The 502,875-nt window shown below is 40.9% G+C and overlaps 5 protein-coding genes, 7 long non-coding RNA genes and 1 pseudogene across 43 annotated transcripts, besides 30 other annotated features; 7 read left to right on the top strand and 6 right to left on the bottom strand.

Moving 5' to 3' along the window:
• Nucleotides 1-29,914: 29,914 nt before the first annotated feature.
• LOC105369956 (uncharacterized) lies at nucleotides 29,915-47,804 on the top strand. The gene is made up of 3 exons (XR_945297.3): nucleotides 29,915-30,267; nucleotides 31,104-31,244; nucleotides 47,366-47,804. It is a non-coding gene; the product is annotated as an uncharacterized LOC105369956 (long non-coding RNA).
• LOC105369955 (uncharacterized) lies at nucleotides 31,232-47,507 on the bottom strand. Its single transcript, XR_945295.3, has 3 exons — nucleotides 47,156-47,507; nucleotides 43,974-44,070; nucleotides 31,232-31,937 (listed from the first exon to the last, which is right to left on the bottom strand). It is a non-coding gene; the product is annotated as an uncharacterized LOC105369955 (long non-coding RNA).
• Nucleotides 47,805-61,246: 13,442 nt separating the features above from the next.
• On the bottom strand, nucleotides 61,247-102,015 carry LOC105369957 (uncharacterized). 6 transcript variants are annotated; one of them, XR_007063437.1, is made up of 4 exons: nucleotides 90,959-95,376; nucleotides 78,416-78,497; nucleotides 74,629-74,768; nucleotides 61,247-63,417 (listed from the first exon to the last, which is right to left on the bottom strand). It is a non-coding gene; the product is annotated as an uncharacterized LOC105369957 (long non-coding RNA). The 6 variants fall into 6 exon arrangements; XR_945299.3 differs by lacking the exon at nucleotides 74,629-74,768 and adding an exon at nucleotides 85,940-86,021 and having other exon boundaries at nucleotides 90,959-91,624; XR_945300.3 differs by lacking the exons at nucleotides 74,629-74,768; nucleotides 90,959-95,376 and adding exons at nucleotides 85,940-86,021; nucleotides 86,501-87,193.
• Nucleotides 102,016-102,610: 595 nt separating this feature from the next.
• On the bottom strand, nucleotides 102,611-143,438 carry C12orf75 (chromosome 12 open reading frame 75). The gene is made up of 6 exons (NM_001145199.2): nucleotides 143,192-143,438; nucleotides 125,503-125,527; nucleotides 108,287-108,322; nucleotides 107,433-107,512; nucleotides 106,620-106,657; nucleotides 102,611-103,495 (listed from the first exon to the last, which is right to left on the bottom strand). The coding sequence occupies exons 1-5, from the start codon at nucleotides 143,235-143,237 to the stop codon at nucleotides 106,653-106,655; spliced, it is 192 nt and encodes a 63-aa protein (NP_001138671.1). The 5' UTR covers nucleotides 143,238-143,438; the 3' UTR covers nucleotides 102,611-103,495; nucleotides 106,620-106,652.
• Nucleotides 116,424-116,493: a silencer, noted in NCBI's record as "silent region_4811". NCBI's record gives its function as "represses an Ori minimal core promoter by ATAC-STARR-seq in GM12878 lymphoblastoid cells {active_cell/tissue: GM12878}" and the evidence as "EXISTENCE:reporter gene assay evidence [ECO:0000049][PMID:35858748]".
• Nucleotides 129,820-130,376: an enhancer, noted in NCBI's record as "OCT4-NANOG hESC enhancer chr12:105737531-105738087 (GRCh37/hg19 assembly coordinates)". NCBI's record gives its function as "activates a minimal SCP1, AML or CMV promoter by ChIP-STARR-seq in naive H9 embryonic stem cells {active_cell/tissue: H9 hESC(naive)}" and the evidence as "EXISTENCE:reporter gene assay evidence [ECO:0000049][PMID:30033119]".
• Nucleotides 141,813-142,356: an enhancer, noted in NCBI's record as "NANOG hESC enhancer chr12:105725551-105726094 (GRCh37/hg19 assembly coordinates)". NCBI's record gives its function as "activates a minimal SCP1, AML or CMV promoter by ChIP-STARR-seq in naive H9 embryonic stem cells {active_cell/tissue: H9 hESC(naive)}" and the evidence as "EXISTENCE:reporter gene assay evidence [ECO:0000049][PMID:30033119]".
• Nucleotides 143,013-143,112: a silencer, noted in NCBI's record as "silent region_4810". NCBI's record gives its function as "represses an Ori minimal core promoter by ATAC-STARR-seq in GM12878 lymphoblastoid cells {active_cell/tissue: GM12878}" and the evidence as "EXISTENCE:reporter gene assay evidence [ECO:0000049][PMID:35858748]".
• Nucleotides 143,143-143,802: a silencer, noted in NCBI's record as "silent region_4809". NCBI's record gives its function as "represses an Ori minimal core promoter by ATAC-STARR-seq in GM12878 lymphoblastoid cells {active_cell/tissue: GM12878}" and the evidence as "EXISTENCE:reporter gene assay evidence [ECO:0000049][PMID:35858748]".
• Nucleotides 146,746-146,795: an enhancer, noted in NCBI's record as "active region_6942". NCBI's record gives its function as "activates an Ori minimal core promoter by ATAC-STARR-seq in GM12878 lymphoblastoid cells {active_cell/tissue: GM12878}" and the evidence as "EXISTENCE:reporter gene assay evidence [ECO:0000049][PMID:35858748]".
• On the top strand, nucleotides 147,112-169,262 carry C12orf75-AS1 (C12orf75 antisense RNA 1). The gene is made up of 3 exons (NR_131986.1): nucleotides 147,112-147,225; nucleotides 165,349-165,500; nucleotides 168,980-169,262. It is a non-coding gene; the product is annotated as a C12orf75 antisense RNA 1 (long non-coding RNA).
• Nucleotides 211,832-212,006: a silencer, noted in NCBI's record as "fragment chr12:105655901-105656075 (GRCh37/hg19 assembly coordinates)". NCBI's record gives its function as "represses an EF-1alpha promoter that drives an FKBP-Casp9 reporter gene in an ReSE screen in K562 erythroleukemia cells {active_cell/tissue: K562}" and the evidence as "EXISTENCE:reporter gene assay evidence [ECO:0000049][PMID:32094911]".
• Nucleotides 227,805-228,306: an enhancer, noted in NCBI's record as "H3K4me1 hESC enhancer chr12:105639601-105640102 (GRCh37/hg19 assembly coordinates)". NCBI's record gives its function as "activates a minimal SCP1, AML or CMV promoter by ChIP-STARR-seq in naive H9 embryonic stem cells {active_cell/tissue: H9 hESC(naive)}" and the evidence as "EXISTENCE:reporter gene assay evidence [ECO:0000049][PMID:30033119]".
• Nucleotides 237,572-238,072: an enhancer, noted in NCBI's record as "H3K27ac hESC enhancer chr12:105629835-105630335 (GRCh37/hg19 assembly coordinates)". NCBI's record gives its function as "activates a minimal SCP1, AML or CMV promoter by ChIP-STARR-seq in primed H9 embryonic stem cells {active_cell/tissue: H9 hESC(primed)}" and the evidence as "EXISTENCE:reporter gene assay evidence [ECO:0000049][PMID:30033119]".
• Nucleotides 237,572-238,076: a biological region, named in NCBI's record as "H3K27ac hESC enhancer GRCh37_chr12:105629835-105630335".
• Nucleotides 237,937-238,076: a silencer, noted in NCBI's record as "silent region_4808". NCBI's record gives its function as "represses an Ori minimal core promoter by ATAC-STARR-seq in GM12878 lymphoblastoid cells {active_cell/tissue: GM12878}" and the evidence as "EXISTENCE:reporter gene assay evidence [ECO:0000049][PMID:35858748]".
• Nucleotides 237,955-300,829, top strand: APPL2 (adaptor protein, phosphotyrosine interacting with PH domain and leucine zipper 2). 14 transcript variants are annotated; one of them, XM_047429062.1, is made up of 22 exons: nucleotides 240,909-241,038; nucleotides 242,485-242,760; nucleotides 244,906-245,004; nucleotides 256,404-256,463; nucleotides 256,989-257,060; nucleotides 262,812-262,899; nucleotides 265,930-265,971; nucleotides 266,082-266,158; nucleotides 266,922-267,068; nucleotides 270,344-270,426; nucleotides 274,598-274,756; nucleotides 276,176-276,364; nucleotides 278,502-278,544; nucleotides 278,628-278,684; nucleotides 278,780-278,868; nucleotides 283,974-284,138; nucleotides 284,305-284,357; nucleotides 285,682-285,856; nucleotides 296,867-296,903; nucleotides 297,113-297,253; nucleotides 298,047-298,094; nucleotides 299,681-300,829. In XM_047429062.1, exons 3-22 carry the CDS (start codon nucleotides 244,981-244,983, stop codon nucleotides 299,813-299,815), a joined length of 1,884 nt encoding a protein of 627 aa, XP_047285018.1. In that variant the 5' UTR covers nucleotides 240,909-241,038; nucleotides 242,485-242,760; nucleotides 244,906-244,980; the 3' UTR covers nucleotides 299,816-300,829. The 14 variants fall into 14 exon arrangements, with proteins under 14 accessions (NP_060641.2, NP_001238833.1, XP_016875040.1 ...); NM_018171.5 differs by lacking the exons at nucleotides 240,909-241,038; nucleotides 242,485-242,760 and adding an exon at nucleotides 237,955-238,170 and having other exon boundaries at nucleotides 266,100-266,158; NM_001251904.2 differs by lacking the exons at nucleotides 240,909-241,038; nucleotides 242,485-242,760 and adding an exon at nucleotides 237,955-238,170.
• Nucleotides 238,127-238,376: a silencer, noted in NCBI's record as "silent region_4807". NCBI's record gives its function as "represses an Ori minimal core promoter by ATAC-STARR-seq in GM12878 lymphoblastoid cells {active_cell/tissue: GM12878}" and the evidence as "EXISTENCE:reporter gene assay evidence [ECO:0000049][PMID:35858748]".
• Nucleotides 245,362-245,451: a silencer, noted in NCBI's record as "silent region_4806". NCBI's record gives its function as "represses an Ori minimal core promoter by ATAC-STARR-seq in GM12878 lymphoblastoid cells {active_cell/tissue: GM12878}" and the evidence as "EXISTENCE:reporter gene assay evidence [ECO:0000049][PMID:35858748]".
• Nucleotides 273,648-274,148: an enhancer, noted in NCBI's record as "H3K4me1 hESC enhancer chr12:105593759-105594259 (GRCh37/hg19 assembly coordinates)". NCBI's record gives its function as "activates a minimal SCP1, AML or CMV promoter by ChIP-STARR-seq in primed H9 embryonic stem cells {active_cell/tissue: H9 hESC(primed)}" and the evidence as "EXISTENCE:reporter gene assay evidence [ECO:0000049][PMID:30033119]".
• Nucleotides 274,149-274,649: an enhancer, noted in NCBI's record as "H3K4me1 hESC enhancer chr12:105593258-105593758 (GRCh37/hg19 assembly coordinates)". NCBI's record gives its function as "activates a minimal SCP1, AML or CMV promoter by ChIP-STARR-seq in naive H9 embryonic stem cells {active_cell/tissue: H9 hESC(naive)}" and the evidence as "EXISTENCE:reporter gene assay evidence [ECO:0000049][PMID:30033119]".
• WASHC4 (WASH complex subunit 4) lies at nucleotides 304,999-366,398 on the bottom strand. 8 transcript variants are annotated; one of them, NM_001293640.2, is made up of 33 exons: nucleotides 366,268-366,398; nucleotides 362,865-363,004; nucleotides 359,860-359,913; nucleotides 359,702-359,767; nucleotides 358,900-358,945; nucleotides 358,401-358,468; nucleotides 355,601-355,683; nucleotides 353,532-353,574; nucleotides 352,925-353,028; nucleotides 351,891-352,011; nucleotides 348,002-348,125; nucleotides 347,767-347,894; nucleotides 346,840-347,000; nucleotides 340,230-340,359; nucleotides 336,118-336,243; nucleotides 333,728-333,835; nucleotides 333,084-333,230; nucleotides 332,883-332,962; nucleotides 331,571-331,676; nucleotides 330,886-331,002; nucleotides 329,674-329,842; nucleotides 329,257-329,411; nucleotides 327,603-327,677; nucleotides 326,983-327,087; nucleotides 324,380-324,514; nucleotides 321,678-321,786; nucleotides 317,337-317,403; nucleotides 316,807-316,893; nucleotides 313,981-314,128; nucleotides 311,284-311,380; nucleotides 309,822-310,018; nucleotides 309,389-309,488; nucleotides 304,999-307,265 (listed from the first exon to the last, which is right to left on the bottom strand). In NM_001293640.2, exons 1-33 carry the CDS (start codon nucleotides 366,326-366,328, stop codon nucleotides 307,198-307,200), a joined length of 3,525 nt encoding a protein of 1,174 aa, NP_001280569.1. In that variant the 5' UTR covers nucleotides 366,329-366,398; the 3' UTR covers nucleotides 304,999-307,197. The 8 variants fall into 8 exon arrangements, 7 of the variants coding, with proteins under 7 accessions (NP_001280569.1, NP_056090.1, XP_011536375.1 ...); NM_015275.3 differs by having other exon boundaries at nucleotides 340,233-340,359; XM_011538073.4 differs by lacking the exon at nucleotides 324,380-324,514 and having other exon boundaries at nucleotides 340,233-340,359.
• Nucleotides 364,132-364,291: an enhancer, noted in NCBI's record as "active region_6941". NCBI's record gives its function as "activates an Ori minimal core promoter by ATAC-STARR-seq in GM12878 lymphoblastoid cells {active_cell/tissue: GM12878}" and the evidence as "EXISTENCE:reporter gene assay evidence [ECO:0000049][PMID:35858748]".
• Nucleotides 365,850-366,099: a silencer, noted in NCBI's record as "silent region_4805". NCBI's record gives its function as "represses an Ori minimal core promoter by ATAC-STARR-seq in GM12878 lymphoblastoid cells {active_cell/tissue: GM12878}" and the evidence as "EXISTENCE:reporter gene assay evidence [ECO:0000049][PMID:35858748]".
• Nucleotides 366,130-366,289: an enhancer, noted in NCBI's record as "active region_6940". NCBI's record gives its function as "activates an Ori minimal core promoter by ATAC-STARR-seq in GM12878 lymphoblastoid cells {active_cell/tissue: GM12878}" and the evidence as "EXISTENCE:reporter gene assay evidence [ECO:0000049][PMID:35858748]".
• Nucleotides 366,310-366,589: a silencer, noted in NCBI's record as "silent region_4804". NCBI's record gives its function as "represses an Ori minimal core promoter by ATAC-STARR-seq in GM12878 lymphoblastoid cells {active_cell/tissue: GM12878}" and the evidence as "EXISTENCE:reporter gene assay evidence [ECO:0000049][PMID:35858748]".
• Nucleotides 366,487-371,657, top strand: LOC414300 (uncharacterized). Its single transcript, NR_121211.1, has 2 exons — nucleotides 366,487-367,341; nucleotides 371,409-371,657. It is a non-coding gene; the product is annotated as an uncharacterized LOC414300 (long non-coding RNA).
• Nucleotides 381,007-381,621: an enhancer, noted in NCBI's record as "OCT4-NANOG-H3K27ac-H3K4me1 hESC enhancer chr12:105486286-105486900 (GRCh37/hg19 assembly coordinates)". NCBI's record gives its function as "activates a minimal SCP1, AML or CMV promoter by ChIP-STARR-seq in naive H9 embryonic stem cells {active_cell/tissue: H9 hESC(naive)}" and the evidence as "EXISTENCE:reporter gene assay evidence [ECO:0000049][PMID:30033119]".
• Nucleotides 389,364-389,793: a silencer, noted in NCBI's record as "silent region_4803". NCBI's record gives its function as "represses an Ori minimal core promoter by ATAC-STARR-seq in GM12878 lymphoblastoid cells {active_cell/tissue: GM12878}" and the evidence as "EXISTENCE:reporter gene assay evidence [ECO:0000049][PMID:35858748]".
• On the top strand, nucleotides 389,671-454,339 carry ALDH1L2 (aldehyde dehydrogenase 1 family member L2). 7 transcript variants are annotated; one of them, NR_027752.2, is made up of 23 exons: nucleotides 389,671-389,740; nucleotides 400,124-400,268; nucleotides 403,325-403,559; nucleotides 405,245-405,410; nucleotides 407,464-407,561; nucleotides 408,773-408,862; nucleotides 411,107-411,241; nucleotides 412,377-412,502; nucleotides 413,057-413,148; nucleotides 415,909-416,056; nucleotides 421,198-421,317; nucleotides 421,912-422,039; nucleotides 424,071-424,221; nucleotides 427,160-427,230; nucleotides 427,314-427,419; nucleotides 433,435-433,522; nucleotides 434,323-434,416; nucleotides 435,927-436,026; nucleotides 439,731-439,829; nucleotides 442,239-442,360; nucleotides 443,700-443,805; nucleotides 447,385-447,584; nucleotides 449,650-454,339. NR_027752.2 is itself a non-coding variant. In NM_001034173.4 (23 exons), the coding sequence occupies exons 1-23, from the start codon at nucleotides 389,693-389,695 to the stop codon at nucleotides 449,703-449,705; spliced, it is 2,772 nt and encodes a 923-aa protein (NP_001029345.2). In that variant the 5' UTR covers nucleotides 389,671-389,692; the 3' UTR covers nucleotides 449,706-454,339. The 7 variants fall into 7 exon arrangements, 6 of the variants coding, with proteins under 6 accessions (NP_001029345.2, XP_011536290.1, XP_011536291.1 ...); NM_001034173.4 differs by having other exon boundaries at nucleotides 407,460-407,561; nucleotides 442,195-442,360; XM_047428406.1 differs by lacking the exon at nucleotides 389,671-389,740 and adding an exon at nucleotides 399,779-399,796 and having other exon boundaries at nucleotides 407,460-407,561; nucleotides 442,195-442,360.
• Nucleotides 390,028-390,828: an enhancer, noted in NCBI's record as "H3K27ac-H3K4me1 hESC enhancer chr12:105477079-105477879 (GRCh37/hg19 assembly coordinates)". NCBI's record gives its function as "activates a minimal SCP1, AML or CMV promoter by ChIP-STARR-seq in naive H9 embryonic stem cells {active_cell/tissue: H9 hESC(naive)}" and the evidence as "EXISTENCE:reporter gene assay evidence [ECO:0000049][PMID:30033119]".
• Nucleotides 390,294-390,533: an enhancer, noted in NCBI's record as "active region_6939". NCBI's record gives its function as "activates an Ori minimal core promoter by ATAC-STARR-seq in GM12878 lymphoblastoid cells {active_cell/tissue: GM12878}" and the evidence as "EXISTENCE:reporter gene assay evidence [ECO:0000049][PMID:35858748]".
• Nucleotides 394,884-395,178: a silencer, noted in NCBI's record as "tiled region #9297; HepG2 Repressive non-DNase unmatched - State 23:Low, and K562 Repressive non-DNase unmatched - State 23:Low". NCBI's record gives its function as "represses a minimal TATA promoter and a strong SV40 promoter by Sharpr-MPRA in HepG2 and K562 cells {active_cell/tissue: HepG2 | K562}" and the evidence as "EXISTENCE:reporter gene assay evidence [ECO:0000049][PMID:27701403]".
• LOC124903005 (uncharacterized) lies at nucleotides 400,113-401,777 on the bottom strand. Its single transcript, XR_007063435.1, has 2 exons — nucleotides 401,612-401,777; nucleotides 400,113-400,364 (listed from the first exon to the last, which is right to left on the bottom strand). It is a non-coding gene; the product is annotated as an uncharacterized LOC124903005 (long non-coding RNA).
• Nucleotides 412,433-413,632: an enhancer, noted in NCBI's record as "CDK7 strongly-dependent group 2 enhancer chr12:105454275-105455474 (GRCh37/hg19 assembly coordinates)". NCBI's record gives its function as "activates an origin of replication core promoter dependent on BRD2, BRD4, P300/CBP, MED14 and CDK7 cofactors, with strong dependence on CDK7, by STARR-seq in HCT116 cells {active_cell/tissue: HCT116}" and the evidence as "EXISTENCE:reporter gene assay evidence [ECO:0000049][PMID:35650434]".
• Nucleotides 436,939-437,018: a silencer, noted in NCBI's record as "silent region_4802". NCBI's record gives its function as "represses an Ori minimal core promoter by ATAC-STARR-seq in GM12878 lymphoblastoid cells {active_cell/tissue: GM12878}" and the evidence as "EXISTENCE:reporter gene assay evidence [ECO:0000049][PMID:35858748]".
• On the bottom strand, nucleotides 456,504-487,813 carry NOPCHAP1 (NOP protein chaperone 1). The gene is made up of 4 exons (NM_152318.3): nucleotides 487,662-487,813; nucleotides 485,876-485,962; nucleotides 482,281-482,417; nucleotides 456,504-479,651 (listed from the first exon to the last, which is right to left on the bottom strand). Exons 1-4 carry the CDS (start codon nucleotides 487,774-487,776, stop codon nucleotides 479,433-479,435), a joined length of 558 nt encoding a protein of 185 aa, NP_689531.2. The 5' UTR covers nucleotides 487,777-487,813; the 3' UTR covers nucleotides 456,504-479,432.
• Nucleotides 474,540-475,040: an enhancer, noted in NCBI's record as "H3K4me1 hESC enhancer chr12:105392867-105393367 (GRCh37/hg19 assembly coordinates)". NCBI's record gives its function as "activates a minimal SCP1, AML or CMV promoter by ChIP-STARR-seq in naive H9 embryonic stem cells {active_cell/tissue: H9 hESC(naive)}" and the evidence as "EXISTENCE:reporter gene assay evidence [ECO:0000049][PMID:30033119]".
• Nucleotides 487,136-487,646: an enhancer, noted in NCBI's record as "H3K27ac hESC enhancer chr12:105380261-105380771 (GRCh37/hg19 assembly coordinates)". NCBI's record gives its function as "activates a minimal SCP1, AML or CMV promoter by ChIP-STARR-seq in naive H9 embryonic stem cells {active_cell/tissue: H9 hESC(naive)}" and the evidence as "EXISTENCE:reporter gene assay evidence [ECO:0000049][PMID:30033119]".
• Nucleotides 487,334-487,583: a silencer, noted in NCBI's record as "silent region_4801". NCBI's record gives its function as "represses an Ori minimal core promoter by ATAC-STARR-seq in GM12878 lymphoblastoid cells {active_cell/tissue: GM12878}" and the evidence as "EXISTENCE:reporter gene assay evidence [ECO:0000049][PMID:35858748]".
• Nucleotides 487,647-488,159: an enhancer, noted in NCBI's record as "H3K27ac hESC enhancer chr12:105379748-105380260 (GRCh37/hg19 assembly coordinates)". NCBI's record gives its function as "activates a minimal SCP1, AML or CMV promoter by ChIP-STARR-seq in naive and primed H9 embryonic stem cells {active_cell/tissue: H9 hESC(naive and primed)}" and the evidence as "EXISTENCE:reporter gene assay evidence [ECO:0000049][PMID:30033119]".
• LOC105369952 (uncharacterized) lies at nucleotides 487,759-489,933 on the top strand. Its single transcript, XR_007063436.1, has 2 exons — nucleotides 487,759-487,826; nucleotides 489,706-489,933. It is a non-coding gene; the product is annotated as an uncharacterized LOC105369952 (long non-coding RNA).
• KRT18P20 (keratin 18 pseudogene 20) lies at nucleotides 496,052-497,439 on the top strand (annotated as a pseudogene).

Below are 502,875 nucleotides of genomic sequence, written 5' to 3'. Positions count from 1 at the left end.
AGAAGGGAAGCTGGATAAGGACGGAAAAGTGCAGGCTGAAAAGATAAAAAGATGAAGACAAGGAGCTTGCTGGAAGTTTTTTTTTTAAACATGCTACAAAAATATCAAATGATGTTTCGATTAATCATACTATTATTAATTTTCTCATAAGATCTGAGCAATCTTACACTATGAATAGCAATGAATAGTGTTATCCTGACATAGCTTTCATCTTTCTATGAACAGTTGCAGAATGCCCACGTTTATGGAGATGTCAGGAAGCAAACTCAATTTATAGGATGCATAGATGATCTTATTGTGGCTCTGTATAAATATTCGTCTATTATAGTCACTGCTAAGTGTGACAGGGAACATTAGAAAACACTGTTAGATATTTTGTTTCTACTGTCTCTGTAGTAGTGTAATGTCATGATTTAGGAAAGGGTTAACCTAGAGTCATACAGCACCTTGATTAAAAAATTATCAAACCATGATCAGAAAGCTTCTGTGTATCAGGCAATAATCTAGCTGCTTTCTGCTTTCACACAACAGATAATGTCGTCTGCAGAACAAGCTAGTGAGAAAATATTATGATTCCAATGCCCTGGTAAGAGCTCAGACCTTGAAGTCATATTGCCTGCGTTTTAATTCCTGCTATTTACCAGCATGTGGCCTTGAACATGCTTTTTAACCTTCTCTGGGTCCTATAATAATGGCATCTACCTCATAAGACTAGAGTGAGGATTTATGCAAAATAACATATATGTATGAAGTTCCCAACATAACAAGGAGTCCACGTTAAGCTCTTAGAAAATATTTTGTTACTACACGTAGTGAAAATTGAGCCTGAATGAATCTGGGTAAGTCATTTACCCCTTGTACTCTATCTAGTAAGTGAGAGTCAAGATTTGAATCCAGCTCTTCCATCTCCTTCTATGATTCTTTCCCCATCTCATCATAGATGTCTCACCACATTTTCTAGTAACAAGGATGCATAATGGAACATAAAAGTTACACAAATTGGGTGGCTCTTCTGCTTATCATGATGTCAGATGGGGCTGCAGTTGTCTGGGGGCTCTGTTGGACCTGTGCATCAAAAAAGGTTCACTCACAGATCTGGTACCTCAGCAGGGATAGTGGAATGCTAGACATAGCTGGGATACAGGGACAGATGGGTGACCAACACATGAAACTGGCAAGAAATTGGTTTCCAGAATATATTTTAAAATTATAAATCAATAAAAATGAGGCAAACAACTCAACAGACAAATTGGCAAAGTACGTAGTACATAATCATTACACAGAGAAAGAACGTGAAAGGCCAATAAACATTGGAAACATAAGAAAAATATTCAACCATAACAGTAATCAAGGAAATGCAAGTAACATTATATACTACTAGACTGGCAAAAATTAATAAGCTAACAATACCAAGTTTTGGAAAAGATACAGAACAAAGAAAACTCCATCTATTATAAATTGATGTAATCATTTTGGAAAACAAATTTTTTTATTTTGACTTTTTTCATTCAGTGTAGTTACTTTGAGATTTATCAATGTTAATTATGTGTATTAATAGTTCATTCCTTTTTATTGCTGAGTAGTATTCCCTTGTATGAATATAACACAATTTGTATATACATTCACTTACTAATGAACTTGTGTGTTGTTTTCCACTTTGGAACTATTACAAATAAAGCTGCTATGAATATTCGTGTGCAAGTCTTTACGTGGATCTATGCTTCTATTTCTCTTGGATAAATATATAGGAATAGAATAACTTGATTATAGGATAGGTGCCTGTTAAAGTTGAGGTTTATATATTCCAGTGGCCAGCAGTTTGATTTCTACAGACTAGGTGGTATGTATAAAAATGTTCTTAGCAGCAATATTCATTTAAAAAAAAACTAGAAACACCAGGCACGGTGGCTCACACCTGTAATCCCAGCACTTTGGGAGGTCGAGGCAGGCGGATCACGAGGTCAAGTGATCGAGACCATCCTGGTCAACACGGTGAAACCCCGTCTCTACTAAAAATACAAAAATTAGCCAGGCGTGGTGGCGCACACCTGTAGTCCCAGCTACTCGGGAGCCTGAGGCAGGAGAATTGCTTGAATCCAGGAGGTGGAGGTTGCAGTGAGCCGAGATCGTGCCACTGCACTCCAGCCTGCCAATAGAGTGAGACTCCGTCTCAAAAAAAAAAAAAAAAAAACTAGAAACAATCTAAATGTTCATTAGCTATAGAATGTATTAATACAGTGTGGCATTTTCACTCAAAGGACTATTATACGGCAATAAAAATTAACATGCTAAATCTGTAAGTACCAAAATGTCTGAATCTTGGGAACAATACCGAGTAAAAAAAGAAAAAAAGGCAAGTCACTAAATAGAACATCTGTATACAACATTTGCATGAAGTCAAAGTTTAAAATCAGGTATGACTAAACTACATATTACCTAGGGAACATTATACACAAAATTCAAGATGGTGGCCAACTCAGGACGGGCTTCAAAGGCAAATGCAATATTTCATTTCTTAAGCTGGGTAGCAGGTACATTGCTGTTTAGTTTATTTTTACCCTTTATACCTTACCCATATATTATTAAAACTCATCTATCTATTCAATAGTTAATAATGTAGCACATGTGAACTCTGAGTCATTATTAGTCCATTATGATCGACAGCACACAACATCTTAATGCAAATGCATTATCTTAAAATATTGGAGCCATGTTTTACCATAAAATGTAGTGCTAAGACACCAACTACTGACTCTTCAGGAAAAGTCCCATCTACAGAAGACATGCACATTTCCACCAGTACTCATGTTTGTTATATGGTAAGCACCTAAGATGTCAACTCCTTGAAATCAAGAACTAATCTGCCTTGTTCCCCGCTTGGCCCCAGAACTGTGCCTGGGACATGGCATGAGCTAAATAAATATCTGTGGATAAAGGTAAAAGAGGAAGGGAGGAAAGGAGAGAGGGAAGAATGAAATGAGAGAAGGAAGGAGGGATTGAGCAAGGTCTTCTCAGAAGTGTATGTTGGTATTAAAGAAGTAGAAGGTATTTCTTTGGACTGTGAAACTGTGCCTCCTGTGGGACCATTTTTCATGCAAACACAACCCAGAGACCACCTTCCTCCCCTGTTACCCCCAGAGACAGTAAAGGATGGTATTATATCTCCCATGTGACTAACAGGAACTGCCCTCTACCATACAACATCTGCCATTTTTCCAACTCTTCAATTAAAGCAGACAAGCACCAGAGCCCAGCCACTCACCACAGCCTGACCTTATCTGTCCCTATGGAATTCCCTCCCTATACTCGGACTCAATCACATCAGAAGCTCTGGAGGTAGCAGCTGGCATCAGTATTTCTTAAAGCTCATTAACTAATTCCAAGATACAGCCAAGAAGCCAAGATTGAGAATGAGAGCCACTGACCTAGAGGACAAAGAGCTCTTCATCAATACACACACAGTCACACACAGAAAGACATATACACGCATATACACACATACAGAGACATACACATATACAAACACACACAGAGACATATACCTGCACACAGACACATACACAGACACACACAGAGACATATATACACAGAGACACACGCAGAGACATATACATACACACAAACACACACAGAGAGACATCCATATACACACAGACACACACACACACACACACGCAGAGACATATACATACACACAGACACACAAAGAGACATCCACATACACACAGACACACACAGAAATATAAACACATACACATAGACACACAAAGAGACATATACACACACAGACATACACAGGCATACACACAGATACACAAAAACACATACATACACGGAGACATACACACACACACAGAGACATACACACAGACACAAACATACAGAGAGACATGCACATGTACACACAGAGGCATAACACATACACACACACATACACACATATACAAACTGCTCAAAACCTAGTTCTAAGAGCCACTGCATCAGAACTCCTCTTAGCATGTTGTAGCTGTGCACTTTCTTGCCCACTTTTTAATTTTAGTTAGATTTGTACTTATCTCTTCTGCCCGATTGTAAGTTTCTGGGATCTAGGATTTGGTCTTCTTCCCCCACCTCTCAGCGCCTGGTAGCCCCTGGTGAGCATCGGTGCCCCATCGTGGCTGACTGTGTGGGCAGCCTTGGAGGCAGCAGACATTAAGGAAGGCACTCCCAGCGGAGTAGCTAGGCTTGCAGTAAATCCTTCAAGGATGTGGCCTGTACAGGCTCTGCTTTTCTTTTCTGACTCACTTCTTCTTTTCCTCTGCTCTGGTCCAGACATTCCTACCCATTTCCTGGCTCTCTAGCAAAAGTGGGGAGACCCTGGCCAAAAACCCAACTTTTCAGCATTGGGCTGTGTCAACCCTGCTAAGAGGCTGCTGCTTTAAATAAATGCATCTAGGCATTTCAGATTCACAGCACAGACCCACTTCCATCCTTCCTAGAGCTTCAGATCACTTGAACTGGCTGAAGAGGGAACATGAAGGCCCAGACTCCCACCGAGAAGCAGCTAATAAGCTAAAGAAGGGAGAGGAGAATGTCTAACTGAATTGGGGGACCGTGGGGATCCTGGCCAAAATTCCCCATCAAAGACACAAAAATCAATTTTGAATGGATTTGGACAGATAGTCCTGCCAGGACATTCCAGCAGCGTCTAAATACCAGCAGCAGACAAGCAGAATATTTGCTGTTCTGCAGGATCACCCTGTGCACCCAGACTGCCAGGGAACTGGATAACTCCAGCTCAGCCACCTGTCCCCAGCCCCTGGCACTCGTCCTCCTCCATGAGACCCTCTAGCCTCCTGAGTCACCATCATGCATTGCTTAGTCCTCCCCGGGGAGCATGTCTATTGGTACCTTAAGGGTAGTGTGTTCCTTGCACTTTTTATTTCCTATTAAGCAGAGCAACTGAATGGAGATGCCACATTCATGCCCAGAGCAGGTGAAGCAGGTGAAGCTTTTGGCCTTAAAGTTAATCTACATGAAAGCTAAGAAAACAACTTTTTCTGCACTCTCCAGCTTCCATGTCTTCTTAGCTGCAGGTTGCTGAAGAAATGTCCCTACCCCCAGCCTCCTGCATGGATGACAGAAGCATCACTGAGGAAGGGATGGCAGATGTTTTTTCTCTCCATTGCAGGCTCCAATAGATTGATCATGCCTGCTGGGGTGCAGACCTGCCCCAAGATTCAGCAAAAAATCACCATTGATGAGTGATGTCTGCCACAGGCCTAGGAATGAAGCTTAGATGCTTGCCTTGTTTCTGTCAGCCTGTAGGGGAAGATCAAGGTTCCCTATTGAGCCAGAAAAGGGATTTTCATACAGATCAAGTACACAATGGTCAACACTGGGGCTGCTGGAGGAGGAGTGCAACTTTTGGTGGGCAGAGATAGTTTTCTTCCACGGGAGGGCTCTTCCTCTCTTTGCTTCCTAGTAACTGAGGAAACAAGATAATCTTCTTAGTCAGGAACATCTTGTATCTTAGAAGACAAAGACAGGAAGGAGGAAGAGGACAGGGCATGAGTGGCTCTTGGAAAATGAGCAAAAGGAACCTTCCAGACTCACATCCCAGCTGTCAAGTCAAAAGGAAGGTAAAGAACAAGGGCTGAAGCTCTGATTGCCCACAGTTTGCACTGCCACTCTTACCCCTCGCGCAGACCAACCTAGAATCCTACACAGGATACGGGTGGGGGCGCTGGGGCAAAGATTCAGGGGATATGGTCCTTGTTATGTCTCCTTCGTCACAATGCTGTCAGTGAGGAAGGGTCTTATTGCAAAGAAGGAGATGGAAAGAAATGGGCATCTTATCTGTGCTGTTGGAGGTGGGGAATGGGACAGGATTTTCTTGTTTATGCAGATCATTGATAAAAATGATGTACAACATACCAGCTGGAGGAAGCCTGGTTGTGTAGGAGTTCAACCAGAAAGGAAAAAAAAGAAAACTTCAGAGCCACAGTGAACCATAAGCTGGACCTGAATTTGCAAAACAGCTTCTGTTTTGTTTGTTGGTTGGCTTGTTCTTTGCTTTTTGTAAAACAAAAACAATAACAAAAAGACTGAACGACAGTAACTTTGATGCTATCTAATAGCTTTGGCCCTGCTCCTACCACCTCCCTGCTCCTCTGTGTCTGAGTGAAAATAAAATACAAATATGTTATCTGGGGTAGGGAGAAACACACACATTCCCATTATCACATTAGCAGATTAGCTGGGTTCCAAGAGCAGGGCCGGAGGAAGCCAAGACAGGATGTCCACATTTCAGCAGGGAAAGAAGAGGGTCAGAAAGGTCCTGAGTGGGAGGAAAGAGAGTCAGGTACCTTGGTGTGGGGTCTTCTGAAAACAGGGGCAAGCAAAGGGACAATGGATCGTAGGCTAGGTGAGGAAAGGCAAAACCGCCAAGAGCCCTGAAAGAAGGGCAGACTTGCCGTGAAGTGGCACCTATGTCTCCATCTCATTGAGAATCAGTGCCAGCAACCCCGTTCCCAGTTTGCCTCTGCCCCATCCCCATGGAATCCACTGCTATTGAAATTAGCCACTCTTGAGGGTGCCTGTTAAGATTTTCATTTACTGTTTCTTCATCAGAGATAAAAGAGTTTTCCTTATTTAAAAACACACACACACACACACACACACACCGAATTTGGCTCAGTGAGATCCCACAGAAAGACATCTTTGGGTAGCTAGAGTTTCAACCTGGGGCATTTGGGTTTAGACAGACTCCTGGGAGTTCTGATGGGACCTTTTCTGAGAATTTCCTTAGGGTTTTGGCAGGATTTTGTTTTCCTTCCATGAGGCGTTTCCTACCTTATGAAAGGAAAAATTCTTAGCTTCTGTATTCAGAAACTTAACACCCCAAAAAAACAAGGCCTTTTAAAACTCAGAAAACTGTCCTCAGGAGGCATCTCAGCTCTCAGTTCGGCCGGTCGGCAGGGTTTGTTGACCACGACTTTCTCTCTATACCATACTGAGCAAGACACATACAGAGAAGTTGAAGGCTTGCCCCCAAGGGAGACAAGCAAATTCCCTTCATTCAACAAAAATGCATTGAGTTCTTTTTACATTCAAGGCATTGTGCTTTTCTAAGAGGAGAAAGAAGTCTATTAGACAAAGCTCTATTTTGAGAAATATACGCAAATAACTACAGGAAATAAAAGAATGTGGCAGGAGTTATAAGAGAGGCTCAGATAAAGTCCTCAGGACTATGAGGAAAGAGAGGAATAAACTTCTAGCTGAGAGAGCCAAAAAAAAAGAAAAGAGAGAGAGAGAGACGCCATGGAAGACAAAGCAGTTGAGTTAGGCAGGGCAGAAGCGGCTCCTAGGAATAGGCTGCTCTCAGAAATGAGGCAAGTGGGTAACAGGGTGACAACATGAGCTCCAGAGCCAGGATGCCTGGCTTCCGGTACAGGCTCTACCACTGGTCAAGTGTGTGAAACTCTTTCCAAGTTGACTCATGTTTCTGAGCCTCAGTTTTTCTCATCTGTGAATGGGGCCAATAATATCTACCTCTTAGGGACCGTGGAAAGGATCACATTAGGTAATTAATGTTAGGCTCTTGGCATAATGCCTTGGCACATAGAAAGTACTCAAAAAATGTCACTTCTTAATTAGCTTTGAAAAAGATGGGAATCTGTGGGGACTGTGGAGGGTGGCTGAACAGGAAGTCTTGATTGGCCAGTTGGGAAATTCCAGGGCAGAGGTACGGGATGAGAAGGTTTGATCTGCTGCCAAAAGAACCATGCTGAATGAGATAATTCAGAAAGACCAATTCACAGAATCCAAGTAAAAGGGAAGAAAGACAGGACCAACAAGAGGGTCCTTTGGCCCAAACCTCACTATCACAAAATGCCCCAAGTTTAGATTTTTGCCATTACCTCCATCTGTGTTTATACATAAAATATACGGAGCCACTGCCAACCAATGTGAATTTATATAAACATTTAATTCCACCAATATTTGGGCATTTCTTCCTTTTCAATAAACTAGAGGCTTCAAAACATGGAAATGGCTCAGGCTCTGCTTGACCTCTGAGAGATCCTCTTAGCAGGGTTTAGGTAGACCCAGGTCTGAAATCGAGCCCAGCCTAACAGGGGGGCCTTTCTACTTGGAAACAGCAGCCATGCGCTATCTGACCTAAAGCAGCCATGCTCATAAACTGCATTATGGGATCTGGGCTTATGGTAATGGGACCAATCAGTTTACCTGGTAGAGGAAACAGCATGAGGAAAAGCTCAGAAGGAAGAAAGCAAAGTGTGGGCACAGGGACAGCACATCCTGAAGACTGGTCGAGTGTGGAGTCCAGGAGAGGAGGGGTGGGACCAGGGGCTGGAAACCCACATGGGAACCAGATTGTGGGGAATATGTAAGCCAAAGAGTCATGAAACCTTTGTATAATGCTGGCAATTTACACAACTAACAGCAGAGTGCAAGGCATTTCTCAGCATCACAGCATTTATCCCTTGTTCTGGGACAGCATTCTTTGCTTCCACCACCTCACAAAGCTCTGTCGTTCCTCAAAGTGGTCCTTCCTCTTCCCAGAAACTTCCCAGGAAGAGCATCAGTTGTTTCTTCCCATGCTCCAGGTGTGTTATTGACTCAGCTGTAAAAGAATAATATGCCCAAGGAGCAAAATTTGTCCGTGGCCACCAAGCCATTCATTGCAAAGGTGGTGTCTAGTTTAACTCCTTGGTCCTTCTTAAATGCATCAAACACCTTCTTGTCTATGTCGTCTGTTTGATGAAGGTCAAGTATTAGAGGCTGTTCTGTGATGAAAACCAAAATATAGAGACATGCATAGGAAAAGGAATTTTATCAGGAGAGGCAGTCTAAGAGATATTACTTGGAAGTAGAGAACCTTCTGGGATATTTAGATGGCTTGTGAAGATTATGAGCCAGAATGTTGAAATGGGATTCTCCTAGAAAACCTGGGATGAAAGGAATGGAAGAGACTGCCAGTTGCCTTCCAAATGTCCATTCTCCCTTCGGAGGGAGGAAGCAAGAGATTCCCAATTGTTAGTTTACCCATCCTCCTATCAGACTAAGTACTGGCCAATGTTAGCCAATGTGTTGGATTTCCAGAAAGAATCCATTAAAGAAGCTGATTCACATAGAGCATAAATCCGACTGCTCTTCGGTTTTTCATGCTTCTTCCAAGTAGGAATGCACATGTGACCATCAGAGTCCCAGTAGCCATCCTAGCCCATGAAGTGACCTTGAGCATGAAAGTTATACAATATGGATGATGGTGTAGAAAGAAAGTTGTTGGATCTTTGATGACCATGAAACCACCATGCTGGTCCTGGGCTACGTACCTCTGCATTTCTTTTACAAGAAAAATTTAAATTTTTTGAAAAATCCTTGTGTTTTAACCACTGTCTTTTCTTCCACATGCAGCTGTCTCTAATCCTAACTAATACAGAAAGCTGTTTAGGCCCAACCACAGGAGAACAGACACATCCAAAGCCCATCTCTCCATCTGTCAAATATCTTTGCCAATCTATCTCTGTAATAAATACCTAGCGCCAGCCAGACTCTGAAAGGAGGGATAAAAAAAACATGCAGACTGATCCAGATGGTGCCTGTCTTCTTGGCAAAGTTCATCTTTTAAACGCTACTCCTTCAGAAAAACTTTTGTTAACCCCTAATCCAAATAAAGTCTCTATGTGATTCTCTCCTTAAGCACCTACTATGTTACAATCACTTGTCTCAGGGCCAAAGTACAGTCAGAAAAAAAGAGGATCTTGAAGCCTCTCACAATCTGGTGGCGGGAAAAAGGCATATTAACAAACTATTTCAATATGACATGTGGGCGACAAGCTAGAGGGTCTGTTTGAGAGGATGTGAGAACTCAGAGAAGGGTACTTAGTACCACCCTGGCTGGGCTGTCTTGGGGAGATACCACCAGAGCTGAACCTTGAAGAAATGTAGTCTTAAGGGGCAGATTTCCTAAAAGGAAAGCCTGAGATGGAGATTCTTGTACGATTTATCAATGGAGTGATCATAGAAGAGTCCTGTAGGTGACTGAAGAAAAGTTGAAAGGACAAATGAAAAACAAAGATGAGGAAGTGGCCAGTCGCAGTAGCTCATGCCTATAATCCCAGAACTTTGAGAGGCCACGGCAGGCTGATCGAGCTTGAGTACATGAGTTCAAGACCAGTCTGGGCAACATGGTGAAACTCCCCCTCTACAAAAAATTTAAACAATTAGCCAGGCCTGGTGGCGCATGCATGTATGCATGTAGCCCCAGCTACTCTGGATGTTAAGGTGGGAGGATTACTTAAGCTCAGGTGGTCAAGGCTGCAGTGAGCTGAGATTGTACCACTGCACTCCAGGCTGGGTGACAGAGTAAGACCCTGTCTCAAAACAAACAAAAAAACAAAATGTGGAACCACTGTATTCTAGTGTCAGCCTGATCTTACATGGAGCTCTGAGTGTGAGTAGTCCCACAGTTAAATGTCTCTCCTTGAAGAAGGCTAGGCCCTGGTAATTCCATTGCATTCAGTCAAGGGCTGCTGCCCGCCCCTGCAAAGATGCCTGGAGGGCATAACTTTCCAGGCATTTCCCCTCTGGGACCCTCCATAACTAAGGCTGATTCTCTGGAAAATAGTACAGCAATGAGCTATTAGCAACCAATATTCAAAGCAGCTGGCAGATGGGTGCACCAGGCCAGTCAAGAAGCCCAGTTGCATCTACTCAGGTGAGAAAGGTCATGTAAGCAGAAGGAACAGCCTGAGCAAAGGCTACCCAATTTCTGCTGGCTGTGTGTGGGTTGGGAGGTGGTAGAGGCATTCCTCTCTAGCTCATGTCGTATTGGGCCCTGAGAAGGGAGAGATGAGACAGAGCAATGGGCAGAAGCCAGAGAGATTCCTCTGCCATGCTATGAAGTCCAGATTCCATCCCATATTCATAATAATACCAACATGAATAATAATAGTGCAATATTTATTTCATGGTTAGTATGTGCTAATGTCTGAGGGCTTTCATTTGTTTTCTTTTTCACCCATGCAATATCACTGAGGCAAGTGGTATGATTCATTGCACTTTATAGATGAGGAAACTGAGGGTGAAAAAATAATGTAATTTGTCCAAGAGCATATGACTAACAGCTGGGACGAGAAGCCATTGTCTGTCTGAACGTATGCTCATCCCACAGTAATGCAAGTGGTTTTAAGCAAAGGAGTGATGCTGCTAGATTGATTTGCATTTTGAATATTGCATTGGGGCTGCCCATCCTCACCTTGCTAACTTCTCACTGACATACATTTCTGGGGGCTTCTTCCCTTGCATTTTTCAGCTGAAAACAAACAAACACAAAAAACTTGAATGCCCCTGACTCTGGCCATCTAAATCCCATTTCCGGCTGCTGAAGCCCCTCCAGCTGAGACCCCAACAACCATCCCTTTTGGTTCCCCCTCACCCCAACCAGGTTTCGTAAGCAAGTGCTCCTCCACGTCCCAGAAGAGCCTAGCTAGAGTCCCCACCCTTCCACTAACCAGCTGTCAGCCCCAACCCAGACAGATCTGACCCCTGGAATTTTTTTTTTTTTAGCACTGCCTGTCATGCGGCTTGTTCCTTGGCCTCTCCTACCCAAGGGCAAAGCAAAGGGGTTCCAGGGACCCCAAGTGAAGAAGACAGAACTCTGAAGGGATGGTCAGACAATACATCATGGACAGGGCTCTGATTGTCTGATGTCAGAAATTCTGCAGATGGAACTGCCTATGAGTACACTCTCAGGCTACAGTCAAAGCAGTTACTCCCAGGGCGGGCAGGCATAGGGAAGGAATGTGAGAGCTCTACAGAGGTAGATGGAAGCTGCTGTCCGTGTTCTATTTTTCATGCTGTGGTCTTATTTAAAATAAGTAAATTAGTACCTTAATAAAAAAAAATTAAAAGAGGCCTTGCCCATGGGCCAATAATGAAAGCATTTCATGGACCAAGTATTTGTATGAATCTAGTTTGCACTCCTAGGTCAGATATGCACATATCTCTACAAGGCAAAAATTACTACTTGATGAATGAGTCCCCACACGGAAAATGGCTCTTAAGTTATGACTGGAAGGGGACACAAGCAGGGGGGGATGGTTCCCTGCAGTGCTGATAGCATTCTTTTTCTACATCTGGGTGCTAGTTACTTGGATGTGCTCATTTTGTGAAAATTCAGGGAGGTATGATATGCTCTTTTTTCTTTATGCTTCAAAAAAGTAGCAAAGAACATTAAACATTTTTTAATTGCTCTACTTGATCTGGATCTGTATCTAAGAGCAGCAACCACTCCAGGACACAACTGGGAGGACCCCACAATACTGTCTTCCGGTGAATTCCTTCAAGGAATGGCTTATTAGCTTGTGCCATGCTGAGTCACACTGGAGCTAAAGAAAAAAAAAAAACAACAGTAAAACTGATCCTGGCTTTGGTTTAATGTGTGATATTTTGTTCATCATTGATCATTGATTGTCTACATTGACTGTGACTATTTTTTAAGGACGTTGTATTAAAATGTTATCTATCTTGATTACTAAGCTTTTTGGTACTCCCTTAAATTTTGCATCACTATTCCTGACCCTGCTTGTACCCCCCAACAGCTCATCGTTGAGCTTGACCATGAAAACCTCAAATTCCCTCTTCCCCACAGAAATGTCTGTACTACCACGAGCCCAAAAGATGACACTCCCAATGAGGCTCTTGAGCTCCTTAATGACAACAGTGGCCTTCCCAGTGACTTCAAGTTAATAAAGAGCATCCACATAATCTCATTTATCCTCAGTCAGCTTGTGGGAAGGCATGAGTAGTATCCCAATTTTCAGGTTAAAATATGAGGTTTTGTTTTGATAGTAAAGCGAGATTTCCAAGATGACTTTGAGCAGGGACAGTGTTTAATTAATCTCTCTATGACATACAGTGTTTAGCACAACTTCTTGCAGCTCAAGGATCAGCCTGTATATCTTCAAATCCTGGATCCACCATTTCCTGGCTTGCTGTGTGACCCTCAGCAAATTACTGAATTTCTTTCAGCCTCTGTTTTCTCTTCAGCAAAATGGAGATCAGAATAATTGATTTTTATTGAGGATTAAACAAGGTTATCCATGAAAAGCACTTAGCAGTGTGTTTGACACAGACCAGGTATTTAATAATATGAACTATGATTATTGCCCACAGGACAGGCTTGAAAATATTCATGGAAAGGAATCTGATGCCAGTTCAGGCTGTCAGGATCAACTTTTGCTATGAGGCACCTTTTAGCTGTCATCAAATCACCTGGGAAGAGAGCTTTCAAAGCAATCTATTAGCAGAAAAATTATCTGAACTCTAGAAATAGGTGAAGAAGATTACCGAGCATTCCTTCACTGTAGTGCTGAATTTGACTTTCTATTTCCTGGGCTATTTTACAACTCTGTAGAGGCAGAGGCTGGCTCATGGAATTTTGTCTAGTCCAGATGCAAATAATTTCAGTCTAGGGGAGAAGATATCCCATAGATTGCAATACATATTAAATTGCATATATATATACACACACATATATATACACACACACACGCCTGTGTGTGTGCGTGTGTGTGTGTGTGTGTGTGTATCTCAAGCATCTTACATGCTTTTTGGACAGGTTTTAACATATTACTCCTTCTCTAATAAATGAGTTGAATAAAAAATCTTTGACATGCATCCCTTTTGTTATTGCATGTCTTTTTTGGTTTTGTTTTTAGAGTCACATTTTTTTAACCTTTGGAAAATCATACTTTAACACCATGCACAGAGATAAGGCTTTCTCTGGGGGCCCAGAGGAGGCTTTTAGGGAAGCCACATGATTCCTTGCTGAACAAAAACATCCCAGCAATACCTTTCAGGTTGGATTGGCCACTGAGCAGCCCTGAACCTGGCCCCCACCCCCGCCGCAGACACAGAAGGGATTCCAGCTGTAGGACTTCACTCCCAAGTGAGGCCGGGGAGCACTGACAGCTTTCCTTCCCTGCCTCCAAATAAGGATCCAGGTCAGTGCAGAGGCTGGGCCGGCTCCCTGGGGTTTACCAATTATTTGGCAAAGTGCAGAGATAACATTCTGTGCAAATTTCCTCACATTGTTCTGCCTGGCTCTAGGTATTCCCAGATAGAATAATCTAGAGATAAGTGATGGGAAAAGAAGCTAGTACCTGGGCCTCTCCACAAACACGCCCAGTCATTCCCACCACTACGTCCTCCACTCAAGATGTCTGTGACCTCATCTCACCTTCTCATTCTGCTACTTTCTGGCAAAACCTTCAGAATCCCAGTGGAAATCCCCTCCTCCTGGAGTCAGAATAAAATTTTGGTGTGGCCCAGTGGAGCTTATGGTAATAGACACTGCCTTTGAGCATGACTTTCATGGTGTCTGGTGGTGCCCATCAAAGGAGGAGCCACATTCCAGTATCCTCTTCCCCTCAGCCCAGCCCTCAATTTGCTTCCAGGAGGGACCTTATTTCCTCCTCTTGCTTCCATCCTATTCCCAAGCCCCTTCCTGATTAAAAGAGAAAATGTCTGATAAAACCCATCTTAGCCTTAAACATCTCATTCATTCAAATGATATTTAGTGAACTCTTCATATTTGTTAGATTTTGTGGTGGGTGCTGGGGTGACAATAGACCCTGGTTGTTCTTGGCATTTACATTCTATAGATAAGGAGGAAGACAGTAAATCACTACATAAATGAGTAAACAGATTATGGTGGATGCTATAATCTAAATAATGGGGTGGTAGAATATCTCCCTTAGATACAGTTATTAGAAAAATGTTATCCAAGAAAGAGACATTTGAGCTGACATGTAGAAGATGAACAAGAGGCCAGATTTGTGAAAAGGTAGAGGGAAAGGAATCAGAAACAGAGAGACTAGCAACTGCAGTGGTCCTGGATGTGAAAGGTCTGGCATTTTTGAGAAATGCTTAAGGGTACCCAGCCCCCAAGATCCCCTCCAGTGATTCTCACCTCCTGCGATTCATGTCCTTAAGCACTCCCCTCCCCCTCTGGATAGAGCTGATTTATGTAACCAAGAAGACATTTCAAAAGTGAAGGAATGTGCCTTCCAAGCCCAGGTCATAAAAGACATTGCAAATTCAGTCTTGCTCTCTTGAATTACTCAATTTATGGGACATGAGCTGCCATGTTGTAAGGATACTCAAGCAACTCAGTGGAGCAATACACATGGCAAAGAACTGAGGCTTTCTGCCAACAGCCATGTGAATGAGACCATCCTGAAAACAGATCTTCCAGCCCCAGTCAAGCCTCCAGATTATTGCAGCCCATGCTGACCATAGCCTTATGAGATCCCTTGAGACAGAGCCACCCAGCTAATTTTTAATTCCTGATCTTTGACTGCAGCTTTATGAGATCCTCTGAGCAAAAATCACCCAGCTAACTTTTAATTCCTGACCCAAAGAAACTATGAGACATTAAATGCTTATTGCTCTTGTTTATGTTAGTCTGTGGTAATTTGTTATACAGTCATAGATAACAAATATAACCACTCAAATATGGTGAACCAGGCAGAGAGTGATAGAAGATGAAGCCAGAGAGGCTAGCAGTAGCCAGGTCACATGGCCAGTGGAGGCTGCAGTAGGAGCCTGGATTTTATTCCAGGTTAGATGGAAACTTATTGAAAAGTTTAAGCAGCAGAGTGGTGTGATCTCATTTACATTTTGTAAAGATCATAAGTATGGAGAATGAATTTTAGAGGGACAAGAGTAGAAACAAGGAGACCAACTGGGAAACTATTACGTTAGTCCAGGATGTCAAGAAAGGTGACTTGGACTAGGTAGGGAACAGCACAGAGGGAGGGAAGAGAATGGATTCAGCATATATTTTGAAGACAGTTATCATGACTTATAGATAGATTGGCTATGAGGGATGGTGGAAAGAAAGGAATCAAAATGATAGCTAGGTTTTTAGCTTAAGTAACAGAGTGCAAAATAGTGCCATTTACTGAAATGAAGAAGATTAGAAGGAGTGGATTTGGAGGTAAGAGAATCAAAAAGAAAGAGTACTTCATCTCCCACTTCCTATTACATTTGGAAGCCTTTGGTACAATATGGCCAAAATTATATGGATTATAATAATACAGATTATATTATTTGTATATATAATTATAGAAAATTATATATAATTTATACAATAATTAATTATATATTGGACATTAATTCATCTTAACCCAGTTTTATTTAGCAGTCCTCCTCAGCTACTAAAATCTTTGCATTTTGTAAGATCCATTTGCCTTTCACACACTGCAGCTAGGTGCAGCAGCTAAGAATCTCCTTGAGGTGGTTTTTTGTAACTGTCCACTTAACAGGTGTTAAATAGACAAGTCTGTGATGTACACGATACTGAGGGTGGCTTTCAAGTTGTGCAGTACATCTTGTCTTTATATTTATCTGTCTCCCACACAATGTTAGCTCTGGGGTTGGGACTGTGTCTGTTTCACACTTATATCCCCAAGATCCACCACATTGCCTAATATGTGGTAACCATGCAAAGAAAAAAGTGTGTTGAATTAATGAATGTCCATTGTATATAATCCTGCAAAGCAAAAAATAAAAATTAAAAAATTAAGAAAATCACGTCATTCTACTATACAGAGATAACCATTGCCAATGTTTTGATACAATTCCTTTAGTCTTTTTTCTGTTCATAAATATCTGTATCATCCATACGTACATTTGCACCCATATTTGTAACTTTTCCTCTACTTCTTTTGAAAGAAACAGCCAGCATTTACTGAAAGATCTGTGCTATGAAAGATCCATTGTAATAAGCCACACTTCTTGTTGGTTTAAGCTCCTGGGAACTTCTAGTCCAGAAATAGAATTGGAGTCATGGCTATCAAGGTACATCTGTCATGAGGCTCAGTATTTTGGAATTTATCCTGGCATTTTAAATATGAAGTGGGGAGAACAGTTGGTCCTAGCTCTGCCAGTAGGAGTGTGAAAGACCCTAGAGGAACCTGGCCCAGGAGGCTACCTTTACTGAGACTCTGACTACCAGTACAGTTCTCCACTTTATAAGAGCAATTCTTTCCTGAAAATCCCTCTTAATAGGGCAAATCATCCAAAGTTGAAAACAACACTGTATTATTTTCAGTGAGAAAATAATTTTGCACCTTAAGCATACAAATTTACCCCCATTCTACTAAAGAAAACCAAAATATTCAAGGACAAACAAGAAATAACCACCAAAACTCATTAAAAAGGACAAAACTACTTCAATTGTTAAGTTACATTAACCTAACAAAATATTGCCCCTTCATCAATTATTCCACGTAATACTGAGATTTACTCACTCTCAATCCATTACACAGAGCACAATGAAGACTCCGCTTTTGAATTTTAAAATGATGCTAAATTTTTTTTTTTTTTTTGAGACGGAGTCTCACTCTGTCGCCCAGGCTGGAGTGCCGTGGGGAGATCTCGGCTCACTGCAAGCTCCGTCTCCCGGGTTCACGCCATTCTCCTGTCTCAGCCTCCTGAGTAGCTGAGACTACAGGCGCCTGTCACCACGCCTGGCTAATTTTTGTATTTTTAATAGAGACGGGGTTTCACCGTGTTAGCCAGGATGGTCTCGATCTCCTGACCTCGTGATCCGCCCGCCTCGGCCTCCCAAAGTGCCGGGATTACAAGCGTGAGCCACCGTGCCCGGCCCCGATGCTAAATTTTTAAACAATATAATCTTTAGAACAAACAAGGAAAGAAGCCCAAACAAGGCAGTAGACACAAAAGAAATCAGTTAAAGCAAAGAATTATTTCACACTCCCTGAAGAGGTGGGTATCATTGGGAGCATACGATTGTTTTTTATAAACAAGCAAATCACTGGGATTCTCAAACACCTGTTAAGTGGCCAGTTACCAAAAACCACCTCAAGGAGACTCTTAGCTGCTGCACCTAGCTGCAGTGTGTGAAAGGCAAATGGATCTTACAAAATGCAAAGACTTTAGTAGCTGAAGGAGGACTGCTAAATAAAACTGGGTGGATAAGATGAATTAATGTCCTACATATAATTAATTATTGTATAAATTATATATAATTAATTTTGTATAATTATATTTAGAGCAATTATATTTAGAGCAATTCTTTCCTGATAACAGTTTTCCTGCAGGTGAAAGTACAGTGTCTCAAAAAAAGGTTGTCTTTTTTAAAGTCACACAAAATTGTCAAATGGGATAGCAGTGGCCTTGAGCAATTACAGTACCATATGATAAGTGCATTAATGAGGGGACAAAAGTTATCATTGTGAGCATATCTGAAGGTAGTCTTTAGGAGTAAGGGAAGGCTTCCCATAGGAAGTGACGTTTAAACCAAGCCTGAGAGGCAATAAGCACTTACTTTTGTAACTAAAATAAAACAAAGCATTTAAAATTAGTATTGGCAGTTATTAAACAATCAACTATTGAATACTGTAGGTAAATAAATAAACAAATGAATGTATATATGAAAAAATAAATATAAGATTTTTTTAAAAGCAGAAAGATCAAATGATTAGTCTGCTCTACCACCAATTTGAGGGAGAATCCCAAGTGGAAAAACAATCAGCCAACTCTCAGCCCTGAGCTCAAAGTGTGATCCACAGCCCAGAGCACCAGCATCACCTAGCGCTTGTTAGAAAAGCAGAATCTCAGACCCAGCCAAGACTCACCAAATCACAATCAGTATTTTAACACAGGTAATTTGTGTGCACATTGAAACTTGAGACGCGCTAGACCATGATTCACCATTTCAGCTGCACATTAGAATCACCTGGAAGTTTATGCAAACCTGATTGCCCAGTGCAGACTGGTGGTTAAAAGCACAGATCCTGTATCTAATTCCCAGGTTGCTTAGCTTATTAACTGTGGGATCTTTGGCCAAATCCATAAATTTTCGGTGCCTCAGTTTCTTCATCTTTGTGATAGACAGCTACTGACATGATTCCCAGAGGCTCCTGTCTCCTGGCATTCATACCCTTTTGTAATCTCCTCCACTTGTGTGTGGACTGGACCCAGTAAACTCCTTCTACTTAATAGAGTACAGCAAGAGCAACAGAGGGCTGCCTTCTCTGCTTTCAAGATAACATCTTGTTGCAGTGGTTTCCTGAGGGGAAGAACGCTGTGTCCTCACGTGGAAGAAGGGATGGAAGGGCAACAGAAGGCTCCCTTCAACCTCAAGCCATTTTATAAAGGTGCTAATCCCATTCATGACTTAATCACTTCCCAATGGCCACATCTCTTAATACTGTTGCATTGAGGATTCAGTTTCAACACAAATTTTGGGGGAGGCACTATCATTCAAACCATAGTATAACAGATGTCATTTCCAAGATTAAGTTATGAAAGACTGACTTAAATCTTGCCCACCATCTCTGTCTGACTCTTCTCACTTGCTCAATTGATGAGGCAAGCTGCCATGTTGTGAGCTGCCGTACGGAGATACTCAAGTGGCAAGGAGCTGAGATCCTGAGTCCAACAGCCACAAGGAACTGAATCCGACCATCGGTCAAACAACTTAGCTTGAAAGTGACCCCTCCCAGGCTAGCCCTGAGATGTATGTAGTCCTGCCTGACACCTTGATTACAGACTTAGGAAGGCTCTAACTCTAAGAACCAGCTAAGCCACATCTGGATGCTTGATCCACAATAATGGTAAGAACATAAATGTTTGTCATTTGAGGCCACTAAATTTTGGCTATGCAGTAATACATAACTAATACAATCTATAAAATGGTGATGATAGTAGCAGTCATTGCATATATTTAATACAAAATTAAATGATTCACATAAAATGCTTAGAACAGGGCCTGGCATGTAAGAATCATTATATACATTGTGCTATTAGCTATTTTACAAGGCATTAATGCCTTTGGTATCTGTATTAGTCCGTTTTCACACTGCTGATAAAGACATGCCTGAGACTGGGTAATTTGTAAAGAAAAAGAGTTTTAATGGACTCACAGTTCCACATGGCTGGGGAGGCCTCACAATCATGGTGGAAGATGAAAGGCATATCTCACATGCTGGCAGAGAAGAGAGAATGAGAATCAAGTGAAAGGGGTTTCTCCTCATAAAACCATCAGATCTCATGAGATTTATTCACTACCAAGAGAACAGTATGGGGGAAATCGCCCCCATGATTCAATTATCTCCCACCGAGTCCCTCCCACAACATGTGGGAATTATGGGAGCTACAATTCAAGATGAGATTCGGGTAGGGACGCAGCCAAACTGTATCAGTATCCGCCAAAGAATACAAACTATTTTGCTACCGCCAAAAGGCCCCAGCCTCCTCTGCCTGCTGAAAGCTTTCTTCTCTACCTTCCTTGTCAATTAATTGTCACTCCTAGTTGGCATCATTATGTCAACTCCTGGCTATTCCTCCTCATCCAGAAAAAAATTTTTTAAAAGCTGTTTCTAATTAGCTATAGACTGGGAAACTTGATAAACCAATATGTTATGATTGTGACTAAACTACAAGTAAGTAGGCTCTGATTTAGGGTCTGAGGAGTTCTCCTATGAGTACAATTAAGTATTTTTGTTTTAAAACAAGGGGTTTGTTCCATCAAAAAGGATGGCCCTGCTGCTTTCCATTTCTCAGCTATGTTCCAGTCAGTTGAGGTCACCAGATTTAGGAGGCATCTCTGAATGTCTACCATGAGATCAGCACATTCTACATCAACTGTAATTCATCACATCTCTGATTTTACTCATCCCTAAGTGCAATTCCCCTTGGCCCTATCCGGAGTTTGTTTGTATCAGCCAAAACATACACTTGTTTTTAATGCCTCCATATAATCAAGTTTAATTTCTTTCTTTTGTTATCAAGAGTTCACACTAAACAGGGATTAAAGGAGACTTCTCTGAGGAAGAGAAGATTAAATTAATTACCTAAAGGAGAAGTTGAATGTAAATGTGTGGAGGAGAAAAGAGGGGATTGGAAGATGGTTTAAGGCAGAAGGAACAACTTATGTGATTTCCCCAAGGTGGGAGGGAGCAAAAACAAAGTCAGTGTGGCTTGGCTGGACTCCCTGTGTGAGGGATAAGGTGCCCTGAATGGCGCAGGGGCCAAAGCGTGATGGTCTTACACATTGGTTAGGAGTTTAAGTTTCAATCTGAAGACACAGGCATGACACTAAAGGGTTTTAAGCAAGGGTTTGGCACACTACAGCCCTTTAGCCAAATCTGGTCCTTGGCCTATATTGGTAAACAAATTTATATTAGACTATAGCCACATCCACTCATTTACATATTATCTACAGTTCCTTTCATGCTACAAGGGCAGGGTTGAGTAGTTGTAACAGACACCACACAACCTGCAAAACCTGTAATATTTACTTTCTGACTCCTTATAGAAAAAGTTGTTTACTACCTCTGTTTTAGGCTCACGAGTTCCATGATCAGACCTGCCTTCTACATAGATTCTCGCTGCTGGTCAAGAATGTGCTGACACAGGGGCAGAGCTGCTGTTACTTTTTCCTTCCTTTACATACCAGCTGGAGCTGGAGCACCGTGAACTACCCTTGTGTAAGAGAGTGGGGAGACAGAGGTGAGGCCGGCGGTTTGGATCATCCACAGACAGGTAAATCAGATCCTACAGAGACTGGTTGCATTTTTAATAAACAAAGGGCATCTTGAAGAATAAGACAGATGATATACAGACACATTTTTTTTATTTTCATTGATGTATAAGAAAATATGGTGGCAGGTTAATACCAAAAAAAAAAAAAAAAAGACTAGCATGAGTTAGAAGTTTAAAAAATAAAAAACAAGCCATTCCTGCCAGCCTGCCATCTGTGTGTGGTGACTCTCTCCCCAGGATGAACCAGAGAATGGTGCAAATCTGAGATTGCTGTTCTCATGTGATCAATAGGAGGGAAGTCACAAAGATGTGAAAAGATAACACTGGTCCCCAGATGCACGGTTGCGTAGGTCCTTCCTGGGTTTACTTAGCAGCAATGTTTGCTTTAAAAAAAAAGTTATTATTCACCAAATTTGGTTGGGCCAGTGAGATAGAAAATGGGAAGCCAAGGGGAGTCATTTCTTCAGGACACTGGCAGAGGCCCAGAGTACAAAGTTGTCTACAAACTCTCAAATCAGTGTGAGACTTGAAAGAGAAGTACATGTTGCCAACGCGGGCTTGCCAGAGTAGAATTGAAACCATACCTCTACCTCATGCAGGCATCCTCCACTGGGAGGATGTTCTTATAAGTCCCGCCTTGGAGCCCATCTCATCTGCAACCCCCTCCCTGTTCCCCGTCTCTTTCACTCCCAAAACCAGAGGAACATAATAAAGACAGAAGGCATGCATCTCTCCAGAGCACCTCTGGGCTGAAAGAAGTGGAGAATCAAAAATCCACAAAGGATGAACATGAGCCCCCTGGTCCCTTGTGATCATGTTCCCAGGGACTTCGCCATTGTGGCCTATCTGACGCAGGCCCCACTGTGTGTTGCAAAGTCCATGGCTGCTGGGAGTAGACCCCACAGTGCCCATAGCAGCAGGAGACTCCAGATCTTGCTGTTTTTTGTTTTTCTTTTTTTCACCTGAGCTACTCCTCCCAGTATCTAGCCAAGGCATTCCAGGTTGATTTATGAAAATCTGACCTCAATCCAGAGAAACTCCCAAATGAGCCCAGTGGGAACACAACTAACTACAGCCTGGATTGCTGCACTTGCAATGAAAACCAAGGATGAATCACAGCCACAGAACTGGAGAAAAGAGTTTTTCGTTCTGGGACAGATTCCACTGTTTCCACCGGGAGGTCCTGAACTTGGTATTCAAGGACTCCCAGAATCTGACTCACTTCTCTCAACTTTCGCTTCCTACACAGACACTGTCAGATGGATTTTGTTCCCTGTTCACCCATGGGGTACCCCAGCCCCATCATTGCTCCAGCTAGAAGTCTTCACCCTCATCTGGCCCCTCCATATCCAGGAAAACACTTCAGTAAAAACCAGGAGGCACCTGTATACATGTAGAGAGGAAGGGTCCCTACACAAAGCTAGAACCAGTTTTCAACTGGTTCAGGCAACCAGGAATTTCATTTGGTTTTACAGTGAATTAGTTTTTGCCAAAGCATTTTTGCCCAATGTGTTATCTCAAAAGGAACATAGTGCTATGTCTTTTACTGAGTCCACAATATATACATTTATCTTCTCTCTGGTAATATCATTGTGCCACAACAGTACCAAAAGGAGGGCATTATTTCTAAAGTGTAGCTGTAAAGTCAAGATTCAGGACTATATTGCAGTTCACTCCAGGGTTGAAGGATAAATTGACTTCCTACATAAAAATTAAACTTTAGTTGTGAAGACACAGGTGATAAGCTACTTGGATTCTCTTCACCAAAAAGGAAAATAAGGCTGGGCATAGTGGCTCACACCTGCAATCCCAGCACTTTGGGAGACCGAGATTGGAGGATTGCTTGAGCTCAGGAGTTTGAGACTAGCCTGGGCAACAGGGCAAGATGCTGTGTCTACCAAGTTTAAAAATTAGCTGGGTATGGTGGCACACATCTGTAGCTCCAGCTCCCTGGGAGACTGAGGCAGGAGGGTCACTTGAGCCCAGGAGGTTGAGGCTGCAGTGAGCCATGTGCATGCAGCCACTGCACTGCAGCCTGGGTGTCAGAGTGACATGCTGTCTCAAAAAAAAAAAAAAGAAAAAAAAAGGAAAATGAAACTCCAGAAAATTTCTTTGCCAATTATATATGTTCTACTGAACTTTCTGCGAAGTTAACATTCTGCCTGGTGTTCTGGTTAAATTTTAATTGAAAAAAAACTAAAATAATTATATATTATTAGCCCTAGATTAGCAACATTAAAGGCCAATAATCAATAGTACTATAAGCAAGTACCTAGCGCTCTGGTGATCATTTGTAAGCACTGCTTTCTCCTTCCATCATGAAATGCACTCTTCTCTTGACTCCCACTTTCTGGAGTTCTTTCTACAATTCTGGGCTCTTTTCTCATTCCATTTTGTAGACTTGTCCACCATTATGCAACCATTAAATTATGCAGTTCTCCAGGTATCTGCTCTGGGCCTTCTATTCTTCTCCTCTACATTGTCTCTTGAGAAAATTGCGTGCATGCTCCAGGATTTGAGTGACATCTCTAAATTCATAGCACCTCCAGTAGATTGAGGAGTGGTCCCAAAAAGATGTGTCCAAATATGAACCATTGCCTGTTGATGTGACCTTATTTGGAAATAGGTTATTTGGAGATGAAATTAAGCTAAAGATCTCGAGATTAGATCCTCTTAGGTTTAGGATGGACCCTAAATCCAATAATGAGTGTTCCTGTAAGAGAAAGGAAAGGAGGAAATACTGACACACACAGAGCGGAAGGCCATGTGGAGATGAAGGCAGCAGACTGGAGTCAAGCAGCCCCAAGCCAAGGAATGCCAAGGGTTGCCAGGAGCCAACAGAAGCTAAGAGAGAGGTATGGCATGCATTCGCCCTTGCAACCTCCAGAGAGAACCAACTGCCAACACATTGATTTTGGACTGCTGGCCACCGGAACCGTGCAAGAATAAGTTTCTGTTGTTTTAAGCTGCCAAGTTTGTGGTAATTTGTCACAGCAGCCCTAAGAATCTAATACAGTACTCAAATGTGCATCTAAGTTCTGTGGCCTCTGAGTTCCAGACAAACATCTACAACTGCCAACGTTACATCTCAGAGGAATCTAAACTCATCGTGTCTCTGATTTAATCCAACATCTTGTCTGCCCAAGCCCATACCCCAACATGGCTTCATTCTGTCTCCCCAACTCAGTGGATGGTATCGCTATTCATCCAGTTCCATCAACGAGTTCTCTGGGTGTCACCCATGATGCTACCCTCTACTTTCTTCCCATAACCAGTCACCAAATCCAGGCAATTTTACCCCCTAAATGTCTCTTAAGTCTCTCCATTTATGTCTATTTTTACTGTCACACCTCAGTCCAGTGAGCATCAGCTCTTGCCTGGACTATTGCTGCAGCCTCCTAACCAGTCTGCCTACTTCAAATCTTGCCCTCTACAGTCAGTTCTCACCCCAGCAGCTAGAGTGATCTTATAAACATAAATCAAGTCACATCATAGTCCTTCGATGGCCTCACATAGCCCTAGGCCTGCAAGGCCCCCCATTGCCTGACCCCCCAACTACTTTTTGAGTCTTGGCTCACAAACTTTTTCCTCTAGCTCCCTGAGCTCCAGCCATTCTGGCTTTTTTTTCCTCCCCAGAAACCCTTGTAATATAGCAGGACCTCTGGTTTTAAATATCCTACAATTCAAATCCTGGCTTAGCCTCTTCTAGCTGTGTAACTTTGAGCAACTTACTTAATTTTTGTGTCTAGGTTAGGAGAAGCAAGCGGGGAAGCTAGGAAGTCCATTTCCCCATCTGGAAAATGGTAATAACAATAATTTTTACTTTACTGAATTGCTGTAAGTATTAAACGACCTGATTCACATCAGTCATTTAGCAAAGTATCCATTACATTCTTAAATATCAATGTTACCATCTTCTAACAACTTCACCGTCTCCCACTACAAGGAATTTCCTATACCTACCATATCTCCACATCCTCCACCTAATCCATTCCCCATTATCCTTCAAACGTTGTCTCCAATGCCTTCAGGGAATTATCCAACCATCAGCCTACCTTGGGGTCCTCTACAGAATTTCAGGGTCCCATGTAGCCTTTATTCCTAGCGTTTATCACAGCAAGACTTGAGTCTTACCATGCACAACTCTTACATTACCAAAACAATTGCTTATCCAACAATGGACACATTGAAACCCTGGAATTTCTTCTAATGGAATTTTTTTGACCATGTATTTTTTAATGGTATGATAAACACATTGAGAACAATTTTCAAGGTGAGTGATAATGGAGTGATTCGCTAGGCAGCCGATGGCTTGTTGAAGATGCTGTATCAGCTCACTCTCCACATTATAAACACTCAGCATGGGTCAAAATGGACAGATCAAAAATGACTCTGTCAGAAGTATTTCACTATGACAATCTTAACAACTACAGATTGCTTACAAATGAACAAGAGATGGTAGGGAGGTACTAGGTGAGAGATAACTTTGGAAATACATGGCAAATGCAAATAGATAATACGAATAGATTGTACCCAACACGTTTAAACATCTTCTCCTTCACGTTCCGTAGAATCTCACCTGAAGATTTTCCTCTGAACTCTGCTTTCACTTGGTTGTCCAGTGACCAGGAACCCTGATAATAAAATGGCAATAATGTTATGCTCTCCCTAACAGCAGTGATATAGTTTTTATTTCTGCATCCCTAACATAAAGTTTAGGGTCAGTCTCACAGGAACTTCTCAGAAAGTGCTAATTGATCAAATAAATGAATGTTTTTGGATACCAATTAACAACACAGTTGTTCCTCAGAGAGATCCCTCAAGAAGTATGGCCATTTGACAAGAGTTGTAACCTGAGGGCTTCAGCGAACATGTGATACTACAATTTCTATGCAGTGTGAACCAAAAAGTATTTGAGACAAATTTCAATCAATTTAGAAAATCTACTTTGCCAAGGTTAAGGATGAGTCCATGACATAGCCTCCAGAGGTCCTCAGAACATGTGCCCAAGGTGGCTGGGGCACAGCTTGCTTTCATACATTTTTAGGGAGACATAATACATCAGTCAATGCATGTAAGATTTACATCAGTATGATCTAGGACAACTCTAAAGGTGGGGGCTTCCAGGTCAGAGGTAGATTTAAATTTTTTCTGATTGGCAGTTGGTTGAAAGAGATAGGAATGTGTGGGTTATGATAAAGGGTTGTGGAGACCAAGGTTTTATCAAGCAGATAAAGCCTCCAGGTAGCAGGTTTCAGAGAGAATAGACTGTAAATGTTTCTTATCAAACTTAAGGTCTGTGTTGATGTTACTGCTGGAGGGGTATAATGAGGCATGTCCGACTCCTCTTCCATCATGGCCTGAACCAGATTTTCAGGTCAATGCTGGAATGCCCTTGGCCGGGAGGAGGGGTCCATTCAGATGGTTGGGGGGGGCCTTAGAATTTTATTTTTGGTTTACATGGTGTTTTGGGCTTCCCACAGCCAAGTTCCCTGGATTTTCCCCTTGGGAGCCTCCCCTCCTCTACTCTCATTCTTTTTTTTTTTTTTTTTTTTTATTATTATACTTTAAGTTTTAGGGTACATGTGCACATTGTGCAGGTTAGTTACATATGTATACATGTGCCATGCTGGTGCGCTGCACCCACTAACTCGTCATCTAGCATTAGGTATATCTTCCAATGCTATCCCTCCCCCCTCCCCCCACCCCACAACAGTCCCCAGAGTGTGATGTTCCTCTTCCTGTGTCCATGTGTTCTCATTGTTCAATTCCCACCTATGAGTGAGAATATGTGGTGTTTGGTTTTTTGTTCTTGTTTGTGCTTTGGGTGGAACACAGGGGTAGGTGTTCAACCATGAGCTATAATCCTGGACATGTGACCCAAACCTAGCCAATCAGAACATCACATCCTCCTAGACACAGCAATTGGTTCTGAGATGGACACGTAATCCAAGCCATGGCAATCAGTCCAATTGGAGCCAATCCTGAGTCTTTTGTTTGAACAACCGGAAAGAGTTGGTGAGAACCAGACTCTTTTCCACTGGTCTTGGGGAAGCAACCCTGCAAGCCAGGAATAACCTAAGGCCATCAGCAGAGGACGGCCATCAGCAAGGAAATCAACCCAAAGGAAGCAGAACACAGAGAAGGAGAAATATCAGGTCTTGAAGACATGTTTGGAGCCCCTGGATCTAGCTATACCTGAACTCACATTGCCCCTGGACTGTTGCCATGTGACCCAACAAAGTCTTTTTTTTTTTACTTAAATTAGTTTGACTTTCCTGTCACTTGCAGCAAAGAAGACCCTGATTAATACTCTATTTTCTGAAAACATCTGAGTTTTTTGATGCCTTTAACCTAAGAATTTCAGCTTTAATACACTATATGAGTAATTAATGATGCAGGTCTCAGGAGGGTGAAGCAGGAGTTACCAGGTCACAAAGGCCCCAAGGGTAACATGTGAAGATCTAGACATTTCTACAGCATAACTAGTGATAACTGTGAAACTTCCAAGGACTCAAGTGGTTAAAGTTAACTGTATCTGAAATTCAAACACTAACTGGAATTAGTCACATTTAACTGGAATTAGAATGCATTAGGTCACCTATTTCCATTGTAATACCAAATTAGTTCCCATTAATTGGCCCCTATTTATTTTCAATCACATGCTTCTGTCAGATATTTGTACTGGCATTTCAGTCAGGAAGACGTTAGCTAGGCCTAATTGCTCAGACTGTATTTCACAGACAGCCTGTGCTATCAGATAGCTCTGGAAAGAAAACAATAGATGGCTTAACATGCAACTCTAGGAATGTCAGGTATGTGGTCATAAAATCTAATAATTTCAGAGCAGGGAGAGCCTTAGATTAGCTGCTAACCTTCCCTATGGCCCAAAACATTAAGTGGCCCCACAGCTAAAGTCATTTCTGACTGTTTTTTAAAAGACATTTTCTTAAAGAGTAAAAATCATGACTGTCATACAAATAGAAAATGAACACGTCAAAGGTTTTATTTTATTCACCAATTAATGAGGAAACCCTAAGGTGTTAAACTGGTTCAAAGGAGAATTCAAAGACCAGACGCCTATGTAGGCAATCAGAAATGCCCAGCAATGAGGAAATGCATTTGTTAATAGATGCAAGACTGGTTTTCTCCACCAAACATTCATTTGCATTGACTGTGGATGAGAATCATTTACATTACTATGGTTTTTTTTTTTTTTTTTCATTTACAGAGTTATAAAATAGCTCAAAGACAGTGAAAGGCGCAGACTACTATGAACTTAAAGAACCCAAATTAAAGTACTGGATAGCACCCAGCCATATGACACCAGCCATATGACACCCAGTAATTCTCTCCTTGCCATTCAAAAATTTTTAGTTTTTCCTTTCAGTATATGATGTTTGCATTAACCAAAATATATTACACGTTATTAGAGCATTTTTGTGGTTTTTGAAAAACCTCACTGAGCCTCAGTTTCCTCATTTTGAAAGAAAGGAAATTGTAATATTCATCTTGTAGGGTGTGGTAAAGATTAAACGCAATAATGTCTGGGAAATCCCCTAGAACAGCACACCCAGAACCTAGTTTAGGGAAAAATTTATGCTTCAATGGAAAACTATGCATTGTCTAGGGTATAACCTTCCAGATAATCTGATTCTGATTCTATGGGAGCTCTGTAACTGTATTACTGCCTAATAAAGTTACAGTCATTTATCTAAGTACTGTAGTAATTACAGTACTTACATTCAGTAATTTTGTCCATAGACATGAAAATAAATTCTGTCTGTTAGGGAGAGAACCTGTCTCTTCCCCCGACAATAAAGCCAGTTTTGCAGTCGCTTGCAAATTTATTTCATTATTTCTGATCTATAAAAGTCTTTGTGGTTTGACTTCTCCTTTAAACCAATTGTAACATCTGTCAAAGGCTGGCTCCGCTAATACCACAGACACAACCTCTTGATAAGACAAAGCTGAGTTCATTGCTTACTGCAGTAAAGGAAACACTCTTAGGAGCAGCAAATCCATACGGGTCTACAGCAACCTCAATTCTTGCCTCCTCAGAGAAAGAATTTGACATAAGGCAAAGGAAAGGGCATAAGACAGAGTGAGAGACGGAGGCAAGTTTTAGAGCAGGAGTGAAAGAAAGTAAAGTACACTTGTAAGAGGGCCAAGGGGGCCACTTGAGAGATTCAAGTCTGCAGTTTGACCTTTAACTTAGGGTTTTATACGCTGGCATTCTGCATGCGTAATGGCCTGCCAGCCCTGGGGGTGTTGCATGCGCAGTGTGTTTACTTTAGTTGTGTACATGCTCATACGCCGCGCTCTTCCCTTACCAGTCAAGCGTTCCTAGAGGAAGGTCAAACACCAGTTAAACTCCACCATTTTGCCTCTTAGTGCGCATGCTTGAGCCCGCTTACCCAGCTCCTGAGATTTTATCGGGAAGCTACTGATCAGCAGCTTCAGGTGTTTTCTGTCTACTGGGAGACTGCCTTTCCCCGGCGTTGGCTGGGACCAATTATCATTTTAGAGACAGTTTAACAACTGCCTAACCATCACCTGATGGTCACCTGACATTGTTGGGCTGGGAGTTCGCGGGGCTCTCCTGCTCTGCTCACCATTGCCTAACTATCTACTGTAACAATACCACCTAGCAAAGCTGTGGCCGTGTCTTGCAGGAAGAAGGTGAGGTCAGAATTTATTAAGAATTGGAAGTTGATTTAAGGTGGGCTTTGAAAGCCCAGATATGATTAGGATTGGGTAAGGTTCATGGTACAACAGTTCAGAATTGCTAGAAACAGCAACGTGACAATTTCAAAGCAAGAGAGGTGAAGAATCTTCAGGAAGTTTTAATAATCAACATCTGCCTGTGTAGCCCACTCTAATGAAGACACAAGAATAGCACAATGTCATGTTAATGCAGAGTAGGGTGTGTTTGGTTCTCAGCACCCAGCCTGAATATGAGGTAAGGAGACTTCTGTTCTCAGCCCCTCCTGAGGTCATTTTTCAGCCTCAGTTGAAGGATAAACCATTGATTTCTGAGGATGTAATCAATCCAGCTCTTTACCACTATTAGAGGTGTCATAATTGCATATCAAGATTCTATCAATAATTGCATCTAAGTTTCTGGAGGTGGTTGTTTCAACCTCTAAAAGGATCAGATTTTCCAGTTCTTTCTGCCTTCCTTTTGCCAGAACATTTGATGGGACAGCTGCTGAGGAACAGCCTTTATGACTCCAGAGATCACACATGTGAACCCTGCCACACAGACAAATACTAAACCAGGATTATGTTCAGTTTGTTCTTCACTTCTCAGTCAGGAGCCAAGGGCATCCAGGTTACACTAAAAGAACAGATCCCATCCCCCAATCTGAAGAGTTCACAGGACCAGACATGGAGTTGTTAACCAAATGACCTAAGTTTCTGATTTCTTTGTTTACTTCCCCAGATCTTTTTATTAATATTAAAAATCTAAGAGAGGTCTGCAGAGATTTACATATGACATTCTTCTCCTAAAACAGCACATGTTCTTCCTCCAGAGTCCAGTATGATGTCTAAAGCAGATCTGTTCTGAACCCACCACTTGTCCAATTTCATCATCTTCTTGGATGAGGAGTTCTGTGGCTTAGAGGAGAAAAAGAAACCTTTTTCTCTACTCTCAGGTACTGTGAGTGGGACTTGTGAATTAATCTGTCAAAAGACAGATTAAATGAGGAAAAAGGCATACAAATTTTATTTGATGTTAATATTTTAATTTTTATGTAGACAGAGGCATTTTTACAAGTGAAGACCCCAAACAAGCAGTTAGCCCTGGAGGATTATATACCATTTTAACAACGGGCACTAAATCCTGCGTGAGAGAAGTAACAAGACAAAGGAAAGTTGGGGTTTAGGCTCCTAGGGGCAGCAAACTGTGGGAAGGTGACTAGAACTTGTATGGTAAATAAGGGTTGTTTAGTAAGGTTTGTTATGAAGAGAGTCATCCTTCTCTTCCTAATACGGGGAACACCTTTACAAATAGAAATTTATGTCAGTTTTACAAAGGGAAATATAAGTCCTGCTTTTAAGCAAAAAAGGGGAGAGCAGAGAATTCTTCCTGTGCCTGCTATTTCTCAGTTTCCTTCAGCTCAAAATAATTCTTATGCCAAAGTGACATATTTTGGGGTGACAATTCTGGTACCCTGCAGTGGCCTTCATGGCATTGTCTAAATTGCTTGCTATTCTCTTAACCATACCAGGTAGGATTCCCCCAACTTTTCACACCTCTTATAAGCATGAATAAAGAGACATAAGGCAAGGGAAAAAAATCAAAATCCAGAATTCCCTTGAAGTGAAGATCTACTGGTCTCTTTTTCCTAGAGGATAAATCAATGAGACAAGAAATAAATAAATAACCTTTATATTATAGGTGAAGACAATAAGCAGTAAAACAAGGAAACAAGGTCATCAAAATTGAACAAATTTTGCTAAGATTCTAATATATTTTATAGCTTTTCAGAAGCATTTACACATACTACAATCTTCTTTTTCCCTTAACAAAAACATATATTATTAACTTGCATAAAAACACATACCTCTCTGCCAAGATTATTCCTAATAGAGTCTCATTCAGGTATATTCAGTTATAACTTTTAACCAAAGTAACCTTATTTCCCAGAGAAAACTGGGGTAAGCAGGAAGTGTGGATAATTGTCCACTGTCACACATCAGCACTTTGCAGACTAGCAGAGCCCATGAATATAACACAATTTTCTACAGCTACACACAACCCTAATACAACTTCTCAAAGTGGCAAAAATGATTACATTCATTAACAGGCACAAAGATAGCATATAAAAATAAGAAGCAAAAGTATACAAACTTTAAGTTATGCTTAATAATTGACGTTTTAATATGCTATCTTACTCAGAAATTATATTGTCATCCAATGACTATCTATTCATTAACTAAATTTAATAGTTCCAAATATCTTGGAAATTAATAGTCTAACACTACAAAACATAATTAGTGTTGAAGTAAAATTTTTCAGAATAAGTCAACACAAATACATATTTTTCATAACCATAAGTATTAAATAGAAGTAAGCCTAGTTTATTTGATCAGTTAACCTGTGTAAGTTTAAGAATATACCCAATTAAGGCTGGGCGCGGTGGCTCACGCCTGTAATCCCAGCACTTGGATCACAAGGCAGGTGGATCACAAGGTCAGGAGATCGAGACCATCCTGGCTAACATGGTGAAACCCCATCTCTACTTAAAAATACAAAAAATTAGCCAGGCATGGTCATGGGCGCCTGTAGTCCCAGCTACTAGGGAGGCTGAGGCAGGAGAATGGCGTGAACCCGGGAGGCAGAGCTTGCAGTGAGCCGAGATTGTGCCAGCCTGGGCGACAGAGCGAGACTCCGTCTCAAAACAAACAAACAAACAAACAAACAAAAAAGAATATACCCAATTAGAATAAAATCATAAGCTTCTATTATACTTTACCCTGATAAATCAGAGAAAATATAACTTTTTCATTAAGCCAAAAATAAGTCTCATTTGCAAAATTTCACTGAAAGCATGTAAACTCAGACTCTTTGACCGTTTAAGTTTCTATAAGATTATCATCTTTAACATATCAAAAGTATTTATTCAATTTTTTTAATTTCTGGGAATTTTTTAAAATATTCAATTGATAGAAGCACTTATTTCAAATAAATCAATTAGAAGGGCTCCTTTAATCTTTAAAGTTTCCTCTGAGCACCTCATTGATTAGTCACTGCATTTTTTACACAGAGTCATCTCTCCACATCCATGGGCTTCACATTCATGGATTTAACCAACCTCAAATTGAAAATATTCTTTAAAAAATGTACATCTGTACTGAACATGTAGACTCTTTTTCTCTTCATTATGCTCTAAACAATACAGTATAACAAATATTTATACAGAATTTACATTGTATTGGGTATGGATATGGTTTGGCTCTGTGTCCCCAAATCTCATCTTGAATTGTAATCCCCACATGTAAAGAAAGGGACCTAGTAGGACATGACTGGATGATCATGGTGGTGGTTTCCCCCATGCTGTTCCCATGAGATCTGATGGTTTTAAAGTGTTGACAGTTCCTCCTTCACTGTCTTTCTTCTATTTCCTGCCACCTTGTGAAGAAGGTGCTTGCTTCCCCTTTGCCTTCTGCCATGATTGTATGTTTCCTGAGGCCTCTCTAGCCATGTCAACTGTGAGTCAATTAAACCTCTTTCCTTTACAAATTACACAGTCTCAGGGAAGTTCTTTACAGCAGTGTGAAAATGAACTAGTACAGTAAATTGGTACCAGGAGTAGGGTACTGCTATAAAGATGCTTGAAAGGCGGATGAAACTTTGGAACCAGGTAATGCACAGAGGTTGGAAAAGTTTGGAGGGCTCAGAAGAAGACAGGAAGATGTGGGAAAGTTTGGAACTTCCTAGAGACTTGTTGAATGGCTTTGACCAAAATGTTGATAGTGAGATGAACAATGAAGTCCAGGCTGAGGTGGTCTCAGATGGAGATGAGTAACTTACTGGGAACTGGAGTAATGGTCACTCTTGCTATGCTTTAGCAAAGAGACTGGTGGCATTTTGCCCCTGCCCTAGAGATCTGTGGAACTTTGAACTTGAGAGAGATGATTTAGGGTATCTGGTGGAAGAAATTTCTAAGTGGCAAAGCATTCAAGAAAAAACAGAGCATAAAAGTTTGGAAAATTTGCAGTCTGACTACGAGGTAGAAAAGAAAAACCAATTTTCTAGGGAAAAATTCAAGCCAGCTGCAGAAATTGCATAAGTAATGAGGAGCCAAATATTAATCACCAAGAAAATGGGGTAAATATCTCCAGGGCATGTCAGAGATCTTCACAGCAGTTCCTCTCATCACAGACATGGAGGCCTAGGAGATAAAAATGGTTTTGCTTGCTGGGCCCAGGGCCCCTGCTGCTCTGTGCAGCCTCAGGACATGGCACCCTGCATCCCAGCCACTTCAACTCCAGCCATGACTAAAAACAGCTCAGCCCATTGCTTCAGAGGGTGCAAGCCCCAGGCCTTGGCAGATTTCATGTGGTGTTGTGCCTGTGGGTGCACAGAAGTCAAGAATTGAGGTTTGGCCACCTCATGTTCTCACTCATAAGTGGGAGCTGAACAATGAGACCACATGGACACAGGGAGGGGAACGTCACACACCAGAATCTGTCAGGGGGTGAGAGGCAAGGGGAGGGAGAGCATTAGGACAAATACCTAATGTATGTGGGGCTTAAAACCTAGATGACAGATTGATAGCGGAGCAAACCACAATAGCACATGTATACCTATGTAACAAACCTGCATGTTCTGCACATGTATCTGATAAAGTAAAATAAAAAATAGAAGAAGAAGAAGAGACATCAGAATATCTCCTCTATATTGTTTGACTTTCTACAGTAAATAAATACATAAATAAACAAAGAATTGAGATTCGGGAACCTCCACCTAGATTTCAGAGGCTGTATGGAAATGCCTGAATGTCCAGGCAGAAGTCTGCTGCAGGGTTAGAGCCCTCATGGAGAACCTCTGCTAGGGCAGTGCAGAAGAGAAATGTGGGATTGGAGTCCCCACACAGAATCCTCACTGGGACACTACCTAGTGAAGCTGTGAGAAGAGGGCCACTGTCCTCCAGACCTCAGAGTGGTAGATCCACCAACAGCTTGCATCATGCACCTGGAAAAGCTGCAGGCAGTCAACACCAGCCCATGAATGAGCTACCCAAGGCCACGCAAGCCCACCCCTTGCACTGGCATGCCCTGGATATGAGGCATGAAGTCAAAAACTATTATTTTGGAGCTTTAAGATTTAATCACTGCCCTGTTGGCTATCAGACTTGCATAGAGCCTGTAGCCCCTTTGTTTTGGGCAATTTCTCCCATTTGGAATGGAAGCATTTTCTAATGCCTGTAATGCCATTGTATCTAGGAAGTAACTAACTGGCTTTTGATTTTATAGGCTCATAGGTGGAAGGGACTTGCCTTGTCTCAGATGATACTTTGGACTTGGACTTTTGGGTTAATCCTGGAATGAGTTAAGACTTTGGAGAACTGTTCAGAAGCCATGACTGCTTTGAAATGTGAGAAATACATGAGATTTTGGAGGGGCCAGGGGTGAAATGATATGGTTTGACCTTTTGTCCTCACCCAAATCTCATCTCAAATTGTAATCCCCATGTGTCAAGGGAGGGACCTAGTGGGAGGTGATTGGATAACAATGGTGGTTTACCCCATGCTGTTCTCATGATACTGAGTGAGTTCTTTTTTTTTTTTCTTTTTTTTTTTTTTTTTTTGAGATGGAGTCTCACTTTGTCACCCAGGCTGGAGTGCAGTGGGGCAATCTTGGCTCACTGCAAGCTCCGCCTCCCAGATTCATGCCATTCTCCTGCCTCAGCCTCCTGAGTAGCTGGGACTACAGGTGCCCGCCACCACGCCTGGCTAATTTTTTGTATTTTTAGTGGAGACAGGGTTTCACCATGTTAGCCAGGATGGTCTCGATAGATAGTGAGTGAGTTCTTATGAGAGCTGATGATTTTATAAGTGTTGACCATTTCTCCTTTGCTGGCTTTCTTCTCTCTCGCCACCTTGTGAAGAAGGTGCGTGCTTCCCCTTTGCCTTCTGCTATGATTGTAAGTTTCCTGAGCCCTCTCTAGTCAGGTGGAACTGTGAATCAATAAAACCTCTTTCCTTTACAAATTACCCAGTCTCAAGGAAGTTATTTTAGCAGTGTGAAAATGGACGAATACAGGTATTATAAGTAATCTGGAGATTATTTAAAGTATATAGGAGGTTATATGTAGGTTATATGCAATTACTACACCACTTTATACTGGTTATTTGAGTATCTGCAAATTTTTGTATCCTGAAACCAATTCCTCATGGATACCGAAGGAAGACTGTATTTTCTCTACTGTTTTTTAGCCAAGACAGGGCAATTCTTTTTGCAATGTCTTTTTTTTAAATATGTACTACTATCTTTATTAAGAGACTCCCTCCTTTGGAGTTGAATGACTAATGTGGGAGCATCCAGATGTTTTATTGGTAAGGCCATAAATTTATTCAGATTTCCACTTCGTTTTTGTCCTAAGCTCTTTTCAAAGCACTCAGCAAGGAATTGGGAGTTCTGGCAGTAGGGTCATTTCCTATTCTAATCTATTCTTATGTGTTAAATACCCAACTTCTGACTTGGCAATATTTATTTGTGAAAAGTTAATGGAGAGCCAGGGCTGCATCTGCTTCAAGATCTTCTCCTGAATGGTGTCTAAAGGTATAAAGAACTATCTCTGAAGTCTCCAAAGAACTCATTCTTTCCTTGCTTCCGACTGGATTACAGTCTAATCTACCTTCATAGAGAAGACTTTGGGTTAGACTCCAAAAGACCTTATCCAACATTTACAGCTTTTCTAAGGCCCTCTGATTTTCTGTAAAAGCCAGGGTCCTTTTAAATCATTCTTGAGAGCTTCCAACCCTGCTCTTTCTATCCAGTCCTTAGCATGTAAGATTACCACTAGCACATGAACTTATTGATAAGATTAGTGAGTCCTGCATTATACATTCATAAGATAATTTCTCTGCAAATTTCTCCCTGTCCTGTCTGGGCTTTGAAAAGTCTTTTGACAATGGCTCTCAGCTAAGACTGAGACCAGGGTTTGAAATCAACAGAAAAGGGTTTTGTTTGTTCTGAGGGAGATTTAACTCTAAGAGACAATGGAGCTTAAGGTGATGCAGGAGAGCCTAGAGGGAGGAAGAGCAAATCAGAGGGATAAATGGGGCAGAAGGAAATGGAAGCGTATAGGATTTGGGGAGAGTAGGCTATTATTAGGTTAAAATTGTGATTCAGGAGGGTCTAAAGAGAGAAATTGATTTAAGATTATTTAAAATTTTGCTTTGGCCAAGTAATATCTTAGAAAAAAGATTTTGGAATCTGAATATTTCAGATTTTTTTTATAAGCATTAAGAAATGAGGACCATTGGAAGTTTAAAGTGCTCCTTTTTGAACTGAACTTCTCAGTCCCCATGGCCTGCTTAAGGAAAGGGCTTATTTCAGTGCCTATGCTTGTCTACTTCCCTATGAATTTTCTCTTCCTGATAGACAACAAATATGACAAGAGAGGCAAACAGCAGTGCTAGTACGAAAAGACTTCCACCAACCATATACATTTTTTTTTCCAATTTGGGCACCTAAGAAGAGTTTCTTAATCCTAGAAATTAAAATTATAAACTCAGCATCTGGGAGCTCAATGAAAGAGATCAAAGTTCCAACCACTGCAAGATTCATTCACCCCATTGATTAGGTCTTATGACCTAATCACCTCTTAAAGATCCCACCTCTGAATATTGTTACAATGGCAATAAATTTCAACATGAGTTTTGGAATGACATTAAAGCCAAAGCAGTTATAAAAGTGAGTTCAGCTCTCTGTTGTTTTTTCTCTCTGTCTCTCTCTCTCTTTCCCTCTCTCCCTCCTCTCTCTCATGCTCTCTTGCCCTTCTGCCTTCTATCATGGGATGATGCAGCATGACCACCCTTGCAAGATATGAGACCCTCCACCTTACACTTCCCACCCTCCAGACCTGTAAGCAATACATCTCTGTTCTTTATAAACTACCTAGTCTTAGGTATTCTGTTATAGTAGGAGAAAACAAATTAAGACAGAAAATTGGTACAGAGAAGTGGAGCTGTTACTATAACAAATACCTGAAAATGCAGAAGCAGCTTTGGAACTGGGTAATGTGTAGAAGCCGGGAGAATTTGGAGGAGCAGGCTAGAAAAAGCCTAGATTGCTATGAATAAAGTGTTAAGGACAATTTCAGTGAGGGCTAAGAAGAGAAGAAGACCAAAAAAATTCTGTAATGTCTTAGAGATTACTTAAGTGGTCATGACCAAAATGTTGATAGAAATACAAATGGTAAAGGCCATTCTGATGAGGTATCAGACAGAAATGAGGAACAACATATTGGAAACTGAAGTAAAGGCCATCCTTGCTATGCAGTTGCAAATAACTTGGCCAAATTGTGTCCATGTTCTAGGTCTTTACAAAATGCAGAACTTAAGAGAGATCAACTAGAATATCTAGTGGAAGAAATATCTATGCAGCAAAGCATTCAGGCTGCCAGGCTGCTGCATGGCTACTTTTAACCATATACAGTGAGACGTGAAAGGAGAGAAATAACTTAAAGATGAACTTTATAATTAAAATAGAGGCAGCTGAGCACGGTGGCTCACCCCTGTAATCCCAGCACTTTGGGAGGCTGAGGCAAGTGGATCACAAAGTCAGGAGTTTGAGACCAGCCTGGCCAATAAGGTGAAATCCCATCTCTACTAAAAATACAAAAATTAGCCGGGCGTGGTGGCGCACACCTGTAGTCCCAGCTACTCAGGAGCCTGAGGCAAAAGAATCACTTGAACCCAGGAGGCAGAGGTTGCAGTGAGCCGAGATCGTGCCACTGCACTCCAGCCTGGGCAACAGAGCAAGACTCCATCTCAAAAAAAAAAAGAGGCAGAACAAAAAGATTCAGAACATTCAAAGCCTGGCCATGTAAAGAGTAAAAAAGCATGTCAGGGAAAGAAAAATAAGGGTGTGGCCAAGAGACTGTTTGCTCAAGAGATTAAAATGGCTAGAAAGGAGCCAGGTACTACTATTCATCAAGACAATGGAAGAAAGACCCCAAAGACATTTCAAACATTTTTGAGGCTACACTTCCCATCACAGGCAAAGCTCTAGGAAGGAAGAATGGTTTCAGGGAAAAAGCCCAGGGCATCCTCCATGGGCTCATTATCCAGGGCTGCCTCAGGACTCTGCTTCCCTCAGCATCCCTCAGCCACCCCAGCCATGGTTCAAGTGGGCCTTTGTATGTCTCAAGCCACAGCCCTAGAGGGCTCAAGGATTAAATCCTGGTGTCATCCTCATGGTGCTAATTCTGTAGATATCCAGAGTGGATTAGCTACGAAGCCATGGTGGCCTCCATCTAGATTTCGAATGATTTTGTAAACAGCCTGGGGACTAGGTAGAGGCTTGTCACTTGGGCACAGCTACAGCAGAGAGCTCCTACCAGAGCAATGCCAAGCAGAAATATGGTGTCAAAGTCACCACAGAGAGTCCTCACTAAGGCAATGCCCAGTGGAGCCATGGGAGCAAAACCACCTCAGAGACCCCAGAACTGTAGCACTACCAGCATGCAATGCTTGCCTAAGAAAGCTGCAGGCACAAGACCCCAACCAAAGAGAGCTCAAATATGAGCTGAGCCTAGCAAAGCCATGGGGACAGGGCTGCCTGAGGCCTTGTGGGCTAAACCCCCACCCCAGTGTGCCCAGGATGTAGAATACAAAGTCAAAGGGTATGATTACCCAACATTCTCCAGGGAAAATGTTGTTTTCTGTTAGGTTTTGGACTTACTTGGGTTCAGTTACCCCTTTTCTTGCCTATTTCCCCCTTTTGGAATGGAATGGGAATGTCTTTCCTATGACTGTCCCACCATTGTATTTTGAAAGTAGACAACATGCTTTTAGTTCACAGGCTCACAACTGGAGGAAATTTGACTCAGAATGAATCATGTCTTGAGTCTCACCTATATCTGATTTAGATGAGACTCTTGAGTTGTTGCTGAAATGAGTTAAGACTTTTGGGACCTTTGGGATAGAATGCATGTATTTTGTATGTGAGAAGGGTATGAATTTTGGGGGATCAGGAGTGGAAATGCCATGGATTGAGTGTCCCCTCCAAAACCCATGTTGAAATTTAATTTCCATTATAACAGTATTGAGAGGTGGGACTTTTAAGAGGTGAGTAGCCCATGAATAAATCAATGCAGTTATCGCGAAAGTGGGTTAGTTCGCATGGGAGTGGGTTCCTGGTAAAAGGATGAGCTTTGACCCCCATTTGTCTCTCACACACATTTGTTCTCTTGCCATGTAATGTCTTCTGCCATGTTTTGATGCAGCAAGAAGGCCGTCACCAGATGCAACCCCTCAATCTTGGACTTCCCAAGCTCCAGAATGATAAGCCAAATAAATCTCTTTTCTTTATAAATTACCCAGTCTGATATTTTGTTATTGCAGCAGAAAAAGGACTAAGACAATAACAAACCTACTCTCACAATACAACACATAACACTGTTTTGGTCAACAATGGACCACAAATACAACAGTGGTCCCATGAGATTATAAGGGGACTGAAAAGTATCTATTGCTTAGTGATGTCTTGATGATTCTGACCCTGTGCAGGCCTGGTCTAATGTTTGTACCTATGTCTTAGTTGTTAATAAAAAAAAAAAGTTTTAAAAGTTAAAAAAAATTAAAAATAGAAAAAAATTTATTGAATGAGGATATAAAGAAAATAGTCTTGTGCAGCTGTACAGTGTTTTTGCATTTTAAGCTGTGTTATTATGACAGTCAAAAAGTTTTTAAAACAGCGGGCAGATCACGAGGTCAGGAGATCGAGACCATCCTGGCTAATGTGGTGAAACCCCATCTCTACTAAAAATACAAAAAATCAGTCAGGCGTGGTGGTGGGCGCCTGTAGTCCCAGCTACTCGGGAGGATGAGGCAGGAGAATGGCGTGAACCCAGGAGGCGGAGCTTGCAGTGAGCTGACATTGCACCACTGCACTCCAGCCTGGGTAACAGAGCAAGACTCCATCTCAAAAAAAAAAAAAATTTAAATGTTTATAAATTAAAAAGTGGCAGTAAGCTAAGGTTAATTTATTATTGAAGAAATAAAATATTTTTATAAAAATTTAGTGTAGCCTAAGTGTACAGTGTTTATTAAGTCTACAGTGGTCTACAGTAATGTCCTAGGCCTTCACATTCACTCACCACTCACTCATTGACTCACCCACAGCAACCTCCTGTCCTGCAAGCTCTATTCGTGGTGAGTGCCCTTAACAGGTATATCATTTTTATCTTTTATACTGTATTTTTACTTTACCTTTTCTATGTTTACATACATAAATACTTACTATTGTGTTGCAGTTGCCTACAGTGTCCAGTACGGTAATACACTCTACAGTTTTGTGGCCTAGGAGCAATAGGCCATATCATATAGCCCAGGTGTGTAATAGACTAGACTATACCACCTATGTTCGTGTAAATGCACTCTATTTGTTTGCATAACAAATCAAATCACCTAACAACACATTTCTCAGAATGTATCCCCTTTGTTAAGGGGTGCATGGCTTAGCTGACTTGAAATTCAAACTCACAAAGTCAATTTGCAATAAAAACAATATATCCTGTGGTCAGGGTAGCTTTGATATCATGAGAGGAAACTCCAAGAAGGCTACTCTGGCAGCCCCATTGTCCCTCTACATCCCCAACCCCATAACCCATGCCAAAGTCAGAATCTGACAAAGCTGACTGACACCCCAACAACTGGGTCTCCCTGTAGGATTCTAACTGGTATTTTCCAGCTATGTCTTCCCATAAGCAATTTACAAGCTTTGTTAACTGCATCATCAAAATTTCAAAAACAGCAGTCTGTTTTTCTCAGCAAAGAAAATAGTGTGAGAGAGAGAAAAAAAGAGAGAGCTTTTCCAAAGAGTGTTAAAAAGCCAAGAATCAATTGTATGATATCATTGAAACTTTGGGTGGTCTTCCCCCGCCCCCTCACAATTCCTGGCTTTCCAGCCCTAAGTACTCCTGACTTAAGATATCTTGAAGATCACCAGAAACAGTCTTGCAGATCATGCATGAAGCCTTATCTTTTTCTTATTATGCTTTTATTTCAGAGGTCACCCATCTACAGTGCTCCAGGAGGCTCACAGCATTAATGAATCCCTTGCTGAATTTACAGTAGCAGCTCTCAGCCCACACATTAGTGCCACTTAGACAGAGATCAGATTTCCTTTCTAAGCCAAAACTTCAATAACTCACAGATCAGCCAGCTGAACTCTCTTTCTGAGTTACAGATTGAATAGTGCAGGGGAAGGGGCAGTGATGGAGCAGATAATCAAAAACAAAGTCCAACGCAACCATTTTCCCATTTTTAAATCTTCTCTAATTTTGTTTGCAAAATAATTGTTATTTGCTCCAAGAAGAATAGGGAGGTCTTTGCTCTAGGTTAAACAGAGAATGGTTCTTAGGATACTTGTAAAAGTGTTTGATCAATTATTTCCAATTAATAATCATTTACTAGCTGAGCGACATTAAGAGTCCATTTCTCTGAATATCAGCATTGTTTTTCTTGTTTGAAACTTAGATGAACTATTGTGTTGGTAAACTTAAAGCCACAAAAGTGACCATTTTAATAGGCTTACGGGGATTATGTCAGGTTAAGAATGATTAACATAAGCCTAAACACCTAAGTGTATAATAAGACTAGTACTGTGATTCTTTGCAATCAGATATGCATAAAGATGATAAATATGAATGGACCCAGTTATGTAGCTGGAGAAATGAACCTAATCAGCTTCCTTTTCCAGAAAGAGAGGAAGCAAATGACCCCTAAGAACATAACTGGGCTCTTGTTAATGGTAATTCCAAAGCTTCCCCTGGGTCTCTGTGAAGCTCGGGATAGAATATGTTTTTTTTTTTTATTTCCAGTAGGCTAGAGGGAGCATAATTTTTGTTTCTCTTTTTTGAGACAGAGTCTTTCTCTGTCACCCAGGCTGGAGTGCAGTGGCGCCATCTCGGCTCGCTGCAACCTCCGCCTCCCGGGTTCAAGCGATTCTCCCACCTCAGCCTCCTGAGTAGCTGGGATTACAAGTGCGTGCCCCATGCCCAGCTAATTTTTGTATTTTTAGTAGAGACAGGGTTTCACCATGTTGGCCAGGCTGGTCTCAAACTCCTGACCTCAAGTGATCCACACCCCTCAGCCTCCCAAAGTGCTAGGATTACAGGCGTGAGCCACTGCACCTGGCAGATGGGGGCATAATTTGAAGATCACCAGAAACAGTCCTGCAGATCGTGCATGAAGCCTTATCTTTTCCTGATTATGCTTTGAAAGCATATCATTTGAAAGCCAGTCAAGGAAAATGGGCAGGAACTTCGTCATGGGAAAGATGCTTTGCTACCATTTGAGATTTGACTATGCTATAATTGAGAATTCACACTGCTTCTTGGGAAGGGTGTGTGTGTGTGTGTGTGTGTGTGTGTGTGTGTGGTGGGTGTGTATGTGGTGTTTGAGGTGGGAGGGTTCCAACAATTACTAGCTGGAAAATCAGAAGAATGAAAGAGTCTAGGCTACAACTCACGCTGCTGTGGGGACCTCCAACAATACTTCATGTGGGTGCCGAGGACCACCATGGACTGCACCATGGACTTCACCATGGAGCTTAGAGTATTAAGACTCAGCCAGCCCTACCACACCCCACTCTTCCCCAGGCTGTGCTAAAAACACAATACCTGAGGGCAGCTGTGGACTTACCACTGCAGCAATGCTCCAGGGCAATTTCTCTCAATAACTCAGACATAGGAAGTGGTCCACTTGGAAAGGAAGGATTGCTCCTGTGAGCAGACGTTTTCTGAAAGTTGGACATAGAGAACACAACAGAAGAAGTATGTACTCAGAGAGGCCTTACCTGGGACAAACAGTTGATGTTAGGAAATGGGGATTCCCATTGAGCCCAACAGGACGTGAAGAGTTTTAACTCCCTGCGGGCTTTTTCTTGGGGTGGGAATATTATTAGTAATAATTAGCACACAATTTCAAAGTGCCTCCCTGTTTGTTATCCTCAATCCTGCACTGAAGTCTGATGCTCAGATACAGACTGGAACAGCCAGGCTTTGTGGCATAAAGGGGAGGGCAGGGACAGGATATATGGCCTGCCTATCTCCGCCTCTCTGCTGCCATTAGTGAGAACAGAGCAGCATCCTGGCAAGGGCTCTGTGTCCTGTTGCTCCAGGCAGGGATCAGCACAGCTGGGATTGGCAGAGAAACACAGGGTACTAGTCTTTCCTCCAGGGCTCTACCCTCCTCCCCAAACCCTCCCATTTCCAACCCATCTTCTTTCCCAAAAACCTTGAAGGAGAGAGAAAATTGGAACTTAGTTTTTAAATTATTTAGCATACTTTTAGGAACTTTTGAAACCATGTATCACTTTAATACCTTTTGATGGCTAACAAATGGTTCACCTCGATGCAATAAGCAGGCATAAGCAATGGTCTGGGATGCTTCTGATCCATTTGGAGATCCTGTTGGATTTTGCTTTAAAACATCACTGATGGCTGTCAACCTCTTTTCCATTTCTGCCTCTCCCAGTCTCCTCATTTAGGCTTCATCACCTCATACCAAAAATACTGAAATATTCTCCTAATGAACTGTCTTTAGTTTCTCCCTGTTGCAAAACCATCCTATATCTCAGTGCCAAAATTTCTCAAAGTGTCACCACACACACACACACACACAAACACACACTCACATAACCATTTTATCCCAATTTGCCTAGGACTTTCCTGGATTTAGCATGAAAGTCCCATGTCTCAGGAAACTCCTCAGTTCCAGGAAAACTGAGACAGTTCAATCTAACAGGTCAACCTAATACATACATAAGCACACATGTGCTCTCTCTCATTCTCTCTCTCTCTCTTTCAATGACTCACCATTGCTTGCAGTGCTTCATATGTAGTGAGTATTCAATTATTGTGGATGGATGGATGAATGGATGCATGGATGGATGAAAGAAATGGGCTAATTCGAGGCAAAATTCATACTCATCCTTCTACAATGTTATAAAATATATTGGAGAGGTATTGTTTAGTTTGTTTTAACATTGTTTGGCTTATAAAGCAATTTTGCCATATTAGTATTCAGAATACTCTGTATATGTATCATACATTCCCCTCACATCACAGATGAGGAACCCAATCCTTGAGGAGGCTAACTAACTTGTCCAAGGACATACAGCTAATGGAGGAAAGGTAGTAATCCAACCCAGGTTCATGGTTCTAGACACTTTCAACATCATTCCCTTCTACTTTGCTCACTCCTCTGCTCTATTTAAGTTGATCTCTTTCCATTCTCTAAATAAGCAACAAATAACCCTATTCTTGTTTCCAGATATTTTCTCAAGCCATCCCTTTAGCAAGGAATGTCTTCACATTTCTCCACTGAATCATAATCCCAATGGTTGTCATTTATTGAGCACTTACTACATGTTGAGGGAGGATAAATAATTTAGATGGTGGTACACTGGCTCTTAAATATTTTGGCCTATGAGTGACACACATTGGTGTCATTCACATTTCATTGGTTAGAACTAATCTGTGGCACACCTGAGTACAAAGTGGCTAGGAAACAAAGTTATCCCATGTGCCCAGGAAGGAGAGTAGAACCAGACAAGAGAGAGCACTGGAAGGCCCTGTAAAGAAGCCAAAGCCAGTGTTTGCCTTATTAACTGGAACTGATGGTAGACAAACTGGGGAGAAGGAAAAAGGAACACTGAGCTTCAGAGACCCAAGAGTTGGTCCCCTACAGGCAAAACAGGGCATGCCAAGAAAGTGAGCTATGACTTGGTGACTAACACAGGAAACCAGTGGTTCATAGTTGATACTCCACCTCAGGACAGGACTCTGGTTCTCAGACAGGAGATCAGAAGTCAGTACTGGGGCATTGCTTCTTTGGGTCACCCTACCAATGAATGTGACTTTAAAATGTCTAGGCTCCTCATGAAAGCTTATCTACACAGTCACACAGGACTGTGTGACAGCAACTCAAGTAGATACCAAATCTGAGTCCTGGGACAGGTATATCTCTCCATCACTAGTGCACATGTACACAAACACACACACACACACACACACACCAGACAACAGAAGGCAAGATTTATATATTCTGCCCTTAGCCCTCTTGCCTGGAGGACTCAACTGAGGCACCCATTGCAAGAAACCTCACCTCTTGAGAAGTAAAATGCTCAAAGAGTTCATCAGTCTGAGTGATTTAACAACTAAACTCTCTGAAATGCATTTGCTGAAAGCAGAGTCTTTGTTTAACTTGGGAACTGAGGTAGGATTGCGTCTATACGTTGGCCATGTGGTACTGGGCAGGGAAGATTAGCATCCATAACAGACATCCAATAGTATTTGTTAACAACGCTGTTAGTGGTGGTGACCTTGATCACAATATCTCTAATCTTGAATTTAATGTTGAAATATACACACAGGATAAAACTGTCTCTCTACCAAAAACCCACTAGTGTTATCAAGCAGACAGAATATGAGTCTGGCCAACTCTGAAGAACTTTCATGTGCCAATTCGTAGGATTACACAAATTATTTTGAGATTTTGCTTGAATATCTGGAAACTGAATATTTTCAAAATAACTGATTTTTAACTGAATTAAACTAAATGGTTCTAAACTATTCTGTGTGTACAGATACAATATGTTGTGCCCACCCAAAGGAGAATAATTTGGCAATTTCTAGTTTGAGCCAAGTAATTAATTCATAATTAATTAATACTAATATAATTTGTAATATTGCTAAAGCCAATGGTCACAAAATGGTGGTATGGGATGGTCATTTTTACAGCAAACGGACACATCTCCGGGGTTTCCAACAGCAAAACTAAACTACTGATTTTGGTGAGCCTGAAGTAAATTATTAACTTACTCTTATCATTGCCCTAGTACATGCCTGAGGAAGTCTCTCTTTTTATCCAGGTAGAGCTTTGTTTCAGCTTACATTCTCCAATCCTCACAACCGGATTCAATTTCATTCCATTTGTATGGAAAGGCTACTTATGCTAAGGATGATATTTATATCTCAGCCTACAAAGATAATGATAATAATAATTGCCATTTTATCATATTCATTTTACAGATGAGAAAACTGAAACAGAAAGGTCACCTCAGCTGTTGCAAAGTAATAAATGGCAAGACTGGAATTCAGAGAAGGGCTGTGTAGCCCCAAGTTCCACTCGTAACCATTACTGCACAGCCCTACCCTCAGAGGACTTGCATTCCTGTTCTTGGATGTGCAGAATGCATCACCTGTAACATCTGCATGCACCCCGAGACATCTGCATCACCCCCAAAGTTAAGTCTGTCCCATCCCCACCTTGCCCCAGCCTGCTCCTCTGTCTTACATTTCAGTCCTCTGAGAGTTGAAGAGCTGGCCCAAGCCCCAATCTGAGCCACTCTGCTTGATCCAAGCCAACTTCCCACCAAGAGCTCAGACTGCTGCTCCCCCAGAACGCAAGTCCTTCTTACCCAATATTAAGGCAGTACAGGGCAGTTAAGAAGAGCTTACAGTTAGACTCACTGCTCTGAGGCTCAGTTTCCTTATTTATAAAGTCAATGTAATATTCTCTCCCTTTAAGGTTGAATGAAATAATCTACATAAAGTGCTCAGTATGGGGCTTGTCTCCTGGGGGCTCCCATCTGCCATGAATATCTCAACATTGTGGTTGGCCAAAAATATTAGACCACCCTCCCTTCATAGCATTAAGGATGCTTAACTCAACTTGTACACTCCTTGGATGCTTTGCACTGCCATGTCCAGTGTCTACCTCTGAAACCAAGCCAGTTTCCCCAGCCCACATCATATTGGCTGAGGGGTCAAAGCCCTTGTTTCTCTCTGGCTGGCTGAGAGCCCAGCATGCCTGCTCCTGTTTCCCCACTTTAGAGTAGTGCTATTAGGTAGAATTTCCTAGGATGATGTAACTGTGCTGTCCAAAGTGGAAGACACTAGCTACAAGTGGCTACTGGGCACTTGAAATGTAGTTAGTACAATTAAGGACTAAAAATTTTAATTATTTTTTATTTAAATCACCACATGTGGCTGTGGCTAGTGACTGTCATATTGGACAGAACAGGTATGCAGTATGGTCAACCAGGTGTGTTCCCTGTCTCTCTGAGTCCTTATATCACCCTATACGGGGTTGCTTAGCCACTCACAGTAAAGTCCTGCCCCACAGGTAACTCACCACATACCCGTTGGCTCCTATAGATGAGCCTGTGATGGCATCTAGTGCATTCGCCTCGGTATTGAGAAATACACCTCCCAGGTAACAACCCCTGTAGGGGTCACTGGAAGGTAAAGAGGAAACAGACGAGCAATCCAGCAGTGGGACTGCAGCAGTCAGAGCTGAGAAGGGGTGTATATAATTACATATCCCAGAGCCAGAGAGGATTAGAAGTGCTACAGAAGTGAATGTCAGGCAATATGATATTCCACAGGTGTGAAAGTAGCGTTTCTACAGAGTTGGCCAACACTCTCTAAATCAAAAATATCTGCTGCCGAATGGGGGGAGAAAGAAAGTGAAGTGAATCATAAACTAGAGTCAAATGGGATAGGAGAGACAGTACAGAGTAGTCAGCCCAGCAGATCATACAAACCTGACTGCCCACACCTTGCTCCAAAGGTTGAGTCCTTTATCAAAGGGACGTGTGATTTAAATTGAAATAATACGTTTAAAAAAAATGATTTTAGGCCCGGCGTGGTGGCTCACGCCTGTAATCCCAACACTTTGGGAGGCTGACGCAGGCAGATCACAAGGTCAGGAGATGGAGACCATCCTGGCTAACACGGTTAAACTCCGTCTCTACCAAAAAATACAAAAAAAATAGCAGGGCGTGGTGGCAGGCACCTGTAGTCCCAGCTACTCGGGAGGCTGAGGCAGGAGGATGGCGTGAACCTGGGAGGCGGAGCTTGCACTGAGCCGAGATCACACCACTGCACTCCAGCCTGAGTGACAGAGCGAGACTCCATCACAAAAAAAAAAAAAGATTTTACAGATGAGGAAGCTGAGGCTTAGGAAGGTTATTTACTCAAGTTCATGCAGTTTATAAGACTTATAACTGTGGGATTCCAGATTTTCATCCTCAGTGATCCAGAATTCACAAGGGAGGTGAGGAGGTCATTTTATTGATCCGAGCATCAAGTGAGAATAAAAATGGATATGGAATCAAGGCCATTTTAGTACCTGCTGGGATGCGTGGGACCCAAGAGCAGAAGGGAAGGATTCAGGAATGAGGATCTTATTTAAGGATCCAGATGATAAGCTGGGTTTTTGATGTGTTGATCTGTAGGTTGCACTGCAATAACTAATTCAAAATGATCAAAAGTCGTTGGAAACGCAGGACTAAAACTATGACGAGAAGTTGGAACTGGAGATAGAAGCATCAATTGAGGAATTGTTGCAAAGCGTACAAAATCTCAAAAGAACAAAGAGAAAGCAGCAATAGCCAAAGAATTGCCAGAGAGGAGACACTGACAGAAAACTGACATTCCCCAGCATGCGCCACTTTTGCTAGGTAGTTGTACCAATCTTTATTTCACCTCATTATCCACACGACAAACGTGTCAGAGAGATATGAGAGCAAACACTTTCCTTTTTCCTTTAAACAAATATTCTCTTTTTCTAGCAACTTCTCACAGGCTGGGGTTGGGGATTCTCTTCTCCAACCTGTGGTGGAAACACATCCAGGGGAGACCACATCCGGGGCAAGGGCAAGTCATGTGACCTAGGCTGAGCCAATAAATGCCTCCCATTTCCCTCGTCACAGTGATTGGTTGAGGGATAGGCACAAGACCCAATCAGCTTCAGCGAGACCCAGTGAGGCTTCCGCTAGGAATGTGTGGACGGAGTCTGGCTGGCTTTCCTTTAGAATTCAAGCCTGAGATGTGTGGGGAATGGAGCAAATGTAACTGTCCTTCTACCATTTGAAACCTGAGATTGGAGTCAAAACTAAGGAATTGCAGCAGAAAGGAAGAAATTGGGTCCTCTGGTGACTATTGAGTCATGAATCAAAATATGCCTAAAGTGAGAACCCACAACCTTTCCACTCACGTGAGCCAGGAAATTCTGTTTGGGATGAGTTTTCTAGTATTTGCAGCAGAAGAATCCCTACCTGATGCAGAAATGACCCACATTTTCCAGCTGAGGCAAATAGAGGCCTCAGGAGATTAGCTAACTTGCCCAAGTTCACACAAATAACTAAGACAAAATTTGAAGCCACTTTGTTTCACCTTGAAAAGCTGGTGAGGAAGACAAACTGGATTTTTAACTGACTGCAATATGACAAACATATGTGAAAAAAGAAAGACACAATAGGAAAATGGAGTGAAAGAAGGGCAGAGAGTGAAGGACAGTGTAATTGAGGTACAAGTTTCAATGACATCTGAAGATTATGAAAATCTGGGGTTTTCCTGGTGCCCCATCTCTCCCAGTGACTCAGTAAGATAGGAAATGAAGGCTAACTCTGATTACCTAGTTGACTATTTTAAACTCCAGCCATTTATAGAGCACTAATTAGAAATCATTTCAAGCAAAACATCTGTTCATTGATTTGCTGAAACATCAATATTGGCTGTCTATGAGAATAATTTGCATTTCATTGCTAAGGAAAAAACATTAGTACCTGGAAACCAAAGAAAGCAAATCTAGACCCACGAAGATCCTCAGTTTTTTTCAGAAGGCAAACCACCATGAATTATTCTAATTATTTGACCTTTTCACTCCAGAATAATCCAAAGCGAGCACCTGCAAAGGGAGTGGGGTGAAGTATCGAGTTCATAGAAGCCCTCAACAGGTATTCTATTTTTGAGGTTCCATATTTTCAAATTTATACCAATTTTGCATTCTTCTTCATAAATACATTTGTTTCCATGTAAAAGCATTTTAGGTATTTATCAACTACTTATTTCAACAAATCTACTAGTGAAATGTATTCTCTGACTGCATGCACCCCATGTGTCTTGCGACTTCTCACACATTAAGAACACCAACACCCCAGGTGTTACAGATTAGAGAAACTGGGATAACAGTGGCACAAAACAATGGGTCTCTGCTTGCTGCTTGCCAGCACCTGTTCTGAGTGTTTTTCATATATTAACTCATTGAGAAAACTGAGTCACAAAAGACTAAGTTGCTTGCCCAAAGTCACAAAAATTGTGAGGGGTAGAGTTAAGATTTGAATGCAATATCTGGCTCCTGACCACGAGGCTATATGCCTCTCAAGTTCCTCAATTTTTGACATAAAACATTACCTGTCATCTGAGGACTATAATAAAGAGTGTGTTAGAACACTCTGCTACACTATGCTATGTTATACTATCTTATACCAGACTATAGCATATTATTCTACACTATACTGCACTATGCTATGCTACACTATATGATACTGTGCCTCACTATATTATGCTACACTGTACTACACTATGCTGTATTATACTATACCACACTATATGATAAGTAGGCACAGACTTTGGGGGTGACTTGTTAGTATCTGTCAAAATTCTACATGCTCACCCCTGAAACCTGGCAACCCCATTTTTAGGATCCATCCTAGTGAAAGACTTGCAGAAATGGACGAGGCACACACAGGCACCCTTGCCACACTGCTTTTTAAAGGGGAAAATTCAAAAAGTCTAAATAGCCTTTGACACTGGAATTCTTTCATTCTAGACATTCCTACAGTGGATTGCCATTGTAGCATTAAAGAACAAGGTCAATGTTTATGTGTGGCATGGAAAACTCTCTAAGGTACAGGATTAAGTGAAAAGGGCAAGTTACAGAAAGATATGTACAGAATGAGGCAGGGATTTAGACATTTAGGTTGAAAACAACATAAACTGTATTTTTGTACATGAAGCAGACTCCATGACAAAGAGCAGTAGGGATTTCAGTGTTTGACGATGGTTAATGGTGGCCCAAGAGACACCTAATTAGGAGACTAGATAGTAGACATTGCAGTTATTCACCAGAAGCAAAAAGAGTGACAGGCACACTGGGGGTGTAAGAAAATGCCCCCCTTTATCCAAGATGCTTAAGAAACTAGAAGAATGTCCTGCAGGATAGCATAGGGGCAAATCAAAAAGGACTTTGAGGGGATGTGGCATGGAATACAGACTGATGATAATCCCTGGCCTGGCCCTTTGCTCTGACTGTTCAAAAGGTTGTCTGCATCCCACAGAGAGATGAATCGCGTGGCTTAAAGTCGCCCAGCTATACCTGTAATCCCAGCACTTTGGGGGGCCAAGGCAGGCAGATCACAAGATCAGGAGTTCGAGACCAGCCTGGGCCAACGTAGCGAAACCCCATCTCTATTAAAAATACAAAAAATTAGTCAGGCGTGGTGGCTCATGCCTGTAATCCCAGCTACTCGGGAGGCTGAGGCAGGAGAATCACTTGAACCCAGGAAGCGGAGGTTGCAGTGAGCGGAGATGGCGCCATTGCACTCCAGCCTGGGCCACAGTGCGAGACTCTGACTTGAAAAAAAAAAAAATCACCCAGCTACATAGGGACTGAGCTGGTATTACATACCAGATGCCTGTAACTCCAAAGCACTCCACTTTCAATTCACTCAGCTCTAAACTGTTGATCTTTAAGTTGCTTTCCAGGTGTTTTCAAAGAGTGTCTTGATCTCTGACACAAATTGTATAAACAAACTAGGGCCCAGGCCACCAGACTCCAGGGGCTCCTAAGACATGTCCAAAGAGAGCAGGTGTGTCATTTTCTATGAGAAGTTTTGGTTTCCATGTTCACCTTAAATTGTGCATAGGATTTTTATTTGAAATTATTGATATTTTTCTCCATTCTGTTTCATTGCAGCCACCCACCAATAAATAATATTTTTAAAAATATTACCTATTCTACATGCTCTCCACATCTCTTCTGGCACATTTTGTCACTTAGTCACTCTGCTGTGCTTTGTACACCTTGTTTCTTTCTGCTCTGAACTTGAAAGGCCCAGAAACAGCATTGGCCCAGAGGCAAATCAGATTGCTGTGGGGATACTGCCCTCTGCAGGCCACTGCTATGCATTTCCCTTTATCCTTAAGGATACAGGCCATCAGTAATAGCTGTTACATTCTGACTTCTTCATGGATTATCTCATTTAGTTTTCACAATATCCCTCCTGAGGTTAAGAACTATTATTATCTCCAGTTTTTGCAGAAGAAACCTGAGTCCCAGAGGGGTTAGGTAACTTGTTCAAGATCACACAGCTAACAAGTAGCAGAAACAGGATTTGAACCTAAGCCATCTCTCTCCAGAATCTATCCTGCCAACCACTATAGCAGACTTCCCAGAGGGAAGGTAACTGCCCATTTTTGAGCAGCTGTATCATGACAGGCATCTTACATACAATACCTCATTTAATCCATCTGTCAGCCAAAGGTAAGTAAATTAACTCAAAAAAACTAATTGACTTACCTGTGAACCCGTGGCTGGTAAGTCAGGTCTTTCTGAGTCCAAAGCATTGGCTTCGTCCACGTGGTTCTCATGCAGGTGCACTGCTCAGCTCTTCTTTTCAGAGAGCATTGGCCAAGGGTGCAATTGACTGACAGCCAGCAGCTGTGTGCCTTTAGAATCACTGTGGCATTTGCACCAAGGCCACCATCTCCCTGAATTCTCCCAGCCATGAGTGAGCATGAGGGAGGATTAGAGCCAGGCCACATCTGCCCAGGATAGGCCTCCTGGATGGAACCTGTGCCTGGAGCCTGCCCCTGGGCCTGAGGAGGCCCTCTCAGAGCCGCACTGTAGTCCTAGCTCTCCTCCCTAAGTCCTCCTGCCTGCCTGCCCCCACTTTGCCGGTAGCAGGTGGCATTGTGGTCTGAGGATCTCCCACCCATTCCTGCTCCCTCCTCCTTTATCTTTCATAGGTAATTTAGCATCCTGGGCACTGATCTTACCCTCATGTTGCTCACATCAAAAGATTAAGATTAGTCATGAACATCAGCAACTGTGTGGCAGATGTCGAGGGAGAAGCCTGGAGTCTGTATTCAGATCGGGACACAGTCCTGCATCTGCCATCTGGTACAAGTTCTTTCTCAGTCACCCAGCCACTGTTTCCACCTCTATAAATGGAGCCCAGTAGAGCACCACAGGCCACATGCTTTGACAGCTAACAAAGCTTTGGGCAGACCTAGGTTCAACTCCTGGCTAGATAAACTCATGAGGGATTTCGCTTCTCCACACTTCAGTTTCTTCATCTGTATAACAGGCACACTAACACACATCTTGTGGTTCTGCTGTGACAATTAAGAGTGGTATATATGTGGCTGGGCACAGTGGCTCATGCCTTTAATCCTAGCACTTTGGGAGGCCAAGGCAGGCAGGCCACCTGAGGTCAGGAGTTACAGACCAGCCTGGTCAACATGGTGAAACCCCATCTCTACTAAAAATACAAAAATTAGCCTGGTGAAGTAGCACATGTCTGTAGTCCCAGCTACTCAGGAGGCTGAGACAGGGAGAATAACTTGAACCTGGGAGGCAGAGGTTACCGTGAGCCAAGATCGGGCCATTGCACTCCAGCCTGGGAAAAATAGTAAGACTCCTTCTCAGAAAAAAAAAAAGAGTGACATATATGTAAAGAATCTTCATAGAAAATATGAAATGCAGGGCAGCTATTTGCCAAATTCTTTTCATAGGAATAAGAAAAGATCATATATGGGGAAGTGCTTTGTAAGGAATACTAGCCAGACAGAGGTTAGTTATTGCTATAATTATAAATGCTGCAAGAAGGAATGGAATTAAGCAGTCTGGAATTCAAAGGAGGGGGAGATTTCACAGCACTAGGGAAAGAGGAGTCGGGCGTTGGAAAGGCAGAGGTGGTGTCCAGATGTGGGGACCAGCAAAGGCAAGAAAGCACAGCGCCTGCCGGCAAATCGCTCTGGGGCTGCATTCCCTCAGGGTCCTACTGGAAGAGCACAAATGCATCTGACGAAGGCACCCAGGGCAGCGTGTTAATGGAAGGAATGTGTGGAGGAGGTAGGAGAAGTGCCTCAGCTATCTCAGGCCTCAGGCAGTTTAACAGGGAGTTTATCATCACAAGGAGACACAAGATGCAGAAGAGCATCCAAGACACTGCAGGATAGCTATGGGAGTTCCAAGGGTACCTGCCCAGGAGATGGGGGCATGAAGAGCAGATTCCCTTAGACCGCAAGGAGAAATGAACATAGCCCAGGCAGAGGACAGCCACAGGCAGGGAGGCAGCAGCTCTTCATATTTGGATCCCACTTTTCCACAAGTGTTCACAGACATCTGCCTGGCTACCATGACACTGAGGCGGGACTAGAAAGATGGCCGCCCCTTCAGCAAGCTCATCCCACGCCCCTTCCCACTCCATCTGGGTGGGGCTGATGTTGCCCATGCAGCTGGGATGGAATTTAAGATTCATGACACTGGCATTCCTATGTGGAGGCTCTGGGGCAGGGCAGGGCCATGCTGAGCCCACATCCAGCATTTTTCACACGTCCCTACCCTGGTCTCCACATTCCTGACTGCACACACATACTTGTGCACGTGACCACTTCACCACCTTTTTAGTGAGCACAGCTGACTCTTTCCACTGTTGGGAGGTATTCATGTGTGGGGTAAATTGAATAAATGACAAGTATCACTATTTCCAGTGGCTCAGTTAAGTTCCATTACCTTATGAGTGAACACAAGGCTCTCAATTCCCTGGTTCTTAAGAATGACCCAGTACAAAGTAACTGGTTGAAAACCCCCTCATTTATTAGCTGTGTGCCAGGGTCACGATGCTTAGCACAGTGAAACTAATGATGTCTGCCTCACAACGCTGATGTGAGAATTAAATGTAGGTAATGTAGGTAAGCTTCAACCACCCTTAGCACCACCAAGTCTTGAGGAAATGCTGCTGAAATTCACAAAATGTTTGGGGTGTGTGGATTTCTTGGGAATGGCAGCCAGAGACTGCGCTGTCTTTAACATCCTAGAGGCAACAAGCAGTATAACAGAAACAGTAAAAAGATACATTTTGTAGATGTGATTAGCCTCTGCAATAGCAGACACACACCAAGGGCCATTGAGTCTAAGGAGACAAGAGACTGGCAGTGACGTCAGAAAAATGCAGAGAGCCTGGTAACATGGAAGGTCACCTACTTGCTGCCCCTCTACCTTTACCCACCCCTGCCTAGAAAAGGGGTGGTACTAAAGATGCCACTGGGACAGTACTCAGCTGGGGAGACACTGAGTGCTACTTGATCTGGCAGGGGAACTTTAATGGAAGAAATTCTTCCCAGGACTTTGGAAGGACTGTGTTCTGATAGCCAGTTTACTAAGGAAGGATGTGAGACCCAGAGCAAGGCAAGGGTGTATTCTGGGCTATTTGACAAGTGGACAAGTTCCTGGTCATGGATTGGACCCTTCTCATGTCTAGCTTTCTATGTGTCCAAGGGGTAAAGGTCAAATTTGATGGTCAACTTGGCCAGGCTATGGTGCCCAGTTGTTTGGTCAAGCACTAAACTGGATGTTGCTGCAAAGGTATGTTATAGATGTGATTAGCATCTCCAATCATTTGACTCTAAGTAAAGGAGATGACTTTCCATAATGTAGTTGGGCCTCATCCAATCAGTTGAAGACCTTAAGAGCATAGAAAGAGATTTCTTGAAGAAGAAATTCTACCTCAAGACTGTAACATGGAAATCCTGCCTGAGTGTCCAGCATGCCAGTCTGCCCTGCAAATTTCAGGCTCAAGGCCTGGACATCAACTGTTGCCTGAGTGTCCGCCTACCACTGCCCTAAAATTTTAGATTTCCCATCCCCCACAATCACATGAACAAATTCCTTAAAATAAATCTTAGTGCATGGAGATGTAGACTCTCTTGGTTCTGTTTTTCTGGAGAATCCTGACTGATCCACAGGGTAGTTATTTTTTACCCTTTTTTTTAAATTTAATTTTTTTTTTTTTTTAGATGAAGTTTCATTCTCATTGCCCAGCCTGGAGTGCAACAGCGCAATCTCAGCTCACTGCAACCTCTGCCTCCCGGGTTCAAGCGATTCTCCTGCCTCAGCCTCCCAAGTAGCTGGGATTAGAGGCATGCACCAGCAAGCCCAGCTAATTTTATACTTTTTTTAGTAAAGATGGGGTTTCTCCACGTTGGTCAGGCTGGTCTCAAGCTCAGGTGATCCACCCGCCTCAGCCTCCCTAAGTGCTGGGATTACAGGTGTGAGCCACCATGCCCGTCCTTTAAATATAACTTTTAAGATCAGGGGTTCATGCGCAGGTTTGTTATATAAGTAAACCTGTGTCATGGTGGCTTGTTGTACAGATTATTTTGTCACCCAGGTATTAAGGTTGGTGCCCATTAGTTATTTTTCCTGATCCTCTCCCTCCTCACACCCTGCAACCTCCAAAAGGCCCCAGAGTTGTTGTTCCCCTCTATGTGTCCATGTGTTCTCATCATTTAGCTCCCAGTTATGTGAGAACATGTAGTATTTGGTTTTCTGTTCCTGTGTTCGTTTGCTAAGGATAATGACCTCCAGCTCCACCCATGTTCCTGCAAAGGACATGATCTCATTCTTTTTAATGGTGACATAATATTCAATGTATATGAACCACATTTTCTTTATCCAGTCTACAATTGATGAGCATTTGTGTAGGTTCCATGTCTTTGCTATTGTGAATAGTACTGCAATGAACATATACATGCATGTGTCTTTATAACAGAATTATTTATATTCCTTTGGGTATATACCCAGTAATGGGATCACTGGGTCAAATGATATTTCTGTTTTTAGGTCTTTGAGAAATCGCCACACTTTCTTCCACAATGGCTGAACTAACTAACACTCCCACCAACAGTGCATAAGCATTCCTTTTTCTCTGCAACCTCGCCAGCATCTGTTATTTTTTGACTCTTTAATAATAGCCTTTCTGACTGGTGTGAGATGGTATCTCGTCAATGGTGTGAGATGGTATCTCGTCATGGTTTTGATTTGTGTTTCTCTAATGATCAGTGATGTTGAGCTTTTTTTCATGTGATTGCTGGCCATGTGTATGTCTTCTTTTGAAAAGTGTCTGTTCCTTCTCAAAAGAAGACATGCGTGCAGTGAACAAACATTCCTATGTCCAGAATGGTATCGTCTAGGTTGTCTTCCAGGGTTTCTATTGTTTTGGGTTTTACATTTAAGTCTTTAATCCATCTTGAGTTAATTTTTGTATATGGTGTAAGGAAGGGGTCCAGTTGCAATCTTCTGCATATGGCTAGCCAGTTCTCCCAGCACCATTTACTGACTAGGGAATCCTTTTCCCATTGCTTATTTTTGTCAGGTTTGGCAAAGATCAGATAGTTGTAGGTGCGTGGTCTTATTTCTGGGTTCTCTGTTCCGTTCCATTGATCTAATACACAGAGTAGCTATTGCCATTTTAGGCATGAGGTGAACAGAACAGCCAGTCTCAGATACTGTGCTCACACACAAGTGCCTTGGGAGGTAGGTTGGCGCTGGAGTAGCCCCATTTTACAGAGAGGAAACTGGCACTTGTAGGCAGTTATTCTCAAACCTCACATCACATGGGTGGTAGAGCAGAACCTAAACCCTAGTCCTCCTCCTCCAAAGTGCCTCACTCTTGGGTTCACTCTCCTTCCAGAGCATCTTTTGGGCCTCACCTCTCATAGCAGAGCACCTGGTCGCATTCAGCTCTTCGTCTGTGGAATTCTGGGGCCAACTGTCTATATAATACTTTACCACCCTTTCCATGTTAATGGCGTGTTAATTCTCCAGTGCCCAATCTCAAGAATACTAAGCCACATTTTATGCTCATCTTTTCCTCATTCCCCACATCTAATGACTTTAATTTTGGAGCGTCAGCCTTGAAAATGTCTCACATATCTGTCCTCTTTTTGTTCCTTCCCACAGAGGCCACACGTGCTCAGGCCCTCAGTCCTTCTTGCCTGTGGATTGGGCATAGAAAGCAGATTTTGAGAACAATTGAGCTCCTGTGGGATATAAGAAATTAATGGAAAAAAAGCCATGTGCTAGTTTTTATGACCAAGACCTTGGACACTTTGGACATTTTTACATGCACGTGGCCTTTGTTCCAACAAGTCCCATTATTACTGTCAAGCAATCAGAAATCATTCATCCACCACCTGGATGAGCTTCCTTAGAGCATTTCTAAATGGGGGCTGCATCTCACTCCTAGAGGACATAGGAATTTGTAGGGGCATTCTCTGGTCACAATGTTGACCCGTGGGGTGCCAATAGAAATTAGTAAGTGAGGCACAGGACAGTTCTAAAAGGAAAAATATAAAAAGTGTCCCCATCCTAACAACTCTCAAATGTCCTGCTGGAAACTCCTATAGATAAAATACTTGTTCATAATTTCCTAATTATAATTTTGTTTCACATATAAATACAAGGTACCTTTTAGTACATTTTTAATATCCACTTGAGTTTCTAGGAATGTAACAAGACAAATGTAGATGCACTGTGATTAATTTAGAGCTTTACCAAGAGTTGTTCCTTGTTTTGGAAAATCACTTCTGGCAATGCACTCCAGGGACAGCATCGTCACATGGCACCTACATGTTGGTCTGTTTTCGTGGCTTATGAGGGGCAGACGTGCAATCACTGCATTGTGTACTCATGCAGCCCAGCTCCAGCCTTGGCATTCTGAAATACCACATACTACTTAACTACCAATCGCTTTTCTATTTTTCTCCTTTATAAAACAGTTATGCTGATGGGACTGTAAAATGGTGCAGCTGCTATGGAAAACCATACGGCAGTTTCACAAAAAATTAAAAATAGAGTCCCATATGATCCACCAATTATACTGTTGGGTATATACCCAAAAGAATTGAAAGCAAGGACTCAAACAGATATTTGCATACCCATGTTTATAGCAACACTATTTAAAATAGCCAAAAGGTGGAAGCGACCCAAGTGTCCATCGACACATGAATGGATAAACACAATGTGGTGTATGCGGACATGAAGATGGAAACGATAGACACCAGGGACTCCAAACAGGGGGAAGGAAGGAAAGGGACAAGAGTTGAAAACTTCCTATCGGTTACTATATTCACTATTTGGGTGCTGGGTTCAATAGAAGCCCAAACCCCAACACTATGCAATATATCCACGTAACAAACCCGCACATATACCCCCTGAATTTAAAAGAAAAAAAAAGTGCCGTGTATATATATAATGGAATACTGTTCAGCCATAAAAAGGAAGGCACTTCTGACCCATGCTACAACATAAACGTTGAAGAATTTATGCTAAGTGAAATAAGCTGCACCAGGTGCGGTGGCTCATTCCTATAATCCCAGCACTTTGGGAGGCTGAGGCTGGAGGATCACTTGACATCAGGAGTTCGAGACCAGCCTGGTCAATATGGCAAAACCCCGACTCTACTTAAAATACAAAAATTATCTGGGCATGGTGGTCCATGCCTGTAGTCCCAGCTACTCGGGAGGCTGAGGCACGAGAATTGCTTGAAGGGAGGCAGAAGTTGCAGTGAGCTAAGATGGTGCCACTGTACTCCAGCCTGAGTGACAGAGCAAGACTCTGTCAAAAAAAAAAGAAAAAAGAGAAAGAAAGAAAAAGAAGAAAGCAAGAAAGAAAGGAAGGAAGGAAGGAAGGAGAAAGGAAAGAAGAAAGAAAGAAGAAAGAAAAGAAAGAAAAAGAAAGAAAGAAAGAAAGAAAGAAAGAAAGAAAGAAAGAAAGGAAAGAAAGAAAGAAAAAGAGGGAAAGAAAGACGCCAGTTACAAAAGGGCAAATGGCTATATGATTCCACTCATATGAGGTACCTAGAATGGTTAAATTCATAGAGACACAAAGTAGAATGGTAGTTGCAGGGCTGGAAGGAGAGGGGAATGGGGAATTAGTGTTTAAGGAATGCAGGTTTTCAGTTTGGGAGGATGAAAAAATTTCTGGAGATAGATGGTAGCGATGGTGGCAGAACAATATGAATGTACTAAAAAACACAAAACCATACACTTTGAAAGTGGTTAAAATGGTAAATTTTTTATTATGTATATCTTCCCACAATTTTTAAGAAAAGAGTTTGTGCATTTTATTAGTTTTTATGTGTGTATCAGCAGGATAGTAAAGAGGGCATTTCAAAATATTTGTTTTTAAAAGGAAACATGACATGGAGAACAAGGTGTCTAGAGTTTTATGCACTTGGTGTTTTATGGCATCTTTTATTTTGTCTGGAGACTTTCTGGCACCCCTTGAAATATGTGGAGACATCTAGGCATTACTAATGAAGGGTTAGGGATTGTTGGGGCACAGAATGGAGGATCCCAGGGGACTAAGAAAATATATATTTGAGCTTATGAGAATTGGGGCTGAGAGAAGAACTACCCAAGAGTCAATTTAACTTGGATTTGAGCTAGCAAGGCTGGGACTACAAACATTTTATATTTATGGAGCTTCACACACTTTATGAGGCAAAAGCACTCTAAATGTATAGTCCATTAACAGGAGGTAGCCACGGCAGAGTGGAAGGGGAACAAACTGGGGCCAGATCTGACTTGGCCATTTAAGAACTGTCTGTGTGATTTAGGGCAAATGTCTTAACTTCTTTGAGTCCCATTTGCTTCCATCTGTAACACATGAATATTTACCCATCTTTACTATGAATGCCTCCTTTTCTTTGGATACCTACTATGAGCCAGGCACTTGGAAGACATTTAGCCATTTAATCATTAATCATTTCATCTCTGTCACTGTCCTGTGACATAGACATCATCTCTAGCATACAAATTAGAAAAACAAAACGGATGCTGTCGGTCCCCCAGACATTCCCTCCTGGCCCATGCTGGAGGGCATCTATGTGGCTTCCTGTGTGTCTCCACCCCATGGCACTCTCTGGCTGCTTGAGTCTCCTCTGGCCACAGCAGGCAGTGTGAAATGGCCAGGGAGTTAAAACTTCCAAGAACAACCCTCAGCCAGTGAGGGATGGAAGGTGGTGAATAAACACCCCAGCACCCGCACCCTGCATTCCACCAACCCCAGGATGTGTCCTGCACAGTCTTCATCACAGTTGTGGCACTGAGACCGAGTTGCCCACTTGTGAATACACCAATAATTGGGTTTCTTCCCTTTTCTGAGTCCCTGCCCAGTCCCTCCTGGTGCATCCTGGGATCAGCTCCCAAATGAACTATTTGCACTCAAATATTTGTCTCAGGATGTGATTTTGGGGGAGCTCAAAGTAAGACAATAGCTGAGGTTCAGAGAGCTTCAGTTTCCCATGATCTCACAGTTAAAAAGCTTGGCTGAGCCACAGTTGATGACCTCTTCTTCTGATTCCAAAGTGCCTGCCTGTCCTTGTCCCCTGGCCTCTCTGCCTTATACCCTACCCGGCTGTTGAGGAATTAAGTGAGATAATGCAGATGAAGAAGAGGGTCAAATGGCAAGCGAATGATTTTAACACTTTCACTGGCTGTTCCCCATGGCCCTGTGAGGCAGACAAGAGGTAGACAAGTTTGATGCCCACTCTATAGAAAACTGAGGCTCAAGGCCTTGGACAAAGCAACTGGCTAATAGGTGACAAATGACAAGATGATTCTCAGCTACTCCAGGTCTATTTTGCATCTTTCTCTGCATCTCTCTGTACCTGGGAGGCTAATGCCACTGGACATCTCCACCCAGGCCCCCTTGCCTTCTGGCTGCTAGTTTCACCCAACAGAAGGCATGGACAGGAAGAGAGAAGAGAGGGTTATTTAAATCCCTAGTCCCTCTTTGATGGGCTGTGTTTCTCTTCCTAAGCCATAGCTCCCATCCAACCACTTTAGTTTTTTTTTTTTTAACTAATTTAGATTTGTATAGGGTTTTGTTGTTGTTGTTGTTGTTGTTGTTGTTGTTTTTAGAAATCTCAAATCCTGGGGAAGAGAAGAGGAAATGACATCAGTTCACTAAGACCCCAGTACACTTTCCAAGTGCCAGTAGGCCCCATCCCTGTCTCAGGGCTCCAGCTCTCGCCAGATACTGTGGGTAGGAGCTCACCCTGGTCTTGCCCTTTGGCAGGCATTAGGGCTTCTGCTGTTTCTGGTCCCAGGGTGTTTCTCATCTGATCCCACATCTCTACAAATAATCTTCACGACACTCTCTTCACTTAAATCCTTTGAAGTGTCATTTTCATTCTTGTTGATACTTTAGCTGATCTGGAAGCCTTAGCAATCAATGAAAGGGGGAGAAAATAGAATACGTTATGGAGCAAATGTCATTCTCCAGGCTCTGTGTTGAGTCTTCTGTTCGTGAGCCTCACAATACTGCTGTGAGGTAGGGAATAAGATGATTCTCATTTCACAGATAAATGACTTGAGGCTAAGAAATGGTACATGGACCAAAATCCAGGTCAGTTAGAATTGACAGCCCATGCTCTCTCCCCAGCACCACAAAGACCACACTGTTCTCTAACCTGACTTGCCTTCACTGTAAATAACTGTTGGGACCAGAGCCCTCCAACCTTGCCCTGGGCATGTCAGGAAACCCGAGAACACCCTGCCTGTGGCAAGGGTGTAGCATCTTTGTGGCAAATGAGCTTTCCATGAATGGAAACAGCCTTTCCCTTCGGTGAGGAGAGGCAGGATTTCATGTGAATGTGTGATGACTGGCAGGGAGCCAAGAATAAGAGCAGGAAATGGGAGCCCAAGTGAGATAACTGCCACGGACATTGAGGGGAGGGGGCAGGATAAACAGAGGGGGTTCAATTTTGCAAAGCATTGGAGAGCACTTTGGATTAAGGACGGCCCTTGGGGAGAGCCGGGGATATTAGGAAAAGGGGGAGCCAGCCTTGGCAGGCAGCGGAGACTGAGTGCTGGTGGAGCAATTAAAGGGCGGAGCAAGTGGGCAGGAAACCACAGAATAATGCAAAACCCAAAAGCAGGCATCTAAAATGTGCACAAAAAAAAAATTATAAGGCAAAACATAGCAGACCAGAGTGTGTGCTTAGTAGCTAAAAATATTTGAGACAACATGTTAGAATGAGAAACATATGGAGTAAGCGGCAGCTGCCATTCAATTTAGCAGCTCAAGAAATGTGACTTGTCCCCATGGGCATTGGGAGGAGGAAATACTTGGAAAGAAAGAGTTCAGAATTCTAAATAAAGACATGAGGCTGAATGGGCACAGAGGAGTTTTCCCCAATATTTGACAATTGTGAATAAGATCAGAAATACTAGATGAATCACAAGATCCATTAGAATAGTGCAAATTTTATTCTCCTCACTCTATATAAATCTGCAACATACCCGTTACAAATTAATCATAACTTCCAGCTATTTAGCACCCACATACCAGGCACTTTGCATATATTATTTTGAATTCTCCCAACTACCCTGCAAGTAATATTATTGGCCCCATTAGATTTGGAAGCTGAAGCACAGAGAGTTTGAGTGACTTGCCTAACGTCACACAAACATCTGGTGAGAGGCCTGGTGAGGAATTAAATGCAGATCACTGTCCCCGGGCACATCCCATTACCCCGTGGCGAATCCCAAAATCTAGGCTTTCAAAATACTCTCATTTTCAGAAAAGAAAACAGAGGCATAAAAAGGGGAGAGATGTATCCTACAGAAGTGGAGAGACCCTAGAATTTCACCAAAGTTCTAGGGAGTTTGGGAAGAGAAATCTTAAGATTACTGAGCCCAATTCCTCTACTTTAATGTCAATGTGATCCCTCCAAGATCCAGAGCCAGGGCAGCAGGGTAGCACATTTTTCAAGCACAGTAGCACAGATTCCTACCATTCATGTATTCATTTATTCAGTCAACAAACATTTATCAAGTCACTGCTTGGTGCCAAGAACTATGTGCTATGAAAATATTTTTCCAATAGGCAGCTAGAAGGTGCTTGGTTTGCGTTTCCTTTTGGGTTTCTTTTTCTTTTTCTTTTTCTTTTTAGCACATTTCCACTTAATTCACTGCATCAGGTCCTCAAATGCTCCTCCAAAACTCTGTTCAGCTAATAACCAGCATACTGCTCTCTTTAGAATATTTATGATCAAATAACAGTCCTTTGTTTTTTCTAGTGGTGATTGTGTTTTCTGTTCGGTAACAATGGCAGCTCTGAAAGCGTGTATTTTCTTTAGCAAATATGAACAGTAAAGGCCTCTTATATTCCCTTTTCTGAGCTGAAGAAGGTAATTGAAAGGGTGCTTTATGAAAGGATCTGAAAAAACAAACATGGATTTGGCTAGAATTTTATTGGAAATCTAGAAACCTAGAGAGGGGGAAGAAAATAGGTTTTCCAAATACCAAAACATTCTGAACAAACATGCTGGCCTACTCATCAATAAGCTTTTGCTATGTAACAAATGACTCCCAAAACTTAGTGGCTGAAGACAACAAACACTTATTTCCCATGAACCAGTGGGTCTGCTGTGTGGTTTGTCTGGGACCCTTTGGCCGGGACTGAGTGGTCTAGGACAGCATCCTCAACCTTTTTGGCCACCAGAGACCAGTTTCACGGAAGACTTCTCCACAGACAGGGGTGGAGTGGGTAGAGAGGATGGCTTCAGGATGAAACTCTTCCACCTCAGATCATCAGGCATTAGTTAGGTTCTCATACCCAGCGTGCTACCTAGATCCCTCACATGCACAGTTCACAATAGGGTTCATGCTCCTGTGATAATTTTTTTTTTTTTGAGATGGAGTCTCACTCTGTCATCCTAGCTGGAGTGCAGTGGCACGATCTCAGCTCACTGCTACCTCCGCCTCCCAGGTTCAAGTGATTCTTCTGCTTCAGCCTCCCAAGTAGCTGGGACTACAGGCAAGCACCACCATGCCCGGCTAATTTTTTTTATATTTTTAGTAGAGACGGGTTTCACCATATTGGCCAGTCTGGCCTCGAACTCTGGACTTCGTGATCCACCTGCCTCAGCCTCCCAAAGTGCTAGGATTATAGGCGTGAGCCACTGCGCCCAGCCTCCTATGAAAATTTAATGCTGCCACTGATGCGACAGGAGGCAGAACTCAGGCGGTAATGCTCACTCACCTGCCACTAACCTCCTACTGTGTGACCCAGTTCCTAAGAGGCCACGGATCAGTACCAGTCTGTGGCCTGGGGTTTAGGAACCCCTGGTATGGGATACCACAACATATGTCTGAGGCCTTGCCTGGGATGCATGGGGCCCCTCTCTTCCTTCAGGGGCCTATGTCTGTGGCCTTGCCTGGGATCCTTGCCTGGGATGCATGGGGTCCCTCTCTTCCTTCAGGGGTCTATGTCTGAGGGCTTGCTTGGGATGTATGGGGCCCCTCTCTTCCTTCAGGGGCCTAGCCTGGCTTCTTCACACAACATGGAAGGGTTCTCAGTAGGAAGCCTAGGCAAGTGCTTTTCAGGACTTTGCTGTATCATATTGGCTACTCTCCCACTGGCTAAACCAAGTTACAAGGCCAAGCCAGATTCAAGAGATGGAAGAATAGAATCTGCTTCTTAAGAGGTGGGTCTACAAAATACTGTGCCCATTTTTTTCTCCTCATTCCTTCTGCTGCTGAGACTTTTGCCGGCTGAGAGCCCTCAACTGTTATCTCTCTCCAGAAATTCCTCTTTTTCCCTGAAGAAAGCTGCCTCACTGAAGGACACTCCACCTTCCCAAGGGCAGCCTACAATGGTAAGTGGCTGTCTTAGTCCATTTGGGCTGCTACAACAAAGTGCCATGGACTGGGTGGCCTAAGAACAACAGAAACTCATTTCCCACAGTTCTGGAGGCTGGAAGTTGAGGGTCAGGGTGCCAGCACCATTGAGTTCTGGTGGAGGTTCTCTCTGGGTTGCAGTTGGTCATCTTCTCATTTTATCCTCACGTGCCAGAAAGAGAGCAAGAGAGATTTCTGGGGTCCCTTTTATAAAGGCATTAATCCCACTCATGAGGGTTTCATCCTCAGGACCTAATCACTTCCCAAAGGCCCCATCTCCATCACATTTGGGGGTTAGGATTTCAGCATGAATTTTTGGAGAGACACGAACATTCAGCCCACTGCACTAGTCAATACAGGAATATAAAGGCATAGGCCATTGCCCGAACCTGGGACAAGTCTGAAGGTTCAGAGCTTCCCAAAGGGGTCAGCTGAGGCCTTAGATGAAACTGAATTGCAATCCAACACCTCTCTCTTCTCGATCTCGCTTCCTGCCCTGCCACCACAGGTGTCCATGCTGAGCACACCTCCTGGTGAACCTATGCACTCAAATCTCTGTCCAGCACCTGCTTCCTGGGGAATCAACCGAACAGATGATGCCAGGAGTAGTCTGAGAAAGAAGATGCTAAGATGGGATCTGAGGCTGCCAGCTGACCACTGACAGGCAATGAGATCCCCGTTACCGTTGGTACACCGAGCTGATAAAGCCCCTGACACAAGATGGTGATGAAACTGGCAAAACTTCCAATGGTGTTAAAATGGAATGGGATACAGGTGGAAGGAAAATGTATTTGGTGTTAAAAATATATGGGAAATAGTCATTACAAGGGCAGTGGAATTAAATGGCTGTCACTGGAGAACAATGTTTGCTTTGGAAAAAGATGACAAAAGACTGAGGGTGACTACCAGTCAATTAAAAACTGAACACAAAAGCTCAAGTGCCTCCTTAGCATGGTTAAAAAAAATTTTAAAAAAAGACTCTTATCTCCTGTAGCAAAGGAGGTTAAATTCTCAACCTTAGGTAGATTTGCTATGATAGGGTCAGGACCCTGGCTGGGAAAGCAATGTGACCTTGAGGGATGACAGCTGGGTTAATGCCTCTGAAAAAGCATGAATCCTCTGATTTCTCTGAATGCCTGGGCCTGCAAAATGGCCTCGTCTTGTTAAGTTCCATCCCTGTTTCCTCCTGGAAGGGGATGCCGAGGCCTCTCCCATGTAAGAGAACGTGTGTACCACTGTGATCTGCCCATACTTCCCACTGGCCTCTAAGCCAGGTGCACATCCCAGCAACACAACCCAGCTGTGGAGGTGCTGAACCTTATAAGGAGGAAAAGGACTCTACCCTGTAGGAGCTACAGAATCCTGCCAAGTCTTATCAGAAAAGAGACTGCATTCGAAGGGTGCTGGAATGAGGAAGGTGTGAGAATTAGAAAACAGCACTGGATAAAAGAGAATGTATCATTATGGGGGCACTTTCTCTGAATATAGGATTTAATACCCTGGCAGGGACCCTGAGAGACACTGCAAACATGCTGATAGGATGGCTCCTGGAAGCATGGAGAAAACAAGTTGTTGGGTTTTCTTAAGTATTCCATCTTGGCTGGGCATGATGGCTCACGTCTGTAATCCCAGTGCTTTGGGAGGCTAAGGCAGGAGGATAAGGACACATCTAGCAGCAGGATTAGAGAAAACAACTTGGAGGTGAAGCCAAACGCAGGACTCCACTCCTTCCTCCCTGAATTAAATGCACACCCATGCCTGGGCAACACAGCAAGACCTCGTCTCTACAAAAAAATAAAATAAATATAAATATATAATAAATAAAAAATTAGCCAGGTGTGGTGGCACGTGCCTGCAGTATTCCAGCTATTCAAGAGGCTGACGTGGGGGATCACTTGAGCACAAGAGGTCAAGGCTGCTGTGAGCTGTGATCATGCCACTGCAATCCAGCCTGGGTGACAGAATGAGACCCTCTCTCAGTGTATTAGGCCGCTCTCACACTGCTGTAAAGACATACCTGAGACTGGGTAATTTATAAAGAAAAAGAGGCTTAATGGACTTACAGTTCCACGTGGCTTGGGAGGCCTCACAATCATGGCAGAAGGTGAAAGGCACATCTTACATGGCGGCAGGCAAGAGAGAGAATGACAGCCAAGTGAAAGGGGTCTCCCCTTATAAAACCATCAGATCTCTTCTGAGTTATTCACAACCGTGAGCACAGTATAGGGGTAATCACCCCCATGATTCAATTATCTCCCACCAGGTCCTTCCCACAACACGTGGTAATTACGGGAGCTATAATTCAAAATGAGATTTAGGTGGGGACACAGAGCCAAGCCATATCACTCAAAAAAACAATAAAAATAAATATATGTATACCCAGTGTCAGGTATAACTGCAGATTGCCTTTTTCCCTCCTGGCAACTCCTCCAGATGCTCATCCTGCTCTAGGCTCTTTCCCCATGGAGGAGGCAGCTGTGAAGGCAACATAGCTTGGACAAACCCTGCCCCTGAGTTCAGAAGGGGCTATGCTGGCTATGGTCACTTCCCCTGATCTCAATCTCCCCCATGAGATATGTCCTTCCTCCCCTGGGAGACACATTAGTAAAAGAGGTGGAGATAAGGACAGGGGAAAGAGAAGGACAGAAGAGAGAGAAATGGAGCTCCTTCCTCTCCTGTCCCACAGAAGTCAGGGCTGGGTAGGGCAGGTATTAAGAAGCCCAATTATGGCACTGGCCCTGGGTGTGGAAGGCATTATGATCTTTATAAATGATCATAGCATTCATAGCTACCATTTGTTGAATTATCTGATGTGCCAGACATTGTGCTATTCACAATAGCAAAGACTTGGAACCAACCCAAATGCCCATCAATGATAAAGTGGATAAAGAAAATGTGGCACATATACACCGTGGAATACTATGCGGCCATAAAAAAGGATGAGTTCATGTCCTTTGTAGGGACATGGATGAAGCTGGAAACCATCATTCTCAGCAAACTAACACAAGAACAGGAAACTAAACACCGCATGTTCTCACTCATAAGTGGGAGTTGAACAGTGAGAACACATGGACACAGTAAGGGGAACATCACACACCAGGGCCTGTCAGGGGTGGAGGGCTAGGGGAGGGATAGCATTAGGAGAATACCTAATGTAGATGACAAGTTGATGGGTGCAGCAAACCACCATGGCTTGTGTATACCTATGTAACAAACCTGCACGTTCTGCACATATACTTTAAGTACCCCAGAACTTAAAGTATAATAAAAAAATTGGCTAGATAATTTGATGATATTAAGTAATCATTGTTACTATATTTAGGTGTGATAATGTTAAAAATGAATAGTTCTAATAGTTTAGAGATGTACACTGGAATATTCACAGATACAATAATATGATGTCTGGAATTTGCTTCAAAATAATACTGGGAGAGATTAGATGGAAGTACAGATCAAGCAAGTTTCGCCAGGACTCAGTCATTGTTGAAACCAGCTGACGAGTGCATGAGGATTTATGATATGATTCTGGATATTTTGTGTGTGTGTTTGAAATTTTCCATAATAAAAGTTAAAAATATATATGCAAAGGGGCCTGATTTGATAGGCGGATGAGTCATGGTAGAAAGAGTTCTTCCCTGAACACATCTGTGCTTCACAGCTGTATGTATGGATTGAGGGGAGATGTCAGCTGGTGGCTGGGGCCCCAGGCAGTGGGGAGAAAGGGAAAATGCTAGGCAAATAGTCAGGCTTATTGAAGGGTCTATCAAGAGCAGAGGTGGAGTATACCTCCAACAAGCAGGCAAGAACACCAAAAGAAAGACTACCAAGAGGTGGGAGGAAACCAACATGGTGGACACATAGGTACTTGCTACTTAGGGCTGCCAGACTAATTTCCAGACCCCACCCCTTGGCAGACACAGGGCACCCAATGTACTGCCAGAGCTGGGTAGATTGATTCCAGAAACGGGCAGGACTGAGCTTGCCAGCAAAGGTCCCTGGTGCCCAAGCCAAGCTCAGTGGGAGAAAGGCAGACAGTAATACCTACAGCACCTTAACCCTCTGGAGAGAATACTGAAGCAATTTTAGGATTGAATGGGGGTCCATTATAGAAAGGTTTTCTTATTGCTTGCCTTCCTCTTCTGGGAAAAGCTTGCAGTCCCTGTGTGGTTGAGACTACTATGTTGGAACCACATGGCCCGACCTGACTAATCCAAGGGTTCACACCTAACCCTTGAGGAAAAAAGATCTGTAGGATAAGTTGGTCCATCACATTTTTCTCAAGAATTTGAACTAAGAAACCAAGATTGAGAACGGTGAACCACACCATCAGGTAGTGCAGCCATTGAATGGATAAGATCATGTCTTCCCACAGTGGGCAAGTGAGTCACACGAAATGGGTCTGGGTCTCATTTGCCTGTGTAACTTTAAGTGAGTTCCTTGGTCTCCTTGAACCTGTTTCCTTATCTGTAATGTGGAGATAATAAAGGTAACTATTCCGAAGTGATTTTTATGAGGATAAAATGAAAGTGTTTATAAAATGCTTATATAGCAAAAGTTCAATAACTATTAGCTATTATTATTATTACTAGTAGTGTTAATACTACTCTTGGCTATGGCTATTTTCAGCCTTGTGAGAGCAAAGGAAGCCAGTCACAAGAGACAGACAATGCTAATCTGGCTTGAACATTGCCGAACACCAGGCGCTGTGCTAAGTACTTGAGAGCTGTTAATCCACTGAAACCTCACAACACCCCCAGAGTCTGGCAATGTTCATTTCACCAATGAAGAAACTGAGGCACAAACTGAGTGATTTGCCAAAAGTTTAGGAAGTGGCGATGACAAGAATGAACATTGACCTTCCGTTTCTGGGTCTATACTCTTAATCACTCTGCAACTGCTCCATTATACAAATGAAAAAGCTGAGGCTCAGAGAAGATCATGCAGCTACCGAGAAATGGGAGGAAAAGAGAACCCCTGCACTGACCAAGAACCAGAGAGCACGACTTGCGCCCCTAAAGTCCAACTCCGGTTCCTGCGAGGCCCAAGCTTCTTTGTGTTCCAGTGTGATGATAATCTGCTTTCGCCTTCAAATGACCCCCCTCATTTAGGCCACCTTGAGTTTTGTTTCCTTAGCTCTGACTAAAACAACAGGAACCGTGATGTGCTTCAGTCGCCCACATTAGAATCCTATATCCTAAACCTCTGATGAAGTGGTTCTGGTGCCAGGACAAACATCTTGTCATGGGGATTACATCTCAAATGTCTGGTTATTCTAATGAAGCTCATTCTGCCCCTGTCCCACCTAATGATCACTTTTATACGGCATCCATGTTAACCAGAATAAACACTCAGCCCCTCTGCACAAAGAAGGCCTTGACAGAGAAGGTGGTCAACACGTGGCCAGAACAAGATTCAATGTGGATAATTCCCTTTTGAGAAAACACCCCCTTAGCCAGGAGTCACAAAATAAACAGAGACAGGGCAAAACCACGAACAAGAGAAAACTTGAAAGCCAAAATGTTAAGGACAGTGCAAAAAGAGTCTTCTAAATGAGGCCAGACTCAAAACTCAAGACCTTCTCCTTTGCCCTGCCTGTTTTTCCACCCATCACCTCCAACCCTCAAATTTTCCAAAAAAAAAAAACCATTAAAAAACCTATAAATTATTCCATCTGAGACCAAAGTTGTTCAAAGTAAAGAAAGAATGCAGCAAAGAATTCCAGTTGTCAAATATCTGAAGCTAACTAGTAGGCCTCAGTCATCTCCCATTTCATCTAAAGAGAAACCACCAGCCCCACACCCACACCCAAGAATCAACAACTGGGAAACAATATAATTGCCCATAAAACTTGTAAAGTCAACATGGATTTTAGAAGAAAAAAGAAAAAGAGAATGATCCTCTTTAAATAGGGCAAGAGCTTACAGTAAAGGCGTGCTATTTGAGTTGACAGAGTGAAGCACTGTAACTCCAAAATCATATAGCTCCAGGCCCGTATCTAGACACTGCCGCTTAGCAGCCAGCGACCTTGGGCAAGTTAACTTTGCCTCTCAGTGTCTCCGTTTCTTCATCTGAATAATGGGGGTGATAAAAACAGAACCTGCTTCAGAAGGTTGCTAGGAAGACTCATGCACAGTGGCATATTGAACACACTCCATGTATGCCCATTATTATTCTTTATAATAAATTTAATTATATAAATATTCATGTGATTATGATGGCATGTTTAGTTAGATAAGTAGAAGAACCAAAGGTGTCCTCAAAGGTGAAGCAGCATGTGTGACCCTGGCTTCTATGGAAACCTTAAAAACAAAATGGGGGCAATTCCCAGGTCCCCAGATTCTGGAATGTGGGGATTGTGAAGAGGGGAACATGAGCTTTCTACCGCAGTTTCCTTAGGTGTCATGGCTGCCTCACTCCAAGGCAAGGCTGTGGAATGGAAGAGGGAATGAAGGAGGATTAGTAGGAAGCACCTGAGCTAATACTGGCTGAGCACTTCTCCAGTGCCGAGTACGGGGCTGAGAGCCACACACATACACACACACATAAGCTCATGCAATCTCCATGATTCCGCAGTGAGGCAGGTATTATTAGATTGGTGCAAAAGTAATTTTGCACACTGGAAAGGCAGTAGAATCATGCCTTTCCAACCGTCCCCTAAAGTCTTAGCTCATTTCAGCATGAGCTAATTTTTTTTTTTCACCAACCTAATAATGTGGTTTTGGCATTGAAGTTTTTGCATTAAAAAAAAAAAAAAAAAAAAAAAAGGCAAAAACCGCAATTACTTTTGCACCAAGTCATATTATCATTCCCATTTTACAGATGAGGAAATTGAGAGTTAGAGACATTCTGTGACTTGCTCAAGGTCATGCAGCCAGTAAGTAAAAGAACTGGGATTTTGATCAAATTAGCTGTCACTACTACACTGCAGTGTCTTCTGATAACACGCAGATATTTCCCTTCTCTGGGCCTCAGTTTTCTTCATCTACAAAATGGGGTTTGCGCTAAAGGCCTTTGTAGCACTCACATTCTATGGTTATAAATATTTTTAAGATGTCGTTCAGCCAGAATCACCATTTTCCAGCCAAGGGAAAGAGGAAATGGGCTGACATATGTTCCCTGTGCCTTTTCACAATTTTGTTTCTTGAGCTAATTACAAGTGGAACTGAATGGAGGATGATTCTGTAGCCAGTGAAACACAGGTGTCTCACAGGATGTCACATTGATGTCACACACCCACACTCGGCTTTATGAATGGGTGTGGAGGGCGAGAGTCTTGCCAGGAGGACTGACGCTGGTGTTCAGCACCTCGAGTTAGCAGGTGGACTCTGTTCTGTTGCTTTTGGTATTCCACCTCCTGTCCCAGCAAAAAGGTTATGGCCAAGTAGGGGTGGCCTCGTCATGCTGTGGTTCAAAGTACTAGCTTTGGAATCCACCAGCCTGAGGTCAGTTCTCTGTCCATTCGCTGACCAACTACATGACCTCAGACAAATCACTTCACCTGTCACAGCCTCAGCTTCACGACCTACAAAATGACAGTAGTGGTGTTTACTACACAGGTGTACAGAGGGCTGCATGTGATAATGCAGGTACATCAGTTAGCATAGTGCCTGACCCCAGGTCACCCTAAGTGAAAAGCAGCTCTCATTTTCAATGGATGATGCAAGAGCATTTCAGCACAGGAAGCCATCAAGCCTATCACAGCCCCAAAACATCAAGAGCATAAAGATCAGCTGGAGATTAGAACCTACCCTCTCTTCACATAAAAGATGTCCAGGCCAAGCATGGTGGCTCATGCCTGTAATCCCAGCTCTTTGGGAGGCTGAGGTGGGCAGATCTCTTGAGCTCAGGAGTTCGAGGCCAGCCTAGGCAACATAATGAAACACCTTCTCTACAAAAAAAAAATACAAAAAATTAGCCAAACCTGGTGGCACCCACCTGTAGTCCCAGCTACTCAGGAGGCTGAGGTGGGAGAATCACCTGAGCTGATAGTGAGCCATGATTGTGCCACTGCACTCTAGCCTGGGCAACAGAGCGAGACTCTGTCAAAAAAAAAAGAAAGTTCAGATGTTGAGGCTGGGGTGGAATAAACATGTTGATCCTAATGAACATAATATTCCCAACCATCAAAAGTGAATAACTTAGGCAAACATTTCTTGTTATTCATGAAATGAACTCAACAGAGTGCTGCTGAAAATTCTGGAGGAAAGACAGTTTATCAGAGTGCCTGCAGGTCTGCCAAAAGCCCTCTCCAACATCTTGACTCTCAACCGCACATCCTTAGTTGAAAACACACCATTTAAAAAGCCATCTGAAAGGCTCTGGCCAGGAAAGGAAAGTCACTTTCCATGGATCAGCAAAAAAGAATCTACTTCTGACAGCCAAAGCCTCCCCACTACTCCTCTCACCAATTAGCAAAAATACAACCTTGATCTCTAAACCAAAATAAACTGCTTCCATTGTGTGGCTTTCACAAATGATTGAGCAAGATCAGCACCTGAAACCCCTTCAGGTATTGTATTAGTCTGTTCTCATGCTGCTAATAAAGATAAAGACTTGCCTGAGACTGAGTAATTTATAAAGGAAAGAGGTTTAATTGACTCACAGTTCAGCATGGCTGGGGAGGCCTGAGAAAACTTACAATCATGGTGGAAGGGGAAGCAAACATGTCCTTCTACACATGGCAGCAGGAAGGAGAAGAATGACAGCCCAGCAAAGTGGGGAAAGCCACTTATGAAACCATCAGATCTCCTGAGAACACATTCACTATCACAAGAACAGCAGCATGGGGGTAACTGCCCCCATGATTCAATTACCTCCCCCCAGGTCCCTCCCACGACATGTGGAGATGATGGGAACTACAATTCAAGATGAGATTTGGTGGGGACACAGCCAAACCATATCAGGTATGCTCTCCAAAGGGACAGACTCCAAGGCCATGTTTAACACTGCAAATTAAACTCCTTAGGCTGCATCCTGGGAAAAGAATGAACCAGTATTAAAGAAGGATCTTTCAAACACTGAATCCTTCTTTGAAATAGCCAGTGGCAAAAAAAAAAAAAGGAAGAAAAGTGCTCAACAAATGCACAGAAATGTGCACCATGGAAAGAACTCAATTGCATTGATACCCATATGAATGAAAAAGGGAGAAAGAACTCAGGAATTCAAACAAGAAAATAAGACAGTGTATTAATAATATTCATTGCATCATAACAAATTAACCCAAAGTTCAGCAGCTTAAAACAACAAATATTTATTATCTCACACAATTTCTATGTGTCCAGAATTCTGGAGCACCTTAGCTGAGTAGTTCTAGCTCATTCTCTCATGAAGTTGCAGTGAAGATGTTGGCCAAGGATGCCTTTATCTGAAGGCTTGACTGGAACTGATGGGTCTGCTTCTGGAGGCTCATGCACATGTCGTTCATTGTTTTCAGGAGGTCTCAGTTCCTCCTCAATAAGCTACTTGAATATCTTCACAACATAGCAACTACTTTCCCCAGAGAAAATGCTCAAAGAGAGAGCAAGGTGGAGCCACAGTGTCTTTTCTGACCTTGCCTCCAGAGTAACTCACTGTCATTTCTACAATATTCTACTGTTTGCACAAATCAGCCCCAATTGATGTTGTCACTGACACAAGAGATGCATATCAGGAGGCAAGGATCATTGGGACCATTTGCTAGCTATCACAGAGAGCCAAATAGAAAAGAGGTTAGCTTACAAATAGATTTTAATTACTAAATTATGGCATGATTGCAAATGGCAATTCAGCCAGGGAAAGTAATGATTTTTTAGGCTAGTAACATCAGTCAAAGAGCACGCATGGTACTTCTAAGAGGGGAAAGGTAACATAAATGATACGCTAGGTATTATTAGAATGCCGATTTTATTTATTACACTACCTTTGTACCTCCTGATAGGACACATGAGGTGGAATAAGGGGGACAGTTCCATGTGCTGCTAATTAGATTACTACAACTGGAATGAAGACTGTTGAGTTAAGGAAAACATGAGGTTGGCGAGCTTTAACTTCTTGCCAAGGCCAAGGCAGCCTTGGCTCAGTTTGGGGCATTTCCTATCCAAGGCTGGATCCTGAGAAATGCAGGTGTGGAGTTACCACAGAGCTCAGAGAATCCTAACAGGAAAGGATAAAAATGCAGTTCAGCAGGGACACTAATTGCAATAAGGTCCAGAAATTGCAATAGAGAACTTGGGGGTTTTTTCAGAGCTCCTCTCCTGCCACCCCACAAACATTCTTAACTACAGTCCTTGCTTCTTCAACATCACAAGATTGCCAAACAATATACACTCCGTATTTCAGAGACTTTCTGCTTGCCTCCTGTCTTAAGCCATTTCAGAAATCAGCAAATATCTTGAGAGGGAAATTGATCTTGTATGGGATCAGTTCACTGCTTCTCCCTTCTCCCCGGGACCTTGGCCCCTCAACCTCTACATTGTGTCTTTCTAGCCCTGCAGGACAGCCAAAAATTCTGCCTCTTATTAGTAGCCCTTCTGTCCAGACCCTTTGCCTCAGTTCTCACCCCATACCCATAGTGGGCAAATGCCTCGAGGGGGAAAGTGGCTATAGAATGTCAACTAACCTCTGTGATTCCCTCTTCTCTAGGATTTTGGCCCCTCAAGTCTTGGCGGCCTCTGAAGTTCTCTCTATATGAGAGAAGTTTATATAAAGATAAAGGTTTCTTATGTCTTTACAGGTTTTCTAGTTGTTCTTGGAAGATAAGTAGTCTAATTTGAGCTACTTCATTACCTTCAGGAGTATACTTTTAAATTTCCAGATATATAAAGTTTTTTATTTCCCATTTTGTTAGTAATTTCTAACTTCATAACATTATGTTGTCAGAGATTTCCTTGCAATCTGTTGAGACTTGCTTATGGCCTAGTACAAGATTTTTTTTTTAATGTAAATACCCAATGTGTGCTTGAAAAGAACACACATTCTCTCATTGCTAAATGCAGAAATCTGTATATGCCCATTAGGCCAAGCTTTTTAAAATGTCTTTTTTTCAAATCACTTAATTTACATAAGTTATTGCACACATGAAAGTTTGAATAGCTCATCTTTCAGTCTGGTATAAAAGAAAGGATCCAGAGGTCAGAAAACAGTAAGAATTTTTGGTCTAATAATGAATCGCTAACAATTGCTTCCATTCCTAAATTATTGTGTTGCCTTAGGGGAATTTGATGAACAAGGTTGGCAGCCAATTTAAATTTTAAAAAACACTTTTCAAGTATATCTTGACACATCCAGCAACACTTTTAATTATTAGAAACCTCCATTTCTGTCTCTGTTGGATATTCATAAAATACTTCTAAACCATCTAATTGATTTTGTTTTAAATGTTGAGCCCAAAATTTAGTCTTTCAATTACTTTCATGAAGCTTTAACTGCTCCTGTAGGCATGGTAATATAGTAAGCCCCACATTGCTCTATTGAAACCATTCTGCTTGCCAAAGTCAGAACTGTAACAACAACCTTAAATAGGAAAATTGTCTGTGACATTACATTGTCACAACTCACCATGTTTTATCTTCTGCTGTTACTATACAGCTGATCCATTAAGCAATGACAGAGCCTCACCCAGGTTGTGCTTGAGAATGGCCTGCAAATATAAGAATGTATTCACTTGCACAGTTTTAGACAAGTATATGAGTGCTAGCCTAAATTGTTTGAAATATTAGTGTAACAGCCCACCTGCATAAGTTAATGAGACTTCCACCAGAATTTTAAATATATGCAGAGCTCTAGTCCAAAGTTTACATAAACCATGCAACATACAATAAAGTACCAACTGGTAGTGGTTTCCATTTGCTACATTTTGGTATATAATACATTTGAATCTGTTGTTTCTATTGTCTTTTTAATCAACTTTATTGAGGTATAATTAAAATGCAATAAAATATACCCATTTTAAGAATATATTTTGATTAGTGTTCTAAATAATTAAAAATTAGGCCAGGTAGGGTGGCTCGTGCCTATAATCCCAACTCTTTGGAAGACCAAGGTGGCTTGCTTGAGCCCAGGAGTTCGAGACCAGCCTAGGCCAAATGGTGAGATCTTGTCTCTACAAACAAAAAATTAGCCAGACATAGTGGTGTGTACCTGTAGTCCCAGCTACTTGGAGGTTGAGGTGGGAGGATCACTTGAGCCTGGGAGGTGAAGGCTGCAGTGAGCTGTGATGGCACACTGCACTCCAGTCTGGGTGACAGAGCGAGACTGAGTCTCAAAAAAAATCAATGTTAAAAATGATGTTTTAGATTCTAATCTTCAGCATTTCCATTGAATCTAATCTTTTTCATCTTAAAAATATCCTCCCTGAGATTGGCATGACCAGGTGTTTTGAAATATCACAAATCTATAATTAAACAGTTTGGTACTGGAGCATTGTATTAGTTTGCTAGAGCTCCCCTACTAGAGTACCACAAACTGGGAGAAATGTATTGTCTCACAGCCCTGGAAGCTAGAAGTATGAAAGCAAGGTGTTGGTAGGGTCATGTGCCCTGTGAAGCCTTTAGGGAAAGGATCCTTTTTTGCCCCTTTCTAGCTTTTGGTGGTTGGCCAGCAATCTTCGGTGTCCCCAGGTTTATACAGGAATCACCCCAGTCCTCGGCTTTATATGGCTGTCTTCCCTCTGTGCATGTCTGTCTCTGTGTCCAAATTTCCCGTTTTTATAAGGACGCCAGCCATATTGGATTAGAGCCCACCTAATGACCTTACTTTAATTTGATTACCTCTAGAGAGACCCTATTTTCAAATAAGTTCAGTTACTGCAGTATTGGGGGTCAAGACTTTAACATATGTCTTTTGGGGGACATATTTCAACCCATAACAACCACAAACGGCAGAATGGATAAAATCCTACCAGAAATTGACCCGAATACACACACACAAAAATAAAATCTTATAAATGTGGCATTTCAAACCAGGTGAGAAAAAATTGATTACTTAATACACGGTGTTTGAACAGTCAGGTAGCCATCTGTTGTGTCGGCAATGGACTATTGTACCAAGACTTGATGCCTTGCACCTTGTATGCTTTCCAGGTCCTGATTTTTGTCCCTAGGGAGGCCTCGCTGTCCTTAGGTTCTACAGAATACTCCTGCGTCCTTCCAGAAAATTTACCGTTTTGAAAGGACTGGATTGAGTTGGGTTTTGTAGCTTGCAACTATTTTAAGGGCTGATGGCCTTCTAACTGGACATTCTTTCTCCTAGTGAGAAATGTATATGTTCTTCATAAAAAAGCTTTTCTTACTGTCAGCCTGCCTCCTTCCCAATTCCATCTGGTTTCTCACCTCTACCTGGAAGTAGGCTGTTTGAAGTAAATTGGTTACTTCTGCATCTTTCATCATTCTGGGCCTCCCAGGAGAAGTGATCAGTCAAAGCAGAAGCTGTCCGTTGAGGGCCACTAGGAAGTCTGTGAAGCCAGCTAAGATCGCTGCTATTTTAAAAGCCAGACATCAAAGTATTTGGATGGAATCCAGCGTTTCCTGCCTCACTGCAACCTCCTTCCAGAAGAGAATCAAAATGTGGGGAAGAGGGAAAACTGCTCTAATTGAACCCCTAATTCCCAAAACTGCTATTGGACTCCTTGCTACAGAAAGGGGACTCCTTGGAACTGAGCTTATGAAAATATTTTTCTGAAAACCGATGAGACCAAGGGCAGTGCTAAAACCAGACAAAGTGTACATCAGGCCAGAGGCTCTAGTTCTCTTCCAGGCTTCCTCTCACATTGCCCAGTTTTGCTTTTCAAAGAGTAACAGTAATTCCCATCAATTATGTATCTTGCACATATACAAAAAGACTCACATGATTACATTATTTAATTCTTGCAACAGCCCCATAAGGTAGTTCAATTACTATTCTCATTTTCCAAATGAGGAAACTGAGTCTCAAGGAGTTTAGCTAAGTTGCCCAAGGCCACACATTTAGGAAGTGACATAGATCAGATTTGAACAGAAGGCTTGGCTGATTCCAGAGTCTGTGCTCTTAACCTCTACTCTGTAAGCCCCAAACCAAAATATCTAAAGACACCAGGGGACATAGACATGAGTGATGCAGACCAGGGTAGACGGTAGGGGGTGGCAGGAGGTAGAAAGGGGTAGGAGAACAGCAACCTGGAGAGCTTGGGCCCCATCTGCAGAAGGCAGCCTCTTTGCAGCAACAACCAGGCTGCCCTGTGGGAATGTGAGCCCAGCATGGCCAGATTTTTCCACAGGAGAACCTTGAAATCTGGATTTTATATAGAATCTTCCAACTTTTGGGTGTTGACTACTGATTCAATACTGATGTATAAGTATATATACTTATATCTATTATATGTATTTATTTATATTTATATAATTTGTTTACGTATTATATAAACATATATATGTTATATATATAACATATATAATATATTATATAACATATATACTTATATAATATGTAAACATAAATTATATAAATATATGTTATATATATATAAAATATATATATAGTGCAAGTTAAAAAATAGGCATCTACAGCCCACCGTTAGACAGGAACTCTTATTTCCCACTCCCCATGCTTCCCATGGGAGGAACTTTAGCTAGACTACCCCCACTTCTCATCTTTTGCCTCAGATTGGTGAGTTTTGGAGAAAGAACTGGGCATCCTCAACTTATCTCCTTCCTCCTAGAGAGGCAGCCTGCCCATGGAGGGTGCATGGTCCCTGCTTCCCTGGAAGGGAAAGTCTGTCTATTTAGGGATGAGGCACCCACAAACCCACTTCCTTGCAAACAGAAAACCATGTTCTCCAAACTGCCTGGCTGGTGCATTACTCTTCTGTGGCTACTGTAACAAAGCACCACAAAATGGGTGGCTTAAAACAACAGAAATTTATTCTCCCACAGTTCTGGAGCCTAAAAGTCCAAAATTGAGGTCCCAGCAGGCTCATGCTCCCTCTGAAGGCGCTGGGGAAGATCCTTCCTCATCAACTCCAGCTTCCAGTGACTCTGGCAATCCTTGACATCCCTAAGCTTGCAGCTGCATCACTCCAGTCTCTGTCTTAACCAGGTGTTCTCTCTGTGTGTCTCTGTGTCTGTCTTCCCTTCTTATAAAAACACTAGTCATTGCATTAGGGCCCACCCTAATCCAGAATGACCTTGTCTTAACTGATTACATCTGCAAAGACCCTATTTCCAAATAAGGTCACATTCTGAGGTTCTAGCAGATATGATTTAGGGGCTATTCAAATCAATAGAATTGTTTTCACTTTCCCTTCTTAAGATGTGACATTTTAATCTCCACCTGTCTGATTCCCACATCTGTCTCTACACTGGTTCCAACTGGGAGAGTAAGAAAGGACCTTTGTTTCTTTATCTCCAAAAACCCCAGCAGCCATATTCGACATGAATGCCACCAATCTGCAACCTCTCAACTGCTCATTTCTTTCATCTCTCCTTTTTTCTCTTCTTCCCTCTCATTTCCTCTTCTCTCTCTTTCTTTGTGTTATTAACCACTCCTTTGCCAGTTAGATCTCTGCTGTATGCTGCCTTGCTATAGCGGAAAGGCTTTGAAGTTGTACAGACCTGGGTTCAAGACCCATCGCACAACCTACCAGTCCTTACGGCCTGACTCTTTGTAGATGTTCAGTAAAGGTGTGGGCTGAACCTGCCAATGGATGAGAGGCCTTGAGGCAAGTGCATTGCTCTCCTGTATCTCAGTTTCCTCTTTTGAAACATGGCAGTGTTAACAAACATCAAAGGGTATCTCTGTGCTTAGTGAAAAAGACTATGAAATAAATGGTTCTGTATGAGTGGGATCAAGGAGATAGGAGTGTCATATGGTGAAATTTTGCAGATGTTAGGAGAATTCACAGCAGCTCAGCATAGTAAACAGAGCAGCCCTAGAGGCCTTCCAAGCTGAGCTCCAACATCGGGAGCTACTCCTGCCCATAGCATCTCAGCAGAGCCTGGCTTCCTTCCCTCTCCCTCTCCCTCTCCATCTCCCTCTCCCTGTCTCCCCTGTCCCACCACATTTCCATTGCCTAATTGCCCACCCCACAACCCCCACTCCCACACATAGGCCATAGCCTCGTGGATTTCCAGCTATAAAGATCTAAGTGCTTGATACGATGTGGATGCTTATCTCCTCCAAATTTCATGTCAAAGAGTAATGTCCAATGTTTGAGGTGGGGCCTGGTGGGAGGTCTTTGGGTCATGGGGGCAGATAGCTCGTGAATGGCTTGGTGCCATCTCCTCATGATAGTGAGTGAGCTCTGGCGAGATCTGGCACTTTAAAAGTGTGTGACACCTCTCTACCCTCTTTCTTGCTTCTCCTCTCATCAGGTGACCTGCTCCCACCTTGTCTTCCGCCATGGTTGTAAGCTTTCTGAGGTCACGCCAGAAGCAGGTGCTGGAGCCATCCTAGTAGAGCCTGCAGAACCATGGGACAATTAAACCTCTTTTCTTTAAAAATTACCTAGTCTCAGCTACTTCTTTAGAGCAACGCAAAGAACGGCCTAATATGGTGCTATTGTGCTGAGTACTTCATACACTCCTGAGAAACAATTTGACTCTTCACCAAAGCCTTTGAAGCTGGAATAGGTGTGTGTTGCTGTCACATAAAATTCCAGATTGTTTGTTGTTATCGTTGTTGTTTTTAGAGACAAGGTCTCACTCTGTTGCCCAGACTGGAGTGCAGTCGCTAGATCATAGCTCACTGCAGCCTGGAACTCCCAGGCTTAAGCAATCCTCCCACCTCAGCCTCCTGAGTAGCTGGGACCACAGGTGCACACCACAATGCCCAGCTAAGTTTTACATTTTTGTAGAGACAGGGTCTCACTATATTGCCACCAGGCTGGTCTTGAATTCCTGGGCCCACTCGATCCTTCTGCCTCAGCCTCCCAAAGTGCTGGGATTACAGGTGTGAGCCACTGCACTTGGCCTCTACATTGTTTTTAAAAGTGATTTTTCTGGCCGGGCACCGGGGCTTGCACCTGTAATACCAGCACTTTTGAGAGGCCAAGGCAGAAGGATGACTTGAGCCCAGGAGTTTGAGACCAGCCTGGGCAACATGGTGAGACCCCATCTGCACAAAAATTTAAAAATTAGCTGGGCATGGTGGTGCATGCCTGTGGTCCCAGCTACTTGGGAGGCTGAGGCGGGAGGATTGCTTGAGCCTGGGAGTTTGAGGCTGCAGTGAGCTATGATCATGCCACTGCACTCCAGCTGGGCAACAGAATCAGACCCTGTCTCTAAATAAATAAATAAAAGTGATTCTTCTTCACTGAGACATGAACAAGAAAAAATGGAAATAATAGCAACCAGCACGAGGGCCTGAAGGAAGAGCAAAAAAGAATGGGCAGGAGATCCATTGGGGAGTTCCTGCAGAGGGGGAGCACTTTGCTTCTGGGGCTCCATGAGAGTCCATGCATGTCTCTGTGATGATTCCATCTTGGCTTCTGCGGGGCCAGGGCAGGCCTCCCGGAAAAGGTGTCAGCTGAGCCTGAGGATGCCTCTGCCATAGCGGGGTGAGCCGAGCATCCCAGGCAAAGAGAGAGGATTGTTTAAAGGTTTGGTGACAAGAAATCGCATAGCCTCCAAGCCACTCACAATGACTGAAGCATTGTGGAGGGAAAGGCCAAGTGGTGAGAAGTGGGATTTGGAAAGGGCAGTGGACATGTGTCATGTTGGGACCATCCCTCTTATACTGGAGAAAGTACGGCATTATGAGTCCCTCCCTCCTCTCCAGGGGAGAGGGCCAAAACTCCACCTGGCAGCCACCCTTGCAGCTGGAGCAGCCATGTGACATAGACTCCATCAAATAGATGCATGTATTCCAAGCACACAAAGTGAGGATAGGGGTGCTAGAAGGAGTGGGGCATTGGTGCGATGGCAGAGCCTCAGCTATGCAATCCCAGAATCATGAGTGGGAAAAGCAGGGTCTGTGCTGAGCACAGCGGCAGCAGCAGCAACAGTGGGGTCTTCACTGGGGCGGTCCTGTGGGATGGGTTGGGTCTTGCTTCTGGCTGAAATAGCCTCAGAGCCTGACACTCTCTGCCTTCCTTCTCCCTCACCCCCGAGATTCTTGCACTTTCTAATATCCTTTCAAACATGCATTTTTCTGCTAAAATTGGTTAAAATGGATTCTGCTGTTTCAACAAGAGCCCTGTTACAGTAATCAGTATCAGGAGTGGTCTGAGGCAGCCAAACACTCAAGGAAATGAAAATTAAGGATGAATTTTCTGGCATGGTTGGATCTCAAGTCAAGAGAATACAGTTAAAAAAGAGGATCAGGCTCTGACAGTGCATGTTCTTATGTGCGTAAATCCAGCCTCTGCACTATCACTGGGATGTCTGGAAACAAAATGTCCCTGGAAGGTAAAGCTTTAGGGAACCCCATAGCCATCGTCCTCAACAGTGTGATGAGCATGCAGAATTCAAGGACCATGAGTGGTAGTGGTCAGAGGACGATGGTCTCCACTTCTTCATGCTTCTCCAAAAGGAGTATGCATCCTTGTCACAAAGGGATCACGCATGCATCCTGAGCCTGCAACTTCCCAGTGCTTCCCAGTAGGGTAAGCGGCTTTATCACCCTTATCCCATTAATGGTCTGACTCAAAGAAAACATTTAAAAACAGAATGTGGGCCGGGCAGTGGCTCATGCCTATAATCCAAGCACTTTGGGAAGCTGAGGGAGGCAGATCACGAGGTCAGGAGTTCAAGACCAGCCAGACCAACATGATGAAACCCTGTCTCTACTAAAAATACAAAAAAATTAGCTGGGCGTGGTGGCGCGCACCTGTAATCCCAGCTGCTCAGGAGGCTAAGGCAGAAGAATCGCTTGAACCCTGGAGGCGGAGGTTGCAGTGAACGAAGATGGCACCACTGCACCCTAGCCTGGGCAACAGAGAGAGACTCTGTCTAAAAAAAAAAAAAAAAAAAAAAAAAAAACCAGACAGTGTAGGCAACCCTTTGAGGAGCTTTGCTGTAAAGGGAAACAGAGAACAGAGCCCTAGCTGGAGGGGTCATTTTCATGGCCTTGGTCTTGAGAATCACCAATAAAGATGTAACTCTACTTCACCTGGAGGAAGACCGTGGTGATGCTAACTCTTCTTCTCAGCTCCGGCTCCACCCTTTTTCCACCCCTCTCATTCACTTTTTTGCTGGGGAAGAAGAAAGATCTCTGGTTGGAAATTTTGGGAGCAGCCGGTGGTGTGCAGGTAAATGTTCAACAATTGGTTCTCTGGGGCAAAAGTTTCAATTTGCAGCATTTGATAACTTCTGTAGTGTAAAGATACCCATTTCAGCAGGGCTGAAATGTCGGTACCAAGCTACCGACAAGGTAGCTGAGAAGGTCACTGAACCTGGAGCTGAGATATGCACAAGCCGGTGCTAGCCAACTCTGCTGAGAGTAGGCATTGCACCAGGATAGCCCAGCCCCTTTACTCCCTTTCTCCTTGGGAGCTGACTGCCTGCAGGAAATACACATTCTCCTCCCCATGCCCTACCACCACACACACACACACACACACTGAGGGTCTTCCGGGCATAGTCCTGTGTGTGCAGAGGCCCAGGGTGGCCCCACACTGCTGGTGGCTGGGTATTTCTAACTCTGGGGTTCGGTAGTAGGAAATCTGCTTACCCACAGAAAAAAAAGGCACAATCTCCAAAAATCAGCTTCATCAGCAACAAAGGTGACATCTTGCTCTTCCATTTGCCTTACTCTTTTGTCCTATTTCTCAACTCGTTCAGAACTTGGCAAGGAAGAGTAATATTTTCTTGGGCCTCTTCACATTCCAACAGAAGGAAGAGAAAGGAAAGTATTCCTACAGGTGCGAGGGCATTAAAATCATTTTGTCTCCAAATTAAATTCTCTAGCAGTAAACAGGCATACATGGAAAATCCCAAGCTGTTGCCTAGAGGGTTAACCTTGTTATAGTATAATAATCTCTATAGTTTTAATTTCTCTGTGGCTTTAAGGATTAAATGAGATACTATATAGGAAGGATCTAACACAGGCCTGGCCTAAATAGTAAGTGCTCAATAAGTGTTTGCTGAATTTTCCTCTAAATCTTGCATGATGAATTTTCCTCTAAGTCAACATCTTGCACTGCTCTTTTTCAAGTTGTGGAGGAGAAATTAAGCAACTTGTTTTCTGTTTTTTCAAGTTGGCATTTCATGTTGAAGCCTTCACTGAATGAGTTATCATTTCTTGGGCCTTTGGGCGTTGCTCTCAAAACCAATAAATAACTCAATTAGGCTGCACGTGGTGACTCACGCCTGTAATCCCAGCACTTTGGGAGGCTGAGACAGGAGGATCACTTGAGCCCAGGAGTTTAAGACCAGCCTGGGCAACATAGTGAGAACTTGTCTCTACAAAAGAATAAAAATAGCCAGGTGTGGTGGCATGTGCCTGTAGTCCCAGCTACTTGGGAGCCTGAGACAGGAGGATTACTTGAACCCAGGAGTTGGAGACTGCAGTGGGCTATGATCATGCCACTGCATTCCAGCCTGGGTGACAAAGTGAGTCCGCGTCGGAAAGACAGAAAGAAAGAAAAAGAAAGAAGGAAAGAAAAGAAAAGAGAAAAAGAGAAGAGAAGAGAAAGGAAGGAAGGAAGGAAAGAAGGAAGGAAGGAAGGAAAGGGGAGGGAGAGAGAGAGAGAGAAAGAAAGAAAGAAGAAAAAGAAAAAGAAAGAAACAAAAAAGAAAGAAGCAAAAAGAAAAAGAGAAGGAAGGAAGGAAGGAAGGAAAGAAGGAAACAAATAAATCTGGGGCTTCTAATGCCATCAGTAAGTTAAATGAGCATGGATGAGATTCCATTCTATGCTCAGCAGAAAGGTAAATGGCAATGAATTACATGACAACCTCCACTGTGCCCTGTGTGCACCTCCACAGCATCAATGTTAGAGAGAACTGGTGCTTTTAGGTGAAGGACACGTGGGGGCAGCTGCCTGTTTTCCATGAAGCAGCCTGTGCTGTCACTGCACTACTCATCTTCAAATTAGAGTCCGCACCAAGCTCGACTTTCCATGGAGCACCCAGTGACCTAGCCATTCCCTAGAAGGTTATTTCATATTTCATCGGCTTTCTATGCACTGGCTTCTAGTGCTCTATTTGTTAAAAAAATAATAATAATCAATCCCCAAAATGTACTCCCTCCCACCCCCAATAATTTCCATTCATATTGGACTTGATTATTTAAATTTAATTTGTTAGAAGTTCAATATTTTATTTTGCATGATTAGCCTTTTAATCAAGTTGTGAGAGTTCAAAAATATTCACACTATTGCATTTCTTTTTATTGGTTTGGGGGTTTTTTTGTTTTTGTTTTTGTTTTTTTTGCTTTTTTGGAGTTTGTTTGTTTGTTTGAGAGAGGGTCTCACTCTGTCCCCCAGGCTGCAGTGCAATGGTCCAATCTTGGCTCACTGCAGCCTCAACCTCCCAGACTCAGAAGATCCTCTCGCTTCAGCCTCCCTGGTAGCTAGGACTACAGGTGCACACCACCAGACCCGGCTAATTTTTCGCCATGTTGCCAAGGCTGGTCTCAAATTCCTAGGCGACCCACCTGCCTCAGCTTCCCAGAGTGTTGAGATTACAGGCGTGAGCCACCACACCCAGCCTATTGCATTTCTTAACACAATACGTATACTTTATTTTTTTAAATGCAATGTTGTCCTAGTCCTTGCAGGCTGCTATAACACAGTATCATAGACTGGGTGGCTTACAAATAACAAAAAAACATATTTCTCACAGTCCTGGAGCCTGAGAAGTTCAAGATCAAGGAACTGGCAGATTCAATGTCTGGTGAGGGCCCCTTTCCGGGTTCACAGAGGACAACTTCTTGCTGTGTCCTCACTTGGTAGAAGGGATGACCAAGCTCCTTCAGGCCTCTTTCCTAAGGGCCTGAATCCCTATGACCTAATCACTTCCCAAAGGCCCCACCTCTGAATACCATCGAGTTCGTGGTTAGGATTTCAACACATGAATTGGGGTGGCGGGGAGCACACAAGCATTCAGACCATAGCAAATGTAAAGAATTTGTCTACAAGAAAATCCACACATTGGTCATGCTCTCGTCTTCATCTGTGTCCCTGATTCTTTCATTTCTGTTGGCATCCAGCAGCATGATGGACTTTGTATGGAAGTGCTGAGCAAGAGGCCAGCACTTCAAACAGTGCAAGACACTTAGGGGCTCAGGGCGTAGATGCATGAGGAAATGAGCAGCTTAATAAGCTACATGGATAGCTGTGGGTGCCAGCCCAGTTCCTCATCCCCACTGCTCATGCTCAGACCTGGGAAAATGTGGGGAAGATATATGGGGACCCTGGTTACCTCTAGACAGCTGCATCCTAATATAAATACTCAATCTGCCCATTTACTCTTCCTTCCCCTCTCCCAGGATCTCCCCAGTACACTCAAGAGTGAAATGGGCTATGGGCTGACCTTCCATTAGCCTCTGGAGAAATGAAGACTTATGCCCTGACTTAAGAAGTGTCTAGAAAACTATGAATACATAAGCATAGCTCATTGTTTGATATAGTGTATATTTTGTCATGCAAGTGATTGATGCCTGTTGAAAATGAGAGTAGCTCAAGTGTAAACAAGGATCCACATGGCCCATGGCAATGTCTTCATCACAGAACCAATCCTGTAACACTAACAATGACGATGAGGTTAGGGGACACTCGCTATGTGCCAGGCCCTCTCTAACCATCCTCCCTGCATTAATTCATGTGATTCTCACACTTCTCTAAGAAGTAGGAACTATTTTTCTCTAGTTCTTGATTCTCTTATTTGTAAAATGGAAAGAATATTTGTTTCCATTTTATTTTAATTTATTTATTTATTTATTTATTTATTTATTTATTTATTTATTTCCTGAGACAGGGTCTCACTCTGTCCAGCAGGCTGGAGTGCAGTGGCACGATCACAGCTCGCTGCAGCCTTGACCTCCCTGGACTCCCATCTCAGCCTCCCAAGTAGCTGGGACTACAGGCGTGCGCCACCATGCCTGGCTAATGTTTTTGTATTTTTTGGAGATGGGGTTTCACCATGTTGCTCAGGCTATTTGTTCCCATTTTATAGGACATTTTAAATTTTTTTTTTTTTTTTTTTGAGACAGAGTCTTGCTTTGTCGCCCAGGCTGGAGTGCAGTGGCGCGATCTCGGCTCACTGCAAGCTCTGCCTCCCGGGTTCATGCCATTCTCCTGCCTCAGCCTCCCGATTAGCTGGGACTACAGGCGTCCGCCACCACGTCCGGCTAATTTTTTGTATTTTTTAGTAGAGATGGGGTTTCACCATGTTAGCCAGGATGGTCTCGATCTCCTGACCTCGTGATCCGCCTGCCTCGGCCTCCCAAAGTGCTGGGATTACAGGCGTGAGCCACCGTGCCCGGCCAGGACATTTTAAATCTTATGTAATAGGATTTTTGTAGAAATTTAATGAGTTCATACATGCCATGTAGTAAGCACTTGATATGTATTCGTTTTTAATATTTTATTATTGATACTGTCTCCATTTTACAGGTTAAGAAACCGAGACGCAGAGAAGTTAAGTAAATTGCCCAAGTTACACAGCTAGTAAGTGGCAAAGCCAGAACATAAACTTCCTGCTATTATGAAGACACTGCTGAATCCTGCAATCCATGAATATCTGTGTTAAGGAAAGTGAGAGATGGATTACTCCTGCCAATAATAAAGGGGGGAAAACAAAGCTGCTATTAGAAGATGAGTCCACCAGGGGGAAGTAGATGCATGCATTACTTAGGCATGACGCTAGCCCGGGGAATTTTTTTTAAGACGTTAAATATTAAAAGTTTAATCACCGATTTTACGCCAATGGTGAAGGAAGAACTTGATTCAAATTATTTTCCTATTACCTGAAAGTGCAGAGGATTAAAAATGACCACGCACGTAAAATTGACAGGTAAACTGTCAAGTAAATGAAAGGGCTTCCCCCAACAAGCCGGAGATAAATGGTGGTTGTTCACTCCCGCGAGCCTGACCCTGTGTTAGCGCTGGGGATCAGGAGGACAGGCATGAAGTTCACTGAACAGCGAGAGGCAAAGACCCACCACACCACTCCCCCACTCTCCACTCACCCTGATTCTGTGTTAAAAGGTGAATGAGATGGTCTGGGCCAAAGCGTGCAGGCTTGGTCTCCAGTGCTGGCAACAGACAGGGAAAGAAGTCAGTGGGCTCAGTGCACATGTGAAGCAAATGAATGAAACTGAATTTGGAAAACAGAGTGACAAGTGTTATCTTGGGGCGGATATGCCACGAAGTATAGGAGTGCAGGAGAGGGAGGGAGCGGTCCTGCCTAGAGATGACATCAGAAACCAGCTTTTACAAATGCAGAACAGCTGGCCGGTCAGATGGAAGGAAGTGGAAAATAGTCCAGAAGAAATACTCTGGACAATGGTTTCGGAACATGGAAGGTCCTCATGCCTTTGGAAAATAATAAGAAAAAGGATTGACTGTGGAATGAGTCAGAAAGAAGGAGAGATTAGCTCTCCCTGTTCACGCCACCCACCCTGCCCCCAAGTAAGAATACAGTCAAGACGGGCAGTAGAATAATCATTTTCTTTGGGGGAAGGGGGCTTATATACTTCTGATTACAAAAGCCTCATTTTAAACATTTTGGAAAAATACATAAGGAATTTGCATTTCATCACAAACAGAAAGCCAGTATTTCCTGTCTCTCTTATAGATATACTATATTTGTGTGTATATATGTACATGTGTATACAAATATACATATATGTACGTGTGTATATATACATATATGTACATGTGTGTATATATGTACATGTGTATACATATATATGTACATGTGTATATATATGTACATGTGTATACATATATATGTACACATGTATACATATATACACACATTCATATATATCTGGGATAATTCTATACAAAATTTAATATCTTTGTTTTGTGAAATAGACAATGCACATTTTCCCATTAAATTACGCATAAAAGTATAATTTTGATGACTCTACAATATTCCTTTGTATAGCTGATTCATAATTTTTAAGCAGCCCTTTATTGTTGGACACTATATGGTTTCCAACTCCCCTTTACTATAAGCAACTTTGATGAACATTCCTTTTGTAAGTCTCTACATCTCATTATACACACACACACACACACACACACACACACACACACTTTTTTTGAGACAGGGTCGCCCAGGCTGGAGTGCAGTGACGCGAGCATGGCTCACTGCAGCCTCGACCTCCCAGGCTCAAGCAATCCTCCCACCTTAGCCTCCTGAGTAGCTGGAACTACAGATAAGAGCCACCACACCAGGCTACTTTTTGTATTTTTTGTAGAGACCAGGTTTTCCCATGTTGCCCAGGCTGGTCTCAAATTCCTGAGCTCAAGTGATCTGCCCGCCTCGGCCTCTCAAAGTGCTGGGATTACATGAATGAGCCAACGCACCTGGCCTTAAATGTTCTTGATTCAAATTGCCAAACTGCTCTCTAGAAAGGTTTTAGTAATTGAAACTTCCAAGCAAAGATGAGAGTGACCATTTGGCCACATTCATGCCAAGGCTGCGAATTATCATATTTAGTATCTTGTCACTCAAAAAAATACTTATTAGGCATTTACTAGGTGGTAGGCTCTGGGCTGGGTGCTGAGATACAGCAATGAGCAAGTGAGATAAGGAATTCCTGCTTCCTGGAGTTTCCATTCTTGTGCAGGAGGCTGTCAGTAAACAAGGGAAATCAGTAAAGTATGCAGCATGTTCATTGTAAATGCTAATGAGAAAAATAAATCTAGCAATAACAACTGGAAGTGTTGGGTGAAAGGGGCGTGAATTTTAGATGGGGTGGGCAGAGAAGGGCTTACTGGGGAGATATGAGTAAAGTGCTAAATAGGGAGATGGCGTGCAAATATCTGGAGGACAAGATTGCAGACATGAGGGATCGGCAAGTGAGAAGGTGTGAGATGAGAGCCTGGTTGGCAAGTTCGAGGTAAAGCAAAATCAGTGTGGCCGAAGAAAGGCAGAGAGGAGAAGAGTAATGTGTGTAAGTGATGTCAGAGGAGTAACCGAAATCAGAAGGGGAGGAGGAGATAGATGTGTTATGGAGGACCGTGTGGAATTCAACTTTCCCTGGAAGAGAAGGGGAGCACTGGAGGGTTTGACTTGGAATTTAACAAGATCCCTCTCGCTGCTGTGTTCAGAACAGGCTGAGGTGGGCTAAGGAACGAAGGAGGCTAGTGCCGTAATCTAGGATGGAGATGATGGTGGCAATGGAATAGACGTGATGGGGATGGTGAGAAGAGATTGAAATCTAGAGACGTGAAGGTGGCACGTGCACCTACAGGATTTGCTGATTCGGGGATGGGGGAGAGCTAAGAAAGAGTCAGGGTGAGTCCCAGCTTTTTGACCTGAGCAGCTTGGAGAATGAAGTTGCCATTTACTAAGTTGGAGAAGTTGGCAAAGGAACAAAACAGAACAGGGGTAGAGGGTGGAGATCAAGACCTCAGATATGAGCTTATTAATATGAGATACGGTTTAAGACATCCTAGTAGAGACACCAAGTAGACAGTTGGATAGAGGACTGAAGCTTAGGGAGAGGTCAAGGCTGAGGGCACACAGGAATTAACAGCACATAGAATGGACAGAAAAGAGGATCTGTCCAAAGATGAAGGCTGTGGGCACGCCTGTGTTCAGAGGTTTGGATGCCAGAAGGAATCAGCAAAGGATACTGAGGACGAGCAGACAGAGAGGCAAGAAAACAATCAAGAGAATGCGGTGACCCAGAAGCCAAGTGGAGAAGTCTCAGGGAGGCTGGAGGGATCAGGATTAAGATGAAGACTAAGAATTGACCATTAGATTAGCAATAAGGAGGCCACTGGTGCCCATGAGAACCAGTCTTAGTGGAATGAGAGGAGCAAAGACCTGACTGGAGTAGGTTCAAGAGAGAAAGTGGAGACAGTGATTATAGACTAATCTTATTAGGAGCTCTGATGGCAAAGGAAGGAGAGAAAGGGGCATTTGATCGAGAGACGGTTCTTTTTTTAGGACGGGAGAAATAAAATAATGTTTGTATGATGATGGAAATAATCCTGTAGGCGGGAAGAACTGGTTGGAGAATTGTTGGGGCAAAGTGCTTGGTTGGGTGCAAGAGGATGGGATGCAATGCGGGAAAGGGGGAGCAATGGTACCCATCGTGGGGGAAGCTCGATTGTTTCTTTTTTTTTTTTTTTTTTTTTTTTTTTTTTTTTTTGAGACGGAGTCTCGCTGTCGCCCAGGCTGGAGTGCAGTGGCGCAATCTCGGCTCACTGCAGGCTCCGCCCCCTGGGGTTCACGCCATTCTCCTGCCTCAGCCTCCGGAGTAGCTGGGACTACAGGGGCCCGCCACCTCGCCCGGCTAATTTTTTGTATTTTTAGTAGAGACAGGGTTTCACCGTGTTAGCCAGGATGGTCTCGATCTCCTGACCTCGTGATCCGCCCGCCTCGGCCTCCCAAAGTGCTGGGATTACAGGCGTGAGCCACCGCGCCCGGCCGATTGTTTCTACATTGTTTCTACATTGTTAGTGAGATAGGAAGCAAGGGTGACAGCTGAGAGTGAGGATGAGAGGATGTGTTGGAGGTTTGAGGAAAAGCTAGAAGATAGGAAATAGTCATCTAAGGAAAGAAAGAATGAATGGGCTCAGGAAATAGAGGGTGGTGCCCCGGCAGCATTATGGACCCACTGGAAGTCCCTGTCTGTGTGGTTGTCTATGCAGCCATATCACCAGGGCACATGCATGCAGTGACATGGCTTCAACCAGGGTTGTAGTCAGGCAAGTGATTACAAAAGAGAGGGAGGCAAAGGAGGGATGACACTGAGCGACCTTGGTGTTTAAGCTGAGGAAGGAGGGACAGGAAAGGCTAGCAGTGAAAACAGCAATGAGTGGCCCCCAAGGCCAAAAGATGGCTGGAGTCAGAGATGGAAAGAGAGGAGATAGCGGCCGGAGTGTGGGATCTTAGAAACTGCCCTTGAGAGAAGCTGTAGTTATGGATAATAACGCTGGGTGTCAGGATGGGAGCAGATGTCAGGGGCTTGGTGGAGAACAAGTTCACTGGAGAAGGGAAAGGTCAAAGAGCTGGGAGGCCAGGGCACCGCATGGTTCCTGCATGTGGGTGTGGAAATCATCAAGGAATCATGTCGGTCACAGTGACCAAGAACAGAAGTCCTCATGGACCAGCAGCCCCCGCGGTCCAGCTGACAGCCACAGGAGGGCAGTGGGCAGTTTCAATTGATGGGTGAAAACTGTCTCTCATTTTTTATTCCCAATCATTTGACTTTAATGACACTCAATTCCCTCCTATGACTCATGGCCATTTATATTCCTTTTACAAATTGTCTTTTTAGTTCCTTTGTTAGTAAGTCTCTTAGGCCCTTCATCTAAGAGCTCTTTACAAAGCACATTACCTCTTTGTCCGTCACAAACGTTCCCTTGTTTCCCAGCCATTTGCCTTTTATATGTTTCCAGGCTTTATATATATATATATATATATATATATATATATATATATATATATATATATATATATATACACACACACACATACACAGATGTTCTCGTGTTTTTCCATCATCAGGTCTACCAATATTTTACTTTATAAAATCAGCCTCATGTGCCATTCACATAAATCTGTTTCCCAATGGTCAGATAGAACCATTCACCAATATTTTCTTCAGTTTTATGGTTTTATCGTTTATGTTCAAATCCACTCAATTGTATTTATAGGATAGTACGTAATATGTGGCATTTCTCCATGTAACTATTTAACTATTTCCAGCACCATTTAAAAAAATAACTTTCTTTACATTCCAATGTATGACATAATCATATGCAAAATTTATACTTATAGTATATGTATGTGCTTCCTCTTCTGTTCCATCCATCTATCCATTCCTGTCCCAGTCTTCCTCTGGCTATTGTGGGTATATTAAAGCTCTGATATTCAGTAAGGTATGTTCTGCTTGTCACTTCCACTCTCTCAATTGACATATTTTATGGCTGTAACTACACTAAAGCTATTATATAGACAGAAAATAATTTGTTCCTAAAGGATACAATCTCTTTATATCACTCCCTCACAAGAAATACCACCTTTAGGGAAAGAATTAGGAAGTTCAGGTTATAGATTTCATTCTTTGCTCCAAACAGAACCTACATCAGTTATAAAAATATACCTAAGCCAACAGTTATAACAGACCTAAATAGGAGAGAGTTTCTGTTAATAGACTATCTGCCTAATACAAAATTAATATCCCCAGACTCTCTTCTCTGCTCCCATTGGCTCCATTTCTATGGGAATCTGTGCTTGTGAGAGTATGATTATTCTACCCATTTGCTAAATACCTCATTCAGCACTCTTTGCATGTGCTTTCGAGGACACCAGACTCTCCTTGGTTTTCTCTGTCTTTTTCTGGCTACTTCAGCACTGACACTTCATCTTCCAGAGTCTAAACACTGAGTGGCCAGACCTAGCTCTTCAAACTCTTCTCCATCTACTCACTCTGCTGGAGGTCCCAGCAGCCCTATGGCTGCAAATATTCTTTACCTAATTGATAGCCAAATATACACCCATGCATGCACACCAAAAAATGATACCTCAGCTCTGACCTCTCTCCTGATATCTTGCCTTCCTATTCTATGCTTCCCCTTTAAAGTCAAAGATGCATCTCAAACTTAATGTGTCCAAGTCACCTGACCACGCCCCATACCTACTCCTCCCACAGTCTTCACCATCTCAGCAAATGGCAACCTTATTCTCCTAGCGGTTCAGCCAAGATCTTTGTATTACTCCTTAATTCTTTTTCCACTCTTGCACCCCATAGCTAACACATCAACAAATTCTGTCCACTCGATCTTCAAAATCTATCCAGAATCTGACCACTTCCAATACTGTCACCCTGTTCCAAAGTCTTGTCCTCCTTCCTATTCTAACAGCCTCCCAAGGGATCCCCCTGCTCCCATCCTCACCCGACACCTGACAAACTTGGTTCGAGCTTAGATCACATGACTCCTCTCCTCCAAACCACTCAAGGGCTGGATGATTTCCCAAGGTGAAAGCCACCCGGGAAATACATCTGATGGTCTACAAGAGATCAGATCTTCCTCCAAATCTCCCTCCCAGCAGCCCTTTGACCTCTCCTATTACTCTCCTATTTGCAATCTTTGCCCTGCCACACCAAATTCTTGGCTCTTCTGCAAATAAGCCAGACACACTCTTGCATAAGGCATTTTAACCTGTCCTTCTTGGAACATCTTCTGCTGGATACCTGCAGGGGTGGCTACTTCTCCTTCAGGTCTTTGCCTTCACAGGACATCTTTCCAGGGAGTAATTCCCTGATCATTCTGTTTAAGATGAAAATTGCAATGCCCACCTTCCCAGCTGGCTATTTCCTCTTCTCTGGTATTATTGTAACAATTACATATATATTATTTATTCATTTGCTATGCCTTCCCTCTGTAGAACATAACCCCAGGATGACAGGAACTTTTTTCTGATTTGTTCACTGTTGCATCTCAAATCTCTAAAACAATGCCAGGCATATAACAGATACTCAGGGAAAATTGTTGGTGAAAGATATGAATAAATGAATTCTGCTAACCATCTTAGAAGAGAATTAGAATTCATTTTATCCCATTGAAAATTTCTGAGGTACAGAAAAGCCAACTAACTTCCCAAAGGCCCTAAAAATAATTCCAAAGATACTGCTGCTCTTAAGAGAGATGACACTGTAGATGCCCAAAAGGTCTGTGTCTGGGGAGAAAGTCACAAATTATTTCACTTTTACACAAATACAAGGCCTTTTCTTCACGGTGGGTCCCTGAGGCTTGACTACAAGAATAAAAAAGAATATACAAAGACCCTGCCTTCTAAGGAGTCTGCAGTATTTTAATATTAAATATTTGGAGAAGAAGCAAATTATATAATTGAGTACTACATTATCTAAGTGTCAGAGACTTCACTAATGGAGAAAGAAATTTGTCTTTTTTTTTTTTTTTTTTCTTTTTTTGAGCTAGAGTCTCACTCTGTCACCCAGGCTGGAGTGCAATGGCACAGTCTCGGCTCACTGCAACCCCGGGCCTCCCGGGTTCAAGTGATTCTCCTGCCTCAGCCTCCCGAGTAGCTGGGACTACAGGCACTTGCCACCACACCTGGCTAATTTTTTTTATTTTTAGTAGAGACAGGGTTTTGCCATGTTAGCCAGGCTGGTCTCGAACTCCTGACCTCGTGATCTGCCCGCCTTGGTCTCCCAAAGTGCTGGGATTATAGGCGTGAGCCACCACACCCAGCCAGAAATTTGTCTTAATGGAATAGTTTTGTGAAAAAAGACATAAGAAGCCGAGAACGGTGATGTACACCTGTGATCCCAGCTACCTGGGAAGCCAAGGTGGGTGGATTGCTTGAGGTCAGGAGTTCGAGACCAGCCTGGCCAACATGGTGAAACCCCGTCTCTCTACTAAAAATAAAAATAAAAAAATTAGCTGGGCATGGTGGTGCACGCCTGTAATCCTAGCTACCTGGGAGGCTGAGGTGGGAGGACTGCTTGAACCCAGGAGGTGGAGGTTGCAGTGAGCCGAGATCACACCACTGCACTCCAGCCTGGGCAACAGAATGAGACTCCACCTCAAAAAAAAAAAAAAAAAAAAAAGACATGGGAGAAATACGTGAAGCAACAAGATAACCCCAACATTGTCACAAACCTAAACCAAGCAGCTGATGATTATACCTGCTGCTGGGATAGGCATGGCCCTGCCCTAATGGAATGTTCCTGACACACTCATTGCCTGGCTACATCTACCCCGACATGATGCACCTGAAAATTCCAAGTAGTTTATATAATATTATAGATTAAATGGGAAAGCTACACCTTCATAAGACATGGAAAGTACTGCAAGTACTTATCATGCCTACTAGAGAGACAGACCCACAAACCAGGCACTGGAGGGGAAACTAAGACCAGTCATGACGGCCCTTAAGCACCTAAGCTCCATGACAGCTTCATTCCCCAGTGGCTTCTCACAGGCTTCAGAAGTTCAAAGGTGACCCTCCAGGCTCCACGCAAGCTCACCTTGCCTGCCTCTCCCATCCCATTACCATCACCTTCCACCCAGCCAGGCTCAACTCCTAGCATTTCCCAGGTTATGCCAAGAGCGTTCCAGGTGTCTCTGCACCTGTGGTTCTCAGCCTGAAGCTGCTTTCTTCCTTGATCTATGCTGGCAAACTCACACCTTCCCTATGGCTCTGCACCAGGGACTGCCCTCTGGGAAGTCTTCCTTCGTCCACCATCCTGACTTAGGCGTCCCTGCTCTGTGGTCCCGAAGCAATCTCTACCAGCCCCGGCCACTGCTCTAGATGTTCCTTACAGGCTACCCAGAGTATCCACCACTCATGTGAAGAGCCTTGAGTGCATGGATCGGGTCTTTCAGCTGTACCCCAGTAACCATTGCCCATCAGGGGCACAGCAAGAACTCAACTGGTGATGGTTGAGAAACAACGGAAAATCAGAACTGGGTACTGGGACAAAATCTACGAAAAGCACCTCATCCTTCTGTACTGCTTGAATTGATCAGGTGCATCAAGTATATGTAAATAAGTAAATGCAAACGATCTTCCTGGGAATGAGTTCCTTACATAACTTTTCCACACCAGAAATTCTTCCCACCCTTGGGCATGGATACAGTACAGATACACTAGCTCCCATTTGCAAAACTAAGCCTGTTTTCTCTTCCTCTTCAAACTCTTTTAACAATTCAAAAAACCAGAAAGGCAACTCCCCACTGTATTAACTTAGTGCCTTCTATCATTTTGCCTCTCTCCCCAGAGCCTAGTCCAGATCACTTTCCAACAGGCCAGCATTCTTCAATAGCACCCCAGAAGTCAGCTGTACTTGTCAAAACCAGAGTTTTCTACATTCCAGAGTTCCAAGCAGGTCTCCAAAACTAAATTATAGCTGTCTTCTTTAACTGAGTCTAGCAATGAGTGCCTTCTAGCTTAGAAGGTTTCTTAAGAAAACCTTTTTTATTCAGACAATCTTATCAATCAGAAAATCTCAGAAACTCATCTCTTCATTGTATTTTTCAATAATAATCTTGCGAAGAAACCATATATTGTTTGAAAAGGCATTAACTCTTAAATATCAGGCATTTTTAAGGCTTTACCCATCTCTTTTTCTTCTGAAATGTTTTAATGTTATTTATTCTTCTCTGAGTTCTTCACTCAAGTTTCTTGCAGTACTTATTAAAAATTATAGTCATTAGCTTTAAGATATAGGTTAAGTGGGTGGCAAGTAAGAATCACAAGGTTCTAAATTTTAAAAATGTCTAGTTGAAGAAAAATGCCAAGACTTATCACAATATGGAAATTACTATCCAGTTATGATGAAAAGTGATGAAGTTTTAGGAATGTGTTTTAAACAAACTTTTGAATTGGATTTTTATTTTAGAGGCCTGTTTGTTACTAAAAATCAACCAAAGGTGGAGGCAGTGGAGGTGGGGGGCAGGATGGAGCATGTCAGAGCCAACCTGAAAAAGCTCCCAGAAGCCAAAGCTGGAACAATTTGAGCAACAAAATAGCAAGAGTATTGGATTATAACCTAAAAGACAAAATAAATATCCAAAAGCCCATACTGATGAAAATGAATGACTGAATAAGTAAATGGGGGAAAAATGGACAAATGTTCCTTAGAGAAGAATTCCAAATAATACAGGTAGAGGAACGAGGGAAATAGAAAGTCACATTTTTATGCCACATAACAGATGCTGCAGACAACAGCCAAGGATGAACCTGAAAATTAGTGGGCAAAACTCTAAGGAGAAACAGGGTATTTGCAGAGTCTCAAACTATCTTCTCCAAATTACTTATTAATTACCGTGGTGCCTTTAAGAGTCCAAAAATTCCTTGATACTCTTTTCTCCAGGAGGTGAAGCTTGATTCCCCTGTCCTTGAGTGTGGTCTCAACTTAGTGGTTCATTTATCACTTATAAGGAGCAGGGGATGAAAACGGAAAACTAGAGGCCAGGTGCTGTAGCTCACACCTGTAATCCTAGCACTTTGGGAAGCCAAGGCAGGAGGATTGTTTGAGGCCAGGAGTTCAATAATAGCCTGGGCAACAGAGCGAAACCCCACCTCTACAAAAAAAATTTTAATTAGCTGGGTGTGGTGGCATGCACCTCTAGTCCCAGCTACTCAGAAGGCTGAGGCGAGAGGATCACCTAAGTCAAGGAGTTTGAGGCTGCAGTGAGCTGTGATCGTGCCACTGCACTCCAGCCTGGGCAACACAGCAAGCCCATCTCCAAAAAAAAAAATAAATAAATAAATAAAAAACTTGAAACTTTATCAAAGAGAAAGCTGCCAGATATCACCTAGTCAAGTGATGAAGGTCAATATCAGCAGTAATAAGTCATGTTGAGATCATGAGATATAATGATATGCTCTAATGAGGGGGCCACTTTACCTCTGTGGTCCTCTTCCCACCAATCTCTGTTCCAGAGACAGGGTCTTGTTCTGTGGCCCAGGATGGAGTGCAGTGGTGCGATCACAGCTCACTGCAATCTCAAACTCCGGGGCTCACGCAATCCTCCCACCTCAGCCTCCTGAGTAGCTGGGACTATAGGTGTGTGCCACCACACCCAGCTAATATCTCTTCCTAAAAATCTACAACCCCAGTCCAATCATAAGAGAACAGACAAATTCAAATTAAATGCACTACAAAATATGTAATCAGTAGGCTAAAAAAGTGTCAAGGTCATGAAAAACAAGGAAAGACGAAGAAAGTACCAGGAAGGGGAGACTAAGGAGACAAATGGAGAATAAGGAAACAGGATGATCAAGTGCAACAGAATGCAATGGAATCTTGGATTTGATCCTGAAACAAACAAAAAGGACATTAGTAGAAAAACTGATGTAATCTAATTAAAGGCTGTAGTTTATCACATTGTACCTATGTTTAATTTCTTCTGACAAATGTACTGTGGTCATGCAAGATTAACATCAGAAGTAGCTGGGTTAAGCGCATACAGGAACTCTTCATATAATCTTTATGTGCTTCTATGGATCTAAAATTTTTTCAAAATTAAAAGTTTTTTAAAAGTCAATCTGGCCAGGTGCAGTGGCTCACACCTATAATCCCAGCACTTTGGGAGGCCAAGGCAGGTGAATCACCTGAGGTCAGGAGTTCAAGACCAGCCTGGCCAACATGGTGAAACCCCGTGTCTACTAAAATTACAAAAAATTAGTCAGGCGTGGTGGTGCACACCTGTAGTCCCAGCTACCTGGCAGGCTAAGGCAGGAGAATCGCTTGAACCCAGGAGGCAGAGGTTGCAGTGAGCCGAGATCATGCCATTGCACTCCAGCCTGGGAGACAGAGCAAGACTCCATCACCAAAAAAAAAAAAAAAGTCAATCTATCTGTTATTCCTAATAGGACAAACTGCTGATATTCCACCTAAATACCATTATGGACTTATGAACATGAGACAGGAATGTGTGTATCAGGATAATTTCTTAGTAATTCTTAGCTTTGAAATTTTTTATCAATTTGATGTCCCTGTGGTTGTCATACAGACCAAATATATAAGATAATGCCTTTCTTCCTATGAAAAACTTTGGTTTTTCTTAGTAATCTACTTATATATTATTATCTTCATATGTTTATATAATGTATCTATACATCACAATGCCATGTGTGACTTTAAGTGTTCTTTTGAAAAATAATTAAGAAATGTAAGTGAAGAGGGATAAAAATGTTTTAATTGTTGAAATACATTGGTGAATTGAGTAACTTACATTGCAATACTAAGTAGATACACAAGTCATTATCAAATTAATTTCCAGATATCCCACTAACCATCCATCGCAAGTCCTTGAAAAGTTATAGAAATAATATGATGAGATTGTCGTGATGTAGAATGAGCAACCCAAACAGCTATGAAGTATTTGTAGTTGCACATGCCTTTCACGAAAGAAAATAAAAATGTAATCAAAATGTGCATATGGCATGCAAATTTGAGTTTATTTTTAAATAGTGCAATGAAATACACATTGTTCCTAAAAAAGGAAATTCTGACATTTAAATGAAATTTGAAAACCAAATAGTAAGAAATGGAAAGAGATAGTTGTAAGAATCCATTTACCAATTTTACAGCTAAAAATTAAAGTGAAGTAGAAATAGCAAAAGATAACAGACAAATATATTATTTTAGGTCATTAATTTATAGTGCCTTATCATCTTAAGTTATAAATAGAATAAGGATTTTGTTATATAAAAACTATCAAAAAAGTATCAGTGAAAAGACATGACCTCCATGAAATGTGCTGAGTGGCCAGGGTGGAAATGTTGTCAAAATGCAGCGGCCCTGGCTGGGCAACAACAGCCTCCATGACAGTTTGTTAACTTGTCTTTCGTAGGTGGCCACAGAAAGTTCCATAAACAAGTGTACTGTTTAACCAATTCCCTTCTATTACCACAACAATATGTACCCAGGGTTTTATGTATACACTTAAGATTTGGGGGAATGCAAAAGGGAAGGGTGACTGTTTAGAATTTCCTTGGAAATGTCTGTGCACATTACAACGTCCCACGGAGCCAAATTCCTTCCAAACTGATGAGCAAGCTAAGGAGACAACAGAAGAGGAGAAAAGAGTGAGCAAACAGGTACAACTTAGGTTAAAAAATGTATTAGCCTTAAGCCTACAAGTTATTTACTTTCTTTTAAGTAAAACACCTATTTAATATTCACCCAATATTAATTTAAGACTTAGGTGGCCAGTGTAGAGCCAAGCATTGATGATAATTATATAAAGAGGCAAAGTTGGGTAGGAAAAGAGACTTACAAACTTACAATTAAAATACATCTTGATAAGCAATGCCCAAACCTAGCTGCATGTATATTAACATCATCCAAATTAAAAATAGAGACTGTTCGGTCACAATTCCATCCCTTCCCCACTTGGTCCAAACCTCCTGGGAGAGCCTAGGCCTCCACATTACATGGCACTCCCCCACGGGATTCTGATGCAGCCAGGCCATCCATTGTCATCTGAGCACCATCACTTAAGCCCCTCTGTGCTGGAAGTAGTCTGCACATCTAAGTGGGCATAACTTTCAGCCTAGGGTCATCTGCAGAAGAAACTACACATCTGCATCCTGACATAAGTAATTTTAAGGGATTCTGAAATCATTCCTCAATTTGTTTCAAAATCAACCAAACCAAATCAACTTTGAACTTTGGTCACTGAGTGCATTTAGTTCAGAGAGTCTACATGTTAGGTAAAAAACAAACAAACAACAACAACAACAAAAGTGTCTCCAATTCTTTCCATGAAACATCTCTTTTCTAAAGTCATCTCATCAGGGTTTCTGCCCAACAACTAAGGCCTAGAAAGCCATGAGTTCAGACATGTCACAGGTAAGGACCACAATGGATGCTTAGCATCTAAGGAAAATGGGCAGCCTATCAACTTAGAAAACTTTTCAGATAATTCAAAGGAGGCTACAGAAAGACCAGGATCAAACTAATTGTTTAGAGACAGCTAAACATCGCATGTTCTCACTCATAAGTGGGAGCTGAACCATGAGAATACATGGACACAGGGAGGGGAACATCACACAGCGGGGCCTGTTCAGGGGTTGGGGGAAAGGGGAGGGAGAGCATTAGGACAAATACCTAATACATGTGCGGCTTAAAACCTAGATGATGGGTTGATAGGTGCAGCAAACCACCATGGCACATGTTTACCTATGTAACAAGCCTGCACGTTCAGCACATGTATCCCAGAACTTAAAGTAAAATAAAAATAAAAATAAGTAAAATAAATAAAATGTAAGGGTAATAGAAAAAAAAGAAAGAGTTAAAGAATGGGGAAAGTTGAGGAGAGAGAGGGGTGCAATAAAATACGATAAATTTACAGCCATGAACAGTAAGAAATGTTTTAGCTAGCTGCCTAAAATTATATGAGCTTGCTCACCAGGATTATGCTAAAGTGTTAGTGGCAAACTTCAGATCCACCCACAAGGGTGAGCAATCATCGTGTCTAACACTCCCATGAGAAAACTGTGGTTGAGACAAGCTGAGGGAAGTTAAGGGATTCGTCTTAGGTCTGTGTTGGTAGCAGAGCTGCCCAGTCTCCTGATAGCTATGTAGACAGCACCTCTTTCCACTCTATTTCTATGCTTTTTGAAATACATTCTGTTTCCAGGAGGGTAAACAGCAGTATATTCTTGGTTTCAACTTATCTTTTCTATTTGATACAAATAATAAAAGTACTTCTGCACAGGAGAAAACTAGCGGAGAACTCAGAAATCTATATGGAGGGCTAGAACTATGTTAAAAATACTAGAAATAGAAACTCTCCAGTGACCTCCCAAGAAGAAACCGAATACCCTCTGTTCATGGGTACGAGGGGATAAAACTCCAAAATGTTGCCTTGATGAGCAAATCTTCAAAGAAGTAGCTACCCACAGATTGTTCTAGTTCTTGTCAGGAAGAAACTGGTTACAGTTTCTGCGTCTCCTTTCTCTAGCAGGTAAGTTTGTTTGTCTCTACCTGTGAAATTAGTCTGTAATCCCACCCCATCCCAAACAGCAAATCCAGTACTGGCCCTGGGCAAGAAGTTGGTTCAGTATCAAATCAGTCTTGCTTTTGGTCTGCCAACGGTTAGATTCTGGTTATCAAAAAAAATTAATAGTATGGTGGTGATGACGATGATGATAGCAGATGCTAACATTTATTTCATATTTAATCCTAACAACAACTCTTCAGTCTAAGTATTGGCTCCATTTTTCAGATAACAAAACTGAGGTCATAAAGGGGAAGGAACGTGCCCAGCTAGTAAATGAGAGCCTGAATTCATAACCAAGGCAACCTGACTTCCAGAATAGAACAGGCTATCTCAGGAGATAGGACGTTCCTAATCACTGGAGGCCTCAAAAGAGGTTGGGTGTCATTCACCAGGAGTGAAATACAGTGGAGAGCCCAGCATGGAATGTGTTGTTGGACCCTTGGTGGACCCAGTGAACTAAGATTCTTTGTCTGTATGGAAATGCTGCTCCATGTCTTTTAAAGACTGGTATGTAGGGTAGTTAACAAATGAAAGCTATTTTTCTCTTGTCGTTGTTCTTGTTTCTTATTATAATTCTAACTCCTAGCTCTTTGCCATGTCCATACTGAACGTGTTTTGTAAAACCAATCTGTTAACTTATTCTCTGATTCTTACTATTCCTTCCTGCATAACTACATCTCTGTTCAGTTAGATTAGAATCAATATTAAGTGTTTGGGACTTAATTGACCGATTGCCCATCTCTACTGGAGTTCTGGTACTGACACATCTCCTCTCTGTATATTAACCACTGGCTAATACCACTTAAAATCGATTCTAATCTAATCCCCAGTTCTAGCCTCTCTGGTCTCTCCCTGTCATTTCTCAAGTCCTAGGCCCTCAAAGATTTCTGCAATGAAGAAGGGTGAGATCTCAATGTTTTAGGGAGACACTTAGCTTGCTCTTATTAAATAAATATTCATTTTTAACAAAATGAAATGAAAAAAGTAGCTGAAAGAAAATTGATCTGATTATTCACCTCTATGCAATAAAACACACTCAATTCCATAGGATGAAACCCCTCCTTTAAATTGTAAAGTTCAAGATTTCTTAGAAATTTTTTATAGAGCAAATAATATCTACAGTCCATTCATCAATAAGTCTAAATATATAGAATTATTTAGAAAAATATACAGCACCTCTTGATTCTTGAGTCATGATGTTATTTTCTTCTAATCTTAAAGAGAAAATTAAGAAAAGTTAAATGTTCAGATTATAAATAGCATATTCTAATTTTCTATAGAACATTAAACAGTAATGACATACATGTATTTGCTAGTCTAAATCACAAAGTACAGAAAGAACAATGAGGAACAAATATAGTATGTTCAAAATAATGTAATACAGCCTTGTGTATAAAGCAAACATGTTAATAGTCATTTAAAACTATACATCAGACAATACATTGTACAGTGGTTTTATAAATCAGCATTGTTTACCATGAGCCTCGCTTAAAAATTGCCTTGAGCAAGAAGATATCTATCAGTCAAAAGGACTTCATTGGCCCCATAATTGCTAACTATTAAAACTCAGAAAATGAAGCCTCATTTCATTTAATTATACAATAGGCAATTATTTTTCCTTTAAACAGCAGATTGCTTATCAGTCAGTCATCTTATATTACAGAAATTTACCTTTCTGTTCTATGAAAATGCCATAAACTTACATAAATATTAGCTTTCATTTTCACACTGATCATTGCTAAAATTAACAAGAAATTAAAAATATGGAGCATAACCACAAATAAAAGCTAAATTATGCTCTGGAATTCTTCTTACCATGTGGGTGGCTATTTCAACCAATGACTGCAATGAACAGACAGTACTTATACATGGTTCACTGCAACCAATACATAGGTTGAGTCGAGTAAGCTGAAATATAAATTTCATGCTTTTTCATAAAACATAAAAATAAATAATTAGGGAAAATCAACAGCACATGATTTCACTTACTTTTCCGAACCGTCTTTGTTTGACTGGACACCATATTGACAGCTTCAGATGGTAGGCCAACATATACTCCTCCATAGTTTCTTGATAAAAAGAAATCAAACCAATTTAAATGGTACTATCTATTTACAGGAAGCAACAGAAGCACGGAGTACTCCAAACAATTATATAATTATTAAAATAACTCATGATTTTTCAAAAGTAGAATCTAGAATATTATGGCCCTTGGGAATATAATTGGTTTCCTAGGTTAAAAAGAAGCTATTTTTTTTAAAAAAAAGAAAGATGTATTGCGTTAGTAGAATTTTTAGATATTTTACTTGTAATGAGAAAGAAGAAAAGACTTTGGGATGTTACAATTTATTAGAGTATTAAATATCATACAGTGACATGTTACAGTTAACATTTATCAATAATTCAGAGTGGTCAACATGGTATGATATTAGGCATTATGGACACACAAAGATATCTTACTAATAGAGAGATACAAAATGAGGGCAGAGACAGCAAGAGAGAAATGAGGGTGGAGTGCAGTTAATCAGAGAAGTAGGAGGACAGGGAAGGCTGAGAGAATGAAGGGAAGTCATCCAGTTAGGGAGAAGAGCACACCCAAAGGTCATAGGATGAAAATTAGCACACGCCACATGCATAGGACAAAAACCAAGTTTGCTTGGAAGGAGCAAAGATGATGAATCCTGGGCAAGTTCTTTTTCAGACCATATGCCCCTACCTGTATTCTCTGTGCCAACAGTTTTCCTGGCAGAATCTGTGTTATTGGGAATATGCTACAGTGTGTTAAATCCATGAGGTATGGCCAAAACCATTCAAACTAAAGCCAGCTGCAATACCAAACATACCTCCTCTTGTCATCTTCTGTTACGGATTCTTCTGTTCTAAAAGGTCAGAAACATTTGCTATGAGACACTTGGTTACATAGTCGGGGACTTCATTTTTGGTTATGAGAAAAAGGGACTACTGAGTTGAAGTCAATTTTATTTCAAATGTTTCCATCAGACTTAAGTAGAGGAGCAAAACTATCCATCAAGTGTTTCTGTGACAATATTCTGCCTTCACCTCAATCATTCATACGTTAAAACTTGGTAATTTTCTACAAACCAAAATGTGTGAATCCAGCAAATGCCAAAATGCACAACTGCCAAATGAAATGGAAAACTGAGGGCAGCTGAAATTGGAAAGAAGCCTGAGTTATCGTCTTGTGTGTACCACCCACTCCCTGTGTGACAGACAGGCTGTGGGCGAGCTGCCAGCCTGTGTCTCATTTGTAAAATAAGCTGGTTGACCAGATGACCCCTCAGGTCTCTTCCAGTCCTAATACATGGTTTTAGATCTCTTATGACACTTCAGTGGCACAACTATAGGTACTGAAAGACTTCTTCAGTGCAAAAAGAGTTAATGCCTATTTGATTTTTTTTTATCTAAAAACATGAGCCATTTCATACATGATCTACTGCAAAGAGAGGGAGAAATATTTAAAAGGATACATTTAGAGGGGATCACTACTTTAAAATGCACAGCTTCTCTCCTTGCATTAAGAGGAATCCAAGCTGGACATGGTGGCTCATGCCTGTAATACCAGCACTTTGGGAGGCCGAGGCGGGCGGATCACCTGAGGTCAGGAGTTCGAGACCAGCTTGGCCAACATGCTGAAACCCCATCTCTACTAAAAATACAAAAATTAGCCAGGCATGGTGACGCCTGTAGTCCCAGCTACTCAAGAGGCTGAGGCACAGGAATCCTTGAACCCGGGAGGTGGAGGTTGCAGTGAGCAGAGATCACGCCATTACACTCCAGCTTGGGCAACAGAGGGATACTTGGTCTCAAAAAAAAAAAAAAAAAAAAAAGGAGTCCATATTCTACCAGAATTCCTTGGCGTATTTCTAAGAGAATCAGGACACTTTCCTTGAAGCACTAGTTGGCATACATAAGTTGCTTTTCTGAAAGAAAAAAAAAATAATTCAACAAGATTCCAATGTATCTGGCTGAATTCAACTTGTAACACTAAGGGGCTTCAGTTGAGCAAAAAGCAGACTGCAAACATCTAAATGTCATTGACTCTTCTGATTCAGAGATTGTCTAACTATGATTTTACCCACTTAAAAGCTGTGAATATTTCAAATGTGACTGTATATGTGCATGAGATTTTTGCTTTATTGCAACAGCCAGTAAGTCCAAGTCTATAAAGAAGGAAAGTGTAGATTTAATAATTATCTGGTGAACGCTGGCCATGAACAGCTAATACTGGAAGAGAGTGCAAAATCCATCTTGAGACCTAATTCATCCAAACTGAGCATATAACCTAAATTCACTAGATGGTTATCAGCTTCATTTACCTCTTAACGCTGGATTGTTTTTTTAGTTCAAGTGTCAAAGTCATACTAATGGTGTTATGCTTATTGATGTGGTATAAGAGAGAGTTGTTCACTACTTTTAATTAAAATGGATTTATAATCCTTTAGCATAGATAATGGAGAAATGATGAGGACAAACTCGTTCAAGGTAAGTTCTGATAAGAACTGTTTACTTTGGTCCTGAGTGATTAACTTTCTCAAGAAATCACTTGAATCTGTATATAACTGGTAGCTTATGACACACATTTCCGGCCATGACTATTCTTTTCACATCCATTTACATATCCGTTTATTTTAATTCTTTCCCCTTTTGCTTAACTGTGCTTAAGGATATATTCAAGGTTTTAAAATATATTTTCACTTTCCCAAATGTAAGAAAATAGTCATTTACTTTCTCCTGTTAAATTACTCAATATCTTAAAACTCAATCTGTGTTCTCCATTATAAAATTAATCAACAACCTTACATGTATAACTGGCAGGAAATGATAATGTAGTTGCCATATTTATTGGATAATAAATTAAGCTTCAGATATAATGCCAAATCTTAAAAAAAATACTACCTATAAAGACTTATAAGATGTCCACTCTTTTTTTTTTTTTTAATTAAGACAGAGTCTTGCTCTGTCACCAGCCTGGAGTGCAGTGGCACAATCTCGGCTCCCTGCAACCTCTGACTCCCTGGTTCAAGTGATTCTCCTGCCTCAGCCTCCCGAGTAGCTGGGATTCCAGGCCCGTGCCACCATGCTCAGCTAATTTTTGTATTTTTAGTAGAGACGAGGTTTCAACATGTTGGCCAGGATGGTCTTGATCTCCTGACCTCGTGATCCTCCCACCTCGGCCTCCCAAAGTGCTGGGATTACAGGCTGAGCCACCCCGCCCGGCCAGATATCCACTCTTTTAAACCTTCCAGTAAGTTGTAAAGCCTGTCTTTGCATACTCACTCCCATGTATAAGACTGTCACTTCATCCATTCCTTCCACAAACAGTTATTCTACAACACTAGGACTAGAGACCAGGACTCCGTGGGTATAATGGTGTCATTCATGAGTCTCTCCTGTGTGTCAGGCACAGTGCAGGACACTGCACGTGCATCCATGCTATTCCTCACAACAGCTCTGAGGGCCTAGGCCTGAGGAACCAGGTGCAGAAAGCCATGTAATTCATAAACATACAAGACTAACAAGCATGACCAACATCCATACCCCATCCATCTGGCACCAAAGCCATGCTCCATTCTCATTCACCACTCTGCTTCTCAGGTAGAAAGATGTAAAAGTCAAAAACACTTCCTGTGAAAGACCAACGTAGTGGCTTCTCCTAAAGTGGGCGATTCACCTCCATACTGCTTTTGCAAAAGCTTTGACCATCATCCCATCTCTCAACCTGATTGTGTAACTATACTAGGCACTTTGCTAATCCTATTATATTAGTTCATTTAATCCTTATACAATCTTGCAAGACCAGTACTACTCACATTTTAAAAATGAAAAAACTGAGTAGCATGACCGAACTTACGAAGCTAAATCATAGAGCCAGAATTCAAACCCAGATTTGTGTGATCCTAATTCCTGCTTCATACACTGTAGGCCCATGCTAATTTGCATTAGAGAAACATGCACCTTCCCGCAGCTGGAGCTCTCCAATTTTTTTTTTTTTTTTTTTGAGACGGAGTCTTGCTCTGTCACCCAGGCTGGAGTGCAGTGGCGCGATCTCAGCTCACTGCAAGCTCCGCCTCCCAGGTTCACGCCATTCTCCTGCCTCAGCCTCCTGAGTAGCTGGGACTACAGGCACCCGCCACCACACCCGGCTAATTTTTTGTATTTTTAGTAGACAGGAGGTTTCACCATGTTAGCCAGGATGGTCTCAATCTCCTGACCTCATGATCCACCCGCCTCAGCCTCCCAAAGGAGCTCTCCAAATTTTTTTTTTTTTTTTTTTTTTTTTGAGACGGAGTCTCGCTCTGTCGCCCAGGCTGGAGTGCAGTGGCGGGATCTCGGCTCACTGCAAGCTCCGCCTCCCGGGTTCACGCCATTCTCCTGCCTCAGCCTCCCAAGTAGCTGGGACTACAGGCGCCCGCCACACGCCCGGCTAATTTTTTGTATTTTTAGTAGAGACGGGGTTTCACCGTTTTAGCCAGGATGGTCTCGATCTCCTGACCTCGTGATCCGCCCGCCTCGGCCTCCCAAAGTGCTGGGATTACAGGCGTGAGCCACCGCGCCCGGCCAGGAGCTCTCCAATTTTTATCATCCCACTCAAGAAAAGTCAGAAACAAGATTGTAGAAGAGTCCTAGTCTGTTTCATCAGCATGAGAAACAACCTCTAACTGCTGCCAGGGACCATCAATCTTCGCAGATCTTGTCAAATTGCCACATAAGTCATTTTTATGCAGGTACAAAGGTTGTTCTGATGAGCAGTTACATTAGAATCTATTCATCTGGACAACCAGGTCCAGACTAAGGTTAAATCAGAAAGCGGTGGTTGGTCTAAACCAACTCTTCCTGCGGAAGGATAGGTCCAAGCCCTTGTGTTGAGCTGCCTGGGGAGAGAACCAAATGCTGTCCTGCCAGTGTTCAAAGGGACACAGCATCCTACCTGTTGGGGTGGTGTGGTCCTGCCCCACCTGCACAAGCTTTAGCGTAAGGAAGAAAAATGGGTCAATACACAGCAATAAAGACCCCTGGTAAAAGGAAGGCCCAGACATGTTAAGCCAAAGCTCCTGACAGGCCAATGCGATTGCCTCAGGTTATTAGGTTTTTAGGCTCCATAGTCTAAAAAGTCTAAAAAGCACACCTTCTGGTGGGGGGACTCATTTCCCTAAAGGTCGTTTTTTTGGTAAGAGAAGTGGCTGTTCAAAACTGGGATGTTAAATTTATTTTATCACTCAACACTTTTACAAGAAACTTTAAGTCTTTGGGATTTGAATCCTTGTTCTCAATTTCTCAAGTGTTGAATAATGCCCCAGCTATCCAAACAACAGGGCTGCCCCATCTGCAAACCATTTTAAGGAATCAACATACCTTTTTCCCCCTCACAAAACTCTTTATTTTGAAAGATTTTACCTGCCTTAATAATTTCAGCCTGGGCAACACGGCAAGATCTTATCTCTACTAAGAACACAGAAAATAAAATAAAAGTAGCCAGGTGTGGTGGTGTGCACCTGTGGTCCCAGCTACAGGAGGTGGCGGTGGGAGGATCACACGAGCCTCCCTCTTGTGAGGGAAAAGGGTACGTTGATTCCTTAAAATGATCTACAGGGCAGGCGCGGTGGCTCACACCTTTAATCCCAACACTTTGGAAGGCCGAGACAGGCGGATCACCTGAGGTCAGGAGTTCGAGACCAGCCTGGCCAACATGAAGAAACCCCGTCTCTACTAAAAATACAAAAATTAACTGGGCATGGTGATGTGTGCCTGTTATTTCAGCTACTCGGGAGGCTGAGGCAGGAGAATCGCTTGAACCTGGGAGGCGGAGGTTGCAGTGAGCCGAGATCGCGCCATTGCACTCCAGGCTGGGCAACAGAGACAGACTCGGTCTCACAAAAAAAAAGATCTAAGATGAGGCAGCCCAGATGTTCACCTGAGCCCGGGAGACAGTGGTTGCAGTCAGCTGAGATCACGCCACTGCACTCCAGCCTGGGTGAAAGAGCAAGGCCCCGTCTCAAAAAATAAAAATTGTAATAATTCACTTGTCAATATTTTCTTACACATGTAAGTGCCAAAAGGAGCTTCTGATGGGCATGGGGGAACTGAGGTGCCCACAGGTAGCTTATGTCATTCAAATCAAAGGCAAATAAATTTTACATTTACAGGTACACATCACCGTAGGCACACATAGATTTCTATTAGGTTTCAGAAGTTACAAAAATAGTGTCTGGTCCTTCTTCAGCCCTGAGGATCCAGAATGTCTTGCTGGAAATGGCCATGCTCAGGCCAGAACATCCACAGCCACATAAGCTCCTGGATGAGCCACTCCGTTCTTCACCAAGGATGTGATTATTTTCTTTTCTGGTCACTACAGCTCCAGTTGTAGGGCAGTGACCACTGCATGCTCTGCAGCCGTGATTGCTGATGGACTGCAAAATTTGTCCCCCAAACCAGAGAAAGAAATGGGGAGGGAGAGCAGAACACAGAGCCACACCCTCCCCAGCCTTGTGAGAATAGCAGCCAGTGATAGGGCCCAGAAGGTCTTCAGAAGGAGGCAGCAAGGCCCTAGTTTCTGCAGTCAGTCCTAATGCAGATCAGTAAGAGCAAGGAATGAGATGACTTCACCCTCTAGAATCTTCCCTCAGAGATCAGGGCCTGGAGATTGAATTATTCTGTGCTGGAGGAGATAAACAAAGTGAAGACAAGGCCAATTCACGGTGGCTGAAACTAGAAAAGAGGTCAAACTGTCCTGCTGCACTTGATCACACTCTTTGGGAGTTAATTGGTCCAAACATCTCTACAAACTCAGTTTAAACATAATCTTGCTCCCGTAGAAAAGGAGCAAATGGACATACAGCAACCAGGATAAATCTCTCATGGTATAATCGTAATCTTTTTTTTTTTTTTTTTTTCTGGAGAAGGAGTCTGGCTCTTTTGCCCCAACTGGAGTGCAGTGGTGTGATCTCAGTTCACTGGAACCTCTGCCTCCTGGGTTCAAACGATTCTCCTACCTCAGCCTCCCAAATACCTGGGACTATAGGCACACACCACCACGCCTGAGTAATTTTTGTATTTTTAGTACAGACGGGGTCTCACCATGTTGGCCAGGCTGGTCTTGAACTCCTGACCCCAAGTGATCCACCCGCCTTGCCCTCCCAAAGTGCTGAGATTACAGGTGTGAGCCACTGCGCCCAGCCAGTAATAATCCACTGCTAAATAATAGCCTCCTGGGGTGGAGGGCACAATTCAGGAAGCAATGCCCAGACGCCCACAAGCCAACGCACTAAAAACTGGAAAATGGGAGAGAAGCAACTTAGGGGCAACAAGAGTACCCCTTAATCTACTATAAATGGGGAAGAAACCTTGAAGATAAGGCTTATACCAAGAGAACCAAAATGCAGAGTTAGAGGAGATAAGGGATCAGGTGCCATAAACCAAATCACCTAAAAATAAAAAGTAAAAGGTGAATTCTACCAGTTTGCCTCCCACCACTTCTGGCCTGGCCCCAAGCATTGAAGCTTATCACGACTTCTTCAATTTCACAACCATGGAGTCAAACGTTGGTGCCGACGCAGGGGAAGAGAAACTAGCCCAAATTACCAAGGGATCAAGGGAAATCTGGAAATAAGTACGTGGCACATCAAGACAAATCCTGCTCTTGCTAGGGGAGCTATGCTAGACATTAAGTCCATTAGAGAAGTGAAAGGGGAAGGAAGACCCAAGGGAAGGGACTGGAACCAAGTGCTGGGGTTTGGTCGAAACATCATCCGCTTTACAGCTGTGCCCAGAGCCAATCTTAGAAGGAAGACTGACTTCTGGAGTCCAAAGAGTGCTGGAGGAAGCCAGTACTAAAGGATTTACATTAATTTACTGAGCAGTGATTCCATTTTCTAGTTGCACACGAGCCACTACTCTAAAGAATAAACTTGTGTAATAAGCTTGTTTTTCCAGGGTAAGCATGACTGAAAACCTATCGGTAAATTGCTTTCTCTGGTATCAAGACAATGTTTTGTTTCTCCTCATCTATACCATTTGAAAAATTTGTGGAAAGTAATGCAACATTTGAAAAAATGTAAGACTGAAATATTTTTTAATCATAACCTCAAATACCATCTTATCAGGAAAACCCTGTATTTATTTATTATTATTGTTTTGGTTTTTTTCTGAGACAGGGTCTTGCTCCATAGCCTAGGCTGGAGAGCAGTGGCACAATCATAGCTCACTGTAGCCTCAACCTCTCAGGCTCAAGCGATGCTCCCATCTCGGCCTCCCTAGCAGCTGGCACCACAGGCGCACACCCCGCACCTGGCTAACATATATGTTTTTTGGTTTTGTAGAGATGGAGTCTCACTATGTTGCCTAGACTGGTCTCGAACTCCTCAGCTCAAGTGATCCTCCCACCTTAGCCTCCTGAGTGGCTGGGACTACAAACACGTGCCACCATGCCCAGCTATAAAACCTTTTAAACCACAGGAACGTTCCCTAAGAACCATAGAACATGTATTCACCAATTTGGACCAGGTTTAAAAAATACACTGAGCCCAGCGCAGTGACTCACATCTGTAATCTCAGCAATTCAGGCAGCCAAGGCAGACAGATATCTTGAGCCCAGGAGTTCAAGATCAGCTGGGGCAACAAAGGGAGACCCTGTTTCTTCAAAAAATACAAAATAAAATAGCCAAGCATGCTGGCTTGCACCTGTAGTCCCAGCTACTCAGGAGGCTGAAATGGGAAGACTGCCTGAGCCTGGGAGGTCGAGGTTACAGTGAGTCATGATCGCACCACTGCACTCCAGCCTGGGCAACAGAGCAAGACCCTGTGTCTGTCTGTCTGTCTGTCTGTCTCTCTCTCTCTCCTCTCTCTCTCTCTCTCTCTCTCACACACACACACACACACACACACACACAGAAAATACATTGGGCATTCAACTAAAATCAGGTCTCCTTTTGTTAGCAAAAAAATGTAGCTTCTTTTATCAAAGAACAGGTGATCAAGGAGAAAGAATGAGTCGAGGTTCAAGCCACCCGTTGAGTATCATAATCATCTCCTAGCCTAAGGTCACACACTTACAGGGCTCTGAGTCAGACTTTCAGTCATAGCATTAATAAAACTGTTTGCAGAAACAAGTGTTATTCAAGGTGACCCCCGTAACTCATATTCTCCCCACTTTCAACGTCTTTTGGGATTGTTGAAAAGATAAATCCTCAGTTGATGGTTTAAACATGACTCACTCTTGTAGAGTAAGATACTGTTTAGTGATATGTACCTTATCAAAGTTGGCTTGACACTCGGCATGCAAGAAAAAGAAAGAAGAAAAGAAAAAAAAGCAACTGACCAAAGGCAACCACTGCAACTAAGATTACAGATGGATGGCTTCGGGTTTCCTCTGTCTCAGAGTTTCTATTAATTCCACTTCTAGCTCACTTCCTGTGAACTTACTAAAACCAGCCAGGTGCTCTTCTTACCCTTCTCAGGGTGAATAGCAGTGCTGATCCAGATTCTCTAGGTAGTTATGCATCCTTCTGTTTTATACTAGGGTCACAGACTTTTTCTGAATGAACTGGAGACATTGAATGTCTCTCTAATCATAAATAAGCTCTGTCTTCTTGTAGGTCGGGGTTCTGGAAGGTGGGCTGCCTCCAAAACGACCATGTCTCTGTGGCTGCTCTTTGGGGTGGGTGGGCTTTCGCCTACCTGGCCTTTTTTTAAATTAATGTATTTTTTGCATGCCTATTTAAAACCAAATATCTGCATGGAACACCTCAACCTTACAATCATTTTAAATTACTATGATTTATCTTACCAATAACTATCACTTTCATTAAGTGAAACCTTATTCAAAGTTAATACATAAAATATGAATCTTTTTCTTCCTCAGTAATATATGGTAGTCAAAATCTTTCATCATTACATTTACTTAGTTTCTGGGTTGTATAAAATAGCTATCCCAAGTGACCTAAAGATTTTAACAGTGAAATAATGGAACCATGTCATGATCAAGGACAAATACAGATGACAAATATGAGATAGCAGCCAGCCATTTGAAACAGCAGCTCCCAAGTCATCCTTGCTACAACTTACCTGAAAATTCAGAAAGTTCTCACTTCCCTTAGGCTTCTAGAACTAACAAAGTTATGTGGCAAAGAAATGATTTATTTTTTACTTATTCATCAAGAAAAATGTTCTAAATATACAGCTATTCTTATTAGAGATGATCTAAAAAGCAAAAAAAAAAAAAAAAAAAAAGCCTGTAGTCTTTTCTTTTTCCCTATTTGCAGTGTCACTAAAGAGGCTAAACTTACTTTGACTCGTAAACAGTAAAAATTGAATATGGAAACCCTGGAGACCATGGCTCTCCTGATCTGTTTCTAGTTACCATTCATGATAACCTTCTGGAATAGGTTTATTAATTGATTGTGTTTACTTCCATCTACACTACAATTCTCCAGATAAAATATAATTATTTAATTTTCTTTATAACATGTTTTCATGATGGTTCCTGCTCCTTGGGGTGGTTTCAATCCATTCTAGCAAACCCTTAATTACACAATGAATTATGTTTTACCATTGGCTGTTTTGGCCTATGTTTAATATCATTCATTTCTTTCCAATTTCAAAACTTCTTTGGACTGTTTTCTTTTGATCTCTCTCCCTGGATGAGCCCATTGGCCAATATTAGTCCCTTTCTTTCTTCCAGAGTGTATGACTGGAGAACATGAGTAACATTCACTTCAAAGGAATGCTTTCAACTTCTCTTTATCCAGAAGCAAGAGATCAAGAGCCAGACTGCAAATTCCCTGTCCTCTCTAGCTCTCCTCCCCCCAGTTATTCTCTTACTAAGGGGCACACAGTGTTAGGAATTATTTCAGAATTGGTTGTAAAAATATCATTTGCTATAAGGCAAGGGTGCACTCTTCATCTCCTTACCTTAAGAAATTTGGCTTTTCCTTGCTGGCACCACTTTTCTCAAAACCTCAAGAATATGCATCTTGTTCTCACCTACCCTAGCTTCTCCTAACAGGAGACAGAGCCAGCATGCTCCTCATCTCCCCACAGAGCTCTTACAGGTGGGGCCATTTCATTTTCACTCAGAACCTCTCCTCTCTGGAGTCTAAACCCTGCCATAACTGTCCCCAGAGCACCAAAGATTTTGACCCTGACCCAAAGTTTTTCTTTCTAAGCACCATTATCTTGGTCAATTTAAAACTCCATGAAAATGGCCACGTGCAGTGGCACACACCTGTAATCCTAGCACTTTGGGAGGCCAAGGCGGGCGGATCACAAGGTCAGGAGTTCGAGACCAGCCTGGCCAATATGGCAAAATCCCAACTCTACTAAAAACACAAAAATCAGCTGGGCGTGGTGACATGCGCTTGTAATCCCAGCTACTTGGGAGGCTGAGGCAGGAGAATCACTTGAACCCAGGAGGCAGAGGTTGCAGTGAGCTGAGATAGTGCCACTGCACTCCAGCCTGGGCAAGAGAGCAAAACTCTGAAAAAAAAAAAGAAAAAGAAAAAGAAAAAGAAATTCGTGAAAACCACCCATCCAACCTCTCACCTCATATTTTGCTGACTTCCTCTATCCCAACAACTTCTGTGCTGCTCCGCTAACATACTCCGATGGCTGCTCCATGGAGTATAGTTCCTGGAACTATTTTACCACATTTTAGAGTAGAAAATCCCACTCCCTAGGGAGGAAAAAAAAATCCTCCTTTCGATAGTCCCATCATTCCCAAGAAGGCTGCTTTCTTATTGCAACATCAGCTCCAGTTCATCCATCCCTCCCCGTCCTCCCTATCCATCAGCCCCTCGTGTTTCCCTTCCCTCTCTCCCTAGCACATGTCTTGCAGTCAAGTATTTCTGCAGCACTTGCTGGTCACCACCTATTCCTCTCCATCCCTGGATGAATCCGTCCATCTGCTCTCTCTCTTCCTGCTCCTATTTCACAGGGTCCGACCTAAGGAAAATCTCATCATGGCTACCAATGGGAATATATGATTTCTAACCACAGCAAGGCCCTCAATATGCTGGGTCTTCTGCCATCAAGTATTCATGTCAGAGGCCCTGCCAAATTTTTTCAACAACATTTTAAACTAACTAATAATTCTAGCTGTCATTCACCGGGGGCAACAAGCATAATGCCAAGTATTTTCCTAGGATATTAAATATACTGTATTTGTAATCTGTCCCTCCAGCAGCTACTTCAGCTCTCTGTGCTCCCCACCTCCTCACTTGTAAAATGAAACATCATTATTCTGTCCATCAGATTATCATGGGTATGGAAGGAGATAACGTACAGAAAATGCTGGAAATCAGTGTATGGTGCACAGTCCTCAGTAAAGATTAGCTACTACTGTAAGAATGATGATGATGAAGATGATCACCCTGCACAGTTATTATATTATCCCAATTTCACAGATAATTATACTAAGGACACAATGTAACACAGCTAGCAAATGGTGAAGGGGATTTTAAACACAAGTCCCTCTGCTTCCAAAATGCAGGCTTTTTCAATGCTACTTCAACCCCATCCTCTTCACCCTCAGAAGACAGCGTTACCTTCTACTACATGGATGAGAAAAGAGCCCATCAGATACCCTAAGGTCTGTATCTATGAGGAGCAGAGAGGGCTCAGCTGACATGGGTGCATTAGACATGGTAAATTTATAAAGGATCCCAAGAAACTCAACATAAAAGATTTATCATTTCTTTTTTCCAAACACAAAAACAAAAACAAATTGCCAATGGGTTTTATGTCATTTCATTCCAAAATATTTTTCCCTGTATTTGCTACCTTCCATAATAATAAAATAGCTTTACCAAGGAAAGAATCTCAGTAAGATTCACTTTACATGTTTTAAGTGAAAGAAGTATTTGAATTACATTGTTTACATTGAGTAGCTATGGTTTTTTATTTTCAACAGCAAACATTATATTTGAGTCAACTTATTTAATACTGTTTCTTATTTGAAACGTAGTCATAATATTCTTATAAATATTGCTTAAGCTTTAAATCAAGACTTCTTTAAGAACACGAAAATTGATCTACAAAAAAAAATGCTTTCAATTAAATTCCAATTGTTTCGGTTTGCCCACTTACAATTTCTCCCCTTTTTTTTGGTAACGGCATCCCAATTTTTCCGTGGGGAATCACCCCTCTTCTGCTCTTTGGCCATATGGTAAGGTGGGGCTGATGATACTGATTGGCTCCAGTGGTGAGCACATGACTGCAGCCTGGCCAATGAGCACCCCACATTCTCCTGGCCCACTGACTGATTCCGAGATAGGAACATGACCCCAACGGGCCAAGAGAGCCCAGCCCTAGGACTTTTGATCAAACTACAAGGAAAAAGAAGCTGCTTTTTTCCACAGGAATTAGGAAGCTGATAAGATATAAACTGGTCCTGTTTGTCACCACTTGAGGAAAGCTGCCTAAGAATGAAGACGAAAGCAGAGAAGAGAATTTCTTCCTGTTGTTTGATCACCTGGATCCAGCTGTGACTACAGCCAAGTCCCTGGAGCTTTTCCACTCCACATGCCAATAAATTCCTTTGTGTTTGTTTGTTTAGGCCAGTTTAAACTGGGCTTCTGCCATTTCCTACCAAAAATATCCCAACGCAGCCTATTTGTGCCAAATAGCTGAGAATCTGCCACACTAAAATAAGAACATGGTTGATGTTGGCAGGTTTGTGAAAGCGGCCGAATGTCATTACCTTGAATTCACTGTTTTGTTTGTTTTGTTCAGTGTGTTACTGCACTGTGATTTAATTTCAAAGAGACAGAAAGAGAGGGAAAAATAGGCTTGTTTTCTGATACACATGTAGGCTTTTTCTTATGGTGATTAAGTTTCTAGACATTGTCAACCATGCTTTCAAGTGTTGAAGGTTAACCTAGCTAGGTTTTGAGTTCTCTAGCCTGTCATAGGATTTACATGCATCGTTATTCTCTCCACCACCAGAGAGAAACCCCCTCCCCAAACCACCATCAGCTTTTCTTACTCGCCTGGTTCCTGTCTTTTAGCCTACAGCAATATCCATGCCTCCTCCATGCCAAAAAATAATTTTTAAAAAAAGACAAAAGGAAAAACAAACTTCAATACACAAAATCAACCATACTCACAACTGGGCAGAAACAACCAAAAAACACTTGAAGAAAAGTGTAAAATGTTCATAATGATTGTCTCTGGTGGTAGAATAATAACTGAATTTTTCTCTTAAAAAATACTTTCCTGTACTTTCCAAATTTCCTTGGTATTCTTTTTCTAATACAGTATATTCTGAAAATTTGCCTCCTCTTAAAGCCACCAACATCCCTCCATTCCTTACCGCCAAACAGCATAAAAACCAAAGACCCACATCACTCTCTCCACTTCCTTGCACCTGGCTCACTTCCACTTTGACTTGGTTATCATTCACCCTGCTCAACTGAAACTACAGTCCCCAGGGTGACCAATGTGGCCATCATGACACACGCAATGACTTCTCTTCCTCCTTCAGCCCCCCATGACCTCTTTGGACTATCAGCCATCGCTTCCCTTGGCTCAAGTTTGACTGCAGCATTATCCTCAGAGTTTCCTTTCCTTTCCTTCCCCGTTCAGTCATTAAACAAATCTTATTAATTACATTTTCTAATGCATCTTGTTTGTATCACCTCTTCTCCTTTCCCTCTGCTATCTGACCCTCTTGTAGCCTCACTTCCATTATTCCTCTGTGCCTGCACCCTCCCTCATCCCATGTGTCACACTGCTTTGGGAGTTACTGCCCTAAAACTCAAACATAATCATTTAATTCCTCCACCTTAAAATCTCTATCAGCCCTTGAATGCATAAAAAAAAACAAGCACGATTATTGGCCTTGCACCCAAGGCCCTTCACAAGCCAGCCCTGCCCATCAACCTCATCTTTCACTTCTGCCCAGACTGTACCACAGGCACAGGCTCCAGGGGACACCACCTGGCTGGCTGGTCCCAGACCTACTGTCCTCTGGCACTCCCATGCCTTTTTTCATGCTTGTCCTCTGCCATGGGTTGCCATTTTTCTCCTTTTCTGCATGAACTCTTGTTCATCCTTCAATTCCAAGACCAGCATTAAATTCTGAACACTGGAATAATTAGCACTTACCACACTGTATTTTGGTCCCTAGTAGACAGTGAACTACTTCAGGACAGATACATCATTTTATTTATTATTATATACTGACTTCTCACCTATAGAAAACAGCAAATAAATAAGAAAAACGAGTAGTAAAAATTGCAGACCTTTCCTAGAGAATTGATTTTTTAAATATATAGTATTTCTGGCTTCCAAAAATAACAACCATTTTCCCACAAAGACTTTCCTGTGGTCTGCATAATATTGTGTTTGCCCTATTCTAAGTTCTTTACTCTCAGTACTTATTCTACTATTTTGGCCAATCCTTCTGGTTTGGGAATCAGTCTGTTTAGATTTTAAAAAAAAATTTTAATGTGCATAATAAAAAAATTAAGTGTCATCTTAATTTCTTAGCTCGTCATTCATTCATGGCATCACCTAATATTACAGTCAAGATTTATAAATCTATAGCTTCCACTTAAAAAATTGAACGTGCCTGAATATACCTTTTGTGTAAGGAAAAGTAATATTATAATGTTCTTTAACTTTTTCCAGGTAAATCCACTGCATTTGTTTTTAAAAGGTCATTTATTTAATAAATTACTTTATTTTAAAGTTATAGGACATAGAATGAGGTATAGTCAAGGGAAATCTGAAGAATTCAGGATTCTAAATAGTGAAATAGTTAAGTAGTTAAATGGCATCTCGCATCCTGGAACGGTTAATTCTGTTGACAAAATCATCACTAAATTTTATTAGAAAAAGAAAGATGTCATGAAATCACTCTGTCCTTGAAAAGCAATGATGGAACTGATTCAACAACTATTTATTCAACACAAACTATGATCAAAGCATGACATGAATAACTCTAGAGCACAATAAAATGGGTAAGGTATTGCCCCACTCTCAATCCTCAAGGGAAAAAAGACAAGAACATGAAGAACTACGATATAAACCCAACACGATGCCCCACAAGAAAGGTCCAAAATGCTGTGAAGGTTCTGAGGAGAAAGACACACTATGCAGCTCAGAGAGCCAGGAAATACTTCTCACAAAGGATAACACACATGCCCTACAGAACAGATGTCATTTCTATAAACAGAAAGGGAAAGGGAAAGGGCCACTCCAGGCAGTGGGCACAGCAAAACACAAGGACAGGAGCAAGAAGCATGAGGTCGCAGAAGCCCCTGAGAACAGTGGCCTGAAGAAGCTCTGCACAGCCCTCCCAGCCCTGGGCTCTGCTCACTCTCCACTGTAGCATCTCCTCCCACGCCATGCGAGCCAGTCGGTTTGAGGCTAAAACATAAATGCTCTTCCTATTCCTAATAAATCCTGGGTTCAGTCCAGAGGACGATGGGAATAATTGAAAGGTTTTGAGCAGAGGTCCTATGCAAGTGCAGGGCAGTGCTTGAGGAAAATTAATCTGGCAACACATATAGAAATTGAAGGGAGAGACTGAAGGAGAAACCAAAATATTGCAATAATAGGAATACGGTCAGGGTGCAGTATTCACTGTTGCTAAATGTTTACGTAATAAACTCCAACACAGCAAACAGGAGCTAGAAGCCATCAATTACTGCTTCCTTTGTATCTAAAGTCCTAATTTTAAAATGCATATTTAAATATTTAATTCCCAGAAAGCTTTACAATCCCATTCTCATCTTCTCTAAATTCTTTGTAATAAGAAATAAGAAAGTCTGACTCTTTTTTTTCTTTTTTTTGAGACAGAGTCTGGCTCTGTCACCCAGGCTGGAGTGCAGTGGTGTGATCTCGGCTCACTGCAACCTCCACCTTCCCAGTTCAAGCAATCCTCCTGCCTCAGCCTCCCAAGTAGCTGGGATTACAGGGGCCCACCACCATGCCTGGCTAATTTTTTGTATTTTTAGTAGAGACAGGGTTTCACCATGTTGGCCAGGTTGGTCTTGAACTCCTGACCTCAAGTGATCCACCCGCCTCAGCCTCCCAAAGTGCTGGGATTACAGGCATGCGCCACCATACCTGGCCCTATTTTTGGTATTTGACCATTGAAGGCTTTTGAGCCCCATCACTCCCCTTTTGCCCCACATCTGTGTAAGCCAATAAGAAAGTGGGGGCACTTCTTCCCTGTGCCAGCAGGAAGATCAAACCTCTGCCCATTCATAAGTAGCCTCACCCCAGCCCACTCTCCAACCAAAATAAAAACTAGACCCGTTTGGATGGCTGCCCTGCTCTCCCCAGAAAGCCTCATGTGAGCAATACATCTTTCCACACCCTCCTGAGATGTGGTGAATCAGTCTTGACACCCAACCCAGTTTTGGGTGGGAGAGTTGATCCCACCCTTCACTGGGTAACCAGAAATACTCTTAAAGAGTGAACTGCTGTAGTGTCCTTGCTATAGCTAGATTAGAGGCAGGAGGATGCAGAGAGAAGGGGCATGGAAATCCTGAATGCTCCTGAGCTCCAGATCTCTCCACAGGGAGATGCCCATTATTAAATGCCCTGTGCTCTAAAGATAGCTCAATGGTGACTATGTTGAATGGCCCTATATATTCATTCGAATATCTAGTTATCAACTTTAAAACAATTCAATGTACACTTGGTAACTGCTTGGCCCCAGCCTTTCCTCCCCAGCTAACTCTAAAACACTGCGTAGTCATAGGAGCTACATGCTTATTTCTCCTATAATCACTTGCTTTTAACTAAAAGAAAAAAAAAATCTCTATACCAGTTGGGATGGAAAACACAATTCAACATTTCCCCTTCTTAAGATCCTGAGTTAAAGTGCCCAGGCAACTGAAAAGCTAATGAAAAGCACAAAGAACCCTCTCTGAATAGCACTTTAGTTACAACGATCATCTTGACATGTGCATTATACACAAAGTATTTCCATGTCTTTTCAGCCATACCCACAGAGATCTAAAGGTCATAATCATGAAAAACAGCAACTTCCTCAGAAAGACAGCTTATAAAATCATTAATATTCAATACTTACACATCTTTGGCTGCTCCTGCAGGGCCTAGAGAAAAAAAGAAGATAGGTTTGTATTGGTGTGATAGTATTGCTACAAAAATGTTGTCTAATACCTAATTAAAATACAGTAATATTCCTGAAGAGAAAATGGGTTTAAAAAAATTTTCAAAAACAGAGAAAGGAGGGCAAAAAAATCATAAAATTCAAATCTTTTTTTTTTTTTTTTTTTGTTTCAGATACAGTCTCACTTCGTTGCCCAAGCTGGAGTGCAGTGATGCAATCTCGGCTCACTGCAACCTCTGCCTCCTGGGCTCAAGTGATCCTCACACCTCAGCCTCCTGAGTAGCTCGGAATACAGGTGCATACCACCATGCCTGGTTAATTTTTGTATTTTTTCTTGAGATGGGGTTTCACCATGTTGCCCAGGCTGCTCTCCAACTCCTGGGCTTAAGCAATCCTCCCACCTTGATTGCCCAAAGTGCTAGGATTACAGGCATGAGCCACTGCACCGGGCCTCAAATTCCAATCTTAAATTTCAAATTTAGTTTAAGTTTCAAATCTTAGCTTTGGAATCTATTCCACCCATCTTTAACAGTTCCTGTAAATTACAAGGTGCCAGTTCTGAAAAAGATTTTACAGATCACATTAATCCAACCTCACATTTTATGAATTTTAAAACTGGTAGACTTCGAGAAACATTTTCTTTTTTAAGCCATACACCTTTTAAGTTGGTGTCTGCACGGCAGGTTAAGTCAAACTGTGCGCTAATGCAAGCAATGGACTAAATTAATTAGGAAGCCTCAAACACACCAGCCTAGCTCCAAAAAGAGTCACATGCATCTCTAACTCTGCTCCCATTGGCTTCCCATCTGTGATGGTTAATACTGAGCGTCTACTTGATTGAACTGAAGAATGCAAAGTATTATTCCTGGCTGTGTCTGTGAGGGTGCTGACAAAGGAGATTAACATTTGAGTCAGTGGACTGGGAGAGGCAGACCCACACTTAATCTGGGTGGGCCCCATCTAATCAGCTATCAGCACAGCTAGAATAAAGCAGGCAGAAGAAGGTGGAAAGAGCAGACTTGCTGAGCTTTCTGGCCTTCATCTGTCTCCCATGCTGGATGCTTCCTGCCCTCGAATATCGGACTCCATGTTCTTCAGCTTTCAGACTCTTGGACTTAGACCAGTAGTTTGCCAGGGGCTCATGGGCCTTCAGCTATAGACTGAAGACTGCACTGTTGACTTCCCTACTTTTGAGGTTCTGGGACTCGGACTGGCTTCCTTGCCCCTCAGCTTGCAGACGGCCTATTGTGAAACTTCACCTAATGATCATGTGAGTCAGTCCTCCTTAATAAATTCCCCTTCATACATTCATCTATCCTATTAGTTCTCTCCCTCTGGAGAACCCTAATACACCACCCATGTGACAAAAACAGCTCATCTCTTCTGGTCTCCATCCCCATTACTTCTCGCAGATTCTCTGCCCACATTTCCTCCTCCCAATATCTTTATCTGGGAGGCACAGGACTTGGTTCCAACTCCTACAAGATATATGGTATTAAGCATCCTTTAACCTCTTAAAACCTCACCTCCCTTATGTCAAATGAGGGTAAAAGGTATCTTTCTCAAAGGTTATTGTGAAGATTTAAAAAGACAATGTGTAAAAAGACAATGTAAACACTTAACACAAAGCTGGCACATAAAAATAGCAAACTAAGTTATTATTAGACGTCACACTTAATATTTCAATTTCGATATATATTAAATAGAAATTAAAATAACTTCTGCACAAGTCACAGAGGTGTAAAAATAAAGGAAGATGTGCTACAAAGTAAGTAAATAAGTCTGTGGGTAAAGTTATTGCCAAATTGCAAGAACAATCAAACAATGATATTCATTTTGCATCTGTAATACTGCAAATTAAAAGCTGATCCTAAAGATAATTGAGGCTATGTCTCAAACGAATTCTTTTAAGGCTTTGACTAAACCTAAACTTTGTAATAATCTTAGTTCCTTTCTTCAGGGAAGAACATTTCTGTGCCACCATTACTGTTAAAATGATACATTATGTAAACTACTTTAGAATCAGAGATTATTAAACCAAAAGATCCTAAACTTAAAAAAAAATCTTAACACAGGAAAAACTGCCAACAGTAGAGTGTTTTTGATAGAAAAAAATTAACAAAAATTAGTGCCACCATACACCCGTGAAAATGAACGTTTTATTTTAGAGTCAAGCATGAGAATCTAGAAGAAAATCTGTGTAAATCAAAAAGTATTGAGATAGGTCTCAATCAATTTAGAAGTTTATTTTGCCAAGGTTAAGGAATGCCTGTGATACAGCCTCAGAAGGTCTGGAGAACACGTGTCCAAGGTGCTCAGGCTACAACTTGGTTTCATACGTTATGGGGAGACATAAGAGGCCAATCAATACCTGTACGATGTACACTGGTTTGGTCCGGGACAACTCAAAAGTGGTGGGGGTGTGGGGGGTTGTTTCCAGGTGATAGGTGGATTCCAAGATTTCCTGATTGGCAATTGGTTGAAAGAGTTTATTTAAAGATCTGGAATCAATTGATTCCTGGAATTGTCTTGAGTTAAGATAAGGGATTTTGGAGACCCAAGGTTTTATTTTGCAGATGAAGCTTCTTTAAATGTTTCTTATCAGACTTAAAAAAGTGCTAGGCCGGGCACGGTGGCTCACGCCTGTAATTCCAGCACTTTGGGTGGCCGAGGTGGGTGGATCACCTGAGGTCAGGAGTTTGAGACCAGCCTGGCCAACATGGTGAAACCCTATCTCTACTAAAAAAAAAATACAAAAATTAGCCAGGTGTGGTGGTGGGCGCCTATAATCCCAGCTACTTGGGAGGCTGAGGCAGAATTGCTTGAACCCAGGAGGCAAAGGTTGCATTGAGTTGAGATTGCACCACTGCACTCCAGCCTGGGCAACAGAGCAAGACTCTGTCTCAAAAAAAAAAAAAAAAAAAAGGCCAGACACTAATTCAAGATCAGGAAAAAGACCTGGAAAAGGAAGAGAATTTATCTACAGAATACAGATTTCCCCCCACAAACGACAGCTTTGCTTGACATTTCAAAATTTATGTCAAAGAAATATATTTTGGGGTAAAATACTTTGACTTCTTTTTTTTTTATATTTGTTTTTGGAGTCTTATGCTGCCACCCAGGCTGGAGTGTAGTGGTGCCATCTTGGCTCACTGCAACCTCCGCCTCCTGGGTTCAAGCTATTTTCTTGCCTCAGCCTCCTGAGTAGCTGGGATTACAGGCGTGCACCACCACGCCTGGCTTATTTTTGTATTTTTTAATAGAGACAGGGTTTCACCATGTTGCCGAGGCTGGTCTCAAACTCCTGAGCAGAGGCAATCCAATCACCTCAGCTTCCCAAAGTGTTAGGGTTACAGACATGAGCCACCACACCTGGCCTGACTTCTTTCAGAGCCTGCTGTCATGTTGGTATCTTACTGCTACAAAGAGTCTGCTTTGTCAGTCTTAAGGTCTGTTTTAATGTTAAATGCTGGTCAGTTGTGCCTGAATTTCAAAGGGAAGAGGGTATAATGAGGCATGTCCAATCCCCACTTCCCATCATGGCCTGACCTAGTTTTGCAGGTTAACTTAGGAATTACCTTGGCCAAGAGAAGGGGTCCATTTAATTGGTTGGGGGGGGGCTTAGAATTTTCAGCTTACGTCTAAAAAGAAAATAATATCTTTTTAGCTTTTATTTTTTTATTTTTGTGGAAAAGGATAAAGAGTATGTTTGGGTTTTGCTGGAGTCAGGGCAAGGGAGAACCAGAGATGAGCCTTTGACTCTGCAAGTCTTACAGAGGGAAGAAAACAATGATTATAATGTGGACCATGAGTCCTCAACTTTTTTTTTTTTTTTTTTTGACACAGAGTCTCACTCTGTTGCCTAGGCTGGAGTGCGGCAGCACAATCTTGGCTCACCACAACCTCTGCTTCCTGGGTTCAAGCGATTCTCCTGCCTCAGCCTCCTGAGTAGCTGGAATTACAGGCACCTGCCACAACACCCAGCTAACTGTTTTTGTATTTTTAGTAGAGACAGGGTTTCTCCATGTTGGCCATGCTGGTCTTGAACTCCTGACCTCAAGTGATCCACCTGCCTTGGCCTCCCCAAGTACTGGGATTACAGATGTGAGCCACTACACCCGGCCGAGTCCTCAACATTTAAAGATGAGGGGTGACCTAGTACAATCCACAGGAAGAAGAGAGTGGCCAAGGCTGCCCTGCTACATCTCAGGGATGGCAGAACGGTGATGGGGTAAGAACAGTGTGGAATCAGAAGGCAGATGACTGGAGTCGGATCCCTATGCCAGTATTTGTCTGACAGTCACTAAATCACTTTGTTTCAGCATCTAGTAAATGAGGACATACTGGGCCAACAAATGCAGCTAGGAAGGCAAAGCACAGTAACGTGTGTGAAATGAGAAATGAGTTTACAAATGGCCACATGTTGTGCATTCAGTGCTTATTTTAATCAGCATCAGGAACTCTCCATCCACTTCACCTTGATTGCACCAAGCTATGGGCACCATCAAGGGCCTCCTCCCTGCTGGGCTCACCATTTAACATCCCAGCAGGCCCAAGGGAGATGCATGGTGCCACCATTTAAAACAAAGTCAACAGACCATTCCCTCTGTTCTAAAATGGCCCTCATTTGAAAGGGCATCATCAACTGAATAACTGCAATGGTAGGGGTGGGGCAAAGAAGTCAGAAACACTCCAAGAAGTGTGTGTGTGTCTGTGTGTGTGTATGATTGTAAAATGTGCTCCATTTTTTAATAGGAAAATGTGCATCTTAGAAGCAAGGTAACATGGTGGTTACTGAGAAGCTTGTAACCAGGGTAATGAGAATATGACTCCCTAACACACAACTTCCCAAAAGAAAAAAAAAAAGGTTGCAAATGTTGGAAACCCTAAACAAAACTATCAGAGTACCTAGGTACATAAAATGCAAAGCATAAGTTTATTTGTCCTGTAAAAGTATAAAATCATAAAATGATCAGAAATAAAATTACCCTCACTGCAACCTTTTAATTACACTTTGCTTATATATTTATTGTAATTAACCAAATGGCAATCCCTAATCTAAGTAATTATGCAAAAAGTGCTTTGATCAAAATTAGATAGTGGCAAGATCCCATTTGCTTTAAACTGTATCTGTGGTTCATGTGCTTTATCATTTATTAAGCAAATATGTATAATGTTACATCTATTTTTTTCCAGGCCACAAGGATACATCATTCATCCTAATACCACTTCATGTCCTGCCAAATTGGCTCCTTACTGTTTAAACATAACCTTGGTGGGTTAATACAATGGGCCTAGGGCCTCAGGAGAAGTAGAAATGAAAAAAAGGTAACAATGTTTCTTGTGGGGAAAAAAAACACACCAAAAAATATAGAGAGACTATTATAATTTGGAGGGGAGGGGGTCAAAAGATTTAATGACTATTTCCCAAAACTGTAGAAATGATAATCATAATTTTAAATATCTTCCTAAAAATGGAGAGGGGAAAGGTTTGTTCTCAGGAAAGTATTATATGCAGTTTCAGTAATAAAAATTGTAAATAGAATGTAAAGAAGGACATTTCCATCACTGTTGGTTGTTTACAGTATCACTTCATCTCACCTTGGCTCTGTTTAGCTTTTACTTTCCACATTTCAGAAGATTTTAACATTTTATTCATCAGTCTCAATGACAGAAGTCTCAGTTAATTAAAAATGCATAGCAAATCCCATCTATTCAAACATTCAAAAAACTTAATCTGATATTGCAGTTTCATCATAAGATATTTGGTCTTTGCCCCTGGTTCCTGGCACAGAGCTCCTAAAACCCCTGGAATTTCCTGAGTGATGAGTGACAGGAGCCTCTCTGTGAGGCTTCTAATGAGATGACTCTTGGCCAAGCCCCTATATGGCTTCAGGATGGGGGCTGTTTGCTAGAAAGACCAAGCCTTGATTAGAAGCTTGGAACATTGAGCTCCACCCTGCCACCTGCAGAGAGAGGAGAGAGGCTGGAGATTGAGTTAATCACCAGTGGCAAAGGATTTAACCAGCCATGCTTGTGTCTTGGTCCTTTTTGTGTTGCTGTTATAGAATACCACAGACTGGATAATTTATAAAGAAAATAAAATGTATTTCTTACAGTCTAGAGGCTGGGAAGTCCAAGATTGAGGGGCTCACATCTGGTGAGGGCCTTTATGCTCCTTCATCCCATGTGGGAAGGCAGAAGGGCAAGACAGCAAGAGCGCAAGAAGGGGCCAAACTTGCTTTTACAGCAACCCACTCTCTCAATAACCAGCCCACTCTCTCAATAACCAACCCATTCCATTCGTCCCCCAGTTTATTTATGATTAAACACATTAATCCATTCATGGGAGCAGAGCCCTCAAGCCCTAATCACTTCTTATTAGGTCCCACCTCCCAACACTACTGCATTGGGTATTAAATTTCCAACACATGTTGGGGAACGCACTCAAACCACAGCACCTACGAAAACCTCAAAATAACTGGATGTATTAGTCTGTTCTCATGCTGCTAATAAAGACATACCCTAGACTGGGTAATTTATAAAGGAAACATGCTTAATTGACTCACAGTTCCACATGGCTGCAGAGGCCTCACAGTCATGGTGGAACACAAAGGAGGAGCAAAGTCACATCTTACATGGCAGCAGGCAAGAGAGCTTGTGCAGGGGAACTCCCATTTATAAAACCATCAGATCTCATGACTTATTCACTACCACGACAACAGTATGGGGGAACCACCCCCATGATTCAGTTACCTCCATCTGGCCCAGCCCTTGACATGTGGGGATTACTACAATTCAAGGTGAGATTTGGGTGGAGACACAGCCAAACCATATTACTGGATTCAGTGAGCTTCCAGGTTGGTGAACTTATCTACCCATCAGGACTGTGGTATAGCCCAACTCCACTGGGGCCAGAGGCTTCTGCACTTGGGACACTTCCAGACTTCCCCAAGTACCTCTTCCACTGGCTGTTCATTCAGACCCTTTATGATCAAACAGTAAACATGAGGAAAGTGTCCTCCTGAGTCCTGTGAGCTATTCTAGCAAATCATTGAGCCTGAAGAGATTTGTGAAGACCCCCAAATCTATAGCTGACAGAAGTGTGGCAACCTGGAAGCGCAATATTTGCAACTAGAGTCTGAAGGGAGGGCAGTCTTGTGGGACCGACCCACTAAACCTGTGGAGGCTGACACTAACTCCAGGTAGTGTTAGAATTGAATTGAATTGCAGGACACTTGGTGTCAAAGAATTAGGTGTCAGGAAACGGGGGAAAAAAAAAACCTCTCAGACATTCTTTATGTTTCATACAAAAATTGTATGTGTCCTAGTAGTGGTTAAGGTTCTGAACAGTCTTGAAGGGCTTTATGAATCACACCAAGATTGCATCATGCTGTGTTTATTTAAGCAAAGAATTATTTATACTCCAGGTATACAGTTTAATACATTTTCTTATATTCTGATTTTGTCTCATTTCTGAACTACTGCAGAAAAATATTGTCTTCGTTTCACATGGCTGCTGTAACAAATTACCACAAACTGGGTGGTTTAAACAACAGAAATCTATGCACTCATAGATCTGGAGGCCAGAAGTACAAAATCAAGGTCTCAGCAGATCCAAACTCCTTCCAGAGGCCTTAGGGAAGCACCCATTCCATGCCTCTCCTGGCTTCTGGTGCAGCAAGCATTCCTTGGCTTGTGGCCCCATCATCTCTGCTCCACCTCCATTTTCACATCACCTTCCCTTCTATGTCCGTCTTCTCATCTTGTGTCTCTCATAAACACCCTTCTCATTGGATTTAGAGCCTACTCAGATAATCTAGTATAATCTCCGCATCTCAAAACCCTTAACTTTATTACATTTGCAAAGATCCTTTATCCAAATAAGGTTGCATTCACTCACTGCAGAAAAGAGAACATGGACATATCTTTTTGGGGGCTACCATTCAACCCACTAGACCTTCTTATCTTTGTCCTTCCCTGTCTCCAAAAAATACTCTCTTTTAAAATACAGAGCAAAATGAGTATCTGGAGGGAAACTAAATGTAATATATGTATCATGCACGACACAAACGGAACTTTATTCCTCGTGAATGATAACACAAGCCAGCTACAAGATACTGCACTGAGTAAATTTTTTTTTTTTTTTTTTTTGGCGGGGGCACGGAGTCTCACTCTGTTGCTCAGGCTGGATTGCAGTGGCACGATCTCGGCTCACTGCAACCTCCGCCTCCCAGGTCGAAGCGATTCTCCTGCCTCAGCGTCCCAAGTAGCTAGGACCACAGGCGCATGCCACCACGCCCGGCTAATTTTTTGTATTTTTAGTAGAGATGGGGTTTCACTGTGTTAGCAAGGATGGTCTTGATCTCCTGACCTTGTGATCCACCCGCCTCTGCCTCCCAAAGTGCTGGGATTACAGGCGTGAGCCACCACGCCCCACCTGCATTGAGTAATTTTAAGTAGATGGACACAATATCTTGGTTCCTACAGACAGATGGTCCTTTGAGAGCTAATCAGCCTGTCGTATACATTAAAAACCATGAATCATACTGTCCAGCATGTCTTCAGTATTATACAGATTCAAACATTTATTGATGTGAGTATTTCCTCCCAAATGCCAAAGTCTATTATGAAGAACATACTTTTATCTTTTAAAAGAAACAAGGGCCAGGCATGGTGGCTCACGCCTGTAATCCCAGCATTTTGGGAGGCTGAGGTGGGTGGATCACGAGGTCAGGAGATCGAGACCATCCTAGCTAGCTAACACAGTGAAACCCCGTCTCTACTAAAAATACAAAAAATTAGCTGAGCGTGGTGGCGGGCGCCTATAGTCCCAGCTACTCGGGAGGCTGAGGCGGGAAAAAGGCATGAACCCGGCAGGCGGAGCTTGCAGTGAGCGGAGATCACGCCACTGCACCTAGCCTGAGTGACAGAGCAAGACTCCGTCTCAAAAAAAAAGAAAGAAAGAAAGAAAGAAAAGGTCATATACATTTTAGTCCATTAATACCTTTTATGACCACCATACTATATAGACTCTAGACTTTATAAAATATACTAGAAATATTCACAGGTAAATGAATTGCTAAGTTACATATTAAGTTACATTCTTCAAACCAAGTGGTGATAATTCACACACACACACACCCGAAATAAAATTATGTATGTGAAGAATTTGTAAAAAAAAAAAAAAAATACTGAAGATTTAAAAAGCACTCTTCTTTCAGCATAAATTATCAGAAACATAAATGCCTATGGTTCTTATGGGAAATAATAAAAACATGCAAGAATGTCTTACTCCTTATTTGTTTTAGAAAAGAAACAGTCCCTCCGAGAACTATATAAATATAACTGCAGAAAAATAAATAAAATTCTCTTTAATTTTGACAGCTTGCTATGCTCTTCTGACCCACAATAGTTATAAAACTATGTCATAGTCTTGGTTTGGCCAAAAGAAATGGAACAACAGCTCATTACTTCATCCAAAGCAATGCTTATTTTTCAGAGTGCAATAAAAAAATACAGATTCATAAGTGATTTCTTCAAATAATGGAGGAAAAAAATTCAGGTCAATGTGTCCTAGAAATATAAAATTATATATTGACATAAAATTATGTCAATGAAAATGGAAGCTCTTATAGAAAATCTCATTTTTATAGGTCGTCCTTGTTGAGTAGTGCTAGAGTTTGGTTTGTTTGTCCCCTCCAAATCTCATGGGGGTGGGGTCTAATGGGAGGTGTTTGGGCCATAGGGGCAGATCCTTCATGAATGGCTGGTGGTAACAAGTGGGCTCTAACTGTATTAGTTTCCATGAGAGCTGGCTGGTCATTAGCAAGAGCCTGGCACCTCCCTCCCTTCTCTCTACTGCTTCCACTCTTGCCATGTGATCTCTGCACACTATGGCTCCCTTTTACCTTCTACCATGAATGATAGCAGCCTGAAGCCCTCAGCAGAAGCAGATGCTGGTGCCATGCTTCTTGTACAGGCTGCAGAACCACGAGCCAAATACACCTCTATTCTTTATCAATTACCCCGTCTCAGGTATTCCTTTATAGCAACACAAAAATGAACTAAGACAAGCAGCTATACTTTAGGCAAGTAAAAACCAAAAAATGGCCAGGCGCAGTGGCTCACACCTGTAATCCCAGCACTCTGGGAGGCCAAGACGGGTGGATCACCTGAGGTCTGGAATTTGTGACCAGCTTGGCCAACACAGTGAAACCCCATCTCCACTAAAAATACAAAATTAGCTGGGTGCGGTGGTGCATGCCTGTAATCCCAGCTACTCGGGAGGCCGAGGAAGGAAAATCTCTTGAACCTGGGAGGTGGAGGTTGCACTGAGCCGAGATCATGCCACTGCATTCCATCCTGGGTGACAGAGCAAGACTCCATCTCAAAATAAATAAATAAATAAATGAAAGATAAATGCAGCCATATAAGAAGTACAGGCATAAGTTAGTGCACTGACATTTAGCTGATATAATAAAATTTAAGCCATGTCTATATGGAGCTATAAGTGGCTCATGGTAAAACTGCCTTTGCTGAATTATAAATAATGAGAGAAATTTAATATAACTGACTCTATTTTGCTTTGCTTTTAATTTCATAGGTTTTTTTTCTCTTACTCTAACATGGAAGCCAAGATAACTATGAGAGGAATTTAGTTTATAGTTACACTTTGAAGCAAGGAAAACTGACCCCACCCCCCACCATACCCCATCCTTGTTCAAAGATCAAAGCTGCATTCATATGGCAAGGTTAAAATTCTGGTAGGGGCTTAAACTTTACTAAAAAATAGGCATAAACAATGACCCGCTATTGTTTAGCATGCTTTCCTATAAGTTGCTTACTGCACTAGAGTCACGTAACCAGGGGTTACAAGATTTCCAACTTCCCCAAATACTCCTATAGATAACATCAGTATTGTGAAACCTAAAGACCTGGCCTTTGACATAGTTTTCAGATTTCACATTTTGGTAGATCAAGAGATGCCACCTGGTTCTGAGAACCAACCCTTTCCTGGGAACTGACTTTACTGCCCAAAGATGTTTTAGATGCCCCTATGACCTCATCCCCAGCCAATCAATTGTTCCAATTCCCCAGTAACCCCCTGCCTACCAGAGTCCCCTTAAGAAACCCTAGCCTCCGAATTCTCAGAGAGACAGGTTTGAGAAATTTCTCTCTGCTCTCCTCACTTGGCCAGCCCTGAAATGATTAAACTCTTTATTTGCCACAAAAACTGCTGTTCTCATTGGTTTTTGTTTGTTTGTTTGTTTTTTAAGACAGGATCTTGCTCTGTCACCCAGGCTGCTCACTGCAGCCTCACTTGCAACCCTCCTGGGTTCAAGCAATTCTCCCACTTCAGCCTCCCAAGCAGCTGGGATTACAGGTGTGCGCCACCACGCCTGGTTAATTTTTGTATTTTTAGTAGAGATGGGGTTTCGCCATGTCAGCCAGGCTGGTCTCAAACTCCTGACGTCAGGTGATCCACCTGCCTCAGCCTCCCAAAGTGCTGGGATTACAGGTGTGAGCCACCGTGCCCGGCCCGTGCTGGTTTTGTTTGGGGCAGTGGGCAAAAAGAACCTACCAGGCTGTGACAATGGCAGAAATCAATCACTCGCTTTGGATGCCATCAATTCTGGGGAGACACAGCAAGCGAATGATGCACAGAGCTTCTTGGTTCTGTCTCACCAATGATTACTACCTGAGCAGAGGGGTCTCCACACCTCTCTTTATTCATCATCACTTCAAACATGGTACAGTCGAGTATGTTGATCACCTGCCCCTTACTACCTTACTTTTAGAGTGAGTAGCAACCTCCTTCCAGTTACCCAGGCTCTAACAGTTTAATTTTTACCTCTCCCTCTTCCTTCATCCCACATCTGCAGCCTCTCTTTAGCTCAACTGTCTTCCACGTATCTGTGACCTCAACGCTTCTACCCCTCAGGGCCCACAGCCATGATCCAGGCCCTCAGCACTTCTCTGAGCGCAGACAGCAGCTGTGAATGATGCCACTTCTATACGTACACGCCTTCAGTGGCTCACGCCTTCCTTCTACACCAGCTGTGTCTTTCCCTATACTGATAACAAGTAGTATATTGGGTACTTACAATATACGAGTCACTGTTCTAAACACTTTACACACATTAACTCACTGAATCTACAATAGGCTCTCTTATTACACCCCCATTTTATGGTCAAGGAACCTAAGGAACAGACAGCCTCAGCAAATTGCCCAAGGTCATACAAATGATGAATGGCAAATGTAGGATTTGTACTTGGCCTTTTTAGCTGCAGAGCCCACTCTCAACTCTGTGGCCTCAGTGCCTTTCTGTCCTCCTCGTCCCGTATCCTAACCATTCTTTCTTCCCAATACCCTGCAACCAATGTGAACGACTACATCCAATCAGGCTAGACTTCTTACTAACCTGAAATGCGCCAAGCCCATTTCTGTCTCTAGGACTTCCTACAGCACTAAAAATGACCTGCCTTCCATTTTCTGCTATCCAAATCTTACCTATTCTTCAAAGCCAAATAAAGTTCCACTTCCTCCACGCTATTCTTCAAACCCAAATCAAGTTCCACTTCCTCCATGCAGGCTTCCCTGACTTCCTGAGGTTCTATTTTCTTCACTCAATTGCTACATCAGTACAGTGTGCCCACACCAACTTAGGACTTCATTTTGAATCTTTTTTGTTTCCCAAATATACTCATTCATTCAACAAATATATTTCAAGAACCAAAAAATCCATTTAAAATGTGGAAACTGGTCTAGAGGCTGAGGATATGGCTGTAAACAAAATGTATAGGCTTTCATGAGGCCTCCATTTGTGGGAGGGGAAAGGAGACAAGAAATAAACATAGTATCAGCTCTCCAGCAAAAAAGTGTTTCACACAGAGAGAAAACAAGAGTGAGTTCCATTAAAAATGTGGAAACTAGTCTAGAGGCTGAGGATACAGCCGTAAACAAAATGTATAGGCTTTCATGAGGCCTCCATTTGGGGGAGGGGAAAGGAGACAAGAAATAAACATAGTATCAGCTCTCCAGCAAAAAAGTGTTTCCCACAGAGAGAAAACAAGAATGAGTTCAGCATGTTTAAAGAATAGAAAGAAGGATGGTACATACTTGTGGGGAAAGGGGAGTAGTGCAAGATAAAAATGATATCAACAAAATTTTGTATTATTTTTACATTATTTCCCCCACAAATCTTGCACTATTGCTAAACAGAGCTGTATCATTTCAATACTACCAAACCATTTACAGATGTAATTAAGCCTGGACCAATATAGCTACCTCAAAAGAATGCAATTATCTAGCTAATTGAGGACAAGGACATAACTAATCTAAAATATTGGGCCCAAAAGGATTGTATTAACTCCCTGGGATACACTGATAAAATAGGGTAAATAATTATCAAGCTCCTCCCCCTCGGACTATTGTTACATAAACAGCAGAAAACTATTATGGAAACATTCTGACAGTAAGTTGCCTGCAAAGTTAAGATCAGTTACCAATTACATATCTCTGGCAGAAAAAATTCAACTAACCAATTTAACCAAATATCATGAGCTGAATATTTCTGAGATAACTCCTGCTGCAAATAATTTCTACAGCCTTAGCCTGCATTAAAATAGACTACTGTAGATATGGGGAACTATCCAAACTTTTAAGGGATTTTCTGGTTTACATAAAAAGGAATTTCTGATTTACATTACAAAGACTTGCTTCATAGTCTATATGAATGTGACTATATAAAAGGGAATGACCAACCTGCTGACATCATTAACTCAGAATGCAAGGTTGGTCATTTCTCTGCCTAGTCCGGAGACATGCTCGGGGGAAAAACAAGTGAGTAAAGAATCTGACTGCAGAGAAAGAGTGAGAGTGAGCGAGAGTGCAAAAGCTCCCTGCCTTATAACAAATGTGACACTTTAAAATGAACTATTCAATCCCGATGTTTCTCCATAATTTGGGGTCTAGACTCCAGACCATGCAGAAAAAATATGCTGCATCCTTTATATAGTTGCAGGTTGGGAAAAATCAAATTCCTACCTTGAGAGAGTGATGATATCAAAATGTGAAAGTGGAGAGCTTTTGTGTACTCAAAATGCCTCTCACATTTCCATCTAGACCCCCAGCTCAACTCCTCCAGGAGGACTTCTCTGATTTAACTGTGTCATTCAATATCTCCTGGAAACTTGAAGGTCCAGATTATATTCTATTATCCACTGCTTTGCAGTGATTCTCAATTGCTTAATCTTCCTACCTAGACTATCAATTTCTCAAGAGCAACAAAGTTTGACTTCATTCTACAAACATCCATTGCTGGCTGCCCCCAGCGTTGCCCTAGAAGTTCCCAGCAGAGGAGGTCCCACATAGGGGTGGACGATGTGTAAGCTTACAGTTATTAATAGAAACATACTCCAGGGGCAAGTCTACCCAGAATTATCAAGGGGCTGATCCATCTCACTACTCCTTATGGCCACTTGACCCTTTTACTCCATACCAGTTTCTCCATGCATCAGGCATACGGAATCCACTTAACTCAAGTACACTACTGCATATCAATCTGTCATGTTAACCAAGTCCACCAGACAAAAGCCAAGAGAGGCAGCCATCCTGCTATCTCAGGGAAAGGGGAAACAATTATCCAGTTTACCTGAGTAACTCAAAAAGTAAAACAGGGCTCAGAATGGAGATTTCAGATTTAGGGGTATTGTAATAATATGTTAATGCATCAAAAAATATTTGCCATGTTCTTATAGAAAAATATTCAAGGAAAACCACTTTGCCTTCAAAATGGTGATAATAATATTATTATATAGTAATAATTACAGTTTACAGTGTGCTTTCATGTTATTTTTGAGTTTCACATGAGCCTTATGAAACAAGATACACCGAATTATTCCCATTATATAAACAAAGAAACCAAAATTCAAAAAAGTAAAATGAAACACCCACAATAATGCAAACAGCACAGCACCAAACCTAAGCTTAAGCTCACTGTCCAGACTCTTAAGTTCAGCACCCTTTCTACAATCTCTTTGTACATTTTTTTTTTCTGAAAAGTTTGTATGGCTACTGAATTCTATGACTCCTGGGACATATTGGAAGTAGTGCACTGTAAGTAACTAGAAGAGAAAGACAATATCTCTTTAACGCGTTTCGTATTGCTCGGGTTCAGTCCTCCTAGTGTGCAGCTTGGTCAACAGTGCAATTGACGCTGATGCCCAAGCTCACAGCTGAGATTTTCAGTACCTTTGCATTGTGGTTTATTTTTCTTTACATCTCTCATCCTGATGTATTTCCTCTCTGAACCTAAATTCCTAACACCAACTGACAGAACATTTCAAAATAACAATGACCAAATCCCAAAGTCAGCCAGGTGGACTCACAGGCAGGCAAATGTTTGGGAATGGCTTCTCCAAGACAAGGGCATATCCATCAAAGAGGTGATGCAATAACTCCCTGCTCATCATGTTGTCTCCTGCATGTTTTGAATCTGCACTCAATATCCTTCTCTCCTCTGAACAAAAAGTAATTTTTGGCAAACAGCAAGCTGGAGGAGAGAATAGCATGCTCTCACATGCACTGTCCACAAACAAAAGTGAGGCTGCTCCTCAAACTACTCTTTCGGTAGCTTTTTTTTTTTTTTTCAATATGACTTCCCTTTAGGTGATAAGAGAGATGCTCCTAGGGAAAAAGTCAATCAAATATTCATAAAGATAATCATATTTCCCCAAGAAATCATATTTTCCCCCCAAATTTGATTTTTACATTAACATTTTAGAGCTAGCTCATCATACCTTACCATCTTTCTATTTTCTTTTCTTTTCTTTTTTTTTTTTTTTAGATGGAGCGGAGTTCCACTCTTGTTGCCCAGGTTGGAGTGCAATGGTGCGATCTCAGCTCACTGCAACCTCCGCCTCCCAGGTTCAAGCAATTCTCGTGCCTCAGCCTCCCAAATAGCTGGGATTACAAGCAGGCGCCACCACGCCCAGCTAATTTTGTATTTTTAGTAGAGACTGGGTTTCACCATGTTGGTTACACTGGTCTCGAGTTCCTGAGCTCAGATGATCCACCCACCCCAGCCTCCCAAAGTGCTGGGATTACACAGGCATGAGTCACTGCGCCTGGTCCATCATTCTGATTTTCATTTGGCAATGGTACCCCCTCCCCATCCCTAAAACTGACAAGCAGTTCATTAATAAATCAAAATGTACATGCATGAAACTAGCCTCATTTTAAGGGAAATCTGCTACAAATCCTTCCTACAATTTTTTTTAATGTGGATAACTTTTCTTCACCTTTTTTAAGTAGGCTACACATGCAGTGGATTGCATACGGCCACAGTACCTAGTAGACTGAGACACAATTTGAGTGCGGGGTGTGGCCCTGACATTGTTTCATACAAGCAGAGCTTTCTGGCCACAGGCAGGTTTGAAGCCCGTCTGCCCTCATTAGCATAAGGTGCTACACTAACCTTCCCCACTGTTAAATGAATCTAAAAAGTTCGCTCTCCTGTGGCTCTCTGCATTGTCACCAGGACAGGATTTAATTCAAGACTCAAATTGAGTCTTAAACTCCATTTTTTACCGGCGTCTGGGTTAAGGGATGTGACAGGCCCAAGGTTACAAAGTCATTGCCAGGGCCTCCACAGCCGCCTAGGAAATACCGCAGCCTCTGACTGCTGTTTGCATTTGCTGGTTAGGCTAGGATGTGGCATCTGGTTGACTTCAATTGGAGGAGATAGGAGCTCTTTATCCAAAAGGACACTGAAATAGGTCAGCAGTTATTACTCAAAACAGATCCAGGGTACCTTAAATCCCGAGACATAGGCAGGGTGAAATAGAAGGGTGAGTTTTGGCAAAAGTCACTTGACACAAAGCCTGGCTGGCCCGGGGAAGCTAGAAGACCTTGCCTGCCAATCAACATGAAGTGGTATAAAAAGAAGTTTCTATTTGTGTGTGTGTGTGTGTGTGTGTGTGTGTGTGTTTAATGAAAAGTATCTTAACAGACTGTTAATAATAAAGCTCTGTCTCACATATGTAAAACATCCTTACTGCTGCAGCTTCTCAGAGAAATCCTAAGAGCAGCCCAGCCGGTCTTCGGCATCAAGGCAGACACAGATGCGTTTTTGCAGCTCTGCTTCTAGTTCTCCCCAACCCCACTCCCACCCTTCCCCGCTTCCTGCCCCACCACCACTGCCCGAAAAGTCCTGTCTTGCTCTGCTGCACTTTTCCAGGTGCAGCGCCTTGGTTCCGAGGAGATGGGGGAGAGGCCTGGAGGAGCAAGTGTGGGAGGTGGGGGAGCGGCCGGGGACCACGTCCGGGAATCCTCTCCCCCAGGAGAGCCCTGAGACCCGCCAGCTGCAGGTGAGCCCCGGCGGCTGCAGGGGAGCCCGCGACAGTCCTCCCCGCGCTCCCTCGGCAGAGACGCCCCGCAGGCTCGACTGCTCCAGGCGCAACCGCCCCCGCGCGGGGGACTTGCCACGCTTTCGGTCTTTCCAGAAACGGGCGGTCTGCTCCTGTCCCGAAAATGGGGACGGGGAGAGGGGGCTGCGCGCCCCCCACCCAAGATCCCTGCACCCTTCCTTCCCGCCGCCTCTCCCGCCCGCCCCCGCCGGCCCCCGCCTCCCGCCGGACTCACCTTGGCCCGCGCCCGCGCTGGTGGCGGTGGAGTTCCCGCAGCCCATCGCGCAGCCGGCCGGGGAAGCCGCGCTCCGGAGCTCTCGGCCGCGGGTCCTGGGGGCGGAGACCCAGACGAAGGGCGGCGCACCCCGAGCGGGAGGCTGACGGGGCCGCGAGGGGCCAGGAACCGAGTGGGGGCCGCCCCCTCCCACCGCCGGGAGACGCGGCCCGGGGCGCAGCGGGCTGCGGGCTGCCGGGCGGAAACCACCCGGCACCCCTCGCCCCGGCCCCGCCCCGCCCGGGGACCCGCCGGACCCACCCGTCGCCCCAGCAACCTCGGCACTGGCCAATCCCCAGCCTCCTGCGCGCTTCGCGGTCGGCCATTGGTCGTTATTACGAGGGGCGGGAGTTTAAAGTGGGCCCCGGGGCGAGGGAGCGGCAAGGGGCGTGGCCGGCGCAGCGGGGTGGGGGTGCCCACCTGCCCACCCTCAGCATCCTCCTCGCCTTGTCTTTGCTTTTCTTTCCTCACTTCCCCTCCCTGCCCCAGGATGTGGGGAGGAGAGGAAGTAGCAGGGGGCACCCTGCACAGTGGACGCCCAATAAATGCTATTGACTGAATGTTGTGCAGGTCTGAAGCCAAAACCGAAATCCCCAGCTGCTTTAACAGAAGGCCAACGCAGCTCTGTTCCCCATACGCACTGCCTGGCAAAAGTTCTTCCCCAGATTGGTCATCTTGACCTATTCCTCTTTAAAACAAATGTCTGCAACGATTTCAATAACTTGGATTCAGGACCTCCTCTCTGATAAATGAGAGAACTGTGGATGGGCACGGTGCTGTACGTTTCAACATGATAGTTGGGCCAGCGTTACTGCAGTCAGACTGTCTGAGTTAAAGTCTTCGTTCTGCCCCGTGATAGCTGCGTGACCTCAGGAAAGTAACTTAACCCATTGGGTACATCCCTTGTTTCACCTATAAAATGACAGTAACTCAGGTACATATAAAGTACCTAACAAAGTTCCCTATCTTTAGTAAATATCAGCTATTATCATTATTATTATTAACTCTAATAGAAATGAATACAAATTCCTTAAAGGGAAAGACTATCTGATTTTTCATAGCGTCCTCCTGGCTTGTAATACAGACTCACTAAATGTTTTGTGAGGTGACTTCAAGCCAGGAATTAAAGCTCCATTTTAAATTCACTTAATATTTGTAGGGAGCCTAGCCTGTGCCAAGTCCTTTGTTAAGTTCCGGGGATACAAATATGTGGGAGACAGTCTAACCAGGCAGATAGATTAAAATAAATTAATTACAATATAGAAGGAATGTTAACAGAGGAATACAGGTGCCATAGAGTCCCAGAGGATGCTGGGATGCTAGTTAAAAGACTTGCCTAAGGCCAGGCATGGTAGCTTACACCTGTAAACTAGCACTTTGGGAGGCTGACACGGGCGGATCACGAGGTCAGGAGTTCGAGACCAGCCTAACATGGTGAAACCCTGTCTCTACTAAAAATACAAAGATTAATTGGGTGTGGTGGCATACACCTGTAATCCCAGCTACTTAAGAGGCTGAGGCAAGAGAATCACTTGAACCTGAGAGGTGGAGGTTGCAGTGGGCCGAGATAGCACCACTGCACTCAAGCCTGGGTGACAAAGCGAGATTCTGTCTCAAAAAAACAAAACAAAACAAAAAAAAAACAGACTTCCCTGAAACCATACTGTTGTGTTTACATAAAAATAAAAATATGAACCAGAATCAAGGACTTGGCAGGTTTTTGAACATGGCCTTTGAGGCAATGGTGCGTTCTATCATTCAGGATGCAAAATATACAGCATTCTCCATTTGAAAATTAGCTGTGGTAGCCATGTGCTGAGAGGATAATTAATTCTTGGATAAATAAAGGCATTTTTTAGTTGACTTCTAGAAGTACTGCTTCTCTACCAGCCTGTGCTGTCTTGGTTCAGTGTCCATCCTAATACATAGCCAGAACTGGGGAAAAGGGAACTATCAAGTAGCCGAAAGATATTCTCCTGCTTATTTCTGTGCTGACACTAGACTCCAGCCTTAGGACACTTGTAAGAGACAGAAAATGGACCTTGACACCTAGAAACTGGCCTAGAAGCTGTGACACTCAACAGCTGGGCCTTTGCATTCTCCTGTTAAACACAGTTGCATAGAACACCAATATCACACAAGGCCACTCTATAAACTATGAAATGAGACAAAAAACAAGGTGACTCGGTAATCTTGTCTAAGTGCTGACAAAAACAAGGTCATTGTGCAAACCCCCAAAACACCAAACATCTCCCCATCCTGCCTGATAGGATTGTCTGCTGCTGCTTTACCAGTTATGGTTTTAGCCCTGTTCTTGTCTTCCTGCCTAGAGATGAGGTTCATTAAGAATCTCTAATCATAGAATTGTCCCTGCTTCCTGACAATATCCAATGTAGAAAAAAAAAAAAGTTCTGCTTCCTTAAATCCCAACCAAAATCACCTATTATGAACCTAAATCCTGTAGGTTCTTTTCTAACACTCACTTACTGAGATATCTCATGGTTCCTCGTAGTGTGCATTCTGCCCTATAATGTTATAGATTATGTGATCTATCCATTATTTCAACAAGCACTATTGAGTATCACCTTAAGAGCTCCAGCCATGAGGACTTACCTGTTGGGTACAATGTACACTATTTGGGTGATGGTTACACTAAAAGCCCAGACTTCACCACCACCCAATACATCCGTGTAACAAAAATGCACTTGTACCCCCAATCTGTTTTTAAAGTGCCAGCCACTCTTCTAAATGTTTGAGAGACAGCAGTGAACAAGAGAGAGAGGAAAAATCAAGTGGGAGGAGATACATCAAAGCAAATACAATCAGATAATTTTAGATACAAGTGCGATGGGAAAAAATAAGTCACTGGAATAGGAGACTAGGAGTAGAGGGAGAGGTGCTATTCTAGATATAAGGTTGGTGCAAAAGTAATCACAGTTTTTGCTATTACTTTTAATGGCAAAAACTGCGATTACTTTTGCACTAACCTAATAGAATGGTCACAGAAGGCCCTCTGAAGAAAGGATATTTTTGTGAGGTGTGGTTGATGTAAAGAAATCAGACATTGGCCGGGTGCGGTGGCTCACACCTGTAATCCCAGCACTTTCAGAGGCCGAGGAGGGCAGATCACAAGGTCAGGAAATCGAGACCATCCTGGCTAACACGGTGAAACCCCATCTCTACTAAAAATACAAAAAATTAGCCAGGCGTGGTGGCGGGCACCTGTAGTCCCAGCTACTCAGGAAGCTGAGGCCGGAGAATGGCATGAACCTGGCAGGCGGAGCTTGCAGTGAGCCAAGATCACACCACTGCACTCCAGCCTGGGTGACAGAGCGAGACTCTTGTCTCAAAAAAAAAAAAAAGAAAAAAAAAAAAAAAGAAATCAGACATGGGAAGATCCAAGGAAAGAGGATTCCAGGCAAAGAGAATGACAAGAACAGGAGCCCTGAGGCAGGAACGTGCTAGGTGTGTTTCATAAATAAGAGGGAATTTTAAAAAAAAGCCAGAATTCAAAGGCCCATCTGTGGAGTAGAGATGGGGAGGGTGCGGATTTCAGAGAGGGGGTCAGAACATACACCGTGGAAAGGAGTTAAAATTTTATTCAAAGGGCAAGCAAGGTCATTTGGTGAGACAGAGTATGAAAAGTTCCTAGTAAAATGTCAGGCATATAGTAAGTACCCAATAAATGTTAGTCCTCTTCCTAATGTGGAATGAAATAGCAAGTCTATGTCCCCTTTTTCCTTTTTAGGAATTTTATTTTATTTTATAGACAACAGTTGATTGCATGTGGATGTTTTTAAAAACAATGAGTCAAAAGAAAATCATTAACACATGCCTCATTTCCTGAGTGGTCAATTTCAGCTTCTTTCCCTGTGTCAGTTAGATCACACCACTTAGCTGTCATTTTCATTCTTCCAAACAGAACTGATCTGGCATGAAGGAGAGAGAAGAGGTGTATGAGTGAAATTCATCTGACAAGAAAAAGAAAGCAAGAGGTAGGAGAATATAAACCTGAGTAAGTCTAAGTTTTCATGATTTTTCTTCCCATGAAGGGCTCCCCACAAAAAGTCTGGCAGCCTAGATTTTCTTTTTGCTTTTCTCTTTTTCCCTCTTGACATGCTGCAGGATGGCTGCCTCAGCACCCGGTAGCAACTTCATACATAACCATACCCACCAACAGAAAAGAGAAAAGAGGCTCTTCCCCACACTGTGTCACTTTTTTTTTTTTTTTTTTTTTGAAATGGAGTTTCGCTCTTGTTACCCAGGCAGGTTGGAGTGCGGTGGTGGGATCTCGGCTCACTACAACCTCTGCCTCCTGGTTTCAAGTGATTCTCCTGCCTCAGCCTCTCCAGTAGCTGGGATTACAGGTATGCACCACCACGCCCAGCTAATTTTGTATTTTTAGTAGTGATGGGGTTTCACCATGTTGGCCAGGGTGGTCTCGAACTCCTAGCCTCAGGTGATCCACTTGCCTCGGCCTCCCAAAGTGTTGGGATTACAGGCGTCAGCCATTGCGCCAGCCTGTGTCACTTTTAAATCCAGGTGGCACCCAGAACACTTCCTCTCCCATTGCATTAGCCAAGATTTCATTGGCCTTTTCTTGATCCAATTACTGGAAATTGGTTATAATTGGCTCTAGTAAGTTACAGTTTACCCTTGAGTCATGATGGAAGTGCAGGATAGACACCTGAAAAAATTGGGGCTCTGCTGGCAAGAAAAGGAGGGTAATGAATAACTGTTTAATCATTAGTTGTATATCAAAAGTTGTCAGAATCGAAGTGGAGTCACTTTATTAAAGCCCTGACAAATAGAGGCTGGGAAGGCCATGAAGGAAATGTTCCCACGTACATATGGCTGATTACAAAAACAACCAGAAAAGGATGCAAAACTCACAATCTTTTTTTTTTTTTTTTTGAGATGGAGTTTCACTCTTCTCACCCAGGCTGGAGTGCAATGGCGCGATCTCACCTCACTGCAACCTCTGCCTCCTGGGTTCAAGAGATTCTCCTGCCTCAGCCTCCTGAGTAGCTGGGATCACAGGCATGTGCCACCACGCCCAGCTAATTTTTGTATTTTTAGTAGAGACAGGGTTTCGCCATGTTGTTCAGGCTGGTCTCCAACTCCTGACCTCAGGTGATCTGCCCACCTTAGCCTCCCAAAGTGCTGGGATTACAGGCATGAGCCACTGCACCCGGCCAAAACTCACAATCTTGCACAAAGGGTACTGCACCCTTATACAAAAAAAAATTTTTTCTGCAAAGACATCTGCCCAGCAACTGCCTGTCGAACCTGACTGGCATAACCCTTGTTATTGATCCTTGTAGCCAAGGACAATTATCTCAAAACAATTATGTAATCCTCCTTATTTATTCTTTAAAAACCATTATCTTCCTTTACTTCCCCGAATACACCCACCATATTCCATTGCAATGCTTACTCCCAAATAAATATTATTTTCTTTTAGAGAACTTCTCTTCCCATTATTTAGGGTTTTTCAGTAGTGATAAAAATTACAAATGTGCCCCAATATCCAGTTCTCCTTTGGGTTAGACTGCCCTAACCCTTTGAAGATGGGCATGGACATGTGACTAGTTTTGGCCAATGAAATGTGATTAAAGGTTAAATATGACTTTGAGATTCTGGACTGCTAGGAGTTAGGAGGTAGGAATGCAAGAGGTTTATTGGGGGTGATGCCTGAAAGATACAGGGAGCGTGGAGTGGGAGGGGATCAGGAGTAGGCAGGGAAAGCCTTCAGACTGCATTGCACATCTGACACCCTTGAGGGGGAAATACAAAGACAGGTAAATTCGGAGTGAGCAGAAAGAAGCTTAGACTGTGGAGCAGCTCTGAGAAAGTCTTGGCCAAGGCCAGTGGGAATCTCAAAGGCAGATTGCCTGGAGGGGAGTCCCATGTTGGGCAGACATGACTAGGCCGTAGTAATTCCACCAGGCTGTGAGCTACCCAGAGCTCAGCTTCAACACAGCAGCAGATTCCAAAGGTGCTAACAGCTGGAGGCTGTCAGCCAACTTCACTCCTCACAACAGAGCATCTTCAAGGGTGGTAGACAAGAAGTACTTGATTACAAGAGTAATAAAGATTCTGCAGGCCAGAGGCCATGGCTCATGCCTGTAATCTCAGCACTCTGGGAGGCCAAGGCTGGGAGACCATTTGAAGACAGGAGTTCAAAATCAGCCTGGCCAACATGGTAAAACCCCATTTCTACTAAAAATACAAAAATTAGCCAGGCATGGTGGCGCATGCCCGTAGTCCCAGCTACTTGGGAGGCTGAGGCAGGAGACTAGCTTGAACCCAGGAGGTGGAGGTTGCAGTGAGCCAAGATCATGCCACTGCAGTCTAGCCTGGGCTACAGAGTAAGACTCTATACACCCACCCCAAAAAAAGATTCTACAGTAAGCTAGATTCTAGATTCTCCAGCTGCAATGACCCCAGAAGCACATGTGGAGGTGTTGGCTCCTCCGTCAGCCTGCACCCCTGAGTCACTGCGTGGCATGGGGTGGAGGACCTCACCCACACCCACACTGAACCTGCAACATGAATGAGAAAGAAATATTTGTGATCTGTAAGCCACCTGAGATGTTAGGGTTGTGTTATCATAACATACCATATTTTAGCACAGCACTGTATAGCATAGCACAGCATAGTATAGCATAGTACAGCATAGCATAGCATAGCACATTATAGCATAGCATAGCACATTATAGCATAGCATAGCATAGCATAGCACATTATAGCATAGCATAGCACATTATAGCATAGCATAGCATAGCACAGTTGCAGCAACTAACTGTGTCTGCTACAGTATACATTTCCAAATATATGGGCCTACAATTGATAATAGTGTTTTCTTGTGGTGATTGTAATCCCTTTTATATCTGTGGATGTGCCTCCTTTTGCCTTCCCGTAGTGTTTATTTGCACTTTTTCCTTCTTGATTAGTCTTGCTATAGATTTGTTCATTTTGCTGGAGTTTTCAGAGTCCACTTTCTTTTTTAACCATTTCTTTCTTTTTCTGTTTTGTTTTCAATTTCATTTATTTCCAGTCCTTCCTTTTCCTGTTGTCTTCTTTCTAATTTCTTTGGATTTACCCTGATATTATTTTTTACAACTCCTTGAGTTAAATACCAAATTCATTTAAGCCTTCTTTTTTCTTCCGAATATTGCTTAAATTGCATCCAGATGGTTTGGATATTTATTATTGTCATTGTCCTTCAATTTTAAATTCCTTATAATTTTCATTGCCTATTAACCCATGAATTATCTAGAACTTTTAAGTTTCCAAGTAATTTATTTTTCAAATGTGTTAATAGTTTTACTCTTGATTTTTAAGTTGTCTTGGAGAGAGTTATCATTATGAAAGTGATTCTTTGAAATGCATTGGGACTTCCATTGTCATTCTCCTGGTGTTTAATATTTGAAGATGTTTCAAAACCCTTTCTTATAGCATATGCTACTTATTCAGTCCATAAATTACATATTTTTACAGACAGCATTGAATATATGTATTTGTATCTGTCTGATTAGACTGGTAGTTCCTTGATAGTAGAGATAGTGTCCTGCAATTTCCTTGCTGCACTAAATAGCACATAAAAGTTCTCTGTGTGAGTGTAAATGTGGGAAGGAAGACAAAGAGAGAAAAGGAGGGAGAAACAAAGGAAGAGAGGGAGAGAATCATTGTAAAATACTTTTTTTTTGTTTTAGCCCAACTGCCATTATTAATCCTAGGGCTGGATTTCAAGACAATTCACATAATCTTTCTGAAAATAATAATAATGAAAATATTTTGACTACTTACCATGGATCAGGCCCAATGCTAACTACTTTGCATGAATTATCTCATTTAGTCCTCATGAAAACCCAAAAGGTAGGTTCTATCATTATAGTCACTTTACAGATAGAGAAGCAGAACCATGGGCTCATTCAGCTTCCTTTTCCTCTTCTGGTCAAGTGAAACTATGTCTTGTTGAGACCTAAATGTCCACTGTCACTGTCATGTCAGATATTTTTCTCATCATTCTGAAGAGAGTAGCAAATGTCATTCTTCACTACAGGCAGAAAATTCTTCCACGTTTATATGAATGAATGAATGAACGAATGCTACATTCACCATTTAATATTATATTGTGGTTTGTTAGCGACATTGTAGCAGTATCTTACACACCATCTTAATACTTAGGAAGCACTATTTGTAAGGCAATGTGCTGGGTGCTACAGAATTTTTAAAGAAGAGTTAGATCTGATGAATGGCTTCAAGGAATCTCTAATGCAGTAAGGGAAAAATGACATGTATGACACAAGCAACCATAAAACAGTCTGTGATGAATGCATTAAGATGGTATTTTAGATACTGTTACAATATTGCTAGCAATCCATCCCAATATTCAGTAACTTATAATAACAAGCATTTATTCTCATGCTCACAGATCTGCAGGTGGATCAACTGTGGGTCAGTTCATCTGGGCTGGGCTTAGCTGGGTGGCTCTGCTTTGGACTGAGGTTGGCTGGGCTTGGATCCTAACTCTGAGTTGTTTGTCCTGGGACTGAAGAGGCAGTGGCTACGCAGGGCATGTGCTTCTCATAGTGGATCACCAGAATGCAAGATCCAAGCCAAACTGTGACAACATATTTAAGGCTCTTATTACATCTGCTAATGTTTCATCGACCAAAGCAAGTCACTTGGCCAAGCCTAACATCATTGGTTTAGGGAATTGTACTTTGTCCACAGTGGAAGAGGGAAAGGAATAAATATTGGTTGAACGATAATTCAAATTATCACAAACGAATACAAAGTGCTTTAAGTGCTTTAGGAAAGAGATTAGCAAACGATGGCCTACAGGCAAATTCGACCCACCATTTGTTTTTGAAAATAATGTTTTATTGGAAACCAGCCACATCTGCTCATTTACATACTATCTATTTCTGCTTCTATATTCCAGCAGCAGAGTTGAGTAGCTGCAACAGTCACTATATGGCCAACAAAACCAAAAATATTCACTATCTGTCCCTTTACAGAAAAGTTTGCTGATCCTGCTTAAGGAAATACAAGAAGGAAACAGTCTGACAACACAGAAGTTCCATATCCATACCCGTGCACGTGCACCCTAAGGACAGCCTACCCCCTGCTACTCTCCAGACCCTCTTCTAACACATTTAGCAGGGGAAAGAGACACACAAACATTTATTTTCCTGCTGACATGAATTATGTCATCCTGTCTTAAAAGACAAAAATGTCTCTAGCTAGTTTGGGGTTTTAATAACATAAGTGTCCTCCACTATGTATCAGCCGGGATACCTGGGATGCAAACAACAGAAACTGACTCTGGCTGATGTAACCAGGAAAGGGATTAACTATAAGGTTGTTGGGTGGTCCACAGACTTGATAGGAAGGTTGGGGAACCAGACCTGGGATGCCATGAAGAAGCCAGGGAGGTTGGGCAAAAGGAACACACAGCTAGCATGCACTGTGCCTGTCCCCTAGTGCCACACTACTGCCACTGCCTCTACCCCACACTGCTGCTGTCACAAACCCAACCCCACCTTCACTTAACCACGTGCCTCTCTCTCGAGGTTCAAAGTCCCAGAAGGAAAGGTCCAAGGTCAAATGCTGTATGGGGTCAGAGAGAGCTGCTGTCCTCCCTTTAGTTGACAGAGGGATGGAGGAGCTCTGCCTTCCATTGTGACCTAAACACTAACCCCAACCAATTTTTCCAGAAGTTGTAAGAAGCTTCATTTTCTGAGTAGTTTTAAAAGGCAGTTATCCAGTCTGATGTGTATAATATTTGATTTAAGAACATTGAATCCAATGCTTTTACTTGCAAGTGAGGAAAACAGAGGCCCAAAGAGGTCTGGCTCACAGTTCTTTTACAAGTTCTCAGAGCAAGAACTTAAACTCATGGCTTATTGTTTCTTGTCCAGCTCTCTAGATGGTTCTGCCCCTTTCATCCTGAAAGAGAGAACAGAGCAATGTCACTCCCTGCCTGTCCTCCTCCCTTGCAGATAATATGCTTCCTTTGGGAGAATGAGAGGTTGAGGTTTGTAGGTGGATCTTTTGGCCTCAAATAACCACCAGACTTGAGAGGCAGCTCTGGCCCTGGAAACCTAGAGAGCTGGCTGAGTGGTCCAGAGGAGCTGGCTGGGGAGGCAGGTACTTAGCGGGCAGCACCCACCATAGGTAAGAACAAAGGACAATCATGGTTTTCTCCTGGCTCTTGGCTGCAAGCACATCTACCTGGAGCTGAAGCCTATCCTCAGTGGCTGCCATGTTCCCCACCCAACCCCACGCTGATCCCTGGCTTCCAGGGCATTGAGACTTCTCTGGTTCCCTGGTTCCTTCCCTTTCTCCCTCAGGTCGGCCAAGAGCTGACTATAGTTTGTAAAAGAAACTTTACTAGGGAACCAGAAGACAACAGCACCCACAGCACTAAGCCTTCAGCATAGAGAAGGGTAAATTTACACAGCTCCTAGCTGACTAGACTAGATTACCAGGCACCAAAAAATGTCTGTTCCCAGGCAGAGGCCAATTTGCTCCTGCTCCTCCTCTGAAAGCCTCTCTGCTTGGCAGGAGTAGCTCAAACAGGAAGCCCAGCTCCTTCCACAGTCCTGATCCAGCAGATGGGCATGCCCGGGAGACTTCTTCCACGTCCCCCTCCTGCCTACGAATCCACTGACTCTTTGGATGAAATGTGGTATAAGCAAGGCAGAAATGGGTTGGCTTATGTAACTGAAAAGTACTGAAGCAAGGATGCCTTCAGTTGTGCTTGGACAAGATATGAAAGCCATCGGGACTTGGTTTCACTCCATTTCTGGGCTCAGCCTCACTCTCAGGTCCCATACGGCAGGCACCTCCTGGTAGCATCAGGCTCTCCACCTTGTGGTGGTAAGACAGCCACAGCAGCTCCTCGTGTGATCTTAAGTTCAAAGCCAACAGGCAAGACCATGCATCAGTTCCTGTAGTCCCTGCTAAATACCTGACAGGACTTCTGATTGAGCCCGATTTCCTTACATGCCTGTCCCTCAACCAGTCACTGAGGACGAGAGGATGTGGCAATATGGCCAGGCTTGCTCCATCAGCCTTCCAGCCAGACTTCCTGGACTAAGAGTGAGGCGGGGAAGAGCAGCATCCAAGCGAGCACCCTTTCCCTTTCTATGCCTTGCACTAAAGAGCGGCTTTCAGAATGTAAACTGACCAAGTCACCACCCCCTCCTTTTCCTTGGACTCTTCAATAGCTTCCCATTGCTTTTATGATACAAATACAAGTCTTTCACGGGGCCTACAAACCCCTGCTTGGTCTGACTTCTGTCTGCCTCTCCTACTTCTACTTCTTTCAGCTCCTACACTCCTTTTATCACCTTCTTTCAGCTCCTTGTACTGCGGGGCCCTCCCCACCACTGAGCCTTTGCATAAGCTGTTCCCTCTGCCTAGAACACCCTTCCCTCCCCTCATTGCCTAATTAATTTCTGCTTAGCCTTCAGGCTTTACTCAAGTGTTGCTTCTTCACAAAGCCTTGTTTCAACCTCCCTGATGAGGCTAAATTTCCCTATTAGAGAACCTGTTGATCCTCAAAGCAGTTGTCACAGTTGCACTTTCATGTTTGTATATGATTCTGAGATGTGCTTCTCTCTCTCCCTCTAGACTATCCCTCATTAGGGCAGAGATCAGGCCTGGTTTTGCTTCATTGTTGTTTGTCAACCTCAAATAATCAAAAGGGTCAGAATCTAGTTTGTTTGTTGATTTTTTTATTTTTAGAGACAGGATCTCACTCTGTCACCCAGGCTGGAGTGCAGTGGCACAATCATAATTCACTGCAGCCTCAAATTCCTGGGATCCTCCCACCATGTCAGCCTCCCAAGTAGCTAAGACTACAGGTGTATACCTCCATGCCTGGGCAATGTTTTTTTGGTTTTTTGGTTTTGTTTTTTTTTTTCCTTTTTTGTAGAGACAGAGGTCTCATTATGTTGTCCAGGTTGGTCTCAAATTCCTGGCCTCAAGTGATCCTCCCACCTCAGCCTCCTAAAGTGCCAGGATTGCGGGCATGAGCCACCATGCCTGGCCAGAAACTAGTTTGAAGAGAGTTGAATTCAAGTGCAAAAGTTGAAGATGGCCACTTGGGAAGCACAGATTCCAAAGAATGGAAGTCAGTGTTCTGAAGTGTAGAAGTTTGGGATTGTTTACATAGACAAGGTTTAGGGAAGCTTAGCAGAATTTCAACATTTTTCTACAAGAGGCCGAATGCAGAGTTACAATGATCTGATTAGTCGAGGTGGTCTTTTCCTTTCAGGAAAGGTACATTTAACATTCCACACTGAAGATGTAACAGTCATGGACTCTTTTGTACCATCTGGTCTGAGTTACGTACAAGACAAAAATGGAAGGGCTTAATCTACAACAAAGATCAGTGATTGGAAGGGAAGGAATTCTGGTCTCTGGTCTCTTCTAATCATTTACAGAACAAGAACAATGCAGAAGAGAGTTAATCTATAATCTAAGAAGCGTAAGTTGCAAACATGCTACATGACTCAGTTTCCAGGGTTTAACTTCCCCCTTGGCAAAATACATTTAAACGGTCCTGAAAATTTCTTTTCTTTTGCAATTACAGCACCTTCATTGTCTAAGTGTATTGACAATTCATGGAGATCAGTCAAACCTTTATACTAGGATCTCAAAAATGTGGCTAACACAGCCAGAATGTCAATATCATGTCTAAGTTTAGCTGCTAATTGACCTATCAAATGGCCTTGTTGCCATGACTAACTAAACAATATACATGAATGGTTAAGATTAAATTGCTTGGAAAAGAGGGAGGGAACTGGAAGGTGAAAAGGAGACATTTAATCATTATCTAAAGCAAAAGGAATTTGGACTCCTGCACCTGGAACCTGGACTCAAAAGAGATTTCTAAAGGAAGTGATTTTCAAATCCAGGACCCTTTAGTAGAGAAGAATCTGCCAGGCTTCAGAGAGATAATGAGGACATCATTTTCTGATTTTAAATGCTACAACAGATGTTTTTTTAAAAAAAAAAAAGATTAATTAAACTACTACAGTGTTTTGTAGCTTGAAGATCTTGCGGTGTGATTTCAGATAGTGTCTCAGGCTGGAAATGTCCTAGATTGAGGCTGCATTCTGAATTCCCATTTCTTGCAGATTCAATCCACCCACCTTGAGTTTCTCCAGCTTCACCCACAACTGGCTGCTGCTAACCCCACCATGAATCAGACTTCTCCCTGTGTTTAATTTGCAGAAATTTCATTTTCTAAATGCCTTAGTGATGACCCTGGTGAACACTCGCATTCTGTTTTAAGATAGAACAGGGCAGGAAATTGGAGGCTTATGACTTTGGAGCCAGACAGACATGGAGTCAACTCCCTACCCTGCCATTTATAGCTAAATAACCTAAAGCCTCCTAACCTCTTTAAGCCCAGGGATGGACATAGTCTATATAGCAGACAGAACACAGACTCTGCGCTACAGTGCCTGGGTCCAAATCCTAACTTCACTTAAGCCCAGGGGATAGAGAGTCTATACAGCAAACAGAACGCAGACTCCAGCTGTGGTGCCTGGGTCCAAATCCTAACTTCACCACCACTTACAAGCAAGTTACTTAATCACTGTGTATCTGTTTCTATCTTTTCTTTTTTCTTTTCTTTACTCCTTTCTTTCTTTTTTTTCTTTCTTTCCTTTCTTTTTTCTTCCTTCCCTCCTTCCTTCCTTTCTCTCTCCTTCTTTCTCTTTCCCTTGCTCTCCTTCCTCCCTTTCTTCTTTCCTTCCTTCTTTCCTCTCTCTCTTTCTACTTCCTTTCTCCTTCCTTCCCTTTCTTTCTTCCTTTCTTCCTTTCTTCCTTTCTTTTCTTTCCCTCACAGGGTCTTCCTATGTTGCCCAGGCTGCAGTGTGTTCAGCTCACTGCAGCCTCAACCTCCTGGGCTCAAGCCATCCTCCCACCTCAGTCTCCTGAGGAGCTGGGACTACAGGCATGCACCACCACACCTAGCTAATTTTTGTGTTTTTTGTATAGATGGAGGTCTCACTATATTGCCCAGGCTGGTCTCAAACTCCTGGGCTCAAGCGATCCTCCCACCTCGACCTTCCCAAATGCTGGGATTATAGATGAAAGCCACTGCTCCCAGCCTCTCAGTTTCTTTATTTGTAAAAAAGAAAAAGAATAATGTGTTCATCCCTCAGTATTTGCAAGGAATTGGTTGCAGGAACCACCCCCAACCATTCCCCATGTACCTAAATCCACACACACTCAAGTCCCACAGTCTGCCCTGCAGAATCTGCTTATATGAGTTTTGCATCCCTTGAATACTGTATTTTCCACTGGGGCTGGGTCAAAAAAAATCCACATATCAGTGGACCTGAGCAGTTCAAGCCTCTGTTGTTCAGGATCATAAAAGGGTTCATATGAGAATTAAATGGGTTAATATAAGCAAATCACTTCAGTGTCAAGCACGTTAGGCACCAGGTGACAGTTTTAGTATAGTAGTAGTCATGTTATTGTCATTATCATCTAAGTTTTGTATGGGAATTAAATGAGATCATAAAGCACATCACAAACAGTAAGGATTAAATCAATGGTAGTAATTACATACTCACAACTTCAGAAAATATGAAAGCAGAGGATGCTTATTCTTATTTATTTAACAATAAATATTTTTAGTGAGTCATTATAAAATGCTGGATTCTGTGCCAGCTGCCAACCATAGGGAAGTGCAGACAGGAGCCCAATCCTCAACAGACCCTCAGGCTGGCCGGGAAACAAATGTGCCCTAAGATGTGTCAGGCTCTGTGATCCAGGTTTATGTCAGCTTCAACGGAGGCCCATGGGACGGGTAGGTGGCCAGGCCGTGAAGATCATGGAGGGCTCCCTAAAGGAAGTGACGCTTGAGCTGAATCTTTAAATATGAGTAGTGCTAGTCAGATGAAGACAACAAGGAAGGCATTCAGGAGAGGAAGCAACCACACCCCACACTGATGCCAAGTGCTCTTTCTGTCTTAACATGTCTGATCACATCATTCTACTTTATGTCCAATCTCGGCTTCCCAAGAAGATAAAGGCGAGGCTTTCCAGCAGACATTCAAAGCCTTGTCCCAACCCAACCCTAACCTCTGGCCTTGTCCCCACCTGACCCATCTCCAGCCACTCCTTGTCATGAGCACTGTGTTCTAAGCTCACCACATGGACTCCCACCACCATACCTTTGCTCATGCAGGTGCTCCTGCCAGGCATGTTTTCATCCCCTCCTCCACCCAGCACGTTCATACTCCACCTTCAAGGCCCATCAAGTGCTGCCTTTTAAACAAGGCTTCTATATGCCTGAGAAGAATTAATTCCTATTCCCTCCATACCTTAGGCACATTCCTTACCACATTGTATCATTATATCTTGTTTAGATCCCTCTGTATCCCACCAACTAAAATATAAACTCCACAAGATCAGGGTTTTATTTGACTTTGCATTCCCAGAGCTCAGTCAAACACGTGGTAAGCATGGGTAACCTCCCATCGACTTCAGCTATTATTTCTCTGATGGATGCTGAGCAAATGTTCATTGAGTCAGGAAGTCAGTACAAGTAGAACTTGTTTGAGGAAGGAGTCAATAAACCAGATCAGAGATTGTTCAAAGCAATTTTGTGCAGCATTTCCTGACTTTCTCTCTCCTTAGTTTCCTGAATACAGGCTTTTGAAATGTACAGCCAATAAGAAAAAAGTAATTGGAACAAATTACTTTGTTCCAATTGGAGTCCCACATCCCCTTGAAACACATAGTTCTGGTATATGGGCTTCTCTTGCCATCCAGTGAGCACTCATTGGCTATTAGAGATTGTGACCTAGATTTCCCTGCACAATAAATCAGAAGCAATTTCTACCTATTGGCATGGAATGAAATTCTTATTCTCCATAGCTTGCCAGGGACATACATGAGATCAATTTGGGCTCTGCTACTAGAAGTGGGGACTTGGCCCTCAGCTCCCCACAGTGAATGGTGCTAAGAGCTTCTTCAGTGTCACTAGGAATGAACCACACCTTCTAGGAGAAGGCCTATGACAGCAAAAGTAGGATAAGGCCAAGCAATAGCTCTATATTACAAAGCCCCAGGGACACCATTCAGATTTTATTTTACATATGTGCCACCCCGGGAGTACGTGGAGTACAATGAAAATGTACCCCTTGGACTTATGAAACACAGAAACACTGGTCTGGTGAAACTGGTTCAGTAGTTCTCAGCTTTTACTAAGCATCAGAATTAGATGAGTTTCTTAATAAAAGTGCATTCCTAGGCCTCAGCCTCAGAGAGTCACATTTAGTAACTTTGATATGAGCCTACAAATCTGAATCTTAAATTAGGACACCCACAGGTGATACAGATGCAAGTCTCCTTGGGATCATTTGCTGATCAACATTGACCTAGCAAGTACATTGTTATAGGAACACTATGATATCGGGGGAACCAGCCCCCGATAATTCAACATAGGTTCTTTTCTATTTTCCCTAAGTGTCGGCCAGTCTGAGAAGTAAAGGGAAAGAGTATAAAAGAGAGAAATTTTAAAGCTGGGTGTCCAGGGGAGACATCACATGTCAGCAGGTTCTGTGATGCCCCCCAAGCCACAAAACCAGCAAGTTTTTATTAGTGATTTTCAAAGGGGAGGGAGTGTACAAATAGGGAATGGGTCACAGAGATCTCATGCTTCACAAGGCAATAAAATGTCACAAGGCAAATGGGGGCAGAGAGATCACAGGACTGGGGCGAAATTAAAATTGCTAATGAAGTTTCGGGCATGCATTGTCATTGATAACATCTTATCAGGAGACAGGGTTTGAGAGCAGACAACCAGTCTGACTAAAATTTACTAGGCAGGAATTTCCTCGTCCTAATAGGCCTGGGAGCGCTATGAGAGACCGGGGCTTATTTCATCCCTTATCTTCAACCGTATAAGACAGACATTCCTAGAGCAGCCATTTTAGAGACCGCCCACTAGGAACACATTCTTTTTCTCAGGGCTGTTCCTTGCTGAGAAAAAGAATTCAGTGATATTTCTCCTATTCGCTTTTGTAAGAAGAAAAATATGGCTCTGTTCTGCCTGGCTCTCAGGCAGTCATACCCAATGGTTATCTCCCTTGTTCCCTGAACATCACTGTTATCCTGTTCTTTTTTCAAGGTGCCCAGATTTCATATTGTTTAAACACACATGCTTTATGAACAATTTGTGCAGTTAAGGCAATCATCACAGGGTCCTGAGGTGACATACATCCTCAGCTTACAAAGGTGATGGAATTAAGAGATTAAAGTAAAGACAGGCATAGGAAATCACAAGAGTATTGATTGGGGAAGTGATAAATGTCCATGAAATCTTCACAATTTATGTTCAGAGATTGCAGTAAAGACAGGCATAAGAAATTATAAAAGTATTAATTTGGGTAACTAATAAATGTCCATGAAATCTTCACAATTTATATTCTTCTGCCATGGCTTCAGCCGGTCCCTCCGTTCAGGGTCCCTGACTTCCCGCAACATCTCTCCCTTTCTTTTTATATAAATGTGCCATGGTGATAAAGGCTTGTTCATTCTCTCAATTTTGATGCAGGATTCTTTGACTGGTCTGGCACACTAAAGACAAGCCAGTTAAACAGAGAAACATAATTCCAAAATTTACTACAGTGGAGCCCCCAATAGACTTAATCCAAGTCGTGGGGTTTAGTCCAGAAAGATTTTCTGCTGCCTGATCTAATGCCTCAGCTCCAGGCACAATGGATAAATGAGCTTGAGAGGCTTCAAAAATTTGTTTCTTTAATTCAGTTATGTCCAATGATAAATTATCTTCCCTACCTAGAAGGTGTCCTTTGACCATTTCCCATGAATGATCAGTTTCATTACAGGAATACGGGGTGATACAGAAATCAGAAGTATTCCAATCGCACTGCATTTGCATGCGATGTTCAAGACTCACTACCCAATCTCCAAGCCAAATAACAGACTGTCTTAAATCATTAATTTGATTAGCAAATTTTTGATCAATGCCTTGTTGAGAATTCCACATTTGGGTGGAATTGGCTTGCCAATCATTAACAAAATGAGCCGTTTGAATAGATTGGTGTAATGCCATTCCAGCAGTAGTGGCCAGTGCAGTGACTGTAATTAGGCCCATGATCACAGCAATTAAAGTGAAAACAAATCTCTTAGATCTTTTTAGAATTTGCTGTAACACTTCATTAATTAAATGTATTGACGGGGAGGATTCCCAAAGTCTGGGCAAAGTTACCGGAATCCAGATTCCTTCTTGAGCTCGAACCAACATTACACTTTTCCCAGAGTCAAAATGGGAGTTAATACAAGTGTATAAATGACTGTTAATGCATTGGACAGTTTGATTGCTCGTCCAAATTTTGATATTTCCCACTAACAGCATGTAAGGAGGCTTAACACAACTCTGTATGGGAACAGTCAGGTTGGAAGTAAGCAAAGCAGAAAGTCTGCATTTATGTTGATACTGAGGGAGAGCAACGGTATTGGGGACAACAGACAGAATAGTTTCCCCTTCCCATACTTGCAGTCCAGACATGGCAATAGCCAATTTCCAAAGTTCTGGGTGTTCTGGGCTCAGAATGGGGAGTATCATATGAGGCCTCGGGGTGGGGGGGTGGGTAATGCCTTTATCTTCCCATTTTAAGGGAAAGAACGAGTTGAACCTCCTATGCAAAGTAGAATGATGATTCTTGTTCTCCTGATAAGAAATCAAATAAGCAGCCTCCAGGCATTCCTTTCCGTCAGAGGAGGAATTGTTTTTTAAATAGCCCTTTGGTGCCCAGTCTATTACTAAACCATATGAGTCATTTTTTAATATTACTGCATGTGAGTTAACACAGTCTTCCCAAATTAAAGTTTTAGATGGGCCCTCAAAATTTTTAGGGCATGGTTTTCCTGCAGGTTTATATTGAAAGTATGGGGTATCTCCCATTACTCCCCCTTTCATTTGTTTTAAACAAGAAAGGGAGAGGCCAGAGACTAAATGTCCCGGTTCCTCTGTAGCTGATCTCTCCAGAAGATAAGCAGCCCAGACTTGAGTTTGTAGATGGATACAACCAGGTGTATGTCCGAGGCACAGAGAGGGGTATTTATAACCCATGGTAACATTAAATGCAGTGCCTTCTTCTCCTGGTTGAGTGGGGCAGTGGTCATCTGTAGCTCCAGGCATCCACACACTATCATTAGTGTAGATTTGTGCAGGAGCATCCATCCAGGTGAGAGGTCGAATAAGTGGAGGAAAAGGCACATAAGCCCAATAAGAATAATTTTGTGTAGCAGGTAAATCAGTGTGAGAGGAAACTGGTGAGACAGAAAGTATAAAGAGGAGAATCATTAAATAAAACATAGTGTAAGTGAGATTCAGTGCTGAAGGAGGAAGAGAAGAACAGAGAGATGTTATTTTCAGGCTAATAGAAATGGTGAGATTTTTAGGTTTGTAAGGAGAAAAAGAAAGGTAGTCAGGAGAAGTGGGATTAGTTAGATGGGTCTCCATTGCCATCAGGGAGGATTGAATCAGACCCATTGTGATTTGGTGTGCCAGCTTCTAAGGAGTTGACACAGATCTCACCACGTCTGAGGGCGGTCTCTGATACGGATGTCTTTTCTCTGTGGTTTTCGTTGTCAGTATTCACCCAAAGCTTGAGTCTCCTGGTGGGTACCCAGACAGGGGATTGATGATCTCCTGGTGAAACACAAGCATATCCTCTCCCCCACATTATAACTGTGCCAGGTTCCCAGGTATTGGTTTGGGAGTTTTTCCATAACACTGGCTTGCCTTCATTTAGGGAGAATTTTTTGCCTGTATAATGGCGTTCAGCTGCAGTTAGATCTTTAGGAACATTAAAAAATTTTAAAGTAAACAATGCCAAATGTAATTGGGAGTTGGGGGTAGTTAAATTATGTTTTTGTTGCTCAGACTGTTTGGAGAATTGGGTTTTTAAAGTGCAATTGGCCCATTCCACCACAGCCTGTCCCTGAGGATTGTAAGGGATTCCAGTAATATGGGAAATTCCCCACTGTTGCATAAATAAATCAAAAGCCTTACTGACATATCCAGGGGTGTTGTCTGTCTTTATTTGATATGGAAGCCCCATAACTGCAAAGCAAGAATACAGATGTTTTTAACATGGGCCGTGCCTCCCCTGTTTGGTAAGTAGCCCAGATAAAACCTGAGAAGGTATCTACAGAGACCTGCACATATGACAGTCTGCCAAAGGAGCTAACATGGGTCACATCCATTTGCCATAAATCATTAGGAGTTAGGCCTCTGGGATTAATGCCAGGTTCCTGATTTGGAAGTACAAAAACTTGGCACTGAGGGCAGCAGTGGATAATAAGCTTAGCCTGTTTCCAGGTAAGAGCAAATTTATCTTTTAATCCAGCAGCATTGACATGAGTGAGATTATGGAACTCCTGAGCTTCTTGGGTTGCAAAAGAGACCAAACAGTCAACTTTATGATTACCAGCAGACAGGGGTCCTGGTAAAGTGGTATGAGATCTAATATGCATAATATAGAAAGGGTGTCTACGTTGGTGAACCGACTGTTGTAACCTTGAAAATAAAGAAGCCAATTCAGAATTATCAATGTTTGATAGTAGCAGTTTCTATATTTTTAGTGGCATGTAAAACACAAGCAGAATCAGAGACAATATTTAAAGGTTTGGGGAAATCCTGTAAGGCCATAATCACAGCAATTAACTCTGCCTTTTGAGCAGAGGTATAAGAGGTAGAAATAAGCTTGTCTGTAGGACCTACATAACCAGCATTGCCATTACTGGAGCCATCAGTGAACACTATAACGGCCTCAGGAATGGGCTGATCTTTGGTTAATCGAGGGACCACCCAAGACGTCATTTTTATAAAATCAAACAAGTTGTTCTTTGGGTAATGATTGTCAATAACGCCAATGAAATCAGCAAAGTGAATTTGCCACAGTACGGAATGTTGAAAGGCGGCTTGAACTTCCAGCCAATTTAAAGGAACTACAATTAAATTCGGATCAAATCTGGAAATTTTAAGTATTCTGCACTATGCCTGTCCAATTAGAGTGGCCATTTGAACTAGATAAACAGACAAAGTTTTTGACACAGAGTGAGGAAGAAAACACCACTCCACTAAATCATTATATTGAACTATTAGTCCAGTAGGGGAGTGTAATGAAGCGAAAACCAGAAGCTGAAAAGGCTGAAACGGCTGTACTCTAGATAACTGGGCAGTCTGGATTCTTTCCTCTATGAATTCCAGTTCTAGTGAAGCCTCAGGGGTCAAAGTCCTGGGACTGTGGAGATTGGAATCTCCCTGCAGCATAGAGAACAAGTTAGACAGCACATAGGTCAGAATGCCTAGAGTAGGTTTTAAATATTTAATGTTACCAAAAAGTTTTTGGAAGTCATTTAAAGTTTTTACAGAATCTCTCCTAATTTGAACTTTTTGAGGTTGAATACATTGTTTATCGACCACCATTCCTAAATATTGAACAGGAGTGGTCTGTTGAATTTTATCCTGAGCGATGTGTAATCCAGCCTCTGTAACATGGCAGCTCAAACTTTGAGAACAGTCAATTAATTCTTTATCAGTGGGGGCAGCAATTAAAATACCATCAATATAATGAAGAATAAATGTTGGGAGCAAAATCTGGCCATAAGCTGGTCCCAAGACTGGCCATAAACAAAATCTCTGCAGCAGTGTAACATGTTCATAATGGCCCTAATGTGCTGCAAAGTTGTGGGTTTACGGGAATGAGGGCAAGGAACACCTGGCCCGCCCAGGGCAGAAAACCGCTTAAAGGCATTCTTAAGCCACAAACAATAGCATGAGCAATCTGTGCCTTAAGGGCATGTTCCTGCTGCAGTTAACTAGCCCAATCTATTCCTTTAATTCAGCCCATCCCTTCATTTCCCATAAGGGATACTTTTAGTTAATTTAATATCTATAGAAACAATGCTAATGACTGGTTTGCTGTTAATAAATACATGAGTAAATCTCTGTTTGGGACTCTCAGCTCTGAAGGCGGTGAGACCCCTGATTTCCCACTTCACACCTCTATGTTTCTGTGTGTGTGTGTCTTTAATTCCTCTAGTGCCACTGGGTTAGGGTCTCCCCGACCGAGCTGGTCTCGGCAAGTGGCGTCCATCGTGGGGGCTCGAATCCAAGTCAAAGGATTGCTGGAGCGACGGTTGGAATGGAAAACTAGCTGGAGGACACCCGAGTACTCTTAAAGCAATCCCCGTGGTGAGTAAGAAGGGGAGCTCAGAAGCGTCAGGGTAATGATGGGACAGGTATGGTGTCTGGTTTGTATCACCTTGGAACTTTTTCACACTGATAATGAGGAGGAACAAGAGTATAGCGAAGTAACAAAAGAGGTTACAGAGCATGTTTATTTACCAGCTAAAGCTAAAGCGGCAAAGGAAGGAGAGGTTCATCCCTACCCTTCTGCACCCCCTCCTTATTATTTTGAAGACAAAGACCCTCCAGATCTTTCTTTTCTGGAGGACACTGGGCAAAAAGTAGTTGCCCCAGTGACTGTTCAAGCAGCCCCTTGAGCGACGGCTCTTAGTTCTATTCAGGCAGGAATTCAGCAAGCTAGACGAGAGGGTGATTTAGAGGCTTGGCAGTTCCCTGTTAGAATACACCCCCCAGATCAACAGGGAAATATTATAGCTACATTTGAGCCTTTTCCTTTTAAATTCGGGAAAGCACATTCAGTTGATTATATCAAGGCCTGTGATGGTATCGGAGGTAATCTGCATAAAGCTACTTTGTTGGCACAGGCACTGGCAGGACTGAGAGTGGATAAAGGAAATACTCCATTTCCTGGAGCTTGTTTTAACTGTGGGAAGCATGGTCATACTAAAAAAGAATGTAGAAAAAATCAGCGAGTCAGGCTGCCAGATAGGGGAAAAAAGAAAACTGTTGAGCCTGAAATATGTCCAAAATGTAAAAAAGGAAAACATTGGGCTAGTCAGTGTCACTCTAAGTTTGATAAAGAAAGAAACCCAATTTCAGGAAATGCCATGAGGGGCCCATCCCGGGCCCTGTTCTAAACCAGGGCATTTCCAGCTCAGGCCATTCCCTCACCCCTGTACAATGTCTGTTCCCTGCCACAGCTAGTAGTGCCACAGTAGATTTATGCTGCACAAAAGCTGTGAGCCTTCTGCCTGGGGAACCCCTGCAAAAGGTCCCAACAGGAGTCTGTGGACCCTTGCCAGCAGGGACAATAGGATTACTTTTAGGAAGGTCTAGTGTAAGTTTAAAAGGAGTACAAATACATACAGGAGTCATTTATTTAGATTACAATGGGGAAACTCAAATTGTTGTGTCTACTTCTGTTCCCTGGAAAGCAGAGCCAGGAGAGTGCATAGCACAGCTCCTGATTGTGCCACATGTGGGAATGGGAAAAAGTGAAATTAAACAAACAGGAGGATTTGGAAGCACAAATAAACAAGGCAAAGCAGCTTATTGGGTAAATCAAATTACTGATAAACGTCCTACCTGTGAAATAACTATTCAGGGAAAGAAATTTAAAGGTTTGATAGATACAGGAGTGGACATTTCAATCATTTCTCTACAGCACTGGCCATCCACATGGCCAATTCAACCTGCTCAATTTAACATAGTTGGAGTTGGTAAAGCTACTGAAGTATATCAAAGTAGTTATATTTTGCATTGTGAGGGGCCTGATGGACAACCTGGGACTATTCAACCAATTATAACTTCTGTACCTATAAATTTATGGGGAAGAGACTTATTACAACAATGGGGAACACAAGTTCTAATTCCAGAACAATTATATAGCCCTCAAAGTCAACATACAATGCATGAAATGGGGTATGTCCCTGGTATGGGACTAGAAAAAAATTTGCAAGGTTTGAAAAAACTGCTTCAAGCAGAAAAACAAAGTTCCCGCCAAAGATTAGGAAATAATTTTTGATGGTGGCCATTGTTAAGCCTCCAGAACCTATACCTTTAAAATGGTTAACAGATAAGCCAATTTGGATAGAACAATGGCCGCTAAGTAAAGAGAAACTGGAGGCTTTAGAGAAATTAGTTATTGAACAATTAGAAAATGGGCACATAGCTCCAACATTTTCCCCTTGGAATTCTCCAGTTTTCATAATTAAGAAAAAATCAGGTAAATGGAGAATGTTAACTGACTTAAGAGCCATCAGTTCAGTTATACAAACTATGGGAGCATTACAGCCAGGATTGCCTTCTCCTGCTATAATTCCAAAAAATTGGACTTTAATAGTCATAGATTTAAAAGACTGTTTCTTTACTATCCCTTTAGCTGAGCAAGACTGTGAATGGTTTGCATTTACAATTCCTGCAGTAAACATCCTGCAGCCTGCTAAGCATTATCACTGGAAAGTGTTGCCACAGGGCATGTCAAACAGCCCAACAATTTGCCAGACATATGTGGGGCAAGCAACTGAACCTATTCTTAAAAAATTTTCATAGTGTTACATTATTCACTATATGGATGATATACTTTGTGCTGCCCCAACTCCAGAAATATTACTCCAATGTTATGATCACTTGCAAAATTCGATTTCTCATGCTGGTTTAATTATAGCTCCTGACAAAATTCACACTACTACTGCTTACTCCTACTTGGGGACCTTAGTGAATGACACTACCATTGTGCTACAGAAAGTAACCATACATAGGGATCAACTAAAAACATTAAATGACTTTCAAAAATTACTAGGGGATGTTAATTGGATACGACCTGCTCTAGGCATTCCTACCTATGCCATGAGCAATCTGTTTTCTATCCTTAGAGGAAATCCTAGTCTCACTAACCCTCAGCAATTAACAAAGGAGGCTGAGGCAGAGTTACAACTGATTGAGAAGCAAGTCCATAAAGCTCAGATAAATAGAATAGATCCAGAGAAGACTCTAGATTTGCTAATTTTTCAACTCAGCATTCACCTACTGCTGTTATTGTCCAAGAACAAGACTTAGTAGAGTGGCTTTTTCTTCCACATACTAATTCACAGACTCTAACTCCTTATTTAGATCAAATCACCATGATAGGGATTGGAGAACTCGAATTGTTAAATTACATGGATATGATCCTGGAAAAATTATTGTCCCTCTCACGAAGGCACAAATACAGCAAGCTTTTATAAATAGTCTTACTTGGCGAACCCATTTAGCTGACTTTGTGGGTATTCTCAATAATCATTTTCCTAAAATTAAGCTGTTTCAGTTTTTGAAATTAACTAATTGGATTCTCCCTAAAACAACTAAATTTAAACCAATTTAAGGTGCTGAGAATGTTTTTACAAATGGGTCTAGTAATGGTAAAGCTTCTTATTCTGGCTCAAAAAGTAAAGTTTTCCAGACGTCCTATACTTCAGCTCAAAAAGCGGATCTTGTAGCTGTAATTGAGGTATTGACTGCTTTTGATATGCCTATTAATGTGATTTCTGATTCTTCATACATGGTTCACTCCACACAGCTAATTGAAAATTCTCAGTTATGATTTCATACAGATGAACAACTGATGACTTTATTTACCCAGTTGCAAACAGCAGTTAGGAGTAGAATGCACCTTTTTACATCACTCACATTGGAGCTCGTATACCTGTTCCAGGACCTTTGACTGAAGGGAATCAAATGGCTGATTGCCTAGTTGCTAATGCAATATCTAATGCTAGACACTTTCACAATTTAACCCATGTTAATGCCTCTGGTCTCAAACGCAGATACAGCATTACCTGGAAAGAAGCTAAAGCTATTATCCAGCAATGCCCAACTTGCCAAATGGTACATTCCTCATCTTTTACAGGAGGAGTTAATCCTCGAGGACTGGAACCTAACTCTCTTTGGCAAATGGATGTCACACATGTTCCCTCATTTGGGAGACTAGCTTATGTACATGTATGTGTGGACACCTTTTCTCACTTTGTCTGGGCTACATACCAATCAGGAGAGTCTTCTGCCTGTGTTAAACGTCATCTTTTGCAGTGTTTTGCGGTGATGGGCATTCCAGCTTCTAGTAAAACAGATAATGCCCCAGGCTATACTGGCCAAGCTCTAGCTACATTTTTCTCTATGTGGAATAGTAAACACATTACTGGTATCCCATACAATTCTCAAGAACAAGCCATAGTGGAAAGAATGAATCTCTCCCTAAAACAGCAGTTGCAAAAGCAGAAAGGAAGAGACAGAGAATATGGAACCCCACAGATGCAACTGAACCTAGCATTATTAACTTTAAATTTTTTGAGCCTGCCCAAAGGCCAGATGTTTTCAGCAGCTGAACAGCATCTACAGAAACCAGCTGCAAAGACAAAAACAGAACAACTGATTTGGTGGAGAGATCTGATAACAAAAAGTTGGGAAATAGGTAAAATAATAACTTGGGGTAGAGGTTATGCTTATATTTCTCCAGGACAAAATCAACAGCCAATTTGGATACCATCAAGACACCTGAAACCTTATCATGAGCCAGATGCCGAGGAAGAGACTCCAGGAAGATCCCAAGGACACCCCAGTTGCAGCCATGTCGAGACTGATGCTGAGGAGGACCCCAACTGTCACGAGCAACACCCGTCGAACACAGCCACCCACCTGTGGACAGATCAAGAAGCTGTCACAGATGGCGGAAGAAAACCTGAGGAAAGCGGGACAAACAGTCACAATGAATAATTTAATCGTAGCTATGATAGCGGTTATCACCACTGCCATGAGTAATCCTTCAATAAGGACTGGCAATAATGCCTGGATGCAATCACTCTATGACACAGTTACACATACTTTCTGATCTCAGTATTTACCATAATAAATCTGCTCCTATCATTGAGGCATACCACCCTCAAAAAACTATTTGTAAACAGGATTGGACCCAGTTAGAAAAAATGAATGTACTTGTTTAGGAAGATTGCTTTGCAGAACAGGCAGAGGTGCTGCACAATGATTCCTATGGAATCATTATTAATTGGTCCCCTAAGGGGATGTTTAGCTTGATTTGCACCTCTCAGTCTGCATGCCATGGTCACACTATGTTCAGATGATCTGAACAAAATGGTCAGATGGTAGAAATGATAAGAAGTACGGCAAAAGTTCCTGTTATCTGTAACCATGATGGTATAGTGGCACCTCAACCTCAAATGATATGGCCCGCTCTAGGAGCTAAACATAAGGATTTGTGGAAACTATTAAATGCAAACTTTGGGAAAGAATAAAAAAGCATCTAGAAGGACACTCTACAAACTTGTTTTTGGATATAGCAAAATTAAAGAACAAATGTTTAAAGCATCCCAGGGACACCTGACCTTAATGCCAAGAACTGGAGTGCTTAAAGGAGCTGCAGACAAATTAGCAGCTAGTAACCCATTAAAATGGATAAAAACACTTGGAAGCTCTGTGATTTCAATGATGACTATGCTTTTAATATGTGTTGTTTTTGTATAGTCTGCAGATGCAGATCCCGACTCCTGCGAGAAGTAGCTCACCATGACAAAGCTGCCCTTGCTTTTATCGATTTGCACATCAGAGAAGGGGGACATGTTGGGAGCAAGCCCCCCAAAATCTGGCCATAAACTGGCCCCAAGACTGGCCATAAACAAAATCTCTGCAGCACTGTAACATGTTCGTAATGGCCCTAACACCCACGTGCAAAGTTGTGGGTTTACGGGAATGAGGGCAAGAACACCTGGCCCGCCCAAGGCAGAAAACTGCTTAAAGGCATTCTTAAGCCACAAACAATAGTTGCAGTGATCTGTGCCTTAAAGGCATGTTCCTGCTGCAGTTAACTAGCCCAACCTATTCCTTTAATTCGGCCCATCCCTTCGTTTCCCATAAGGGATACTTTTAGTTAATTTAATATCTATAGAAACAATGCTAATGACTGGTTTGCTGTTAATAAACACGTGGGTAAATCTCTGTTCAGGGCTTACGGCTCTGAAGGCTGTGAGACCCCTGATTTCCCACTTCACACCTCTATATTTTGGTGTGTGTGTCTGTAATTCCTCTAGCACCACTGGGTTAGGATCTCCCCAGCCGAGCTGGTCTCAGCAAATATAGGCCTGGGGAAATTGGGCTTGAACTAGTGAAAGCACTTGCCCAATATAAAGCTGGCAGATTGTAGGGCTATTTAGCATTCTCTAAGGAAGTACTTTCCATTGATAATGAGCTGCAGGCTCCTGATTATTGATAGATGGTACAGTAAAAGCAAATTTTTTGCAACCCGATTTATGTAAAGAAATATGAAAAAAACAATCTTTAAGATCAATAACTATGAGAGGCCAATTTTTAGGTATTAAAGCAGGGGCAGGCATCCCGGGTTGGACGGCCCCCATAGGTTTAATTACAGCATTAATGGCCCTTAAATCGGTTACCATCCACCACTTGCCTGATTTTTTTTTTACTAGAAACACGGAATTCCAGGGGCAAAGAGAAGGTTCCACATTTCCAAGTTGTAACTGTTCAGAAACCAAGTGAGTTAAAGCCTCCAGTTTTTCTTTAGAGAGCGGCCACTGGTCAATCCACATAGGTGTGTCAGATTTCCATTGTAAAGGGATAGGATCAGGAGGCGTGGCAGTGGCCACCATTAAAAAGGATAACCTAAACTAGCCCTGTCTTCTTTTACAGTAATTAGGAGGGGTTTAGTAATCCCTTCATGTTTTGGACTGAGACCAAGCCCAGGAACAAACCCCATGTTTTCCATCATATGCTGACTGGGAGCACCATAAGAGTTATGTGGAATATTAATTTCAGCCCCCCATTGTGCCAGCAAATCTCTACCCCAAAGATGAATGAAAATTGGCGTGATATAGGGCTGAATTGTACCTTTTGACCATCAGGGCCAGTGCAAGGCAAGATAAATGTGCTCTCATAAACTTCCTCAGCTTTTCCAACACCTACTAGTCCCATTTAGCAGGATGTTTAAGCCAGGAGGAAGGCCATAAACTAGAAGAAATAACAGAAACATCAGTGACCTCATAAAAGAAACAGGAGCTTGGCCTGGGGCCCGTAATTTATCCGAAGCTCTGATACACACCTTTGTTACTTTTTCTGTGGCAAGAGCATCAAAGCCTAATTGGGCATAAGTATCAGAGAAACTGTTGGAGCCTGTGAGCTGAGCCTGAGTAATTAGAATGCCATTAGTCCGATTTAGCCGAGCCTGCAAATGGGCCTCCTCTGCCCACCAGGTATGGAATTGTAAATGCTGAGATGGAGTTAGAACAGCTTTTGCCAAAAGGTCCCAGTCTAAAGGAAGCAAAACGACCTCAGTACAAAAAGTTTGTAATACCATTTTAACATAAGGAGAAGTAGGACCATACTGAGTACAAGCATCCTTAAATTCTTTTAAAAAGGTAAGATTAAGAGGTCCATAACAATGCATTTGTACCCCTCGGAAGTTAGGAGGGCCTAGCGTGACCAGATAAGCCCATGCATCTAATCCACTTGTTTCTTTGTTTTGGCATAATAAGCATTGCATTGAAGTTTCAAGAGTAGGTATCTGAGATGGAGTTGGCATAGAAGTGACAGGAAAATCATGTGTAGATAAGGGAAACTGAGGGTGAGGGGGTCAGACCGGAATGAGAGTATGAGAAAGGGGAGCAGAAGGAGCAGAAGTATACTGATGATTACTGGCATCCATGTGTGAGGAAGGCTATAGAGAAGCAGGCTGAGTGGATGGCAAAGTGACCGGTTGAGGAACCGAAATGGCAGGAGGGTTAGGGGCTGTAATGGTTGGGGGAGGGCCTGCAGAATTACAGGTAAACTGTAGTTTGGTCCCAGAGCCATTAGGTGACGCCCAGAAGCAAATACTGCAAAGGTTTGAAGAGGGAAGAATTAGCATATATATGGTCCCAGGCTGTGTGAGTTGGGGCCACAGGAGCTACAAGTACCAGCTGTTCGTGAAAAGGAATAAGGTCAGCAGGGGGTAACATTAAGCCAAAGTCACCGGAGTTAGACATTGAATTTTCAGCATCATTAAGTGGGGGAGGAGTAGCTGAAGCGAGGGGCTGATCAGATAATGAAGGCCGTGTGGGAGAGGAAGGTTGAGGAGGTATTAGGACAGCACACACCAAGGCCTAATCACCCCAAACAGTGATGGGAACATAATTCTCTGTCGAGACCAGTTCCTGGAATGTTGTACCAACAAGATCCAATACTTTTACATGTACGGTTCCTCTTTCAGGAAACCAAGGACAGTATTTTTCCACCGCCCTGAATAGAGTTACCATATTTTCCATGGTTACTCGGACCCTTCCCTGTTTTAACAGGTTTACATCTAAGGTTCCTTTTTCAGGAAACCAAGGACAGTATTTTCCCACTGCCCTGAATAGAGTGACCATATTTTCCATGGGCACTCGAACCCTTTTCTGTTTTAACTGGAGTTTAATATAGAAGAGATAAGTATAATTTTTAGACTTCGTGTGACCCATAGTTAACTCAGATCATACACAGACTACTCACCAGTCATCAGGGAGTCGAACAAGCATTTCTGTGGAACAAACCGATGATGTTTCTGCCCACCTACCAAAGGGAATCAGGTTCCCACGTGCACTTAGGATAAAAGAAAGACCATGTGGGCGCCAGATATCAGGGGAACCAGCCCCCGATAATTCAACGTAGGTTCTTTTCTATTTTCCCTAAGTGTTGGCCAGTCTGAGAAATAAAGGGAAAGAGTATAAAAGAGAGAAATTTTAAAGCTGGGTGTCCAGGGGAGACATCACATGTTGGCAGGTTCTGTGATGCCCCCCAGCCACAAAACCAGCAAGTTTTTATTAGTGATTTTCAAAGGGGAGGGAGTGTACGAATAGGGTGTGGGTCACAGAGATCTCATGCTTCACAAGGCAATAAAATATCACAAGGCAAATGGGGGCAGAGTGAGATCACAGGACTGGGGCGAAATTAAAATTGCTAATGAAGTTTCGGGCATGCATTGTCATTGATAACATCTTATCAGGAGACAAGGTTTGAGAGCAGACAACCAGTCTGACTAAAATTTACTAGGCAGGAATTTCCTCGTCCTAATAGGCCTGGGAGCGCTATGGGAGACCGGGGCTTATTTCATCCCTTATCTTCAACCATATAAGACAGAAATTCCTAGAAGCGGCGATTTTAGAGACCTTCCCCTAGGAACGCATTCTCTTTCTCAGGGCTGTTCCTTGCTGAGAAAAAGAATTCAGTGATATTTCTCCTATTCGCTTTTGTAAGAAGAGAAATATGGCTCTGTTCCGCCCGGCTCTCAGGCAGTCAGACCTAATGGTTATCTCCCTTGTTCACTGAACATCGCTGTAATCCTGTTCTTTTATCAAGGTGCCCACACTTGCTTTATGAGAGATTTGTGCAGTTAACACAATCATCACAGGGTCCTGAGGCGACATACATCCTCAGCTTACAAAGATGACGGGATTAAGAGATTAAAGTAAAGACAGGCATAGGAAATCACAAGAGTATTGATTGGGGAAGTGATAAATTCCCCAATCAATTTATGTGAAGATGAAATCTTCACAATTTATGTTCAGAGATTGCAGTAAAGACAGGCGTAAAAAATTATAAAAGTATTAATTTGGGGAACTAATAAATGTCCATGAAATCTTCACAATTTATGTTCTTCTGCCATGGCTTTAGCCAGTCCCTCCGTTCAGGGTCCCTGACTTCCCGCAACACTATGATAGGGCCTGATATTTTCTCCTTCCACACCCTCCCCAGTCTAACTTTAAATTGCTATGCATTTTAAATCAGCAAACTTTTCTTTTGTCTCATTTGCCATGTGGTATTAGTCTATTTTCATGCTGCTGATAAAGACATACCCAAGGCTGAGTAATATACAGAAGAAACAGTTTTTTGGTTTTTGGTTTTTTTTTTGAGACAAAGTCTCGCTCTGTCACCCAGGCTGGAGTGCAGTGGCGCAATCTCAGCTCACTGCAAGCTCTGCCTCCCGGGTTCACGCCATTCTCCTGCCTCAGCCTCCCGAGTAGCTAGGACTACAGGTGCCCACCACCATGCCCGGCCAATTTTTTTTTTGTATTTTTTAATAGAGACGGGGTTTCACCGTGTTAGCCAGGATGGTCTCGATCTCCTGACCTCGTGATCCACCCGCCTCGGCCTCCCAAAGTGCTGGGATTACAGGCGTGAGCCACTGCGCCTGGCCAGAAGAAACAGTTTTAATGGACTCACAGTTCCATGTGGCTGGGGAGGCCTCACAATCATGGCAGAAGGTGAAAGGCACATCTTCCATGGTGGCAGACAAGAGAAGAGAGCTTGTGCAGGGAAACTCCCCTTTAGAAAACCATCAGAACTTGTGAGACTTATTCACTATCATGAGAATAGCATGGGAAAGACCCACCACCATGATTCAATTATCTCCCAACGGGTCCCTCTCACAACACATGGGAATTATGGGAGCTGCAATTCAAGATGAGATTTGGGTGGGGACACAGCAAAACCATATCACCACGTCACTAGGCTTGGGCTGCTGGGGTAGCCACATAATATGGCCATGCTCATAAAAAACTGAGATGGGCATTACCAACCCCATACCACACGTGAAAGCACCCATATATAATTTTTCTGCAAATAGGTAACCCTCTACCTGCAACTCCACCCTCTGCTACCAAAATACCAACACGTTTGCCACTTTCCTCTCCTGCAGGGAGCATGGGGTTTATCTCTTCTCTGGCTCTAGGGCTGTGAATATCTCCCATCATTACAGAAACAAATTCTATCAGGTTCCTATCCCCACTGCTCTTTCTGGCTGTCCTCAATTCCCCAGAGTATGGGTCACCTCTGGTCTCTCCACAGTCTCTCTAGGTGTATGCATCATGAACATTTGTTGAGCTTCTCCTGAGACCACCAGTCTCCAGACTCACCACCTCAAATGTAGGGAGAGACAAGCACAGTCTCTCCTGTTCCCAATAGTGTTGGGTATTGCTGCTTGATGTAATAATTGATATACTAGGTGATGGCAGTGGCCTGATCTGGTTTTTGCCTGTCCAGCATTTCTTCTCCTTTCCTCTTGTCACACGCACCCAACTTTTTTGGCAGGAGTAACTGTCCATCTCCCCTTCAATGTGGTTCTGCTGGGACTTTGAGCCATGATAGCTCATCAAGCAGAAGGAGTGGTTGAAGGGTATGCTGTCATCCAAACTAGGCCAATCCAACTCTCCCCCAAGAATCTGCACCTTGAACAGAGGGGCACAAAGCTGGAAAGTGGTTGGAGCTGTCATCCTGATGACAGTGCCCAGAAGGGCCTGTTCATGGCATCTCCAGAGCTTTCCTGCTTGCTTCTTTCCAGAGGCATCCTTTGATTTTGTAAAGCTATGCAGTTTTCTTTCAATACATGCCATTTTCCTTAAGTTAACCTGAGTTGGTTTTTAACCATAACCAAAGAAATGTAACTGATACAGTGACTAATAAATATATTAATTAATGCTTCTTTAGAAACCAACCTAGAAGTACAAATTAAACTATGCAGTTTTCCCAAAGTTATCATAATTATAACATGCATTCTCATGCAGTTTGATTTCTTAAAGTGATAGTTTCCAAAATGGGATAGTCCCATGGCTGATAAAAATCAAACTGAAATCTCTAAGGGTGTTCTTTCAAAGTACTCAGCTTCTATTCCAGTTGTTCCTGTATATACATGACAAAAAAGAATTATGCTTAAAAGATCTCTTGAGTTTTGTTCGAATTTTTTTTTTATTTTAGAAAATATAATGCAGTTTTTAAAAAGCTTAATCTTTATGCCTTGGGAACATATCATTTCTGCTACTTGTCACAAGCTGGGGAGGTGTTCAGCTTGGAGGGGCAGGTGCCTCTCTCAGGAATTTAAAAGATCCAATATTCTCATACCCCCTCCCCCATACTATTCATAATCTTTACTAAGGGAGAAAATGGACTCTAACTTATATTGCTTTAATTAGTGTTCTTGGCAAGTCTTAATTTGACTGGCCAAGATTCATCCTGCAGAAAAACACGTTTCACTGCTGGTAGATGACAAGCTGCCTAGTGCAGGGGAGCCCAGAGAAGTTCCTTGGCAGGCTTATTGACTTGTAATTGTTTCCTAGAAAACTATTCAAAATCCCTACCAACGGCTTTAAATAGCTCTTTTCAAAAATGAAGTATTTATCCCTCGACAGAAAAATAATAGTTAAGGCAATTCACCAGAACCCAAGTTCAAGGTAAAGATTACTTTGTTAGAAGAATATAGTTTCAGCTTAAAAAAAGATTATTTAATTTTAACTACTTTGCCATTATTTATCTATTTATCTATGAACATCAGGCATTCATTCTGGGCTCTTCATGCAGACCTGTGAGTACCATGTTTACACTGCCTCACTCTGACATGCTCTCAATAGAACGTCGCCTTATTCTTATGATAAATTCCATCTATTATCTTCCATACTTGCCACCTGTTGCCAAGGAAACTTTTCTTCCTTGTGTGTACGGTAGAATTTTGTTGTGTCTTTAAAAGAATCTCTTTGGGAGCAATTGTGTCTTACATTTCTTATTCTTATTAGGCAACAGGAAAGAAAACATAGTTTCTAATCTTCAGTGAGGAAAAGATCCAGCCAAACATAGAAATGATTTATCTTAAAACATGTTTTGTCACATGAGCTAAGACAGTGGTTTTGAAATACTAGTTCATAGACTGGTTTACACTCGAAATCATAGGGAAGCTTCTTCAAAAGCATAAATCTCTAGGTCTGGCCTAATCCACTAAATCAGAATCACTTGAATGAAAAACGTGTGCCCACTTCAAAGAATAAAGTAGAGCTAGATGTGCTACAGTAAAAAGTATCCGAGATACCGTGGTTTGGAAAAGCAAGTTACAGAACAGTAAATACGGGATAATCATATTTGTAGAAAAAAAACAAATGAAAATGCATATGATTGTATTATGTACCAACATTTTTGGAAGGCAAGACACAATAATGTGTTAAAAGTGGGGTTATTCTAGTAAGTGCAAAGTGGAGGAGAAGTCATTTGTACCATTTGTACCATTTGAATTATTTTAACCAAAAGCATGTACTACTTTTATAATTGAAATTAATTAATCAACAGCAAAAAATATGTTAAAAACTTCCCAAAGGATTCTGATAATCAACCAGTTTCAGGGACCATTGCACCAGCCAAATGAGATAAAAGTACATTGGTTTAATTTCTCAATTAAATGAATTGAGCTTCCTCTCAAGATGCAAGTTCTTCCAATTATCCTGTAACTACCAGGCCTCAAGCAATGTTGACACCTGCTAGCACTTGTCTACACAGCAAGTAATAAAGCAGAGAAGAAATGATGAGGGGAAAAAACTCATTTGAAACTGGGAGGCGAAACGTTACAGGCTGGGAAGAGGGAGGAGCCCTAAAACCTTTTTTACAGGTACAGCAGACAGGAAACCTAAATTCCTACCCACCATCTAATACTTCCAATATGTAAAGTGCTTTGTCTTACTTCCTTTAATGAAAAGATCTATAAATCAAGCTAAAATTTTACTCGTTGAGTTCCTTCCTAGAAAGTTTAAATTTTGCTTGTCCAATGGCCAAGATATTGAGTGTTATTATTTCGAACTGCAATCATCTATGTTTCAAGGTAGGTCTTAATGAAATAGGATGACTCAGCACCAAGTGGAGTATTCTTTAGTATTCCTCAGTGATAAAATTCCACTGCCACTAGACAAAGAAACTGCTCTTTAGGTTATGGTTTTGAAACACCAGCTTTTACACTGTTGCTCTCCTTCAGGTAGGACTCAGCCCAACACCCTGTTAGAGATGAATGCAAGTTTACAAGCATGTAGAGAAGCCTCAGGACAGAAATTCCTACGGGTAGGAATTTAGAAAGATACAAATGATTCTTAGCTCAGGCTCTTCATCAGAACAGCATGCAGTGCCAGTTCAATATTCAGATTCCTAATGGCCACATTTAATACTTCGGTGACTGGGCTCAAGAATCTGAATTTTTGTCAGTGCTCTAAGTGATTCTGATGCTGCCTTTAGAGGAACCATTGGAGTGGAAATAGTTCTGAACTGAGAGTTAAAATACTTAGCTAGTAGGCTGAGACCTGGTGCTGTCTGGGTTATTCTGGGCAGTCACATCACATCACTATGCCTTAGTCTTCTTCCTGTTGAATGAAGGTTTAGATTATTATAATAATGTATTACAATCATCTCTAAGGTCTCTTCAACTTCTAAACTTTTATGATGCTATAAATTAACACAGGGATCAATCAAGTCTTTATGGAACCTCTCCATATTGCTTCCTAATTCTGCCGTTGTTTCCGCTACCACTCAATGCAAGAACATTCTTTACGGGCTCTTCTGGAAAGCAAGGAATCAGTCCTTTTCATTAGATGTCTCAAAGTGTTATTTTCAAGGCCAGACCAGGCTAGACCACAGTATTGCTCTGAAGCACTTAATCACTTCAATAATTACTAATTCAGTAGTTTCCAGTGGGTCTCCCAGCCATGGAATTTCTCTGTACGAGTGTTTCTCTCCTGACCTGGGCTGGTCACTTGGGTAAATTCCACTTGCGTAATTGGTTATCATCTTCCCTAACCAGGTGACTCTTATCATCTAGTCATGCTTTGACAGATTCTGGTTGCTGACCCAACATTCATGCCCACCCCTACTCTTTGTCCCTACTAAGAGAAGCTCAATTTTTTTCAAGGAAGCTGAAAATATCCAATTTCCCAGTTTTGTTTGTAGCTAGAGATGGTTATGTCACACAGTTCTGTCCAGTGAAATATAGGTAGAAGTCCCCAGAGAAGCTACCCCTTCTTGAATAAAAAGTCAAATCCTTTTGCTCCTTTGTTCTTTGTTCTCCCTGCCCACACACACACTATTTTTTTTTTTTTTTTGTGAGTGTGAACTTGGATGTGAGACCTGGAGGTGTAGCAATCATATTGAAACCCCAAGATAAGATGTATGAGGATGAAAGCCTATATGCTCAGGATAGAGACTGAGACAATGCTGGGACCCTGGAGGTATTATTAAGCCATGATACCAGCCCTGGACTGCCTACCCCTAGACATGAGACAAATAAACTTCTGTGTTTTAAGCTATCAAATGGGTTTTTTTTTGTTATTTGTGGCATCTGATGAAATGCATACCTCCTTAGTTGGCCAACGTAGCTCCCTTACCCTCACACAACTGCCATGCCTGCTGGCCATCAGCTTTTCTGAAACATTTCCTTTCCTTCTTTCTGCTCTTGTTCCCAACGACTCATTACATCTTTACACTTTTAACTTTGGGGACATCTCCCTACTCCCAAGAAATTTGTCTTGCCTTTTCCTGTAATTAATATTTTCAAAATATAAATATTCCTAAATATGATAATCTTCCATATAGATTTATTATAAAACAAGTTACAATATAATCCACATAAATTGAAAAGGTTTACAGACAGCTTTGAAATTGTCAAGCTTCTAGCAGTCATTAATTCATCCATTTATTCATTATTAAGCAAATTCTTGTTGCATGTGTATAATCTGCTTGTCACCAAGTGATGCAATAAGCACTGAAGGATTTTTCAAAAGGAATAAGGTCCACCTTCTCCCCTGGAGTTGGTATAGAAGAGATATACAAGCCTGAAACTGTTATGTAATAATGCAAAGACAGCAGGTGATCAAATGTTAAAAGAGAAGATTTTGCAAAAATAAATTATCATTCAGAGAGGATGGAAATTACACTGGTTGGAACAGTTTTCTAGACAATTTCTTTTTCTAAATAAGACATTTACTTCAGCAAAAGAAGCTCTTCTAACAGAAGAGGGCAAATAGTAAGTCTATTTTGGAATAAAGAGGGTTATCTATAAAAGAGAGAGTCAGAAACTCTTTGTAGAAATGTTTTCATGTCCAGCCCTCAGTTCCAAATGTCTCTTTATTTTACCCCAAAGACACATTAAACCCAAAGTAAATATGAAGCTGTATTCCAAACCTTTCCTGCCAACTAGAACTCCAAAGTGGTGATGCAAATGATTTTCTTATCATATCCTGTTTTTATATGTACTATGTACTCTTACCAATGAGGCTGCAATCACACGGAATGCAAAGACTGGCACTTAGTCACCTAAGTCCCCACAGTGCTAAGCACAATGCCTGAAATCTGGAGAGGAAGAAAACCTTTGAATTAAATCACAGAGATAATGTATGTGAAAACACATTAAAGGCAAAGAAATTTCTGTGGAAATAAAGCTGTGTAATTGTTGTCTGATAAATATGGCAATAAAACCCAATACAATTTTTCACACTTTTCAGTTTCATTTCATCATTTTATTTATGTTTTTAAAGAGACAGGGCCTCTCTCTATCTCCCGGGCCGGGGTGCAGTGCTGCAATCATGGCTGCCTGCAGCCTCCAGCTCTGGGCTCAAGTGATCCTCCCACCTCAGCCTCTCAAGTAGCTGGCACTACAAGTATGTGCCACTGACACACAATTGTACATATCTATGGGGTACAGTGTGATGCTTTAATACATGTGTATCAAATCCAGGTTATTAGCATATCCATCACCTCAAATCCTTGTTATTTTTGTGGTGAGAACATTCAATATTCTCTCTTCTAGCTGTTTTGAAATATGCCATACATTATTGTTGACTGTAGTCACCCTACTATGCAATGGAACACCAGAACTTATCCTGCTATCTAACTGTAATTGCGTTCTCATTGATCAGCCTCTCCCCAGCCCCTCCTCCCTACCCTCTGCAGCCTCTGGTAACCACTACTCTATTCTCTACTTCTGTGAGATCAACTTTTTTAGATTCCACATATGAGTGACATTATGTGCTTGGTTTGTTTCGCTTAACATAATGTCCTCTAGGTTCATCTGTGTTGTCATAAATGACAGAAGTTCATTCTTTTCTATGGCTGAATAGCATTCCATTGTGTATGTATACGGTATTTTTAAAAATCCAATCATCCGCTGATGGACACTTCGGTTGATGCCAAATCTCAGCTATTGTGAATAGTGCTGCAATAAACATGGGAGTGCAGATATCTCCTCAGTATACTGAGTTCCTTTCTTTTGGATATATACCCAGCTAAATCATAGGTCGATCTATTTTTAGTTTTTTGAGGAACCTCCATCCTGTTTTCCATAGTGGCTATACTACTTCACATTCCCTCCAGCAGTGTACTGGCATTCCCCTTTCTCGGCATCATTGACAGCACCTGTTAGTTTTCCTCTTTTTGATAATAGCCATTCTAACTGGAATGATGTGGTATCTCATTGTGGTTTTGATCTACAATTCCATGATGATTAGAGATGTAGAGCATTTGTTTCATATACTTGTTGGCCATTTGCATGTCTTCTTTTGAGAAATATCTATTTAGATCTTTTGCCTGGTTTTTAATTAGGATAGTAAAAAAGAAAAAAGTAATCTAAATTTTTTCACACTTTTTGTGTCACTATACACTCATGTATTCCCTTCAACATGTCACACAGAAAACCTAGATGTTATAGTTTCAGAATAACAGAAATGTGAACCAATTAGAAACATAACAAAGAATGCTACTTTGCAAAAGGTCACTTTCCCTGAGTACCAGAAAGTTTACTGTCTTTGTTAAAAGGCCAGGTATGGTGGCTTATGCCTCTAATCCCAGCACTTCAGGAGGCCAAGGCGGGAGGATCACTTGAGCCCAGGAGTTTGAAACCATCCTGGGCAATATAGTGAGACCTTGTACCTACAAAATATAAACAGAATTAGTCGGGCATGGTAGCGTGTGCCTGTAGTCCCAGCTACTTGGGAGGCTGAGGTGGGAAGATCGCCTGATCCCAGGAGGTCAAGGCTGCAGTGAGCTGAGATCATGCCACTGCACTCCAACAGTCTGGACAACAGAGTGAGATCCTGTGTCTAAATAAATACATTAGTTAAGTAAACAAATGAATATATATTTTCAGAAACCTGTTTGCTTTATCATATGAATGGCATCATTTATCAGCCATACTTCTATCATAAAATAGTTTATTTGGTTTGTTCCTGAAAAATAAGTTAAAATGTCAATTTCAGGATTATAATTGACAGCTTCTACTCTGTCACAAATACCAATAATAATCATCATTGAAAGTAGAAAGGAAAGGATGTAGTACAGCTTTGTTTAAGGTATCCCCTGGACTTCCCAGAATAATCCTAATGTCAAATATTCTGTACCACTGTCTCTGTACATGTCCTTGAACTGGTCAAACCAAGCATCTCTCTAATAGGCATCTATTGTTTTTTCTACTTAGCATCGCCTGCTTTGCAAGAACTGCTCCTACCCTGACTCCAATCAGATGGTTTTGTTGGTGGCTCTAAATTAGAACATCAAGGGTAGGCACACGACCCTTAAAAACAGATGTGATTACTGTGTCCTCTTGATTAATTGGTCCCTTTATTATAATGGATTTACCTGTGGCCCTTCTTTAGCCCTGGTAATATTCTTTGCTCACAAATCTACTTGATGAATTATTCATAACAATAAACTTACACAAAGTTTTGCACATCAGGGCTTATATGAATTAGTGATTTCAGGATTTTGATGAAAATAATGCCAAGGAACAAATTTTAGATTTTTTTTCACATCCGAAAACTGTGGTCACTATGAAGAGGCATTTTCATGAAAAATCTCTGTAGGTACTTTCATTGCCTCTCATTTTCCTTCACTGAGAAGTATAAGGTTAAAACATTTCAGAGGATTATGAATTCTCAGCGGCTTACAGTATATAGGCTTTAACTACTTTAAAGGCTTTTATCTGGATCTAGGCTACACTCCAATGGTGAATTGATTTCTGCCTCTTGAAACTTTAAAGAACCCCTTTACCTTTAAAAAAATTGTATTAAAATACACATAACATAAAACTATCATCTTAACCATTTTTAAGTGTACAGTACAGTAGTGGGTTTTTTTGTTTTGTTTTGTTGTTGTTGTTTTTGAGACAGGGTCTGGCTCTGTTGCCCAGGCCAGATTACAGTGGCACAATCTTAATGTACTGCAGCCTTGAACTCCTGATCTCAAGTGATCCTCTTGCCTCAGCCTCCTGGGACTGCACCTCATCTGGCTAATTTTTTTTTTTTTTTTTTTTTTTTTTGTAGAGATGAGGTCTCACTATGTGGTACAGCCCGGTCTCCAACTCCTGGACTCAAGTGGTCCTCGCACTTTGGCCTCCCAAAGTACTGGGATTGGATTACAGGCATGAGCCACACAGTGCCCAGCCTCAGTTCAGTAGTGCTAAGTATATTCGTATTGTTGTGCAACCAATCTTCAGAACTTTTTCATCTTGCACAAACTCTATACTCATTAAACAACTCCTCACTTCCCCCTCCCTGCATCCTCTGGCAACCACCATTCTACTTTCTGTCTCTATGAATTTGAGTTTCCTTTACCATTTAAACTACATTACACTTCATCAATAGCAAAGTATTTTTTTGCATAAAATTCAGATAATTTGGAAATGTACAAAGTAGAACATTAAATCCTTCCTATTCCCAACCCCACAATCCAGAAATAGTGACTAGGTTTATGGACATACCACCATGCTTTTTTCCTATGCATCTATTTGAGAAAGAGGGGAGGGATTGAATCATATCCTCTTCCCGTAGAGTCATCTGATCACCATGCCTGTAAATTTCGTGGTTGTCTTGCTGTTATTCACTCACTGTGGTTCCATGCTCATTTGTACTGTTCACAGACCGTAATTCCTGGACTCCACCACCAATCACTCCCACCATGGGTAATTGGTAATTAATGGATAATTAATCCACTCTCCTTGCAGGGACCAGGAGGCACATGTAAACATGGAGTTTCAGTTTAGGACCCCATCATTTACTTCCACTCTCAATACCAACTCAGAAGAAGCAGCAGATTTTACTAAGGGAGAGCATAAAATACTTCAAATAGCTGATAATAAATAAAATAGTTTATTTATAATAAACCATCTACTAAATAGTACTTTTCCCACCAACCAAAGGAAAAGCTATTCATGTAAACTTTCCCCAGGGGTTCCCCCATGGATTCATCCTGGTCCTATTCTTGTTCCCTTGGCCTTGAGTTTGCCGTTATTTCTAAGATACCTCCCTTTTCTAGGCTCTGTCAAGAAACTATCACCCCATCTTTCTGGAAATCACACCCTCTACTGGCAAGGTTGTTCTCACCCAAGTTCTCTCACCTGCCTCAGCACTACATATGCCTGTCTAAGTTATTCAGTCCAAAATAACATGCCAGGGACTCCCATAGAATGGTTCCCCAGGACTTCCCATTCCATGTTTCCGCAGCCCTGTGAGTTACAAATATATTTCAACAAACTTCCAAGTCTCCAGTTGGATCAGACACTCATAAAACCACATGGTTATCCTCCACACCTTGTTGTTAACGTCTGCATCATTTCAGGACTGAGTAATATAGCACTAGCTGCCATGACAAACCCCCAGATCTCAGTAGCTTCATGTATGAAGCCTAATGAGGATGTTCTTGGTTGGTGGCAAATCTTCTACCATTCAGGAGCCAGATCCCTTTCATCTGAGGCTCTGCCATGCCCTGGATCCTCAAAATTTTCCACAGATGACCCTTTGAAATTCCCTACTTCAGTTAACAGACATGGGCAAAAGAGTGTGAAGGTGCATGCAGGAGTGCTGATGGGCCAGATCTGGAAGGGGAGTGCATCTCTTTTGTCCATGTTCCATTGGCCAGAACTCAGTCACGAGACCCCCAACCACCTGCAAGGGAGGGCAAGAAATTTAGTATAGCTACGTCTCAGCATGTAAGGGAAATGGATTTTGTGAATATATAGCAGTCTCTGCTACAACCTCCATAGTCTCAGTTTGAAGCACTCCACCCTCTCTCTGATGACCATCTCCTGTTTCCAACTCATTCCTCAAGTACCCATGTACAGCAATGCTTTGTCTTCCCAGCCACTCCAGTGCACTGAGCCCATCATCCCTTCACTCTCTGTGCCCCCATGTCCCATGTCATCACCTATATTTTTACGTGGTTTGGAAGCTCAGTTTCATTATTATGATCACCCTCTCGTGTGCATCTTTGACTCTCTTGTTTCTCTCTCCCTTTGTCTTAGAATTTCTATTGAGTTGCTTAAAATCATTTCAATGATGCTTGAGCCATGTAACTCTCTGCACATATACCAAGAGCACTAGTTTCAAACATTCTACCCCAATATCTGGTTCAAGTTCTTGTGCTCTGCTTGCTGGTGTCATAGCCTAACTAATCTGCCTATATGGATATGTGATTTTTCTTTCCCAATTCTCAGATATGCCAACTCTCAACTCTATGAACTTTTGGCTTGTAATGTTTGCTTGCTCCTCTAAAGCTAACATAACTCTGAGTCCTTATCATCCACTGTTCCTGAAATCTCCTTAACAAAAAGTTATTGCCTTGATCAACCCTACCTGCTCCCATATCTACCTCTCTAACTCCTACCTAAGGGAGATCTCCACCTAAGTCATGATCACAATCCAAACCGACAGTGGAATTTGGACAAGAAAAATAGACAGAGCATTTCAAAGAAAAGGAATAAAATGAGAAAAGACACAATAGTAAGGCTATGGATAATAAACTTAGACTGGGGAGGCCCTGCCTTGGGGACAAGCTATACAGAAACTATAGGAGTAGGTGCTTGCAAACAATTATAAGTTTCTGAGAAACATTAAAACATATTTATAAAGCTATAATAATTTTAAAATAGTGGAGTTTTCTTTACAGATATTGATGTGTGAGGTGGGCATACTAATGAAATGCAATAGAAAGTCCATACATTGACTTAAAACTATGTAAGAATTGAGTATGTGATGAAGGTGACATTTTAAGTCTGTAAGAAGAAGAGAGATTAATTATTAAGTCTGGGACAACTAGGTAGCCATCTCCAAAACAATAAAGTTGAAGTCACACCTCATACCTTACCCCAGATAAATTAAGGATTTAAGTGTTAAAAAAAAAAACTTTGCAGGTACTAGATACAAAGTTAGGAGAATAGTTTTATAAATGTTGAGTATGAAAGTCATTATAAGTATGAAAAAATTCCCAGAAGTCAAGAAATGATTATTACATTCCATTTTCCAAAAGACAGGCAACAAATTAGTGGGAAATGTTTGAAACTCTAGACTGAAGATTAATTTTCCTAAAATATAAAGATTTCCTCAAACCAATAAGAATAACCTCAAAACCCAGTAGAAGAACAGGCAAAAAGAATAGCCTATTGCAAAAAAAAGAAAATACAAGTGGCCCTTAAACATATGACAATATGCTCAACTTTATTCATAAGAAGAAAAATATGTAAAAATTAGATCCACACTGAGATACCCTGTTTTCTCTGTCAGGTTAGTAAACTATATTAGTAAGGGTTTGAGGAAATAAGAATTCCCTCACACAGAGATGGGGAAAATGTAAATTGATAAATCTTTCTGGAGGCTAATTTGGCAATATTAAAATTACATATCCACATAGGCTTTGATCCAGCCATCTTACTTCCAAGGATTTTTCCTAGAGATATGTGCAAAATACTTACGTAGACAATTATTCATCATGGAATTATGGGTAATTGCAAAAGATTGGGAACAACTAAAAATCCCACCAATAGAAATCTGGTTAAATTGATTTTTCATACAGTAGTACCCTACGGAGACTTTTAAAAGATTGAGGAAGAGCTCTGTGTATTGATATGAGATGATTTCCAAGTTATACTGTTAAATTTAGAAAAGCAATATGTAGCACAAAAGGTACAACATGCTATTATTTGGGGGGAAAAATAGGATGGGTAGAAATAAGTGTATAGAATAAGGTTTATATTTGAATTGGTAGCATTATACCAATATCATTTTTATTGACTATATGCTATGCTAATGCAAGATTACCATTTCTGTAACTTCTTGTGATGTTACAAAAATTTTTTTGAAATATTTGCTATAAACTACTTCAAACTATAAAGTTATCTTTAAGGACAAATGTATATACCTATGCAGGTGTATAAGTATTTGCGTGTGAATGCATAAACTATCAGGAGGGGGGAATCCATGACCAACTGAAAACATTGATTACCTTTGGGAAGGGTAACTGGCTGGCTGGGGAGGTAACGGAGGATGTTTCTTTGTATGCCCTTGTGTTCTTTGTAAATTTTAAATCAGGTTTAAAAACACAGCTTATCAAATAAGGTTTTGAGCAGTGACAGAAAAAGAAGGAAGAGAAGCAGAAATCATAAATGAACATTCGGTTTCAACCCTGTGTCTCTCAGAAGGTAATCACCAGCAGTAAGAAAAAGTTTCTCCCTAAACTTCAGAAAGGAAGTGCCTACCTTCTCCAGTGTTCACTTTGTTCTTCCTTTGAAAATGATTTGCTGAAATAAGCATTTTTATAACAATGTGGTAAAAAGGAGTATCTAGCACAAGAATAAATATTAAAGAAATTCACAATCATCAGCAAGATCTAAAACTAAATGTTCCTCCTTTCCAGGGATACTGATAATTTTTAAATGTTCTTTTTACAGTTTGTCACATTATTGCAGGAAAAGCACTATGATTCTTTTGAAATTGTTTTCCAGCTTTTAAAATATAAGATACTCATATTCATCTCTTTGATGAATATAACTTAAGTGTTCCAAAAACAAGAAATCCATAGCAGTTAGAAGCAGGAAACTCTTGTGAAATTGGCAGAGTAATCTCAGGAATTGGAGAAGGGGTGGTCTTTACATATAAGTATTTTTCAAATTAAAAATTATTAAAGAGGTTATTTTTTCCTTTTTGCTGGCCGAACTTAAAAAAGTCAACTTTTATTTTATGCTTTAACTATGTTTAATAACTTATTTAGAGTAAGTAATTCTGGAATAATTCCCAGTACTGAGTCTATAAATTGAGGCTAATTCATTTGAACAACTGAAAGCAGTGTATGCTGATTGCTGTTTTTTAAAGAAAATTAAAAGAAAATTGCTTGTGTTAGAGAGTATTTCTTAATAATTAAGAAGTGATTTCTCAATCTCAGAAGTAGTACAGCAGAGGGATTTAAGAGCTCATGTTTGCCTTTTGCTGTTTTGCATTTTAAAAACGCACCCAAATTAAAACCCATGTGTAAATTGTTGGGCTTTTACATGTTTTTTGTGAAATTAATCTTTGTTAATTAATGACCATGTGCCTTACCCCAGAAAGAAGGAAGGATTCCATCATTTCACAAAAATTCCAAAGAGCCCTGGGTAGATGTGGAGCTGAAGGCACCCATCCCTCTCAACTCCCCAGCCTCCCAGCATCCTGAACCAACAACCCAACAACCCAGCTTCTGTGACTGGCACCTCCAATCCACTCAGTTGCACAGATCAAAACTGTGGGAGAGATTTTTGGTCTCTCTCTCTGCTTCACCCACCACATCCAATCAACCACAAAGTTCTTCTCAGCGAAGTTCCTATATAGACATGTCCATATTTGATATCCTCACTTTCCTACTTCCCATTCTGTATTCAATTTAGTCCAGTTGGGTTATTATCTCTACCACTTCTCCATTATCAAGGTCATTATCAAGATGTAGATACTCTACATCTAGCCAAAGCCTAGTTCCTTTTTCATTACCTTTTAGTTAACCTCTCAGCAACAGTTGACCATGCTGTCACTCTTGAAAGTCTTTTCTGAGCCTTTGTAAGATCACTCACCTGGACTTTCTCTTAACTCAGTGGCCACTCTTTCTCAGCCTTTTTATTTTGTTCTTCCTTTCTGTAAGGCTTCTATCTTTTAGGTAGCTCAAATTTCTATCCTTGGCCCTGTCTCTTCTCTACATTCTCTCCCTTGACTTCAAGTACCATCTCTATATTTATGATACTCAATTCCCAACCCCCCAATTCCAGAATCATATATCAACTTGGAAGTCCAGTAGGCATCCGAATTTTGTAGAACCAAAACAAAGCTATCTACTTTTCTACTCCTCTCTCTCCCCTACCAGTCAGCCCCTTACCTGCTTCCTCACTAAACCTTCCTCTTTTTGGTAAATTGCACTGTCATATTCTCAATTGCTCAGGTACAAAACTTAGAGCTTATTCTGATTTTTCCCTCACCCTAAAATCTTGCATCGAGTCCAGCCATGTATGTTGCTGACTCAACCTCCAAAATAGAACCACAACCCTACATCTCATCACCCAAGTTGAAACCATGATGTCTGGCCTCATCTTTGCAGCAATCTCCCAACGAGTTCCCCTGCCTCCACTCTTACCCTTACACAGTCCATCCTCCACACAGCAGCCAGAGGAGAGATTAGACTCCTTAACTTCTCCTTCTGGGTACTGCCAATGGTTTAGCATTAACCTTATAGTGGCATCTCATTGTGGTTTTGATTTGCATTTTCCTAAGGATTAGTGATGAATCTCTCTGTGCTTATTGGCTATCTGTGCATCTTCCTTGGAGAAATGTCTATTCAAGTCCTCCAATTAAGTAAATTAATTACAGTACATTAAAGTAATTAAGGTCCATTTTTTAATTGAGTTGTTTGTGTTGTTGAGATGTAGGAGCTCTTTATATATTCTGGATTTTAACCCCTCACCAGATACATGATTTGCTATTATTTTCTCCCACTCGATGGGTTGCCTTTTTCACTCTGTGATAATATCGTTTGCTGTTGTACAAGTTTTCTATTTTGATGAAAAACTATTTCTTCTTTTGCTACCTGTGCTTTTGATGTAATATGCAAAAAATCATTATCCAATCCATGTCATGAGGTTTTTTCCCTATGTTTTCTCCTAGGAATTTATTAGTTTGGGGTCCTACATTTAGGTCTTTCATTCATTTTGAGTTGATTTTTGTGTATGATCTTAGATAAGGATTCAACTTCCTTCTTTTGCATGTGGATGTCTGGTTTTCCCAGCACAATTTTTTGAAATCTGCTCTTTCCCCCATTGAATTATCTTAGCACCCTTGTCAAAAATTATTTGGCCATGGCCGGTCATGGTGGCTCACGCCTGTAATCCCAGCACTTTGGGAGGCCGAGGCGGGCGGATCACGAGGTCAGGAGATCGAAACCATCCTGGCTAACACGGTGAAACCCCGTCTCTACTAAAAATACAAAAAAATTAGCTGGGCATGGTGGTAGGTGCCGGTAGTCCCAGCTACTCAGGAGGCTGAGGCAGGAGAATGGCATTAACCCGGGAGGCGGAGCTTGCAGTGAGCCGAGATCGCGCCACTGGACTCCAGCCTGGGCCACAGAGTGAGACTACGTCTCAAAAAAAAAAAAAAAATTATTTGGCCATACAAGCAAGAAATTATTTCTGGACTTCCTATTCTATTTCACTGTCTTTATGTCAGTAATCTACTATTGATTATTGTTGCCTTGTAGTAAGTTTTAAAATCAGGAAGTGGGAGCCCTCCATATTTGTTCTTTTTCAAGATTGTTTTGTGTATTTGGCGTCCGTTGACATTCCATATGAATTTTAGGATGGGCTTTTCTATTTCTGCCAAAAGTATCATTGAAATTTTATAGAAGCTGCATTGAATCTATAGATTGCTTTAGATGGTACTGCCATCTTAACAATAATCACCCATGAACATGGATGACTTTCTATTTAGCCAAGCCTTCTTTAGCTTTTTTCAGCAATGTTTGATACTTATGTACAAGCCTTTCTCCTCATTAGTTAAGTTTATTCTTAAGTATTGTATTCTTTTTTATGCTATTAAAAAGGAAATTGTTTTCTTAATTTCACCGTTGGTATAAAGAAACAGAATTTTTTTTGTGCATTGACTTTGTATCTTGCAACTATGCTGAATTCATTCATTAGTTCAACACTTTGGATTTCTTAAATGAAATCTTTACGGTTTTCTAGATATAAGATTATGTCCTCTGTGAACAAGGGTAATTTTACTTCCTTTCTGATTGGTACTGTTTTTATCCTCACTTTATAAATTATAAACTGAGTATATCAGATAAGAATGCATTCAGTTGTACATAACAAAATTTACTGGGGCTTGACAAATGAATTGCTTATTTTTCTCACTGAATAAGGAGTCCAAAGTCCAGAGCTGATGCAGAAACTGCACTATACAATTAAACTACTGGACTCTAAAACAAACAGCAACAACAAACAACTACCAGGCTCCTTCTGTTTTCCCTTCCTGCCTTCTTAGCATGTTGACTTTCCTTTCCAAGCCACAAGGTGGTTGCTGCCCCTCCAGGATCATGTCTGCATCTAGGCAGGAAGAACAAGGAAGGATTTTCTCCTCCTAAGGATCTGCCTTATATTTGGTATGGATTATGTTCCCGACTTACCTCAGCTGACTCGCCTTTCCATCTCTCTGGTCATACCTGGGTTGCAAGCCCACCTTTAGACTAATCGCTGACCAAAAGGAATAAGATTTCTATGAGTATTTTTGACCAATCATGATTCATATCCTGGGGCTGGGATAGGGTATAGGAATACCCGAGGTCAAGGGACATCACACTAATATCAGAACAGATCTGTGTTCTGTTAGCACCAAAGAGGGCTTTTGGCAGGTGATATCAGTGGAGCTAAGGCACAGAGAGGTCAAGTGATAGACCCAAAATTCAAATTCAGACGGTTTAAAGCCTGCTCTCCTAACCAGATCAACAGAGGAACAGAAGGTTCTGTGCCCAATAAGCCAAACTGAGTTAATGATTGAGTAGCACTTGTTATCCTAGGACACTAATGAGAGTGGGGATACCAAAAGGCAGAGATATCAGAATCCCCTGGAGGCCTTCCTCTAAACTATGGCCTCTCCCCAGAAAGTTTGCCGTGATCCCCAAGTAAAAGTGTGGCCCACAGCCAACCCTCATTGGAATCAATGTAGTCTGAGTCACTGTTAACAATGGCTTTGTTGAATTTGGGAGGAGGGAGGGGACTAAGAACCACTCTGATAAGAAATATGCAAACTACAAGAATTCAGTTTTATGTCCTTTAACTGGTTTTGGGCGATTTGCTTTTTTCATTTTGTATTCTGATACTATTTCTTTAAAAAAAAATTCTGAGTCTTTGTTAAATTAAGTGGAAAAGGAATTTGTCTCTACTGAGTCTCGATACTTATGAAGATGTTTTAAAGAAGCAAATGTCTAAATATTAACCACTTTAAGTCCTTTTCTGGAGCAAAACAAATAACTAGTGTGTGTGTGTGTGTGTGTGTGTGTGTGTGTGTAATTGTTTCTGCATTTAGGATTGCTGAATTGAGATTTAGTTCATGCAGTTCAATTCAACAAACATTTACTAAGTGCCCCATACAAGATTCTATACTGGTTACAAAAATGAGTAGTTTTGCAAAAAAAGTTCAGGGAAATCTGTAAGTCCTTAAATTTGTTTGCAAAATTCCAGGATATTTGCTTAAATGATACATATATCAGTAAAGAGTTCTTCTTAACCTTCATCAGATTCTTAAGTGCTTCTGTGACACACAAAAGGTTGACCCACTGATCAGAATGGTCAGTCCCCAGAGGTGGGATGTGGCCACAGTAGTCCTTAGGCAGCAACAAGATGCATTACAAGGTGGGTGGCATTACTTTGGTTCCAGGAGAAACTTCCCCAGGGATGAAGGAAAATTCTAGCCACTGGACATAGACAAGAACATAGTTCAACCCCCGAGAGAAAAGGCTAGTGCGAGTTCAGCCACACAAGTCATGACTTACCTCTGCCAGTCAGGCCAGACACACAGGGTGGGTGATTGGAAGGCTAGAGTTGGATAGTTCCAGTGGTGCCCAGGGAGTCACTCAGGCTTAATAAATGCTCATTTGGGGGAACGGCAGAAATTCTGTTCTCTACTTGCTGTGCAAATGGGCGCATTTTATGTGCTATCAGGCTTGGTGAGCACTGACTTAGGAGCTGAGCCCATGGGTTGGAAATCTTAGGTAGAGCACACCCTTGGATCGCTCTACCTATTTCCAACCCATGGATTTTTAGTGGTGGTTGGCTTGTAGTATGGCGGAGATGCACAGAAAAATCTAATAACTTAATTACAGATAAGGGCTATTGTACTTGAGTTATTTGATTTTTCTGTGCATCTCGCCCTACTATATACTACATACTCCAAGGGTGAAGAGTAAGGAAGAGACCAGGTAAGCATGCAGAGAAGTTGGTGTAGAAGGGATAGGAGTTGATGAACTTAGCTTTGTTAGTGAAGTGAGACTTCCTGCAAGCCCTGACCATGCAGGTTTATATAGCCATTTAATCACCAGAAGCAGCGGTGAAGAAGAGAGAAGGCTGTCAGCACAGTACAGTGGGTAAGGCAGCACAGTGTGTTGATTACCAGCATGAACTCTGGCGCTAGACAGCCTGGGTTCAAATTCTGGCTCTGCCCCCTAGTGGCTGTTTAACATCAGGCAAGTTATTTAACAACTGTGCCCCAGTTTCCTTATTTGTAAAATGAGAGTATAAGGGTACAGTCATGCATCACTTAATGATGGATATTTATTCTAATAAATGCATCACTGGGTAGTTTTATCATTGTGTGAACATAATAGAGTTAACTTACGCAAACCTACATGGTACGGTCTCCTACACACCTAGGCTGTAAGGTAGAGCCTGTTACTCCTAGACTACAAACCTGTATGGCATGTGACTGTACTGAATACTGTAGGCAATTGTAACACAATGCTAAGTATTAGGTTGGTGCGAAAGTAATTGCAGTGATGGCAAAAACTGCAATTACTTTCTCACCAACCTAATATTTGTGTATCTAAACATAGAAAAGGTATAGTAAAAATATGATATCCTAATATTATGAGACCACTGTCATACATGCAGTTAGTTGTTGACGAAAACATTGTTATGCAGTACATGACTGACTTTAGCCCATAGGATGTGGGCTAAATAGGTTGTGATGATTAAACGGATTAATCTTCAAAAAGAGCCGGGAACAGTGTCTGACACAGGGTAAGCATTCTAAATCAAAATCATGATTAAGGCAGGGTTGAGAACTACCAGAAAGTCAAGGAGGTGAGGGGATTTAGGTAGATGTAGTGAATTCATTGATGCACCATATGGGCCAAGGTGGAAAAGGAAGAAGATAAAATGAAGCCAGGAGGGGTGACAGGCTTAGAAGATAGGGAGGAGTCAAGAAGAAAGAAAGGGGAAGAATGATTTTAATGGACACAAGATCATGAAAAAGGTAGACTAATAAGACGCTTTTAATTTTTTTTTTATTTTTTTATTTTTGTGGATATGTACTAGATGATCTGATACAAGAAGAACTTCACAATTTTAACTTCTAGAGGTGGCCCATTTGGAGAAATGGCAAGTCCCAAGGTGTGATCAGGCAAGTAGAGGTAGCCAAATGGATAGGAGGGGAATGTTATTGGAGCAGAGAGCCAGGGTCGAGAACCTGGGAGGACATCAGTGTTAGGTGACTGATCTAAGGAATGTTGAAGTCCCAGAGACAGCACAAGCAGGGGAACAAAAAGCCAAGTGCCAAGGCCCTGTAGTCCAGCTTGCTTTCCCACACATGCATGCCCTCTGCCCTTTCCTTATCTCTAAGGCAGCTCAGGCTCAAACGAGTGGTAGCTTAATAGTGTATGGACTTTGGGGTCAGTACTACTAGTCCTGACTGCCTGCTGTTGACTCACTGCTAACATTAAATTCTTCAGGATTCTATTTTATCACTTGTAAAATGGGACTCAATATCTGCCTAATAGAGTTTTCAGAATTAAATGAAATAATGTGTGTGAAGTACTTAGTGCACTCACAGTCAGTGCCGAGAAAGCAGCCTTGAACATCCTGGCACTGGGCAGATGCTCACAGCCAGGCCATGTTCTCCTACTGGATAGAAACAATATTACAAGACTTCAGTGTCAGCCAAGGCCACTCTGAGATCATGATAAAGTGAGAAAAAACATGGTCACTGTGCAGCCCATAAAATATTAAACATTCCCCTCTCTAGGCCGAAATGAGTGACTGCTACTTCTTTACCAATTATGGTTTTTTCCCTGCTCTAGTCTGTCCTACCTAGAGAGAATATTTTTTGAGATGCCCAGTTGAAGGACTGCCGCCCCCCCCCTTCTGACAATACCCATTCTAGAGTGGGCTTCTGCTTCATTAGACCCACCCCTAAATTACCCAAGCATGTCCCAATCCTATAATAAGTTCCTTCTGACAACCTCACACTGAGAAGTTCCATGGTTTTTCTAAGGTATGAGTTCTCCCTCGATGAAGTGAGCAGGGAACCCAGCTTATTCAAGCACAGGTGTGTTCCTGTTGGTCTTGGCTGAAGAACATCAAAGTGCTCAGTTAGACATAATTATTATCTTGGGAGTTCACTTCTCTTCCTCTTCTGATGCTGAAATGTGTTTACAAAACATAAACATTGAATTTCCCATTGGTGTTAAATTGGAAAATCCAAAATTAACCTATACTAAACTGATGACATTATGAGTTGGCTTCATGAAAAACAGAATAATCTTGGCAGTATTTTTTTTCTTCTTTACAGACAGAGTCTAGCTCTGTCTCCCAAGCTGGGGTGCAGTGGCATGATCATGGCCCACTGCAGCCTTGAACTCCTGGGCTCGAGTGGTCCTCCTGCCTCAGACTCCTGAATAGCTAGGATCATAGGCACATGCCACCATACCCAGGGTTTTTGTTTTTGTTTTTGTTTTGTAGATATGAGGTCTCATTATGTTGCCCAGGCTGGTCTCAGACTCCTGACCTCAAGCAGTCCTCCAGCCTCAGCCTCCCAAAGGCCTGTGATTACAGGTGTGAACCACTGCACCCGGCCCTTGGTGGTATGTTTAATCTCCTCTGGGATCACTGAGTGCTGGCTAAAAAGGAATATCAAGGTGTTACAGAATACCTTTTCCTTTATCTAGAATTCTCTGCACAGTAAGTACAAGGTTGTTATTTGTCTCATAATCACTTGGCCCTTGTTAGTTCAGCATGTCCCAGATTTGATATGATACAAAGTTTTAGTCTTGTTTTTATAAACGCTCACTCCTGATCCAAGTACAATGAAAGTCACATAGGGCTGTAGGGACATGTTGGTCCCTAGGAGCAGGAAGAGAGGCAGTGACTATGTGGTGTTATGAAGGGGCATCTGGAGCAACTGTTTATGAACTGCTACCAGGCCCCCTTTTCTCTCTCATCATATCCACTAGAAGATTGTTAAGATTCTTTCTTATGCTAAAATTCCAGCAGCCTAATACTATATTTTAAGACCGTTGCTCTAACAGGCTTCCATTCTATTTTTCTTTGCCCTACAACATGGAATAAATTCAGCAAATCTTTTCTGAGCACCTACTATAAACAAGTGACAGTATCGGGCACTATGGAGACCAGAATGATGAGTAAGACATGTCCTCGCCCTAAAAGAGCTGGAGAGTAGAGAGTAGGGTGACATCAGGATACAAATGAACAGGTTCATGCAGGATGTGGAAATGAGTTTGGGAGGGAGGTGCCTGGGTAGAAGGAACCTGAGGGAGGGAAGTTGCCATTTAAGGGTTGCCAGCTGCTTCTCTATTTGGAAACAGTAAATCATCTTGCTGCAAACATTCTCTATTCTAGAAAGACTTATGTAGATGGCTCCTCTTAGTGGTGTAAATAAAAGGAAAGATGGCAGCTATTGTCCTGGGGGAGGGTGTAACAGAACTCTGGTCTGACAAAGGCTGCCCTTTGGAGGATCAGGAGTATGAAAAGCTGTTAAAGAATAATGCTTTAAATATATCATGTGTATTTAAATATATCATGACCCTCAAACAAACGTAAGATGCACATTTGTCAAAATTTTATTTAACTCCCTAATTAATGAGGGAACCAGTAAGATGTTGCAATGAGTTCAAAGGCAAATTCAAAGTATCACACATATATAGGTCAACCATGAATGCTAAAATGAATTTAGAAAGAGATGCAAAACTGGCTTCTTTTGAAAAGAAGGGGAATCAATTGTCCTTACACAGATTTTACATTTACATTCCTATCAGTTGTCTACAAATCAGAGTTATAAAATTGTTCAAAGACAATGAAAGTCACAGAGGTCCCATAGAATCAGATAATCCAGAAAGGTGTGCTAGATAAAAATAAAGACACTCAGTAATCTTTCGGTTCATTTTAAAGTCTTAAACAATTTTTCCTCGCAAATCTCTTTGGGACACTGATATTGTCCTAATAGAATTCTACTGAGAGAGAAAGGCATTAAGGGCCCCAAAAGGAAGTCTCCTTTATTATTATTATTATTATTATACTTTAAGTTTTAGGGTACATGTGCACAATGTGCAGGTTAGTTACATATGTATACATGTGCCATGCTGGTGTGCTGCACCCATTAACTCGTCATTTAGCATTAGGTATATCTCCTAATGCTATCCCTCCCCCCTCCCCCCACCCCACAACAGTCCCCGGAGTGTGATGTTCCCCTTCCTGTGTCCATGTGTTCTCATTGTTCGATTCCCATCTATGAGTGAGAACAGGCAGTGTTTGGTTTTTTGTCCTTGTGATAGTTTACTGAGAATGATGATTTCCAATTCTATCCATGTCCCTACAAAGGACATGAACTCATCATTTTTTATGGCTGCATAGTATTCCATGGTGTATATGTGCCACATTTTCTTAATCCAGTCTATCATTGTTGGACATTTGGGTTGGTTCCAAGTCTTTGCTATTGTGAATAGTGCCGCAATAAACATACGTGTGCATGTGTCTTTATAGCAGCATGATTTATAGTCCTTTGGGTATATACCCAGCAATGGGATGGCTGGGTCAAATGGTATTTCTAGTTCTAGATTCCTGAGGAATCGCCACACTGACTTCCACAATGGTTGAACTAGTTTACAGTCCTACCAACAGTGTAAAAGTGTTCCTATTTCTCCACATCCTCTCCAGCACCTGTTGTTTCCTGACTTTTTAATGATCACCATTCTAACTGGTGTGAGATGGTATCTCATTGTGGTTTTGATTTGCAATTCTCTGATGGCCAGTGATGATGAGCATTTTTTCATGTGTCTTTTTGCTGCATAAATGTCTTCTTCTGACAAGTGTCTGTTCATATCCTTTGCCCACTTTTTGATGGGGTTGTTTATTTTTTTCTTGTAAATTTGTTTGAGTTCATTGTAGATTCTGGATATTAGCCCTTTGTCAGATGAGGAGGTTGCGAAAATTTTCTCCCATTTGGCAAGAGGTGAGCCAGGCTCCGCACTAGCATCCAGAGGGCTGGTCCTGGCGTGTGGCCAAAGCTGTCCCTCTACTCCTAAGCCCCATAGCATGGTGGACATGCTGCAGGGACCATGACAGAGTATCTGAGTGCAAGCCCAGGACTTGGAATGTTGGAGGCCAAACAAGAGGCCTGTGCACTTACCTTGGCCGGCAAGGGCATCACTACGGCAGTGGACAAGAACCCAGTGACTGTACCACATGGATTTTCAGTGGTGGTACTAGTAGTAGCTGAAAATTGAATCCCTAAAAGACCAGTTAGATTTTCTAGTTCTTCAGCTTTATGGGGTATTTGGAAGTGGTTCCCTGGAGTCTGAAATTTCAGGGGAAGCAGAATTCTGAGAAACCGCATTGTTTAAAAAGCAGGTAGGGAATTGAGTTTGGCAATTTCTTATACAAGAGTTTCAAGAGAGTGGTGGTTATGGAAGCCAGATTGTAAACGGTTGAAGAATGGGTGGGAGGTTAAAAAATGATGGCAATGACTGAAAGTAATAATAATACAGCAAATTCCATTTTCTATCTGTTTAAAGCACTTGGAACTGGTTATTGTTTAGTTAATTGAAAAAATAGCTAGAGCATGGAATCGTAAGAAAATCTCATAAATAATTTTAGGCATATTTAGATTTAAAACACATAATTGTATGTACAGCCATCAGTCAATTGATATTCTACAGACAAAGCCTTTTATTTAAGTATAAGTCTTTGATTAGAGTTCTGTGTTATGTTTCTTGAATAAACCACACTAATAAATCATTTTGTGTGAAGACTCTCCCTAGAGCTTTATAATTTTCACCAATCTTTTATAAAGTTTTGCCAATATCTAATTTTGTAGCAATTCTTTTTAGCAATTCACTTTTATCAAGTCTTTTGAAAACATTAACAAAGCATGCAAAAGAAGTTTCACAAAAAGCACTTTTGCACTTATAGGTCATTGGTTTAGTATTATGTGATTATAACAATAAGTACAGCACAAATAAACAGGTTTTGGGCCAATTGCAATTCAAAGGGCGGGAACCGACATGTCCAGATACTTAGCATGCCATGGGCATGTCAAAAGTGGCTGTATATTTTAAGAGGGAATGGAGAGTTGGGTTGAATTAGATGGATGGGTTAGGTAGAAGGTAGTTAAGAGAGCTTCTATGCAACAGAAAACATTGATTGTATTCTTAATTGGTCTAACCTTTTAAGTGTTGCTTTAGCCTAATCTCAATTCATCTTTTCAGCAACCAATGAAGTGAACACTATTATTATCTTCATTTTAGAAATGAGACAATTAAAGCACAAAAAGGCTAAATCATTCATCCAGAGACACACCAAGCTAATAAGTACAAGTAACAGAATTTAAACACAAAGCTAGTGTTTTTAACAGCTTCTGCACAAAATTCTCTTTTGGGAATTTTGAGGGTGAGCAGGAGCAGGTATGAAAGGGGATAGCCTCAGGAATGTAATTTATACCAACCGTTTTGTTTCTTGGGAATAGCACTGATTTTCCTTTGGGATAACACCCCTCTCTTGCTCTGAGGTCTACATTAAATAGAATTCATCACCCACCTGAGCTCCGGGAGAGAACATATGACCCGGAAATGGCCAATGAAAGTGCTTTATTCCCCTAACCACAGTGATTGGCTGAAAGGTGAGCACATGGCTCAATTTTGGCCAATGAGGGCCAGGCCTAGGACTCTTCCTAGTAACGTTGGGAAAGAAGAGTACTTTTGTATCCCTATTCTCCTACCCCTCTCCCCCAGGATCACTAGCTAGGGACCATGAAATCCTGTCTGAACATGAAGCTTACAAAGGCAAGCAGGGACTAGAGGTGAAAAGAAGACCAGTAACATACCAGTTTTTCAGCTTCTGGTTCCAACCAGCTCCAGTTCCAGTCTGGAACTCTACCAGACCAATTCCTCATGATGTACAAAACTGAGTTTAAAATCCAGTTTCTATTCTTAAGGTGCAGGTAGCTGAAGTCAGGTCTCATGGATATGTTAAACTTATATCAAACAAAAAAAATTTAAAAATGTGTTTTCTGGCCCAGCGCAGTGGCTCACGCCTGTAGTTCCAACACTTTGGAAGGCTGAGGCAGGTGGATCACTTGAGTCCAGGAGTTCGAGACCAGCCTGGGCAACATAGTAAGACCCTGTCTCTACGAAAAATACAAAAATTACCAGGGCGTGGTGGTATGCACTTATAGTACCAGCTGCTTGGGAGGCTGAGGCAGGAGGATCACTTGAGCCCAGGGAAGTCGAGGCTGCAGTGAGCTGAGATCACGCTGTTGACTTCCTAGAACTGAATCAAAAGAAAAACCCCACCTCTCCACACCCAAGTAACAAAAGGATCAGAGGCTACTCCCTTTGCACTGCATGGTAGATGATAAATGAAAAGTACCTCCAATTGGTCCCTTCCCACAACCAATCAGACTACCCAATTCTTCATGTGTAACATTGTAATTTCACTTCAGCCTCTGACTGGTCACCTCCCATGACCAATCAGTCTGGTCGTGGGCCACTCCTTCATTTACATAGGGTGTAAACAAGTAACCAATGGGAAACCTCTAGAGAGAATTTAAACCCCAGAAAATTCTGTAACCAGCCTCTTCAGCCGCTTGCTGGAGCAGGCTCCCACTCCATGGAATGTACTTTTGTTTTAGTAAATCTGTGCTTTCGTTGCTTCATTCTTTCATTGTGCTTTGTTTGTGTGTTTTGTCCAATTCTTCGTTCCAAACACCAAGAACCTGGACAACTCATAGTCAAGACCCTCCACCAGTAAAAGGGAACAACTGCACTCCCCCCAGGCAACAGATTGAGATCCTGTCTGATTAAAAAAAAAAAAAAAGTATTTTTCTACTCCAATGTGCTGTGTCTATTGGTCTATACTTACCTCCCTTTTTCTCTTAGACTTCCCATTGTTCCTGTTTTACTCCTCTGACCCACTACTAATGGCTAATTAAAATGTTTTTCCCAGTCTAGAAATGGATTTCCTGTCTAAGTCTACAGAAAGACATGCGTGCAGAAAAGCACAAGCGTTTTAGCCGTGAACCTCTTTTCAAATGAAATCTTACCTGGAATTCTAAGATACAAAATTGTAGTTTTTCAGGTTGAAGTTGGTGCAGAGGACCTGAGGAGCACAATCCAACTCCAGCTGTGGCAACTCTGTTTGTTATCTGACAAACTCTCAGATGTATAATATAGGATGGTGACTCTTGACAAAGCACAGAATAGAATTTTGACAAGCCTAATGATTTTTGAAAACTCTTTGTCAAATCTTGTCATATACTATGAGGATCCATCAAAATGACAATCTGCACACCCTGCCAACATGACTAATTCCTTAAAACAATGAGAAAACTCATTACTTTGAAAGAAAGAAGAAAATGTAGAAAGAGATGTTTAGCATCCTCTCTCTTTTAACAATTATGTGGCTTATAAAACAGACAATAGATATACAGCCAACATTGCGATTTAATTAGGGCAATAGTTTCAAAATGACTCTATCAGAAACTAGAGAAGGGAATATCTTTGGAGAGCCTGAGCCTGTGTTTCAAACCACTGCAGCAGCAGAGCAACTAAGAAAAGAATAATAAACGGTTGTGATATTTAAGGGTGGACACTTTTAAGCAGTAAATAAACAAAAATTATCGTTATCACCATCATCATCATCAAATCTGACACTTTGAGCACGAAGCCTGTGTTGGACACTGTGCTAAATATGCTGTGTGCACCCCCTCATTTCATCCTGACAGCCCTCTGAGGGTGATACTGATATTATCTCTGAGAGATTAAGTGGCTTGCTCAGAGTCACATAGCTGATAAGTGGCAAAGCTGGGGCCAGACCTCAAGTCCATCTGTCTCCCAAGTTCTTTAATACAACTGAAGCTTGTAAGTATTGGAATGTGAGGAGCCCAAAATCCCAAGCACAGATCCATAGCCAGGGGTTCCAGTACTCACTGGAATTTGGTCTCCCCCTCCCTACTTCACTCACCGAAAAAGGATGACTACAGATGTGAACTTTCACAAGTCTGGGATTCATGACACCTTATGTGGAACTGATTAGTTCAAAGACCTCAAGCAGAGAGTCTCTCCTTTATTTTCTCAGTAGGTCTGTGAGTTAAGGAGAGGAAGGTTTTATTATTGCTGACATCCATCCTAAAGAAGAAAAAACAGGCACAGAAGATGGTGAAACTTTTCAGGGTCATACAGGGAATCCTTATGACAGCAAGTCTTTCTGTAATAAACTATTGGCTTGCATGCTAGAAGGGACTTGTGGCCCCAGAAGCAAAGCCTAGACCCTGGCCTTCCTCCTTCTCACCTTCCTACTAAAGTCAGGGGCCTGAATGGGACCTTAAAAACAGGATCAAAATAGCTAATATTTATTAAGTTTTACTCTGTGCTTTATGTACATTACATCATTCATACCTCTCTGAAACCTTCTGCAGTAGGTACTATGTCCTCCAGGTAAGAAGAAAGGAAAATAGAGATTCAGCGTGGTTAGGAAGCTTGCTCAGGATGACACAGCTAGCTGGAAACAGAGCTGGAATTTGAATTTGGCCAGCCTTGCTTCTAATTTATACTCTTAACCTGGCACAAATCAGCCATGTCCAATGTACAAAAGGGTTATGTTTTAATTTGTTTGCTTAGAATTGGAACATGTTTTCTCTTATAAACAATTTTTAAATGGTAGGGCTCCCAGATCAGCCCACAGAGGCCTATTTATGCCTTGATGTTGTTCAAATTCACCTATTTGCAGAAAAAAATAGCAGGAACAAGATGTTTCAATTGATGATAATGAAAGTAAATATGAAAGCAAATACAATGAATAAGGAACATTTTAAAAATCTTAAATATCTATGTTGGGAAACTCCAAAATCACTAGAAGAGGTAAATGAAAATTTTGGGAAAGCTTCTGAAAATTTTTCCCAACCAATTTCAAGTACTTTAGAGGTGATTACTGCTGGCCATTTGTTATGAATTTCCTCTTTTCCGATCCAGATGCAACAGCATTAGTCATACACTCATCAAAAATATAAAGGCTGTTGTCTTTCAGTTTTGCACCCAAAAAGAGAGGTGCGTGATATAAAGAAAATGCATGAACTTTGAAACCCAGCAGACAGGGATTAAAAATCAAAATTCTGACAGATAGAGAAGCAATCAGAAAATCTCAGTCCCACTTTAGCAGGGCTTAAGTGAGTCTGTAAGTGGAAAGCTATAAGTTTGGGTTGTCTGGTCATTCCTCTGAACAGAATAGGGTATAAGACCTTGGGTATCACACGTACAGACAGTTCGAAGAATTGGGGTGACTAAGTAAAAAGGCTAAAATTAAGAAAGATTAAAATGTATCATGAGAAACAAAACATTGAAATGAGTTAGGAGAAATTGCATGTACAAAAATCAACTCTGGTTCCAGGCTTGAAAGAAATCATTCTACGAACAAAGTAGGTATACTAATGAATGCCCAGAGGAGACCCACTGAACTGGTAGCTTTTCAAGATATCCCTCGCTGCAGTCAGGCCATAGGAGTGTAGGATAAGAAGAGACTGTAAAAAGTGAACCAGTACATTTCTTGGTTCTGGCTCAAACTGCCCTTACATCAAACCAGAAACCAAACCTTGGTCCTTTACTTAAAAATACCCAGATGATATTGCAAAACCTTTCTCAAGAACAACTGTTAGAAAGTGACATTCTTTTGAAAACTCAATAACCATCAACTTTTGTTAAATATTTTGCCTTCTTTTAGTTTATACTCTTGCCAATTGGACCTTTAGTAATGTTGACTGGAAGATTGATTGACTTTAAAATCCAAATCAAATTCTGAATCCTAACATTTTACATCCAACCAAATGCAGCTATTATCCATCCTTTTTTAATACCAAAAAGTTTTTTTAATACAAGATTTTTCTCAGTATGTCAATAATATCTCAGTAAAAAAAGAAAGACCTGTAAAATTTCAGTATCTTTTGTATGAAAGGTCACTTTTTTAAAAAAGGTGTTATTTTTCCATTTGAAAAATAAGCACACTGGTCAATCAACAGTTTATATCTGGTCCTTTTAGAGATTTTGCAAAACAATGAAGATTTTCTTTTTTTGACAACATTTTTCTTTCCATAAAACAATTATTGTTCAGGGGCAGATTTCATTGTTTTAGCAGTGGAGTAAGCCACAGCCCCAAACTGAGAGGAGAACGTGGAGGTCCTTGAGGCATCTTGAGATAAACAGTTCCCTTGGAAAGCTACAGCACCTTCTGTTTCCTCATCTCCACTGCTAGGAGAGGAGAGTCACTCTCCCACTAGTGAAAAAGCCAGACTTGGGTCTTGTTTATAGGACCAAATCATAGCCTAAGTAAGAGCAGGGAGAGCCAGGAAGCCATCTGACAGCTACAGAAGTTTTCTCTTGTATTACTTTCTTGAAAGTTTCTTAAAGCCCAGGGAATGCCAATCTAGATCCTGTTTACATTTTATATGCTCAATAACGGGGTGATGATCTGATATAAAAATCAGTCTTTTACAGTGTGGTCGGTAATATGTAGCCCTCTCGGGTCTAAGTGAGCCTTGCTAAAGCTACATTCAATGAGCGCAGTCTCTTATCTCACTACTCCAAGAAATATGTGTGTGTGTCTTTATGTGTACACACAAACACAGAAACACACACAGACTCACACGCATATATATAAATTGAAACTATGTGCCAGGGTTACTTGACACACATTTTTTAGTTGATGTTCACAGCCACCTCATAAGCTGGTGTTAATTCTTAAGCTTTAATACCGAGTCTTAAGAAAGGTTACAAATTTGCTGAAGATCTTATAGCTGGTAATGGTGGGGCTGGGATAGGAACCAGATGAACCTGGATGATTGCAGTGGTTAATGTAGCAGCTGTTACCAGTGTCCTGCTTACAGTCTTCACCGACGCTCCAGCTGATGACACAGCTCCCAGTGTGGGCCTCTAGGGCCTGGAGGCTCTTTTTGGAACCATGGAAAGCTATTCTAACTGACATATGCTTGTGCAGAGAAGCACCAGGAAATGACCACAGCCTGTCTGCACTCCAATAGCCCTCCAAATGTATCTCCCCTAGCCACTTGCTACTCAGGAAGAATTATTCTGAGATGTGTTTTTTACGCCATTTTTTAGAACATCCCTGTGAAATTACATTTCAATTGCCTACAGCAGTAGTTGGTTTAATAATGGAGCCTTGGCCAGGCACAGTGGCTCACACCTGTAATCCCAACACTTTGGGAGGCCGAGGCGGGTGGATCACCTGAGGTCAGGAGTTCAAGACCAGCCTGACCAACATGGTGAAACCCCATCTCTACTAAAAAATACAAAAATTAGACGGGCATGGTGGCAGGCGCCTGTAATCCCAGCTATTCTGGAGGCTGAGGCAGGAGAATCACTTGAACCTGGGAGGCAGAGGTTGCAGTGAGCCGAGATCGCGCCAATGCACTCCAGCCTGGGGTGACAGAGCAAGACTCTGTCTCAAAAATAATAATAAGAAGAATAAGAATAAGAATAAGAATAAAATAATGGAGGCTTTACTAGCTTCCTTTCCTGTGTCACTTCCCCGTTTCCTACCAGTATTCCCTGCACTTCCCAAATAAACGACTTATACTCAAATTATTGTCTCAGGGTCTGGTTTGGGAAGAACCCAAACTGAGACAGTCACACAACCCAGTTCAGATATATAGATCCATAACTATGGCTTTCCAAAGATTTCCTTTTGGGGTTTTACAAAGGCCACAAAATGAGGAGTGCAATTGAACACAATAGAAGGGAGAACTATATACATTTTATTATTCAGTTAATACAGTTCTATCACAAACCACCACTTGTTGGGGTCTGACTATCATTTTCCTATTCCCTCCTCACAGAGGAAGTGCAACCCTAAGAAAAGAACCCTAAGGAAAGGATGGTCAAGATAAGTCTTTTTCTTCTGGTCTTTGGGCTGGAATCATTTGTTCTGCGGATGTTCTGTGTCTACCACTCTGACATGCTGGGATGGGACTTCCTGCATGGGACTACTTATTCCAGATCTCTGCTCCATGGACTTTTTCAAGCTTTAATTTAAAGGGTTTTTAAAACAGAATTTATTTTTTAGAGTAGCTTTAGCTTCACAGCAAAATTGAATAGAAAGTACAAAGAGCTCCCATATAGTCTCTGCCCCCCACAACACAGCCTCCCACACTATCAACACCCGCACACTGGAGTGGCTACATTTATTACAATGGATGAGCCTACATTGTCATCTCATTATTGCCCAAAGTCCATAGTTGACACTCTTGGTGTACATTCTATGAGTATTGGCAAATGTATAACGACATGTATCTACCATTATAGTATCATACAGGACAGTTTGGATTCCCTAAAATTTCTGTGCGTTCTGCCTCTTTATTCCTCCCTCCTCGCAACCCTTGGCAACCACTGGTACTTTCACTCTCTTCATAGTTCTGCCATTTCCAGAATGTCACATAGGTGGACTCATACAGTATATAGCCTTTTTCAGATGGGCGTTTTCACTTTATAATATTCTTTGAAGTTTCCTCCAAGTCTACTCATGGCTGGATAGTTCATTTCCTTCAAGCGTTGAATTATAGTTCATTGTCTAAATGTACCCTGGTTTATTTATCCATTCGCCTACTGAAAGACACCTCAGTTGCTTCCAAGTTTTGTCAATTATTATTAAAGCTGCTATTAACATCCACGTGCAGGTTTTTGTGTGGATATAAGTTTTTAATTCATTTGGGTCAATACTAAGGAGCACAATTGCTGCATCATATGGTAAGAGTATACATAGTTTTGTAAGAAACAGCCAAATTGTCTTCCAAAGTGGCTGTACCATTTTGCATTCCCACCAGCAATGGATGAGAGTTCCTGTTGTTCTACATCCTTTCCAGCATTTTGTGTTGTCCGCATTTTGCATTTTGGCCATTCTGATAGGTGTGTAGTGGTATCTTATTGTTGTTCATATTTCGGCACCATTTTTTACATCACTTACATTGCTGAGGAAGGCTAGCCCTACAAAGTGTCAACGATGTACTACTTATCCCAGAGGGGGTGGCTTCTCTCTCTATTTGCTTGAGGACACAGCTCTTGCAGCTCCCCTGTGGAGGGGAAGGGATCCAATTCTATTACTTTTGGGAAACAGTGTCACTTGCTGGTGGGACTCATGAAAGGTCCCTCTCTGGGGGCTGGTTCTGTAACACTTCCAGGTAATGTCACTGACTACTTCCTGGGACCACAGAAGTTACTGTTCAGGGCTTTCTTACCCATTTCATTTTTAGTCCCTTTCTTGCTAAGCATGCCATGAAGGCCAGTGGTTTTCAATCTCATTTGTCTTGATCATTTGACAAATAATCAAGTTTTCTAACGATTTACACTTTGTTCTTAAGTTTAAAAAGATGCAAGATTATCTTTATAACTTTATATTTCACCTGTTTTCCAAAACGCTTTCTTTAGTATGAGGGAAAGGGATGGAGTAAAGCCAAATGGGAGGAACCTAGAAATTTCCATAGCACATGGGAGTGTCATGGGGAGAATTCTGAGAACCTCTGGGGCAGGCTTTTGTCTTACTGGGCAGTGCTCAGCATTTGGAAAAGCTGATGATGAGGTGGGGGCAAGAGGTGGATGTGAATGCAGAGGCTTAAAGTTTTACCAAGCAATGACCTAATAGCAATAATTTTTTTTTTTTTGAGACAGAGTCTCACTCTATCCCCCAGGCTGAAGTGCAGTGGTGCGATCATGGCTCACTGAAGTTTCTATCTCCTGGTCTCAAGTCATCCTCCCACCTCAGCCTCCTGAGTAGCTGCAACTACAAGCGCACACCACCACACCCAGCTAATTTTTTGTATTTTGTGTAGAGACATGGTTTCATCATGTTGCCCAGGCTGATCTCCAACTCCTGGGCTCAAGTGATCCTCCCACCTCCGTCTCCCAAAGTGCTGGAATTACAGGCATGAGCCACCGTGCCCACCTGCTAGCCACTATTCTAAGAGCTTTGTATGTATGATTGTATTTAGTACTCAAAACAGTAGCAGGTACTTTTACTATCACCTCCATTTTGCAGAGAGTTTAAAGAACTTACCTGTAGCTCCAGTGGTGCAATCAGTTAGTATATGGTACTCTTAAGAACTTACCAGACAGCACAGAGATACGGACTGAATCTAGCCAGGCTGATCCAGGTTCTGTGTTCCTCAATGTGCCACATCACCTTGATGCTGAGACTCATCTGAGACTTTCTTAGTGGCATTTCCTCACCCCACGCCGCCTCCTCTGTTAATAGCATGATATTATTAGGTTGGCACAAAAGTAATTGAGACTTTTGCCATAAAAGTAATGTATCCATTCACCTACTGAAAGACATCTTGGTTTCTTCCAACTTTTGTTAATTATTATTAAAGCTGCTATTAACATCCATGTGCAGGTTTTTGTGTGGACATAAGTTTTTAATTCATTTGGGTCAATACCAAGGAGCACAATTGCTGGATCATATGGTAAAAGTACGTGTATTTCTGTAAGAAACAGCCAAACTGTCTTCCAAAGTGGCTGTATCATTTTGCATTCCCACCAGCAATGAATGAGAGCTCCTGTTGCTCTACATCCTTGCCAGCATTTGGTGGTGTCAGCAAACCTGCTCTCCCCTCCATTCTATTAGATTGGTACAATTACTTTTGCAATTACTTTTTGCAATTACTTTTGCACCAACCTAATAGAATGGAGAGGAGGGCAAGTTTCCCAATGACTGTCCTCACTCACCCGTGTATTTATTCATTCATTTAACTGACAACTTCTGATCAAGCTCCAATTGTGTGCTGGGTACTCTGCTTAACCTTGAGAATACAGCAAGGAATGGGACAAAGTTCCTTCTACTCTCATAAGAAGTATATCTTTCATGTTGGAAACCAACAATAAACATATACATAAATATGGAAACTGTGATGGTGACAAGTGGCGGGAAGAGAAGAAACATACACAATAGAGAGTGTCTGGGAACTACTTTAGATTCAGTGGGCTGAGACCTGAGTCACAAGAAAGGCTTCATGAGAAGATCTAGGTTAAGAAAGCCCCAAACAGAAGGAAAGGGAGCCTACTGCGTGTGTTTGGAAACACAATAGGGTGGCATTGTTGGAGTGAAATAAGGGGGCCCGGGGCCCCACCAGGTACAGCCCTACAGGCCATGGAGAGGACCTTGGATTCTACAGCATGTGTAATGGGAACATGGGAGGGTTTGAGCAGGGGAGTTAGATGATCCACATACACCTCATTTTTTAAGGTTTTCGTTCCTTACAGGTGCAGTGGCTCACGCTTCTCATCCTAGCACTTTGGGAGGCCAAGGCAGGAGGATTACTTGAGGCCAGGAGTTTGAGACCAGCCTTGGCAACATAATGAGATCCTGCCTCTACACAAAGATTTAAAAATTAGCCAAGTGTAGTGTGTGTGCCTGTAGTGCCACCTACTCGGGTGGCTGAGATAGGAGGAGTGCTTGAGCCCAGGAGTTCGAGGCTGCAGTGAGCTATGACCACGCCACTACTCTCCAGCCTAGGTAACATAGCAAGACTTAGTCTTGCAGAAAGATAAAAAAAGTTTTCATTCCCTGATTTCACCTGTAGCAGGAGTTGCCAGCTGGTTGACAGAGACCTTTCTGCCTGTGTTAGTGTTTCGTGTCTTATTCAGTTGATCTTCAAATGGGTAGCTGCCACCATATTCCTTTTCCTACTGATTTCCAGGATTCCCAGCTAGGCAGAATCTGAGTGGTCCAACTCTCAATCTGTACACTGCTCTTAGGGCCCCAGAGAGCCACAAATAGACTGCAAAGCTGTCAGCCAGCCCCTAGGTTGTGCCCAAATTCTGTCTGGCCTGTGTGTATGTCGGCGTGTGGAGAGGTTGCTCTGCATTCCCCAGATACCCAAAGAGATCCCTAAGCCACAGAAACATTAAATCCACTGCTCATCTGCATGAGAAAAATGCAATGAGGGAGAACCCCTGACAAACAACTCTACTTGCAAAAGTAACACCTGGGATCATATCGAGTCCACATAAAATGCTTACAACTATCATATAGATTTTGGAGATGAATGTTAAGTGCTCGACAAATATTTGTTAAATGAATAAATGAGAAATTATCCAGCTCCCCATCCCCTGCATATTTCATGGTTGAGAAAACTGAAGCCCAGATGGGTTCCATATTTTGCCCAAAGTGACATATTTAGAATGTGGCAATGTTGAGCCTCAAGCCAAGATCTTTCAACTTCAATAACTGAACTCTCCACTTCAGTACACATCAGATTAAAGAACATATTAAGGAATATTTGCCACAAACGTAAATATCTTACTGGGATATTAGAATGCAATAATGGTAATAGCTAACATTTCCCTAGTACTCACAATGTGCCAGCCAATCACTTCATCCTCTCAGTAACCTCATGAGGTAGGCACTCTCATTACCCCCAATTTACAACGACGCCCCTGAGGCACAGAGTGGGTAAGTCAGTTATCCAACGTCACACAGAGTGGCAGTGGCAGTAGTCAAACCTTGGATCTGCATGCTCAATGCCACCCAGCCCCTCAGACTGAGTTTGTTACTTTGCAACCTCTTATACTGGAAACCTGGGCACAGCTTGGGTACAGGAAGACCCTAGCCAGGAGGTTGATGGGTTCTTAGCAGTCAAAAACAAAAGTTCCCAGGATGTGAAAGTCCAAAACACTGAGAAAACCCTACCTGACTTGTGAAATGAAAACCCTTTCCTTAAGAATGTAAAAGCAGAGGGAATTAACAGTACAAGTAAAAGGATAGAGAAAAAGCATTAAGCTCTCTAGAATACAAAACCAGTGGGCAATAAGACGTTTTACAAATTGAAGATGGCAGTTATTTATGTCTGTGAGACTTTTGTGGCATTTTCTTGACAGTCACATAATGAAATTATTTCAAAATGGGCCCTTCAAGTTTATTAGCATTAAAAAAAAACCCCTCCCCAACATGGAACAAAGAAGCCTAAAGCGGCTGCTACTTTTACATCATTTTATTTTGCCCTTATTTTTCCTGCTGAGAGTAGCATATTTTGTATACGGACCTTGTATTTTTCTCTTGTATGTACTCCAAGTTTCTCCGAGGCTCCCAAAGCAACCCCTGGAAGGTACATGTCACATGCTGGATGGTACATGTCACATGTCGCAGACTCAGCTGTACTACAGATGGCTGGATAGGTTTTCTCTTCTTCCCTGGATTCTGATGAACTAGAGTTACTTTGTTTTCTTTTAGGAAGCAATGCCTTCAAAATATTTTGCATCCAGTTTTGACATATGATGGCTTCCATATTTATAATTTTAGTTTTGTAACAGCACTGTCCCTGTTGTTTAAATTGTTATCCAAAGGCATGATGAAAGACATCAAGACTTGTCACAGTCAACTCTAAGTTTTCTCAGGTTGTACATGTGAGCTTATATGTACATTGGAGCAAAATAGAAAACAAAGTGTAATTTGAAACCTTATATGTACGTAGTGTAGGAAATAACTATATAGTTATATATATGCAAAAGTCCATATGCAAAAGAGGTTTAGTAACTGAGGGAACCAAACGTTCATAGGAATGAGAAAATCTGAGCTGCTTCTATAATAATGCCCCATGGCTTTGCTAGGCTACTTAACTTCATAGTTTCATTTCCCCATTTGTAATACTAAACTAGGTGAGATTGCTTTTATTGCCATTATTAAAGCTGTTTTTCAGGATCTCTGGTTACTCTCCTAATGAGATTTTTAGAGTTATTTTAGCATAAATTTCATATCAGGCATACATTAGCTTATTCCACAGTACAGTATGTTTAACCTGTTTCTAAAAATGGGACCCTCTGCCCATTAACCTTATGCTAGATTTGTTCTTCAACAGGAAAAGTATCCAATATTTCAGAGGAAAAATTTGGACTATAGCAATAAATGGCCTAGCCATGTTTTACTATTGAAATTAAAAAATAACCATTGTATTCCATTCTTTTTTTTCTGGTTCCTTGGGTGCACATAGATGGGAGGAGGCAAAGTACTTTCCCTCTCCATTTTTTCCTAATTCTTTGCTTGAATCCACATATTTGAGCCAAGAACCTCTTGCCTATAGCTGGGAATGCACCCAGCAGTTGATTTTTGGCTTGTATCTGCTTGTTTCTAAGAAAGTCCTCTTTATTCACCAAGGTCCCAAACAAAAGCTGTTCTCTGTTAGACCTTTCCAGACCATCCACCGTGACCCTCCAGAAAGTCACTCATCCCTTCCCCCATATCCAATAATACTTTGAAACTACCACTGGTACAGCACAGAAGCCATTATACCACTTTTATTTAGGGAAGAACTGTTCCTTATTTATCTTTGCATTCCCAATGCCTAGATTTATTGCATATGTATCAGTGTCAGGCATAATGCTAAGTCATGTTATTATTGACTGAAAAGAATACAGTGAGGTTTTAGGGACCTCACTTAAATTCCTTGAATGTAATGAATATAATAAGGAGAAGTGGATGAGTTTGTGCAGCAAAGACTGATTTCAATATTCATTTTCCATTTCCTCCATTGTAATAGAACTCCTGGTTTCTGGCTGGACACAGGGCAATGCCAAGATAAAGACTGAATTTCCCAACCTTCTTTGCAGCTAGGTATGGCCATGTGAGTCAGTTCGGTCCAATGGGATATAAGTAAAAGTCTCATATGGCAGCTTCTGAAATCCTCCTTAAAAGAGATCTGGCAAATACCGTTTACTATTTCTTCCTTGCCCCTTTCTACTTTCTGCCTGGATTGTAGATTCAATGGCTGGAGCTGAGCAGCCTTCTTGGGCCATGATGTAACCTATGGAGGTTATATGATGGAGCTTCGGGATAGAAGGAGCCTAGATCCCTGAGGACCTCATGAAGAAAAGCTACCACATTAGCCCTAGATTGACAATTCTGGACTTTTACGTGAGAGAGAAAATCTGTGTGTTTAAGCCATGGTTATCCAGGGAGTAGGGAAGGGGGCTGTGCTACTAACATTGAACCTAATCTTGATACTGGATTGGGTTTTTCTGCTTCTTAGACAAAGTGTTTTGTAACAATCTCAAGCAACAACAACAAAAACCTTCCCTCAAAGGTTTAGATGAGGCATCTGGAATCCTTAAGCTAGAAAACTAAATTTATTAATATCACTGATTGCCCTCCCCCTAATCTTGGGCAAAAGTTAGTAGGTTTTGTTATTGCATTCTTATTGTATGCCAGAAATGATAGTATGCTTCACAAGTATGATTTTATTTTATCCTTGTAAAAACCATATGAGGTAGGGACTTGTATCATCTTCACAGTAGAGATGCTAAGTAAACAGCTGTGAGTGATCAAACAGGCCCAAAGAAAGGGCCGACTTCCCTCCTAGTCCATGCATTAATCACTGCTGGACCCTCACTGCAGGGAGGGGCTAAGGAGAGACCCTTCCTCTGTCGGCGAGGGAGCTTTACTTGCAAATTCAGTGAGCAACAATGTGGCAAATGCCAGATCATCAGGGAATGGAATTCTGCTATCAACAAGGTGACCACTGTGTACACCCCCAGGAGAAGAAGGAACTGGTTTAGGAGCTTGTCTGCTGACATCTCTATAGAGAGTCAGAGGCTAGTGAAACTCACCTCTTATGAGGAAGTCAAGGAAGGACGATGGGTCAGGAGAGAACATGGGATGGATCAAGTGGAGTGCTGCAGCACAGGCAGAGGTTGGGGAGGTCTGCCCACAGCCTAAAATGACCTCAGCCATAGAACCAAAGTCATACATAATGACACAGGCACACAGAAACCATAGAGCCAGCTTCACATTTGAAGACTGGAGAGTGAAACACCCACAAATTCATATTTAATATGAAAAGCATTCAGGAAAAAAAGATGTATACATTTTGCTACCCTGACCTCAATAACAACCCCCCAATCATAATGAAAAAGTAATTCACTCCCTTTTTATCATCTATGGTATAAACACTCATTCATTCCAGAAATATGTATTGAGAGACCACTCTGTGCATGGGCTGTACCAAGCAGGGCCTGGGGCACACGGTGGAAGGAGGGCCTCCAGCACAGTGCAGTCAGGTGGGAACACCTGCCTATAAAGAGATCCTTATAGTGCAAGGGGCCACATGCCATATGGAGGTATGTAAGGGCTGGTTGAAGCTTAAATGAGAAGCATTCCACCTTGGGGTCAGGGAAGGTCTCCAAGGAAGATGATTAAGTAGGGTCTTGAGAGATGACTTTGACATCCCACAAAACAAAAAGAAAAAAAAGGAACTCATGCTGGTTAATATAGAGGAAACACCCTCTCCCTCATAGACAGCCTACAGTAGCTCCAGGGATAGCACTATTCATGTTAGAGAATCACAATTCATGCTTATAAAAATGGCCTTAACACACCAAGAATAGAATGTTACATTCTGTCTACTCTGTTTAATAAGGCTAAGAAGAACAAAGGCACTTTTCTCCCAAGATTTTCTGATCCTCCTCAAAAGTATTTTTTAAATAACAAACTGACAATTCAGTTATATGGGGAAAAAAACATTGTATTCCTAAAAATGCTACATCAAAGGAATCTTTTCACAAGAACACTCCTTCTCCACATATTTCCATTGCTCCCATTTTTCTTAATTAAATATTTTTAATGATTACAGGTACATAATAGGTATATGTATTCATGGGGTACATGTGATGTTCTGATTCAGGCATACAATGTGTAATAATCACATCAGGGTAATTGGGGTATCAAAGACTTTTCTTCAATTACATAGCATCCCAGAAAGCAAGATTCAGGTATAGAATCACATTTTCAGGGCAGTTCAGTGTGGTGGGCAAAGCACAGGCATCAGAGTCAGCTAGATCTGAGCCCAAATCCCAACGCCACCTCCAAACTTGTCATGTAAGCCTCTGTTTCCTAATACACACAATAAGAATAATGATACATGCCTTGCGTGGTTGTCGACCTCAATTATATAAGCACCTAACACAACATCTAACATACATTAGGCCTCAATGTATGGCAGTTATCATGGTCTATGATTGTGTTGCTGTTGCTGTTACTCTATTCCAAGCATTCCAAAATGTTGTACTAGATAGGCAAAATTGCTATAGAACAATTTTCCAGCAGAGATGGACAATCCTATCTGCCTCATTTGAATCTTCAGTGACCTTCTGGGTGAGCAGAGTGACTCACAGAGCTATGACTAAGAGCCAAGTCCTCCACGGTGTGTCAAAATCATGATTTAACTTTATTCAGGAATGAGAATTCCGTGAAAACTTATTTGTGGGTTGGGAATGATTTCAAGTGGTCATTAGATCCAGCAACCTACTCTCACTTCCAATATGTCAGAGCTCATGGGAGTCGTTTAAATTAATGAAGTGCAGTGAGTGGCTGAGGCTGTAGACATGGCCAGTCTAGCCTCTAACATACCCTGGAGGGACCCAAACTATTCAACAAAGGGATCTTCATGGAGTCCAAGCTATTCCACAGTGCCTAGGACTTAACAGAGGCTTGCCGAAAGTAATGATGACCCTCATGAAACTTCTTCACCTAAAACACATCTACAACTTGATTTTCTAAATCCTCAATAGTTTCTGAAGTGAGTTTGCTCAAACTTTCCAAAATATTTCTTCTTTTAGACATGATTAAGCCTGAAAAATTTCATCCTAGCCGGGAGAACGCTAGTGAAAAATAAACTATGTATGAGTAATGTACTTCTATAAAGGAGGCCTTCGTGACATTCTTCTCTACTGGAGAACACTTTGAAATTACATGAAGGCAGAAGGTTGATGGGTCCAGGGATGGGGAGAAAAAAGGGAGAGGATGGAAAACAGACCTATGTCATCAAGAATCCAAGCATCAAACAACAAATCTGTTCTCTCTGGTTACCCAGAGTTGAGCACTGTAACCAACTGCACTCCAAATGAGCCACGTGCAGTTTTGATGACCAGATATGGTAAGTTTTGCAAAGAAATAAACCTGAAATTTGTGAGAGAAGCTATTAAGTGAGGGGAAGAGATGGAAAATGGTTGATATGGTTTGGCTCTGTGTCCCCACCCAAATCTCATCTTGAATCGTATTCCCCATGTGTCAAGGGAGGGAGGTGATTGAATTATGGGGATGGTTTCCCCGATGCTATTCTCATGACAGTGAGTGAGTTTTCACAAGATCTGACGGTTTTATAAGTGTCTGGTATTTCCCCCGCTTGCACTTCTCTCTCCTACCACCATGTGAGGAAGGTCCTTGCTTCCTCTTTGCTTTCCACCAAGATTGTAAGTTTCCTGAGGCCTCCTCAGCCATGTGGAACTGTGAGTCAATTAAACCTCTTTTCTTTATAAATTACCCAGTCTCAGGCAGTTCTTTATAGCAGTGTGAGAACATACTAGCACAACAGTATTCAACCCGTAGTGGCTTTCTGAAGTCTAAGGAGGACCTCTGTGAGAATTTAGTGAGAAGTCTTGAGCCCTGGCCCAGGAGCTGGTGCAGCTCTTGCAGCAGCTAAGGGACTAATTTCATGTTCATTCTGTGTTGATCTCTGCAGTGGATGGAGGAAAAAAAAAAAAGATAACTCTGGCAAGACTGAGCATCCATCTTTTGGTATCTGAGAATGGAGCAAAGAAAGAGAATCCTGAGCAGGAGGTGGAAGGAGATAAAGTCTTAAAATATGCATGACTTGATCCGGTTACTCGTGGGAGGCACAGTGAGAAGGAGAGGAAGTGAAATGGCATTTACTGAGAGGCAACAAGAATGTAAGGTTATGGAAGGAAGGTATTCTGCCTGTCTTGTTCACCAATGTGTTCCCAGCTCCTAGCATAGATCCTGACATGCAGTAGACACTCAATAAATATTTGCTAAAGGAAGGAAGGATTGGCATGGCACAGGTCTCATTCCATACTGGGAATTCAGTGATTTTTTTTTTTGAGATGGAGTCTCACTCTGCTACCCAGACTGTAGTATAGTGGCACAATCATGGCTTACTGCAGCCTTGACATCCAGTGCTCAAGTGATACTCCCACCTCAGCCTCCCAAGTAGCTGGGACTACTGGCATGTGCCACCACATCCAGCTAACTTTTAAATATTTTATAGAGACAGGTCTCCCTATGTTGCCCAGGCTGGTCTAGAACCCCTGGCCTCAAGCAATCCTGCCACTTTGGCCTCCCAAAGTGCTTGGATTACAGGTGTGAACCACCATGCCTGGCCTCAGTGAATATTTTTGAAAGACTCGTTTAATTAATGAGTACCTACCGTATGCCAGGCATTGTTTCATTTCTCATTCCATTTACAAAAGTTTATTGAGTGAACTCCTATCATTTGCTAGATACTCTATTGGACACTGTAGTCAAAAAAGAAAAGAAACAGTTCCTGCCCTCGAGAAGCTTATAGTGCAATGGCAGTGAAATATCTAATGACCACAGGCTGCATCAAAGTGCAGGGAAACACAGAAGAGCATCCCAGTCTTTCTGGGAGAGCCGAGGCAGTCTACAGAGGAGGCAGCCTTCAAACAACTGAGACTTAGGATGAGCAGGTGCTTCCAGGCATTCCAGGCAATGAGAACGGTGAGAGAGAACTGCAAATAGATCATATCTGCAGAAGCAGAGATTTCTGTGGGGCAAAGAAGGTGGGAGAAAGGAAAGAAATGAGGCTTAGGCCTAATCACAAAAAGCTTAGTCTTTCGTTTGAAGCTGCGTGATATAGAAAATAGGAAAGAGGACCAGCTTTGTGGGCATGTGGCCTGTACACTTTACTGCATTAGGCCCCTGCACTCAGAAGGGCCCCATGCTTGGTTTAATGCTCTGCTGTCGACAGTCTTGAAATTCTTAATAATTGTATCTTAGAACTTGTGTTTCATTCGCTTGTCCTGGAGCATGAGCAGAGGAGATGTGTGCAGTATGCATGTTCACTTTTTCTCGCCAATTCATTTAAATATGTTCATGATGCCCCCGGGCACAGAATTCCACTGTACCTACTATGTGTGGGAGTTTGGCAAGACTCAAAGCAAGTACAAGGTACCAAGAAGTGTGTATCAAGAAGTGAAATAGTGTAAAACAGAGGGTTAGTTTGTGCAGCATTTCCACTGTTGTGGTAGGAATGAAATACAATGGGCTAAAAATACAAATTGCATGACTTCAGTGATTCCACATGTGCATTAAATGCTCTTATATTTTCATGTAAAACTGGCATTGCATAATATAAAGAGGAACAGTAAATGTTATATTAATAATTTATAATTCAAATTTTTCTTTACTTAGAACACTAAGTAATAGATAAAAACACCATGACAAGTTGAGACAGAAACTATGAAAAAGCAAAAATCTTTCTATTTCAATCCAGCTAATGACACTTTTCCCTTGCTTTCTGAACATTTTGCTCTGGGCCCCACAAACTATGTAGCTGGCCTTGATGAGGCACCACTAAAAAATGTTGGGCAGGGAAGAGACAGGACATGACTATCATTTTGGAAAAATAACTGTCACCAGAGTGTGGAAGTTACAGCAGGGGGAGAAAGATACGACCAGGAGCTAGAGGACCAGTCCTTGTGGGTAGCACAAGCTTGTGAGGTCTGTGCTGGAGCAGGGTCAGAGGGGCTGGAGAATGGGACAGATGTGCAAGGAATTAGCGGGCAGAGCCCTAGGGCTTGAGAATTTATGGCAAGTGGGAGATAAGCCAGAGGAAAGAATACAGCTTGGCTCCCAGATTTCTGGCTTCAGCCCCTGGGTGATGCTTTTCACTGAGATGTGGAGTAGGAGAAAGGGAGCTGGGTATGTGAGGGAGGAAGGATGGGTTGACTGGGACTGGGACATGCAGTAGACATGTGTAGACATAGGGTAGACATGAGTCATGTTTGGGTGTGTGCAGTGCCTCTCCCCATCCCCCTTCTTCTGGTAACAGACTCCACCTCCTCTGGCCTCAGGGGTGTGGCCCTGACCTAGGCTGGGCCCAGCATGGTACCTGGTGGTATGCACACACATACACACACACGGTCACAGTTAGGGGTCCAAGAAGTTGGCAGGTAGGTGTCTGAAGTCAGGGTAATCAGATTTCTTCCCTAGGACTTTTGAAGCCAAAGCTAGGAGATGTCCCTTTCCTCTCTTTGACCAGAAGCGAGCCTGCAGCGCCAGCCGATATGGTTCTAGCGACCCTGAGACTCAGGTTTTGAAGAATAAAGACAGCATGGAGAGACGTGTTTGCATGAGTGGTGAAGAGAGAGTCCAAGGGCTTTGGCTTCCTAGTTCCAGGAAGTTTCTGCCCTCACATCTACCCTTCCTGGTTATACAATCCAAAAACTCCAGCCCCCAACCCCACCACCATCACTACCATTACCACCACCACCACTAGCAGCTCCCGCTCTTCCAGGTTTTTATGTTTTCCTTAAGCTAGTTGGAGTTAGGATCTGTCATTTGCAACTGAAAAAATCCTGATTAATACAGACACATAGATAAGTGCCTACGGAAGCAGGATATAGTAGGCAGTATCGTGCTCATCTCATAGAGAAGTGAACTGAGGTTCAGATAGCTTAAATACATTTACTTTACTTGCGCAAAGTCTCATGGCTAGCAAACTGCAATGCCAGGGCTTGAACGCAGGGCTAACTCCAAAGTTGATGATCCTTCTACGATGCTACACTTTCCTCTTAATCTGTTAATTATTCTTACCACTCTTTTCTATAAACCCAGGGTTTCAAATTTAGGAATATTCATGCCGCTACTCCCTCGAGTTTCTTACTCAATGACCAAAAGTGATGAGGGCCAGACCATGATTTCTCTGGAGTGTTTCCCAGGCTCTGACTAGTCCCACTTTGAAAGTCATGGATAGCAAAGGACCAAGTTGCTAATTTTGCAGAAGTTTAAAGTCAGCGACCTTGTGCCTTGGACATTATTCTCCTAAACTTTATCTTGTTTTATGAGTTCAAATGGAAAGTCAAGGCTTAATGCCTACCAAGAGTCACAGGAGTGGTAACAAACTGAACCGAAGGCTTCAGAACTTGAGAACATCTCTCTTTACCCTTTGCTTGGACTTGTTCCTCTGTGTATCATTGTGTTCTCTTCTTTTTTTTTCTTTCTATTTCATTTTTTCCCTTCTATTCCATTAACTCAAACCTATTCTAAAGAGAATTTTTTCTGATGAACTCATTCTAGGGAACTGTGACAGACATCATTGTCCCCAAAATGATATTTCCTCCTTTTTTATCTTCAATAATAGAACACACTTTTAAAATTTTTATTTTGAAAGAGTCTCGCTCTGTTGCCCAGGCGCAATTACGGCTCACTGCAGCCTTGACCTCCTGAGCTCAAGTGATCCTCCCACCTCAGGTTCCCAAGTAGCTAGAACTACAGGCATGTATCACCACAGCTGGATAATTTTTTAAAAAGTTTTTGTAGAAATGAGGTCTCATTATGTTGCCCAGACTGATCTTGACACTGTGAGCTCAAGTGATCCTCTCACCTCCACCTACCAAAAGTGTTGGAATTACAGGCATAAGCCGCAGTGCCCAGCCTAGAACCCATTTTAAAAACTCTATTATTTTTGCACTGAGATATAACATAAAATTGAACATTTTAAAGTGCATGATTTAACAGTTTTTAGCAAATTCATATGGTTGTGTGACCATCACCACTAATTCCAGAAAATGTTATCACCCCAAAAAGAAACCCTATACCTGTTAGCAGTCACTCCCCCTTCCCTCCTCCCTCCAGCTCCTGGCAATGACTATCCTACTTTCTATCTATATGGGTTTGCCCATTCTGAACATTTCATGTAGTAGCTGGAGTCATGTGTAATAGACGGCCTTTTGTGTCTGGCTTCTTCTAATTAGCAGATTATTTTCAACGCTCATCTACATTGTGGCATGCATAAGTGCTTCATTCCTTTTTTTTAATTTTTTTATTATAATTACACTTTAAGTTTTAGGGTACGTGTGCACAATGTGCAGATTTGTTGCATATGTATACATGTGCCATGTTGGTGTGCTGCACCCATTAACTCATCGTTTAACATTAGGTATATCTCCTAATGCTATCCCACCCCCCTCCCCCCACCCCACAACAGGCCCCAGAGTGTGATGTTCCCCTTCCTGTGTCCATGTGTTCTCACTGTTCAATTCCCACCTATGAGTTAGAACATGCAGCGTTTGGTTTTTTGTCCTTGCGATAGTTTGCTGAGAATGATGGTTTCCACTTTCATCCATGTCCCTACAAAGGACATGAACTCATCATTTTTTATGGGTGCATAGTATTCCATGGTGTATATGTGCCACATTTTCTTAATCCAGTCTATCATTGTTGGACATTTGGGTTGGTTCCAAGTCTTTGCTATTGTGAATAGTGCTGCAATAAACATACGTGTGCATGTGTCTTTATAGCAGCATGATTTATAATCCTTTGAGTATATACCCAGTAATGGGATGGCTGGGTCAAATGGTATTTCTAGTTCTAGATCCCTGAGGAATCGCCACACTGACTTCCACAATGGTTGAACTAGTTATGGTTACAGTCCCACCAACAGTGTAAAAGTGTTCCTATTTCTCCACATCCTCTCCACACCTGTTGTTTCCTGACTTTTTAGTGATCACCATTCTAACTGGTGTGAGATGGTATCTCATTGTGGTTTTGATTTGCATTTCTCTGATGGCCAGTGATGATGAGCATTTTTTCATGTGTTTTTTGGCTGCATAAATGTCTTCTTTTGAGAAGTGTCTGTTCATATCCTTCACCCACTTTTTGATGGGTCGTTTGTTTTTTTCTTGTAAATTTGTTTGAGTTCATTGTAGATTCTGGATTTTAGCCTTCTGTCAGCTGAGTAGGTTGCGAAAATTTTCTCCCATTTTGTAGGTTGCCTGTTCACCCTGACGGTAGTTTCTTTTGCTGTACAGAAGCTCTTTAGTTTAATTAGATCGCGTTTGTCAATTTTGGCTTTTGTTGCCATTGCTTTTGGTGTTTTAGACATGAAGTCCTTACCCATGCCTATGTCCTGAATGGTATTGCCTAGGTTTTCTTCTAGGGTTTTTATGGTTTTAGGTGTAACATTTAAGTCTTTAATCCATCTTGAATTAATTTTTGTATAAGGTGTAAGGAAGGGATCCAGTTTCAGCTTTCTACATATGGCTAGCCAGTTCTCCCAGCACCACTTATTAAAAAGGGAATCCTTTCCCCATTGCTTGTTTTTGTCAGGTTTGTCAAAGATCAGATGGTTGTAGATATGTGGCATTATTTCTGAGGGCTCTGTTCTGTTCCATTGATCTATATCTCTGTTTTGGTACCAGTACCTTGCTGTTTTGGTTACTGTAGCCTTGTAGTATAGTTTGAAGTCAGGTAGCGTGATGCCTCCGGCTTTGTTCTTTTGGCTTAGGATTGACTTGGCGACGCAGGCTCTTTTTTGGTTCCATATGAACTTTAAAGTAGTTTCTTCCAATTCTGTGAAGAAAGTCATTGGTAGCTTGATGGGGATGGCATTGAATCTATAAATTACCTTGGGCAGTATGGCCATTTTCACGATATTGGTTCTCCCTATCCATGAGCATGGAATGTTCTTCCATTTGTTTGTATCCTCTTTTATTTCCTTGAGCAGTGGTTTGTAGTTCTCCTTGAAGAGGTCCTTCACATCCCTTGTAAGTTGGATTCCTAGGTATTTTATTCTCTTTGAAGCAATTGTGAATGGAAGTTCACTCATGATTTGGCTCTCTGTTTGTCTGTTATTGGTGTATAAGAATGCTTGTGATTTTTGTACATTGATTTTGTATCCTGAGACTTTGCTGAAGTTGCTTATCAGCTTAAGGAGATTTTGGGCTGAGACAATGGGGTTTTCTAGATATACAATCATGTCATCTGCAAACAGGGACAATTTGACTTCTTCTTTTCCTATTGAATACCCTTTATTTCCTTCTCCTGCCTAATTGCCCTGGCCAGAACTTCCAACACTATGTTGAATAGGAGTGGTGAGAGAGGGCATCCCTGTCTTGTGCCAGTTTTCAAAGGGAAAGCTTCCAGCTTTTGCCCATTCAGTATGATATTGGCTGTGGGTTTGTCATAGATAGCTCTTATTATTTTGAGATACGTCCCATCAATACCTAATTTATTGAGAGTTTTTAGCATGAAGGGTTGTTGAATTTTATCAAAGGCATTTTCTGCATCTATTGAGATAATCATGTGGTTTTTGTCTTTGGTTCTGTTTATATGCTGGATTACATTTATTGATTTGTGAATGTTGAACCAGCCTTGCATCCCAGGGATGAAGCCCACTTGATCATGGTGGATACGCTTTTAGTGTGCTGCTGGATTCAGTTTGCCAGTATTTTATTGAGGATTTTTGCATCAATGTTCATCAAGGATATTGGTCTAAAATTCTCTTTTTTGGTTGTGTCTCTGCCCGGCGTTGGTATCAGGATGATGCTGGCCTCATAAAATGAGTTAGGGAGGATTCCCTCTTTTTCTATTGATTGGAATAGTTTCAGAAGGAATGGTACCAGCTCCTCCTTGTACCTCTGGTAGAATTCGGCTGTGAATCCATCTGGTCCTGGACTTTTTTTGGTTGGTAAGCTATTGATTATTGCTTCAATTTCAGAGGCTGTTATTGGTCTATTCAGAGATTCAACTTCTTCCTGGTTTAGTCTTGGGAGGGTGTATGTGTCGAGGAATTTATCCATTTCTTCTAGATTTTCTAGTTTATTTGCGTAGAGGTGTTTATAGTATTCTCTGATGGTAGTTTGTATTTCTGTGGGATCGGTGGTGATACCCCCTTTATCATTTTTTATTGCATCTATTTGATTCTTCTCTCTTTTCTTCTTTATTAGTCTTGCTAGCGGTCTATCAATTTTGTTGATCTTTTCAAAAAACCAGCTCCTGGATTCATTAATTTTTTGAAGGGTTTTTTGTGTCTCTATTTCCTCCAGTTCTGCTCTGATTTTAGTTATTTCTTGCCTTCTGCTAGCTTTTGAATGTGTTTGCTCTTTCTTTTCTAGTTCTTTTGATTGTGATGTTAGGGTGTCAATTTTGGATCTTTCCTGCTTTCTCTTGTGGGCATTTAGTGCTATAAATTTCCCTCTATACACTGCTTTGAATGTGTCCCAGAGATTCTGGTATGTTGTGTCTTTGTTCTCGTTGGTTTCAAAGAACATCTTTATTTCTGCCTTCATTTCGTTATGTACCCAGTAGTCATTGAGGAGCAGGTTGTTCAGTTTCCATGTAGTTGAGTGGTTTTGAGTGAGTTTCTTAATCCTGAGTTCTAGTTTGATTGCACTGTGGTCTGAGAGACAGTTTGTTATAATTTCTGTTCTTTTACATTTGCTGAGGAGTGCTTTACTTCCAACTATGTGGTCAATTTTGGAATAGGTGTGGTGTGGTGCTGAAAAGAATGTATATTCTGTTGATTTGGGGTGGAGAGTTCTGTAGATGTCTGTTAGGTCCGCTTGGTGCAGAGCTGAGTTCAATTCCTGGGTGTCCTTGTTAACTTTCTGTCTCGTTGATCTGTCTAATGTTGATGGTGGGGTGTTAAAGTCTCCCATTATTATTGTGTGGGAGTCTAAGTCTCTTTGTAGGTCACTCAGGACTTGCTTTATGAATCTGGGTGCTCCTGTATTGGGTGCATATATATTTAGGATAGTTAGCTCTTCTTGTTGAATTGATCCCTTTACCATTATGTAATGGCCTTCTTTGTCTCTTTTGATCTTTGTTGGTTTAAAGTCTGTTTTATCAGAGACTAGGACTGCAACCCCTGCTTTTTTTGTTTTCCATTTGCTTGGTAGATCTTCCTCCATCCCTTTATTTTGAGCCTATGTGTGTCTCTGCACATGAGATGGGTCTCCTGAATACAGCACACTGATGGGTCTTGACTCTTTCTCCAATTTGCCAGTCTGTGTCTTTTATTTGGAGCATTTAGTCCATTTACATTTAAAGTTAATATTGTTATGTGTGAATTTGGTCCTGTCATTATGATGTTAGCTGGTTATTTTGCTCGTTAGTTGATGCAGTTTCTTCCTAGCCTTGATGGTCTTTACATTCTGGCATGTTTTTGCAGTGGCTGGTACCGGTTGTTCCTTTCCATGTTTAGTGCTTCCTTCAGGAGCTCTTTTAGGGCAGGCCTGGTGGTGACAAAATCTCTCAGCATTTGCTTGTCTGTAAAGTATTTTATTTCTCCTTCACTTATGAAGCTTAGTTTGGCTGGATATGAAATTCTGGGTTGAAAATTCTTTTCTTTAAGAATGTTGAATGTTGGCCCCCACTCTCTTCTGGCTTGTAGAGTTTCTGCCGAGAGATCCCCTGTTAGTCTGATGGGCTTCCCTTTGTGGGCAACCCGACCTTTCCCTCTGGCTGCCCTTAACATTTTTTCCTTCATTTCAACTTTGGTGAATCTGACAATTATGTGTCTTGGAGTTGTTCTTCTCGAGGAGTATCTTTGTGGCATTCTCTGTATTTCCTGAATCTGAATGTTGGCCTGCCTTGCTAGATTGGGGAAGTTCTCCTGGATAATATCCTGCAGAGTGTTTTCCAACTTGGTTCCATTCTCCCCGTCACTTTCAGGTACACCAATCAGAGGTAGATTTGGTCTTTTCACATAGTCCCATATTTCTTGGAGGCTTTGTTCATTTCTTTTTATTCTTTTTTCTCTAAACTTCCCTTCTCGCTTCATTTCATTCATTTCGTCTTCCATCACTGATACCCTTTCTTCCAGTTGATCGCATCGGCTCCTGAGGCTTCTGCATTCTTCATGTAGTTCTCAAGCCTTGGCTTTCAGCTCCTTCAGCTCCTTTAAGGACTTTTCTGCATTGGTTATTCTAGTTATCCATTTGTCTAATTTTTTTTCAAGGTTTCTAACTTCTTTGACATTGGTTTGAATTTCCTCCTGTAGCTCGGAGTTGTTTGATCATCTGAAGCCTTCTTCTCTCAACTCGTCAAAGTCATTCTCCATCCAGCTTTGTTCCGTTGCTGGTGAGGAGCTGCGTTCCTTTGGAGGAGGAGAGGCGCTCTGCTTTTTAGAGTTTCCAGTTTTTCTGCTCTGTTTTTTCCCCATCTTTGTGGTTTTACCTACTTTTGGTCTTTGATGATGGTGACGTACAGATGGGTTTTGGTGTGGACGTCCTTTCTGTTTGTTAGTTTTCCTTCTAACAGACAGGACCCTCAGCTGCAGGTCTGTTGGAGTTTGCTAGAGGTCCACTCCAGACCCTTTTTGCCTGGGTGTCAGCAGCAGTGGCTGCAGAACAGCAGTGGCTGTAGAACAGCGGATTTTGGTGACCCACAAATGCTGCTGCCGGATCGTTCCTCTGGAAGTTTTGTCTCAGAGGAGTACCTGGCCATGTGAGGTGTCAGTCTGCCCCTACTGGGGGGTGCCTCCCAGTTAGGCTGCTCAGGGGTCAGGGACCCACTTGAGGAGGCAGTCTGCCCGTTCTCAGATCTCCAGCTGCGTGCTGGGAGAACCACTACTCTCTTCAAAGCCGTCAGACAGGGACATTTAAGTCTGCAGAGGTTACTGCTGTCTTTTTGTTTGTCTGTGCCCTGCCCCCAGAGGTGGAGCCTACAGAGGCAAGCAGACCTCCTTGAGCTGTGGTGGGCTCCACCCAGTTCGAGCTTCCCGGCTGCTTTGTTTACCTAATCAAGCCTGGGCAATGGCAGGTGCCCCTCCCCCAGCCTCGCTGCCGCCTTGCAGTTTGAACTCAGACTGCTGTGCTAGCAATCAGTGAGACTCCGTGGGCGTAGGAACCTCCGAGCCATGTGCGGGATATAATCTCCTGGTGTGCCGTTTTTTAAGCCCGTTGGAAAAGCGCAGTATTAGGGTGGGAGTGACCCGATTTTCCAGGTGCTGTCTGTCACCCCTTTCTTTGACTAGAAAAGGGAACTCCCTGACCCCTTGTGCTTCCCAAGTGAGGCAGTGCCTCGCCCAGCTTTGGCTCGCGCACGGTGCGCTGCACCCACTGTCCTGCACCCACTGTCTGGTACTCCCTAGTGAGATGAACCTGGTACCTCAGATGGAAATGCAGAAATCACCCGTCTTCTGTGTCGCTCACCCATTCCTTTTTATTGTCAAACAATATTCCACTGCATGTGGATACTATAATACCACCTTTGGTTTATCTATCAGTTGATGGACATCTGTGTTGTTTCCCACTTTTTGGCTATTATGAGTAATGCTGCTATGAATATTCATGTACAAGTTTTCGTGTGGACAGATAGTTTCAATTCTCTTGGGTATATACTAGGAAGGATCTGGTGAGTCCCAGATAACTACGTTTAACATTTCGAGGCACTGCCAAACTATTCTCCTCAGTGGCCATGCCATTTTATGTTCCCACCAGCAACGTATGCTAAGAACCCCTGATTCCTTGTTGGGCATACTGAGCCTGGAAGAAGGCCAACTTTCCAGCTTCCCTTGTAGTTGCGTGTGGCAATGTGACTAAGCTCTGGCTTATGGAATGGGATGTAAGCAGAAGTTCTGTGTGCAATTTCTGCTGGAAATGTGTCCTTCTTTGTTGCTTTCTCCAACCTGCTGATTGAAATTTGACTAGATGACTGGAAAGCCAACAGCCATCCTGGGCCATGGAGTGACTTTGGTTAGGGAAGCCAGAGAGGACAGGAGAAGGCATCTGTCTCTGACACTGTGACGGGCCACACTAGCCCTGGGCTGATCACCTCTGGACTTCTTGAATACAGGAGAGAAATAAAATCTTACCATGTTTTAGACACTATTATTATTTTTTCTTATTAGATACAGCCAAATCTAACCCTAATTGAAACAGTTACCGAATTCCTTTACTCACTGAGTAAATTTTTACTGAAAGTCAATTAACAGCCAGGTTCTAGGCAACCTACAGAATGGGTGAGAATTTTTGCAATCTATCCATCTGACAGAGGGCTAATATCCAGAATCTACAAGGCACTTAAACAAATTTACAAGAAAAAGCAAACAACCCCATCAAAAAGTGGGCAAAGGATATGAACAGACAGTTCTCAAAAGAAGACATTTATGTGGCCAACAAACATATGAAAAAAAGCTCATCATCACTGGTGATTACAGAAATGCAAATCAAAACCACAATGAGATACCATCCCCTGCCAGTTAGAATGGCAATTATTAAAAAGTCAGGAAACAACAGATGCTGGCAAGTCTGTGGAGAAATAGGAACACTTTCACACTGTTGGTAAGAGTGTAAATTAGTTCAACCATTGTGGAAGACAGTGTGGCGATTCCTCAAGGATCTAGAACCAGAAATATCATTTGACCCAGCAATCCCATTACTGGGTATATACCCAAAAGATTATAAATCATTCTACTGTAAAGACACATGCACACTTATGTTTATTGCAGCACTATTTACAATAGCGAAGACTTGGAACCAATCCAAATGCCCATTAATGATAGACTGGATTAAAAAAATGTGGCACATATACACCATGGAATACTATGCAGCCATAAAAAAGAATGAGTTCATGTCCTTTGCAGGGACATGGATAAAGCTGGAAGCCATCATTCTCAGCAAACTAACACAGGAACAGAAAAACCAAACACCGCATGTTCTCACTCATCAGTGGGAGTTGAACAATGAGAACACATGGACACAGGGAGGGGAACATCACACACCGGGGCCTGTTGGAGGGTGAGGGACAAGGGAAGGGAGAGCATCAGGACAAATACCTAATGCATGCGGGGCTTAAAACCTAGATGACAGGTTGACAGGTGCAGCAAACCACCATGGCACATGTATACCTATGTAACAAACCTGCACGTTCTGCACATGTATCCCAGAACTTAAAGTAAAATAAAAAAAAAAAAAGTCAGGTTTTGAGGTTGGTGCTAAAGAAATAAAGATACATGAGATAAGGGCCTTATAATATAAGGGCTCACTGTTCAGTCCAGAAAGATAAGCACATTAGATAAATAAGATAATGGCATAAGTGCTAATAAGAGCATGTACCAAGTCCCATATGTGGATGGAGGAAAGACAGATGAAATCAATTTTAAGCAACCTAGAGAAGGTCTTAGTTTAGCCTATGTGCCCCCACTAGGAGTTTCTAAATTCCCAACAGATATCATTCTTTGGGATTTGGGAATAAGAAATCAGATTTCCTGGAAAATCTGAGGAATTCTTAAATCATAAGCTATTCTTAATACAATTCTAATATCATATACTATTTACTTGTTACTATGAATATAGGCAAACTCATAAATAAAAACTAATAAATTTAGTAGTATTTATGAAGAACTGTTGCCTGTACTGAACATTCAAACACTGGGAAATGATAGTGAACATTATTGGGTGGCATTTGAAATACATTTCTCCTAGCACAGTAGAAGCACTACACAGATTCTTTTTTTTTTTTTTTTTTCTTGAGACAGAGTCTCACTCTGTTGCCCAGGCTGGAGGGCAGTAGCATCAACTCAGCTCACTGAGACCTCCACCTCCCAAGTTCAAGCGATTCTCCTGCTTCAGCCTCCTGAGTAGATGGGATTACAGGTGCCCACTACTATGCCCAGCTAATTATTGTGTTTTTAGTAGAGACAGGGTTTCACCACGTTGGCCAGGGTGGTCTCGAACTCCTGACCTCAAATGATCCGCCCTCCTCAACCTCCCAAAGTGCTGGGATGACAGGTGTGAGCCGCCATGCCCGGCCAAGGATGCATTTTTCTTCAAGAGCTTGTTACTTCTTGGAACGCTTCTCAAAATATTTACATAAGGTATAACATATATATAAACCTACTAATATGTATTTTATTTACTTTTGCAATAACTCACCATAGGCAGCAGACAGGGACACAAACACACAAACATGGCAACAGTTACAGGCAAGATTGACTGATTAGATCGTGGTTACCTTTCTCCTACACACTCCTGTCCTGTGCATCGTCCCCTGTCAGGACACTCATTCCAGAAATGTTGACCTTAGCCTATGACTCCTTTACATGTGCTCCCTGTGTCATGTGGATTGTCCTCTACTGGAACACTCCTGTTTTTAATCGTCTGCCATTAGTAGATGGGAATCTCCCTTGAAGGGCAGCAAGTCCATGTTTCTTTTACGTTATTAAACCTGCAGTGCCTACCTCGGTGCTTGGAACAAAGTACATGCTTCATTAATATGCATAGAACTGAATTTCATTGACCACAGAAGCGATATTTAAGCACAGCTTTAGAAGATGAATTTGTTAAGAGACCCATGGAGGAAGGGGATTTGAGGCTGATGGAAACAATCTCTGCAAAGACACAGGCATGGGAAACTACATTTTCAAGGACTACAGGGAACTTTGTAAGGCACGTGTACAAAAGGTCATGGCAGAAGATGATGGCAGCACAGTAATCAAGCAGGGGTTTGTGAATCCTGCTAAGGAATGCAGACATTATACTGTAGGCAATAAGGAGCACTGAAGGAAGCCTTGGAAGAGGCTGGAGTTAGAAACATATTCCACAGGTTTGAATCCCACCTCTGAAATTAGCTAACTGTGGGCAAGTTCTTTAAGCTTTCCAGGCCTCAATTTCCTCATCTTTAAACTGGGGATTATAACAGCAAATAACCAATGAGGTTTTGAATAATTTTAGGAGATAATGCAGGTAAAATCCTTAGTATAGTACCTGGCACATAGTAATAGTTCAATAAGTAAGTGTCTGTTTGCAATTATTGTTATTCCTCTTATTATCACCAAAGATTTTAAATAGCGGAGTGGCAGGATCAAATTTGTATCCTGAGTGAAAGTCAAAGGCCAGTCGCCACCATGAGATGAATACTTGAGAACTGACGAGCTTTTTTCTCCCCTTCATTGTTTTCCATGGTGATCTCTCAGGCGTGAAGGACTCCAAACCTCCTTGGAGGTCATGAATTTCCTCTCTGTTTCCATGGACTGGCTACAGGGAGCAATGAGAGGACAAATGAGAGGACAGTCTCATTTGTCTCATAAAGCAAATGAGAGGACAGTCGGTGATACAGAACCTGAGTCACAAGTTTTGGGTGGAGAGAACAGGATTGAATGCTGCCATTCAACAAGCATTTGAAAAGCATTATGGGAGGCCGAGATGGGTGGATCATGAGGTCAGGAGTTCAAGACCAGCGTGGCCAAGATGCTGAAACCCCGTCTCTACTAAAAATACAAAAATTAGCTGGGCGTGGTGGTGGGCGCCTGTAATCCCAGCTATTCAGGAGGCTGAGGCAGGAGAATTGCTTGAACCCTAGGTGGCAGAGGTTGCAGTGAGCTGAGATGGCACCACTGCACTGCAGCCTGGGCGACAGAGTAAGACTCCATCTCAAAAATAAATAAATAAATAAATAAATATTAAAAAAAATTTAAAAAAAAAGAAAGAAAAGGAAAGGAAAGCATTTGTTGTGAGTCAGACACTATGTAGGCACCTGGGAGGTAAAAGGACAGGAATCCTAGGTTTGGGTAGTCTGAAGCTTCCTACTGAGCAGGCTTCCTTCTTCTCTTTGGGTACAGTGGGCAGAGCCCTGGCATTTAGAATTTGGGCCCTGTCACATCATTTGTTTGAGCCTCAGTTGTAACGTTTATCAAATGAGGATACTAATACTTATGCCTCACCTTCCTGTGCTCCAAGATGACTATTTTATGCCATCTCCTCTCTCCTCAAACCTTCAATACCATCTGACCATTATTGCTTTGAGCCGATGGCCTTGCTTCTTATCTCACTGAGAAAAATAAAAGCAATCAGAATAGAACGCCTTCATTCCTCCCATTTAATCTACCAACCTACTGTTCTTGTATCACTATGAACGTACTGTCCTTGCTTCTATCTAAGGCCATCCCTATCCCTTGTGATTTGTTTTTTGCATTTTTTTTTAAAGAGTCTCACTCTGTCACCCAGGCTGGAGTGCAGTGGTGCAATCTTGGCTTACTGCAACCTCTGCCTCCTGGGTTCAAGCGATTATCTTGCCTCAGCCTCCTAAGTAGCTGGGACTACAGGTGCTCACACGCATGCTCGACTAATTTTTGTATTTTCAGGAGAGACAGGGTTTCACCATGGTGGTCTTGAACTCCTGGCCTCAAGTGATCGACTTGCCTCAGCCTCCCAAGCCTATCACTTGTGATTTGGATTCTACTCCTTTTTGTCTGTTCAAGGACTTTGTTCTTGCAATTGTCACCTCTCTCTCATATCTTTAGCTTTTCCCCCACTCTACTGGATCATTCTCATCAGCATATAAATAATCTAAGAAATCCAATCTCTTTCAGACTTTTATGTTTTCTTTAAGCCAGTTGGAGTTAGGTTTCTGTGATTTGCCACTTAAAAAGTCTTGACTAATACAGGACATAGAGACAGGTGTGTATGGAAACAACTTGTGATTGGTAATGCCATTCTCATATCATAGGGAAGTAAACTGAAGCTCAGAAAGATTAAATACCTTGCCTAAAGTCTACAACTTTTCTATTTTAAAACAAGCAAACAAACCAAAAACCTCCCTTTTTTTAAATCATCCCCTGCAGTCACTTCCCCTTCAACCACTTCCCTTTATTGAAAAACCTCTTGAAAGAATTGTCTTTGTATTCCCACCATTGCTCTTGAACAGACACCATCTTGCTTTCAAATAAAATTGCTCTTATCAAAGTCTCTTACCAAATTCACCGAATGACCTTCCTATTGGCAAATTTAAAGGTCAATTTCTGGTCTTTATTCTTACTTGATCTCTTAGCTGCATTTGACATTGTGGATCAATTCATTTTTGAAACCTTTTGTCCCCTGGCTTTTAGTATAGTAGTGCCTCCAAGTTTCCCATTCATAGGGCTTCTAGGGTGGTCTATTAGTCTCCTGATATTCCTCCTACACCATTAGCTGCTGGATCTTGCTTGGGCCTCAATCCACCAAGCTTTCCTCTTTCCTTTCTGTATTAGATTCCTAAGAAATCTCATCTACTCTTTTGGTTTAAATAACGTCCCCATGTTGGTGAACTCATGGATTTATACCTTCAGCCCCAGTCTCCTCCTAAACTTGAGTGGTATATACAAGTACCCACATGAAACCTCCACTTGATTGCCTAACGGGCATCTCAATCACAACAGCCTGAACAGCACTATTGATGCGCCACCACCAACAACCTGCTTCTCCCCAGGGTTTTCTGTCTCAGTAAATCACAGGACCATTTGCCCAATGGCTTTCCCACTTTCTCTCACATACTACATCCAGCATATCCTGTCAGTTCTACTTTCAAAATATGTTCAGACTTCAACTACCTCCCAACATTTCCATACCCTCGACTTTGACCTATATCTCTCAAATCTCTTGCTTGAAGGATTGCAAAAGCCTCTTCAGAACCCAGAGATAGTCTTTAAAAATGTAAATCAGACCCTGTCATTCAGTTGCTCATATTTACAGTGGCTTCCTGCCATATCAAGAGCAACACCCAAAGTCCTTCCCCATGGACTCAGCGTCCTCTGTGAGCCAGTGATTGGCATCTCTTCAACCTCATCTCCTCCCACTCTTTCCCGCCTCGCTGTCCTTAGCCACATTGGCCTTTCTGCTCCTCCTCAAAGAGGAGCAAGCCTCAGGGCCCTCACACTTGTTCTTTCCTTCGGGCTGGGCTTCCCTGATTCAATTCTCAGCTCAACAGTTGCACACCTCAAAGAATCCTTTCCACTTCCCATGATCCTCTATTCCTTTACTAAAGGTTATCATACACTTATCAACTTGTATTTGTTTCTTATTATTTCCTCCATTAGAATATAAACTCCATTAGGGCAAGGACTACTTTTTGCTTCAGCCTATATCCTCAGCTTCTAGAGAAGAGTCTAACACACAGTCGGTGCTACCTAGTGAATGATTAACGGCAAAAGCAGCATTGTGCTATCAAATGAAATGAGATTCATGAAAACATTTTTTAAACTCTGGAGTATCAATCATGTATAAGTTATAATAACACATTATAGTTTAGTAAGTATTTATCAAGCAACTGCTTTTGTGCTAGGTAATGTACTAGGCACTCTAATTACAGAAATAAATAAGACCAAGTTCCTACCCATTCTAGCTGGAAGGTTGGAGGTGGAAACAAAGAGAGGTAAGTGTTATTCTAGAATTATCTCGGCAAGTGCTACTGAAGCACACTCAAGGAAAGGAAAATGTATTCTGCTTGGGGGGACAGGAGTAAATGAAGACTTCATCAAAAAAGTCACATTAAACTGGGATTTGATGATTGTGGTTGGGTTTGTCAGACAAGAGGCAGGAGAAAGGGCTTGACTGGCAGAGGAAAGAATCTCAATGCGTGTGCCCTATCATGCAGTTTGCTAAGCATCTCCCAAAACAGCTGCCTTCTTCACTCCTGCCTTTCTCTCTTACTCCTGAAGCCCCAGGCCTTCTCTGACCTGGCCATCCTGGGTCCTTTTTTTGTGTCTCACTGTGTCCTTTTCCCCACTGGCCTTCAATGGGTCACAGGTTACACCTCCATATAATTCATCCTCTCTCTCTTCAGACATCACGACAACTCCAGACTGTCCATCTTTATACTTCCTGTCACCAACTTCACAGCTGACCAGGGATTTCAGAGACAGTGGGGTGGATTTCTAAAATCCACCTGCATAATAGTTTAATAGGAACAGATATATACTCTTTAATGAAACATTTTTAAATGTTCATGTTGACATAAAAATTCCTCTTATGTAGTTTCTCACAGATTATCAAAGGAGAGGATATTTGCCTTCAGAATTTAAATGAGAATCAAACAAGTGGGAGACAGTGCTTAACACTGAGCAGTCTATATTTAATACATGAATGAATGATTGGATGAATTAACAAATGAGATAAATTAAAACCATTTATGCATGTGTTGTATTTCCAGATCTACTTTTGTAACTTAGTTGTTTTGAATTTGGGATAGATTTTCCCATAGAAACAATGTTGTAAACAGTTCTTAAGTTCCAAGAAATCCCACTAAGGCTGTTTAGCCCATAATGTAGCAAGAAAATGCAGAAAAGTAATGGGATAGCTTAAACAATTTTTGAATGTTGAATACTAGTATTTGAAGAAAAGTAACTTTAATTAGAAGATGAGGTGGTACATGAAAAATGCTGTGATTCCCAAGGGGCTGTCTGAGCCCTTTCAAGGGTTCTGAGGGCACTAACTTCTTGTAATGCATATTTTCAAATTAAAATGTGCACATTTATTTCCCTGGGTATAATACTATCCTTGTACTGTTCTCGCAATCAGGATGAAGGAAGAGCATGAGTCTGGCCGTGAGGAATTAGATTTCAGTGAGAAGAGAGTCTGGGACACTGGATGAGGTAAAATGAACTGAATGGCAGGCGGTATAAAATAGAGGAAAGGGAAGAAATATGGTGTGAGCATGATTCCACCTATAGGGAAGACAAGAGTATGGTGGAGGCAAGAAAGAATAGGGAAGAAAGAATACTGTGGAGGAAAATATGGTAGATGGAGGCCATAAAATGGTTCAGGTCAGGTTGGCGCTGGCCAGACCAAGGGAATAATGGCCTTGGAGTTTTCAAGTGATCAGGCAGCATGCTACTATACTAGACTGTCAGAGGTGTCAGCAATGCAGATTGGGTCTTGATATACCTAAGAGGTCTCTGCAGAATGCAGAATTTATATATTACCATATCCCCTCTGTTGATTTTGGTGACACACATACTGCATGATTTTTTTTTTTTTTTTTGAGACGGAGTCTTGCTCTGTTGCCCAGGCTGGAGTGCAGTGGTGCCCTCTCGGCTCACTGAAACCTCTGCCTCCCGGGTTCAAGTGATTCTTCTGCCTCAGCCTCCCGAGTAGCTGGGATTACAGGCGCATGCCACCACGCCCGGCTAATTTTTGTATTTTTAGTAGAGACGGGGTTTCAGCATCTTGGCCAGACTGGTCTTGAACTCCTGACCTCGTGATCCACCCATCTCGGCCTCCCAAAGTGCTGGGATTACAGGCGTGAACCACCACGCCCGGCCAGTCTTATTAACTTCTAAAGAAGGAACTTCAGAAACCCTTGCCTTCCGTGTAAAAAGGTGTCACGTTCCACTTGCCAGTCTTCTTCCATCCCTCTCCCTTCCTTCTTTTCTTCCTCTGGCGTTTACTAACTGACCCTGGGCAGACCACTTATTTCTCTGGGTCCCATTTTCTCATCTCTAAATGACAACACTGGAACCTAGATTATCTAGCCCTTCCAATTCTAAACATTTGATTATGAAATTCTCCAAAATCACAAAACATAAACCAGGAGGACGAGACCTAATTATGACCACATCAAATAGCTGTGGTTTCCAAAGTGGTTATTTCTGATTATCACAGACGAGTCAGTTATCCAGCTTTTCTCCTCTTTTCTTTGTTCCCATAGCATAGGCGACCTCTTTGCTCTCAGAGCTGTTTCAGGGGCGTCGAAATTTATCTAGAAAAAGTGGTGTGGGAAGTGTGGGTTTTTCCTTCCATTAAAAGAAAAAATCTGTTCGCTCCTTCAACTCAAAAGGCTTTCTGGGTAGCCATAAGCAGATAAAACCTTATCTTTCTACCCTCGAGTTCCTCTTTTGGACTTCATATGCATTGACTTGACGGACCTTCAGCACAGAGAACAAACACCCGAAGGGTTCCCTCAGCAACGGGACTGGCACCCAGAGCCCCCCGCTCCCCGCGAGCCGGCGAGCGCAGGCGGAAGCGCGGGCGCCACATTTCCGGTGTCGGGACCGGAGCTCACCACACTTCCGGTTTCCCTGCCGGGCGCGCCACACTTCCTGTTGATCCGGCTCGGCCGGGGGCTGGGCCGGCGGGCAGGCGGCGGCGGCCACTGGCCAGGCGTGGACGCGCGCGGGGCCGCCGCGGGCACGGAGTGGCCGCCGCGTCGCCTGAGCCCAGAGCCGGGGAGTGCTCTCGGCCGCCGCGTCTCCTGCCCTCTGTCCTTCCAACCCAGCCCTCGGCTGAGCCGCGCCGCACCATGCCCGCCGTGGACAAGCTCCTGCTAGAGGAGGCGTTGCAGGACAGCCCCCAGGTACCTCCCGCCGCTCCGGTGCCCCTCGCCCGCAGGGGTGAGGCCGAGGAGGCCCCTCCAGCCCCGGAGTGGAGGCCGCGCCCCCGGCCGGGCAGCCGCGGGAGTGCGCCCGGCCCCCTCGCGGCGCCTCCCACCGGGTTCTCTCGGGCTGAGGAGGGGGCGGGCCGGGCCCTGAGTCCTGAGCCGGGGCAGAGCTGTGGAACAGGGGAGAGAGCCCCGCGGCCGGAGTCTTGATGTCGTGACCCCCCTGCAAGCTCAGCTGCAACTGAGTCTGCGAGATCTAAACTTTGATTCCATGTAGTAGCTGAGTGCCTCAGGAAAACCACCTTATTGTGCCTTAGTTTTGTCGTCTGTAAAATAGGAATAATAATTGTGCCTGCTTCATAGGGTTGTTAGGAGAAGTCAATGAGAAATACCTGTAAAGTTGTCAGCAGACAATGTCCGGTACAGATAATGAGTCAGTCTTATTACTGCTACTCCTAATGATGTGATGAGACTTGTGCCAGCCAGAATGAGAGGCAGAGGGCCTGGATCTCTTTTCCGGCGGTACCAGGCCTCCTTTTGGCACCGTTTTCCCATTAGTGAAGAGAAAAATACAGTACCTGCCCCATTTGTCGCACAAGGGAACTTCATTAGCACACTCGAGATGAGAGTCAAGTCCTTTGAGCTCTGCAGATGAAAACTGGTGTGTAAATATAGCAAATGAGTGCAGGATGACATTAGTTCATAATTCAGCACATCTTTCCCCAGGGGTCTTTTGTTCTCCTTTGTTTAACATTTCTCCAGCTTCGTACCTACACTCCTGGTTCAGCATCCCGGGTTTATTTAAATAAGTGCCTTTATTTCCTAGTGTCTCAACTCTTGAAAACTTAGAATAAGATTAACCTATTTTCGTTTCACACTTTCCCCTCTCTTTTGGGGTTCCTTCCCTTTTTCTTCTAAGTGAATAATACTTCCCAGGATGATCCTTGTATGGATTTACCTACATCGACAGTTCAGAATAAGTCCGAAGGGCTGTATGCATAGGTGTCTTTTGTTCATTTTTTGTGATCCTCCTAGTGTAGATAAGTAAGGAACTGGAAGCAAGCTGTGTGTGTGTTTTTTGTTTGTTTGTTTTGTTTTTTGGTAAGTTTGCATCCTCTGGACGACTTTTTCAAGGCCTCCCTTTTTTATATGGCTGTAGACTCCTGGCATTTTAATCAGACTAAAGCCCTTGGTAGAAGGCATTTTGTCCATGTTCATATCTGTTGTGTGGAATCTGAAGATAGCAATGTGAGATTTTAAATGATCACTTTGAACAAGGATCTCTGTTTGCCTTGCACTTATGGAAACTGAGGTGCACAGAAATATCCTGCTTTTCTAACCTACATGGTGATGCCTAAGCCAGGTTACAGTGATTATACTAACTGATTCTTGATGTTGTCCTCACAAACAGATCATATTCTTAATTTCCAGCTCTAACATAAAGGAATATACACTGTTTGTGAGTGGCTTAAAGGATTTGCCCAGCTGTGAGGAAGTAGACAGGACTGTAGAGCAAGTCAGGAGACCTGGGTTCTAATTCTGGCTCTCACGCTCACTTAGGATGTGATGTGGGTGAGTCTCTTCATCTCCACCCTGTAGCTGGCTCAGTTTCCTAATCTACAGAACATCTACAGAATGAGAGACAGGGAGGGAGCAGGTGATCTTCAAGGTGCTTTAGAGTTAACATTGTCATATCTACATGGTGTATAACTTTGAACTTGTATGTGGCAGAGGAGGTTTAGAGATATTATCATTCTTATTTAATATGTTCCTTTTAATATAGGAAGTTTATTTGTCATTGCTTTTGAGACTTGGCCATCACCCTTAAGAGGGCTCTTGATGGTGCTGTTGTGCAGAATGGAAGCTGACTTTAAGAAGGTCTTTAATGATCATCAGAGCATATTTATATACTACTCTCTTGTATGTGACCTGTGCCTAATGTAGCTTTACTCCCAAGGTGACTCCTAGACTTGGAACTGGAAGGAATCTAATCCATCCCCTTCATTTTATGTGCAAAGCATAAAAACAATAGCAAATGCCTGTTTCATGGATTTTATGTGCCAGGGACTCTTCTAAATGCTTTACATATATTAACTCACTCAATCCTCCCAATAGTCTTGAAGTACATTCTCTATTTAAATAACTAAGGAGCAGAGAAGTAATTTGCTTAGAATTATACACCATAAAGTGACAGAGCCAGGACTGGAACCCAGGCAACTTGCCTGTACTAGGGATATGGTTCAAGTTAGCCCAGCTATCTAGCACCGGGCTTTTCTGTCATCAGTGACCTAAAATGTTTCACTAAAAGGAAAAGATCCTAATAAACCATCTATTGTGTGTTTCTTCTAGTTTTATGAAGAGTAATTTTGAGAGTTGCTTCAGTAATGTGATTGCACAGGATGAATTAAATGAACACCAAAGCTTTTGTAATTGAACTGAGTGACCCAGGAAGAGCTGAATAGCAGTTAACTGACCTTAGACACATCTATTCATGGACTCCTTTTTAGTTTGCAGTGCTGCACGATGCATTGTAAAACTAGTCTGTGTGCATACACATGCGTTATTTCTGCTTACCTCTCATATGTGGGAAGCTGAACATTTTAGGGATTAAGAAATCTGCCTCCATTGTTGTTTAGAAGCCTCTGCTCCTTGCCTGGCACTACTGGCTGTTGGGAATGTGAAGATAAATAAGAGTGACTACCCTTGACTGGTTCACAGTTTGTTCCAGAGACAGATAATGAGGCAACAGTTCCAGTACAGTGTGAATCCTGCTGCGATAGGAACACAAATGCAGCTTTGAGCTCCTGCAGCTTGTACTTCTTCAGGGGCTTATTCTCTTGTCCTGTAAGTAGTACACTTTTGAGGTAAGGTGAAGACAACAGCACTGTTGCTTGCTCGGTTTGTGTTTTGTTTGTTTCTTTTGCGATTGGCATAACGGAACAAAGAAATAAAAGATGTAGTTCTGAGGTTATGCAGTTGAGTGGCCCGGCTGGGAGCAGCCCTCTCCAACCAAATCAGGCCTTTCTTTCCTCAAACAAGATAATCTCAAAACATAACCTGGTGGTTTTATATGTCTTCACTGTGGAGATGTTTTGTGCTGTTCCTCTTTTTGTTTATAACCTATTTTTCCTTTCAATAGACTTGGTTCTTTTTTTTTTTTTTTTTTTTTTTGAGACAGGGTCTCGCTTTGTTGCCCAGACTGGGGTGCAGTGGCATGAACACGGCTCACTGCAGCCTCAGCCTCCTGGGCTCAAGCGATCCTCCCACCTCAGCCTTCTGAGTAGCTAGGACTACAGGCATGCATCACCACGCATGGCTAATTTTTTAATTTTTGTAGAGACAGAGTCTTGCTGTGTTGCCCAGGGTGGTCTTGAACTCCTGGGCTCAACCAATCTTCCTGTCTTGGCCTCCCAAAGTCTTGGTTCTTTTCACTAGGACATTCTCTTCCTCCACCAAATTATGGAGATAAGAACTTTGTTTATAACCTTAAAATTTTCTCAGTAGTCAGTGGTGTTAACATTGGGCCACTACACAATTACACACACTATTCTTGAGAATGTCTAGGAGTGTTTTATTAGGTAATACCCAGTTTCTTTAAGGTAAAGGAGTGATAGGGAGCTGAGGCTGTGTGCATAGGGTGCTTGGATTTGTTTCTCTGGCCGAGCATACCCTTAAAAGTGTCGGGCAGTAGAAAATGGATGGAATTCCACTCCTGAATCTGCTACTGTTACTTTTGGCAAGTTACTCAATCTCTCTGAGGTTGTGTTTGGAGGTATGTAAAATAAAAATAAAAATAGCTATTTAGTTGAGTTGTTAGGAAGAACAAGTAACATATGTAAAGTGTCTCCATGCTGGCATGCCATAGTAACCCCATAAATGATTGCTGTTGTTATCTTTGTAAGTGAGATATACCAGTGTCTTTCTGACCGTGTCTTTCTGACCGTGGGATTTTGAGCTACTGGTGTGCCTTTGCTTTATTCTTGGTCTCATTCCTTCTTTATGTCTCAGAATATCTCTGTTGTTCCAAACCAAAGTTTGAGCAGACACAGTATAGTAAATGAGGATAGCCAGTGTCCAAGGTAGCTGGTTATATTTTTTCCAGAGGTGATCACTGCCAAGTTAAATTAAAAAGGGAAGACCAGAGTTTCCCTGTCAGTTCTAATGGGCATCACAGTTGCATTTCCACGATATAAGGAAAAAGGACACTTGTGATGTAGTTCTCTGGCAGGTATTGTGGGCGGGAACATGGTAGTAGCATCCAGCTCCAGTCTGCCCCTGTCCTGCCTCCAGTCAGGGCTGTACGCTGTGGACCAAAGATCATGCTCGCTGATGAGAGCCACCCTGCTGGTGACCTCAGTGCTGCCGACCCATTTACATCCCAGCCCTGCCACATTCCTACAGTGGGAGGTTGAACACATTTCTTAACCTTGATGAGCCTCAGTTTCATCATCAGTAAAATGAAGTTAATGGAACCATGGAATCTACCTTGGAGAGTTGCTAGAAGAATTAAATGAAGTCACATATGTTTAGTGCCCAGCACAGCGTCCAGCACATAGGTGGTACAGAGTAAGTGGTAATTTTAGTTTTCTTTCTACCCTCTTTGTGGAGGACATTCATGCAAACCCTCTCTTTCCCTTTTTACCTCTTTTCTTCCAGTCTGTTTTTATCCCTTAGAGTATTAAATGCAATAAACAGGATTTGGCTAAATGGACATAGTAGTATTTTTGAAAAAACTAGCCACAATCCAGTTATATCACTTCTCATTCTCCTGAATCAGTGTGTTTAACCTACTGGTTGACATCCATTAGTAGATTATGAAATCCAGTGGGTCACAACCACAATTTTTGTTTATAAATGGAATAGACTAAAATAGGAAAAAGCCACAATGTGTATGCATATTATCGATAAATATTGTTTGGGAAAACCTTTGTTCAGGTCCTGATGTATTTCATACTGTGATTATGAATTTTTGAAAGTTCAGAGAGCTCTTCTAACACAAATTATACACTGTACAAATTCTGTGTTGTTTTTCTTTCACTGAGAGCTTTTTTAAACATGATGTTACAATTTCCTTATTCATTATTGCACAGTGGCTCTTCTATGGATAAGCATTGGTACTGAAGACAGTACATTAGTCCTGGTGTTTTTAGCCCGGAAGACTGGGCAAAGCGGGATAAGCATGCATTGCTGTGAAGCGCATCAGAGTTTTGGAGCAGAGTCTGGGTAGAGCATGTGTGGTGGGAGGTAATGATCCCAATGCATAGGTTCTTATTCTAGTTTTTTGAGGGTGCTTTGGGGTCAGTTACTGTTCCTTTACCTGAAATAAGTTAGAAAAAGAAAAGGAGGAATTGCAATTTATTTGCAGGGAAATAATGAGCCTTAGTGAGTTGTATTTGGTAAAGTGCTTTGATATCACCTCAAAGGCATTCCTGAAATTATTCTTCATTCTATGCCTAATGGGTTATATTTTGAAGTTGTGATCCAATTATTGCTAACATAGTACTTTAAATTCCCACTGTGCTGGGCACATTAACGAAAATCCCTTGAGTAGATCTGCCTCTGTGCACCTTAATTCTTGTTCGTACACCATCCAGTATGTAAATATTTCTCTAGTGCTTTTTGTGTTCTGAGCACCGTGGATGAAAATGATAGGAAATGCCTTTCAGCTTATGACTTTGCTCAGCTGCTCTCTGAGCACTGAGGAGTTTGTCTTCCTAAAAACGGTAAACTAGCATTCTTATTAAGTTGCTATTTGAGTTTTATGTCCAGAGCTGCTGCTGGTGGGCCCAGGGGTTGTGAAATTTCTTGGCCGTGAGTTTGAAAATGGTTGAATAAAATATAATTAAAAACAAGCAGGCCAGGTGCGGTGGCTCACACCTGTAATCCTAGCATTTTGGGAGGCCATGGTGGGTGGATCACCTGAGGTCAAGAGTTTGAGACCAGCCTAGCCAACATGGTGAAACCCTGTCTCTACTAAAAATACAAAAAATTAGCCAGGTGTGGTGGTGGGTGCCTGTAATCCCAGCTACTCAGGAGGCTGAGGCAAGAGAATCCCTTGAGCCCGGGAAGCAGAGGTTGCAGTGAGCCGAGATCGCACCATTGCACTCCAGCCTGGGCAACAAGAGCGAAACTCCATCTCAAAAAAAGAAAGAAAGAAAGAAAAAGAAACAAGGAAATCGTAGTACCATAAGAGGAAAGAATGACACACTCCTACACTCCTGCAAGACATCCAAGATTACAAAAAACCAGACTGCTGGTTCCTGCTGGGATGATCACACTACAGCTGTGCTAGATGACCACACCCCAGGTACACAGATAGGCCTGACCTGTGTTTATCTTATGGACTTGAGAGGAGAGGCTGCCCTTTTAAACACTTTTTTTATTGGATAGACTTTACTGGTGCTTAGGTAGGGGCTAAAGTCAGAACAGATAATAGCCCTTCAGTCATAATCTTTTAAAAACTGGCTTTTCTGGCTCCAATTCTGAAATTGCCCTGACACTGTAGTCTAAAGGATTAGAAAGCGAGCTCTAAACCAGAGCTCCAGGAATCAAATGGTACTGGTACTATCAATAAAAGAAGCCAGGGAACCAACAGGTACCTTTCTTTCCTCGCATTCTGGTTTCTGCATGTGCGGGTGTGTGGATCTTCCTCCTCCTCTGTAACTTTTCCACTTAGAAATGAAATTGACCTTTTTTCTTCTTTTCTTCCAGACTCGCTCTTTACTGAGCGTGTTTGAAGAAGATGCTGGCACCCTCACAGACTATACCAACCAGCTGCTCCAGGCAATGCAGCGCGTCTATGGAGCCCAGGTATGCTGCCACCCCTCACCTGGATACCGCAGAGTGGGCATTCTCTCCCCTCATCCTGAACTTCCCTCAGAGGTTGAGAAATTGGAATCCGAAAAACATCATTTAAGATTTTGAAACAAAATCAGAACTGTTTTCTCACTACTTTTCACCTCAAAAACCTAAGGACAGTCTGTTCTCATTGCTTAAGAGTGATTTGTCTTTAATTAGAACCATTAGAGATGGGCCACATAACTGCTCCTAATTTTTTTTTTTAAATTCAACCCAGTGGGAAACATTTGAGTCTCCTCTTCCTACTTGTGAATAAGTGGGTCCAGTATTTTGACACATACTCTTTGTCTTTTTCATAAATGGGCAGAGTCTTAGATGTCAGTGTGGGAGGGCAGAGATGTTTTTTCAACTGCTTCCTCTGAAAAGACTTGAGTCACAGTTCTGAAACTATCGGGTGGCTTCTTTGTTTGTGGAACAAATATCTCTGGCTTGCAAAAGCATGCAAAAGAAATTGCTGAGTAGCAAAAGTGAATCTTTTTAATGTCAAGAAGTGCCCATGTATGTTGCTTTCTAAGAGAAGATTTATGAGTTACTTAAAAATAAAATGCTTTATGTTACAAAGCATTGAACACATCACAATATTATGGTAACTGATCATTTTCATTGTTGATTCCTTGCTGACTTAAATCTTATGTGTTGATATTTTTCTCATTAATAATCTCTTAAGGAATATAGATTGGGCATCCCAAATTTGAAAATCCAAAATCCGAAATGCTCCAAAATCTGTAACTTTTTGAGTGCTGACACGACACATAAACGAAATGCTCATTGGAGCATTTTGGAGTTTTGGATTTGGGAAGCTCGACTGATACAGCAAATACTTCAAAATCTGAAAAAATCCTAAATCCTTCTGGTCCCAAGCATTTCAGATGCAGGGTACTTAACCTATACCACATTCAGTAGTATATAGCTCTTACTAATATATATAGTCATTTCTTATTACATAGGTTCACCACTCTATTACTGCTCATTGTTTTATTAGTCATTTCCCATCATATGGGAATAAGACTCAGTCCTTGCCGTTGGGGAGCTGACAGTTGGGTTGGGAGGCAGACAAAGCAATCACCAGAGAGCCTTAGAGGGGCCAGGAGAGGAGAGCCACCTAACCTAGTGGGGTTGTGCTGGGCACGCAAAAGGAGGGTGATTGTAAGAGTTGAGATTTATTGAATACTTAATAGCATCCAGGAACTTCCAGGGGCTTTTATGTTGATTATTTTATTTAAATTCCCCTAACAACTCTGAGGTGGGTATTGTTATTGTTATTATGCCTATGGTATTGGTTGGGAGACTTAAGGATTCTGATGGTGAGAAACTTGTCCAGGTGCACCCATTTAATTCATGGCAGAGCAAATCAGCTGGAGCCAAGCTGAGACTCTTCACTCCTAAGCATAGGGGAGGTGGCAGTAGAAGTGGAAAGAAGCAGCTGTACTTGAGAGGTATTTAGGAGGTGGATTGGTGATTGATTGGGTATGAAGGGGTCAGGTGGTAAAGGATGAATCAAGAATGATGTTCAGGTATTCATCTGGAACGGCAGGGTGGATACATGGGAGAACACAGGAAGAGGCGCAGGGTGCGTATGAGTGTGTGTGCGTGCCTGTGAGTGCATATCTGTCATGGGGATGCCCAACTGTAATTCTCTCTGGAAACACTGATTTTGAGGAGTTCATGGGACATCAAAGTGGATAAAGAGATCTTGTTGAAAGTTCAGATCCAGAGTACAGGGCTGGAGATATAGATAGGCAAACTATGCAGTAAGGTATAAGTGTAACTTATTAATTAGAACTAGCTTTGGGCTGGCCTGTAATCCCAGCACTTGGGAGACCAAGACGGGAGGATTGCTTGAGGCCAGGAGTTTGAGACCAGCCTAGTCAATATAGTGAGGACCTGTATCTACACAAAATTTTTGTAAATATTAAAAAAAGGACTAGAGTCTTTTTTTTTTATTTTTAATTTTCAGAGACAGGGTCTTACTCTGTCACCCAGGATGGAGTACAGTGGCATGATTATACCTCACTGTAGCCTCTAACTCCACGGCTCAAGTAATCCTCCTGCCTCAGCCTCCTAAGTAGCTAGGACTACAGGTGCACACCACCACACCCAGCTAATTTTTTTTCTTTTTGATTTTTGGTAGAGATAAGGTCCTACTATGTTGCCCAGGCTGGTCTGAAACTCCTGGCCTCAAGTGATCTGTCTTAGCCTTCTGAGTAGCTAGAACTAGTTTTAATGACCAAAAGAATTATGTGTTCACCTGTGATTTTATGTGTTTTGTTAAGACATTCAGAATTTAGAGAAATGAGAACTTCGTCAATTTTTGTTTTTGTATTTTTCCCTAAATATTCTAGATTTAAGAAAACAGGAATGTTCTTACTGGGCTTATACCTGAAATTGCTTGCTATTCAGCAATTTGTATTTCGTCACTAAGTGATTTGTCTCTTATTTAAGGCTTAAAAACCCAAGACGTGAGAGACTGTGTCTCTGTCACTCTGAGGAGTCTCTGTTCTGCCTTTCGGTGTCTGTCAGAATCATCTACTTGGGGTTATCCAAACGCTGTCTCATGCATTTTTTTCTGTTGAGGCAGAAAACGACATTTTGCCAAAATTAAGTGGGTCTTTCCTTCCTAGAGGCTGTAACCCAGCTTTTAATGCGCAGCATATGATCATCACGTGGGTTCTCCTGCTGGCCAGAAACCCTTCCTCCTGCCTCAGCGTTTCCTGCAGCACAGGCTGGTGAGAATGTCTGGTTAGTGCTGCCAGATTCAAAGACAGAGTCAAGCAGTGATCAGCTGTGTTCAGATTGGCTGGGCCAAGGACACTTGGTTTTTCAGGTTTCTTTGAAAGCTTAGGTGTTTCGTTTTGTTTTTAATTGAAGAAAGAAATCTTTTCTGATTCCTGTTTTGATCTGTTTGTTTTCATATATATATTTTAAGATAGTATATTTCTCAGTGTTTTCATTCAAGTTTTTTCCCCTAAAGTTATGTTTTCTTGGTTTCATTGCACGTTATTCCATAAATATTTTATACCTAGGCATGTTGAATTTGATTGATAGTTTTATAATTTCCTTTGTAAAAACAGACTCTCCGCAAGATACAGTTTTTCATTATCATATTTTCAAAAGCAGGCTTACGCTGCTGATAAATGATAAGTGTTCATAAAAGATATTTTAATCAGACTACACGGTATATTTCTGGATGCTGATATTGCGAATGCCCTTCAGAGACCTTAGTTTTAGAAAGAGGAAGAACAAGAAAAACTAGAGGAAAACTTCTATGAGCAGTTTTGCTGATTGTGGCTAGTTTGGGGAAATTTTAAATTTTGTTTGTCTTAACCTCTAGAATGAAACTATAGGCTCTAAGCTGTTTTCAGCATCTTACAGTAGTCCCTGGAGTCACGTCTGGCAATAGTCCATTGTGGGTCCTTTGAATGAAAGTAGTAGTGTACCTTTCCAGTGCATTAACAGAGAAGAGCCTGGTTACTTAGAACAGTCTATTTTTCAAACTATTGGCTAAATAAGTTAAAAACTTCAGTTATGTCTAAATAGATGCATATGCATATATATTCAGTTAATTCTCAAATTTTGCATTCAACACATTTAATATTTATTTTCATTCTGCATCTCGGCCATAATATTCTTCTTTCCTAAAGAGGTTTAAAATTTTCTAATCTTTTAAAATGGATTTGTTAGGGGCTTACAGTGAAATTTATTTAGGTCATCTTGCTTCTCCTCTCAGCTGTTGTACTGAGAAAGTGGGGCCAGGGGTAATAATGTTCCTGGCAGGCAGGACAGGAAGGCTATCCCCAGCGGTATTCACGAAACCTGGCAACCCTTGTAACCTGGCATTCTCTTCCACCAGATGACAAACCTCTGTAGTTGCTACCTTCAGTTTGTATGAGATTTTTTGGTTTTGTTTTTGCTTTTTTTTTTTTAAGTAAATTTGGGATGGAATTTTTTTGAAATGAGAACCGTGATTAAGACTCTCACTTTCCTTCAGCAAAGCAGGTTTAATTTAACAGTTACATGTCTGCAGTCGTTCTTAACCAAAGCTTTCAGAATACAGAACTACTGATCCTGAAAGTTGATCTTAAAACTCCTGATCCTAGAAGCCCGAATTGGAGGTGGAAGTAGTATTTTCTCAAATTGGGGTAAAGACAGTGGGAGGGAATAGGAGTAAAGTATGCATAATTTGGTATATAAAGAAAAAAGTACTTTTCTTTAGAATGATGATATAGATAGCAAGCTAAACAAGTGAATGTACCGAGTGGGAAACCAGATGACAGTAGTGAGCATCCAGGAGTGTGAGTTTGTCATGGGGGAGGGAGAAGCACCTAGGAGGCAGATCAGGGTCACAGCTGCATGTTTTAAGAGTGAAAATAGTGGCCTTTCTTAGGCACATAAAAGTGCCACGCACTAGGCTGGCCACTCAGCTTTCACAACAGAGGGGAGGTATTTGTATAGTATGTGCTTACAGATGAGGAAGCTAAGACTCAGAGAAGTTAAGTAGCTTGCCTAAGGTCACACAGCTGATGAGTGGCAGAATTTTAAACCCAGATCTTTGACTGCAAAGCCTGCGTTCGCTCTTAACCACTATGCTTGCTCTCCTGACACGCTAGCCACCATTAATGGCAGCAGAGGCCAAAGAAGTGTAAGCTTTTAGAGGCTCCTCTTGTCATCATGGAAGAACCACCCTTGTTTATCAGCCCACAGCTTTGTAATACGCTAGAGGCAGGACCCAGTTCCTTTTTGTATCCCAGAATAACTTTCTTGGTTTCATTAGTTTTTATCCATAAATGTTCTAATCAGTGTGTTTTAGCAGCCCTGAAAACCAGTCACATTGAGGCTTATCTGACAGGGACTGAGAGGAGGTGCATATGTAGCTTAAGGTCGGAGGGAGCAGAGGGCGTGAATGGCTCTTGGTAATGACTTCTTAGACCTGGGTTCTGCACTTGGTCTGCAGCTTTCCCTCATGCTGGCATTGGTAGCTTTCAGATAGCAATCTAAAAGCTGTTGATTGCTTTTAGATTATTCTGGGTGAGGCTCACTCACTCAGGTACAGGAGTTAAGTGTGTGACCTTGGACTTCACAGATCTGAGTTCCAGTCTTGGCTCAGCCGCTTGCTGTGTAACCTTGGGCAGGTCGAGCCATCATCAGTTGATTGCCTGAGTTTCCTTATCAGCTAAACAAAGGCCATAAGAATACCCACCTCAGAGGGTTCTTGTGAGTTAATCATGTTAATACCTGTAAAATGCTAAGATCAGTCTCTGCTCACAGAGTGCTCTCAGTGTGAACAGAACCGTCTTCTGTTTTATGATAATAATAGTTGCAATAGCACTGTACACTGGCACTGCTATTTGGGTTAAATAGAAGTTTAGTCCTCTCATCCTTTCTTGAAGGAACAGCAGTATGTGCCATCTTTGGCTCCTCGCCAAACATCTGATATTTGTTCCTCAAGCCACCTCAGTCTGGTCTTGGCCTCCACTTTGCATGGGAGGCTGCTTAGTGCCTGGCTCACAGCCTCTCTCCACTCTGCCCATGGGCAACATCTGATTCTGTTAATAACACCCCCCTCGAAACTGTCTTCCATTGGCTCCTCTGACAGGCTGTCTCCTGGCCCCCTCCTGGGCTCTGCCCCTTGTTCTTGGTGGTTCCCTGAAGTCTTGGGGTCCTGCAGAATTCCTTTGGAATCCTTCTCTGGCGAGTCTGTGTTCACTCCCTGGGCAAGATCACTTTAGCAACTACCTGGCCATTTCTGAATCCTTTTCTGGCCCTTGCCACTTTCCAGACTCTGGGTCTTTATTCGAAACAACGTTTGCCTGTTGTTACTGTGCAGAGTTAGCTTTAGCTCTTCCCTGGGCGATTGCAGTTCCTGTCGTCAGGAAGACGTCTTCCCCTTTTCATTCTTCCTCCACACCGCAGCTGGATTACTTAAAACCTTCCCGTCACCTCCTCATCTTCAGACGCCTCCGTGGCTCTCTGTAACCACAAGGAAAAGGCATAAAGTCCTCAGCAAGGCATGCTAAATCCTTCATGAGCTGCATCTCAGCCTGCTCCTCTTGTCTTGTTGCTGGCTGTCCCAGAACATGCCAGACCTTTTGCACACCCTCCACTCTTGCTCTGCCACTCCTGCTGCCTGTTTCTTTATTAACCTGTTGCCCTGGCAGATGTCTTTCCTGGCCTCTGAGACTGACCGCAAGCCTGACAAAGTTTCTCTGACACCTTTTCTTCCTTCCTCCTCTCCCTTCCTGGCCGAAGTGCCATTGCCCTTCGCCAGTGTGCCCAAATGCCTTGTACACTTGTTGGTCAGAGCACTTAAGACATAATGACGGGGTTTCCTTGTCCCTTCATGGACTCTCAGCTCCCAGAGCTCAGAGTTAGATGTTGCCAGTGCCCTACACCATGTCTGGCCCCATTCAGTGTTTGGTAGGTAGCAGTCTGGCCCCATAGGTGTTGAATGAAGGACTGAATTTGGGACAGCTCCACCTAAAAGCAAGGACATCTCAACGGCACACTTTGTTGTCATTTCCAAATTCATATCCCCTCCTCAGTTCCTTGGCTGAAGGCACCGTTCTCCATCTGGCCTTCCACATGGGCAGCACAGTTCTTTCTGACTCCCCCGCCTTCCTCACTCACCACACCCTGCTGTTTCTGCCTCAGGAATACCTCCATGCCCCGCTCTGCACTGTCTGCCTCAGGCTCAGACACTTGTTTATCTCAGCTTCTCCAAGTGGCCTCCTGATCAGTCCCCCTCATCTATTCTCTCTCCCACTTCAGTGTTTTCTTCCCACCACCACCACTCCTGGTTTTCTTCCACCCGTGCCTGAGCTTCTCATACTCCTGCCTGAGTTCCTTGGTGCTTCCCCACTGCCGCTGGAATAAAGTCCAGGTCCAGCAGGCATCCCCCCGTGGCCTGCCTCGCATGAGACGCTCCAGCCGCGTTCTTGCCACACCCCTCACTACTCCCTGTGTGCATCCTGTCTCGAGGGGCTCCTGAACTAGTGCGACCCGTGACCGCCAGCTTTGTGATAAACACTGGGTACTGAATGTGACTAGGCAACATCTCCAGCCAAATAGTTGGTATAGATCGATGTGGATTTCCTCCACCCCACTCTCTAGCCTCTCCATTCATATTCACCGTGGATGCTGCTGCGCACAGAGGCCCTTGGGGGTTTCAGGTGACAGTTGCATTTAGTTAGCGTTCTGTGCTACAGAAAGATAAACATTCCTTTGCCAAATGCCCAGTTTTCCTTTCAGGCTTGCTAGCCACTTGATTTTCTGCCTTGGCAACAGCCCCGGGAGGTTCTGTTGAGCATGGGAGATGCTGTCAGCAAACCCTCCTCAGGGTGTCCTTTCAGGGCTTCTCACAAAGCGGTGCATAGTGTAGATGGCAGCCAGAGCGGCCCAGAGTGCCCAAAACAATGCTGCTCATGGAACTCCATTGAGAATTCCCACTTTAGCCCACGTCTTTTGCTCTTCTACCACTAGAAAAGTGTGGGACTTAGGTTCATATCTATGGGCCCTACAGGTCCTGCCCACCTGAGTATTGAGTAGGTGCAATTTTGGACTTTAGATTGGAATAGCATAATAGTCAGAACATGAGCTTTTGATTTCGAGTCCTGCATTAAGTTGTTGCCTGCCAGTCACTAGTCATGTGGCTTTAGAAAGTTATTTATCCTTTCTGAAGCTTAGTCTCCACGTTTACAAAATGGAAATAATAATAGTATCTACTTCATGGGTGCACTGTGAGGATTAAATGTGATAATATATGAAAAACATTTAACAGCAACATCAAGCACTTAGGGCAGACTCAGGGTTAGCAGCTATCTTTATTGATGTTATTGCTAATATTTACTCCTCACTCGGGCTCCAGTTTTGCAAGTCCTGTTGTAGAGATATTTTTGCAGGCCTACCTCACAGGGCACAGGGCGTGGATTAATTAGCTGATGTTGGTAAAGCATTTCTTACAACCTTTGTGTACAGTAGCTTAAGTATGAGTAAGATTAAAGTTGATCTCTTTTGAAAGACTTTTCACACAATGTGCTCTGTTCAGGGCAGGTGACAGGCTGTGTTGTAAGCATGTTGGTTTCCGATGAACTCATACTGGCTGCACAGAATCATAGTTGGTCTTGCACCCTGAAATATTACACATAGGAAAACACGCAGCATTTTCAAATGGTATTCCTAGGAGAGACCCAGAGAGTCTGGTTGTTCGAAGTCGTTTTGGAAGGCAGCTGTTGTGTGTTGCACGCTGTGCCCCTTCTTCCCTGAGCGGAGGTGGAGCTGTGTGGCTGTGTGAGTGGCACATGAGTGCTCTCCCCTTGAGCTTTGGGTACAGCCTGATGCTGGCAGTTCCCTGGCAGGTCTTTCCATTACATTCGGAGCATTTGCCAGTAAGCTCTGAGGAAGAACTTGAGTGGCCCATGGTCCCTGCTTGTTTGGAAGGCCTGGAGGGTGGTTATATGTGTTGACCAGTCTCTGAAGGAGGCATATATGGGGAAGTAACATATTAGAGTTGACTAAAATAAAGAAAAGAATGAATTAGAAGAGTAGAAGCTCCTGGGATCTGAAATGGTGTAGCTTAAGAGAGCCTCCTGCAGAGGGTGTGGCAAAAGAATGGGTCTTTGAGACATCTGATGACAAAGCAGGATCAGTAATCCATGGCTCTTGGGCCAGCATCTTATTTTTGTAAATAAAGTTATATCAGAATGAAGCCACATTTACTTGTTTATATGTTATTTCTGGCTTCTTTTGTGCTACAAAGCAGAGTTGAATAGTTGTGGCAAAGACCATATATGGCCCACAAGCCTAAAATATTTACTCTCTGGCTCCTTACAGAAAAAGTTTGCCCACCCTAGTGTAAAGCAGAGGCCTTCTCCTCTCCTGCCTTGTGGTAGAACTTGGGATCTCAGTAGCATTTAGGAGTGTGGATTTTAGAATCGGACAGCTCCAGGTTCACATCCCAGCCCTGCCACTCATCAGCCGTGTATCCTTGCACAGGTGGCTTAATCTCTCAGTGCTTCAGTTTCTTCATCTATAAAATAGAGTTATTAATTAGAACCTGCTTTTACAGGGTCATTGGAATTAGATGAGGTCGTGCACAGAATGCATTTAGCATAGGGTCTGGCATGAATGAAGCCCTCTGTAAATGTTAGCTGCTGTTACAATGATTCTGTGGGTCTGCAAATCATGTTCCACATGGTGCTGCCCTCAGGAACATGCCAAGATAGCTTGAATGAATCCATCTGCTGCTAACTCAGAAAGAAGGAGCACGAGATTTTCAGTCATAGCTGAGTATCAGCCCAGTGAGTGAGATAAGACCTTTGTTTCCATGCACTCTGATCTTCAAAACAACACTGCTAAAGATGGTTGACAGGTAGTAGTCTCTGGCCAATTGCTTTGTATTTTATTTCATTTGTGATGTTTCCTTGTACAGTTAGGAAGGATTTTAAAACCCTTACACCATGATTTCAGGTATTGTTTTAAACTTGGAATTTAGATGAATCTTCTAATCTTGTTCATTCATTCATTCATCAAACATTTGTTGAGGGCTTGCTGTGTGCTAAGAATTGTTGGACGTTCCTATCTGAATGAAGGACATTGTGCTTGTGGCTTTGTCCACTTGCTGACTTCCTGACTATGTGGCTAGAAGTCACATTTCTGGTTAGTTTTGAAAGGGGTTGAATACCAGTAGGATGTCAGAGCCAGGCACTTTTGTTGTATTTGTCTGACTTTCTTCTGAGGAAAAAGAGCCACGTTTCCTGGTCTATTAATGCCTATTCCTTAGGGCAGAGCAGGAAGTCAGGGAACAGGTTGGCCAGTTGTCTGCGAAGAGGGTCAAAAAAAGGTAGGACTTGGCTCTACTGTATTCTGCCAAATAGGACTGGGAAAAATAAAATAAGCTCCTGCAGAGCTCAGGACTTAGCCTTAAAGGAACAACAACCCCAGGAGAAATAGCCAGTGGAGGCCAAGGCCAAGGAGGTAGGCCAGTGTCCTCCCATCATCTGTGCCATGTCAGACCCAGTGGCTCTGCTCCTTAGGAATAAACCCTGAATCTTAAGCTTTAACTGAGCTTTAGAAATGTAAGGCAAGTTTTCTAGGCTGCCCACATCAGTGGTAGGAGGATAGTGGTAGAAAACCGCTGTGTAGCCAGAGATTAGAGGAATAAACAAGAGGAGAGGAAAATGAGCAGTACGGGCTGGTGAAAATGGCACAAAACAGGCCTCCCAGGGCATCGCAGCTCTTGAAGAGCAGTGTTTCCTCTGGTTTTCTGGGATACTTGGGTTTAGCTGTGCTTCTGTTACCATCCATCATTGCCAGCGAGTGTTCTAAGCCTGGTGGAATCTGACCTTGTCATATGCTGCTTCAGTCCCCACTGTGCTTCCAGTATGTGTGAGCCTGGGCCCCGGGGGCCTGCACACCTTCCCACTGCCTCATTCCCAGCCTGATATCACCTCCAAGCGCACAGCTCTTGCCCCAGCCACGCTCCACTTCAGAGCTGTTCAGACAGGCAGTGCATTTCTTCCACGTGTTGGCGCCTCCTGGAAAGCTCGTCCCCATGGCTGACTCCTAGTTTGTCTTCAGAACATCTGTTCCCTGGAGACTGTCTGTCAGAGCCTCCCAACACAGCCAGTATTTTTCTTTTGCAGTTCTCATCACACTTGTAACTATTTTTTTGATGCGTGCTTCCCTGAAAAGCCCCATGAGGACAGGGACTGTGCCCTTGTTGAATGTCTGGCACATTATAATTGCTCACTACATTTCTTTATGGACTGACTGACCAGAAGGAGCAGTCATTTGTAAAGGGTTAAAAAATAAAATAGCAAGCTTTAACCTTTTGATTTGTTTTGGTATTGTTTTCCAAATGTCTGAACAAAACATTTTATTATTTGACAGGCACACACATATGCTTTCTTCTTCTTTTTTCTTTTAGCTCCATATGGTGGAAAGGGATTTTTTTTTCTTTTATAATTTTTTTTTAGAGACAAGGTCTCACTCTGTCACCCAGGCTAGAATGCAGTGGCACAATGATGGCTTACTGCAGCCTCAACCTCCTGGGCTTAAGGGGTCCTCCCATCTTAGCCTCCTGAATAGCTGGGACTACAGGTGCATGCCATCCTGCCTGGATAATTAAAAATGTTTTTATTTTGCAGAGATGGAGTTTTGCTGTGTTGCCTAGTCTGGTCTCAAACTCCTGGTCTCAAGTGATCTTCCTGCCTCAATCTCCCAAAGTACTAGGATTATAGGTGTGCACCACTGGACCCAGCCAATATTACTTTTTAAGGGATTCTCAGAGATGGCATTTTTCAGTGACTATGTATACATTGGACTAATCTTACTTGCTTTTTCTCTTCTCTCCACAGAATGAGATGTGCCTGGCCACACAACAGCTTTCTAAGCAACTGCTGGCATATGAAAAACAGGTAACTTGGTATTTATGTGGCCTGTGATGCTGCTGTGTTCAGGACTTTCTTAAGTGGAATTATCCAGAGGCATCCTTAGAGACCTAAATTATTTGTTTCATTTTCTTCATAGTTTTTTTGTCCTGTCTTTTCCCTTCCACTGATGTATTGAAATCAGTGATTATCCCAAAGTCTTTATGAGGTATTCTAATTAGCCTCTAGAAGTAATTAACTGCCATTGAGGGTTCCAAGTCTCCAAGGAACTACAAGTGAATCAACATTAGCAATTCCAGGAAATAAACACTCAAATAAAGTCAAAAAATATGTTTGACAGAAAGGAATGGCCAGGGAGGGTCAGATGAGTGCACCCTGGGGGCAGGACAAAGGGGATAGCTGTGACTCCCTCTTCAGGTAGACACTTCTGATAGGACGTGCTCTTGGAGAAGAAAGGACGTCGGTGTGGAGGGTCGTGTTCTGCAGGTGATGCTTCGTGCTGAATTCCCCAGTATTCACTTAACACCTGCTTCTTTTATTCTTTGGTCTTAGAACTTTGCTCTTGGCAAAGGTGATGAAGAAGTAATTTCAACACTCCACTATTTTTCCAAAGTGGTGGATGAGGTAAGATAGCAACATAGAAAATTTGTATTTGATTCTTTCTCGAACTTTCTTTTGTTGTTATTTTGGCCCACTTTCCATTTTTAAATTTCTACTTAAATATCTGAGAAGGTATCTCAACTTCTTGATCTTACAAAGCTCCTTTCCTAGGAGAGGTTATACACTAACTATTAATGTTTGTTTCTGGTTTGAGGGGAATGGCTTCGATATATATGAAGAATAGACCAAAAGAAAGATTTCTGAGAATTCGGTTTCTAAAGGAGAGTATATTAGTTTCTCAGATTGCCATAGTAAATTACCATGAATATGTAGCTTCAAACAACAGAACTTTATTCCCTCCCAGTGTGCTGTAGGCCAGAAGGCTGAAGTCAAGGTGCTGGCAGGGCCACACTGCTTCCGTTGGCTCCGGGGAGAATCCTCGTGCATCTTTTGGTGGCTCCAGGTGTTCCTTGGCTGTGGCAGCATCACTCCAGTCTGGCTTTACATCCCCTCTACCCCCCATGTTTTTCCTCTTCTGTGTCTTCTCTTTTTATACAGGCACTTGGCATTGGATTTAGTGACAATCCAGGATGATCTCATTTCAGGATCCTTCATTACATCTGCAAAGACTCTTTTTTTCAAATATTCACATGTTCTGGGTGGTCATATCTTTTAGGGGAGGGTCACAGTTCAACCCACTACAAAGGGTTTATTTTTATATTTTTTTCTCATTTTTTAATTTTGTAGGGATGGCCTCTTGCTTTGTTGCCCAGGCTGGCCTCAAACTGTGGCCTCAAAGGATCCTCCTGTCTAAGCCTCCCAAAGTGCTGGGGTTACAGACATGGGCCACCATGCCTAGCTTACTACAAAGGGTTTAATACAACTGTTCTTATAGCTATATTTTACAGTACATTTGGAATATTTGTAAAAAACGAAACCAGGTATTATAGGAAAAGTGCATAAATTCTAATTGTAAAAAACATAAGAGCTCAGATGCTACTAGTGCTGGACAGAACTCTGCAAAATTAGGTAGATATAAATAGTTCCATCTTTTTTTGTTGTTTATAAGACGGAGTCTCGCTCTGTTTCCCAGGCTGGAGTGCAGTGGCGCAATCTCGGCTCACTGCAAGCTCCACCTCCCGGGTTCACACCATTCTCCTGGCTCAGCCTCCCGAGTAGCTGGGACTACGCCCGGCTAATTTTTTGTATTTTTAGTAGGGTTTCACCCTACTAAAAATCTTGGCCAGGATGGTCTCGGTCTTCTGACCTTGTGATCCGCCCACCTCGGCATCCCAAAGTGCTGAGATTACAGGCATGAGCCACCGCGCCTGGCCAAATAGTTCCATCTTTTAAGGAGTTTGAATACTCAAAAAATCATGATAAAGAATAAACATAAAGGAGTGTGCAGATGCCATTTAACTGACCAGTTATTGATCTGCAGTAGATACTGTCTTCAGTTTACAAAATGAGAAACTAACATTCATATAAAACTGTACTGATTGCATTTTCGTTTATTCAACAAACCAGTTCAACAAGCCATTATTTATTCAACAAACATTTATTGATGACCTCCTATTTAGCAGACGCTGTTCTAGGCACGGGGGATGTAAAAGTGAACACGTCATATGATTTTTATTGGGCTTTGTCCTCTACCCTACTAAACAGTAGGAAAAAGACAAACTCATTCTCTTTCTATACTTTCAGCACTCAGCACACTTTGGTCACCAAAATGTGTGGGTTTTCCCCACATCAAGCAATTCTGTGACACTAACTGGCTGTCCTACAATTTAACTCAATTCTGACATATCTACCTGGAGATAGCCTCAGATCCCACAAGTTAAGGGCATGATCCCGCCAGACTACCCCCTCCCCCACACTTCAGATGCCAATTGCAAGTCTAGGCCTCTGGTACTTCTGACAAACGAGCTATAAACTAGGGGTTCCTGCAACATCCCCCTGGGATTTGATTATTTTCTAGAATGGCCCACAAATCAGGGAAACACTTAAATTTACCTTTATTATAAAGGATATTACAGAGGACACAGATGAACAGCCAGATTAAGTGATACATAGGGCAAGGTACAGGGGAGGCGGCGTGGAACTTCCGTGCCCTCTCTGGGGACGTCACCCCTCTGGGCTCTGCCAGGTGTTTTAATGACCTGGAAGCTCTCCAAACCCTGCAGTTCAGGTATTTTTATTGGCAGCTTCATCACATAGATGTGATCAACCTCCAGCTCTCTCCCGTTCCTGGAAGATGGGGGCGGGGCTAAAAGCTCCAAGCTCATAATCGTGGTTTGGTGTTTCTGGTGACCAGCCCCTATCCTGGAGGCCACCAGGAGTTGCCTCATCAGAACAAAAGACACTCCCATCATCCAGGAAATTCCAAAGGATTAGGATCTCTGTGTCAGAAACTGGGGTCAAAGACCAAGTATTATAACAAAATATGCTCCTAGCACTTCTATTGATGAGGAAATTACAAGGGTTTTCAGAGCTCTATGCCAAGAACTGGGGGCAAAGACCAAATACATATTTTTTATTATATCATGATATCACATGCACTGCGTGGCTCTCTCTCAGATGTGTTGAAATGGATAAAAGATACATAGAAGATGTGATTATAGAGGAGCAAAAGTGATTTTTGGAAGGTTGGGGAAGAGTTTTCCTTAATGAACAGTAGAAAGATAACCCAGGGCGAGAAGCAATAGACTACACTCCTGAGTCACATGTTTGCTTGAGAAGAGAGTTGCTAAGGAAACGCGGTTAGTTGTCGAAACCCCAGAAGCAAGATTTCCAGTTTAAAATATTTACTTACAACCACGTTGTCATGGGCAGGAATGATGATTGTTTTAGTAGGGAGTGAATAGTTCCCAAAGGATGGAAGTATGGTTTTTATTTTTTTATTTTTTGAGACAGAGTTTTGCTCTTATTGCCCAGGCTGGAGTGCAATGGCACGATCTTGGCTCACCGCAACCTCTGCCTCCCGGGTTTAAGCAACTCTCCTGCCTCAGCCTTTCCAAGCAGCTGGGATTACAGGCATGCACCACCACGCCCGGCCAATTTTGTATTTTTAGTAGAGACGGGGTTTCTCCATGTTGGTCAGGCTGGTCTTGAACTCCTGACGTCAGTGATCTGCCCGCCTCAGCCTCCCAAAGTGCTGAGATTACAGGTGTGAGCCACCACGCCCAGCCAGAAGTGTGGTTGTTACAGGTAGTATCATGGCACCCTGGAAGAGTTAGCTCTGCAAGGAGTTTTCAAACAAACCTTTTGATGTAAAGACCCAGAAAGTGATAGCAGTTAGCCCAGGTGGGGCCTAAATCTGGGAAGAGGGGAGTAGCTGTTCTCTCTACCTGGGCCTAAACCAGGTTGAAAAAATTTTAAGGCAAGTTATTTGACTCAGAAATTACAGGAAAGTTCAACAAAAAGTAGAAATTTATGTGGCTTACACCTGATAGAATGCGTTGGAATGAGATCTTCCATGTTATAAGTCACACAGAGATTTCCACGCATGGTGATTTCCCTAAAAGCAGAGTTTCTGGACCACTTCTTTTGAGTGCACCTGAGACAGGATGTCATTGTCATTAGAGTCCACTGATTGAAGACCGAGCATATATGCCAGGCACTCTGCTCTGAGTGTGTCCTGTTCATGTCACTGTCTTGTCCTCACATGCCTTAGCCATGCAAGGAAGATGCTGTTGTCCCCATTTTCTATATGGTGATGCTAAAGTTGTGAGAGGTGATGCATTCCCCTTCCATTCTCCTGAGTGAAGGTGCTCTGGTTAGCAGTGATTATCCTGTACAACTCACAGCTCAAAAGCCCCATGTTAAAAGCTGATGACATAACCCCCTTAATTCTTGGGGAGAAAATGAGTAGCTGGGAAATGTACCATTTCTGTAGTGCATAACCATTGGAAAGACACTTAATCTTTCTGAGTTTTGGTTTCTCCATCTTATATGGCATCAGCAAGGCCCACTTAATTGGGCTATTATATTGATTGAATTAAATAATGTCTCTCAAAGCGTCAAGCACAGAGCCTGTTAACTGTTAATGAAAAACAGTACCTTTCTTATAGAAGTTATTCTGGAAAAGTAGTCATCACATTCTGTTCTGAAGGCATTTACTGGCATGGCTGTCTTCCTGTGTTACCCTCAAATACAGCTGCCATGCTTTGACTTGGTTGAGCGATAGGGAAAGTGTTAGCAGTTTGCCCCGGTGCTTCCTTGCCTGGCAAATGGTTGACCTTAGGCAAGTCTTTAAGCTTGTAAGAGTGGCCTCTGAAGCCACAGCCTCGAAGGACCAGATCTGTTGGGAGATGCGTGTGCAGAAGGTTGATGAATATGCGTGACTGCCAGCACTGCTAAAAGAAACTTTGCCACATGTTGAATCCAAAAGTGATTGCTGGGTGATTTCCCCTTAGTCACCCAGCAGGAATCCCAAAATATCTGGAAGTCTGTGGTCTAGTGGGAAGATCCCTTCCACTGTATTCATTGCCAACGTCTAGATTCCCAAACGTGAGCATAAAGGACAAATTCTGTATCCCAGGCTATGTAGTGGAAAGTAAACGAATCTTAGATCTCACCAGCCCCAGATTAAAAGCCCAGCTATGCTGTTTATTTGCCCTCTGGATTTGGAGAGCTATTTGCATGTCTGTAAAGTGGTGATGATAAATAATACCTAACTCACAGAATGGGTGAGAACTACTTAGTATTGAGCGTATAAAGCTGGCATGCAAAAAGTACTCAAAAATGCACTGATAGGGATAATTTTTATTTCTCCTAGATAATTTACAAAGATAGAATTTACTCAGTCCTTGAGGTAGAAGGGGAGAAAGAGTCAAGGGCTGTTAAAATCATCTGGTGAGGAGCATCACATCCAAATGCAGTTATCTTATTCTCAGGTCCTTTTCTAGACTAAAGGTCTGAAATCTGGCAGAGTTGTTTTGGTAGGAAGTATTCTTTTTTTTTTTTTTTTTTTTTGAGATGGAGTCTCGCTCTGTCACCCAGGCTGAACTGCAGTGGTGCGATCTCGGCTCACTGCAAGCTCCACCTCCCGGGTTCACACCATTCTCCTGCCTCAGCCTCCCACATAGCTGGGACTACAGGTGCCCGCCACCATGCTGGCTAATTTTTTGTATTTTTAGTAGAGACAGGATTTCACTGTGCTAGCAAGGATGGTCTCGATCTCCTGACCTCATGATCCGCCTGCCTCAGCCTCCCAAAGTGCTGGGATTACAGGCGTGAGCTACCACGCCTAGCCGTTAGGGAGTATTCTTTCTCCAGAGTCACTTCCAGGCCCATAGCTGGCCGTGGTTTTCAGGCGAGTAGGTTTCCAGCAGGCCCATCTTTCAGGCGTGGCTTCAGCCTCCCTGGAGAGTGAGAGAGTCGAGCAGCCTGGCGAGGTCCTGAGCCATGACAGCACTGACAGCTGGCTGTGTTCTCTGCAGGCACATCCAGGCATTAGGATTCTCCAGTGGGGTGGGGCCCAGAGTGGGAACACAGAAGAAGCAGAGTCTGCCCAGTGAACAGGGTAACTGTGGGCCCAGACACTCTGTTAGCAAGCTTCATTGGTGCCCTGGTCAGTTAGAACCTTGCATTTCATTTTTCATGCTTCTAGGCCAATATCATTTACTGCTTTATGAAGGGTACTTACTTGCTGAGGAAGTCTGCCTGAGCTCTGTGACCACACGGAAGTGTTCAGTGTGATTCCTTGGTGAAATGAGACTATGTCAATAATAATAATGTATTTAATTTACTTGAATACCATTCTCTTTCTTTCAGCTTAATCTTCTCCATACAGAGCTGGCTAAACAGTTGGCAGACACAATGGTTCTACCTATCATACAATTCCGAGAAAAGGATCTCACAGGTAAAGTAACTGAGTTCAATGCCAGTTACCTTCAAAATATTGTGTAATGCATTTCATAATAATTCTTACTGCATTTCTTTCAATGTGTGGATCGCTGAGAAATGCCTTTCTTTTTGAGCAGTTCAATTCAGTGAACTTTTACTGACTTCCCACTGTGTTCCCGGCTCACCTAAAGGAGATCACAGGCCAGTGAGAAGACAGGTGTGGAAACAGATCGTTGTAATGTCATTTGCTGAGGGTAGCAGGACAGAGACGCACAGGAGTAGAAACAGCACACAGAAAGGCGTGCTAGGGACGGCTTCCTGAAGAAGGTGATCTCTGAGCTGGGTTTTGAAAAATGACATTAAGGCTGTGTTCCAGATTAGGGGACATTTGTAAAGTCATGCTGTTCTTGGGGGAACCGTGAATGCTTTGGAATGGAAAGCGGGGTTTGGAGAAAGGGGAAGACGGGATAGGAACCATGCATTCTCTGTGCTAGACTCTGGGGATGCAGCTGTGAACGATGGATGGGGACTGCTCTTATGGAACTACCAGTTAGTGAGTAAGGGAATCTGTGAGTCAGTCAGAAAACTTAGTTGTCCTTTTGGACTAATTTTGGTTCTTCAACTAAAATAAAGCGTTAGGACAATTTTATATTTCTTAGAAATCAAAGTAGTCACAAAATGCACATAAAAAAGCGTGAATAATCTTGAAAAAACTTCGCTGATGTTAGAAAAGGGACTCCACATTTTCTAGTCCTATTGTCTCTTCATTGGAAGTATTTATTACTTAGAGTTTAAGAATTACATTTTCTAGAACACTGATATAAACAAGTTGCTGGCCCCAAAAAAGCCTAAACCTGAATGCTAAAAGATCTGGTCAGTATATTACTTACTCTTTAAAAATATATCACTTTAAGCTTTTTTTGCGGCGGGGGTTGGGGCGGAGAAGGTTGCAGTAAATCTAAAGACAAGTCTTAAAGGTAAAGATTGGCCGGGCACAGTGGCTCACGCCTGTAATCCCAGCACTTTGGGAGGCTGAGGCGGGCGGATCACTAGGTCAGGAGATCGAGACCATCCTGGCTAACACGGCGAAACCTCGTCTCTACTAAAACTATAAAAAATTAGCCGGGCATGGTGGCGCATGCCTGTAGTCCCAGCTACTCGGGAGGCTGAGGCAGGAGAATCGCTTGAACCCGGGAGGTGGAGGTTGCAGTGAGCCGAGATCGCGCCACTGCATTTCAGCCCAGGCGACAGAGCGAGACTCCGTCTCAAAAAAAAAAAAGGGTGAAGATTTTCCTCCCTTGCTTTGAGATCCCCTGTGTTGGTGTCACCTGAGGCTAAGGAACAAGGATAGAACTGGCATAAACTCTACCTAAGGTCAGTTTGGCAGCACTAAAACTTAATAAATAAAAAATAACAAGTAATGCCTCCATTTGCTTGCATAAAGGGAAACCTTGATTAAACAAAGCAGGAATTTTAGTGCTTTTTAGTGTTGCTCATCTGTCATTGCATAGGAAGCTAAAACATGCTTGCCTCAGTCATCTGCTGATGATTGTGTCCTCACTGAATGCCTTAGTGGGTGCATTTTTTTGAAGGGTTTTCTCTAAATAAAATCATTAGAAGTGAACGGGATGTCATTTTAAAAACAAACTCCAAGTCTGTTTGAAAGAAAATAATCATCTCCTAAGACCTATGTTGTCAGATTTATGTCTTTCAGGTTTGCTTATGGGAGGCAGAACTAGAATTGAGAGTGCCCAGCAGCATTAATGACAGTGGCCTCCATTAATCCAGAGTGACCCCAAATGTGGATGAGTAGTATTTGCCCAGGATGGTGATTTTTTTTAAGTGGAATAAAACTGCTCGTTAGTAGTAAGAAGGAATCTTCTTAGTATCTTTGAAAAAGGTTAAACATCCTTTTCTGATGCCATCAGGACCTCACTTTGAAGTATTTGGCCCCAGGTCATACCTGAGTCAACATCAGACCAAATTAGAATCTGATCTCCCCTCTGCCTAGACAGTGGTGTTTTATCTTACATTTCTCGGCCTTTATTCACTCACCAACACAAGTACATAATCTGAATGAAGAGAACGCAAGAGATATTAAGGAAACTACTTAAAATTGATAAGTAAAGAAACCTAAAACTTGACTCCAACAGGAAATAAAAGATGGGAGAGAAAGAAAGAAAAATGCAAGCAGGAAAGGGCAGAAAGTAGCCTGATACCAAAAGAGTATGAATAACGCGAAGAGCATTTAAAAGCTGGAGGCAGTTTGGAGGCAAATTGAAAACTAGTATAACCAACATAGATGTGAATGGCTTTGCTTTGTTTGATAAAATGAAAATGGATTGTTGTAGAATTGTAGAAAGTGTCACTTTCTTTTAGGTATCAATCGTTGGGTTTTTAAGTTTCTAACCTTGGACGGTCACTGCTCTCAATGATCTTTTTGGATTTTTGGTCTTGGGCTTGGTTCAGCCATCTCTGTGCATGATGGGTGTGGCACTCACTCGGAGTAATAGTTATTGGTGTTGGCTTGTCGCAACTACAGTATGCTAGATCGTGTCACGTTTTTCATTAGTACAAGCACCGCGTATTCCTTTGTCCAGGGATGACTCCAGTAAGTCAGATATTAAAATGGCAACACAGGAAGCTTTTAGGTTCTGGGTGTAGAAAGATGTATTAAGACACTCTATCTGGGGGCTGAGGCATCAGAACTTAAGTTTATACTCCAGGTCTCCATGAAAAGTACCTGTCCACCACACTGTCCAGCCCACCTCCCCGGCGTGCCCTCTCCCTCACAGACCCTCAGCGCTATGTGGAGAGGCAGGGCTGCTCAGGCCATCAGGGTCACTGGGTGTGGGGCATGGTTGAAGCCGTATGTTCCAGTGAGCCCAGGTCCCAGCCTCTGGGCCAGCCTGTGAGAGCCAGGGACTGAGGGTGCAGGGGCTTCCCTTGCACGCATATTCTCTTATTTTCAGGGGAAAGTGCAGAGCTCTGGGTTGGCATGTTTTATTTTTCATTGCTCTAAGACGGTCCCTTTTCTCCTTTTCAGAAGTAAGCACTTTAAAGGATCTATTTGGACTCGCTAGCAATGGTAGGCACCTTCTCCATTCCTGGTGTGTGGGTGTGTGGGCTTACTGTGGCGGGGAGGAGACCCCCAATGAATGTTCTTCCCTTTCGACCCTGACCCTCCTGGGTGTTCAGATGTCTGTTTATTTTTAGAGCATGACCTCTCAATGGCAAAATACAGCAGGCTGCCTAAGAAAAAGGAGAATGAGAAGGTAAGAATACTTTACATGTTGTTTTTCACTTCATTTACATAAAGGCCTTTCATGCCTTCCTCTTGTGAATTTATGGCATGAAAGGGTGCGTGGTTATTTTTTTTTTTAACTATACATGGACTTTTAAAATTGTTCATTCCAAATCTCATAAGTAGACCTCCACTTCTCTATTCTATCTTTTCAAACTGGTTTATTAAACACCAGCTTAGAGCCACTGTAAGATTATGATCACACAGGGGTTTTAACTTCAGCTTGCTGCCTCGTCTGACTCATTTATCACCCAGGTCACTTGAACTCCTTGCCCCAAGTGTTGACTCTGATTCTTTAACCCATGCTTTCTAGGACCTTCGCTACTCTAGATAATATTGACTATTTTCATGCATATAACTTTTTACTTCTGTTACATGATTTCCTTGGGCTAAATTATTTCCTTGGCATACAGTCTTATGAGTGAACTAGAATGTCTGCAGCCTTCTTCAGTACATGCTGCCATATTGTTATCCTGAAGGACTGTAGGACTTTGCACTGCTCCCAGGAGGGTACAGGCTTCACCTCACCGCGGCCTCACAAGCACTGAGATGCTGTTTCTTGCATATTTTTAATTTGGATTTTTTAGAAAGTTGAAGTGCAGCCTTATCTGTGTTTTGTTATATTTGTCACAAAAATGGTTATAATGCATAAACACACATTTTGAAGCACACGCTTTTACAGAATTGTCACGTACAGTAGACAACTTGAAGTTTTCCTTTCACCTTTTAACCAGGTGAAGACCGAAGTCGGAAAAGAGGTGGCCGCGGCCCGGCGGAAGCAGCACCTCTCCTCCCTTCAGTACTACTGTGCCCTCAACGCGCTGCAGTACAGAAAGCAAATGGCCATGATGGAGCCCATGATAGGCTTTGCCCATGGACAGGTAGGGGAGTCCCTCCCTGAGGGCTGAAACCTAAGCTAGCTGTGGCGTTCTGCTGAGAGGGCACGCAGGAGACACTGAAGCATCGTCGTAGAAAGAAACATAAATGCACAATCTCCCTGGCTACTTTGTGGGATTCAGCACTTGGACAGCTTCCAGTTGAGCTGGGTCATCTTCAGCTGGACATGCATTGGCCTCAAGTTAGGCCATATGTTCAGGAAATGAGGCCTGGGTCCCAAGCCTCTCTTGGGGAAGAGCCTGTGTGGCCCTTTTTTTCTAATCCGAATGAAAGCCAGCTGGGTGCAGTTCTCCTAGAAGCAGCTACCACTGGGGTTGGGATAGCTTGCCTGTCACCCAGGATTCCCGGCACTCCTTGCTGCCTGTAGTAAGGCCCCCGCTCTGCTGGCTCCTCAGGTGCACCTCTCCTAGATGATCCCAGCACCTTAACATCTGGGCATGGGGAAACGTTGCCAGTGCTTTATGAGGTCTCCTTTACTTATTGGGTTTCTATCCTCCTATTTAATGGTTGGCTGAATATTTGTCTTAAGAGAGGCTCTACTTTGAGGATGGGGAGTTGACTGTAGTGGCACCAGTGCGGCGGAGACGAGTGACCGTGAGTGTGAGGCTGATGGCACCACCCCCTCACTTTCCACCCCATCCTGCGTTTGCCCCACTCACGTTGTCTCCAAAGCCATCCTTTGGCCCGTGAGAAAGGCACCCAGGAATCTTCTCTCAGTTGACAATCTAGGAACAGAAGGGGATGCGAGGAAGCAAAATGTTATTAAGAAAAAGTCACCAACTTAAAAATACCTGATATATGAACATCTAATACTTCTATAATACATTTTTAAGGCACATATATTAAAAAACAAAAACTTCACGTCAGTGTCATTCAACAAAAAGGGGAATGAGAGAGGAGCTTTAACCCATTTCCTGTTTAGAGAAAAAAAGTGCAGCTCACTGCCAGAACAGTACTCTCAGGGCAAATGGGAAATGGGTTCGGAAGATATCCAAGCTCAGTTGTCTTCCTTGTTAATCTAGTTGTTAGGCTGTTGAATGGTGAGTTCACTGAAGTCAGCCTGTGCCTTTGGAAGTGATACTTAAATAGAGCGATAAAGTCTTTCTGTGTCTTCTGAGTGAAGTAGCACCACCCAGCTGTGGGCGGCATCAGTCCTCAGCAGATCTTGGGAGCTGTCCAGGTGCTTATGATGGGCACTTGTGCACACAGGTGTGCAGTAACTCATACTGTTGCCCTCCCCTCTCCTGCAGGCAGTATCACAGCTGGCAGATGGCCTTGCCATATTAGAGAATGCCGGGGCTCTCTTTGTTCTCTTTAGTTAACCCCTCCTGGATTGACGCCATCCCTCTGGGGCCGTAGCCTTGCTCAGTCAGAGGCCTAGGGTCGGGAAGGGTCTCAGATCTAGCATCTTGGAAGGATGATCAGCTCTGGTCCTGATCGGTCAGTGCTGTAGAACTTGCTTGATAAGAGGGTGTCCTGCAAGGCCTACAGGACAAGCTTGACACCAGCTGGTTTCATTCTCATTCATGGCCAAGGACTACCTCACTGCTCCCAGCCTGGACTCTCTTAAGTGAGTGCTCTGGCCACAGAGGGAGAAGAGGAGCTGTGGGTACCGTAGCACACATGTAGCCCCAGTTCTGGGGGAACAGCAGAGCACACCGTCATTATTCAGTGGCAGGAGCATCATTGTTGAGAGCTGAGAATGGCATCTTTCATTTTTCGTATCCAGATTTCAAGACACAAGACCAAGTAGGCCCTTTCCCTATGCATTATTTTTAAATGCAGATGGAAACAATAGCTCCTTCAATAGCCAGACAAGTTTGTTGCCTGGCACCGTGGAGTGATCTTCTGGATGATTCAGAAGCATTAGCTGTCCTCCTGCCTCATCCGACCTTGGCAATCAGGGTTTATTGAGCCCCAGCCTCTGTGAGCTGATTTTTCCATGAACATAGCACTTCCTGCTGCTCACTAAGGCAGTTGTGGTGGAGACTCATCAGGCTTCTCGGCACCACCCACCTTTGTGGAGGTGTGGGGACTCCATTCCTGCCTTCTCCAGCCCTTGAAGTCATGTTCGGTCCTCATGCCTGCAAACTGAGGCTCTGTAATCAGTGCGCAGGTTTTTGAGAACGGAACAGTGACCTCCAGTGTTACATTGACGGGACAGGCTGTGATGCGGCTGTAGAGCCAGTGTCTTACCTGCCTTCCGTTCATCCATTCGCCCACTTTTCTTAGGGATTATGTGAGCCCCTGCCCTAAGGAGATTACAGAATAGCAGAGGAGCTAAGACATGGCCTAGGAGTGTAAATTCCAAAGGAGTTCAGGGAGGGGAAGGAGAGGGAGGCCACCATGACATTGTGCCATTAGAAATGCAGAGTGCTGATTTAACAAATTAATGATATTAAATGATTAATACTCATTTTGATATTTAACACTTCAGAAGTTCCAAATGGCATTTCCAGTGGTGATCTCTGTATGATTTAAAGATCATGGGGCCAGAACAGTCCCCTGCATGTATCACCTGTGTTAGGATGACCACAATCATCCGTTTTTAACCTGTGATAACTAAGCACATTAGAATACATGCTTTCCCAGGGTATCTGGGGAATAGATGCAAAGCCGTCAGAACTATGCTGAGAATACCTGCTAGCCTCTTCAGGGTCAGAGGTCGATTTTGGTGCCCGCCATGCCAGGAAAGGGAGGCTTCCAGGTCAGACAGACGAGCCGGGTTAATGTGTGAGAGAATACCCTTGCTCACACGGAACGTTTTCTCTCTTTTTTCATCATCTAGGCTTGCAACTGTTACTGTTACCTCCCAACCAGCAGACATAGAAAATGGAGCAGTTCATACCTAATGGGCAGATTTGTAAAAGTCATGGCTGTAGAAGAATGCAAACTGGAGCTGCTCAGGGTGGGATGGTGCAGATGCCACTAATACACAGAAATGTTCTTCTTCCCCTCTCCCATACCCCTGCCCTCCAGGGTTTGTCAGGGGACCCAGACTTTCTGGGAAGTGAATATTAGACAGGAGTTACAGGAAGTAAGGAATCCCTTCCATTGGCACCCAAAAGCCAGCAACTGTGGTTTCAGTTTCAAAGTGCATAGTGCTCAGGTGTAGACTCAGTAGAGATGCTGCCAGTGCCGCGTGCGAGGCGGGCCAGCCAGCTGTGATGGCTGCCCTCACGCTGCCTGTCTCACCTTCAGTGAGTTCACTGATCACTTCCCTGGATGATTTTCAGAATATTATAATTATATCTTTCAGATTAACTTTTTTAAGAAGGGAGCAGAGATGTTTTCCAAACGTATGGACAGCTTTTTATCCTCCGTTGCAGACATGGTTCAAAGGTAATGCTGCACTCCGGCCGGGTCTTGTGTGCCCCTTGCCTTTCATGCTGATCTGACATCTCTGGGAGGTCACGGGGAGGGTTCTAACTGTGGAGGGTCGCACAGAGCCTCTGTCCACCCCAGAAATGCTCGCTAACAGTGCCCTTGCCTTAGCTGCCAATATTCATAAATATCTGGGGCACATTGGCAGAGTTTTCTCCAGATCTCTTGTTGTGAATATTGGAGTTTCACATGTCACAAGCCTGGGAACCCAGCTTAGCTTTGCTGTGGTTTTAGAAGAGCTCTTGACTTTCTTTGAGAGTACGTGGCAGTAGCAGATGGAAGTGCTGTCACTTTTCAGGAAACTCTGACCAGTGCATTAATTTATAATAGGTAAAGGAGGGATAGAGCCTTTTTGGAATTAATTTTAAAAACTGTATTTGCTTATTTTAAGAAATACAACATCACTGTCTTCAGTAGTTGAGTAACTGCCACACTAACTGGAGGCTGTGGGCGCCCTGCCACCCGCCCCTCCCCAGCTTCCATGACAGAGCTCTGAGGGGGGCCCCGGCCCCTGCAGCCTCAGGCTTGGTCCATCCGGAGCACAGCATGGGCTTCCCAAGCGCTTGCGACGAGTTCTGGAGTACAGAAATAGGTCCGTGTGTGTGTGTGTGTGTGTGTGTGTGTGTGTGTGTGTGTGTGTGTGTGTGTGTAGTTGACAAATAGACAAAATGGAAATAATGAATAGGAATTTTATTTCATGTGGATACACGAAGAGAAAGTTGCTCATTTTCTTGAAGATGTTGCATTTCACCACACCTCATGAAGGCTAAACAAGGGAATTGATCTAGGTAGAAGTCTATCTGAAATGCTCCAAAAATAATCAGTCCCAAGAAAAACCAGTGCTGAGCATTGAGACAGATGCAAAGCAAGTTGAGAGCATATACCCCTACCTGAAAGTCACTGAGCTGTTTAGCTCTGAATAATTGGCAGCAGTGAGTGATGTAGCTTTTATTTATAATTATGCTAGAAACCAACTTGTGAAATCTGATTGCAGTTTCTTGCCTTTTAATTTATTTGGTTCTTAGCCCCTGGGAATGTTAGGAGGAGGTAGAAGATGAGAGGCTATTAAATGGTCACTTTGTAAAAGTATCCTCTGTCCCTCATCTTTCACTGTCTCTTCCTCATCCTGCTTTAACTCTCAGAATTCCTCGCACTTCTGTGTTTCTGGAAGAACCATCTATGCCTCAATTTTTTTCACACACCTGATTATTTTCTGAATGGGTAGCAGGACATTTGTGCCCATGCGTGTGAGTTGCCATGGTTTCCTCTTTCTGCAGATCCTAGAGCCTCTGTCTTCCCTTCTTGTCAGCATTTCCATTAACCATTATTAGGCCAACCCAAGTATAGCACCAGCCATCCTGAGAGAACCACAACCCGGGCATTAACGTCAGGGTCTGCGCCCGGGCTACATGGCCTTCTCTGTGCAGGCTGGGGCTGGTTCTGTGAGTTACCCCCTCTGTCTGACAAGCTGTATTTAGTTATGGGGTGACAGGCAGCTGATGGGGTTTCCAAACTGAACCTTGCAGCACTTGATTCAGATAGCTAAAGTACTGTTTTGAATGCTATTTTTCCTGTAATTTTAAATTTCATGTTGGTGAGTAAATATGACCACTTTTCTCCAAACCAAGGGATGGTTTTGCTGCAGCATTGCCATGCATGAGCAGCCAGCCCACCCAGGGAGGCCTCAGAGCAGGATCTGGTGGTGGCCCTGAAGCTGTGCAGCCCTTCCCCGGGGGATGATGCCACAGGTGCTCTGTGCTTTCCAGGTGGGGGTGGATTCAGAACCCAGTGGTGGGAATCCAGACAGCGTGGCATGGTTTCCAGCCACCCTGCAGAGCTTTCTTTATTCCCTAACCCTATAGTGATACAGTTCTACCTTTCTGCGGCTCATATCTATATATCAACAGATATATATAATTTTATATATATGTGTGTGTGTATATATATACATGCTTTTTTTTGTTGTTTTATCTGTGAAGAGAACCAGTTGAAAGCAGTTAATTTTGACCCTGTTCCTTTGGTTCCTGGGAACCTTGGATGAGCTCCCAGTGTTTGAGCCTGAGTCTGTGTGGGGTGGGGGAGGGGAAGGCAGGGCAGCTACTAAAAATCTCCTGGAGTTGTACGCAAGAAGCCACGTTGGTGCCCGTGTCTTTCTGGGGACAGGATCCTTCTCTTGTATCACATCTTCAAAGAGGTTTCTCACCCATAAAAGCTGACCCTGAGCTCTTGACAGGCTCTTGGTCCCTCCTTCCCCTTCTCTCCTCCCCCGTTCTATGTGCTGAGCTTGGTCTTCCACGTTCCATTCTCTCAGCCGGGGCAGTGACAAGCAGGCGAAGCTAATGAGGTTTGTCCTCTAGCTTACCTGTCTTAAGGCCACCAATGGTAGAGTCCCTCATCATCCCAGTCAAATGTCAGAAAAGCCAAAATCGAGCTGCATTAAAGAAGAGGGGCTGACCAGGAGCAGTGGCTCACACCTGTAATCCCAGTACTTTGGGAGGCCAAGATGGGTGGGTCACTTGAGGCCAGGAGTTCAAGACCAGCCTGGCCAACATGGTGAAACCCCTTCTCTACTAAAAATACAAAAATGAGCTGGGTGTGGTGGTGCATGCCTGTAATCCCAGCTGTTTGGGAGGCTGAGGCATGGGAATCGCTTGAACCCAGGAGGCGGAGGTTGTAGTGAGCGAAGATCATGCCACTGCACTCCAGCCTGGGTGGCGGAGCAAGACTCTCTCAAAATGAATAGATTAGATAGATAGGATAGATAGATAGATAGATAGATAGATAGATAGATAGATACATACATACATACATACATACATACATACATACGTAGAGAGTGGGGGAATATGGAATGTCCAAGCCCAACGTTCCTTACCTCCAGAAGAGAGAGAATCCTGAGGTGCTCATGTGGAGAAACACTGGCCCCCTGTTTGCTTCTGATTTTAACCTTGTGGTTGCCGTGTCTCCTGTAACACAGTGCAGAGGAACACCTCCTCTAAATTGTGATTTCTCAGATGGATGGGCCCCGTTGGGCAGATTGTGTTTAGGACTTTGTAACCAAGACTGTCACTAGTGGGTGGGGTGGCCTGGTGCGGTCTAGCTCAGTAGGGGAAAAGGGCAGCCACCATTTCCACACCTCAGCACACACCTCCATGAAAGCCAGGGGCTAATGTCCCAGAGCCAGGCCATCCGCCCACTTACCCCTGTGTGGGCAGCCCTTGGCCTGCTAGCCTATGAAGCCTCAGGGCAGAACTATGGCTGTTAAAAAAGGAAAAGCATTGCCTTTGGCTTTGTTGTTGCACCTTAGTACCACTTCCTGGTCATTTTCCTGTCACCACCACTCCTGCCTAAACCAAGAGCAGGGGAGGCATGACTACCATTTCATTCCTTCCTTTATGGAACTTGCTTAGGCTGCCTGTGTGAGCAGCCCTGGAGGATGGGCTTCTCAAAGCTTTTCTCCAAAAATTTCCATCAACGGTGCTGAGCATGGATACCTCTGTCAGCAGCAAAACTGTTTAGCTGGGTTCAGCCGGGCGCGGTGGCTCACGCCTGTAATCCCAGCACTTTGGGAGGCCGAGGCAGGCGGATCACAAGGTCAGGAGATCGAGACCGTCCTGGCGAACACGGTGAAACCCCGTCTCTACTAAAAATACAAAAAAAAAAAAAAAAACAAAATTAGCCGGGCATGGTGGCGAGCGCCGGTAGTCCCAGCTACTCGAGAGGCTGAGGCAGGAGAATGGCATGAACCTGAGGGGCGGAGCTTGCAGTGAGAGGAGATCGCGCCACTGTACTCCAGCCTGGGCGACAGAGCGAGATTCCATCTCAAAAAAAAAATAAAAACAACAAAAAAAAAGACTGTGTAGCTGGGTTCAAGCATAGTTCAATGGCATTCCTTAGGTTCTGTTTTAAAACAGCAGTCATATAAACACATTTACTACTGCAAAATTGAGTCCCTGTGATTCATAGTTTTCAGGGCCTAAGGGTAGAGGGTTGTGGCCCTGTAGGAGGCTGGCAGCTCCATCTGTAAGGCCGGAAGCTTTGCGGGGGTGGAGTGATGGCTGCCAGTGGCTTCTTAGTAGTGCTGGGTTGGCCAGCAGTGAGTAACTGACCCAACACCTTCTGTCTTAAGCATTCAGGTAGAACTGGAAGCCGAGGCGGAAAAGATGCGGGTGTCCCAGCAAGAATTACTTTCTGTTGATGAATCTGTTTACACTCCAGACTCTGATGTGGCCGCACCACAGATCAACAGGAACCTCATCCAGAAGGCTGGTTACCTTAATCTTAGAAAGTGAGAACGCCACCGTCTGCCTCTTTTTCTGAAATCCGTTTTCCCTAAGAGGTGGCTGAAAAGCAATCTTACGTGCCTCATTAAAGTCAGAGGGAGGTGGGTGGGTGAGACTGGGAAGAACTCCCATCACAGCAGCCCTCCCACTTGCAACACAGGAAACCTCTGGGGCCCAGGCGCCAAACTGCACTAAGAGATGGGGCTGGAAACGAGTCCTCTAAGAGCCTGGTGCTGTGGACTCTGGTCACTGTGGCCATGTGCAAACAGACCACTCTTAACTGTTGCCGTCCTGGACCACTGACAGTTTTTATCCCCTCATGCCACTTCCCCCACACCAGCTGGCAGATGAGAGCCATGTGCTGGAGACCTACCTGCAAGGCCAGAGGCAAGGTCAGGAGGCTTTTAGAGTCAGTTCGATTCATACTGATTGAGTCACACATTTACCACTCAGGTCTTTAAGTGTCCGTTTTGAATGGAAGGGATGATCAGGTTTAAGTATTTCTGTGAGCAGAGAGGATATTGTCATGGTGTGGTGTGAAAAGCACTGACTTTGGAATCAGACATCCCAGCTGGGCTGAGCCTTGATCTCTTCATCTGTAAAATGGAGCTGATAACTGCACCTGCTTTACGAAGTTAGATTGAATGTGGTCATCCCTCCCAGGCAGTGAGCACTCAGATGTCAGCCGTTGCCATTTGGGGAAATTATTGGGGCAGGAAACCCAGTGCCTTTGGACATAGTTGCTACTCAGTAAATACTGAGCCAAGTAAATGTGTTTGATAACCCCCAGTGGAGGGTCCATGGAGAGGAACTGCCAGCTGTTACCAGGCTGGAGTACCTCTAAGGTCTGTGAACTTGCAGCGATCACAAGCTAAATGTCCCCTGTAGTTCTGCAGATGTAGAAAACCTACCGGGTTCTGTCGTTATTTGCCAGGAACTAGATTTTCCTTTTGTAAGCTGCCCACAAAACAAGAATGACCTTCAATTACAGCAAAATCCAGTCTGTTGAGAGCCTCCTAGGACTATGGGGTGGGTGCTGTGGGCTAAGGCAACCCTGACTAGATTCAGAGCAGCTCAGCTCCAGGTGTCAGAGAAATGATTCTCCAGGTGTTCAGTCCTTAATGGTGTCGGACTCATTCTAGTTGCATCTCCTGGTTTAGTAGTCAGCATGTGGCTGTGGTGCGGGGAGTCGGCCCTGGGACTGGTGTCTCCCTTGGAAGCAGAGCCCATGATCTCCCAGATCATTCCAGCTAAATTGTACCCTTCTGCTGCTCTTTCCACTTGAATGGGCAGTTTTGCTTTAACGATATAAAGAAACACATTATTTCTAAAATGCCACCAGTACCCATAACGAGGTAGCAAGACTTGGAGGTGGCCGCTGGTGCTTTCTGGTACTAATGGGCTTTTTAAAACACAACTCACAGCAAAACAGGGCTGGTCACCACCACCTGGGAGAGGCTTTATTTCTTCACCCAAGGCGGGAATCTCATGTGTCAGCCCAGGGGAGCCGTGGCTGGAGGTTTGATCCAGGACCTGGACAACTGCTCAGTGATGGCCGTGGATTGCGAAGACCGGCGCTACTGCTTCCAGATCACCACGCCCAATGGAAAATCGTATGTTTCACGCGTTTTATTTGGGAGGAGAATGAGTATAGTGGTTCCACCCGTTCCAAGGGCCTCCTAGTTCATTCCTATGTGCCAGCCCTCTGTGGGAGAGGCCCCAATCTGGGTATTGTTGACCTTTCAGGAGGATGATTTTCTGCTCTCTTTAAACAAGCCCGCATGACCCATAAGGGATCCAGCCTGCCTTATCCCATATGGAGATAAGTGAGGGTTTGTCTGTGGCTTTGGAGAAGAGATGACCTACGTGTGTGAGACAGCAACAGAAGTCGTGCTTGTTAGCATAGATTCTCAGAGAGAGAAGGCTGTGGCTACTCCTAGCCTGTTGTAAAGAAGCATTTGTGTTTGGATTGCAGCAGGGGAGAGTAACTATTTTGGTAAGGACGACCTTCCTGAGAAGGCCATTTTTCCAGCAGAAGCAGGAGTTGTGAGAAGTGTACTCCACTGCAGCAGCATCGTCGGCTGCCAGGCTGTTCCCACATGTCCTGTGTACCTGAGGGGCCCCAAAGAGGTGGTACTTTACCAATCCGCAGGCTGTGGCCATTCACAGTAGATCCCATCCCAGTGGGATCCCCTCTCAGAGTGGTGGTTTTTAAACTGCTCCAAGGAGTTCAGGGTCCCATGGAGGGGCTTCAGGGTCCCATGGAGGGGCTTCAGGGTTCACCTGCCTGGGGAGAGGAGTGGCCCTGCCCGTCATCAGAGCCGCTCTTCTCACACTGCATTCTATTAAGATTTGACCTGAACAGCAGGGGTAGGGGTGGGGACGGCATTGGGATGATGTCTCTCCTCCCAGCTTGGCAGAGCAGCTTTAGACCTCATCCTTCCTGCTTTGGTGATGGGAAATGACCTGGGAATGGAGATTCCTGGATGCTCATCATGGTCCTTTGCAGTTACCTCCTCTGGGCCTCACTTTCCTCAGATATAAAATAGGGATAAGATCTATGTTACTCCATCTGCCACAGATGAGAGGAACAAGGGAACTGGCAGATGTGGGGTCTCTTTAAAAAGTTAAAGCCTCGGCTGGGTACAGTGGCTCACGCCTATAATCCCAGCACTTTGGGAGGCCGAGGCAGGTGGATCCCCTGAGGTTGGGAGTTTGAGATCAGCATGACCAACATGGAGAAACCCCGTCTCTACTGGAAATACAAAATTGGCCGGGCACGTTAGTGGTGGCGCATGCCTGTAATCCCAGCTACTCAGGAGGCTGAGGCAGGAGAATCGCTTGAACCTGGGAGGCGGAGGTTGTGGTGAGCCGAGATCACACCATTGCACTCCAGCCTGGTGCAACAAGAGCAAAACTCCATCAAAAAAAAAAAAAAAAAAAAAAAAAAAAGAGTTAACGCCTCCACAAAGGTAGGGCAGTATTACTGTTACCTTATTCCCGGGCCTCCATACGCAGCAGACTTTTCAGTTCTGGGAAAGGAGTGAATGGGCTGCCAAGTCCTTCTTTGGGCATGGTTTGAGGAGTGGCTGGGCTTGGAGTCCTGGTCATCTTGGATCATTAGAGGAGGTCAACAGGTGGATCTCACTGTACAAACACAGATTTGGGCTAGAAGATCCGAGTCCCGCCTTCTCATTTCATAGATGAACATGCTGAGGCCCAGGGAAACGGCCATGTTTGTCCAAGATCACATAGTGAATCAGGGCAGAGCCAGACCTACAAGCCCATTTTCTTTTTTCTTTTTCTTTTTTTTTTTTTTGTTTGAGATAGGGCCTTGCCCTATCACCCAGGCTGGAGTGCAGTGGCACAGTCACCACTCACTGCAGCCTCAGCCTCCTGGGCTCGATCGATCCTCCCACTTCAGCCTCTCTAGTAGCTAGGACTACAGGCACACGCCACCACGCCCAGCTAATTTTTGTATTTTTTGTAGAGAGGGGGTTTCACCATGTTGCCCAGGCTGGTCTCGAACTCCTGGGCTCAAGCCATCCTCCTGCCTCACCTTCCCAAAATGCTGGGACTGCAGGCATGAGCCACTGCACCTGGCCCTGGAACCCCATTTTCTTTCCCTCTCATCATGCTGCCTTCATGGCACTTTTCCTCCCACACCCCAGCTAAGTTCAGTTTATGTAGAGAAATTCCCAGTCACTGAGATCAGGGAAGCACTTAATTACTTAGACACTTTTGTTTCAGGGGAATAATCCTCCAGGCTGAGAGCAGAAAGGAAAATGAAGAGGTAAAAATTTTGTTTGTCATATTTCTTTCCTAACGTGGTGGGTGACTTTGGGATTCAGTGTTCTTTTTTAATGTCCTCTACAGTGGATATGTGCAATAAACAACATCTCCAGACAGATCTACCTGACCGACAACCCTGAGGTAATTATCAGCCACCGGCATCTCAGCCCTTTTCTCAACCTGGAAGGTAAGCGTCCACCTCCTGGGACTGAGTGTGTCTTCCTGTGGATTTTTAGGCAGTCGCGATCAAGTTGAATCAGACCGCTCTGCAAGCAGTGACTCCCATTACAAGTTTTGGAAAAAAACAAGAAAGCTCATGCCCCAGGTAACTAAAGGACAAAGAAAAACTAGCTTTTGTGGAGCCAAATTATTGATTAGGAATACGAAATGAGTTGTTGCTTAATCCACACAAACCAAGGCATGTTTTTCAGCCTGTTTAACAGAAGCAGTAACGATGGCTGGGAAAGGTTAAATACCTGCCTGTGTTCACACCACATTGTGAGTGGTAGAGCCAGGATTCAAGCCTGTCTGATGTCAGCATCCCTGTCCTTTCCACTGGACCATGCTGCTGCAGTCCAAGCAAACAGGACGTGCATGGAGGGTCCTCCTAGTCAGGAGTTCTCCCCACATTTTCTATCAGTGTCAACAAAGTAAGGGAACGAAAGCAAAAATGTTTTTAAAAAATAAGGAAAAAAAAATCGCCTTTTATGTATCCCATGTTAATGTCCACGCCTTATCTGAACATACAGTGATAGTTTTATATGTACATTTATTTTGTATTTGCACATACTTTTTTTTTTTTTAACTATTTCTACATTTTTCAGAATTGTTCCTTTTAGTAACTACACCCTATTCCATCATTTATTTTTTTACTTACTTATTTTTTAATTTTTTCGAGACGGAGTCTCACTCTGTCACCTGGGCTGGAGTGCAGTGGAGTAATCCCGGCTCACTGCAACCGCCACTTCCCAGATTCAAGTGATTCTCCTGCCTCAGCCTCCCGAGTAGCTGGGATTACAGGCGCCCACCACCACACCTGGCTAATTTTTGTATTTTTAATAGAGATGGGGTTTCACTATGTTAGCCAGGCTGGTCTTGAACTCCTGACCTCAAGTGATCCACCCGCCTCAGCTTCCCAAAGTGCTGGGATTACAGGCATGAGCCACTGCGCCTGGCCCATTCTACCATTTATTAACCATTGAATATTTAGGTTATCTCCCTGGCGTTTACTGTTATCATTTAGAGCAAACATTTTCATGCATACAGCTTTCCTCATTTTGAATAGTGCTTTAGGATTTATTCCAGGAATCCTACCTTTTGTCTTAATGGGAGTTTCCATCTGGTTAAATAGTAGAGGATTGTATTTTCATACTAATGAAAGCCTGGCATTAAAGGGTAAATTAAAATTACGACTATATTTGGTGTTCATCTTTTAGTGGCATGGTAGAAAGAACCCCATTACATTTTTTACAAATATCTAATGACCCCAGAAGGAAGTCATTAGAAAACTCAGTGGTTAAGTAACTTCCCAGAATCTGTGCAGTGTGGAGCCAGCGTTCACATGCCGGGCACGGGGTATCTGAGAAGGAATGGGAGAAGGTAAGGCCAGAAAATAGGTTTGAGTCTAACTGGAAAGACCTGGGTGCCCTGCTTAGGAGTTACAGGCAATGGAGCAAAATGGAAGGTTTTGAGAAAATGGGCGATGGTCAGAACCAGGGTTAGGGAAGACTATTCTGTACCTGAGTAGGATAAATTTTAGGATACAGGTTGTGGGAAGAAGGGGAGAGTGCAAGACCCAGTAGGATGTTGATGTAGTAGTAGCTGTGAAGCAGAACATGAGAACGTAAACAAATGTTTTTAAAAAAGAGGAGAAAGAGGCAACAAGTCCGAGAAACATTTCAGCACCGTAACTTAAGGATTTAACAGTTGATACAAGTAGCATGCTTTATGAAATGGAACTCTAAGGAAGACACTATATGAAAGGAAGTGGAACTAAAGATCCAGTCAGCGAGGGTTAATCCCGTAGCCTTCTCCTGGGTAAATGTATGTCTTCTCTTTGTAAAGTTACAAAAATGTTTGATGTGCACAATGGAGGGAATACCAGACCTGCAGTTGAGAGACATGGGTTCTAACGATATCTCTGCCTTGTGTTATACACAGCTAGATGTCCCTGAGTAAGTCAGTAAATGCTCTGGGCCTTTGTCTTCTCAGCCTTGTGACATACAGGGAACTAGCTAACCTCCTAGGACCCTTCTAGCTCTGATATGCCATCTCTCAAGGGTGTTGATGGATAGTTTAGGGGGGTTTGGAATTAGAAGGTGTGATACGTTTCCTAAAAAGACAATTTGCAGCCTATATTTAATTATTCAGTAACTGACTTTTCCCCCTATTCTAGAATAAGCAAGTCACATTCTTAGACCAAAAGGACCCCACAGAAGGGACACAGAAGACTCCCTGGGGGGAAAAAAAATGACTCTAGCCAGCCAGCTGAATTAGCCCAGTGATTGGATGGGTGACAGATGTGGCTGCCAGATGGCCCCAGAGCTGTGGGGAGAGGGATACTATCTCTTTTAGGGTCAGCCCACTGAGAATAAAGCAATGTTTTGATGACAGTGGGGGGGGAAAGAATCAGAGAAATTGTGTTCTTGGGAACAAACTGCTATTTACTTCTAAGCAAGTACCATGTGTGGACTTCCCTCATTCTGCAGTTACTATATATCTGCTGTTCATTCATTTATCTAGCTACTCAACAAATATTTGAGTATCTACTATTTGCCCAGGCCTGGCCTAGGTAAGAAAACGCAGGGATTACTGGGGAGAACAGGCAAAAGGTAAGCACAGGCTGAGTTAAAATGAGGGAAGCACCCCAATGTTAAGGAGATGAGGTGCTGTCATGGAGGGTGAAGAGGAGACCTGTGCAGGGCCTGGCTGTGAAGATAATATTCAAGCTGCAAAGTGAAAGACAAGACGCAGCCACTCTTGCAAAGAGCCAGAAGTAGTGTATTCTTGGTAGCAGTTGTGGAGGTAACAGGACAGAGAAGATCTTAGTATATCTGAGGAACTGAAAAAAGGCAGTGTAACGGGACAGTGGAGATCATGGGACAGGATGAGGGCGGGTGGGGAGGGAGGCAGGGGTCGATCAAGAAGGAAGCATGTGGGGAGCTGTGGAAGGGCTCTGAGAGGTGCGTGTTTGTGATGGAGACAGAGATACCCACTCTCCATTTTCCAAAGTTAGTTAGCTCTGGCTGCTCTGGAGAGCACAGAACAGAGCAAGTCTGTAGCCAGTGAGGAGGCGTCCCAACAGCCCAAGAGAAGATGATGGTGGTTTAGACCAGGATCACGGCAGAGATGAAAAGTAGATGGATGTGGACTTATTCTGGAGGTAAAACCTGTGGGACTTTTGATGGATAAGCGTAGACGGAAAAGGACAGATCAAAGGATGACTTCAGTTGGAGCTGAACACCTGGGCAGATGGTGTTTTTTAAAAAAAAGAAGAGTTCATGTTTTGGACATGTTAAGCATGAGAGGCCTGTGAAACATCCCAAATGAGTTGTCAAGCAGTCAACGGATGATACAGGTCTGGAGTGCAAAGAAAACGTCTGGTCTGGGTGTATGAATCGGGGACTCATAGCACTGAACAGCAGTGGATGAGGTCCTCTATGGGAGAAAGGAGAGGGAGGGGAAAGCAGAGCCTGCAACAGAATCCTAAAGAACTCCAGCATTTAGGGTAGAAAAGGAGCCTGCCAAAGACATTGAGAAGGAACATCAAGAAAGGTAGAAGGAAACTCTGTAAAATGTGGCACCAGCCGAAACCGAGAGGAGAGTTCAAGGAGAGATCAGCTGTGTTAGATGCTTTAAGTCAATTATGATGACTGCGAAGTGTCCATTAGAGCTGATGACATGGAGATCCTGTACAGGTGAAACTTAACATCATGTCACTCCTATGTTCAGAGTCTTTGGTGGCTCCCTATACTGTTGTGTCAAGTTCAGACCCCACCTGACGGTATAAGGGCCCTCTACAACCTGGCCTCACCCTATCTTGATTGTTATCTATCTCCCCCCTTTGACTCTCTGGGGAGCCAAAATCTTAGACTCACTTTCTCCCCTTGAAGCTTCTACTCATAGCTTTCTTCAGTGCTTACCACTTATTATATCACAGCCCTCTCTTAAAGACAGGATCAAACAGATGTGACTGTCCCATTTAGGGTTATTGAAGCAGTATGACATCCTGGAGATGCACTCTCCTGGCAGTGAGGAGACCCCTGTTTATAATCTGGCTCGCCCACCAGGTAACTGAGTGCCTTCAAAACTGCTCAATTTCTCCAGAGGCCTCAGTTTCCTTTTCTGTTAACAATGGAGGTCAGACCAAGTGGTCTCCAAGGGCTTGCCTTGCAGTGACCATCTACAAGCCTATGTACTGTTTCATCCACATTCCAGTCATTATGATCATTTGTCAAATGCCTGTTGTAAAGTAGTTTGATACACTACATTCAGTTATTGACATGTTTGAGAAATAGGAAAATATTGACATATCAAATGAACAGAAAGATCACTGAGAGCTTTTTAAGGTCCAGGCAATGAAAGAAATCAAAATACATTGATATTCTTTGCCCTTCAAAGGAGTTTATAGTCTGGCTGAGGAGAAAAGATTTTTAAAACGTTGAAAAGTTAAATTACAGTATTCTGAGACTGGAGGAGAAGAACATGTTGGTTCCTGATTAGTCTGTCCACAGAGAGCACAGTATTTGATGGGCCACAATGTCAGCAATGAGTGTGGGCACAATGCGAAGCTCAGGAGGCACACAGGGCCGCAAGACTGTGCCTGTGACTTACTGAGAAGAATCACAGGAGTTCAGAGGAGGGAGGCGGGGTGCCGGCTGGCCTAGTGGATAAGGAAGAATTTGAGCTGGGTTGGGAGAGTTGGGTGAGCAGCAGAATTGGGATAAAGATGGAAATAAGGAAAAGCATGTGGTATGTGTGGTACAGCTCTCGTAGAGGGTGCATTAAAGGAGTGGAAAGGGAGGCTTTTGGGGAAATTAGAGCCAGATGGTGATTAAATGCCAAGCCAGGACCTTTGGTTCATTCAGCTAACATTTTTTAGTGCCTACTATGTTCCAAGAATACATATGACTTAGCTATAGCATAGGCCCTCCAAAACCTGCCTCACAGAGAAGGATACAGACAGAAAACTAGTAACACAGTGCAGGATGCTGTGCAGCAGAGAGAACTGCAGGAAATGGGGCAGACTGAAGGTTTTTAGCCAAGGATATGAAGGAAGTTTGAAGAAGGTTTATTTGTAGAATGGATTAAGGGATTGAGGTCAATCTTTCCCCTTGTATTTTCATTCATAAAAGTCACCTCAGCCTTCAACAAGTATTCACTTGATTATAAAAGCGTAAGGTTAAGGGAATTGATTTTTTTCCCCTTCAGCCAGAACCTGAAAAATTCAGAGATGGAAAATGAAAATGACAAGATTGTTCCCAAAGCAACAGCCAGTCTACCTGAAGCAGAGGAGCTGATCGCGCCTGGAACGCCGATTCAATTCGATATTGTGCTTCCTGCTACAGAATTCCTTGATCAGAACAGAGGGAGCAGGTATGGGCTGAGAGAGGTTATCTCTGGGAGAACTGAAAGTAAATTTGAGGTATCTTGTGTCCCCCTCCACCACCAAAGACTGTTGCCATTCTGATTTCCAGTTCAAGTGTTAAGTGCCCTTCTAGCTGCAGCTGTCGTGTTTGTTCAACTCTGGCTATTCCCCTAGGCGTACCAACCCTTTTGGTGAAACTGAGGATGAATCATTTCCAGAAGCAGAAGGTAAGTGACTAGTTTGGTGTCCTTATTCTTTCCTCTGCACAAAATGACAACGGCCATTGAAATAAGATGTGAAATCATGTTTTAGAGAGCTATGATTAGGAGTATGAATTAAGATTTGTTGTTCTGAAAGTTTAGTAAGATATCTGCAGTGGAGGCAAGTCTTGGATAAAAACTGAGGGGTAGCTGAAAGACCACCTACAGCTATTTCACCATTAGCCATAGCGTTTTTGTAGCATAGCATAGAAATGTTGTGAAATCTGAATCTGTTATCACATTCAAATGCAGTCTTGGTGAACTGGAAATACGCTGTGTCATTTTAGAAAACCAAAAGCACAAATAACTTGTTCTTGAATTTGAAGATGACACAAATGATATTTAAGTCTTTCAAATTCAAATTTTTGGTTTTTTACATTCTTATAATGTACTTAAGAACGTATCTGATGGCCGGCACGCTGGCTCACGCCTGTAATCCCAGCACTTTTGGAGGCCGAGGCAGGTGAATCACGTGAGCTTAGGAGTTCAAGACCAGCATGGGCAACACAGTGAGAACCCTGTCTCTACAAAAATATATATATATATACAAAAATTAGCCAGGTGTAGTGACAGGTGCCTGTAATCCTAGCTACTCAGGAGGCTGAGACATGAGAATCACTTGAACCTGGGAGGCGGAGGTTGCAGTGAGCTGAAATCATGCCATTGCACTCCAGCCTGGGCTACAGAGTGAGACCCTGTCTCAAAAAAGAAAAAAAAGAAAAAACCTTCTTTGGTCTTCTAGTTATGGTTGCTGGGAGTCAGTTTTGTCAAGTTATGCGCCACTGTCAGCAGCCAGGACTGACTTCCTTTAGGCTATGAAACATCATCACTGCCTTTCCGTAATACACATGAAGTATGAATTGCATGAGACCCAACATGAGATCTTATATCCTGCAAATAAAATTTCTTTTCTAAGAGGACTTTATCAGTGGGCCAAAGTAATGAATTTTCTATTGTCTAGTGAACTCACTCTTTTCAGAGAAAAGGTACAATGTAGTCACCTAGAGTTTCAGCATTAGAAGGATGTTCATCTGGTACCACCATCATTTCATTTTATAGATGAAGAAAAGCCTTTCTAGTCTAATGAAGTAGTTCCAAACAAACTGACAAGATGTAGACAAATGGAAGACGCAGAGCTTTGGCAATATTGGGCTTATAAAAGTGGTATTGAGAAATTTTGGTAGAAAGTCCTCCACAGAAAGCAGGCAAAACTAGCACATCTGACCCTGGTATGCAGATCAACAGCAGCAGGAAGTAAATGAGATCCTGAGTGGAAAATGCTGTCTTCCAGATTCTCTTTTGCAGCAGATGTTTATAGTTCGGTTTTTGGGATCAATGGCAGTTAAAACAGACAGCACTACTGAAGTGATTTATGAAGCGATGAGACAAGTATTGGCTGCTCGGGCTATTCATAACATCTTCCGCATGACAGAATCCCATCTGATGGTCACCAGTCAATCTTTGAGGTACGTTCAGTTTTATTTTCAGACTTTCTTATGGCTTCAGCTAATTCCCCTTTTAAGGCTAATGCACCCATCTGAAATGTTAGTACTGGAATGAAGAGACTACTCTTGCTTTTGCCCCCACTACTTTTTACATAAGATAGATAGCCTAGAAAGTGCTCCCTTAGAGACAAGAACTGGTATCTTCAAAAATCCAGTGGTGAGTGAATACTGTTGTTCACAAAGATGCCATCACACTAGACTTATTCTCTATATTATAGCTCAGAGCTTGAAAATGGAAGTTTTTTGGTTTTGCTTTTTTTTTTTCATTTCTGAGAGTACTATTTATAAAAAATAATGGAAAAAAACTTAAAAATCTGCCTAAATAACTTGGCCATCACAGAGAGAGCAGGCCATATTAACTACATGATTTAGTGTTTCAGGTAATACGATCTGGGTTTCAGATATGACCAAAATCCTGGTTATGAACATGGGTGTATGATACTGTAGCCACAGGTAGCATCTGCAGCAAAACTAGCCTGAACTGAGATGTGTTTTCAGTGTTAAATACATACCAAATTTCTAAGATTTAGGATGTAAAACATCTCACTAATTTTTTAGGTTAATCACATGTCTGGTAATATTTTAGATATACTGGATTAAGTAAAATTAATTTTATCTGTTACTTTTCACTTAATGTGGCCGCTGGAAAAACTTCGATGACATATAAGGCTTCCATTACATTTCTAAGGGACAGCACTGCTTTAGAGCCAGAATGTCTCAGTTTATTCCTGGCTTCGGCATTTCTTAGTTATGTGACCTTAAGCAAATTTTTGAGCCTCTGTACCTCAGTTTTTTCAGCTGTAAAATGAAAGTAACTATTCACACCCTCCACTGTTGTCATGAGGAATAAATGTCATGAGGAATAAATGTGCTAATATATGTAAGACATTTACAACTCACTGGCACATGAAAAGTGCTCAATGAACGTTAGCTTCAAAAAAGGTAACTAGGACTATAGCAAAAATTAGGATATAGCTTCTTCCATTCATTAAGCCCATCCTTTTCATTTATTATGAACCTTATCTGAGAATTAAGTTCTTATTAATAAAACCTGTTCTTTCACTATGTCCTGGACCTTTTACAGAAATGGGCTCATGGTTCTTATAATCCTATTGGTCCTGGAATAATTTCCACCAAAAAGATCAAAGGAAAATATATGTAAAAGTACTGTGAAAAACCACAGCACATCAAAGTGAAAAGAAAAACTACAGAATGGGAAAAAAGTATTCACAAATTCTATCTAATATGGATGTAGTACACAAAATATACAAAGAACTCTTATAAAACTCAACAGAAAGACAACCCAATTAAAAAATGGACCAAGGACTTGAAATAGACATTTTTCCAAAGATCATATACAAATGGCCAATGAGGACATGAAAAGATGCTATGTGTTACTAGGGAAATGCAAAACAAATCCACAATGAGATATGTCACTCCATATTAAGATGGCGTGCGCACGCATGCACACTGTCTCACAGATGTTTATATATATATGATATATATGATATATATATGATATGATATATGATATGATATATGATATATATATGATATATCATATATATGATATATATGATATCGATATCATATATATGATATATATGATATATATATGATATATATATTTAATGGAAAATAAGCGTTTAGCAAGGATGTGAAGAAACTGGAACCCATTGCTGGTGGGAATATAAAATGGTTCAGCTGCTGTGAAAAAATAGTTTGGCGGGCTCCTGGGTAGTTACCCAAAAGAATTAAATACAGGTGTTCAAACAAAAACTTATACGCAAATGTTCATAGCAGTCCTTTTCGTGATATCCAAATGGTGGAAATAATACAAATGCCCAACATCAAATGAATGGATCAACAAAATGTGGTAGAGTTGAGCATTCCAAATCTGGAAATCTCAAATGCTCCAAAATCTGAAACTTTTTGAGTGCCAACTTGATGCTCAAAAGAGATGCTCATTGGAGCATTTTGGATTTTGGGATGCTCATCCTGGTAAATATAATGCAAGTATTCTAAAATCTGAAAAAAAAGCTGAAATCCAAAACAATTTCAGATACAGGATACTCAACCTGTATATATATATGATGGAATACTATTTGGCCTTAAAAAGGAACAAAGGACTGATAAGTGCTACAACATGGATGAATGATGAAATCATTGTGCTAAGTGAAAGAAGCCAGGTACAAAAGGCAACATACTGTAGGGTTCTGTTTATATGAAATATCCAGAGTAGGCAAATCCATAGAGACAGAAGACAGACTAGAGATTGCCAGAGGGTGGGAGGAGGAATGAGTAACTGCTTAATGGGGATGGAGTTTCCTCTGGGATGATAAAAATGTCCTGGGACTAGATAGTGGTAATGGCTGCACAAAGTTATGAAGACACTTAACATCACTAATGATAAATCTGACGTTATGCATACGTCACCACAGTAAACATACCCCTGCAGTGGAATAGGTTCTGAGACCATTTAGAGGTCACACAGAAAATTAGAAGATTTAAAAAGAAAAATTGATTCCCAGACAAGGTGCCTGAATAGGAACAGCTCCAGTCTGCAGCTCCCAGTGAGACCAACACAGAAGGCAGGTGATTTCTGCATTTCCAACTGCGGTACCCAGCTTATCTCACTGGGACTGGTTAGACAGTGGGTACAGCCTATGGAGGGCAAGCAGAAGTAGCGTGCGGCATTGCATTACCCAGGAAGCACAAGGGGTCGGGGAACTCCCTCCCCTAGCCAAGGGAAGCCGTGAGTGAGGGACAGACCTATCCAGCCCAGATACTAGGCTTTTGCCACTGTCTTTGCAGCCCGCAGACCAGGAGATTCCATCGAGTGCCTACACCACCAGGGCCCTAAGTTTCAAGGACAAAACTGGGCGGCCATTTGGGCAGACACTGAGCTAGCTGCAGGAGAATTTTTTTCGCACCCCAGTGGCGTCTGAACCTCAGCGAGTCCCAACTGTTCACTCCCCTGGAAAGGGGGCTGAAGCCAGGGAGCCAAGTGGTCTTGCTCAGTGGATCCCATCACCACGGAGCCCAACACACTGAGATCCACTGGCTTGAAATTCTCACTGGCAGCACAGCAGTCTGAAGTTGACCAGGGATGCTCGAGCTTGGTGGGGGGGAGGGGCATCCGCCATTACTGAGGCTTGAGTAGGTGGTTTTCCCCTTAGAGTGTAAAGAAAGCCATCAGGAAGATCATACTGGGCTGAGCCTGCCGCAGCGCCATAAAACTGCTGTAGCCAGACTGCCTCTCTAGATTCCTCCTCTCTGGGCAGGGCATCTCTGAAAGAAAGGTAGCAGCCCCCAGTCAGGGGCTTACAGATCAAACTCCCATCTCCCTGGGACAGAGCACCTGGGGGAAGGGGTGGCTGTGGGCGCAGTTTCAGCAGACTTAAATGTTCCTGCCTGCCAGCTCTCAAGAGAGCAGCAGGTCTCCCAGCACAACGCTTGAGCTCTGCTAAGGGACAGACTGCCTCCTCAAGTGAGTCCCTGACTCTGGTGGTTCCTGACGGGGAGACACCTCCCAGCAGGAATCGACAGACACCTCATACAGGAGAGTTCCAGCTGGCATCTGGTGGGTGCCCTTCTGGGATGAAGCTTCCAGAGGAAGGAGCAGGCAGCAGTCTTTGCTATTCTGCAGCCTCCACTGGTGATACCCAGGCAAAGAGAGTCCGGAGTGTACCTTCAGCAAACTGCAGCAGACCTGCAGAAGAGGGGCCTGAAGGAAAACTAACAAACAGAAAGCTATAGCATCAACATCAACAAAAAGGATGACTACACAAAAACCCCACCCAAAGGTCACCAGCATCAAAGACCAAAGGTAGATAAATCCACAAAGATGAGGAAAAAGCAGCACAGAAAGGCTGAAAATTCCAAAAACCAGAATGCCTCTCCTCCTCCAAAGGATCACAACTCATTGCCAGCAAGGGAACAAAATTGGACGGAGAATGAGTTTGAAGAATTTACAGAAAGAGGCTTCAGAAGGTGAGTAATAACAAACTCCTCCAAGCTAAAGGAGCATGTTCTAACCCAATGCGAGGAAGCTAAGAATCTGGATAAAAGGTTATAGGAACTGCTAACTGGAATAACCAGTTTAGAGAAGAACATAAATAACCTGATGGAGATGAAAAACACAGCACGAGAACTTCGTGAAGCATACACAAGTATCAATAGTCAAATCGATCAAGTGGAAGAAAGGATACCAGAGATTGAAGATTAACTTAATGAAATAAAGTGTGAAGACAAGATTAGAGAAAAAAGAATGAAAATGAGTGAATAAAGCCTCTAAGAAATATGGGACTATGTGAAAAGACCAAACCTATATTTGATTGGTGTACCTGAAAGTGACAGGGAGAATGGAACCAAGTTAGAAAACACTCTTCAGGATATTATCCAGGAGAACTTCCACAACCTAGCAAGACAAGCCAACATTCAAATTCAGGAAATACAGAGAACACCACAAAGATACTCCTCGAGAAGAGCAACCCCAAGACACATAATCATCAGATTCACCAAGGTTGAAATGAAGGAAAAAATGTTAAGGGCAGCCAGAGAGAAAGGTCACATTACCCACAAAGGGAAACCCATCAGACTAACGGCGGATCTCTCTGCAGAAACGCTACAACCCAGAAAAGAGTGGGGGCACACATTTAACATTCTTAAGGAAAAGAATTTTCAACCCAGAATTTCATATCCAGCCAAACTAAGCTTCATAAGCAAAGGAGAAATAAAATCCTTTACAGACAAGCAAATGCTGAAGGATGTTGTCACCACCACACCTGCTTTACAAGAGCTCCTGAAGGAAGCACTAAATATGGAAAGGAAAAACCAGTACCAGCCACTGCAAAAACATACCAAAATGTAAAAACCATCAGCACTGTGAAGAAACTGCATCAACTAACAGGCAAAATAACCAGCTACCATCATAATGACAGGATCACATTCACACATAACAATATTAACCTTAAATGTAAACAGGCTAAATGCCCCAATTAAAAGACACAGACTGGCACATTGGATAAAGAGTCAAGACCCATCAGTTTGCTGTATTCAGGAGACCCATCTCATGTGCAGAGACACACATAGGCTCAAAATAAAGGGATGGAGGAAGATTTACCAAGCAAATGGAAAGCAAAAAAAAAAAAAAAAAAAAAAGCAGGGGTTGCAATCCTAGTCTCTGATAAAACGGACTTGAAATCAAAAAAGACAAAGAAGGGCATTACATAGTGGTAAAGGGATCAATGCAACAAGAAAAGCTAACTATCCTAAATATATATATACCCAATACAGAAGCACCCAGATTCGTAAAACAAGTTCTTAGAGATCTACAAAGAGACTTAGACTCCCACACAATAATATTGGGAGACTTTAGCACCCCACTGTCAATATTAGATCAACAAGACAGAAAATTAACAAGGATATTCAGGACTTAAACTCAGCTCTGGACCAAGTGGAACTAACACACATCTACAGAATGCTCCATCCCAAATCAACAAAATATACATTCTTCTCAGCACCACGTCACACTTATTCTAAAATTGACCACATAATCGGAAGTAAAATACTCCTCAACAAATGCAAAAGAACAGAAATCACAACAAACTGTCTCTCAGACCACAGTGCAATCAAATTAGAACTCTGGATTAAGAAAGTCATTCAAAACTGCACAACTACATGGAAACTGAACAACCTGTTCCTGAATGACTGCTGGGTAAATAAATAATGAAATTAAGGCAAAAATAAATAAATTACTTGAAATCAATGAGAACAAGGACACAACATACCACAATCTCTGGAACACAGCTAAAGCAATGTTTTTATAGCACTAAATGCACACAGGAAAAAGTGGGAAAGATCTAAAATTGACATCCTAACATCACAATTAAAAGAACTAGAAGGTTGGGCACCATGGCTCATGCCTGTAATCCCACCACTTTGGGAGGCCAAGGCAGGTGGATCACCTGAGGTCAGGAGTTTGAGACCAGCCTGGCCAACATGATGAAACCCTGTCTCTACTAAAAATACAAAAAATTTGCTAGGTGTGGTGGCAGGCACCTATGTAATCCCAGCTACTGGAGAGGCTGGAGCAGGAGAATCACTTGAACCCAGGGAGGTGGAGGTTGCAGTGAGCCGAGATCATGCCATTGCACTCCAGCCTGGGCAACAAGAGCAAAACTCCATCTCAAAAAAACTGGAGAAGCAAGAGTAAACAAATTCAAAAGCTAGCAGAAGACAAGAAATAACTAAGATGAGAGCAGAACTGAAGGAGATAGAGACACGAAAAACCCTTCAAAAATCAATGAATCCAGGAGCTGGTTTTTTGAAAAGATTAACAAAATTGATAGACTGCTAGCCAGACTAATAAAGAAGAAAAGAGAGAAGAATCAAACAGACACAATAAAAAATGATAAAGGGGATTATCACCACTGATCCCAGAGAAATACAAACTACCAACAGAGAATACTATAAACACCTGTATGCAAATAAACTAGAAAATCTAGAAGAAATGGATAAATTCCTGGACACATACACCCTCCCAAGATTAAACCAGGAAGAAGTTGAATCCCTGAATAGACCGATAACAAGTTCTGAAATTGAGGCAATAATTAATAGCCTACCAACCAAAAAAAAGCCCAGGACCAGATGGATTCACAGCCACATTCTACCAGAGTTACAAAGAGGAGCTGGTACCATTCCTTCTAAAACTATTCCAAACAATAGAAAAAGAGGGACTCCTCCCTAACTCATTTTATGAAGCCAGCATCATCCTGATACCAAAACCTGGCAGAGACACAATAAAAAAACACAATTTCAGGGCAATACCCCTGATGAACATCAATGCAAAAATCCTCAATAAAATACCAGCAAACTGAATCCAGCAGCACATTAAAAAGCTTATCCACCATGATCAAGTTGGCTTCATCCCTGGGATGCAAGGCTGGTTCGACATACGCAAATCAGTAAATGTAATCCATCACGTAAACAGAACCAATGACAAAAACCACATGATTATCTCAATAGATGCAGAAAAGGCCTTCGATAAAATTCAACACCCCTTCATGCTAAAAACACTCAATAAACTAGGTATTGATGGAACATATCTCAAAATAATGAGCTATTTATGACAAACTCACAGCCAGTATCATACTGAATGGGCAAAAACTGGAAGCATTCCCTTTGAAAATTAGCACAAGACAAGGATGCCCTCTCTCACCACTCCTATTCAACATAATATTGGAAGTTCTGGCCAGGGCAGTCAGGCAAGAGAAAGCAATGAGGGTATTCAAATAGGAAGAGAGGAAGTCAGATTATCTCTGTTTAAAGATGACATGATTGTATGTTTAGAAAACTCCATCGTCTCAGCCCAAAAACTCCTTAAGCTGATAAGCAACGTCAGCAAAGTCTCAGGATACAAAATTAATGTGCAAAAATCACAAGCATTCCTATACACCAATAATACACAAACAGCCAAATCATGAGTGAACTCCCATTCACAATTGCTACTAAGAGAATAAAATACCTAGGAATACAACTTACAAGGGATGTGAAGGACCTCTTCAAGGAGAACTACAAACCACTGCTCAAGGAAATAAGAGAGGACACAAACAAATGGAAAAACATGCCATGCTCATGGATAGGAAGAATCAATATCGTGAAAATGGCCATACTGCCCAAAGTAATAGTGCTATTCCCATCAAGCTACCACTGACTTTCTTAACAGAGTTAGAAAAAACTACTTTAAATTTCATATGGAACCAAAAAAGAGCCCGCATAGCCCAGATAATCCTAAGCAAAAGGAACAAAGCTGGAGGTATCATGCTACCTGACTTCAAACTATACTACAAGGCTACAGTAACCAAAACAGCATGGTACTGGTACCAAAACAGATATATAGACCAATGGAACAGAACAGAGGCCTCAGAAATAACACCAAACATCTACAACCATCTGATCTTTGACAAACCTGACAAAAACAAGAAATGAGGAAAGGACTCCCTATTTAATAAATGATGTTGGGAAAACTGGCTAGCCATATGCAGAAAACTGAAACTGGACCCCTTCCTCTTAACACCTTATACAAAAATTAAGTCAAGATGGATTAAAGATTTAAATGTAAGACCTAAAACCATAAAAACCCTAGAAGAAAACCTAGGCAATACCATTCAGGACAGAGGCATGGGCAAAGAGTTCATGATGAAAACACCAGAAGCAATGGCAACAAAAGCCAAAATTGACAAATGGGGTCTAATTAAACTAAAGAGCTTCTGCACAGCAAAAGAAACTATCATCAGAGTGAACAGGCAACCTACAGAATGGGAGAAAATTTTTTCAATCTATCCATCTGACAGAGGGCTAATATCCAGAATCTACAAAGAACTTAAACACATTTACAAGAATAAAACAACCCCGTCAAAAAGTGGGTGAAGGATATGAACAGACATTTTTCAAAAGAAGACATGCGGCTGACAAACGTGAAAAAAAGCTCATCATCACTGGTCGTTAGAGAAATGCAAATCAAAACCACAATGAGATACCATCTCACACCAGTTAGAATGGCGATCATTAAAAAGTCAGGAAACAACAGATGCTGGAGAGGATGTGGAGAAATAGGAACGCTTTTATACTGCTGGGAATGTAAATTAGTTCAACTATTGTGGAAGACAGTGTGGCGATTCCTCAAGGATCTAGAACCAGAAATAACCATTTGACCCAGCAATCCCATTACTGGGTACATACCCAAAGGACTATAATCATTTTCTATAAAAACACATGCACACTATGTGTATTGCACCACTATTCACAATAGCTAAGACTTGGAACCAACCCAAATGCCCATCAATGATAGACTGGATAAAGAAAATGTGGCACATATACACCAAGGAATACTATGCAGCCATAAAAAAGAATGACTTCATGTCCTTTGCAGGGACATGGATGAAGCTGGAAACCATCATTCTCAGCAAACTAACACAGGAACAGAAAACCAAACACCGCATGTTCTCACTCATAAGTGGGAGCTGAACAATGAGAACATATAGGCACAGGAAGGGGAACATCACACACTGGGGCCTGTTGGTGGGTGGGTGTCAAGGGGAGGGATAGCATTAGGAGAAATACCTAATGTAGATAACGGGTTGATGGGCGCAGCAAACCACCACAGCAACATGTATACCTATGTAACAAACCTGCACGTTCTGCACATGTATCTCAGAACTTAAAGTATAATAATAAAAAAAGAGAAATCTAGGTTACCTGATTTAAACAGCAAACTTCTGAAAGTGACCCACAAAATATGCATGTGTTAAGTTTTCACTTATAAGGGAATTTTACAAAATACCTATGAAAGTTATTCCAACTTGAGGAAAACTGTTTATGATCTATATTCAAAAAATTAAATTCATGCCCATTAATAGGGACGTAAAAGTAACTTTTCTTAAGCTTTGTCTACTTAAATTCCCATACACACTTCTCATTAACTGTCATAACCACCTCTTGGAAGTGGGGGTTCTTACCACAGTTTTACAGATGAACCAGTTGTAAGAAGTCCGGGTGACTTGCACAAGATCAGGTGAGTAGCCAGGGTAGAACTCAATCTCGAGTTCTCTGATTATAAGTCTTACGGTTTAATAAGTGTAACTGCACGTATTTCCAACTGTAGCCTTTTGTTGGGGGCATGGGGGTGTAACAGTTTTACTGAGATATAATTCACATACAATTTAAATGTACAATTCAGTGGTTTCTAGTATATTCAGAGTTGTACAACCATCATCACAATCAATTTTACAACATTTTCATCACCTCAGAAAGAATACCCATTAGCCCCTGGCAACCCACCCAGCCCTAGGAAGCCACTAACCACTAAAATTGCCATCTCTATAGATCTGGACATTTAACATATAAATGGAATCATAACCATTTTTTCCACAAACTATATTTTTGCTTTCACCTATAAAATGTATAGTAATAATTTACATAATAGCATGTTAATTATTCCAACACGAGTACAATACAGTAGAAATTTATAACCACTTATCTAAGATAGCAATAAATTCTCTCATATAGTTTATTTTCTAGGATATGTCAACCTGATTATTAGATGATGCTTAAAATACTGTTGAAGAAATATATTCTGAAGGCCTGGCGCGGTGGTTCATGCCTGTAATCCCAGCACTTTGGGAGACTGAAGCAGGCAGATCCCCTGAGGTCAGGAGTTCGACACCAGCCTGGTCAACATGGTGAAACCCCACTTCTACTAAAAATACAAAAATTAGCCAGGCATTTTGGCTGACACCTGTAATCCCAGCTACTCAGGAGGCTGAGGCAGGAGAATCGCTTGAACCCGGGAGGTGGAGGTTGCAGTGAGCCAAGACTGGGCTGCTGCACTCCAGCCTGTGTGACAGCAAGACTCTTCTCAGAATAAATAAATAGTAAATAATTAAAACAAGGAAATATATTTTGGAATACTTTCTTAAACATTATTCCTCTTTTACCCAAATTGATAAGAGTTTTGTCAAAATCCCTTCACTATTTTGTCACCGCTACCTCATCTTTTTCAATAATGTTAAATTTAGACTAAGTTGATCTTGCACTTCAGGGACATTAAAGTTGCCAATGGATGTTTGTTGAGAGGGAGGCTGTACAGAATATAATCCATCCATATTATATAGCAGATCTGTTGAGGATTATAATGCTGTCTGTTTGGGTAAGTTGCAGAATCCTGTGAAGTTAAATCTTCTACTTGCTATATAATCTTCCATTATAGGTACCCTGAGCTTTAGCTACACAGGTTCCTTAAAGGCAGAAAGCAGGACACGTGGTCACACACAGCTATCTCGCCTCACCCTCTAACAGGCTTTATCTCTATTTCGGGGAATTTGTATTTATTCTGGACTTCTACAAACTCTTCTAGGAATATTAAATTTATCCAACATTTGTGACATAATGTATCTTTTAAAATTTCAGGTTGATAGATCCACAGACTCAAGTATCAAGGGCCAATGTAAGTACCGCATACAGGTTCATGTTAGTGATTACTCCTTAATTCACCTTTGTATCTACCTTAAACACAGCCTAGGCACTTTATTAATAAAGATCTGCCACTAATAGGACTAATAGGATACTTTTTCTCATGACTTTTCCAGAGAGTAGCCTTGTCAGTTTTTAATTCTAGTAGTTGTATGATCTGTTGCCTTTTTTTCCACCCCCCAGTTTGAACTTACCAGTGTCACACAATTTGCTGCTCATCAAGAAAACAAGAGACTGGTTGGTTTTGTCATCCGTGTTCCTGAATCCACTGGAGAAGAATCTCTGAGTACATACATTTTTGAAAGCAACTCAGAAGGCGAAAAGGTCTCTTTTTCATGTGAAGATCCCATAATATCCCAGTCCAAACAAGTCCATTTTAAAAGAGTTTTCTGGCATTACTTCCTTGGATATTTAGTTGATTATTCTGCATGTCTCCATCCAGGAGTTCAGATAATACCTCCTAAGAAGGCCTCACTGAAAGAAAACTCGATTTAAATTTCTCTGTGGAAAATACCTATCAACCAGAATAGGGTGAATGAGGAAGAAATTTCATGGCAAGACATATTATTTAGTCGGGATATAAGGAAATGTTGAAAGCAGTTCCCCTCAAATTTGTTCTTTAAAAAAAATTAAGGCAAAAGCTACAATAGAGAATAATTTAGTCTCAGAGAGAAAACCAAGGAAGATATTAGAAAAGTTACACACAAGCTGTTGGTTTAGTATGAAAAACTTTTGACTCTATCTGCTACTTAGAATTTATCACAATTAACCAATCCTTTCAGTAAATTATCTGTTTGCCACTGTGTATATGGACATATCGTGGCTAAATACATTTAAGAGAGAGAAGAAAAATTCCTATTAAGAACTTTTAACACTGGAATTACCTGAGTTTCACTTACCTGGAATATTTTTTGTGTGGCATAAATTGGCAACAGAGGTCAGGACAGTTGGACGCAAATGCCCCGGGCCCTATGTGATGAGTCTCCTGCAGCCAGGTCCTGTGTTCCCAAGTGGGAACAGTGAGAACAGTGACCTCACTGTACTCCCAAATCACATTTGTTCTAAAATTTTATCCTTCTCTACTTTTGCCAATCACTACTTTTCTTGTCTTTTGCAGATATGTTATGCTATTAATTTGGGAAAAGAAATTATTGAGGTTCAGAAGGTAAGATGCATTCTAGCGCTGGTTTAGTAGCTACTCAAAACACATCTGTGTACACATACCAAGAGTCTTTTCAAAAAGAAAAGTGATGTTCACTGGAAAGTGTGGCCAAGTTTGGGATTTCCTTTTAAAAGTATTCTAACCACCAGAGGTTTTTGATCAGCTAGTTCCATGTTCACTGTTAACACATGAGGACTTCTTATCACTGCTGGAGCTCCTGCTTATCTGTTTTCTTGCTTGCATACTAGTTGGCTAGATTTCCTCTTTCAGATTAAGATGATAGATAAGTACCCACCGTGTGCTGCTCTAAGGCCTTGCTCCTCAGAGTATGATCACATGCCCCACAGCATTGACAGACGTCACCTGGGAGCTTTTAAGAAATGAGGATTCTGAGACCTCCCTGTCTTTCAGCAGCTTTTAATCTTTTGTTCATTCAGCAAATTTTTGAGAGCCTAGTTTGTGTAATTGAACAAGACAGATATAGTCCCTGCCCCCAGGGGGCTTCTAGTTCAGCAATGTACAGAACTTTCTGCAATAATGGAAATGATTTATATCTGCACAATTTAATATGCAGATTGAATATGGCAAGTGTGACTGAGGAACTGGATTTTTAAATTTAACTCAAATTTACATAGTAACATGTAGCCAGTGGCTACCATATTAGTGCAGTTCAGTCTTGGAGAGGTCAGAAAGACCAAGGACTAAGGCCACATACATGAAATAGTGGCAAGCACTGTAAGCTAGTATTTAATGGTATTGGTCAAAAGTTGGCAAACTTTTTCTATAAAGGGTCTTTATGTTTTTGGCTATCTCCCTTGCAACAGATTCAACTCTGCTATCATAAGACAAAAGCAGGCCAGGCATGGTGGCTTATGCCTGTAATCCCAGCACTTTGGGAGGCAGAGGCAGGAGGATCACCTGAGGTCAGGAGTTCAAGACCAGCCTGGCCAACATGGTGAAACCCCATCTCTACTAAAAATACAAAAATTAGCCGGGTGTGGTGGTGCACACCTGTAGTCCCAGCTACTCGGGAGACTGAGGCACAAGAATCGTTTGAACCGGGGAGGCGAAGGTTGCAGTGAGCTGAGATCATACCACTGCTCTCCAGCCTGGGCGATAGAGCGAGACTCTGTCTCCAACCGCCGCACCACCCCCCCCCCCACCAAAAAAAAGCAGCAGCAGCATGGACAGTATGTAAATAAATGGCCGCAGCTGTTTTCCAATAAAAATCAAATGGTTAGCCAAATGACCATAGTTTGCCAACTTCTGGTATAGATTAAACGTGAGAAAAGAAGGAGTTTAAAGATAGAGAAGACAAAAGTTCTGTGAAGGAAGTTCCTCTGTGGAATCTTTGGGAAGATGATACGAATTGACTACGTAAACAATATTTTGGCTCAGAGGAAAACAGTCTAGATTCTAGAAGTGACATGCCTGAGTTTGAGAAGCAAGGAGACTCAGCGGAAGGCACATATACACAAGAGTCAGGAGAAACAAGACTAGATTACAGAACATATTGAAAGCCAGGCCAAAGGGGTTTAAATGCATCTTAAGCCTTTTCTTTTTTCCCTTTTAAACTCTCCTAACTTCAGGATCCAGAAGCACTGGCTCAATTAATGCTGTCCATACCACTAACCAATGACGGAAAATATGTACTGTTAAACGATCAACCAGATGACGATGATGGAAATCCAAACGAACATAGAGGCGCAGAATCCGAAGCATAACTCACTTGCGCCTGTGGGGGAAGAGCAAACAGGAAGGAGAGCTACCTCCTAAGGGTTTTAACGTCTCTGACATACAGGCACACTGACCTGATTTCCGAAGGCTGACAATCGTTTGTGGAATGTAATCTTGATGCCTTGATACTGAGACTTGGGAGGGAAACTAAGAAATGGTTGACAGCGTTCCCACCCATCTACAATGTTATTTTAGGTGCTTTGTGGTAAGTCTTTTTTCTTAGATTGCGCTAAAATTTCTTAGATTGTTCAGCGCTCAGAACAAAAGTTTGAAAAATGCATTGTTCATATGAATGTCATCTCTTTTCAGTTTCCAGTATCCTTTTTAAAAAATGGCAAAAGCCTAGATTTACAATTTGATGAACACTAAATATTTCTTATTAATATAATCTATTTTTGTATTTTACTTAATGAGCTTTAAGTGCCTGTCGTTCTGAAAATTGTGTATTTATAATTCAGCTTATCTCATAATTGGACCTAATAGCATTTCTTTGTGCAGTTAGGTGATGAGCACTGCTTTGAGGCCCAAGCACTAGTAGAGATGCGCGATACAGGTCTAGTTTCGGTAACTGTTCCAGACATCAAGCAATAAAAAAATGAATACCACAAAAGATGTTTGATTTTACAGTGGAGCCTTACTGAACCAGCATTCAGAAGTTTAAGGTCCTCCTAGGTATGAGTATTTTTAGTAGTGGATCACTGTGGACAGGGTGCAGCTCTACCAGTTCCTGTTTCTTCTGAGCCAGACCCTCTTCAGGGAAGGGACCAATTAATTTTAAAACTCACTTGAAGCACAGCTGGTCATGGGGCTTGGTATAAAGTTCCTATTTCCACCCTGATACTTCCAATTCCTGGAACCCCAGCCCACTCCCCCATCCCTCCTCCCTATCAAACTAGTATAATGATTTTGAATCGGTACAGTGTGTTTAACTGTAACTAAGTTCAACAGACTATTATTATCTTTGTAATAAATTAACCTAGCAATAAAAAATATTCTGTTTCTTTCGTTAGATGTGGTTATTTTCTAGAACATCCCTGGAAGAAAACTAAAGTCAGCTCTATAGCTTTAACATTCAATTTCCCAAAAACTAGGGCATAATGAAATCACAGAAGAGGGGATATAGTATCAAAAAATACTTCCAGTCAACATGAGTAGAATATGTGATCCCATTGCTAAAAGTTTTAAAGGTGTTGCTTTTAAAATGGTGGATAAAACAACTTTTGTAATCCAAAATTAGGTTAATATAGGATCCATTTGAAATGTATACACCATAAAAGAAATAGTGAGCCAGTCTAAGCCAGTATGAGATTATGCACTGTAAAATTAATTCATTGTTCACTAATGCCTTACAAATTTGTATGACATAACTGCTTTAGATCAATTGGTTCTCTGACAGACTGCAAGAACCACAGTCCCCTGAACTTTTTTTTTCTTGCTTAGACTTTTTTGGGAGAGGGGTAGAATCTGAAGTCCTAAACAATTATTAGTTTGAAAAGTGAAACACTATACATTTCTTTATACATTTCAAATGGATCCTATGATGTTAACCTAATTTTGTATTACAAAAGTTATTTTATTAATCCACCATTTTAAAAGACTGCATGGCTTAAATAAGACACAAAGCATGCACATCATTAGGGAAACATAAAAAGACTGAAATTCAGTCCATTAAAACTAACTTCATCAAAAACCACCACAGAGAATGAAAACACACAACTAAACCAAAGATACTAGCAAGCACACAAGACCAACAAAAAATTAGCATCCAGAATATATAAAATACTCCTACAGGTAGAAAGATAAATTGAAAAAAAAAGTCATGAAGGCATTTCATACATTAAAAAAGACAAAGTGTTCATAAACAGAAACAGACTCCTTATAGTAATCAGGAAAATGCAAATTAAAACCACAGAAACATTATATTCACCAGACTGCAAAAATTCAGCTGTTTGTAGAAATGGAGCAAAGGGGAATCTCCTCAGCTGCTGGGATGAAACAACAGTTTGGCATTCTGTCCAGTACATTGAAAGGGCACCTGCCGTACTACCTAGCAGTTTTACCTGCAGGTACACAGCCTAGAGAAACTCTAAACACATGGACCCAGGGACACGTTCAATAATGATTACAGCATCATTGTTTACAATATCCCAAAAGTGAAAAACACCCAGATGTCGTCGACAGAAGATAGCTGTATTCATGTAATGAAATGCTAAACTACAGCTATATGCATCAACGTGGATGAATTTTTAAAATAATGAAAAAGTTACAAAAACATATAATAAGATCCCATTTCTATTTAGTTTGAAAACTGAAACATAACCATATTATCAATATTTAGGAAAATACCATCAGTTGTAAAACAAGGGAACAGCAAGAGAATGATTAACACCAAACCCCCATGTGGTTTTCTTGGGCAGAAACTGCAGGAGCTTCTAAAGTGTTCTTAACTGATAACGGTAGCTTCTTTCCAAGTGCTTTATTTTCATTCTTTAAATAGTATAATACATATTGTATACCTTGCATGCACTATTTTTAAATAATTTTAAAACTTAGAACTGTGGGTGATTTGCCCCTTTTCTCCACTTACTGAACTGTGTATTAATACACATTAAAGTGCTCTGAAAGATAACAAGTGCCATGTAAATGAAAGGTGGGAAGGGTGGGAAGAGAGGAAATGGGACCTTTTTAGAAGCCAACTATTCTTACCAATTCCCACTTCCCAGGCTGGTTTAGCCTCACATACCCATCAGACTACCTTTAGGGAAGAACAGGGCCTTCCTTACCTTGTCTGCATCTACCTGAGCCACTTAACAAGGAATAGTTTTTTAGAGACCCACTTAAAGTCAAATACAGACTTTAGTTTCAATCGTTCCACCTAAAAGAATAGTTAACACTTAATGCTTATGTGCCAAGTTTATTCCTACCTATGAGAGTACACATAATACAGTAATAGCTAATGTTTCCAGTAGTTATATACAAGAGCAGCTAATATTTAGTTACTGTTTCCTAATATATAAAGTGCTTTACGCAAATTAAATCCTCAAACAACCTATGAGCTACATACTGTCATTATCATCCCACCTTTTGCACAAGGAAATGAAGCACAGAGATATTAAGGAATCTGTTCCTAAGCAGGAAATCGGGATTCAAATTGTTCTGGCTCCAGAGTCTATGCTTCTAACCACTCTGTGCTATATACAGATGACCTCAAGAGAGAACCAGATACTAAGCAATCTCCAAATATTTCTCAATACATTAAGCTTTGACGATTTATTCAATAGCAGTATCAACCTAAAGCATAATATCCTTAATACTTTGCTACCTTTTGTACAGATTCTGAAAAGAGTAAATACTTTAATACTAATCTGATAAAGACAAGTGCTTCTAGGTATAAAAGTTAACTCCTTCCCCCATCAAATGAGGGCATTATTAAAGAATGCTTGACTCTTACCTACAGAATGTATTTATAGTCCTTAGAGATGATCCAAGAATTATGGTATCAGATCTGCATCGACTGAATAAATTTGATGTACATTCCTGAGTATATCTCCACTAATGGGAAATGGAGGTATCAGGTGAACTGAGTGGTAAAGAGGAGCCAAACTACTGAAAAGAAAATACTTACTTGCCCAACTTTTCTTATACATTATATATATGCTGACCTGTGTTATAAACTGAACTCTAACTTTGCCATCACCATCTCTTGAGTTCACTGCCTTTGCTTAGTCTCTACAGATTTCCACTTATTCTGGATTCCCTTTTTAAACTTCACATCTTTGACAGCCTATTAAAGTATTCCTAACATCTGAAAGCCTTTGTTAAAAAAAAAATGTGGTATTAAAACTTCCCTTAAAAAACGAATACCGTCTTCTGAAACATCTGCAATGTGAAGCTGGAAAGAAAATCCTGTTACAATTATTAAAATCAATTAAAGCCTACCTTTTACATTTAGCAGACTCAGCATAAAATAATAACATGAAGTATCCAATATTTTCTCATCTTTCCCACAATTTTACAAATTTACTGCCTCAGAAGAAAAAAGGAACAGCAACCAGACTTAACTTTACCAAGAATGATTTCTGCAGTGTAGTATTTAACAGGATTGTACCTCGTCTCCAGTGTAATATTTTGAAGGCTCTGTTGTCATTACTGTAGTCCCTGCTTATCTGAGAGGGATACACCAAAACGCCCAGTGCATGCCTGAAACTGCAGATAGTATCTAACCGTATATATACGGTTTTTTCCTATATATACATGCCTATGATAAAGTTTATAAGTTAGGCACAGTAAGAGATTAACAATAACTAATGATGAAACATAACTGTAACAAATACTGTCACCAATGCTGCGGAGAGAAGATTCATTCTTACCACAGATCTTAGCAACCCCACATATGATTTCTTTTCTTTCCTTATTGAGAACTTTCATGTTTTCACTTAAAGGATGCATTTTAAGGCTTCTCTTATAGCATATCTGAATTGCCAGCGTCACTACTCTTGCACTTTGGGGCCATTATTAAGTAAAATAAGGCTTACTTGAAGACAAACACTATTGATTTGACAACCTAGCTACCAAGTGATTCATGGGCAGGTAGCACATACAGCATGAAGATGCTGGGCAAAGGGGTGACTTACGTCCCAGGCGGGATGCAGCATGACAGCACAAGATTTCATCATGCTACCCAGAATAACACACAAGTTGAAACTTATTGTTTCTGGAATTTTCCATGTAATATTTTCAGACCACAGCTGACCACAGGTAACTGAAACTGGAAAGTAAAACACGGATAAGGGGAGACTACTGTATTGTTTTAGTTCAACTCAGGTTTGCAAATAGCACTATAGTTATTACTAACATTAAACAATGCATACTGATAATCCCTTTCCAGGATTAGGATTTAAAGTAACTTCATATTGGTTCTTTTTATTGGAAAAAAGCTCTGGAAAGATCAAGGATGTATAAAGGAAAGAAAACACCTTTCTTTCACCTGGAATACATTGACAGGAGCCAATTTTAAACTTCAAATTTTTACCTATGTGCATGCATTTTATAAAAAAATGATTCCACAGATTTCATTTCATTCAATTAAGGGGGACCCCAAAAAGGTTAATATTAAGAACTACTGGTTTACGACATTCAATTTTGAACATAAACATCCAGGGGAAGGAAATTTTCAAAATTATGTTTATTAATGTTTTAGTATACACATTATATTCTCTTAGAATTGGGGGAAAAGGAAAACCCCACTCAAGTGAGGTAACAAACTTGCCATCTTTTACAAAATTTCATTAGAACTGACAATGTTATGGTGAGTCCTTAATTCCTGAGAATTTGAATTATTAAGTTTTCTGTGAACTTAAAACAAACGCTCACATTAATTTTTAAATTACAGTATGTCTGAAAAAATAAAATTAATGTTAATGTTATCAAGAAAAATCATCATCCAAATGTACATATTAACCTATTAGATGTGAATATACTGAAGCCCTGTTGCTCTGCAGTTTGACACCATTTAAATTCGTTTCCAGGATCTTATTTCAAATATATGAACTTATAATTTATCCAGATAGCAGTGACATTATTTTGACCTAAAGGAAAAATAATTGTCTGTCATTTTCTTCTCAACTGTAGGTATCCAGGGAGTCAGCATGTGAACTCTATCTAGTATTGATAAAATAATTAATTTACATGTGTAGGGATAATGAACACAGAACATGTGATTCTCTTCTAGTAACAATTTCTATCCCTTAATAGGAGATGATTTCAGAGAAGTTAGAGAAGAAAAACAGAGAAAACAATACTGTTGCTATGAAATGACGAATTTGATATAATCAAATGCAAGATCATTAATATAAACACTTATAATAATGAAAATATAAATTATTAATTATGCAGCATGCTTTAGGGCCATTTCTACAGTTATTATGAATTACAAATATTAAATGCCTTTAATCTATCCACTGTTCATAATTCTGTAAGCCATGTTTACATAATAAACAAAAAACATTTCCTACATATTCTGTCTCTTCTGACTTTTAACAATTAAAGTATTTATCTTGGGCTGGCAAGTTACCCTGACCCTAACCAGTAAGTACAAACAGGGCATTGTACACCCATTCTAAAAGCTGGAATCAAAGAATAATGTTAGAAGTATTTGCAGGATTTATCCAAAGAAATGTTTAGCAGACAAATGCAATAGAAAAAAATCAAGCATTTCCCAAAATGGTGTTTGTATTAGAAAGTTTTAAACTTTTGTCTTCATTGTAAAGGTATCACTTTATTTTATTTTTAAAAGGCCATGATTAACCATTTAATAACTTACATACCTTTACAAAAATAAAACTAACAGCTTGCTGGGCACAAAATTTACTCAAAATCTTTCTGTATTTTTAAAATCAGTAAGTGATGTATCTTGCTAGCGCTTTATTCTCACAGTGGTATTTTTTTAAAAGCCTGAACAGTGTAATTATTTAATCTGATGTTTTAAATTATACTTGATATAAAAAAAAAGTCTACCCAAACCATCACCAAAATTTCAATTCAATCTAATGTAGAAGAAACCTGAGTTTGGATGTAGAAATAATTCATTCAATTTTTTTTCTGACATCATACATCATGCCTTCAACCAAAATAGAAGTGAAGCTTCAAACAGGACTCTATGGCTTTATCTGAATTTTCTGAGTATTAAGTAAATCTTAAATTTAAAGCAGCTGTTGGAGGTTAAATGTTCTCAAAGCAATGTAAACTAGTTATAAAATGTCTCATCAAAGACATCAGCAGCTCTTGTGAGTCACATGAAATTAACAATGAAAGAAGGATCATCAGTTATACTGTACACTGAGAGTACATAAAACACTTGTGCCTCACCTCTAGTATCAAAGCCATCTTCATATATTCCTTTTATAAGAATATTGATATGTATTCTTTATGAACTTCAGGCTCATTCCTTTTGTTAAGCATGTATTTACTGGCTGTATATAGTATATGCATTGAATTTCCCATGACTTGAAATAACTATAGATCAAAGATCTATGCAAATACAAATTACAAACATGTAGATTACAAGAAATCCGAGGTGATAGTTTATGAATCTGGATTTGCCCTTTTATAACTTCACTTCAAATAGAAACATCTTGTACCCTCAAGTCCAGGCAAAAATCCAATTTTAAAATCTCATTCTTAACCTTTGAAAGTAGAGCCTTTGGAAACAGAATGAACTTCACTTTAAAGCACTGCCTTTAAGAACTGTAACATCTATTTTCCAGAGATGTGACCCAGGAAACAATTCATCAATAGTTTATCCATTCCACTGGCAAAAGTTTTAACAATTCTGATGATTTCATCATATGTGCAGTGAATACCATCCGTATCATTTCACAACAGGATCAGCAGACACAGTGCTGTCAGACAGGTCTCCATTGCTTGTTTTAGTTTCTTCTGAAAGCATGAGTGAAAATAATAATGGATATTTATGTTCATTTTTAAACAATAAATTAAGAAGTAAAAGAAATTTGAGAAGAGCTGTATTGCCAAACTTCAAATTACAGTTGCATCCATCAAATGTTTCTCTAACATCACAAATTATACCTTGTTTACACTTTAAAATTTTTAAAAATCTAGGCTAAACACTGCAATTGTTTCCACTGGTTTTTAATGAAGGTGGAGTTGAGGGAGCTCAGAACCTGTATTGGGGTGGGGCTTCAAACCACATGGGCTCCTTTGTCCTGAGGAATCTTGATATTCCTGGTCTAAGAAAGGCCCGCTCCCCTCACGCCAGTTCCTCCAGCTGGGCCAAGAAAGAACCATTACAGTACATTGTCATTCCTGGTAGGAACATGGCTGCAAACTCACATATCAAAACTGTCCAGAATGAATAACTTTCCATTTGTATTTATAACTTATTATAATAAATTATACGTAATATATATTATTTCTTAAAATAATTTTAAATGAAACAGCTTTTCACTGTTTTTGACAGAATGAATTCCTGGCTTTTTGTGCAAAATGTCATGTGTGCATATTTCATTAACAGACAAAGACTATTTGAGTAATGTATTCAGAAACTGACTATATCTCTGAGCAATCTTTAGCTGAAATAGTCTTAGAACAGTGATGTGAGTGATAACATAACAACTGCAACTCTGGAGAGTTCCTTAAGAGGAATAGGCCAAAGCAAGGAATCCCACTGCCATGAGACTGAAGGGTTGTTTGTTTTGTTTTAATGCTTTAGCCTGAAAGCAAATGTCCAATCGCCCCGCAGAGTTTTCCCAGTCACCTGGGCTGGGGAAAAGGTTCTGGCATCATGAAACACATGAGCAGAACTGAGGCAATAACTGAGTTTCTTCATAATTTAGATTATATTGATTCAAATTCTTCCAAATGGCTTTGCTAATTTATCCTTGAAAATGAACACAAATGTAGTATGTATAAATTTTCATTTAATATTGAGTGTCTTCCAGATTAATAAGCTGAAACAATTTTTTCAAGCATGTTTATTTAGTCTAGATTCAAAAAACGCCTGGATATGCACCTAATTAATAAGTAATATTAGTAATATTTAATTTATGCAACAATGTCAAGAAATAAGGTAGTTCACGTAAGTGGTCTACCCAATGAGTCACCTCTACTCTATATAAAGAAAAAAGGTGTATTTTAAAAATTAACATAAAATAAGATTAATAAAAACATCTTGTTTTATGAAGAGCTTTATATCTTGATTTATGAAAACTTCATGAAGCACGAGTAAGACAAAAAGGAGACTAGTAAACATGAAAATTATAAGGGTTAACTAGTCGCTGTATCTAGTTTTGATCTTCCAAGCAATGAGAAATGTATGCTATATAATATCCATGACAGAAAAAGGGAAACATCTGTTTCTCAGAGAAGATGATTATTCCTAAATTTCAAATCTGAGAGAAATATATCATGGGGACATTAAATATGAAACACTGAACAATGCTCTTACGCCTTAAAAAGTATAGATTCCTTTCCACCATCCTACATAGAATACAATGGACAGAATCCTTTCCTTAATGACTGAAGTTCATTGAAATCACTATCAGTTATTATGGCTATATTGCCTGAGTCTCCAGGGCCTGACTATGAAAGAAGGCAGGATGCTATTTACTACAACTAAATAGCCCCTATGATTTTACAGTTCTTTAATCATCTGTCCCATCTCATTCAGTCAACATCTAGTCATCAGCAGCTCTGCCTTCAGCAACATTTAGCTGTCCTCCTCTATTTGTTCCTTCAAATCTAATAGTTTGAGCCATGAAAGAAAAACCAAACTTGTGAAAAGTGTATTTAAATTAAAAGCAGATGATCCTGAACAAGGTTTTAAAGGGTTACCAAGTGTGAAATGCATAAACTACATAAATTCCTTTTCAATTTCACACAAGATCTATACAGGCTTTACTTTTTTTAAAAGACTTAATGCTAGGTCTGTGTTATTTTCCAAAAGGACAAAGAAGCTAGATGTCTGACCAGATAAAATGGTGCATTACTGTCTATTACTAAAGACATTTATTGGTCTTTCCAAATTTAAACCACTCACTGACCTTCCTTCTCTTTCTTTTCTTGGTTTTCTTCAGCCGCAGTCTTGTCTGCTCTGAAGAAAATTCTTGCACTGCTCAGTGAGAAATACAGCAATTCAAATTCCTAAGTAAATTTAAAAATTTGAAATAAAAACCAAAAATACTTATTATGGCAAAATACCAAAAATATATGCATTTTTATGCCTCTTATTATTATTTTTAAAAGCTCTAGTGGAAATCATAAATACAGAAACTGAAATAAGTAACCCGCCCATTTTTAAGATGTGAGTCAAATGGCTTCCAAATAGCACTCATTTTAAAATATAATCTTTTTGCCACTATTCATCTCACTTGTGAAAATGGTAGTTTCTATATGGCTTCTGCTTTTCAGACATTAAGAAGTCATGGATATCAAATGGTAAGTCAAAGCAGATGTGACTCTTAGGCTCCTCTCTACCTGTAGATAGACATCCAGTCGCTTCTGAGTGAGATTCATGGTTTGTAAGAGTTTTTCATCTTGACTGGCTGACTGTACATTCTGTTGCTTAGCAACTGCTCTTATCTCCTTCAGGTATTTCTCTCTAACAGACTGGAACCAGTGAAGTGAATCAAACTCCCGATACTGATCCAAAAGCTTTAGAATGTAAGCCACACCTGCAGGCATAAGCAAAACTAAGGTTAAATTACAGTGAGTACAGAAGTGGTATTCTACTCCTTCACCAATAATTCCCAACACTAAGCATTCTGAGTAATAATTCCTAGCATTTTAAGTTTGTCCCGTTTCAAGTTACATTTTACAGCATAAATGAATGATGGGTTTAACAAAATGGCTTAATTCCTCCTTTAAAAACAATGTAGAAGTATAACTAAAGACAAGTCAATTAAGAAGAAAATAAATAACTAACATGGCCATATAAATCACCAGGAGAAACGATATAGCTGTAAGCATAAAGAATAAAACTTTCCATGACTTGTACCTATAATCCCAATACTTTGGGAGGCTGAGGCTAGAGGACCTCTTGAGCCCAGGAGTTTAAGACCAACCTGGGCAACACAGTGAGACTCCTGTCTCTAAAAAAAACAAAAATTTTTTTAATTAGCCAGATGTGGCGATGCATGCCTGTAGTCTCAGCTACTCGGGAGGCTGAGGTGGGAGGATCGCTTGGGTCCAGGAGGTCGAGGCTGCAGTGAACCATGACTGCACCACTGCACTCCAGCCTGGGTGACAGAGCAAGACCCTGCCTCAAAAAGAAAGGAAAAAAACACTTCAACTGCTAAAAAGATGGCAATTGAGGAAGCTACAAGGAAACCAGAGAAACTAAATATAAGACGTTAAAACTGTACAACCCCAACAAAAACAAAGCCTAAATATTAGGCCAAAGTGGACAAGTGATTAGCAATACTAAGAAGGCATTCAATAAGTTATAAACTACAGAAAACAAGTATCGTCAATCATGTATTCCAGCTAAAAACACGGTAAACAACACTCATGAAAAACAAATCTATAGGCCGGGCATGGTGGCTCATGCCTGTAATCCCAGCACTTTGGGAGGCTGCGGCGGGCAGATCACGAGGTCAGGAGATCGAGACCATCCTGGCTAACACAGTGAAACCCCGTCTCTACTAAAAATGCAAAAAAAATTAGGCAGGTGTGGTGGCGAGTGCCTGTAGTCCCAGCTACTCGGGAGGCTGAGGCAGGAGAATGGTGTGAACCCAGGAGGCGGAGCTTGCAGTGATCGTGCCACTGCACTCCAGCCTGGGCAACAGAGCGAGACGAGACTCTGTCTCAAAAAAATAAAAAAGAAAAAAGAAAGAAAAATCTATAAAGAACATATAGACCTATTCTCAAGCAGATGTTTCTAAGAATCCATTACAAGGTCAATATAAAATTAATGGAAAAACAATTCCATTAAGCTTACCCATGGCAAAGCCATCATCAGTAAAGGCAGCTCCAATTTTATTTTTTTTATTTAATTTTTCCTTGCAACTAATGGAATGCTCTACAAAGTTGAGGGTCTAAAAAGATGTAACAACATGTTAGAAAAACAATTTTGCTAAGAAAATCTTCAGAATTCCTATAACAGACATTTTAAAAATTATAAATAGAATCACTATAAATAGAATAGAATAGAATCTAGATTCCTGTCCTTTTCATCTGAAACATTTGCCTTAGGTACCCTCTTGGTGAAGATACAATCTATACAAGTGTATCTTCATGGATCTCCTTTCCAAGTCCTTTAAATATGGGCACTCCCTCAATCACTACTTAGCCCAAGAACAGTGCCTTGTATATCTCATTATAAAATATTATGCACATTTTACAGAGAAGGACACCGAGGCTTGGGAGATTTATTATCTCACCCAAAGTCATATATTAAGTGAATGCTGGAGTTAGCAAAGTAGGCCTGCTTTATTTCAAAGCACAAGTACTCTTAAAAACATATGCAAGACAGTCCTTACTTACACCTACCTAATTCATTCGAAAATACTATTTCTTTTCATGTTCTTAAGTGTGAATCCTCAAAACAGTACGTCTCTTGAAAATTCAGCTCTTCCAAAATGACTTATCTAATCATATCTTTTATTCAACAAAGATTTACTGAAGCTTACAATATACCAGGCATTATTAAGTACTTATGATTAAACAAATGATTTCTATCTAGAGTTCACAGTCTAGAGCAACACTGTTGGCAGGGACAGAAATGTGTATCTGCACCATCCAGTACATACAGTAAGCCACTAATCACAAGCGGCCACTGAGCACTTGAAATGAGGCTAGTGTGACTGACAAGCTGAATTTTTAATTTTTAAAAAGGTATTTTTATTTTTTTCGCCCTGCCTTATGATTTTAATTTTATGAAATTTTAATTAACTTAAGTAGCCACATGTGACTATACATGGATAGCACAGCTCTAGAAGAGTAAATGCAGAAGTGTTTAAAAACTAATTATGATATACAGTGTGCTAAGTACTATAATAGCCTACGCTGGAAACAAAACCAAGTTTCATTTTTTTGACTGTGAAACTTATTCAGCAATTAATCACCTGTTTGTGAATTTTTTATCAATCATTAATTCAATCTTTTTTAGAAATCTCATTTATGCTTGTCTTTTTTCTGGAACTACACTACAAACACAAGTACAAGAACAGTATTCTATACTTCTTTGTAGTGCTTTTAATCCACTTTGTTTTCTCCATCACTAAGCGAATTCTGACAACTGCCTTGTAAAACTCCAGACTTTTTCCTAAGCTTACCAATGGGTTAACTGCTGTCTACAATGGTTTGAGTACATTGCCCTTCAAATTAAAAAAATATGGTGAGAACTCACCCCAAGTTAACTATAGTATTACCAAATATGACACTCTCCCTCCAGTTTGACACTATCTTAAGATGAAAAGATTCTTACAAGATGAATATGAACATTTTTTGCTATATCATAGTTAAAATACAATTATGATAGAAAATTAACAAATGTATAAAAGAAACAAAATTCATGGAAAAAAGCTGTTTATAGGCTATTAGCTACTTTCAATAGGTAATAATGGTTTTAATATGTAAGAAGATGTGTTAACAACTTGGGCAGCAATATGAAAAGTCACTATTCTTGATCAAAATTAAATATAATAAAGAGCTTCATCTGCTGGGTGATATTTAGATTTTAAAGCTATCTACTTACAATTTTTTTTAAACTTTATAGGAACCTTAAGCCAAAACAACTCTTATTACTAATATATACCTCTCAAAAATTCTTAACTCCATTTTCCCTAATGGAACAGCTGTTTTTATAATGCAATTTTTGATAACTTGAACTATTTTTAGATAGCAACTACAGAGTTAGAGCAAGAACACGTTACATACTCTAAGAAGCATTAAAAATTTAGTCCAGATGTTAGTATTTACTACTGAATAGAAAGAAGTTATCTTGAAACAATATGCTTTAAGAAATGTGTTAGAAAAAACTATAATAACAGCTAAAGTTATTCTACATTAAGCACTTAAAATGATTATATATTAATAATTCTGCCCAAAGATTCTATGGCATATACTCATATAACTTAAAAAATACTCAAATTTCTCCAGTAATTATTTAAAAAAAATAAGAATCTATCTTAGGCCATACGTGGTGGCTCATGCCTGTAATCTCAGCACTTTGGGAGGCCAAGGCAAGAGGACTGCTTGAGCCCAGGAGTTCAAGACCAGCTTAGGCTACACAGTGAGACCCCATATCTTAAAAAAGAAAACAAATTACCAAAATTAGGCATGGTGGTGCACACCTGTAGTCCCAGCTACTAGGGAGGCTGAGGCAGGGGGCTGGCTTGAGCCCAGGAGGTCAAGCCTGAGTAAGCCATGATCACACCACTGCACTCCAGCCTGGGTGACAGGGCAAGACCCCATCTCAGAAGAAAAAAAAAATTTAACAATAAGAAAGTGTCCTTCAGCATGGCTAACAAATAAAAAATTCTATGTCACATTCACTGAGATCACATTTAGTTTTATATGCAACCAGGAAATTAATAGTGTAGTCTGTATGCATTTCGTGTTACAAAGAAACCAGATCTATTTGTGCATACTCTTTTTAAAAAAAAAATTCATTTTAGGTTCTGGAAATACTCACCAGAGGGGGAACAATTATATAGAAATTTCGGAGATGTATATTCTTTGGCCTTCGAAATTCTGGAGCAAAAACGTCTACAAGCATTTTGAAATATTCTGTGCCTTCGGCAGAATTTCGTGTGTGATCACTGAGGACTGAATCCAAATGCCTAAAAAGCAAAAAATTATTTGGTTCCTTTCTCAAAAGAAGCGTGGCTTTGAAAAAAATCCATCTCTCAATAGTTTAGATAAGAACACTTGAAAAGCAGGAAACACTGTAAGACACTTCTAAGAAAATTTTCTTGGAGTTCAGAATAAACTTATTTTCTCATGGACAGAAAACTGATCAATATTAGTAAATTTAGTCCCAAAAATAGACTATTAGAACATCTTGGGACTTAAAATAATAGTTCTGTATTTCTTCTTCCCACAGTGAGGCCTGTAGAACTCCTCTTCATTGTAAATATTTCCTCTTCCCCTTAAATCTCTAACGTTTCTCCTACATCCCCTTACCTCAACATAAACCTGGCTCTTTTTTTCAAGAACTCAGTTTCCCTCTCAACCTTCAAAAACATCAGCTGCTTTTTCTCCTGCATCCCTCATGTACAGCTACTACCACTTTCAATTATTATTCCTCCACCACTGTAAGAAAGAAATCTTCCTTTGTGACTCACATAATCCAACTATATCTAACTACCCAAATACTCAACTACTTCTTCCTAACAGCAGACATCTACTAACCTTTTAACCACCGTCCTACAATTACGCAGGATTAGGATGCCTGCTCCAGTTCTCCCCTGTCTATGCAGATAATCTATTCATTATCATGACCCTACATTTCCTTGACTTCAATCAACCACTCCCTTGCACCAATCTGGATCTTCCAACTAGCAGTCAGCTTTACCCTAGAGATCTTAGAAGACAATATCCTACTCTCTGATTTCCTCACACTGCTTCAAAATATTTTTTAAATGGTCAACACTTTCGGAGTGAATGGCATCATTTAACATAAGGTAAAGGTCTGATCCTTTCCTTTGAGACACACATCAGAAACTATTTAAACCATTTTCAGGCACATGACTTCAAATGGCTTAACTTTGTAAATGGCTTATGTAATCTGGCAAAGAGCTTAAGCTATCTAACAGACTATTCCAGAGCAAAGCTTCTGTGCTGGGGCCTTATTCTCACAGAAATGCATGCATTTTCCCATATACTTTTTTATTTTTTAAGATTTCAAGCCTATCAAAAAGTTAAAATATAGTATAATGAACACCCGTATACCCTTCAACTAGATTCACCACTTGTTAACATTTTGACACAACTGTTTTCTCTATTTTTCTGAAACACTTGAAAGTTGTGGACCTTTTATCACTTAGCCCATTAATGCTTTAGCATGAATCTATTAAGAATGAAAACATTTTTCTACAAAGCCACAAAACACTGTTATACCCAAGAATATAATACAGTATTAACTAATATACAATCCATGTTCAAATGTCCCCCAATTATTCCTCAAATGTCCTTTACAGCTGTTTCTTTCCTTATCTAGGATATGATTAAGTATCACCCATTACATGTGATTATCAGGTCTCTTTATTCTCCTAATCTAGAACAATCTCCGTGTATTTTTTGTCCAGGCCAAGTGTTTCATAAAATGCTCACATTCTAAATTTTTCAGGACATTTCCTCCTAATAAATTCAGGATAAACATTTCTGGCAAGAATACAAACTAGGTACTTGACATTACATTGCATCAAGAGGCCACATTACATCTGTCTGCTCCATTACTGGTGATGCTAAGTTTGATCACTTGGCCAAGGTGGAATATATTTCTCCACTGTAAAGACAGTTTTCTCCTTTGTAATTAATAAGCAATTTTATGGGATGAATTACTGAATGAATCCTCTGTTCTCTAAAAACTTTTCACCTAATGTTTTAGAAACCACTGGGGATTCTTGCTTGATTTCAAGTATTACAGTGATGGTTACAATTTCCCCCCTAAATTTAACAAGCATTCTTCCATAAAGAAATGACTTTCATTCTCTTATCATTATGATCTTCTTATGATAACCCTTCTTATCATTATGACTCATTGATTTTTTTTATTCAACAGATTTTTATCTATCATTATTCTTTTTGATCAAATTGTCTCCCCCTTGCCCAGGGGTGCCCCTTCATGCCTGATTCAATAACCTGCTATAAGTGTGAATAAAACATACAGTTTTCTAAACATATTCTTACCAATTCTGCATGCCTCTCGTGTTATGGGACAAATGCACAACTGACTCAAGTCCTGCACTGTTCAATAAGACAGACATTAGCTATTTAAATTTAAATTAAGATAAAATTTACACTTCAATTCCCCAGTCGCATTTGCCATATTTTAAGTGTTTACCGGCCATATATGGTAGTGGCTACAGTGCTGCTATAGATTACATATAAGAAAGGACTGGCATTCTAGAACACTGTTGGTGAAGAGAAATATTTTAAAAAGTAAAAAGAAAATAGGTGAAATGAATTTTATGATTGAGGTATTTGGCATTCCTCCTTTTATACTAAATCTTCAAGGTTAGTTATGTACTTTATACTTGAGCACATCTCAGTGTGGACCAGCCAAATTTTAGGTGCTCAAGAGCCATGTGTGGCTAGTGGCTGAAATACTGGACAGCATGTTCTAGAAGCTGGAAAGGTCTTAGAATACTGAAGTCTTAAAAATTATACTTCATAAACTGAGGCCATAATTTTGTATAATAAAAACAGTGGCATAAAAATTACATATTACCCTCTGGTCTTCTCTTCAGAATGTTTTTTATAAACACACTTTTTTATATTTCCAAATTTAGATTACCTTGCTGCTTTTAATGTTTCTTCTGCAAGACCTTCTTCTTTTACTAGTTCTTCAAAATTTACAATATCTTCAAGATCAGGAACAAATCTACATAAGAATTTGGGAAGGCATTTATTAGGTCAAGTAAAATATGTGCAATTGACACAGATATAAAAGTGGTACTGCAGGACTCTAAAATTTTCAACTATGTATTTGGAAACAACTGTGCATTTCAGTAATATTATTCATATCACCACTTTAGTTCCAAATTGAATTTTAGATATGAATATTTTAATCCTTAAAATCATGTAATCTTTACATGCATTCATAAACCATATTGATAAATTAACTTAAGAGAAATATTTTCAGAAGTCTGCTGCAGTCTTAAAATTTGAGAAAAATCTAGTAGAATTAATAGTTTTCTTCCATATTTTATCTCAAAATATATCAAGAACAAACACCTTATCTACAATATCACTTGTAACATATATTTAATGGACACAATTTTTAAAATGGCATAAACAAGGCAAAAATGATGTTTGCATCCATACCTAATGGCATTGCTGCTACAATGAAGACCACCAGATCTTATCATTCGTACATAGCCCATAGCATTACCTTAAAAACCACACAAAAAAATCAGATATTTATATAAATAACTCTAAATTCTAATAGGAATATAGTTACATACAGTAGTAAATTACAAGGTTTCCACTCCTAAGAACCAAAATATTTTGCTATATTTTACTTCAGTTCTTATCATAAAAAGTAAAACTGTTACATATTTCTACACTTAAAATATAAACATACATACTTATATATAACTATATTAAATATTTAAAAGTAAATGTTATTTTCATTTGATAAACTAAAATCATTAAATGCTGACTACATTAAAATGGTCAAGCTTAAAATTATAATATCAATAATTTCTCCTCTCACATTGAGATTCAATCTCCGCCACATACACAATTGGAAGTGATATCAAGAAATCTTTATTTGATGCCTCCCAAATTTATATCTCTGGCCTGGACTCTTCCTCTGAACTCTAGGTTTTTTTATCCGATGCCTACACTTTTATGTCTAATAAGAATTTTATATTTCATATGTCCAACTCAAGCTCAGGATCTTTATCCCCAATTTTGCCTATCAAAGAAACTGGCAATTCTATCCTTTCAGTTGCTCAAGCCAAATGTCTTAAAGTCATCCCTGGCTCCTTTCTCTCACATTTTATAATCAAAATGACTGGGCAAATTATATTGACTTTGCCTTGAAAACGTAGCCAGAATCCACCCACTTTTCATTCACCCCTTCATAGATATCCTCCTATCCAATCCATCACCAGCTCTTGGCTGGAGCACTGCAATATGCAATGGCCTCCTGATTTCCCTACTTTCACCTTTAGCATCCTGCCACATTCCCCAGTGTTGTATAATATCTACAGAGCTGCTAGTGAATTTTTAAAAACTAAGTTAGAGCGTATAGTGCTTTTTCTTTTTTTTGAGACAGAGTCTCACTCTGTCACCCAGGATGGAGTACAGTGGTATGATCTCAGCTCACTGCAACCTCCGCCTCTGCAGTTCAAGCGATTCTCCTGCCTCAGCCTCCCAAGTAGCTGTGATCACATGGCGTCCGCCACCACGCCCGGCTAATTTTTGTATTTTTAGTAGAGATGGGGTTTCACCATGTTGGCCAGGCTGGTCTTGAACTCCTGACCTGAGGTGATCCACCCACCTCGGCCTCCCAAAGTGCTGGGATTACAGTGTGTGAGCCACACATGCCCGGCCCCATATCATGCTTTTTCTGAAAATGCTGTAATGGCTTTCCACCCTCAGTAATCAAAATCCTGACATCGATCTTGCACCCCTCTGCTACTGTTCAGATAGCATGCCCTGCCACTTAGATCTTTGCTCACTCCATTCCAGCCCCTATTTCTCAAAAATGTGAACGAATCAGGGCTTTTGCACTTACTGTTGCCTCTGTCTGGTAGACTCTTTCCCCAGATGCACGTGGCTTACTCCCCAACCTTATTTAGGTCCCTGCTCAAATGTCACCTCCTGTTTTCCCTGAACATCACTGACTAGCACTGCCCAGCCCCCTTACATCTCCTTACCCAGTACTTATCACTGACATACTATGTATTTTTCTGTCTGCATCTTCCCCCACCTAGAGTTCAAGATCCATGAGTACAGCCTTTGTCTTCTTCACTGCTCCATCCCTAGAGCCAACATGTCCTGGCAAATAGTAGGAATTCAATTTATAATTGAACTTTATTGAAATTACTTGAAAGAACAGACGGAAATGTAAAAACAAGTTAACATTTCATAATCATGAGTAACATACATTTTACATACATTATCTTATGTTTTTAACAACCCTACATAGCAGTTAACATTGAATCTATTTTAAGGCCTGTCCCAATATGAGAAATGACATTGAAATTTTTTTAATGTGCATCTTTAAAAAGTCAAATGACAAGTTTGTTTTCCTCCAAATCATCAGACCAAAGTCTGAGGAAGCAAAATAGGAGAGCCTAGTATAGAGCGGCAATTAAGAGTAAAAGCTCTGAAGCCAGGCCACCTGGGTTCAAATCTGGTCTCCCACATGTTAGCTAAGAGACCTACAAATTATGTTATGTTACCTCTCTGTATCTCAGTCTTCTCATCTGGTAAATTAAGCTCAATAAGGACAGAGACTTTGTTTACTGTCATAAATATCATCAGCACCTAGAAACATTTGTTGTACTGAATGAATACCTGTGCAGTGAATGAAGGGAAGAAATATTTCATAAATGTTGTGGTAAGATTCACGTGAGTTAAAACATATAAAGCACTAAGAATAGCCATGGCACAGTAAATGCTCAATAAATGTTAATTATTATTATTTCAGCAGGCAAGTTATTAGTCAAAAAGGCTTCCATTTTGCTCCCAGATTCTTTACACCTTTTCTCAAGATATTTATCAGACTCAAAAGCACATTACAGTGTTTTATAAGCAGAGGTAAAGAATTTGTATTGGCCGGGCGCAGTGGCTCACGCCTGTAATCCCAGCACTTTGGGACACAGAGGCGGATGGATCACGAGGTCAGGAGATCGAGACCACCCTGGCCAACATGGTGAAACCCTATCTCTACTAAAAATACAAAACTTGGCTGGACGTGGTGGCATGCACCTGAAGTCCCATATACTAAGGAGGCTGAGGCGGGAGAATCGCTTGAACCTAGGAGGCACAGGTTGCAGTGAGCTGAGAACATGCCACTGCACTCCAGCCTGGGTGACAGAGCAAGACTCTGTCTCAAAAAAAAAAAAAAAGAATTTATATTTTCTAAGAAGAGAATAAAGAGTAAAACGATGGATTAAAATGAAAAGGATAATATTCCCCAATTGTGGACTGCAACCTGGTGGTAAGCAAGGTGACATTAGATGGCACACCAAAGAACACTTAGTGATTATGTATTTAGGGCAAAAATGACTAGCATTTTAAGGACTATGATTTAACAACTGTTATTTCTAAGGAAAAATTATACTCTCAAAAAAAATAAAAACATGTAACAATAGTGAAGGCAGTATTAACAGGATGCAAAAATTCTGGGTATGTGTATAAATAAAACTTAAGTAACACTGCTCTAGAAGGACAGCTCTTAATCTGAGGTCCATAGACCCAAGCTTTAAGCACATGGACTCTAGCATATCATACACAAAATTGTGTACGTATGTCATATAGGCATTAGTTCTGGAACAATCATCCTGGAGTTTTCCTCAGATTCTCAAAAAAGGTTAAGAACTATTGCTCCATAAGTTTGCCGCTTAATATTAAATGTCCACTTGAAGAAAACTTATTTGTACTTATTTGACAATACTTAATATTGAATGGTTTATAATAAAACATTTACAAAGGTAAAATCCTCCAAGTTCTTGTACTAAAACATAATAGAAATGTCTAATATGCAAATCAATTAACTGAAAAAACTTTACTCCAGAATGAAATGCTTATAACGTATTACCCACTAGTAAACCTAAAGTCTCCTGAAAGCAAAGGGGTTGGTATTCCCAGCACCTAACAGAAAATGTGGCATAACAGATGCTTAGTAAATGCTTGATAAATGAATAAATCAATCTCACAAGGCAGAATTTTCCCAAAATATAGTCAATAAGATTTTACTGTTTGGTGTTAATATAAACTTTCAAGAATATAAAACCCATTTGGACTTATAGCTAAATAACCCTGGTTTAAGTCCCAGAAACATGACTTACTTCTTTCTCTAAGTTTCTCTTTTTTCATCTTTAAAACGATTACATGCCTATCTCACAGGGTTATTGTGAACATATAATGTATGTGAAAAGCTCAAATAAGTATAAAGTTTTGTTAAGCGATGATTATGAAATGTAGTTCTTACTTTTAAATATAAAAGTACTACATATCAGAAGACAAGTTCCACTCGTAAGGGCAGAAGGACAATACATTATATGCACAAGTAAAATGGTGTAACATAGAACTTAATAACTTTTCATGTAAATATTTTATACCTTCACATTTAGACTGGAACTTGTGGGAGCCTTTTAGAAGCCCAAAACAGTGCCTTGAACAGAGCAGGTATTCAGTAAGTACTTACCAGTTTACAATTATTAATATGACCTTTGAGATTTAGTTATTAAATAACTTTAATTATAATTGAAGAGGTTTTATTTACGTGATTAGCCTATAGTCTATCAATTATTTCTGCAGCAACAGTCTAATCATACTTACAAATTTTGGGGGTAAAAAAATTACATGAGTGGAGTAAAGCTGAGCTCAGGCTTTCACATGAGCTGCTTATTAGTGTGAAATAGTTAATATATGAGATAGACTGTAGGGATCTGTACCTGATTTCCCAACACTTTTATCATAACTTACCAATCTGGCTGATGAGTTGCCTGAATTGATCAAGGTAGCTCTGTCCCTCAGGTGTTACTCCAAGTTTTCTGATGCCTCGATTGAATTTTTCTGCTCTATCAAAAGGATACTAGACAGAAAATTTTAAGGCTACTTTTAATAAAGATTTCTAAAGCACAAAATGCCTCCCAAATAAACCATGCCAATACTACTCTCCTTTCAATTTTGTATTTCATTGTGCTTAAAAATTAATTAAGATTAATAATTCATACACTACCAATGTTCAAGGTCAATATAACTTTTTTCTTTTTGACATTAGCTAAAACGACTAATAATCAATGCCACTAACCTAATTTCCCTACCACAATTATTAGTCTCCTAACCTCCAACAACTCTAACAGAAAAAAGAAACCAATTCCTCCCAGAAACACCTGTTCACAGATGTGTGACCAAGTTTCTGTGGGCTGAATAGGTATTAGGGACTTAGAAACATACTCCTTCTCAATGAACACACGTCAGCTGGGTTAAAATTTCTAGTAACCATCACCAATAAAAAAACTACTTTTTGGTCTTGGTTGATTAGGAGATTTAGGAAATTATTCATTTTGTAATAATAAGAAAGCAATTCTTACATAATAGCATGAATATTTATCTCTAAATACTAGGAATTTCTGCTCCAATAAAAATGAGCTGGGCTGGGCACAGTGGCTCATGCCTGTAATCCCAGCACTTTGGGAGGCCGAGGCAGGCAGATCACTAGGTCAGGAGTCCAAGACCAGTCTGACCAATATGGTGAAACCCCATCTCTACTAAAAATACTAAAATTAGCTGGGTGTGGTGGTGTGCACCTTTAATCCCAGCTACTCAGGGGGCTGAGGCAGGAGAATCGCTTGAACCCAAGAGGCGGAGGCTGCAGTGAGCTGAGACTGTGCCACTGCACTCCAGCCTGGGAGACAGAGCCAGACTCAGTCTCAAAAAAAAAAAAGAGTTAATACAATCCTCTACTGATAAATGTAATCTGTAATTTTATTAGATTATCCTATGAGAAAGTAATATTTTGCTACTCTGGCACTGAAGAGAACTAGCAACCATTATACAAGAGAACTGGAAATAGGTGTATCTTAAGAAAAGTAATTAAAATAGTTCCGCATATGGCAAATCAAATATAGGACCCATCTAAGCCTGTTGGTTCTCAATCCACATGGCTACATGCGCCTGCTGCCACTTAACAATTCAACAGATTCTTCACTTCACTTCACTATGGGAAAACTCAGCCTGGAAGGTGAAAGGAAAACGGCGTTCTTTTTTTTTTTTTTTTTTTTTTTTTGAGACAGAGTCTTGCTCTTGTCACTCAGGCTGGAGAGCAGTGGCATTATCTCGGCTCACTGCAACCTCCACCTCCTAGGTTCAAGTGATTCTTGTGCCTCAGTGATATAGCTTGGCTTTGTCCCCACCCAAATCTCATCTTGAATTATAGTTCCCATAATCCCCACATGTCCTGAGAGGGACCAGGTGGAGATAACTGAATCATGGGGGCAGTTTCCCCTACCCTGTTCTCATGATAGTGAGTTAGTTCTCACAAGATCTGATGGTTGTAAGGGCTTCCCGCTTCGCTGGGCACTCATTCTTTCCCGTCACCCTGTGAAGAGGTACCTTCCGCCATGATTATAAGTTTCCTGAGGCCTCCCCAGCCATGCAGAACTGTGAGTCAATTAAACCTCTTTCCTTTATAAATTACCCAGTCACAGGTATTTCTTCATAGCAGCATGAGAATAGACTAATACACTCAGCCTCCTGAGCATCTGAGACTTCAGGCATGTGCCACCATGCCCGGCTAATTTTGGTATTATTAGTAGAGATGAGGTTTCGCCATGTTGCCCACGCTGGTCTCAAATGCTTTGCCTCAAGTGATCTACCTATCTTAGCCTCTCAAAGTGCTGGATTACAGGCATGAGCCACTGCACCCTGCTAACAGCAGCATTCGTATAAATTATCAGTGGGAATATCAATAGTGAAGTGTTTTTGGAGTGCTAGGCAATATGTACCACAATTTTAAATGTTCACATTTCCTTGTCCTAGAAATTTCTCCTTAAGGAAGTTTTCAGAAAGTCTGAGATTTACAGAGATAGATGTGTAAAGATGTTACTGCAGCACTGTTTGTAAGAATGAAAAATTAGAAAAACCTAAATAATGGTCAACAGAAGAAGGTTAAATAAGTTATGATATACATGGATGTATCCCTATCAACTTGAAGCAGATCTGTATGTACTGACGTGATGAGCACAGTGCAAAATGCTATGTATAATATTACTCCATTTTTACTATACTGCTTTTAAAAGCAATATATGTGTGTAAATATACATGTTTATATACAAAGATATCTGAAAGCCATCACACTACATTGTTAGCAACTGCCTCCAGAAAATGGAATGGAAAGAGAAATGAAGGTGGATATTCAGTTTATCCATTCTATATTGCTTAAATGTTTCAAAATAAGCATGTCCTGCTTTTATATTATTTTAAAATAAAGAAAAAGTATCACCTGGCTACATTTATGATTTAATTTTTTCCTTACCTTAAGCCTACAGATAATGCAGAGTAAGAAATTATAGGGAAAATAAAACTAAAACCCCAATAGAGATCTAAATAATGAATTTTAGCATACACATTTGCCATATACTCAATAGCTTAATCAAATACCTTAAAAAGAATAGGTAGCCTACCTTATGATCATTTTGGTCCTTAATTTCCCTGAAAAATCGAATATCTTTAATCAATCTGGATTTGATGTGTTCATCATACATAAATTGGCTAAATATATAGAACTTCTTTTTCAAAAACTGGTAGGTGAAATTAACCTATAAAATTAAAATTCAAAAAGTTGAAAAAAGTTAATATAAAAATTAATTCAAATCAATTCAAATAAATTTTACTGTATCACAGTTATCTATTTGTACTACCTATAAAGTACTATTTAAAAAGTCTATTTCATATTGGACCTGAAAATATTTAAATAACATTTTTTATTGCTGAAGTTCACAAAACTTTCTATAAGCTCCTCTTACATATTTTTACTAAAAAAGAAAAAAGAAAAGAAAAAAGTGGAAAATATTCTCATGATAGGACTAAGGGCTGTAGTGAGAATCACAAAACCAGACTCAAGACTCTAGTTTTTAAGCCATGGTCCAGTGAGAAGTTTCTATGTTCCTCCATCAGTAAGATTACTTATTGCTAATCTACAGGTCTAGAATGATACTAAAGTAAGAAACATGGTGTTCTCTGAACCTTCCTGAAGATACCACATATTCAATTATCTATCCATAAATATTTCTAATCACCTCTTACACACAAGGCAACGTGCCTTCTCCCATGCTAGACATGGTCCTTGTCTTCACGAAGTTTATATTCTAGAACAGGTGACAAACATTTTAAACAAGTATTGTTAAATAAATTATTAAATCTCTACTGTAATAATTTCTCAGAATGTTAAGTACATGTGTGCTTTGACAATAAATAACAAAAAGCCCTTGACTCAGAAAATCCTAAGAAAGTGAGGTATGAGCTGAGATTAAAGTCAAAATAGCACAGTAAAATTAATTCTAACCTACAGATGGAAATAGCAAAAGATTAATTCCAACCTACAGGCAGAAATAGCATAAGATTAATTCCAACCTACAAATGAAAACCCTAAATTCATTTCCAACCCCACTAACTCTCAAGTATTACTAATGATTTTGACAAATTTGTGCCCGTTTTACTCAGTATTCATTTACCCAATTATGGAAACAAATGATTTTCGGGAACTTATCTTGTAGCTTAAACATTGTACTCTCTCCTTGTTTTTTCTGTTTCTTTGCATTTTTAAAAAAATCTCTTTAACAGTCTTTTGTTTTTAATCCTTTCCACTCTTAATAGTGGGTAACTATTCTGCCATCCTGATTTCTATCCTTCTATGCTCATTTCATCAACAGACATCAGTAATCTACATTCATTAGTGTAATTAACTGATGAACATCTATATCCCTGTGATTACTGTGAAAGCAGGAAATGTGTTTTTCTCACACTAGTGCCCAGCACAGTCCCTGACACATAAAATACATTCACATCTGTTACATGAATATTTGATAGATGATAGAAGTCAAGGAAGAGTTTACTCTCAAAAGTTCAGTTTTATTTATCCTCAAAGGTACAAACATGATCATTACATGGATGACTCTTCATTTGGAATTTAAAATTGTATGTTTCATTTCTATATTGATAACCCCACTATAATGGAGCTCCAATCATATCACTCATTGGCTCAAAATCTTCAATGCTTTTCCACTGTATACTTAAATGATCCCAACTTAACTTTCCATTTTCTCCCAATTCCCTACTCCAAATGTGTTTAATAATACTGTACTACTTAAGCATTCAGTCTTCTCCCCTAAAGGAGAAATTAACTGTGCTCTGAAAACCAGGTAAATTCAAAGACTTCTCTTTTTCCACAGACAGAAAAATAGCATACGAGTTCAAATAATTCCTTCAAGTGAATGCCCATTTCGTTTTTGTTTGTTTTTTTTTTTTTGAGATGGAGTTTCGCTCTTGCTGCCCAAGCTGGAGTGCAATGGCGCAATCTCAGCTCACTGCAACCTCTGCCTCCCAGGTTCAAGCGATTCTCCTGCCTCAGCCTCCCAAGCAGCTGGGATTACAGGCGCCCGCCACCACGCCTGGCTAATTTTGTATTTTTAGTAGAGATGGGGTTTCTCCATGTTGGTCAGGCTGGTCTTGAACTCCCAACCTCAGGTGATCCTCCTGCTTCAGCCTCCCAAAGTGCTGGGATTACAAGCGTGAGCCACCACGCCAAGCGGTGAATGCCCATTTCTAAGAAGATTCAATATATTTTTAGTAAGTTCCTATTTATATGGACATCAAATAATTAGCAAACCCTGCCCCAAAAAGGGCATAAATAACATTAAGTAAATTACTATCTATTGTTGACTTTCAAAAGTAAACTTTCAGGGATCACAGATCAACACAGATAAACATATATATATGTGTGCACACACATATATTAATGTGCTGATGTCCTCAAATATCTAGCACTATTTATAATGATGGCTCTGAGATGGTAATCTACCCTAAAGTGTCTTTTGTATCACAGCTCCCATCACATCCAACACAATTTTAGGACCAGACATTTTAATTACTAACCAGAAAAAAAATGGAAATTCATGTAAAATATAAACTAGTAGTGTATGTTTACCGCAATATTCTATGAGAAAACCACGTTCCAAGCTATTAAACGGGTCTATTACCCACTCAACCCCCAAAGAAAAGTTCTTACAGTTGTATTCATAATTCCCGTGCCATGTGTTCGAATTGAATTAGCAATATGCCGAATATTAATAGTATTCAAATGCTTGTTATTGCTTGTTCGTTCAATAAAAATCTGCAATGAAACAAATTTATGCTCAGTAACAACGCAACCCATAGCAAACACTGGTCAAACAGGTATCCAAAGAAAATTTTAGAATCTATTTCATTAAAGACAATTTAATTGAAAATGCAATCAAGACAGTACAGGTGAGTATCCTTAATCCGAAAATCTGAAATCCAAAATGTTCCAATGAGCGTTTCCTTTGAGCGTCATGTTGGTGGTCAGAAGTTTACGATTCTGGAGCATTTCAGATTTTGGATTTTCAGATTAGGGATCCTCAAGTGGTATATGATACGAATATTCCAAAATCCAAAAAAAAATCTGAAATCCAAAACACTTCTTGTCCTAAACATTTCGAATAAAAGATACACAACTGGTATAATCAAGGCAAAAAAATAAACAAGGCCTCGAAAACAATTATTTTTTGTTTCATTTAATTTTCACCCATAAAAATCAATTCCTTGCCCCTCAGCCTTCCAACTATCTCCACCTACATTAAAAAAAAAAAATTTATAAACCCTACTCACCTGATTGTTGAGATTATAGAGGTATCGGGACACAAATATATGAATGTTTCTCATAATTTCTAAAACATCAAGGCCCTACAACATAATACACATACAAGTTTTATTATAATTCATTAAAATAATCAGTTAAACTTGTATCAGCATAATGACTTATTGATTATACTGTTTCCTAATAATTTTTAAGTTATTTTAAAGAACTATATAAAAGGTACGATCAAACGTTAAAAGACAAATCAAGACTATCTCCTTAGGGAAACCTGGCTGCTTATTACTTTATCTTTTGTGCAGACAGGAACAGTTAAGTTTAAATATTAAAAGATCCATGACCCACAGTCATCTCCCCACCAGCCTTGAGAATATTTGTCTCTTCAACAATCTTCTCTACATTTTTTCTACAAAGTAAACTAGTAGCCAGATTCTAAAAGGTAGTCAGAATGTGCTGTGACATTCATAAAATACATACTATTTTTCAGGTACTTTGCAAGGTTCCTTATATGTAATTCTAAAATATGAGGTATCATTCTTCTAAATTCCACAGGTGACAAAAAAGAAGCTAAGGAAGTTGTTCTCTGAGGCAAAATAGCTAGGCAGCAGCAGGGCCTTGGGACTTTAGAAAGTCTAATTCCAAACTGTTATGCTTCTTTTGATCACACCAGACCCCTTTTAAATAGTACAAGTTTTCTATTAAGAATCCTTCATTCTTTAAATAGATATTACTCTAACACCCAATGGTATCATATAAACTGTTCCATAGTTTTTTCTAATTAGAGCTCAAAGGAGCATCACAATACCTTTTTAAGTTTTTATTATAACTTTTATCATATTCTAATCTAAAAATTTGTTTACACATTTTTTCTCCCAGAGGATATTACATGAGCTGGGACTATTTATATTTATCTTTGTATTCCTAAACATAGTTCAGTGCCTAGCATGTTCTCAATAAATATCAGATATATAAATGAATAAATGAAAGGATATACAAAATAAATGAAAGGATATACAAACTGATCCTAGAAATAATCCCTACATGCAGCAAGATAAAGGGAAAACTAGAATCCTCAAATTTTAGAACTGAATAAATGTTTTTTGGTAAATATTATCTGGATCATCTTAAAGAGAACTCCACGCAAATTATCTGATAACATAAATTATTACATTCATGAGACAATGCCATACTGTACATTAACTAATTGAATTAGCAAAGCTAAATGTTTTCCTATACTCCTCATTTTAAGAACAAAAAACACATTTGTAATCATGTAAATTTAACCATTTTTCCTAAGATACTAAATTTTATATACTATAACCAGGCTTAAAATCCTTAAATGTGACTTTGAACTTCTTAAAATTCTACAGAAGTCACTTCACTATTCTAGTGTTTCTGAAAAGCTGTATATAAATATAAATATATATGTATATCTCGAATGCTCAACAGAAGGCTGAATATAAGCAGGACCCCGGTGGTAAATTCCTTTATAAAGCAATTTAGCAGCACCTAATTTTTTACTGTTGTCAAGTATAAGATTTTATATGGCAAATAATTTCTTAAAAAATAAGCACATACTAACTAAAGCAAAAAGAAAAAAGACTTCCTTAAAAAGTACTGTTACAGCCAACAGTCACAGTATGCTAAAAAAAACATTTTATACTATACCTGTTCCAAAGTCTGACTGGGAAGATGTGCCTCTGTCATAACCAGTCCATAACGCTGAGTAGCTAAGTTTCTCATCTCACTATAAGTGGCCCAGTCATGAAGGGCTACAGTTGTTAGATTGTAGAAAGTCTTGTCTAGGTAGTGAGTTACGTAAGCTACCAAAAAAAAAAAATTCAACTTGTGAAACAGTAGAAAAGGAAAAGAAATGAAACCTAAAAGGAAAAAACAACAACTTGTCCTTGAACATCAGATTTGTTCCTTTAAAATAAGGTATTAATAAAAATGAGAAAAGAAACAAAATGTAATTAAAGAATAACAACACAAAATTTAAATATACCCTCAAAGTTTTGTTTAACAGTAGGGTAAAAAAAAAAAAAAAAGAGAATATGACTCTAAGAAGGAAAGCAAAACACTCACCCCGAATGTCAATGAAACGATTGAAAAACCGAATTGGATTCAGAGAGAAAAAAAGAGCCAGGTCTTTCATGCCAACTTTGAAAGGGTTTCGGTCATCCAGCTTTAAATGAGTATGCACAGAAAGTCGCAGATCTTTCTCTATTTCTTTGCATAATTTGTCCAGCAAATGCTATTCACAAAAGATTTGATACTTTAATTTTTCAAAATGATATTGCAATTGTATTGTTTCCCTACATGTCTATGCTCCATTTTAAACCAATAGTTTTTTGGTCAGAAGCAGTTACATAAATTCTAAGTCTTTATTTTCACCAATACCTTAAGGTTAATACTCTTGAAAAGAAAATCTAAAACTAATGATTGATGGTACCATCATAAGGAACATGAATATGCAACTTAAAGCATAAAATTTATGGAAACCAGCAACAAAGGAGGAAAGGGCATGAGAACAGGCAAGAGAGAAAAGAAAAAAGCTTCCTTGTAATAACTGTTAAAAAAAAAATCACAAAATTCATTGTGCTAAAGGTAATAAAATTAATCATCTTTTCTGGTCTACCAAGGAGTTCTAAATTACTATCCAGGCATGTATTTTATTTCCTAAATAAGAATACGTAATACAAGAAATTATAAAAAGTTTTTCACAATTTCATCAAACCCAGGTAGGATTATATTGTGAAATTTCCTCATTTTTAATTCCTCCCTCCAAATAAAAATATCACTAAATGGAAATTTAATTTTAAAGATATCAGTGTTTATAATACATATTTCCTTAACAAAAGGAGGGGCATACATATTGGATTCAAATTACTTTTGTTACACACTAAATCTTTTAAATATATAATTTCCTTCTCTCAGGAGCTCTGCAAATAAAATTCAGTAAAATATTAATGGTTAAGTTGCTTTAACTGGACCATTAGCAGCTTTCAACATTCAAAACCATTTCACATTTGCATTCTTCTAATAAACAACTTTAAATTAAAATATCTATTTACAAAAGTAAATTTAAAATCTCCTAATTCCTAGTGTGATTTCTAAATAAATGAATTACAGACCAATTAGCACAACAGTGATATTGTAACTAAAAATAGTTCTTTGTTCTACCCAGCAATTTATAAATAATTTTAACTCAGTGAGTCTGCTTCAATCGAACATTTTTTTTCCAAACACTACATTCCAAACATGTTTTAAGCTTTTCAATCTCAAATATGATGTTACCTCATTTAAAATTTCCATAATTTCCTTGTCATAGCAATCCAGAAGTATCTCATAGGACTCTAAATGCCTTGCATGCATCATAGCAGGTACACAGTCGCGCAAAGCACTGAACATGTACTAAGAAGAAAATTAAAATGTACATGAATTTAGAAAAACCAGGTCTCTAATCTAAACAATACTGCAAAAGTTAATTATCTTGAAAGACAAAACCTCGATCTGAAGGAAAAATGATTTTCCACAACTGTCTTAACTTTCCTAAAGAAAAAGAACCTAAAGCATATACTTTAACTAAATATACCCAAAAAAAATCACATTCGCTAGTCCTTTCCTATCTTGTGCATTTAAACACACTTATTTCCATAAAGAAAAATATGAATATTTCTTAAAAATATTTTTTCTTTTGCATTGTAATTTGCTGATGAGTAAATGTCAGATTACTATGACATAAACTAAAATTAAGTGAAATGAAAATGATTAGGAACATGAAGGAAGAAATTAAATAAATTAACTTCGTTAACAGTAACATAAAATTTAACTACAGACTATAAACACTTTATGAATATGCAGTTTACAAAACAGTCAATTTTAAAAGTTTATTAAATCAAATGATCTATTTTAAACTAAAACGGTTTACACAGTGACTTTTAAAATGATAGAATTATTCTTTATATTGTTCTTTACTTACATGTAATCTGGCTGCATCAACAGCATTTTCATATACATCATCTAAATAAATTGGGAAGACAGCTCGATGCCAGTATAAAAAACAACAGTCACATTGTGTTTGGACTCTACAATGTAAAGTAGTAATCAGTCACACCAAAACTGAAGAATCCCAAAACAATATGAAAGGAATGACATCTACTACAGAAGGAAGAGTTCCATCTTACACAGTTCGCATTCCCTACATCACTTAACCCAACATAGTATAGAAAAGTCACAAAAGAAATACTATCAAAATGAAACAAAGGTAACAAACACTCCAATGCCTGACATTGTCAGAATTCTGCACATATGCTTTTGTAAACCATACTTGAAAAATGATATGCATAATATTCAAATATCAGAGTTTAAAATAAACATTTATTGACCATTTTTGGTTTTGGTAAATAAAAACAAACTCATTTTCAATATTATTTGCTATGACTAGACTTAAATACTTGCATCACATGCTCCATTTTCCCTGACTCTAAGTTGGAAAGAAAAATCTTTTAAAAAAAAAAAATTGTGACCCCCCCCGCCCCAAAAAAAAACCCACACTTAACATGTCTACAATCTTTGCCAAGTGACTATTTCACACCTTAAAGGGCAACAGAATGATCATTAACTATCTTATAATGAAAAAGGCTCAATATTTCTTCCAAGAGTGGAAAATTAAATGCCAATAACAAGAAAAATGTCAGCTTCTCCAGAACAACAAAAAAGTAAGTTATAAATATGAATACTAAATGGAAATTGTGCTGTAACCTTAATTCAGCTGGAAACCAAAATTCAAATTTCCCTTCAAGAAATTTACGCTTACTCAACAAAAAGAAAACAAGAAAGCCAGAAGGAGCTACAAAAATAAGCCTTCCAAAAACTAATTCAACAATGTTAATTCAAATTCGTGTCTTAAAATAAAATCATAGAACACTACGTATCATGGATTGCTAAGTCTCACACAAATAGAGGAAGCCCTGTTATAATACAGCAATTTAAGTCCAATAAAGATACCCAACATAATAATCACGATATGCATCAAAGTCGGCCAGATGCTCTGAGGTTGCACTGCTTTTTCTCATGTGAGTTTTTCTAGGGGCTACATGCTTCCTGTAGAAGCAAAGCTAAATAAATATGATCCCTAGTCACAATCTCATTTTGGTCATGCTAAAGAAGTTACAGAAAGGAACTAATGCTCGATCTGAATTTTATTTCTTCTCTTGCTATGCTAAAAAGAAAATCAATGTTTCTATTAACCCTGTCTTTGGAGTACCACAGCATATCCCAGTCCTACTTACCGTTCTCTAAGTTCACTAATAAGATCCAGTTTTTTCATGACTACTTGAAGTGGAAAGAGTTCTTCATCTTTAAATGTTTTCTATCAGGGACAGGAAAAAAAGGCAGAGAAGTTGCAGTCAAAGGTTTCTAGGGTCAGTAACAAGGGAACTGTGAAATCTCAGATCTCATTTCTGTTCCATAAGTAATAGCAATACACTTACCATTTGTGTGCCAACACTTAGTGCCAAAGAAACAATAAGTCGCCGTTGCTTTGTGCTTGGTCCATTTAGAGTGTTTTCAGCCAAAACTAGAGCAGAGAGCACATCAAGACGCTGTTCGCTGTATTTTTTGTCAGAAATCACTCTTTTCTTAAAAATAAAACAGGAAAACTATTTGTTTCTGAGGCAGTAACAAAAGACTCAGAAGAAAAACTTCTTGATTATCTTTTCCATGATTCAATTTAAGAGAGCATACACAAATACTTTCCCCATTTAAGCTTCTGACATTTATACTTTACTTCTGTAATATGATCCCTTAGTACTGTCAGAAACAGCAAATGTATTAGGCATACTTTAAAATTTCCATGTTAATTTACTAAGAAATCATTTTTTAAATGATGCATCAATTTCAAAAGTGCAATGTCTTTTTAGAAGTGTATTAATGTATTACATGCTGCAATTTCACAGTAAAGATAATGCCAATAACTTGAAGTAAAAATTGTAAAATACTATGGAGATAAATAACCGAGCATATTATGTTTGAAGGAATGGAATAAACAGGTTAAACCAGAAAACACATATAAAACAATGAAAGAACAAACAAAAAAGATAACATACTTATGCTAAATACATAATAAGCTGCATACCTTGGCCACAGAAATAGAATGAAGAGCCTGATGTTGAAGGTGCTGTGTTATATGTGAAACTGAATCAGCCACAACCATGCTTCTCCTGTAGAACATATGCTCTATTGCCTAAAAAGAATCAGAAATAATTTTCTGACAATCAACTTAAAAATTTCAGGCAAAATTATAGAAGATCTTTACGACCTTAGGCTAGGGAAGGGATTTGTAAATGAGATACAAAAAAACCTTACAGTCCTGGCGTGGTGGCTCACGCCTGTAATCCCAGCACTTTGGGAGGTCGAGGCAGGTGGATCACCAGGTCAGGAGTTCGAGACCAGCCTGGCCAACATAGTGAAACCCTGTCTCTACTAAAAAATACAAAAATTAGCCGGGCATGGTGGCGCACACCTGTAGTTCCTGTAGCTGAGGCAGAATCGCTTGAACCTGGGAGGCGGAGGTTGAGGTGAGCCGAGATGGCGCCACTGCACTCCAGCCTGGGCAACTGAGCAAGACTCCGTCTCAAAAAAAAAAAAAAACTTACAAAGTATAGAACTGATAAATTCAACTATACTAAAACTAAGCACTTCTGTTCATCAAAAGTCTCTATAAAGAAAATAAAAAGGCAAGCCGATGTATCACAAAATATCTACCAGGTACAAGTGACTAATGTTCAGGATATAAGAAGACCCAAAATGAATGAAAGATTTTGTTTTTTAAAGGCACACAATCCAATAAAAAAAATGGAAAAGACATGAACAGATTTTTCACAAAAGAAGAAACATAGTTAATAAATAATTGAAAGGATATTTACCATCACTAACAATCAGGGGTTAAATATTAAAAATCATAAAACCAATTATACCCACTAATTTATTTTAAAAAATGAAGCTCGATAATACCAGTGTTGGTCAATTGGAAATACAATTTTATTTCTAATGTAATTTTCTAATGTATTGTGGGAGGCATATATATATATATATATATATATATATATATACACACACACATATATATAGTCTGTCTATAGAGACAATGTGACATCATCTTGAAAAGGTGAACATATACGTAACACATAATCCAGTAACCAACTTTAGGTATATAATTCCTTACAAAAACTCCTGCACAAGTACACCAAGAAACACATACAAGGATGGCAACATTGTTTATGATACAAAAACCGGAAACAACCCGAAGTCTATCCACTACACAACAATGAAAATAGATGTGCTACTCATCCCAACATGGATACCCTCAAATACAAAATGCTGAGTAAAAAACAAAATGTTGAATAAAAAAATGGATCAAAAAATACATAAAATACTGCTCCACTAATATAAACTTCAAAAACATATATAACGATTAATGCTTTATTGATTCATCCATATTTGGCAAGCTAAAAAGAAAAACAAGAGAATGATAAACATAAAATTCAGGACAGTAGTTTCCTCTGAGGTGGACAGGTTGAGATGCAATTAGGAAAAAACACAGCATTTGAAAATATTGGTAACATTCTATTTCTTAAGTGGGACAGTGGGTATTTCTTAAGTGGGACAGTGGTTATTATTTTTAAAACCATGCTTATGTATTACATATTTATACATATTCTAACATACACATATACTTGTCTGTATTTATAGTTCATAAAAAATAAATCTAACATAAAATATCTATAAACAAATCATACAAAGAAAAAAAGGCTGAAAATCCAAAGGCAGAATCTCCAAAAGAAAAATCTTTATTTCCTGAACAAATCTAGTCAATTATTAGGAGAAAATTTACCAGCAAATCTTAATTTCAATTTTTACAAAAGGTTAACTGGACTTTCCTGCCTACAGGTTTTTTCTTTAATACAGAAGTAAGCTAAGAAACACGTTACCATACTTGCATAAGTGCACTGTAATTCTTAATTCATTTGACCACCTCTGTAAGTAGTCCACTGTTCAAATCACAAGATTACAGCACTTCATCTAAATTACAAAATAAATAGCCTTATGTTAACTAACCTCATACGCATGTAAACACTATAATGGATAATGGTAGACAAGCTGTTTTTTTTTTTTTTAACTCATGCAACCTTTTTAAAACTTCCAAGAGTAAAGCTTTACTGATAATATTAAAGTTAACTTTTCCATTTTCTTTCTTTTCTCTCTCACTACATTAACTTTTTTTTTTACTGTGTAAACTGGATATATTAACTTTATTTAATAAAGTTTAAATATAATGACCAGCCATAAGTAGTTACTCAGAAATTTATTTAAATGGCTAGTTCCTTTATTCAATTGAGAGAGAAGTACTTTCTCACAATTTTCTGTTCTCATATAATCATGTAGTCAAACCTTACAAGATTATCCTAATTTAAGCCTGGGTCATTTCTCAATTATGATGGAGCAGTAAAATAATCTAAAACCTACCTTGAGAAGTTCAACAAGCCTGCACAATGCCTTAACTGAGGTTTTGGTCATTGGCTTTTGCATGGACATGTAGAGATTCATTGTGGTTTTAATAATGGTACTAATACTATATGCATACAAGAAGCCCTGTAAAGGAAAACATTGATTATAATCACAAGGAAAGATTTTCTTCAAGATTTCATTATCTATTTAACAGCAGCTATTCCTCAACTTACCAATAACTAATGTTTCTAAAGTTCATCTTAAAGCCAGCTCTTAAGATTTGGAAATACTCTTCCTCACAGAGACAATGTTATACATGGTGGTTAAGTTTCAAAGCAGCCCTAACCGTTTATTTATCCTGTCACATACCAGAAGTTTTGTACTGTCAAAATAATAGTGTATAATTACAGCTTAAGAATCTTTCCCTTAAAAAAGCTTTGAGTGAAACAATTTGAATGTTAGAAAGGTATCTATTCATCCTTATCTTACCTGCCAGGGAAGAGAATAAAGACTCCTATCTGTTGCCACTTAAGGCAAGAGCTGAGGACTCTGAGGAGTTACAAATTGAAAAATAAGGAGAAAGAGGGCTGTTCTTCAGTCAATACAGATAGGCAAAGAAATTTTTGAGTTCCAAGCCAAGTCCCCCTTTCCTATTCACCTAGACCAATCCCCACAGTCCATCTGCTATCTCATCCTTGCCTAGTTTGGTGCTGCATTAGGCTTTCTCTCCTTCCAGCCCAATGAGAACAGATTCTCCCTCCCCTTCTATTCATGAAGGAAGCCAGGTCTTGTGAGGTGTTAAAATTCTTTTAATGCTATTAAACTCAGTGAAACAGTGGAATAAAGGAAAAAAGGGATATTGCTTCTCAAACACTTTTTCATTTAAACCCAAAAGGGACACACAGAAAAACACAAAGATAATGATGGAGATTCTTTGGGTCTATAAAGTTCCCAAAAGAGACACATGTACAGTTTAGCAAGGAACCTTAACTATGTTATTGTAGATACATTATGGAGGTGGGGCAGAAGATATATGCCAATGTTCCTCAAACTTTTGCTCCTGTCCCACCACATGTGAAAGAAAGTATTCTCCCATCGGAAACAGTGGCTCACTAAAGGAATGATACTCAGCGCAAAGTAGGAGTTCCTCTGAACCACACACAAAGTTTCTCTGTGGCGAAGAGACATGCTAAATTAAGAAAATGAAAAAATCAAAGAGAGGATAGCATCCTAAGAAAGGTGACCGTAAGACCAAAGCTTGGCACATACATGCAGAAAGAGCCACAGTCTTACCTTGTCAGCTGCAAGACTATTACATCAGACCCTACTCTAGTGCAGCCCTGGGAAAAATTAAAAAGCACAAACAAGGAACAGCAAAGATCTAACTCTAAGTCAGGCAGAAAAAGGAGGCTTCCCTTTTTTAGGGGTACTTGAAGTTCAGAACTCCAGGGCCCATATTAGCTCATTCCCAGATAACCATTAATTTGTGAAGGGATGTATTTTGAAATCTAAATTGTGAGGGAGAGGGTAGTCTGGAGTCTGTATTAGTTAATGATAGAATAAATAATTTAGATCAGCCTTCCCACTGAGAACAACTAGAATATATGGGCAAAACGGTTTAAAAATGCCTCATAAGGCATCAAAGAGGATTCAAATAAATAAGGAAATATAAGGCCAAGATCTGGAAGACAGAAACTCAGAGAAGTGATCCTGGCATTCAGGGTTGCTTTCTCTTAAATCATCTGCCTTAAAGACAAAAGCCAAACATACCTTTCAACAACATCTCACAGGGAAGGGAAATAAAAACAGGAGCTTGGGGCTCATCGGAGCTGGTTTTCATAAACCACCTAAGTTCTGAGTTGGCATCCTGAAGGATAACCCCCCAAAAAAGTAAGGGTGAATTAAACAACCATCACAGGATCAAAATCCTGCTTCAAATCATCTTGATCAACCTACTAGATTGATATAACCTGGGTTGCTAACCGTCCTAGACTAGCTGTGTACAAAAGCAAATACAAATACAAATACAAATCCCTTCTGGAGGAAGAAAATATCCAGATCCTCAAATTACGTCTACAGCTTTTCATATATAATGTGTGGCACTCTATAAAAAATAACTGGGTATATAAAAGGTAAGAGATGTACAAAAACAAGAGAAACAACAGATAAGACAAATACCCAAATAATGAAATTATTAGACATGTGCTTCAAAATAAGCTGAATGTGTTGAAGAAAATAAAACACAAAATCAAGTATCTCAGAAGAGAACTGTAAACTATAAAAAAGCCAGCTAAAAAGTAAAATTATTAAAATTTAAAACTCAGTAGATGAATTGATTAGAGACAGATGAAGAGAGAATTAGAACAGAGGAAACAGAAAAGAAATAATGCTCGAAGAGTTAATGGTAAAGAATATTGCATGAATTCAAGAAGCTCTACTGACCCCAAAGTAGCACAAACACACAAAGAAAACCACACCTAGGGGCATTGTAGGAACACTGCTAAAAGCCAAAAAGTAAAGAAAGATACATATTTTAGAAGCAACAAACCTACAGTTGACTTCTTAACAAAAACAAAGGAAGCCAGAAGACCATAAAATGACACCTTTAAAAGCTAGAAGAAAAAAAAAAACCCCACCAACCTAGAATTCTAACACAGCAAAATGATTGAAATGAAGACATATTCAGACCAAAAACTATTACAATTCATCAACAGAGACTTGTATTAATGAAATACTAGCAGGTATTCCCCAAGTAGAAAGATGAAAATTAAGAGATGTAGGAAGAATAAAAAGCAACAGAACAGGTAAATATGAGTAAATCTAAATAAACGCTGACTATAAAAACAACAATAGCGATAATAATGCCTTGTGAGGTTTAAAATACAGAGGAACTCAAAGTACACAACAACAGCACAGAAGATGAGAGGGAGATAAATAGAACTAAAGCTGTTTAAGATCCTTATACCGTCAGGAAAGTGGTAAAACTACTAACATACATTAGAGCTAAATGAGCAAACGATACATCTTAAAATGTCTAGAGTGACCGCTAAAAGAACAATAAAATAATATAGAATTAAACTAATAGAGAGGAGGAGAAATAAAATTAAAAATACTCCAAAAAAGAGCGAGAGAGGAAAAGAAAAGGGACACAGAACAAGTGAGACAAATACAAAGCAACTAGTCAGGTGGTAGTTTAAAACCAAATATATCAACAATGACATATAGAAAAAATAGTACTATGAAGAAAAAAAAACAAAGATTATCAGATAGGAGAAAAATATACGTTACTTACGGAAGACACACATTAACTATAAGGAGCCAGGAAGGCCACAAGTGAAAGGATCAAAAAAGATAATACCATGCAGACATTAATTAAAAGAAAACAGTTATAGTTAATATCACACGAAAGAGACCTACAACAAAAAGCATTACTAGAGATAACAAGGAATATTTCTTAACAAGAAAAGGTCTAATTTACTAGGAAGACAGAACAATTCTAAACATTATATACTTAGCCTAAAAATACACAAAACAAAAACTACAGAACAAGGATAAACAGACAAATCCACAATAGTGGGAAATTCTAACATGACTCTCAGTATCTGAAATACCCAGACAATATCATTAATCAGTATGACCCTCTTGTCATATACAAAATGCTACAACTGACAAATACAAATTATACATTCTTTTCAAGTAGACGTGAAATGTTTACCAAAGTTGACCATGGGCTAGGCCATAAAGCAAATTTCAAAATACTAAAATTATTTAATTATTGCTACAACTCAATAATAAAATAACTAGAAAATCCTCATATATTTCAAAATAAGGAAATCTTTCAAAAAGCCCACAGTTATAATAAAAATTTAAATAGTTTGAAATAAATGACAGTAAAAATACAACATATCAAAACTTCTACGATACAGCTAAATAGTCAAGTTGTAAAGGAATATAGAGCTTTGAATGGGTTGTTAGAAAATTTAAATTAATAAGTCACACAGATCCCAACATAACCAAATCAACTTGCTTTAATAAACAAAAACATACTCTACCCTTTGTTCAGTTTTTTCAAAGTTTAACTTCTGTAAGTTGGATTAACAAAAAAATGATTCCCCGAAATAAGATGCAACTACCTGTATAAAAACATTACATCTATTGGTGAGATCTTCAGCAAATTTATCCATTCTCTGCTCTTTAGACAAAATAGATTCCATTTTCATCATCCATGAGCTCACAAAGACGTAGTAAGACTGTACATCTCTAACAAAGGAAAATATTGGGGTTACTCAGCAAAGAAAATTTACTTCCATTTCTTGATACTGATTGCAGTACATTATTTCCCTGCAGCAGTCATTTCATCTTTCTGGTTTTCAAAAGATAAATATTACATAGACATATATAATTTACTCATTCAACAAACATCCCAGGTACTGTTTCTCAGTACAGGTACTGAGAATACAACAGTGAAATCAGCAGTAAATAAAATGAATACAAATCCCTCCTCCCATGATGCTTACATTCTAGAAAGGAGAGCTGTATAATAATGAAATCAGTAAGTAAAATTTTAAATTAATTAAAAGATACATACTACAGAAGAAATAAAAGCAGGGGAAAAAGGATAAGGACTGGGGTGGAGGTACAATTTTATATAGCATGATCAAAGTAGGCTCATTGAGTAGGTGATTTTGAGCCAAAGTTTGAAGCAGATGAATGAGTAATTCATGCAAATATACGAGAAGTGCAGAAAAGTGAAAGACAAACGCAAAATCCTAAGACATTTGGAAATGTGTCTGGCTTGTTCAGGTAATAACAAAAAAGTCAGTATACCTGAAGCACTGTGAGCAGGGATTAGATGAGCGAGATACAGAGGGAGGGAGTGGGGTGATGGGGAAGGGATTTGTGGAAGGCCTTACAAGGAGTAGGGATTTTGACTCAGAGAGACAGAAAGCCACTAGAGGATCTGAGCAAAGTAACTTGATCTAAGTTTAGTTTCAAGAGGATCTGATGAGTTGAAAATAAACTACAGAGGAGGCAATGGTAAAAGCAGGAAAACCACCTAAAAGCTACTGTAATAATGCAGAAGAAAGAGGATGACAGCCTGAACCAGAATAGGAACAGTGGAAGTGGTCAGAATCGGACTATAAAAGCTAATAGTTATTGAATGCTTACTACATGACAGGTACCATTCCAAGCACTTTACACACACACACACACACACACACACACACACACACACACACACTACCTCTTTCACCCCTCACATTAACTTTATGAGGCAGGTACTACAACCTCCAAACAGAACAAGAAACTGCTACACAGAGAAGTTAAGTAGGCAGCAAGATCATAAGTTCAGCCAAGATTCAAGCTCACATCCAGGAAGCTTTCCCCTCCCAGAAAGACTAGGGCAATACAAAATGTAATTCTCTCTACTATTCGGGATGATTACAAATACTAAATCTCTCCATCAATGTTTCCCAACTCAGTCTCATTCCAGATGGGAACCTTTTTACATTCACAAGCTGTTTAAGCTATACTTTTCTTTAAAAAACTTAGTATGTGGCCGGGCATGGTGGCTCACACCTGTAATCCCAGCACTTCGGGAGGCCGAGGCAGGCAGATTGCCTGAGGTCAGCAGTTTGTGACCAGCCTCGCCAACATGGTGAAACCCCATCTCTACTAAAAATACAAAAATTAGCTGGGTGTGGTGGCACACGCTTGTAGTCTCAGCTACTCCGGAGGCTGAGGCAAGAGAATTGCTTAAACCCGGGAGGCGGAAGAGATTGCAGTGAGCTAAGATCACGCCACTGCACTCCAGCCTGGGCGACAGAGCGAGACTCCGTCTCAAAAACAAACAAACAAACAAAAACTTAGTATGCAAAAATGGGCAATTCTCCTTTATGGAATCGGACCCTACCAACTCTTTTAAAATCTTCTTTAGTTACACAGGGTAAAGAAATGTCCCATTCTTACAGGTCAGAATCAGCTAAAGGATAGCTCTTCAGGGCAAGGAACTGAAGACACTCAATTACGTTTAGAATCCCACACTGAGGTCAGCAGCTAGCCATATTGCTGGGCAAACTGTCAATCTCAAGATTTCAATCTAAAGAAGGATCCTGTCAAAATCTCTAATAAATGTGACTCAGGGAGGTGAAACCCTAGCACAAAATCTGAGAAAAACAGTTTCTACAGAGCCATAATTCCATTAGACGAAAAACACAAATAGTCATACTTTGTGGCTTTGCTTAGAGTGGTGCTGAAACATACTGTTTGACTTATGAATGATTCCTTTTTTAAAAGCCTGGTCCTTTTTTAAAAACAGACAGCACAGTCCTAGAGCAACACCTTCACTTTTGAGGAGGAGGTTGTGATCAAGACTCAGCAGGAATCCCATGTACAGGAGAGAACAGAAAAGTCATAAGCAAGGACCACAGAAAGAGACCTAGGCTAGACTATGGAACTCTCCCTGATGAGCAACTGTGTCAATAACACTATGAAGAAGGCAATAATACACAGTGAACAGCATTCAGCCAGCTTTAGGTAAGGCTATAGGATAATGCAGAGGCTTTTATGTCACTTCTGCCCATCACTCTGTGATCACATCCAGATGACTGATGATCTTTACCTCTTATAAATATATAAAAACAGGCCGGGCGCGGTGGCTCACGCCTGTAATCCCAGCACTTTGGGAGGCCGAGGCGGGTGGATCATGAGGTCAGGAGATCGAGACCATCCTGGCTAACAAGGTGAAACCCCGTCTCTACTAAAAATACAAAAAATTAGCCGGGCGCGGTGGCGGGCGCCTGTAGTCCCAGCTACTCGGGAGGCTGAGGCAGGAGAATGGCGTGAACCCGGGAAGCGGAGCTTGCAGTGAGCCGAGATTGCGCCACTGCAGTCCGCAGTCCAACCTGGGAGACAGAGCGAGACTCCGTCTCAAAAAAAAAAAAAAATAAATAAATAAATAAATATATAAAAACAAAACTGCTTCAAGTTTTAAAAAGCAAGTTAACTGACAAAGAGTACAAAAATCGTGAAGTGTCCTATTGGATTGTCAGTTGCATTTCAAAGTACAAACAGGAAAAATACCAAGGTAAAAAAACAAATCTCCTGCCCCAACATAAAGCACTAAACAGTGTCAACGCCTATATGTCAACATGGGGGGTTGAAACAAAGATTCAGACCTCTGTCCTCTAAAGGCAGTATTTTCCAGTGTTAAAGTGGTTGTGAATCAAAAGCAAAATGCAAAAATCCACAAACCTTGGACCCCAGTCAAGGAGGCAGCTGGGACACTGGCCACTTGGGGTCTGGTGTATAGTATGGGGGCAGGAATACTGTTGCTCATTGCTCTCCATTGCTCCCTACTCACTTACATAAACTCTGAAGCCTGACCTTGGGACACCTCTTAGACAACCCCTCAACTTTCTCTAAAATGTCAGGACAAAGCCCTGCTGATCACATCATCCCTCTGAGTTTCACTTTAGTGGAGTGAATTTTAGGTTTCCTTGACATAACTGCTAAGAGACTGAAAAAAATAACTGTGCCCTTCATCTTCATGGAGCTCTGTAGTAAAGAATTTAGAAACAAAATCTCATCATGTGATAAGTCTTTGAAAGTCAACTTATTCAACTGTCCACTTAGTAAGACTCACTTCCCACAGATCTTGGACTGACAGTTATCTATATTCTGCCTACACAGCTTTAGTGAAGGAGACTACAGAGCAGCCTACACAATGCTACCTGCTGCAGAGGCACCAGAATAGGATTGGCACTGGTTTGAATGCCCTCTCTGACATGTACTTAGCTGTGTGACCTGGCAAAGTTCATTTCTCTAAGACTCATTTTATCTAAAAATGGGATAAAAATGGTTTATAGTAGTAGTTAACAGCCTGGGCTGTAGAGTTGAACTGCCTGCATCTGCCACCTACTAGTTGTTTAAACTTGGGCAAGTTTAATCTCTGTAGGGTTTTCTCATCTACAAAATGGCAACAAAAGTATCTACCTCATACAATTTTCTGATCATTACAGGAGGTATGTGTCAAGTTCCTGGAATACCTACTAGCATATAGTAAGCACTCCATAAACATTAATTGTTACATTTATTATTTTCTGCCGGAAGGCTGTTACATGCTTTATGGAACATGGTATGTTTAAAGCTATTAGCATAATGCCTGCCATAGAGTTGAGAGCTTCATGATGTTGGCAATTATTATCATTACTATCTGTCATCTTCACCTTTTGGTTTTAGTTTAGCCTACTGGAGCCACAGAGATCAAATCTGTTCCCTCTTCATTCTGAATGTCCCTCAAATATTTAAAGAAACCCACCACATCATTCCACAGATTTCTCTTTTAAAGGCCAAACTATACAGACACTAACAAAGAGAAGACAAACAAGAAGGCATGGTTCTCAGACCTTCTGACATCCTGATCAGCTGCATCTAGGGATGCTGCAGTTTGTGACCCTCTCAAAACATGGCACCACCAAACACCAGCTATGATCTGACCAATAAAAATTCCATGGAATATACCTGGGTTATGAAGTAATCTGCACAACAAACCCCCATGACACATGGTTACCTATGTAACAAACCTGCACTTGTATCCTGAACTTAAAAGTTTAAAAATAAAAAATAAAAACAATTTTAAAAAGAGGCCTGGTGTGATGGCTCACGCCTATAATCCCAGCACTTTGGAAGGCCGAGGTGGCGGATCACCTGAGGTCAGGAGTTCAAGACCAGCCTGCCCAACATAATGAAACCTCGTCTCTACTAAAAATACAAAAATTAGCCAGGCGTTGGCGCGGTGGCTCACGCCTGTAATCCCAGCAGTTTGGGAGGCTGAAGCAGGCAGATCACAAGGTCAGGAGTTCGAGACCAGCCTGACTGACGTGGTGAAACCCAGTCTCTACTAAAAATACAAAAATTAGCCGGGCGTGGTGGTGGGTGCCTGTAATCCCAGCTACTCGGGAGGCTGAGGAAGGAAAATCACATGAACCCAGGAGGCGGAGGTTGCAGTGAGCCGAGATCACACCACTGCACTCCAGCCTGGGCGACACAGGGAGACTCTGTCTCAAAAAAAAAAAAAAAAAATGTAGCTGGGCATGGTGGTAGGCACCTGTAGTCCCAGCTACTTGGGAGCTGAAGTAGGAGAACTGCTTGAATCTGGGAGACAGAGGTTACAGTGAGCCAAGATAACACCACTGCACTCCAGCCTGGGCAACAGAGCGAGACTCGGTCTCTAAAAAAAAATCAAAAAAAAAAACAAAACGGAATTTAATGCAACTATCAATTCCCATGACCTAGATACATGATGAGTACCCCTCATCCAAAATGGTTGGGACCAGAAGTATTTCAGATCTTGGAATATTTGCATTATATACTTACCAGTTCAGCATCCCTAATCTGAAATCCAAAATGCTCCAATGAGCATTTCCATTGGGCATTACGATGGCACTCAAAAAGTTTCCAGTATTGGAGCATTTCAATTAGGGATACTCAACCTGTACTATAACTAACTAGTTTCCACAACCTGGGTATTAGAGTTATTAATGTAAGCTAAGTATGTATTGGCATTTTGAGTAACTCCATCACACTGTTACAAAATATCAACATTCTAAGAACTAAAATACACACATTTTTCCCCACTTACTGCTACTCAAATGGAAAGATAAATCTCTACATATATCTTGTATTACTTAATTCAGCTCTTTAATCTAAATCTAAACATTTGTTTTTAATCCCTCTTCAACCCTGATTTAGGATATCTACTAGAGTTCTGAAATGAGTAGACCTGCCTAAATCTGTTGTAGTTTTCCACTTTAATCAGAGGACATGGCAGTACTAAAAATGACATGATCTTCCTTCCCCCAATGTATAGTAGTGATCCAACTTCCCTTTGATAGTCAAAATCAACAGAAAGTAGGTAAGTATCCCCATTACATCTTTAGCCATATCACAAACAAAAATCTGTCACCAGCATGGGGCTAGTGGCAGAGTCCTGTGTCATTTCACTCAAAAGCTTTATCCAAGTTAACGTGATTTTAGCCATGTACTCAAGAAAGAATGTGCAATAAATTAATTGTTGAAGCTGGGTGATGGGAACGTAGGGGCTCTTTATACTATTTTCTCTACTTTACGTATATTTGAAAATTTACACAATAAGAGATAAAAAATAAGGACGTATACAAAAAATAAGGATGTAAAAAAAAGAAGAAACAAAGAGTTAAAAGTGTGCCTTTGGAGAGCAAGACTGAAATACAGGAAGGAACTGGGAAGAATTATCTTTCCCTTTAAGCTTTAGCACTTTTTGATGTTTTATATACATGCATATACTATTTTCATAAAAATAAAAAGAAGGGGGAAAAAGGAAGCACATCAAGAAAAACTCAACCTCTCCCAAAATCACCATGGACACAGAATGTTTTTAATGTCATCAAATGATATCTACTGCAACAAAATCTGAGACTTCATTTGGACAAAAAATATTTAACACAGATGATAAAAACTATGTATGTACGCATTTGTATCCATAAAGTATAATCTGTCTACATCTTAAATTGACTTTAAGTGTAAAATATTCTTTACAAAAAACTTCTAGAAAACAAATCTCCTGGAGATTGCCTGACCCTTACTTATCAAGTACATTTAATCTTATAATTCAAATGGTACTATACATTAAGTGTTAGTATAATCTTTGAAAATAAAGGATATCTAAATATTTTCATTATACTTGTTTATAAAACCTACTTGGTAAGTGATTGAGCTTTCTGTTGTAGAAAAGTATCCCTGTGTATTTTAATGGCTTGAAGACTTTTTCTGTCTAGCAGTTTGGCAGCTGCTGGTATTTTCTGGATCAGAAAATTATCAGGAAACCAAATAATATTAGCAGTTAGAGTGATGGCTGGTACCTGAAACAGAAAAGGGAAAAGGGGAAAATTCATTAAATGCAGGCTAAACAACAAGCTGTTTAAAAGTTCTATAATACACATGGAAGACAACTGATTTCAAGAAAAAATAACCACAAAAAATACTTATTAATATATTATGAGACAAATATCTTTCACTGTGGCAGAGTTAAGGCATTTCTACATCTGGTGTTGAGCATGACAATTTTATTCACCTGAATATTAAATAACACACACACAAAACACCCTTTCATGGACTGTCAGATAAAAAAATGCAACAATAGAAACTTGAATCTTCATGTCTTTTAGTTTCATTCTATTTAAGTACATAAGTTTTTTAAAAAATTGGCTGGGTTATCATAGTTACTATCACTTGATGTTACACACAAACTAATCTTTCAATTTTGAAATCAGATACCACATTATGAAAATAGCAAAGACATAGAAAGAAATATATTTTAAATTTCTTCATCTTCAGTAATGAAAATCAGTGGCAAAGAAAAGGAAAAGAAAAAAGTAGTATTAGTAGCACTAAGAGAAGTTGTACAGGAACAAATCTGAACACCATCTACCAATATGTAGTAATATGATGTAGAAATACGACGTATTTTCATTCACTAAGTTACTTATTTCTGGAATACTTGAATTTTACAAGTGAATACTTTTAAATTATTTTTGTAAACAGGAATAAAATGCATTTTAAAATATTTAGTTTTATCTGCAATCTTTTTAATCTGCTCAAATTGAAAAATAAGTTTCAAGTTCTTACCTTCTTACAAATGTCCAATAAAGACTTATAAAACTTTTTATCAATAGTTCGAAAAATCTGAAAGTGCAATACAAAGAGTCCACAAATTCCAACATACTTGTCTCTCTGGTCAATTTCAGAAGGTTCTCCTTACAAATCAATAACATAAGAGAAAGCAGAACAAATATACTTCAATTATGCTTTTAAGGAAATGCAAATTTTATAAACAAAAACCAAAAAATGCGATTTACATTACCAAGTTTGGCTTCTACATTTGCAAAAATTGACCGAATACTATGTGCAAATTCCTCAGCAAAAGTACTATTTTTTGACACAGATACTCCTCCATTGAGAGAATCAAATTGTTGTTCTATACAGGCCTAGACAGGAAACATTGAAAGAGAAATTCAGACTCTCAATAATAAACGATTAAACATTTAAATATCATACACTAAATACAGTGTATGATAAATTTCTATATTCATCATTTAAATTTTACTAAAACTAAAGCTCAGGTTCTTAATCTAATCTAATATTTAGATCTTTGTGAATGAAAAATATATATGTATTTATATATTTGGGTACTAGTTATGTGAAAGTAATAAAATTGAACCCAAATCTATAATCCTGTATAAAGAGATACACACGATGTTCAGAGATGTATAAAAGATAAAGCATATTTTTTATTTTACTTTGCACTTTTAAGAGTAGAATTTATGTTTTCTGCTTACAATTACTTTCCTAGCACTTTATTATAGCATGTATAGAAATGTCTCCTGGAAAAAGAATCAATAACAAAAAAATTATCTTCTTAACCTAATGAACTAACATTTAAATTGATATATAGTTGACGCTTAAACATAAAGTTAGGGACACTGACCCTCGTGCAGTCAAAAATCTTCATATAACTTTTGTCTACCCAAAAACTTAACTAGTAATAGCACACTGTTGACCAAAAGCCTTATGGATAACATAAGTCAATTAACACATAAATAGATTAGTATCTACATATATTTTATGCATTCATGACATACCTAACTTTTCCTCAAGTTTTTTTAATATTTCTAGGCTATGCCATTTGTCTGCAAGTTTTTTTCAAAAGTGTTGCTAATGTTCAAAAAATTTTCTAATACATTTATTGAAAAACAATCTGTATATAAGTGGACCCGTGCACACTTCAAAAGCATGTTATTCAAAGGGTCAACTGTAAACAAGAGTTGAGATCAATCGGTTAAAAACTGTGATCATGTAAAACATAAACTAAAGGTAACCTTGAAGTATATTATAAATGGAATATAATGCAATTTCGAGTGGAACCTGCTTAAAGCAGCGCTCTCCAACAGAACTTTCTGTGATGATGGAAATATTCTGTATCTGTGCTGTCTGATATAACTAGTCATTAACTATATGTGGCTATTAAGGACTTGAAATGTGGCTAGCGTGAGTAAAAAAGTGAATTTTGTATTTCATTTTAATTTATTTACATTTAAATAGCCACATGTAGTTAGAAGCTACCATACTAGACTGTGCAAACCCAAATTACATTCCCTGGGCCTAGGAAGAATTAAACAGACTTGTTAAGGGTTGTCTTAAAAACCTTAACCTGGCCGGGCATGGTGGCTCATGCCTGTAATCCCAGGACTTTGGGAGGCTGAGGTGGGCAGATCACGAGGTCAGGAGTTCGAGACCAGCCTGGCCAACATGGTGAAACCTCGTCTCTACTAAAAATACAAAAATTAGCTGAGTGCAGTGGTGGACGCCTGTAATCCCAGCTACTCGGGAGGCTGAGGCAGGAGAATCATTTGAACCCAGGAGGCGGAGGTTGCAGTGAGCAAAGATTACGCCACTGCACTCCAGCCTGGGTGACAGGGCAAGACTCCATCTCAAAAACAAAAACAAAACCAAAAAAAACCTAAACCTAGAGGTTAACAGCAAACACAATACAGGCACACCTCACAGAAACCATAGGTTCAGTTCCCAACCAGCACAAAAACATGAGTGACACCAATTTCCAAGGTGGGCAGATCACCTGAGGTCGGGAGTTCAAGACCAGCCTGACCAACATGGAGAAACCCCATCTCTACTAAAAATACAAAATTAGCTGGGCATGGTAGTAGATGCCTTTAATCCCAGCTACTCGGGAGGCTGAGGCAGGAGAATTGCTTGAACCCGTGAGGCAGAGGTTGTGGTGAGCCGAGATAGCTCCACTGCACTCCAGCCTGGGCAACAAGAGTGAAAGTCCGTCTCGAAAAAAAAAAAAAAAAAGTTATATTTACACTATACTATAGTATATTAAGTATGCAATAGCATTATGTCTAAAAAAAAGTATATTAATTAAAAAACACTTTATTGCTAAAAATGCTAACATTTGAGCCTTCAGTGAGCTATCATCTTTTTGCTGGCCAAGGGTCTTGCCTCAATGTTGATATGCTGTCATCAGGCTTTGTTGTTCCACTTACAGAGAACAGGCAGAGTAGAGTAATATAATTTTTAAGGGCCCTAAGATTTTCAGAATGGCAAATGGGCACTGGCTTTCTTTGAAGCCAGGAATTGACTTTTCCTCTATGAAAGATGTAGGTGGCATCTTCCAATAGAAGGCTGTTACATCTACACTGAAAAATCTGTTGCTAAGTGTGGCCACCTCTATCAGTGATTTTAGCCAGATCTTCTGGATAACTTACTGGCTTCTACATGAGCACTTGCTGCTTTTGCACTTTAATGTTATGGAGACAGCTTCCTTCCTTAAACCTCATAAACCAACCTGTGCTAGGTTCAAATTTTTCTTCTACAGCTTCCCCACCTCTCTTAGCCTTCAGAGAATTAAAGAGAGTTACAGCCTTGCTCTGGATTAGGCTTTGGCTTAAACTAATGTTGCGGTTGGTTTGATTTTCAATTCAGTCCAACAAAACTTTCTCCATATGAGCAGTAATGCTGTTTCACTTTCTTATCATCTGTGTGTTCACAGCATTTTAATTTCCTTCAAAATTTTTCCTTTGCATTCACACGTTGGCTAGCTAGTCACAGCAAGAGGCCTAACTTTCAGCCTATCTCTGCTTTCCCCACCCCCCTAAAAGATGGAGTCTCCCTCGTCGCCCAAGCTGGAGTGCAATGGCGTGATCCTGACTCACTGCAACCTCTGCCTCCCAGGTTCAAGCGATTCTCCTGCCTCAGCTTCCCGAGTAGCTGGGATTACAAGCGCTTGCCCTAACACCTTACTAATTTTTGCATTTTTAGTAGAGAGAAGGTTTCACCATCTTGGCCAGGCTGGTCTTGAACTCCTGACCTCACGTGATCTGCGTGCCTGGCCTCCCAAAGTGCTGGGATTACAGGCATGAGCCACCGCGCCCGGCCCTATCTCTACTTTTGATATGACTTCCTAGCTAAGCTTAACCATGTCTAGCTTTTGATTAAGAGACATGAAACTCTTCTTTTCGTTTGAACACTTAGAGGCCACTGTAGGGCTATTAATTGGCCTAATTTCAATATGGTTGTGTCTCAGAGAATAAAAAGGCTTGAAGAGAGGGAGAAAGGACAAGAGCTAGCCAGTTGATAAAGCAGTCAGAACACACACAACATTTATCGATTAAGTTCATCATCTTACAGGGGCACTATTTGTAGCACCCCAGAACAATTACAATAGTAACATCAGAAACCACTGATCACCATAACAGCTATAATAATAATGAAAAAGTTTAAAATATTGCAAGAATTACCAAAATGTGACACAGAGACAAAGTGAACACATGCTGTTGGAAAAATGACGATGAAAGACTTGCTTGATGCAGGATTGCCACAAACCTTTAATTTGTAGAAAATGCAATTACCTGGGAAATGCAATAAAGCGAAATGCAATAAAACAAGATATGCCTATACCTAACTACTAAGATTAGATGTTAATCCTCAAATATTTTTATCCATTTACATAATTTTTCTAAAACTCTTGCTCCAAATACAACTAATATACTATTCATTTTGTTGGCTACTAGATACAGAAATATTTTAGTACTGTAACAATAATTTTAAGCCAAAGCACTTTTTAAAGAAAATTATATTCAACAGTATATTATAAAAGTGTCCTACTATAATTCTGAGCTTTGTCGTCTAATATGAGCCCCACTGTTACAGTCTGATACAGACCTACTTACCTGGAATATCATTCCATCCAGTAATTGCCCTTCTAGCTTCAGCAAGAACTTTTCAAATGGCTTTAATTTTTCTTCCTGAATTCCAAATTTTGAAGGATTGTGATGGACAGATTTCAGTAACCTTGAGGAAAATTAAGAGAAACATCTTAAATCTACCTAATAAATTCTTAAATTAAAAATTAAAAATTTTCCTGGAAGTCAAAATTTTATATTTATATTTCTTGTTTGGCTCTACACATTTGAAAATTTGAACACAACAATCCTAATAGATTTTCTTACGCTTTTTAATATCATCTTCAATCAAAATGCCTCATAATCTGTACATACCAGACATTTAATAAGTACTCAGAACATGAATAAAATAAACCATGGTCTAAAAAAAATTCAGGGTATACAATAAAATAAAACCAAGCTCAGGAAAGAAAAACTGTCGGGCTGGGCATGGTGGCTCACACCTGTAATCCCAGCACTTTGGGAGGCCAAGGCGGGCGGATCATGAGGTCAAGAGATGGAGACCATCCTGGCCAACATGGTGAAACGCCGTCTCTACTAAAAATACAAAAGTTAGCTGGGCATGGTGGCACACGCCTGTAGTCCCAGCTACTTGGGAGGCTGAGGTAGGAGAATCACTTGAACCCAGGAGGCAGAAGTTGCAGTGAGCCGAGATCACGCCACTGCACTCCAGCCTGGCAACACAGTGAGACTCTGTCTCAACAAAGAAAAAGAAGAAAAAACTGTCACCTGAATAGAACCCAAGGAAAACAATAAATCTGAGTCCTAAGCTAGGCAAATTAACTTTCTACTACTATAAGAATTAGGATGCTTTATACAGATGTATTATACTCGTCCCAACAAACTCATGTGAAATTAAAGAATGGTTACTGTAGTCATAAAAATATTTGATATGAGCTCCTTCTAAATATCAATCCCCAGGTCTTTTAGAAAATCTGTATTATTTATATCTGTTTACTTTTTACTAACACAAATACATTAACCAAAGTAAGAAACATTTTAAAATATTTTAATTGGTGTACCTTTTGTACATAGTCCAGTGGTCTTTCAGTGTGATATGATTATCAATAATTTCATCCAGGGTGAGCAAAACTGTTAGCAGTTCTCCCAAGTGCTCATACATAGTCTGTCAAAAAACCTTTAATGATTATCATTTAGTCACTAGTTAGAAGTTAAGCCTCATGTAGACGTTTAAAGTAAAATCATTTGGGCTGATTACTGAATTAGTAAAAGTAGTGGGTAAATCAATTTATTCAGCTACAGGTTGGATCCTCAGAAAGGACTATTTGTCTTTTAGTCTTAAATAGAGAATACTTTTCTCTTTTTAAGATGAACAAAATTTCATCCTTAGTTGCAATACTGCAGATTTATTTCACTGTCCAAAGACATCATTTAGAGAATCTGCATTACGGCACTACTGGGAAAAACTAAGTTACACTGATAATGGTCAATAATGACTCATCAACTTCACAGATGAAAGAGAACAAATGCAAACACACACAAACACACACACACACACACGCCTCTTTAAGAGTGTTCCTATGACTGTCATACTCTCCAACCATACAAACTCCAAAGTAAAATATAGTAATAATTACAGTTTTACAGGTCAAGCTAAATGTCTTTTACCTGAAAATGAACTCCAGTTGTCTCTATAATTTTGGGTGCAATCCTATAATAAAATAACAACCAAGTTAAAAAAAACTTCCTTTTTGTCATAGTTTATTCTTATTTCAAATACATACAGGAGCAGATGATCTTGGAATTTTAATATTTATCTTTATTAAGGCTCTAGTTATTTAAAATTTAAGAGCGTCAAGTCCACTTTCCCAAGAAGAGAACTACTTTGTGCATACTATTAGGATGGTGCAAAAGTAACTGTGATACAAAAACAGCAATAATTCTTGCACCAACCTAATAGTATTCTTGCCTATATCCCACTCATGGGTAGGGCTATGATGATAGGTGACCTATGAATAACCTTACCCATTGAAACCCAAATGATTTATCTTGGAATAAAGGTAGAGAAATATTAAAAGTGGTATTCATATCTTTCTAAACTATTAGAATTTCTCAATTACCAACTAGAATTTTTGTTATCCTATCCAAACTGGTCTTTGTCTTTTGTTTTTTTGTTTTGTTTTGTTTTTCCTTTTTGTGGAGAAGGGGGTCTCGCTATATTGCCCAGGCAGGTCTCGAACTCCTGGGCTCAAGCTATCCTCCCGCCTCTTGCCTCCCTGAGAGCTGGGATTACAGGCATGAGCCACCGCGCCCAGCCTCCAAACTGGTCTTTAGGAATCAGTCCTCTCTTCAGTTGGGTTTGAGTTCTCATCCCTACTGAAAAACAGTGCATACTACTAGAATTATACCAAAGTCAAAAGTCAAAGAAAAATTCACTTCTACCTCCTACTCATTTTGCTCAACAAGTTTTAAATAGTGCTTATAATATTAAAGCACATATAGATATTCCACAAGATAGAATGCATATTTTAAATTTAAACACAAAATTCAAATAAATTTCATCCTTCTAGGGCAGGGGTAGGATGAGGGGGAGTCTTCTTAGAACTACCCATCAGGTACTGCAGCGGGTATGGAAGCTATACTCTCATTCTCTCCTGCCATGAGAGCTTTAGTGAAAAGACAGAACATAAAATAAATACCTAACTGAGGGGGAAAATGGGAGAATAAGAAACAGTTAACACTCCAGTATAAAGAGTTTATATGCAGCATGGTATAGTAAGAACAATGAATGTGCTGGTGACCAAAAGAACAGTGCCAAAATTGCTCTTGTTATCTCTTCCAGGTATCAGTTATCTCTTCTCATCATTAATAATCCCTAGACATAGAGCTAAACAAAGTTAATGTATTAATTAGATTGTAAGTGTGGAAAAAAAATTTTAAGTATAAAGAACTAATCAAATGAGATATTATTTTGTGGTAAAACTGCAAGAGCTCTATGAAAATGTGATCGTTTTTCTTGATTTAGGGTAATGGTCCAGCAGCAGCCAGGCAGTATCACCTCCTCAGTGGCACGAGCACCAATTCCATGAGGCTTCTTCTCCAAGCTCCCAGATTCTGGTAACCTCAATCTTTTCCTTTCTGTTTTCTGGATGGAGAGGTGGTATCTGTTTCCTCCGGATGAACTCACTGTTCTCTTTGTCCTTTCAGCCCTCCAACTCCCATGTAACCAATTCTCCATATTAAATTCCCTTTTTTAATTTAAATAAATTTTACTGTGTATATTTAAGGTATATTTTACTGGGTATATTTACGACCATTAGAACTACTCACAAAATTTCTTCAATGTAGATTCCCTAGCTCCATCCCTCAAGATTCTGTAGTCTAAGAAAAGTCTCAAGTGACTCCATTAGAGTCAGGCAACCATTCGTGTAGAGGAAAGGAATAAAGAGAGAGAACACAGAACATGTACTAATTCCATGTTAGCCTTCTTCTATATGGTCAAATTTCTTGAAGATTGTTCTGTAGACACTGTCATTCAGACAGATAATGGGTTCGCTCACCATGGTGGAAACTGCATCTTACTAACCTACGTATGATACACATCAAGTAGTGTTTGAAATATCATAAGTGTTCAAAGAATGCTGAATGAAAGAAAAACTATTACAAGTTATTAATTTTAGAAAGAACATTTTCTGCATCTCTATTATAAAAGCAAAAATATTTCTAAAATCCATTACTTGTTACTGATATAGAGGGCAGCCAACTGGTGGACTACGTTCATCACCACTTCATAGCACCTCGTAACAAAGCAAGACAGTTCCTGAAACGAGAAGGTGGGTATATATTATAAAGTTACTCTTTAAATCTCACCATTTTTTACTGAATTTTATGGTAACAACTCTAACAAAAACAAAACAGTTTTCCAATAAAGCCTCCAGTTAACCAAAAGCCAGACAAGTTCAAGCATCCCTCAAGCAATCAATACTTAACTCACCTCCTGTACTCCAGGGTCGTTCCTATCTCTTTGTTCCCACTGCATTTCATTCATACTCCTATTTCAAGTCTAATATTGTAGTTACTTATATAACTCCTAAATGATAGGTGCTGTCTCATTCCTTCTTTGAATATCCACTGCCTAGCATAGTGACTAACACTCAACTGCTTCTCAATAAATTTCTACCCTATTACATGAATAAACATCTGAGTGAGTGAAGGAGCTCAAAAGCTGCCAGTATAGAAAGTACAACTATGGCAGGAAGGGGTTTCCAGAAGTCACTGTAAAATAACTTCAAACACTGATCACCTGTAATCGTATGTATAAGCAGGCTTGGCACACAGCAAGTGAAATGTCGTATCACTTATCCTAGGGATATGTTTGTCATTAAATAATTAGCTCATATCTAACATATCCTAGACTTTCTGAAAATCCATTTTCAGAAGCTCTCAACTTTTAAACCTATAGAAACAGTGTGTATCTGAAGTATTTAAAACCTAATTAAAACTATGCTGATCTAAATTTTAAGCTCTATGAGAACAGGAATTTCTGTTGGTGTTGTGCATTGCTATATCACCAGCACCAATAACAGTTTCTAGCATATACTAGGCTTACAAAACATATTTGTTGAATGTTTAAAAACGGAATTTTTATGCAGCTGTGAGATCTAAATATGATGTAAAGTATTTTTTAAAATGAAAATAAATAACGCATTTTATTTTTAAATAGTTATAGTTTTACATGTCCTATTAAACTTCTAGAAGTTTAAAAAAAGCAGAGAAAATGTAGGACAAACAGAAAGAACAAAGTAAAAAGGCAGAAACAAGCCCAGATATACATACAGACTATATAAGATAGACCTAGAAACAGAATAAATTAAGCGATTAAAAAACAGGTATTGTCAGACTACATTAAAAAAGCAAAATTTAGATATATGTGGTTTTAAATAAACCCAACTAAAACATGACACTGAAAGGCTGCCAGAATGGAAAAAGATAAATCAAGAAAATGTTAACTAAAACGGAGCCAGGGCAGCATTATTATTATACTGTCAGACAAAACAGACTTGATTAGCATCAGTACAGTAAATTGCTATGCATGTAAAATACATATACATAATCATATACACATAATCATGATCATAGCTAAGGAAGGTCACAAATGATGATAAAAGATTCAATTTACCAGGAATGATTAACAATTCTAAACTTGTACACACTGAATAAAATACCCTCAAAATGAAAAATGCAAAGTTTCCACATTTACTGGGACCTTACCAACTACATTTTTTAGACACCTTGCTGGAAAAGAAGCCAGCAGCAGATAGGCAGTGCCACCTCAGCATAGGCATCAGTTTCATGGGGCTTCTTCTCCAAGCTCCCAGATCCTGGCAATCCCAATCTTTATCCTTTTTGTTCTCTGGATGTAAAGGAGGTATCTGTTTCCTTTGGACTACACCTCAGTATTTTCTTTGTCCTCCAACTCCTGGGTAACCAATTCTCTATATTGAATCCCCTCTCTTCTTATTTAAATACATTTTATTGTGTATATTTAAGGTATACAACATGTTATGGGATACATACCGATAATAAAAAGGTTACTATAGTCAAGTGCAAATCCATCATCTCACATAGCTAACCCATTTTTTTGTAGCAAAAGCAGCTAAAATCTACTCAGCATGAATGCCATATACGGTATTTTATTACCTGTAATCTTCATGTTGTACATCAGATCTCTAGACTTACTCATCTTACATATCTGCTACTTTGTATCCTCCAAACTACATCTTTTGAAATACCTTGTATGGAGTTTTCTAGACAGGACCCTGAATAACACATATCACAATATGAACAAAATGCTCTCAATTAGATCAATTAGACCAAAAAAAGTAGTAAAGATATAAAAGATTTGAACAGTATGTTAGCATGCCTAATTTGATGAAATATATCAAATCTTGTACTCAACAACAGAAAGGAGGTGGGACTATGGGTATTTTTTCCTTAGCTTCAATTTTTGCTTTTTCACATCGTACATGCACTATTTTTATCACAGAGGAGGAAATAGAAGCCATTTTATTCTTTTGATAAGAGTAAACCAAAGGACCTACAATCATTAAAACTGGCAGTGATGAGAAGCTATCTAAACTGAAACAAGCTGTTAGAAGCATGGAGGGCTACCGCTTTAAACAACTTCATCATTGCTCATGTAATAGCTTAATTCTCTCCTATCCGTTAACAACTTTTCCTGATACAATTTATCTTTTCCAGTGGGTACAAAGTTTAAATTATTTTAAAAGGCATGGTGACAAGTTGTCCATAAAGAAATATACACAAAGAAACTTATTTTGATAGCTTTTTCCTCTAAAAATACTTGGAAATCTTTTAGGAGTTATGATCTCCTAAACTATAATCCAATGCTAATTAAGTGTCTTATCCTCAGAGTACACATCTTTAGTATTTGAAGGTTTCAGAACTTTTTACGTGTTGTGTAATTTACTCAAACTTTTTGAAGTAAAAGCTCAGTAGAAAGTAAAAATCAGTTACCTGTAAGAATGAAATAAATCTCCCCATTTGAATTTGGCAATCACCTTCCACCATGCTGGCATCTGTAGCTGTAAAAGGCAACATGAATAAGCATATTTCATTTTTTAAATTTAAACTCAATCAATACCAAAAAAGGGGGAAAAGTTTTTTTTTTTCATTAGGACATCTTTTACTCTGCATAGTATTGAAAACAGAATTTTTACACCAAAGAGAAAAATCAGACAATCATTAATCAAATAATTAGAAGTATTTGCTTCACTATTTAATGAATTCAAGGAAAATTCTCATCTACCTACAGTACTTCGTAAAGTACAAAGATATCACAAATTTGCTGCTGCTTCCTCAGCTTTTTTACCTGTTTACCAAACATACCAACAAAAAATATGAATACTTATTTTTCTCACACTATTATATAATCATAGTAGTCCTAAAATTGTCTGTTAACTTTTTGTTCATTTCAATATCAAAAAGGCATCACAATTTGGAATTTTAAACTTACCTCCTTCTCCATAAAACAAGAGACCATTGTAAAATTTAGTTTCAGCCTGTTTTTAAGAAAAAAATTAAAATAATTTTAAAGGTTGTTTTGTTTCCAAATTCCTATGCTCTCTTAGATCTGTATACTTAGTAATAAACAGAGGGCTACATCATTTGCATACAAATTCATTTAAATTCAAAATCTGTTTATAAAGCAATTCATCTTTAGAGTAACAAAAATATTACTGATACTCAAAGCTGTATCTTGATTCCTTTAGCCTTTACTTCATCTTATCTGACCACCCTCACTGTCCCACATCCTCCCATTAGTTTATGGGAAATAAAGAGCAACCACATGGTATCAAAAAGCAGGAGAAGAAAATACGAAGTTTGTCAACTTCTACCAGACTTTTAATGGTTCTTGGGTAAGGAAACACAAAACTAAATGCATTTTAAGAAAAAAAAATCAGTTTTCTCTAGATAGCCAGTATATATGGCAGGTAACACAAACTCTGGAGGTTTGTAAACCTAGATTCAAACTGTTGACTACCAGTAAGATGTTATGCAAGTGACACTCTCTTTAAGCTTCAGTTTCCTCATCAATGTCTCACCTACCTCCTGGGGTTACTATAAGGATTACAGTGTTAGCCTGGTGTTTTGTACATACTAAGTACTCAATGAATGGTAGTCCGTATTAGTATTACGTTAAATAAATAATTCATTCAACATTCAATAAATATTTATTGCACACTGTACATATATAAACACATACTTGCTTCTAAATGATGTTTTTAAAGTTTTAAGACAAGAATTCAAATAATTACCTCATATTTTAATTTCTTGATTTCACAACAAAGTGCAGCATAAACAGTGATGACTTTGTTTAAGACCTAGTTTCATGAGTAAAAACAAAATAAAAAGTAAATTGTTACAGATAACTAAAACATTTTTAAAACAATTTTTTAGATTTAGGATTCTGTACCTTGTTTTCAGTCTTTATGAGTTCCAAAAGAGAGGACTGTTCATAAGGCAAAAGCTACAGAAACAAAGGAAAAGAACATTTCTTTTAATTTGAAAAATAACTGAAATTTTAAAAACACAAATTGAGGCTAGCTTTATTCGACTTAAACTTGTGTTAGATCCTGTACTCAACATTAGCACCATATCAACTACTTCATCCAAAACAATCTCATTAGACAACACGTAAGGAAAGAAATGGCCCAACATGACACAATCACGACTCTACTTGTCCTATGGAGCATAAGGTGGCTGATTATGAGTGCAGTATAAGAAAATGCAAGGTAATAAGGTAATAGTAACATTATTAAACTCCATTAGTTATGATCATGGGGAAAAACCTTTCATCATTTTTGAATTTTCTATGCAGCCACAAATTTAATAAGATATTGTAGCTAAAGGGTCAAAATAAATTAAGAATGAAACAAGACAGAAAATACATCTTTTCTTGTATAAATCCATGCTCAGAAACACTTAAAATAGTATGTGGAGTTCACTCCTAAAGCCCGTTCAATTTCCACCTCTTCCTGATCATTGACTATATGTGATCTATTTATCAAGTGAAATCTCAGATCTCCCTTCTGGTTACATACTAACTAACTATTTATGCAAGTAAGTTATTATATACCCTTTCTCATTAGGTTGTAATTTTTGTTTACAGAGGTTTTATCTGAGTTTGTGGTTTTTCCCAAAATACTAAGAACCTTGTATAGTAAAAACAATAAAATAACTGCCCAATAATAGAACTTAAACAGAGGTTCCGAAGAGAGCAACTGCGGAGATGGAGTCTGTCATATAATAAGATTGTAAAGATTAGAAAGCTTCTGTAGGGGAAGATAAAAACTAAGAGATGATTTCACCCTTTTATAAAATCTGAGAGTTGAGAAAAAAAACAGATTTTATAATCCTATCTAGAAGAGGCCCTTAAAGCCCAACAGCAAGTCTTAAAAAAATCAACAAGTATTACTTAATGGCGAGAAAGCCCAACAGCATCTGTTTAAAAAATCAACATGTATTACTTAATGCCAAGTGACAGATATATGAAACTTATTACCCTCAGAGATAGTACAGGTTGAGAATGACAGTTTCCTAGTAGAGTTCCTATAACTTACATACAATGATTCTCACAGAAGTGTTGAGGAACAAAAAGAGACAATTACAAATTTGGGGGGGGATGATTTTTAAAGTAAGACTAAGTCTATCCAGCCTGCAAGAAAAGAAGTCAAAGGAAAGTAATTTCAGTTTACAAATATATAAAGTATTTGTGAGGCAGTTCAGGGTATTGGATAAGGGCACAGGCTCTGGAGTCAAGCTGCCTGATATTCATTATTTAACTAAATGTGTCACTTACTTGACTAAGTTACTTAACTTTTCTATGCCTTAGTTTTCTCATTTACAAATGGAGATGACATTGTATCTACTTTATAGGATTGTGGTGGGAATTAAAAGTCAATACTTGTCCTATAATGCAATACTAAAAAGATAACCCAATTTAAAAATGGGCAAAGGATGTGAACAGACATTTCTCCAAAGAAAACAGACACATGGCCATAAGCACATGAAAAGATGCTCAACATTATTAGCCATCAGAAATGCAAATCAAAGCCACAATGAGCTTTCACATTCACTAGGAAGAATATAATCAAGACAATAAAGGCTGGCAAGGATGTAGAGAAACTGGAACCCTCATGCAGTGCTGGTAGTAATGTAAAATGGTATAGCCATATTGGAAAACATTCTGGCAGTTCCTCAAAAAGTTAAACATAGTTACCACATAACCCAGGATTTCCACTCCCATATATACATATGTATAAAATATACACACAATGTACACACATTTTATATACAATATACTTATATATGTCTACACAAAATCATGTGCCCAAATGCTCATAGCAGCCAAATAGTAGAAAAATCCAATGTCTATCAACTGATGAATGGATAAATAAAATGTGGTTATCCATTCCTTACAATGGAATATTATTCAGCAACAGCAAAAAAAGAAAGTACTAAAAACATGTGACAACATAGATGAGCCTTGAAAACATAAGTTAAAGAAGCCAGCAACAAAGGAGCACATATCGTATGATTTCATTTATATGAAGTGTACAGAGGAGACAAACACATAGAGATAAAAAGTAGATTGACTGGTGGTTGCCTAGGGCAGGTATGCCATGGCATGAACTGGGGGTTGATTATCACACGGTACATGGTTTCTTTTTTGGGGGCTGAGAACGTTCTAACATTGACTGTTGTGATGGTTGTACAACTCAGTGAATATGCTAAAAACAACTGAATTATACAATTTAAATGAGTGAATTGTATGATATATGAATTATATCTCAAGAAAGCTGTTATAAAAACAAGTCAGTGTGTGACTTAGGACAGTGTGTAATACACAAGTGCTCAATAAAATGTAAATTATTTTTCAAGTGGTAACAAACTAATTTTAAAGATAAAAGAAATATTTCAAAATGGAAAGAGTAATGTATTTTATACATTAAAAAATTACTCACACATTAACATCTATATAGCATGAGAGAACTTTTCAGAAATGGTGAAAATATTCTCTATCTTAATTGGGATATGAGTTACAAGTGTTTGGCAAAATTAAGAGTATCTGCATTTCACTCTATGTAAAATAGTCTCAATCAAGAAAAAACAAAGCCTGAATATTCTATCCAGCCCTCATTTTCTTAATAATGAAAATCAAAGGCAAGCTCAAAGACTTGGAGTTTGTGTCATTCTTTGACACTAAAGGCTGTGTGTTTGTCATTCTTAAACAGAAAACACACACATTTAAAAAACATCTGCATGGCTTAGAGAAAAGGAAATTAACAATTTTCTCCAACTTTCATTTTGTTCTTAGATTTCAAATAAAAATACTTTTTCCATTTTAAAAAATTATGTTTTCAGGATATAGTATGTCCAGAAAATATATACATATATTTTTAAAAAATCAAATCAAACCTTTAATGCTATAGGATCAAGATTGAAATCCCAAACATCTCCAATTGAGTCATCCAGAGCGTCCTCAATTCTTCTCAGTTGAGAGGTATACTCCTCAAGAAATTTCCCATAATTCTTAAGTTGGACTTCGGCATGAATTTCTAAGTTTAAATTTTAAAACAGTATGTGATAAGTGCAAGTAATGAATTGCAGGACATTTACTTCAAATAACCTCAAAAGTCACGCAAAGCACTGTTAATTATTACTCTGGAATGTCTGGACTTCCTGAAAATAAAGTTCCAAAGTTAAACAACAATTCAGCTTTCAATCTTCTCTATACACGAAATAATTTTAAAAGCAGTAGATGTTACCATATATAAAGTTACTACCTTAAAACCCTAACATATTATGAAAAAGCCACTAGCCCATCTACCCCCATAATAGAGGGCTTTGAACCAATCTGAAAAGTGCCTTAAACAATTCAATGTCCTGATTCTATCTTTTAGTCATGAACAACTCTTTTGCAAAAACAAATATTCATGATCTGAAGGTGAAAAAAACAGTCTGTCACAGAAGTAACACTTAAAAATGTAGTTTTTAATTCTATACACACTAATGTTTAATAATACACCTAAATATTTTTAAATGGAGGTTTTATACCTGCTTGAGCATATTATTTCTATAATGTCTAAAATTTAACCAAGATATTTGTTAAATTATTTAACTGTCATAATCAAGTTGGAAAAACCAGCAAAGAACACTGCTTGACTACAGAATACTATGCTGTTCTTCACAGAATTAACACATTCATAGGTAACTTTAAGGAATCATTGGAATAAGCTGGATTTTAAAATATGCCTATTCGTCAAAGTATTTCACGTTACACATAAAAATTCATTACTTGTTCCCAAAGGTAACAAATTCAACTCCAACTCAGTTTCTTTTATTGATATGAATAACTTTATTCAACCTTTGTCTTCTAAAAAAGGTAAAAATTTGCTCTCCTCAAATTAGCAATGTGAAGCAAGTAAGAGAAAGTGTGTTCTGACTCATGCTGTATTAAAGTATAAAGACCTAGCCCCCACTCTCCTTTATTCTTCAACCACATAAAGTTTTAAATCCGGTGAATCCATTTAGTTCATTAAGGTTTCTGTCTTATTATAGCATTAATCTAGGCAATTTTGGAAAACAATTAGTCTAGATATGATTCACAGACCAAAAATTAATGAACGCCAAGCACAGGGAGGTGTTCTCTTCCCTACAGCTTACATATAAGACTGCCCAGATTCTCAGAACCCCAAATAGTTGTCTTATTCTCAACTACACAGGAAATGACCAGTCAAAGCTGCATTTGACCAGCAAATGACTTCTTAAAGACAATGCTAGGCCGGGCATGGTGGCTCACCCCAACACTTTAGGAGGCCAAGGCCGGTGGGTCGCTTGAGACCAGGAGTTCAACATGGCAAAACCTTGTCTCTATCCCAATTTAAAAAGAAAAAATCAGCCAGCTACTAAGGAGGCTGAGGTAGGAAGATCACCTGAGCTCAGCTGGTCGAGGCTGCAGTGAGCCGTGGCGATGCCACGGCACTGGGCGACAGAGTGAGACCTTGTCTCGAAAAAAAAAAAAAAAAAAAAAGACAATGCTAGAGAAACACCACGCCAATAAATCACTCCTTTAGTATGTTCAGGGATTCACAAACAGGAAACAGAAAACCTAAAATAACATTAAAAGTTCCTTGCTGACAATAAACGGTTGTAAAATTGGTGAAAGTTAAAATAACAAAAGTTGAGATAAGAACTACATGGTAATTTTTTAAGAGTAAAAATTCCAAAAACCTACTTAACATGCTCATCTTTGTCAACAGACTGCACTCCTTGTTTTATCTTTTTATCCCTAATATCTAGCACAGCCACTGGTTGTAGAAAATATCTGTTGAGTGAATCAGACCATTCTACTCCAGGCTGAACCATTTTCAAACTCAATTAACATAACTCTATTCCAATTTTTTTTGAAGATACCAGTTCGTCATCTTTGTCCATAAAACATATATGACAAGGTACAGTTCACTTTATAACAATACAGAATCCCCTCCACAAAAAAAAATTAAAAGATTTTGTCATTATCTCCAAGGTTAATTTTTATGCTGCATAAGAGCTAATACCTTATTATCACCCAGGCTAGAGTGCAATGGCGCGATCTCGGCTCACTGCAACCTCCGCCTGCCGGGTTCAAGCGATTCTCCTGCCTCAGCCTCCCAAGTAGCTGGAATTACAGGCGCTCGCCACCAAGCCCAGCTATTTATTTTTTAGTAGAGACGGGGTTTCACCATGTTAGCCAGGCTGGTCTTGAACTCCTGACCTCAGGAATGTTTTGTGAAAAACTGCAACCCATCCTGGATGTAGCTCACTCTTCTCTGAGAGACTTGTAAAACCTAATTCATCTAACATTGTAGGCATTAGTCTCTCTTCGTAAATCAAGCAAAATTCATCCGGAATTTTTAAAAGCAACGTTCCACCTTTTGGGAAAACTATGAGGGAAAAAAAAAATCACAAACAGCATGCTCCAATCTCTCTTAGATCACTTACACAGATTACTATGACCAAAGATAAGAAGCAGATTGCCAACTTGTATTTATTTCAAGTAGAGTTTCACTACAATTAATTTGGCCTCAATATTTTACTGAAAGAAACACAATTTGTTTATTTCGGGATAGACTTCTAAGTTAAAATCAGACAATTCGATCTTGTGAAGCAAAATTTGAAGATTTGCTGTAATTTTTGAAGCCTTTATAACTGCGATGGAAACTGCAGAACATCACTGAAAAATATCACTTAGCATAAATAAAAGGCCTGGAAAATGATAAAATGACATTCACGTGTTTATTTTCGCAGGGTGAAAAGTTCTTTTTTCGCTCCCTTCTACGGTTATAGCAACGCGATGGGAAAGACACCCAAACTTGCAAAAGTTGATTTGGGAGGAAAAGAAGAAAAACAGGAAACCGAAACAGGAACCCAGACATCAGCGTCCTCCAGAGCTGAACGCTCAGAATCTGGCGAAATCCCCAAGAGGCCAGAGACAGAAGCAGCCTGGGATCCCGGGGCCGCTGGGCCTCCCGGGCGCGCCCCGCCCAAGCCCCGGGGCAGCTGAAGGGGGACGCCGCTCCCCGCGGGGCACCGCAGGCTCCCCAGGAGAGTCTCCGCCTCACACGCCGAGCCCTGAACGGGCAGCCTGACCCGCCGTGGCTGGGACCCCAACCCCGAAAGTAACGCTGGAGAGCGCGTCCCTCGCACACCCCAAGGGCTCTGAAGTGTCCCGCACCAGACGGCTGCGCAGCCGTCCCTCTCGCAGGAGCGCTGCCCAGCCCAGAACAGCGGCGGGCCGAAGGAGCGTCCACCCGCAGCCCTCGCCCTGCAGCTCCCTTACTCTGCGAGCCGTCGTCAACGCGGTCAAACTCCCAGTCCGGGGACAGAGTCTCCACCGCCATCACCCCGGCGCCTCCCACAGACACAGCCCCAACCAGCCCGTGCGGCGACGACGGCCTCACCCCAGCTACTGTCACAGCACGTGACTTCCGGCCCCGGCCCCGCCTCCGCTCGCGAGGGCCGGCCGGGCTCGTTGCCCCTGCGACCGCGGGGGCCCCTGGGAAAGCGAGTCCTCCGCCGTGGCCGAAGGCGGCCGCCATGGCGCCGGCAGTGCCAGCGGGCGTCTTGCGACCCGGCTCGGGCTTCGCCACCATTCACTGTGCTTCTCAAGCCACTTCGGCACTCTAATTTCGCCCTGCTCTCTCTAGACGATTTTTAATACCTGGGAAAGTTACTCCCCAGTCTAACCTAAAAAGGTAGAATTGATGGGGTGGGGAATTAACAGGAAGGCATGATCCTCGAGGATAACGCTGACCAGGCGCTTCTTCCAACAAGCCTGTTTCCCTCTCTGTCGCCACCGTAGGAGTTCCTACAGCTCTCCCGCACATTCTGTACGGATTGTTTTTTAGTCAAGACGTTCTGTGCGAGAGGAGAAGTTACTTTATGAACACCCTAACAGGGGATCTTACGACCTCTTCCCCGCTCTCCACTCAGTCCTTTTAAAAACGCGAGGCAGGATGAAGAACGCTATTGAAGTACATTCTAAAATGATCCCACCTGCAATTTGGATTTTTGGAGAATCGGGATCGGTGTAAAATTCTACATGCATACACGTATTTGCACAAGAATATTTATAGCAACGTGGTTTTTAATAGGAAACTATCTAAATGTTCATTACAAGTGAATTACATAAAGCTCAATACATCCATACTACGAATCACTGAAGAGCTGCTAAAATAGATGAAATATATTTATAATGGCATGAACAACCGACACAAGACAGTTGCAGAGTAATGTGTATTTGTGATTACATTTATGTTTTTAAGTTATACAAACGCGTATGTGCCTACGTGTATGTAAATTCATAGGAAGACAAATCAGAGGACGGTGGTTACCTGGGGAAAAGCATGTGTTGGTGAGTAACAGGATTTTCAAGTTTTGATGTGTCTACTTATGTGTTTTGAATCCTTAACAATGAGAATTTATTAGGGTTTTACTCTTGTAATCTTAAAAAGTACCGAAAAGAACTAATCAATGTAGGCAAAAGGTCTATTGAAGAGCATTCTTCTGAGGTCATTGGATCTGCCCTGAGTTAAATGTTTATTGAGTGCCCACTGGGTACCAGGCACCAGGCTAGATGCAGAAACTATAAAACATGTAAGAAAATTGCTTTCTGACCCTATGGCAGACTTAGTGGGCATTTCAGAAAGAAAAAAAAAATCTTGAAAAGAACAGGCATCCTTAGGGTCTAATGGCTGACAAACTTTTTTCCTGTACTTTCTGTGTGACCATGAGTTTGACTTTCCTGGATTCTTAACATTTGCATTAAATCACTGTAATTAATCTCCCAGCAGCTCATTGTGATAAATTGAACTTACAAGTCAGAAAAATTTGAGTCTATAAATACACTAATCTATTAAAGTTAATAGATTAGTAGCAAGAGGCAGTGTCATGTAATAATTGAAAGCACAGTTTTGACTGCCAAATTGCCTAGGTCCAAATCCTGGCTCTGCCACTTACTAACCATGTGATCTTGGGTCACGTAATTTAACCTCTGCCTCAATTTCCTCATCTATAAAATGAAAATAAAATAAAACTAGTAAACACCTTGTGGGATTCTTACGAGGACTAAATTAGTTAATACATATAAGGTACATAGAACAATACCAACCACATACTGTACCAGGTTGCTATTATGAATCAATATAGATTTATCTTAAAAAGATCTCAGAAGTCCCAGATCTCACAAGTCCCAGTGTGGTGGCTCATGCCTGTAATCCCAGTACTTTGGGAGGCCAAGGTGGGTGGATCACTTGAGGTCAGGAGTTTGAGACCAGCCTGGGCAACGTGGTGAAACCCTGTCCCTACTAAAAATATAAAAATTAGATGGGCATGGTGGTGCCTGCCTATAGTCCCAGCTACTCTGGAGGCTGAGGCAGGAAAGTCGTCTGAGCCACTACACTCCAGCCTGGGCAACAGAGCAAGACTCCATCTCAAAAAAAAAAAAAAAACTCAGGGATTTTCTGTCTTGATCTTAAATATGTTTAAATCAAATTTCACAGCCTATAATTTCAAATTTTGTTAGAGAATTACAAATTAGATACCAAATAGAAAAGCACATTCACTAAATGAAAAGTGCTATCTGAAAGTTATTTATAAAAATGTCCTATTGTTCTTAGACGTAGTCTGCAGAAGGCAAATCATTATTTTAAGTAATCACATATTCTTCATTCTACTACTCTTCATTCACACGGTACTTTCTGAAAAGCAAGCTTGGAAATAGAAGGAGAAACTTTTCATATGGGCAATATTGTGCTATTCTGAGAGCTTCTGTGAACTTTAGAACAGCTGCCTACAGAAGGTGCCTGCCTGCCAGTTCCTAGGAATCTGTGCCTTTAACTTACAGCCCCATATACCCACACCTTAAGTTCTAGTTTATTCCATACCAAAATATTTTACATATATGTTATATAGCTAAGTTCTTGGTGAATTTGTTTATTAACTTACATTAAAAGTCTTCTTCCAACTGCTATTCACCCCAGCAATCCCATTACTGGATTTTTACCCAGAGAAATGTAAATCATTATACCATGAAGATACATGCATGGGAATGTATCTTCCCATTGCAGCACTATTCACAATAGCAAAAACATGGAGTCAACCTAAATGCTCCTGAATGACAGATTGGATTTTTAAAATGTGGTACATATATACCATGGAATACTATGCAGCCAAGAAAAAGAACGAGATCATAGCTTTTGCAGGAACATGGATGGAGCTGGGGCTGTTATCCTTGGCAAACTTAGCACAGGAACAGAAAACCAAATACCACATGTTCTCATTTATAAGTGGGAGCTAAATGAGGAAAGCTCATTAACACAAAGAAGGAAACAACAGACACTGGAGGCTAACTGAGAGTGGAGGGTGGGAGTGGAGAGAGGAGCAGAAAAGATAACTATTGGGTACAGGGCTTAATACCTGGGTGATGAAATAATCTGTACCACAAACCCCCGTGACATGAGTTTACCTATGTAACAAACCTTTACATGTACCCCTAAACCTAAAATAAAAGTTTAAAATAAATAAATACAATCTAAAATAAATAAAATCTTCTTCCTACAATAGAAATTCTATGGCAATAACTCACTAGAGACATTTCACTTAGTAGTTTGTCACAGAATCCTGCGTGTATCTGTTTAAAAAATTCCTAATATGTTAATTCATGTATTTATTTACAAAGTAATCCCTCACTTGAACAACCACTATAGATGTGTGACAGGTCTTCTCTCTCCACTGTCCACATTCTCTGTGTGAAGCTTCTCGAAACCTATCTGATCAGGTCATGCCCTTTTAGATCCTTCCCATTGCCTATGGTATGGAATTTATGCTTCATAGCATGTAACTCAAGGCTTCTTCCAATCTGCCCTTTTATTTAAGGGATCCTAAAATCCTTGTACTGGTTGGTTATCAGTGATTGTGGAATCATATAGATTACCACTATATGTATTTTTAGTAGAGACGGGGTTTTGCCATGTTGGTCAGGCTGGTCTTGAACTCCTGACCTCAGGTGATCCGCCCACCTCGGCCACCCAAAATGTTGGGATTACAGGAGTGAGCCACTGCGCCCAGCCTAGATTACCGTTATATCTAATTCCCTGAATTCCTGGTTGGACCAAGTGCTTCGGCCCTGTGCTTCCATGGTATTTACCACTTCAAAGTTATCTATTGACATAATTATCTTCACTATTAAGTTATGTATTAGTTTCCTATTGCTGCTGTAGCAAATTGTCACCAACTTAGTGGTTAAAAGAGTACAAATTTATTATCTTCTAGTTCTAGAGGTCAGAATGCCAAAATCAGTCTCACTGGGCTAAAGTAAAGGTGTTAGTAGGGCTGATTCCTCTTGGACACTAAGAATCTATTTCTTTGCCTTTCTCATCTTCTGTGCATTACTTGAACCTCTTGTTTCTCCCATCACATTTCCTACTATTGACTGATTCACCTGCCTTCCTCTTATAATGACCCTTGTGATTACATCAAGCTCACACAGATAATCCAGGATAATCTCCTTATCTCAAAAATCCTTACCTTAATCATATCTGCAAAGTCCTTTTAAACATGTAAAGTAACATATTCACAGGGTGTAGGGATTAGGACATGAACATCTTTGGGCACCTGTTATTCAGCCTAATACAGACCATCAGCTCTTTGGTATCAGGGACCATGATTTATTCCCACATTCCACAGTCCCTGATACATGTTAAGCACTCAGAAAATAATTACAGTAAATATAGGAAGTCAAGAAGCCTGAAGTACTTTCTTTTTTTTTTTTTTTTTTTTTTTGAGACGGAGTCTCGCTCTGTCGCCCAGGCTGGAGTGCAGTGGCGCGATCTCGGCTCACTGCAAGCTCCGCCTCCCGGGTTCACGCCATTCTCCTGCCTCAGCCTCCCGAGTAGCTGGGACTACAGGCGCCCGCTACCACGCCCGGCTAATTTTTTGTATTTTTAGTAGAGACCGGGTTTCACCGTGTTAGCCAGGATGGTCTCGATCTCCTGACCTCGTGATCCGCCCGCCTCGGCCTCCCAAAGTGCTGGGATTACAGGCGTGAGCCACCGCGCCCGGCCGCCTGAAGTACTTTCTGATAACTCCAATATCTGGATTTCCTGAGGGTCTCTTTTCTGTTGTCTGGTGATGTTTTTTTTTGTTATGTTTTGTTTCTTTTTCTCTTGGTTTTCCATCATTTGGCCTTATTTCCTGGTATAGCTGATAATTTTTTTAGTGCATCTTGACCTTTATGTATGAAAAATTGTAAACATAAGTTAAGCCTCTGAATGATGTCATCTTTCTTCAGAGGGGATTACTATATTTTCTGGAAGGCCATTAGTGTAGGGACAGATTACTTTAACCCAGTCTAGGACTGTTCTGATTAGAAACTGGGTTTCTGTCTTTGTGAGAGCTCATCTATTTCTGTTATCACCTCAGTCCTAGGGTATAGCTTTGCAGGAGAGCTTGGCAGAGCCTGCCAAACCTGATCAGCTTTTCCACCTCTCAGCTACTGCTTTCGGCTCCCCAGCCTCATAAACTCTCAGCTGCCACATTACAAATCAGCAGATGTCTTGAGGTGAAATGTGGTGCCAAATGTCAAGCTCAACTTTTTGGATCATCTCTCCTGAATTTCAGTTCCTCGAATCCTCACTGTCCTGGGTCTCCAATGCCTTCAAAAAGGATTTTAGCAAAAAAAGCAAAAATGGAAAAATTGGATAACATCAAACTTAAAAACTTCTGCATGTTAAAGTAAATAATCAACACAGTGAAAAAGCAAGCTATGGAATGGGAGAAAACAATTGCAAATCATATGTCTGATAAGGGATTGATTTCCACAATATGTAGAGAACTCTTACAACTCAACAACAACAAAACAATTTAAAAATTGGGCAAAGGATCTGAATAGACATTTCTCCAAAGAAGATATACAAATGGCCAAGAAGCATATGAAAAGATGTTCAACATCACTGTTAGAGAAGTGCAAATCAAAATCACAATGAGGTATTACCTCACACCCATTAGGATGGCCACTATCAATAAAACAAAAAATAACAAGTATTGGCAAGGATGTGGAGAAATTGGAACGCTTGTGCACTGCTGGTGGGACTGTAAGATGATGCAGTTGGTATGAAAAACAGTATGGAGGTTCCTTAAAAACCAAACATAGAATTACAGTATGATCCAACAATCCCTCTCCTGGGTATATATCTAAAAACAGGCTGGGCATGGTGGCTCATGCCTGTAATTCCAGCACTTTGGGAGGCCAAGGTGGGTGGATCAGTTGAGGTCAGGAGTTTGAGACCAGCCTGGCCAACATGGTGAAATCCCGTCTCTACTTAAAATGGAAAAATTAGCCAGGTGTGGTGGTACACACCTGTAATTCCAGCTACTCGGGAGACTGAGGCAGGAAAATTGCTTGAACCTAGGAGGCAGAAGTTGCAGTGATTGGAGACCACGCCATTGCACTGCAGCCTGGGCAACAAGAGCGAAACTCTGTCTCAAAAAAACAAACAAGAAACATGGAAAGCAGGATCTCAAGGAGATATTTGCACACTCATATTCACTGCAGCATTAATCACAATAGCCAAGAGGCAGAAGCAGTCCAAATGTCCATAGAGGAATGAATGGATTTTTTAAAATGTGATATATATATATATGTATGTATGTATGTATGTATGTATGTATGTATGTGATGGGGTGCAGGAAATACTACCCCAGCAGCTTCCAATTGTGCTTACAATAATATAGTCTCCCACTTGTCTGTATGCTCTATAAACATCTAAACCTTATCTCTTTGATACAGTTCAGTGCCAAGTATAATGCTAGGTACATAGATGATAAACATGTATTTGTTGAATGAGTGAACCAATAATTGTCATTTTTTTCAAGTGCTCTGTAGTAAATACTCAGTTTACAGGAAAAGTATTTCCTAATAGTTCTTCAACAGATGGCACTGTTTGTTAAGGAATCTAAAGATAAAAGAAATCATGTAATAAATGGCTTTTTTAGTTGTTCATTTCTTCAACCAGTATTTAATCAGGACTTTCTCTGTTTGGTATGTCACAGTGACCAAAACTCTTCAAAGAGCCCAATTGTCTGGTAAGTGAAATTTTTCAGATGTTTTAACTTAGGGGTCAGCAAAGTACAGACAGCAGATCAGTAAATAAAGTAAAACTTTACTTACTTTTGTAAATAAAATATCAGACTACAGCCATGCCCATTAATTTACATATTTTACATTAAACATAATTTACATTTGTGTTTCATCTATGGCTGCTTCACACTAAAATGGCAGTTGGGTAGTTATAGCAGCAATCATATGGCCCACAAGCCTAAAATATTTGTCACTTGGCCCTTTAAGAAAAAGTTTGTCAGCTGGGCATGGTGACTCACTCCTGTAATCCTAGCAGTTTGGAAAGCTAAAATGAAAGGGTAGCTTGAGCCCAGGAGTTCAAGAACAGTCTGGGCAACATAATGAGACTTGGTCTCTAAAAAAATTTGTTTTAATTAGCTGGGTGTGGTGGCATGCACCTATAGCCCCAGCTACTTAGGAGGCTGAGGCGGGAGGATCGCTCGAGCTCAGGAGTTCAAGGATGCAGTGAGCTGTGATTGCACCAGTGTACTCTACCCTCGGCAACAGAGTGAGACCCTGTCAAAAAAAGAAAAAAAAAAGAAAAAAAGAGGAAAAAAAGAAAGAAAGAAAGAACGAAAGAAGAAAGAGGAAGGAAGGAAAAGGAAGGAAAGAGAGGAAGGAAGGAGAAAAAGAAAAAAGGAAAGAAAGAAAAAGAAAAGAGAAAGAAAGAAGGAAAGAAGGAGAAAGAGGAAGGAAGGAAAGGTAGGAAGTTTGCTGATTTATCTGAACTCTAAAAGCAAAATAATATAAAAAAATTTTTTGCTGGCTTGACGCAGTAGCTCATGCCTATAATCCCAGCACTTTGGGAGGCCGAGGCTGGTGGATCATGAGGTCAAGAGTTTGAGACCATCCTGGCCAACATGGTGAAACCCCATCTCTACTAAAAATACAAAAATTAGCTGGGCGTGGTGGTGCGTGCCTGTAGTCCCAGCTACTCAGGAGGCTGAAGCAGGAAAATCACTTGAACCTGGGAGACGGAGGTTGCAGTGAGTCAAGATTGTGCCATTGTACTCCAGCCTGGGGACAGAGCGAGACTCTGTCTCGAAAAAAAAGTTTTGCTATATAAGTTATGTAAAGTAGGTTGAAATAGTCTACTTTTAAAAGCATAGACATTTTTGAAAATCTTCATGTCAAAATAATTGATAAGGACACTTCTAATAATGGAGGTAGCATAAAGTGGTCAAGTGAACCCATCTACAGTTAATAACTAAGAAAAGTGGCCAAAATATCTAAAAATGACTTTTTAAAAATCTAAAACAATAAAAGCAGGTAAAAACCACAGGAGAATTTGTTCAGCAACTGATAAGAATTATGAGTTTGTGGCTTTTTGTCTGATGGTGTCCCTCACCACTGAAGCTCAGCACTGCAGGCTTACTTGCTCAAACTGTCAGCAAACTGAGTACAGGGTTTGTTAGAAGAGGTCATCAGTTTGGGGAGTGACCTACAAAATGTGTGAGATCCAAAATCTGGGTGTAAACTCTGCCCAAATCACTGACTGACCACTAAAATACAGACAGCCTGATGAAATAACAGGAGTCCCTGAAAAGCAGAACTGCACTCAGTGAAGTGTATGAGTTTGCTGCTCTTTTGAATGCATATATTTCCCAACAGAGGTACACCTTGGGTAGCAGAAAGCTGAAGACTTATTTGAGGTAACAGCGAATAGAAGTAGAGCTGCCAAAGCAGTTTAGAATTTAGAAGGAAAGACTGATAATTAGGGCAACTGCAGATGGGTGTAACCCCCGCAATCTAAGTATAAACACTGGCCAAATCCTTCACTAAACTAAGAACGAAGCAGAATATAAACTGCTTCACTCTACTAAGGAGACAGGGAGTCAGGGCAAGTTTACTTCATTTAAAAACAAATAGTCAAACAGGCATGGTGGTTCACACCAGTAATCTCAGCACTTTGGGAGCAGAGGTGGGAAGATCACTTGAGCCCAGGAGTCAAAGACCAGACTGGGCAACAAAATGAGACCCCGTCTCTACAAAAAAATTTTAAAAATTAGCCAGGTAGCCAGGTGTGGTGGTATGCACCTGTGATCCTAGCTACATAGAAGACTGAGGCAGGAGAATTGCTTCAATCCAGGAGGTCAAAGCTGCAGTGAGCCATGCTCCTGCCACTGCACTCTAGCCTGGGTGACAGAGAAAGAACTTGGCTCAAAGAAACAAACAACAAAAAATGCCAGTCAAATAATTATCTGAAGAAAAAAATAGAATCCAGAGTGGCCACAATATGTTACATACAATGTACAGTTTTAACCAAAAGCTTTATAAGAAGATAACAAAATCTAGGCACTCAACAGTGTAAGACTCAAATATCCAATTAAAAATTATGAGACATACAAAGAAGCAAGAGAATGTGATCTATAACCAAGTGGAAAATCATGTAATAGACATAGAAAGGATAGGAATGGCCAGGCATGGTGGCTCACTTCTGTAATCCCAGCACTTTGAGAGGCCAAGGTGGGCAGATTGCTTGAGCTCAGGTGTTCGAACCAGCCAGGGCAACATGGCGAAATGCTGTCCCTACAAAAAATACAAAAATTAGCTGGGAATGATGGCATGTTCCTGTAGTCTCAGCTACTGGGGAGACTGAGATGGGAACTGGAGCCCAGGAGGTCAAGGCTCCAGTGAGCCAAGATTGCACCACTGCGCTCCAGCCTGGATGACAGAGTGAGACCCTGTCTCAGAGGAAGAAAGAAAGAAAGAAGGAAAGAAAGAAAGGGAGAGAGAGAGGGAGGGAGGGAGGAGAAATAATGGGAATGGTGAAATTTGCAGATGAAAATGTGAAAACAGCATTAAAATCATGTTTTACAGAAAATCTGCTGAATGGGAAAAAATATTTGCAAACTATGCATCTGACAAAGGACTAATATCCAGAATCTACAAGGAACTCAAACAGAGCAGCGAGAAAAAGCAAATAATCCTATCAAAAAAATGGTCAAATGACATGAACAGACATTTCTCAAAAGAAGATATATGAATGGCCAACAAACGTGAAAAATGCTCAACATCACTGATCAGGGAAATGCAAATTAAAACGACAATAAGATACCACCTTACTCCTACAAGAATGGCCATTATTAAAAAGTCAAAAAACAACAGATGGTGGTGTGGATGTGGAGAAAAGGGAATGCTTATACACTGCTGGTGGGAATGTAAATTAGTACAACCTCTATGGAAAACAGTATGGAGATTTCCTAAAAAACTAAAAGTAGATCTACCATTCGATTCAGCAATCTCATTCCTGGGTATCTGCCCAAAGGAAAATAAGTTATGTTAAAAAGTCATCTGCACGCATGTGTTTGTTGCAGCACAATTCACAATTGCAAAGACATGGAACCAACCTAAGTGCCCATCGACCAATGAGTGAATAAAGAAAATGTGATATACATACACCATGGAATATGACTCAGCCATAAAAAGAACTAAATATGTCTTTTGCAGCAACTTGGATGGAGCTGGAGGCCATTATTCTAAGTGAAATAGCTCAGGAATGGAAAACCCAATATCTTATGTTCTCACTTATAAGCAAGAGCTAAGCTATGGATGCACAAAGGCCATATATGCACAAAGTGATATAATGAACTATGGAGACTCAGAAGGGGGAGAGTGGGGAGATATAAAAACTATATATTGGATACAACATATACTACTAGGGAGACAGGTGCAGTAAAATCTCAGACTTCACCACCATACAACTCATCCATGTAACCAAAAACCACTTGTACCCCAAAAGCTATTAAAATATAAAAAGTTTTAACTGAAAAAAATAAAATAAGATAAAATTATGTTTTAATTTTTTTTCTTTTTTTGAGACAGAGTCTCACTCTGTTGCCCAGTCTGGAGTGCAGTGGGTGCAATCTCAGCTCACTGCAACCTCCATCTCCCAGGCTCAAGCGATTCTCCTGCCTCAGCCTCCTGAGTAGTTAGTATTACAGGTGCATGCCACTGCACCCAGCTATTTTTTTTGTACTTTTAGTAGAGACAGGGTTTTGCTATGATGGCCAGGCTGGTCTTGAACCCCTGGCTTCAAGTGATCTGCCTGCCTCTGCCTCCCAAAATGCTGGAGTTTTAGATGTGAGCCACTGTGCCCAGCCTGTTTTAGTTCTTAAAGGAAAACATGGGCTGAGTATGGTGGCTCACACCTGTAATCCCAATGCTTTGGGAGGCCGAGGCAGACCGATCAGCTGAGGTCAGGAGTTCAAGACCAGCCTGGCCAACATGGTGAAACCCCATGTCTACAAAAATACAAAAATTAGCTGGGCACGATGGCAGGTGCCTGTAACCCCAGCTATTCAGGAGGCTAAGGAGGGAGAATCACTTAACCTGGGAGATAGAGGTTGCTGTGAGCCGAGATCGTGCCATTACACTCCAGTCTGGGCAAGAGAGCAAGACTCCATCTCAAAAAAGAAAAGTAAATATGAACACAATGAGGAAAGAAATGTAAGATATAAAAAAGAGCCAAAAAAAAAAAGAGCCAAACAAAACTTTTAGAAATGATAATGAAAGATTTATGGAATGAGATTAATAGCAGAGTAGGCACAAGGAAGAAACTGTCAATAAATGTGAAGAAATACCAATAGGAACAATCTAAACTCAAGAGAGAGAAAAAAAAGAAAGAAATTAAGAAAATCTCAGATAACTTTGGGACAATATCAAGTGCTATAATGTACATATAGTTGAGGACCCAGAAAAGGAAGGACAGGAAAATGTTTAAGAAACAATGACCAAAATGTTGGCACATATGAAGCAAATAATAAACTTATATATCTTAAACTCTCAATAACCCCAAGCAAGACACACACACACACACACACACACACACACACACACACCATACTCACATCATGTTAAGATGGCTAAAAACTGTTGCGGGAAGTCAGGGACCCCAAACGGAGGGACCGGCTGGAGCCAAGGCAGAAGAACATAAATTGTAAAGATTTCATGGACATTTATTAGTTCTAATACTATAAAAGTATTAGAATTAATAGTTTTATAATTTCTTATGCCTGTCTTTACTGCAATCTCTGAACATAAATTGTGAAGATTTCATGGACATTTATCACTTTCCTAATAATACTCTTATAATTTCTTATGTCTGTCTTTAATCTCTTAATCCCATTATCTTCATAAGCTGAGAATGTGCATCACCTCAGGACCACTATTGTACAAATTGATTGTAAAACATGTGTGTTTGAACAGTATGAAATCAGTGCACCCTGAAAAAGAACAGAATAACAGCAATTTTAAGGGAACAAGGGAAGACAACCATAAGGTTCTGACTGCCTGTGGGGTTGGGCAGAATAGAGCCATATTTTTCTTCTTGCAGAGAGCCTATAAACAGACATGTGAGTAGGAGAGATATCACTGAATTCTTTTCCCAGCAAGGAATATTAATAATTGATACGGTGGGGAAGGAATGCATTCCTGGGGGGAGGTCTATAAACGGCCGCTCTGGGAGTGTCGTTCAATAAGGACTGAAATACACCCTGGTGTCCTGCAGTACCCTCAGGCTTACTGAGGCATAAAGCATTGGGAAATTCCAGCCTGGCAAATTCTAGTCAGACCAGTTCTCTGCTCTCGAACCCTGTTTCCTGTTAAGATGTTTATCAAGACAATACATGCACAGCAGGACATAGACCCTCATCAGTAATTCTAATTTTGCCTTTGCCTTGTGATCTTATTGCCCTTTGAAGCATGTGATCCTTGTGACCTACTCCCTGTTCATACACCCCCTCCCCTTTTAAAATCCCTGATAAAAACTTGCCAATTTTGTGGCTCGGGGTCATCATCACAGTTCTACCAATAAAAATAACTAAGAGAGTATAGTTGGATACAAACAATCCAACTATACAAAGAATAAATGCTTGAGGTGATGGATACCCCATTTACCCTGATGTGATTATTATTTATTTATTATTATTATTATTTTGAAATGGAGTTTGCTCTTGCTGCCCCAGCTGCAGTGCAATGGCGTGATCTCAGCTCACCCCAACCTCTGCCTCACAGGTTCAAGTGATTCTCCTGCCTCAGCCTCCGGAGTAGCTGGGATTACAGGCATGCACCACAGTGCCTGGCCATCTGATGTGATTATTATGCATTGTATCTCTGTATCAGAATATCTCGTGTACCCCATAAATACATACACCTACCTATGTACCCACAGAAATTCAAAATAAAAAAAGAATGCAGAGATAGACTGGGTGAAAAAAGAAGATCCAGCAATATGCTTTAAATATAAAGACACAGATTTTATGCAACAAAGGGATAGGGAATGATATACCATGATAACTCTAATCATAAGAAAGCTGGAGGGCCAGGCGCGGTGGGTCACACCTGTAATACCAGCACTTTGGGAGGCCAAGGTGGGCGGATCACCTGAGGTCGGGAGTTCGAGACCAGCCTAACCAACATGGAGAAACCCCATCTCTACTAAAAATACAAAATTAGCCAGGGATGGTGGCGCATGCCTGCAATCCCAGCTACTCGGGAGGCTGAGGCAGGAGAATCGCTTGAACCCAGGAGGCAGAGGTTGTGGTGAGCCGAGGTCTTGCCATTGCACTCCGTCTAAAAAAAAAAAAAAAAAAAAAAAAAAAAGCTGAAGTGGCTGGTGGCCATATTAACATCATACAAATTAGAGTTTGGAACAAAGAATATTATCTCAAATAAATAGAGACATTTCACAATGTCAAAGTGATTAATTCATCAAGAAGACATTACAATCCTAAATATATATGCTCTCAATAACAGAACTTTAAAATATATGAAACAAATTCTGACAGTATAGAAAGAAGAAAAAATAGATGAATTTACAATTATAGTTTGAGACTTCAACATTCCTCTTTCAGTATTTGATATAACAAGTAGACAGAATGTAGACGTATATAGAAGAATTAAACAATATTTTCACCAACATGTCTTAATTGATGTTTACAAAACACTCCATCCAACAACAGCAAAATACACATTTTTTTCAAGAGTACAGGGACTATTCAGTAAGATAGGCCTTGTGGTAGGCCATAAAATAAATCCCAATAAAGTTAAAGGGATTGAAATATAGTTATATTCTCTCACTACCATGAAATTATATTAGAAATCAGTAACAGAAGCATCGTAAACTCCATGGAAAACGCTAAATATTTGCACAAATCTCATGGACATCATGCTGAGTGAAAGAAACCAGGCTCTAAAAGTTACATACTATTGTGTTTCCGTTGATTTGACAACTACATTCAAACTACAGTCATAGAGAACATATCAGTGTTTATCAGGGCAAAGAGGTGGTTAATGGATATCACAACAAAGGGATAGGGCAAGGACTTTTTTCAGAAGGTGAGTAATGCAACTATTGATATTTTGACTGTGGTATTCCCTACACAAGTATATACATGTGTTAATACTCATAGAATTGTATACCAACAGTAAAGTCATTTTTACTGAATGTCAATTTTAAAACATCTAGTGTGGGGTTGGCCTTTGTGTGCATCTGGCTTCAGAATTCAAATGATGCCCACTGTTTGAATTTTTTTTATTATTTTTTTATTTTTATTTTATTAATTTTTTTTTTGATAGGGAGTTTCGCTCTTGTTGCCCAGGCCTGAGTGCAATGGCGTGATCTCAGCTCATCGCAACCTCCGCCTCCCAGGTTCAAGCGATTCTCCTGCCTCAGCCTCCCTAGTAGCTGGGATTACAGGCGTGTGCCACCATGCCTGGCTAATTTTGTATTTTTAGTAGAGACGGGGTTTCTCCACGTTGGTCAGGCTGATCTCAAACTCCCGACCTCAGGTGATCCGCCCGCCTCGGCCTCCCAAAGTGCTGGGTTTACAGGCATGAGCTACTGCGCCCAGCCATCACTGTTTGGATTTTTACTGTTTCTTTTCTGTGTCTTCTACAGTTTGGGCTACATTCTTTAGGTTCCTATGGTATTCCTCGGCAGCTTCAGGCTCACATCATGACAAAGCATCTGCCTTGTTCATCTCTCTACATCTAGCATCTACTACAGTGCCCAGCACATGACAAATGCTCAAACATTACTTAGTGAACAATTGTCCTTAAATTTGACACACAGCTTGGTGGAGTCAGGCATGGAGCAACATATTATCGCATTATTGCACAGATTACTGGTGATAACATGAAAATGAGAGTGGTTATTTCTACCTAGTTTAGCACTGTTCATGTGGCACTGTTTATTTCTTTTGCTCATTTTTCTTGATGTCCCGGTGAAATGGCTCCATTGTCTGGAGTATATCCCCTGGTTCTTTGTCACAGCCGAGAAAGAATTCAAAACATGGACACACACAAGGAGTGGGTTTAGGAGCGGAAAGTTTAATAGACAAGAAGAGAGAGAAAAAAGGCTTCCTCATGCTGAGAAAGCGGATTGCCCCAAAGGGACTCCAGTTTGGGGCAGAACGCAATCTGTTTTGTACGGAGGCTTGAGGAGGCGGTGATTGATTTACATCGGGCACAGGAGATTGGTTTGACCAGGTGTGTCATTTACGTAGCCAGCGAAAAGACTGTCCCTCCCATCCTAGTCTTTTTTTATGCAAATGCAGCCTCCTCCTGGCGGCAGCCATCATACCTGTATACGTGGTTTTACCTGAAGGCTGCTTTAATGCCAGCAAAGGCGGTCATAAGGAAAAGAGGGCGGGAGACCCCATATTGAATGTACCCGGGTTTCAGGTACAGCTGCCGACATTTACATATAAAAGCTTCTCAGGCTGCTTTCTGTTAAAGAAGAAGTGGCTTGGGGCCGCTTTTTATTAAAGGAAAATTCCACTGAGAACTTTCACCCTTTCTAGTTGCCTAAGAATTATTTCTTAATAACTCCTGTATTACCTGGTCAGTTATAATTGAATGCAGGAGAGTGAATGAACAATTGCAGGCTTTCTGGATGATGTTATTTTTCTCCAGACAGGATTGATCCTATTCTTTGGCAGGCAACTAAAGTCAGGCAGATCAGCTCATTCCAATCAGGGCTGAGAGCATGTGAGGCTAGGCTGCAGTCTTACAATAGTTGTACTATCTCTAGTTTGCACCCTTTCCTAGGGTAATGTCATTGAAGAGTATCAGCTGAGAGCTTGTGGTGTTTACTGGACTTCTTCCTTCTTGGCAGATGCTGAATTCCAATTTCATGGTACAGAAAACTCTGCTGTGCTTTTCGGTCATTTCTGCTTGGTTTAATAGCCTCTAATCCCATGCACCTCTAGAATCAGCAAGTACTTCTAGCTAAAAACAGTTATCATGAACTGAGTACACTTCTACATCTCTTATCTCCAAGATCTTGGCTCCTAAATTCCTGGCAGCTCAAACTCCAGTTTTTATCTTCTCCATCCCGTTAGATTGCTGAAAACTGCTGGTGTCTCTAGCATCTTCTTTATGCCTGGCTTCTCACCCCAAACCAAGCATTTGTAAATGCTGAAGAGGAAAGCAGAATGCAAAATATTGGATTCAACTTAGTGAGCTGCTTTTTCCTCTGGGACATCGGTACGTAGAGTCTTGACTGCCATTTCAGCTTTCTGATGCCTTCAAGTAGATATGCCAAAAAATTTTAGCTAGATGTACTAGTTGTTCTTCATATGAGTATTAATCTGCTGCAAAGGACTTTGTCATAGCTGAAAGAGAAGTCTCTTATGCTTTTTTTTTTTTTTTTTTTTTTTTAATGACAGGGTCTCCCTTTGCTGCCCAGGCTAGAGTGCAGCAGCATGATCATGGCTCACTGTAACTTCTGGGCTCAAGCAATCCTCCCAACTCAGCCTCCCAAGTAGATATGACTGCAGGTGTGTGCCGTGACACTTGGCTAATTAAAAAAAAAAATTAATAGATACCAGGTCTCTCTATGTTGCCCAGGCTGGTGTCAAACTCCTAGCTTCAGGAAAGCCTCCCACCTCAGCTTCCCAAAGTGCTGAGATTACAGATGTGAGCCACTGCACCCAGCCTCTTTTTATGTTTTTAATGTCTATGTGATCTGTACTACTGTCCAATTCTCTGTTGTTGATATTTGTTATTTCTCTTTATTTTTTCTTTATTAATCTCACCAAATGTGTACCAATTTTATAAGCCTTTTCAAAGAACCAACTTTTGGTTTCGTGGATGTTTCTCATGATATACATTAATATGGCTCTGATGAGTGAAGAACACCAGGGCTCTTGTCTCACGCCGAATTGGATAAAACGACACGGACACACGTGGAGTAGTTTTAAGGAGTGGAGACTTTAATAGGCAAGAAAGAAGGGAGAAGAAAGAAGAACCTCCCCTGAACAGAGACAGAGGGAGGGGGGCGCTCCAAAGCCGTGAGAGGAAACCCTGAGTGCCGTGGAAATGTAACTGCTTATATGAGGAGGCTGGAGGAGGTGGTACCTGATTTGTATAGGGCTCAGGGAATTGGTTTGAGCAGGCATGTCACTCACATAACCTGTGAAAAAAAACTGGTCCTCCCACCCTAGCCTTTTAATATGCAAATACAGGGCACCATGATGTTCTACACACGTGGGGATATGTGGGGGCGGCCATGTTGCCAGGCACATGTGGGGGCAAGGGCAAGAGGGCAAAGGTGGGAATTGCCATGTTTGGGTGGACCTGGTTTCTAATGGCTTGCATTTGCATATCAAAGTTTGCCGGCCTGGCTCTAAGAGCTGGGGCTTTCCTTTTCTGGAGCTGCTTTAAAAGAGACAAAAACTTTCCAAGGACCCCTTTTCCTCTCTATCTGCCTAAAATAATTTCTTAATAACTCCTATAACATTATTACAGGTTTCCTAAAATGCCAACATGAAATTAGACATGCAAGGGATTTATTAGTGGAAAACAGCGGTGAGGGGAAGTGAGGAGGCTGGGAGGGGAGGTTGGGAGAACTATCAGGCCACAGTGCAGGTCTGACCTTTTGTGAAGGAAAGCAGGCTAAAGAAGAGGTTTAGACTGCTATGAAAGTCAAAGAAAGTTCAACAGGCCAGTGAGGAGTCACCCTGTCAGAAGTGATCTGCGTCTTCCCCGAAATGACCTACCATAGCATTTCTGCCACTCCCAGTCACTGCTTGGCAGCACCCATGAGAAGCATAGACTCAATGTGTATGCAGAGCTGGATGCAAGGAGCACAGCAGCTGAAGCCATCAGTTTTCACCCCACAGCTGAAGATCTGTCAGTGAATATGCTCAAGGTTGCCACTATAATTTTGGGTCACAGGGTAGTGCTTATACTGATGCAAACAAGATCCAAAGGGATGCCTGGTTCAAAAGGTGGGAGGCTTTCTGCAAGTGAAAGATGAGGAAAAACTTTAAAAAGTTTATTTTAGGCTCTTGATCCTCATTGTTATGATGCATCCTTGTAAATTTGTCCCAAGAAAACTTTATTAAAATTCATTTATTTAATGAGATTAACCACAGGAAAAAAAGGAAATGAATATTAAAGTGACAATTACAGAAGTAAAAGACCTAATTATTTACCAGGGGCAAATTCCATACAGTATTTATATTACATAATATATTTGTATCAAGTTTAATTCACTTAATTCATCATTAAAATTGTTTACCAGAATTCAGTTCTTCCTGTTACACATTGCTGGGCTGGTGCTCTCAAGTGTTTGTTTTTATCATAAAATTATTTTTGCTTAAACAATAATTAAGCATTAATAATTGTTTTAATTAAAAATTGTTTAATACAAGGTCAAGAGTGCTTAAAAAAAGTGAGATTTAGGCCAGACTCAGTGGCTTACACCTGTAATCCCAACACTTTCAGAGGCCGAGGCGGGAGGATGGTTTGAGCCCAGGAGTTCAAGACCAGCCTGGGCAACATAGTGAGACCTTGTTGCTGGAGTGCAGTTGCGCTGTCTCGGCTCATCACAACTTCCGTCTCCTGGGTTCAAGTGATTCTCCTGCCTCAGCCTCCTGAGTAGATGGGATTACAGGCATGTACCACCACACCTGGCTAATTTTGTATTTTTATTAGAGACGGGGTTTCTCCATGTTGGTCAGGCTGGTCTCAAACTCGTGACCTCAGGTGTTCCTCTTACCTCGGCCTTCCAAAGTGCTGGGATTACAGGTGTGAGCCACCGCACCCAGCCTCAAATTTTTTAAAAAAAATTACGTGTGATGGTGCATACCTGTGGTCCCAGCTACTCAGGAGGTTGAGGCAGAAGGATCACTTGAGCCCATGAGATTGAGGCCACAGTGAGCCTTGTTTGTGCCACTGTATGCCAGTCTGGATGACAGAGCAAGACCCTGTCTCAAAGAGAGAGAGAGAGAAATTTATAAAGAAAACATCTCTTTTTTTTTTTTTTTTTTTAAAGTCAGGGTCTCTGCTCTGTCACTCGGCTGGAGTGCAGTGGTGCAATCATAACTCACTGTGCCCTCAAACTCTTGGGCCCAAGTGATCTTCCTACTTCAGCCTCCCAAGTAGCTCGGACTACAGGTGCATGCCACCATGCCCGGCTAATTGTTGTTGTTGTTGTTGTTGTTGTTTTAGCGATGGGGGTCTCCTTACATTGCCCAGGCTGGTCTTGAACTCTTGGCCTCAAGCGATCCTCCTGCCTGAGCTTCCCAAGTCACTGGGATTACAGTCGTGAGTCACTAGCCTAGCTCACATCACTCTTATATATGGTAAAACAGAGTATTCAGCAGAGCAAAATTTAAAAATATAGAGAGAAACAGCAATGTTTCCAAATAGTCAATATGGCTACATGTTAATTTCAGTCAAAAAGCAACCAAACAAGAAGAGGGCATGGAAACCCATAGAATTTTGTTCTAAAATCCTTGAAGTTGACTGTGGAAGTAAAAATGTTCTACACACATTTTTAGAAGTTTATAAATTATATGACTTGCAATTTCATAAAATTCTGAGTGAACGTTGTGTCTAGGACAAAACAGATCCCTGATCAACGTATTATATTTGCACAAGGCCCCTAATGTCACAGATATTAGTCACTAAACAAAACATTTGTCTATGGCAGAATGAGTAGATTCCAATTTAGGGCCAAGTGCAGTGGCTCACGCCTGTAATACTAGCACTTTGGGAGGTGGAGGTGGGCAGATCACTTGAGGCCAGAAATTCGAGACCAGGCTGGGCAACATGGCAAAACCCCTTCTCTACAAAAAAATACAAAAAAAATTAGCCGAGCATGGTGGTGTGTGCCTGGAATTCCAGCTACCCAGGAGGCTGATGTAGAAGGACCACCTGAGCCAGGGAAGGTCAAGGCTGCAGTGAGCTGTGATCCCACCACTGCATTCCAGGGACACCAATTCCAAAAAATAAAAAATAAAAAAGATTCCAATTTAGTATTCTGTAAACCCAAGACCCTAGCCACTCCTACTATGCAAGCTTTACATAGAACTCTAACTTTCATAGAGTTTTGTGTGGGAATTCTTGGGTTTCAACTTGGCACATCATCTATGTACTTTCTAAAGCGTGAAATTAATCCAGACACTTACAAAAAGTTATTCAAATGATTGTATTTACAAAAATGGCACAAAGTGAATTAAATAGTCTATGCACATGCATATATATATTTGAACTCCATAAAACATTATTATTATTGTTCTATACAATTAATATTAACTTAAATTTGCCCTCATATTAATCCTTTACATTACTATTCATTCTTTCATCTGTGAGTTTCCATCTGGGATTATTTTCTTTCCTACAAACTTATCCAACAATTTTCTATTGTTGTTTGGATATTTGTGTATTTTCATGTATACATATATAAACATAATACTTTATTATATTAATTATAATAATTTATTATTGTTCATGTGGTCAATGTTCACTTTTTTTTTTCTTGAGACAGGGTCTCACCCTGTCACCCAGCTGGAGTGCAGTGGCACAACCACAGCTCACTGAAACCTCAATCTGCCAGCTCAAGCGATCCTCCTTACTCAGCCTTCCGAGAAGCTGGGACTAGAGGCACGTGACCATGCCTGGCTAATTTTTGTATAATTTTTGTATTTTTTTGTAGAAACAGTGTTTCACCATGTTGCCCAGGCTGGTCTCGAACTCTGCCCACCTCATCTTCCCAAAGTGCTGGGAATACAAGCGTGAGCCACCACGTCCAGTCCAATGTTCACTTTAAATTTGCTCACGTCTTTGCCTTTTTTGTTGGGCTTCTTGCATTTCTAGGTTTCCATGTGGGTAAATTTTTTTTTCCTGCTGGAAGGATACTCTTTCATATTTCCTTTATTGTCTGTCTGCCGATGACAAATTCTCTCAAGTTTTTGTTTCTAAAAATGGCTTTGTCTTATCTCTATTTTTAAGGAGTATTTTTGCTGGGTATAGAAATAGATTGGCAGGGGTTGGTCTCTTTGTCAAACTCTAATTGCATCTGATCTAATTTCCAGTTATCAAGGAAACTATACTTTTGATTCTTCCAGGGAAAAAGTAAACACAATGAATATTTCATTATATTTGAGTGAACATAAATTCTACATTTCCTAAACTTGGGAATAGTAATATATAACTATGGAACCTCATTCAGGAAAAAAAAAAAAAAAAAAAAAAAACCCCTCCTTATGCACCCTTCTAGTATACACAGATCAGAATAAATAAAGGGAATATCAATATTTGGAAGTTTAAAAAAGCAAGAAGTCACAAAATGCAGTCAGGAAAGTGGGTTGAATTGGCAAGATGTAGGGCTCAAAGCAAAACCTTGGATGTTTGTTGCAATTCTCCAAGTTTTTTTTTTTTTGAAACAGAGTCTCCCTCTGTCGCCCAGGCTGGAGTGCAGGGGCGCGATCTCGGCTCACTGAAAGCTCTGCCTCCTGGGTTGACGCCATTCTCCTGCCTCAGCCTCCCAAGTAGCTGGGACTACAGGCGCCCGCCACACGCCCGGCTAATTTTTTGTATTTTTAGTAGAGACAGGGTTTCACCGTGTTAGCTAGGATGGTCTCGATCTCCTGACCTCGTGATCCGCCCACCTCGGCCTCCCAAAGTGCTGGGATTACAGGCGTGAGCCACCGCGCCCAACCGCAATTCTCCAAGTTTTAATGATGGTTCTTTTTTGTCTCCTTACTCTCTTAAACACATTCATCCGTTTCAACAAGTTTTTTTTTAACAAGTTATTTTTTATTTTATTATTATTTTTTTAAAGCTCTGGTTAGTGCTAGATACTGTAAATCCTGATTAATCAGACATGGACTTAGCTTGCAAGGAGCTTCCAACAGAGACGTTAATAGGTATACAAATACCAGTAGCAGATTGAGACAGCCATAACAGATGCATAGACAAAGATTATTTCCTGTTAAGAGGAGTGAACAATTATTTATGGGGAATAAGGAGACTAAGAGAGAAAAGAATCAGAAAAAAGCGCCTCCAGGAGGCAGCATGTAAGCGGTACCTTTCAGAAAAGAAACGGTCGTGCCAAGATAATTACAAGTGACAGATGACAAGCTTTTCTGGGAAACATTGTCCAAGAAGGAATAGGCAAGAACTGCAGTCAAGCAGAATTACATATGCAAAAGAGCAGTGAGAAATAAGAGAAAATGGCAAATTGCAGACGGCCCTGAATGCTGGGCTAAGAAGTCTGGCTTGAGATAAACGTCCAGCTAAAGCAGGTCTGAGCGTTTTTTCCAGAGAGGTGAGGGAGAAGGGCACGTATCTATTAGGTTGATGCAAAAGTAATTGCGGGTTTGCCATTATTTTCAGTGGCAAAAACCACAATTACTTTTGCACCAATTTATTTATTTATTTTTAAGACAGAGTCTCGCTCTGTTGTCCAGGCTGAAGTGCAGTGGCATGATCTCAGCTCCACTGCAACCTCCGCCTCCCCGGCTCAAGTGATCCTCGTGCTTCAGCCTCCCGAGTAGCTGGGACTGCAGGCATGCGACATCACGCCCGGCTAATTATTTTATTATTTTATTATTTTTTATTTTTAGTAGAGACGGGGTTTCACCATGGTGGCCAGGCTGGTCTCGAACTCCTGAGCTCAGGCCATCTTCCCTCCTCGGCCTCCCAAAGTGCTGGGATTACAGGCGGGAGCCACCGCGCCCGGCCTACCGTCCTACGAGGTAGGCATCAGGATCCCTCCACAGCGAAGGCGCCCCCACTACCTATCTGTCTACAGGCGTGCCTTTTACGGGCTGTGCTATGGACAGCACTTGGGATGTCAGATTGACCACTAATAAGGTAGATCCGTATACACTGCTGCGGGGCTGAGTAACTGGTAGAGGGTCCCACAGTTAGAAAGCACCTGGACCTTGGCTGGAATTGGCGGAAAGTCCAGGCAGCGGAGAGGCGCGGTCCCTGGGACTGGGTGCGCTCTTGGCACCAGGGTCAGGGCCCACAGGCTCCAGGAAGCCCACGCGCTCCGCCGGGTCGCACCAGGTTGGCTGTCCGAACGCAGCCAGCTGGCGGGGCGGGGCCTTCCAGCTGGGGGCGGGGTCTTGACAGCTAGGGGGCGGGGCCTTGCAGCTGGTAGGGTGGGGCGGGCCGCGGGCTGTGGGCTTTGGGAGGGGTGCGGACTAGCAGAGGCCGAGAGCGGCGAGCCGCGAGCCAGGCAGTCCGGGGCATCCAGACTGCAGGCCGCGCCCAGGCCGCGCCCAGGCTGCGCCGCCCGCCTGCCTCCCGCGCTGCCGCGTCGCCAGTGCTAGCGCTCCTCTCCAGCATGCTGCGGCGGGGCAGCCAGGCGCTCCGGCGCTTCTCCACTGGCCGGGTGAGTCCGGCCCGGGCGAGCGTCCCGGCTGTCACCCTGTCCTGGTTTCCAGACTCCGGGGCGGGAGGGCCGGGGCGGTGGGGCTGGGGATGAGCAGCGATGCTTAGACTTTGCTAAACACCAAGACAGCGTTTAAAACAAACAAACAAACAAACAAAAACAGAGAGACCTCAGAGGAGGGCTTGGGGAGGGTCCCGGATGGGAACTGGCACGCAGGCCATTGTCTTCTGCCGGGAGGGGGCTGAGGATGCAGTTTTTGGACGTGTCAAGTCTGGCTGGGATGGCAAGGTGGGAACAGTCACTTGGTAAGGAGGACAGAGTCTGCTTCCTTTCCTTTTTCACTTCAATCATGAGATCCCTGGTCAAGAGCTGGAGCCATATGGAACCGAGACTGTCTCCTGGAGGAGGGGAGTATCAAGTCAATAGGGTCCTCGTTGGCGGCCTGGGAGGTGTAAGCGCTCGAGACTGGCACGCAGGGCCGGTTCAGATAATGGCACTCAAAGCTGATGGCTGCAAGCTCAGTATTCCTGAGCTGAGCTGCAGATGGCAAAATTTCTAGAATTGCCAGGCGCTGCAGAGGCAGCCACGCTGGAACACTATTCTACTGTAGCACAAGAACCGAGCTCTGGCCCAGCCCCGCGCCTTGGAATTGCATCAGCTCCTCCAGAAATGGAACCGAGAGAGGACACGTTGCACTGCGGTGCTGCCTTCAGCACCCAGGGGGCCTCGGGACTGTTTAGGGAAGAGAGAGAGAGAAAAAAAAAAAATAAAAACTGTCTTATGTATCGTATCTTTTATAGGAAGTACATAAAAGAATTTGCTTATCGATTCTTTTTCTCGGCCATGCCAAAGCCATATGTACATATGTATATATTCAGATGTAAAAAACTTGGAGGCAGAGAGAAGTCTTGAGTAGCACCAAAAACTGGCCCAAACTTGCATCAAAGGAAAAGCTTTCTGTATCCCAGACAACCCCAAATAATAAGAATTCGTTTTACTCTTTGCAACCAGTTCTAGTTACTTTGAGGTATAGTCACCTTTTATAAAACGAGGGGTGGGGGTGGGGAAGACCTGCTCTGCTAGGACTTTGGCCTGCTCTCCTGGACCCCTCATTAGCTTCCCCCACCACGTGGCACATGGGATCCCAGATGGATAGCACAGAAAGCAACGGGCTGTGCCCAATGCCTGAGCCTGTTTTGTTGGCCTCCTCTGTCAACACCTTTCACTGACTTGTCTTTTTTGGTGACCAGAAGGAAGTCTTGCAGAATGAAAAGATTTTGATAGTGCGGTTTGCATAAGATTTCAGTAATAAAAGGTAAACATCTCAGGTGGCAAATGGCATAAACAAAACTATGGATGTGGGGAAGAACTGGCGTGATCAGGGTCTAACTGTACGCAGGGGTGCATATGGAAAAGCAGTGATACTCATGGCTGGGAAGAAGACAGTTTCCTCAGTGGTCGAAAGGAAGCTACTGAGTGGTGAATGAAAAATGTGGGATGTTTTATCCTGTAGAAAATGTTCTGGACTGTGTTTTATAAGAATTATTCAAAATCAAACAGATACATGGCTGGTGGAAATATAAAATGGTACAGCCACTTTGGAAAACTGTTTGGCAGTTTTATATGTAGTTAAACATAAACCTATCATATGACCCCGGAATCACACTCCTAGGTATTTACTCAAAAGAAATGAAACCTTATTTGCCCGCATAGAAACCTGTTTATTGATGTTTCTAGAGGTTTTATTCATAATTGCCAAAAACTGGAAATAAATTGTCCTCAGCTGGTGACAGGATAAACAAGCTGTGGTATATCCATCCATACAATGGAATTCTACTCAGTTGGGGGAAAAAGGAATGAACTACTGATGCATACAACATGGATGGAACTCAAATATGTATGCTAAGTGTAAGAATCAGACTCATAATGCTACATATTTTATGATTTCATTTATCTGACATTTTGGAAGAGTAAAACTATAGGGACAGAAAAAAGATCAGTGATGTCTGGAGCTGGAGATAGGAGGAAGGATTGATTATAAATAGGCATAAAGGAATTTGGGCGGTAATGGAACTGTTCTACATCTTGATTATGGTAGTGGTTACGTGACTGTGTGTTTGTTAAAACTCACAGCACAGTACACTGAAGAGGGTGCATTTTACCCATGCAAATTATCTTTTAATTTTTATTGTTTTGAGACAGAGTCTCACTTTGTCACTCAGGCTGGAACGCAGTGGCACAATCTTGACTCACTGCTACCTCTGCCTCCGGGGTTCAAGCAATTCTCCTGCCTCAGCCTTTTGAGTAGCTGGGATTACAGACATGCACCACCATGCCCAGCTAATTTTTGTATTTTTAGTAGAGACGAGGTTTTGCCATGTTGGCCAGGCTGGTCTTGAACTCCTGGCCTCAAGTGATCCTCCTGCCTCGGCCTCCTAAAGTGTTGGGATTACAGGCATGAGCCACTGTGCCCGGCCTAATTATCCCTTTATCTTTAAAATTTAAAAATCAAACAATGCTTTTAAGTTTAGTATTAAAGCAGAATGAAGGATGAATAAAAATAAAGCTTTCAGAACCTAGCAAAATCCAAGGGGAAAATTAGTTTATAACACTTCTTGATAGAATTCATTTCTCCATCCTCTGTCTTAAATAAAAGGACTTAGAAATACTTAATGATTTCAGCTTAGTGATGGCTGGATCTTTTTAACTAAAACAATGGTTTGCTTTAAAACCCTTTGTCAATTAGATATTATTGCCCACCTCTGATATCCTGCCTGGCTCACTGCTTCTTCTCCCTGTGGTAGGAGTTATTTAGCCCTCTATTCATTGACATTCCTTTGTTTAGCTTTCTCTGCCAGTGTCTGGGTCAGGTCTGTCTGGTAGCTCTGGGTTTATAGCCTGGCTCCAGGTAACTTGAGGTTACCTTATGATCCAGTCCAAAGAGGTGGGACCCTTCCTTGCTCTTTGGAACCAAGTACCTGCTTTATTTCTCAGTTCTAGGAACCAGGTTCTTGTTTCATCATTGCCCGACCTCTGCTCTGGTGTCTTATCTGTTCATAGGATCTCCAAATTCAGCTTTAAACTGTATTTAATTGTCTGTTATACACTGAGGACTCTAAATCCTGAGGATATAATATTAATAGATGCATTAATAAATGCTTTACATATACAATTGTCCCTTGTTGTCCCTTGTATTCATAGGGGATTGGTTTCAGGACCTCCCGTGGATATCAAAATCTGAAGATGTTCAAGTCCCTTATATAAAACGGGTAATATTTGTATATAACCTGTGCATATTCTCCTGTATACTTTAAATCATCCGTAGATAACTTATAATAATGAATACAAAGTAGATGCTATGTAAATAATTGTCCCACTGTATTGTTTATGGAATAATGACAAGAAAAATTATACATGTCTAGTACAGATGCAATTTTTTCCAAATGTTTTCGATTCATGGTTGGTTGAATCCACGGATACAGAACCCACAAATACAGAGGGCGACTGTGTACTCCTTTAATCCTCATGATATCTCAATGAAGTAGGTACTAGGTTAAGCATCCCAAATCTGAACATTTGAAATCTGAAATGCTTTAAAATCTGAACATTTTTGAGCACTGACATGACACTCAAAGGTAATGATCATTACAGCATTTTGGATTTCAGATTTTCAGATTTGGGATGCTCCAATGGTAAGTATAATGCAAACATTCCAAAGTCTGAAAATATCCGAAATCTGAAACACTTCTGGTTCCAAGCATTTTGGATAAGGGATTCTCAACCTAGATTATTATGACCATTTTGCTGATAAGAAAACTGAGACCCAGAAGTGAACTAACTTTTTCAGACTCTCATAACCCAAAAGATAAAACAATAAACAAGAAAGAAATAGTCCCATTTTCAAGGAGTTCATAGATTAGTGGGACAGACTATTAAATCTATGTTTTTAGGAAAAGAATAATAATACATAATACACTAACTAAAATGATATACCAAAAATGAAATATAAATGAGCAATAAAATATGAAAATACACTCAACCAAACTAGTAATCAGGCAAATGCAACTTAGAACAAGATACCATTTTTCACTCATCAGGGTGGCAAAAATCATAAATTTGACGATATTGTGTGTTTAGCAGGGGTGAGAAAACAGTTCATCCACTACTCTAGAGGTCAATTTGATGCTACATATTTAAATTAAATTTATGTTTAAAAATGATCCTGCAGTTTCACTTGTAGGTATCTGAGAAAAATACTTCTACATGGGCACAGGAAGCATGTACCATGATATTCATTGCCATGGTATTTGTAATAATGACATATTGAAAGCCAAAATGTTTCTCAATAGGGACATGAACAAATAAACTGAGATATAGCTACACTAAGGAATACTGTGCAAGAATTTCAAAGAATGAATTATATGTACGAACAAGGAAAGTTGTGGAACATTACGCATAATATTATTTCATTTGAATTATTTTTGGAAATACAAAACAATACTTTTTGTATATATTTCCATGTTTTTAAATGCCTAGGAAAGGTCTGTAGAATTCACACCAAACAATAGTAGTTTCCTCTGGGGAGTGAGAAGGGGATGCAGATTGGGAGTGATGGTCAAAAGGGACTGTAGTCTTATCTGTGATCTTTTCTTTTCGTAAGGAGCTTGTGTGTATATGTAATATGTATAATTAAAAATTAATTTTAAAAATTTTATACAATTAAAATATTATAGTAAATTCTGTGCATGGAAATCCTGCCTCTCTAGTACTGGAGTCCGTTTCTGGACTCGAGCCCTTTGGACTGTCTCTCCCTTTACTCAAAGTCTTTGAAGTGTTCTGTGGTCACCAGCCTCGGCCCAGGAGCTCTCTCCAGCCTCTGAGTCCTGGGCATCCCCCTCTGGCATCACCTGCTCATAGGCCCCTGTACTGACATCCCTCCTTTTAAAATATTTTATCCTTTTTATGATGAAAAAACAAAAGTTGGCCAGACATCCAAGAAAGCCCTCACTGATATCTTCTTTATATAATGAGGCAATAGGAACATCAAGTTGCGCAAGCTTGCCATTTAGGATGGTATCCTGAATCTTGCAGATCTACCTCTATGTAAAGTGTACTTGTTGCTTCTGTTAGTATGAGAGTTTGTTACAATTGGTTGCAAGAGCTTTCACACTATTCCAGACTATATCCTGTGACTATGCTACAGGTGGATTGCTAGGTCAGCTTTGATTTTCACGCTCTGCTCCATTCTCAACACAAGAGGTGTGTCTACCCGGAGCTAGTTCATGCCTCCAGAGTTACCTAAGCAGTCTATTAGCATAGAAACTAGACTCTCCTGGTTTCAATTAACTCTCCTGCTTAAAGCGGCTCAGTGAATCTCATTGTCTTCACAATAAGGTCCCAATTATTTGACACAAAGCGCTCCATAATGTCTCTTGCTACGGTGTCGCTTGTCACCACTCCTTAACTCCCAGTATTGGACACGCTGTGCACATGCATTTGTTTCTTTGTAAATACCGCACCCTCTGCCTGGAACTTCCCAAGCCTCTCCCTTTTCTCTGCCAACTCCCAAGATGGATTCTCTAAGATTCAGCTAAGTAACTCCCTTCTGGAGAAGGCTTCTCGTCTCTTAACCAAACTGTGCTCTCTTATTCTAGCACTGTTACTATGTCTTAGCTTGTGTGCCCTCCCTACTAGTTGGTGGATTCCCGAGTACAGGGACTGCTTCTTTTTATCTTTAGTGTAAGGGTCGCAAAGAGAAATTCCCACAGAGGCCAAACAGGTAAAGCAAATGAGAGATTTGAGCTGCATAGAGGGCAAGACCATGTCTAGGGTAAAGGGGCCACCACTGCTCAGCGCTAGCTGACTGTTGCTATACGGCGCCACAGACCAGGGTTGACAAACCTCCTGAGTTTTTTTGATTTTTGTTTTTTGAGACAGAGTCTTGCTCTGTCGCCCAGGCTGGAGTGCAATGGCGCGATCTCAGCTCACAGCAACTTCTGCCTCCCGGGTTCAAGCGATCCTCCTGCCTCAGCCTCCTGAGTAGCTGGGAATACAGGCACGCGCCACCATGCCCAGCTAATTTTTTTGTACTTTTCATAAAGATGGGATTTCACCATGTTGGCCAGGCTGGTCTTGAACTCCTGACCTCAGGTGATCGGCACCCAGCCAAACCTCCTGAGTTTTAAAGACAAGTTAGAAGTTGTGCCTTCTGAGGTGCAACCTCCTAAAAATCTTAACAGAGTCCTCTTAAAAATGCTTTGTGGGCCAAATAAAACACCCCTGCCAGGCCAGTAATGTGCCACCTCTACCATGCACTACGCCCAGAGTGTGGCAAAGCCTGAAAACATGCTTGTTGGATGAGTCTTGCACAGAGTCAGGCACAGTTTGGGGCACTCTGTGCCGGATGCTCCATGAAGTGTTAGGCACCTCAGGGTCTCAGGAAAATGTACTTTGTTTTATTCTTTTGTGTGAAGGTCCTCTGTGTGAAACTGCCAATTCTTACTTGGATAGCTTTGGCCTTACTTTACACCCTGCCCAGATGGTTCTATTAGCATCTGGCCAAAGGGCTTCAGATCAGGGCAGACTCTTCGCACTGTGCCTTGAAGTTTTCTTTGGAAAGCTATGTGTACCTTTTTTTTTTTTTTTTTTTAATTCTTGGAGCATAGTCAGGGTCTGTATTAACTTGCTTCCTGAAGAATTCCACCAGAGGGTGGACAGCCTGGGAATGCATTATTTGACAATTTGGAAAGCAAAGGCTCTGCTCCCTGCAAAAGTCTCCTCTAGTGAAGAATGTTCTCTCTAAAGAAACAAGGTCGGGCGTGGTGGCTCACGCCTGTAATCCTAGCACTTTGGGATGCCAAGGCGGGTGGAGTGCCTGAGCTCGGGAATTTGAGACCAGCCTGGGCAACACGATGAAACCCCATCTCTACTAAAATTAAAAAAAAAAAAAAATTAGCTGGGCATGACGGCGTGCGCCTGTAATCCCAGTTACTTGGGAGGCTGAGGCAGGAGAATTGCTTGAACCCGGAAGGCGGAGGTTGCAGTGAGCCGAGATGGCGCCATTGCACTCAAGCCTAGGTGACACAGTGAGACTCTGTCTCAAAAAAAAAAAAAAGAAAAAAGAAACAAGATTAGATTATAGAACTTATCATCCAGATTTGGAAATGACTGTGTGTCATTTTATGCCCTTTCTCACTAATGCGACAGACACCTATAGTGAGAGCCGGTTAAAGAATGGTGCTGTCTCCCACGTCACTTCCACTGTGGCATTTCCTTAAACAGGCTGATGGAACTATTCCCAATTGACCTGTCAAACTGTTGCTATGTTTTTCTTTTTCTAAAGTAGGAGGGGAACTTTCAGCATAGGAAAGCCTTAGAAACACATCTGCTAAAGTAAGACAGATCCAGGTTTGAATCCTGCCCTGGACCCTTATTAGCTCTGCCCTTGGGCAGGTTACTTAACTTTCTGACCCCTTTGTTTTCTCATTTGCAAAATGGGTCACTGGGGGGATTAAAGATGTATAATAAGCATTTGATAAATACTTTTTGAATTAATGAAAAGGGCTCAACATAGTGTTTGGCTCATGGTATATTTCCAATAGGAAATATCTATTATCATTATTTGTAGGTACCTAGGTATTGCTTATGGTATGATAATAATAATAGGTAACATTTACTGAGCATTTACTATTGCCATGCACTGTGCTAATGCATTACACACTTTATCCCATTGAATCCTTATAACAACCTTATGAGATAGGTACTATTACTATTCTGATTTTAATTGATGATGGAAAATAAAGCCCAGTTCAAGACTGCACAGCTGGTGTATGAAAAAACAATAGGCACTAGGATAATAAACAGAGTTGGAATCTCAGGGCTGCCTCTTAGCAGCTATTTGACTCCTGGCTACTTAACCTCTCTGTCTTTAATTTCTTTATCCCTAAAGTGGGTTAATAATGCCTGTCTCCAGGAGTCATTGTGCAATCAAATGAGATAATAATGTGAAATACTTGGCCCAAACTAGGGTCTCATTAAAATGTTTGCTCTTATTTCCACCATTTCTTCCTGACCGAAACTCCCCAGGGCAGAATCTTGTTCTTGTGGGCAGACATACCACTCTCCACAGAGCAGAGATTCTCAGACTTCCATGTACTTCTGAGTCACTGAAGAGTTTGTTAAAATGCAGCTTCCTGGGCTTAAGATTCTGAGTCAGTAGATCTGAAGTAGGGCCCAGGAATCCACATTTTAAACATGTTCTCCCAGTTACTTCTGCCAATACAGGCAGGCACCACACCTGGAGAAATAAGACTGAAGTAAAATAGCCTGTAATCCTGGCACTTTGGGAGGCCAAGGCAGGTAGATCACCTGAGGTCAGGAGTTTGAGACCAGCCTGGCCAACATGGTGAAACCCTGTCTCTACTAAAAATACAAAAATTAGCTGGGCATGGTGGTGTGTGCCTGTAATCCCAGCTACTAGGGAGGTTGAAGCACAAGATTCACTTGAACCCGGGAGGCGGAGGCTGCAGTGAGCCGAGATTGCACCACTTCACTCCAGCCTGGGTGACCATGGAGTGAAACCCTGTCTCAAAATAAATAAATAAAGTAAAATATATCAGTCCAATTTTCTGGAATCTTGCTAACTCATTATAAACATATTTATAGTCATGAAATCTGAAAACTTCTCAGTGTTAGAAACTCACCTTTATAGCTTCAGCTTCAGTGTAAAGCTCAGAAAGTGTTTCAATGAATGTAGTGTTTCCAAAGATACTGACATGGTTTCTTTTTTTGCGGGGGCGGGGTGTGGACAGAGTTTCACTCTTGTTGCCCAGGCTGGAGTGCAATGGTGCGATCTCAGCTCACTGCAACCTCTATCTCCCGGGTTCAAGCAATTTTCCTACCTCAGCCTCCCGAGTAGCTGGGATTACAGATGCCTGCCACCATACCCGGCTAATTTTTGTATTTTTAGTAGAGACAGGGTTTCTCCATGTTGGTCAGGCTGGTCTTGAACTCCCGACCTCAGGTGATTCACCCGCCTCAGCCTCCCAAAGTGCTGGGATTACAGGCGTGAGCCACCGCGCCCGGCCAACATGGCTTCTTTAAATACTGTCTTTCTCAGAGAGGACTGAATCTGGAATTGAACTCCAAATAACCAGACGACAGCCGAGCGGCACATTACATTTGAGTCATCTCAGTCTCTTGGCTCTTGGGTGTTTGAAAAGTAGTATTTTAGATGTCTTGAATATCTGGCATTGGTAATGGTAAGTGGTAAAGCCAAAATTTTTGTAAGGTGGCAAACATGTAGATTCTATTTCAAGCAACAGCATTAGTTATAGGATTTGAAGATAGCATATAGGACATTTGATTTTTTTGAGAAGAGGAAATTAAATGGTCAGCCATGCATTATCTGCAGGTGAATTTGCTGTTGTTACAGAGTTAATCTGTTTGTTTGCAAGTATTTGTTGAAGCTTACTTAGGTTCTTTGGGGATAGAAAGTTTGGCTGACCCTAGGATGTTTTTTTAATTAGTTAAATTAGTTAAAACTTTGTTTTATTATCTGCTCAATTACAGGGAAGTTGTGATCTGGTATCCTTTTAAGTCCATTCCTAAAAACAGGATGTTATGTATGCCTCTAATAAAGTGGGAAATAAGGGAAAATTAAATTTCTTCAAAAACAGAGTTTCTCAGTGAGGCTTTACTAATTTAGAATTACTTGCCAGAACATTAGCGAATCCCATTTAGATTGGAGGGGGATAAACATCCTAAGTTCAGATCCCCGTGGAGCCACATGCTAACATGGAAGAATGTAAAGTAGAGAGAGTTCTGCGGAGGCACTGCCAAGAGAGGAAGCTCATAGGAAGTCATGACCCTCTGATTACCCTCTTTCTTTCTTTCTTTTTCTTTTCTTTTTTTTTTTTTTTTTTTTTTTTTGGAGACAGAGTCTTGCTCTGTCACTCAGACTGGAGTGCTGTGGTGTGATCTCGGCTCACTGCAACCTCTGCCTCCCGGGTTCAAGAGATTCTCCTGCCTCAGCCTCCTGAGTAGCTGGGATTACAGGTGTGTGCCAGCACGTCTGGCTAATTTTTGTATTTTTAGTAGAGACAGGGTTTCGCCATGTTGGCTAGGCTGGTTTCAAACTCCTGACCTCAGGTGATCCGCCCACCTCGGCCTCCCAAAGTGCTGGGATTATAAGCGTGAGCCACCGTGCCCGGCCAAGGGTAGGTTTCTTACATGCATATATTGAGTAGTGGTGAAGTCTGGGCTTTTGGTGTACCTGATACCCAAAGAGTGAACATCGTACCCAATAGCTATCTTTTTTAACCCTCACCCTCATCCAGTGTCTTCTATCCATGCTTATGTCTTCGTCATTGAATTGTTTCACAGGTTTATTTCAAAAACAAGCTGAAGTTGGCACTAATTGGCCAGAGCCTCTTTGGACAAGAAGTCTATAGCCACCTCCGCAAAGAGGGCCACCGAGTAGTAGGGGTGTTCACAGTTCCAGACAAGGATGGAAAAGCTGACCCTCTGGGTGAGTGCATCTTGGGATGACTGGGTCAAGAATTCTCAGGTCCTTACCAATGCTGGACTTCCATCTCATGGTCCAAGGTAGCTGCCTCAGCCCCTACTATCACAGCGCCATTCCAGCAAGCAGGAAGGAAAAGAGTGGGAATCAGGGAAAAGCTTTTTATTAAGGGCATAATCCATATTACTCCCACTTGTATCCCATTGGCCAGAACTTAGTCACAGGCCAAATCTATTTGCAAGAGTGACTGAGAAATATAGATTTGATTTGGGGTGGCTATGCATTCAGCTAAACTAGGGAATCCATTGCTAAAGGATGAAGGGGGACAACTAGCAGTCTCTGCCATATACGTGGACTTCAGAAGGATTGCAAGCATATGACTTTTAGACCTCCTTTCAGAATGAATCCTGGGAAATGAACTCTTCCTTAGTGCCTGGTCCCAGGGTCAGGACCCCCTTTCCATTTGTCATGGCCATTTGGGCTCATGGCATAACTCAGAAAAAGAAAAACTACCAACCTCACTTATAGAGTAACTATATGAGGAAGTGGGTACAGCATGTGGGTAACAGCGTGTGTTCTGGAATCAAGGAGTGAATTCTGATTCTGCCACTTACTAGCTGTATGACCTTGGGCAAGTTACTTAATCTTACTAAGCCTCAGTTCAGCGGTAGCTACCTCACGTGGCTGCTATGAGGATTAAATTAGATTAATGTACACAAAGTGCTCACACTATGCCTGGTTCATAATAAGGAAGCATTGACAGTAGTTGAGTATTCTTGTTAGAATATTCAATGAGGACAGTCAAAGATAGCTCTGGGGCAGCCAAAAACTGAAACGGAAGCTCAACACCTGGATGTCTCAGCCTGTCTCAGCAGAGTACTTTTTTCTTTTTTGAGACAGAGTCTAACTCTGTTGCCCAGGCTGGAGTGCAGTGGCACGACCTCGGCTCACTGCAACCTCCACCTCCCAGGTTCAAGCAATTCTCCTGCCTCAGCCTCCCGAGTAGCTGGGATTACAGGCACCCACCATCATACCCGGCTAATTTTTGTATTTTTAGTAGAGACATGGTTTCACCATGTTGGCCAGGCTGGTCTTGAACTCCTGCTCTCAGGTGATCCGCCCACCTTGGCCTCCCAAAGTGCTGGGATTACAGGCATGAGCCACCACGCCCTGCCTGGAGTACATTTTTTTACAATGAAGACTTCTAAGTTTCCTCCACCCCATTTTTCTTTGCCATATGATCTTTCACAATTTTCTCTCATGATCACATTTTTTTTAACCACCGTTTATCCACTTTCCTGTCATCTGACATATGAGTTAAGTTTTTTGAACATCTTATGAACACTCACATTTTGTGAACACTATTGTGCTGGTCTCTCAGATTCTTCCAAACGGATTGATCAGGGGCTAATCGTGATGGCTGGGGTCCTTCAGGACTTCCTCAGGCTTCAGAATTTAGGTTTCATGGTGGAGGCATCATCTCATCCTAAGTCAATGAATTTTGTTGTTCAGATCTAGGAAAAAGGAAAGGGACACAAAAATGCAGATAGAAAGCTTTAGTTAAGACTTCTGGAAATTGCCTAAAATTAACATATATGCTATTATATATTAAATATATATACTATTATATTATACAAGTAATATATAATAATATATTATAAAATGTATATATCATATAGGATATTAATAGATATCATAATTTCTATAATTTATTAATATATACAATTATATATTAATAATAGTATGTATATATATTTTATACACTTAAACACATTTTTTTAGAGAAAGGGTCTCACTTCGTTGCCCAGGCTGGAGCGTAGTGGCACGATAATAGCTTACTGCAACCTGGAACACCTGGGCTCAAGTGATCCTCCTAAGTAGCTAGGATTATAGGTATGTGCCACCACATCCAGCTAATTTAAAAATAATTTTTGTTTTTTTGGTAGAGATGGAGGTCTCATTATGTTGTCCACGCTGGTCTCAAACTCCTGAGTTTAAGCAGTCCTCCTGCCTTGGTCTCTCAAAGTGCTGGGATTACAGGTGTGAGCCACTGTGCCTGACCGATTTTTTAAATATATACTACTCGGGAGGCTGAGGCTGGAGAATGGCATGAACCCGGGAGGCGGGGCTTGCAGTGAGCTGAGATAGCACCACTGCAGTCCGGCCTGGGCGAAAGAGCGAGACTCCGTCTCACAAAAAAAAAAAAAAAAAAAAAAAAAAAAAATATATATATATATATATATATATATATACTACTTATATATAAAACTGTGTACTTAAATATATATATAAATACTTAAGATATAAGGCACACAGTAAAAATGACATTTCATTATGAAAAAAATAGGCGTGTGCTGTTTGCACTTTGGTGGGCCATTCCATTTTCATATGGCATTAGGATGGAGCCATTTGTTTGGGAGGGGACAGCGCTCTTCTCAGGAAGGAGACCCTGGTCTGCTTAGTGAGGCCAAACCCCTTAGCAGGAGCTGAGCATGTATTCTCCTTGGCCTCTCACCTTTGTTAATTTATTTGTTTGGTGAATTTGGGAGAAGGAAGTAGAAAAGCTCAGCTCAGCACTTACGCTCTTCATCTTTTGGGATCTGCCTGTTTGGCAGGGAGAATGTGTTCTGGTCTACGATGTGTTCAGTATAGGGAGGGAAGAGTTTCATGGCTTTCTAGCTGTGCCAGAGGTGAGTATGTTAAATTGGTGGGTGAAGTATTGGCACATGCCTCCAAATCTAAAGCTATGTTCTTAAAATGTTGTATCAGTAATAAAGGTACCATTTTTGATCTAAAAAAGAAAAAGCTTTCATTAAAATCTTAAAATATCATCTAGCCAAAAACTTTTCAGTTCTAATTTATTATGCCTTAAGTATATAGATATGTATCACCTTAGTGTGATCCAATTACAACAGGTGAAATTCTAGTCACAATCTAAATTGTTCTTCACCATGTTTTATTTGTAAATATTTCATGAAACTGTAAAATTACAACATATGAATTCATAGTGATGTAAAATTATGGCTAACTTCTAAAAAAAAAATCTTCTTTTTTATGCTCAGCTTTGGCTGCAGAGAAAGATGGGACCCCTGTGTTCAAGCTTCCTAAATGGAGGGTCAAGGGCAAGACCATCAAAGAAGTGGCAGAAGCCTACAGATCCGTGGGTGCAGAGCTAAATGTGCTCCCTTTCTGCACTCAGTTCATTCCCATGGATATAATTGATAGTCCAAAGCACGGCTCTATCATTTATCACCCATCCATCCTGCCCAGGCACAGAGGAGCCTCTGCTATCAATTGGTGAGATTTTTTCTTTTTACTTTTTTTTTTTGAGATGGGGTCTTGCTATGTTGCCCAGTCTGGGTTCAAACTCCTGGGCTCAAATGATCCTTCTGCCTCAGCCTCCCAAGTAGCTGAGATTTCAGGATTGTGCCAGAACACCCAGTGAGACTTTTTTAATTACACAGAGGGTGAGTGTATTTCAATTGCCTATATTCTTTCTGTTTTTTACCTAGGTGATCAAGACAAGAAACTAGGCATGCTTGAACAGTTGTGAGGTCCTGATTGGTTACTACTGTTGCATGAACTCCCCTGAGATCTAGACATACAGCGTGAACCAGGACAGCATTTACCAAGAATAGCCTATGGAGTACTAGCTCCATTGACTGTTACTAGGTATTGAGCAAACAAAGGTTTTATGGTCAGTAAGTTTGGTTTATGCCGGATTTTTAATTGCAGGATTCATTTGAGCTATTAATACGGGCTTTAATGTCAGTATCATAATCCCCTAGAGGGAGTCTGAATACACAATGTTCCCAAACTTATTTGACCACAGAACTTTTTTTTTGCATAGAGCATCTCAAGTACATTTCAGGAAATGCTGAATTACTTGAAATAATCATCAAGTAATTACTTGAAATGATGAAATGATCATCTTCACTGTCCATCTTCCCCATTCAACTCTAAGCTTCTTAAGGAAAGGGACTTTGCACAACATTTGTATTGCTATTTTCCAGTGTCAGAAACAGTGGCTGGTACATTGTAGGTACCTAATACCATAGGGACACAATACTGTGGGTTGAGGTGGGCCTTCCTACCCTTTCTGCCTTCTCTCCTTTACCTGCACATTTTCCTAATATTCCTCAGTGTCAAGTCATTGGAATAAGCTGGAAGCCTACACTTGGTTTAAATGTGATGAAAAATATTAATTGTATTTAAACTTTGATGACATGGATTGATTTCTTTTTGGCTCTTATAAATAACACACTATTATTTAGTAGACATATTTGCACTTAGACTTGTACTTTTTCTCAATTTACACTGTTTCCACATGCAGAATCATTGGATCAAAGCACATGAATATTTTCAAGGATCTTGATAGCAATGCCAGTCAATTTCTTAGTATTTCTGAAGAGTTAGTGATTGATGGATTGATTTAGGTCTTGATTTGTAGCTCAAAAGTAAAAAATATTTACATTATTACATGGCTGACCTACCATCATACTCCCTCTGTATTAGCTTGAATTAATAATCAGCTCTGTCCTTCACATTAGTTTCACATTCTGTCCTTCACAGAGTATCCTATTTTATCTTCTGTTCTTATTCCGCCTAATACAGGGTCAAATACGATGTAGGAATTGGACCCAGGTGGGCAAATTACTTGATCTTGAAGTAGAAAACTGATCCCTGGGAGTCAATGAGTGGTAGTAACGATAGACTCTAATGCCTTTTTAAATTCACTGCAAGTCATTACTGTACATTAACAAGAAAGACAAGATATGAGGATGTATTATATAAAATAGCAGTACCATTAGGCACTGCTTTTTATGAGCCCTGACGTCTCCCAGTTCTACTGTTAATTTCTCATGGTAGCTTCATTCATTGTCTACTTTTCCATTATAACTATCTTATACTTTAATATCACTAATTCATCACTTTATGATACAGTTAACCAACATTTTAAATTGAAATTCTTCTTTTCACAGGACTCTAATTATGGGAGATAAGAAAGCTGGGTTTTCTGTTTTCTGGGCTGATGATGGCTTGGATACAGGACCCATCCTTCTTCAGAGATCATGTGATGTTGAACCCAATGATACAGTGGATGCACTTTATAATCGGTTTCTTTTTCCTGAAGGAATCAAGGCCATGGTTAGTATATTTTGCCACCCAGAATTTAGTAAACCTTTAAAGTTTTGAAAATATTTTTTCTTTTATGAAGAAATTATCCATATGAATTTTCACCAAAAATATAAAGTTTAAAAACAAAATTAGATTTTTTTTAACTAATGGGATGGTATATTTAGGATGGAAATCTGAATTTTTCAATTTCTTAGTCTATGAAACTGACTTATTTTTCTGAGAGCAGTGATCCAATGGATGCAGTAGCATTTAAACTGCTCCATTCTTTTGCCAAATGCTTGAATCTTCAACCCTGCCTATAATGATTAATTGTAAAGAAGTAGATTGAATCTTAAGAAATTTTGCTACGTAATTTGTTATGGAAATTTAAAAGTACTTTAAATTAGCCTCTGTAACAGGGTGAAATTTGGTGTTGCTGTATTTATCCAGACGTATTCTGGGGTAAAAAAAAAAAAATCCCAAAACATGTATACCATCAAATAAAAATATTGCAATATTAGCCTACACAAATAGTGAAAGCTCCAGCTGATAATTTTGATGTCATTTAATTTTTTTTCAGAGCTAGTATGAAAGAAGTAGCAAGATTATATACAGTAGTAGCCATTGATTTAGGAGAGAGGAAAGCAGTGCTTTGCTTGTATCATTCAATGATTAAGAGAGTAGGGCTTCGATGTCAGAAAGACCTAAGCTCAAGTTTCCATTCTACCTCTTCTTTGTTGCATGACCACAGGCAAGTCGCTTAGCCTCTGTAGCTTTGGTTTCTTCATCTATACAGCATGGATAATACCACCTGACTTGTAGGGTGGTTGTGGAAATTAAGTGACACTATTTGTGCAAAGCATCTGGCCCATGGTAGGTGCTCATAAAATGATCATTACAATCAACATAGCATTTTGTGTGTTCAGTGATATTTGCTGAAGCCCAGATTCTAGACCTAGTTATAGCCTAGATGGAGGTGGGTGGAATGAGCTGTAAACTTGGCTCTGTTCCCCTGTGGCTCCCTCCGTGTGCTCTTGGGTGGGTTGGTCAGCAGCTGTGAGTCCTTAGAGAGAAATCTGAGAACTTGAACTCACGTGGGCCTCGCAGTGAAAATGGGAGGCTCTCGACTCAAGGCAAACGTAAATATAACAGAGAAGAAAATGCAGGACACCTCCCAAAGGCAATCAAGCTCATGGATAGATTTTAACTTTTTTTATTCCAGGTCTCCTAAACTAGAAAGCAAGTTGAATTCATTAAATACAGTAAGGTATCATTTTTTAGAATCATCATGATGAGTAAAATAACTCATAAAGACTTATTTTATCATTATATTCCTATCATTTCCAGTGAATCACTAAGGGAGGTGGCAGTTTGTTTAAACAAGGGAGTCATTTTTGAGAGTGCAGACTTCGATTGGCAATAGATAGACCTGGATACAAATCCTGTTTCTGACACCTACAAGCTCTCTCTGTGATCTTCAGCCAATTGCTTAGCTCTTTTTCTTTTTCTTTTCTTTTTTTTTTTTTTTTTTTTGAGACAGAGTCTCGCTCTGTCGCCCAGGCTGGAGTGCAGTGGTGTGATCTCGGCTCACTGCAAGCTCTGCCTCCCGGGTTCACGCCATTCTCCTGCCTCAGCCTCCTGAGTAGCTGGGACTACAGGCGCCCACCACCACGCCCGGCTGATTTTTTGTATTTTTAGTAGAGACGGGGTTTCACCGTGGCCTCGATCTCCTGACTTCGTGATCCGCCTGCCTTGGCCTCCCAAAGTGCTGGGATTACAGGCGTGAGCCACTGCGCCCGGCCTTGCTTAGCTCTTTTTCTGTCAGTTTCCTCAGGTGTAAAACAGGAATAACAATATACACCTTGCAGGATTTGTGTTATGTTTTCAAGGGATATTTTACATAAAGTAGCTACCACACTGCTTGTCAGGATGGACCTGAAGAAATGGTAGTTATCATCATACTCTTGACTCTCTGAACAGGTTTATAGGTAGTAATTCTGTTATGCAGAAACTTTAGTCAAATAGACCATGCCATTGTTGATCATTGGGCTGTAACACAGGTGATGTCTTTGGCCTTAGGTAGAAGCTGTCCAACTCATAGCTGATGGAAAAGCTCCTCGTATACCCCAGCCAGAAGAAGGGGCAACATATGAAGGTATCCAGAAAAAGGAAAATGCTGAGGTATTTATATATCAACTCAATAACACGTCTCAGAGTTCATGGCCCTCTACCCTTCAGTAGTTCCCCACATACTATGATCTTGCCAAAAGGTAAGCCAGCTTGCCCTAGCCCTACCTGTTAGAGTAGACAGGTAGCCAGACATACGCAGGAGAGGGGAGTCCCCTAAAGAAAATAAAGTCTAGGAAGACTCGTGTCTGGAAGACCACTCAAAATTTGCATATTAATAGTATCTCTAATGCTGGAGTGGGTGGGCACTTAGTCAAATGTGCATAGAAAGGAGAGGAGATACTATGCAAACAAACAAACAAACAAGCAAATAAAAAATGCCCAGAAACGCCTCTTCAGTCTGCCCAACAATCCTTCGCTCTGCAGTTAAAATGTCAAAATATCACTAGCTACATGCTAATGAAAAGGGCAAAGGGGATATTCCTTAAAAAATCTGGCATGCTAGGTGCGCTGGGCACAGTGGCTCATGCCTGTAATCCCAGCACTTTGGGAGGCTGAGGGAGGAGGATCACTTGAGACCAGGCATTCGAGACCAGCCTGGCCAACACAGTGAGACCCCTGTCTCAAAAAACAAAAAACAAAAACCTGGAGCCATAAGTTCAGCTTAGGGCAGAGAAGGAAATTCCAAAAAAACACACAGATGCAGTAGGTATAGATTTGGCCACTATACAACCTCCCTGCAGTGACAATAGTAAACAACACAGGCATCAGGTAATATTCATATCCAACACCAATCCACACATACACACCAACTAATAATATGGAGGGTCCCATAAACCTGAGACAAAATCTAGGTGCGGACAAAGCAGAGAGCTAAGACAGACACAAACAAACTAGACAAAAAAAAAAAGAGGCAGAGACTTAACAGAGGTGGGAACTTCAAAAAAAAGTTCAACCTAATAAAAACCCAACATAAAACTCTCCAACAGCTACTGGCCTACTCCCCTCAACAGCCCGCTCTACTTCATCTTTACAAAGCATACTGTCCCTTTAAATAACCCTCTGCTTTTTATTTTCCTTTAATAAAGTCTCTTGTTTACTAAATCAGCCACCTGACAAAATACTTACTCCAAATAAAACTAAGAAGCAAAAATTCCTTTATTTCCCAATAACAAGTGTTTCTGCCTCTGATGACGAGAAGCGTTTTTATTGCCTTTGAGGTTCACAGCCATAGGAGGCTCAGCCTGTATTTTGTGCCTTCCTAGATTTCTTGGGACCAGTCTGCCGAAGTTTTACATAACTGGATTCGAGGTCATGATAAAGTCCCTGGAGCTTGGACAGAGATAAATGGACAGGTATGTTTTAGGGACCACTCCCCCCACCCCCCTCCCCGATTATTACCTTTGTAAGAGATATTACAGATAAATCTGGGCTTCCCATGGTTCTTCCTTGGTCATGAGGCAGGTCTGTGATTCACTCTCCCCTTTACTCAGCATGTATTAAGCATTTATTGTGCAGCAGACACTAAATCCAGCGCCTGATCTAAGGAGCCTGCAGTTTTATGGGGAGTGCAGAGAAGTGAATAAACATTCTCAGTGCAGTAAGATAAACGCTATCATGGAGGCTGAGACTCAGGCATGTTAGGAAAGGCTTCCTAGAAAAGCTCACTGCTTTGCTCGAGAAGAGTTAACCAGGTTGAGAGCAAGACAAGTAGGTGAAGCCCCAGAGATAAGAGACTCCAGCACCTGGTCAAGGACTTGCAAAAGGAGTTCAGTGAAGCCAGGGTCTGAACTGTGAGGACAGGCATGGGGAGAGCTGAGGCGGGAGAGGCGGGCAGGGCCTGAAGGGTCTTCTATCCATGGGTAATTGACTCAGCCCAGGCTCTCAGGTTTCACCTCTTCGGGGAGGTTTCCTGATCTCACATGCCCAGACTGGCAGGGTCTGATGGCCCATCTCTGGGTTCCAGCAACACTCTGCCTACCTCTGGCATCGCACATCATATATTGTGAGGGTCTCTTTATTCCCCCCAACACTAGACTGTGAACTCCTTAGGGGCAAGGGCTTCATGTGATTGTCTTGATAATCTCAGCAGTTAAGCAGGAGTCTGGGTACATACTAAGTGCCAATAAAAATCCATGGGCTCGATGGGTGACCAAGGGAGGGAGTTTAGTGTAATGGTTAAGAGTGCAGGATCTGAAGCCAGAATGCTTCTATGAAAATTTACTGTGTAACCTCGGGCAGGTTTCTTAACCACTGGGTGCCTTGGTTTCCTCAATGTAAAATGGGACTAATAATACTGCCTCCCTTAGGTTATGGGTAATTGTGAAGATTAAATGAGTTGGCCAGCCATGGTGGCTCACACCTGTAATCCCAGCACTTTGGGAGGCCGAGGTGGGAGGATTACCCAGGTCAGGAGTTCGAGATCAGCCTGGCCAACATGGCAAAACCCTGTCTCTACTAAAAATACAAAAAAAAAAAAAAAAAAAAAAAAAAAAAAAAAAAAAAAAGCTCGGTGTGGTGGCATGTGCCTGTAATCCCAGCTACTTGGGAGGCTAAGGCAGGAGAATCATTTGAACCCGGGAGGCAGAGGTTGCAGCGAGATTGCACCAGCCTGGGTGACAGAGCAAGACTCTGTCTCAAAAAAAAAAAAAAAAGAATTAATACATGTTAACTCATTTAAGTACTTAGCCCTGGGCCTAGAGTAAGTATTCAACAAACCATTATAGCATAATCATAATAGTGCTCCATAAATGATAGCTGATCATCCTAGAAGTGCAATAATAATGCAGTCAGCGTCAGTGTCTCTTGGTTACTCTCTGGATCCAATCCTTTTTCCATGAACTGACTCACAAAGCACCCTGTGCTTCTCATCACTTACCACCCTGCACTGTAATAGTCTGGTGACCACTGTGCATTGCCCATCATTGACGCCCACCCCCAACACCTCCCCACCCACCCAAACCCTACCTTCAGGCTATAAAGGCTGAGAGCTTTTTATCTCATTCACCTTTGTATCAATGCAAATATGTGATAAATGCATACTCATGTCACCTGGATGTGGGGCATTTTGGACTCTCCAGTGACATATTCACAGACTATTTCTTGCCTTGTGTCATTTCTTTCTTTCTTTCTTTTTTTTTTTCTTTGAGACAGAGTCTGGCTCTGTCGCCCAGGCTGGAGTGCAATGGCACAATCTCGGCTCACTGCAAGCTCCGCCTCCCGGGTTCACGCCATTCTCCTGCCTCAGCCTCCCGAGTAGCTGGGACTACAGGTGCCCGCCACTATGCCCAGCTAATTTTTTGTATTTTTAGTAGAGACGGGGTTTCACCGTGTTAGCCAAGATGGTCTCGATCTCCTGACCTCGTGATCTGCCTGCCTCTGCCTCCCAAAGTGCTGGGATTACAGGCGTGAGCCACTGTGCCCGGCCACCTTGTGTCATTTCTATGGATGTTTGAGACAGTTTCTCCCATTGTGGTGTCTCAATTTTATTACAGATGATAATATGAACTTCAGCGTTTTTGCAGAGAATGATGCTTATACATACCGCTATGAACAGCTTTTCTCCTGATTTTACAATCTGTGTTTGATCTCTTTACTAGATGGTCACTTTCTATGGCTCGACATTACTGAATAGCTCTGTGCCTCCTGGAGAACCACTGGAAATTAAAGGTGCCAAGAAGCCTGGTCTCGTTACCAAAAATGGACTTGTTCTTTTTGGTAACGATGGAAAAGCAGTGAGTGTTAAATATGGCTGCCTATGAAATAACCTTTTGATTTTCTTCTATAACCCAAGCTATTAAGGGAATAGCTTTCACTCCATTGCTGGCTGGGGAGGAGCTGGCTCTGAGTGCCCTGATGGAGATGAGGTGTCTCAAGATGGGCCCCACAGATCTGCATAGGCTGCCTTGTGTAAAGTGGAAAGAGGCTGGAATTCAGTGGGGAGATAAGGATGTGAATCCCTGCTTCCCACTCGCTGGTCTTGGGCAGGATGATTCTTCCCTTTGAGTCTGTTTTGCCATCTTTATAACAGAGAGGAGAATCTTGTCTGTCTGCCTTCCCAATGCCAGATTCTGGGAGGATCAAGTGAAATAGATGTGGCCCTCCTCAGATGCCCCTTGCCACTGATCCACCAGACAGGCACCACCTAAACTGCCTATGCTCAGGAGGGTTGGCCCTGGGCCTCAGTGTGCCCTTGCGAAGCTTCCCAATGAAGCGTGCAAAGGGAATTTGTAGCTTACAGATATTTTCCAGTTGCTGCAGGATAAATCGTTAAGACTGTAGGCCGCTAGTTCCAGGTTCTACTCCCAGCTCTTTTACTTACTGTCTGTGTGGCACTGAGCAAATTACTGAACCTCATTGAGCCTCCCTTTCTGCATCAGTAAAATGGGAATAATAATGGCATCCGCCTCCACTGGCTTTTATGAAATTAGGTAAGATCCTTCAGCACATGCATGCATTCTTTTTTTTAGTATATGTGCTGCTGAAGCAAGCACTTATGCATGCATTCTTGAGCATGGTACAGGGCAAGTGCTCAGAGGCAGCAGCTGCAGAGTTGCAGCAGCACTGGTGGTGTCTGTTATTTTCATAATAGATTCTAATTCAAATACCTACGTCCAAGTGTCAAATTTTCCAGGACTTATTTTCCATTTTGAGATGTACCTATCCCTGGACCTCACTTTTTCCTTTCTGCTGCCATTATTCAAGTGCCATTTCAGCCCTTTTACACATAATGGTGAATGCTTTTAATCTGTATTTTTCCAAATAAACTTGCCCTTATATGCATATAATCTATAGGACTCCTCCCACCAGCCTCACTTTTGTATTGTCTCAATCCTCAATTTTTATGCTTGTTTTGTTGCTATTTTGTAGCTGACGGTGAGAAATCTGCAGTTTGAAGATGGAAAAATGATCCCTGCCTCTCAGTACTTTTCAACGGGTGAGACGTCAGTGGTAGAACTGACAGCTGAAGAGGTGAAAGTGGCAGAGACCATCAAGGTGAACACATGATGACTTAAATCTTACTGTTACCTTGGAAAACTGAAGCATGTTCGTAACTGGTACCATCAGTCCTCAAAGTAGTGGGATCAGAACTTTATTTCCTCTTTTTTTGTATTAGCTGCAAGAGGAAATCAACCTCCAAATTCATATGCTTAAACACAGTATATACAAACTGATTTTTCACATAAGTCATCCAAGGCAGTTCCAGGTTGGCACGGGGGTTAGGGGTGAAGTCATTCAGGAACCCAGTTTCTGTTATTTTCAAGGTCTCCCTGGGGGGCGTCTCTATTCCAGACAGCCAGAAGGGCAAAGGAGCATGTAGAATGGCGTGGAGGAGGTTTACATGGGCTAGGACTGGGGTGGTGCAGGTCACTTCCACTCCTGTTCATTGGTTGCATCTAACTTGGAGAGGCGCTGAGAAATGTGATCCAGCTGTATGTACAGCTGAGTGTACAAGATGAAGAGGGAATTGGTTTGGTGAAGAGCTAGCCCAGTCTCTGCCACATTGTTCTACGTGGCACTTCCCTCATAAGAGTTTCCTTTTTGTGTAGGTCATCTGGGCTGGAATTTTAAGCAATGTCCCCATTATTGAAGACTCAACAGACTTCTTTAAATCTGGAGCAAGCTCAATGGATGTTGCCAGGTAAAACCACGCCCTTATTGACTCACTAGGGATTCCCTCACTAGAGATTTTGACTTTGGCTTTGACAGTGAAATCCACACACATCCTTTGTTCTGGATGTGATTACCTTATCATACCTATCTATGACTCATCTTTTTTTTTTTTTTTTTTTTTCCTGAGATGGAGTTTCACTCTTGTTGCCCAGGCTGGAGTGCAATGGTGCGATCTCGGCTCACCGCAACCTCCGCCTCCCAGGTTCAAGTGATTCTCCTGCCTCGGCCTCCCGAGTAGCTGGGATTACAGGCATGCGCCACCACGCCCAGCTAATTTTGTATTTTTAGTAGAGATGGGGTTTCTCCATGTTGGTTAGGCTGGTCTCGAACTCCTGGCCTCAGCTGATCCGCTTGCCTCGGCCTCCCAAAGTGCTGGGATTATAGGTGTGAGCCACCACGCTCGGCCAACACATCTTTATTCTTCATCTTTTTTTGCTATTGTTTCCATGGTCAAGCAGATATATCCGTTTAGTTCTCTTTGTTGCTAACCAGAAGTTGTTTTCATATCTTCCGTATACCTAAAAAAGCAACCCTTAGAATTGTTTGCATCTTTTAAAAATTTGTCCTTCCAGTTTCTTAGCTAATTTTCCTCCAATATGACATCAGAATTGAGAAGCTCTGGGTGAGAATGCTAACAGTGAATTTCCTACGCAGCCTGATCCAGAATATTATCTGAATAATATCTGACACCTGATATTAATAATATTACCAGAATAATATCTGATACCTGATATTAATTATGCTTTCCCCCAAATCTTTTTTCTCCTACCCTCGCCCCCCCCATAAATTACCTAGTAAGACAGATCTAGAATGAGGGTTATCAGGCTACTTGCAAGGACAAGTGTAATCACCCAATATCAGAATTTCTCCACAGAGGTTTAGAGCAAGTTGAAAGGGCTGGAGTCCCAGAAAGCCTCTATCGCAAGGAAACTGGACCAGGATCCTACTGGTGCAGCATCTTTCAGAGGTGTTTTTCTTCGAGTAACTGGGATAACAAGACAGCTGGAGCTCACCAGGGACTGTGCAGTCCCTTGATGGTGGGTACAGAGAATAGAAGCTAAGAGGATTTGATCCTAGGCCACATTGTGGCCATACACTAATTAAACAAGGCAAAAATGTTCCTCCTCTTGATAAAATCCTTCATATTGACAAAGCAACGTTCCTGATGAATATTCTATCTACTCACTCATTTACTTAACAACACTGACTGAACACTTACTACATGTCAGGAACAGTTTTAGCACTGGGGATACAGTGTAAACTAGACAACGTCCCCTTTATTCATGGAGGTTTTATTCCAGAAATCAAAAACAATCATTTCAAGAGCACATAGTGTTTTCAAAAGTCAAGAGTTTCGGCTCCTCAAATTATAGATTTCTCAGCTGTGATTCATGAGTTCCCAGAAACTTCTAATTGGCTTAACTAAATATTTCAATACTACATTATGATGATTATTATTACAGATAGGGCCTCACTCTGTCGCCTAGGCTGGAGTGCAGTGGTGTGATCACAGCTCACTTGCACTAGCAGCCTTGCACTCCTGGGATAGCCATCCTTTCATCTCATCCTCCCTACTAGTTGGGATTACAGGCATGAGTCATCACACCTGGTACATCACACACAGTACTGTATTATTATTATTATTATTATTATTATTATTATTATTATTATTATTATTATTTTGAGACAGAGTCTCGCTCTGTCGCCAGGCTGGAGTGCAGTGGCGCAATCTTGGCTCACTGCAACCTCCGTCTCCCAGGTTCAAGCGATTCTCCTGCCTCAGCTTCCCAAGTAGCTGGGATTATAAGCAAATGCCACCACGCCCAGCTAATTTTTGTATTTTTAGGAGAGACGGGGTTTCACCATGTTGGCCAGGGTGGTCTCGATCTCCTGACCTCGTGATCCACCCGCCTCGGCCTCCCAAAGTGTTGGGATTACAGGTGTGAGCCACCGCACCCGGCCAGTACTGTATTATTAATACTTTTTTTTTTGCTAGCAAGATACTCCTGCAGGAATTACTCATTTTCTGTTTGAGTGTCTGGCTTACCATAATCATCTGATATTATTATCTTGATTACAAAGGTATCATCTCTTTTAGAGAATAAATGATTGAACCACAACCATGGTGGACTTTCTACACTGTACCTCGTACACCACTGCTATTCAAGAAATGTCAGATAACAGCTGTAATTTGACAAACTAACAGTGGAAATCAAAGGATTGGAAAGGACTTCAAAAGTTATACTGACCTACTGCATATGGTTCTAGCTAGTACCTATGTTAACTACGTAATACAAACAAATGTCCATCTTATACTTGTAATTTAGAGAAAATAGTCTACAATATGACATTCATCTCTCATAATCTTTACAGTTAGGAAAGTGTCTTTGTTTCTTATTCCCTGAGTATATATGAAAGGAAAGGAGTTGACTTTATATGATCCTTGCTACCTTGCTTATAAGTAATTAAAATATTTTTGCCTTGATTGCTTTTATTTTTAGTCATGGATAAAGTTTTAAAAAACTGCCACTGTCCTTCAAGATATATTTTTAATTTCTTGCCCCTAGTCTTATCAATTTCTCTGATGAGTATCACAGAAGATCTCATAGGATATAAATAGGCATGTGATGTAAGTCTTACCTCAAAACAACTTGACAAGTGCAAATAACACAATCTTCCTAACCCCTTTTAAAAATCTAAGTAACGCGAAGCTGGTTTTTACTTTAAGGCTGGTTGAAGAGATCAGACAGAAATGTGGTGGGCTTCAGTTGCAGAATGAAGATGTCTATATGGCCACCAAGTTTGAAGGCTTTATCCAAAAGGTCGTGAGGAAACTGAGAGGAGAAGATCAAGAGGTGGAGCTGGTTGTAGATTATGTAAGCTTTTCCTTGATGTTGCAACCCTAAATCAGTGAGATCCATACACTATAAAAGACTGCTGTGCCTGTTGCCCATTTGTTTTTATATTTATGACCTTTAAAAAACAACAGCTTTACTGAGATCTAATTCAGATGGCATAAAATTCCCCTTTAAAATGTGCATTTTGGGTAGTTTTTAATATATTCACAGGGTTGTGCAATTATTATGCCATCCAATTTTGGAACATTTTCATCATCCCAAAAAGAAGCCCTGTACCCATTGGCAGTCATTCTTTACTCTTCCAGGACTACCTCATACAAAAAATGTTCCAAAATTGGATAGCATGATAGTTCCTAGAAAATGCTAACCTCTTTTCTGTCTATGGATTTGCCTATTTTAGAGATTTCATATAAATAGAATCATACAACATGTGGCTTTTTGTTTCTGGCTTCTTTCTCTTAGCATAATGTGTCCAACGTTCATCCATGTTGTATCATCATTTCATCCCTTTTTTTGGCCAAGTAATATTCTATTGTATAAGTATACCACAGTTTGTTTACCCATTCATCAGTTGATGTACATTTGGGTTGTTTCTACCTTTTGGCTATTATGAATAATGCTATGAAAATTCATATATAAGTTTTTGCATGAACATATGTTTTCAAGTCTCTTGGGTATGTACCTAAGAGTGGAATTGATGAGTCATATGGTAACTCTATGTTTAACTTTTTTGAGTAACTGCCAAACTGTTTTCCGAAGTGGCTACACCATTATGTAATCCCACCAATGTATGAGGGTTTCAACTTCTCCATATCCTCGCCAATATTTGCTCTCATCTGTCTTTTCTCTTTTAGTTGTCCTAGTGGGTGTAAAGTGGGATCTCATTGTGGTTTTCATTTGTATTCCCTAATGACTACTGATGTTGAGCATCTTCTCATATACTTATTGGGCATTTGTATTTCTTCTTTGGAGAAATGTCTGTTCTTTCAAATCCTTAGCTCATTTTAAAACTGGCTTGTCTTTTTATTGCTGAGTCTTAAGCGTCCTTCGTATATTTTCGATACTAGATCCTTATCAGATGTAAGATTTGCAAATATTTTCTCTCATTCTGTAGATTTGCTGAAAACTTTGAGTGTCCTTTGACACACAACAGGTTTTAATTTTGATGAAGTCTAATTTATCTATGTTCTTTTGCCACTTGTGCTTTCTTGTGTCTTGTCTGACACCTTTTTATTCCTCAATTTCTCCCTCACTGCTTTCTTTTATGTTAAATATGTCTAGTATGCCTTTTTAATCCCTTATTTTTAATTTAACTGTATTTTTAAGCTATTTTCTTAGTGGTTGCCTTGAGGATTATAATTAACATTTTTGCTTAAAATGATCTAGTTCAGATGAACACCAACTTAATAGTATAGGAAAGCTTTGCTGTAACATAGTTGTTGCATACTCCCCTAATTTGTGCCATTATTGTCATATGAATTATGTCTTTATACATCATGAGCCCACCAACAGTTTTATAATTATTGCTTTATGAAGTTGTATTTTTAATGAGATAGAGTTAAAAAATATATTTATACCAATGTTTATATTTACCTGTGTAGTTACCTTTACCAGTACTCTTTATTTCTTCATGTGTTTTCAAGTTAATTGTCTGGTGTTCTTTCATTTCAACTTGAAGGATTCTTCTCAGTACTTTTTGTAGGCCAGGTATGCTAGCAATCAATTTTCTGTTTTTGTTCACTTGGGAATGTTTTAATTTCTCCTTCATTTCTGAAGGATATTTTTGTTGGGTATAGAATTTTTGGACGGTATTTTTCTTTTATCATTTTAAGTATTTCATCGTATTGCCTTCTGGCCTTCATGGTTTCTGATAAGTCAACTGGTAATTTTATTAAGGACTCTTTTGTATGATGAGTTCCTTCTCTCTTGCTGCTTTTGAGATTTTCTCTTTGTCTTTTGATAATTTGTTATGATGTGTCTAGGTGTGGAGCCTTTGAATTTTCCCATTAGAATTTGTTGAGCTTCTTGGATTGTGCATTCTTGAAATGTGCAAATTAATGTTTTTCATCAAATTTAGGAAATTTTCAGCTATTCTTTCTTCAAATATTTTTCCTTTCCCTTCTCATTCTCCTCTCCTTCTGGGATTCCTTTTATGCATATGTTGGTATAGTTGATGGTATCCCATAAGTCTCTGAGGCTCTGTTCATTTTTCTTTATTCTTATTCCTTCCTGTTGTTCAGGCTTTTTTCACCTTCTTGAATTTGCTATTGGGTCCCTCCAGTGATTTTTTAATTTCAGTTATTGCACTTTTCAACTTAAGCATTTTTATTTGGTTCTTTTTAAAATAATTTTTATCTCTTCATTGATATTCTCTGTTTGGCAAGACATTATTCTCTTTCCTTTAATTCTTTAGACATGGTTTCCTTTAGTTCATTGAACATATTTACAAAAGCTTATTGAAAATCTTTCTTTAGCAAATCCAATGTCTAGGCTTCTCTAGGGATGGTTTCTATTAGCTGCTTTTTTTTCACCTGTTTATAGGCCATACTTTCCTGTTTCTCTGCACGTCTTGTAATCTTTTGTTGAAAGGTGGTCATTTAAAATAATAGAATGTGGTAACTCCAGAAAGCAGACCTTCTCCCCATCTCCCTTCACAACATTTGTTGCTGTTGCTGCTGCTGCTTTTTGTTGTTGTTGTTCAATGACTTCCTTGACAATTCTGTAAAGTCTTTATTTTTTATTGTTTGCCACTACTGAAGTCTCTGTTCAGTTACTTTAATGGTCATCTAATGATTGGGCATAGATTTTCTTAGACACCTTGAGCCAATAAGTCTCCCAGCATTTGTGAGGGGGCTCTGTGTGTGTGCTGGGATATACCTTCAGTGCTCCAGCAGGCAGTTTACAATTCTGCCTTACCTTCACACTTCCTGCCTGCACAGAGCCTCAAAGTCATCCAGAGTTAAGAGATAAGGGCCTTCTGAGGTCTTTTCTGGGCACATGCACAAGCCCTGCTTGTATATTGGTCTTCTGGATTCCCAGGAATATGTCAGAGCTTTTCAATGCCTCTTATGGATATCTCATTCCCAGTTATTCCTCTTGTTTTTTGGTCAGCCATTTTTTAGTGGCTGTGGGCAGCTGCAATATTAAATAATTGCCACTGATTATTTTTGACAAATGTCCCAGGAATAGGGCTGTTTGTGCATAACAAGCTCTGAGTCAGATCTAGTAAAGACAAGCCCAAGCCAGGCATGGTAGCATGTGCCTGTAGTCCCAGCTACTCAGGAGGCTGAGGCAGGAGGATCACTTTGAGTCCAGGAGTTTGAGGCTGTGATGCACTTGATCAGACCTGTGAATAGCCACTACACTCCAGCCTGGATAACATAGTGAGACCCTGCCTCTAAAACCAGAAAATCTCTGAGAGTAGAGCTTTCCAGGGAGCTGCCAGGCAGGCCAAATAGTAACAGTTCTTTGGGATGAGGCTTGTGAAGAGCTCCAGACCCATTTCATCCCCACCAGAGGCTACTAGGCTGCTGGTTTTCACAGCTACCATACTTGCAATGAAGTTGGCTTTTCAAGGCTATTGCAGAGCTTTTGAGAAAGATGGGAATAAGGCAGTTAATACACCATAAAGCTCACTTTTCTTACTGTGATTCAGCTATTCTTCTTGAAATGGATTATTGCAAGCCTTTGGCTAATTTCCAGAGTTCTGAGAGAAGTGATTTTTTAACAATATTTTCTAGTGTTCTCATTGCTTTTATGAAGGAGTGGATTTTCAGAGGTCCTTACTTTCCTGTCCCAGAAGTACTTCTCACCCATTTGTTTTTAATAAGAATTAGGCAAATCTGAAAAGCAGTTTAGCATTATCTGGTTAAGAACATGAATTTTGGAGTCAGACCAACCTAAGTTTGAATCCAAGTAGCATGGCTTACTAGCTGTGTGACCTTGGGCGAGTTACTTAACTTCCCTAAGCCACAGTTTGCTCCTATTATTACCCTCCATTATTATTACCTCCATTATTATTATTTCCTCCATTATTTTTACCCTATTTATAGAGTATATAATTTGATTCTCCTAACAACTCTCTGTGGTGGATGTTATTATGTAATATTATTATTACCCTATAGATTGGGTAATTATTACCTGCAAAACATTCTAGTATGCACATAATATGAAATACGTCTTCTGTTACTTGACTCATATCACCCAATTTATAGGGTAATAATATTATATAATAATAATATATAATAATGATATCTACCTCAGAGAATTGTTAGGAAAATCAAATTAGGTGTTATACATTCAGCATATTCCAAGAATGATAATTTCAGAAAAGTGGACTGTTTGCAGACACTGAACACATCAATTCCCATGAAATTTCCTTCATTATAACCCACATAAACACAATGGAAATAGCTCATAGATCATGAGCACTCAGTGTGGGAAAAGGCAAGAGACCTTCTTGCTATTTTTTGTTTCTTTTTAAAGCACTGACAATTCCTCTCTGTGAAATAATTTTTTAAATAATTACATTTCCTTTTTAATACCTTGCATTGATATATTACCTCAGTTTTTCCTCACAGTAACTGCATGAAGGCAGTATCATTATCCCCATTGCATTGTTGAAAAAAACTGAGCCTCATCAAAGTTCATTGACTAACCTCAATTTGCTTGCCAGCCACTGGCAGAGAGTACAATTTACGCAACACATGTGTAACAGACAAAAAGTGAAAACAGAGAGGAACTTAAGGAAAGCAAACTTAAAATGGCACCAGTGTAAAAGGAAACCTATTGACAAAGGCATTTTCAATGATTTCAATGAAGGCAACAGCTGCGCTCCACCAATGCTGCCACTAGATGGTGGTGTTTCCATTATCTAGAGGTCTTGTGAGTTACCTTTTATCTGTTAAGAAAGAAAATCTGAAATCTGTATAAAGCCTGGCCTAGAGCACTTCTGTCTTCACAGCTTCTACCCTCCTGCCCCAGTGGCCAAGGCAAGCATCTTGAGGCCCAAATCTCACATATGCATGTCTTCTGTACAGTCGGAACTAGAATGTCATTGACTTCTCCCTCTGCATTCGTGAATATGCTTCTTTATTGCTGTTTGACATCAAATTGGTAAACACGGAAATCCATTGAATCTATTAATATACTTCTCTCAGATTTCAAAGGAGGTCAATGAAATCATGGTAAAAATGCCATACCAGTGTTTCATAAATGGACAGTTCACAGATGCAGACGATGGAAAGACTTACGACACTATCAACCCAACAGATGGATCTGTGAGTAATTCTTTAGTGTGAGTAGTGATCACTGGTCATGGATTTTTAGTTAATACACCATTGTAAAAGAGGCAGTCTTAAGAAGCCCTTTTATTCTCTCACTCTGCCTCTAAGTACTTCACACAAATGTACTTCATGCTTTTCTTTCAATGACTCAATTCTGGTACCAGCTGCTATTAACTGTAGTAACCTATTTTATAGAACATTTATGATAAATTTAGACAGGTAGCTTTACCTATACACACCAGAGGCACTCATCTGCATAGAGATATATGTGAAAAAACTTTCCAGACTTTGAAGACTCATGGCAAGAAATTCAGCTTTCCTAAAGCACTGGAAGAACTACAGTCTTCCAATCTTCCTAAATGTGTTCTTCCATAAAGTAGTATGATATGAGAAGTACTAAATTTCTGGTTCACAATTTTCATATTAAAATTGTTCTTTTTCTTTACTGTAGTACTAGATATACTCATTTCTTATCATAACTTTTTTTAAAATCAGTAATACTCTATTTTTTCTATTAATACAATATTAATTCCAAGAACCATATTTTCATATCTCTCATGGGGCCTATTTTTACTTACCTTGAAATAGACAATATGCAAAGTATCCTACGCTTCTTTGGCGGATGTTGATAAAGCAGTAGCAGCAGCAAAAGATGCTTTTGAAAACGGTGAATGGGGAAGAATGAATGCAAGAGAAAGAGGAAGATTGATGTATAGGTATTTCTATTTTTTATTTTTTTATTTTTTAGAAAAGTAACTCTGGTAGAGACAGGGGTTCACTACGTTGGCCAGGCTGGTCTCAAATTCCTGACCTCAGGTGATTCACCTGCCTCAGCCTCCCAAAGTGCTGGGATTACAGGCGTGAGTGGTGGCACGTGCCTGTAGTCCCAGCAACTCAGGAAGCTGAGGCAGAAGAATTGCTTGAACCTAGGAGGTGGAGGGTGTAGTGAGCCGAGAGTGCACCACTGCACTCCAGCCTGTGCTAGAAAGCAAGACTCTGTCTCAAAAAAAAAAAGGAAAAAAAAGAAGCAAAACAAAGTGAGTCTACTACCTTTGGATATTGGCTAACATTGCCAAGATTTTAAAAATTCCTGCAAAACATTCTAGTATTCACCTAATATGAAATATGTCTTCTGTTACTTGACTCATATTAAATCCTATATATGTTGATTATGTTAGTATTGCTTGCATCAGGCAGGTCCCAGCTGGAAAAGAAGTTTAATAAAGAACTGTTCACAAAGACGTGGCCGAGGTCAAAGAAATCCAATAAAGGATACTGAAACATCCAGGCAGGGCTAGCAGCAGGGGGAAGCTGCTATGTCAAGGTCTGAAGGGACAGGGGAAGGAGCTGTTACTGGAATCTGGCAAGATCTGTAGCTATACGAGAAAACCACACTGCAGTGGAGGGACATGGCAGCTTCTGAACCACAGCCTATCAGCGAGGGAGCCAGGGAATCCAACTCCCCAGCCACTTTTTCCTTCAGTTCACCAATATTCTGCGGGTGCCTCCCAGTGGTCTCTCACTGGCCAAGCCCAATGGGAGAGCAAGGGAGCCAGGTGATGTAATCTATAAAGGTCATTCACCAGGGTCAAGGTCACAGAGCAGGGTGGAGAATGGATACAGAGAGCGGCAAGTGGAGAATATCCAGTACCCTGTTGTTTTAAAAAAACATTTTATATCCACTTGATGTGTAAGGAATAGGAACAAGGAAGAAAAATAATAAGGACTGGGAAGAATATTATAAATCAGTAATGAAGGATGCCAGGAGTGATTAGATTCAATCATAAATTCCATTTGCTGTTTACCTAAAATCCAATATCGGACCTAGATCAATAGATCTCCTAGAGCAATGATATGATTTGGCTGTGTCCCCACCCAAATCTCATCTTGAATTGTAGCTCCCATAATTCCCATGTGTCATGGGAGGGACCCAGTGGGAGGTCACTGAATCATGGGGGCAAGTCTTTCCTGTGCTGTTCTCATGAAAGTATATAAGTCTCATGAGATTTGATGGTTTTATAAAGGGCAGTTCCCCTGCACATGCTCTTGCCTCTTTCCTTTATAAATTACCCAGTCTCAGGTATGTCTTTATTAGCAGCATGAGAATGAACTAATACAAGCAAGATCTGGAACAAAGATTGTCGGAGGGGGATTTCAAGCTGGACTCTAGAGTGGCCCCAAAGGAACAGCTCAGAGAACCACTACAAATACAGAAGAAAAATAAATAGAGAAGTTGAACACAAAAGATGAGTCTTACCGTATCATAGTCATTATACAGTCCTGCACTTACCTTCCCATAAAACTTGTGAACACCAAACAGAAATCTGTTGCAGTGTTTGTAATTCATTGTGTACGTTGCTATCTTGTCTCTTCAGTTAGTTTTGGAAATATTTTTGTGCCAACTGGAAATCCTCAAATGTTCATGGGTTCTCAGAAGTGTGGGTTCTGGGAATGTGGTTCCAATGACTGGTACTGGCTCAGTCATTGTTCTACTTCTTACACATAGATGAGGCAAGTTATATATGCTTCCAATACCCTCTGCTTCTCCTTTGTAATTCTTGAAACAAATGATTTATGAAAATATTTGTTTAATGTCTTTCTTGCCTACTGGACCATGATCTCTATAAGGGCAGAGATCTGATCCATATGTGTTTACCTCTGAATTCTCCGTCCTTAGGATACTGCATTATATGTGACAGGAGCTCAATCAATACTTGTTGAATTTATTTCTTTCACTGACCACACAGACTTGCAGACCTACTGGAAGAGAACCAAGAAGAGCTGGCAACTATTGAAGCCCTTGATTCAGGGGCTGTCTATACCTTGGCCCTGAAGACACACATTGGAATGTCTGTGCAAACATTCAGATATTTTGCTGGCTGGTGCGACAAAATTCAGGTAAGCACAAATATTATTTGTTCTGAAAGAAAAAGGGACTAACATTGATTAGTTTGTACCAGGCACTGTGTCAGATCCTCTTTTTATGTAGATTTTTTTACACCAACATAACAGGGTTGTCTCAATCCATTTTATGCTGCTGTAACAGAATACCTGAGACTAGGTAATTTATAAAGAACAGAAATTTATTCTCTTACAGTTCTGGAGGCCGGGAAGTCTAAGATAAAGGTGTCAGCAGGTTTGGCCTCTAGTTTTAAGATGGTGCCTTGTAGTGCATCCTCTGGAGCAGAGGAACGGTGTGTCCTCACCTGGCAGAAGAGTAGAAGAGAGTGAATCCACTCCTGCAAGCCCTTTTTATAGCGGCATTGATCCATTCATTAAGGTGGAGCCCTCACGACCTAAACACCTCCTATTAGGCCCTACCCCCCAACACCGTGGCATTAGGGGTTAAGTTTCCAGCACATGCATTTTAGGAGACACTTTCAGACCCTCGCAATGGTTATAACAACTACGGGAAGTAAATGGATAGCTCTTATCCCCTTATTACATGTGAGCAAACAAAGGCTTGAGGACATGGATGCCTTTCCTATAATTTGTAGCAAGTAACCCATACGACCAGATTTGAAGTCAAGATTTTCCGAATCTAAAGTCTAATGATCTTCTTTGCATTTTACTATAATATCTCCTGAGGGTGTTGAATAGTTTTCTAGACACTTTGGAGAAGCCTAGTATCATGTAGGGTTTACAAATTCAAATACCTACAGAGGCCAGAGAGCTACCGTAGATGGTGGAAGCAGACTGAGTATAAGAAAAACTTTGTCTTTGAATATGTGTCCTAGGAGAAATAAATTAAAAAAAAATTTTTTTTTCTTTCTTTTGAGATGGAGTCTTGCTCTGTCGCCCAGGCTGGAGTGCAGTGGCGCCATCTCAGCTCACTACAACCTCGCCTCCTGGGTTCAAGCAATTCTCCTGCCTCAGCCTCCCTAGTAGCTGGGATTACAGGTGTGCACCACCACGCCTGGCTAATTTTTGTATTTTTAGCAGAGACGGGGTTTCACCATGTTGGCCAGGCTGGTCTCGAACTCCTGACCTCAAGTAATTCACCTGCCTTGGCCTCCCAAAGTGCTGGGATTACAGGCATGAGCCACTGCGCCTGGCCAAAAAAAAATTTTTTTAAAGAAAAACTTTGATAAAGATACAGGAATAATAAATAAATATTTCATTTTACTGTATGATAATAAATAGCAAACACAGGGTGATCAACGGCAACAACACTAGCTCCAGCACTGGGGATACAAAAGGGAGATGTAGGGCTTGTAGCAAACTGCAGTATGCATGTTCCTCATAGACTCATAATAACCACTGCAGTACCAGTCATTGCAACCACATTCCCAGCAGCAAAAAGAAGGAAGTGAGAAAGGGGGAGTGGTAAGAGGAATTTAACAAAGCATTCTTACCTTCCCAGTACCTTTTGCTCATATCCCTCCTTGGCCATCTCTATCTGCTAAGGAGACTGGGAAACATCATATTTCATCTGCATACATTGCTGCCACCAATGTTAATGTACAGTCAGACAGACCTGAGTCAAGTCTCAGCTCTGGCCCTTATCAGCCGATGTTGTTAAAGTTATTTTCTCTCTCAGAACCTTACTTTCCTCCTCTATAAAATGGTCACAGTAATACATACTTTGCAAGTTATGTTTTGAGGATTGGAAACGAGTATTTGTACACTACAGGATTAGACAAGTCTGCAACATAGCAGGTTTGCACAAAAATGAAATTTTTATTGTGGTTCAGCCACAAAGTCATGCATATATTGATATTTACTAATGGTAGTTCAGGTCCATCTGTTATCCCCAATTATGAAACCCAAATAGTTCTGAAACCTGAAAATTGTTTGATTGGTTCAAACTCGTTTGATGCCAAACCCTGACCTAAATGAACATAATCTATTAATAATATTTATTTACATCACTTAGAGTGAATATTCAAATGTTTCAGTGAATAAATACTAGCATGTTTGATTATGGGAGGCTTACCCAAATCCTGCTGGGGTAGTAGATAATATAAGGTATATGCACTATATTACACTTCTAAAGTCCAAAAAATTCTGAATTCCAAAACATAACTGGCTACAAGTGTTTTAAGAAATTGTACACCCTATTAGTAGTAGCAATAATATTTTATGTGGCAAAGCAAATGAATAGCTTTCATTAAAGGCTACTATTGTGATTCCGTTAGGATTAAGTTGGCTGCATATAACAGCCAACTTATTCCTGTTTTTTTAATCCTATTATTTTTCTCTCACTTTCAAGGAGTCCAGAGACAGGCAGTTAGGACTAGTATGTGAGATGCAAACTCTTTTTCTGTCTTTGCCAGGCCATGTGACCTCCACCCTGAAGGTTGACTCATGGTCTCAAGAAAACCACTGCAGTGCCAGCCATTTCAGCAACAGTCTAAACAGGAAGAAGGAGGAAGCAGACATGGAGGGAAGAATAAAAGAGTAGAGTTAGCCTAGTTTAAGTAGCATTCCCCTTCCAATGCCTTGTGCTTGTATCTTCCACTGACCATCCCTAATCTGGAGAATGGGAACCATAGTATTTGATCTGGGCATATTCCTGTCCCCATTATTAATATAGGGATTCTGTTACTAAGGACAGAGGGGAGAGTGGATAATAGGCAGGCAGTTCACATTCTCTGCCAGGCCAAGCAATTAGGAATGGACTAAATTAGAATTATGTTTATTCTTCTGTGTTTCATGGTTCTCTTGAGAAACAAATAGCTGTTCCTTCTTTGGCATGAATATAGTTCTTATCAACAAACGCTCTTTTCATATCAGCTAACAAAAAGTAAGAGAGGAAGACAGAAAATGGATCCTTTGAGATGAAATTTACTTATTTAAATTAGTAAAATAAGTATCAACTTTTCTCATTCTTTAGGGTTCTACTATTCCAATCAACCAGGCCCGTCCAAATCGCAATCTGACCTTCACCAAGAAAGAGCCACTCGGGTAAGATAAGGAGAGTGCCTCTGAGTGAATCATGAGTTGTGTTATTTGAAACAACTAAGCATGTCGAATTTCTTCCCCTGCAGTGTCTGTGCCATTATTATTCCCTGGAACTACCCGCTGATGATGCTGGCATGGAAGAGTGCTGCGTGTTTGGCAGCAGGCAATACCTTAGTGCTCAAGCCAGCACAGGTAAGGCCACAAAGGGCCAGGTGCAGAATTGCCTCCTCTCTTATATCCAGTACTTCAAAAAAGTGAAATATATTTATAAATAGCAAACAAAAATGAGATGGTATGGCATTTTTCTCATATATCATGGACAACTTTTCATGTCAGTAAATATTCATTTTTAATAGCTACCTAATACATTGTATGGAGATTCCACAATTTAAAATTTTCATAATAATAGAAGCAAGCATGGTGCACATCAGTGAAGTCCAATGACTTTCTACGAACCAATTCAATTCTTGCAAAATGCCAAGTGCCCAACAATTAGGGAATTATTTAGAGTAATTATCAGACATCAAAAAAAGTATTATGCAGGTATTCAAACTTAATTGTCAAAAATATTGTAAAGGCGGAGGTTGCAATGAGCCGAGATCGTGCCACTGCATTCCAGCCTGGGCAACAAAGCAAAGACTCTGTCTCACAAAAAAAAAAAAAAAAAAAAAAAAAAAAAATATATATATATATATATATATATATATAGAGAGAGAGAGAGAGAGAGAGAGAGAGAGAGAGAGAGAGAGAGAAGATGTAGAAGATGAGGGAAAAGCATGTAAAAGAATGTCTGTAATTATAAAAATATATCCAGATGGATAACAAGAAAATACTTTTAAGAAATAGTTCAGGTAGTTTTCAAAAAAATCTCTTAATGCTACAATAGCTTTTTAAGAAAAAAATATGGCAGCCAAGTTAACACTGGCTGAGCTTTTACTATATAAAGTGCACTATGTAAAATTAGAAGAAAAATAAACTTCTTACTTGGGTTTCTGTTATCTGCAGGTAACTTTACTAGGTAGTAGGCATTCTGAGGTGCATAAGTCGTGGAGTAAACTTGGTCTTTATTCTAGAAGTTTATAATTTGTTACCTCTCAACTCTTATTTCTTCTTTCAGAGTTTAAAAAAATACAGTTTCATTTGGCATAGCTACATGGTCATGTGGCCACGGCCATTTTGTTTTAATCATTAAAAACGATTTTATTTGAAAAAGTAGGTATACGTTCAAAGTTTTCAAAATTCAAAAGATACAAAGAGGTAGATAGTGAAATGTCTCCCTTCTATCATTATTCCCCAGCCAAGCAGTTTACCTCCCAGAGACAACCAATGTGATTGTTATCTATTAGTGGCTTAGATATCCCAGAGATAGTCTCTACATATATATGTGTATATTTATGAATATGTAGTTTCATTATGTATATGTAGAGAGATATATATTATTATATGTAGATATATATAGTATTATATATGTGTATATGTATATATTGCTAATTAATGGGCATAAAGTTTCAATTACTGGCCAGGCAAGGTGGCTCACACCTATAATCCCAGCACTTTGGGAGGCCAAGGCGGGTGGATCACTTGAGGTCAGGAGTTCAAGACCAGCCTGGCCAACATGGTGAAACCCCATCTCTACTAAAAATACAAAAAATTAGCTGGGCATGGTGGCGGATGCCTGTAATCCCAGCTACTCCAGAGGCTGAGGCAGGAGAATCGTTTGAACCCAGGAGGCAGAGGTTGCAGTGAGCGGAGGTTGCACCATTGCACTCCAGCCTGGGCAACAAGAGTGAAACTCTGTCTCAAAAAACAAACAAACAAACAAACTTCAATCATGTAAGATGAATAAGTTCTAGAGGTCCTCTGTGCAGTATTGTACCTATAGTTAATTAATACTATATTTTATACTTCAAAATTTGTTAAGAGAGTAGAGCTCACGTTAAATGTTCTTACCACAATAAAATTTTTAAAAACACACACAAAAAGTAGCATTCTATATACTTAGCAAAAAAAAAAATTCTAACTTTTTTTAGCAGTTTCCATTGTATAGATAAAACATATTTTACTTAATCAATCCATAATTATGGATATTCAGATTTTTTCTCCTTTTGCTGTATAAACCATGCTACAGTTAATAACCTTATAAACCTTGTAAGTATAATGCACATGTGCAAGTATATTTATAGTATATGTTTCTAATAGCAGAATCCCTCAGTTAAAAGATACATGTATTTGTGTGATAGATATTGACAAATCCATCCATGGGGGTCATATTAGCTCACCAGCATTATACAAGAGTACTGTCTCCCACTCTTGTTTAATAGGTGCACAACCCATTAAACAGCAAGAAGCTAGTTGAGTGAAGTGAGGAGACAGGTAATCTAGCCCAGTAGAGCTCCACACTGGCTGTACATTAGAATCACCTAAAGTTCTCCTTTTAAAATGCTGATATTGGGCCCCACTGGCAGAGATGGGGCCCCATATCAGCATTGTAAAAGGAGGGATCTGATTTAATTGGTCTGAGTTGGAGACCACGCATTGGTATTGCTTAAAAGCGTCACGTTTTTCCAAGGCACAGCCAGGATAGAGAACCACTAAATGAAATCCAATGAGTGCTAATCACTGAGGAATGGCAATGAGTATATATAATGTCCAAAAATTACAAACATTCTTTGAGTGCATACCAGTTGCCAGATAGGTAGTAGTGATGAAGATACACAAAGTTTCTGTCTCCATGGAAATTACAGGCTGGCTCTATCTGCAGTTTAAAACTGGCAGTTTTATAGTTGAAGATAATTTAAATCCTGAGAATGAAAGACCCAAAGGTGCCATTGTTATGCTGGACTTTTTAATTTTATTGGATAATATTATGCAGTGATGCATTTATAATATTAGGGCTCTGTGTGAAAGTCAAGAGGACTGAATTGAGATGACTCCTCTTAAACCTGTTGTCTGCTTTGTTATATGTGTGAAAGATTCTCTCCTGGCTTCATACAAAAGAAAGCACAGATTTTCATGGCCTAGTGTGGTCTGGTCCAGGTGTGACAAGTTCTGACTTTATTAACCTCATTTTTAGCAATGACCTACACTTGCCCAGAACCATACTAGAGGCTTTCCCATGTATTATGCAAACCTATAATCCTGCAGGGACACTGGATAGCCAAATGGAAGAAAACCAATAAAAATGAAAAGAGTTGTGATGGAGATGAAACCATTTATTTTATTTATAAATCACATTTTAAAACCTTTATATTCTTACTTTAAAAGAATTATAATTAATTCAGGATAGTTAGTTTTTAAACATCTTTCTAATTATGATGGTTTCATACCAAGGCATAATCAGATATACTTGGGCTAGGATCATCTTCAACTACACTAGATGTAAATCCACTATTTCAACAGTGTTGATAACTTCAAATATTTTGGGCCAACTTCTCATCGAGTTAAGTCTACATTGACGATTTACAAACCTCACAATGTGACTGTCGTGGATCTGTTACTAGAAGGAGGAAAAGTGGTGGCCCTGCCTCTTTCTTGTTTGTTTGCTACCATTATTATTTATTGTGCAGTTTCTATGCACATTTTTTGGCCACTTGTACATTTTACAAAGACAAGCTTAATTAAAATAACAACATAGCCTGTGAACCCATGTAATCAGGCCTGTAAACTTCATCAGAGGGCAATCTTCTGAAGGCAAATGAGCAAGGGAAGGAACCACTGCCACCCTCTTGGTCTTGTGAGCTCCTATTCTTTCCTGGGACACTGCCTGTACCTTTGTGACCCATGACCATATGACCTTCATTCAGACTGTGTGAGAGCAGCGTTATCCAGCCATACAATAAATGTTAGTTATGGTTCATTTATTTCATATCTTTGTCAGCTAAAATATATAAATAAAAGTTCCACTATTTTCTTTTCCCACCTCAATGGATCCTCTTGCACACCCCATTTTTAGAGTCCAAGCTAACCAAATACTGACTTAAGACTGAATGGACGTTGGTTTTTAAGAGTGTGAAGGTATTGCTTTCATTTTGCTTTGGAGATTTGCATTGCTATAATAGATGTTTAAGGTGAGATCCATATTATGCCACTTTTTATGTGAGAAAGAAGGGAAAATAAGAAAATATGTATTTGCTGATTTGAATAAAAGGAAACAGGAAAGATAAACTAGAGACTAATGAAATTATCTATAGAACATGGGATGAATGGGGTGGAAAGGAGGGTGGGAGAACAACATTCTCTGAATGGATGTTTTGAATAGTCCTGACTTTTGGAAGCATAGTCCCCATATTTAATGACAGCAAAGAAAAGAAATATAATCAACAAAGATGGGGCCAAAACCCTAAAATTAAATATAAACAAAACAAATTAAGCCATATTTCAAATGAATAACATGACCCCATTGAAGAGAATGAGGAAGCATGAACCCAAGTCACTTTTGACTAACTTTGGACTATATGTCCTCAGGATAAAGGCAACGCAAAACAACAACAACAAAAAAACCCAAATACATATTAAACTCTAATTAATAGGCTTCTTTTTCATAGGGACATGGCTTAACAATTCTCAAATTACTTTCTCTATGTTTTAGGATTAAGCAAATAAGTAAATGTATTGTGGATAATGGGAGCCATGTCTCTCTTTCTTGGAGAAGAGAATGACAAATGTAAAAAGGGCAGAAGGATAGAATCGACCCTAAGATATCGGATAAAGGTATCAGTGTAAACTCATGGGTTTTAATGTATTTAGATAGCTAAATAAAGAAATGGATATAGGTATATGAGGGATAGATACACACATACATGTAGACGTGTGTGTGTGTGTTGTGTATACATACATCTCTTTCCCAGCTCTGTCTGCTAAGAGGGCCTAGAAGCGATGACCCCTCAATAATGTCCAGATATCTTGGTTTCTAAAATACCATTCTTCACTCAAAGAAACTTGGGCTCCTTGGAGAAGTAGCTGGAGTAGGGAAGAATCAAGATGAATCTGAAATATCTTGTTGGGCCTGAAAGCAATGTAATGCTCAAAGTAATAGGGGCACGTCAGAATGATAAGGGGCCGTACTGAAGGGACTGCCTCAGCCAAATCTAGAACAATTGAACATCAAAATCAGTAACAATAGTAAACGATGATAACCTGCTGATTACAGTAAGAATCTTTGTGTTCACACTGATATTAATTAATTGAACAGAATGGAAAACACTTAGAGTAGAGAGCCAACTACTACACGTAAAAGGAATGAGGGAATTGGAAAATCACCATTTGGCAACCATCATGATACTTTAGGATTATTATCCAGAAATTATCCATGGACACTAAAACTAGTGGATAAAAATTTGAGGAGTATCTCCCCACAAAATATTTGTTAACTACAATGTATAAAATAGTAATTTACAGTGATGAAAGTTGGCAGACCACATTTGCCAAATAATCAAAACTAACTTTCCAGTATTGGAACTATTCTACAGCACGTGCCTCCTGATGTCCTGAGAAAAGCTCAGCATCGCTCCGGTGGCATTGTTCCCAAAAGTGCATAACTTGAATCTAACCATGCAAAAACATCAGACAAATCCAGACAAAGAGACATTGTATGAAATAACTGGCCTGTACTCTTCAAAAATGTCAGTGTAATGAAATAGAAAAGAGAACTGAGAAATTCTCCTAGATTACTGGAGACTACAGATAGAACTAAATGTAATGCAGATGTTGGATTTTCTTTTGCTGTAAGACATTATTGGGATAATTGGTGAAATCTGAATATGGTCTGCAAATCATGTATTCTATCAATTGTTAATCTCCTGATTTTGATGATTGTACTATGGTTATGTAAAAGAATTTCTTGTTTTATAGAAAATGCACACAGAAGTATTTAGAAGTATGGGGTATGTCTTTACCGTATTCTTAAACAGTTCAGAAACAGATATTCCTTAAATTTATCTTTAAAAAATAGTTTAGAAAAATATATACAGAAAGATAAAGCAAATGCAGTAAAATGTTAACATTTGAGGAATCTGAATGGAAATGTATATAAGGAATACTTGTACTATTTTTGCATCTTTTTGTAAGTCTGAAATTATGGCAAAAAAATAAGACAATGTACAATAAAAATAAAATGAGATCTAGTGCAGCTATCAAGGGAAAACTGGGTTCTGGGCTAAAGGTCAGGTTAGGGCCTGAAGAAGGTAATTGCTGTTTGCTTCTCCTCAGGTCACGCCCTTGACTGCTTTGAAGTTTGCAGAACTGTCTGTGAAAGCAGGCTTTCCAAAGGGGGTCATCAACATCATTCCAGGCTCAGGTAAGCCACTAAATGACCGACTGTGCTATAACTAATGAATGGTACTGGGGTAGCTGAGTGGCTCTTTTACCTCTAGAGACTTGTCCTGAATTATAACTGTATTAAAACTAAATACAATTCACCAAACAGTTAAGGATGAATATACTTACCATGTGCTAAAATCTTAAAATGGAAATACAGTGGTGGGTGAGTGGCAGTGGGGAGGGGGGTTGTACAGTCATGTAAAATTACCCTAAGATGTTCCATTTTGATTTTCAAAAACTACTCTGGAAGATAAAAATCAAGGCTTACCCATCATTATTTTGGGAGTCTGATAATTTCATAAAGGGTATTATTTCAGACTTTTATCAGTTTGTAATTAATACAGAAAATGTAAAACTAAGGTGTCAAGGAGAGCTTAGAAATCTACTTCAATGAATTTAAAGCCATCTTCACTATAAGAATTTGAGTAAGGTTTTTTTTTTTTTTTTTTTTTTTTTTTGAGACGGAGTCTCACTCTGTTGCCCCGGCTGGAGTGCAAAGGCGCGATCTTGGCCCACTGCAACCTCCGCCTCCTGGGTTCAAGTGATTCTCTCTCAGCCTCCTGAGTAGCTGGGATTACAGGCGTGTGCCACCATGCCTGGCTAATTTTTATATTTTTAGTAGTGACAGGGTTTCACCATGGTGGTCAGGCGGGTCTCGATCTCCTGACCTTGTGATCTGCTTGCCTCAGCCTCCCAAAGTGCGGGGATTACAGGCGTAAGCCACCGCGCCCGGCCTTGAGTATGTTTTAATTCCCGTTTTATTCCCTAATTCTACAGGTGGCATAGCAGGACAACGTCTGTCTGAACATCCTGACATCCGCAAACTTGGTTTCACTGGATCCACTCCTATTGGCAAACAGATCATGAAGAGGTATTGGTTTTAAAATGTTGATTCACTGCAGATCCTGTTAAACTAGGTTTCAATTTTTGTTTAAACAGGGTACTTTTTGAGTGAGAAAAACTACATCAACTTTGGAAGGGAAATCTACTTATCACTGCTGAGTATTGAAATATTTGAATACAATAAAATACTTTCCAAAGCATTAAAGCCCAGAGTCAATAAAACCAAAGCTATGTTGAAATTCTGTGCCCTACTGGTAGTTTTAACAATTCAGCACAAAAGACTTCCTGTATTAAAGCTGTGGCCCAAATTGTTCTCAGAGTATGGGTAAAAAACCAAAAAGATACATAAATGTGAAATTTATATATTTTATATGACAAACCTGGATTATTTATAAATGGAGTCCGCCAAAGCAATTTTTTTTTAAGCTGTAAGCAATCTAAATGTCCAAAATAAAGCAGTTGTTAAAATATGTCAATGTAATGGAACACTGTGCAGTCATGTTCATAGAGAATTTTAATAACATTGAAAAGTGTTGTTAAAATAATAAATGGAAATAAAAATAAAGTATAACATTGTATACACTGGATGATCTCAACTATGTTAAACAACGCAAAAGCTATGGTAGGACAGATCACAAATAGGTAGTATATCAAAATGGTAAAAACAATGGTCACTGAGGCATGGAATGGAATTTTGTGATTTTTTTCTTCTGTTTGCATTTTGGGGTAGGTATTTTCAAAATGCTTTAAATAAAAATACTTTTGTAAGAAAGGAAAAATAAGCAGCGTACTTTTAAAAATTGATATTTTTTCTCCCAATGCTTCGGTAGTCTGGTTAGAGGTTTAATTCTTTTGCCAGGCTTTTATGTAACCAAAATTTCTAAAGAATTTGAATTAACTTTTGACCACAACATTTTTGAAATTTTTTTATTATGGAAAATGTCTAATACATAGAAAGCAGAAAAGCAAAATGAATTTTATGTACTCATCACTCAGCTTCAATGGTAATCACCATTCTACCATCTGTTTTATCTATGAATAACTTTTTCCTTTTTCTTTCTTTTTTTCTTTTTTAAGAGACACGGTCTAACACTGTCACCCAGGCTGGAGTGCAGTGGTGATCACAGCTCACTGCAGCTTTGAATTCCTGGGCTCAAACGATCCTCCTGCCTCAGCCTCCCAAGTAGCTGACACTACAGTCACACACCACCATACCTACCTAATTTTCTTATTTTTTATAGAGATGAGGTCTTGCCATGTTGCTCAGGCTGGTCTCACACTTCCGGCCTTAAAGGATCCCTTCTACCTTGGTCTCCCAGACAGTTGTGAGTCACTGTGCCTGGCCTTGAATAAGTTTCTTAATATTACTGAGGCTCAATATGTTTTCCATGCCAGGTGGTAACTTATAGCTTAAAAAGTGTGTGTGTGTGTGTGTGTGTGTGTGTGTGTGTGTGTGTGTGTTTGTGTGTGTGTGTGTGTGAGAGAGAGAGAGAGAGAGATGTTAACTAAATGCTCATTTCTCATTTGTTTTCCTCTAGCTGTGCTGTTAGCAACTTGAAGAAAGTTTCCCTTGAGCTTGGTGGCAAGTCTCCACTTATAATATTTAATGACTGTGAACTTGACAAGGCTGTGCGAATGGTAAGAGAGGGTCAAATTTAAGTAAATAGGTGCCTGGGCCAGGTGAGGTGGCTCACGCCTGTAATCCTAGCACTTTGGGAGGCCAAGACGGGTGGATCACTTGAGATCAGGAGTTCAAGACGAGCCTGACCAACATGGTGAAACCCCGTCTCTAGTAAAAATGCAAAAACATTAGCCGTGCGTGGTGGTGGGCACCTGTAGTCCCAGCTACCCGGGAGGCTGAGGCAGGAGAATCTCTTGAACCCAGGAGGCGGAGGTTGCAGTGAGCTGAGATCACGCCACTGCACTCCAGCCTGGGCGACAGAGTGAGACTCCGTCTCAAAAAAAAAAAAGAAAAAAAAATAGGTGCTTGCTTCTAAAACACATTTCACCTCCTTTTTTATCAGAGATCTTAAATGAGATTTGGGTTTTGTCTAGTCATAAATTAAAACCATTGTTTTTATGCTTAGATTTGGGAATACTCAGAGCACTTAGTTTTTAAAAATAATGTCTTTATAATTCCTCTACTAAGGTGTTTTTAAAACAGGATATGAGTCATAGCAGGCATGTAAAAAAGTTCAAAAGATATTCTATTAGGGCTTCTAGCTTCTCCCTCCTTTCCCTACAACATCTCATCCCATCAACCTGAACAGTCCTACTTTTACCTGTTTTGCACATTGAGCTTCTGGTAAGCGTTTTAGACACAACAAAGGGTTTCATATTTAACAAGTAATTAGCAACATCAATTTCCTGGTTTTAACAATGTACTATGGTTTTATAAGATGTTATCATGGGGGAAGTTAGGTAAAGGGCACAAAGGAACTCTCACATTATTTTTGCAACACCTTGTGAGCCTTAAACTATTTCAAAGTATAAAGGCTTATTTTAAATAAAATGTAAAGGTTAAAAAAAATTGGCCTAGTTCTCATTCTTCACATCTGAGATATAGGCATAAAATGAGTCAATGCTCGGCAGGGGTTGTGCTAAGCTTTCTTGTAATTGTGGGGGAAACTTATGGTCTTCTCAGTTCTGTACAACTGTCCAGCCTATGCACTAAGCAGACTCTGTTCACCATTGGCCCTAAATGTAATTATAATGAACACTCACAGCCAAACTTCATCATGTAAGCATCCCAAAGAGAATGGAGTGGTCTGGGAGTGAAGAAGAACCAAGTACCCCTGCGGCCAGGGCCTTTGAATGGACCATCTGGAGGTTTCAGTGACAGACAATGGCTGGGGGTACTCAAACTGATATCAGGGGTCAGGACTCCCCTGGATGTCTGGGTTAGGAATATATAACCTTAAAGAGTCTGTTTTAACCATTTAAGAACCCCAAACCCAAGACAGTCAACATATTTTTGTAATGTTTAAAGATAAAATGTATGCACAGGAAAAGCATGGTATTTCAAAGCATTCATTATACTTTGTTTTCGAGATGGGATCTCACTATGTTGCCCAGGCAGGTCTTAAACTCCTGGGCTAAAGTGATCCTCCTGCCTTGGCCTCCTAAATGGGTGGAATAACAGGTGTGAGCCACTGCACCCAGCCACATCCATTTTATATATATATATATATATATATATATATATATATATATATATATATATATAAAATATATATATACATATATAAATATACGTATATATGTGTGTGTATATACACACACACATATATATGGATATATATAATATATACACATATATAAATATACGTATATATATAATATATATACACATATATAAATATACGTATATATATAATATATATACACATATATAAATATACGTATATATAATATATATACACATATATAAATATACGTATATATATAATATATACACATATATAAATATACGTGTATATATTATATACACATATATAAATATACGTGTATATATTATATACACATATATAAATATACGTGTATATATTATATACACATATATAAATATACGTGTATATATTATATACACATATATAAATATACGTATATATATAATATATATACACATATATAAATATACGTATATATAATATATACACATATATAAATATACGTATATATATAATATATATACACATATATAAATATACGTATATATATAATATATATACACATATATAAATATACGTATATATATAATATATATACACATATAAATATACGTATATATATAATATATATACACATATAAATATATGTATATATATAATATATATACACATATAAATATACGTATATATATGTGTGTGTGTATACACACACACACACACACACACACACATATATATATATATAGACACACTATATATAGTCCAGGGAGGTTTCCTGCAGGTGAATTAGAAACTGAATTTCTAAAAAGGGAAAATGCACAAAATTCATCAGTCTTCCAAATCCGTCATTTTTGAGTGCCTTCATTTCAAAGATTTCTCAAACTTCTTGTTGAAAAACAGGTATTTCTTTTCATGAGGGGGTTAGAGAGGCTTTCTAAATATTTATGATTTATGGCTGCACGTGGTGGCTTACGCCTATAATCTCAGCACTTTGGGAGGTCGAGGTAGAAGGATCGCTTGAGCCTTGGGGTTCATGACCAGCCTGGGCAACATGGCAAGACCCTGTCTCTACAAAAAAATAAAATTAGCCCAGGGTGGTGTTCACCTGTGGCCCCAGCTACTAGGGAGACTGAGATGGAGGATCACTTCAGCCCAGGAAGTTGAGGCTGCAGTGAGCCATGATCACGCCACTGCACTCCAGCCTGGGCGACAGAGAGAAACACTGTCTTAAATAAATAAATAAATACAAATAAAAAATTTTAAAAATTGTGATTATACAATCTAATGTAGAGATTTTTAAAAGCAAAACTTGGTATACAAGTTATTACATTTAAATGTATAGAATAATCTAGATTTTCTAGGCCAAGGCAGGAGGATTGCTTAAGCCCAGGTGTTGAGTCCAGCCTGGGCAACATAGTGAGACCCTGTCTCTACAATAAATAAAAATAGAAAAAATTAGCTGGGTAAGGTGGTGCACACCTGTAGTGCCAGCTACTTGGGAGGCTAGAGAGAGTGGGACTCTATCTCTAAAAAATAAATTTAAGAAGAGAATAATCTAGATTTTCTTTTATTTATTTATTTATTTATGAGATGGAATCTAGCTCTGTCGCCCAGGCTGGAGTGCAGTGGTGTGATCTCAGCTCACTGCAACCTCCGCCTCCTGGGTTCAATTGATTCTCCTGCCTCAGCCCCCTGAGTAGCTGGGATTACAGGCACCTGCCACCATGCCCAGCTAATTTTTGTATTTTTAGTGGAGATGGGGTTTCACTGTGTTGGCCACACTGGTCTTGAACTCCTGACCTTGTGATCTGCCCGCCTCAGCCTCCCAAAGTTCTGGGATTACAAGCGTGAGCCACCACGCCCAGCCTAGATTTTCTTTTAACACAAAATTTGTTTCTAATGGTACATCTTTATTGTTACACATACATTTTTTTAAAAAAATGCTCAGGGACCAAAAGGGGGAAAGGATAAACAAAATCTCTCAAATCATGCTAAATCAAAACAGAGTATCTCCAAGAAGCTCTCATCACTAACAAGGCCAAGAGGATTGTCTGTGACTTATCTATATTGCCTGCTGTCTTCCAAAAACAACTAACTCCCTCTGTGTACAACTTTATGAGAATCTTGACTTCTCAAATGATGTTAGCAATATTTTCTCTTCTCCCACTGAAGGGCATGGGAGCAGTATTTTTCAACAAAGGAGAGAACTGTATTGCTGCTGGGCGGTTGTTCGTGGAAGAATCCATCCACGACGAATTTGTGACAAGAGTGGTGAGGCACCTTCACATTTACTCTGAGTTGTTTAGAGATTTTGCTTTTACTTGAAAAATCCTACTTCTAGGATTGTTCATGAATTTTCAGGTGTGATAACAGTATTGTGGTTATGTTTTAAAAAAAATCAGTCCCTAGTTTTTTTATAGCTACATACTGGCATACTTACAGATTAAATTATATGATGTCTGAAATTTGCTTCAAAATAACCCCGCAGGACAGGAAATGAGTAGGGGAATAAATTGGCCAGGAGTTGGTAGTTGTTGAAGCTGGGTGATGAGTACATGGGGTTTCACTGTATTATGTGTCTACTTTCACATGTGCTTATGATTTTTTTATAGTAAAAAAGTTAGAGGTTTATATAAAAACCTGATAAAGTATATTGAAGAGCTATGATACCTTACTCTACATTTGTAATATATTAGATCCTTGACATTGTGAGAGTTACGCTCCTAGATTTTTATAAATCTCTAAATAAACTATGAGAGATACACCATGAATCCCCAATTGCGGTTGACATGATAGCATATAATTCCTTCCACTAAAATAACTAGCTAAATAAATAAACATCCCCAGGACATTGATCATGACTCCATAAATATGGGACTAAAAGTCATCTATAGGAGTGTTAAGATGAATTATGTGGCTAAAATAAACTCTAACTTATACTATGTCATTATGAAGGTAGTATTAATCAAGAATTTGCTTATATTTGCAAAACCAGCATCCAGCTATATTTTCCCCAGAGCCAATTCTCCACACCCCAACCCACCAAAAAAACCAAAGGTATTCTTTCTTCATGAGAATGAGTAACAAGGAAGTCATATAGACAGGCAGATGGAGGGCAGTCAGGTAGGCAGTGGCTGCCTCCTGAACATCACAGTGTAATTTAATTTTGTGTCTCACTGAAAGACAGTCTGCAGTGCTATATATCATGGGCTTTCACAATCAGCTAAAAGTTGTTGAAATTTCAAACACTGAGACCAGAAATGTCAAGGATTTGCTATATCAGTACATCAACAAGCATGTTTTACAAACATGCTGTTCATATTCATTCATCAGCAGCATTTCTCAAGCACCTACTTAGTACCAAACACTGCATGCTGGGAATATAAATGTGAACAAGGCAGACATGGTCCCTGGCCACTCAGAACTTCTCATCCAGTGCAGAACCCTGGGGAACGCACTAAGAGATTACGGCCAGGCCTAAATTCAAAGTCATGGACCTGCTGGGTTATAACTCCCATTCTTCTTACCAGAATTGGACTTAACATTAGAAGATGCAGAAGTAGGTTAAGATAACTGAGGAGTGGAAGAGATAATTACAAATACATGTCAGTGATGAACATCGTGCAGTAAAGATTATTTTTCGTCAGAGCATTCTAGTGGGTCATCTGGCATGGCTACACCAGGAGAATTTTACAAAGGCAGTCTGCCACATTTGAGGAGGAAAAAAAAAGATAACAATGTGACCATTTTAGAAATTCTCTTGCCATGAACAGTGTAAGTATGTGATATTAATAAACATTTCAGAACATTAGTTTGCTATTCTTAATGGATTAACATTTAGGATAATTTTCATATAGTGTATGTAGCTTATATTGTGCTAGTAGATAGTGGTTAAGGACTTGGGATTTCAAGTGGAAAAAAGTCTACAGTATTTAGTGGTTGGGTGCACTTACTTAACCCCTCTAGGCCTCAGTTTCTTCTTCTGAGAAGCTGAGGCGGGAGGATCACTTGAGCTTAGAAGTTCGAGGTTGCAGCTGGGCGCGGTGGCTCACGCCTGTAATCCCAGCACTTTGGGAGGCTGATGCGGGTGGATTGCCTGAGGTCAGGAGTTCGAGACCAACCTGACCAACATGGAGAAACCCCATCTCTACTAAAAATACAAAAATTAGCCGAGCGTGGTGGCAGACACCTGTAATCCCAGCTACTTGGGAGGCTAAGACATGAGAATAGCCGGACGCAGTGGCAGGCGCCTGTAATCCCAGCTACTCAGGAGGCTGAGACATGAGAACAGCTTGAACCCGGGAGGCAGAGGTTGCAGTGAGCCAAGATCACACCATTGTACTCCAGCCTGGGCAACAAAATAAGACTCCACCTCAAAAAAAAAAAAAAAAAAAAAGAAGTTCGAGGTTGCAGTGAGCCATGCCATGCCACTGTGATCCAGCATGGACGACAGAGTGACTAAGACCCTGTCTCCAAAAAGGAAAAAAAAAAAAAAACCAACCACCTACCTCCGGTGCTATTGTAAAGACTAAATGACAATACATCTATAAACACCTTAGTATAACACCTACCACTTGGTAGAAACTCCATTATTATTAACAGTGAATTGTGTTTTTATGGACTGGGTAACATACAGGTAGAAGAAATTAAAAAGATGAAAATTGGTGATCCACTTGACAGATCCACTGATCATGGGCCCCAAAATCATAAGGCTCATCTGGAAAAGCTGCTGCAATACTGTGAAACTGGAGTGAAAGAAGGGGCCACTTTGGTGTACGGGGGAAGACAAGTCCAAAGGCCAGGTAAGATCACCTCTGTGGGGGTTTACCGGGTGCCCGCCTTCTTCAGTTGGAATGGACAGCGACAGTTTAAGACCAGCCTGGCCAACATGGTGAAACTTCATCTCTACCAAAAATTAGCCCAGTGTGGTGGCACGCACCTGCTACTGGGGAGGCTGAGGCACAAGAATCACTTTAACCTAGGAGGCAGGTTAACGTGAGCGGAGGAGGCTGCAGTGAGCTGAGATCAAGCCACTGCACTCCAACTTGGGCAACAGACTGAGACTCTGTCTCAAACAAAACAAAACAAAATAAAACAAAGAAGGGGAGACAACTGGATAATATGTGTCTCCTGATGGAATAAAACGTGTAATACACAGTATCACCTATGAAGTGTTCCTGCCAAAAAAGCTTAAGCTGAATCTAATTATACCTTTAAGCCAAGCTTTCTATTCATAAGAACTGCAGTAGGGAGGGAGGAAGGAACAGGAAGTTATTTTTTAGTGGGTATAGAGTTTCAGTTTTATAAGCTGAAAATAGTTAATGAAAATGGATGGTGGTGAAGGTTGCATATTATGAATCTCATAACACTGAGCTGTACACTTAAAGATGGTTGTGATGGTAAATTTCAGTTATGTGTATTTTACCACAATAAAAGTCACTGGGAAAAAGAAGAAATACAAGAGATAGAGAAACAAATATCATCCAAAGGAAGCAATGATTAACCAGAAAGAAAGATAATGTATAAACAACTGACCCAGTCTCTTTAACATGACGATAGCATAAAAAATAAGGGGAAGACAAAATGGGGAAATGTTTTAGAGTAAAAGATCCTTAAGAAATCTAAACACCAAATACAATGTGTAGAAGAATTTGAATCCTAAATCAAACAAACCAACTGTGAAAAAGCTAATTTCTAGACATTAAGGAAATTAAAATATAAACTCTGAATAAAGAATACTTACTAATTTTGTTAAGCATGACACTGTATAGTGGTTATATAAGAAAATATCCTTATTTTTTACAGATGTGTACTGAAATACTGAGGTGTTAAAATTATGATATCTGGAATTTGCTTTAAAATATTTCAATGAGGAAAAGATAAATACAGCAAAATATGGATATTTATTTTACCATTCATTATACTGTTTTCTCTACCTTTACATAGGTTTGACATTTTCATAATAAAGACATTAAAAAATAAGAACCTGGGCATGCCAACACCAAATAGAGAAATGCAACTCTTCTTGGTTTTACTGGGCCAGAGGGAAAGAAAAAATTATAATGTAATTAAGTGAGAGGACTATTAATTGAAAATGACTTAACCTACAGTTGACATTTTTTCTTTGTTTTTTCCAAAAAGGCTTTTTCATGGAGCCGACCGTGTTCACAGATGTGGAAGACTACATGTACCTCGCCAAAGAGGAATCCTTTGGGCCTATTATGGTCATTTCTAAATTCCAAAATGGGTAGGTTCTTCAGACACAATGTAACTTAGGTTTTGACTAGATAAGTCATTTTTCCCCTTTGCCACTGTGCTATATACACAGCATAAGATTAATGAACATGTAATTTTCTACCATAAGAATAATTAACTTAAATAATTAGAAGTTACGCTTTTGCTAACCATCGTAGATCATAGTATATTTTTGCTTTTCAGCTTCAATTAATGGCCAACATAATGGGCTTTTAGCTGAATAAATTTTAGTTTTTCTGCACTTGACATTTGAGATGTCTGTGGAACAAAGTAAATAACTGAGAAATAACAAAACTGGTTTTCACATTTAAATTCCTAGGGTATGCATCTGTGAAATCTTATTTCCCTAGAGAAAGAGTGCTGTTATTATAGGGGATATTGCCCCCCAAAGCTTGATACTCAACTTTTCATGGAAATGTTCATAATCATCATATAATCAACTGTAAATGACATGCTGGCTTGTGATACTACATGAAACTTTGCAAAGAGTTCAGCTTATCGAAGAGGTCCAAGTGCTAACTGAGCTCATAAAACAATACTTAATAGAATGGGGTCTCATGGTATACTGCACAAAATTCTTCAGAATGGCTTTAGATTTATTTCAGCCAATGAGAACTTGAAAAAAAAATAAAGAATAGACTTTCTCGGTCTTTAATAGATATAGTATAAAAGACTTCAGGGGACTATAAGGTGTAGTGAGTAACCTTTGATATATCCATTCAAGGATGCATGCTATGCCATTTCTCATTATACATTCTCCCATGGTGGTGGTGTTAAATGTGCAGACATTAGAAGTCAGGTTTGAGGGAATCTACTGTAACATGGGTAAGTCACAGCCCCTGACCTTAAGGAGTTTATTATCTAACAGGGGAGACAGACAGAGATGACAGTTAGTCCACAGAGGGTCAGAGGCAGGATGGTGCAGTGGGTCAGAGGACCAACTCTGCCTCCTCTCCCCTCACTAACCCTCTGAGCTTGGGCCAGTTACTTAACCACTCTGCACCTCATGCCTGTAATCCCAACACTTTGCAAGGCCAAGGTCGGGGGACAGCTTGAGGCCAGGAGTTTGAGATCAGCCTGGGCAACAAAGACCCTGTCTCTACAAAAATTTTTTTTAAAAATTAGCTGGGCATGGTGGCATGTGCCTGTAGTCCCAGCTACTTCGGAGGCTAAGGTGGGAGGATCACTTGAGCCCAAGGAGATGGAGGCTGCAGTGAGCTATGATTGTGCCACTGCACTGCAGCCTAGGCGACAGAGCAATGCCTGGCCTCTAAAAAAAAAAAAAAAAAAATTTAAGCAGATGGCAGTAATGTTTTCCCGTTTCTAGCATAGACGGGAAAATTTTCAGAACATAAAATGAATCTTTTGCTTTACATTTAATGAAGTTTTATGTCTTCCTAAAAACATAGGGACATCAATAGAGCATTGCAGTGAGCAAATAATAGAGTATGGTTTGGTAACAATGTGTACCTCCTTAGGTCATTCTGAGTATTACTAAGTCAAGTATTTGCTGTTGCTGCTGCCATCAATATATGCTTGTCATTGCTGTAGACATAAACAATGTGCTATGGAGCTATGGTGATATCTTGATAGTCCTCAACGAGAAATGGCATAAAACCATCTTTCTCCCTCTAGTCCATTCTATAAATATTTGGGTCCCTACCATATGCAATGCATCAAGAAGTGTGAGAGTTTTAGCAGAGTCCAAGTTCACTCCAGGTTAGATTCCAGATTTCTTGTGCAAGTTTAAAATTTTGGATAGTCAAGATGCCTTTGAAAATTCCTTCATAAGGCACTACACTGAAACCTGTACTGTCTCAATAAATTCAGCACTCGAATTTTTCCTCCAGTTTTGGAACAGATCCTGTGTCTTTGCTGGAGCACCAGATGAAATACCTGGCTTGGCCAGGCGCAATGGCTCATGCCTGTAATCCCAGCACTTTGGAAGGCCAAGGCAGGCGGATCACTTGAGGTCAGGAGTTCAAGACCAGCCTGGCCAACATGGTGAAATACAAAATCTCTACTAAAAATACAAAAATTATCTGGGTGTGGTGGCATGTACCTGTAATCTCAGCTACTCAGGAGGCTGAGGCAGGAGAATTGCTTGAACCTGGGAGGCGAAGGTTGCAGTGAGCCGAGATCGCACCACTGCCCTCCAGCCTGGGCGACAGAGTGAGACTCCATCTCAAAAAGAAAAACAACAACAACAACCTGGCTTGTATTTGCTGGCCATGTGGTAGAAAATGTGTGCGTTTTTAAGCATTAGGATCACACTAGAAGAAGGTACATACACTATGACAGGCACATTAGAACTCGACTCAACTGAGAAAAGAGTAGGTTCATGTCTTCACCTGCTTGGATGTGTATACAAACTAAGTCAAAAGGCAGGGAAATCACGGGACCTATTTTGTTGAATAAGCACATGTAATCCCACTCACTCGCATTTGACGATGCAACACCATAGCATAAAGAGGTATATGAGACATAAAGTTATCCCTGCCCTCGGGGAACTTTTATCTTCCAATTTATGGAGGGTGAACCATTACCTACAGGAAGAGTTAAGTCAGCACTATATAGTTGGTTCTACCAAAATATTAAGTTTGGAAAAATATGTGCTACCTGATGATAGCTGGCTTTTATTGAACATTTATTGTGTTCCAGGCATGATTTGTTCATTTCATCCTCATGACAACTAGACAGGTCCTTTTATTATTATTTCCATGGTTCGCAATAATAAATGAAGGCGAGGGGAGATGGAGTCATTTACCCAAGGTCACCAGGCAGTCTGGCTGCAGAGCCCTCTCACAGAACCACCCTACTCTCCCACCTCGACAATGGCACTGGTGGGATCTGAAACGGCTTCAGGCACTGAAGGAGGCTTGAACCTTATGTGCAAAATCGGAAGAGATGGAAGGAAATAGGGAGGACACTCTGAAAATCCATCTAGAAGTGGGAGTCATGGGAGAGGGGAGGGAGTGGGAGATCATGAATGAGAACCATTGAAGAAGATTGAATATATGACTTTGGGTCAGATTTTGAAAGGTGTTGCATGATATATATGAAAAATGTAATACTAGTAATATTTTTTTGGGACTTTCTTTTGGTGTGAGCCTGATATTTTCATTTATAAAAATTTAATCAGGCTGGGCGCAGTGGCTCACACCTGTAATCCCAACACTTTGCAAGGGCAAGGTTGGGGGATAGTTTGAGGCCAGGAGTTTGAGATCAGCCTGGGCAACACAGGGAGATGCTATCTCTACAAAAAAATTTTTTTAAAAATTAGCTGAGCATGGTGGCACATGCCTGTAGTCCCCGCTACTTGGGAGGCTGAGGTGGGAGGATCACTTGAGTCCAAGGAGATGGAGGCTGCAGTGAGCTATGATTGTGCCACTGCACTGCAGCCTAGGTGACAGAGCAATGCCTGGCCTCTAAAAAACAACAACAACAAAAACATTTAAGCAGATGGCAGTAATGTTTTCCTGTTTCTAGCATAGATGGGAAAATTTTCAGAACATAAAATGAGTCTTTTGCTTTACATTTAATGAAGTTTTATGTCTTCCTAAAAACACAGGGACATCGATGGAGTGTTGCAGCGAGCAAATAGTACAGAGTATGGTTTGGCCTCAGGGGTTTTTACAAGAGACATAAACAAAGCTATGTATGTGAGTGAAAAACTGGAAGCAGGAACTGTTTTTATTAACACATACAACAAGACAGATGTGGCGGCCCCATTTGGCGGAGTTAAACAATCTGGCTTTGGAAAAGACTTAGGTATGGCTTTACTTTTCTGCTTCACCTTCCCTTTGTTGTCACATCACAGAAAAATCTGCTCTATGTTTCATGACTTGTGTGTGACTTTGAGGGGCATTTCCTACATGGCAGTTATATCTGGGTTTAGAAGGGCATTCGTTTTTTAAAATATTAAACATTTCTATTGAATATACCATACATACAGAAAAGTACACACATTGTGTGGAAAGATATTTCTTTTCAAAAAAGATTAATGTTTGAAAGGAAAAAGAAATTGCAACAATATACTTTAGCTGAAATATGTTTGGTGTTTAATCTGACATTCGGCATGAACTTGGGTTAGCTGTCACGAGACTAAATGGAACCAAGAGAGGCAAATGGGTGGAGAGCAATAACCAGCGAGCTCCAAGAATAAATCCTGTCCTGGAGCTTCTTGGCAGGCTTTCAGAGTCAACACTGAAAAAACCCTGCAATTGGCAGGGTTTTTGGGAGTCTGAGCAATGAGACTTAAGAGTTTGTAAAAAGCCCAAAATGTAATTCACTGTGAGCAGTGACACTAACACCTTTCAAGCAATAGCTTACTTTCAGTGCGAAACACATGCCAGGCCCCATTCTACTTAGCCTGTATAAGCAAAGGCAATTCTCACACGAGCTCAGAGGAATAGGTACTATTATTATCTTATTATACAGAAGAGGACAATGGGGCTCAGAGAGGCTGGGTGAGTTGCCTCAAGTCACAGAGCCAGGCACTGGCAAGAGAGAATTCAAAGGCAGGCGGTCTGGCTGTGGAGCACATCTCTTATTCCCCTCAGTCTGGTACGTTGTTTCAAAAACTGAAATGTTTGTGATTTACTGAAATTACAGTCTGCAAATATAAGTTTAGTTCATTTGGAGTTTTTTTGTTTTGTTTTGTTTTTACATTTTCTCTTTACTAATGACTTTGGCCATGTATTTGCAGCAGTAAAAGTAGCTCTCATTTTAAATTCCATTGGGTGAAGGTAAGGGCTTCCCCCCCAACTTTTCCATGTCTTTAATCTGGTTTTCATGCCTGAATCCAAATCACTGTAGGAGACTTTCTTAGGGAATTTATTATTAGAAAGTGAGGCATCCCTGTTTCACCCATCTTTTGAGAGAGTGTATTTGACCAGCTCCAGGTCTGTTTTACTATAAAATACTACAGTTTTTCTAATAGTTTCTTCCTCCCCCAATTTTAAAACCCCTTAGCCCAGTGGTTGTCAACCTTAGCTGCACAGTGGATTCAAATCACCTGGGAGCTTCAAAAAATACAGATACTGATCTAATTGATCTGGGGTGTGATGTGGGGTCAGGAGTCTTAAAAGCTCCCTGAGTGATTCTAACATGCGGACAAAGTTGACAGCCCTTGTTTTAGCTCAGCTTCCAGAATCACGCACTCATTAGTTTTCCCATGGTATTCAGTGCCCTTTAACCTCTGTAGAGATTGATGACAGTACTGGCTCAAAATAGAAACAGTCAAAGAAAGGCAGACCTATTTATTTTTGCCTAGACAGGTTTCCCTGTGTTTCTAACAAACAATATAAACTGAATTTTCCTTATCTTTAAAATAAGGTTAAACCAAATGATTTCAAACTTTCCTGTGCTCAGTTCTGCTTTAATTAATATAATCCAGAGGACAGTATCCTGGTTACTTCTGTTTAGTTTAAATGGACAAAAAGGCAGAGTCTGTCATCAAGTAGGGAAATAAAAGAGAAGGGTTTTGGTTTGAAGCTGACCAGGCAACACTCTCTGCTCCTTAGAAGGCCTGGTAGCTGGTCTGGGCTGTTACTATTCAAAGTGTGGTCCATGGACCACTAGCATCAGCATCATCAGGGAATGGTTAGCAACACAAAACCTCTGGGCCCACACCAGACTTAATCAGATCAGGATCTGCAACTTAACAGAGTCTTCAGATGGTTAGTATGAACTTCAAAGTGTGAGAAGCACTGGCTTAGGCCACATTCTATTTACTTAGTGACCTGGACACCTACGTATACCTATGTCTGAAGGTCTGAAGACATCACATGTCTGCCTCTGAATGTGGTCTGTCAACTGCTTTTCTCTTCCCTAGGTGAGGAAGCTCTAAATGAATATCTCAAAACCAAGACGGTGACACTGGAATATTAGAGCAACACCATCATCAGGAAAGCCTTGACAGACAGCCCTTTACAACTCTGGACACACTTAAGAAGATTGGGTGTGTTGAGGCAGGAGGTGTCAGCCACAAACCAAAAAATACACAGATGGACCATGAAGAGGGCCAGGCCATGTTAAAGCATTTACACATGTGCCTGAGTATTTTCTAATACACCTTCCAGTGATTTGGAGTTGTTGCATTTTGACTATGTTGTATATCATACGTATTTCTAAAATACCAAGCTGTTTCTCCCCTACCTAGACAAATCTATTCATGGTTCCCATCTTGAAGATGTCAGTACCATGCAGTTATAATACACAAGGTGCATTTATTGGAAACTTTGTATAATATGTACAGGTTTTTAACCTCTGAACTATACATAGGGGGTTATTAAAAAGATTTTCTATAAGTCTTCTAAGGAACAGTATAACCTGTAAGGAATGTGAAGGTAGTTCTTTTTTAGTATTTGGAAATAAGATACATCTTTGTGCCTTTGATATTCCATTTTTTAACCCACTGTGATGGGTGATCAACCTAGAAACATTATCTTGAGTACCTACTAGGTACCAGGTACTATATTATGTTCTGAGGAGTATAGAGAATTTAATGATATGATGGCTGGCCCCCACATAGTTTAAATTTTAGTAAATAGCTTTTGAAGCAAATTTTACATATGATATAGTAGAAGGCTGATCCTGGTCGTATCATACCATCTTCCTATCTATGTAACTTTGGGAAACTCTCGCAACTCCTCTGAGCCTCTGCTTCCCTATGTGTAAAACAGGGATAGTAAATGCCTTCCTCAGGACCCTTAATAGGAGAATTCATTGCAGTAATGTAAGTAAAGCACCTCACATTAATGCTTTGCTCATGGTAAGTACTCAAATTTAACTCTGATTTCCTCCGTCACCATTCTTAAAAGATATTGAGATAGTTTAATTAACTAGATGAATTCATTTCCCACAACCCTTTTCAATCATCAATTCCTAGATATTTTTCTCATCCATTGTTCTGACACAATGCCTGATACAGCAGCACTGAAAAATGCCACACAATGAAAAATGGCAATAGTACAAGGAAAAGGGGTGCTTTTCTTTGGGCAGCTCGCTCGTCCTTCATGGGACATCTTACTTTCCATTTTTCTACCTATTGGTTCTGCTGTTCACTGGCTGTGTGATCTTGGGCAAGATAGTAATCTAATATCTCAGAGCCTAGGTTGAGTATCTATAAAATGAAAATCAAATCTCTATCTCAGTAGGTGTTGCAAGGATTCAGTGAGATAATATACATAATGCACTTAACAAGGCGTTTGGACCATAGCATTGAAGAAATGGAAACTATTAACAGCCCATTTCCCATTGGCAGACAGAAGTAGTCAGGTGAGTAAATTTTCACCATCTATGTGTGACTAGAAGGCGGCAAATTTCTGAATCACATGAGTCTCCAAAAGATAGCCAGAAAGTTAAATTCTATTAATCCTCCTTTAAAAATAAAATTTCAGTAAACATTCCTTTTTCTTTGGCTTTGAAGAAGCCTTAGGGAATATTTGTCATTTTGGAGACTTGGCAGAATAACATGAGGGGATTGTAGGGAATCAATAAAAACTAAACAACAAAATCAGAGTCAGAGAACATTTTCAAAAGGAAGAATAGGAGGTTTGATCCCAGCATGATAAACAGAGCGAATTTGGCCTGGAAGCACTTTTGATTATACTATAGCTCATTTACCATCCCAGAGTTTGGCACAGCTGAAATTTTAAGTTGGAATGAATATTCACTGGGCCCAAAATGACAGTTCATATTTGAATAAAAGTGACAAAAGCCTTTTTATAAGTAATCACTTTTAAGTGAAATGTTTTAACTGATTTCATGTGATTTAGAATATGATTTAATCAAATTATTTTAATGATAGATGGAATGGCAGACAAAAACATGCCTGTCCTTCTAGACTGATTTTACTTTACCCTCTAATATTCATCTCAGTAGCAGTGTTTTAAATATTCTCTGGGCTGCAAAACTCTTTGGGAATCTGATAAAAGCTATGAACACTCCCTGTGTCCCGCTTCTACCCCCAAAATTCATGTGCACACACACAATTCTGCAAGTATCTTCAAAGGGTTCACAGACCTCCCAAAGGCCATGCTTGGGCCCCAGATTAAGAACTCCTTTCTCCATAGCAAGTTTTAAACATTTCTTACCAGCTTACATTTTTAGATCTGGCTGATCAGAATCAAAGGCTCTGTGTAATACATAAAGTTACCAAGTGAACTGGAATTGGAACATCACCCTCCCCAGCCTGCTAGGTGATTTACTTAACACATAGAGTAATAAAATCATCGCTGTTGCTTTAGATCACGGATTATTTTGCTAATAATGCTAAGGATGAAGCTGTGATCTTATTATCACCTGAATCGGGAGGTGTGGACACTTTAAGCAGTTCCACTTTCCTTCTAATTCCCCATCCCCATGCCTTTGCTAAAGCTGTCCCTTTTGCTCTAACACCCTTCCTGGACCTTCCTACCCTAGCTGGGCTAAGTGTTTCTCCTCAGCGTTCCCACTTGTTTCAAACATAGCACTTACCACTTGTACTAAAATTACTTGCCTTCTTAATTAGATATGAACAACCCTCCCCAACTCCAGTATGGGCCTTCTGTCAATAATAATACGATATGACAGCTACCATTTATTAAGGGCCTCCTGTATGAAAGACCTTAGGCTAAGCATGTTTTAAATGTTATTTAATCTTCACAATCTCTGAAAAAAATGAAGAAATCAACGTGCTTTTCTTACTACCTCTACCCCTAAGCCATTATTACTTTTTTTTTTTTTTGAGACAGAGTTTTGCTCTTGTTGCCCAGGCTGCAGTGCAGTGGTGCAATCTTGGCTCACTGCAACCTCTGCCTCTTGGGTTCAAGCGATTGTCATGCCTTAGCCTTCCAAGTAGCTGGGATTACAGGTGTGTGCCACTACACCTGGCTAAGTAGAGATGGGGTTTCGCCATGTTGGCCAGGCTGGTCTTGAACTCCTGACCTCAAGTGATCCACCTGCCTCCGCCTCCCAAAGTGCTGGGATTACAGGCATGAACCACTGCACCTGGCCTGTTACCTCTTTCCTACAATTTTGCTCAAGTCTCCCAACTGGTCTTCTGGATTCCTCTCTTCTGCGGTCCTGTTCAAAGCTTAAGTCAGACAGTGTCACTTCACTCGTCTGTTTAAAACCTTTCAATGGCCCCCATTTCACGTAGACCAAAGTCCAACGTATTTACCTGGCCTACTGATCTTGCTCCTAGCTACCTCTGACCTCATCTCCTGTCAATTTCCCTCTCATTCTGTTCCACCATCCTGACTGCCTTGACTTCCTCAACAGAACAAGCCTGCTCCTGCCTCAGGGCCTCTGTCCTTATTCTTCCTCTTCCCAGGGGTGTGCTGGTAAAATATTTAACAAATAGTTCTCCGGGACGGGGGAGAAAACCCTCATTTGTAGCATTTGCAGGTATCTATGTGTAAATACTCTCATCAAGGCTATTTTTGAGCCACTAATTTGCCTTCACTGAATACAGAGTTTGGGAAGAGATGCATGCCATCAGAACAAATGCAAGCCAGCACCAGCACACCACTGCCTCTTCCTGCAACTCTTGTCCATACACAACCTCATGGCTGGCTGGCTCACTTCCTGCAGGTCTCTCCTCAAATATCATCTGATGAGAGACACATTCCCTGACTATGCTTTCTAAAATAGGCCATATGCCCCCACATTCATACCCCATCTGCTGTCATTCTTTATTCTTTTTATAAGTGCATTATTTTCATAGCACTTATCACTACCTGTTGTATATTAATCAATGATCTTTTCCCATTAGAATGTAAGTTTCATGAACAGGTACTTGTTTTAATACTGTATCTCCAGTCCTAATGTGTAACAGGAGCCCAATAAATGTTTGCTTTCAAATGGAGAGGTTAAGTAACCTGCTCAAATCACACAGCTATTAAGTGGCAGAACAGGTTTTCAAGCAATGCATCTGGTGGTTTTAACTAAGTCGAGATAGTTTTTATTCCTAATGCCTAAATCAGGGCCTAGGTAGTGAGCTGTGGGCACATATTAAGTATTGGTTAAACTAAAAATAATAAGCAAAATGGACATTATCTATAAAAGCTTTTGTGGAAATGGCTAGAGCTAGGGTAAGGAAACAAATTTGGTTCCCCATACCTGCCCTCCAAGAAAATAAAGCTGTCAAGGAAAATCTGGGCTAAGAGTAGGATATGAGGGATGATGGATAAGGCATGAGACATGAGAAATAAGGGGGATTAAATTATTATTACTATTATACAAATGATGCCTGAGTAGATTTTTAAAATGATTAAATACCCAATGATGTAAAAAACATTTATAAAATAGGAAAGTAAGACTGACTCAACCATAATTTGTTGAGTCAACCCAAAAATCTATTTGGTTATTTTCAAACAGAAATAGCCTACAGATGATATCTGAGATTGTTCCAAACTTTTTCTATGAATATGTATACTTTTTTTACATAATTAACATAATACTGTATATTAATTTGTTACCTGCTTTTTCAATTAACAATATATCATAAGCATCTATGCCAATAAACACAATTCTGCATATTTCAATGGCTTTAATTCAACATGTTGTCTATCGTCGGACATTTAGATTTGCTTTTTGCTATTTTAAATGTCACAAAAAATCTTATATAAAATTTATGACCAAAGCTACACTTATGTAATTAGAACAAATACCTGGAAGTGGAATTCCTGAATCAATAATCCCACCAACAATTTTCCCACATCTTTGCCAACATTGTGTATTACAAGTTATGCAATTAGTATCTCTATGCCAATTTTCTCAGCTGTGAAGTGAATATAAGCATATCTCACAAGGTGATAGGCTTTTTTGAAAAAAAAATAAGGAAATTTATTCTGCCACCAAAAACAGAGCCCAGCAATAGTGCAGTATACAAGTTATTTGATGCAGTGACTCTATAATGTTCTTTGCTCTTGTCTGCTATCTGTAGTGTGCTCACTTTACCCTCAAGAGCTGGCTCCATTCATGGCCACGAGAAAGGAGTTCCAGGAATCATATCCCATCATAATGATAGGGACAGGAGGCAGGAAAATTCTGAGCAGAAGAGGATGGGTCCCCAGCGAGGGCCCCACTCTTAAGCGTGGAACCACAGCCCAAAATGAGAACATGCATTCCCATTTTCCTGCTCGAATGTTGCCTTTTCCAAAACTATCCATGGCCCGCCCTACCCCAATCCTGTGCCCACAAAAACCCCAGCCCCTGCAAGTAGAGAGAGGAGAAGAGGAGCAGCAGCTGGCCGTCAAATACTACAGTTGGATGTTGGAGAGAAGCAGCTTGACTTCAGAGGGACAGCTTGACAGTGTTGCTTCAGAAAGGAGCCCAGCCAGGCCAGGGACAGCTGGACTCCGGGGGAAGATTATCTTCCCATTCTGTCGCCTTTTCAGCTCCCCTTCCCGCTGAGAGACGCTTTCATCGGCAATAAAATCCCCTGCATTTACCCTCTCCAATTTTCATGCAACCTCATTCCTCCTGGACGCTGGACAAGAATTTGGGTGCAGGTGCAAAAGGCTGTCACGCTGACCCTCCACTGAGCTGTTAACATTTAAGCCATCTACAGACAGTAAAGCTAAAAGAGCATGGACTGTAACCCTCTTTCTGGGGCTTCAGGGGTCATAGGCAGCCCCCTAGATGATGCCATGAGGCCACATGGAGTTTTGCTTCTGCCAGTGCCCAAAAGCACTCACCCGGCTCCTGCACCCACTCACCTGTACTCACCTTCCTGCAAGGGGTGGGACACAGTGGGACAGAGTGAGTGGAGTCTGCCCCTTCTGGCACTGAAGCAGCTGGCTAGTTCTAGCGCCTGTGCACTCCAGTTCCCACCCATGAAAGAGTCAGGGAAAATTTCCTGCCTCGCTATCTTGTCCTTTCTTCCAAAAGAAAGGAATCATTTTGTCATGTGCCTCCTTTCTAGGAATGAGAAATACAGTCATGTGCCAGATTCCTTTTGAGCAACGCAGCATTAGGCGATTTTGTTGTGTGAACATCACAGTGTACTTACACAAACCTAGATGGTATAGCCTACAACACACCTAGGCTGTATGATATAATCATCTCGTCATGTGCCTCCTTTCTAGGAATGAGAAACACAGTCATGTGTCGCATGATTTCTTCTGAGCAATGCATCATGAGGTGATTGTGTCATGTGACTATCATAGTTTACTTACACAAACTTAGATGGTATAGCCTATGACATGCCTAGGCTGTATGATACAGCCTATTGCTCCCAGGCTACAAACCTGTACAGCATGTTACTCTACTGAATACTGTAGGCAACTGTAACACAACAGCAAATATTTGTATATCTAAAAATATCTAAATATAGAAAAGGTACGGTAAAAATATAGCATTATAATCTTATGGGACCACTGTTGTATATGTGGTCCATCGTTGACCAAAACATCATTACGCAGTGCATGACTGCACTTTCCTTCCCAAAAGTCTACAGACTTTCCACATGCCTCGCTGGTTAGGCTCACATCACGTGCCCATTCCTAAACCAGTAACTGGCAAGAGTTTTCCATGAACAGATGGTGGGGAGTCAAACACAAAGATTCCAACATTAAAACTTTTGGGAAAAGTCTACAGATCATACATATCCTGTATTTTTGCTTCAGGATTTTGACCCAGGATTGTGAACTGATGTTTAAGCTGAATTATTTTGTTGACATAAAGAGAAGGAAACAATAGTCAGTTTAATGAACATTTATTATATATTCCAACTGAGTGAAAGGCACTATGCTAGGCAGTGAGAGAAATACAAATGAAAATAAGACTCAACCTCTTTTCTTACATTTTTTTTTTTTTTTTTTTTTTTGAGACAGTCTGTCTCTCTGTCACCCAGGCTGGAGTGCAGTGGCATGATCTTCGCTCACTCCAACCTCCACCTCCTGGGTTCAAGCGATTCTCCTGCCTCAGCCTCCCAAGTAGCTGGGATTACAGATATGCACCACCGCATCTGGCTCATTTTTATATTTTTAATAGAGACAGGGTTTCTCCATGCTGGCCAGGCTTGTCTGGATTCCTGACCTCAGGTGATCCACCCACCTTGGCCTCCCAAAGTGCTGGGATTACAGGTGTGAGCCACCATGCCTGGCCTTTTCTTACATTTCTTATCACGGTCATGGATACAGGCAGAGTAACACAAACTATCCTGCTAGGCAGTTTTTAAAAATAAGTACCATATTTGATGCGCAATTAAAATGTTATTGGAACAGATGGGAGATTTATTCAGAATGAGATTTTTGCTTCAAAAGCCATTACACCTAATTTTCGGATCTGTAACTGTCACAGAGCCATAGAAAGACGGTACGCCACAAGTTTGAAGAGAACATTTCACTCATTTTAGGAGTGCAACTGCTCTCCAAATGCCAAACTGCCATCAACTCACACCTAAGCATCAGGGTAAGCAAAGAGTTGGACAACCAAAGCACAACAGTGATGCACTTTCCACACACTGTAGGGCAAACTGCTTACAAACAAAACAACTTTTATATAAGGCCATAACATACTGATATGTTTTGGCTGTGTCCCCACCCAAATCTCATCTTGAATTGTAGCTCCCATAATTCTCACGTGTTGTAGGAGGGACCTGGTGGGAGGTAACTGAATCATCGGGGCGGGTCTTTCCTATGCTGTTCTCATGTGAATAAGTCTCACCAGGTCTGATGGTTTTATAAAGGGGAGCTCCCCTACACAAGCTCTCTTGCCTGCTGCCATGTAAGACATGACTTTCTACCCCTTTACCCTCTACCATGATTGTGAGGTCTCCTCAGCCATGTGGAACTGTGAGTCCATTAAACCTCCTTTCCTTTATAAATTACCCAGTCTCGGGTATGTCTTTATTAGCAGTGTGAGAACAGACTAATACGCATACATACAATAAAGTCCTCAAAAGTTACATTTACAACTCCATTAGCCTTTACATATGTATGAGTGGTGGTAACTCTTAGACTAGTAGCTAACACAGAAAGGGCTCAGTAAGTACCAGCTACTGTTGCATCTGCCAATTTGACAGGTGAAGAATGCAATCCTGATTTCATTTGCATTTCTCTGATAAATGGAGTTGACCCTTTTTCTGTGAATTACTTCTTCATTTCCTATAGTCTTTTCACTACTGAGATATCCGTCATTTTTTTCTAAAATGTAAAAGCCCATGATATATTAATGACACTCTGTCATGTTTCAGATATTTTCCCCAGTATTTCCCTTATCTTTTGAATTTATTTGCAACACACTAGTTTTTAATATTTATGGGGATGAATTTTCCACTCTTTTCCTTTGTAATTTTAGGCTTTGATGTTATGCTTTTTAAAAAAAAAAAAAAAAACCTTTCTTGACTATTTTACTAAATATAAACCTGCATTTCGGTATGGAACTCTTATAATTTCTTTTTTTACATTTAAATCCTTAATCCATATATAATTTATCTTTGCATATGATATGAGGCTAGAGAATCTAATCTTGTTTGAAATAGCTGGTTCTGACATTATTTATGAATAATTCATCCATTTTACCAGATTATACAAGTAGTCTTATCCATGGGGGATACATTCCAAGACCCCCCAGAGGATGCCTGAAACATTTGATAGAACAGAACCCTATACACACTGTTTTCAATCTGAGAATCCAGATGGCTGCTAAGTGACTAAACGGTGGGTAACATATACAGCGTGCATAAGCAGGACAAAAGGACAATTCACATCCCAGGCGAGACGAAGTGGGACAGCCTAAGATTTCATCACATTATTCAGCAACTTAAAACTTATGTATTATTTCTGGAATGTTCCATTTAATATTTTTATATTGTGATTGACTATGGGTAGCTGAAACCATGGAAAGCAAAACTGACAATAACAACTGTACTTGAAATTACATCTTCATATTCTCCTGCCTGGAACCGTCTATGATAGCTTAAAGTCTCCTGTATACCTTCATGCATCCATTTAATCCATTTATTATCATTATTCCATGCCTACTGTGCACCACACACTATGCTAAGTAGTGAAACAGACAAATGCAACTGTTCACACAAGGTAGCATAGCATCCAGTGGAAGAAAATCTTTAAATAAGTACCTATGCCAATAACTCATCACGGCTGTGTACAGTTCTGGTGTACTCTTTCCAGCTGAAAAAATCTTGTTTCAGATCTGCTCATTTCTTTACACATTTAGCGAGTGAGTCACAGTCAAGGAGAGCTGGTTCCAATTTCCAATAAGAAAGATCAGAAAGGACCTGGATAATTATCTTCACAGCAATCACAAGAAGACTCAGGCCAATGTGAAGAATTGGAAAGAACAGAATTCAAAGAAAACCCGAAAACATTAGCAGACAAAGTTCCATCAGCTCTGCCCACTCACAGATAGTCCTTAAATTCTCAGGCCTCTTTCCTGAGCAAAAGTCAGGCTCATGGCAGATGAGATCCCAAATAAACTTAATAAAACCAAGAATAGGGCAGAAAGGCAACTCCAGCCTGAGGTCATTTTGACCTTTGGAAGGGAAAACCAGCTGTCGCCTTTCTTTGTACTATGCCCTCCAAATTTTGCTGTGATGTCCCTATTTTCTACATTTGATAGGTTTCAGGCTGTGGGCAACTGTGTGGAACAGTTTTAATAGCTGAGATAAGAAGTTTTGCTTTACAAAAAAAAAAAAATCAACTAAAAACTGATCTTTCCAACCAGTAAATTCTGCATGCATTGTATGACTGCACTGTCACCAACAGTGATTACACTACAAGCATCAGTTTTCCAACTCAAACTAGAAAGGAATTCTTAAAATAAAAATAGGTATGTTTGAGAATAGCTAAATACAGGTGACACTTGAACAACACAGATTTGAACTGTGTGGGTCCACTTATACATGGATTATTTTCAATAAATATATTTTTAACATTTTTGGAGATTTGTGACAATTTGAAAAAATTCACAGATGAACTGCATGGCTTAAAAAAAATTAAAAAGTTAGGTACGTCAAAAATGCATTAAATATATGTAGATACCAGTCTATCTCATCATTTCTACCATAAAAAATATATAAATCTATTATAAAAAGTTAGAATTTATCAGCACTTACCCACACAAACACTTATAGACGGTACCTAGTACCATTTGCAGTTGAAAGAAATACAAACAAATGCAAAGACACAGTATTAAATCATAACTGCATAAAATTAACTCTAGTACTGTAATAACTTTGTGGTCACCTCCTGTTGCTATTGCGATGAGCTCGTGTTGCAAGTATCTACTCACGATACCATGTGACACTAATCATCTCTGTGTGAACAGTTCCTCTCTGCAGTAAATTGCCTATCACAGTAAAAAGTGATCTCTCGGCTGGCTGGCAAGATGGCCAAATAGGAACAACTCCGGTCTGCAGCTCCCAGCGAGATCAACGCAGAAGGCAAGCGATTTCTGCATTTCCAACTGAGGTACCCAGCTCACCTCATTGGGACTGGTTAGACAGTGGGTACAGCCCATGGATGGGGAGCAGAAGAAGGGTGGGGTGTTGCCTCACCTGGGAAGCACAAAGCGTTAGGGAACTCCCTCCCCTAGCCCAGGGAAGCCAAGGGAAGCCAGGGAACTCCCTCCCCTAGCCAAGGGAAGCCATGAGATACTGTGCCGTGAGGAACGGTGCACTCCGGCCCAGATACTATGCTTTTCCCACGGTCTTCACAACCCGCAGACCAGGAGATTCCCTCGGGTGCCTACACCACCAGGGCCCTGGGTTTCAAGCTCAAAGCTGGGTGGCTGTTTGGGCAAACACCGAGCTAGCTGCAGGAGTTTTTCTTCATACCCCAGTGGTGCCTGGAACACCAGCGAGACAGAACCGTTCACTCCCCTGGAAAGGGGGCTGAAGATAGAAAGCCAAGTGGTCAAGCTTAGCAAATCCCACCCCCACAGAGCCCAGCAAGCTAAGATCCACTGGCTTGAAATTCTCACTGCCAGCACAGCAGTCTGAAGTCAACGTGGGACACTTGAGCTTGGTGGGAAAAGGGGTGTCCACCACGACTGAGGCTTGAGTAGGCAGTTTTCTCCTCACAGTGTAAATAAAGCCACAGGGAAATTCAAATTGGGCAGAGCCCACCACAGTGCGGCAAAGCAGCTGTGCCTAGACTGCCTCTCTAGATTCCTCTCTGGCAGGGCATCTCTGAAAGAAAGGCAGCAGTCCCAGTCAAGGGGATTATAGATAAAAGTCCTATCTCCCTGGGACAGAACACCTGGGGGATCGGGTGGCTGTGGGCGCAGCTTCAGCAGACTTAAACATTCCTGCCTGCCAGCTCTGAAGAGAGCAGATCTCCCAGCACAGTGCTCAAGCTCTGCTAAGGGACAGACTGCCTCCTCAAGTGGGTCCTTGACCCCTATGCCTACTGACTGGGAGACACCTCCCAGCAGAGGTTGACAGAAACCTCACACAGGAGATCTCCAGCTGGCATCTAGCGGGTGACCCTCTGGGAGGAAGCTTCCAGAGGAAGGAACAGGCAGCAATTTTTGCTGTTCTGCAGCCTCTGCTGGTGATACCCAGGTAAACAGGGTCTGGAGTGGACCTCCAGCAAACTCCAGCAGACCTGCAGCAGAGGGGCCTGTTAGAGAAGGAAAACTAACAGAAAGGAATAGCATCTACATCAACAAAAAGGACGTCCACACAGAAACCCCACCCAAAGGTTACCAACATAAAAGAGCAAAGGTAGGTAAATCCAGGAAGATGAGGAAAACCCAGCGCAAAAAGGCTGAAAATTCCAAAAACCAGAACACCTCTTCTCCTCCAAAGGATCACAACTCCTCACCAGCAAGGAAACAAAACTGGACAGAGAATAAGTTTGACGAATTGACAGAAGTAGGCTTCAGAAGGCAGATAATAACAAATTCCTCCGAGCTAAAGGAGCATGTTCTAACCCAATGCAAGGAAGCTAAGAACCTTGAAAAAAGATTAGAGAAATTGCTAACTAGAATAACCAGTTGAGAGAAGAACATAAATGACCTGATGGAGCTGAAAAACACAGCCCAAGAACTTCGTGAAGCATACACAAGTATCAATGGCCTAATCGATCAAGTGGGAGAAAGGATATCAGAGATTGAAGATCAACTTAATGAAATAAAGCGTGAAGACAGATTAGAGAAAAAAGAATGAAAAGGAACAAAGCGTCCAAGAAATATGAGACTATGTGAAAAGACCTAGCCTACGTTTGATTGGTGTACCTGAAAGTGACAGGGAGAATGGAACCAAGTTGGAAAACACTCTTCAGGATATTATCCACGAGAACTTCCCCAACCTAGCAAGACAGGCCAACATTCAAATTCAGGAAATACAGAGAACACCATGAAGATATTCCTCGAGAAGAGCAACCCCAAGACACATAATCATCAGATTCACCAAGGTTGAAATGAAGGAAAAAATGTTAAGGGCAGCCAGAGAGAAAGGTTGAATTACCCAAAAAGGGAAGCCCATCAGACTAACAGTGGATCTCTCTGAAGAAACCCTACAAGCCAGAAGAGAGTGGGGGCCAATATTCAACATTCTTAAAAAGAAGAATTTTCAACCCAGAATTTCATATCCAGCCAAACTAAGCTTCATAAGCGAACGAGAAATAAAATCCTTTACAGACAAGCAAATGCTGAGAGATTTTGTCACCACCAGGCCTGCCTTACAAGAGCTCCTGAAGGCAGCACTAAATATGGAAAGGAAAAACTGGCACTAGCCACTGCAAAAACATACCAAATTGTAAGGACCATCAACACTATGAAGAAACTGCATCAATTAATGGGAAAAATAACCATCATAATGACAGGATCAAATTCGCACATAACAATATTAACCTTAAATGTAAATGGACTAAATGCCCCAATTAAAAGACACAGGATAAAGAGTCAAGATCCATCAGTCAAACTGGATAAAGAGTCAAGACCCATCAGTGTGCTGTATTCAGGAGACCCATCTCATGTGCAAAGACACACATAGGCTCAAAATAAAGGGATGGAGGAATATTTACCAAGCAAATGGAAAGCAAAAAAAAAGCAGGGGTTGCAATCCTGGTCTCCGATAAAACAGACTTTAAACCAACAAAGATCAAAAAAGACAAAGAAGGGCATTACATAATGGTAAAGGGATCAACCCAACAAGAAGAGCTAACTATCCTAAATATATATGCACCCAATACAGGAGCACACAGATTCACAAAGCAAGTTCTTAGAGACCTACAAAGAGACTTAGACTCCCACACAATAATAGTGGGAGACTTTAACACCCCACTGTCAGTATTAGATAGATCAACAAGACAGAAAATTAACAAGGCTATTCAGGACTTGAACTCAGCTCTGGACCAAGTGTGCTTAATAGACATCTACAGAACTCTCCACTCCAAATCAACAGAATATACATTCTTCTCAGCACCACATCACACTTTTTCTAAAATTGACCACATAATTGAAGTAAAACACTCCTCAGCTAAATGCAAAAGAACGGAAATCATAACAAATGGTCTCTCAGACCACAGTGCAATCAAATTAAAACTCAGGATTAAGAAATTCACTAAAAAATGCACAACTATGTGGAAACTGAACAACCTGCTCCTGAATGACTACTGGGTAAATAACGAAGTTTAGGCAGAAATAAATAAATTATTTGAAACCAATGAGAACAAAGACACAACATACCAGAATCTCTGGGACACAGCTAAAGCAGTGTTTAGAGGGAAATTTATAGCACTAAATGCCCACAGGAGAAAGCGGGAAAGATCTAAAATCGATACTCTAACATCACAATTAAAAGAACCAGAGAAGCGAGAGCAAGCAAATTCAAAAGCTAGCAGAAGACAAGAAATAACTAAGATCAGAGCAGAACTGAAGGAGATAGAGACACAAAAAACCCTTCAAAAAATCCACGAATCCAGGAGCTGGTTTTTTGAGAAGATTAACAAAATAGATAGACCACAAGCCCAATTAATAAAGAAGAAAAGAGAGAAGAATCAAACAGACACAATAAAAAATGATAAAGGGGATATCATCACTGATCCCACAGAAATACAAACCACCATCAGAGAATACTATAAACAACTCTATACAAATAACTATAAACACCTCTAGAAAATCTAGAAGAAATGGATAAATTCCTGGACACATACACTCTCCCAAGATTAAACCAGGAAAACGTTGAATCCCTGAATAGACCAATAACAAGTTCTGAAATTGAGGCAGTAACTAATAGACTACTAACCAAAAAAAGCCCAGGACCTGAAGGATTCACAGCAGAATTCTATCAGAGATACAAAAAGGAGCTGGTACCATTCCTTCTGAAACTATTCCCAACAATAGAAAAAGAGGGACTCCTCCCTAATTCATTTTATGACACCAGCATCATCGTGATACCAAAACCTGGCAAAGACACAACAAAAAAAGAAAATTTCAAGCCAATATCCCTGATGAACATCAATGCAAAAATCCTCAATAAAATACCAGCAAACTGAATCCAGCAGCACATCAAAAAGCTTATCCACCACAATCAAGTCAGCTTCATCCCTGGGATGCAAGGCTGGTTCAACATACACAAATCAATAAACATAATCCATCACATAAACAGAACCAATGACAAAAAGCACATGATTATTTCAATAGATACAGAAAAGGCCTTTGATAAAATTCAACACCCCTTCATGCTAAAAACTCTCAATAAACTAGGTACTGATGGAACATATTTCAAAACAATAGGAGCTTTTTATGACAAACCCACAGCCAATATCATACTGAACGGGCAAAAGCTGGAAGCATTCCCTTTGAAAACCAGCACAAAACAAGGATGCCCTCTCTCACCACTCCTATTCAACATAGTATTGGAAGTTCTGGTCAGGGCAAGCAGGCAAGAGAAAGAAATAAAGGGTATAAAAATAGGAAGAGAGGAAGTCAAATTGTCCCTGTTTGCAGATGACATGATATTTAGAAAACCCCATCATCTTAGCCCAAAAACTCCTTAAGCTGATAAGCAATTTCAGCAAAAGTCTCAGGATACAAAATCAATGTGCAAAAAATCACAAGCATTCCTATATACCAATAACAGAGAGCCAAATCATGAGTGAACTACCATTCACAATTGCTACAAAGATAATAAAATACCTAGGAATCCAACTTACTAGGGATGTGAAGGACCTCTTCAAGGAGAACTTGCTCAAAGAAATCAGAGAGGACACAAACAAATGGAAAAACATTCCATGCTCATGGATAGGAAGAATCAATATCGTGAAAATGGCCATACTGCCTAAAGTAATTTATAGATTCAATGCTATCCCCATCAAGCTACCATTGACTTTCTTCACAGAATTAGAAAAAACTACTTTAAATTTCATATGAAACCCAAAAAGAGCCCATATAGCCAAGACAATCCTAAGCAAAAAGAACAAAGCTGGAGGAATCACGCTACCTGACTTCAAACTATACTACAAGGCTATAGTAACCAAAACAGCACAGTACTGGCACCAAAAGAGATATACAGGCCAACAGAACAGAACAGAGGCCTCAGAAATAATACCACACATCTACAACCATCTGATCTTTGAAAAACTTGACAAAAACAAGCAATGGAGAAAAGATTCCCTATTTAATAAATGGTGTTGGGTAAACTGGCTAGCCATATGCAGAAAACTGAAACTGGACCCCTTTCTTACACCTTATACAAAAATTAACTCACGATGGATTAAAGACTTAAATGTAAGATCTAAAACCATAAAAACCCTAGAAGAAAACCTAGGCAATACCATTTAGGACACAGACATTGGCAGAGACTTCATGACTAAACACCAAAAGCAATGTCAACAAAAGCTAAAATAGACAAATGGGATCTAATTAAACTAAAGAGCTTCTGCACAGCAAAATAAACTATCATCAGAGTGAACCAGCAACCTATAGAATGGGAGAAAGTTTTTGCAATGTATCCATCTGACAAAGAGCTAATATCCATAATCTACAAAGAACTTAAACAAATTTACGAGAAAAAAACAACCCCATCAAAAAGTGGGCGAAGGATACGAACAGACACTTCTCAAAAGAAGACATTTATGCGGCCAACAAACATGAAAAAAGCTCATCATCACTGGTTATTAGAGAAATGCAAATCAAAACCACAATGAGTTACCAGTTAGAATGGCGATCATTAAAAAGTCAGGAAACAACAGATGCTGGAGGGGATGTGGAGAAACAGGAACACTTTTCACTGTTGGTGGGATTGTAAATTAGTTCAACCATTGTGGAAGACAGTGTGGCAATTCCTCAAGGATCTAGAACTAGAAATACCATTTAACCCAGCAATCCCATTACTGGGTATATATCCAAAGGATTATAAATCATTCTACTATAAAGACACATGTATGTTTACTGCAGCACTGCTCACAATAGCAAAGACTTGGAACCAACCCAAATGCCCATCAGTGATAGACTAGATAAAGAAAATGTGGCATATGTACACCATGGAATACTATGTAGCCATAAAAAAGGATGAGTTCATGTCCTTTGCAGGGACAGGGATGAAGCAGGAAACCATCATTCTCAGCAAACTAACACAGGAACAGAAAACCAAACATCACATGTTCTCACTCCTAAGTGGGAGTTGAACAATGAGAACACATGGACACAGGGAGGGGAACATCACACACTGGGGCCTGTTGGGGGGTGGGGGCCTAGGGGAGGGATAGTATTAGGAGGAATACCTAATGTAGACGACAAGTTGATGGCGGCAGCAAACCGTCATGGAACGTGTATACCTACGTAACAAACCTGCAAGTGATCTCTTATGGTTATCGCATGTTCTTCGTCTTTAGTGCAATATTGTAAACCTTGAATAACACCATAGGTAGGAACCATATAAAGTGCTACTAGTGATGTTGGAATTTCTTCCAAGAAGCAGAGAAAAGTCATGACATTACAAGAAAAATATGAATTGCTTGATGTGTACCATAGACTGAGGTCTGCATCTGTAGTTGCCCACCATTTCAAGATAAATGAATCCAGCATCAGGACCATTGTTAAAAAGAAAAGGAAATTTGTGAAGCCATTGCTGCAGCTACGCTAGCGGGCACAAAAATCTTTTTGTGAAATACATTTTTATTTCCTATTGAAAATGCAGCTTTTATGTGGGTACAGGATTGCTATCAAAAAGGCTACAGACTCTCATATGATTTGAAAAACAGGGAAGTTATTAAATGACAACATAGAGCAAAGGGAAAGTGAAGGGTCTAAAGCTGGATAATTCAATGCCAGCATAAGATGCTTTGATAATTTTAGAGGTTTGACTTAAAAAAAAAAAAAAAGTCAAGATAATAGAAGAAACAGCTTCTGCTGACCAAGAGGCACCAGCCAAGTTCCCAGGTGCCAATAAAAAAATCATGGAGAAGAAAGGATATCTTCTCAAACAGGTTTTAAATACAAACAGAAGTACCCTCATCTGGAAAAAAAAAATGCCACAAACGAAATAATCTGCACACCAAACCCCTATGACACACAAAATACCTATATAACAAACCTGCACACAAGTACCCTTGAACCTAAAAGTTAAAAAAAAAAGAGCCACAAAAGACATCAATTAGTAAGAGAAGTGAGCATGATTTAAGGCAGGAAGGGATAGGTTAACTCTACTGTTTTGTGCAAATGCAATTAGATTTATGATCAGGACTGCCCTTATCTATAAGGCTGCTAACCCCTGAGCCTGGAAGGGAAAAGATAAATACGAGTTGCCAGTCTTCTGGTTTACAACAAAAAGGCTTGGACAAGACCCCTTTGTCTGGATTGGTTCCATCAATGCTTTGTCTCTAAGGTCAAGAAGTATCTTGCAAATAAGGAACTGTCTTTTATAGTTCTTTTGATATTAGACAATGCCCAGGTCACCCAGAAACCCAAGAGTTCAACATTGAAGGTATCAAAGTGGTCTGCTTTCCCCCAAACAGAAGGCTTCTAATTCAGCCTCTAGGGTCAGGGGATCATGAAGACCTTTAAGGCTCATTATACATGATACTCTATGGAAAAAATTTTCAAAGCTATGCAAGAGAACACTGATAGAACATCATGAAATTCTAGAATGATTACACCATTGAAGACAATATCATTGTTATAGAAAAAGCTGTGAAAGCCATCAAGCCTGAAACAATAAATTTGTGCTGAAAAAAACTGTGTCCAGATATCATGCATGAATTCATAAGATTTACGACAGAGCCAATCAAGGAAATCATGAAAGAGATTGTGAATGTGGCAAAAAAGGTGGGGCAGGTGGAGTGAAGGGTTTCAAGACAGGGATCTTGGAGAAATTCAAAAGCTAACAGACATCACACCAGAGGAATTAACAGAAGACAGCTTGATGGAGATGAATGCTTCTGAGCCACAGTGCCAGACGATGAGGAAGATGGAGAAGCATCAGTATCAGAAAACACATTGACATTAGACAATCTGGCAGAAGGGTTCTGATCATTCAAGGTTGCTTTTGACTTCTTTTATAACATGGACCTTTCTATGATACACACACTAAAACTAAAGCAAATGGTAGAAGATTGGTACTGTATAGACATATTTTTAGAGAAACTGAGCCAGGAGAATAGGGCCTGGAGGCAGGGAACTTAAGGCCAATTCGCACTGACTTCCTAGACTGAATCAAAAGGAAAACCCCAACTTTCCACGCCCAAGTAACAAAAGGATCAGAGGCTCTCCCTTTGCAGCTCCTCTGCTTCTGTGTCACAGATGAAAAATGGCAAGTACTTCTGGTCCCCTCCTGCAACCAATCAGACTGGTCACAAGCCTAGTCTTTGCGCAGGGTTACAACTTTGTAACTTCACTTCACCTTCCACAACCAATCAGATGTTTGCATAGGGTGTAACTCTGTAACTTCACTTCAGCCTCTGATTGGTCACCCAGCAACTAATCAGACTGGCTGCAGACCACTACCTCATTTAAATAGGGTGTAAACCAAGTAACCAATGGGAAACCTCTAGAGGGTATTTAAACCCCAGAAAATTCTCTAACCAGCACTCTTGAGCCACTTGCTTGAGCCTGCTCCCACTCTGTGAAGTGTACTTTCATTTCAACAAATCTGTGCTTTTGTTGCTTCATCCTTTCATTGATTTGCACGTTTTATCCAATTCTTTGTCAAACAACTCAGAGTCAAGACCCTCCACTGGTAACAAAATGAGTAAGTAAGAAAGTCAGACAGAAATTACAATGTATTTCCATAAAGTTACAATGAGTATGCCTTCTTCTTCTATACCTCTTCCACCTGTGCCAACCCCTCTGCTTCCTCCTCCTCAACCTACTCAACCTGAAGACAATGAGGATGAAGTCTTTAATGATGATCCACTTCCATTTAAAGAACAGTAAGTATATATTTCTCTTCCTGATTTCCTTAGTGATATTTTCTTTTCCGTAGCTTACTTTATTGTAAAAATACAATATATAATACATATAACATATACAATATGTGTTAACTATTTATGTTTCACTAAGGCTTCTAGTCAATAGTAGGCTATTAGTAGTTAAGTTTTCAGGGAGTCAAAAGTTATACATAGATTTTTGACCACAAAGGGGGTCAGCACCCTAACTCCTGCATTGTTCAAGGATCAACTGTATAAGTAATTCTTTTCTTTGTAAAAATCTTTTTTCTTTTTCACATATTCCTCCCTCATTAAACCCATCTTGATGGTGACAAGTTTGACTTTATAATAACCTAAAAAAACTAGGTTATTTTATTCAAACAGATAATTTAAAACAAAACTGGTAATTTTTATTTATTTATTTGTTTTGAGACACAGTCTTGCTCTGTCACCCAGCCTCCAGTGAGCTCAGCTCACTGCAACCTCCACCTCCTGGGTTCAAGTGACTCTTCTGTCTCAGCCTCCCAAGTAGCTGGAACTACAGGCACGTGCCACCACGCCCAGCTAATTTTTATATTTTTAGTAGAGACGGGGATTCACGTTGGCCAGGCAGGTCTCAAACTCCTGACCTCGTGATCTGCCCACCTTGGCCTCCCAAAGTGCTGGGATTACAGGTGTGAGCCACCGCACCTGGCCTTTATTTTTACTTTAAAATAAAATTGATGTTTCTGAAATCCATGCTGAAGAAAAAAGATGCTAACAAATTCACTCATCACCATGCACAAAATTAAGCTTTCTAAACTCTACCATAGAAGAGAATAAAGATCATTCTACCCTGGGAAGACATCCAAATGCTATATATCCCAACTCTTTAAAAACTAGCTCTGGTTTCTCTGAGAAACAAAATACATCCAATATTACATATGTGAAATTAAATAAGCAGGAGGCCATTAGCCTGAGACTCCCTTGGTACTTGTAGTTCCTATATAACAAACTGCAATCTACCTCAGTAATAAACAAACCAAAACCTAACTTAGCAGAATACTTTTGTAACGAATAGCTAGGTTTAAGCCAGACAGAAACAGGTGAGCTTCAGCCAGTCATAGGCAGTCAAGTTATCAAACCATGCACAAATAGGGCAAATGCCTAGCTGTAACCAATCCAGTTATTTCTGTAGTTTACTTCCAAGTTCAATTTATACTTATAAAAGCATACTCTCTGTGCCACAGAGTGGAACACTCTGAACCTTTCAGTTTTGAGTGCTAATTCATAAAATTGTTCTTTGCTCAAACAAACTGTTAAATTTAATTTGTCTAGAGGTTTTAACAATTAAGTTTTTGGTGTCAGAAGTGGCGTCCAAAGGCGACTTCCAACAACCGCCCAGGAGCACCCTAGTGACCAAATGAATGTATTTGCTGGGTCTATTGTAACCATTCCTCTCTCACAGCAACTGGAGGTTGTGTGTGATTTCCCTTTCAGATTAAAGCTACACAGATTTGTGTTTTGAGCTCTCCAAATTTACTTGAACAATTCTTTTACCAAACAGGGTCCAGAGACTGGGTCCAGTAGAAGGCCTATGATAAGTCACAAGAAGACAGGGAATCATGAGTTCATCTGGATCCATGGAGTCTAGAACTCCTCCATCTGGAACTATAGCCAATTTCGTGTATAAGAACTACAGACTCAGGGCATGTTGCTTTTCTAGAAAAATGAAACTCACACACACACAAAAAAAATTAGAATTCCAGTGGCCCACAGTGGGAAAGTTTTAACCTACATAAACTTGTTCACTTGCAAGGCACACTACAAAAGAAAGAATCCAAAATGCTTCATAAGCAATGAGATGCATTCTTTAAATTGGTACATACAGGTAGTAAAAGATTCCTTACAGAAGGCAAATGAAAACCTTAAGTAGCTTAAGGATGATACAAAAAAAGACTGTATCTTGACTGATTCAAACCTGTTTTGTTCTTTCTCTTTACCCATCTTTACCTCAATACTCTGAGTCTAATAACCTTTTTGCTCAACTACTCTTTCATTCTAAAGATAATGAGAAAAGGCAAGTTAGACAAATGCCTTACAAAATGGGATTCTCTGATCAGCCAGGCCTGCCTGCCATAACCACCTTTACTCCATGGTCAAAAATTAAGCTTCCAGACACGGTAAAAGACTTCCCTAGCCCAGGGAAAACACTCAAAAATGTACTGAAGATTTTAGAATTTGCACAGGAGCTTACAAGCCAGGACTCTCTGACCAATTTATTCATATGATACTGGGACATGGCAAAGCTTGAAAATGTATGACAAGAGAATGGGAAAAACTTAATCAGGATATTAAAGACTCCCCCAAAACCTCATCAAGAGTAGGGCCAATGAGACCTAGAAAAATTGTTGAAAACCTTTAAAATTCAATTCCTAAGATTTTGCTACAAAAAATTGATTGGTCCATCATACAATCTCATAGACAAAAAATAGAATGAACCAGTTTCAGATTACAGGGTCCATTCAGAAAGACTATTTGTAAAACATTCCAGGTTCCAATACACCAAGGGATACTTCTGGCAGTGCCTGAAACAGGATTAACTGCTCTATTTGTAAATGGAGCTCATCCTGAACTTAGTAACCTGAATAAAAAACACAAACCAGGATGGGAGGTTATAGATATGATTGAATTGGTGGCCCTAGCCCAACATTTTGAGAGAATAGAGTAAGTAAAAGACTAAAGGTCGAAAAGCTCATGTCTCTCTAATTACAATAACCACAAAGACCAAGACCAAAGGGACTTCCTCTCCCTTATTTTAAGCTAAAACCAAGAGATCTTAGACCAAGAAATTATTTGCCCTAAGGTGTCTCCCTTCATTGCAAACAACTAGGATGCTGGAAAAGAGATTTTGCATTCTTATTTCAGTATACCAGTAAGCCTCCTTCCTTGGGGCCATACTATTTCCCCACTAGAATGAGTCCACAAGGTCTTAACTCTAGAGATAATAATCAACATTGATGAGCATCCAAGGAATTCTCCAGAAAACTGCTCCCCATAATACCTTTAAATAAACATGGATAAACAGCAACTCAAAGTACTATTAAAAAAAGAAAAGAAATAAACATGGAAAAACAAAAGTTAAAACAAATGAAAAATCTTATACAATTCTGGTGGATACTAGAGCCACTTTCATCTACTATAAACTCTACCTTAATAAGCTAATACATCCCTCAGAGTAAAAATGTTTACTCTGTGGAAACATTATTTCTGTGGTAGGGTTTCAAATCAAGTTGAAAAGGTTCCCATACTGGAAGCCATCCAACTGACACTGGTGTCATTTACAGAAAATCATACTTTTTAATTATGTGATACTGCCCCAGTAAATCTGCTGGGGCAAGACTTGCTCTCCAAGGCAAAAGGGCATATAAAATTCTCTTTCAGAGGGACAAATAATCTTAGAGTTTCCTGACTCTCCTGAACCAGAACTGTTATGCTCTCTAAAGGCAGAAATTGAAAAAATATTGGTGGGATGACTATTCTAAAATTGCTAAAATGGCTTATAACTAATGTTTGGTTTATCAAGCTCATAATCCTGGAAAGATAATCCAAATTTTAGGTGGTACATTTCTACTGCCTCCTGGACCATTTGAATGTTTACAGATGGATTTCATCAATTGCCACCCTTAATGGGATAACAATATGTTCTTATAAAAGTCTTTGTGTTCTCTAGACGGATAGAAGCTTTATCATGTAGGAAGGCCAATGCTATGACAATAAGTTATTAGAAAGTATGTTTCCTTCTGGGGCTTCCCTGGAGGAATTTCCAGCAATAGAAGAACCTGTTTCACTGGACAAGTTATAAAACAGCTAAAACAGTTAATCGAACACAATGGTATTACCATCATCCCTAACACCCTTAATCTTCTGGAAAGCTCAAAAGAACAAATGAAACTTTAAACTGAAATTGGTAAAGTTAACTGAATTGATTGAATTGCCTCGTCCAAAGGTATTACCATTGGCCTTATGGGCAACTAGATCCACCCCAACAGAAAATACAAAATAAATTAGTTTCTTATGAAATAGTTACTGAAAAACCTATGCCCCTAATAATTAAACCTCATATATCTCCTGCTCCTGTAAACTGACATGACTAAATACTGCAAGGCCTTAATGTATTATGCCAAAGTATATTTTCACCAGGTTAAAAAAAAAGCCTTTCACGATCTATCAATGGAGGACAACCAAGCATTTCACAATCTGGAACATGGAGATTGGGTCTTCTGAAAACAACATCAGTGAAACACTGCCCTCAAACCCCTATGGAAGGGACCATACCAAATTCTTACCATCCACACTGCAGCAAAAGTTCAGACCCTCAAGACTTTTGCTGCAGTATGGGTGGTAAGAATTTGATCATGGATCAAGAGTTCTCTTCTCTGTCATCATGATAACTATGTCCCTTTTCTTTTTCCCTTATTTCCTATTGTCTTAATCTTTCCTTTTCCTTACAGGAAAATCCATAGGACCATAATTTGCAATGGCTTTAGGTAAGGCTCATGCTCTAGCAGAAAAAACAGAGCAACTGTTTGGGTTTGTGGGCTAATGGGTAAAAACCAGGAAACAACTCCACTAATGCCAACACCTCTCTGAGTTCCCGAAGAGAATTACCCTGAAACCCCAAAGGAAGAGAAAGCAATCCTTGATGTTCTAAATGTCACTGCTATTTGCTTGCCTACACTCACTGAAAGGAATATCCCAACCTTTCCAATTAATAACCTAACCACTATCAAATATAGAACATCAAACCAAGTGATGCCTACAAAAGGTATATTATGCTTCCAGGTATCACATACTCAAGACTTGGGGACTATCTATGTGGGCACCGGTGATTATTTGTATAATGTCATTGGATTAAATATAGTAAGGTGCTTTTCCACTAAATGTGGTTATACACATTATGCTATAAAGGGAACAGGTTGGAGGCAAGATGATCAGCTAGATGCAGCCAGAAGGAACATCTGCCACCAAGAGACTGGGATATCAGGAAGACTGGTGCACTCCCAGCAGATCTTCAGAGGGAGGGCACTGAGAGTGGATGAAGGGAAGACACAGATGCTGGGCTGAAGAGGGAGGAAGCGGGGAACCCTGCAAGGGGCTACCACACACTAAGACTCGTTCCTGGCCCCCGACTCCTGGAAAAGGGGTGAGTTGAGCAGGCAAGCAGCAACTGACTCCCACCACAGGCCTCTGGAATCTGGCAGGAGACCCCAGGACCCCCATGGACTCTTGAGCTTGCAGGGAGAGCTGCTTAGAGAAGTGGTAGGGCAGAATTCTAGCTGGTGCAGAGCCCAGAGGCTTTGGTGCGGGAGCATCTGTAGTGGATCATGGCCAGGGACGCCCATCACCCATGACTCACCTTGCTCCCCTAAGAGACTTCAACCCTAGAGGAACTATCAGACTTGAAAAATGCAGGGCAGTCTTGCCTATGAGACCTGGCCGATCGGAACTAAGCACTCCTCAGTTTCCTGACCTCTCCCTGGGCCTCAGCCTGGCTGTCCCTGCTTGCAGTGCAGCCTTAGATGCCCAGGTGGGGTGCGTCCTGGGGGCCTACGCTATAGCACCTGAGTTGGCAGATCGTGCCTGAATGGCAGAGAACTCCAGTACTACCCCCACCCACAACAGACCGTGCACCAGACCACCTGATCCCACTCTCTCCTCCCACTGCAGACTCCCCCATGGCACCTTGCCTGCAGACGCTGGCATGCAGCCAACCCCCGAATCACTTTGCCAGCACCTGTGTACACAGACCTCGCCTCCAATTTCCTGCCAGTGTGTGGGTACATGTGCACCTGGCCATGCCACTACTGCTGGCTTGAGCACACTGCACCCGACCACCATGCTGCCACTGCCACTGGAGTATCTGCAGGTACGGAGACCACCAGTACCCCACTCCGACACCAACACTGCCACCAGCTGCAAAACTAGGCACAGTGACCAGTGGACCTGCCCTGCGCCCTGTGCAGCCACTGCAGCCAGCATAAACGTGCGCACATTTGGCACCAGTCCCGCAGCCACCAGTACCCTGCCCCTGTGTCAACACTGCCAGTGGTGTGAAACTATGCATGGAGACCAGCAGCCCGCCCCCTTACCCTGAGTGGCCACTGCTACCCATGTAAGCACACGCACAGAGGGCACACAAAATCTAGCAGCAGCCACAGCGCCCCACCCCCATGCTAACACCACAGCCACTACAAATGCCTGCACAAAAACAGCACCCTTGCAACTGCCAGCACCCCTCTGAAGCTGATGAGTGTGCACCGCACCCCACTGCTATTGCTGGCATGTGCATATGAGGACAGATCCCACTGCCACTGCCATACAAAGCACTTTGGCTGGCACCACCCATTGAAGTGTTCTGACCAGTGGTCCAGAAATATCTTGGCCCCTCTAGCACAGCAGGTACCTAACCTCCAGTGGCCAGAGAACAAAGCCAGGGGCCTGATATCAGCCCCCCAGAATTACAGCATACAGTCCAGGAATCCTGAGTTGAGCCTTGGCCCCTGAAAACCTTCTAGAAATGAAGCCAGTTGACTAAACCCACTTTATACCACAATTAAACACACAAGGACATAAAGTAGGATAAAAGAAAAAAAATCATCCAAAGGATAGCAACTTCAGCGACATGAGCCCACAAAGATAAAAAAGAATCAGTGCAAAAACTGACAAAAGCACTAGAGTATCTTCTTACCTCCAAAAAACTACACTAGTTCCCCAGCAATGGTTCTTAACCAGGCTGAGATGGCTGAAATGGCAGAAATAAAATTCAGAATATAGACAGGAATGAAGATCATCAACATACAGGATAAAGTCAAACCCAATCCGTGGAATCTAAGGATTACAATAAAATGATACAGAAGCTGATAAACAAAACGGCCATTATAAGAGAGAACTAAACCGATCTGACAGAGCTGAAAAACACACTACAAGAATTGCATAATGCAATCACAAGTATTAACAGCAGAATTGACCAAACTGAGGAAAGAATCTCAGAGCTTGAAGATGGCTCTCTGAAACATCTTTTTCTTTATTGGAGAAAAAAAACAATAAAGAATGGACAAAACTTCCGAGAAATATGGGATTATGAAAAGAGACCCAATCTATGACTCATTGATGTGACTGAAAGGGAGAGAAACCAAGCAACTTTGAAAACATATTTCAGGATATCGCTGATGAAAACTTCCCCAACCTTGCTAGAGAGGCCAACATTCAAATTCAGGAAATGCGGAAAACCCTTGTGAAATACTACACAAGCAGACCAACCTAAAACATACAGTCATCAGATCCTCCAAGGTGGAAATGAAAGAAAAAATGCTAAAGGCAGTGAGAGAGAAGGGGCAAGTCACCTACAAAGGGAAACCCATCAGGCTAACAGCAGAACTGTCAGCAGAAACTCTACAAGCCAGAAGAGATCGGGGGCCTATATTCAGCATTCTTTATTTATTTATTTTTATTATTATACTTTAAGTTTTAGGGTACATGTGCACAATGTGCTGGTTAGTTACATATGTATACATGTGCCATGCTGGTGTGCCACACCCTCAGCATTCTTAAAGAAAATAATTTTCAACCAAGAATTCATATCTGACTAAACTAAGCTTCATAAGCAAAGGAGAAATAAGATCCTTTTCAGACAGGCAAATGCTAAGGGAATTTGTTAACATCAGATCTGCCTTACAAGAGTTTTGGAAGGGAGTGCTAACTATATAAAGGAAAGACTGGGTTACCAGCCGCTACAAAAACACACTTAAGTAGGTAGATTAGTAACACTATAAAGCAACCACACAGACAAGTCTGCATGGTAACCAGCTAACAATATGATGACAGGATCAAATGCACACATATCAATACTAACCTTGAATGTAAATGGGCTAAATGCCCCAATCAAAAGAAACAGTGTGGCAACTTGGATAAAGAAGCAAAATCCAATGGTATGCTATCTTCAAGAGACCCACCTCACATGCAGTGACACTCAGAAGCTCAAAGTAAAGGGATGGAGAAAACTCTACCAAGCAAACAGAAAGAAAAAGGCAGGGGTTGCTATTTTAATTTCAGACAAAACATACTTTTACAAAAATAAAAAAAGACAAAGAAGGGCATTACATAATGATAAAGGGCTTAATTCAATAAGACCTAACTATCCTAAACATACATGCACCCAACAGAGAAGCACCCAGATTCATAAAGCAAGCATTCAGAGACCTACAAAGAGAGCTAGATAATAGTGGGAGACTTTAACACCCCACTGACAGTATTAGGCAGATCATCAAGGCAGAAAGCTAACACAGATGATCAGGACCTAAGCAACCAACACAGGAACAGAAAAATACCACATGTTCTCACTTATTAGTGGGAGCTAAACGTTGAGTACACATGGATGCAAAGAAGGGAACCAGACATTAGGGCCCACTTGAGGATGGAGGGTGGGAGGAGGGTGCAGATTTAAAACTACCTATTGGGCACTATGCTTATCACCAGGTGATGAAATAATCTGTACACCAAACCCCCACAATACCCAATTTGTCTATATAACAAACCTCCACATGTACCTCTGAACCTAAAAGTTAAAAAAAAAAAAAATGAAAATAATAAAATGTAAAACATCTTTTTAAAAGGAGGGGAACTATAAAAAAGTAAGTTTCCTCCTGGACCTTGTTCAGGAGCTATGCAGATGTACCAGTGGATGAACTGAACTGACTGATGCTCAAATACCACTAGGTAGCCCTCTTTTCCAGCCTCAGAGGGTCTGCCTGTATTGGTCTACAGAAAATATGCTTACTCCATTTTGCTCCCCACTGGTTAGGATCTTGCTATTTGGCATGGTTCAATCCTGCCTTCCAAATAGCTTCCCCAAAAGTCCCCATAAATACCTCCTATTATCAGAGTCTAAAATGGTCAGCAATTGAAATTTGCACCAACCTTGGAATAGATGAAGAAAATAAAGATAAGCTAGTTTCCAGCCGGGCACGGTGGCTCATGCCTGTAATCCCAACACTTTGGCAGGTCAAGAAGGGTGGAACACGAGGTCAGGAGATTGAGACCATCCTGGCTAACACGGTGAAATCCCGTCTCTACTAAAAATACAAAAAAAAAAAAAATTAGCCGGGCATGGTGGTGGGCGCCTGTACTCCCAGCTACTGAGGAGGCTGAGGCAGGAGAATGGCGTGAACCCGGGAGGCAGAGCTTGTAGTGAGCTGAGATCGCGCCACTGCACTCCAGCCTGAGCAACAGAGCAAGACTCCATCTCGAAAAAAAAAAAGATATGCTAGTTTCCACTGAGGAAAGATTACAGTGGGGCTCCTGGGGACTCACTCTTTGTAGTGGTTGGGTGCTAGTCATATGGAATTTAAAACTAATGCACAGATAGGGAAAAATCTTATTTTATGACCAACCAGACCTCCTGGGGTAGGAGCCACCCTCTGAAAGCATTTAACAAAAGCACTTAATGGGATATCATGCAGCCTTAGATCTCCTCTTTGCTCATGTTGGGGGTTATGTATGGTGCTAAACAAAACTGAATGTTGTACCTATTTTTCCAGATTTTGCTACTACAGAAAATTCAATACAATTTGTAGCTGACACTATTGTTTCTTTGGACACTGCCACCATATGCATGAAAGAAATTTCTCAAGGGAACAGAACACATGATGTTTGCAGGAGGAGCTAATGGTTAGTTTGCAGGCATCCCAAACAGTGGACGACATGCTGGGCTTAGGTCTCCTCTTTGCCTTATTTAGGCAAACACCTAGCTGTAACCCATCAAGTTATTCCTGTACTCTACACACCAAAACCTAACTCAGGAGTGTATTTTTATAACAAATAGCCAAGTCTGGCCAATCACAAACAGCCAAGCCTCAGCCCATCGGACAAGGCAGCCTTAGATCTCCTTAGATCAGACCATACCTATGGGACATCAGGCAGCCTTAGGTCTCCTCTTTGCCTTATTTAGGCAAACACCTAGCTGTAACCCATCAAGTTATTCCTGTACTCTACTTCTGTGTTCAGCTGATAAAAGCACACTTTCCTTGCTGTAGAGCGGAGGTCTCTGAACCCCTTTCAGTTTACAATGCTACCTAACTCATTAATCATTCTTTGCCCAAAGAAACTCTGTCAAATTTAACTTGTCTAAAGTTTTTAACATATAAAAGCACCATAGGTGCCTGAAAAGCAAAAGAACCCGTGAATCACATTCTTTTTCACAGAATTTGCAGACATATGTCACCTGTTTCTTTTCAGATAATTTATTTGACTATTTCTTTTTTTTACTTGCTGGACTGTCCAAAACTTCAATCTTGCCTTTTCCACCTTCAGAATTGGGAAGCTTAATGTTATCTATGGTGACTTCAGATGGGATGCTGTCATCTTCGTCTTCTGATTCTGAACTGTTCTCTGAACTGTCTTGTGAACTCTCTTCTGAACTGTCCACTTCTTTTGAATCCGACTGATTCATCTCAAACAAAGCCACATCCTGCAAAAAGTAGTGGACAGGAAATCTATTTCAGAGCAGTTCCTTAAAAAGTCGTAATAAAACAATATTGGGAAGAACCAACATTCAGCAAACATATTGAAACATAAAGGATAAGAATTTGGTTTTTTTTGGAGACAGAGTCTTGCTCTGCTGCCCAGACTGGAGTGCAGTGGTGTGATCTCAGCTCACTGCCCCCTCCGCCTCCTGGGCTCAAGCAATTCTTGTGCCTCTCAGCCTCCTGAGTAGCTGGGACTACAGGTGTGCCCCATCACATCCAGCTAATTTTTGTATTTTCAGTAGAGATGGGGTTTCACCCTGTTGGCCAGGCTGGTCTTGAACTCCTGACCTCAAATGATCCACCCACCTTGCCCTCCCAAAGCGCTGCAATTACAGGCATGAGACAGCACACCAGGCCACAAGGATAAGAAATGTTTTTAATACAACATGGCTCTTTTATATTTTTAGTTACCAGGGTCTGTCATAATGATGATTTAAATTTACTCTAAGTGTCTAAAATATCTGCTACGGCCCAATTCTATATACCCTAAACACATTCAACAACATTCTTTCAGCAAATACTAACATGAGTTAGGCACTACACTAGGTACTAGAGACTCAATAACAATAAAAAAATCAAAACAAACCCCTCGCTTTGGTGAAATTTACATTTTCAGGCAGAGACCAGTAAATTACAACCTGCAGGCCAAATCCTGCCCACCGCCTACTTTTGTTCAGCTCACAAAGTAGGAATGTTTTTTCTATTTTTAAGTGGTTGGGGGAAAAAAATTAAAATACTGCTATTCACGAAAGGTGAAAATTATATGAAATTCTCATTTCAGCACCCATACACAGTGACGCACTGCTCTAATTGAGCCAATAAGCGATCACTCGGGGCCTTCTGTTGGAACTGTTGAGAGAGAAATCTGAGTTGCTGACTCTAAGGCTGAAGCTGCTGATAAACCAGAAACCTACCACAGCTGGGGGAAGAGCATGCTCTAGATTAGGTCAACATTAGGAAAGCAGAACCAAGAGACAGAGCGGCTGACCACTGAGGACACTGAGCACCTGGATCCAGGTGCACCTGAAATCACCAATCCTGGAGGTTTTTTTTCCCCAATAAAATGTTTTCCCCTTGCTTATTCATGTATGTATTGTCAGTGGCTGCTTTCACACTATGACAGCAGAGTTCACCAGTCACAACAGAGACAGTAAGGCCCACAGAACCTAATGTATTTACTATCTGACCTCTTACAGAAACATTTGTTGACTCTTGTTCCAGAGGCGAAAGAAAGGCAATAAACAAATACATATAAAGCATAATGTAGGGTTGTGAAAATATGGAAAAATAAAGCAGGATAAAATAATAATACAGCTATCAGGGAAGGCCTCCTGATCAGGTGACGACTGAAAAGAAACAGAGGGAGTCGAAATGGAGAAATCTAGGGAAAAGCATTCTACCTGAGAAAACCGCAGGGGAGAAGACCGGCTGCAGTGAGACTGGTGCTGGAGGGCAGTAAATGAGGACTGTGTAGGAGATAAGGTCAGACAGAGCAGCAGTGCCCAACCTCTTTGGTACCAGGGACCAGTTTTGTGGAAGAAAATTCTTCCACGGACCTTGGCAGGGATGTTTTGGGGATGAAACTGTTCCACCTCAGATCATCAGGCATTAGAATCTCATAAAGAGCGCACAACAACCTGGATCCCTTACATGCACAGTTCATAATAGGGTTCACGCTCCTTTTGGAATCTAATGCCACTGCTGATCTGACAGGAGGCAGAACTCAGGTGGTAATGCGCTCTCACCCACCGCTCACCTCCTGCTGTGCGACCTGCTTCCTAACAGGCCACAGACCAGTACCAGTCCACAGCCTGGGGGTTGGGAACCTCTGAGATAGAGAACTGCAGGCAGGATCATATGGACCCTTTGAAGGACTTAGTTTATTTGAAACGTGATGGGAAGCCCCCAGGTCCCAAACTGTGTGAACAACGGACCCCAGGGAAGGCACAGTGAACGCAGGAAAACCTGCTAAGAAATTGCTGCAATACTCCAAAGGAGAGGCCATAATTACCTGGGCCAACAAAGGTCCAAAGGAACTGCAGAGGTTGTACAAAGTGGTTGGATTTGGGATCTATTCTGGAGGGAGAGCTGAATAGAATGGCTAATGAATTAGATATTATTAACAATTGTCTCAGCTTGGTCCAGACACAGATATTATAAACGGAATTCCACTGCAGAAACAAGATATGAGTATAAACTGAGAGAACATTTTTGCACATAGCTTATGTAATCAATTGCTCTCTTCCACACATCATTTATTTTTGCATACTCAATAAATCAGGCTATGATTACCTCTTTTGGGGCTTGGACAGAAAAAAACCCAGTTAGGACATCGAGTAAATTAATGCTTCAGAATAACAAATGTAGCATTTGACTTAGGAAAAAAAACCTTCCTGTGACATCATATGACTAAAATGACTAAATCATAAAATGACTATGTACCTATACAACATTGGAAACATGAGCTAACACCAGGAAAATGAAAACTTGAAAATAAAATGGAAAAGTTCTCTTCTTCTTAGGTGACAGGCAGACCAGTAATTTCACCATATGAAAACAAAGCATAGTTACCATTTGTATAACTTTACTATGAGGCCCATCAATGTTTTCAATATTGAAACGACCAGGTGGTGCAGCTGCCATTTCTTTTCTTAGCTTTTCATTTGCCCGTGCCATCTGTGGGAGAAATGTCTGTACCTGGTCCAATACTGTGGAAAGTAAATACAGCATATCAACATTTATGCTAGTAAATTCTGAAACCCAGGATTTCCTATAAACACTTCTGAATTGAGTATTAATAATAACAACCATAATTACATATCTTTTAGTTCCCTTCATTTAAAAACCCTCCATCCTCTTCTGAATAAAACAGTAGGACTACACAATCCAGCAATTGTTTCACAAATGTTTTATGTTTCTCATATATCCCCAGGACTGTAAACTCCTAGAAGGCTGGCATTCAACAAATAGTAACTAAATAGGGAGGCAGTGTGACTTAACAGTTAAGAGCACCAGGTTCTGAGGCTTTAGGGTACGAATAACTAGGTATGTACAGAATCCTAGTTCTACCTCTATCTGAATTACCTTGGGCCAGTTAATTAAGTAGTGGTTATTTCTGCCTACCCAACATACGTTCCCTTTCTTCTGATAATATAACCCTGGCTTTCCTTTTAAGCTTGTGTCACTCTTAGTCACTCTTGCCCCTCACCCCATACATGCCTACATCCTCCATATCCTTGGCCACTGTACCATGCTTTAGTGGCATCACAGTGACACGCTGCTCTAGTCGGGCCAATAATAGATCACTCAGGACCTTTTGTTGGAACTGTTGAGAGAGAAATCTTTCTGAGTGAATGACTGAGTTGGCTGAATATAAGGCTGAAGCTGCTGATAAACTGGCAACTCTCCACACCTGGGGGAAGAGTACGCTCTAGATTAGGCCAATACCCAGGAAAGCAGAACTAAGAGACAGAGTGGCTGACCTCTGAGGACACTGAGCACCTGGATCCAGATGCACCTGAAATCTACTGTGCCTGGAGTATTTTTCCCCCAATAAAAAGAGCCAACATAATTTCTTTTTTTGCTTAAGGCAATCTGAGCTGGATTTTAGTCATTTGCAACCAAGAATCCTAATTAATACATTTAATTCTACCTCTTGAAACCTCAGCGTACTAATCCATAAAAGAGGAGTGATAACTGTCAGTCACTGTGCCAAATACAGAGCAGTCAACAAACAAGGATATTTATTTTCTCTCTCAAAAGAGGCCCAGCACATAACCACGCATATAACAGACTCTCAAAACTTATGTAACTGCTATGGCTACATAACAGATGACTAAAATGTCCAGCGTATGGAAGAAGAAAAGAAAATAGTGGCCAAGGTCAAGTAGACGACCTCTATTTGTAAAATAAGGTGCTGGAAGGACTCCCTAAGAGCATGCACACAAATAAAGCCCGACGTAATAGTGAATGTTAGCTCTCATTCCCCTTCAGATTACAGAAAGAGAAATTACTAATACAAATAAAGGTATTTCTCTGTCCTCAGATTTAAATATATTGCTACAGATAGAAAATCTGGTACTGCTTTTGTTTCCAACTAATGAATCAAGTAGAGCAAAACAAGTACCAAAATGTGCGGCCTGAACTGTGATCCTCAGAAGCCAAATAATTCCGTGGTACTCTAGGAGAGTATATGCTGAACCCTGAGGCTAGTCCAGTCGTGGTTCTTCTAAATTAAATAATACTCAACACACAACACCATAATATTCAAAATGTCCAACATCTAATAAAAAATTAGCAAACATGCAAATAAACAGGAAAACATAATCCATAAAGAGTAGGGAAAAAAGATTCAGAAATGATGCAGACGACAGAATCAGCAATAAGAATGTTAAAACAGCTCTTAGAAATATACTTTGTATGTTCAAGGAAGAAAAGAAAAGCACAAACACAAGGAAAGAAAAAAAGATGTAAACAGTCTCAAACTTCTAGAGATGGAAACTGTATCTACCTTGAAAAAATACATTTGATAGAATTAACAGATTAGACAATATAGAAGAATAGTGAACTCAACGAAATCAGCGATAGAAGCTATCCAAATTGAAACACACAAAACATAAGACCCAAACAAACAATCAATGAGCTGTGAGACAACCTCAACTGGCAAAATTAGGTGTCATTGGAGTCCCTTCAGGAGAGGCGAGACAGGAGCAAGCAACAACAACATCCCTAAAAATTTCCCAAATTTGATAAAAATTATAAACCCATAGATCCAGTAAGTTCAACAAACCCAAGCTCAAGACTCACAAAGAAAACTACAAAGGGCACATCACCATAAAATCGGTAAAAACCAGTAATGAAGGGAATCTTAAAGGCAGCCAGAGAAGAAAAGAAACACCATATTCATGACACAAAATGACAGTAGACACTGGCGTCAGAAACAATGCCACTGAAAAGAAAGTGTAGTGATGTCTTTAAAGTACTGGAGAAAACAGAAAAAGCAAAAAACCACACTGTCAACCTAGAATTCTAAATCCATTAAAGCATCTTCCAAAAACTGAAAGCAAAATACTTTCTCAGACACACAAAGGCTGGTAAGTCTATCTCCAGCAGAGCTGCACTATCAAGAATGATGTTTACAATAAGAAACCTGATTTTTTAAATGTGTTTAAGATTTGAATAGGCACTTCACCAAAGACATACAAATAGTGACACATGAAAAGATGCTCAACATTATTAGCCATTAGAAACAAATTAAGATCACAACGCGATACCACTATATCCACACTAGAACAGCTAAAATTAAAAAGGCCATACCACATTTTGGTTAGGATGTGCAGCAACTAAACTCTCATACCTTGCTGGTGGAAATGCAAAATAGCAATTTCTTCTTCGTAAAAAAAAAAAAAAAATTACACCTTCTATATACCCGCAATTCCACTCCTAGGTATGTAATCCCTCAAAACAAAAACCTATATCCACAAAAACTGGTTTTTGGATGGGCAGCCACCATATGGTCATTTCAGCTATTGTAGATTTAGTGCTACAGTAATGATGCTACAGTTAAATTCTCCTTTCAGAGTACTCATGATTTCTTAGTTTATTGATGTGATACCTTCATTACCTTCATGCTTATTTACATTGTTTTTATTGAATTTTTGCCTTTTTTTAATATTAAGAGTGAATTACATAGAGGGCATTCGTGTAATAAAGTCTGAGTGTGGGACATACTTATGAATGTGCAGTACAGCAATACTACAGAATAATAAAGAGAACTGGCCATTATGCTGTATTCTAAGTAATATTTATCATTTAAATAATTGTGTCCAATTCAATGGGATGTGGTTGTGGTTTTCCATCCATATATATTAAGTTTGAGGCTCAGTAACCTCTAAATAAATTTGCCATGGAGATTAACAATTGTTTTTGACTTCCCAAAATTCAACCCACAAGCAATTTTTCACGAAAAAGTTACCCTCTTAAAGTAGAGAAATAATGTAAGAAGTTCCATTCTGTGTACTGACTTTATCATGTAAATCCCAAGTAGGACTTGTTCCACTGGACTATCTGTGGTTTGATACCTGACAATGAAGGCAGAGACCGTCCCACAGCTTAATCAGACAAAACTCAGCATTAGAGAGGGTGAGAGAGGGGAAGAGGTACTTACAGGGACTCCTCTCTATCCGAACTGTTTGAAGAGTGGAGGTCTTTCTGGACTTAGGTTGGGAGTTGATGAGCAACCTGTCCCATATACCTGAAAATACAGACACACAAACACCCTTAATTTACTACAGCATAAAAAAACAAAGGCCCATCAGTAAGCCTCTCACATGACCAGTCTTAAGACTTGACTGTCCACACTCCCCCAAAATTTTTTTTTTAAAGGAGAACTCCAAGCTCCATTACAACATTTTAATTCTTTATGTACAGCCAGCCACCTCTCCTTTCTTACATCTGTCTCATTCACCTCTATCACCAATGGCAGGTAATAAATGCACACCAATCTGCACTTTTCTGGATCAGAAATTCATTAGCAGACAAACGTGGGTCTGCAATGACAGAACGGAGGAAACAGTACAGAGCATAACAATGGTTAAGTGAAGCCAGAAATGGTTACTAGTTGTGTAACACTGGGCAACTTACCTGATCTTCAAGCATTTGTTTCTTCATTAGTAAAACATGCTTGCCTGGTATTTCCCCTTCCCTGAAGACGTTCAACCCAAGGAAAGCAGCCTTTTGGGGATTTTGTCACCCACTCTACCTTTCCAGCCTCATTTCTCACTACTCAAATCATCCCAACTCTCTATCCCATCAGAGTTCCAAGAGGGGAACGTACAAAACTCAAGGCTTTGCACACCCTATTTCTAATACCCGGAAAATCCCTTAACTCTCTGGTTAAAAAACAAATCCTGTTCACCTGCAAAGCAGAGCCGCAACAAACATCCATTGAATGCCTACTACTTAAGGCCTACTGGATTCGTGATCAGAGCACAGAGTCTGGAGCCAGACTACTTGAATTCAAGTCCCAGTTTTGCTACTTTCTAGCCACATGATCTCCAGAAGGTAAATTACCTGTATGATAAATCATGTCTCAGGTTCCTCAACTATAAAACAGAGATAACAGATTTTCTGCAAAGGGTTGTTGTGAGGATTAGATGAGTTAGTTTCTGGGGCATACATAGTAAGGACTACATAAGCTTTGGTTATCATTATTATACTTCCTTCGGAATCTCTGGGTTCTCACAAAACCTTTTCTTCAAGCTAGTATTTACTGACAACATGCCCAAGCCTTTTTAGGCATTCTCCTCCTCACAAAAATTCTACAGGCATTACTACTATCACCATTTTCCAAATGCAAAAACTGAGGCTTAGGGAATGAAAATAACTCTAAGTCCCACCAGTTAATTACTAGTGGAGCTGGGATTCGAACTCGTGCTTTTAAATTCTACCTATAGTGTCTGAAATGCTGTGTGGATTTCCTGGATGCATGTCTCCCTCTACAAGACAGCAGCACTAAGGGGTGGTCTGTGTGGGTGTGAAAGAGGTAGGGACTGTTAGCATAATATTACTCCGCTTCCCCCTATCAGCCAACTGCTCCGACCCAGGCAGCCAAACCAAAAGCCCTCCCTTCCCCAAAAGAACTCGAGAGCTTCCCAGCTTCCAGGGCAGGGCAGATGCCTGGCAGCGGCGCCTGGCAGGGTGGGCGCTCACTACCTTGCAGAATATAAGAACCACTAGCTGGGGAAACCATTCCGGGCCCGCAGCCGGGTGCCCGCCCCAAAGCCCCCACCCCTGCCGCGGGCAGGGCACGCCGGAGCCCCGCAGCAGTCCCCGGGGCTCCCCTCGAGGGTACGGAGCCCGGGCAGGGAGCCACCGGCCGGCTCCCAAACTGCACCGGCCGCGCCTCCTCTGCCGCACGTGTGCGGCCCATGCCGCCGTCACCCGTCCGTCACCTCCGCGGCCGTCGCTTCCCGCCGTCAGCAGCTCCTTGGACACTGGGACTCCTGAGGAATCCCGGGTGGGCGACGAACAACTCGGGCTAGCCTTGGGCTTGCCATGGACCTCCATGCTTCCCTCAAGCCTGCACTCTCAGGCCCGGATGCAGGAAAAAGGCTCGGGTAAGGGGGCGGGGAGAGGGCCGCGATTGGAGGAAACTGCGGTGGGCGGAGTAAGGAGCGGAGAGAGAGGCGGGGCGAGCGTGGTGCAGCCTGGAGGCTGCGCGGGAGCAGGGGCCATTCCTACTCCTGGGAAAAAGAAAGGTTCAGACACTGTCATAGGAAAAAACAGCGGGCAAGGCTCGATTTCGCCAAATTCGGGCATAAAGAGCATAACATTAGGCTTCCCTCCTCTTTATCCTTTTTTATTAAATTTTTTTTTAATTGGTGAAAAAACACGTAACAAAATCTACCATCTTAACCATTTTTAGTTGTACAATTCAGTGGTGGCAGACCTCTAGATCATTTTCATCTTGCAAAACTGAAACCTTATACCCATTTACCCCTACTCCAGTCCCTTGGTAACCACCATTCTACTTTCTTCTTTGTTTCTTTCTTTTTGAAACAGCCTTGCTCTGTCGCCCAGGCTGGTGCCTCAGCCTCCCAAGTAGCTAAGATTACAGGTGCACACTACCACGCCCGGCTAATTTTTGTATTTTTGTATAGAGACGGGTTTTCACCATGTTGGCCGGGCTGATCTTGATTTCCTGACCTCGGGAGATCCACCCACCTTGGCCTCCCAAAGTGCTGGGATTACAGGCGTGAGCCATCATGCCCAGCTACCATCGTTCTACTTTCTGTTACTATGAGCTTGACTACTTCAGATACATTATGTAGGTGGAATCATACAGTACTTGCCTTTTTGTTACTAATTTCACTTAAAATAATACCCTCAAGGTTTAGACATGTTGTAGCACATAACAGGATTCTCTTCTTTTTTAAGCCTGAATAATATGCCATTGTATGTATATACCACATTTTCTTACCATTGATCTCTCAACAGGCGTGCTGGTTGCTTCCACCTCGTGGTCATTGTGAACGCTGCTGCAATGAACATGGTGGTACAAATATCTCTTAGAGACCCTGCTTTTCAATGCTTTGGGATACATACCCAGACATGGGATTACTGGATAATAGGGTAATTCTACTTTTTAGGTTTTTGTGAAGCCTCCGTATAGTTTTTCATAGTGGCTGCACCATTTTACATTCCCACAGTGCACAAGAGTTCCAATTTCTCCACATCCTTGTCAATATTTCCTTTTTCTGTTTGGTTGCTTCTTTCTTTTTGACAGTGAGCATCCCAGTGAGTGTGAAGTGATATCTTGAAGTTTTGGTTTGCATTTCTCTAATGATTTAGTGATGCTGAACACCTTTTCATGGGCTTGTTGGCCATTTATATATCTTCTTTGGAGAAATGACTATTCAACTCCTTTACCCATTTTTTAATCTGGTTATTTGTGTTTTTGTTGTTGAGTTGTAGGAGTTATTTATATATTCTGGATATTAACCCTTTATCGGATATATGATTTACAAATATTTTCTCCCATTCTGTAGGTTGCCTTTTCACTCTATTGCTTCCTTTCCTGTTTGTTCTTTTAACAGTCTTTATTGACCACCTGCAGTATGCCCAGACCCCTCTTATATAGGATTCAAAGCAGAAGCAGCAGAAACCTTGGACCAATCTTTTCTGCTTATTTCTGACAGTGCAGAGGCTCCAGAATCAGCCTGGAGTGGATTAAATCCAGTGTCATATTATTCATTTAGTAGCTGTGACTTTGGGCAGATCACTCCCTGAGCGTCTGTCCTTCTCTGCAGAATCAGGATAATAATACTTCATGGGGATGTTATAAGGAATAAAAGAGGAAAAGGAGTAAAATGTATGTAATGGCACTGGTGATACAGAATTATTGGGCTCCCAGCTAAACCCCACTCTAAAGCATGGAACTGTGGCCCTAAGTGACAATAGCTGACCCCATTTTTCGCCCAAATGTTGCCTTTTTAGCCTGCCATTCCCATATCCTGCGCCCATAAAAGGACCAGCTGACAGAGCAATATGAATGGCTAAGTGTTGGGGATACAAGAAGAGACTACAGATAGCTGCGGCCAACTTCAGATGGTGCGACTTCAGGGAAAGATCACCTTCTTCCCCCACCATCCCCTTTCCTATTCCCCATTCCACTGAGAGCCACATCCATTGCCCAATAAAATCCTCCACATATACTACCCTTCAGTCCGTTCATGTGACCTGATTCTTTCTGGACAGCAGACAAGAACCCATGAGGGCAGGGGCTGGGACATTGCTCCAGAGCCCACACACAGCCTGCTCTCACCAGAGAGGAGTGACCGGTGAGTTCCAGCATTCGTATTTTCGCTCTGGGTCCTGCACTCACTTGCACGCTCCCTCTTGTGAGGAGTGACAAGCAGCAGGCTAAGTGAAATGAGCCATTCCAGTTCCTGCCCATGAAGGGGGTCAAGGTCGAGGTATAATACCATCTCACTGGTAGCAGCATTATTATGTTCATCATAATAAATTAACACTATATTATACGAAGTTACAAAAGCTAGGCCACAAAGAATTATGACAGAAATAACAGTAGGCACTGAGGAAGAAAACACTGATTAATGGGCCTGGTGCGGTGGCTCATTCCTGGAATCCCAGCACTTTGGGAGGCTGAGGCGGGCGGATCACGAGGTCAGGAGATCAAGACCATACTGGCTAACAGGGTGAAACCCCGTCTCTACTAAAAATACAAAAAATTAGCCGGGCGCGGTGGTGGGCGTCTGTAGTCCCAGCTACTCGGGAGGCTGAGGTAGGAGAATGGCATGAACCCAGGAGGTGGAGCTTGCAGTGAGCCGAGATCACGCCACTGCAGTCCAGCCTGGGCAACAGAGCGAGACTCCATCTCAGAAAAAAAAAAAAAAAAAAAAAAACTGATTAATGCATTTTAAAAGTTATTTCACTATCTTCCTACTTCCAGTTAAAACCTATTAAATCTAGAGATCCTTTGCATTCCCAGCACTGAGCTTGTAATAGGTACACAGTTAATGATTAATCTGTGTTTGATGAATGAAAGAACAAAAAGAAGATGAACAAATGTATAATTGTTAATTAACTGTTTGATTGATTGACCACCTCAACAAACCTGGATTCTAGACACTGGAAATTTCCTCAAATCACTTTTGTGAATGGTTGGTTGAGATCTGAAGTACCCCACAGGTGCAGCGCCATACAAAATGAGTGGGGCATTTGTATTAGCCTGTTCTTGCATTGCTATAAGGAAATAGCCAAGACTGGGAAATGTATAAATAAAAGTGGTTTAATTGGCTCACCATTCTGCAGATTGTACAGGAAACATGATGCTAGCATCTGCTAAGCTTCTTGGTGGGGGCTTCAGGAAACCAACAGTCATGGTAGAAGGCAAAGGGGGAGCAGGCACATCACATGGCCAGAGCAGGAGCAAGGAAGACTGAGCAAGGTGGCCAGGCGTGGTGGCTCACACCTGTAATCCCAGCACTTTGGGAGGCCAAGGTGGGTGGATCACCTGAGTTCAGGAGTTCGAGACCAGCCTGGCCAACATGGTGAAACCCCGTCTCTATGAAAAACACAAAAATTAGCCAGGCATGGTGGCAGGTGCCTGTAATCCCAGCTACTTGGGAGGCTGAAGCAGGAGGATCACTTGAGTCAGGGATGAAGAGGTTGCAGTGAGCCGAGATCATGCCACTGCACTCCAGGCTGGGCAACACAGTGAGACTTCATCTTAAAAAAAAAAAAAAAAAAGAGAGAGAGAGAGTGAGCAAGTTGCCACACTCAGTATCGTGAGGACGGTACGAAACCATTCATGAGAAATCCACCCCCATAACCCAATCACCTCTTACCAGGCCCCACCTCTAATACTGGGGATTACATTTCAACATAAGATTTGGGCAGGGACACACATCCAAACTATGTCAACACTGCTAGTTTGTAAGAATAGCTTAGAAATGAAGACATTCAGATCTTTCCAAGATAGTGTAGAAAATGCACTGGCAGAATTTAGTCTCCCTTCCAGAAAATTATGTTGTTAACCAAAAGAGCAGTTTTGTAAAATATGAAGGTAAATATAAAACATAGTTTCTCTACTTCTAATCTCTTTAAAAGATAATTGAGTGTTTAAAGCAAAAAAATATGTATCGTGGGGTTTATAACAAATATAGAAGCAAAAAGTATGGCAAGAATAGCACAGAAAATGGAGGTGGTAAATGGAAATAAATGTTGTAAGGATCTTATATTTTATGTGAAGTGTTTTTAGTAGGGTTTGAAAATAGATGGTGATAAGTTAAAATTTTATATTGTAAATACTAGAGCAACTACAAAAAAAATTAAAAAGACCGATATCTAATCAGCCAATAGTGAAGATAAAATGGAGCCATAGGCCGGGCGCAGTGGCTCACGCCTGTATACTAGCACTTTGGGAGGCCGAGGTGGGCGGATTATCTGAGCTCAGGAATTCGAGACCAGCCTGGGCAACATGGTGAAACCCTGTTTCTACTAAAAACATAAAAAATTAGCTGGGCCTGGTGGCATGCACCTGTAGTCCCAGCTACTTGGGAGGCTGAGGCAGGAGAATTGCTTGAACCTGGGAGGTGGAGGTTGCAGTGAGCCGAGATCATGCCACTGTACTCCAGCCTGGGCAGCAGAGTGAGACTCCGTTTCCAAAAAAAAAATGGTGCCATAAAATACATTCAATTAATCCAAAAGAAAGCAACATAAAAAATAAAGAGGAACAAAGAACATTTGGGACAAATAGAAAACAATGTCATAGTACAGGTAAGCGATACTCATTTCAGTAATGACATTAGATGTAAATTGGTGTCTTCCTCCATTTGGGCTGCTATAACAAAATGCCATAAACTGGGTAGCTTATAAATAAAAGAAATGTATTTCTCACAGTTCTAGAGGCTGGAAAGTGCAAGACCAAAGTACTAGGAGATTTGGTTTCTGGTGAGGGCTCACACTCTGATTCATAGAGGGCCCCTTCTTGCTGCATTCTCACATGGTAGAAGGGACAAGGCAGCTTTATAAGGGCATCATCTCATTCATAAGGGTTCTACCTTCATGACCTAATCACCTCCTAAAGGTCCCACCTCTTACATCATCATCTTGGTGGTTAGGATTTTAACATATGAACTTTGAGAGGACACAAATATTCAGACCATAGCAATTGTTCTAAGACGTAAAGGCAAAAAAATTGACAGACTAGATAAAACAAAATCCAACTGTAGGCTCTCTGCAAGAAATTTGCTTTAACTGGAAAGATACGGTTAGGTTAAAAGTGAAGTGATTAAAAAAGATAAACTATGCAAATACTAAACAAAAATAAAGCTGAAGTAGCTATGTTGCTATCAGATAAAATAGATTTCAAAACAATATTACCAAGGATAAAAAGGGACTTTTCATAATCATAAAGAGATACATTTGTCATGATGATATAACAATAATTGTGTTTGCACCTAATAACAGAGCTTTATAAAATAAGAAGCAAAAACTAATAGAACTAAAAGGAGAAACAGACAAATATTATATTACTTTTGGAGATTTCAACACTCTCCTCTCAGAAATTGGTATAGAACAAGTAGACATAAAACCAATAAGTATAAAGAAGACTTACTATCAACCAACTTAACCTAATTGACATACAGACCCTGCAACAGCAGAATATACATTGTTTGAACTGTTCACAGCAATCAATGACATAGATCATATGCAAGGCCATAAAACAAGTCAAAAAACATGAAAATAACTGAAATAATACAGAGTCAACTGATCTCAACTAAACTAAGCTAGAAATCAATAACAAAAAGATATTTTGACAACCTCCAAATATTTGGAAATTAAACAATTCAGTTCTAAAATACTCATGAGTCAAATAAAAAATACAAGGGAAGTTATAAAATATTTTGAGCAAAATTAAAATGAAAACACAAAATATCAAAGTTTGTGTGATAAAGCAAAAGCAGTGCAACGAGGAAAATTTATAACATTAAATGCTTATATTTAAAAAGAAAGTCTCAAAAATTTATCTAAGCTTCAGCATTCGCTAGAAAGGAGCAAATTAAATTCAAAGCAAGTAGAAGGAAGAGAATAATAAAGAGCAGAGTAAAATAAGAAATAAACACAATAGAAAAATATATATAAAAAAAGCTGACTATTTGGAAAAAAATCTGTAAATTGATAAACTTGTATCCAGACTAATCAGGAAAAAAAAAAGAGAGGACACAAATTATCAGTAAAAAAAAAAATGAAAGAGGAATATTATTACAAATTTAGCACACATCAAAAGGATAAGAGAATATTCTGAAAAATTTTAGCAATAAGATTTTTAATTTAGATGACATGTATAAATTCTATGCAAGACACAAACTGCCACAACTCATTCAAGAAATATAGGTAACCTGAATAGCCTCATATCTTCTATTAAAAAGTTCATATTTGAAAATCTTCTCATAAAGAAAACATCAGCCACAACACTGATATGTCAAAGGAAACTTTTAGGAAAGAAATAATAGAGGTTCTACATAAACTCATCCAGAGAATAAAAGAAATGATTACACTTCTCAGCTCATTTTATGAGGTGAGCTTGATATTAAAATCAGACAAAGACATTACGGGAAAACTATAGACCAATATTCCTTATCATAGATGCAAAAATTCTTAACAAAATTGTAGTAAGTAAATTTCTTTATGTATAAAAAAGATAATATTTTGTTACCAAGTATAATTATCCAAGAAATGGAAGGTTGTTTTAACTTTAGAAAATCTATCAGTATGATTTATCCTAATAGCAGACTGAGGCGAAAAAAACTATTTCACCATCTCAGTAGAAGCAAAAAAATCTTTTGACAAAATTCAATACCTATTCATGATAAAAAGCTCTTGGCAAACTAGTAGTAGAGGAGAATTTCCATAACCCAGTAAAGGACATCTATGAGAAATCAACAGTTAACATCATAAATATTTTTCCTCTGATTTTGAGAACAAGGCAAAGAGGTTCACTCTCACCACTTCTAATTAGCAATTAACTAGAGGTCTTTACTGCTGCAATAAGGCAAGAAAAAGAATAAAAGGCATAAAGATTGGAAAGAAGGGATTATAACTGTTTTTATTCACAAATGAGATGATCATCTATATAGAAAATCCTAAGTTTTATCAGTTTTATTGATTTTTTCCAAAGATCCAGCTACAAAAAATATTAGAATTAATAGATAAATATGGGAAGGTAGCATGATATGAAGTCAATATGCAAAATCAACCATTTTTCTATATGCTAACAACAAGCAATGGGAAATTAAAATAACTTTATTCACAATATAAACACAAAATATATAGGGATAGAATTATGAAAATATGTGAAAGGTGATTACAGTGAAAACTATAAGAGCTTCGTTAAAGAAATTAAAGAACAGCTAAATAGAGAAGTATACCATGTTAATAGGTCAGAAAACTCATTACTGTTATGATGTCAATTCTCCTCAAATGAATTCATAGGCCCAATGCAGTCTAGTCAAAATCTCAGCAAGCTGTTTTGTAAAAATTGAGAAACTGGATTTAAAATTTATATGAAAACGAAAAGAACTTTCATTTATATGAAAATGAAAAGGGAAAACATTTCTGAAAGAGAAGAATAAAGTTTTAGGACATAACACTGTCTGGTTTGAGAACATATTATAAAGATAACGAGTCAAAACAGAGTGGTATTGGTGTAAAGACAGACTATTAGATTAGTGGAACAGCATAGAAATCCAAGAAATAGGTCCACACATATATAGTTAATTGATTTTCGACATAGGTATCAAGGTAATATAATTGGGAAAAGGTACTCTTTTTAATAAATGGTCTTGGAATAATTGGATCCATATGCAAAATAATGAATCTTGATTCTTACCTCACACCACAAATGTAATTTAAATCTAAATGAATCAGAAAGGCAAACTTGACCTAAAAGTATAAAACTTCTAGAAAAAAAGAGAAAATACTTGTAACCTTCATTTAGGCAGAGCTTTCTTAGATAAAACATGCTATTATCCTTTCAAAATTCATAGGTTGAAATCCAAGGTGATGGTACTAAGAGATGGGGCCTTTAGAGGTGATTAGGTCATGAGGACAGAGCTCTCATGGATGAGATTATTGTCCTTATAAAAGAAGCCCCAGAGAGCAATCTTGCCCCTTCCACCAAGTGAGGATATAGCAAGAAGGGGCCATCTATGAACCTGAGAGCAAGCTCTTCCTCACCAGACACCAAATCTGCCAGTATCTTGATCTTGAACTTCCCAGCTTCCGGAAACGTTAAGAAACAAATTTCTATTTTTTGGTCATCGGCAAAGTCTGAGTCCTGTCCTTTCGCCTGCCTCCCCAGACACCATGAGCTTCACCACTCGCTCCACCTTCTCCACCAACTACCGGTCCCTGGGCTCTGTCCAGACGCCCAGCTATGGCGCCTGGCCAGTCAGCAGTGTGGCCAGCGTCTATGCAGGCAGCAGGGGCTCTCATTCCCGGATCTCTGTGTGCTGCTTCACCAGCTTCCGGGTTGCATGGGGTCCGGGGGCCTGGCCGCGGGGATGGCTGGGGGTCTGGCAGGAATAGGAGGCATCCAGAACGAGAAGGAGACCATGCAAAGCCTGAACGACTGCCTGGCCTCCTACCTGGACAGAGTGAGGAGCCTGGTGACCAAGAACCAGAAGCTGGAGAGCAAAATCCGGGAGCACGTGGAGAAGAAGGGACCCCATGTCAGAGACTGGAGCCATTACTTCAAGATCATCGATGACCTGAGGGCTCAGATCTTTGCAAACACTGTGGACAATGCCTGCATCGTTCTGCAGATCGACAATGTCTGTCTTGCTGCTGATGACTTTAGGGTCAAGTATGAGACAGAGCTGGCCATGGCCCATGACATCCATGGGCTCCGCAAGGTCATTGTTGACACCAATGTCACTCGGCTGCAGCTGGAGACAGAGATTGAGGCTCTCAAGGAGGAGCTGCTCTTCATAAAGAAGAACCACAAAGAGGAAGTAAAAGGCCTACAAGCCCAGATTGCCAGCTCTGGGTTGACCATGGAGGTAGATGCCCTTAAATCTCAGTGCCTCGCCAAGATCATGGCAGACATCTGGGCCCAATATGACGAGCTGGCTCGGAAGAACCAAGAGGAGCTGGACAAATACTGGTCTCAGAAGAATGAGGAAATCGCCAAAGTGGTCACCACGCAGTCCGCCGAGGTTGGAGCTGCTGAGATGACGCTCACAGAGCTGAGATGTACAGTCCAGTCCTTGGAGGTTGACCTGGACTCCATGAGAAGTCTGAAGGCCAGCTTGGAGGACCGCCTGAGGGAGGTGGAGGCCCGCCACACCCTGCAGATGGAGCAGCTCAATGGGATCCTGTTGCACCTGGAGTCAGAGCTGGCACAGACCCTGGCAGAGGGACAGTGCCAGGCCCAGGAGTACGAGGCCCTGCTGAACATCAAGGTCAAGTTGGAGGCTGAGATCGCCACCTACCGCCGCCTGCTGGAAGATGGCGAGGAGTTCAATCTTGGTGATGCCCTGGACAGCAGCAACTCCATGCAAACCATCCAAAAGACCACCACTGCCGGATAGTGGGTGGCAAAGTGCTGTCTGAGACAAAGGACACCAAAGTTCTGAGGCATTAATCCAGCAGAAGCAGGGTACCCTTTGGGGAGCAGGAGGAAAATAAAAAGTTCCGAGGTCAAAAAAAGATGAAATTTCTATTTGTTATAGTCCATCCAGTTTATGTAATTTGTTACAGCAGCCTGAATGGAATAAGACAAGACGTAAAAGTTATAATCATACAAGAAAAATGAATAAATTTTCTCCAAAAAAATTAAAATCTTTTGCTCTTGAAAGATGCTACTCTAAATGAAAAGGTAAGCCAAGACAGGGAGAATATATTTCCCAAACCTACATCTAATGAAATACAGGCATGCACTGCACAGTAACATTTCAGTCAACAGTGGACCATATATTCAAAGGTGTTTTCATATGATTATAACACCATTTTTTACTGTACCTTCTGTATGTTTAGATATGTTTAGATACACAAATACCATTGTGTTACAGTTGCCTGCAGTATTCAGTACAGTAACATGCTGCACATGCTCCTAGGTTTGTAGCCTAGGAGCAATAGGCTACACGGTATAGCCTAGGTGTGTAGTAGGCTATAGCATCTAGGTTTATGCAAGTATGCTCTACGATGTTCACATGATAAAACCAACTAATGGCACAGTTCTCAGAATGTATCCACATTGTTAAATGATGCATGACTGTACTTGTATCTGAAAAATATAAACACTATTACAATTCAATATTAAGAAGGCAAATGATCCAATAAAAGTGGGCAAAAAAGCTCAATAGATACTTCATCAAAGAAGGGATACAAATGTAAAACAAATAGAAAGAGGTGTAACATCATTGGTCATTATAAAAATGCAAATTAAAGCTACAGTGAAAAAACACTACTATTTCTATTAGAATGGCTAAAACTAAAAAGATTAGAAATACCTTGTTGGTTAGGATGTGGGGCAATTCAGTGGTTTTCAGCTGTGAGTCATTTTGCCCCAAAGGACATTTGATAATTCCTGGAGACATTGTTGAGCATCACAATCAGCAGGGAGCTACTGGCATCTAATGCATAGAGGTCAGGGAGCTATACATTCTACAAAGCAAAGGACAGCTTCCAGAACAAAGAATTATCTGGGTCAAAATGTCAATAGTGCAAAGGTTAAGAAACCTTGAATAAACATACGTGTGCACGTGTCTTTATAGCAGCATGATTTATAATCCTTTGGGTATATACCCAGTAATGGGATGGCTGGGTCAAATGGTATTTCTAGTTCTAGATTCCTGAGGAATCACCACACTGTCTTCCACAATGAAAACACTTGGACACAGGAAGGGGAACATCACACACCGGGGCCTGTTGTGGGGTGGGGGGAGGGGGGAGGGATAGCATTAGGGGATATACCTAATGTAAATGATGAGTTCATGGGTGCAGCACACCAACATGGCACATGTATACATATGTAACAAACCTGCACGTTGTGCACATGTACCCTAGAACTTAAAGTATTATATATACATATATATATATATATATATATATATATATATATATATATGGAATCCTTGAAACAACTGGGAACTCTCATACATTGTGGGAGGGAAAATGAAATAGTATAATCATGTGGGAAAATAGGTTAGCAGTTTCTTATAAATGTACGTGTACCCTATGACACAGAAATTCCATTCCTAGGTATTTGTCATATGGCAGACAGTCTCCAGCATAGCCTCCAGGGATCCCATCTCCTGGTATTTATGTCCTTATGTAATCTCCTCCTCTTGAGTATGGACTAAATATAGTGAATTGCTCCTAATGAATAAAATACAGTAAAAGTAATGGGGTGTTACATCTGAAATTAGACTACAAAGAGACTGTGACTTCTGTTTTTCTGCTTTCTGTCACTCTGAGAGAAGCCAACTGACGTGTTGTGAGTTACCCTGTATGAGTTCCACATGGCAAGGAACTGAGATTGGCCTCCAGTCAATACCCAAGGCGGAACTGAGACTTTCAGTTCAATGCCCACAAGGAACTGAATCCTGTCAGTTCCTTGTATGAGTTTCTTGCGTAAGAGAGCTTGGAGGCAGGTCCTTACCTGGCGAAGCCATTTTTCTTTTTCTTTTTTTTTTTTCTCTTGAGACAGAGTCTCACTCTGTCATCCAGGCGGAGTGCAGTGGCATGATTTCGGCTCACTGCAACCTCCCGCCTCCCAGGCTCAAGTGATCCTCCCAGCTCAGCCTCCCCAGTAGTTGGGACTATAGGCACATGCCAACTATGCCTGGCTAATTTTTTAATTTTTTGTAGAAGTGGAGTCTCACATTGCTGCCCAGGCTGGTCTCAAACTCCTGGGCTCAAGCGATCCTCCTGCCTCTGCCTCCCAAAGTGCTGGGACTACAGGTGTGAGCCACCATGCCAAACCTGGTTGAGCCTTTTGATGAAACTACAGTTCTACCAACAGCTTAACTGCAACCTCTTGAAAGACCTTGAACCAGAGTCACCCAGTTACGGTGGTGAGCATTTTACAGCAGAATTGAGGCTAAACAATGGGAATAAGTTTGAAAGAATAATGTTTAATTGGCCGGGCACGGTGGCTCATGCCTGTAATCCCAGCACTTTGGGAGGGCAAGGCGGGTGGATCACCTGAGGTCAGGAGTTCAAGACCAGCCTGGCCAAAATGGTGAAACCCCATCTCTACTAAAAATATAAAAACTAGCCAGGTGTGGTGGTGGGTGCCTGTAATTCCAGATACTTGGGAGGCTGAGGCAGGAGAATTGCTGGAACCCAGGAGACGGAGCTTGCAGTGAGCCGACACGGTGCCACTGCTCAGTGACAGAGTGAGACTCCATCTCAAAAAAAAAAAAGTATTTAATTTTTGTAGGTATTGATACTGTAGATATAATATAAAAATCAAAAATGGGGAGAAGGCTGAAACTATCTGAGAAGAAAAAATATTGCTTTTAAAAAATGAAATAAAAAGTATGTTACATTAGGTGTTCGGGACAAGGGGAGACAGAAAAGAGGAGTTACTAGCTAATTTTAATACCATTGATAGTAGGAAGATAAAAGACAATATCAAAATAAGAGTAGTCTGAATAGTATCATATAAAGTTATTAGAACAAAATACAAATCTTCCTAAATACTAAAATAAACAGAAGCAGAAAAAGGAGAGCAAATAAAACAGACTTCATAGGAAAGACTTCATATGATTTATAAAGACAAAACTGAGATGAAGCATATCAATTGTATTACTACATGCAAATAGGCTTAACTCATTTATAAGAGAAAAAGAATTTTCAGATTGGATAAGTAGTCGAAATTCAATTCTATGCTGGATAGAAATGACTTACCTAGGCTGGGCACGGTGACTCACACCTGTAATCCCAGCACTTTTGGAAGGCAAGGTGGGCGGATCACCTGAGGTCAGGAGCTCAAGACCAGCCTGGCCAAAATGGCGAAACCCCATCTCTACTAAAAATACAAGAAAAAAAAATTGCTGGGCATGGTGGTGTGCGTCAATAATCCCCAGCTACCCAGGAGGCTGAGGCTGTAGAATTGCTTGAATCCAGGAGGCAGAAGTTTCAGTGAGCCCAGATCGCACCATTATACTCCAGTCTGGGTGACAAGAGCAAAACTCTCATCTAAAATAAAAGATAAAATAGTAAAAATAAGAGGATGATTACATATAAACCAGGCATATGCAAGTAAAAACAAAGTGGAGTACAATTTTGTTATTAGACAAGCAAAAATTCAAAAAGAGACAAAAAGACACATTATGATGCTAAATGACACGATCTAAACAAGGAAACCATCATTCATATTCGTGTGCCTAATAACACAGCAACAACCATTAAAAAGCAGAAAGTAAAAGGAATAAAAAGAGACATAAGCAAAAACTCTAATAATTGGAAGTTTAATACCATTTCTCAGAAAAGAATAGACCCAGTTAGACAAAAAAATTAGTATGGATTTAGAGGAGCTAAATAAAATCATTGATAAAGTAGATCTAGTAAATATATATTGAACACTGAACCCTGATAATAGAGATTAAACTTTCTTCTGAAGTCACATGGAGTATTCACAAAATTGAAATATCATAGGCCACAAAGAAAATCTCAATGAATTCCAAAAATACAAATGATATAAGTTATATTCTGTGACCACAATTAAATATAATTTTAAAATAGTGACATTTTTAATAAAAGTCTCTTCTACCTAAAACTGTAAAAACATATTTCTAAGCAATCTTTGAATCGAAAAGAAATAGTAAAAAAAAACTGCAAAAAAAGCTAATTTTACTATTATTATTTTTGAGACAGGGTCTCATTCTGTCTCCAGGGCTGGGGTGCAGTGGCATGATCTTGGCACAATGCTAATAAGAATCTCATCGGGTATTTTTTCCCTTTGAGTGAGAAAATGGATTATAAAGTTTGTATAAAAAGATAAGACAATAGCCATAAGACAGGCTCTGAACAAGAAGAGCAATGCAGGGGGAAGGGAGCTGCTTCTGGTACAGGAAAATGATATGAAAAAAAGATAAACTGTTAAACATTTTAAGATTTTAAAAAGAATATAAATATAAGAAATTTGTTGGTTGATTTGCATGTATGTTACAGTCATTATTATGGGCAAGCTCTAATCATATGAAACTGAACCTGGACCTTATTGCTGATTGGCTGTTACAATGAATTGAATCATCTTAATTTTTAGTAGTGTTATTGGTATGGTTATTTAAAAACTGCTATATAGATATTCTTAGATAAAGCAAATAAGTAATTATACTAATATTTGGATCTCAGATTTTGTTTTGGGTTTTGTTTGCTTTTTGAGATGGGGTCTCACTCTGTTGCCCAGGCTGAAGTGCAGTGGCACGATCTTGGCTCACTGCAACCTCCACTTCCCCAACTCAAGCAATCCTCCCAAGTAGCTGGGATTACAGGCGTGTGCCACCACTCCTAATATTTTTTGTATTTTTGGTAGAGACAGGGTTTCACCATGTTGCCCAGGCTGGTCTTGAACTCCTGAGCTCAAGCAATCCATTCGCCTAGGCCTCCCAAAGTGCTGGCATTACAGACATGAGCCACCGCTCCTTGCCAGATCTCAGATTTTTTGTACAAGAAAAAAAAAATCAGTAACCGACCCACTCCTGTAATCTTAAATTTGAACTGGCAATATGTGTATAAATTCCTGAGTTTCGTTTCGAAAAAAAAATTGAAACTCTTTTCAGGAAATTGAGGGAAATGAGGTAAAATAAGATTGGCATTTAAAAGTTAAAATGTCAAAGTAACAAACTTGAGTCATAGGCCCAAACTAGCTGAGACAAGGGAAGTGGAATTTTCTGAATCAGGTCCCACTCCTGCAGCTGGCCGGAGGACGGGACCAATCCCACCCAGAAGGCAGAGCTGTAGCTTTAGGGGAGGATGCAAGGAAATCAGGGAGGCACCCACAGGTCTACTACAGACAATAATATTTGCAATGTGTAATTCTGGGGATAATTTTGAGGTTTTTCTAAAAGGTTTTCATCTTTCAGCTTCAGTTTTTATCTTCAGGAGACTATCCAAACTGAGTATTTA

Source organism: Homo sapiens, chromosome 12 (assembly GCF_000001405.40).
Source record: "Homo sapiens chromosome 12, GRCh38.p14 Primary Assembly".
Lineage (NCBI taxonomy): Eukaryota > Metazoa > Chordata > Mammalia > Primates > Hominidae > Homo > Homo sapiens.
This window is presented reverse-complemented; position numbering and strand designations above follow the sequence as displayed.

Excerpts from the sequence above, each read along its gene's own strand:
- C12orf75 (NM_001145199.2), bottom strand. The coding sequence starts at position 143,237 with ATGGGCTGCGGGAACTCCACCGCCACCAGCGCGGGCGCGGGCCAAG. Across the intron at positions 125,528-143,191 it reads CAGCGCGGGCGCGGGCCAAG|GCCCTGCAGGAGCAGCCAAA; the intron begins GTGAGTCCGGCG and ends TTTTTTCTCTAG. Across the intron at positions 107,513-108,286 it reads ACAGAAGATGACAAGAGGAG|AAACTATGGAGGAGTATATG; the intron begins GTATGTTTGGTA and ends CTTTTTATCAAG.
- APPL2 (NM_001251904.2), top strand. The coding sequence starts at position 238,117 with ATGCCCGCCGTGGACAAGCTCCTGCTAGAGGAGGCGTTGCAGGACAGC. Across the intron at positions 245,005-256,403 it reads AGCGCGTCTATGGAGCCCAG|AATGAGATGTGCCTGGCCAC; the intron begins GTATGCTGCCAC and ends TTCTCTCCACAG. Across the intron at positions 285,857-296,866 it reads GTCACCAGTCAATCTTTGAG|GTTGATAGATCCACAGACTC; the intron begins GTACGTTCAGTT and ends TTAAAATTTCAG.
- WASHC4 (NM_001293640.2), bottom strand. The coding sequence starts at position 366,328 with ATGGCGGTGGAGACTCTGTCCCCGGACTGGGAGTTTGACCGCGTTGAC. Across the intron at positions 327,088-327,602 it reads TCTATAATCTCAACAATCAG|ATTTTTATTGAACGAACAAG; the intron begins GTGAGTAGGGTT and ends GTTTCATTGCAG. Across the intron at positions 309,489-309,821 it reads GACTGGATGTCTATCTACAG|GAATTTGAATTGCTGTATTT; the intron begins GTAGAGAGGAGC and ends AAATTTACTTAG.
- ALDH1L2 (NM_001034173.4), top strand. The coding sequence starts at position 389,693 with ATGCTGCGGCGGGGCAGCCAGGCGCTCCGGCGCTTCTCCACTGGCCGG. Across the intron at positions 389,741-400,123 it reads GGCGCTTCTCCACTGGCCGG|GTTTATTTCAAAAACAAGCT; the intron begins GTGAGTCCGGCC and ends ATTGTTTCACAG. Across the intron at positions 400,269-403,324 it reads TGGAAAAGCTGACCCTCTGG|CTTTGGCTGCAGAGAAAGAT; the intron begins GTGAGTGCATCT and ends TTTTATGCTCAG.
- NOPCHAP1 (NM_152318.3), bottom strand. The coding sequence starts at position 487,776 with ATGGAGGTCCATGGCAAGCCCAAGGCTAGCCCGAGTTGTTCGTCGCCC. Across the intron at positions 485,963-487,661 it reads GGGAAGCGACGGCCGCGGAG|GTATATGGGACAGGTTGCTC; the intron begins GTGACGGACGGG and ends CTGTATTTTCAG. Across the intron at positions 482,418-485,875 it reads TCGGATAGAGAGGAGTCCCT|TATTGGACCAGGTACAGACA; the intron begins GTAAGTACCTCT and ends TACTTTCCACAG.